The sequence below is a fragment of the Pimephales promelas genome, chromosome 17 (genome assembly GCF_988280905.1).
Source record: "Pimephales promelas chromosome 17, fPimPro1.hap1.1, whole genome shotgun sequence".
NCBI lineage: Eukaryota > Metazoa > Chordata > Actinopteri > Cypriniformes > Leuciscidae > Pimephales > Pimephales promelas.
Window position 1 is genome coordinate 16,911,035 of NC_142785.1, and position 475,943 is coordinate 17,386,977.

Consider the following 475,943-nt stretch of genomic DNA (forward strand, 5'->3'; position numbering starts at 1 on the left):
CAAGCAAGTACGGTAATAGCTTCTGTTTATGTTCACTGATCAATGTTTATACAGTGAATAAAAGCCTAAATTCAAATTTTGACTAAACCGCTCAATTCATTCATATGGATTAGTTTTACAATCTCTTTATGAACTTTTTCAAGCATCAAATATATGATTGCTTGACTGTCGTGGTAATTCTGAGTAAGTGTAATCATAAATAATCTTGAAATATTACAAACATATAAAAGATATTCTTATGCTTACTTTTAAAAATCAGTAAAGATTTCACAGCAAAGATGGCCTAATGTTGGGCAGTTTTAGAATTATACTAAAAGGCCTTATACTTCCTAAAAAAAAACAATATAAACTATTAATAATACAACAGAAGGCAAGGCGTGTAGTAGATTGTGTACAACAGGTCCTTAGATATGTAGGAAAACAGGTAGAGACCTTAGAAATGTAGGAATGATAAAGCTATAAGAAAGAGCAACCATTTGGGAAAGGTCTTACCTCAGTAAAAGATGAAAGATTTCAGCATCATTGGATTGTTCATTTTGTGTTGTTGTTTGTGAAATCCCAACAGATTGCCCTTAAAGCGCTTTCATTTGCATGGTGCAAGTCCCAGGCTTGACTTGGCAGGAACTGAAAAACATCTACAAAAACTGGTCTTGATCAGTCCAGTGTGTGTGTGTGTGTGTGTGTGTGTGTGTGAGAGAGAGAGAGAGAGAGAGAGAGAGAGAGATATTCAATATGGTGTGATGTGTTTTGACAGATCTGGTGCACTGGAGCTCACATGTAGAAATGGTTACCCATGCCTACTGGCAGAATCAGGGTATCTGTTGGACCCTGGGTATATCCAAAAATCGTATAGCTACTTCCCAACGCATTCTCACCCCAAGGCGTCACCTTTGACCATGCTTCAATATTTGACGTTTTAGGCGCCCTTTAGCGTCAGTTGCATGACGCGATCCTACGGTGTCATTTAACTGACGCTAAAGGAAAGTGTCAGTTAGATGACGCGGTTAGGTTTAGGTCTGGGGTAGGGGTAGGGTTACACGCGATCCTAGGGCATCATCTAACTGACGCTAAAGGGCGCCTAAAGCGTCAGATATTGAAGCATGGTCAAAATGCTTCCCTACTTAGGCAGTAAAACAGTAGGCCTATGTGACAAAAAAAAGTATGTCTGAATTCTGAATTCACACTTTCACAGTAGGCCTACTCACAAGAAAGTAGGTAAAAAGTATCTAGATGACCTACTACTTGTGGCAAGATTCTGAATTGTGCATACAATGGACACTTTACCATCCCATGAGGCCACAGAAGAGAATTTGTGAATGGAAGTGAAGTTATACAACTGATGCTGGTAGGTCACGTGATCAAGACAAAATGGTGAATGTAATATTGGTGTTTAAGTCATCGCCATTTAGCATCTGAATAACTTAAAGGGTTAGTAATATTGTCTTTAGGGTATAGCTGCACAATTCTATATAAATTAGAGTTCCCAATTCTCCCAGGATTCTGAATAGACAATAATAATAAAAACAAGAGGTTCAGGCAAAATGTAAACTGCTGCAGTCCTTTTAAAAATATATAATTAATTTTAATCAATAATTTAAAAAAGCATTTTTATTTGCTAAAACATCCCCAATTCTAGGATTTACTGACTCAGTATTGATAATTCAGAGGAATCATGGGTTGAATTATTGGACATATGTGCATAAGGAAAGGTGGGAGGTGTAAAGAAGATACTAAATCTGGATTAAAAAAAAACCTGAAACAACATGGTGTTATGCTGAACATAATCAAACCTTGATCCTGTGACGTAAAAATATCCATCTGTTAATTTCAAATCAACAAGTCCATATACTTGACATTAAACTTACAGAATAGCAGAGCCAAAACACAAGTTTCAGTGAGAGACCGGAAGGATTTTTTTTTTATCAACGTTAAACTGTTAGCAGCAAAAAAAAAAAAAAAAAAACAAGAAAAAAAAACTGTAAAGTGATATATTCCGACTCCGAGTGAGAAATAATAATATAAGTTTTATCAGGAAATGATTAGATTGTGAAAAGTGTCTTTACATTAGATTCTATGCCTATTGTCCCAATGCATGGGATTTTTGCTTTTGTTCAGCATTCGAGTTACAAAAAGCAAAAACAGCAAAGATTTAATACACTTTATACTTGATAGGCAGTTATAGGAAGGGTTGACAAATACTGTATAGGGCTTGCATGGTGGGTTGGGGAAGGTTAAAAAAATATATTTCAGAGGCAAAGCAAGTTAACACCAATTTTAACAGATTTGACAGACAAATATAATATTTTTTTTTATGAATAATTATGAATCGTGCACAATAAACCAGTAATTTATATTCGCTGTCGTGCATGGTGTCGAGTACAGTAGTATTAAAAACAAGCAACGGATGTGTAGACATATGCAACAGTTAGCTTTTCAAAACAGCACAATTTATTTGCAAATATATTGCTTTTATACAGCAGTTTAACAAACAATGAGTTATTGAATAACTTACTTTAGACTCTATTGGCAGTTAAAGTTGTTTGTCTTTTGTGCTCCACCAGCGACGTCACAGCAGAACCATTTCCACAAAGCAGTTGTTTGTTGTTTGTCCTGATTCAATCAGTGTTTTGAATGAATTATTCAATGACTCTCTCATAAAGTAATTTTGTCGCCAAATGCTGATGTAAATGTGACTTTGTAGGACTTGAAGAAAGAGTCACTGACAGTCTGTCTGGAACACATGAAACACAAATTGAAACAGTTTAAAATGTTTTAAAATTATTATAATCTAAAACTATGATAATTGATAATTGTAAAAGGTACAAAGGTACAATTAGGAGTTTGTTGAACAATGGTTTGTTGCTTTTGCTTCACTATCCAGTCCAACTCATCTGTAAAAATTTGTTTGGTAAAAAATTAATCCTTAGACACATTTATATTTTCATTTATAATGAGTATTTGAAACTCATTTCAAAAGGTTCACAAGAAACAACAAATCATTCATGCATGTCCAAACTTTTTATGTCAACATTTTAGGTTTAAGTGAACTTTATACCTTCTATTTTTGGGAACGCACTTATGGTTTCTCATCTTTTTAGGGTCTTTTTGCAGTGGTGGAAAGTAACTAATTACAAATACTTTCGTTACAGTAATTGAGTAGATTTTTTCCTTTTTTCTACTTTCTTGAGTGTAATTAAATTGTGGTACTTTTACTCTTACTTGAGTAAAATAAAAATAAAGTATTCAACTTCTCTACATTTATATTTCATAAAAAGTACAAAGTACTTTGACAAAGGTGCCGACCTATTTTTTACAGTCTGGTGCTGACGGAGCAACAGCGCAAGCTCACATTTGACAGACAAAACCACTGTGGTGGAGCCCTGCGCTTCAACCAATAATAGACATATCTGAAGCACTTCAGCCAATAACAGACAGGTCTGACTCGGGTGCAAAACCAATCAAAACCTCCAGTTCGACTGGGGGGCTGGGCGTTCAAACCGCGCATTGACATTCAATCACTGGCGCTCGTGCTCGTGAATCAGTAGCGCTAACGTTTCAATTGTTCAGTGAATGTAAGTTAGTATTCTGCTCATATTTAATTATGGTAACTACTGAAATGGGTCACACCATTGATAATACCAGAGCACTGAACAGTTGAAGTAAATAAAAATGCTCGGCTCATAACATGGACGCGGTTTGCAATGGACGGAGCAAGAATGTAAGTGTCTAAAATACATCCACACAGTTCAATTAATGGTAAAGCTCTCCCTGTTTAACATACATTTAAAATAAATATACGAAGCAAACTTTGTACAAAGTTGAAAAAACAGTGAAATAAGATCGCATGATTAATCTGTCAATCAGATGCATGTAAAAGTGTAGTTCATCACATTTGCGGTTGGCTACAATGAAAAAAAAAAAGATTATTTAATTTAACATGTTAACCATACCCCACTTATTTTTTTTTATTTATTTTTTTTATTTATTTTTTTTTACTGGGAACTTTTTTATCCATACTGTTTTATTGTTTTTCATACCTTTTTTATCGGACCTCTCAATTAACCTTCTTTGCTTTCAATTATGAATGATTCAAATCAAAACATTCAAATGATCTTATCTGGACTTACTTTTCAAAATTAGTAATAAAAAAAATTGCTATTGGATGCACTTTTTGGGGGCTTCAAATTTTCTTCAGTCATTCACTGCCATTATACAGTTTGGAAGAGCCAGGCCATTTTTTAAAATAACTATGATTGTATTCGACTGAAAGCAGATAGTCATATCTTCTAAGATGACTTGAGGTAGAGTAAATCGTGGGCTAATTAAAATTTTCGGGTGAACTATCCCTTTAAAGTCATACATCATTCTTTTGAAAATACCTGACAGTTTAATAAATTCAGATGTATTGTATCTATTATGTGTTTGACTTCATGTTTAATCAGTCAAAACATCACTATTTCCAAGTTATTATATCCATATAAGGCATTTCCTGAAATGTGTAAGTTTAATACTTCTATATGCATCAGTACTGGGCCTTCAGTATGAATGAAACAGATGACATGAGAGTGTTCAGCGCTCCATTTCACTATCATCTCCCCATTTTGGGTAAAAATAGAAAAATACTAAAGTACTTTGTAACGCATTTACTTGAGTAGTTTTTAAGCAAACTACTTATTTAGTCTTACTTGAGTCATATTTTATTTCAGTATTTGTACTTGTACTCAAGTAAATTTTTATTTAAGTAGCAATACTTTTACTTAAGTACAATTTGTCAGTACTCTTTCCACCATGGCGAACACAAGAAACATGTTCATTTAGGTGCATTTTAATGTGCAGTCATCACCAGCAGGCCATATTAGTTCTGCCGAGTGGACACAACGGATGAATAATGTATAGCTGAAGGGACAGAGAGACAACACAAGAGAGATTACCCTGCTTATGGTGAAGAGAGAGTCTGGTCAGGACAAAAGAATAAGGTCATGGAAAACAGCTGCCCAGCCAAAGCCAAATAACTTGGGAAAAGTGCCTCGGGTAAAAATACAAAGATGACTTTTTAGATGCTATAAATTTAGGTTGGAAGTTCATCCAAAAGAGGTCAAGAAATGGCTGGTTAACAAAGTCCACTTAGACCCTGCTGGTAGATACAGTAACAACACAACCTGGTGCAAAACAATAAATTAATAGAATTGCATTTTACAGCTTTTAAAAGATGATCTATATTATTCTAACAAAAATCAAATAAATCACTTTTTTTTTTCCATAACACTATTGTCACGAAGATAAATTAAGGATCCAAAAGCAGATGACAGGAATAACAGTCTTTAATGAAGTAATAAAACAAAGGCAGTCTGTCGTTAAAGCGCACAGAACTGGAGTGAGCAGACTCCTGTCACGATTGACTATGTGCACGAGAAAAATGCTAACTTCCGCCTTGAGGGCGGATGTTGGGTACTTCGGTTCCGGTTGCCGTTGTTTACATCCTACATCAGTGGACCGGCTATCTAAAGCTTAGCTATCTAAATATATTTGTCTAAAACTATGTTCGTTTGTTCATTGTCAAGTCAACCAACACAGTTTTCACTCATATTTGGGTGGAGCCAGGCGCTGCTGCATTGTGAAAAGTAAACGATATTTCACATTTTGTCACCGCACCCAAGCAGTCGCTTCACAGAGTGGAGCGTTGCGTATCCATGACAACTAGAAGGAAGTTTTTAGGCTACTAATTATTTATTATATTATACCCTTTAACCAGGAGAAGCCCCTGGGTTTAGAACCTATTTTGAAAGGGAGACCTGTTTAGAAATATGTGTGAACAGCCTAATATGTGTTAAACAGCCTTGATAACGAACGAACCAACGTCGGATACCTTTACTCCCTGTATGACATGTATAACGTTAGTGGTTGTCAACACTGATCTATATGACGATAGTGGTTGTCAACAACATAGCCTCTGAACATCATAAACAAAACAATGGCCAACACAAACTGTTCTGGAAAATGCACTTTCTAACGCACGATTTCGCATTTTATAATGTATAGAGAGAACAGTTACCAAATCGCATAGCTTGAGCACGTAGCATGGCAACATTAATGTCCGAGTGATTCCACGTGTACCGCGTATGTACACGCCGTCAAATGTCCGAGCGAAACAAAACAAAATGTAGATCTACATCTGGGGAGCGATATTTATTTTTGGTAGGAGTGACGGGTAGGTTGGGGTTGAGGTAGGTCATATGCTATATATACACTGTGTGTATACACAATAATAACGTTAAGTCAACGGTAATCATACACACGCTGAAAAGAGATTATGCGTGTTGATAGCATGCCAAAAATACGTGATACGTGTCATACATACGCAATTTCATGAGATCAGTCTGAGCATGGATGTTGTTGTGACTTAACGTTCCCTTCAAAATGATGCAAATACTGCGAAATGTAATATTTAAACCCCTTCTCTCTTGCTCTGGGGAGCTGGAAGAAAATCATTAGCCAGTCGATGAACATAATCGACTGTAATATTCGGCAAATGTTCAAGACATCTGGAGAAACATACATCCTCTACGTCGTCCATCAGGCTACCGGAAACTAGACACCCCATATCGGTTTCGCAGCCGGAACTAGCATATGCTAACGTGCACATAGTCCATTAGAAACAGACCAGGACTCCCTTGTAGCAGACTTGATGAGCAGGAGTAGAAGTCTCAGTCAGGGAGAGAGAACCAATGAGGTTCACATGCAGCAGCAACAGCAGGGCACGGAAAATGCTTTGATGCTAGACTGTTCCAGATAAACAAGACAGGACAGGGTAAGCACTTAACTCAGACACGAAGGTCGCAGAAGATGTAACATGTGACATGCAACAATGATCCAACAAAGAATTACCAGAGCAAACACCAAAGGGTGAACATTTAGGGAAAAGTAGAAACAGGTGTCAAAGCAAATCAGCAGCTCGCGCTGATTGCAATGACTAACAGGTGCAGGTGAGGCCTGCAGAACAGAGCAGAAGAGAGAAAGTGTGTGTGAGAGAATCAAAAGGGAAGAAAAACCTGACTCATGACAACTATAGTGTATAACAATGTATAATTATACAATGCTCACTAAGTTCCAGTCATTGAATTGGATTTTTCACAGTATTGTGGATTTAAGAACTCTCTCTGCAGCTTACGTAGGTTGTGCCAGTAGGGCAGGGCAGGGCAGAGCAGGGCAGGGGAGGGCTGGGGGAGGAGTCATAGACCAGCAACAAGTTACACCCAATGGGTGTGTGTGGATCCTCCTACAAAATGGGAGTCATCTCATATACCATCCCCTACCAACACTCACAGCCTTTTCCCTGCCCGCTCCAGACAGGAAGCCTCATCTTCCCAGCCCGAAAGGACTGGAGTCGTCTGGTCGGTGCTTCATTAAGTCGATACCAGAGGATGTTTTATATCACATGAGAGTTTCTGTATGATATTAACCTCCTATAGTCGGAACACATTCAATTCTATGATTAAAGCTGTCCCCAATTCTTTCAAAATCTTTCAACTTTGTGTCTCTCATTACTTTTAGTTGAAGGTTGCAATTTTAAGGAAACTAAACTTCCAAACAAAATGATTATATATGTTTGACAACATCTCATTCCGAATAACATCTTATAGAAACGTGATTTCACAGTTCTTCCAAAAAAAAAAAAAAGAAAAGAAAATAATAATAATAAATCACAGGTTAGAAACACTCCCAAAGCTAAGGAAATCCATTTTAAAATTCTAAATGGTGTATAACCATCCAGTGAATTTGTACAACAAAGATTTGGATTTTAAACTACAGTACTACTTTATTATAAATTGTATATACACAAATCTAAATATCTGAAAGTGAAACCTAAGTTTTCTGTATTTTACAATGAGTTTATTTCCAAATGCCCTTAAAATAATGAAAAGTAAAAATGCAAACAAACTTTACAAAAGTAGAATATGACTTGAAAGTAAACCCTTGCCCCCCCCCCCTTCCTTTTTTATTTTTATTTATATTTATTTTAGGTTTTTTTTTTCTTCTCTGTAATGCACTTTTGTACCTGATCCTACTGTGATAGTTTAATTATATATTTGTGTTGCCATGTTTTTTGTACATGTCATTGATTAAAAAAAAAAAATTCCCAGTCCAGAAAGTCCCGGAACTAAAGGAAAAAATTCCCCCACTCCCTCCGATGTCACTCCATTTTTAGAGTTTTATTATTATAATTATTATTATTATTTATTATTATTATTGAAAATAATATGATAGCACATATTTGAGCTCTGGGAAAATATAGAGAGCAGTTTTATATTTAGTTGTTGCTTCAGTGCCTGAATTGATTTGATATGTTACAGTGCTGAATTATTGCACTTGTTGACATTGATCGATGCTACTGTCTAATGATGCCTAAAGATATTGCACAAGCAAAAACAATATGCTAATGCCCAGTGGCATATAACGCTTCCATGGAAAATAAAATGTCCGGTACTGGAGAGCCTCCCATGGGCTTTCACAAAATTAAAAGACAGTCAGGAGGATACACAAGTCTCATAGTGCTGTTTAACAGAAGCTGTTTCACTTTAATATTATTACATGATGTGGATCTGGTAACACTATGCAATATGTAATAAGAGAGTGACTCAGCTAATGCATTTTTTGTCAATGGCCAAAAGCTAGAAATAGAGTTCTTATGTTGTTTACTGTTAGAGATGATTGATTTATTGTACTGAGATGTGTTAGTCAGAGTCCTTTGGATCAAAATAAACCCTCTTGTTTTGCCATGACTGTGATGGTGAACTGAGACACAGTCGGAAGTGGATCAAATACTGAAACACAAATAAAACATGCTGCCAATTTTTTCCTATAAAGTGTGAACAACTCAAACCACATGGAATCTGATCTTTTGAAGACTAAATTGAAGACTAATGCAAAAACACTGGGCTACAGGCGCTATTTATGTGTTCAGACATGGCAATCTGAACAGCGGATGACAACAGCATCCGTTTCAGCCGTTACCACGGTCACCAATTGGCCACTTATTGTGATATAGTTTGTGTTTGCAGCCACATCTTCATAAGACAAGTATGTTCCAGTGTTTGTGACTATTAGAATAGCTCGCAATTCTCAAATCAGCTCTACCCTATGCCATTTTTTATGCACGTCACAAAAATTAAAAATTACTATTTTAATATTTGATACTTTTTATTGGTTTATTAACGTGCTGGCTAAATCATGTCAAAATCTTAATTATAGGCTGAAGTTGCTTATAGCTGGACTGCCTGCATTGTTTAGTGATGCCATCTGGTGGCTGCAGGTTATGCGTGTTTTGCTTTTGTATAAAATAACTTTATTCCAGATTGTGTAAACAGATCCACTACATTTTATTAAGAATTTCTATTTGTTTTAATTCTGAATGCAAGAGAACTTTCATCATCTTCCTCTCTGGACATTTTGCCAAAACAGACTGCAGATAGATTACACTCTTTCCTCTTAGTCAGCTGTTATATTATTTACAACAAGCAGAACAGTTCCTACTATTCAAAGTTGCTCAAGTCCAAAAGCATAAATCTTACAAAATGTACTTATAAAATTAAATGTTTAGCTAAAACAAATAATATTTCACGTAAGCAATAAGGTACGAGAGGCTCTGCTGGGGGTTCTTCTGAACTGCAGCTTTAAAATAAATTGATAACTATTGTAAGGTCATTATTAAAGCTTAAGCATTACAGTTTTTTTTATTATAATCCCTATAGGGCCAATTATTCAATTCACATGTAAAAAATTTTTATAAAAAAAACACAGATTCATTTTTTTATGATCGCTAGATCGCATTTCTCTATAGCTTATTAGTTTTTTAACTCTTCACACAGTTCTCCTAATCAACAGAGATTGTCATTCTTGTATTGTTAAGATTTTTTTACAAAATCATTATGTAATAGGCTACTACCGGTTTGTGTTTTTTAGGTCATCGTTTTAAGTGACTGTTAAAGTGACAGTCTTGGTTTGGCTGGTTTTATGGAAGAGACAGACATGTATGATTGATTTGGGACATACTAATGGTAGTCAGTTGGTAGTTATAAGTGCTTTTTGAACATGAAATTGACTGCTGTGCCTGCTGGTAACCAAACGGTTCAAGGTCCAAAAAAAGACACTTTCAGTACAAACTGCAAACTGTTGAAAGGGCTTTAAAAGATTCCAGACAATGAATAAGGGACTTATCAAGCAAAAAAATCACTTGCAGTTCTAAGGATACCACAACGGATCGGACTTAGTGACCATCATGCAAAGCCCATCCATGCCGCTCCTGCTGTCTCCAAGGGATGCTGCTTCGCCTGCAAAGCTACGACATCAGCTTGGTCTACAAAAAGGGCAAGTACATGTATCTGGCTGACACCCTCTCAAGAGCTCCCAGCAATAAAGAGCCCCACCAGCTAGACCCAGATCTGCCTTCGTCCACAGAGGCTGCAGACATTCTTGATTGGCATGGCAAGCATTATCAAGTGCTCGTGGATTCGTATTCTGGCTGGTTCGAAATCGACCTCCTCCGAGATTTAACCTCACCAGCCGTCATATCCAAGTTAAAAAGACACTTTTTTGAACAGGGCACACCTCACGTACTCATCACCGACAATGCTAGACAATACACCAGTCAGCATTTCAAGGATTTCGCAGAGCAATGGGACTTTGCTCACACCACAAGCAGCCCAGAGATTCCCCAGTCAAACGGACTCGCGGAGAGAGCAGTCCGCAGTGCCAAGCAACTCATGGAGAAATCACACAGGGATGGGTCTGATGTGTTTCTCAATATCCTGAACCTCAGAAACATCCCCCGTGACCCAACATTAGGCTTTCCTGCTGAGCGCCTTATGTCTCGCCAAACACGTGCAGCCATTCCAGTAAGCACTAAACTGCTGGAGCCTACCATGAGGAATGTACAGCAAGTCACCACCCAACTCCTCAACAAAAGGGTCACTCTGAAGCGCTGCTATAATAGGTCGAGTCACCCACTACAGCCGCTGGCAGAGGGACAGGTGGTCCGCGAAAGGTTACAACAGCGAAAGGTTACAACAAACTTGGAACGGTGAAGGAGATGAGTAAGGAACCACGGTCCTACATAGTTCAAGCAGATGAAAAGACTTATAGGAGAAATCGCCACCACATTCTTCTGGTGGCTGAGCCGCCATCACCGCAGCTCCTTGACGATGCAGCTCCTCAGGATACCAGCCCCACCACGGTGGACAGTTTTCCTTCACCACAAATGCCGACACCAAACACCGTCCAACCACAACATCCATCCTCCCCCCAGCCCAAGTCCACAGCGCACCCACCCAATGAGAATCAAGACACACATTACACCACACGACACGTTCAGTTTGCATCTGTAGAACTAATCCCAAATACTTGTGAAAAGAAAATTTATTTACAGCCCAGCAGGCAATTATTTGCAAAGTTCTTTGGCGTAGGCCCCGTCCATTGATCATAATCCGAGGGTAGCGGATCAGCATTTCCTGCCTGAAGACGAAGGCAGGGGCGCAGCCGACCCCCCAGGGAAGTATACACGGGACCATCCTGGTGGTGGTGGGGAGGGTGGAGGTTGTTGTCGCGTCGGCATCTGCGAACTCAAACATGTGTAAGTACTGATCTTTTATACGACAAGGATAAGAACGTGATTGGATAACCTGAAGGTAACACGTGACACGGTAATTAAAGGGTTAGTTCACCCAAAAATGAAAATTCTGTCAGTATTTACTCACCCTCATGTTGTTCCAACCCCGTAAGACCTTCGTTCTTCTTCGGAACACAAATTAAGATATTTAAGATATTAGTTCACCCAAAAATGAAAATTCTGTCAGTATTTACTCACCCTCATGTTGTTCCAACCCCGTAAGACCTTCGTTCATCTTCGGAACACAAATTAAGATATTTAAGATATTAAGATCACTCCTGCATACTAGTCCATAGGCTTCTTGAGGGAATGACAATTGATGGCCTCAAAAAGTCATTAAAGACATCGTTAAAATGTCCAAGTGACTACAGTGGCTCAATCTTAAGTTTATCAAACGACGAGAACACTTTTTGTGCGCAAAAAACAACAAAAATAACGACTTTTTTCAACTATGCGTTCATTTCTCTCTCTGCCTCGAGTCAGGTTACTAGTTTAATAGCGTGAGCTTCTGTTATTGTACGTCACACGCATCACACACATGACCAGCGTCGGCCAATAGTGAGCCTTCGTGTGACGTAGCTCTACGCTATCACACTACGTTAACTGACTACAGGCCCATAGAGAAGGAAGTAAATATTTGAAATAAAGTCGTTATTTTTGTTTGTTTTGGCGCACAAAAAGTGTTCTCGTCGTTTGATAAACTTAAGATTGAGCCAGTGTAGTCACTTGGACTATTTTAACGATGTCTTGAATGACTTTTAGATGCCAGCAAGTGTCATTTCCTCAAGAAGCCTACGGACTAGTATGCAGGAGCGATCTTAACCCTTTAAGTCTTCCTGACAGAACTTTATGCTAAAGCGCTCATTTATCTGTTGGGCTAAGTATCCAATAGTGAAACATGATGGACTTAAACAATCTTGGTGATTAGTAGGTTATGAAGAGGCTTAAATGTTCAAGTGAAATAAGAGGTATTCAGGTAATCAAGTGAAATAAGAGGTATTCAGGTAACCTTCTTTGTTCGTTTTAAGTTGCAAATATATGTTTACCCATGTCTTCTTGTTTTATAGTGCTAAAGACTAAAGGGAAAGGATGTAGGTTGTTTGGTATGTGATTATGCAGTTTCTTTATTATGAGCCACCGTACTTGGTGGTTCGACTCAATTAGAATGGGCGAGTTATGTTTGAAGTCCAAAGAAGTCCACATTGGTTCAAGTTCACAGCCTGTTACTGTTTATACTGACCATAACCCTTTTATATTTCTTCAACTCTTGTCAAATGCTAATCGTCCTCTTATGAGATGGTCACTAATCTGCCAAAGTTACTACTTGAAGATATGTCATAAAAAGGGCATCAACAATGTCATTGCTGATTCACTGTCCCGGTTCCGGTTTGTTTTGTTTGCTACGGTCTTGTACATTTATGTACTGTAAATATTTTGGCCAAAATAAGGGAGCCAGGGGTCACCATTTTTTATTTTTCACATTGTTTTGTTTTAGGGAGATGGGTAAGTTTAAATTCTATTTTGTTTTCTTTTGTTTTAGGAATTTTAGAGGTTTAACAAAAGATTGTTTTTGTTTATTATTTTGGCCTTGTCTGCCCCTGACGCTAAAACCCTTATGGAAATAATCGCATTATATTTTTTGATATCTCTGATAGTTTGACCTATTCTTTTTCCTGTTATTGCCAACCCCTAGCAGTCGTAACACTCTCCACCTGAAGACTGGTCTTCACAGTGTTCTCTATGATGTATCTAATGCCTTGGAAAATCTATGAATCTTTGTGGCCAGCTCTTATTGCATGCAAACAAGAAGATGTTAGAAAAATCTTAGGAACTGCTTAGGTCTATTTGGAGTTAAGCAGTCACTCAAGGTGAAAACAGGAGTGTACTATTTCTCATCCCTTCTGGAAAATCCAGCATTGGTCACCAGCACAAGTTTTGCTTTGCATGCTGGGACCAGCTGATTTGTGCTTAGGGAAGGAGAGCTAGTGGACCAGCATAAACAAGCCTGGACCAACTGTCCTAAATTTTCCTGCAGGGATGAACTTGGTGAGTTGTTGATTTTGAACACAGCCACATACCCTGTTATAAAATGGTGGGCATACTTATTGTCCTGATTTGGTCTTTTCTTGGTCATGTTTCAATTCAAAATTCAAGAACTTTATTTGCCATTTGTGTTTACACAACTAGGAACATCTATTGTGCGGTTGTTACTCAAGTCAAGTTTAAAAAAGACACAGAACATATACATTTTAAATAAAATGCACAAACCCATTAAAAACATTTACATTTGTAAATTGCAAAAGTATATTTCAAATTGAATATTGCCCAGGCCCCCGAAGACAACCTGGTCTAATATAATATATTATAGGCCACAGTTATAATTTAAAGGGTTGGTTCACCCAAAAATGAAAATTAAGTCATTAATTACTCACCCCCATGCTGTACCAACCCCGTAAGACCTTCGTTCATCTTCGGAACACAAATGAAGATATTTTTGATTAAATTTGAGAGCTGTCTCACTACCACATTGGCTGCCTAAGAGACTGGCTCTTGACGGCCCAGAGAGTCAATGAAGAAAATGTTTAAATATCCCATGTGACTACAGTGGCTCAACTATAAGTTTATCAAGGGACGAGAATACTTTTTGTGCGAAAAAACAAAAAACAAAAATAACGACTTTATTCGACTATTCCTTTTCTTCCTTGTTGGCCTGAAACGAGACTTCCTTAGATTTCCACGACGCATGCGCAAGAATTGCGATCTCCTTCAACTACTTCAGTTCAGTTCTCGCGCATGCGTCGTGGAAATCTAAGGAAGTCTCGTTTCAGGCCAACAAGGAAGAAAAGGAATAGTCGAATAAAGTCGTTGTTTTTTCGCACAAAAAGTATTCTCGTCGCTTGATAAACATATAGTTGAGCCACGGTAGTCACTTGGGATATTTAAACATTTTCTTCATTGACTTTCTGGGCCGTCAAGAGCCAGCCCCTTAGGCAGCCAATGTGGTAGTGAGACAGCTCTCAAATTTAATAAAAAATATCTTCATTTGTGTTCCGAAGATGAACAAAGGTCTTACGGGGTTGGTACAGCATGGGTAATTAATGCCTTAATTTTCATTTTTGGGTGAACTAACCCTTTAAATAAATAAATAAGATGCACAGTTGTATTGCACAGCTATATTTCGCAGGCCCTGTGATGGGGGCAGGAGGGTTCCTGAAGTCCAGAATTACCGCTCTTGTCTTGTCTGCGTTAAGGCATAGGTCATTTATCTCACCATAGACACAAATGTCATTCATCAAACTCTTGTACTCTGAGAACCAGTTTTTCCAGTGGTGGAATGTAACGAAGTACAAATACTTTGTTACTTTACTTAAGTACATTTTTCACGTATCTTTACTTTACTTAAGTAGAATAAATAGTGCATACTTTTTACTTTTACTTCGTTACATTTTGCAGCAATTATTCTACTTTCTACTCCACTACATTTCTACAACTTCTGTTACATTTTCATTACATTTTCTGATCAGTTTTTCCCCTGCCAAAAACGTAATCTGACCGTCCGTTCGTTGCACGTTTGTCTCACCAGTGACGTTTGGTTGCCATAGATACATCAACTAAATGCGTCTCGCACGCAGTGTGTTTATTGTGCAATTTATACGCAAAAATGTGTTTTTACGTGCATAGGAAACACACTATGCACATTATGGCAAGCCAAGAGGTTCAGAATTACACCATAAATTAATCGCATTTACTGCCAAACATAGTTATTAATATATAGTAAGGATAAGCATGGTTTATATTGCCTAATTGAAAGCTTGTTTCAGAAATGGTGACAACAATTTTTTTCCATCATTATTGAACATCATTATAGGAGTATTAGGTTGAATGAGTTAGAATTAAATGTTTTATTAATCATTAGAAAATAGTCACTAAGAGAATCAATTGTTAGTACTTTTGCAAGTACTTTTACTTTTAATACCTAAAGTACATTTAAAATCAGGTACTTTTTACTTAAGTATGGTTGTCATTGTGTTACTTCTGCTTTTACTAAAGTAAATATTTATCTGGTTATTTGTACTTTTACTTAAGTACTGAGATTCAGTACTTCCTCCACCACTGAGTTTTTCTAAGCACTTCATGGCTACTTACGTGAGTGCCACTGGCCTAAAGTCATTCATGGTAGATGAATTAGATTTTTTCGGAACTGGTACAATAATGGAATATTTAAAAATATGTGGGAGTACTACTTGGTTTAGAGACAAGTTGAAAATGACTACGTACACACCAGTGAGTTGTTCTACACAGGCCTTCAAGACTCTGGGAGGAACGCTGTCTGGTCCAGCGGCCTTCTAGGGGTTCACCTTCCTCAGAGCTTTCCAAACCTGTGTGGGTGTCACCTGAGAAAACAGTGTCTGTGGGTTTACAGTGAACTTTTGAAGGGGTGTCTGTATTCATTCTATGAAACCTGGTGTAGAAGCTGTTAAGGCTGTCGACAGCCAGATCTGGAAGGGTGGCAAGGGGTCTGTGGCTAATTCTGTTTCATGTCATTGTCATGTTTCTTTGTCTCAGACTGATCTCATGAAATGGCGTATGTATGACACGCCAATTCGTATTTCAATTTTTGGCATGCTATCAACATGCACAATCGCTTTACAGCGTGTTTATGAACGCCGTTGACTGAACGTCACATTTCTGTATATATAAATATATGACCTACCCCAACCCTGTCCTTAAAAATACCCGTCACTGGGGTTAATAACATTTATGAGTCTTCCCCACCATCCTAGGAAAAAATATCGCTCCCCAGATGTAGATTTTGTTTCGTTTCGCTCGGACATTTCACGGCGTTGACATACACGCGGAATCACTCAGACATTTAATGGTGTAGACATACACGCATACACACGGATAGCTCAAAATGCGTATAGATAACACGTCACTTGACTTGAAAGTGGTGTTACGCAAAAGTCAGGTTGTCATGTTGTTTGTCTTGTCATGTGGATCCCTGTTTATCACGTGATCCTGCCATGTGTTCACTTGTCTGATTTGTTATTTAATTTGTTCATTGTTGAATATGTGGATATCCAATATGTGGGTTGACAGACTGTAACGTCCGCACTAGAACAGTGCTGTGGGCAAAGTTGTGCCTTATGGGTGTGACCTGTGTTTCTTTCTAATTATTTTTTTTTCCTTTTTGCCCCATGTCTTATTCTTACAGTGAATTATTTTGTTTTGATTTTTCTTTCATAAAGTAGCACTAGTAAAAGCTGTGAAAAACAAAATCCTGTCCAGTCTCTTTCAATCAATAACCCACATACAGTAAAATGTAAATGGTACTGTTGGAATTGATGCCTTGTGCCTTTTCAATACTGTGACTGACAGTGTTACCTGATGTAAACTTGGGATACAGTTTGGAAGACAAAGTACACAGTTGCATTGACAACATGCCTAAACATTTTTGACAACCTTGTTTGTGAACAATGTCTTAATGACTTATCATTCTGATGACGCTAACATAAACATCGACATTTACTTCTAAGAGATGTACTAAAGATTTTTAGTGACTGTTGACTAAATCATTTGAATGTTTAGTCACAGATTCCATTCTGTCCTGACTGTGTATGATATGTATGTGTATGTGCTTGTTTGTGTTAAAGGTGTGCGGATTCGTTGATAATTTGTTGGAGGCTCCGATTTGTTCTCCTCGACACCTGATCCATATTTAAAGGAGTAGTTCACTTAAAAAAAAAAAAAAAAAAAACTTTTGCTGATTTTTTACTCACCTCCATGTCATCAAAGATCTCCAGCATGTCTTTCTTTCTTCAGTCAAAAACATTTCCACAAAATCATAAAAGAAAATCCTACATTATGCAAAAATGCACAACTGGGCATGCAAGAATAGTATTGTCTTCTAAAAACGTCCTAGAGGACCATCCCTGCGGTTGTGTCCAAGCCAGTATGTCCACTCAATGCAGGTTAAGTGTTAACAGCTTTTCTGTCCTATTGCCTCTCAGTCTCCAAATCTGGCTTTTTGACCATGCTCATCAGTGAGTAGTTAACATGTTTTTCACTTTAAAATAATGGGCCACATCACTAGTAGTTCCTGCGGTGTGACAAGGTAAAGAGTGAGGAGTTAACATGTTTTTCAAAAATAAACCAGGTTATTTAATTTTATATTTGACATACTGTACAGGTTCTGTGAGGCACTAATCTAATATTTCAGACATGTTACTTTTGTGATTAGTAATTAATTGGTTATTATTTCTTAGTTCACAAGTCAATGAGGATATATTTCTTTAAAAAACAAGGAACTACCTTTAAATTACCTATTACTTCTTAGTTAATATTGCTTCCTTATTAGTTAAAAGTATTAAGTTCGGTGTTAATCATTACCTATTACGTCCTGCATACTACTACGGACCATTATTTTACCATTAAAGCTTTTGTACTATATGTGAATAGCCCGCACTCTTTGGCACCTATCTAAAACAGCTCATACAAAAGGGTCATTGTATAATTGTACATACTCCTCAGGTGCGTTAGGGCAAATTGGATTATTCATAGGAATTCGTATGATCTCATTCATACGTTTTCGTAGATCTGCTGCATCATGCACGTGAAGCATCTTTCACCATTGACATCCATTAAGTAGCTATAGGCTGTTTATCCTTCCTGATGACCAGAACAAATAAATATCTGTAGTATAATATATACATAATATATTAGGTGGTCAGGCTGTTTATCCTGATGACCAGAACAAATAAATATCTGTAGTATAATATCAGATTTTTGCAAAAAAAAAAATATGGAAGTGAATTTTATCCGTTATTTTAAACAGCTACAGATATTTTGAATTTAAATGGATATTTTATCACATTTGCACAAATTCGAAATCACATCGTAAAATGACATTCTCACGTCATAAGGTTGGAGAACCTGACCGAAGTGATATACTGAAAGTACGCGACCTCAAGTGCGCTTGCTTGCTCAAAAGTAAAAGATAAGTGATAATGGGATGTCATGCGTTTGATCGGAATGTCGCCAAGTGTGGACGAAACCATAAAAGTGAAACACCCCTAGCCTACAGGTGAGCTGAAAAGAGTATTTAAGGAGGGAAAGGAGGGGAAGAAGCTATTCATTTTCAGCAGACGTAGCCTACAGAATCAAGTAGAAGATGTAAGACTACCAATTCTTGATTTATTTATTTTCTCATTCCAAATTCAATTAACTTAAGGTTAAATTCTGTATTGATTTCCTTTGTAACGATTTCTTGTTTGATTTAGATGGCTGTCTTGTTGGTCACTTTCCTTGCTGCTCTTCTGTGTCCCTCTGTCCACAGCGGGGACTCTTCAGTGGGTGAGTAACCCACGTTCAACTTTATTTACTCCTTAAAGGACAAGGCTAACTCCTATTAAAATATTCATTTAAGGCGCTTCAAACTTTTTTTTGATGGCAATTCTGCAATTTCATTGAATATATTTATTAATGCTTTCATTTAAACCTAAACAGCATGGTGCTATCACAAGCCAACATGCAGTAAGTGTAATTTATTATAAAATATTTCATTGTATAAAACTTTATATAAATCTTATTAGAAAATGTTATATTTAAAACTTGTTTAAAACTCTGAAGTAGATTTTGTTATCCCCAATTTCTAATAGACTTTACCACCTGGCCCAAAATTGCTCCACATTCCTGCAGTGGATCCATGCAATCCCCCATTGATATCAAGACTAAAAGTGTTCAGGGAAATCCTAAACTGACCTTATTCAGCTTCACTGGTTTTGATGACAACTCCACCTTCATGTCAATCACTAACTCAGGCGACTCTGGTAAGGAGCAAGGAGCACTGACAACCTAGATTTTATTTTAAAAAAAGTATTATTATAGGATTTGTTCGTCTTTTAAAAATACATTTGCTATAGCATACACTGTAAAAAAATTATTGTGATTTTAACAGTAAAAGACTGTAAAAATGCTACAGTGAAAAACTGTTAATTGGTTAACAGAAAGTTTCCTTACTAAATATGGTAAATAACTGTGATACATATAATGATACATTTAATGTAGTTTTACTGTAAAATACTGTTAAATTCTTACAGTTTTTGGAAGTGAAAAAGAAGTCATTGTATAATTTACAGTGAAAAAATGTAAATTGACTTTCCCACAATTCCCTGCGTGACACTTCACATTTAATGTAGCTATTTTAACTGTTTATTCATAATTTTCTTAGTTTTTTTCTTATCAGTTATGTTCATTAGGGTTTTGTGTTACATTTAACGTTGTTAAATTAATTCTTATTTCATTTTTAAAATTTCAACGTGTTACCATGATGGTGTTTAATGTTTGTGTGAATGACACTGTGCAGCTTCAATATAGTAGTATGAACTTGCTTGTGGAAGAGCTGATAATGATGAGCAATGATTGATCAATTTACTCTCATTACTGCTGTGATTGATGGCTGTTGGTGTATACAATTGAACAAAACAGATATTAATACTTCAAAATGTCAGTAAATTAACATTATATCAAATAATGAAATATGGTTTATTGCTGTAAAATTAAATACGGTCAAAGTCTGTAAAACCTAAAATGTTGCTACCGTACTTTTAACAGGAAAACTCTGGTAACCACAGCTGCCGGAGTTTTCCCGTAAATTTAACGGATTTTTTTTAAAGTGTATATTTAGCAAATTTAGGGAGAGGGAAAGAGAGAGTGGAGTTCCCGCACATAAAGTCTCTTGCTCGCTTTCGCTCTCTGCCTTGTGCATGAGCAAGCACAATCTCGGTTTGGAGCTCAATCTCGCTCTAGATTCCGGGAGATTTTAACTAATTTGTGATCTTACTAGGCTAAAACTAGAATTTTACTAGTCAATCACGAGTAGTTCAACAGATAAATATATAGAAAAACTCATCTTCCAGGCATTTGACCAACCAGGTTGACACTCCAGCGTGAGAAAAGATTTTTTTTTTCTCACGCTGAAATCTTGTCAGGTGACAAGCGAAACTGCAACCAGAGGTGTGCACGCTCATGGACCAAACGCATGCTTGCACGAGCACAAGCTGTCTATAACCAAAAGATCATTACCTGGACAAATATGTTGTTACAGTCATTATTATGGAAGCTTGTATCCACCGCTGATTAAAAAAAAATGTAAAAAACAATTGCGACCTTTTATTTCACAATTGCGAGATATGAAGTCAGAATTGTGAGGGAAAAAAAGGTGCAATTGCGAGATACAAAGTTGCAATTATAAGAAATAAGGTCGAAACTGTGAGAAAAAAAAAATACAGGATTTGGACTTTTTATCTCACAATTCTGACTTTTTTCTCACAATTGCGAGTTTACATCTTGCAATTCTGACTTTAAAACACATAATTGCGAGGTTATATCTCGAAATTGTGACATCTTTTCTCAGAATTGTGAGATATAAACTCACTTTGCGAGTTATCAGGCCAATTCTAAGAGAAAAAAAGACTAACTTTTATATAGTTATAGTCTTTTATATAAAAAGACTGACTTTATAACACGCAATTGTGACTATATCAATCAACTCTGACTTCATATCTCGCAATTCTGACTTTAGAACACGCAATTGTGACTTTATATCACTCAATTCTGACTTTATATCTCGCAATTCTGACTTTATAACACACAATTGCGACTTTTTATCACGCAATTCTGACTTTATATCTCGCAATTCTGAGAAATAAAGTCAGAATATTGTGAGAAAAAAAGTCAGAATTGTGAGATAAAAAGTCGCAATTACCAATTATTAATTGTATTTTTCATTCTGTGGTGGAAACACGATTCCTTAATGTCTTCAGAGGTAATAAAGTTATAAATATGCAAGTCATTTTAAATATACAGTATGAAAGAAAAGGCATTTGAGTAAATTACACACTTATGTGTAAGTGGAAAACGGGGGTAGTAGAAAACTTTTTTTTTTGTTTTTGTTTCCATCTATCTCCATGTTGAACTGTTTTATGTGCTTACTGTATCCACTTGATTGTATCATTATGGAAACATGTTCATGAGCAATATGAGTTATTACTTTGGATAGGATCTTGTTTGAGCCCTAGAGCAGACCGGAGATCTCTCCATTTGTTGAAAGCCTTCCCGATGTTGACTCTCGTCTGACACTAGACGCCTGACACTAGACAAAAGCTTTATTTTCTTTGTCTTACGTGGAGTTTGCGTTGGGGTTTAAAATGAACTACAAGCCGGTCTCTTTGAATCCATCTTTTACTTTTGTCGAAAGTTGAAAGTTTTGTTGCTCGAGTTATCTTCTCTGACACGGAGAATGGCGGCAAATACACAAACCTGCCAGACATAGCCAGGTGAGCATGAACACGCATGATGTCACGCCCAGTCTCAAATTTCGTCCCGAATCCCTCTTATTTAATTTTTACTGCACAGGATTATAGAGGCAATCGCAGTAATCAGAGAAGGGCTCATTCAGCCCATCAGGCAATTGTTTAAGCATTTATGGGTTAAAAAATTGGTATTTTTAACACGAAATGTTGTGCAATGCACCTTTAAGAAATGATAACATGAGAAGTTTCACATCAAGAACCTCTTTAAAAGTATACAAAACTGATCTAGGTGAAACTGTTAGACAACAGAAGGATAATGTTTTTTGATTCCTCTTTTTGTTCATAAGACTCACTGACTACATAGCGGCAACTTAAAAGTGTTATTTTATGCGTTTTTACAAAGTCTTGATTTTGTTTTTAGGGTGTAGGCTACTAGAATATTTTCATGCTTGGTTGTTTAAAAAAAAAAAACACACACACACACACACACATTTTTTTTTTTTTACATATTTCAAATGATTACAGCTCCTCTCTCCCCTGGTTGAACGCAATGTTTTCGATGAAGCCCCTCCTTCCAAAAACATGAAATGGAAATGTGCTGTGATTGGTTAACTGGTAAGCCTTGAACTTAGAGTCTAAATTTGCAGATTGTTTAATGCTTAAACAGCAACATTACACACTAACTAAAGTTAAAGGGCTGGTTCACCCAAAAATGAAAATTCTGTCATAATTACTCACCGTCATGTTGTTCCAACCCCCGTAAGACTGGTTCATCTTCGGAACAGAACTTTGTTGATGTACGTCTGAATGTAGGTTCACCATTGACCGACACTGCGCTGCACTGTAACACTACGTGAACTTAGCTCAGAAGAAAATGAATAGTTGAATAAAGTCATGTTATGTATATATATATATTTTTTGGGATATCAAGCAGCAGTTAAAAATAGCCAGAAGCGATTGATACTGGAAGCCTTAGACACATTAAAATTACAAATGCCCGCGCCTGCTCTTTACTGAAAAATAAAGTGGATTGGGCGCAAATAAAGCATCAGTGATGCACAATGTCACTGTCTGACAATTCGTCCATTGTCTTCACAGTGGTGGTCTATGTGGATGATGATAAAATGAGCGTTCAAGGAGGTGATCTTCCAGGTCTGTACAACACTAAACAATTCCATCTCCACTGGGGAAAAGGCAGCTCTTCGCCTGGATCTGAACACACTGTGGATGGGAAACAATACCCAATGGAGGTATGAATTTATTAATTTTCCACATAGCATTATCCCAAATGCATTATCTTTATACTGTAGGTATGATTCTGTTTCTCAGCTGCACATTGTGAATGTCCATTCAAAATACAATGGGAGTTTGGCAGCTGCTCTAGCTGCTGATGACAGCACAGGATTGGCTGTTCTCGGTTTCTTAATTGAGGTGAGCAAGACCACGTTTTGTCCAGAGTGAAGTGCAAACCTGGCTATATTCATGGCTTAGTTGTATGCTCATGTGTATGTGTTTTTATTTTACCAACAGGGAACCAATGAACAAAACAAAACAAAAAGTTGGGATATCCTAACATCCTTTTTGAAACAGATCTCTACTTCAGGTAAGAATAATTTGTTTTTGATAGTTTACCCAGAAATGAACTTTTTGTCACTCCTCACCTTCATGTCGTTCCCCACTGAAACGCAACATAAGATATTTTGAAGAATGTTTCAACTATTTTTGTCCTTACATTGAGTGTCATTGGGGTACAAAACAACAATGGCATTCAGGCACAATTCATAGAGAAATAGCTTCTTTTGTTTTCCATAGAAAAAAGAAAGTTATAAAGGTTTTGGATCAACAATGTTGACCAATTTTTCATTTTTGCGAAGTGAGCCTTATCAGCGTCAGGCCTCACTCATTTCTGTGAAAGCGATGTTTGCCATGTGATCTTGAACTTCGAACTATTTTTACTTTGGTTAACGATATGTATTGCAAATACTATCTCAGTTTGACAGTCTTCACTGATTCAGCGTTAGTAATTAAGTCTTGTTAAATGCAACATAAGACATTATCAGAGCCCAAATTTGTGTTTGTTCTTATAGCTGAAGTTACGAACATGGTGTGTTTGTGGTCTTGCCACTTGATCATGTTTGTTTTGTTAATGACCTAATTCTGAATTTACTACTTGTTTACTTCTATACTTTGCTGGTTTGTAACCCTTTCTAATTCTGTCGATTGGCGTTCTTACAGCCATATCATATAGTATCATCTACAGTCATATCTTCAATTGTTAGTTAAAGGAGTCGTTCACTTTAAAAAAAAACTTGAATAATTTACTCACCCCATGTCATCCAAGATGTTCATGTCTTTCTTTCTTCAGTCGAAAAGAAATTAAGGTTTTTGATGAAAACATTCTAGGATTTTCTCCATATAATGGACTTCAATGGGAATCAAACGGTTCAAGGTCCAAATGAGAGTTTCAGTGCAGCTTCAAAGGGCTTTAAACGACACCAGACGATGATTAAGGGTCTTATCTAGGACCCCTCGAGTCATGACTCGAAAAAAGACTTTGAACAGGAGAGTCACGAAAGCTCATCACAGAACAGAAAAAGGCGAGCATTTGTGCTTACAAAACTTAAACTTTTTTTTTTTTTTAAGTGACTGATCGTTTCACTACATAAGACGTCTGGTGTCGTCTAAAGCCCTTTGAAGCTGCACTGAAACTCTCGTTTGGACCTTGAACCATTTGGTTCTCATTGAAGTCCATTATATGGAGAAAAATCCTGGAATGTTTTCATCAAAAACCTTCATTTCTTTTCGACTGAAGAAAGAAAGACATGGACATCTTGGATGACATGCACTGTAAAAAAATATTGATGGTTTAACTTAAAAAAGTAAGTAACCTGGTTGCCTTAAAATTTTAAGTTCACTGAACTGAAAAAAAGTGAGTTAAAGTCCCTGTAAAGTCAAAATTAAGTATGTGTTCTGAGTCTGTCATACCACAGAAAAATGTGTTATTAGCCACCCAGCCAAATTTGAATGATAAAAAAAGCCGGGAAGTACATAAAATAAGCTATCAAAATCATGAAAAAAATGAGCAGATTCTCTGCTCTCAAACGCTGGGGGCGTGTCAGCTGGCTGCGCTGAAACCACGCCCACTCACAGGAAAGCTGTTGACGGTGATATTAGCTGATTGGTAAAATATCAGCAATTTTCTTTTTTAAAAGTGAACTACTCCTTTAAGAGTGATTGCCACTTTTTGTATTTTTGGTTTTAATTATCGTAGCTCATGTAAAGCGTCAAATACTGTGAAGATTTCGTTTTTGTTTCTACAATTTCTAGTTAGGTTTGGGGTTTATGGGTTATACGTACCAGGAATCATTACTTTTTTTTATTTCCTCTTGTTAACACTGCGTTATTTCAGATAAATTGACCAGCTCTATTCTATTTTAATCGGTTGTTTCTGTTTATTGCACATGCAATTAGCCTAAATGTCATGCAATTAAACCTCTAACATCAAGCACGTAACAGAATCTTTTTATCAGTATGAAGAGTCTTTATGAAGTAAATTGTGTTAATTTATCTTAACCGATATGATTTAACAACAAATTAGCACAAAACTGAAGACAGTCAAGTAGTTTTTTTTACACCCTCTTGACATTTTTGTGTGTATTTAGGTCAAACAACATCGGACATCATGAATCAAATCACAATGGACAGTCTGCTTGAAGGGGTGGACAGGAGTAAATATTACCGGTACCAAGGCTCTCTTACCACACCCAACTGCAATGAAGTTGTGATTTGGACTGTGTTCAAAGATTCCATCAAAGTCAGTCAGGACTTGGTAAGTTAAGGCCACTCTACAGTAGTAATTCATGAAACATCATATTCGTCTATAACTGGATGCAGCATTCTTCATATTCCGAGTTAAAACCCTATGGAAGCCCGTTTCCGCCACAGTTGAGTAAAAAATATAATTCTGTAAGTCATAATAATGAGAAACTTTCTCATAATTATGACTTAGTTTCTCATTATATTGAGAAAGTTTCTCATAATAATGAGAAACCTTCTCGTAATAATGACTTAACATCTCATAATAATGAGAAACTTTGTCGTAATAATGACTTAACATCTCATAATAATGACTTAACATCTCATAATAATGACTTAATATCTCATAATAATGACTTAACATCTCATAATAATGGGAACTTTCTCGTAATAATGACTTAACGTCTCATAATAATGAGAAACTTTCTCGTAATAATGACTTAACATATCATAATAATGAGAAACTTTCTCGTAATAATGAGAAACTTTCTCGTAATAATGACTTAACATTTCGCACTTCTACGCATGCTCGGAGCAGAAGGGAGTGGCACGCTAGCGACATCCGCTGGTCAAAGCCATGTAAATACATCATATTAAACATGACACATTCCGCAGTGAATTACATTAATAAATTATCAGTATATGAGATAGCTTTTATACTAGATAGCCTTTAATTTATTTGTAATATTCATTATTCATTGTGAGTAAGCAGCAACACATAAGGGTGATCAATGGATTTCAAATATGGAGGAATGATGAGACAGCACACCTTTCCAAACGGGTATTAAAAGGAGTTTAGCATTTAGAAACACGTCTCAAGACCTTTAGTCCAGGCAAAGTAGCGTTTTACGACAGACTAATTGTAAAAGAATTTTTTTCAGCATAGATCATTTCTATGAGGTGTCCAGAACAACATACTAAAAGTCCTAAGAAATCCTAGTTGAGGAAATATGTTTAATTCGCATCAATCCGAGATGTGCCGAACAACAATACACTCCAATGGGGCTATTTTTTTCCTTTACTCCTATCAAAATAAAACTTTATACAATGAAAGTATCCATGAAAAGTAACAAATTTTGTATTACAAGTTTCTTTGAAAATGAATTTTATTATGCAAATGAGCTATACACTAATCGAATATGCCCAAAATACACCCAAATAGGCTTAATTTTTTCCTTTACTCCTACCACAATAAAACTTTACACAATGAAAGTCTACAAGAAAAGTAAAACATTTTGTATTAGAAGTTTCTTTTGAAAATGAATTTTATTATGCAAATAAGCAATTTACTAATCGAATATGCCCAAAATACACCCAAATAGGCTTAATTTTTTCCTTTACTCCTACCACAATAAAACTTTACACAATGAAAGTCTACAAGAAAAGTAAAACATTTTGTATTAGAAGTTTCTTTTGAAAATGAATTTTATTATGCAAATAAGCAATTTACTAATCGAATATGCCCAAAATACACCCAAATAGGCTTAATTTTTTTCCCTTTATTCCTACCACAATAAAACTTTACAAAGTAAAAGTATACAGGAAAAGTAACTTTTTTTGTATTACAAGTTTCTTTTGAAATTAATTTGAATATGCACATGAGCTCTACACTTATTGAATATGTCATAATTTGCATAGGCAGAAACACCCTTCATATGTATGACAAATCGGCCCAATCTTCATCCAATCACTGCCAAAGGGTGATAGCAATGCTGCTTTTAGACTGGCCTCTAACCTGAAAACTGCCTGGCTTGGTAGTACCTGCCAGGGGTATAACCCCCGCCGGTATAGTCTTCAGGGTCACAGAGGTACACAAGCCTCAGGGGAGGGTTGGGTGTTTTTTATTTTATGTTTTCTATTATTTTATTTTATCCTCGACCCCTTCTCTGTGGCTCTTGGTTCTGGCAAATCAGTTCCTGGTTTGTTCTTTGCTTAGTTCTTCCCCTCATATTCATCTGATAGATAAGGCAACTGTGAGTTTGTGCATGCAGCTAGTACCACGACATTCTCTGCAAATGGCAGTGCAAGGGAGTCCATGTTTTTTGCATGTTCTTCTCTTTGTGCCACAGTCTTTCTTGCAACTACAGTGGACTACATCTAGTATTTCTGGTGGTGCCGCAGGCTGATCGGTCATTATTGGCAAAACTCCCCCATCCAAAACATGCCACCCCCCGTCTTTTGGGTCCATTCATTCACTTCCACCTTTCCACACCATCATTTGTTAAAAGAACCGAAGACTATGGAACTTTGCAGATGTTGACGTTGGAGGGAGAGTTTGAGGTTCCACTGGAGATGAGTTCGGGGTCACTTTTCAGTCACTATTTAGAATATAGGTGGGTCCACGGGTCGGCATATTCCCTGGATGGGCCGGCTGCGTCTCCATCCATTGTTTCGTCCATGGTTTGGTCTCTTATCTAAATCTGACCATGGAGTTGACTTTGGCGGAAAGCTGAAGGTAATTGCTGATATCGGACCACGTCTCATTGAGAATGAAACATTGTCTAGAAACCACATGTTCATTTTCTCGTGTTTGAGAGGTGGTTTATGAATGCCCGGAGCCGTATTATTGGGTGCTACGAATGTCTATCAAATGCGTCTGTACGTAGCTCATAGCCAATCGGGTCAATGATACCAGATGACGTATTTAGAACGGCAGAAAATTAAGACGAGGAAAAAGACGATGGGTCAGAGATTTAGGAGATTTAAAGTAAAACTTCAAATAATAGCGAGTCCTAAATAGTCTGTCTCTTTTACACGCCTGGTGTGGCTGCAGGTTTGGGTAAATAAAAGCCGGTCTCAAATAGAGGCCAGGTCTGTTTTTTAGTTTCGGGTTGTTAATCTTCTAAAACCATCCGATCGTCCGCTTTTTGGTGTCTGCCAAAGCAAATTTTTGTCCCGCCAAAGACTATTTTCATCGGTGAGTGATGTAGAATAGAAACTGCTGCACTTGATAGGACACATAAGGAGCAGAGAGAGCTCACCGGACACGCTCGCGCACTCTCACGTCTTCAAACAACACGAGCGCTGTCTTGCTCTCTCTACCTCGCGCAATAATCAAATCAATTGACACGATAGTAAAAGGTTGGAAGACCGCAGTTTCAGGTGGAGCATTTGGAGATTTTAAGAGATTATAGACTCATTGAACCACATCTCAACACTAAATATATATATATATATATATATATATATATATATATATATATATATATATATATATATATATATATATAATAATATATATAATAATAATAATATATATATAATATAAAGGCCGGTTTCATATAGACGCCTGTCTCAAATACAAGCCGGTGCAGTTCGATGATTTGGGAAAATAAGAGCCCGGGCTATTATTTTAAGTTTTACAGTATGTATGTATACACAAAGACTGTATCAAAAGGTAACTTCGCGTCCACTGCCAAGATGGATCCATAGAGATAAAATTTGGTTCATGGTGTCCAGGCTGCCTAGCAGCATGAATAAAATCACGCTGTGGCAAGACAGCATGGGGAAACCCAGGCTAGGCGCTTGCACAATCCAATCACGTTTGAGAGGGAAACAACAAATTGAGGGTTTCCGAGATTTTTCTTATTTTTTTTAGAAGTAGTAATGGGTGCTCACTGTTATGGATAGAAATGTAGTGGAGTAAATAGTACAATATTTCCCTCTCAATTGTACTTGAGTAAATTCAAGAGTACTCCCCAAAAATGATCCTCAAGTAAAGTACAGATCCCTCAAAATTGTACTTAAGTACTGTACTAAAGTAAATGTACTCTGATACGGTCCGGCTCTGCTAACTACATACATTTTTGTTTTACAAGATAACTTGTAAAACAAAAAGGTTACTTTTCATGTATACTTTCACTGTCATTGTTCAGTGAGGTTTAATTGTGAGTTTTATAGGAGTAAAGGAAAAAAAATAAGCCCATTAGGGTGTATTTTGGGCATATTCGATTAGTAAATTGCTCATTTGCATATTCAAATTCATTTTCAAAGAAACTTCTAATACAAAATGTTTTACTTTTCTTGTAGACTTTCATTGTGTAAAGTTTTATTGTGGTAGGAGTAAAGGAAAAAATTAAGCCTATTTGGGTGTATTTTGGGCATATTCGATTAGTGTATAGCTCATTTGCATAATACAATTCATTTTCAAAGAAACTTGTAATACAAAATTTGTTACTTTTCATGGATACTTTCATTGTATAAAGTTTTATTTTGATAGGAGTAAAGGAAAAACATAGCCCCATTGGAGTGTATTGTTGTCTGGCCTTACTGGCACACATCTCGGATTGATGCGAATTAAACATATTTCCTCAACTAGGATTTCTTAAGACTTTTAGTGTGTTGTTCTGGACACCTCATAGAAATGATCTATGCTGAAAAAAATTATTTTACAATTAGTTCTATTTTTGGCTCCAAAATGGGCTATTTTGCCTGGACTACTTGCGTTTCCCCCCATTTCACTGCCCACTTATGCGCAAATGTCTCAAGACATAAACATCTTAAAGGTGATTTCATTGAAATATTCCTCCTGGCACATCAAATATCCAAGACGCTACAAAAAATATGTGTTATAGTAACACATATATCCATATATTTTATGCAGATGTTGTAATATGTAATATTCCGACTTTAATCAGATAGTTTTGTAACACAATTTCCATCGGTGTGCTTAAGCAGGCGTCCTTCTTTACCATGGTTACCGTCCTGCTTCTGCATTCCACTTTCACTTTTTCGTGCATGGACAATTTTCATTTATTTATGTTATTTAATACTAGCCTACAGATTGCACTCCGTAGACCACACTGACTTTAATGAAAACAACTGTTTAGCAGAGCGTGCCATGTTTGTGTGATGCGTTTCTGTGATGCATTTACACGGCTTTGACCAGCGGATGTCGCTAGCGTGCCACTCCCTTCTGCTCCGCTGCTCTGCGCATGCGCAGAAGTGTGAGATGTTAAAGGGTAACTAAACCCCTGGTCAGAGCCTGACTCCACCCACTAGCAATATTTGAAAAATGCTGAAAAAATGGGCAGACCCCAGCGGGGCCAGGCGGCGTGCACCTGAGACCCGACGTGAGTGACAGCTGCTGTCAGACTCTAAAATAGAAAGAGACTGGAGTGACGCAAGTAGCTGCCTTTGCAACAGAGCGGCCATTTGAAGTCGAGGACTTTTCTCCCTCACCTTCACCTTCGCCTGAAGTGGATGAGGGTGAATTGTATGTAGACACAGGGCCAAATCCATTCGAGCCGCTGGCTCAAACTGCGGTCTTAACTCCCGCATCGCGATTCGCGACTGGCATCTGATGAGTTTTATTGTCGAGTTGATCTCAATAACTCACGCTCTGTGGGCATATATTCATATTGATATTCTGCCGCTATGTGAAAAAATCCAGCAAAATGCACCGGCTCGTTTGTCGACCCCAGAGGATTAACTTTATCCTAACCATAAATTGTGATTAAAATATCCATGATCACTCACATCAAGACGCCGCTGCGGTGGAGGAGTCCATGCAGGAGGAGCAGTGTTTGGCACTGCGTGTGGAGAAGCCCATGTCCACCTCTATTCCGTTACTATCCTGATCGTGATGTACTAAACACTGATAAATCTATGCTGACTTGAAGCTATCCTGTACTATGCTACTAGCTACACAAAATAATCTAAATTATCTATATAATGCTATGCTAAATAGATGCAACAATACTCTATCCTGATCGTTTTCAAAAATAATTTAATCTAAATAACTATATAAATGCTATGCTAACTAGATGCTAATATATGCTATCCTGATCGTTTTCAATACTCATAAATCCAACTCCTGACTCGCTACAGTAGTTTTGACGGAACCAGATGCTTTTATACCAGGGGCTGCCAAGGGCGTGGTGAGCTCGCACCAAGGGCGTGACAGGTTGGCGTCTGAGAGTTCCCTACGTCAGAAAGTACCCCTACTGCAGGAGCTTTCCGTTTAACCTGAAGAGGGCAGCACTCAGACGTTTTTACACCATATATTTGAAAATCAAAACACTTTATACTCAGTTGTCAAAATATGTACTCGAATCAATGAACAGCATTTATGAAGCTCCATTCTTACAGATCATTAACTAAAAAAAGTTGTTTTGGTGTTTAGTTACCCTTTAAGTCATTATTACGAGAAAGTTTCTCATTATTATGAGATGTTAAGTCATTATAATGAGATGTTAAGTCATTATTACGAGAAAGTTTATCGTTATTATGAGATATTAAGTCATTATTATGAGAAAGTTTCTCATTATTACGAGAAAGTTTCTTGTTATTATGAGATATTAAGTCATTATTATGAGATGGTAAGTCATTATTACGAGAAAGTTTCTCATTATTACGAGAAAGTTTCTCATTATAATGAGATAAAAGTCATTATTATGAGAAACTTTCTCAATATAATGAGAAACTAAGTCATAATAATGAGAAAGTTTCTCATTATTATGACTTAAAGAATTATATTTTTTTACTCAACTGTGGCGGAAACGGGCTTCCATAGAAACCTAAAAGTCACTCAGTTGAATTTATTCCTCCAAACAGATCAACCGCTTCAGCACAACTACCTTTTTCAAATCAAGCGTTCCAGTTCTAACGACCAACAACTTCAGAGGAGTTCAGCCCTTGAATGGCAGAGTTGTGATGTCACAGCGCTCCACAGCACCTTTATCTGCGGCCACATCCACTATATCTATCATCACAGTTCTTCTCTTGTCATGTTTGTGTTGGCTGTAAAAATACAGTTGTGTTTTTCTGCATACCAATATGAGCTTGTTTAGTTTAATTGATTTCTATTGTACATCGTGTCAGCTTTATGTTTGATAATGGTTGATGTTTTCTGTAATATTTTAAGTTTGTCACTTCTTATCTTTATGAAACTTGACTGTTTGTAATTCTACCCATTTTATTTTTATAGTGCATATAGTGCAGTAAAGGATCTGTTGTTGACTCTTAATTTAACATTGATAATGTATTTAATAACGTAACCCTAACTGCATTTTATTACTGTCCTGCTATTTTTAAAGGGTTTTTAGAAAAAGTAGGCTATGGGTGTAAACAATTCGCTATTTGTATTTGTTGTATTTATTCATGATGAGTAGCCTTTTTTTCGATTATTCGATCTTTATTGAATCCATGGATTATCCCACTTGTTCCTGGTAATTTGCCAGGATTGACAGCTGTTATTTGCAGGGCAAAATTTGACTGGAAGGATAAAAATGTTAGTTATTTTAGTCAGTTAGGCTTGTTGTGAGGTTCAAGCATTTTTTCCACTTTGAATCAGACACAGACATAAAGAAGTGCATAAGATTACATTTCTGTGAATTAATAAATTATAGCAAGTGAGATTTGGTGATTTTAATTACTTTACTTAGTTACAACGAAACCCCCTTGTTGCTGAGACATATGTAGCGCTTCAGAAGTGAAACTATTTTTGAAGTAGTTCAAGTTGAAGTAGTTGAAGTAGTTCACTTTTAAAAAAAACTTTTGCTGATAATTTACTCACCCCCATGTCATCCAAGATGTCCATGTCTTTCTTTCTTCAGTCGAAAAGAAATTAAGGTTTTTGATGAAAACATTCCAGGATTTTCTCCATAATGGACTTCAATGGGAACTGTTCAAGGTCCAAATGACCGTTTCAGTGCAGCTTCAAAGGGCTTTAGACGACACCAGACTTTGAATAATGGTCTTATCTAGCAAAACGATTTAAATTAAAAAGTTGAAGTTTTATGAGCACTAATGCTCGCCGTTCTGTGATGAGCGTTCGTGACTCTCCTGTTCAAACTCGTTCACCAAAATGAACAAATCTTTTTTCGAGTCATGACTCGAAGGGTCCTAGATAAGATCCTTATTCAACTTAAACTTTGTTTTTTTTTTTTTTTTTTTTTTTTAATGAGCGATTGTTTCGCTTGATAAGACCCTTATTCGTCGCCTGGAATCGTTTAAAGCCCTTTGAACAGTTTGCAATGAAACTGTTTTTGGACTTTGAACCGTTTGGTGCCCATTGAAGTCCATTATGTGGAGAAAAATCCTGAAATGTTTTCATAAAAACCGAATCGGTTACCTAACGTAACCTCGGTTCTCTCTAGATGAGGGAACGAGTATTGCGTAAGCTAGCTTACGCTACGGGAAAGATTCATCTTTGCTGAGAAGTTGAAGCCAAAAAATTATTCCATAATTTTGTAATCATTGTCAACGCAGTCTCTTCTGAGGCAGACCATGAGCGGGCTAGCTAGCGGCTCATTGGTTCGCTCAGAGAGAATGCACGAACCTATGGGAGAGCGGCGCTGAGTCCGCGGCCAATGAGCGGACGGCGCTCGCTCACTGCGTCACAGCCCGCCAAAAGGGGCGTGGCTACAGTGTATAAAGGTAGCTCTCCCAGGCTCGTTCGTCGATTCTGTCAGCATGAAGCGAAACGCTGGTGGCGCAAGCACGGCCGGGAACGCAATACTCATTCCCTCATCTAGAGAGAACCGAGGTTACGTTAGGTAACCGATTCGTTCTCTTACGAGAGGTTCTCTCGTATTGCGTAAGCTAGCTTACGCTACGGGAACACCTGGTCAACGCCGTGCGCGCTAAGTAACCACTAAGCATCCCAGGGGGGGAAAAACACCGGGGGAATCTTTAAGTGGATGAAGATAATAAGGCGGCCAGCATAGCGGCCGTTATCATCTAGTGCAAAACGCCCTAAGGCGGCCGGCGTAGCGGGCCGTGAACGTATAATGCATAAGCACATAGGAGAACACAAGGGGTGAGCCGGTTGTGATGGAACTCCCGATAGTGCGGCTTTCTATAGGAGAGCTGTATAGTACTAGACCGCCAGAATTTTAGCCTGTAAGGCTGGAACTTCCAAGTTATAAAATCTGACAAAAGTGGAGGGGGAGGCCCATCCCGCAGCCACACAAATGTCGTGAATGGAAATTCCGCAGGACCATGCCCACGATGAGGCCATGCCTCTGGTGGAATGAGCCCTGATGCCCAGAGGGCAAGGCAGGTCTTTAGCGGCATAAGCAGAGGCAATCGCGTCTACTATCCACCTGGATAGAGTCTGTTTCGAGGCGGCTAATCCCTTGGTGCGGCCACCGAACGACACAAACAACTGCTCTGAGCGTCTGAACGCGGCAACGCGTGTAGTGTACACTCTGATAGCCCGAACCGGGCAGAGGCGGTCAGCGTCACGTTCGCTATCGGATGCAGGCAGCGCCGATACAGAGATCACTTGCGCCCTGAAAGGGGTACCAATCGCTTTCGGAACATAACCGTGTCTAGGTTTCAGAATGACTATGGAGTCATTCGGTCCAAACTCAAGGCATGCGGCGCTCGAAGACAGCGCGTGAATGTCCCCCACGCGTTTTACTGAGGCGAGTGCCGTCAGAAGAACGGTTTTTAGCGAGAGGTATTTTAGCTCCACGGACTCAAGTGGTTCAAACGGTGGGGCTTTCAGAGCTTCTAGAACTATAGAAAGATCCCAGACCGGCACCGTAGGGGGGCGAGGGGGGTTCATCCTTCTGGCTCCCCTGAGGAAGCGGATGATTAGCTCGCCTTTGCCCAGAGACTGGGCGCGCCGGGGTTCAACAAACGCCGCGACGGCTGCCACGTAAACCTTAAGAGTGGATGGGGACCTGCCCTTATCCAGCATCTCCTGAAGGAACACGAGCAAAGACGAAACCTCGCACGTCCGTGGGTCCAAGTTTTTGTCGGTGCACCATTTGGAGAACACAGACCATTTTGCAGCATAGAGCTTTCTGGTAGATTCCGCTCTGGCGTGTTTGATCGTGTTCAGAACCCCTTCTGGCAATTCGACGCGTAGTCGTTGGTCACCCATACATGAAGCGCCCAGCGCTGTGGATGGGGATGCCAGATCGAGCCGCGGGCTTGAGTGAGGAGATCTGCTCTGATTGGAATGGGCCACGGGGCTGTCTGTGACAGCCGCGTAAGCTCCGGGAACCAAATCTGATTCTCCCAGCGCGGGGCTATGAGGAGCACCGATTGGCGTGAGTCCCTGATTCTTTGAATGACCTGCGGTAGCAGAGAAATCGGGGGAAAAGCATAGAGCGGGCGGCGGGGCCAATCCTGGGCTAACGCGTCCTCGCTCTTTGAGAAGAATATTGGGCAGTGAGCGTTCTCTTCTGATGCGAAAAGATCTATCTCCGCTCTGCCGAATAGGCGCCACAGCGTTTGGACTGTTTTAGTGTGCAGGGACCATTCTACGGGGGAGACAAGGTTCCTGGACAGCATGTCTGGACCGTCGTTCAGATGGCCCGGTACGTGCATCGCTCTGAGCGAGAGCAGGTGACTCTGGGACCACAACAGGATGCGGCGTGTCAGATGAAAGAGATTCTTGGATCTGACGCCGCCCTGACGGTTGATTTATGATACCACGGCCATATTGTCTGAGCGAATCAGGACGTGGTGACCATGTATGGTCTGAAGCTCTGAACTTCTCCTTTAACAATCCTGTGAAATGTTAGTGTCCTTGACTCCTCCTTGCATTGTTTTTATTGCCTATCTTACATGTGGTGTCACGAATGAAATATCAAATTTCGCAAAAAATTGGCCATCGTGTTACGGAAACAGTAGGCTACTTTAAAACCTTTTTTAGCAGGCTCAATTTAGTTTGATATTAACTTAAAATTTGGAATACACTTGTTAGACTTGTGGATTTGACTTTCTAGCAGAGTGTTTTTTTTTTTTTTTTTTTTTTTTTTTTTTAAAGAATCTAGGTCTGTTTTCCAAATAATTTATGCATTACAATCATTTAAGTTCAGATCTATGGTCAAAAAGGAGGGTTACAATTAACAGGTTCATCTTTTTCTTTACTCATTATTTGATCCGATTGATAAAAGTTACATATTTTGCAATATTGAAAGAAACACTTAAAATAACAATGTTGTTTATAAAAAAAAATAACTCGATGTCATGTGTTAATGCATGCAGTATTCTTACTTAATTAATGTACTGCAGTACTCTTTGAAACATTAATCATTAAATAAAGCCTGATGCTTATTTTCAGAAAATAGCAGGCAGTGCATATTCAAATTAATCATTCTGGTGAGAGTACATAGATTCATGCTCACTAAAACAGTTCCAGTGTCACCACAAGAGGGCACTAATAAATAACACTACAGAAGAACATATGCGGCATAAACTGGCGTTACAATGGTTTAGGCTATAAATATGAATCTCATGAACTGAGCAGTCTCACCTGGAGCCCAGTATAGACTGAGAGAGAGTTATAATTGAAGAGAGCTGTTTCACTCTGAATTATCATGCATGCTAAACACATAAAGATGATGAGAGAAAAACATCATATTCTCAGCTCCATATGGCAAGCCATTTTAACTTTTATTCATTTCCAGGACTACAACAAAGGCAGTTTTTGATATCAGAAATATCAGAAATTACATTTCCAGTAGTAACAATGCTACTTTTTCTTTTTTTTTCTACTCATTTTTGTATTTTTTTTTTATTCTAAACTTTTTTTAATTACTTACTACATTTTATTTTTTATTCTAAACTGTTTCAATTATACTGATTTCTTTTGATTATTTTAATTTCTTCTATGTGAAGCACTTTGAATTACCATTGTGTATGAAATGTGATATATAAATAAACTTGCCTTGCCTACTTTTTGATAACAACAATTAAATCTTAACTAGTAAAAAATAATTTTTGATATCTGTAATCATCATAGACTGCCATTCAAAATCAATTGTAGATATCAAGAATATTTATATGCAACAATTAGGATCCTGGAAATGAATAAAATTTAAAATGGCTTGCCAAAGAGCCAAGTACAGTATGCACAACAGCTAGGGATGGGTGGAATTGCATGCACTTCTTACGTGCGCTTCATGTACACATAGACTTTAGGGAGAGGGAACCGGAGGTGCTACTATCAATAGAGAAATTGTCTTACATTCTCTGTATAATACATTCACTATAACAATTACTAATTTTAAAGGATTAATTTATCCAAAAATTAAATTTCTGTCATCAATTACTCACCCTCTTGACATGCCAAACCCTTTTTAAGGAAATCTGAGAGCTTTCTATCCCTCCATAGTCAGCATTACAAATACAACTTTCAAGCCCCAGAAGTATGCAGTAAAGACAGCATTAAAGTAATTTTTGAAGACCCACTAACTGGGGAAAAGATTGCGATTAAAGGCAATTAAAGGGACACTTCACCCATTTGCATTAAGCTTTATATCTTTAGAAACCCAGTCATATTTTTGTATGGTCATGGTTTATTCCCTTATTTTCCCCTGAGATGGGAGAAATAAGGATTTTAATGTTTTACATGCTTATTATGACGTAAAAATCGTAATTTTGCATCATAATAAGCAGGAAGTCACATTTCATTGAAAAGTGTAGACTATAAACTTAGCTCCTCATTATTCAAGGGTGTGGGATCCACTCACCCTACAGGCCTATTACGGATCAGTGGGTGGGACTTCACTTGCAGATACTGAATCAATATCAGCCATCTTGTTTGGATGCTAAGCTAACAAGCGCTATGGAGATAGTAAGTTATGACAATGACAGAAGAAACTAAACATGATATGGAAGAAGATGATTTTGAAGTTCTGCCGCTCGAATCCGATGTTCGTGGATATCTTTACAAGTTGCAATATAGTGAAAAGCAGCTGAGGCTGATGGAGGAACCGGAGGCGGCTGCCTGTCGCGGTCGAGGAGCCCAGACTGGTTCGAGCTGGGCGGACTGCTGGTGCATGTGCTCTCGCTGCGTGCTACGGACACAGATAGTCCGTCTGCTGCAGAGAATTTCAACAAAGGCAATTTTTCCTGAACGAAATCTCTGAACCAGACGAGCACACGGAGCACACGGGGTAACACATTCACAATTGTGTTGTGATGTGAACCATCCTAGTTGAACTGACTGAACATCCAGGTATTATGCAGTAATTCACCAAATAAATACAAAGGAGGAGTAATTTCACTAATGAGTTTGTCAATGTAACGTTAATGGGGTTTGTTGGAAGAAGGAGGCGGAAAGGGAATCGGCGGAACATTTAAACATTTTAATAGTTAAATAAATACAAAACAAAAGTATAAGCCAGGAGTCCCTCATTGACGACTGATGTCCACATACAACAGAAACAAAATCAGGCCTGTTTCTCTCTCAATCTGCCGTTTATGCTCCTGCTCCTCCGTGAGAGTCACGTCCCTCGTCCTGCTCGCCACAGCCAACTAGCTAGAAATTTTGTGTGAAATGAATTTCAAACTCTGGTGGCAGCTAACGTTAGCCTTGTTGACGAAAGAATGATTTCTCTCATGTGTGCACAGTTTCGGATTAGTGGGTGTGGCTTGTGGAGCTGTGCAATGTGATGCATTGTGGGAGTTGTTGTCTTACATACAAATGCGTCCTTTGGTTATTTTCTGTCTTTTCTCGGTCAAGAGGGCACCAAATTCAAAAATTATTTTACATTTCGACTACATAGATCCACTTTCAATAAAGATTAATGTTAAAATGGGTGAAATACTCCTTTAAAGCTCAACCGAACCTGATTGATGCATGAGAACAAACCTCATTGGTTCTTGCAGAAGCTCAAAGGTGCTGTTCAACACAAGAATGAACCTCATTGCTTCTCAAGAATTTCTTGCACGTCAAGCAAACATGCTTGAGCTTCCTTTACCACAAGTGATGTGTGTTGATGAATGTTTATATGTGAATAAAAGCCTAAATTAAATCTGTTCATCATATAAAGTGATCGTGACTCCACAGAAAACTAAACTGCTTGAAGTATATGGATTCGTTTTTTGGTCTCTTTATGATTTTTTTTAAAGCACCAAAATGGTATTTGCATAGCAGTCACTGAAGGGACAGAAAGCTCTCAGATTTCATCTAAAAGATATTTTGTCTACCGAAGATGAACAAATGACTTACAGGTTTGGAATTACATGAGGGTAAGTAATTAATGACAGCATTTTTATTTTGGGGTGTAAGCAGGTTTGGGTGTGATCTGTCCACAATAAAATGCACATAGAAATATTGAACCAGAATTAACATCTTAATCAGTGGTGGAATGTACAAATACTATACTTTACTTAAGTACATTTTTCACGTATCTTTACTTTACTTAAGTAGAATAAATAGCGCATACTTTGTACTTTTACTTCGTTACATTTTGCAGCAATTATTATACTTTCTACTCCACTACATTTTTACAACTTCTGTTATATTTTCATTACATTTTCTGATCAGTTTTTCCCCTGCCAAAACGTAATCTGGCCGTCCGTCCGTTGCACCTTTGTTCTCAGTGATCGTAAATAAAACAAAATTCCATTTTCTCGGTTTAATGATCGAAAACCAATAGGTCGTTATGGCAGAGGCGAATAAACATCCGGATATCTCTCCAATGGAGCGTGTTAACGACGTGTAAGTTTCACGTTTGAGGGGGTTAAACCGTGACATCTACACATTTTCCAAAGTGGACTATTAAGCTGCTTCATAAAAAATGTGTCATTTAGACGTTTTTTTTCAGCGTGGATCGAGGCAAATGAATCCTGTTCACCTTGAAAATAATAAATGTTTTTTGCATTTTAAATATTAGACCATTTCTCAGTGATCGTCAATAAAACAAAATTCAATTTTTCTCAGTTTAATGAAAACCAATGGGCTATATGCACGCATAAGTTCCGCATTTGACGCAAGGATGCGCGTCCATTTCCGGTTGTGGAGATTTAAGCGGAGGAGAAGCGAGGAAAACGGGATTATGGCAGAGTCTTCAAAATTTACTGTCCTCCCGTCATTGAAACGAAACGTACATACGTTTAGATGTAATTTTATATATAGTTATGTTTACTTAATATAATTTTAAAAAGAAGCATAAACACAACGAGGGGTGTCTGTTTTATCTGTTTTTGTGACTAACGTTTCGTTAGTATAACCATGGAGTATAAAATTCAATATAAATTCTCGGTATTGCATTGGACTCTACGATCGGCGGAAGTTATCGAGCATCCCTAATGCTTCACCGGAAATACCGCCGTGCATAGAGCCCATAGTTTCAGTTTAAGTGTAAGTTTCACGTTTGAGGGGGTTCACGCAAGAAACCGTGACATCTACGCGTTTTCAAAAGTGCACCAATGTGATTATTTCACGTCTTGTCACGATACCGGGTTGAAGAAATATTGTTTAGGCCACTTTTGTTTGATATGATCACAACAAATTAACGCAATATGGGAATTGAACGCAGGTCTTCTTGATTAAAGCCCAACGCTTTATCAACTGAGCCACTGCATCTGTTGAGTTCAAGGATGTATTGGACAGGGTTTTATTGCAGGTTTGGTTTTATTTGTTGGAAAAATAAATATAGAAATATAATTTGACACAAGAGGGCAGTATAGCCCTATTTATGGTTTTGAGTTTAAACTAAACCATCTACACGTTTTCCAAAGTGGACCAACGTGATTATTTTACTTCTTGTCGTGATACGGGTTGGGGACTGAAGCTACAGGAGTTTCTTCTCGTTGCTAAGCAATGGAACTAGGTCGAGTATTTAAAAGGTTGTGGTTAACACGGTTAACGTGGTTTAACGTCGATGTAATACGTTGTTTTTAGCGTACCTTTTGCTTAAACGAGGAGCTGGGGGGACGCCAGAAAAATAGACATTTTACTCATTAGGCTGCTTCATTAAAAACGTGACATTTAGACGTTTTCTTCGACGTGGATCCATGCAAATGAATAATTTTCACCTTGAAAATAATATATAGCCTACCCCTTACGGTTTTTTTTTTCGGGCGAAAAATTAAGTTTCTCCAATCTTCCCAAAACTCTGGATTCTGATAGAGGGGCATAAGACTTAGACCTGAGTGCAAAATGGAGGCTCTAGCCCCTTCCAGAACTGAGATATCGAAACTCAAAAATTTGGCCCGAAAAAAAAAAACGACAGTGGTACCCCTTACGTTTTTTTTTTCGGGCGAAAAATTAAGTTTCTCCAATCTTCCCAAAACTCTGGATTCTGATAGAGGGCCATGAGACTTAGACCTGAGTGCAAAAATGGAGGCTCTAGCCCCTTCCAGAACTGAGATATCGAAACTCAAACATTTGGCCCGAGAAAAAAAACGACAGTGGTACCCCTTACGTTTTTTTTTTTTTTTTCGGGCGAAAAATTAAGTTTCTCCAATCTTCCCACAACTCTGGATTCTGATAGAGGGCCATGAGACTTAGACCTGAGTGAAAAATGGAGGCTCTAGCCCCTTCCAGAGCTGAGGTATCGAAACGATATGACGACAGTGGTACCCCTTACGTTTTTTTTTTTTCGGGCGAAAAATTAAGTTTCTCCAATCTTCCCAAAACTCTGGATTCTGATAGAGGGCCATGAGACTTAGACCTGAGTGCAAAAATGGAGGCTCTAGCCCCTTCCAGAGCAGAAAAAAAACGTAAGGGGTACCACTATCGTTTTTTTTTCGGGCCGAATTTTTGAGTTTCGATATCTCAGCTCTGGAAGGGGCTAGAGCCTCCATTTTTGCACTCAGGTCTAAGTCTCATGGCCCTCTATCAGAATCCAGAGTTTTGGGAAGATTGGAGAAACGTAATTTTTCGCCTGAAAAAAAAAACGTAAGGGGTACCACTGTCATTTTTTTCGGGCCGAATTTTTGAGTTTCGATATCTCAGCTCTGGAAGGGGCTAGAGCCTCCATTTTTGCACTCAGGTCTAAGTCTCATTGCCCTCTATCAGAATCCAGAGTTTTGAGAAGATTGTAGAAACTTAATTTTTCGCCCGAAAAAAAGAAACGTAAGGGGTACCACTGTCGTTTTTTTTTTCGGGCCGAATTTTTGAGTTTCGATATCTCAGCTCTGGAAGGGGCTAGAACCTCCATTTTTGCACTCAGGTCTAAGTCTCATGGCCCTCTATCAGAATCCAGAGTTTCGTGAAGATTGGAGAAACTTAATTTTTCGCCCGAAAAAAAAAAAAACGTAAGGGGTACCACTGTCGTTTTTTTTTTTCGGAGCCGAATTTTTGAGTTTCGATATCTCAGCTCTGGAAGGAGCTAGAGCCTCCATTTTTGCACTCAGGTCTAAGTCTCATGGCCCTCTATCAGAATCCAGAGTTTTGGGAAGATTGGAGAAACTTAATTTTTTGCCCGAAAAAAAAAAAACGTAAGGGGTACCACTGTCGTTTTTTTTTTCGGGCCGAATTTTTGAGTTTCGATATCTCAGCTCTGGAAGGGGCTAGAGCCTCCATTTTTGCACTCAGATCTAAGTTTCATGGCCCTCTATCAGAATCCAGAGTTTTCAGAAGATTGGAGAAACTTAATTTTTCGACCGAAAAAAAAAAAACGTAAGGGGTACCACTGTCGTTTTTTTTTTTTCGGGACGAATTTTTGAGTTTTGATATCAGCTCTGGAAGGGGCTAGAACCTCCATTTTTGCACTCAGGTCTAAGTCTCATGGCCCTCTATCAGAATCCAGAGTTTTGGGAAGATTGGAGAAACTTAATTTTTCATCCGAAAAAAAAAAACCCGTAAGGGGTACCACTGTCGTTTTATTTTTCGGGACGAATTTTTGAGTTTCGATATCTCAGCTCTGGAAGTGGCTAGAGCCTCCATTTTTGCACTCAGGTCTAAGTCTCATTGCCCTCTATCAGAATCCAGAGTTTTGAGAAGATTGTAGAAACTTAATTTTTCGCCCGAAAAAAAAAAACCGTAAGGGGTACCACTGTCGTTTTTTTTTTTCGGGCCGAATTTTTGAGTTTCGATATCTCAGCTCTGGAAGGGGCTAGAACCTCCATTTTTGCACTCAGGTCTAAGTCTCATGGCCCTCTATCAGAATCCAGAGTTTCGTGAAGATTGGAGAAACTTAATTTTTCGCCCGAAAAAAAAAACAAAAAAACGTAAGGGGTACCACTGTCGTTTTTTTTTCGGAGCCGAATTTTTGAGTTTCGATATCTCAGCTCTGGAAGGGGCTAGAGCCTCCATTTTTGCACTCAGGTCTAAGTCTCATGGCCCTCTATCAGAATCTAGAGTTTTGGGAAGACTGGAGAAACTTAATTTTTCGCCCGAAAAAAAAAAAACGTAAGGGGTACCACTGTCGTTTTTTTTTCGGGACGAATTTTTGAGTTTCGATATCTCAGCTCTGGAAGGGGCTAGAGCCTCCATTTTTGCACTCATGTCTAAGTCTCATGGCCCTCTATCAGAATCCAGAGTTTTGGGAAGATTGGAGAAACGTGATTTTTCGCCCGAAAAAAAAAAACGTAAGGGGTACCACTGTCGTTTTTTTTTTCGGGACGAATTTTTGAGTTTCGATATCTCAGCTCTGGAAGGGGCTAGAGCCTCCATTTTTGCACTCAGGTCTAAGTCTCATTGCCCTCTATCAGAATCCAGAGTTTTGAGAAGATTGTAGAAACTTAATTTTTCGCCCGAAAAAAAAAAAACGTAAGGGGTACCACTGTCGTTTTTTTTTTTCGGGCCGAATTTTTGAGTTTCGATATCTCAGCTCTGGAAGGGGCCAGAACCTCCATTTTTGCACTCAGGTCTAAGTCTCATGGCCCTCTATCAGAATCCAGAGTTTCGTGAAGATTGGAGAAACTTAATTTTTCGCCCGAAAAAAAAAAACGTAAGGGGTACCACTGTCGTTTTTTTTTTCGGAGCCGAATTTTTGAGTTTCGATATCTCAGCTCTGGAAGGGGCTAGAGCCTCCATTTTTGCACTCAGGTCTAAGTCTCATGGCCCTCTATCAGAATCCAGAGTTTTGGGAAGATTGGAGAAACTTAATTTTTCGCCCGAAAAAAAAAAAAACGTAAGGGGTACCACTGTCGTTTTTTTTTTTCGGGCCGAATTTTTGAGTTTCGATATCTCAGCTCTGGAAGGGGCTAGAGCCTCCATTTTTGCACTCAGATCTAAGTCTCATGGCCCTCTATCAGAATCCAGAGTTTTGAGAAGATTGGAGAAACTTAATTTTCGTCCGAAAAAAAAAAACGTAAGGGGTACCAATGTCGTTTTTTTTTTTTCAGGCCGAATTTTTGAGTTTCGATATCTCAGCTCTGGAAGGGGCTAGAGCCTCCATTTTTGCACTCAGGTCTAAGTCTCATGGCCCTCTATCAGAATCCAGAGTTTTCAGAAGATTGGAGAAACTTAATTTTTCGCCCGAAAAAAAACAAAACGTAAGGGGTACCAATGTCGTTTTTTTTTTTTCAGGCCGAATTTTTGAGTTTCGATATCTCAGCTCTGGAAGGGGCTAGAGCCTCCATTTTTGCACTCAGGTCTAAGTCTCATGGCCCTCTATCAGAATCCAGAGTTTTCAGAAGATTGGAGAAACTTAATTTTTCGCCCGAAAAAAAAACAAAAAACGTAAGGGGTACCACTGTCGTTTTTTTTTCGGGACGAATTTTTGAGTTTCGATATCTCAGCTCTGGAAGGGGCTAGAGCCTCCATTTTTGCACTCAGGTCTAAGTCTCATGGCCCTCTATCAGAATCCAGAGTTTTGGGAAGATTGGAGAAACGTAATTTTTCGCCCGAAAAAAAACCGTAAGGGGTACCACTGTCGTTTTTTTTTTCCGGGCCGAATTTTTGAGTTTCGATATCTCAGCTCTGGAAGGGGCTAGAGCCTCCATTTTTCCACTAAGGTCTAAGTCTCGTGGCCCTCTATCAGAATCCAGAGTTTTGAGAATATTGGAGAAACTTAATTTGTCGCCCGAAAAAAAAAAAACGTAAGGGGTACCACTGTCGTTTTTTTTTCGGGACGAATTTTTGAGTTTCGATATCTCAGCTCTGGAAGGGGCTAGAGCCTCCATTTTTGCACTCAGGTCTAAGTCTCATGGCCCTCTATCAGAATCCAGAGTTTTGAGAAGATTGTAGAAACTTAATTTTTCGCCCGAAAAAAAAAAACGTAAGGGGTACCACTGTCGTTTTTTTTTTCGGGCCGAATTTTTGAGTTTCGATATCTCAGCTCTGGAAGGGGCTAGAACCTCCATTTTTGCACTCAGGTCTAAGTCTCATGGCCCTCTATCAGAATCCAGAGTTTCGTGAAGATTGGAGAAACTTAATTTTTCGCCCGAAAAAAAAAAAAACGTAAGGGGTACCACTGTCGGTTTTTTTTTTTCGGAGCCGAATTTTTGAGTTTCGATATCTCAGCTCTGGAAGGGGCTAGAGCCTCCATTTTTGCACTCAGGTCTAAGTCTCATGGCCCTCTATCAGAATCCAGAGTTTTGGGAAGATTGGAGAAACTTAATTTTTCGCCCGAAAAAAAAAACGTAAGGGGTACCACTGTCGTTTTTTTTTTCGGGCCGAATTTTTGAGTTTCGATATCTCAGCTCTGGAAGGGGCTAGAGCCTCCATTTTTGCACTCAGGTCTAAGTCTCATGGCCCTCTATCAGAATCCAGAGTTTTCAGAAGATTGGAGAAACTTAATTTTTCGCCCGAAAAAAAAAAAACGTAAGGGGTACCACTGTCGTTTTTTTTCCGGGACGAATTTTTGAGTTTCGATATCTCAGCTCTGGAAGGGGCTAGAACCTCCATTTTTGCACTCAGGTCTAAGGGCCAATCCCAATTCTACCCCTTCACTTTCCCCTTCCCCTCCGTTTTGCGCGTCCACGTGAAGGGGTAGGGCTGTCCCAATTCTCTTTTGGTTGGAGGGGGAGGGCTAGGGTGAAGGGCCAGATAGCCCTTCAAACGAAGATTTTTCGGGAGCACACTTCAAACGAAGGGGTATGAGAAGTGTCACTGCTAACCCAGCCTGGCTGCCCAAGTGACAAAGGAGACCCATAAATTTAAGTATTTGTGGCTTTAATAAGTATTATAACGACAAATAATGATTTGCTTTATGTTACATTCAATATTGTGTTCATATTTACGGTCAGTTTCTTCACAGAAACGTTTGTAAAAAAATCGCTAAAATTACTGTAGTTTGCTAACGATAGTCCCGCAACATATTTTCGTCGTCTCCGTTGTTTCCTGCGAACTTCACAAGATGCAAGAAAATAGCTGTAACCCACGCGACAGATAACTGCAGCTGTCGACGGGATCTTGGAAGTTGTGATAAACATCGGCGCATATCCTGTGACGTAGGCGCTAGCGACGACTTATAATGACGTTTAACGGAGGCGTAGTGGTGTCCCATTTCTTAGGGGAATATTTTCACCCCTACGCATTGCCACTCTGTTTTAAGGGTCAAGGGGAAGGCGAAGGGGTAGGGCTAGGGGAAAGGAAAGGGGTAAGGGGTAGAATTGGGATTGGCCCTAAGTCTCATGGCCCTCTATCAGAATCCAGAGTTTTGGGAAGATTGGAGAAACTTAATTTTTCATCCGAAAAAAAAAAAACGTAAGGGGTACCACTGTCGTTTTATTTTTCGGGACGAATTTTTGAGTTTCGATATCTCAGCTCTGGAAGTGGCTAGAGCCTCCATTTTTGCACTCAGGTCTAAGTCTCATTGCCCTCTATCAGAATCCAGAGTTTCGTGAAGATTGGAGAAACTTAATTTTTCGCCCGAAAAAAAAAAAAAACGTAAGGGGTACCACTGTCGTTTTTTTTTTCGGAGCCGAATTTTTGAGTTTCGATATCTCAGCTCTGGAAGGGGCTAGAGCCTCCATTTTTGCACTCAGGTCTAAGTCTCATGGCCCTCTATCAGAATCCAGAGTTTTGGGAAGATTGGAGAAACTTAATTTTTCGCCCGAAAAAAAAAACGTAAGGGGTACCACTGTCGTTTTTTTTTTTCAGGCCGAATTTTTGAGTTTCGATATCTCAGCTCTGGAAGGGGCTAGAGCCTCCATTTTTGCACTCAGGTCTAAGTCTCATGGCCCTCTATCAGAATCCAGAGTTTTGAGAAGATTGTAGAAACTTAATTTTTCGCCCGAAAAAAAAAAAACGTAAGGGGTACCACTGTCGTTTTTTTTTTTCGGGCCGAATTTTTGAGTTTCGATATCTCAGCTCTGGAAGGGGCTAGAACCTCCATTTTTGCACTCAGGTCTAAGTCTCATGGCCCTCTATCAGAATCCAGAGTTTCGTGAAGATTGGAGAAACTTAATTTTTCGCCCGAAAAAAAAAAAAACGTAAGGGGTACCACTGTCGGTTTTTTTTTTTCGGAGCCGAATTTTTGAGTTTCGATATCTCAGCTCTGGAAGGGGCTAGAGCCTCCATTTTTGCACTCAGGTCTAAGTCTCATGGCCCTCTATCAGAATCCAGAGTTTTGGGAAGATTGGAGAAACTTAATTTTTCGCCCGAAAAAAAAAACGTAAGGGGTACCACTGTCGTTTTTTTTTTCGGGCCGAATTTTTGAGTTTCGATATCTCAGCTCTGGAAGGGGCTAGAGCCTCCATTTTTGCACTCAGGTCTAAGTCTCATGGCCCTCTATCAGAATCCAGAGTTTTCAGAAGATTGGAGAAACTTAATTTTTCGCCCGAAAAAAAAAAAAACGTAAGGGGTACCACTGTCGTTTTTTTTCCGGGACGAATTTTTGAGTTTCGATATCTCAGCTCTGGAAGGGGCTAGAACCTCCATTTTTGCACTCAGGTCTAAGGGCCAATCCCAATTCTACCCCTTCACTTTCCCCTTCCCCTCCGTTTTGCGCGTCCACGTGAAGGGGTAGGGCTGTCCCAATTCTCTTTTGGTTGGAGGGGGAGGGCTAGGGTGAAGGGCCAGATAGCCCTTCAAACGAAGATTTTTCGGGAGCACACTTCAAACGAAGGGGTATGAGAAGTGTCACTGCTAACCCAGCCTGGCTGCCCAAGTGACAAAGGAGACCCATAAATTTAAGTATTTGTGGCTTTAATAAGTATTATAACGACAAATAATGATTTGCTTTATGTTACATTCAATATTGTGTTCATATTTACGGTCAGTTTCTTCACAGAAACGTTTGTAAAAAAATCGCTAAAATTACTGTAGTTTGCTAACGATAGTCCCGCAACATATTTTCGTCGTCTCCGTTGTTTCCTGCGAACTTCACAAGATGCAAGAAAATAGCTGTAACCCACGCGACAGATAACTGCAGCTGTCGACGGGATCTTGGAAGTTGTGATAAACATCGGCGCATATCCTGTGACGTAGGCGCTAGCGACGACTTATAATGACGTTTAACGGAGGCGTAGTGGTGTCCCATTTCTTAGGGGAATATTTTCACCCCTACGCATTGCCACTCTGTTTTAAGGGTCAAGGGGAAGGCGAAGGGGTAGGGCTAGGGGAAAGGAAAGGGGTAAGGGGTAGAATTGGGATTGGCCCTAAGTCTCATGGCCCTCTATCAGAATCCAGAGTTTTGGGAAGATTGGAGAAACTTAATTTTTCATCCGAAAAAAAAAAAACGTAAGGGGTACCACTGTCGTTTTATTTTTCGGGACGAATTTTTGAGTTTCGATATCTCAGCTCTGGAAGTGGCTAGAGCCTCCATTTTTGCACTCAGGTCTAAGTCTCATTGCCCTCTATCAGAATCCAGAGTTTCGTGAAGATTGGAGAAACTTAATTTTTCGCCCGAAAAAAAAAAAAAACGTAAGGGGTACCACTGTCGTTTTTTTTTTCGGAGCCGAATTTTTGAGTTTCGATATCTCAGCTCTGGAAGGGGCTAGAGCCTCCATTTTTGCACTCAGGTCTAAGTCTCATGGCCCTCTATCAGAATCCAGAGTTTTGGGAAGATTGGAGAAACTTAATTTTTCGCCCGAAAAAAAAAACGTAAGGGGTACCACTGTCGTTTTTTTTTTTCAGGCCGAATTTTTGAGTTTCGATATCTCAGCTCTGGAAGGGGCTAGAGCCTCCATTTTTGCACTCAGATCTAAGTCTCATGGCCCTCTATCAGAATCCAGAGTTTTGAGAAGATTGGAGAAACTAAATTTTCGTCCGAAAAAAAAAAAATTGTAAGGGGTACCAATGTCGTTTTTTTTTTTTTCAGGCCGAATTTTTGAGTTTCGATATCTCAGCTCTGGAAGGGGCTAGAGCCTCCATTTTTGCACTCAGGTCTAAGTCTCATGGCCCTCTATCAGAATCCAGAGTTTTCAGAAGATTGGAGAAACTTAATTTTTCGCCCGAAAAAAAAAAAACGTAAGGGGTACCACTGTCGTTTTTTTTTTTCGGGACGAATTTTTGAGTTTCGATATCTCAGCTCTGGAAGGGGCTAGAGCCTCCATTTTTGCACTCATGTCTAAGTCTCATGGCCCTCTATCAGAATCCAGAGTTTTGGGAAGATTGGAGAAACGTGATTTTTCGCCCGAAAAAAAAAAACGTAAGGGGTACCACTGTCGTTTTTTTTTTCGGGACGAATTTTTGAGTTTCGATATCTCAGCTCTGGAAGGGGCTAGAGCCTCCATTTTTGCACTCAGGTCTAAGTCTCATTGCCCTCTATCAGAATCCAGAGTTTTGAGAAGATTGTAGAAACTTAATTTTTCGCCCGAAAAAAAAAAACGTAAGGGGTACCACTGTCGTTTTTTTTTTTCGGGCCGAATTTTTGAGTTTCGATATCTCAGCTCTGGAAGGGGCCAGAACCTCCATTTTTGCACTCAGGTCTAAGTCTCATGGCCCTCTATCAGAATCCAGAGTTTCGTGAAGATTGGAGAAACTTAATTTTTCGCCCGAAAAAAAAAAACGTAAGGGGTACCACTGTCGTTTTTTTTTTCGGAGCCGAATTTTTGAGTTTCGATATCTCAGCTCTGGAAGGGGCTAGAGCCTCCATTTTTGCACTCAGGTCTAAGTCTCATGGCCCTCTATCAGAATCCAGAGTTTTGGGAAGATTGGAGAAACTTAATTTTTCGCCCGAAAAAAAAAAAACGTAAGGGGTACCACTGTCGTTTTATTTTTCGGGACGAATTTTTGAGTTTCGATATCTCAGCTCTGGAAGGGGCTAGAGCCTCCATTTTTGCACTCAGGTCTAAGTCTCATGGCCCTCTATCAGAATCCAGAGTTTTCAGAAGATTGGAGAAACTTAATTTTTCGCCCGAAAAAAAAAAAACGTAAGGGGTACCACTGTCGTTTTTTTTTCGGGACGAATTTTTGAGTTTCGATATCTCAGCTCTGGAAGGGGCTAGAGCCTCCATTTTTGCACTCATGTCTAAGTCTCATGGCCCTCTATCAGAATCCAGAGTTTTGGGAAGATTGGAGAAACGTGATTTTTCGCCCGAAAAAAAAAAACGTACGGGGTACCACTGTCGTTTTTTTTTTCGGGACGAATTTTTGAGTTTCGATATCTCAGCTCTGGAAGGGGCTAGAGCCTCCATTTTTGCACTCAGGTCTAAGTCTCGTTGCCCTCTATCAGAATCCAGAGTTTTGAGAAGATTGTAGAAACTTAATTTTTCGCCCGAAAAAAAAAAACGTAAGGGGTACCACTGTCGTTTTTTTTTTTCGGGCCGAATTTTTGAGTTTCGATATCTCAGCTCTGGAAGGGGCCAGAACCTCCATTTTTGCACTCAGGTCTAAGTCTCATGGCCCTCTATCAGAATCCAGAGTTTCGTGAAGATTGGAGAAACTTAATTTTTCGCCCGAAAAAAAAAAACGTAAGGGGTACCACTGTCGTTTTTTTTTTCGGAGCCGAATTTTTGAGTTTCGATATCTCAGCTCTGGAAGGGGCTAGAGCCTCCATTTTTGCACTCAGGTCTAAGTCTCATGGCCCTCTATCAGAATCCAGAGTTTTGGGAAGATTGGAGAAACTTAATTTTTCACCCGAAAAAAAAAAAACGTAAGGGGTACCACTGTCGTTTTTTTTTTCGGGCCGAATTTTTGAGTTTCGATATCTCAGCTCTGGAAGGGGCTAGAGCCTCCATTTTTGCACTCAGATCTAAGTCTCATGGCCCTCTATCAGAATCCAGAGTTTTGAGAAGATTGGAGAAACTTAATTTTCGTCCGAAAAAAAAAAACGTAAGGGGTACCAATGTCGTTTTTTTTTTTTTCAGGCCGAATTTTTGAGTTTCGATATCTCAGCTCTGGAAGGGGCTAGAGCCTCCATTTTTGCACTCAGGTCTAAGTCTCATGGCCCTCTATCAGAATCCAGAGTTTTCAGAAGATTGGAGAAACTTAATTTTTCGCCCGAAAAAAAACAAAACGTAAGGGGTACCAATGTCGTTTTTTTTTTTCAGGCCGAATTTTTGAGTTTCGATATCTCAGCTCTGGAAGGGGCTAGAGCCTCCATTTTTGCACTCAGGTCTAAGTCTCATGGCCCTCTATCAGAATCCAGAGTTTTCAGAAGATTGGAGAAACTTAATTTTTCGCCCGAAAAAAAAAAAACGTAAGGGGTACCACTGTCGTTTTTTTTTCGGGACGAATTTTTGAGTTTCGATATCTCAGCTCTGGAAGGGGCTAGAGCCTCCATTTTTGCACTCAGGTCTAAGTCTCATGGCCCTCTATCAGAATCCAGAGTTTTGGGAAGATTGGAGAAACTTAATTTTTCGCCCGAAAAAAAAAACGTAAGGGGTACCACTGTCGTTTTTTTTTTCGGGCCGACTTTTTGAGTTTCGATATCTCAGCTCTGGAAGGGGCTAGACTAGAGCCTCCATTTTTGCACTCAGGTCTAAGTCTCATGGCCCTCTATCAGAATCCAGAGTTTTGGGAAGATTGGAAAAAACTTAATTTTTCGCCCGAAAAAAAAAAAACGTAAAGGGTACCACTGTCGTTTTTTTTTTCTGGCCGAATTTTTGAGTTTCGATATCTCAGCTCTGGAAGGGGCTAGAACCTCCATTTTTGCACTCAGGTCTAAGTCTCATGGCCCTCTATCAGAATCCAGAGTTTTGGGAAGATTGGAGAAACTTAATTTTTCATCCGAAAAAAAAAAAACGTAAGGGGTACCACTGTCGTTTTATTTTTCGGGACGAATTTTTGAGTTTCGATATCTCAGCTCTGGAAGGGGCTAGAGCCTCCATTTTTGCACTCAGGTCTAAGTCTCATTGCCCTCTATCAGAATCCAGAGTTTTGAGAAGATTGGAGAAACTTAATTTTTCGCCCGAAAAAAAAAAACGTAAGGGGTACCACTGTCGTTTTTTTTTTCGGGCCGAATTTTTGAGTTTCGATATCTCAGCTCTGGAAGGGGCTAGAACCTCCATTTTTGCACTCAGGTCTAAGTCTCATGGCCCTCTATCAGAATCCAGAGTTTCGTGAAGATTGGAGAAACTTAATTTTTCGCCCGAAAAAAAAAAACCGTAAGGGGTACCACTGTCGTTTTTTTTTTTCGGAGCCGAATTTTTGAGTTTCGATATCTCAGCTCTGGAAGGGGCTAGAGCCTCCATTGTTGCACTCAGGTCTAAGTCTCATGGCCCTCTATCAGAATCCAGAGTTTTGACAAGATTGGAGAAACTTAATTTTCGTCCGAAAAAAAAAAACGTAAGGGGTACCAATGTCGTTTTTTTTTTTTTTCAGGCCGAATTTTTGAGTTTCGATATCTCAGCTCTGGAAGGGGCTAGAGCCTCCATTGTTGCACTCAGGTCTAAGTCTCATGGCCCTCTATCAGAATCCAGAGTTTTGACAAGATTGGAGAAACTTAATTTTCGTCCGAAAAAAAAAAACCGTAAGGGGTACCAATGTCGTTTTTTTTTCCGGCCCAAATTTTTGAGTTTCGATATCTCAGCTCTGGAAGGGGCTAGAGCCTCCATTTTTCCACTAAGGTCTAAGTCTCATGGCCCTCTATCAGAATCCAGAGTTTTGAGAAGATTGGAGAAACTTAATTTTTCGCCCGAAAAAAAAAAACGTAAGGGGTACCACTGTCGTTTTTTTTTCGGGCCGAATTTTTGAGTTTCGATATCTCAGCTCTGGAAGGGGCTAGAGCCTCCATTTTTGCACTCAGGTCTAAGTCTCATGGCCCTCTATCAGAATCCAGAGTTTTGGGAAGATTGGAGAAACTTAATTTTTCATCCGAAAAAAAACAAAAAAAACGTAAGGGGTACCACTGTCGTTTTATTTTTCGGGCCGAATTTTTGAGTTTCGATATCTCAGCTCTGGAAGGGGCTAGAGCCTCCATTTTTGCACTCAGGTCTAAGCCTCATGGCCCTCTATCAGAATCCAGAGTTTTGAGAAGATTGGAGAAACTTAATTTTTCGCCCGAAAAAAAAAAAAAAAAACGTAAGGGGTACCACTGTCGTTTTTTTTTTCGGGCCGAATTTTTGAGTTTCGATATCTCAGCTCTGGAAGGGGCTAGAACCTCCATTTTTGCACTCAGGTCTAAGTCTCATGGCCCTCTATCAGAATCCAGAGTTTTGGGAAGATTGGAGAAACTTAATTTTTCGCCCGTAAAAAAAAAACGTAAGGGGTACCAATGTCGTTTTTTTTTTTTTCAGGCCGAATTTTTGAGTTTCGATATCTCAGCTCTGGAAGGGGCTAGAACCTCCATTTTTGCACTCAGGTCTAAGTCTCATGGCCCTCTATCAGAATCCAGAGTTTCGTGAAGATTGGAGAAACTTAATTTTTCGCCCGAAAAAAAAAAACGTAAGGGGTACCACTGTCGTTTTTTTTTCGGAGCCGAATTTTTGAGTTTCGATATCTCAGCTCTGGAAGGGGCTAGAGCCTCCATTTTTGCACTCAGGTCTAAGTCTCATTGCCCTCTATCAGAATCCAGAGTTTTGAGAAGATTGGAGAAACTTAATTTTTCGCCCGAAAAAAAAAACGTAAGGGGTACCACTGTCGTTTTTTTTTTCGGGCAGAATTTTTGAGTTTCGATATCTCAGCTCTGGAAGGGGCTAGAACCTCCATTTTTGCACTCAGGTCTAAGTCTCATGGCACTCTATCAGAATCCAGAGTTTCGTGAAGATTGGAGAAACTTAATTTTTCGCCCGAAAAAAAAAAACGTAAGGGGTACCACTGTCGTTTTTTTTTCGGAGCCGAATTTTTGAGTTTCGATATCTCAGCTCTGGAAGGGGCTAGAGCCTCCATTTTTGCACTCAGGTCTAAGTCTCATTGCCCTCTATCAGAATCCAGAGTTTTGAGAAGATTGGAGAAACTTAATTTTTCGCCCGAAAAAAAAAAAGTAAGGGGTACCACTGTCGTTTTTTTTTTCGGGCCGAATTTTTGAGTTTCGATATCTCAGCTCTGGAAGGGGCTAGAACCTCCATTTTTGCACTCAGGTCTAAGTCTCATGGCCCTCTATCAGAATCCAGAGTTTCGTGAAGATTGGAGAAACTTAATTTTTCGCCCGAAAAAAAAAAACGTAAGGGGTACCACTGTCGTTTTTTTTTCGGAGCCGAATTTTTGAGTTTCGATATCTCAGCTCTGGAAGGGGCTAGAGCCTCCATTTTTGCACTCAGGTCTAAGTCTCATTGCCCTCTATCAGAATCCAGAGTTTTGAGAAGATTGGAGAAACTTAATTTTTCGCCCGAAAAAAAAAAAGTAAGGGGTACCACTGTCGTTTTTTTTTTCGGGCCGAATTTTTGAGTTTCGATATCTCAGCTCTGGAAGGGGCTAGAACCTCCATTTTTGCACTCAGGTCTAAGTCTCATGGCCCTCTATCAGAATCCAGAGTTTCGTGAAGATTGGAGAAACTTAATTTTTCGCCCGAAAAAAAAAAACGTAAGGGGTACCACTGTCGTTTTTTTTTTCGGAGCCGAATTTTTGAGTTTCGATATCTCAGCTCTGGAAGGGGCTAGAGCCTCCATTTTTGCACTCAGGTCTAAGTCTCATGGCCCTCTATCAGAATCCAGAGTTTTGAGAAGATTGGGCCTGAAAAAAAAAAACGACATTGGTACCCCTTACGTTTTTTTTTTTCTGACGAAAATTAAGTTTCTCCAATCTTCCCAAAACTCTGGATTCTGATAGAGGGCCATGAGACTTAGACCTTAGTGGAAAAATGGAGGCTCTAGCCCCTTCCAGAGCTGAGATATCGAAACTCAAAAATTCGGCCTGGAAAAAAAAAAACGACAGTGGTACCCCTTACGGTTTTTTTTTCGGGCGAAAAATTACGTTTCTCCAATCTTCCAAAAACTCTGGATTCTGATAGAGGGCCATGAGACTTAGACCTGAGTTCAAAAATGGAGGCTCTAGCCCCTTCCAGAACTGAGATATCGAAACTCAAAAATTCGTCCCGAAAAAAAAACGACAGTGGTACCCCTTACGGTTTTTTTTTTCGGGCGAAAAATTAAGTTTCTCCAATCTTCTGAAAACTCTGGATTCTGATAGAGGGCCATGAGACTTAGACCTGAGTGCAAAAATGGAGGCTCTAGCCCCTTCCAGAGCTGAGATATCGAAACTCAAAAATTCGGCCCGAAAAAAAAAACGACAGTGGTACCCCTTACATTTTTTTTTTTCGGGCGAAAAATTAAGTTTCTCCAATCTTCCCAAAACTCTGGATTCTGTTAGAGGGCCATGAGACTTAGACCTGAGTGCAAAAATGGAGGCTCTAGCCCCTTCCAGAGCTGAGATATCGAAACTCAAAAATTCGTCTCCAAAAAAAAAACGACAGTGTTACCCCTTACGTTTTTTGTTTTTTTTTTCGGGCGAAAAATTAAGTTTCTCCAATCTTCTGAAAACTCTGGATTCTGATAGAGGGCCATGAAACTTAGACCTGAGTGCAAAAATGGAGGTTCTAGCCCCTTCCAGAGCTGAGATATCGAAACTCAAAAATTCGGCCCGAAAAAAAAAACGACAGTGGTACCCCTTACATTTTTTTTTTTTCGGGCGAAAAATTAAGTTTCTCCAATCTTCCCAAAACTCTGGATTCTGTTAGAGGGCCATGAGACTTAGACCTGAGTGCAAAAATGGAGGCTCTAGCCCCTTCCAGAGCTGAGATATCGAAACTCAAAAATTCGTCTCCAAAAAAAAAACGACAGTGTTACCCCTTACGTTTTTTGTTTTTTTTTTCGGGCGAAAAATTAAGTTTCTCCAATCTTCTGAAAACTCTGGATTCTGATAGAGGGCCATGAAACTTAGACCTGAGTGCAAAAATGGAGGTTCTAGCCCCTTCCAGAGCTGAGATATCGAAACTCAAAAATTCGGCCCGAAAAAAAAAACGACAGTGGTACCCCTTACATTTTTTTTTTTTCGGGCGAAAAATTAAGTTTCTCCAATCTTCCCAAAACTCTGGATTCTGATAGAGGGCCATGAGACTTAGACCTGAGTGCAAAAATGGAGGCTCTAGCCCCTTCCAGAGCTGAGATATCGAAACTCAAAAATTCGGCCTGAAAAATTAAGTTTCTCCAATCTTCCCAAAACTCTGGATTCTGATAGAGGGCCATGAGACTTAGACCTGAGTGCAAAACTGGAGGCTCTAGCCCCTTCCAGAGCTGAGATATCGAAACTCAAAAATTCGGCCCGAAAAAAAAAACGACAGTGGTACCCCTTACGTTTTTTTTTTCAGGCGAAAAATTAAATTTCTCCAATCTTCCCAAAACTCTGGATTCTGATAGAGGGCCATGAGACTTAGACCTGAGTGCAAAAATGGAGGCTCTAGCCCCTTCCAGAGCTGAGATATCGAAACTCAAAAATTCGGCCCGAAAAAAAAAACGACAGTGGTACCCCTTACGTTTTTTTTTTTCGGGCGAAAAATTAAGTTTCTCCAATCTTCCCAAAACTCTGGATTCTGATAGAGGGCCATGAGACTTAGACCTGAGTGCAAAAATGGAGGCTCTAGCCCCTTCCAGAGCTGAGATATCGAAACTCAAAAATTTTTCTCCAAAAAAAAAACGACAGTGTTACCCCTTACGTTTTTTGTTTTTTTTTTCGGGCGAAAAATTAAGTTTCTCCAATCTTCTGAAAACTCTGGATTCTGATAGAGGGCCATGAGACTTAGACCTGAGTGCAAAAATGGAGGTTCTAGCCCCTTCCAGAGCTGAGATATCGAAACTCAAAAATTCGGCCCGAAAAAAAAACGACAGTGGTACCCCTTACGTTTTTTTTTTCAGGCGAAAAATTAAATTTCTCCAATCTTCCCAAAACTCTGGATTCTGATAGAGGGCCATGAGACTTAGACCTAAGTGCAAAAATGGAGGCTCTAGCCCCTTCCAGAGCTGAGATATCGAAACTCAAAAATTCGGCCCGAAAAAAAAACGACTGTGGTACCCCTTACGTTTTTTTTTTTTCAGGCGAAAAATTAAGTTTCTCCAATCTTCCCAAAACTCTGGATTCTGATAGAGGGCCATGAGACTTAGACCTGAGTGCAAAAATGGAGGCTCTAGCCCCTTCCAGAGCTGAGATATCGAAACTCAAAAATTCGTCCCGAAAAAAAAACGACAGTGGTACCCCTTACGTTTTTTTTTTTCGGGCGAAAAATTAAGTTTCTCCAATCTTCCCAAAACTCTGGATTCTGATAGAGGGCCATGAGACTTAGACCTTAGTGGAAAAATGGAGGCTCTAGCCCCTTCCAGAGCTGAGATATCGAAACTCAAAAATTCGGCCTGGAAAAAAAAAAACGACAGTGGTACCCCTTACGTTTTTTTTTTCGGGCGAAAAATTACGTTTCTCCAATCTTCCCAAAACTCTGGATTCTGATAGAGGGCCATGAGACTTAGACCTGAGTTCAAAAATGGAGGCTCTAGCCCCTTCCAGAACTGAGATATCGAAACTCAAAAATTCGTCCCGAAAAAAAAAACGACAGTGGTACCCCTTACGTTTTTTTTTTTCGGGCGAAAAATTAAGTTTCTCCAATCTTCTGAAAACTCTGGATTCTGATAGAGGGCCATGAGACTTAGACCTGAGTGCAAAAATGGAGGCTCTAGCCCCTTCCAGAGCTGAGATATCGAAACTCAAAAATTCGGCCTGAAAAAAAAAAAAAAACGACATTGGTACCCCTTACGTTTTTTTTTTTTCGGACGAAAATTAAGTTTCTCCAATCTTCCCAAAACTCTGGATTCTGATAGAGGGCCATGAGACTTAGACCTGAGTGCAAAAATGGAGGCTCTATCCCCTTCCAGAGCTGAGATATCGAAACTCAAAAATTCGGCCCGGAAAAAAATAACGACAGTGGTACCCCTTACATTTTTTTTTTCGGGCGAAAAATTACGTTTCTCCAATCTTCCCAAAACTCTGGATTCTGATAGAGGGCCATGAGACTTAGACCTGAGTGCAAAAATGGAGGCTCTAGCCCCTTCCAGAGCTGAGATATCGAAACTCAAAAATTCGGCCTGAAAAAAAAAAAAAACGACATTGGTACCCCTTACGTTTTTTTTTTTCTGACGAAAATTAAGTTTTATCCAATCTTCTCAAAACTCTGGATTCTGATAGAGGGCCATGAGACTTAGACCTGAGTGCAAAAATGGAGGCTCTAGCCCCTTCCAGAGCTGAGATATCGAAACTCAAAAATTCGGCCCGAAAAAAAAAACGACAGTGGTACCCCTTACATTTTTTTTTCGGGCGAAAAATTAAGTTTCTCCAATCTTCCCAAAACTCTGGATTCTGATAGAGGGCCATGAGACTTAGACCTGAGTGCAAAAATGGAGGCTCTAGCCCCTTCCAGAGCTGAGATATCGAAACTCAAAAATTCGTCTCCAAAAAAAAAAACGACAGTGTTACCCCTTACGTTTTTTGTTTTTTTTTTCGGGCGAAAAATTAAGTTTCTCCAATCTTCTGAAAACTCTGGATTCTGATAGAGGGCCATGAAACTTAGACCTGAGTGCAAAAATGGAGGTTCTAGCCCCTTCCAGAGCTGAGATATCGAAACTCAAAAATTCGGCCCGAAAAAAAAAACGACAGTGGTACCCCTTACGTTTTTTTTTTTCAGGCGAAAAATTAAGTTTCTCCAATCTTCCCAAAACTCTGGATTCTGATAGAGGGCCATGAGACTTAGACCTGAGTGCAAAAATGGAGGCTCTAGCCCCTTCCAGAGCTGAGATATCGAAACTCAAAAATTCGGCCTGAAAAAAAAAAAAAACGACATTGGTACCCCTTACATTTTTTTTTTTTCGGACGAAAATTAAGTTTCTCCAATCTTCTCAAAACTCTGGATTCTGATAGAGGGTCATGAGACTTAGACCTGAGTGCAAAAATGGAGGCTCTAGCCCCTTCCAGAGCTGAGATATCGAAACTCAAAAATTCGGCCCGAAAAAAAAACGACAGTGGTACCCCTTACGTTTTTTTTTTTCGGGCGAAAAATTAAGTTTCTCCAATCTTCCCAAAACTCTGGATTCTGATAGAGGGCCATGAGACTTAGACCTGAGTGCAAAAATGGAGGCTCTAGCCCCTTCCAGAGCTGAGATATCGAAACTCAAAAATTCGGCTCCAAAAAAAAAACGACAGCGGTACCCCTTACGTTTTTTTTTTCGGGCGAAAAATTAAGTTTATCCAATCTTCTGAAAACTCTGGATTCTGATAGAGGGCCATGAGACTTAGACCTGAGTGCAAAAATGGAGGTTCTAGCCCCTTCCAGAGCTGAGATATCGAAACTCAAAAATTCGGCCCGAAAAAAAAACGACAGTGGTACCCCTTACGTTTTTTTTTTTCAGGCGAAAAATTTAATTTCTCCAATCTTCCCAAAACTCTGGATTCTGATAGAGGGCCATGAGACTTAGACCTGAGTGCAAAAATGGAGGCTCTAGCCCCTTCCAGAGCTGAGATATCGAAACTCAAAAATTCGGCCCGAAAAAAAAAACGACAGTGGTACCCCTTACGTTTTTTTTTTTCAGGCGAAAAATTAAGTTTCTCCAATCTTCCCAAAACTCTGGATTCTGATAGAGGGCCATGAGACTTAGACCTGAGTGCAAAAATGGAGGCTCTAGCCCCTTCCAGAGCTGAGATATCGAAACTCAAAAATTCGTCCCGAAAAAAAAAACGACAGTGGTACCCCTTACGTTTTTTTTTTTCGGGCGAAAAATTAAGTTTCTCCAATCTTCCCAAATCTCTGGATTCTGATAGAGGGCCATGAGACTTAGACCTGAGTGCAAAAATTGAGGCTCTATCCCGTTCCAGAGCTGAGATATCGAAACTCAAAATTTCGGCCCGGAAAAAAATAACGACAGTGGTACCCCTTACATTTTTTTTTTCGGGCGAAAAATTACGTTTCTCCAATCTTCCCAAAACTCTGGATTCTGATAGAGGGCCATGAGACTTAGACCTGAGTGCAAAAATGGAGGTTCTAGCCCCTTCCAGAGCTGAGATATCGAAACTCAAAAATTCGGCCTGAAAAAAAAAAAACGACATTGGTACCCCTTACGTTTTTTTTTTTTTCGGACGAAAATTAAGTTTCTCCAATCTTCTCAAAACTCTGGATTCTGATAGAGGGCCATGAAACTTAGACCTGAGTGCAAAAATGGAGGTTCTAGCCCCTTCCAGAGCTGAGATATCGAAACTCAAAAATTCTGCCCGAAAAAAAAAACGACAGTGGTACCCCTTACGTTTTTTTTTTCAGGCGAAAAATTAAGTTTCTCCAATCTTCCCAAAACTCTGGATTCTGATAGAGGGCCATGAGACTTAGACCTGAGTGCAAAAATGGAGGCTCTAGCCCCTTCCAGAGCTGAGATATCGAAATTCAAAAATTCGTCTCCAAAAAAAAAACGACAGTGGTACCCCTTACGTTTTTTTTTTTTTTCGGGCGAAAAATTAAGTTTCTCCAATCTTCTGAAAACTCTGGATTCTGATAGAGGGCCATGAGACTTAGACCTGAGTGCAAAAATGGAGGTTCTAGCCCCTTCCAGAGCTGAGATATCGAAACTCAAAAATTCGGCCCGAAAAAAAAACGACAGTGGTACCCCTTACGTTTTTTTTTTCAGGCGAAAAATTAAGTTTCTCCAATCTTCCCAAAACTATGGATTCTGATAGAGGGCCATGAGACTTAGACCTGAGTGCAAAAATGGAGGCTCTAGCCCCTTCCAGAGCTGAGATATCGAAACTCAAAAATTCGGCCCGAAAAAAAAACGACAGTGGTACCCCTTACGTTTTTTTTTTCGGGCGAAAAATTAAGTTTCTCCAATCTTCTCAAAACTCTGGATTCTGATAGAGGGCAATTGAAACTTAGACCTGAATGCAAAAATGGAGGTTCTAGCCCCTTCCAGAGCTGAGATATCGAAACTCAAAAATTCGGCCCGAAAAAAAAACCGACAGTGGTACCCCTTACGTTTTTTTTTTCAGGCGAAAAATTACGTTTCTCCAATCTTCCTAAAACTCTGGATTCTGATAGAGGGCCATGAGACTTAGACCTGAGTGCAAAAATGGAGGTTCTAGCCCCTTCCAGAGCTGAGATATCGAAACTCAAAAATTCGGCCCGAAAAAAAAACGACAGTGGTACCCCTTACGTTTTTTTTTTCGGGCGAAAAATTAAGTTTCTCCAATCTTCTCAAAACTCTGGATTCTGATAGAGGGCCATGAGACTTAGACCTGAGTGCAAAAATGGAGGCTCTATCCCCTTCCAGAGCTGAGATATCGAAACTCAAAAATTCGGCCCGGAAAAAAATAACGACAGTGGTACCCCTTACGTTTTTTTTTCGGGCGAAAAATTAAGTTTCTCCAATCTTCCCAAAACTCTGGATTCTGATAGAGGGCCATGAGACTTAGACCTGAGTGCAAAAATGGAGGCTCTAGCCCCTTCCAGAGCTGAGATATCGAAACTCAAAAATTCGTCCCGAAAAAAAAACGACAGTGGTACCCCTTACGTTTTTTTTTTTCGGATGAAAAATTAAGTTTCTCCAATCTTCCCAAAACTCTGCATTCTGATAGAGGGTCATGAGACTTAGACCTGAGTGCAAAAATGGAGGCTCTAGCCCCTTCCAGAGCTGAGATATCGAAATTCAAAAATTCGGCCCGAAAAAAAAAACGACAGTGGTACCCCTTACGTTTTTTTTTTTTCAGGCGAAAAATTAAGTTTCTCCAATCTTCCAAAAACTCTGGATTCTGATAGAGGGCCATGAGACTTAGACCTGAGTGCAAAAATGGAGGCTCTAGCCCCTTCCAGAGCTGAGATATCGAAACTCAAAAATTCGGCCCGAAAAAAAAAACGACAGTGGTACCCCTTACGTTTTTTTTTTTTCGGGCGAAAAGTTAAGTTTCTCCAATCTTCCCAAAACTCTGGATTCTGATAGAGGGTCATGCGACTTAGACCTGAGTGCAAAAATGGAGGCTCTAGCCCCTTCCAGAGCTGAGATATCGAAACTGAAAAATTCGGCCCGAAAAAAAAAACGACAGTGGTACCCCTTACGTTTTTTTTTTCGGGCGAAAAATTAAGTTTCTCCAATCTTCTGAAAACTCTGGATTCTGATAGAGGGCCATGAGACTTAGACCTGAGTGCAAAAATGGAGGCTCTAGCCCCTTCCAGAGCTGAGATATCGAAACTCAAAAATTCGGCCCGGAAAAAAATAACGACAGTGGTACCCCTTACGTTTTTTTTTTTCGGGCGAAAAATTAAGTTTCTCCAATCTTCCCAAAACTCTGGATTCTGATAGAGGGCCATGAGACTTAGACCTGAGTGCAAAAATGGAGGTTCTAGCCCCTTCCAGAGCTGAGATATCGAAACTCAAAAATTCGGCCCGAAAAAAAAAACGACAGTGGTACCCCTTACGTTTTTTTTTTTCAGGCGAAAAATTAAGTTTCTCCAATCTTCCCAAAACTCTGGATTCTGATAGAGGGCCATGAGACTTAGACCTGAGTGCAAAAATGGAGGCTCTAGCCCCTTCCAGAGCTGAGATATCGAAACTCAAAAATTCGTCCCGAAAAAAAAACGACAGTGGTACCCCTTACGTTTTTTTTTTCGGATGAAAAATTAAGTTTCTCCAATCTTCCCAAAACTCTGGATTCTGATAGAGGGTCATGAGACTTAGACCTGAGTGCAAAAATGGAGGCTCTAGCCCCTTCCAGAGCTGAGATATCGAAATTCAAAAATTCGGCCCGAAAAAAAAAACGACAGTGGTACCCCTTACGTTTTTTTTTTCAGGCGAAAAATTAAGTTTCTCCAATCTTCCCAAAACTCTGGAGTCTGATAGAGGGTCATGAGACTTAGACCTGAGTGCAAAAATGGAGGCTCTAGCCCCTTCCAGAGCTGAGATATCGAAACTCAAAAATTCGGCCCGAAAAAAAAAACGACAGTGGTACCCCTTACGTTTTTTTTTTTTTCGGGCGAAAAGTTAAGTTTCTCCAATCTTCCCAAAACTCTGGATTCTGATAGAGGGCCATGAGACTTAGACCTGAGTGCAAAAATGGAGGCTCTAGCCCCTTCCAGAACTGAGATATCGAAACTCAAAAATTCGTCCCGAAAAAAAAACGACAGTGGTACCCCTTACGTTTTTTTTTTTCGGGCGAAAAATTAAGTTTCTCCAATCTTCTGAAAACTCTGGATTCTGATAGAGGGCCATGAGACTTAGACCTGAGTGCAAAAATGGAGGCTCTAGCCCCTTCCAGAGCTGAGATATCGAAACTCAAAAATTCGGCCCGAAAAAAAAAACGACAGTGGTACCCCTTACGTTTTTTTTTTTTCGGGCGAAAAATTAAGTTTCTCCAATCTTCCCAAAACTCTGGATTCTGATAGAGGGCCATGAGACTTAGACCTGAGTGCAAAAATGGAGGTTCTAGCCCCTTCCAGAGCTGAGATATCGAAACTCAAAAATTCGGCCCGAAAAAAAAACGACAGTGGTACCCCTTACGTTTTTTTTTTTCAGGCGAAAAATTAAGTTTCTCCAATCTTCCCAAAACTCTGGATTCTGATAGAGGGCCATGAGACTTAGACCTGAGTGCAAAAATGGAGGCTCTAGCCCCTTCCAGAGCTGAGATATCGAAACTCAAAAATTCGTCCCGAAAAAAAAACGACAGTGGTACCCCTTACGTTTTTTTTTTCGGATGAAAAATTAAGTTTCTCCAATCTTCCCAAAACTCTGCATTCTGATAGAGGGTCATGAGACTTAGACCTGAGTGCAAAAATGGAGGCTCTAGCCCCTTCCAGAGCTGAGATATCGAAATTCAAAAATTCGGCCCGAAAAAAAAAACGACAGTGGTACCCCTTACGTTTTTTTTTTTTCAGGCGAAAAATTAAGTTTCTCCAATCTTCCAAAAACTCTGGATTCTGATAGAGGGCCATGAGACTTAGACCTGAGTGCAAAAATGGAGGCTCTAGCCCCTTCCAGAGCTGAGATATCGAAACTCAAAAATTCGGCCCGAAAAAAAAAACGACAGTGGTACCCCTTACGTTTTTTTTTTTTTCCGGGCGAAAAGTTAAGTTTCTCCAATCTTCCCAAAACTCTGGATTCTGATAGAGGGTCATGCGACTTAGACCTGAGTGCAAAAATGGAGGCTCTAGCCCCTTCCAGAGCTGAGATATCGAAACTCAAAAATTCGGCCCGAAAAAAAAAACGACAGTGGTACCCCTTACGTTTTTTTTGTTTTTCGGGCGAAAAGTTAAGTTTCTCCAATCTTCCCAAAACTCTGGATTCTGATAGAGGGCCATGAGACTTAGACCTGAGTGCAAAAATGGAGGCTCTAGCCCCTTCCAGAACTGAGATATCGAAACTCAAAAATTCGTCCCGAAAAAAAAACGACAGTGGTACCCCTTACGTTTTTTTTTTTCGGGCGAAAAATTAAGTTTCTCCAATCTTCTGAAAACTCTGGATTCTGATAGAGGGCCATGAGACTTAGACCTGAGTGCAAAAATGGAGGCTCTAGCCCCTTCCAGAGCTGAGATATCGAAACTCAAAAATTCGGCCCGGAAAAAAATAACGACAGTAGTACCCCTTACGTTTTTTTTTTTCGGGCGAAAAATTAAGTTTCTCCAATCTTCCCAAAACTCTGGATTCTGATAGAGGGCCATGAGACTTAGACCTGAGTGCAAAAATGGAGGTTCTAGCCCCTTCCAGAGCTGAGATATCGAAACTCAAAAATTCGGCCCGAAAAAAAAAACGACAGTGGTACCCCTTACGTTTTTTTTTTTCAGGCGAAAAATTAAGTTTCTCCAATCTTCCCAAAACTCTGGATTCTGATAGAGGGCAATGACACTTAGACCTGAGTGCAAAAATGGAGGCTCTAGCCCCTTCCAGAGCTGAGATATCGAAACTCAAAAATTCGTCCCGAAAAAAAAACGACAGTGGTACCCCTTACGTTTTTTTTTTCGGATGAAAAATTAAGTTTCTCCAATCTTCCCAAAACTCTGGATTCTGATAGAGGGTCATGAGACTTAGACCTGAGTGCAAAAATGGAGGCTCTAGCCCCTTCCAGAGCTGAGATATCGAAATTCAAAAATTCGGCCCGAAAAAAAAAACGACAGTGGTACCCCTTACGTTTTTTTTTTTTCAGGCGAAAAATTAAGTTTCTCCAATCTTCCCAAAACTCTGGAGTCTGATAGAGGGTCATGAGACTTAGACCTGAGTGCAAAAATGGAGGCTCTAGCCCCTTCCAGAGCTGAGATATCGAAACTCAAAAATTCGGCCCGAAAAAAAAAAACGACAGTGGTACCCCTTACGTTTTTTTTTTTTCGGGCGAAAAGTTAAGTTTCTCCAATCTTCCCAAAACTCTGGATTCTGATAGAGGGCCATGAGACTTAGACCTGAGTGCAAAAATGGAGGCTCTAGCCCCTTCCAGAACTGAGATATCGAAACTCAAAAATTCGTCCCGAAAAAAAAACGACAGTGGTACCCCTTACGTTTTTTTTTTTCGGGCGAAAAATTAAGTTTCTCCAATCTTCTGAAAACTCTGGATTCTGATAGAGGGCCATGAGACTTAGACCTGAGTGCAAAAATGGAGGCTCTAGCCCCTTCCAGAGCTGAGATATCGAAACTCAAAAATTCGGGACGAAAAAAAAAAACGACAGTGGTACCCCTTACGTTTTTTTTTTTCGGGCGAAAAATTAAGTTTCTCCAATCTTCCCAAAACTCTGGATTCTGATAGAGGGCCATGAGACTTAGACCTGAGTGCAAAAATGGAGGTTCTAGCCCCTTCCAGAGCTGAGATATCGAAACTCAAAAATTCGGCCCGAAAAAAAAAACGACAGTGGTACCCCTTACGTTTTTTTTTTTCAGGCGAAAAATTAAGTTTCTCCAATCTTCCCAAAACTCTGGATTCTGATAGAGGGCCATGAGACTTAGACCTGAGTGCAAAAATGGAGGCTCTAGCCCCTTCCAGAGCTGAGATATCGAAACTCAAAAATTCGTCCCGAAAAAAAAACGACAGTGGTACCCCTTACGTTTTTTTTTTTCGGATGAAAAATTAAGTTTCTCCAATCTTCCCAAAACTCTGCATTCTGATAGAGGGTCATGAGACTTAGACCTGAGTGCAAAAATGGAGGCTCTAGCCCCTTCCAGAGCTGAGATATCGAAATTCAAAAATTCGGCCCGAAAAAAAAAACGACAGTGGTACCCCTTACGTTTTTTTTTTTTCAGGCGAAAAATTAAGTTTCTCCAATCTTCCCAAAACTCTGGATTCTGATAGAGGGTCATGAGACTTAGACCTGAGTGCAAAAATGGAGGCTCTAGCCCCTTCCAGAGCTGAGATATCGAAACTGAAAAATTCGGCCCGAAAAAAAAAACGACAGTGGTACCCCTTACGTTTTTTTTTTTTCGGGCGAAAAGTTAAGTTTCTCCAATCTTCCCAAAACTCTGGATTCTGATAGAGGGCCATGAGACTTAGACCTGAGTGCAAAAATGGAGGCTCTAGCCCCTTCCAGAGCTGAGATATCGAAACTCAAAAATTCGTCCCGAAAAAAAAACGACAGTGGTACCCCTTACGTTTTTTTTTTTCGGGCGAAAAATTAAGTTTCTCCAATCTTCTGAAAACTCTGGATTCTGATAGAGGGCCATGAGACTTAGACCTGAGTGCAAAAATGGAGGCTCTAGCCCCTTCCAGAGCTGAGATAGCGAAACTCAAAAATTCGGCCCGAAAAAAAAAACGACAGTGGTACCCCTTACGTTTTTTTTTTCAGGCGAAAAATTAAGTTTCTCCAATCTTCCCAAAACTCTGGATTCTGATAGAGGGCCATGAGACTTAGACCTGAGTGCAAAAATGGAGGTTCTAGCCCCTTCCAGAGCTGAGATATCGAAACTCAAAAATTCGGCCCGAAAAAAAAAACGACAGTGGTACCCCTTACGTTTTTTTTTTTCAGGCGAAAAATTAAGTTTCTCCAATCTTCCCAAAACTCTGGATTCTGATAGAGGGCCATGAGACTTAGACCTGAGTGCAAAAATGGAGGCTCTAGCCCCTTCCAGAGCTGAGATATCGAAACTCAAAAATTCGTCCCGAAAAAAAAAACGACAGTGGTACCCCTTACGTTTTTTTTTTCGGATGAAAAATTAAGTTTCTCCAATCTTCCCAAAACTCTGCATTCTGATAGAGGGTCATGAGACTTAGACCTGAGTGCAAAAATGGAGGCTCTAGCCCCTTCCAGAGCTGAGATATCGAAATTCAAAAATTCGGCCCGAAAAAAAAAACGACAGTGGTACCCCTTACGTTTTTTTTTTTCAGGCGAAAAATTAAGTTTCTCCAATCTTCCCAAAACTCTGGATTCTGATAGAGGGTCATGAGACTTAGACCTGAGTGCAAAAATGGAGGCTCTAGCCCCTTCCAGAGCTGAGATATCGAAACTGAAAAATTCGGCCCGAAAAAAAAAAACGACAGTGGTACCCCTTACGTTTTTTTTTTTTCGGGCGAAAAGTTAAGTTTCTCCAATCTTCCCAAAACTCTGGATTCTGATAGAGGGCCATGAGACTTAGACCTGAGTGCAAAAATGGAGGCTCTAGCCCCTTCCAGAACTGAGATATCGAAACTCAAAAATTCGTCCCGAAAAAAAAACGACAGTGGTACCCCTTACGTTTTTTTTTTCGGGCGAAAAATTAAGTTTCTCCAATCTTCTGAAAACTCTGGATTCTGATAGAGGGCCATGAGACTTAGACCTGAGTGCAAAAATGGAGGCTCTAGCCCCTTCCAGAGCTGAGATATCGAAACTCAAAAATTCGGCCCGGAAAAAAATAACGACAGTGGTACCCCTTACGTTTTTTTTTTTCGGGCGAAAAATTAAGTTTCTCCAATCTTCCCAAAACTCTGGATTCTGATAGAGGGCCATGAGACTTAGACCTGAGTTCAAAAATGGAGGCTCTAGCCCCTTCCAGAGCTGAGATATCGAAACTCAAAAATTCGGCCTGAAAAAAAAAAAACGACATTGGTACCCCTTACGTTTTTTTTTTTTTCGGACGAAAATTAAGTTTCTCCAATCTTCTCAAAACTCTGGATTCTGATAGAGGGCCATGAGACTTAGACCTGAGTGCAAAAATGGAGGCTCTAGCCCCTTCCAGAGCTGAGATATCGAAACTCAAAAATTCGTCCCGAAAAAAAAAACGACAGTGGTACCCCTTACATTTTTTTTTTCCGGGCGAAAAATTAAGTTTCTCCAATCTTCCCAAAACTCTGGATTCTGATAGAGGGCCATGAGACTTAGACCTGAGTGCAAAAATGGAGGCTCTATCCCCTTCCAGAGCTGAGATATCGAAACTCAAAAATTCGGCCCGGAAAAAAATAACGACAGTGGTACCCCTTACGTTTTTTTTTTCGGGCGAAAAATTAAGTTTCTCCAATCTTCCCAAAACTCTGGATTCTGATAGAGGGCCATGAGACTTAGACCTGAGTGCAAAAATGGAGGTTCTAGCCCCTTCCAGAGCTGAGATATCGAAACTCAAAAATTCGGCCCGAAAAAAAAAACGACAGTGGTACCCCTTACGTTTTTTTTTTCAGGCGAAAAATTAAGTTTCTCCAATCTTCCCAAAACTCTGGATTCTGATAGAGGGCCATGAGACTTAGACCTGAGTGCAAAAATGGAGGCTCTAGCCCCTTCCAGAGCTGAGATATCGAAACTCAAAAATTCGGCCCGAAAAAAAAAACGACAGTGGTACCCCTTACGTTTTTTTTTTTCAGGCGAAAAATTAAGTTTCTCCAATCTTCCCAAAACTCTGGATTCTGATAGAGGGCCATGAGACTTAGACCTGAGTGCAAAAATGGAGGCTCTAGCCCCTTCCAGAGCTGAGATATCGAAACTCAAAAATTCGTCCCGAAAAAAAAACGACAGTGGTACCCCTTACGTTTTTTTTTTCGGATGAAAAATTAAGTTTCTCCAATCTTCCCAAAACTCTGCATTCTGATAGAGGGTCATGAGACTTAGACCTGAGTGCAAAAATGGAGGCTCTAGCCCCTTCCAGAGCTGAGATATCGAAATTCAAAAATTCGGCCCGAAAAAAAAAACGACAGTGGTACCCCTTACGTTTTTTTTTTTTCAGGCGAAAAATTAAGTTTCTCCAATCTTCCAAAAACTCTGGATTCTGATAGAGGGCCATGAGACTTAGACCTGAGTGCAAAAATGGAGGCTCTAGCCCCTTCCAGAGCTGAGATATCGAAACTCAAAAATTCGGCCCGAAAAAAAAAACGACAGTGGTACCCCTTACGTTTTTTTTTTTTCGGGCGAAAAGTTAAGTTTCTCCAATCTTCCCAAAACTCTGGATTCTGATAGAGGGTCATGCGACTTAGACCTGAGTGCAAAAATGGAGGCTCTAGCCCCTTCCAGAGCTGAGATATCGAAACTCAAAAATTCGGCCCGAAAAAAAAAACGACAGTGGTACCCCTTACGTTTTTTTTTTCGGGCGAAAAATTAAGTTTCTCCAATCTTCTGAAAACTCTGGATTCTGATAGAGGGCCATGAGACTTAGACCTGAGTGCAAAAATGGAGGCTCTAGCCCCTTCCAGAGCTGAGATATCGAAACTCAAAAATTCGGCCCGGAAAAAAATAACGACAGTGGTACCCCTTACGTTTTTTTTTTTCGGGCGAAAAATTAAGTTTCTCCAATCTTCCCAAAACTCTGGATTCTGATAGAGGGCCATGAGACTTAGACCTGAGTGCAAAAATGGAGGTTCTAGCCCCTTCCAGAGCTGAGATATCGAAACTCAAAAATTCGGCCCGAAAAAAAAAACGACAGTGGTACCCCTTACGTTTTTTTTTTTCAGGCGAAAAATTAAGTTTCTCCAATCTTCCCAAAACTCTGGATTCTGATAGAGGGCCATGAGACTTAGACCTGAGTGCAAAAATGGAGGCTCTAGCCCCTTCCAGAGCTGAGATATCGAAACTCAAAAATTCGTCCCGAAAAAAAAAACGACAGTGGTACCCCTTACGTTTTTTTTTTCGGATGAAAAATTAAGTTTCTCCAATCTTCCCAAAACTCTGGATTCTGATAGAGGGTCATGAGACTTAGACCTGAGTGCAAAAATGGAGGCTCTAGCCCCTTCCAGAGCTGAGATATCGAAATTCAAAAATTCGGCCCGAAAAAAAAAACGACAGTGGTACCCCTTACGTTTTTTTTTTCAGGCGAAAAATTAAGTTTCTCCAATCTTCCCAAAACTCTGGAGTCTGATAGAGGGTCATGAGACTTAGACCTGAGTGCAAAAATGGAGGCTCTAGCCCCTTCCAGAGCTGAGATATCGAAACTCAAAAATTCGGCCCGAAAAAAAAAACGACAGTGGTACCCCTTACGTTTTTTTTTTTTCGGGCGAAAAGTTAAGTTTCTCCAATCTTCCCAAAACTCTGGATTCTGATAGAGGGCCATGAGACTTAGACCTGAGTGCAAAAATGGAGGCTCTAGCCCCTTCCAGAACTGAGATATCGAAACTCAAAAATTCGTCCCGAAAAAAAAACGACAGTGGTACCCCTTACGTTTTTTTTTTTCGGGCGAAAAATTAAGTTTCTCCAATCTTCTGAAAACTCTGGATTCTGATAGAGGGCCATGAGACTTAGACCTGAGTGCAAAAATGGAGGCTCTAGCCCCTTCCAGAGCTGAGATATCGAAACTCAAAAATTCGGCCCGAAAAAAAAAACGACAGTGGTACCCCTTACGTTTTTTTTTTTCGGGCGAAAAATTAAGTTTCTCCAATCTTCCCAAAACTCTGGATTCTGATAGAGGGCCATGAGACTTAGACCTGAGTGCAAAAATGGAGGTTCTAGCCCCTTCCAGAGCTGAGATATCGAAACTCAAAAATTCGGCCCGAAAAAAAAACGACAGTGGTACCCCTTACGTTTTTTTTTTTCAGGCGAAAAATTAAGTTTCTCCAATCTTCCCAAAACTCTGGATTCTGATAGAGGGCCATGAGACTTAGACCTGAGTGCAAAAATGGAGGCTCTAGCCCCTTCCAGAGCTGAGATATCGAAACTCAAAAATTCGTCCCGAAAAAAAAACGACAGTGGTACCCCTTACGTTTTTTTTTTCGGATGAAAAATTAAGTTTCTCCAATCTTCCCAAAACTCTGCATTCTGATAGAGGGTCATGAGACTTAGACCTGAGTGCAAAAATGGAGGCTCTAGCCCCTTCCAGAGCTGAGATATCGAAATTCAAAAATTCGGCCCGAAAAAAAAAACGACAGTGGTACCCCTTACGTTTTTTTTTTTTCAGGCGAAAAATTAAGTTTCTCCAATCTTCCAAAAACTCTGGATTCTGATAGAGGGCCATGAGACTTAGACCTGAGTGCAAAAATGGAGGCTCTAGCCCCTTCCAGAGCTGAGATATCGAAACTCAAAAATTCGGCCCGAAAAAAAAAAACGACAGTGGTACCCCTTACGTTTTTTTTTTTCCGGGCGAAAAGTTAAGTTTCTCCAATCTTCCCAAAACTCTGGATTCTGATAGAGGGTCATGCGACTTAGACCTGAGTGCAAAAATGGAGGCTCTAGCCCCTTCCAGAGCTGAGATATCGAAACTCAAAAATTCGGCCCGAAAAAAAAAACGACAGTGGTACCCCTTACGTTTTTTTTTTTTCGGGCGAAAAGTTAAGTTTCTCCAATCTTCCCAAAACTCTGGATTCTGATAGAGGGCCATGAGACTTAGACCTGAGTGCAAAAATGGAGGCTCTAGCCCCTTCCAGAACTGAGATATCGAAACTCAAAAATTCGTCCCGAAAAAAAAACGACAGTGGTACCCCTTACGTTTTTTTTTTCGGGCGAAAAATTACGTTTCTCCAATCTTCTGAAAACTCTGGATTCTGATAGAGGGCCATGAGACTTAGACCTGAGTGCAAAAATGGAGGTTCTAGCCCCTTCCAGAGCTGAGATATCGAAACTCAAAAATTCGGCCCGAAAAAAAAAACGACAGTGGTACCCCTTACGTTTTTTTTTTTCAGGCGAAAAATTAAGTTTCTCCAATCTTCCCAAAACTCTGGATTCTGATAGAGGGCAATGAGACTTAGACCTGAGTGCAAAAATGGAGGCTCTAGCCCCTTCCAGAGCTGAGATATCGAAACTCAAAAATTCGTCCCGAAAAAAAAACGACAGTGGTACCCCTTACGTTTTTTTTTTCGGATGAAAAATTAAGTTTCTCCAATCTTCCCAAAACTCTGGATTCTGATAGAGGGTCATGAGACTTAGACCTGAGTGCAAAAATGGAGGCTCTAGCCCCTTCCAGAGCTGAGATATCGAAATTCAAAAATTCGGCCCGAAAAAAAAAACGACAGTGGTACCCCTTACGTTTTTTTTTTTTCAGGCGAAAAATTAAGTTTCTCCAATCTTCCCAAAACTCTGGAGTCTGATAGAGGGTCATGAGACTTAGACCTGAGTGCAAAAATGGAGGCTCTAGCCCCTTCCAGAGCTGAGATATCGAAACTCAAAAATTCGGCCCGAAAAAAAAAAACGACAGTGGTACCCCTTACGTTTTTTTTTTTTTCGGGCGAAAAGTTAAGTTTCTCCAATCTTCCCAAAACTCTGGATTCTGATAGAGGGCCATGAGACTTAGACCTGAGTGCAAAAATGGAGGCTCTAGCCCCTTCCAGAACTGAGATATCGAAACTCAAAAATTCGTCCCGAAAAAAAAACGACAGTGGTACCCCTTACGTTTTTTTTTTCGGGCGAAAAATTAAGTTTCTCCAATCTTCTGAAAACTCTGGATTCTGATAGAGGGCCATGAGACTTAGACCTGAGTGCAAAAATGGAGGCTCTAGCCCCTTCCAGAGCTGAGATATCGAAACTCAAAAATTCGGGACGAAAAAAAAAACGACAGTGGTACCCCTTACGTTTTTTTTTTTCGGGCGAAAAATTAAGTTTCTCCAATCTTCCCAAAACTCTGGATTCTGATAGAGGGCCATGAGACTTAGACCTGAGTGCAAAAATGGAGGTTCTAGCCCCTTCCAGAGCTGAGATATCGAAACTCAAAAATTCGGCCCGAAAAAAAAAACGACAGTGGTACCCCTTACGTTTTTTTTTTCAGGCGAAAAATTAAGTTTCTCCAATCTTCCCAAAACTCTGGATTCTGATAGAGGGCCATGAGACTTAGACCTGAGTGCAAAAATGGAGGCTCTAGCCCCTTCCAGAGCTGAGATATCGAAACTCAAAAATTCGTCCCGAAAAAAAAACGACAGTGGTACCCCTTACGTTTTTTTTTTTCGGATGAAAAATTAAGTTTCTCCAATCTTCCCAAAACTCTGCATTCTGATAGAGGGTCATGAGACTTAGACCTGAGTGCAAAAATGGAGGCTCTAGCCCCTTCCAGAGCTGAGATATCGAAATTCAAAAATTCGGCCCGAAAAAAAAAACGACAGTGGTACCCCTTACGTTTTTTTTTTTTCAGGCGAAAAATTAAGTTTCTCCAATCTTCCCAAAACTCTGGATTCTGATAGAGGGTCATGAGACTTAGACCTGAGTGCAAAAATGGAGGCTCTAGCCCCTTCCAGAGCTGAGATATCGAAACTGAAAAATTCGGCCCGAAAAAAAAAACGACAGTGGTACCCCTTACGTTTTTTTTTTTTCGGGCGAAAAGTTAAGTTTCTCCAATCTTCCCAAAACTCTGGATTCTGATAGAGGGCCATGAGACTTAGACCTGAGTGCAAAAATGGAGGCTCTAGCCCCTTCCAGAGCTGAGATATCGAAACTCAAAAATTCGTCCCGAAAAAAAAACGACAGTGGTACCCCTTACGTTTTTTTTTTTCGGGCGAAAAATTAAGTTTCTCCAATCTTCTGAAAACTCTGGATTCTGATAGAGGGCCATGAGACTTAGACCTGAGTGCAAAAATGGAGGCTCTAGCCCCTTCCAGAGCTGAGATAGCGAAACTCAAAAATTCGGCCCGAAAAAAAAAACGACAGTGGTACCCCTTACGTTTTTTTTTTTCAGGCGAAAAATTAAGTTTCTCCAATCTTCCCAAAACTCTGGATTCTGATAGAGGGCCATGAGACTTAGACCTGAGTGCAAAAATGGAGGTTCTAGCCCCTTCCAGAGCTGAGATATCGAAACTCAAAAATTCGGCCCGAAAAAAAAAACGACAGTGGTACCCCTTACGTTTTTTTTTTTCAGGCGAAAAATTAAGTTTCTCCAATCTTCCCAAAACTCTGGATTCTGATAGAGGGCCATGAGACTTAGACCTGAGTGCAAAAATGGAGGCTCTAGCCCCTTCCAGAGCTGAGATATCGAAACTCAAAAATTCGTCCCGAAAAAAAAACGACAGTGGTACCCCTTACGTTTTTTTTTTCGGATGAAAAATTAAGTTTCTCCAATCTTCCCAAAACTCTGCATTCTGATAGAGGGTCATGAGACTTAGACCTGAGTGCAAAAATGGAGGCTCTAGCCCCTTCCAGAGCTGAGATATCGAAATTCAAAAATTCGGCCCGAAAAAAAAAACGACAGTGGTACCCCTTACGTTTTTTTTTTTCAGGCGAAAAATTAAGTTTCTCCAATCTTCCCAAAACTCTGGATTCTGATAGAGGGTCATGAGACTTAGACCTGAGTGCAAAAATGGAGGTTCTAGCCCCTTCCAGAGCTGAGATATCGAAACTCAAAAATTCGGCCCGAAAAAAAAAACGACAGTGGTACCCCTTACGTTTTTTTTTTTCAGGCGAAAAATTAAGTTTCTCAAATCTTCCCAAAACTCTGGATTCTGATAGAGGGCCATGAGACTTAGACCTGAGTGCAAAAATGGAGGCTCTAGCCCCTTCCAGAGCTGAGATATCGAAACTCAAAAATTCGTCCCGAAAAAAAAACGACAGTGGTACCCCTTACGGTTTTTTTTTCGGATGAAAAATTAAGTTTCTCCAATCTTCCCAAAACTCTGCATTCTGATAGAGGGTCATGAGACTTAGACCTGAGTGCAAAAATGGAGGCTCTAGCCCCTTCCAGAGCTGAGATATCGAAATTCAAAAATTCGGCCCGAAAAAAAAAACGACAGTGGTACCCCTTACGTTTTTTTTTTTTCAGGCGAAAAATTAAGTTTCTCCAATCTTCCAAAAACTCTGGATTCTGATAGAGGGCCATGAGACTTAGACCTGAGTGCAAAAATGGAGGCTCTAGCCCCTTCCAGAGCTGAGATATCGAAACTCAAAAATTCGGCCCGAAAAAAAAAACGACAGTGGTACCCCTTACGTTTTTTTTTTTTTCCGGGCGAAAAGTTAAGTTTCTCCAATCTTCCCAAAACTCTGGATTCTGATAGAGGGTCATGCGACTTAGACCTGAGTGCAAAAATGGAGGCTCTAGCCCCTTCCAGAGCTGAGATATCGAAACTCAAAAATTCGGCCCGAAAAAAAAAACGACAGTGGTACCCCTTACGTTTTTTTTTTTTTCGGGCGAAAAGTTAAGTTTCTCCAATCTTCCCAAAACTCTGGATTCTGATAGAGGGCCATGAGACTTAGACCTGAGTGCAAAAATGGAGGCTCTAGCCCCTTCCAGAACTGAGATATCGAAACTCAAAAATTCGTCCCGAAAAAAAAACGACAGTGGTACCCCTTACGTTGTTTTTTTTCGGGCGAAAAATTAAGTTTCTCCAATCTTCTGAAAACTCTGGATTCTGATAGAGGGCCATGAGACTTAGACCTGAGTGCAAAAATGGAGGCTCTAGCCCCTTCCAGAGCTGAGATATCGAAACTCAAAAATTCGGCCCGGAAAAAAATAACGACAGTAGTACCCCTTACGTTTTTTTTTTTCGGGCGAAAAATTAAGTTTCTCCAATCTTCCCAAAACTCTGGATTCTGATAGAGGGCCATGAGACTTAGACCTGAGTGCAAAAATGGAGGTTCTAGCCCCTTCCAGAGCTGAGATATCGAAACTCAAAAATTCGGCCCGAAAAAAAAAACGACAGTGGTACCCCTTACGTTTTTTTTTTCAGGCGAAAAATTAAGTTTCTCCAATCTTCCCAAAACTCTGGATTCTGATAGAGGGCCATGAGACTTAGACCTGAGTGCAAAAATGGAGGCTCTAGCCCCTTCCAGAGCTGAGATATCGAAACTCAAAAATTCGTCCCGAAAAAAAAACGACAGTGGTACCCCTTACGTTTTTTTTTTCGGATGAAAAATTAAGTTTCTCCAATCTTCCCAAAACTCTGGATTCTGATAGAGGGTCATGAGACTTAGACCTGAGTGCAAAAATGGAGGCTCTAGCCCCTTCCAGAGCTGAGATATCGAAATTCAAAAATTCGGCCCGAAAAAAAAAACGACAGTGGTACCCCTTATGTTTTTTTTTTTTCAGGCGAAAAATTAAGTTTCTCCAATCTTCCCAAAACTCTGGAGTCTGATAGAGGGTCATGAGACTTAGACCTGAGTGCAAAAATGGAGGCTCTAGCCCCTTCCAGAGCTGAGATATCGAAACTCAAAAATTCGGCCCGAAAAAAAAAAACGACAGTGGTACCCCTTACGTTTTTTTTTTTTCGGGCGAAAAGTTAAGTTTCTCCAATCTTCCCAAAACTCTGGATTCTGATAGAGGGCCATGAGACTTAGACCTGAGTGCAAAAATGGAGGCTCTAGCCCCTTCCAGAACTGAGATATCGAAACTCAAAAATTCGTCCCGAAAAAAAAACGACAGTGGTACCCCTTACGTTTTTTTTTTCGGGCGAAAAATTAAGTTTCTCCAATCTTCTGAAAACTCTGGATTCTGATAGAGGGCCATGAGACTTAGACCTGAGTGCAAAAATGGAGGCTCTAGCCCCTTCCAGAGCTGAGATATCGAAACTCAAAAATTCGGCCCGAAAAAAAAAACGACAGTGGTACCCCTTACGTTTTTTTTTTTCGGGCGAAAAATTAAGTTTCTCCAATCTTCCCAAAACTCTGGATTCTGATAGAGGGGCATGAGACTTAGACCTGAGTGCAAAAATGGAGGTTCTAGCCCCTTCCAGAGCTGAGATATCGAAACTCAAAAATTCGGCCCGAAAAAAAAAACGACAGTGGTACCCCTTACGTTTTTTTTTTCAGGCGAAAAATTAAGTTTCTCCAATCTTCCCAAAACTCTGGATTCTGATAGAGGGCCATGAGACTTAGACCTGAGTGCAAAAATGGAGGCTCTAGCCCCTTCCAGAGCTGAGATATCGAAACTCAAAAATTCGTCCCGAAAAAAAAACGACAGTGGTACCCCTTACGTTTTTTTTTTTCGGATGAAAAATTAAGTTTCTCCAATCTTCCCAAAACTCTGGATTCTGATAGAGGGCCATGAGACTTAGACCTGAGTGCAAAAATGGAGGCTCTAGCCCCTTCCAGAACTGAGATATCGAAACTCAAAAATTCGTCCCGAAAAAAAAACGACAGTGGTACCCCTTACGTTTTTTTTTTCGGGCGAAAAATTAAGTTTCTCCAATCTTCTGAAAACTCTGGATTCTGATAGAGGGCCATGAGACTTAGACCTGAGTGCAAAAATGGAGGCTCTAGCCCCTTCCAGAGCTGAGATATCGAAACTCAAAAATTCGGCCCGGAAAAAAATAACGACAGTGGTACCCCTTACGTTTTTTTTTTTCGGGCGAAAAATTAAGTTTCTCCAATCTTCCCAAAACTCTGGATTCTGATAGAGGGCCATGAGACTTAGACCTGAGTTCAAAAATGGAGGCTCTAGCCCCTTCCAGAGCTGAGATATCGAAACTCAAAAATTCGGCCTGAAAAAAAAAAAACGACATTGGTACCCCTTACGTTTTTTTTTTTTCGGACGAAAATTAAGTTTCTCCAATCTTCTCAAAACTCTGGATTCTGATAGAGGGCCATGAGACTTAGACCTGAGTGCAAAAATGGAGGCTCTAGCCCCTTCCAGAGCTGAGATATCGAAACTCAAAAATTCGTCCCGAAAAAAAAAACGACAGTGGTACCCCTTACGTTTTTTTTTTCGGGCGAAAAATTAAGTTTCTCCAATCTTCCCAAAACTCTGGATTCTGATAGAGGGCCATGAGACTTGGATCTGAGTGCAAAAATGGAGGCTCTAGCCCCTTCCAGAGCTTAGATATCGAAACTCAAAAATTCGGTCCGAAAAAAAAACGACAGTGGTACCCCTTAAGTTTTTTTTGGGGGGGGGCAAAAAATTTAGTTTCTCCAATCTTCCCAAAACTCTGGATTCTGATAGAGGGCCATGAGACTTAGACCTGAGTGCAAAAATGGAGGCTCTAGCCCCTTCCAGAGCTGAGATATCGAAACTCAAAAATTCGGCCCGAAAAAAAAAACGACAGTGGTACCCCTTACGTTTTTTTTTTCGTGCGAAAAATTAAGTTTCTCCAATCTTCCCAAAACTCTGGATTCTGATAGAGGGCCATGAGACTTAGACCTGAGTGCAAAAATGGAGGCTCTAGCCCCTTCCAGAGCTGAGATATCGCAACTCAAAAATTCGTCCCGAAAAAAAAACGACAGTGGTACCCCTTACGTTTTTTTTTTTCGGGCAAAAAATTAAGTTTCTCCAATCTTCCCAAAACTCTGGATTCTGATAGAGGGTCATGAGACTTAGACCTGAGTGCAAAAATGGAGGCTCTAGCCCCTTCCAGAGCTGAGATATCGAAACTCTAAAATTCGGCCCCGAAAAAAAAAAACCGACAGTGGTACCCCTTACGTTTTGTTTTTTTTTCGGGCGAAAAATTAAGTTTCTCCAATCTTCTCAAAACTCTGGATTCTGATAGAGGGCCATGAGACTTAGACCTTAGTGCAAAAATTGAGGCTCTAGCCCCTTCCAGAGCTGAGATATCGAAACTCAAAAATTCGGCCCGAAAAAAAAAAAACGACAGTGGTACCCCTTACGTTTTCGGGCGAAAAATTAAGTTTCTTCAATCTTCCCAAAACTCTGGATTCTGATAGAGGGCCATGAGACTTAGACCTGAGTGCAAAAATGGAGGTTCTAGCCCCTTCCAGAGCTGAGATATCGAAACTCAAATATTCGGCCCGGAAAAAAAAAACGACAGTGGTACCCCTTACGTTTTTTTTTTTCGGGCGAAAAATTAAGTTTCTCCAATCTTCTCAAAACTCTGGATTCTGATAGAGGGCCATGAGACTTAGACCTGAGTGTAAAAATGGAGGCTCTAGCCCCTTCCAGAGCTGAGATATCGAAACTCAAAAATTCGTCCTGAAAATAAAAAACGACAGTGGTACCCCTTACGTTGTTATTTTTTTTGGGGGCGAAAAATTAAGTTTCTCCAATCTTCTGAAAACTCTGGATTCTGATAGAAGGCCAAGAGACTTAGACCTGAGTGCAAAAATGGAGGCTCTAGCCCCTTCCAGAGCTGAGATATCGAAACTCAAAAATTCGGCCCGAAAAAAAAAAAAAACGACATTGGTACCCCTTACGTTTTTTTGTTTTTTTTTTGAGCGAAAAATTAAGTTTCTCCAATCTTCCCAAAACTCTGGATTCTGATAAAGGGCAATGAGACTTAGACCTGAGTGCAAAAATGGAGGCTCTAGCCCCTTCTAGAGCTGAGATATCGAAACTCAAAAATTCGTCCCGAAAAAAAAAACCGACAGTGGTACCCCTTACGTTTTTTTTTTTCGGGCGAAAAATTAAGTTTCTCCAATCTTCCAAAAACTCTGGATTCTGATAGAGGGCCATGAGACTTAGACCTGAGTGCAAAAATGGAGGCTCTAGCCCCTTCCAGAGCTGAGATATCGAAACTCAAAAATTCGGCCCGAAAAAAAAAAAAAAACGACATTGGTAGCCTATATATATATATATATATATATATATATATGAAGAGTTCAGATGCAAAAGCCTCTAAATGCCATTTGAAATTTTCTTCTTGAATGATAATTTTTATCAAACTTGTACATTTAAGTTCAGTAATTTCACTTAAATGGCAATGATAATTACCTATTAATTGTTATTTAAGTGAAATGACTGAACTTAAATATACAAGTTTGATAAAAATCATCATTAAAGAAGAAAATTTCAAATGGCATTTAGAGGCTTTTGCATCTGAACTCTTCATATATATATATATATATATATATATATATATATTGCATTTTAAATAATAGACCATTTCTCAGTGATCGTAAATAAAACAAAATTCCATTTTTCTCAGTTTAATGAAAACCAGGTAGTTTAAGTGTAAGTTTCACGTTTGACGATAAATTTGGGAACCAGTCTAGTGTTTGGTTTCAATTTGTGTTGAACAGTATTCTAAGGTTATGTAGAGTAAAATCTATCACAGCTTCAATTTGATTCATCATTTTACAACCTTTATCAAAACCTGCAGGCAAACAAACACTGGAGACTGCATAAATGGACCTCTGATTGCATTCACTGTGGTTACTGTATCCATGGAGACGATAAGGCCACCTCATGTCATGGCAGTCTAATGAAACCCAGTGCAAATCTTTATAGTAGACTACATTTGGCATTGTTTGCATTTTACGTGAACAGGCCATGACTAGTGTTAAAAAAAAAAAAAAAAAAAAGCAAGCAACAATTATATCATCAATACTTTAATAATAAAAAACATACAAATGCAAATAAAACAATAATATAAACATAAATAATGATGGCACTATATCTAAAGGTGCCATAAACAGAAGGATTCCTGTAATAGTTTTTACAATAAAAACAGTGGTGCAGCAAATATATACCCATGTGCCCTATTCCACTTTTCACTGCTCCTTGAATATTAAAAACATATTTCAAGTAACAATGTCTTCAAAAAAAAAAAAAAAAAAAAAAAAAAAAAGAAAGCAGTACAAATACAAACAGGAGCTGGTATTTAAAAAGTACACAAATAAAAAAATAAAAATAAAAGATGGCTAAACTGCTATAAAACAACCTGACAGAATTTTCACAGATACATATTCCTTAATAGCATGTGGTTTTAAATCAATTACAGACAATAGTTTGTCACTAAGAAATTCAACTTTTTTTTTCATAAAAAACAAGGCGTAAACATAAAAGCACAATTAGTGTAGTGTTGCATGTCTGACCACTATGAACAGGCGAGACACCATTTACAGACACACAAATCAAACACAATAAATAACTCAACAACAATCATAACTTTGGTACAGCACAAGATATTGATTATCACCCATCCAAATACTGAAGAATGTTTTTCAAATTGTGAAATATTAATCAAATACAAAAATTACATTAATTTGTAATTTAGTGTAGTGAAGTCTTGTATGTCTATAGAAAGAAAGAAAATAAAAACGGACATCTCATGACACTTGTGATGTTTGAAAACATTGTTTCTCTAAGATCCTGAAGACTCCCATCTCCATATACTTCGATCCGTACACTCTAAACAAAAATGGTGCTAAATAGCACTAAAAGTGGTTCATTGGCTTGAAATCATAGGGGAACCACTTTGAGTGCCATCTTTGTCAAATGGTGCTATGTAGAACCATAAGAGGTGCCATAGAGCACCTTAACCACCCCAGAGAACCACTGAAGAACCAAATTGGGTTTAACAGGTTCTTTAAATAATAGTGGTGGTATATAGCACCATGACCACCGCAAAGAACCGCTGAAAACCTTTTTTTAGAGTGTACAGTAAACAAATCAAATCTAAAAGAGTTCTGAAATCAGGACCAGAGCCTCCTAAAACAAGGCCACAGTCCTTTATTCATTTTCTAGAATTCTTCAGTCAGTGTAACTTGCTGAGTAAAAACATCCAGCTGACATGTTCAGAGGCTTCAGCTTTTTTGTTATTACAGAGTGTGAGAAGTCATCTTCTGTGCAGCAGTTAATCTTGTATCATGCTTCAGGCCACTGTTGCCACTTTGTCATAGTCATTGGTGTATTCTGTGTCTGGCGTGTTGGTCTCATCCTGGTTCTTGTTCCAACAGGACAAAGCCGAGAGGAAAAGTCCAGCTCCTCCCAGCAACACGAAGCTCCCGCTGAAGTAAAACGCCAGGTCGTAAGAGTGCATCCAGTCGTGAATCCAGCCTGGAGTGAGAAACCAAACAAGTGGCAGAGTTACATACTGTATCTCACTCCACTGCTAAGCTTGCTGACTCTTTACTCTAGGCACATTTACTTAACCCTCTGATTGTTTCCCTTTATGAGTCGCGTCCTGGGCCTTCCCAGTCAGAAGTGACCGGAGGCCTAAAAATGAAACTTCTTCCATCCCAGTAAAACCAACCAGAGGCATGTGAATTTCCCAGCTGTTTAGGAACACTTTTTTTTTGGTGGATTTGAATATACTGTATAATTGAAACAATCTCAAAAACTATTTCTTATTAAAAATTTTTTTTAAAAATTTTGTTTTTTTTTTCCAATTTCCCATTCACTTCCTATGGGGGTCATTTTTGACCAAAGACCAAAATCATGACTAATTTTTTTACGACCAATTAGCATGCTTGGATCATAAACTAATTTTTTTTTTTGTGTTCACATACCTAATGCCAGAAATGTCACCAAGTTTCGTAACATTCCAATGAAGCTGTGATTTTTAAAAATTCAAAACAGATTTTTTTGTAGTCTGAATTTATTGGTGTGTATGTGTATAAAAGTGTGTTTGTGTGTGTGTGTGCGTGTGTGTGTGTGTGTGTGTGGGTGTACATTTTTTGCACTCTTGATGTTGTAGAGTGTCACCCCTTTACTGCGGTATACTTGTTTTAAGAATCGTGACCGATTTGTAGATTGTAAAAACAAAAATTCAGAGAATTTTTTTTTTTTTTTTGTAAATTTCCCATTCATTTCCTATGGGTCGGTCATTTCTGACCAAAGACCATAAGTGTGACTATTTTTTTACGACCGCTTAGCATGCTCGGATCATGACCTCAATTTTTTTTATTTTTTTTATTCACATACCAAATGTCAAAAAAAGTCACCAAGTATCATAACCTTCTGATGAAGCTGTGATTTTTAATAATTCAAAACAGAAAATTATTCTGTCAGAAGTGACCGAGGACCATCAGAGGGTTAATCAAGAATTCAATTCCTGACTTTGAATTTAAATATAGAAAACAGAATGTAGCATTATCATTTTAATCTATGGAAGTATAATTATATGGAATCAAATTCAAACAGCAAATCATAGAAGTGTTTGAATGTCACCTGAATCAGTGGGGAACAAAAGTGTCCAAATGAAAGGAAAATAATCTTTTAAAAAAACAAGTTTAAAACACATTTTGGAAATGTACTCTTTGTGTTTATGTGTTCAAGTGTTTAAAATAAAAATAAATGCTTACATTTAATGACAAATAAATCTAAATCATTATTTATATATATATATATATATATATATATATATACACTCACACACGCATATATGCTACATGATTATAAAACAAATAAAAAGCGCTGTGGCGTTCCCTTTTGCCAAGAGCGTAAACATCCATAATGGACTTTGGTTTTGGTTTCTGACAGTCTGTCGGCATATATGTGGGTGCACTGTGTATAATTATTTTATATATAAATACACACACATGCTTGTATATATTTAAGAAATATTTTCATGTATATACTGTATATAGATTTATATATAATTTATATTATATATAAATATATTTTATATATAAATAATATTTTTTTCTTAAATATACATGCATGTGCGTATTTATATACACAGTGCACCCATATAAACACTTTTATTTTGGATGCGATTAATTGCGATTAATCATTTGACAGCCTTAATCCATATATATATTTAATTAATTGACTTTAATTTGACGTAGTACAGTGGAAAAACTATGGAAGCCCTGAACCCCAACATAAAAAATAAACAAATAAAAAATCTGAAAAAAAAAAATCTAGCATTTCGAGATTAAAGTCGAAACTTTTCTAGATTAAAGTCGAAATATTTCGATAGTACGAGAATACAGTCTTCCGTAGAAGTTGTGTGTGTTCTTGCCATTGTTTCACATTGCCGCACACACAGGCATTCATAATGGTGCATAGTGAGTGTTTCACACTGTGTGTGTGTGTATTAAATCTTTTTAATTACGGGATCCGGCCAAATGATTGGATGATGCACTTAAAATCTATCCAGAACGTATCTATGGTGAAGAGGGAGACAGAACGGTTACTGTTGTGTTCTCGACCCACATAGTGTTGACTAGACAAACACGAAAACACCTCAAAAACACTGCAACATAAAGTTTGGACTAGATTATGATTGTATTATAGATTATGATTAAGATTATGTTTGGACTACAGGCAACGCCATGGTAATTCTTGTTGTTAAATTAGCCCCTGTGTAGAATTTTGTTGAAAGCCCAGATAAAAGTAAGAAGCTACTATGTTGTGTTGACCCATGTTTGACAGTTTGTTTTTTTTTTTACTTTGCGGTTCAGGGCTTCCATAAAAAAACACATCATGTCCCAAAATGGTCTAATTTATTCCAAAGTCTTCAAAATAAATCTTTATCCCGAAGTCATTCAAGATCAGCTGTGGTTTATGTGACCAATTCCCACTGATGAATTGAAAAGAAGCTGCTTCTTAAATTAAATTTTTCCAAACGTCTGGTCTGTACTAATTCTTTTGCTAATAACTGAAGTAAACTTCCAACACAAAATCCAGATTCAGAAAAATTCTGATTTTGGCCAGTCTCTGGTCATAGAGTTTGCATAGAGTCTAAACTAAAATCATGGCATCAAGTAAAAAAAAAAAAAAAATTACCTGCGACAGGTGGTCCGAGCATTATACTGAATCCACCAAAGAACATCAAGATCCCATATGCCTCAGTCAGACGATCCATTCCGACAACCTTAGTGGTCATGTAGGGTATGACGGACCAGTTTCCAGAAAAGAAGCCCAGCACCGCTGAGATGACCTGCAGCCCAGTGTAGTTCTTGGTGACGGGGATAATGAGAAGAGCCACCCCTGAGCCCACCAGGGTGAAGGAGTACAGAAAGATGCTGTTCATCCAGCGGATGTCCATCGTGATGCCCAGCAGCAGCTTCCCCACTCCAGCAGCAATTGCCATGATGGACACCAGCGGGATGGTGCTGATGCCATCGACCAGACCCTCGTTCTGGGCCAAATCCTCCAGGAAGAGAAGAGGAGTGTACGCACCCAGGCAATACGCAAACAAAGACATGCACATGGCCGAGAAAACCCTGTTCTGAAGCAGTTCCCCTGTCGACTTCAAGTATTCCAAGTACTCCTTTTGTTTCTTCTTCATTAGCCGCACCAATGCCACATAACTCAGGAGGCTCTTCTCGTACGGTGGAGGCTCTTTCGTCTCTTCGGTGATGAGAACGTTGACGGACTGTTTTTTCTTGATGGGGTCCTCCACGACAGGGCTCTTTTCCAGAACCTTCTCCTCCGCCTTCTCGACCAGCGCTGCTCTCTGTTTCAGGTAGTAGGCCGGCAGGTGCAGTGGTCTCATGAGTCCGGCACAGGCGATGATGTTTAGTGCAAAACAGCCAATTAGCAAAAGGCAGCCGTCGAGTCCAAAAAGTGCAATGAACTCATTCTGCGCCGTAGCGTAGAGAAAACCTCCAATACTTGTACCTGGAAACATGAGAAGGATTGAATTGGCTTACTTTAATTGGACATGAATGTTATTAGTACTACGGCTGCACGATTAATCGAAGTAAAACCGAAATTGTGATATGGCTTATTGCGATTATCAAATTGCAAAGGCTGCGATTTAATTAATTCCGCTGGTGCTCTTCGGTCACACTTGGTAAAGGTTTTGGCGCTTTTTGTGTGAAAAAAAAAATCATAGACATGAATCGAAAAGGTTAAATGTTCCTGTAAAAATAGTCACATTGGAAATGAAAACTTTTGGCACTGCAGCCAAACAAAATCTTACTGAAAGCTAATTTCTTTGAGATATCAAGCTCAAATTTCAAACAACTTGTTCAGATTAAAATCTCTCACAGTTTTTGAGTAAAACGTGATTTTGAAAATATATTTCATATAAAAATTTTAAATAGTATCTTTGTTTTTCATTACAATACATGTAAAATTCTGTTACTTTTTTTAAATTCACTTTTTAAAACTTTTTTCAATTAATCTGCCAAATGTCGTCTTTGAAAAGAGATCACACTCTTCTGTGCTCTAAAGCAGTGTTTCCCTACCCTGTTCCTGGCGGCACATCAACACTGCGCGTATTCTTTGTCTCCCTTATCAAACATACCTGATTCAACTCATCAGCTCATAATCAGATGGGTTAATGAGCTGATAAGTTGAATCAGGTGTGTTTAATTAGGGAGACAAAGAATACGCGCAGTGTTGGTGTGCCGCCCGGAACAGGGTTGGGAAACACTGCTCTAAAGCATTCAAGATTTACGACGGTTTAAGTTGAAAATGTTACTTTCAGGTCTATGCTCAAAAAGTTAATAAATGGATTACAACATATGGCATAAATATAATTTAGTGTAAAACAATCCCCTAAAAATTCAAAACATTAAATAAAAAAACATTATCAAACTAAAATATAGTACATTCATTTCATTGACCAAATAAAAAGAAAATCGGTCATTTTTGACCGACACGCGAAGAGCACCAGAGAGATAAAGTTTCCTAATTTTGTTTTGAAGGTCTCCTAAAATGGGTTTACATGCAAAAAAACAGTTTCTCATAATAAACATGGCATCATCACCTCTTTTCACACAGCAGAGAAAACCCCTTCTAAACCCTGCTTTTCCGAGAGCCTACGTTGCTCTGATTGGTCAGATGGCCCAGTCTGTTATGATTGGTCTACAGCTTTCAGCATGTGTTGGACACCAAATGTCCATTACCATATCTGAATGTCAGCTCCAGAGGCTTCCTTCAGCACTTGGTAAACAGTGATACAAATAGTAACAATGGTGGGTTTTGCAAGCCTGAGTTCTCATCTTTGGATTTCCTTTCGCAACTTCTCGAATTATAGACAACACGAACAATCATCTCTTCCAGGCCTCGGCTACAACTACAGTTTGAGGGAGGGTAAAAGTAGATGTTTTTGAGAGCAGCCAATGAAGCTAGGCTGGCATTATGCTGATTTGTTACAAACCTCTGTAGGTTTGTGCAGGAAGCAAGACTGAAATTAAAGATGACTCATTTCAGGCAGTTCAGAATAGGTTCTTTCTTTTGGAAGACAATAACTCCATTTATCGTTCACTTTGATCTTAGAAAGCAGGGCACTGTGTTCTTACATGTGATGTGAGCAGCTCATTATTATTCACAGAAACTGCTGCTCTTTTAATTTGGGGACACAACATTGTGATGATAAGTGCTTATCAACCATCAAGAATATATGGCCAAACTGTGCAGCCCTACACATTTTATAAAAATAGTAGTCATGAAAACTTCATTTTTTTTAAAACAGCATTGAAGGAGTTCGCATGTGTCACATATTTCCGATCCCACTCATCCATTCAAAATAAAAAAAAATAATTAAATTAATAAAATGACAGCTTTGCATGGCTTTGAATACATTTGTATTCATGCTTTGAGATAAAAAAAATGTTTGAGAAACATTATAAGAAACATTGAGAAACTTATAAAATGTTTTGAGAAACTGATGAGAAACAAATTTTGTCTTTAAACTTTGTGTATTATTTTCAACTGATCATATATTTTGCATACCTGTTGTAACAATGCCGAGAGCAAGACCGCGTCTCTTGTCAAAATACTGGCAAGTGATGGTTACAGTAGCAGCATAAACAAGTCCACAGCCTAGTCCTGTAAAATAAAAGTGTGAGGTTAAAGAAAAGTTCACCTGCTCATTTAATCTTTATTATAATCTTATAATCAACTATTATCAATATAACTACATAACTATTTATATGTAATAAAGGTAAACAGATTTGTGTAGGGGCTTGAGGACAAGACCATACTCAAACTCTAAATATCGCCCAAAACTATAGAATAATTGAAGGGATAGTTTACCCCAAAATGAAAACTCTGTCATTAATGAATCACCGTCCTACCGTTCCAAACCTTTTAGTAGTTCACTTTTCAAAAAACCTTTGCTGATAATTTACTCACCCCCATGTCATCCAAGATGTCCATGTCATTCTTTCTTTAGTTGAAAAGAAATTAAGGTTTTGATGAAAACATTCCAGCATTTTTCTCCATATAATGCACTTCAGTGGAAACCAAACGGTTCAAGGTCCAAAAGACAGTTTCAGTACAAACTGCAAACTGTTCAAAGGGCTTTAAACGATTCCAGACGATGAATAAGGGTCTTATCAAGCGAAACGATCCCTCATTTAAAAAAAAATAACAAAGTTTAAGTTTTAAAAGCTCAAATGGTCGCCTTGCTCTGTTCTGTGACGCACGTTTGTGAATCTCCTGTTCAATTTGTTCTTTTCTTTCGTTGAATGAACCAAATGACTCGGAAAAAGATTTGTTCATTTTGATGAACGAGTTCGAACAGGAGAGTCACAAACGTGCGTCACAGAACAGAGCAAGGCGACCATTTGAGCTTATAAAACTTAAACTTTGTTACTTATTTATTAAATGAGCGATCTTTTTTGCTTGATAAGACCCTTATTCATCGTCTGGAATCGTTTAAAGCCCTTTGAACAGTTTGCAGTTTGCACTGAAACTGTCTTTTGGACCTTGAACCATCAATGCTGGAATGTTTTCATTAAAAACCTTAATTTCTTTTTGACTGAAGAAAGAATAACATGGACATTCTTGGATGACATGGGGGTTTATCAGCAAAAATTTTTTTCAAAAGTGAACTACTCCTTTAAGACTTTTGAGACTTCATCTTCAGAACACAAATGAAGATATTTTTGATAAAATCTGAGAGCTTGGTTTTGAAATTTGTTCTTGCACGTCAAGGGAACATTTGAGTTTCCGTTTACCACAACTGATGTGTGAGTTGAAAATATGTGAATGAAAGCCGTGGTAGTTGCGTGGACTGTCAATGAAAGGACAGAAAGATCTCAGATTTCATCAAAAATATCTTCATTTGTGTTCCAGAGATGAACGAATGTCATACGGGTTTGAAACGACATGAAGGTGAGTAATTAATGACAGAATTTTCATTTTTTGGGTGAACTAGGCTATCCCTTTAAGGTAGTAATACATTTATAGATATACTAGATATTTAAAATAGGATTAAATATGCCAATAAATATGTTAGCTTTTTAATGCTTTAATTTAGGGCTGTCAAACAATTAATCGCGATTAATCGCATCCAAAATAAAAGTTTGTGTTTACATAATATTTGTGGGTGCACTGTGTATAATTATTTTGTGTATATATAAATACATACACATGCATGTATATTTAAGAAGAAAAAAAATATTATTTATATACAGTATAAAATATTTATATTTACATATAATATAAATTATATATAAATCTAGAATATACATGAAAATATTTCTTAAATATATACAAGCATGTTTGTATTTATATATATAAAATAATTATATACAGTGCACCCACATATATTATGTAAACAGAAAGTTTTATTTTGGAGGCGATTAATCGCGATTAATCATTTGACAGCCCTAGTTTGAATACATTTTGAGCAAATATTGTGAAAATAAGTGCATTTAATTTTTCAGCATTATATTGACCCTCAGCCCACATTCAGACTTTGAAATGTGAGATACTTACCAACAACTATCCCATAGGAAAATATGAGAAACTGAACATTGGGTGCAAAAGCGCTAAGCATAAGCCCTCCAGAGACCATGACCCCGCTGAAGATGGTTACGGGTCTGGCCCCGAAGTTCACAACACAGGCACTGCAGATGGGACCTGTGCAAAAATACAAAAGCATCACCTTATTAGAGAATGTGAAACTCGAAATAAACAAAACAATCAAAAACTCCTTACAAAAATCTGATGTAAGCTGAGGCATTTAACTAGGCAGATTTGAAGTGCAGATTTTGATTGATTTATGAAAGCACAGGACATGACATCAAATGCCCCACTGACACAAACCGAAAATCATTAGACACAATTGTAGCCCTATTGATTTTATATTGGTGGTAAACAAGTTTTATAATGAAAAACAAGGTCAAGACTTATAATAAAAGAATGAGAAACTTTTAATTTAATAATTGCTCAGTATTTATTGTTTGAAGTTGAATTATGATAATATGGAGTTGGAAAGCATTGTGGTTAGTTATGTTTATGTTTACCATGGTATATTTATCTGGAAAATATCTTTATGCAGGGTAGATTTATTAAGCATTAAGTATCTCATATCAATGTTGAAAACTTACTAGCAATGAGTCCGACCCCAGACACGAGAGAGCCGACCCACGCTGTTGTGCCTTTGCCATCCTGGAAGGTGTTCAGCCATTCTGGGTAAAGCACCCCCACAGACTGAGGTGACCCGTAGGCCAGGAGCTGACCCATGAAAGAGGCGACCACAATGGCCCAACCCCATCCACCATCCGGGGCTTGCTTTGTGCTCCCTGCGCTCATGTTTACACTGGGTTCCTGTGGTGATAAACACATTTAAAGAAATGGTACTGCCAAAAAAATGACATTTTATTTCCTTTCACACACACACACACACACACATGCACGCGCACAACGTTATTATGTTTTATGGGGACATTACATAGACATGATTTTCTTTCCAGGCCTAAACTGTACAGTCTGCTCCCTGTTCATAGAAATCTTTTTGCATGATTGTATGATTTATGAACCTTACATAATAGAACAACACCTACGGCAAGGTGTGCGGAATGCGCGTTAAAGCAGCGCACGGACGCAGAGTTCAGGAGCGCGCACGTGTGGTTGCAGCTGTGCACTGCACTGCATCCGTTGTGTTCTCGTGTTCAGAACTCTTGTCAAGTGAAGTTACCTTTATTTATATAGCGCTTTATACAATACGCAGATAGTTTCAAAACAGTTACAGCGATAAAAGGAAAAAATATGCATCGGCTGTTGCTCAGCTGAAGTTAATTCAGTATCGATTCAGTTCCGCTATAAAGATCATCCGTATGAAATAAGGTAATTTAATCTATAATGCAATTCTGCAAAAAAATGATGTCATCGTCTAACTCATTTCAGTTCTCATAGAACAGTAGGCTAGCAGTAATAGTGTTGAATATTAGGTCTACTCAATTACTGCTTTATTTATTTTAATACGATGATTTACGCTGAAAAAAAGAAGAAGCTGAAAACCTGTTTGCTTTTTGTGATGTGAATATCCACTATATTAAAGATCACTATTAAAAACATTACAACGTTTCACTAAGATAATGAAAGTAACAAATGCATTAACGTACCTCCCCAACCGGGAAATGATGATGATTTTCCGTGGTAAATTCAGTTCAGAATGCTGAACTGGCTCTTTGGACAATCCGGTGTTCTGATTTTAAATGGCATATCTAATCATTGTGTCATAATGTGAGATGACCGCTGTGATCGATATGAATGATAGCGGATGTGTTGGTCTGCAACATCCCTGTCTTCATCATTGTGCGGTGTGTTCTTCATGAGCTCCAGCTTTTGTTGCCAAGCGTTTAAACCGGTTTAAAGCTGTTCTCGCTGGCCCAGCTACACATTTCGATGCTCTAACTTCCTTTCTTGTTCTGTGACAATAAACACAGCATGGCTGCAGTCAACCCAACATTGACCAATTCCTGTTAACACTTAAATAATTACTTTTCGCCACTGGTGAAATGATAAATGCCATTATATATTTACAGGAGCTATTGCATCCGCTGTGTGTGTGACACCGAAGATAGAATGGCTAACGTTAGTTTTCCTGCGACACCGACTGTGTATATAGACTGTGTTCATGGAATTTGCTCAATTTGACAAGTTTAATTTGAATTCTTACTTTAGAATAAATTGTAAACACATGCCACGTGCATCTTTATGTATGTGCACCGCAGTTCCAGTCCGAACCGGTTGACTTGATGATGACAATACAGCCGTGACACGTGTTACCGGGATCATCTGCCTCCTTTCACATCTTAAAGGGACCATATACACTCCAGAACCGTATTTTATAACTCATCTTAATGTGTTATTAAAAAAAGCATTGCACCCAAAACTGATCTTTAAAATTAAATTTCACCCAAAAATGATGAAACAAAATGTATTCACCCTAAACCAAGTTAACTAGAAGTCTTTATGCTCATTTTTCTTGCAATTATTTGATTACAATACAGAAAACAACAATGTGAAATAAAATTAAAATAGAAAACAATGTTTTTCTATGTTATACTTTAAAATATACTTTATTTGTGATGCAAAGGTGAAGATTCATGACTCCAGTCTTCAGTGTCACATGACCTTTAGAAATCATTCTAAGCTGCTTGAATACTTTTAATTAATAAATAAAAAGTTTAAAAGAATAGCATTTATCACTTTTTTTTATCTATTTAACACATCCTTGCTGATTAAAGTGAAGAAAATAATGCTTTGCATCACATAAATAAATCATGTTTTAAAAAATATATTCAAATAGAAAACCATTACTTTAAATTGTAATATTTTTCGTATATTTGATCAAATAAATGCTGCTTAATGAACAAGAGATTTCTTTCAAAAACAGTAATGTTTCCAAACTTTTGACTGGTAATGTGTTTATATATAGAGAGAGTGTGGGCAGGACTGTTGCAGAGTTCAAGCTATTCTCATGCAATTTCCAGCTCTTTACTATCCATTTTGACATCACATACTGTACATAAATAAACTACAAAATGCATATTTTAAATCACAAATCTTTATCAAATTAGGCCATTGAGATTCAGCCAGTGGGACAGACACTCATGCTAAATTTCTCACCGTATCATAGCGAGGTCTTCAGTACAGAGGGAATGCACTGAAAAGATAAAGCCCAGTGCAACAATCTGTGGGAAGAAAAAGAAAACCACAAGACCAAAAGCAGCCAGAAAAGTTCTCACAGCACTCCCTCAAATATCTTTAAGAAAACACAGATCGAATATGTTATGAGAGCTGCAGTTTAGGTTGAAACATTTTCTAAGTAAAATAGTGAGACTGAAGATGTGTAACAAAATCATGTTTACAACCAACACAGTGAAGAGGTGGTAATTTCACAATGCAGTTCAACCAGCAGAACAATGTCAAAGCATTCATATTTAAAGCAGATGTTTTTTATCCAAACTGACATGACGCGGTGATTCATCTTCACATTCAAATTATTCTGCGAATAATAGTGAAAAAGACTATTAAAGTGCAGGGTTCATTAGAGTTTTTATACCAATTCAAGACTTAGTTATAATCATCATCGTTTTAATAACCAAAATAACCATTACATAATGTAGCTAGTTTTTACTTTACAAATAATGCAATGCAAACCAGAATTAGTATCTGTTGTGACAAAAAAAAAAAAAAAAAAATGACAACCACATATTAAGGCATTAATAGTCTGATGTGGGGATAAGCTAGAGCAATACCACAGCAAGTTAAGGCTCAAAGGTGTCCTGTTAATGATAGCAGTAAAATGAGCAAAAGTTACATTCAGTCGTCAACAGTCTTAAAAAAAAAAAAAAAAAAAAAAGAGGGTGAGGCAGGAAATTACAAAAACTGAAAAGTCAAATGAACAAAGTATTCTTTTTCTATACAAAGATATTTACAGACAACAGTAAAAAATGAAGGTAAACAAAAGTATAACATTAAATTAAATATATTCCTGGTTCTACTAAACCTAATGAATTGTGTTCTAAAACTGATACATGGTCCAAAAAAAAAAAAAAAGGGAAAAACTGTACAGACACACCCTGTATTGATGATGTAAAGCGCTAATGTCATAATCCAGCAAACACAGTCGTGTTTTTTTGTGAGAGATTGTACACTTTCAGCATTCACTTGGCCACAGTAACCAACCAACTTAACTACAACCGACCAGGAGTGCGTTTTTACAAAAGCATCATTAGCCAACTATGGTTGCACGTTTTCTTGAACTCCGAAGGAAACGACAGAACTTGCGACCATAGTTGGCTTTTGGAAATGAATGACTGGTTTGACCTTTCGTAATGAAATCAGCATGAAACATTTTTAAACACTTTTCAAAAGGGACCCCCATTCGAATTTTGGGTATTGGACAAATTTGCAAAGCATACAAAAAAAACTATTTACACATGCTTTAATTCACTTCCAATGACTTTATACTCAGTATAACTATAAGTAAGAAAACATATAATCACAGTGGTACCAGACACCGTCACGCAGAAAACGGCTGCAGGTGTGTTTGTAAAAAGAAACGAGACGATCACTACACAAAAGCACACCAGTCTTTTCTAATCTACAGCATTTAATGATTCAAGTGTCTTGCTGAACTTTAAAAAAGCTTTTAGATCCTACCAAGAGGATAAAAGGAGATGCCAACAGCGCATTACATCTGCAGCAGCTCCAAAACACTAGTTATCTACTGCAGAATATTCTCATTCAAACAGTTCAGTCACGTACTGTCCAGGTCAGAAAACATGGAAACTAAACACTTTACATAAAGAAAATGAAGCCATATACTGAATTAGATTTCATTTTGTTCACATTAGAATTTGTGCTCATCATTAAAAAAATGCCACAAATGTTTTATACAACGTCACAATTATATTTATGAAAATATTGAGAGAATTTAAATATATTTATAAGTTTGATATATATATATATATATATATATATATATATATATATATATATATATATTCAAACTTACATATATAAATAATGGAAATTTGCTCCACAGGTTTCATTTTCTTTATGCATTTTTTGTTTGTTTGTTTTTTTTATTTTGAGATGATATATGACCTGGACATTTCTTTATGAGCTTTCTTCATCCCTAATGCTAAGCATTTTCAGCACGATTAACATATTTTGCGGTCTTTCTTTCCGAAAATGTTTATGAGGCAACTATCAAATGCATATTGCAGTATAAACAGGATGATTTTTTTTCCCACAACTTTCTGAGACACTTATGATTTATTACATATTTTATGATTTTTATTATATTATTATTAATATTATTTTTATTGTATATATTTTATGATTATTCAACTGATAATTTAATAGTAATATTTGGGCCAGAGTGTTATCAATAAAAGGCCATTACATGTGTTGTTCATGATTCCATCTGAAGTACCGAACCTACCCGTGGTTTTCTAGAGCGTCCTAATGGTCTACTCTGGCTGACACTTTTAAAGTGTCTAAACATGAAAAAAAAAGTGAAACCACCTACAAACAAGCAATTTCTAAGAGATTGCTATGGGCGTAGATCGCTTGACACACACCGATGTCAAAGCACTAAGTACTAGCTAAAACTGTGCTATACACCTCAGAAATGTTCATTCCCTCTGCGCTGGAAATGCCTTTACCCCGTGTCTCAAGTGGACACACTCTTCCAAACAGAAAACTATGAACAAGACAAATGAATGGTTTCAGTGCGAGACGAAGATAAGGATTTTAAATCCTTTGGGTTGAAGGATATTACAGTGAAGCAGCCCTGTTTGGAGTCCTCTCCGATGGCGCATTGACCTATGGCTGCATGGACTGCTGGGATGATGTTGGGTGTCCGGTGGGTGGCGGGGGAGGTGGTGGTTGCACACCAGCATGAGTGTTGGGGGAAGGTGGAGGCGTGGGCCGCTTGAACTTATCAGGACTGTTGCTTCTTCTTGGGGAGGGTCTCTGTGAGACGGGAGAAAGGATAGTAATTCATCTAGAACTTTCCATGGAATGTGATAAAAACTGATGTTTGGAACAGCTGAAGATTCACACCAGCTCCATCTAGAACAGAGGTCTCAAACTCGCGGCCCGCGGGCCGGATGATATTTTGTGGCCCCCTACTTGATTTTAAAGTTTAATGTTAGTCCGGCCCGCCGTTGCTTTTGCCGCGTTATTTTTATTATTAATATTTTTATCCCTTATGGGCTACCATATATAGTCTCGTGACAGCTTACCGTGGGTTTGTTGTCAATAGTTGTCATAGACAACCACGAAGTACAAATATACTGCGCCTGGAAAAAATGAGCGCGTCGCTTCAATTATGAGCGCGCTCGGCGCTTGATGCGCGCCTACGTTTGAAACGTACTTGAGCGTGCAAAATATGTGAGCGCGATATGTGAACAGGCGAGCTACCACCACCAAATCAGCCCACAGCTACTGATAGCTCGCGAGCGACGTGTTGGATATCCCTGCTCTAAAACAATGTGAGAATAATCATTTTGATCTTGTAATATGTGTTGTGTCTGAACACGTTCAATGAACGATAGTTAATGAACTCGTTCATATTTTGGGCGAACGTGAACTGAACGTAGCCTACTGTATTACTGCCTGATGAACGTTACAGTGAACTCATTCATTCTAGTGTCTGTGAACAGAGGAGGCGTCGTAAGATCATTTAAAAGGCTTTTATGAGGTCGGTGAGGATGGGAAAATCTTACATGTCTGTGCAAACTTTGCCCGCCAATAAAATGATTGTTATCTGTGGTTGTATATGGGTTGTGGCAATAATAATAGCCTAATAATAAAAAAGAAGCTCGCAGCAACATATGGGGAAAAAAAGAACTAGTTCATTTTTGAAATATGAACTGAAATAGTTCATTTTAAAATTTGTGAATTGAACTTTGAACTAGTTCATGTAATGAACTTGGTCCAACAGGTTGATAAGAAGGTTTGCTTTGATATGTGCAAAGTCAGTAATTTGCCTGAGACACTATACATGTGTAGAAAGAATTATTTGTATTTCAAAAGGAGGAATTGGTTTTCTATGTATAATAAAAGGAAATGTGCCTTTTGGAAAAAAAATCAATATAATAGTGTAAAGAAAATAAAAAGCAAATATGACTATCATCACAACAAAGATGTTGTGTATAAGAAAAAGACAAAGAAAGTTTGTAAAACTGTCAACTGTCAAGGACAGCTCATCAAGAACCAATCATGTACAGAAAGGAATGTTCAAATTCAGAGGAACAGTTCAGAAGAAACGTTAATAATAAAGATTGAGAAGATTGGATCAGTTGTGCTCCATTTTTGGAATACTTAAATACATTTTTTTTATTTTTTGGAATACTTGATGCGGCCCGGCCCGGCCTGATCCAGACTCTATCTCCAGCGGCCCCCAGTTAATTTGAGTTTGAGACCCCTGATCTAGAACCATTAAGACCCTTTTCAAGCAAAATAGAATGAACTGGTGTGACATTACCAAACAAACTTAATTTTGTCCTGATTTTCAAAACAGTACGTTCTGGCTGGTAAACTCCTTCGGACTACTGTACCGGTTTGTCATGTTTAATACAGTAAAGCTGCTTGATTTAAAGCAATCTTTTGTATAAAGTGGTATGTAAATAAATGTGACTGGAGTGCTGAGTCAAAGGTTTTAAGACCTGCACAATTAACATTAATACCATATGGGCGGGTAGAGCAAGGTCTAGGGTAGCATCCAAACCATAAAAAAAGCAAACAATAATAAAAAAATTAAAAAAAACTCATGATCCCTTTAACAGTTGGCTGTGATGAGCAAACAATATTTTTGGATGTTTGTTCAATGTTTGAAATCTATTCCAAATGACCTTTAGCACATAATAAACATTACAACAAGATTAAGTAAAGACTACAGCATAGCTGCCAACTTTTGAGTTTAGCTTTAGGGACTGTGCTGGGGACAGAGACGCATTCGGAAGTGCATTTTCAAAAGTACTGAATATAAACTTGTCAAACTGTGCAAATACTGTGCAAATATTTGTTTGAGTTTTTCACTGGTCTAGTGGTAGAACTTTTGCCAAGAGTTTCAGAGGTTACAGGTTCTAATCCGCCCTCGGTATAGTTTTTTTTTTCTCATCAAACCCGAATATGTTCATGAGTGGTTACAGTCTATAACAAGCAGGGACACGTTTGTGTGCATTTTATTTGTGATTTCACCCGAATGAAAAAGTCTACGCAATATTGACATATTGAAGTGCGTTCAGTGTTCTAAGTGTACATTTTAGCAACTCTTATTCAAGAGCGAGCTAAATTAATGCTCTGCTAGTTAACTGGAGATATTTTATTTGTATTAGGTACATCTGTGCCTCAATAGCCCCTTTGATACAGAGATTCCGGAAAATAAACGGATAACGTGACCCGGCATTTGTCCCGGGATTGTTTGATTTCGGTTCATTCACACTGCCAGTGATTTGTCGGGATCTGTGAGTGCGTTCACACACAACCCGTAAAGATCCCGGAAAGACACATGACGTCAGGATGAGACGTGTAACGTATGCGCCGAAAACATGTACACGCGCATACCGTTCCACAAAGCTGGCGAACGATCTCAGCTTCAGCACGGATAGTGAGGAGCTCCTGGTCTCTGCTTCGTTCCAGTCAGACTTCTTGAACGAATCTCATGAATAAATCAATTAAATGACTGCTTAGCACTTGTCGCCACCTACTGGTGTAACAATCTAATTGATTCAATCTTTATTTGAAGCTACTGCAGATTTAAAATGTTCCGCTGTGATTGTCCTGTCAAAAGTTTAATAGAAATAGCTATATCGTTGTCATTTAGGAATAAAACTGCGTGGGTAATTGAATCAAGATTACAATCTTTTAACCATTAATCGTGCAGCTCTAGTACATATGTATTGAAATTGGTACATGTACGTATATTTGTACCAATACATACGAATTTAAGGTTAACCATAATAATTTTTTTTTAATTATTTTGCCAATGTGTTAAATAATGTTCACAAGGTACACATTTGGATAGGTCAGGCTGCACGATAGTACGCATATGCTATATAAGTACTAGGCTAGGGGCAATGTCACTGTCAGCAGCTAAGGCTATTGGCAATAGCTGCGTTGTAAAAAGTTGATCGTAATGTTTCCAGAAGTAATATCTGGACTTCGATCAGAGATCTCTGTTAGATAGAATAAATCCCTTTGCAGTAGACTATGAGCTTTATAACTTTGCAGATCTTATACATGCACAAACAGATACATTACACTCTAAAGGAAAACATTAAAAAGCATCATATGACCCCTTTAAACAAGTACTTAAAAGAGCTTTCCAAGTAAAATTGTTGCCCAATTGCATTAAAAGCAGAGCGGTCTAACAAGTTACGTTTAAGAGAAAGGGGGGTGAAATGTCCCACATAATATCTGGTGTACACCACTTAATCAAATTATTTTCAAATGGAATAAAAGTCTAAGATTTTAGGATGGATTTCTAGCTGATGGCAAAATTGACCGTGTATGGACACATAAAAACCAAAGTAAACTTTGGGCTTATTAAGAAGGGAAAAACCCCAGACAGTCATGATGGTGCAGGCTAGAAGGAACTCACTGCAATGCCGTGCGAGGCTCCTACGTGGACATGCAGGCCGGGTGTGTTGTAGTAAGACATGCCTGCTCTGGTCAGAGTAGTTGGCGGGGTGAAGCCCACTGTGTGACTCGCATAAGACAACCCTGCAAAACCAAACATAATGAGGTACACAAAGTCAGCGAAGCTTTAGCAAATTCACTGAAGTGTGTTATTATACGGAGTTAATGAACTGCTCACTCTTTTCCACACAATAACAATGAATAGAAATTGAAGGGTTCAAGATAAAAAAAAAAAAGCAACAAATGCAATTTTAATTAACCAATTTACTGAATGGATTTGATCTATTAAAAAAACGATAAAAAAAAAAACATGAATTCTCAAATAGGCCAATGAACAACAACATAGTAAGGAACAGACCAAAATGCATCACAGTTATACAAAGTTTACTCATATTCTCAAACTTTTATTTTTTTTATTTTTTTTTTGGAGCTTTACAGACCCAATCCTCATTTAATTTTATTATGTTGAAAAGTGCTGACTGGTAACTAAACCTTTAATAAAATATATTTGTATATATGTCTGTATTGTATATATTTGCCTTTCAATCTTGTTGAACATTTTCATTAAAATCAATGCTATGCAAAGGTTACATGCCTTGATTTCAGTCAAAATATGGCATATTATTTTAGCTGCCTATAGTTTAGAACAGTCTTTGTGAAGGAAACACCCATAATTTGTAGTTAACTGTGGTAAAAGAGCAGTCTTTCAGATCTATTTGCTTGCAAAATTATGCCTTATTCTGAACATTTTGTTCTGCCAAGGAATGTTGAACAGACCTGCTCCTGAAAACTGGTGTAGACTCAGGGTACTTTCCATTGTACCGGTAATTAACGGACAATGGACAGGGAAAAAATTTAATGTCCGACAAACTGATCTCTCCGGTCAAATTGTCCGATTAAAATTGCCTAATAATCCCATACCCTAAACACAATCTGAATTTGAGAATAAGCCTAAAATGTATAAAGCAAAAATACACCGACTGATAAGAAGGATTATTTGCCATTTTACAAGCATAGAGACTGCAGACACCGCTCTTCTTATTGATGCCGTAAGCCTAAGACGTTATGCCCTTGCTGTCATGACAGAGCTCCGTGGCGATGGAGGATTTCGTTGAAATCACACATGAGGACTTCAAGCTGTGGAGAAATGCAGTGTATCCAGTAGAGATAATCATTTCGGTTAATTTTCCCGACCGACAACCGCCGCTTGTTAATCCAATTATTAACCGTTAACTGATAAGATTATAATATTGAATTGGCATTATATAAAAATAAAAATGACTCATTTCTGTGACCTGTTAAAAATACAAACAAACATTTTTAATTTATTTATCAAAGGGTTTATTTGCAAAGTGCACACTAGGGCTGAACGATTTTGGAAAATAATCTAATTGCGATTTTTTTAGCCAATATTGCGATTGCGATTTAATATGCGATTTAAAAAAAAAAGTTATTTACCTTCTGTATTAGTCGACAAAGACAAGCAATAAATCTTTGTACAGTATGGATGGGAATCTTTAGATAGCTCATGATTCGATCTTCTTTTTTTCTTATTAATTAATCTTAATAACTCTTAAAATATGTATTTAATTACATGTGTAAAAACCCATACTTTAAAAAATAAATATAAAAAAAAACATTTAATTAAAGCAATTACATGTTAAGAATTTTAAATAGGCTATATAAAATAATATAGCTTCAAAATATAAAAGCTAGTAAATAAAGAAAAAAAAAAAACATTACAAGCAATAAAGAAAGAGTCTCTGTATTTAAAAGTAGGCTGTCTGAATGTTTATCATTCAAGAGCTGGAGTGATTTCCCCTCAGTTTAGATACGATAAGCTGCATTCACACTAATGCATTTATCTCTTTTGAAATTGTAAATGTGGTTTGTCCTGTTGGTTTAAGATATAACTGACCGTGTTTACATTAATTTCGCGTCATAAAAGCATTTTGACATGCAAGTACATTTACCAATGAGTCACTCACAGCGCTCTTCACAAAGCACGCGTTATTATTTTAAAATGAAAGCAGCCTTCTCAGTGATTTTCATGGTTTTAATATATAAGCCAACTGCATTCCAAAAGACATAAATAATGCCTCTGTGAACTGAAGCATTTGTAAAGAAAATTCACGCGGGAGAGAACGCGCACTGCAAGTGTAACGTTATAACATCAAGCAAAGCGGCAAAACCTGTTCAATGAAGCCCGCGAATGTCCTTGTAATTCGGTTCAATCCCGAACTTTATGAAATAACGTTACTATGTTTTGGAAGGTTCGAGCGGTGTCGTGTGTGTGAGTGAGGAAGAGAGAGAGCGAGAAAATAAAAGCAAGCAGATTCAGAACACGGTTCGTTTCTAAAGCACGCGCAGAGTCATCACGCATCTGTGTTTAAAAACTAAGCTCATACTCGATTCTGAAATTCTCTGAATCGATCCAGGATTGTTGAGGAGAGGAGAGAATAAATAACACAATAAACTGTTCTTTTCTGAACGCAAGAGCACGTAACGTGGCAAGTTGATGCTTTATCTTGCAGACTGCTTTTCTCTCGCGTGTCACGTGACCAGTATAATCGCAGCTCTTGCGATTACAAAATCGCGTTTCATCATATCGCGATTTTATCGCAAATGCAATTAATCGTTCAGCCCTAGTGCACACAGCAGCATACAGGACCGATTATCAACAGAACCTGGATTTTCACACACTTGCAGCATTTCTGAAAGTGATAACAGAGAAAAACAGAATAAAATACAAATAAAAAACTAAATTGACCAACACTAAACATATTTTTAACTTAATTAAATTAAGATGACAAAAATAAAACACTGAATCCGTTTGAACGAATTTTTCAAAAACGTTGCTTCCATTATGAGCATTCAGCGTTGCTTCCATTATGAGCATTCAGCGTTGCTTCCATTATGAGCATGCATATCGCGCGGCTACATTTGAAATTACGAACTTGAGCGCGCAAAAGACACGATATGTGAACAGGCCCTTGCACGGCTTTATCATTGCTAGTTGCGGAGAGACACTGGGAAGTTTTGATTTTAAGTCGGCAGCTGCACAATTCAGCACTGCAAAACAGTGTAAAAATTAGCCTAAAATGATGTGAGAATGTTGTAGGCCTAGTCATTTGCTTGTTCCAGTTCATTTGACAAGGAGTCATTTCACAGCGGCCAATTTAAATGTTACCAGCTAAATGAGACATTAAGTTTGCTTGAGTAAAAACAATAGGCTACTATTCATATATACTATTCAGGTATTGGTTTGTTAAACTATGAATGTGAAACCATAAAAACAATTTGCAATGATTGACGCCAATCGGACATTCATCAAAATGTCCGTAAAACAAAAACTCTGCTGGTCACTTTGACCAGCACAATTTTTTCTAGCGGAAACTCATATTTATATATATATATATATATATATATATATATCTCAATGTACACTGGAAGAAAAAAAAAAAAAAATATATATATATATATATATATATATATATATATATATATTAGTGCTGTCAAATTATTAAAATATTTAATCGCAATTAATCGCATTAATGTCATAGTTAACTCGCAATTAATCGCACATTTGTATCTATTCTAAATGCCTTTGATTTCTTTTTGTTACATTATTTTTATCTCATTTTAATGCTCGTCAACATGGAAATTTTTTATTATTATTATTATTGAAAATAACATTGGAATAGTGTTCAATTTCACACATAACATCTATAAATAATCTCTCACACAATGTAACACTGTCTATCAATAAAAGAGTGAAAGAAATACTGACGAGGTCTTCCTGATATTGACGAGGGGGTGGAGAATTCGCATTGTGTGTGTGTGTTTGCTTGGCCATCATCAAGTAGTGTTTCAGACTGGATGTGCTGCGATGATGATGATCGCTCAGTTCACAATGACAACACACACAGATAACTTGGTCTTGTCAATGGGACAATTTGGCAACTTTTTAAAAGTAAACTTTCCATTCAGAATCTTTTAATGGCATCCATTTCGGCGTCTCGCGCTCGTCATGCACTCAAAACGTAACGTTACTATTTGGCCGGCTCGCGAGCTGAAACGAGTGTGTGTGGCACAAAACGTCCTCGCTGACGTTTTGTTGCTTCTTCGACCAAAGCGCAAGCAGATTTAGCTAGAAACGAAAACAAAACAACAGGCATGCCGCAAACACACGTTTGGGCTTGTGAGCCGGCTTTGAGTGGATGACGAGCGCGAGACGTCGAAATGGATCATGACGCATGCCGTGTCCTGTTGCAAAAGCATGTGAAAAAACTACAAAGTTTGCTAGGACAAAAAGACTGTTAATCGCGCGATAAAAAAAAATTCACGCCGTTAAAATGGGTTTGTGTTAACGCCGTTAATAACGCGTTAAACTGACAGCCCTAATATATATATACAGTATATATACTCCAATGATAAATTCCAATGATCAGGTGAGTTAGGAAAGCTGTATGAAGTATCATTTCATGTAAATATGGTGTACCTGGTGAAATGGGTCTGCTGGAAGACGGGGACGGGCTGTAGGGAATGGGGCTGGATACGGTACGGGGGCGTAGGCCTTGAGCGGACATCTCATTGAAGTACCTGCAGAACAATTGCTGGTGGTTAAAATATTTCTCAGTGTAATTAATCAGTAAAATAGAGCAGTGTTTCCCAACCCTGTTCCTGGCAGCACACCAACACTGCACGTATTCTTTGTCTCCCTTATCAAACATACCTGATTCAACTCATCAGCTCATAATCATATGGGTTAATGAGCTTGAATCAGGTGTGTTTAATTAGGGAGACAAAGAATACGCGCAGTGTTGGTGTGCCGCCCGGAACAGGGTTGGGAAACACTGAAATAGAGCATCTAAGTGAAGCAGTTGGTGTTACATAATGGTGTGCGATATTGGCATAAAAAAGTATCTCTCAATATTTTCTTGGATTTTGTTGATTACGTGAGTTTTTGTGCAAGTACCTGAGTTGATTTAAAGAGCACCTATCATGGATTTTTGAAAATGACTGTTCATGTAGTGTGGAATATAACTCTAAGGGAATGAAAACATCCTGCAAAGATTTAAATCTGAAACTGCACCGTATATAAAGTTATTGTCTTTCAAAAGGGAGAGTCGACTCTGAGTCTATGAAATGAATTGTTTTTGAAACGAGTCATTAGCTGTTTCGTTGTGACGTAGATACAAAACATTAATTGGCCGCTCCCAACAACTGCGCATGCAGACGGGAGTGTAAACTTGAAGTCTAGTCTATAACACATTCAAAAACTTCAGCTGAATCGCATCATGTCGAGAAGATGCTGTGTTCTACATTGCAAAGACAGTTCAGCCACTTGCTAATTGCCCAGGGATGGGCATGTGAAGAATCAGTGGTTAGAGTTCATATTTGCAACGATACCATAACAGTATAGCCCAAACCTTGTGTTCTCATCATTTTAATTACGAATCATTCAAAAACATAAATGAATTCAAATGTGGATTCGCAAGCCGGTTGTTCCCGAAGGAGGGCTCCAGTGTATCCAGTGTATATGGACCAGGTTCGTCCTCCTCCGAGTCACAATCTGTAAGTATTATTAATAATGTTTGCCGTTATGTTTTCTGTAGCATGCACAATATAGTTATATTGTGTTATGTGTGTTGTGTACACTCCATGCAGCTTCTAAGCGAGGTAAAGTTAGTTTTGTTTTTGATATTCACCAGACATTCATTGAAAAATGGCAACAACCTCCTAAACGACTTAGCCAAATATGACTTCACTCTATATAATAAGCACTGCCCCTCAAAAGCCGCCGCAAGGTGAGTTTCGCCGGGAAAGCTCGCTCTTGACGGAGACGCGAGTAAGGGACCGTGTGGAAAGTGCACTTTTTCTGAAACGTTTGTTCAAACACTATATACAATTTTCAACACTTGACAATCTATAATCCTGGTTATGGGCGTTCTGTTGCCGACAATCTCTGCCTACGGTTTACCAATAACAAATGAATGGGTCATTTGACCAATAGCCGCAGATTCGCGTCACTCAAAGGAGGTTGTCGGGAAAATGAATCATCGAACGAATCATTTGGGAGTCGTTGAGCAAATCGGGTAAAAATAAAATGCATATTATAAGACAAATAAAGTGGGTTTTTTTTATCCTTGCATGTACGTTAAACTGTTTTTGGGAACTCCCAAAACAAAAATAGGAGCATTTCAAATGCTATGATAGGGGCTCTTTGATTTAAGCATGTCATTGACTGCTGAATCCCAACTAAGGCTATGCCAGTCATCGCAGTGGTGGTACACCAAAACACATTGTATGTGAATGCTTTTACGTAAATATTATGATATGAGTGAAGCACAAAGCTTTGTTCACAAAACAAATAATAGGGTAGCAATAAAATGTTACATTGCAACCATGGAAACATTTGGATTCGTGTCCAATGAAAGAAGTACAGGAGTCCATAAATTTAAGCCATTTGTCGGCTTTGTATTCCGTTTTAAGATCTGATCTCCTGATCTTCCACGAATTGAACAATAATATCCACTGGACATGGAATCTCGTTTCTATTCCCAAATCTTCACTCATGTCTCTAGTAGTGCAACATCAAATCAAGGTCACGGTGCTGTTTATTTAAGGAGAAATTTGTCTTGGATGAGAGGACTGCTGCAATGTCAACCCACAAAAACATACATACAAACATTAACAACCATTCCACATACAACTCTGCCCTTTAAAAACATTCTATACAGAACAAAATACCTTTTAATTCAAATATAGCCTTAAAATATCTTGCACCAGTGGAAGATCTAATTTGCTCTTTAAGCCAGTTTTACATTGTTGTCTATTTTACATTATTTATGTTGACATTATTTACCATCAGGGACTAAAATCAGCATTGGCGGGTTTACACAAAATGGTTTCACTCGCCAGTGTTAACATTTTTATGAATTCTAACAATGCATAAACAACACTGGGGACAGTTAATGTGCCAGCGGTTCACAGTTATGAAAGTTTAAGCTTTGACAAGAAGACTTGAAAGGGAGAGACGTTATTTTTCTCTGCGTGAGAGCATGTGAATAGTGTCAATTGCGTAAAGTGCCTTTCAGACAGTATGCGGAATGTGCGCTGCTTCAACGTAGCTCTTCAGACACAACGCGATTGGCTATTTCACAGAAAAAAAGTTGAACTATTTTGAACTTTGACCCCGGCGTGCTTTGGTCGACTAAAAGTCACTGCACGTCGCACGCGTATTTCGCGTCCTGTCGCTTGAGTCTCAAGCTGAATGCGTGAGAGTTGGCAGGCCTGCGGGGGATAAGTGGTCGACAGCGTTCCTCCACTATGCTTCTACTCCATGTGAGGATTGTTTACATTAGACTAGTGTAAACTGCGCTGCATGCACACAGTGCTTATACATGTGGGGACTGTTTACAACAGAGTGTGCACGTATTTTGCCCAGTATATACGCATTGCTTAAGAGGATGATGGAAAATAAGCTAATGCGCGTTCTAAAAGTCTAAATTCAAATGTACTATTTTTCACAGTATTTTGAAGTGCCCGCGATAGCAATATCGCGCATATCCATTAACACGATTTATCGCATTACCGAATACAAGCAGCACATTGACTACTCTAAAGTTTACTCTAAGTTTCATTTCTATAGTATTGTCACTTGATAAGAAATACTAAAATGTTTGCTGATATGTGAGGGGTGTACTCTTATGAGATGCTGTATATATATTCGTTATCAGTGGAAAAAAAATAAAATTAAAAAAACTAAATAGTTCACAGGCATACTTCCAAAGCTTAATAGTGTCAGCTTCAACATCATTAAAACAACAGTTACGATATTATTGTGGATGATACATATCGCACACCCCTAGTGTTACATGTGATACTTTGGGCTGCTTGTACCTCTCATCGTCCATCTCCAGGCTTGACTCACTCTCAGACAGCTGCCGGCACAGGGCCTCCCTGCGCTCCACCTCCCTCTGGAGCTTCCTCTGCAGGCGGACATTCTCCTCCCGCATGTGGCGCTCTTCTTCTATGTACTGGGCCCTTTTCTCTGTATCTGTAAACACACACAAACAGCAATGAGCCGAGCTTATCTTTATGGTAAAGTCATACGGTAACAGTGCATTGGTTCACATAAACAACCATGAGAAAGTCAAATGAGGTCAACATGACAAAGAATGTTACCATGTGATAGTTTTATATCAGTTTGGTGGAACTGTCACTTGCTGACTGTATCAGACCAGAGCATCTGTTCTTACTTTACAACAGCCTGGCATTTATTAATCTTATACACAGATGAAGGCAGCGTTATCTAATTTTTCTAAAAGTACGAAAATGTTGTGTGATAACGTATCAACATAACTTGTGACATCCTTACAATACTATAGGTTATAGACTGCTGGGTTAAAGACTAGGATTTTATGAACCATATAAATGGTGGGGGGAGAGGCGACTTTGCACTCAGACTTCACAAACACGCACAAGAGCCATGCGACCACAAGTCCTCATCAAGCCCGAGTATTTCAGCAGAGTAATGTGTCCTTGTTTTTAATGGACATACTGCCATCTAGGTGACATGCAAAGTAATGGCATGAAAAAAAAATCCTGGTTACAATGGTGAAAGCAGGATTTGAGGAGGCTTTTTAATTGGGATGTGTAGGTCAAGTTCAGCATATCCTAATGGACACAATATTTGCTTTTTAAGAACTTTATTAAATACCCCCCGATTAAAAGTTTAGGGTTGATTAGATTTTGCTTGTTGAAAGATGTCTTTTATGCTCACCAAAGCCATTTTCAGCAGCCTGCCATTACTCCAGTAGTGGTCAGTGTCACATTAACCATTCTTAATATCCCGATTTGGTGCTCAAGAAACATTTCTTATTATCAGCTAGTTAGCGCTGCTAAGAAAAGTATCATGGTTTACACAAAAATATTTTCAGGATTCTTTGATGAATAGAATGAACAGCATTTATTTTAGAGTTGTTCCGATTCCAAAACTAGTATCGGAAATGCCGCCGATAGCAATAAAAATTCTGGCATCGGTATCAGCGAGTACCATCCGCGTACCGATCCGATACCATTTTATTAAACAATGTCTAGTTATACACTCTAGCTTTGCTTACCGCTGCAAAACGGAGATCAACTCTTCTTCGCTGCTCTAAGCAGTGGTTACTTGTGGCAACACAGGAAGCCGTGCTTTTGCCACAAGCAACCACTTTTTAGAGCAGTGAAGAACAAAACGCGCGTGTGTGCGCCCTGGCATAATGTCTGCAGTTTGGCTGTATTTCAGACTGGACCAACCAGCCAGTAAAACGGCGACATGTCTCATATGTCTCATATACTGCAATTTCGAGGGGTAGAACAAGTATTAGCAACTTCAACACGAGTAACTTAAGCATTTGAAGACGCGTCAACCCGCAGAACACAATGGCAGACGGAGGATGAGCCGCGCCAGAATCAACAATCCATGAAAGCTTCATTCAAACGAAGAGAAGTGTTTTCAAAGGACAGCCAACAAACAATAAATATAACCAACAACATGAAAGTTATTGAGTTTATTATTCTGGATGACCAGCTGCAGTCAAAACTGAAATGTCCTTTATTTAACAAAATTGTTTCTTGATCTTCAGTTATAAAGAGGATATTTTCTTATATTATTCATATAATCTTTTTAGATTCCTATAATTATTTGTTGCACTTTATATTTATATATATATATATATATAGTTATTTTGTAAATCTAAAATACCTTTTTTAGTTTACAGTATTAGATGTGTAGCTTCATTTTAAGTTCTTTTTCACTTAAGATAAATATTGCTATGAAATGTAATTCTGATAATAAAAATACTCTAGTTCGCTCTATGTATTTGTTCATGTTTAATTTAGGGATAAGTTTGAAGCACACCATAATAATTCTACCAACTCATACAGTGCTAGAATGAATTGCAGCTGAATAGATACTGTACCAGGTATCGGATCGGTACTCGGTCTCGGCTGATACCCTGAGTCCATGTATCGGAATCGTTATCCGGAAGAGAAAAAGGGTATCGGAACATCTCTAATTTATTTGACCTATAAATCTTTTGTAACATTATAAACGTAACTTTATCAATTTAATGCCTCCTTGCTGCTCATTTTTTTGTTATGAGAAAGAAACAATTTCATCCATACAGTCACGCAAAGACGAAGCACTACCAAAACAATGTTCTTCTTTAAAACGCAGGGTTTTTTTCATAGTGTCCCTTCAAATTTGGATGAAAGATTACAAAGACAAACATTTTCTTTAGAATATTCATTACAGAATGAATCTGATGTAAGCCATACATTAACGTTAAGTAAAAAGGCAAAAGTTTTATTAAGATCTAATGATCGTAAGATCTAATGCAGTGCTGGAACTTACGCTGTAGTTCTGAAGTGCGGAGGTTCTTCTTCAGACGCTCCACCTCACTCTTGAGGAATGTGATGTGTTGCATCATATTCTCAGGTGAGTCGATCTCCATAGAGATGTCTCTCGGGGATGGAGGAGCAGAAACAGGCTGGTCAAGCTTCTCCTGAAGAATCCTGCAGGGGTGGAACAAAACAGACTTTTCATTCTCTTTCATTTAATCTAACCACTAAAATTCAGGACAGAAAATGTACCGATACAACTGTAAATGCACAATAAACCTATTTAACACAAACTAAGGCAAGTGTTCAGCAAATGCATGTAGGGCACTTTAAATATTCAAAGTGGCTTCACCATGTTCTCAGTTACAAGGTAGTGTTTGTTTCTGAGGTGAGCCGTGGCAGTGTTATACTGGCAACAGAATAGCACTGACCTTTTTTCTGCTTCCAGTTTGTCCATGCGTTTCCATAGCCGATTCACAAGAGCTTCTTGTTCTTGCTCTAAAGTGTTTTCCAAGTCGATCTTCTCACGTCTGAGCTAAAAGAACACAAATAGTTCAAATATGTGCAAAAATTGGAAAAGACTATTTTGGGACCACAAAGCAAAATTCAGTGATTACCTGTTCTAAGGTGAGCTGTTTGGAGATTGTGTCATTCTCCAGCTTCTTGATCTTCTTCATCAGTTTGTTCACTTGAAACTCTTGTTCCTGTTCTAAGTGCTGCTCCAGTTCAGCTTTCTCATGTTGTAACTGAGCAAGACATGGAGAGAATAGACTTTAAACTGATAAAACTATTAAAATAGTGTCTGACGGACACACTGCTCAAGCCTCATTTTTCTCTGTATTATTATTGAAAGGGACGAGAAGAAAAAGGGACTTTAATGGTTCTTATTGTCTTTCCACTTCTGGGTTCTATTATATTTTGGTAACTCATTTATGTATCATTTGTGTATTTTTAAGGAAATTATTTATGTTCAGAAAGGATGCATTGATCAAAACTGACAGTAAGACATAACATTACAAACGATTTCTATTTCACATAAATGCTGCTCTCTATTCATCAATCTTTAAAAATTGTGTCAATAATGAAGCAGCACAACTGTTTTCAACATTGATAAAATGAGAAAATATGCAGTCACAGGTGACAATATGCTTCTCAGCAGCTCTCTCTTCCCAACTCTATTTCTGCATCTTTCTCAAATGATCCACAGGAAATTGAGGATAAACAGAATTCCTGTGACTCTTTACAGGGGTGATGTGATGAACTGAGAAATAAAAATTTTCCTTGAGCTGTTGACATCTATGATTATCAGAGGTCATCTTATTATAAGAATATCCTGTGAGTTTGAGAACTGAAAACTTCCTTGTTAGTCCAATAAAAGCTTTTATCGACACTCAGCAAACGATTCGTTTTTCAAAGTGGGGAACTATGACGTCAAAGAGGATAAAACACCACCCCCCGCAGAAGAAGATCAACGCCTACTTCAACACGGCTGGTTTAGCCCCGCCCACCAATTCACGCATTACACGCATAGCTAAATAACATCTTTCTTGTGATTACAAACCGGATCAAGCAATACAGAATATTGTGCAGTGCCTGGTTTTGGAAGAAGACAGTCGCTGCATAAGCTTCCTCTGGATTCCAATAGGACTGCATGGTTAAACTTTATTTTTAATGATGTCCCAAAACATTGTCCGTCTGTTCGCTTCATTTCACTAAGGATTGTTTTGTAAACAAGACTGGATTTGCAGACCGATTAAGATTAAAGAACGGTACTGTGCCGTCTATATTGGATCCGACCGGAATGGTGCAACACACGGACACTGGGTCAAATCATTCCGGTTGCCATTTTACAACATTGGACGTTTTCAAAACAATTTCAACCACATGCACTGACAAGTGAGTTGAAACTCATTATAATATGCAAAACTGTTCTCCACTCACAGCAGTGGGCGTTTACTTCTATGTCTTCAATACGAGACTCCCAAAAACCAAGCATTTTTTGAGCTAGGCTCAAAACTAGGGTAGAAAATAGCCTATGATAACTTATTAATTTTGATGTTTTTGAATGCAAAAGCCAAGCGAACATCATAAGTTGGCCTCAGACAACAATATAATAAAATTTAAAATGCCAGTTCATGACCTCTTTAAGCCATAAGAAGTTCCTTAAAAAAAACGGCATGAAACAGTTCCCCAAGAGGACATGAATCACTACCTCTAATCTGAAACTCAAGAGTGTGGTGGAACTGGAAAAGGCCTTTTGAGGAAGTTATTTCCTAGTTAGATGAGCTCAGAAACAGCCATCTATCCCCAATGTTTAAATAATCCCAGAAGACTTGGTCATGGGTGCAAATAAAGCAGTTTTCTAACAACACCGAAAAAGACTTACCATCAAGATCGTATTCTACTTATTATGTGCAGTAAATTTGCTATGCAATATGTGCTCTTGAGAAACATTTCATGCTCTGGTAAATGCATCAAATCTAATCAATGTTGGCAACAATTTCTTCAGTGCTGAGCACAGAAAGTAAATCCCAGACACATTTCCAGCTGAAAGACAGCCGAACACTTACTTGCATGAGTTTTCGAGAAAGCTCATTGGTGAGGAACTCCTCTTCCTTCTCATAGTTGACTGCTAGTGTTTCTTTCTCTTTCTGCAGGGCCTGAATCTTCTTGAACAGAGTGTTACTGATGAACTCTTCTTCTTGTTCTGCTCTTGCTTGCTAAAAAAAAGATGGTTTAGGAAGCGCAAGAAAGTTAGTCTACAGCCACTGAAAATACATTATCAACATTTATTGGTATTGCGCTTTACATTTATTTTCAATTACATGAAAATATGTCTTTTAAAATATGACTAGAAAAAATATTTACAAATGATTCACAACATTTTAACGTTCTCATGGCAAACATTTTTTAGAGTGTCCTTGTAACACGTTACATGTAGTTACTGTAGTACTAGCTATAATTATGCATACTTGCATGTGACTAACCCTAAATCAAACCCTAATCCTTTAGTATACTCCTACAAATGCATGTCCTTTGGATTTTCATAACTAATTTTGTGCAACAGTTTTTTTAATGCCAAAAGAAGGTTTGTGCTGTCGCAAGCTGTTAAGAGTCATAATAATTTCTTTGTATGTTATGAAGAAAAATGCTTAAATGCGTGACACTTGAGATGAGAGTCAGAAAATCACGTGGCAAAACATTTTTTTTTAGGTAGATCATAACCATTGAATCAGTTTTTAAAAGCATATAAGAATTTAAGAAAGTGGCCTGCCTCTCTCACTAATGAATGCAGCACAGAAGACCTAAAAGCAAGTTTGTTTCGAAATGCAGCTGCACGGATTTAGAGAAAGGGGGCTGGGAAAGCAGACATGAATGAAGATAAATCAAAGGCATTTCAGGACAATGGTTTGGTTATAAATTGTAGAGAAACTTCAAGTTCATCTTCGCAATGTGCTCCAAATCCCATGTGAGTTACATATAAGGAACTGAAAGTCTAACAGAAAAGATATTTCTACATATAAAGGTGTAACTATGTAGACATCTGCAGAGCGTAATCCCGAGAGAATGGGAAGTAAATAATGGAGTTTACGTAGATAAAATAAGGATGAAATAAACCCGAGTAACCCACCCAATCTGAGATGAACCACTTTCTCACTTTTAAGTGTACACATAAACATTCTCACAACACACAATAACAACTGTCCGATGATTATCAAATATTAACAAGCAACCAAAACCAACTGATGACAGATTGTACTGTACTATCATTAATATTTCATCCTCACAGGTTAATCAATCCATCATTAATATGATGGTTTACATTACGTACTCAGTGTACTACATGCAAGATTTATGTTTAACCCTATGCCTACAGTATCATATTTAACACATAAAAAGGCCTCTAAGCTATTAACATGATAGTTTTAAAAATTGTGGGGGGGGTTTTTTTTGCTGACAAGTTTTTAAATTCAAATGCAAAAATAATGTTAATATTGCTGTTAATTACCACATTATCAATATCACCATATCATACTAGATGAGCAATACAGCCCGATATACCAAACTGTGATGATATACTGACAAATGTTAGTTTTGTATGAGAGTTGAGTTTTCAGTTGGTTGTGTCAAGTAATAATAAATTGTATGCACGTGATTAGTCACGCCCACTGATCTATCAGTGGTCACGCCTACGTATTTACGTGCTCGCGTCGGTGCGCACACCTTTAAAGAAAGAACGTTCCAGATGCGCTTCAATGGTGAAGTTCAGTTAAAGAAGCCCACATCTGGTTCTTCTTTCATTATCACTTTCCTTTTTCAGGAGTACTTCAACCAATACCAAACATAAAACACATATAAATTGCTTTAACATTGTTTAAAAATTTGTCTAAAGTTCCATTAAAAAAAAGCTTTAGTCATGCTTTACAGGTTAATAAAGTATAATGATGGTCAAATTATCAACAAACTGCTAAGAGTGCAGATGACGCATTACCTGCTCACACAGCATCATTAATAACCACAACTAGCCACATTTATATAATAATATCGTGTATTATTTTAGTTTATTATGGGAGTTTTAAAGATAATTCTACTGCACTTCATTCTAGTGTCACTTAAAATAAGACCAAGTTTCAATGAACCGTGCATTTTATACTACTTCTGTAACTATTATCTGTTTCTAGACATTCGTTTAAACCATGTGAGTTTATCAAAATTAGGCTGACATTCCCTGAGTGACGTTAATTCCCATCACAGTCCCGAATTATTTTAAAATTCCACTGCTTAAGTTAGCTTAACTAAGATTGACGTTTAACGTTAACGTTTCGTACACTCTAACCACAACTTCAGCAGAGTCAATAAAGGAGACTAAAGGGTGTTTGTTTAGTAAGTTATTATTAATATTATTTTAAATGAACAAGGCATAACGGAAAACAAGGGACAATAAAAGCTAATCATTAGCACGTTAGCTTTAGTGAAGCGTAAATGTAGCGTAACAGCAACTGTAAATGACTTCAATAACACTAAATGTGTGAACTAGTTATGGTTAGTGTTTGCTTCCATATTCATTCGGGTAAATAAGTATTCATAGTAAAGAAAGACAGCTGTGAATGACTCACTATGGTGACACTGGCTTTGCGCAAGTCTCTATTCTCCTCCTGCAGAGCTTTACACTTCAGTTTAAACGTCTCGAGCTCGATCTTCAACACTTTATTCTCTTGCTGTAAAGATGCCAGGCGGTTTGACAACTCCTCTAAACGGAAGGAAGAGATGAGAATGGAGGAGGACGAGGATGAGGAGCAATGAGGGGTGGCCCCGTCCGTGTCGCTCTCACTCGCACTATCCGCCATCATTGACCATCAGCGCGTGTGTGAGTCAGTCACTGAGAGGATGGGGAATGAAATACTGCTGTTGAACGCGAGTCGCCACTCGCTACAGCGACCCCTACTGGTGCGATTTATTACAGCCAGTCGCATGGGGTTAGAATTGTTGCATTATTCCACACACACACACACACACACACACACACACACACACACACACACACACACACACACACACACACACACACACACACACACACACACACACACACACACACACACACACACACACACACACACACACACACACACACACACACACACACACACACACACACACACACACACACACACACATATATATATATTTACAAGTAGTAAACAACCCCATGAAATTGGTTCAGTAAAAGATGTTTAAATTTGGATCTTGTTAGACCATTAGACTGTTTATCAAGCAATATCAGTTTTATGTTTTATGAGCCTTTAAAAATGCCAGAGATGCCTTTACATCATGTTATGGGAACAATGCATTATGGAAGCGTTACTCATTCTTTATGAAATGCATGGAAGCGATTTACAAATTATTGCTAGGCAGAGTTAACACATTTTTTAATTTGCAAATCTAATTTAATTTATTTATGAATTTTAGACATTTTTGTGAATATCTTTGCATTTATTTGTGAATCTCAATCTATTTATTTGGAACAATGCAACAATTCTAACCCCATAGAATCGGTTCGTTCAAGCAGTTAGTTCTGGAAATGTGTGGGGCTTTAATCAGGCACGATTGGGCAACAATAATTCTGCTCTTTCAACTTTCTATTTCCAGTTAAGGCTCATAATATCCCTAAACAGGCGTACATTGTTTTGTTTTTTTAGACATTTGCTGAAGAAGCACAGACAGTGTATTCATGAGCAAGCTGCTCATTTTCTAACCTGATCAGATTTGGCCAGATTTAATATATATATATATATATATATATATATATATATATATATATATATATATATATATATATAAATAAATAACACAAAAAAATATAAATATATTTGAAATATAATATATATATATATATATATTAGTGTGGCACAAATGTCTATTTGTATGATTAGTATCAGTTAAATCAATTGCTAAAATATTACATTTAAATAATATACATTTTTAGTGTACAAATGTTTCCAATAATATATATATATATATATATATATATATATATATATATATATATATATATATATATATATATATATATATATATATATATATATTGCTTATATTTACTTACTTTACTATCTTCAGTTAAATTCACCTGAAGATTCTGTCATCATTAACTTACCCTCATTTTATTTCTTTCATTTATCTTCGGGACGCACACACACACACACAAACACACTTTTTTTCATTTTTGTCCATTCTTTGAAAGTCACAGAGTCACAGAAACAAAAAATTCAAGCTTCAAAAAGTTCATAAAGACATTTTAAAAGTAATCCAAATCAAGCAGTTTAATCCAAGTCCTTTACTTTTAAGAACATAAGATGTTTTAAGACATTATGTCAACCAAGACCATGTTGGCCACACTTCATCAAATGCTGAGTGCCTACTGTAAAGAAAAAAGATCAAATAAATTGTTAAGTATACAGTACTTGTACAGTATATAATTCCTAGTAAACATTATAATAGAGCTACATTTGTACAATAATAAAACACGGGACAGGATGATTGTTTTTACTGCATTACACAAATGAGCAATGTGTGGGGGAAATATGCTTACTTATAATGAAAATAATATTTTATGTCAATATCTTGTTTCTTTTGCTTTAGGGATGAATATGCCCTAGACATGACATTCATTATGAGATTCCCGCATGTAAATGCTAATGTTGAAAAAGAAAGAAAACACAGTGAGGGTTTGAACACAATTTATTATAAGCTTAAATAATTAATTTGATCATCCAGTGTATGCTTTTTTGTTTCATACATATGTTTGTTACCAGATTTATCATCCATTAATGCTTGGGTGATTTCTCAATAATGCACCAAAACCAGAGTAAAATTTTCCCCAAAACCACAGCAGCCTTGAAAAGTAGTAAAACACTGCTAGAATGATTACAAATGACAGGCTGACATAAAGACTTCTACATCTTCGAGCCAACACACACGAGAACAGTTAAAAGTGCATCACGGCAGTCCACATGACGCATTCCGGTGAGCATTCGGATTTCAGTAACTGTCACTATCTGTAACTGCATAAGGAAACCGGCGCTGTGATGTGACGGGACACAGTGTATTTTAGTGAAGCTGAACAATGAGTCAGTGGTGGTGTGATACTGTCATCTTTGTTAAAAAAAAAAAAAAAAAAAGTAAGCATTAGCAAGGCTGTGAGTGTACACGTACAGAACATCATTCCCCTTCTCTTGTGTGTTATGCCGTTTAAAAAAATCAAAATAAAGTGATTCACATGCATGAAAATATTAGTACTCTGAAGAAGTCTTTGAACAAAACTACAGCTGCCTCAATGTCCGTACCACTGAGAGCCGCAGTAGGTTTAAAAGAAATATCAGTTGTTAAAATCAAGCTGGCTTTTTTCATTTACAAACATTTTCTGCTAATAATTATACAAGTGCATGTGAAGCGTTCCCTTAAAATTGGAATCAGAATTGGTAGTTCATTCCTACACACTTGCCAGTGCATTAACAATATTGTGACCCACTTTCCAATTTATACAGTGTAATTTATATACATCCTAAGATCCAACAGCATTATACACCCCGACATTATGGGTCTGAGAGGAAAAAAAATGCAAGGCGAGTTTTGAATGTGAATCAAAAAGTCACTCCATTTCTGTCAACCAGCAATATGTTTCATGGCCTCTTTGGTCACGGCAAGTGCTTGAGCGCTGCCATGGAGCGTCTCGCATCGGACACCCCCGGTCGATTGAAACGTCGCACCAATAATGTCTTCTCGACCATTAGCCATTATTGACAGAAACACTTTTTTTTTTCATGCTCATGCGAAATCAAAAGTCGTCTGGCTGAAAACCATTTGTTTTAATGTAACCTGCAGACACACGTTCCTCGTCCCCCTGACCTTGTGTGCGTTTCCAGTGACCTTTCTCCCAGGAAAATGGTTTCGAAACACTTTCAAATCTGAAACACAGTGGCATACAGGACAAAAAGAAAGAAATTATATTTTTTGTAGAAGTGACATTGTATGAAGTGACTTTAAACGATAACCAATGACATTTTCATCACACTTCCCCATATGCTGAGTGCTCAAGCAAATGCCTTTTGATATACATATGCAAAGGCGCATTAAAAATTCTGAATATCACCTCAAAATCTGAAGATAATATATATATATATATATGCAGGAAGCAGAAATTTCCAAACATCTGAGAATACAGTGAAAATCTTTTATAATCTTGAAAAAAAAAAAAATAAAAAAAAAATAGGATTTGTAGAACATAGAATTATTATGAAGTAAAATCCTGCACTGTTTCTTCTTGGCCAGTAATTAAAGGGATAGTTCACTTTGAAATTATTTTTTGGTATGTTTTAGCTTAGCTCGAGGGCAAAGGGTTTTAGCTTACCTGTGGTTAAGAGGTAAAAACTATATAAATACTGTTCGTTTTCTCACACAAACTGCTCGTTTTGTGTCTTAGGCCGTAAATGTTTACTTACATTTACGAGTAATTAAATCATGTTTAATTTGGACTTCTCTGTGCATGCTCTTTGAGGTGGTGACCATAGACCTCCATTATATGACTGACAGACAAGAACGGTTTGACATAAAAATATCAAAATTTAAACTACACTCAAAGTGAACTATCCCTTTAAACTGAAGCAAATCTTATAGTTAACAACAACAAAAAAAGTTTAACTTACTAAATTTCATGTTGACATTAGATGTCAAGTCAATGTGCGAATTCACAACGCAAGACCCAAATGACCATTCAAAACACTTTGTCTTGGTCTAGAGCTCTAGACACAGTACTATCAGTAAGAGAACAACTACATGGACTAATTTGCTGTGTCTGCATGTCATCAGTGGGTTGCGGTCTGCTGGAAAAAAATCGCTGTAACAAAGCACTTTTCTCTGCCTCTGGTGACTATTGTGTTGATGACTAAACACAAATCAACCACCTGATCTGGCAGGATTCTACACCGCTCTGCTTTCTACCCATTGACTTCCACTGACCATTCTAGTTGTTTGCCTATGGGCTTACCAAAAAGAGCACAACTGTTACGATTGACCCTTTTCCTCTCTTTGTCTTCCTTCCTTCTTTTTGCCCTTCACTCCTCCTCCAGCCTGAAATGACAGAGATAGATAAAACATATTAGAGATGACTAAAAGAACCATTATACAACACAGTGTCAGCACAGCAGGGTTACGGTTTCCAATGCCCATTCTTGGTAGCACAAGCAAACTCTATAAAATAAATCAATTAAATTAGTCATAGCCACAGGACACATCAACAATGCTCCCTCTAATTTTTGTTCTTGTTGAGCAAAACCTATATTTATACAACAACCACATGAGCAGAAACACCACCTGTGCATATAGTCTTAAGTTTCGTCAGTGTCATTTTTCGCAAATACATTTTTATACAAATACATTTCTAGATTTTGCATACAAAACCTAATTTCATCAATTTTATAAAATTATTAATTTTAAAATTAAAATTAATATCTATTGTATAATTTATATTTAGGCTAATTGGCCTATATATATATATATATATATATATATATATATATATATATATATATATATTAGGGCTGTGCAAAAGTTAATTGCGATTAATCGCATCCAAAATAAAAGTCTGTGTTTACATAATATATTTGTGTGTGCTGTATATAATTATTTTGTATATATAAATACACACACATGCATGTATATATTTAAGAAAATGTGTTATTCATATATAAAATATTTATATTTGTATAATATAGATTATGTATTTATAAATGTATACAGAATTTAAGCGCAAATAATTCTTAAATATATACATGCATGCATAGGTATTTATATATACAAAATAATTATATACAGCACACACAAATATATTATGTAAACACAGACTTTTATTTTGGATGCGATTAATCGCAATTAACTTTTGCACAGCCCTAATATATATATATATATATATATATATATATATATATATAGGCCAATCAGCCTACTTCAGTTTCACGACTGAACTATATTTTTATAATATTTATTAATATATTTATATAATATAATATTTTTGGTTAATTTATTTTTGTGAGATTAACTAGCTTTGTCAAGATACCTGTAGCTTTTATTATGAAAAGTAAGTCATGCTCATGAGAAAAAAAAATCATAAAACGTGTTAATGCATGGCCTTCGTTATGTCTGGAAAGTCGTTTTCAATTTCATTTGTTTTAGAATGCAGCTTAATTTAATCAGCATAGTTTCAGCCTTATCTGAAAAAGTGAAAATCAATGGAAATGCGGATGGACTCCAGCTGAAACTGTTTCGCTGATTCAAGCTGATTCAACCCCACACATTTTTGAGTCTGCTTTCTCTTCTGAATGTTTCTATTCTGTGTGGGAACAACATTAAAACTACATGGCAGCACACTCACAGCAAGAGAACACAGCATATCAATCAACACAGATCAGTTTTCCCATTAATGAAGCCACGTCACACCAAAATCTTGGGTTAGATTCCTAATACAACACGTTTTGCACAATATAAGCCTGCACTAGCATTAGCATCAGCACTGCACACGAATCCAACCTCAGTGTGCACTCTGTCCTCCTCCTGCTCGGCCCTACTGGCCTGCCGGGAACGCTTCCCACGCTTTCTCCTGCCTTTCTCCTCAACAGCAGCTGTGCGATGCACCACCTTACGGGTGACCTAGAGAAGGGGGTAAAGTCACGACTCATGGTACTGATTTATACCGACACGGGGACAGTGGGAAGTGAACAGATGCGGTAAAGTGAGGAGATGGTGACACTGCTAGAGGTGGGCATGGACATTACTTTTCTGGTGACTATGTTTCCATCTTCGTCCGTATACTGCTCCTCTGTCACTGTCTCACCAGGGATGTTTTTTGCCTGATCACCCTATAGAGGTGGGATGCATGATGAGACATTTCAGATTCTTTACTTTGTTTTGATCTTTAATATGCACACACACAGGGTCTGTGACGACATCTAGAAAGCATCTTGTAATTTAAATTTCATTTGGCTAAAAAAAAGAGAGAGAGAGATGCTTTTTGGAGTAAGAAAATATAAATATTCAAACCAAGCATGCTGATGACAACATCATCACTGCAGGCAAATAGCAGGCAAAAAAAAAAAAAGGAAACAACATGAGCTAATTGTCTCATGCTGGCTTATCTTTTAAATGACATGCTAAAAGCTCCACTCTTTAAATTAATCCTGAAATATCCTTTTTATAATCAATGTTTTTAAAATTTGGTTCGGTTATAACCAAATCTGTAAAATCAAGATGCACAAAATGTATCAATATGTAGTGAAGCTTAAAATCAATATGAAGTTTTAGTAGTGATGCTTTAGCAGCACGTTTAATTAAAGGTAGGGTAGGCAATGTTTTACATAAAAGGTCAAATATATATTTTATCTTTTTACATATATCTTCTGTGGAAGTCTCAGTACGTACCAGTACTGAGTACCAATGTCCATCCTTTTATTTTATTCGGTCCAAATGCAATGATAGTCTTACTAGAGGGCCACAAACAAACAGTAGCCACCTTTTACAGTTTCTCCTGAACCAGAACAACAAGCTTATGCTGTGTTAACGCCAGAATTACAGTAAGAGTGATAACCCATGATGTTCTACTCTGAACGGTTCACGTCTCCAGACTCGGATTTAAGCATTTCTAAGGCAACACTATGAAAATGAATCAGTAACAGTCAGGTGGTACAAGTCAGAGTTCGTTCAGTTGTTGACGTCCATTATTATTGTAATGTTATGTCCTTTGAGACTTGAGGTCTGTGGCAAGCAGGACGAAGCCATGAGCCGTGGGAACAGTGTGAGGCCGGTGGCCCGAGTGTTAAAGAGTAACTAAACACTTAACCAACAATCTGTAAGGATGGATCTTTATTAATACCAGTCATTGATTCGAGTAACTTTTTTTGACTTTATTTGTTTATAAAGTGTTCTATTTCTACAATATATGGTGTAAAAACGTCTTAGTGCTGCCCTCTTCAGGTTGAACGGTGGCTACTGCAGTTCTCTTATTGGATGTTCCGCACTTCGTGACGTACGCAGGTTTCAGCTCACCACGCGAGCTACGCCCTTGGCAGTATAAAAACCATCTTGTGTCGTCAAAACCACTGTAGTGAGTCAGGAATTGGAATTGCGAGTATTGAAAACGATCAGGATAGAGTGTTTTAGCATCTATTTCATCCCCTCTGTCTCCGCTGGGGTCAGCCCACTTTTCCAGCATTTTCAAATATTGCCAGTGGGTGGAGTCAGGCTCTGACCAGGGGGTTAGTTACCCTTTAATAAGCGTAACCTGCGTAACCGCGTGTCTTGAGTTTCTCACAGAGGAGCTTTGGGATTATGAAAGGAGGACCAATGACAGTGAAAGAGAGAGGGCCAGGCCTGGACTATTTTACGTTGTTTTGTTATATTTTAATGCAGCAGTCGTCCATGAGGGGCTGCCGCTTTACTTTCATTTAGTGTTTGTTTATGATTAAAGTGTTTTAACGTTCACTGGTTCCTTCCCAAACAAACCTTGCTACAAGGTAATTTAACACCGTCTGTTGTGACGTTTTGCAGACTCAGCTGTGTACATTCATATGTTTTGAAGGAGGCGTGGCTTTGAAGAGCACTCTGAAGGGAGGGTGGGATCTTATGCTTTCAAGGCTAGCTTGATATTGCTAGCCGCTCCAAAATAGCCTACCCTATCTTTAATAAAAATAAAGAAGAAAATTAAAAGAAATAGATGGCAAGAGAAACATAAACACTTCAGAAATCACAGCAACTTCTTCATGAAAAGTGTCAGTGTGCTAATCACTTCATTCCCTCTTAGCACACAGACTTAAGCCCACGCAAATTTTATAGCACACAAACCGGCCCAAAACTACAAGAGTTCCACTCATAGTACCTTCAGAATCACTCTGCGCCGATACACTCTGGTGGTGACAGTTTCTTCCTCATCAGAGCTGTATTCATTATCTCTACGCGCTTCCTGCTAGAGTCAGGTCAGCACATTACAGCAGTGAATGAGCAATCAAGCTCTTATGAAATGCTTCAGACCTTAAACTAATGTTACAAATCTCAAGAATTGATGGTGACCCAGGCTTAATAATGATAATGGTATCATTTCTTTCAATGGAGAACATATTTGCATTTACATGTGCAGTTATAATCAATCTAAAGTGTTTCGTTTTTTTTTTTTTTTTTTGGGATAATCGAGCTACAGTCTGTCCACGTAATATTAAATACAAGTATTAAACATCAAGAGTAAAATACCAAGGCCAATTGTAGTGTAATTAAACGTGTATACATGCTGGAAAAAGCCAAGCTACCATTATCTAGGTCTGTTAGACCATCTGGTATGATTTCAGTCAGAACTGAATGTAAATATAAATGTACTTAGATCAATTACTTTTTAAAAGAAATATCGTTAGAAGTTCCCTAAATTATTATGAGCATTGAGGGTGTGTCTCAATACACTTCCTAATTCCCTATGGTGTGATTTAGGTTCTTGCAAAAGCCTTAATCTACTAAATACTAGGACATTGAATACCTAATTACCCGTGACACGATTACAAGGTTGCACATTCGGCCTTAGCTGGTATTGCTGCAACCAACATCTTTTAGGTAATATTTACGTTGTTTAGTGTGCATCTTGAGACTTCAGAGACCATAGAAGACCTAGTGATATGTGTAGTAAAATAATAAAATGAAAATGTTCACAGTGCTTTGGAACCTTCACAAAAGAAGAGGCCGAAAGAAATAGCTGAATCCCTGGTTAGTGTACTTAGTTCTGGACAAACGGGCAGATCGAGACACCCTGAGTCATGTGAGTGCATGCTTGGTTACAAACTCTCATGCATGGTTTATCTATCTTAGACTATCTACAAAGTCATTTTTTCAAGTCTCTCAAAGAACACTGTACCTGGACTTTAGGCTCGGAAACCTCCTCCCTGTGGTTTGGTCCTCTGTCCTCCAGAGCCTCACTGCTCACTTCCTCTCGTCCAGAGTCTTTCCTTGCTTTGCCCTTTGGTTTGATGAAAGACTCACTGGCGTCTGGTGATGAAACAGCTTGGGCCTGGAGTACTAGATGTTCTCCATTTTGCTTCTCAGCTTGCACTCCAGGTGTTGAGGACATTGGCTCTTGGCTGTGGATGCATTGAAGTTTAAAAATGCATTACTTGATTGACACCTAACCTGCTGAGCTTGTGGAATAAGATGACTACAGTCTGTTAATAGAGGTCACAGTACCTGAACACTGTTTGCCCTTGTTTATCAGCCCCTAGTCCTTGGCCAGAAGTTGCCGTCTTCACGTTTGCACCGGATGTCTCACTCTGCAGACCTGAAATTGAAGACATGTCTTTTTCTGCTTGCTGCACTTGGGAGAGGATTGCTTGCAGCCTCTCCTCAGTCATCTCCTCATCCTCTGAGCCTTCCTCAAACTTAATGTTCTCCAAGAGAGACTTTATCTTCTCTTGGGTCATCTCTTCATCAAACTCAGACTTTCCACTCTCTCCAGGAGCTTCACTGGCTGAGGCACAAACAGGCATCTTAGGTTCCTGCTGCTCTTTTACTGGACAGTTTGGGAAGACATCTGATTCTTTGGAGGTTCCCTCACTGTCACGTTGTTTTGAGGGGGCAACAGATTCGTGGCTGACACCAAGGTCATCTTCAGCTGACCCATCCTCTTGGCTAACAGACTCTCGACCTCCAATATAGGTGTCCTCTGCCATGACAGTAGGCGGCTTGGTATCTGTAGACACTGAGCCACTAGTGGTTGGCAAGGACAGTTCACTGGGTCTAACAGGGGCACTAAAGGAGAAGTTTAGCCTACTGTCCTCGCTAAAGAAATCATCCTGGCGAAGAGGGGTAGGGGGCTCATAGGTCAGCTCTGAGGGACTCTTGAGCTCCAGCTCAATGTTGTGGTAACCTGAGTGATACAACACAGTGAGATGGAGACGAACAGCACTAGTGCACAAGGCCACAGCAACAGATGTTATGACAGAGGCCTTTGAAAATGTCATGGAGGAGTTAGGGTGGTCTTCTGAATTGAATATGTCCTAACTGTATGGCTTTTAAGGAATATTCTGGGTTATTTGCAGAAGTTCCTCCAACTATCCAACTAGAGTAGTCCCACTGTACAATTTAGATAACTTTACAACTCAAATCGGTCCCTCCAGGATTTCACGATATTTTTTTTGTGATTTTTTGCGATCAAAATGATTGACTTTGTGGTGGTAATTTCCAAAAATTTGTGAAAACATTTGCGATTTATATATAACATTTACCATAATAGTAACATTTTTCTTACTTAACAATGCATTTAAGTGATTTAGCACAATTACAAGCTTCATATTTCACCTGTTAAACCTTGTGATACACTTGCCCCACAGACTCCTAGTGTAAATGGATTATTGTAAGTTTGTTTTTTACAAACAAACTGAAGGAAAAGTTATTTCCTGTAGTCGGAGGATACCCAAGATGGCCGATAGAAAATAAGTGAACCCAGAATATTCCATTACAAGTATAAGCAACATATAGTATTAGTATAGTTATAGATATCTTATAGTTCACCATGTAATTTTCAAAGGCAGATAAGTGCAACACTAAATATAAAGTTCTGGAACAGTGGGGTCCTGACGTAAATGGAGAAAGATGGGTGATGAGGAAGAGGAAACAGACTGATATTGTTTGGTCAACTCTTTAGGGATAGGAGATACAAGGGATATGGATGAAGTAGGGGCAGTAGAAACTATGGACACCAAGTTGCAGAAAAATGGAGAAAGACAAGATAAGATGTTGAACAGGGTTAGAAACATACGACTTATGAGGATGATTTTGCTATATGAAGATAAGAATGCAACGTTAATAACAGAGTGAGTTGCCATAGAATGAGTGAAGAGCTGTAGCAAGAGCTAGCACTGATTTACTCCAGCACAGGAAGAGAAACTATGCTACAGAGCTACGCTTTGAAATGAGGCAAAATTGTTGCTATGAAAGAGTTGGTAGACAGTGGAGAAGCAGCTGGTCTGTATTTGAAGCAGAAGCACTCTATCAGGAAGGTTCAGAGGTTCGGGGATACTGAAGGATCAGGCAGCTTGACAGCAAGCAGACATTCCATAGTAGCCAGAGCCATGCTATCGATAAAGCTTCCAAACTACCGTATGATCATTATTCATTAGCACCACACAGAGAAAAACATTAAGGCAATCATGCTATAAAAGCAGGTTGGATATTATTATGTTTTCATGTATGTTCAATATCTCAGAAAGTACAGTGAGAAAACAGAGTAGAGAAAATTAGAGCACTATTGCTAATAGCTAGCTGCTAATTGTGGAGTATACTTTGTATACACATAAACATAATCTTTATCTTAATCCTGTATGAACCAAATCTTAAACCCATCAGATACATCACACAAATCGATTATAAGGCCTTAGCAGATATTCCAATAGAGCACAATAATAAATGTCCCACACACTTTTTCCCCACACTTAAAGAGTTTCAAACCATAAACCAAATCAACTTGCACTAAAAACTCTGAACATTACAAACAAAAAAAGAATGTAAAAATATGAATGCATTATCAAAGCTCTTGACGGATAGACACTGAGTATAAAAACAATATTTAAACTTATTGCATAATATTCAGATATATACAAGTATTTAATTAGAGTGAGAGGGCAAAGACAAACTGAATCATTATCACTCATATTGCAGTTTGCACATAATTGTTTCTCTATGATTTAATTGTAACTTGTGTAATTTAAACTATTATTGAGATGGGATTAAGTTTTGATTCAAGGTTATCTTGTCATGTCATGTGTCACCCATAACTGCATGCATTAAAGCTTTCATACAAACATACAATCATAATAACTCAACATATTATGTTCACACTGATCCCTGACTGGTCCAATACCAGGCTGGGAAATAACAGTGTTGATAATTGGGTGAATTTAACTGATTAGAAAGGAAGACTGAGATTTAAACTTAAACTTGAGTTTAAGTTTATACTGGGCTTAAATTTAGAGCAAAGTGTTTTGCCATGGTGGTTCTATGAATCTACAGATTTGTGAGAGACATAGAGAAGTAGAGTTCAGGTAGATGGGGCTAAACTTTACCATCAGCCTGCTCCTGGGAAACTGCGCTATCATCTGCAAAACACCTTGTGCCTGAAATGTTACCATAGTCAAATATCGGCCCTTCCAGCAATGTCACAATATCCAACCGATTGATCTTAGTCAGGATTGTAGTTAAGGCATCCGCTAAAAGGAGAAAAGAAAATATTTTCATGCTTTGAAATTATAAACAAAGTTATTTCTTGTATAATGGCTGGTAAAAATACGACTTACTTGTAGCGTTTTTACCATCTCGGCTAACCCATTTCTTTAATAGCATGAAACTCTGAGCTGTCAATGAGTTGGGGTTTTCCACACGGATGTGATTTATCTCATCAACCGAAAATTCCATTTCCCTCGCCAGCTCTGCAACACATTAAAAATAGATTAACAACTCCTCTGTCTATACCACTCCCCCGTACACATGTACGCAGCAGTACTGCAGTGACTGCAGATGGCACACCCTTCTGATCACAGCAGCACCGATGCTTTGAGAACCAACAACAAAAGGCAAAGTCATATGTGCACATGCACAACAATGAGAAAAGAAATGCATTTAGCGCTAAAAATGTGATATAAATTACTTGAATAAAGTACATATATAAAAACAAAAAACAAGTACAGTACATTTCTGCTAAGGTGGTTATGTAACACTCTGTCCTCTAGGTGGTGTAATTTCTTACCAGTCCAACTTAGACCAAGATGATCCGCCACAATAGCCATACGCAAATCTGTTCTTTCACAGGGGCTCTGAGGGCCTGAGAGCAGAAAACGGAAAGTCATGAAAATCTTTTAAAACATATGTTATTCAGAGAAGTTAGAAAAGTAATAAAGCAGACAACCCTATTATGATCAAGCAAAGAGAATTAGAAGTCTTAGTGAGATTTCGGCATACTCTGGCCATATATCCAAATTATAGGTTGGTAAAATATTTTGATTAAGTCAATTAATATGTCAGTGGTTTTAAGATGTTAGATTTGTGAAGAATGCATCCTATCAATCTAACAAGAAATGTTTCATTAAAACCTTCTGACAGTATAATCTTACCAGAAACATAGGAATCCAAAATAAAGAGGTCAATTTAAATGTGTCTACAGCAGAGGTTCAAACGTGAATTCATAGTATCATATGAACCTGAACATGCGGCATCTTCATTGCTGTGCTAGGACTGTGTGTCTGCGTGGGCTCACGAGATTGACAGGCTTCCTTAGCACTTTACAAGAACTAGAACCCAATTCAAATGGCCAGCAACCCACTAACACTGGCATGCTACAGTGAAACTGACTTAACCATAGAAAGAGATCTGAAGACAGGTTTAGAGACCAGTACACAAGTTCACAAAGAGAGAGAAAATGACAAATGACAAAGATGACATCTACAGTCAGGTCACACCACAGACAGTCACAACGGCTCATGCAACTAAGATCATACAAGTGGAAAGTTTTACAAACTAGGCTCGATCTCCACGCCGGGGGCCACTTGAGGCCCAGCACCCTGACTGCCTTCACCTCCATCAGTCCTCCTCCTACTCCTCCTCCTCCTCCTGTCTCTGCCGGACTGCTCAACCTGTGATCTCACGTCTCTAGCAGACCTGGATGTACTGGAAGGTTGCGATGCTTCTGACAAAGATGTGTTCCTTGATGTGCTGCTTTCTCCATCCTTATCATATACCTGCATCTCTTTCTCTTTACTGGAAAGGCAGTCCACCACCTTCACTGCGCTACTAGTAGGTATTAAATTACTACTAGAACTTTTTCCAACCTCACGTAAAGTCTTTTGACCACATTTACTGCCTGATCTACTGACAGGACCGTTTTTTGATCTTTTGTTCGTGGTTATCGTTTCAGTTGACTGTGGTTTAACTTTTTGTTTGGCCATTGTTGTCGTCCTACATTTCCCCACTGGTGAGGAACTAACATTTTTGAACTTCATCATTGGGATACTAGATTTAGGCTTCACATCTGGGAATGGATCTAATCGACTCCTGGCTACCTGTCTAATCTTCTGAATTGGTCTTGAAGACTTTCGATCGTTTTTACAACCCAGTGGTGCATGAGGTATTCTTACTGGCAACCTAGACTTTGGTGGCTTTCTTTTATTCTCTATACTACCATCTCTGAAAGTACCAGTGTTCTTTCTGACTGAATCGTCATATTCGTTTATTACTTGAACTGAACAAGGCTCAGACATCGACAGCTGTTCGGGTTGGACACTGCTTTGCGGTGAGTGATGTGTTCTAGCATTTAAGGCCTCAAGATTAGCATTATTACTGCAATTTCTGGAATTATTGCACGTTGTTTGGAGGCGTGCTTGCGGCTCTGCCCTCGATGAGTCTGTACTTTGATTGTACTTGCTTGTTCTACAGGTTTCTGGTCCTATTTGAAGTGCAGTCTCTGGTGTTTGACCTTGAGAACTATCCCAGTCTACACAAACAAAATCTCCCCTCTCAACATTGGAAGTTTTAAGTCCTATCTTAAAAGAAGAACATAAAGAACTGACTTCTGAATAGGGGGGAGGCTCCATGTCATGAGATGTGTCAGAGTGGTCAGTGCATATCTGAATGATATTGTATGATATAACAGTGTTGTCCTCCATCTTAATTTGTGCTCTCTCAACTATTTGTGGATTTGAGGTGACTACATTTGGTTTTCTCATCCCATCCCCTCTCCTCCCTCCAAATGTATGCTCACCAATCTGAAAAAATTGCAGCCTTTCTTCAACAAAATCCCGTTTGCTCATGTCAATCGCACCACTGCGGGTCATCTCAAACATCTTCCCTTCGTGGAAGGGGAAAGGGTTAGGTTCGCTAGTTGGTGTGCTTTCATCAGTTGGGGTTCTTGCAGGAGTTGTGTCAGGGGTCGTTGCTGTAGACTTGTCATCTACTGCTAGGCCAAACGGCTTGGGCTCATCATCTTTAATTCTAGCGTCCACGACTTCATCTTCTCCTCCCTTGCTTGACCAAGGATCAAAGCCTTTTGTTGCAACAGTTTTAAAAGGAGTATTAAACTCCTCATCAAGCTTGTAACTAAAGTACGTGTCTGACAATCCTTGATCCGATTGTTTTCCATCATTTTCACTGTCCTTTCCATTCTTTTTGTTTGAGGGATCAGACTTAGCTTTGGTCTTATTGCAGTCCTCAGCTGGTGATTCTTCTTGAATTACTTCAAGTTTACTTTGGCAACGATCACTTGGTCTAGACATATTTTCCGATGCCCAAATATCTTTTCTGTTCTCGTTGGGAAATCCAAATGGTTTGGCAATAGAATCACATAAGCCGTCATCCTCATCCTGAAGTTCATATCCATCCAGAGAGTCAATCTCAGTGGCGTCAGTGTCATGAGAGAACTCTGCAGTTGTTGCTATTGAGCAATCTGTGATGGACTGATCATTACCATTTTGTTCATAATCATAATCTTCTTCTTTTCCATTACCATTTTCCCCTGGTTCTTTATCATTCCCATTCGTGTCATGTTTTTTTGATTGGCTTTTCTTCAAATCTGTCTCCTCATCAATCTTAAATGTATATTTCTTTATTGGAATGGGTTTAAAGACTGATTCCTCATCACTTGAATCACTTTCATTCGCTCCTGGGGGTACAGGAGATGGAGGCTGGACTCTTATTATGGGTTCAGTAAGAAGATGCTTATCATGCTCCTCTTGGAGATTTACTTCCATCATTTCGGTCTCAGCCTCTGAGGAAGGAGTCGACCATTTTTTCTCAGGCTGTGACGAATCAGAATCCAAGGGTGGTGGAGGAGGAAATTCTATATATGCAACTCTTTTGTCTTTTGTCTCATGGCTAGTTTCATGTTTACCATTGGCTTCTTTTTCTGGTTCAGATTCTTTCAAAGAAATAGCTTTGCCTTGTTCACTATCTTCTGACTCCTCTGAAACCTCAGCTATTGGGCTTGCAATACCTGGCATAAATGCAATAAATGGATCAGGGGTTCTTGAGGTGAGATCATAACTGACCTCTTCTGAGCTTGGTGTTTCTGGAGTTATAGGACTTTTGCCAGAGCTATCAATAAAAGATAACTGTTCTAAGGTGTCATCATCTGGACTGCCTTGAGGAGATGTGGGCTGTTTCTGTTTAACTGCAAATAATGTACGACTTTCTGAGCCAGCTATCTTTTTGAATGTTCCATTTGTTCCTCCTCCCATATCTTTGTCAGCCTGTTTCCCCACTTGGACACTTACATAGACGGGTAAAGTTTTAAGCCCTTTGAAACTTTCTCTTGTTGTAACTGTGGATATTTTTTCCACCGAACTAGTGTCACTTAGACCACTTGTTGTTCTACCTTCAACAGAGACTTCCTCAGACTTCTTTGTTGCAGATTCTTCTCTCTGCATCTCTGAACGGCCCAGAACCCTTGGTTTGGTCAAGGTAGGTATATGTGATGGGCTCTTTTCAGTTAATTTACTTAATGTTTCTTGATTCCCCCTGTTTGACTGATTATTGTCTACGGAAGCTGATGATGTTCTCACAGGAATATGAGATTCTGTCTTTTTCTTAAGGGTCTTTACCTGAAAGTCATTCCTATTGATATCATCCTTAGACAAAGAAACCGTTTTAACGGTCTCATTTTTAATGTCACTTTTTAAATACTGCTGCTCTTTAAGATCATTAATTGCAGTATCCTTATCTGCATCTTTCAAGTCATGAGATTTAACTTTAGTAGAGCTCTCTTGAGTTTTTTTGATTTCTTGATCCCTATTATTCTCAAACAGTGAGGCTCTTTTTACAATAGTATCTGTTGTGGGACATTTTTCAAGTAAAGATTTTTCACCTGATTGCTTTGAGACAGCAGTACTACTGCTACTGGGAGGACCTTGAGCTTTACTACTATGAGGGGGTATTTTACTTTTATCAGTTTCTGTTAGTTTTCTAGAAGGTGGTTGTCCTTCATCTGTGGAATCACCCTTTGAAGGTTTTGAACCAGTGAAAAACTGATATACTGGTAATTTACTTTCTGGCAGTTTTTTAACTGGTTGTTTTGATTGTGTCACAGGCACATTCTTATCCTGTTTCTGTGCTTCTGTTTCAAACTTTTGTAGAACAGAACTTACTTTAGAAGTCTTAACTGGGACTGGGGGGCCTGCATTACCTGCCTTTGCCTGCTGAGGGTCTTTCTGCTGTTTTGGCTTGTCCTCACTGAACTGTGGCAGCATATGTCTCTCAGGACTGTTTGGCAGACTAGCACTTTTTCTTTCGTTTGTACTGCCAAACATCTTCTGCCTGCCTTTGTCCCATTCCTCAGCTGCACTCTTTTGTTTTTTCTCAGGGCTGCTGCACATTGAGCTTGACCCCGAACGTGTCTCCTGTGAAAGTCTAGTTGGTTTCTTTTTCTCAGGGGACTGGAGCTCATCGTTTAACTTTTCAGTTTTGTCTCTAAAAAACTGAGAGACCTCACTTAGTTTCTCCTCTGCTTCTTTAATGGTCCGATCTACTCTATCTTCATAAATTAGTTTCTCTCTATTCCTGTCCTGCTTGTCTTGGGTGAATCGCATCCAAACTGCATGTTTAGGGCTACCAGGTTCTGTGGTGTATTGTAATACTGTCACTTTGTCATATTGCTCATCTTGTGGGGGATATTTACCTGATTTGTCTGATGAATCCCTTGCTGACTTTAATTTGGACTCCTTCCTGGGGCCAGCTACCTTTTCTCCATATATGCCTTCTGCCCCTTGTACCTCAGTGGCTATGCTATGTGACTGGTCTGCCACTGAGTCCTCAGTATCAGAATGTGATATGTCTAATTTTTCTGAGAGCAACATTTTTTCCGCAAACCTGTATGACTCCCCTCTCAAATCGGACAACTCGTCATCATGATACTCAATAGAATGCTGGCTTAGAAGCTTTAAAGCTTTATATGACTCGTCTGCAATGAGCTGAGCTGAACTGGGACGGCTCTCTTCCTCTTGAGAGACAGGTGTATTGACTCTGGATGTGTCTAAGAAGAATGGCAATGATTCCTCAGCAGCAAGTTCCTCCTCATCTTGAAGAACCTCATAATCACCATCAATCCTTTCAACAAGCTCCTTGAGACCTCGGCCACCCTTGCACATAAACTCTGGATGCTTTTTAGTCTCTCTGAATATAACTTCAGTTGGGTCAGTTGTGTTGCCCTTTTCTATGTGCACCTCAATAATTCTCTCAACTTTGGGCTTTTTGTCTTTTTCAAGGAACCTTGGGGACAATTCATCTCCTTTAATGGTGTCTTGGCCAGCTTTGTGCTCAAATAAACCTGCTAATTCTTTGGAAGGATCTCTTCCAGACTGAAAAGCTTTCATTATGTCTCGGACTGACATTGTTTCTTCAATCCTGTCAGAGCCACCATCTTTCAGTTGAGGTTTGTGGTAGACCATTCGAGTTGTAGTGGTAATATGAGTTTCTTCTTTGACGCATGCCAGCTCTTCAGAGTTGACTTTCATCTGCAAGGCCTTTACCTTATCTTTGATTGTGCTAACTGTTGGCTCAGGCTCAACTGAATTCTTCAAAGCTGCTGCCTCATCCATTAGTGGCTCACAGACCTCCTCGGGATGTTCATAGCTCCTGATAACGTGGACAACCTCAGTTCTGGTTTCTGTTATTACAGGGGGAATAGGCACATCTGTGAAGGGGGGTTTGGGCCCTGTGCTCTCTGCACTTTGAGGAGCAGATGGGGTCTTTTCACTTCGGGTTTCAAAACCACTATCTGAAAGGGGACTCTTATCTTGTTCATGGGAAAATTCATCTGGAGATTCCAGGATAGCATCTGTGCCACTATAGGACTCTGCTAATTTACTCAAGTCTTTCTCTGAGGGAGAGGTCCGCATACCTGTGGGTGGCATTTTGAGCTTGTGCTCCGGTTTCATGGTGCGCTTCTGTTTTTCCTCCCCTTCCTTCCTTATTTCATCATATCTGGTCTTTACATCAGCTATTTTTGAGAGGGAACTAGCACCAAGATCATTAATTAAGTAATCAACCACTTTAGCTAAATTGAGATCTTTGTCTGACGCCGCCTGCGCCCCAACAGTAAGGGTCGGTTCAAATGTTGGCATGGATCGCAGGGCACTCTGTCGTGCCTCCTCAATTTCATCTTTGGAGAACTCTTCCCATTCATCCTCTGAGGCCCTCTCTTTACTTGAGTTTTTAACCTCACTCGGGACATCCTTTGTGAGAATTTCACTAACTTTGACAAGGTCCTCTTTAACTTTCTCAACCAAGCTGAAAGGCTCTTCATCCTCCATCTTGGACTCTTTCGAAACATGCGAGTGGAAGCTCTTGGCTGCAGCTGAGGAGTCTGTTTGTAAGATTGCAGTCATTCTTATCAGATCATCCTTCATATCTGCCACATCTTTAAGAATCTCTTGACTGGATGCCAATGTAGGTGCGGCAGCTGCTTTGAGGACTGTTGGGGAAATGAAAAGCGAAGGCTTTGAGGGTTTCATTCGCGATGTAGAGGGCTGTGCTTGAGTGTGTGTCTGAGGTGTGATTGTTATTTTGTCAGGGACTTTCTTCCCCTGGGGTTCAGGGAGCACATTGACCACGGAGAATACTGGAACAGACATGGAAATGGATGAAATTGACGTGGTGGTGGCTGGAGATCTAAGGGAATCATAAATAGAACTTGATAAGTTTGATCTTAAAGGTGAAGATACAGATTTTAGCGCACTGTAGTTTGACGTAGAGCCAGCGTAAAATGTTTTCTCAGCCTCACTGAAGGCTGCGCCTACACTGGCCGTAGCTGCTTGTGTTGTGGCTTGTATCCTTTCTTGTAAGCTGTAAGCCCCTCCTGAAAACCGACGGGAAGATGCAGAGGATGATGAAGGGTACTTTACCGGTGAAATGGATCCGTTTAACAGAACTGTTTCAGTACTGGCTATTGTAGACTTGGTTGATGAAGAAATTGATGACATAAGTGTCCCCCTAGCTGCATCTGTGGTGGTTTTAATAGAGGACAAGCTTGCTATGTTTCGAATAGGAGAGGACACTGCTATACTTGTGGGGGCTAAGGAAGATTTAAAGGACAAAGATGTGTATGTATTTGGGGTCGACTTTATAGAATCAGATTGGGTCACTGTGGTAAAAGTTTTGTCTAGCATGGATCCAGGTGAAGAAATCAAGTTAGCTCTTGAGGACAATGAAGCAGCAAGCCCCTTAATGGACACAGGATCCGTGCCAGTTTTACCCGGCGAAGACAGGAGACTGGAAGAAATTGGAACTTGATTTTGGGGGTGTTGAACCACAGTCTTTATTGGAGATGACATAGATCTGTATGTTCTAATGGGTGATGCTACATCGTTAACTGATTTAGCAGGAGAAGCGTTTGATATTCCTAGGGTGGACTTGATTGGAGATGCGGAGGAAATAGACCATGCAGACTTTAGTGGCGAAGCAGATGGCGTGTTGGAAGGTGAACTGGAGAGGGAACCCAGTCCACATTTTGTTTGCCCAGGGACGGTAATAGGAGCAGTCGACCATGCCTGGTAAGATCTTGTTGAAAAGACAGGTTTGTGAGCGTAACCAGCAGGCAGTGTTCTTGTTGTACTTCGTTCAACTGTTTCTTTAAACAGATAAATGAAAATCCAAACATAAATCAACAAAAAATGGTGGGAAAACAGAGAGACCAGAAGAAAAAAATTGGTCAGTGGCGTTCGTCTTATAAGGAGGTAGAAAAGCAGTTTCATGAAGTGAAATGGAACTGAAGGTGAGGATGTAGCCAAATTAAAGACGATCCACAGAGATTCATGGCCCAAAAAGGGTTTACAAAACAAAACTGAAAGCCAACAAAGCACGCACACACAGAAGGATGACACAAATGATGAACTACAAAACGTAAAATGGCAAGACAAATGCACACGACCAGAGTAAAACAATTTCTCTTTTGACTTTTGATGTGCTAAATTCTCCTGTGACTGACTACCCTCATTTGCTGCAGTGCCTTTTATCTGTTTGCTTTATAAATAAAAAAGATGTTTCCCCAATTTGAATATTTTGACAGAAGGCTCCAAAACAAAAAGCATCCTTGTTCCTATGTTATAGCTAAAAACAAATTATGGCAAATGCAGGCTAACAATGACTACGGTTCATAATATCACGCACATCATGCAGATCTGAGTAACCTTAGTGACAGGCAATTCAGTGCAAAGTGTGAAAGCACCCGAGAGAATCTATCTGTGAGTCTCCATGCATTTCCCTCAAAAATGCATTCAATTATTCTGCACAATCACAAAGCCAAAAGGAGCAAGACTGGTTGTAAACAGGAATTTAAAAAAATGGAAATGATTTTTACTTTGATGCCAAAATGCATACAATCTGCATTATTAAGACACTCAAAGTAAAATGTTATGAATGTTTCAAAATATAATTCTTGCTAGTGGGGGTAAAAATGAGCAAATTGAGTAAACAATATCTCACAAGCACAGGGCAAGCACGGCACACCAACTGAAATACCAAATTTTACATGCAAACTAAATTTAAAACAAAAACAAAAACAAACAAGAAACAAGCATGTGGACTGTTCATGTATGGTAAGAATGTGCAGATAAAACATTTATGCTTTTGCCAGTTAATATATCATAGATGGTCACAGTAAGTCACATGTTAGCTTTAATCACTCTCAAGAATTTGGTTCTCAAAGTAAGTTCATATATTAGTGAAAACATCACACTCACTCGTTCCAGGCTCGGTCAGATAGCTGTAGCGCTTACGTAAGGCTATAGATGCAAAGGTATGACGTCGTTCTGGCTTTTCAGTCTGTAACAACAACAACAAGAATCCTATCAGTTCTCCCATTTTCAACCCTGTTTAAAGTTCAGCTGACTCTCTTATTGCTCTTTTCTTTCAGGAAAAAAAAACCCTTATGACTATTATGATATGACTATATGCACTGATTTGGTCCACTTTTATACATGTATTCTATATTGCTTTATATTTATATTTAAATTGAGTTGGCCTAAATTAGCTTCATTTATTTCCTTTGATAAATTCTTAAGGCCATGAAACAAAAAGAATAACTATGACTGACTAGGTCAATGAGATTATGGGCGACGATTGGACATTATAAATATATTTTCTATCCTTAGATCAAATTTGATATGTGATCCAATTAATTCTTGAAAGTCTATGCAACAATGCTATGCTTGATGTATGGATGGGTAAAAATCAGCTTGCAGAAAGTTGCAGCAGCATGCAGTATGTGAACTGTATGTGTAACCATGTTAAAGCTGTCTAGAACAAGCAAATAACCCAAAGCTAAAGCAACTAGCAGACCACATGGAAATGAGGGGACAGCACTATTACCTCTTCCTCGGGATCTGAATCCACATCCTTTTGGTTCCCAAGATGCATTGCAGAAACAGAGGGTATAACGTAATGAAGAGCAGGGGGAAAAAAACATCAGGATGTGAAAAAAGGCGATTGAGAGCACACCAAGTAAAATTTACCGCAAAGCCACAGTGAAGAAACATAAAGGGGTAGAAATAAAAAAAAAAAAATACAAAAAAGCACAGAGCCACAACCACAGAAGCTGTTGAAATAAGCACAAGCCTGTGCACCTTCAGCCAAAGCAAGATCCAAATCAAAAGTGTGATTTGGGTCAGTCACAACAACAACAACAGCTTGAAAGAAGCTTGAAACAGATAAAAGACACACTCAGGCAGTTTGAGCCAAGTTTAACCCTCAATAACTAGGAGCACTGCTCTATCTTTCCTGAGTATGAAGATGGCATGATATGACGCAGATGATTATAGTTCAGCCTTACCTTCTTGAGTCCAGGAAGTGTGATGTTTAAATTACAGATAGCTGCCTGAGTGACACCCTTGGAAGTTTTGGTCTCTCTGAGGAAGGACAAGCGGCCGCATGGCTCTTGGCTGCTGTCTCTGACCTGCAGAGGACAAAAAAATGTTACTGCTAACAAATAAGTCTTTAGGTCTGACTTGCCCAGAATTGACTGGATTATAGCATGTAGGGAATGATATGATAGAGTAGCCTATCTGATTAAAAAAAATAGTAGAAAGTTTCAGCTGTAAAATACAAAGCACGCTAAAGTGAATAGTCACAAACAGCCACATGTTAGAGTTTCCCATTATCTTATGATACCTCAGGGTCTAACAGAATATCATTTTTTTAACGCCAAAAATGTCAGCAACAAAATATTTAATATATATATATAATAAATATGCAATAAAAAGAAATACACAGACAGGATGCATTACTAATGCTTAACTGTCATGAAAACAATGTCAAAATGTGATGTGAGAAAATGTGAATTACCTTTACACAGAACGGGAGTCTATTTTCTTTGAAAGCAAAGAAGTTAAAAACCAGCTGCTGTCCAGCTTTGGTCAGAGGGGCCAAATTTCCATAGCAGTCCACGTAGATGGGTTTCCCTTCAAGTACCTTTAAAATAGACAGCCATGTCAGTGCAACCACAACATTTTATTAAACCGTTAGAGTCAAAAATCTTAAAAAGACTAATCCCTCCAAAAATCTTAAGGATAAATGGATAACATAAATACCACTGATTAGCATGGAAGGTGTATACGGTACATCAAAATATTGTCATAATAGCAGCACAAAAGAAAAATAAAACGTCTCTGGTTACGTATGTAACCCTAGTTCCCTGAAGGGAACGAGACGCTGCGTGTAAACGCCGTGGGAACGCCTCTGCGTGACGAGTCATGAAGCACGTATGAAATCTGTCCAATGGCGAGACGGAACGTCATAGGCGGGGTGACGTATCGACCAGGAAACTATAAAGCATCCCCGAAACACAAGCGCAACAGCTTCTGATAGGACTGAAGCAAGCGCTCACGGGCATGCTGGGAGTATGGCATAGACACGCAGCGTCTCGTTCCCTTCAGGGAACTAGGGTTACATACGTAACCAGAGACGTTCCCATTCAGGGAACTTCGAGCTGCGTGTAAACGCCGTGGGAACGCTAATACCAACGCCGCCATGCGAGCAGGTGTCCGTTGTATGAAATCAGGCACATATTTAGACGAAAGCACCTGCGCCCCTGGAGCGGAGCTACCATACCCCTGGTTGAGTGAGCCCAGACAGCCAAAGGAGAAGGCTGACCGGCGGACTCATATGCAAATGAGATGGCCTCGACCACTCACTTACTCAACCTCTGCTCAGATGCGGGACAACCTTTCTTCGGAGGTCCAAAACAAACAGATAACTGTTCAGGCTTTCTCCACAGGGCAGCTCTGTGGACATAAGCATCTAGAGCCCTCAGAGGGCAGAGCAGATTAGTTTCTCTTGGTCTGACCTCACAATACCACGAAGAAAAAGAATTACCAATGGGTATCTCCCGTGAAAAGCTCCACTCAAAGGGACGTGGTAAGCAGATAGGCCACCACATACACCTTTAGTGTGGAGTGGGATAACCCTGTGGAGAAATGCTCCAAAGGAATTCCAGCACCGCCACACCGGGCAGTTAACTGGGTCCAACTGGTGTTCTCCCCACCAAGAGGTGAAACATTGCCACCTCAAGGCATATAATCTCCTCGTGGACGGAGCTCTGGATTGGAGGATGGTCTCCACGACCTCAGTCGAGAGACCCGATTCTATGAGCTGGGCCCCCTCAGAGGCCAAGCCACAACCTCCATAGATCTGGGCGGGGGTGAAGTATCGACCCGCATCCATACTCGGACCGGCCAACGCGGGGCTACTAACAGTAGAAAGACCCCGACTCGGTGAACCCTCTCCAGAACTCCTGGGAGCAGAGCAATCGGGGGAAATGCGTACAGGGGTGACCTCGGCCACTCCTGTACCATCGCATCCAACCCCAGAGGGGCTGGTGGATACAGAGAAACCACAGCATGCAGTGTCTCAGTCCCTGGATTCAAATAGGCCTACCTCGGTATGACCGAAATGACTCCATAGGAGCTCCACCACCTCGGGGTGGAGTCTCCACTCCCCGGGCCTCGGCCCCTGCCTCGACAGGATGTCTGCTCCCCGATTTAAATATCCTGGGATATAAAATCGCCAAAGAAGAAGCTTCCCCTGGGCCCACAGAAGGATCTGGCGCTAGCCTGAATAATGGACATGAGCGCAGACCCCCTTGATGGTCTATAAAAAGACCCCCGATGTGCTGTCTGACCGGACAAGAACATGGTGACCCCTCAGGTCTGGGAGAAAGTCCACAGACCCCGGGCTGAGCGACCACTCATGATCGCCCCCAGCCCGTGAGGGAGGCGTATATCGTTAGCTTCTTTGGAACAATGAAGTAACGGCTGTAATACCCCAACTCTCTGTCGGGGGGAAGAACTCGTTCTATCGCCCCCTTCAGTAACAGAGCTTTCACCTCTTGTTCCATGACCAGAGCCTGCTCGGGGGATACCACTGTAGGCAAAATCCCCCGAAAACGAGGCGGACGTGACCTGAACTGGATCGCGTACCCGCGTTCGATAGTCTGCAGGACCCATCGAGATATATTTGGAAGACTTTCTCATTCTGCCAGAAATTCCACTAAGGGTACCAGTCTCTCGAGACTGGCCTCTGGAGTAATTATAGAGACAGAAACAGTGCCCTGTGACCGCGCACAGGCAGGGTTTAACGACTGTTCTGTATCGCTCCTCGGAGCAAACGAGCTTCCCTCGGGAAACCACTCGCTAGGACCGTCTGCGCCCACCCTCACAGGCAGGTTCAGCAGAACGGGTCCCTGCAGACCCCCCTGGTGGTTTATGTAAGAGACCACAGACATGTTGTCTGACCGGACAAGAACATGATGATCTCTGAGGTCTGGGAGAAAGTGTTTCAGAGCCTGAAACACCGCCATCATCTCTAGACAATTTATATGCCATCGGAGATGATGGTCTTGCCACAACCCGCGGGCCGAGCGACCACTCATGATCGCTCCCCAGCCCGTGAGAGAGGCATCCGTCGTCACCGTTACCCGGCGACACGGGGCTCCCAGCGCAGGTCCCAGGGACAGGAACCAAGGTTCTTTCCACATAGCCAGGGCACGGAGACCACGTCGCGTGACCTTGATCTTGCGGAGCGGCTTTCCCCTCGGGGAGAACCCCTTGGTCTTGAGCCACCACTGTAGTGGTCTCATGTACAGCAGGCCGCACGGTAACACGTTGGATGCTGCTGCCATCAGACCCAGAATTCTCTGGAATTCCTTTACAGTGAGTGACTGGCCTAGCTTCACTTGCTTGACAGTCGAGATAATCGAGGCTATACAAGCCGGCGACAGACGTGCCTGCATCGTCGTCGAATCCCATACCACGCCTAGAAAAGTGGTCCGCTGAACTGGCGAAAGCACACTCTTCTTAGCGTTGAGTCTCAACCCCAACCTTCTGATGTGGGCGAGGACGGCATCTCGATGCCGAATCGCCTGATGCTCCGATTGAGCCAGAATCAACCAATCGTCGATGTAATTTAAAATGTGAATGCCCTGGAGACGCAGCGGGCCAAGGCCGCGTCCATGCATTTCGTGAAGGTTCGAGGAGATAACGCTAGGCCGAATGGAAGGACCCGATATTGGTACGCTTCGCCCCAAAAAGCGAACCTCAGGAACTTCCGATGTTGCGGAAGGATGGAGATATGGAAGTACGCGTCTTTTTTTAGGTCTATCGTGACAAACCAGTCCTCGGACCTGATCTGTGACACGATCTGCTTGAGAGTCAGCATTTAGAACTTGAGCTTCCCTACTGACCGATTTAAGAGGCGCAGGTCTAAAATCGGACGCAGCCGCCCATCCTTCTTTGGAACAATGAAGTACCGGCTGTAATACCCCAGCTCTCTGTCGGGAGGAAGAACTCGTTCTATCGCCCCCTTCATTAGCAGAGCTTTCACTTCTTGTTCCATAACCAGAGCCTGCTCGGGGGTCACCACTGTGGGCAAAACCCCCCGGAAACGAGGTGGACGCGACCTGAACTGGATCGCGTACCCGCGTTCGATAGTCTGCAGGACCCAACGAGATATATTTGGAAGACTTCCCCATTCTACCAGAAATTCTACTAAGGGTACCAGTCTCTCGAGACTGGCCTCTGGAGTAGTTTTTAAAAACAGAAACAGCGCCCTGTGACCGCGCACAGGCAGGGTTTAACGACCGTTCTGTATCGCTCCTCGGAGCAAACGAGCGTCCCTCGGGAAATCGCTCGCTGGGACCGTCTGCACCCCCCATTACAGGCAGGGTTGGCAGAACGAACCCCTGAGGGCACCGAGAGAGAGCGGGCGCCGGATTCAGCGGCGAACACCTCTGTCTCACGGTGGGGACCACCCTCAGTAGCCTGACACCAGTGGCGTCAGGACTTCTTCGACGAAGCCTTCCTGGCGACAATAACCGTCCTCAGATCGGTTCTATCCCGGGAAGACCTCGCCTGAGAACGCCGCGTCTCAGCCCAGTTTTGCTGGGGAGGAGCCCGAGACGCGACGCTCTCTCGACGGGCGGGGCTGCTCTCGCCCAGCAGCCCCCGAAGGATGAGTACGGAGGGGGAGACATTTCTGGAGCGCCGCTGCCTGTTTTTTTCCCGGACGACAGCGGCGCATCCAGGAGAAACGCTTTATCTTTCTCCTTCATATTAGCCAGATTTAGCCACAGATGCCTCTCCGTGGCCACCAGGGCTGCCATAGAGCGGCCGACTGATCTGGCCGTCTCCTTGGTGGCACGGAGAGAAATATCTGCCGCCTGACGCAGTATCTCATTAATCACGTCAGTGCCGACGACCTCCCCCTCACTCATATCTCCTAGACCCAGCAATATTAGCATACATAGAGGTCTGGTGTGTCAAAATTCTAGCTGACACTGGTTTGTTCCACGATCTACACACCTCGGTGTGTAGATCGGGGAAGAAAGGCAAACACCGGCATGGAGGTAGTGAGTGTGATATTAAAAATCTCTCATCCATTTTACTCTCTCGACTCTTGTTTCTCAACTGGCCATTCAATGGTTAATTTTTCCACAGCCCGAGTCAAAAACCTCCATTTTTTTTTTTTTTTTTTTTTTTTTTTTCCCTTTATTTTTACTACATTCGCGGGAGACTGGGATGGCAAACGAGCTTCCCTCGCTCTCCACTGAGTCCATAGACTCTGCATCCACACTTTCAACATCCAGCTCCTCAGAACTGGATAATTGAAGTGATGGCGCCTCAGCCCGGGCAGGAAAAACCGCAACGCGGACTCCCGCAGCGAGAACTGAGGCACTGGATCTACCAGGTAAGGGCAGAGAAAGGGCGGGGCCCGTCTCAATCCCCGCTGATAGATCCATCTGCGATCCCCACGACGCAAGCCTTCGCTGTGCCTCGGCAGCAGCGGGACCCGAGCCGCGGGGAGCGCGCACCGAACCACTCTCCTCGAAGAGTGCCCGGCGGGAGCGAAGTGTCTTCATGGGCAGACACTCGCAGTGCACAGCCGGCCCCCTCGAGAGCCGACTGAGCATGCTGCACTCCCAAACAAACAACACACAGATCGTGTGTATCCCCACCCGTGATGAAGCGAGGGCAGGGATGAACACACTTTCTGCTGTTGTTTGCTCGCCATATCAATATATATAAATATACAATATTAGACAGACAGACAAAATTCATACATAGAGCGCTTGTGAAGACTCAGAAGCTGTTGCGCTTGTGTTTCGGGGATGCTTTATAGTTTCCTGGTCGATACGTCACCCCGCCTATGACGTTCCGTCTCGCCATTGGACAGATTTCATACGTGCTTCATGACTCGTCACGCAGAGGCGTTCCCACGGCGTTTACACGCAGCTCGAAGTTCCCTGAATGGGAACAGATCATTTACCTCAATGTCTTTGCTTCTGGCCACCTCCTCAAAGTTCTCCTGCTGTTCCAGAGTTTTGTCCACTTTATCGTCCGTCATACAGAAGCACCGCAGGTTGGACTCCACAGGGTCATTCATTTTAGCAAACACTACAAACTTGGCCATGTAGGGAACACAGATGAGCTCCCTGTAAAGCTGGGTGGCCAAACCTACAGTCTCTGGGATCTGATGGCAGTCTGCAAGCCAAAACCTGGACACATTTAACAGTCACAAAGCCTAAAATGAATAATGCATTTCATATTCTTTTGAATTATTAAAAATAGATCAAAAAGGCAAAGAGGACTTAATGAGAAAGCTCATAATGTTCTTGTACCTGGCAGACACATTTGTGGTGAAGGACACACAGTCATTCATAAAGGTGAGAGGTGTAGTGCCAGTGATGTCCTCCCACTGAGCCGGCGATGTGCCACCTGTCACAAGATGCTTTATTAAATGGATTCTGAAGGACTAAACGTTTTATTGCAGTCTAAAACTAGACGAATACTATAATAGAGGAGATATGAGTTAAGGCTGGAATACACTACATGACTTTTAACATCTGAACACATTTCATCACACATTTGCTGAGTTTGTAAAGGGTAACAGATTAAAACAGACTAGGTTTACTAAACAGGGGAAAATAGCGTGAGAGCGCAATTCCACAAAAACACAAATGGGAGTGGAAATTTTTGCAAATGTGTTCTACAGCGGCACGTATTCCATCATTTCCATAATGACCAATGCAATTTACCAAGAGCAACACTAATTAACATCTGGTTTAAGACATGCTTTTTTGGCGTAAATAATGGCACAAATACCAGTAAATCGACTAGCGCAAAACATAGTAAATCACCAGGCATGATTCATTTAAAGGGGTCATGAACTGGCTTTTTAATTTTTTTATATTGTTGTCTGAGGTCAACTTATGACGTTCGCTTGGTTTTTACATTAAAAAACATCAAAACGAATAAGTAATAGGCTATTTTCTACCCTAGTTTTGAGCCCAGCTCAAAAACGCTCGGCTTTTATAGGCGTCTCGCATTGAAGATTTGGATGCAAACACCCACTAGTGGATGAGTGGATAACAGTTTTGCATACTATAATGAGTTTCACTCTCGAACCGGTTTGTCATCACGAGATAGGTAGGCCTATGTTATTTAGCTATGCGTGTAATGCGCGAATCGGTGGGTGGGGCTAAACCGGCCATATTGAAGTAGGCGTTGATCTTCTTCTGCGGGGGTGGTGTTTTATCCTCTTTGACGTCATAGTTCCCCACTTTGAAAAACAAGTCGTTTGCTGAGCCTGGTGTCAATAAAAGCTTTTATTGGACTAACAAGGACGTTTTCAGTTCTGAAACTTACAAGATATTCTTAAGATATTCTTACAAGATAATATGATGACCTCTTCATAGAAGATGTTCAAGGAAACAAAATTTCCTCTTCACCAGTTCAAGGAAATTTTGATTTCTCAGTTCATCACCCCTTTAAATATTCTCCTGTTCAAAAGTCTGAAAGGGAAACTACTATAAATGCATAAGCAATAATGCAAATACGCAAATTTTTCACTGCGTATCTTTGGTAAATCCTGACATTAGTTTTTTGCGCTTATCCATTAAACGACTGAGGATCGCACACTACCAGACATACAAGTTGCTCCAAACACAACAAACACACGCAGAAACTAAGTGACGACGCAAGACAAATGAAAACAATAGCAATGGAGCCTATTTATGAAAATTGCAAACACAACTAATTAAAGTGAAATGGGAGCTTGAAAAATATTTAAAAGGATTCGATATTTCATTAGACATTGTTATTGATGGCTATAATTCAATCCTACCGGTTATACTGCAGAGCAGGCGGAGGCTTGGTGTGGTGTCTCCTTTGTAGCCATTCACCACACCCTCTCCAGAGACGGGAGGCACCGGTATGGTCATGGTAATGGGCTTATGGAACTTCCTCCTGCGAGGCTCCACTGTCACTATGGGGCTGAATGTGGCACGATTACCTATGAACTTCTTCACAGCTTCATCTGGAACAGGTTGGGCCTGTTAAGAGAAAAGGGGTTTTGCAGCAATGTTTCAGTAAACAGAATTATTTTTTTTTAGATTTAAAAATCTTAGAAATCTTTTTCAACTATTTTGCAGAATGGAACCTTTTGTGGAATGAAAAGGTCCAATGGATGTTAAAAGTTCTTAATTGAACCATAAGAGGCTTAACGGGTAGCCTATTATAGGCACATTTTTCCTTGATTGGCATTCTTTCGGCCAATCAACAAGCACAACGTCAATGGTTGAGAATAATTGTGCTGGGTTAGACTCTACCCTGAAGTAGGACCTAATTTAGATCCCTCATTCCTAGAACTTAATTCGTTCCCAGTTCCTGCGGTGTGAACATGCCAATAAGCGGGAACTTTGAAAATGTTCCTCTAGTGCAAAAGATGCCAGTTAAAAACCTTTATTTTAATGATAATTGTTTAGTCTCTAAATATAAGGTGAGATAGGAGAAAGTATTTGAATGTTTTAATGTACAATGGAAATATAGACTCATTTGGGCCGTGATCTACCTGCAGTCCAACTCTAATCTTCTTGGTAAGCGCACCCTCAGGAAAGGAGGCCTGGACCAGAGGTACTGTCATGCTGGACAGGACACCTCCCTCTGGACCCATCTGATTACTCTCCTGTTTGATCCGTGATACCACCGCAAAGTATTGTGGGAAGTCCTTTGTGATGATCCGGCAGATGCGCTTCTTCTCCAGATCAGCTGAGCTGTCCAGCTCTATGGAGTACAGTATTATGTGAGATGAATTTCAGGAAGCGTATACATTACATGCAAGTATTTTACAGGAGCAAACAGATTGCGAGTGGTATTTGCCTTTGACGTGGTAGTGTTGTGATTTTTGTGTAATTTCACCACATATGTGTACATTATATGCCATCACTAAATTGTAGTATTTTGAGAAATATTGACATTATATCAGCCATTAGCCATTGACCATGTCCACATTAACGCTCACTAAAGGCTTTTCTGAATCTCATCATGTGGACTGGCAAGGTCAATAACAGAGCGGTTTTTAATCATCATTATTTTACCTTCATCCATGCCATTGAGGAGCTCATTGAGGTCTTCAGTTTTGCAGTCATAATGATGCTCCTTCCAGGTCTCACCGTTTTCGCTTCTGAGCATAATGAGCTCTCGCTCTTTCCCTCTCAATGACCCAAAATGAGGGATCTCCACAATCACAGGGCTGTGAAAACACATCGCAGGCCTTTATCAGTGGAACTTCACAGACAAAAAAAAAGCAAGAGCGTGTGAGACACAAATGCTGATGGTGACTTTAGTAAATGGCAATGATGTACATTCATGGAACATTAGTGCAAAAGAGGGGCACTTGGCAAATGCATCTGATATTAATACAGGTAAAGGCCACTGGTTTCCATTATGGTCCCAAGAGGACAGATGCAGGGATGATTTTAATGGTGTTTTAGTTCAGCACAATGGTTTTCTTTAGTGTTTTTTTTTTATTTATTTTTTACCAAGCGTCACTGCTTCATGCTTTGAAATTAAATCTTCCAAACACCAAGTAAGATGCAAAGTAAAGATGCACTGCACTAAAATTCTATTCTTAATCGGTTTCTTTTTTTTTTTTTTTTTTTTTTTTGATTTTCAATTCACTTTCAGACAGTTGATTGTAAAATATTTTTAGAAATCTTCAACCTGAATATGCTGTGATTAACATAAAAATAGATGTTCTTGGCTTGATTGAATCAAGGCTTGATAAAGGAAATTTGTAGAAAAGGGTTCAATTTTATTATAATGCAAAATATTTGCCCTTTTGAAGCAAGCAAAACACCTAAACCGAGAGAGAAAGAGAGAGAGAGAAAGCAAAGCAATTGTCAATGGTGTAAATTGTTAAGAAATCAAAGCTCAGAAATGCTTATATGCTTTTGAAATTCTGATTCTTATTTCAAACATTATATCTAGTTTTATGTTCTTATTTCCCAGAGTCATTGCAATGAATGCTGTAAATCAAATGTAAGAACATTGTGCTATTAAAGCTGAAGTCAAGGGTTTAAATTCCCAGGAAACACATATACTGACAATGTATACCCTGAATGCACTCAGGTCAAATGAGTAAATGTAAGTTAATTGGTCCTAGACTATAAGTACAAAAAACCATCAAGGTGCAAAAGTGTAAATGCTGTTAATTTCTTCATTTCAGAGAATCTTTTCAATTCTAATTTCAAGGCTAGTCTGTATGTTGTTTTATACGTTTTCAAGATGCAAATGATCAAAACAAGCAGATTTATTTTAGTTGCAGTTTTCACCGAAACTGTTTAATATTCATTTACTTTTTAAACATTTCAGATGAATTAGTATTTTGTGGCTATGTATTTATGCTAGTTATATTTGCATATCACATTGCATATATCAGATCTTTCTATACTTCCAATTTAAGTGTGAGTTTTGCTTGTTTCAAGGTGGGCATATCTTGCAACTTGGGGCACTTATTAATAAAGAATATGTCAATGAAACTTGCTTATTACTAATTCAAAGCAACCTTTTCTGGCCAGTATATGGGAAATCAAATAGCTAATGTTACACAATGAATGAAAACAGTAACATCAGACAAACATGGAAGAAAACATTTAATGTGTAGACAGAGAAGGTACCATGGCAAATTTCATGCCTGAAGGCCCCAGACTCAGACCCATTAGAACAGTGAGTTAAACAGGGCGAAATAGACACTAAACGGTGTAATCCAAATGACCTTACCCTTAAAAAACACTGATACCTTCTCTAAAAAAACGAAAAGGTCAAATGAAACTCTCTCTCAGCGTAAAAACACAGGGCTAAGGCAGCAGCCATGACTGCAGACACTCATGCTCACCAAGCACTGCATAACCAGCCCAAACAGCCAGTATGAGTCACTTTCAGCGATGTGTACATTCACTGAAAGCTAAAAGGAAAAGGTGTAGATGAACGTAAAGGAGGATAATAAAAGTAGTAGTTGAAATCAACATGAAGTGCTGTGACTTCACTGAGCACAAAGTCCTACCCAGAAAATTTTGTTCCTCGTGGCCCGAGCTGCAGGATTCGGCTAATGTGGCTCTCACCCTCACTAAGAGGGGGGAGGTTTCGAGGAAGATGGAGTTTACTGAATTATATCCATGCAGCATTTAGAGGAACAAAAAGGAGGAACAACTTGTGATTCCTGCAGGATGGGATGCTAGCCCTAGTGTAGTAATGTCTTAGTGAGCTATTACTCACTCTGTTACTAGTACAGGAGCTTGTTCCAAATCCTATTGAGCTTTCTACATCTAATATGCGTCCAAAATGAAATAAATGAGTTATTTGGAACACTCATAGGCAACATACAAATAGCACACAGGACACCTGACTAATATTTGATTTCAGCAGAGTTTGCCGTTAGCCTGCTGCAAATCAGCGTGGTACTCCAATAACCAAAAATACATAAACACACAAATATTGGGTAAAATAGTACATTTGAATTAGATTCGACTGTTTTTATTGATTCTTTTGATAATGATTGAATTTTATCTAGCTTTGTCTGTCATCTCACAGTGCAATCACTTGCAATTGTGAGAGAAAAAAGCCAGAATTGGGAGATAAAAAGTCGCAATTACCTATTTTATTTTTTGTTCTGTGGCGGATACAAGCTTCGATAGAAATATTCACTGAAGTATACTGAATCTATTTTCACAAACATTTTATTCCTAAACATATGAGCCTGGTTTCACAGACAGGGCTTAGATTAAACCAGGATTAGCCATTAGTTAAATTAAGACTTGCCTTAGAAAAAAAAAAAAACAACATTTCTGGAGTATTTGATGATTTATTTTTTTCCTGACAGTTGAAAGTATTTTCTGATTTATGGAGTGATAAAAAAGGAATAATAAAAACAGTTAACTCTAATATGTCAAAAAAAAAAAATGAAACAAGAATCTTGAATGTTCCTTTATCCAATGTTTAGATTTCTGTTCTGAAAATGTATGCAAATTAGTGCATATTTAATTAGATATAAATTGGCAATTTTAAAAATAACATTTCAGAAAACTTGCAATATAAAACAGTTATTTTAACGTACTGTGATAAATGAAAAGTGAGAAGTATGATATCTATTATTTAAACATTTGACTTTATTAACCTGCGGTGTCTTGCTCTAAAATGCAGTCAATGAAGGCAGCTCACCAGGTTATGGAACCGAGCCAATGTGTGTCATTTTAAAACACTTATTACTAAAATGGTGGAGCTCTTTCAGCAGTCCTCAAGATATTTATAGAGAAATTTGACGACCTGCAGGATGTCATTGTAGGCAATAGAGAAAAGGAAAGGGTAAAGTCAAGGTACATCCCTTAGTCAGTGTCAAGTACCAGGGCTTAGGCATGACAAGAATGGTGGGCGACGCCACTCGGTCACTGCTGAAACACTTCACCGACACACACACTACCAAACACAGAAGATGGTTTCCATGGAAATGATAAGGAAAAGCCGGTGTAAAATGAGCAGGAAGGTGAAACCTACCCCAGAAAATGAGCCCCCGCTGGGCCCACCTCCACCAGCCTGCTGGCCAGCCCTTCTCCCTCCACCATGGGTGGCAGGGACGCCAGCTTGTGTCTTTTGACCAGGCGGCATGTGATCCGTGTTGGCGCCGTGCACTTGCGGGGCGGTATGATGATGCGCATGCCATTGTGGCGACTTCCTCGCATGGAACCTCCGCGCGCGTCCACCATGAAGCTCACCAAAAACCTGCAGGAGAAAAACGACTCGATAAGAAAAGATAAAGAGAGGCTCAGCAGAGTTGAGATGTCCCATGCTCTGGTAAAAACACATACAAACAAATCTCAGAGAGAAAATTAGAGGCGAGGATGTGATCTGGGCTCATTCCATGCACCTGGTGAGAAGTTAGTGAGGTAGAATATTTAAACATTGAACTAATAAACACAGTTACAATTAGTTTACTGTAAAAGATAAGAATTCAACCAAACTGTTAAGATGCCACAATCTAAACCAAATATTATTAAGATCTTTCTTCAGCCAGTTGTTTTAAGACAAACCATGTGTAAATTCATAAGTCAACTCAACACCATCGCTAAGTATTTTCTCTTTAAAACTGCAGTGAACCAAACGCAGTTTATGATCGCTGGTGTTTCTGACATCTCAAACTACCTTGTAACCAATCATGTCAACGTGTGATCATCAACGAGTGGATCTCAGAGCTGGTGTGGGTGAGTGGAGGCGGGGCTAATTTGCATATACCGCATATAGAAGCTATTTTAAGGCATGAGGAAAACAACGTTTAGATATCATTTTGGTGATCAACGATGAGTTTTAAGGGATAAAATCATTGACTACAGGGGAACTTTAATACTGAAGTCACAAAAAATAACACTGAATGAAAAAATGTAACATCATAGTATAGACTATAAGAACAATTCTTAAGTCTAAAGTCTTAAGGACCAGTTGGCTTATGAAGATTTTTATCAAAATAGTGAAATACTCATTTCAGACTGGGCTGTGTTACAGATAGTAGATCATAGAGATCATTGGCGCCAATAGTTAAACAATCTACATTAGCTTGTAGGCTGGATAAGTCCTGGTCATTGTTCATCCAAATCTCAAAGAAATAGAAAGAAATGATATTTTTCCAAATGCAAATGAAACCTATTTGTATAACCAAGTAGTTGAGTTGAGAACAGCAATGACAAACACAGGGAGGAAAAACTGGGATCACATGATAAACTGTCACCTGTTGTCGTACTGAAAGAGTGAGGGAGAAACGCTGCAAAGAAACAAGTGGAAATGTGGAACAGGGCAAAAAAAAGAAAAAGAAAAAAAGAAATCATAATACACAAAAACATTCCTTTATTGAGGTCTCTATTAATATAAAATACATGGAAGATCAGGAATAATGTGGAAATATTAAAGAATAAACAATAATGAAACAATTTAACACAATCTCACTGTGATTTGAACTATTTTACGTTTAGCTGAATTGGTGGCTAATTCGTATCTGTTTAAACCCCAGTGATGGGTAGGTTCAGGGGCGTGGTCCTTCATAATGACATTCATTTAAAAAAAAATGTGTTTTTGTACAAATTAAATCATACAAAATTCATAGTTTTTTTTTTTTTTCAAAATCAACGTTTGTTTTTACGTTTATGCGCATTGGAAGCAGGGCTTGCCGATATCTTCGGTGATGTGAAAGGACACGTCTCACTAAGGTTGGGGTTGGTCAATGTAACCCGAGTTCACAGGTCGAATGTCCGACTTTGAGTGGCGTTCCAGACGTTATTTCTAAGAACGAGGTGGGAAAAATCCAAATTCTGAGCAGTCTGGAACATTAGGATGTTCCATTTAAACTCACTGCAAAGGTTCCACCAGTAGTGGACACTTGTCCAATGTAAGCAATGATGTACGTCCTAATGAACGAGATGGAGGGAAATTAGCGAGGGAAGGGCATAAAAAAGTGGAAAAGTGGCCAGGGCTGCACGTGGAAGTCCACAGGGCTTTCTGGTGATGAAAACGACATCACACAGACAGTGCACAGACCTTGGCGAAAAGCAGACAGCCGAAGTATACTTTGGGCTACAGGCGTAAACAGGTACTTATTTTTATTAGAATATATGTATATGTATTGTTCCAGTTTCTCATCCACCAAATATGAAAGTAACAGCATACTGCTGCTTTATTCTCATAAATGAGGGTTCATTACCACTTAAAGGAGTAGCTCACTTAAAAAAAAAAAAAAAAAAAAAAAACTTTTGCTGATAATTTACTCACCCCCATGCCATCCAAGATATCCATGTCATTCTTTCTTCAGTTGAAAAGAAATTAAGGGTTTTGATGAAAACATTCCAGGATTTTTCTCCATATAATGCACTCTACTGGTAACCAAACGGTTCAAGGTCCAAAAGACAGTTTCAGTGAAAACTGCAAACTGTTCAAAGGGCTTTAAACGATTCCAGACGATGAATAAGGGTCTTATCAAGCGAAACCATCACTCATTTAAAAAAAAAAAAATCGTTTGTGACTCTCGAACTCGTTTATCAAAATGAACGAATGTTTTTTCCTGTCATTTGGTTCATTCAATGAATGAAATGAATGAATTGACTTGGGAAAAGATTTGTTCATTTTGATGGACGAGTTTGAACTGGAGAGTCACGAACGCGCATCACAGAACAGAGCAAGGAGACCATTTGAGCTTATAAAACTTAAAAAAAAATGATTATTTTTTTTAAATGAGCGATCGTTTCACTTGATAAGACCCTTATTCATCGTCTGGAATGGTTTAAAACCCTTTGAACAGTTTGCAGTTTGCACTAAAAGTGTCTTTTGGACCTTGAACCGTTTGGTTACAAGTAAAGTGCATTATATGGAGAAAAATCCTGGAATGTTTTCATCAAAAACCTTAATTTCTTTTCGACTGAAGAAAGAAAGACATGGACATCTTGGCTGACATGGGGGTGAGTAAATTATCAGCAAAAGCTTTCTTTTCGTTTTTTTTTTTTCAAAAGTGAACTACTCCTTTAAGTTTAATTCTTCAACTTAATGATTTAAACAAACCATTATCCAAAAGTGTAAGAATAGTCATGGTGATGCTGGCCTTACCCTGAATGGACAGGGCTGGAGACCATGTTCACGTTGTCCATAGTGTCCGGAGTCCAGCTATAACGTCTCATTGATTCTGTGTTGTAATCTTTTGCTAAAGCCAGGTGCTGAAACACAAAACAAGCTTGTTCAGAACTGAACAAACTACTCATATTTCCATTCACTGAGGTTCTGTGGTGAACCTTTCACGATATTCTCACATGAGACTGAGGCTCTGCTCTCTGCAATTAACAACTCAACAGCACAATTATCACTTCATCTTGTGGTTTATGATGACAGTTACAATCAACAAAACAACATGCGGGAGAATTATTTATAAGAGGCGGGAGATAGAAAATCCCTGATGCAAGACCAAAACAGCCAAAACAATGTAAAAGAAAGCTAAGCTATATATTTAAATAAATAAAAAAGAGAAAGAAATGGAAGGGAAACCAGCACGAATCTGGCCTGAGGAGCAAAACATAAATGAACAACAACAAATGCATCTTGCAGAGCAAAGCTCATATTTGCATTGGTTTGTGGATTAAGAAACAATGCAATTGTTGCAATTTCTCAATGCATTTTATACCTTATAATGAAAGTCAACAAGGTTGGGTATGTCTCTACAGACCCCCTGAAGCATTTGAAGAGAAGAGACAGATTCTGAATCACTCCAAATGCACTGATCAACAGTGACAGACAAAATGACTTGAAGATCCTTTCTCCGACTATAAACTTTGTATGGCGTTAACAGTATTGTTAAAAAGTACAACAGTGGAAATGGCTAGTAACATCATGGTGTTTTGCCATACAAGTGGAACTGAGCAATTAAGCTTATTTACATTTCATGGCCTTAACATGGTAGGCCAACTTCAAAAAATACCATGACATTACCACTCTTATTAGTGCAAAAATTGTATTTCCTTAAGAAAATTTGTATCTAGTTTAGAGTTGGCAGAGCTTATATGGAGGAGAGAACGTTACAGTCTGGATGCTTTTAAATAGTTCAAATTCACAAATTATGAACTTCGACATTCGACATTACTCAACTGACAGCAAAAGGGCAACAAATAATCTGAGAACTCAAGGAGAAAGAGGGCGTACCGTGTCCTTGTTTGGCGCCAGGATCTCTTCGATCATCATGCTGTCACGGGCGAAGGAGCTCCGGTTGAGTGTGTTGGACCTATCCGAACTGAAGGAGCGCAGGCTGTTGGCATTTACATTAATACCATACAGTGCGGGGGAGTGACAGTGAAATACACACAAAACACACACACACACAAACACAAAACAAAAACATTCATTATTGCATGCAACTTCCAGGGAAACTGATGCACAATAGCCAAAACAATGATGGTTTAGACATTGAGAGAAAACAGGAGAAAAGTTGTAGTGATGAATTCATAGATGTGCAGCATCTTAAATGATACGCTGATGAATATTTGATTTGGACTGACTTAACGACTGAGACAAAAACTCTGTGCAAGACAGCTTTTAAACATTAGGCAATCCTTCACTAAACCCCAATTTAAAATGTCACTGACCAATCGTTTCACAGCTGTTGCCACATACTGTGGTTACACATTATCAGACAAACGAGAATCTGCGTCTTTGGATATTTTTTAAAATGTAATTTTAGAAAACAGAAATTAACCAAAAACACGTTATTGGATATGTTATTGTCAAATAACGTATAATAATTGGGAAAGATTAAACATGGTACTTGAAAAAGTTGATGCTGTGAATTAAACTGCCCTTATTCCCAAATAAACACGCAGAACATCAGTAAGAACACCTACATTTGCTTCGAAGTAAAATTGTTCTAACATTCAACAAATTTTAATTTATGCATTTATTCATGTCACTGTGGTGTAGATACACAGATGTGTAAAATTCCATAAAATAAATTCATAATTTTAATAATAAGTCGAAAATGTTATGGCTGATAATCTAAATGGCTGGTATTAAAACTATTTTCTATTTTATGTAGCAAAAATATCACTAAAATAATTTGTGAAAGTGAATTTAGGCATCGATCTTATAATGCAAATATAAATGGATATTCTTTTTGAGATTAGCAAAAAAAATTTAATTTAATTAAATTGTTATTAATCAATTCAATTTAACTTAAAATTATGAAATGATTAGTTTTTTAAAAAGATCAACTCTGACTTTAAGCATTAGATAATATTTAAGCAACAGAAAATGTAAAAATACAGGGAGATATTTAAATATGCAATACCACCAAAATGTATACAATTTGACTGATAGCCATGAATAAATATTGCCAAAAAATTAATTTCTTCAAAATATGGCAGATTAAGATGCTTTGCAATGTTGCAATGCATTTAAGCATATATAATAATAAAACCTACAGTACTATTCAAATTGTTTAAGAGTAACAGTAATCAAGGGGCAGAGTTTAACAAAATTACAATTATATAAAACTTTACTGAAAGAAAAAAAATATATTTTCATGACTTTTAGCCTTCATTTCTATTTACAGTAAGGCCAGGTGCATTAATGTAAACTGAGCTAACATACACATGCTCTTTCCTAAGGCTGTGTCCAATCAGAAATCAATATGACGAGGCGGTTCTCAGTTTGCAGCAAACACTGGCACTGTATGGCTGACTCTGTGAACATGCGGTCTGTGAGTTTGCTGATTAAATGGATAAAAATTGATTTAACTGATGAGGCTCTTCATGTATCCCTGGAAGCTACATTGAGAAACTATTCGGTACAGTAACTGGACTCAAAGAGACAAAAACTGAAATGTTTACGACAGTCAAACCTGAGGGAAAAAAACAAAAAAACGAAATTGAGGTTCACACACCAAACTGTCAACATAAACCTAAATTTGAAAACCATGAAAACCAATTGAAACCATAGTCCACGGACAACAAGAATGTGTATTCTTCATCAAATGAAAAACAATGTACAAAGCACAGTACACAACAATGGTTTCAGAATGACTCGGGATAAGGGGTGGAAAGGGTCGGAAGCATCATGCCCTCTTACCTGACTTTAGGACTATGGTGAGAGTTTAGAATGGAAGAGGAAGAACAGAGGAAATTGAAGGCAACAATTTAGAAATGCAGTGGTTGAATGAGACAGGCTCTGTTGCTGGTGCTGCATTGTGCTGTACTCTCACACACACAAATTAACTGAGGATTTTACTCCTCTTTTACTTTTTAATCCATTAGGATGTGGTTTTAGCCATATATGAAGATAAGAACAAATATAGAATACCCTAAACACTACAGAAGTTATTTCTGAAGCAATTCTCTGTATGGCGACTGGAGAGACAACATGATCAAGGATAGAGAGCCTCAGTTTTAGAGAAGCGCTTTCTTGTGCCTGATCGTTCAACCTTTATGATCATAATGTTTATGGTGATGCTATTGCGATAGGATGATAATTCATTTCTTGTAATGGCCGATAACTAAAAAAATAGCAAATAAATCAATAGAAGCCAGAATGAATACTACTTTATTTTACAAAAAAAAAAAAAACACACTAAAAAACACTAAAATCTACAATAAGTAGATTGTATGATACAAGTGCAAATATTTACTTAAATACATGAAATAGAAAAGTAAAACTTAAGAAAAGATAAGAAGAAAAATAAGTACTTCAAAATGTAAAAAAAAATGTAAATGGCAGTGCTATAAAGTAATAGAGTAAATGTAATTAGTTACTTAACTACTTAGTATTGTAGGTTTACTGAGTACTAAACTATTAGCAACCTTTACTCTGTACTTAACTATGTTTTAAAGTAAGTATATGCACTCTTTACTATGGGCAATAGAATTCCGAAGTGATGATGTCACTTTGTAGGATAACTCGGAAGCTAGCAGCGCATGGGTTCCCTTGATCGAAAAGCTATGCATTTTCCCCATAGACTTTTTGAAAATCGCAAAAAACAAGATCTGTGTTCAACAAAGAGTTGTGACCCTTACACATTTTGTTTATCAAGATAATCTTAATCCAAGTTAATCAAAAATCTATACTTTTGAAGCCTATATAAAGTTTAAAAAACACAATAAAGTTTAAAAAAACACAAGCAGGTTATAACTGGTGTGCTTTATGCCATCAAAAAGCGAAAATATTTAAAGTCTTTGTTAACCCCAGACCGTATTTCAGGTGATTTAGCAAAAACCCATTGAAAAAAACCCATAGACTTTAGGGTGAGGGAACCGGAAGTGCTAAAATGCTAACTCACTTTCGCGTTTTGGCCTACAATGTGACTTTATAATTTTGGCTACAGTTTGCATGTCTAACTTGTTCTGCAGAAGTTTATTTCTCCCACAAAAGAAGTGATATCGCCACCGGGCATTAAACGTACTATATCTGGTTCGTTTTGCCCTTACTTGTCAACAAAGCTATTTTATGCGAATGTGAGTGTATTAGCTAGTTGTGAAACTAAGTTGTTTCACAAATGAGATGAGGCCCAAAACCAGTATTTCATTTTTCATTATTTAGTTTATCCGTCATATTGAAGAGACCAGTCCTTTTTAAAGGATATTGCTTTACAGTTTCATTCTGATTTTAGAAAATATACATATGATTGCTCTCCTTGTTTTTCACTGGCATGTCTCTTATGTGTTGAGGACTACTGCATCTTTGAGCCAATATTAATCAGTAAAATACTTGAGAACTGTTAAAATCAGATTCTTTGAGAATTTGACACAATTTGTATTGGAAAAGGTGAATTGTAACTTGTAATGGAGTCATTTTCATTGAAAAGGTATCTGTACTTTTACTCAAGTATGGTTTTCAGCTACTCGTTACACTTCTATAAAATGGGTGAAAATACTTAAATATGAAATATCTGGCAATTAATTTCCAATACTGGACAACACTGATACAGATTATTAAAAAATTAGTCGAAAATCAATATGGTGCATAAATGTGTGGTACGATCCCTTAAAAGGGGTCAGCATAATATCCAATCCCTGCATTTCTAGCACATGTCTTGTTTTCACTGAGACATCATTGGCTTTCAAAAGACAAAACACGCTTTATATATCATAACGTTAAGTCATTAGATGAAAGGTGTCCTCTCTCTGACAAATGCTTAGGGCTGTTATTGAACACGATGGTAATTTCCTGTTATGAAGCGCTTGCGTGTAGTTTGAAATCTCACTCAACCCTTTCGATTATTAAACGCTGTCAAACTTGTGTTTGTTGGAGGGAAAATCCCCTGAAGCGAGTTACATGTAGGTTAAACATTAGCTATGGCCTTCTCACTCAACAGCACATGCTTCTGAATCAAAAGATGACAGCAGGCGGCCAACACAAAATGCAAATAAAGAGTCAACAGCCTTCAGATAAGACAGGAATCAGGAAATAACAGCTGGGTGATGAAGCCATGAATGCTCTCCATTCAGAATTCACGAATTCCAGCTCATTTCGATTATAGTTATGCTGAGATAAGGCGAATGCTCTTCAAAACACCTAATTTTGTGTCAAAACAAAAGGGTTTGGAAAAACATGAGTTTTGGGTGTCCCTTTAAATGGCCTAATGTTTTCTCTTATCTTATGTGGTCCAACAGTCTACATGTTATGAACCTGTTATGTTTACAAATTCTAAACTATATTAATAGAAAATAGTACTGATTCCAATAAAACTTACAATATGACCTAAACTTGTGGGATTTGAACCTACAACATTTCACACTCAAATAAATAAATAAATAAATAAATAATTAGGCTACATATTCGTACCTGTTTGACAAATATGCAGTTTATGAGTTTGTTTATTTTAAAACTGCGTAATTCAAGTGGATGGAAATTTCCAATTTAAACACATACATCTTAAATTTAAAAGGATACTTCACTTTTTTTTGGAAAAAGGCTCATTTTACAACCATTTTCGAAGAATATCAGTAACCAGACAGTTTCCTGTCTTATTGACTTCCATAGTATATATATTTTTCCTTCTATGGAAGTCAATGAGACCAGAAACTGCCTGGTTACTGATATTCTTCTAAATATCAGAAAATTGGCTAAATGGATTCGAAAATGGTAAAACTCAACTGTTTAACTCTGAGGGAGTTGTAAAATGAGCCTACTTCCAAAAAAAAAAAAAAAAGTGGAGTATCCCTTTAAGTCTAAATATTTTTGGAGTGTAGTAAGACCTACAACTTTCCATGGTGTATGTTTAGCTGAAAACAGTAAAAGATGAAGTGTAATTTTCATAATAATGTAAAAAGATGACAAGTAACTCATTACCTGGCTGTGCGGGCTCCAACACTGAATCCCACGTATCCCTCCTGCGGGAGAGAGTCGTCTCCGAGCTCTCGCAAGTCTTGCGGTCCCAGGTACTTGTCCGTTTCTCCTGTCATCGCATCCTCACCTATCAGCAAAAGAAAGAATTACTACACCCTTCAGAGGAAAAAAGACCCTTCACAGCAACACTCACCCTTTACAGTCAACATGAATGGCAGTCATTCAAAATGCATTTTCCAATTTTTCTTTGGAAATAATGTGAACTGATGATTCATAGGCAAAAAGAGCTGGATCAAAGTGAATAGGGAAAGTTTTGATTTCATGTTGGCGTTAAGAATGAATGGCTGGATCAAATCAAAACGCCCCCCTCAATCCCACAACAATCACTGGCACACTTCCCAAACTCTTTCATGGCTGAAGATTCATGCAATCTTTGTTTAGATTTTCTTATTATAAGAACAGAAATGTAAGCAAGGCACTTAGAGAACATCAACACCATATGTTCCAACTAGCTCATGGTTACCATAAATCGGTTTTTAATATTGTATCTATTACAAGATAGATTCAAACAGCCATATATCCTCAGGAGATGCAGTTAATGGACACTACAGCAGAGCAGCAGTGAAGTGAGTCACAGAAAAAGCTACAGATAATGCATAGAAGAGAGAGGAAGACTACAGTTACACTGCAAGATCAAGAACCCAAGATTTTTGGGAACAATGTTCAGATGAACAACATGTGCCTCATATGTGACACTAATGTATTCAGTATTACATTACTTTTACTATTACTAGTAATACTATATATATATATATATATATTACTATACATAATTACTATATATATATAGTAAAAGATGTATACCAGTATATAAGAACTATGATCATATAATAAATTTTAAGTTTCTGTACACGTATAATGTAATAACTAATACATTATTTCTATAGCTTTTAACAAGACAATTCCAATACAATATGCAAATAAATGTATGAAAGATGAGCCATCATAATTCAGTATACAAACAGATCATGACTATTCATCCATTTTGTATACTAAACATAGCAAAACTGGCAAAATGGTTAAATCTAAATTTATTTTAAAATATATATACCATTTAAAAAAGAAAGATAAAAAACAGTATACACTTTAAAAAGTGGTAACCTGCAATTGTTACCAAGCTATTGCGACCTTATTTCACCCATAAATTGTTTTGTTGGCATAAATGAATGTATATAGGTTGGTTCAGTAATAAAAGCCACTTCATTTAGATTTGATAATTTTTAGGTTTCTTTTTTTTTAGTGTAGGTTACTCAATAGCCATAATGATTCACAAAACAAACCAAAAATGCAATGGCTTTTTGTTTGGGCTAAATTAAATGTTTAAAGTTAAATGCAAAGTTACAGATTTAGAACAAACCCTAACCAGAATGTATGATCAGATTTGAATCAGATTTATATCCACTTTTGCAAGTGGCCCATAATAAACATAATTATTTTTCTGTCACTATGCTGTGAATCCAGGTTATGTGAGAGATTGTGGCGTCAGAACATTCCAACATGGACCCCCCCCCCCCCCCCCCCCATCTGCTAATCCCCCTGGCAACCACCTCCCCCAAAATCAGCCCCTTGGAACAGCAACTTTCACTCTCTTTCATACACACACACACACACACAGTGATATTTACACAATTTAATTGTGAAATGTCCTAGAAAGAGCCCATGTCTGTGCAGCCTCTTGCACAATAAAACGGTTCACTAGCAGCCTGAACACTACAAGTTAACAGGTCAGTAAAAACATGTTTAACAAGTTGTGACAACACACCCTTTAATAAAAAATATTACAAACTCAAACTAACCATTAAAAATCAGATTTTAGCAAACTTCCAGTGACAGTTCTGTAAGTAAACTCATGCATGCACACATTCCTCAAACTTCAGCTTTAAAACTATCATGTTGTGTGGCTTTGGACAGCGTGATCAAATCAGAAATAGCGGTTTGTGAAAAACAAGGTCTCTTACGTTTAATAGCCAAATCCATCCTTCATCTTCACACCAGCTTTAAAAATATTTACAGATCTTTGTCCTTTTTAACTACCAGAAGCCACTTCCTCAATCCGGTAAACTCCACACAGGACAGGACGATTATTTCCACATGTCCACAGTGTCTGAAGCGATCCAGTTGCTTCTTTCTGAGCGCGTGTTCACACACACCCCTCTGCCGTAGCCTGACAGGGCATTCAAGCGGTGAGGGGCTGGCGTGAGCCTGATCCATGTGAGGTCATCACGGGAGCGAGGTAACACTCAAGGCAGTTTCAGAGCGAGTGTGGCAATGGGATCTCGGCATTCCTCATGCCTCAGGAGCCCCCAACTGGGGTGGGACACAATAGATGTGGAAGGGGGCGTATTTCCATGGTAATTTGTGCTGGTGCTGAGGTGCTCTCTGTAATCAGACCCTGTACAACCGAAGGATCACAAAAGAGCCCTTCTACAGGCAGCAGAACAAATACTAAAAAAGGAGGGAGACCAACAAACAAAAGCCCGCCTGCCACCTGACCACGGCCCCCTGGGGACAGCGTTCTTGAGCTGCCAGAGTTCAAACTCCAGGAACTCGAAATCCTGTTCCATATGGGAATCACGGAACACATTGGAACACCTGTTTAGAATCCCAATCGTGTAAACATGTTATCCCAGAATACAATTTAGAGATTTCAGATGCAGATCAGCATTGAATGGTATTTTACAACTGATTAAGTTTATACTTTTATTTTATAATTTTACATAGATTGCAAGCAAAAACAAACCAGCATACTGTAAATAAATATTTTCATGATTTGTAATCACGTTTTTTCTTTTGTCAAATCAACTTAAATAATTTATTTAGTTCAGATAACATATTATTTTGAGTTTCTGATGTTTAAATCAATCTCCTTCAGTGAATTAACTCACTTTTTCCATTTCAATTAACTTAAAATTTGAAGGCAACCAAGTTACTTAATTTTTTTTAAGTTAAACCAACAACATTTTTTATACAGTGCAGGGTAGTCTGATTCACAAACAAATTATTATTTTTATGAATCAAAAATAAATCTGGAATTGAACCATTAAAGTTGGCATGAAAGGGAAGTTGCAAACGGCTTCTCGGACGAGAGGAATGTAAGGCAGGACTTGATTTTGTCCATCTGGAATTGTTTGCAGCAATCGTCCTTTGCTAATTGCTATGAAGAACAGGTTGCTGGAGGGGAGAGGTTATTTTTCCGCCCTCGAACCAGTAAAAAAGTCACAAGAGAAGAGATGTTATGAAGAGGAGAAGTTATTTTGATGAATGACTATGAGGAGGACAAATCAATAAAAAAAAAAAGATGTAATCGTGTAATCTTTTATTTAATAAACACTGAAAAACAGTTCTGTCCGGAATCGAAATTGTTGAGGATTTAGGGTAAACTATTCTCATCTGCAGTTCCATTGAGAACTGATTAGATCATGGGAAGCGGCCATTCTATACCAGAATGTTGTTAGAACATTGCAACCAATAAAATTTGTATTAAGAATGTGAATTGATTCAATTTTGACAGATGAAAGCATGTGCTAAATGAATAAATGTAAATGTAAACATTGGCTTTAAATGCGAGTTACCGGCGATGTTCGCCTGGGATCTGAGTTATTAGCACTGCACATCACGATCGGATAAACAGAGCTGAGCTCTTCCACTCTGCCAAAGAGAGCGAGAGAGAATCAGATGGAAAAAGCGAGCATGCAGCGTCAGCAATGTCAAAAGGTTTTATGCCGACCAGGCGTTTGCATTCAGCTGCCAATTGGTGATGTGAGCAGAATTGATTCATTAATTTTTGTCAGTCCAAGATATTGTACTGAAAAATAAAGAGACATTTTCATACAGGAACTGAATGTCAGAATATTGAGAGTATATTCATATGAAGTGTTTATTAAGGGTAAATAGGTGTAATATGTAGTCATATGAAGTAATGCGAGTTATGTCCCGGGAGTATGCAGGTATATAAGTTTACAGAAACTAAACACCATGCTTCAGTCTCTGCACTGCACACACACACACACACACACGTACGTTTATGGTTTATGGGGACATTCCATAGACATAATAATTGTTATACTGTACGAACTGCATATTCTATCCCCATACACCAATCATATCCCTAAACCTACCAGTAAGAGAAACCTTTCTGCATTTTTACATAAAAAAAAAAAAAAAAAAAAAAAAAAACATCACTTAGAGTGATTTATAAGCTGTTTTCCTCATGGGGACCAAAAAGTGTCCCCACAAGGACAAGGATTTCGGACATATATATATATATATATATATATATATATATATATATAAGCAAGGATAAAAATGCATTCTTAACTATCATGTTACAGTATCAAATAAATGGATACACAAAATTGTCATTCGTAGCACTGACTGGCAAACTTCTATTCAATCCGCTTACACTGAAGCTCTATGGGTTTTGACTGCAAAACAGAAATGGACAGAGCCAAAAAAAAAAAAAAAACTTCTGTTTAATTATCTAACAGCCAAGACTTTTGAAGAAAACAATTCTGTCCATAGAGGCTGTAATTGCTAAGAGAGTACTGTATGTGTGAAATTGTAATTATATGTAGAGATGTTAATAGAATAGCAAAACCAAGACTTAATATATGCAAGCCAATGGAGATTTGCATATTGAGGAATTTCATATTCATAAAGAGTAGCCTAGCAACTAGTACAAAGCCATATTCAACAGCCATGGAGTGAAAGGAGTCTATAACACAAAAAAAGACTTAAGAAGATCTGGTTAGTTGGAAAATGTGAAAAAAAGAAAAAGGCAGGAGCTACAAGAACAAACCACACAAAATAAGAGATACCTTCTTCAACATCTGAAATATAGTCCTCATTGAGCATTTCAGGCACATTGGCTCTACGGACTGTGTAATTTAAATAAAAAATGTTAGAAATTATATGTAAATGGACAAAAAAAAAAAGAAAACTTTACATGAAAACAGACCACTATCACATGAAAACTTTTCTTTTTACCTTCATCATCTGACATGTCCAAAACCTCGTTCATTGTTTCTGGAACATTCATTTTATGTTTCTCCGTCACTGTCTGCAAACATAAAAGAAGAAGAAGAAAAAAATAAATAAATAAAAAGATGCAATTGTGTCAAATATACTTAAAGCATGTATTTTATTATCTTAGCAATAGCAATAGATGCTATTTTATTATTATTATTATTATTATTATTATTATTTTTATCAAACACACTTATTTACAAAAAAACAATTGACAAAATCTCTCGTTGGGAGACTCATGTGCATAACATAAAGAGTTAAATTGAACAAAATTCAATAAACAAAATAAATATAAAATAAAATAAATAAAGCAAAGGCATTTCAGTCCATAAGGCATGCGATAGATGCTATTTACTCTAAGTTAAAATAAGTCTTTGCAATAAGTGTAAAAAGTGATTAGATGCTATTTATACTTTTAAATAGTGGCAGACACTATTTGCACCTCAGTGTTGTACATTAAAAGAGTACATTGTACCATATATAATTATTAAAATGATTAAATAGCTGCTGCCTTATTGGGACAATAAAGCCCTCCCTACACCAACCCCTAACCCTGACCGATAAACTCTTATTATTAGGGCTGTGCAAAAGTTAATTACGATTAATCGCATCCAAAATAAAAGTCTCTGTTTACATAATATATTTGTGTGTGCTGTATATAATTATTTTGTATATATAAATACACACACATGCATGTATATATTTAAGAAAATATGTTATTCATATATAAAATATTTATATTTATATAATATAGATTATGTATTTATAAATATGTACAGAATTTAACCGCAAATAATTCTTAAATATACACATGCATGCATAGGTATTTATATATACAAAATAATTATATACAGCACACACAAATATATTATGTAAACACAGACTTTTATTTTGGATGCGATTAATCGCAATTAACTTTTGCACAGCCCTACTTATTATTAAACATACGTTAAACACTTTATTTCCACTTTTCAAATATTTTTATTGAAAATAAATGCCTTTCTGATCTAATATGTGATGAGAAAAGGCATTCTTTTTTTTTGTGACACTTTGCACTTGATCCAACAGACCTGCAACCCACTTTTATGCTGAGATCCACCAATTGAAAACCTCTGCACTAAAGCACTGTTACACCCGGTGTACAGTATCCTGCAGAATACCTGTATTTATATATTTAAAATATGTTAAAACACAAAATCCCTCACCACAGTAGTGTGCGTCTCCTCTGTCACGACTTTGAGCGTGTCCACCACAGAGATGTAACCCAGGCGTCTGGCAATAGCTAAAGCCGTGTTTCCATTCTGTAGGTTCAAGAAAAGGCCAAAATCAATGCGGAGATCATCAATGTAAAAAAAAATAAACTAGAACATTGCATTTTCTTAAGTAAAAAAGTCTGAAATCTTCATTTAAATATTCCCTGAAAATTACAGGATTTTCATGACTGCTGCAGACCCTTAAATGTGATTTTTCCCTCTTATTTCAGTGCAAAAATCAGTCTGATTGCCTAGAAAAATAACAGCAAACTTCTCCGTATATATATTTTTTAGGAATCTTGTATTGTAGAGGTGCTTGAATTCAGACTTTTGTGACACTCACCACTGTCAGCTCATTAGGAGAGGCTCCGTGCTGCAGCAGAAGGTTAATGATGTGTGTGTGACCCTGCTGAGCTGCCTGATGAAGAGGTGTGTATCCATTCTGAACATGAGAGGATTTGAGAAGAAAATCTGAGAGATTAAATCTTTTCCACCAGTAATTAGAAAAGACAGTTCTGTCACAAGAGTGTAAGATAAAGAAATGCAGTTGCTCAGCCTCACACTCAGCTTTCTCTGAACATTATCTCAATCACCTTAGTTTTGGCGTTGACTTTAGCCTGGTTCTTCAGGAGGAAGTGCACCATCTTCACATTGCCATAGTGACAGGCGACATGCAGGGGTGTGTATGCCATCTGAACCAGGACACAGAGACACATACTCAGACTTCTGTTTCAGTCAAGCACATGCATTTTTCACACATAAAAAGGGCCATGATGTATTCAAAGTATGCTCCTACATGTCTAAAAACTCTCATTTTAATAACCCAATGACCTAATTTTTTTAGAGGTATAAGGCCCTATTTTAACGATCTAAGCGCATGGTCTAAAGTAGGGCTGGGTAATAAATATCGATTTCTCGATATTAATCGATTCTCATTTTTACGAACCGATATCGATTCTTAAATCTCAAGAATCGATTAGTCATCCTGTTTCATTTGAATGAATGGAACATGTATCGCGGCTGCGCGCATCCAAAAAAATCGCAATAATCTTTGTCCTTTGTTTCTATTGATTTGAAACAAAGTGTCAATTTACGTCGATTTTCTTTAGAAATTCAAAAACATAAATAACGTTTTGGCGTGAGATCGTTCTGGCGCAGCTCAAGAAAGGCAGCAGCGCTGATCTGTCTTCCGGCTTAATAATACCAGTTACAGCACGAAATAAACATGAATGAGCATCTGAAAGTGTGTTAAAAGATAGAGTACAACTTATCGAAATCCGTATCATGTCACATTGATTCACTCAATCAGCGTTTCAAACGTGGAAAGACGTCAGTTAAAGAGCTTGTAATCAATGTCATGTATAGTCATATTTACCTCAGAAAACCCACATAAACTTGTTAGTCAGCTAGAAAAAAATAACTCCAGAGAGGAGTATTTTGCTAAATATATACACCATATTACATATGCATTATAATCTTTATATGTTTCAATATGCATATTTGAATAAATCTGGCAAGTTTTTATGACAGTCACCATTTAAATGTTTATATTACATATAATCTTCTTATTATAAAAATAAATAAAAGTGTATTTTAAATGTTTCTATAGCTACAAAACAGTTCATTATTACCTTCATATTAGGCTAATGAAGCCTAGTAGGCTACAACTAGACTCCCATAGTTTACAGCATTAGTTTAGAGATTTGATTCCCTTGAGAAAAATTGGTATTTCTTGTAACTGATATCCAAAATAATCGATATTGAATCGAATCGAATCGAAATCGAACATCGCACTGGTGCCATGTCGGATTGGCTATTTACATGGCAGAATTCACGCTTGCGCAAGCAGACCATCTATGAGACAAAACGGATTCCACCATATCTTTATGTACACAATAAAAATATTTTGTTTATTTTTAATATTTGGCATGTTTGTGTGCTGTTGCGCGTCCCTGTGTGTGTGTAATAAGCAGTGTCCACGCATTGTGGACCCGTCTTTAGGCTCATATTACATATGCGCCCTTTAAATAACAAAAAAAAAAGTCAAAAATGTTTTTAAAAAATTAATGTAAAAAATGTTTTTAAAATAAAAATTTTAGTTGCCTCAAAATAGTATTGTGCCAACAATGTGCCCAAACACACCTCGTTTTCAGACCAGTATCCCATTGGAGCAGAGATAGGCTGAAAGGCATTTACTATTTAAACAGTATAGCGCAGGACATGAAAAAAATGATAACTGTGTTGGGCTGAAACCAGCATTGCGCCTGGTGTATAGTAGTGCCCATATAGATTTAGTTATTATTCTTGGATAGGTTTAACAATATTGAACACACGAAGGTACACAGTAGTATCCAGTTCAATCCAAGTAAAGCTTGTCTGATTCAGCAACAATAACTAGGAGGGCAGAGTAATAGTAACAATAATCACTTGTTCTTTATCATTGCTCTGCATCATTCCCTGTGCTGATAGTGTGTTTTCTGTGGGTCATTGTGCTGTTGACTATTGATCTGTGTGCTGCTGTGTGCCTCACACTCTCTCAACATCTGAGAACCGCATTGAACGACCTTGAGCCGGGGCCGTTCGATGTTTATACACGAGTGACCAATGAGGGAACTGCCCAGACATAGTGTGTGGATGTATGTGTCGAATATCTACCTATTTGTCTGTCCCCACAAGGACAGTACGATCCCCATGAGGTAAATGTATTAATAAACATACTAAATTACGTATGCTCATTGGAAAATGTAAAAATGTTAAAATGTTTCTGTGAGTGGTAGGTTTAGGGGATAGAAAATACAGTTTGTACAGTATAAAAATAATTATGTACGTATATTGAGAGTTCCCACAAAGATAGTGAAACCTAACGTCAAGTATTAGAAAAATATACCAGAAATGTTTTGATCTAGTGAGGACATTTTTAAAATGTCAAATGTAAAAATGCAGAATGTTTTCTATGGGGGTTGTGTTAGGATTAGGATTGGGTTAGGGCATAGAATATACCGTTTTTGTGCATTACAAATATTATATTCTCGATGGAAAGTCCCCATTAAAAACATGAAAACCCAACATGTGTGTTTGGGTGTGTGTCCAATACCTTAGTCTCTGGGTCCACTGTGGCGCCATGATTAACCAGGACTTCTGAAACATTGACCTTGTCCTCTTGAGCCGCCAAGTGAAGAGGGGTCAGTCCACTCTGACATAAATATTCATCAACCAATTTAGTGACACAACTGCACAAATATGCAACATCATGCAGAAATGAATCATCCATCAGTGTAGGGCATACTAACAGAGCTGATTCTAAAAGTAAATGAGGTCAATATGGATTTGATGTTGACTTTATAAATATAATGAGGTCATATGGATCTTTTCCTGTTACAAACTTCACTCAACCAAAACCAAATTGGAAGATAAATGAAAAAAAAAAAAATACTGTGGAATATGCTCTTTGTGGAGTAGCGTCATAATGTAACAGCTGATTTTTCACCTTGTTTCCCATATTGACGGCGGCTTCACGGGCGAGCAGGAGCGTGACCATGTCAACGTTGCCCTCCTGGGCTGCCAGGTGGAGAGGACTGATGCCCTGGCGGGTCGCAGCATTGGTATCAGCTCCGTACTCAAGTAGCGTGGTCGCTATCTCCATCTGGTTCTTCTTGGCAGCTATGTGCAGAGGAGTATAGCCGTTCTGGGAGGGAAAGCAAGTGAAATAGATCATAACAAAAGGATTTCTATGAGCATCCAGACAAAAATCTAAATAAAAATGATAACTAGCGGGAGCTTGTCCTAGATCACCATTTACTCTCAATAACTCTTGAACGTTTCAACAGTGTAAACAGTATGGAAGATTGGTATTAGACACTGAAAGTACGGAAATAATAATAATGTCATTTTATAGTAACTCTGTCTAAAAAGAGACTCTACTAACAGCCATACTCTATATTTCTCAACATTGATCGCTAGTTACAGACTCGTTGACAACTGGGTATTTTTCCACAGAAAACCAAATCATATCTTCATCAGTGCTTTCTGAGAATTGTCAACTATGAAATGTGCTATACAATTAAATTTGACTTAACTTGACTCGAAAGGTAAACCATTTAAGTGTACAACAATGTGCTTGACCTACTGTATACATTTCTCATTTTGCCTTGAGGGACAGCACTAGAACTGGCCAATATTTCGATTTATCATAATATATTTACAAAACATATGCGAAGTAACATCTATTCACACTATGATTCAAATATGTGCTCATCCAGCCCTACAGCACTAAGCCACATGCTGCCGAACCACTATAACCACACTAAAACCTTAGATTTATGACATTTCCAAAACAGGAACATGTTGACAGCAGCGCTTTGCTTCTAACCTCACAGATTAAGAGTTGAACGATGGCTGAAAGGTGGAGAAAAGCAGTCTGAAGCTAGTCGAACTGAGCATGAAAAAAACAGATCTTGTTTCTCAACAGCTAGCGAATACTGAGGTGTCAGCCAGTGAGGTCAACGGAGAGCGGTCCTATCCAAAACTGTGAGTCAGTTAGTGTTCTCCACATGCCAGGTCTGGCTGCTGTTCGTTGTGAAGGAACAAAGGCAGTATCTGGGTCACTGTATTTGTTTAGGGGTTTACACTGAACCTTTTCAGTGTGGACAAAACAACAGAAAGAGTTTAAAAGCAAGAACACATGGTCTCTCTATTCAAGCTCAAACAAAAAAAAAAACTGTGGAAAAAAATGACTGTTACAATTAAAGATGGGTTTGTGAATTAAGAATATGAGAGAACCGGTTCATTAAACTTTCAGATCTCTTAGCTCAGTTCCAAAAGCGGTATATGTAGACAATATTGTATGACATCATATAGGCTCATTTCCGACATGATTGCCGCAAAAAAAAAAAAAAAAAAAAAAAAAAAATCATTATGCTGCTTCTAAAGAAAATTTTGATGAAGCTGAATCACATATACAGATCCAAGTCATATAACTCACTAAATATTGATATATCAATATGACAAATTACCCAATACTTGTGCTTTTTTTATACTTTTTTTACGATTGTCACGTCATTAGCTTAGCAACATGCTAACGTCAGGCCCTATAAAGTGCTGCTCACCCGCTTTTTCATTGGCGTTTGTTCTGGAAGTATTTTTTCCATTCATTTGTCCCATATGGATTTTTTTTAAAGTCTTCATTAAAGAAAGTGAAAGTCTTCACTAATAAGTATTAATTCATGCTTAACTAATGCACAGATAATACTGAATTAATGTGTAACTAATGATTATCTAAGCTATTCATTAATGATTACCACATTATGAACTAATTAAGAGTCTGTAAGGTTTGTATTAGTTGTATTAGTTCATGCATGAATTGTTATTAATTAAATATGTGATTGTGGATTAATTCCATAATAACTCATTTTTTTAACTAATAGTTTTAATTAATATGTTAATTACCAGAATGAGCCAAAGCCTTGTATTTCAACTTCCAGATAATATGACAGGTACACTAATATGCATTAATACATGATTAATTACTTCATTGTTAGTGCAAATTCATGTGCAAATTACTACAATTACTAAATGACTAGTTAATAATGATGTGCCCCAACAAGTAAAGTCATAACATAATGATACCTTTGCATATCTTTAGCTAATGATTAATTAAAGCAAACAACTGGAAGTTGAAGTGCATAGCTTTGACTAATTGTGGTTATTAACTAGGGGTGTAACGGTACATGTATTCGTATTGAACCGTTTCGGTTCGAGGCTTCCGGTTCGGTACGCATACAAACCGAATGATTGCTTGGACCATTTTTCCTGCCGGCAAAATTCGTGCTGACGTGGCCAACACAACGTTGCGCAAAATCAAATGGCAAGCGTAATGAAAGCAGAACGAAACTGCGCTGCTCGTTATGTGCTTCATGGATCGTTTATCAGTTCGGAGTTCGGACCAGCAACATCTGTGCAGCGCGAGCCGATCTCGATCAAGCAACACTGTTACCACACCGCGCTCCGGTAAAGAAAACATTTGAGTTCGCCACTGAGGTAATAACATCGCTGCGAGATCTAGTGAGATGCATTCACATTTCTCCGTTATTAACCGTAGATCTCTATTAGATCAAACAGCGCTGTCATGGAAACCAGGAGAAACATTGTGCCGTGAATGAACTAGTACTTTACGTCCACAGACCAGCGACATTCACCATGGATTTAATATAGTAACACTAACTGGAACCAGTTTGGCTGGAATGGTGAAATGCTTTCAAGTACTTCACACATCTTTTTCCAGCACTTCAAAATTCAAATATTATATAAATAAATATATATTTAAATGTTATTTTTAATGTGATGACCAAAACATTATTTGTTTATCCTTCAAAGATGACCCATTTATAAACCTGAAAGTTTCAAGATCTAGGAAAACTCACACTTACTTAACATATTTTTTCTTTAAACAAATAGGAAATTTCTCTGGCATTTCTTTCTTTTTGCTGTATCGAAAACGTACCGAACCGTGACTTTAAAACCGAGGTACGTACCGAACCGTGATTTTTGTGTACCGTTACACCCCTATTATTTACACATTAATTTACACTATCAGTTAATAAAATATGTTATTAAGGAATTAATACACAATAACACATTGAATTAATAGCAATTCATGAATTACTTAATCTATTAATTATATAGACTCTTTATTAGTTGCTGATGCAGTAATAATCAATTAATGGTTTAGTTCTTCATGAGTTATACATTACCTCATGATTATCTGTGCATTACTTAAGTATGAATTAATGCATATTAGTGCACCCGTATTGTAAAGTGTTACCAAAACTAGATTGTGTCATGGGAGTGAGCAGAGCTAAAGAGCTCTTTTGGCACATTTTACTTGCCTCTAATTGGTGGAATTTTATGTGCATCACATTATACTGTAGGTAATGTAGTTTTTCACCACAAATGTAGTTTTTATATGCCTATATAGGCGGTAGACAGCAAGTCAGCAAGGTTTAAGAACAGAGCCTACATTTTCATAGATGAATCCAGGCCTCATTTTGCCATCAATGGTATTTTTCAATGCAACAAGCTGGAACTCGGTGAAAATGATTTTATGCTTGATGTATACATAATGCTTTGATTTTGCAGTAATTTACTGCACAGTTCACAGATGGGCCAGAAGGCCATAGAGAAATCATATGACAAACCCTAGAACCACTTTTCAGGGAGTGAGCAGAAACAGAACTGCTAATTATTAAAGGCATAATACGCATTCATTAAAGTTGTGTCATCATTCATCCATGATATCATCCAAAACCTGCAGGACTTTTTTTTCTGTGGAACTAGAAACAAGATGTTTTGAAAAATGGTCACGCTGCTCTTTTCCATAGAATGAAAGCATTTAGCAATCAGTGACTTTCAACCTCCACAAAGACTTTGTGTTTTTTTAAAGAAATAAAGTCATACTGGTTTTCTGATCTGATTTGATTTGAGGATGAATAAATTATGACAGGACTTTCATTTTTAGGTGAACTATTCCTGAGCAATCTATCAAAACAACATCAACCACAGAAGTACACCGTTTTCAAGAACAACTTCTTTTCAAAGCAATAAATAACTTACCATCCTCTGAGGTTACAGTGGGTGGACTAGAAGTGAAGTGGCAAAAATTGATCAAGAATGTAGGTTGGAGGTGGTTTTGTGTGAGCATGTGTGCAGCCGTAGGGTCTGCGGCCATATTTCTTCATCACTTGTGTGTGTGTGTGTGTGTGTGTGTGTTTGTGTATGCGCATGTGGTTGCGTTTGGATGAGATTTGCTGCTAGTTGAGAGTTTTGTGATCAGTACACAGATGCGGTAAGGGTTTCCTGATACCTTTGCAGCTGCGTGTGGGGACGCTCCTTGGTCCAACAGGAGGAGGGCCACTTTCTGGTTATCGTAGTGTGCAGCAACATGCAGTGGTGTTAGTCCACTCTAAAAACACACACACACATATATAGACAGCTATTATTGGATGTGAGCTCAAAGTAGGGGTGTGTGAAACAGCTGCCGTTATAAATCAATCAGCTTTTAGCTTTAGAAAGTAAATTTAGCCAGTGCACATTAGCGAATGAAATCCCTGACATGTCTGGAAAATGATAGTATGTATCCTGATAGCATACAAACGCTTCTCCAATGTGTGTTTTCATCTGGAAGATGTCGTTTTAAAGCATTCACAAGCTGTCAGAAGCAGATTTATGATACAGAATAAAAGTGAATATGGCACTTCCAGATGATCTCGACAAAGCAAGCATGCTTACTGGGATAGAACTGTAGAGCATTTTACATTACAGTGACTTTAAAACCTAATGATACTGTTTATAAACATGCTGTTACTTATTTAAATTATATAGAATTGTTTGTTTGCCAAGATGGAAAACAGATGTTTATTACAAAGAGAAATAATTCCAATTGTCTCTCACCCAAAATCCTTACTTTCCACAGATGCTTAGAAAGGAAATCAATGCTTCGTTTCTTACCGTGGTCATGTTACCACACCAGTAACCGAAGGATGGCCGTGATGACATAAACTCCTAACATGAATCCTTTCCATCACGGATGGGCATCTTTGGTCCTGGAGGGCCACTGTCCTGCAGAGTTTAGCTCCAACCCTAATAAGAACTCACCTGCCTGTAGCTTTCTAGTAATTCTGAAGACATTGTTCAGTCATTAGAGTTGGAGGACAGTGACCCTCCAGGAGCGAAGTTGCCCATTCCCGTAGTACTGTACATTAAAGGTAGTAATCGACAACCTATTACCATTAGTGCATATAGACAGCTTTACCTTTCCAGCTGCGTCAGGCGGCGCTCGCTTCTGTAGCAATAAGTTAGCAACTTCAATCTTCCCGTATTTGGCTGCAACATGCATGGGAGTGAATCCCTTCTGCAAAGAAAAATAATTCATACATAGAAAAAAAAAGAAAAAAAAAAGACAAGTGATTTAGTGTCATGCAAAATTGTTGCAACTTTTAGAAAACCGTTCAGTTTTGGGGTGGGGTTTATGAACCGCAACTGACATTGGGAAATAAACTGATCTGTGTTGCAAAAGTTTCCTTTTGTCAAGTAATACTAAGGATACACTAGCCCTTCAGTCCAGCTCTAGATGAAGTATTTATAGAATACAGTAGAAGCTGACCTTTCAGGTGAAAAAAAATCTCATTTTTGGAGATTTAAGCATCTTTGTGCCAAAATCAAACTGTAATGCAGGAAAAATACCTTAAATAAATGAATGAAAATTCAAATATATATATATATATATATATATATTAGGGCTGTGCAAAGTTTAATTGCGATTAATCGCATCCAAAATAAAAGTTTGTGTTTACATAATATATTTGTGTGTGCTGTGTATAATTATTTTGTATATAAATACACACACACACATGCATGTGTATATTTAATAAAATGTGTTATTCATATATAAAACATTTATATATAATATAGATGACGTATTTATATATATATACACTATTTACGTGCACATAAGTCTTAAATATATACATGCATGCATGCATTTGTATTTATATACAAAATAATTTTATAAATTATATATTATACTTATATTATAACACAAACTTTCATTTTGGATGTGATTAATCGCAATTAATCTTTGCAGAGCCCTAATATATATATATATATATATATATATATATATATATATATATATATATATATATATATATATGTGTGTGTGTGTGTGTGTGTGTGTGTGTAGTAATTGCTTACTTATTTTTTTATTTATAAATGAAATATGACCATTTTTAAAAGATTGAACTAAACTGATTGTTTTGTAGCCCCTTTTCTCCTTTATAATCAATTATCTAAATTTATTGTCATGTTTATTTTATTTTAACCTCAGCCTCAAAGCAATTCTAAAACTGGGGAATGTGTATGTTTACTTGATCTGGATATTGGCGTTTTCCCTTGACTCATTGAAGGCCAGCATTCCATATGCCTTACTAAATCAATCATGAACAATAATTAAAGACACAGAACAAACATATCCACTGACAGCTGTGTTATCGGAGGGAAACTGCTCTGCTGTGAATGGAGTCGTGGAAAACACCATGAATTCATTCTCCTACCTCAGCACATTCTCACACACTGTAACACTTGGCAGCCGGTCAGTGATGTTTGTCTGGTATTTTATGTCTATCACAATCACAAATCAGGACACTGAGGGAATCTTTTATTTCTACAGCTAAAACACAGCTGCTGATAGTCGTTTTGGTCAAAGATACAGGTTGAATTTTATTGGGTGGAAAAAAACTCAGAAATATGGAAAACAGACTAAAAAATATTGCTTCATTTTGAATCCGTTGTTTTGTCCAATGACAAAAATGTATCTTTTTTTTTCAATATAATGTCTCTCAGATGTTTACAAACATTCCTGTTTCAATAGGAAATACATCAACACAGCAAAGGGACTTGCCAGCCATTTCATGTGGTCTTTGAAAACATGAAATCAAAATGTATTTTTTATGTTATAGTGCATCATTTCTTATAAACGGTTTATCCGTACACATAATTGTTTTTGTCTTGTGCCCTCATAATCTTAAATCAAAATAACTTCCCCTTCATTTAGCAGGCTGCCCTCGCGCCAGTAAACACGTCACATGAGAAGACAGCAAAAGCAAACAACTATCCAATTAATTCCAGATGGACAAAATCAAGTCCTAGATTTTTTCTGGTTCAAGAAGCTATTTCACTCCAATAGATCAGGAAGAAAAGAATTCCATTTCATTGCAATTTTAAGGTAAAACCTGTATATAATATTTCCTGCAGGATCATTTCTGTATCATGAGCGCAAGAGAGAAGAGATGGCTTGTTATCCATGTAATTTACAGATGTTTCCAAATATGTTTCAGTATGAGTAGGTGGGTACCAATCTACAGACCTTTACACACATCCCTGAGAAATGTGGAAAGGAAAGTCCTGTGCTTAATAATAATCAGTACAAACACCGAAACACTAATATATCCCACATGCAGCAATTCCAAATGATCCTAAACATCATCAGATTTTCCACACAATGGACATGATGTCAAATATCATGTTGTAATATATTCCATGTAATGAAATATAACAAGGAAATAACACCACTAGCAAAATCCTCCATATGGCAGGTTGGGTTGGTGAGCTATCATGATAGATGAACTTTCCTTTCTTTGATATGCAAGAGTTGCAAACCCATCACTGGCTTTTACATGGTCAGCTAAAACACTCAATAAGGACATTTTATACTGTATAGAAAAAAAAACAATTAGTAAACAGAAAAAAACACTGATTTATGCTTAAGCCCTAATTTAACAATGCGAGATTTACAGTATTTTGATTTACATTTTTTTGAGATTTGTTTTTTATTTGTAATAAATTTGCAAATATTTCAAACAAACTTCTTTCAGGATGTCATTATGGGGTATTGTTTGTAGGATGTGGAGGAAAATAATGAATTTAATCCATTTTGGAAAAAGCCTGAAAAATAACAAAATGTGAATACTTTCCAGACGCACTGTATGTGTTCAAATGACATTTTCAACAGAGGTTTAATGTGCAAATGAAAACATTAATAAAAAAAATGCTACGATATTTCTCAGAAAAATATTTTTTTGATAAACTGTATTAATATTGTTATTATTATTACTTTGAGAAGTATATTCTACTGTACAATAGACCTTATTCAGAGCAGCGCCGTAACAGGTATGAAAGCGAGGTTGTGAGGGATAGACTTACTGTGTTTTCAATGGCATCCGCTGTAAAAAGCTGTCTAAAGCTTTCCACAGCTCATCTTGTCTGGAGGTCGTTGTTTGTTTTAGTTTTTTTTTTTTTGTCTACTATTGAAATTTCTTGGAAAGATATTTTTGCAATGTTTGGTCAGCAGAATAATCCATAAAAAACATATGAAATAAAAATCTCACTGAGGAGATCTATCCCTCACAGCCTTGCTTTCATTTCAGTTAAAAAAAAAATCTAAGATGGTGCTGTTGTGAATAAGGTCTACTCTATAGTAATATATTTTTAAACCAAACTTTCAATTTGGCAGTTTGTAGTGGTTATGAAGACCTTTAAAGGGTTAGTTCACTCAAAAATGAAAATTCTGCCAGTACTCACCCTCATGTTGTTCCAACCCCGTAAGACCTTCGTTCATCTTCGGAACACAAATTAAGAGCTGGATCACTCCTCCATACTAGTTCATAGGCTTCTTGAGGGATTGAAACTTACCGGCCTTGAAAAGTTATTAAAGACATCGTTAAAATAGTCAAAGTGACTACAGTGGCTCAATCTTAACTTTATCAAGCGACAAGAACACTTTTTGTGCGCACTTGGACGATTTTAATGATGTCTTTAATAACTTTTCGATTTCGGCAAGTTTGCGGACTAGTATGCAGGAGTGATCCAACTCTCAGATTTCATCAAAAATATCTTAATTTGTGTTCCGAAGATGAACGAAGGTCTTACGGGGTTGAAACAACATGAGGTAGAGTGAATACTGACAAAATTTTCATTTTGTGGGTGAACTATACCTTTAAGTGGATAATTTTATAAAAAAAAAATGACTCTCGGAGCAGCTCTTTATGTCCTCATATATAGACGAATCCGACGAGCGTTCTGTGTAGGCTGCCATCTTGTGGCGACGCCATTACTGAGCTGTTACACAGGCATATAGACATATGCACCGGTATGTAAACAAACCTCGGTGATAACGCGAACTCACCCTCGATGACAACTACAGCCAGGCAGAATGACTTGTTGGTTTGATCTGTGACTGCAGTGGCCTCCAGTCACAGATGAAGGTACAAACGATCTTACAGATTAACGTTATTTATGAAAATAGCTTGGCAAGCTAGCTAGGCTAACGTTTGCTAACGAGGAAACTATAAAAAGATCTGTCCATTTGGCAACAATAAATAAATAAATTAATGAAATCAAATAAACAAATTCACGTTTTTCATTTGTGTCCATTATTTATCTCATTTTCATATTGCAACAGGCAAGGGTAAGGTAACGTTACAGCTAGAAAGTATACATAATATCGACCAATTAGTGTTTTTAAACCATGGAAAGAGGTCAATATAACAGCAGGAAAACAATTATGTCACATAACGTTACATTTAGCTCAGGAAAGCCATTTAATGACCATAGCATGTTAATTGAATAGAAAAAATAGCAAGAGAGGAGATTTTGCTGATCACTATATGACATATTTATTATATTTTTTATACTTATGTCATTAAATAATTGTTATTATACGCGAATGTCCACGTCTTGTACTCACCCAGGAAATCTGTAAACCGTACGGCACCAGACAGGGGCAGTCGACCCGGGGTATTCACTGCCACCATTGAAACAATTTATAACGGAAACTGTTTACCCACTCGACATTATACAAGGGATAACGTTGTAATGTTAGTGACAGTCGTAAATCGCGGGCTGTTTATTCCAGTGGACGCAAGTTGCAACTAAAACAATAGGAGGCAATGGCGCAACGCTACCCAGCAACAGCTCAGTAATGGCGCCCTGCTTACTTCCGGTAGTTTCGCCGGATTCGTCTATACACCACAGTAAATAAGTATATAGTAAATTCCATTTTTATGACTGGATTCTGTGATTTTGTCCAAATTTTCCACATCCCAGAAATCACAGGCCCTAACTCTTCTACGGGCCACATTCAGTTTTAAATTACAACAAAGTTCTTTGGGTTGGGTTTGTTGATTGTATATTAAAGGTCAAGACACACATCTGCATAGTGATTATTTTTACTGAATAATCAATTTAATAAATAATTTGAACAGTCTCCTGTCTGAGTGATATAACATAAAACTGTCAGCAGAAAGTAGCTCACATGCTCCATTTATTCTTAAATGAATGAATCTACGGATTCATAAACACAACTGCATGCTTGATGACGAAGAGGGCTGCTTGCTCCATTAAACCAAATAGAAAGAAATCAACATCGCATCACAAGGAAAGCAAAATGGAGGAGATCAAACAATCTTGTTCAAAAACTGATGAGTGTAACAGGACCCACTAAACAGCGCAAATTGGGAATCTTTAGACATCATCTCTGGGATTCTGAGAAACAGAAACCAATTCTTGATCTAGATTTTTTTTTTCATTAATTAATGTTTACACCAATGTTAAATATCAAGTTTATTTGTGCAATTTTATTAAAATATGTAGATAATTATAACTTTTTAAATAATAAATTAATAATAAATCAAAACAACTGTATCTTAATATAGCTAAATATAGTATTTCTAGCGATATGGCTGTCTCTAGTACACACAAGTGTTATTGCATATACTGTATAGGCGCTTTTCCACTGCATAGTACGGTACGGTTCGGTTTGGTACGTCTCACTTGTGGTGCTTTTCCACTGCATGGTACGGTACAGTACGGTTAGCTTCAGGTCGCTTTAAATGGTACCTGGTCTGATGAGGTTCCAAGCGTACCGTACCGGTACTAAAATGTGACGTGAAACACTGCAGATCACTGATTGGTAAGACAGAATCGTCACTACCAGCGTCACTACTAGCGTCATTGGATTTGCGACACGAGACACGAGACCCTTTTTTAGCAGTATTTTTGTTTTACTGCCATCAGCCTCATTTTAAACACATTTTTCCGTCTAGCAGTTAAAAACAACCACATACCGAGAATCAGGAACACCATCCCCTCGATAGTCTCCATTGTTCCTGTGTTGTGGGTTTGAAAATGTGGCGCTTTTAAGATGATGTCATGGCAGTAGAGGCGCGCGCAAATAACGATCAGTCCCACACACTTTGAAGGGGTACTACTGCGGTGGAAACGCAAAGCGATCCGAACTGTTCCGCGCCGAGTCGAAGCGTACTGAGCCGAACCGTACCATACTATGCAGTGGAAAAGCGCCATAAGAGGGGGAAAAATAAGCTCAGTTTTCAGAATAGATTCAGAATCGCGATGCATTTTTCCCCACCTTTCCTTAATAGTGCGATTAAAGTACATTCTATTTTGATTTGCCAGATTCAATTTTTCCTATTTAAAATAAAAATACATTTCCGAAACAAGATATACAGTACCACATAAAATATCATGCACTGTAACACTACACCAAGGAGATCCTTAAAATTGACAAATGCCATTCCTTCCTGTGTTGTAGGTATTTCCGATTGAAACAGGAAGCTAAAACGGGACATATTAAAAGGATTTACCTTGTAAACCCAATGGAATTTCATAGCCAGGCTATCTATGATTCTCTGACCACAAGCAACAAAGCAAATATAGTGGAGCATTATGGATCGTCCAGCTTTGTTTTTTTGACTGACCTTGGTAGTGATGCCAAGAGATGCTCCGTTATCCAGCAGGATGGATGCCACGTCTTTATGGCCTTCACGTGCGGCCAGGTGGAGGGGTGTGTATCCAGACGTGGTGGTGGCATCGGGTGAAGCCCCATGTTGCAGAAGTTGCTGGATTATGTCGGGTTTTCCCAGACGACTGGATATATGCAGCGGTGTCTGATCGTCCTACACATTTAAGATAAGTTACACATTTTTTTTCTTTTAAGAGGTTGTAAGATTCTAGACCTTTTCAATATTTCCTTGCAGGACTGCAGAACTAAATTAAGCGGGGCAACACTTAAAAAGGTCTGCGGCCTTTTGGCAGTCTTTCATGTAACCACAAACAAACAAGCAACTGTTTCCTATTAGTATGGATCGACTGCATTGCATTCCACCGCTATTCCACTCCACAGTAGTTTCACCACACTTTTATTACATTGTCTACGCTTCTAAAGGATCATTTTACAAGTAAGTTTTATTTACATACTTATATGACATTTGGTACACAGATGGAACTATTGTACTCCATATGATGTGGTTGATATTTAGATAATAATATTATAGACTAGAATTTTTAAAAATGAAATAGAATACTAATGCTATTCAGTTGCTAATGTGTTCTGGGTGGTTGACAGGATGTTGGTATGTGGTCGATAAAGTGGATATAACATGTTGTTATGTACTTGCCAGGGGGGTGTGAGTAGTTGCCAGGGTATAGAGTTCAACAGTTCCCGCCCCCCTTTTTAAGGAGCGTTGGTTCCGGAAGTATTTTTTCCATTAATTTTTCAAGTATGGGTTTTTAAAGGTGCCGGTAAAGTGTTATAAGCCATGAACCAATCCAATTAGCTGTGAGGTGAATCACAACACTACAAATTTTGATTTAAAGCAAAAAAGTTTTTACAAATCTGACAACAACACTGTGAATGTAACTACGCCTTTAGTAAGGGAAAGAACTACAATCCCATGAATCTTTGAAAACAATAAAAACAATGGAGAAATATAAAACTATTGCAAAATACACATATACATACAAATATTTAAGTATTTTGAGAGCTTAGAGAGATTGACTGGATTACAATCGCAGTGCTTCATGGGAGTGGGCGGAGCTAAAGAGCTATTTTGGCAAGTGTTGCTTTTTTCGACTGATTGGTGCCATTTTCTGTCCAGCATCATGGGTAATGCAGATTTTCACTAGGAATTCTGCTGTTAAATACGATTATTTAAAAAAAAATGCTGAAATAAAGGCGTCATCATAAGCAAATACCATGGATTAACAATCTCGTATTTAAAAGGTTTTAAAATTATCGTTCAAAATCAATTTCCTTATGGAGAAAATGAATGGATTTCTCCCATTGCAAAATGCCATGGTTGAGTGATTTTTAGAATGTTGATTTACACTGTGATCTAGGACTGTGGTTTCTAGAGTGTTGCTTGGTTCCTAAAGAGTTCTGAGTGGTTTTAAGCATGTTGCTATGAGGACGTTAGGATGTTCAGAGTGGTTGTGTGTGTTATAAATCAAAGAGCCCCTTTTCAAGTCTCTCCAAGCTCCCTCATTTAGTGTAAGTCTTTGGTATTTGTTTCACCTGTTTTATCATGTGCCAGACAAAAGTTTGAATCACTCAGAAGGAAATATAACAGACAACAACTTGAAAATACAACAACTTGTCTTCAACAAGTTGCATGATTTGAGGTTTTACATGTCCGCAGCACAAGCATTTTGGTGCAAACTATTATGCTCAACAACTACAAAGACTAAAAAAGGTGTCCACCATATTTTTCAAATGGTTTTTAATGTGAGCGGTGCATTTTGTAAAATGGCCTTAAAGGGATACTCCACTTTTTTTGGAAATAGGCTCATTTTACCACTCCCCCAGAGTTAAACAGTTGAGTTTTACCGTTTTCGAACATATTCAGTCGATTTTTTGATATTTAGAAGAATATCAGTAAACAGACAGTTTCTGGTCTCATTGACTTCCATAGTAGGCTATATTGTTTTCCTACTATGGAAGTCAATGAGACCAGAAACTGTCTAGTAACTGATAGTCTTCTAAATATCAGAAAATCGTCTGAATGAATTCAAAAACGGTAAAACTCGACTGTTTAACTCTGGGGGAGTGGTAAAATGAGCCTATTTCCAAAAAAAAGTGGAGTATCCCTTTAAAAAAAACGAGCACTCAACCTTTTTTTAATGGTCGCAGAGAGTGGAAGAATGTTCACCTTTGGGTAAAACGCAGCACTCATCACTGTCACTTTTTACCCAATTGTCCAATCACAGTGAAGGTGTGCCACACGACCAAACGTCACATTCTGCTTGTACAACAATAACAAATGACAACAACAAGCACATCTTTTCTTTCAAAACTAGTGCCAGAGAATTTTTATATTCAGAAATATACTATTTGTGCAGTAAGACACTAGTAACAGTTCCGCAGATATTCCTCAGATATTCCGTATCACCACATATAAAAAACGCTGCGTCGCCAAAACGCTTTCAAGGGATTTTTTGGTGGACACACGGCCAAGTTTGAGTAACAGGAGCAACACTTGTCTTTACAAACACCACTAATAAAGCAGCACATACCTAGACTCGTATCTCTCACTCACCTTGGCTTTAGCATCCACATCTGCTCCATTCGCCACCAGGAATTTGACCACGTTTGCCTGTCCTGCCCTGGCAGCCATATGGAGCGCAGTCTCTCCCCTCTAAAACACACACAGAGGAAGCTTCAGGAAAAAGGTACTACAGTGTCTGGACAGTAAGTCTTTGTGTGTGTGTACACAGCCCTTTCATCAGACCAGACCCCTGTCTTACTCTCTTTGTTTTGACTGTCTCAATGAGATGCACCCCAACAAAGCCTAAAGCATGTTTCTACGGTAACAGTGGCTTGCTGTGTGCCCACCGTCTGTCTGATGGGGAACAGTCGAGCATGATTACAGTCTGACTGTACTCTAATTACAGTAGAGGAGCTCCAACCTGTGGTCAGACGTATGTTTAAGCACATGGACAGAGGCTGTTATTACCCTAAATGGCTTTATGAAACGGGAGACCAAACCAATGTGGCAAGCGATGACACGTTCCAGAGAGGAACACGGCTGGCCTCATTGCTAAAATGTTTTGTTTTACTCTTTTTTCCCCCCCTATCAAAAGGAAACTTCCAAGTAAAACTGTTTGTTTGGTGCTGGTGGGGTTGAGGACGGCTGTACTCACCACATTCATTGTGTTAGCTGACGCTCCGTGATTTGTCAGCTGAGTAACAATATTTTCATGGCCCATAAAAGCGGCCACATGAATCGGTGTGAGTCCAGACTGCCAGAGACACAGAAATATGCAGCTTTGAGGTGTTGGGAACTGCATGCTAAAGCAAATATTACCTCACTTCAAAACGCACATGTTGTTTTTCAAAATCTATCTACCATCAAATGCTAGACTGCTATGTACAGTATGGAAGCTTGTTTCGACCTTTGATTAAAGAAAGTTTAAAACAAACAAAAAAAGTCACGCAGAAAGGTAAAGTTGCAATTGTGAGATATACAGTAAAGTCATAAAACTGTACAAGAAAGTGTCACAATTACTAAAACTGCATGCAAAGCCACATTGCCAGATATAGCCACAAAATGTGAGATTTTAAATTATAATGCAAGATGTAGTGACATTGTGAGTTTTAAAGTGACAATTATGAGAAACTAAGTCGCAAAATTGATATAAAAGTCACGCTGTAAATATATAAATATATATAAAAATGTAAGTTTTACTGTCGGATATAAATGTGCAGTTATGAAAAATACATTTGCAATTGCATAATATAACGAGATATGTTACAAGATATAACTGGCAGTAAAATCTATGATGCGTAAATTTGTAAATGCCTTTTTTGAGGCATTTATTCTAATTGTGACTTCATATGAGTTATAAAGCAAAAAAAATCACAATAATTAGAAACAAAGTAAAACTGCAAGATTTAAAGCCGCCTGGCAAGAAATAAAATAACAACATGAGATTTTAAATTACACTGTGGGATTTTTAAAGTTGAAATTATAAGAAACTAAGTCGCATTTTGATAAATAAAGTCAAATTGTAAAATATATAAAGTGAAATTGCACTGTTGGATATAAATGGGATAAATTTGCAACTGCATAATATAAAGTCATGTTGCGAGATATAAAGTCACAATTAGCAAATGTATGTCACTATTATGAGAAATAAAGTTTGTCTCTAAGGCACAAACATGCTTTCAAAGCTTTGTAAACCTATTTAAATAACAAACGTAAATTTTCATTAGTGGTGTAGGAACAATAAAAAAGTTGAATGTCATGAATATTAATTAGGTGACACCATGTTCATATATTGCTCATTTGGTAAAATGGACAGTGGCCATGGTAGGATTACCGCTACCAAATTGCTTACCAGAAAATTAAACCAACTGGTCTAAAAGTCATTGTTCTTCTCACAAGATACAAGCAAAAATAAAACCTTTAAAATAAATAATTATGTCCTGAAAAGTGTGCGACACAAAAGTCCCTCCAATTATCCCAACAATTCTTACAAAGACATTTCCAATATTTCCTACATTCAGAGATGATTGCTGATTGTTGATTTGTTGATCAAAAGAGACCAAACTGCATAAAGCAAGCTCTGCAAATGTACTTTCTCTCTCACCTCAGTCACAGCCTGAATGGACGCTCCATGTTTCAGCAGCAGCTCCATCACTTTAATCCTGTTCTTCTTACAAGCAATGTGAAGTGGTGTAAAACCATTCTACAGAAAAAAAAAAGAGATTGTGGTGGCTTATTAATGAAAATCTGGTTGCTTGTTGCCCATAACCAGATGACTGAAGAGTTAACAAAGCTTTGTTTCCAGACGAATGAAAACACGTGGCTCCCGCTGCTCAATGCTTGGCAGACTTGTCTTTCTACAGTTTTCTTTCTTTCTTCCTTTTTCCCTCATAAACTGCAGCGACACGCCCGTTCTGTAACCATTACTTCAGAGCATGACAGTATGCACTGCACTTTTTGCCAAGAGAGGCTTTTTACAGATTGCCATGGTGCTGTTCAGAAACAAAACTTGTTAAATGTCAATGCTCACGCATAAAATTTGGAGGATACCATTTAAGGTGAAAGCCAAAGGGGAAGAAAATAAAATTCTAGGATTTCACAGTCCTGGTAACCTCTTTTTTCTTTCTTTTTTACATCATTGACCATATTTAAGTAGAACCTGTTTGGGCTACAACAACATCTGATGCCAATTGCATAAAAATTAAAAAGCATTCTCTAATCTGATTTGGTGCATTGTTTTTACAAAACATACATTGCCCGTCCATAAAAAGTGAAGAATCATGAAGAATCAGTTTCACACATGAACTGGCACCTCTGAGTCCAGACCTTAAATTCATTGAAAGACTTTGGGATGTGCTGGAGGAGACTTTACGAGTATTGTCAATGCAAGAACTTGAAGAAAAATGAATGCACCTCTTGATGGAAACAATTAAAAGTCAGCTTTACATGTCATTCAGATAGTCTCTTCCTGTTTAACTAAAGGGCTCTTGGCCAGAATAAACAGCAATGCAGACCAGACCTTATGCAAATACCCAAAGGTCTGACAATGGGATACTATGGTTTATTTGACAGGATTAAAAAGATACTGAACCAGATAGAAGTCTGCGGGACCCGACCATAGACTGTAAAAGCGTCTGTTACGTCACCCATAGACTTTCTGAAGAACGGGTTTGAGGCTGTTTATGGGGGGTATGGGCGGCGCCATACTGGAAATTCTTGGGAAATACAAAATACAAATGTTCAGAAAGGATACAGAGATGGTATGATGGCCGAGACGTCAAATTCCACTCTGCGCAGCCCGTTATCAGCTGTCAATCAAAGTTAACCGCCCTTATTTGTCATATATTATATATCTAAATATGATCTAAACTAACGAGTTAGAAAAAAAAATCACCCCCCTCACAGTTGTCAGGCATGCGGAATATATTGAAGATTACAATAAAAGTCCATAGGACCAAATTGTAAAAAAAAATTGAATTTATGCTGTGAAAACGGACATTTTAACATGGGGTATATGGACATTTGCTCCCTTTTGGGACCGGCCTCTAGCGGATTTTCGATGTATTGCAGTTTTTCACGAGCCTGGATGCCAGCCCGAACTCCGTCTACAACATTTTTGGGGCCGGAAAGTTCGGTCTGGACTCGATCCATTGAGGAGTAGTAATTATGATCGGTTCAGAAATCATCGGGCCAATCAAATTGCCAGGGCGGGCTTTATACGATGATGGACAGATGATCTGCAGGGACGTAATCATCACGTTATCAAAGAGCTGCAAGTCATCAAAGATGACTTGCAGCTGGAGAATTGAGATGTATAGATTCCGCTGTCGCGTCTTTTATAAAATAAATCGACAGCGCATTCATTTTAATAGACAAACAGAGAACTGCAATCAAGGCATTTGTCGATCGGAAAGATATTTTTGGCGTCCTTCCTACATGATTCGGGAAAAGTGTAAGTTATCAGCTGGCTCTGACGGTCGATGAAGATGGGACGTAATGAAAAGCCTGTGGTCGGTGTGGTTTTTCCTTTGGTGGCACTCATGGAGAAGTAAGTAAAAGAAGTAACACTCGTTATTTAACTTCTAAAATAAATAAAGTTAGGCTACGTTCTGTATTTGAAAACTGCGCTATGCAAAGGAGTTGACTTACTGCGTTGCTCTGATTGGTTGTAGGTCTACCGACTATCCAATTGAGCGCAGAGGTTTTTTTTTTCCTGGTTCGGTTACGACGCGCCTCATAATCAAAGCCCAACGGAGGAGTTTCAGACTCATATTCTCTCTTGAATATGAGTATGACGAAGTCAAGCTAGTTTTTCGCACTTCATTTTTCAGATTAGAATGTTGCCGCTTGGACCCGACGCAACTGAGTGAAGCGTGGGACACATTTTGAATTGCTGAGTGGGTAGATACTTGTGGGCAATATAGAAACTAAAAATAAAATAAAAGTTAAGGTACAGAAGGTTATACATCTATCGCATAAAACGATGTTGCAAACTGCAACCTTGCATGCAACCTTCTTTTTGCCAGCTGCAACAAATACAACAAGGTGAGGACAGAAGCATTTAGTGTGGGAATTGGAAAAATAGCATATAACACTGGAATTGGACAAAAAAAAAACACATAAATCTCTATTTGTTGGATTTTGAAGTCAGGAGTGGGATAAAACTTAAGAGTTGAGGGTATGGAGCAGGAAGAAATAACTTATTTTTAAATGAAAAATCGAACCCGAGCAGACCTTCTAGATTCAGCGACATCCTACTCATGAACCCAAGACTCACCAGCGCTTTGGCATTAGGATTGGCCCTCTTGTCCACAAGGACCTTGGCAACTTTGTAGTGTCCGCAGTGTGCAGCGACATGCAGGGCAGTCAGGTAATCGTTGGTGACATCGTCCACGGGCACGTCATGATGAAGTAAGAGCTGAACACAGTTCAGATGATCTCCTTGTGTGGCCATGTGCAGCGGCGACAGGCCATTCTGTTGAAACACACACCAATTTAAGTTATGAAGAAATTAAACTGAACTTTCACTTCTCTATTCTTTATTTTTTACTCGTCATCGTGCAGGAATCGCAGGTGGCTCGAATCTAAAAGCAGTTTTATCTTTCTAAGAATTCAGAGAATAAAAAGTAAACTTTTGAAATCTAACAGAGCCATAATTCCCTTCCTGAAAAAGGACATCTGGGGTAAAGGAACAGCGAGAGGCTATTTATACGTCACTAAAACAATTGCTCCATTGAGACATGAATCGGCTGGGATATTATCTAATTTGGCGAGGAGTCTGTGACCATGTTTTGCTTTGCTTTCAGATTCCAGGAAAGTGTTCAGTGATGCAATGGAAAAAAGAAAAAAATATATAATGTCACATCTGCATATGCTTAAAGTAATAGTTCACTCAAAAATGATGTCATTTACTTGCTGTCACATCATTCCAAACCCAATTAAGCTTTTCTGTAACAAAGAGAACTTGGTTAAAAAAAAAAATTGGGATATTCAGTAATATCTAAATTCACTAACACTCCGCATCGGATGAGAACAAAGCTTGAATTGAGCTGGATGATGACACTATAGTCTTCAGTAGAGCTGCTTAAAACTAAACTGAACTTGAATCCACTGAATCAACCCTGAATAATGACACTTTTGTCTTCTGTAGAGATGTTTTATAGTTGAATTGAGTTGGTTTCATAACTGATGAACTCTGCAACACTGGGAGATGTTACGCAGAATGTCCAGGATGTCACTTTCCATATATGGAAAAGAACAGCATGAACATTCTTGAAAATATCTTTTTTGTGTGTTCTACAGAAGAAAGATGCATGTTTGGTTCGGCATGGGGTAAGTAAATGATTGCAGAATATGCATTTTAGAGGGAACTATCCTTTTAAAGGCAGAACAACATATCAAACCTTTGTTTTCGAGAGGATTGGTGCTCCGCGATCAAGTAACATCTCAACTACTTGTTCATGACCGCTCCTCGCTCCACAGTGTAAAGGTGTCAGGCCATCCTGAAGATAAGTAAACAAACAAACAGACAAACCTCACTTGCAGGTGCCAGAATCTACAAACGTCAGCCATCATTAATTTTACATCCCCTCCCAATACTAAAGACATGTGCCAATATGTCAAAAACACAATGAGAGACAGCGTTTCACTACTGGAGAAGGAGATGAGCGCAACATCTGCATGCAATTTTTCTTCGACAGTGGTGCCAATCACATACAACCTGAGGGCAACAGTTGTTATCGTTTTTAAGAATCAAACGGCATGTATCCCTAAATTATTCCTGCCAATAAATTCCCCATTCATCTTGAAAAGTACCTTGTGCTTCTAAGAGAGCAGCTGAAACTGGCCACAAATTAACAGCAATTGAATTAGTTTCCTCTGAAACACGATATGCAGTTAGTTTATAAATGACTGCTTTTATTAAGTATTTCTTAACCATACAATGTACACATGCTGTTGTGCAATAAAAGAAATGGGGAAAACCACTTCCTCTGAAGAGTTAAATATAGAGCTGGAAAAGAAAGACAGCCTGTTTGGTTCAACTGACCTTGGTTCTGGCATCGATTCGGGCCCCTCTCTCCAGCAGCAGCCTGACCATGTTGGCATTTCCTCTTTTCGATGCCACATGGAGAGGTGTGATGTCATTCTGTCGCAATACAACAACACAACTAATTGTCAGACAGAGACGCACATTCAAGTTCTAAAGAACAAGATTCAGAACATTCAATGTAAATACATACTTCATTGGTTTTGTGTGAATTTATAATAACTGTTATTTCCCTTCTTGGTATCCTTGCAGGGATTTCATGAGAAAGCTTTCTGGTTTACCAACTTTTCATTATCAGGGTTATATGGCTAATGCTAAAAGCATATTGGCTTAATAATGCAATTTAACGGCAGGAACTAAAAGCCCCAAATTGCAGAAATGAACACTTAAATTACACAGAAATGTTTTATCATTCATTGAAAAGTCAATAGATATTAGAAATCACTCAAGGGGGAGAAAACTGTTCCTGTTTCTAATAACAGTATTCATAATGAGTGTATATGTATCCATAACGGGAATATATCAAGAGTGGATTACCTGGCCTATATTTAAAATTTTGTGAGCATTACTGGTATATACTGTGTATGTATATATACAGTATATATATGAAGAGTTCAGATGCAAAAGCCTCTAAATGCCATTTGAAATTTTCTTCTTTAATGATGATTTTTTATCAAACTTGTATATTTAAGTTCAGTAAGTGAAATTACTGAACTTAAATATACAAGTTTGATAAAAAATCATCATTAAAGAAGAAAATTTCAAATGGCATTTAGAGGCTTTTGCATCTGAACTCTTCATTTATATATATTTACAATTTTTTTTTTTTTTTTTTACTTGATGTGCAAGCTAGTGGAGATCTTTATCAACCAACAGCATGCAATTGATGCTTTCAACAAAGATTGATTTATTTTTCTTATGAATATATATTATTTTATTTAGTCACACTTTAGATTAGGGTCCAATTCTCACTATTAACTAACTTTTAACTATGACGTTTTCCTTTGTTGTGTCTTAATTTGTCTGCATCTGTAACAATGTGTTGTCTGTGGAATGTGTTTATTTTTTAATAATATTGCACATGAGAGAGTCCATCTGTAGCTGCAATCATTGCACAGATGTAGTGAACAGCATCACACTGCAGACGGAAGTATTGGGCCACACCACCCTCTAGTGATGGTTCACAAAATCCCTAACTTACTGTGATGCACTGCTTTTTATGAAGCATAAAGGACCCCAATAAAGCTTGTCTGCATATCATTGACTTGCATTTTGGGAGCATACAATGTGTCATTTAAGTTAAAAGGTAGGGTGGGGTTTATTAAGGGATTGAATTTTTGAGTACACAACAGCAAATGCTTTAACATTGATAGATGTAGTATATTCAGAGATGGAGATCTGTGGGATCAAATTTTTCATGTCAGGGTCAAAGAGCTACAGAGAGAGACTGGTTTACATGGTCATATCTGTGTATTATATGCAGTGTCAAGAAGGTTGTTTGGATCAAGTGTTTTTTTATCAGGAGGTTTTTCTGCAATATGTTTATTGATCTGAAAGCAACATTGGTTGAGTTTAAGCAGCTGATCATACAACAGTTATTTTCAGTCCTCTAATTTGTTTAGCTGAAAGGTTTTCTGTGAGTGCTGTAATATGAACCAAAAGCACAGGGAGGCTTCACTATTTGTATCGCACTTCTCAGTGTTCACGACATTGCAGGTCAGAGTATGTGTGTGTGTGTGTGTGTGTGTTTTGTTTTTTCAAACAATTAGCATTTTCTCTCACTCTATGATCGATCAGATTGGGGTTTCTTTCACCCTAGAGTGTAGAGCAACCAGGGAGTGGAACAGAAAACCTGGAAGTGGAGTGGGAGTTGAATAATTATAGAAAGCTTCTACTCACTTAAAAGTGTCCAATATAAAGAAACTAAAAAGCCTATTCAAAAGTCTATAAATTGGATGTGCCCCTGCTGGTCTCACCCAGGTCAGAGTCTTCTCTGTTCCCAGAATTCCCTTCCAACCTCCCTCTGCCGCCTCCTCATCCAAAAGCAGACAGTTTCTCAACCATGCCTCCACTGGTTACCTTCAGCAAATCGACTTCTCTATGTGTGGATCTGCCTCAGGTCCTCCAGTCTCCAGCTTTGCCCTCTCAGGGGGATTCCCCAGCTCCTGACACGGTTTCGTTTACTCCACTTTGACCCGTCACCCTGACTCTAACACCTTGGCTCCTCCCTCCCTCAGCTCCACCCGGGACCATCGTCCCTCCGGCTCCACATAGGTCAGACTTCGCCTCGCCTGCACCACGGACTTGGAAGCCGTCCACTGCACTTCGTCTCGGCTCTGTCTGGCCCCGCCCTCCCTCTGGCTCATAGTTGGCCAGCCGATACACTGGTTCCACCTTGGGGGGTCGTCGCTACAGCTCCGTCACACCCTCCAAAGCCTGCGGTGCTGTGCTAGTCCACCTGATCTACGTCTGCACTCTGGGCTCTCTCTTCACCGGCTCTATCACGACCCATCGTACCCATGGCATCGTCGAGGTAATCGCCACTATTGCTCCTCCCTCCCTTTATTCTAGTTTCTGTTTCCTTTGTTTTTATTTTCTCAATAGTTTGTTTCTATGGTTACTAATTAGTTACTCACACCTGGTCTGTTTCTACATTGATCACCCTGTTTGTATATAAGCTCTGAGTTCTCCTTAGTTCTTTGTCCTGTATCGTTTATGAAGTAGTTGTGTTATTTGTTGTTGCTAAGTTATCTCCATGTTTCCTTGTTTGGATTCACCATTAAAAGTCTATTTTGTTGCACTCATTACAGCAGCCACTCATTACAAATATATTTTGAAATTTAAGTTATTTCTGTGAATTTTCAGCAGCCATTACTCCAATCTTCTGTCTCACATGACTCTTTATTTTTTCTAAGAAATAAAAATAAAAGATTCCAAACTACTTAAAGAGTAACTAAACCCTAAACCAACCTTTTTTAGTTAATGATCTGTAAGAATGGATATTTATTAATACCAGTCATTGATTCGATTAACTTTTTTGACGTTTGTATATAAAGTATTTTATTTCTACAATATATGGTGTAAAAACTTCTTAGTGCTGCCCTCTTCAGGTTGAACGGTGGCTACTGCAGTTGAATTTTCCTATTGGATGTTAGCGGTTCTTTGTGACGTGCGCACGTTTCAGCTCACTACACTCTTGGCACGAGCTACGCCCTTGGCAGTATAAAAACCAGCTTGTTTCGTTAAAACCACTGTAGCGAGTCAGGAATTGGAATTGTGAGTATTGAAAACGATCAGGATAGAGTGTTTTAGCATCTATTTCGTCCCCTCTACAGTATCTCCGCTGGGGTCAGCCCACTTTTTCAGCATTTTTCAAATATTGCCAGTGGGTGGAGTCAGACTCTGACCAGGGGGTTAGTTACCCTTTAAGATTCTTTTCGTATTATCCTGACATTTTGGCAAAGGAAAATTTATTTGTTATGAAAATCATTGAAGATACTGTATGTATTCAAGTCATTTTTTGTGTAAACTGGATTTTAAATGTATTTGTTTATCAATAAATCATCATTGACCCTAGTAATGTTTACGAAAATGAACCATTCAAGAAAAAGAGGACTTCAAAACTCATTAAGTAGCATGTAAATATGTAACAAAATACCTTTTGGGAGCAATTTCAGTCCATGCTTTAAAGGGTAACTAAACCCCTGGTCAGAGCCTGACTCCACCCACTAGCAATATTTGAAAAATGCTGAAAAAATGGGCAGACCCCAGCGGGGCTAGGGGGCGTGCACCTGAGACCCGCCGTGAGTGACAGCTGCTGTCAGACTCTAAAATAGAGCGAGACTGGAGTGACTCAAGTAGCTGCCTTTGCAACAGAGCGGCCATTTGAAGTCGAGGACTTTTCTCCCTCACCTTCACCTTCACCTGAAGTGGATGAGGGTGAATTGTATGTAGACACAGGGCCAAATCCATTCGAGCTGCTGGCTCAAACTGCGGTCTTAACTCCCGCATCGCGACCGGCATCTGATGAGTTATGTCGTCGAGTTGATCTCAATAGCGCACGCTGGCATATATTCATATTGATATTATGCCGCTATATGAAAAAATATGAAAAAATCCAGCAAAATGCACCGGCTCGTTTGTCGACCACAGAGGATTAACTAACTAGATGCTGTTATATGCTATCCTGATCGTTTTCAATACTCATAAATCCAACTCCTGACTCGCTACAGTAGTTTTGACGGAACCAGATGCTTTTATACCAGGGGCTGCCAAGGGCGTGGTGAGCTCGCACCAAGGGTGTGACAGAGTGCGTCTGAGAGTTCGCTACGTCAGCAAGTACCCCTACTGCAGGAGCTTTCCGTTTAACCTGAAGAGGGCAGCACTCAGACGTTTTTACACCATATATTTGAAAATCAAAACACTTTATACTCAATTGTCAAAAAATGTACTCGAATCAATGAACAGCATTTATGAAGCTCCATTCTTACAGATCATTAACTAAAAAAAGTTGTTTTGGTGTTTAGTTACCCTTTAAATATGACATAAAAAAGAGAGAATGACCCTTTTCTGACCCTAGTGCAGTTTATGAACCATTCATATCCATCCACTCCACTCTTACAGAAAACTACAGCTGGAGTTTGTGTCCTTACCCTCGCCTTGAAGTCTACGGCAGCTCCACGGTTCAGGAGCAGGGTCGCTACATTGATGTTACCATAGTGAGCTGCTATGTGGAGGGGGGTGAAGCCACTCTGGAGAGGGACAGAGACGAATAAAGTACAGGGGTTAAAAATGTCACATACAGAATTCTAAAGGCCTTGACCTCACGTTACCTGACCTGACCTCATCCTCAATATGAATAGACGACACCAGGACAGGTGTGGCGCAATAAATCTCTGACAGATCTACACAGATGACCTTGGTACAACACTGAGGGAAGACACATCCTTTACTTGTTCCCTCACACCACTCAACTCAATCCAAGTGATCAATTCTTTTGCTTTAGGATGAACATTAAGTTTACTTTTTATAAACTATGCTGTAGTTGCAATAGATGGAAGTTGTTGTTTTTTTGTTTCATTTTAAAGGATGTGCTTTCCTCAGATGCATGATCGCTCTATGACAGCAACCTTCAGACACACACAAAGCTTTTGTGTAGGTGGACCCATGACGTCAAGTGTGCAAACATGCATACAGTGCACTGCATTAAACAATGTGCTTCCTTGTCTAACTATTCTCATAAACACAGTTCAAATCATTTTGAAGATTAAAGTTTAAACAATTTGCTGTACATTCTATTGAGTTATAGTGCATAGCACACATCTTTTGTTTTACAGTGTGCCACTGTACATTTATTTGAGCTGTAGATGAACATCAGACTATTATTCCCAGTGTTGTCAGTGGTTAATACAGTATAAAAGTTCCATGTCATGCAATGCAATCCAAAGCTGTTAACTTGAAGGACAGCTGGAACATATCTGGAAGCCATGCTGACTGTGAAGAGAAGAGAAGAGAAGAGAAGAGAAGAGAAGAGAAGAGAAGAGAAGAGAAGAGAAGAGAAGAGAAGAGAAGAGAAGAGAAGAGAAGAGAAGAGAAGAGAAGAGAAGAGAAGAGAAGAGAAGAGAAGAGAAGAGAAGAGAAGCTCTTTCTGCTGGCACCTGTTAGGAGGGGAATGTCATGCATGAGACGGGACGAGTGCTCTGCAGCTGAGGAGTCTGAATTCACCCTACCTTCATCTGCAGGACAGTAGGGCTGGGTATTGAGACAAAATTCACAATTCGATTCGATTTCGATTCACAAGCTTGCAATTTGATTCGATTTCGATTACGATTCGATTCAATATTGATTATTTTGGATATCAGTTACAATAAATGGCCATTTTTCTCAAGGGAATCAAATCTCTTAACTAATGCTGTAAACTGTGGGAGTCTAGTTGTAGCCTACTAGGCTTCATAAGCCTAATATGAAGGTAATAATGAACTGTTTTGTAGCTATAGAAACACTTAAATTACACTTTTATTTATTTTTATAATAAGAATATTATATGAAATATAAACATTTAAATGGTGGCTGCATAAAAACTTGCCAGATTTATTCAAATATGCATTAAATATTGAAGAACATATAAAGATTATAATGCATATGTAATATAGTGTATATATTTAGCAAAATGCTCCTCTCTGGAGTTATTTTTTCTGGCTGACTAACGAGTTTATGTGGGTTTTCTGAGGTATGACGATACATGACATTGATTACAAGCTGTTTAACTGACGTCTTTCCACGGTTGAAACGCTGATTGAGCGGATCAATGTGACATGATACGGATTTCGATAAGTTGTACTCTATCTTTTAACACACTTTCAGATGCTCATTTCATGTTTATTTCGCACTGTGACTGGTATTATTAAGCCGGAAGAGAGATCAGCGCTGCTGCCAGAGCGATCTCACGCCAAAACGTTATTTATGTTTTTGAATTTCTAAAGAAAAAGGACGTAATTTGAAAATTGAGACTCTGTTTCATATCAATAGTAACAAAGGACAAAGATTATTGCGATTTTTTTTGGATGCGCGCAGCCGCGATAGAATGAAACAGGATGACTAATCGATTCTTGAGATTTAAGAATCGATATCGGTTCGTAAAAATGAGAATCGATTCATATTGAGAAATCGATATTTATTACCCAGCCCTACAGGACAGTACTAGATATCTACGTTTTGATCTAAAAGGGCAATTAGGTTTATAATTTAAAGAATTTGAAGCATCATGCAATTTCAGACATATTCCAATCAATATTCCACAGTTTTAACTGTGCAGACCGAGCAGAAAACGTTGTGTTTTGGATCAACAACTAACGCTACCTTGATCCAATAGCGTTACTAGATAAGTAACTACTTGACTTTTCTAGTTTATTAATAAGACCAAAACTAAACTGGCATAAACCAATTGGATCAGAATAGACATTCATACTGGTCTAAGCTTGTCTTTTAAGCAGGTAGCTGGTTTTTCGTTGTTGCTGGGGCAAACTATCCTTATTTAACATACAGAAACAATGAGGTCAATGGAAGGTTGGTTTCTTGGGCAGGACTATCAGGTGCAACAGATATAAAATGTCAAGAGTGTTCAAAAAGAGCTATTCCATCTGTCAAAAACCCTCCTTTTATTGAAAAACATTTTTTATGATACAAGTAGTTCTCTCAGCTGCAGACGTCGACCGGTTAACCAGAACGTTTCCCCTCCATGCTAGATTTCTGTTGCCCGTTAGTAATAGAAGTGCCATTTTACTGAGACAAAAAAGCAATGAGCAGGGGCAGGAGGGGATGGGGCGGCAGCAACAGCAGCAGTGTGATGTGGGCGCTTTGTGAGGTGTGTAGCGTTTGTAAGTGTATACCTCTGTCGTTCTATTCACCATCATCTAGAGAGACCACCAGAGCGGGAGGAGAGAGAATGGTCTGATTAGTGTTCACAAAGTCACAATGGGCGCACCAAGCTGTACAGTGGCTACATGGTGAGGGAGAGCAACAAACCACACATCACACGACACCACAAAGGGCTTAACTGGATGGTGCATCCTCAGAAGTCTACGGTTTAACTGTTTGGGATTTTCTTTAAACTGACTTGTGATTGAAGACGATTGAAAATTCATTGATGAATCATTCATGCACCATTGAATTACGTTAGCCACCACAAAGTCTGCTTAGACGTGTATTTTTTTATTCCGAAATATGACAATCATCCTATGTGTTTGAATGGAAAGCACCATCAAGTTCTAAATGTAAACTGACGGAAAGACTTGGTTGAATATTGATGGAGGTACCTTGGATTCAACATCTGCATTGTGGTCATTCTGCAGAAGCAACGCTGCTGCTTTGGTGTCGTCTTTACGGGCAGCGATATGCAGGGCGGGTAGTCGCACCTTCCCCTTGGTGTCGTTCTCCAGGAGCAGAGATACCACCTGATCATGACCTTGTTGAAGAGCTACGGCCAGTGGAGTAAAACCATCCTACAAACACACAACAAGAATACTTGAGTAGCCCAAAGAGATATAAATCTTAAAGGTACACTAGGTACAACTCTCTTTATCAACAACTTTACAACATCATAGGCAATAATCTTGCAGAGGAAATTTTAACATTGGAAATGATTCAGCATGCTCTTTAACAGGGGTGGGCAAGGGTAGCAACATCAATATCATTGATGGTAAGAAAAAAGTCCTAAAACAGGGGTGTCAAATCGTGCTCCAGAAAGTCACTTTCCTGCGGACTTCAGCTAAACTCTGCTGGAAGGTGGTCCACCATGAGCAGGGTTGGACACCCCTGTTCTACAAGATAAATATCCCAAAAAAATATGTGGTCTGAGCAAAAAAATAGCATATCTGCAGCCACAGTAGATGCACTTTCATTATTTTGTTCACGGACATGTTATAAGTACTCATGACCAGTGTTGGGTAAGTTACTTTAAAAAAGTAATTAATTACTAGTTACTAATTACCTCTTCAACAGTGTAATTAGATTACTGTACTAATTACTCTCTCTAAAAAGTAATTAATTACTTTTAATTACTAATTACTTTCAATATCTATCCCATATCTATCTCAACCAGCTGAATAATACAAGGATAAATAAATCAAATAAATACTGTAAAATTGCATGAATTATCCTTAAACTGACCAGGGTGGAGAAGGTTACATTATAAAAACATACTTTTTAACAGCAGACAATACATTTTGATGTTAACCCCACTATTGTTTTATGTCTGATCTCATGACATTTCACACTTTTTTCATACAAATTTTACAATAATTCATACGAATTTGTACGAGTGCGATCGTACAATTTAGACACCTCATAAAATGCATACGAATTGCTGTGAGATCGGATTGATCTACACACAGTATTTACCTCAATTACAGATAAATGAAAGCAATCCCTTACTTTACATTTTCAAAGGAAAAGTAATTAAATTACAGTAACTAATTACTCACACCCAACACTGCTCATGACATGACAGAAACTTGAGATATCTTGATTCTAACTAAGGGATGGGCAACTCTTGTCCTCTAGGTCCACTTTCCATCAGAGCTTTTCACCAGCCCAGATCAAACTCATCAGCCTGTAGCTATCTAGTAATCATAGACCTTAGACCTAGATTAGCTCGTTCAGATATGTTTGATTAGGGTTGGAGCTAAGCTCTGCAGGAAAGTGGACCTAAGATAGTAATCCCGTGCGAATAGACCTGCTGTACAGTAAATTCGGTCATTTCCTGTTTAAGAGTAGTTTTCCGCGTTTTAGTATGGAGGCACTTCAGTATGAAAAGCATTCAGTTGTGTTCTAGATGATGTTTCCACGTATCAAAAAGACCGAAAGCACTTGTTAGAGGCACACAACTTCTTTTAGCTTTGGGTAAGTGCCTATTACCAACATACTGTAATCCAATCAGAATTGAATTAACTTAATGAATAAATCATTCAATTGGACCTAACTGTTATATAGTTATATTTAGACCATTTTACAAGATGTAAACAACACTGGTCCAGAAACACTTCCTGTTTCAGTTTGTAACTATTTTCTTTATTTCACATGCAAAGAAAACATCTTAAAGATGTTTGTTTAACTTTTTGATTCAGTTTTACATGTTCTGTTGGTTATATTTTATCCCAGTTTTTATGTAATGTTAAAAAACTGAAACAGGAAGTGCTTCTGGACCAGTGTTGTTTACATTTTGCAAAATGGTCTATAATAGATATATGTGTGTGTGTGGGCAAGTGATATCAGAACGGAACGTAATACGTGCATGACGTCAGGGAGGTGACAGCGGTACATAAATCAAGTTACCCCTCCCACTTCTGCTAGTTTCACTGAAATTCCGTATCCCGTGCGAATTGCCCATTAATATTACAAAAGTCCTGTGGTAAAATTGCATTACTCAATCAACCCTTGTAATACTAATCCAATCCGAATAGGGCTCTAGAGGGCCAGAGTTGCCCATCCCTGAGTTACAATTAAACTTACTAGAATCAAACTCTGCAGGAAAGTGGATCTTGAGGTCCAGTGTTGCCCAAGCCCTGACCAGAGGTAGCCAACTCAGCTCATGGAGGGCTACCATCCTGTAAATTTCAGCTCCAACCTTGCTCAAACACACTTACCTTTTATTTTCAATTAATCCTGAACACATTAGTTATGTGTGTTGGACTAGGTTGGAGCTAAACTCAGCAAGATGCTAAACTCCAGGAAAAGGGTTTGCTACCCCTTGGACAGACGTACATAGATGTTGATTATTTACTATAGCAGCACAGCTGAGGTAGTTTGACTTCATTAAAAGCATCATTATCATGTTCTTAACTACAGTCGTACCAGCAGAGAACTTGGTGGTGTAAAGAAGTAATTCAACATAGTTTTAAGTATGAATATCTTGAGAATGTCTTTAGATCCATGAACATGCAAAATGTTGCAACTGAAACTGAAAATTCATAGAAATGAGTTCTATAAAACAAAATAGAATTTTGTTCTGCATAGTAGTCATGGTACATTATAAGCGCAATGACTGACTCGAGACTCCTTGTGTGTGCCCATTATATTTCTACAGTTCTTCATCAATTATTTCTGACTTGGTGAATAATAGGGCTGAGTATTGACAAAAACCTCACAATACAATACACATCGTCATGCAGTCCATGATTCAATACATTGTGTTGTATCATAATATCAGAATCTGGGATCAGACAGAATCTCTCTTGTGTGGAAACCTTTACTAAAAAATTGCATTGTTGAGCTGTTTCTAAATTAATTAAACTGTAGTGAATTATATCAACAAAAACCTAAATAAAAAGAAAATATTCATACAAGAATATAAAATATCAATCATATAGTGAGAAAAAAAATGACACAGTATATGAATATATGATTTTATAAGCACACTTTAAAAAAAATAGACAAAATAATTAAAAGCAAATATAAAAATAGTTAATAATTCTAAAAGAGCAGCTTGACATCAAAATGCTGTAATACATCTTTTTGTGTTCCAAGTCTGAATTTCAGACAGACCTTCATTCTCACCAACATGGATCATTAACATGCAAACAGCTCTTCAAACATGAAAGTGTTCTTTGAAGCGTAATCACTATCTGAGAGACACAAGGGCCTGGTACATTCTCAAGGACAGTGACGTCTGGCACCCTGCTCTGTCATGCAGGCGCACACACACACACTTCAAGCCGGGCATTCAATACCCTCACTGCGCAACTAGTGTCTGCCTGCTGCCTTGGAAAGGACAGCAAGGTCACTGGGTATTCTGAGTCGGGTTTTATATGTATCATCACTAGACGGACCTATATAAGTATGATGCTTCATATACAGTGCTGGGAATTGCAGTGAGGTAAGTGATGAATCGATAGGAACAGAAGGTTTTGCTCACCTCTGTGGCGATACTCTGACTGGATCCGTTATCCAGGAGGAATTTGACGACGTCCAGGTGGTTCTCCTGGGCAGCCATGTAAAGTGGCGTGAAGCCATTCTGTAGCAGGAACAAGAGCATACATACTTAGTAATGTTTACGTTTATCCATGATTCAAATCCAAGATAAAACCACGGCACATATAGTCGCCTCATCTGGAGGATTGTACAGCACTGATTTAGAATCTTATTTGAAATAAAATTAAACCTCAAATGTGCAATATGTCTTGTCATTATTTTGATAACAGTGTTGTGTGAACTTTAGAATTTAACAACTGCCCTCTTTTCAATTGAATTGGCCATAACCGCAGGCAGTTGAATTGGAATGAAAGGAAGAGGAAATCCAGTTACAGTCACACCGTCAATAAATTCAAACACAAATGTTTCAAAATGTCTAAAAAAACTCAACATTTGAGGCATTCTAGGTAATGAAGTGTTTTTCAAGCACGGTCCATAAAATCAGAGCTATGTAAATCTGTAGCTTAAACATGTTAGCATGTTAACTTTAGCATGTTAAACATGTTAGCTTAATAACTTCAGTAGTAGACAATCCTACATACTATGTTAAATCAATGTATACTAGATAAATAATATTTACATGTCCAAACATTTGGTTTTTGGGAAATGTTGGTCATCTAGCTAACCATAAATTAGCAAACAAGATTAGCTAACATTTTTATTAGCAGGCCCAGACAGAATCTTCTGTTTTGTTGTGTTTTTTAATCTTCTAATAATCTGGTATTTAGTGTAGGCCTGGGTATTAGCATTAACACAACATAGTCAAATAAAAAAGATAACTGGCTTGCTAATGCTTACAAATGTGTTTTTCTCCTTCATGGGGGCAGGAATCGGAGAAGCTAACAACTAAGTCGCTGGATGGGTATCCTCTAGGTGGGTATACGAATTAAGGGGGATTATACTGTAGGTAGAGTGTCAATTTGTCCATTTTGGTGATAGGTGGCGGCAATGTACTATGTAATCTTCAATCAGCCATAAAACAAGAAGATACTTTATGAGAATACTTATAAATGCGGGGTGCACATATAGACCATTTTGCAAGATGTAAACAAAACTGGTCCAGAAGCACTTCCTGTTTCAGTTTTTTTAACACTACATAAAAGCTGGGATAAAATACAACCAACAGAACACATAAAACTGAATCAAAAAGTTAAACAAACATCTTTAAGATTATTTCTTTACATGTGAAATAAAGAAAACAGTTACAAACGGAAGTGTTTCTGGACCAGTGTTGTTTACATCTTGCAAAATGGTCTATAAACATACTGCAAAACTAATACCCTACAATATACAGTTCTAGCAACCCCCTGTAGAAAACTCCTTGTAAACCTTTAGCAATTCACGATCAGCCTCCTCATTCATAAAGTGTACCTATTTTAAGCACTGCAGAGTGAGAAAGCAGAACCAGGCTGCACTTGTGATAAGTTCCTGAGATAAAACAAATTCTGTCTCTCTACTCTCTCTCTCACGTGTCCATGTGTTTAATTTTGGACTCCCTGAGGGTAGTTTCAGTGACGAGGCAAAAATGCACATAAAACTATCGCACATACCAGCTCTCAAATCCCAACAGTGTCTCCTTAAAAATGGAGACAGAAGTAGGTTATATTTAATGCAGCACTTCTAAATTCTATTTCAGCTATTTGAGCACAAACTGGGAACTTGCTTCACTTAAAATTCATAATACAACGCATTGCTAGAGCATGTTGCATTATTAGCATAATTGATCTGATTGATTCTCTCCTTCAGATCAAGCACTGGGATTGATAATGATAAACAACAGTTTGTAGACAATCTTGCCTTAACAAGTTAGTCAAAGTCAGTTGTGTGAATGGTGTAGTTATTATTATTGCAGGTCACCCTTACACTGGTGCAATCATTCAAAACTCCTCATCTGTTTTTTTTTTTTTTTTATAAATTATGAAATCTGAATAAGTTATGATATAAAAAGGTATTCCTCCTTTAACTTTAACACTGTAAAAAATATTTTCAAGATTTGTTAGCACAACATATTTTCTTTTGTCAAATCAACTTTATAATAATTTATTTAGTTGAGATAACTTATTATTTTGAGTTTCTGATGATTAAATTAATCTCCTTCATTGTATTAACTCACTGTTTCCAGTTCAATCAACTTAAAATTTTAAGGCAACCCAGGTTACTTACTTTTTTAAGTTAAACCAACAATATTATTTTACAGTGTAGTAATCACATTTTTTCTTTTGTCAAATCAACTTAAATAATTTATTTAGTTCAGATAACATATAATTTTGAGTTTCTGATTATTAAATCATCCTCCTTCATTGTATCAACTCACTTTTTCCAGTTCAATGAACTTAAAATTTTAAGGCAACCAGGTTACTTACTTTTTTAAGTTAAACCATGCATCAATATTTTTTTTACAGTGAATGTAGTTGGCTATTTTTTGTTTTCTTTTCAAACGTTTCATTTTTTGGTGATGCTAATGTTATGGTAGCATAGTTATTAGCAGGCCCAGATAGAATCTGCTAACATTTTTCAAATATTCTGTAATGATTTTGTTGGAAAATTAAGCTATTCAACTTTTTTTTTTTAATTGTCTCATGCGACATTGCTGCTGTAAAAGTTTCTGCTGCTGAATGATTTATTTACACCCCTAAACATTCTGCTGAACAAAACAAACTGTGATTTGTTGCTTTAAATGTTAGTCAGAAGGCCCCTTGACCAATAAAATCTCCAGACCTTCTGCCTTCAGTCTGAATGCCTGGCTACACAAGACTACAGCATAGTAACACAATCACAAGCTTACAATGGATTGGCCAAGTGTTTGAAACTTATAGGCCACTCATCACATGTCAAATGCTGACTGTACCTGAGACTGGGAGTTGATATTTGCTCCATTGGTCACGAGTTCCTTAACAACATCCAACTGTCCAGCGAGTGATGCTATGTGCAGAGCAGTGTTTCCTTTCTAGAATCAGAAGAACACAACAGAGCAGGTTGACTCGGTGTTAACAGTGACCCAATGTTTTTTCATAGACCAGCTATCTTTTGGAAAGCTTCGTCACTATTCCTGTCCCTGTTACAGTACGTAATAACACTTTAAAGAATACAAATTCAAAAAACATCTACAGAAATATTCCTTTTGAAGATCCCTTACATATAGACCATTTCACAAGATGTAAACAACACTGGTCCAGAAGCACTTCCTGTTTCAGTTTTTTAACACTACAAAAAAGCTGGGATAAAATACAACCAACAGAACATTTAAAACTGAATCAAAAAGTTAAACAAACATCTTTAAGATGTTTTCTTTACATGTGAAATAAAGAAAACAGTTGCAGACTGAAACAGGAAGTGCTACTGGACCAGTGTTGTTTACATCTTGTGAAATGGTCTATAGAGGCTCAAAGTCAACCTGAACATCAGGCAACAGTGATTTTAAAGACTTGCTGATGCAGCAAAGTAATGTCTATGAAGTCATGAAGTCAGCTGAGTAACACACTTGTCATCTTTAATTCATATGCTCAGCCTTCTACACTAGTGCTGACATTTTTAGTTGTGTGTTATAGTATCAGATCTGGTGATGTGGGTGTTACCTTTGTTGATGCATCCACAGTGGCACCAAGTTTAAGAAGCTCAGCCACAACCTCCACATGGCCTTCTTTAGATGCTAGATGAAGAGCGTTCAAGCCATTCTGCATCCAGAGAAACATATATTTGTATGCTGTTTATGTACAGGATTTAGGATCAATATGAGGTATATCAGAGACAGAATATGTCATTTAATGGTTAATGACATTAAAAATAAGGGCAACACAACTTTGGAAAGTCTTGAAAGCTTCACTCCTAGTTTTGAGGATAAATAAGCGCTGAATAGGGTAGTTAGGACAGCGTCAAGAATAATTGGGTTGGACCTCTCTAAGATCGGTGACATTTACACCCGTCTACATAAAACTGGACTGAAAATACTTAAAGATTCTTTAAGGTTGCATCCCACTAATTCCCTTTTAACCCTTTTACCTTCAGGTAGGAGGCTATGAAGCATCAGATCCAGAACCACACGTTTTTCAAATAGCACTTACCCACAGGCTGTGAGATCCCTTAATTCACACCAACAATCGTTATCTGCTCTACATAATTACGACCTTCTCTTCAGTATCACCAAATGCATTAGCATTTTATCTGATTTATTATATATATATATATATATATATATATATATATATGAAGAGTTCAGATGCAAAAGCCTCTAAATGCCATTTGAAATTTTCTTCTTTAATGATGATTTTTATCAAACTTGTATATTTAAGTTCAGTAATTTCACTTAAATAACAATTAATAGGTAATTATCATTGCCATTTAAGTGAAATCACTGAACTTAAATATACAAACTTGATAAAAATGTACATTCTAGAAGAAAATTTCAAATGGCACTTAGAGGCTTTTGCATCTGAACTCTTCATATATATATATATATATATATATATATATTATATACTGTATATATATATTATATAATATATATTTATTATAGCCACCCAAGTATGATGATGTGTTGTTATTTTTATTTTTTCTGTCCAATGCTGTCTTGTATTGTCCTGAGTGAGCCAAATCATTAAAATGAATTCCAAGACTTGACTTGACTTGATCATTAAAAATAAAATAAAATTGTATTAAGAAAACTGATTTTTCAGCATCATTAGCCCAGTCTTCAGTGTCACATGATCCTTCAGAAATCATACTAATATGATAATTTGAGACATTTATCATTATTAATAGTTGTAATGCTTAATATTTTTGTGTAAACCTTTTCTTTGATGACTAGATGTTCAAAGAAGAACCATTTATTTGAGATATAATTTGTTCTGTAACATTATAAATGTCTTTACTTTCAATTTTGATCAATTTAAAGCATCCTTGCCGAATAACAGTATTAATTTATTGAATTTCTTATTGACCCCAAACTTTTAAATTGTAGTGTACAGTGCCTACAATCATATTTATGATGTCAAATTTCAAATTCAAATGTTAATTTTACAAAAAAAAAAAAAAAAAAAAGTAAGATTAATGACCTGGTTGCAGATGTTGATGTCCACGCCTGACTTTATGTATTCGAGGGCTTTCTCAATGTTTCCAGCCCGGGCCGCTCTGAGGTAACTGGCATTACTGTCAGTCTGTAAAAGAGAGAAATAACAATCAGATCGTCTACTTCACAAACCCTGACTGATCGAGAGAAAACAATAACACCATATGCTGACACTTCCAATTTTCAAGAGGGAGAAATAGGTTCTCGAAAAAGAACAGATATCAAAATCCAATCTATCGCATCTTTACTGCATTGAAGCAAAAAGGCAATAGAAAAACATGTGGATATTGATGGAAATGGCAGTGCTCTAGCAACCAGATTTCCATTCACATCAGTAAATACAACTCTAAAAAATGAACTGTTGTTTTGCTCATATATCAAGTGCTTTGTGAAACAGAAATGAAGTGCAGCTCAGATCTCTAAACAAATGGCTGATCGTGCAGGAGGTCATTGCCAAGTTTCCCGCTGTCTCTCCTGTGTCTGATTATGAGCTATATGACATTTGTAATAACAGAAACACAAATAAACTGTGGATAAACTGGCAGTAGTTATGTAAAAGAGAGACTGAGAAAGAACAGAAAGGAAATGTCACAGAGCTTGAAGCAGTGTTGCCCTAAGAGCGGGATTCCAGGGGCATTCATACGGGAAGTGAATATAGCATGAGGAGCAGTAATGGATGTATTTATCCTGGAAGAGTGAAGACATCATAAACCAGAACATGCAAACTGGAATTACAAGAGTGTGCTGGTCTTTTCCATCCCCATCAACACATTTTTTTTTTCTTTTTTTTTTTAATTTTGGAAATATGGTTTTGCAGGTATATTTGGTGAACCAGTAAAATATTACGAAATGCTTTAGTTTCACTTAATGCAATGTGATTGAATTTCAGGAATATATATATATATATATATATATATATATATATATATATATATATGCCTATATCATATAGCATATACATTTAACATTAAAAAATGTCCATTCATTGTTAAAAAAAAAAAAACCAATGAATGGAAATACATAAATAGATTATTTGACTGTATGGCAAAACTTATGACATCTTATCTATTTCTTTGATTTGGGGGTGATATTTGACCTGGACGTTTCTTAACAGTTTTTGTGAGATTCTAAGAAAACATGAAATATTAATTAAGATGTTTAATGTGCATGGTAGGTAATAATCAACAAAACAATCCATGTGACCATTCAACCACATGCTAATTCCAACATGTGCTAGCTGAAATGAAAATAGCATTTAACCACAACACCCTAGTCTATCCAAGTGCAATGCCAGATATACTCCTCATGCATGCTTTACATGCTTTAGTGTGTTTGATCTGTCTGTGCATTTCTATATTAACAGGTCTCAGTGCATGAAACACTAATAAATTTTATTTTGATGATGAATGAGGTCAAATAAAAAGATCAGGTGTCATAAAAATGCTAGTTCATGTGAATGAGCATGTAATGTAGATCTAGGAAAAAGGTGTGGTCAGTGCTAATAGTTCAGAGTCCAGATATTCACACACATACAGAGAGAGGGGGGGGGGGGGGTGTTTCTGCCGTTGCTGCAGTGCTGTAGTCCTGACACACCCTGACACACACATGAAAACACACTATCTGCATCTGAATCCTTTCACACACAACCAGATACATACCACAACATTAGTTAAGGATCTATATAAAGCTGGGGATCAATTTTCAAAACCTTTAAAAAAATATGTGTAGGTGAAAAGTACCCAGATGACCTACTATATCACATAACAATCACAACATGGGGGATTTTGTATGTCTCTAGAAGTCATTCCTACTACACATTCATACTTCTGTAATGGTCACAAAGTATGTTCTTCATTAAATGTAGTACCTACTCAGGCAGTTTTGTGATTTGGGATGCATATCCTGTGTCTGTTGCTATATCAAATCTTTTGCTGTTTGTTTGAACATCATAGCAACAGCAGCACTGGCTCAACCAATGGCATGAGATTGGGGCGGGACTGTCTGCTAGTTTGACCAATGGCAGGTAAGGGGAGTTAAGAAAAACAATCTTGATTTTTACAATTTCGTTTGGTGATGCTATTGGTGCAGAAATTACCAACGCAACCTCAAAGCAATTCATAACTATTTTATGTTTTGGCAAATGTGGCTGATTCATATAAATTCATACAATAGTATTATTGTATATACAATATTATTATTATATATTAGTATGATTAGGGGCGGGGTTAGAAGTGGATCTTCTTGCTTCCTTTTTTCTAATAATCGTACGTTTTTGTTTGACTTACATTGTGCGAATTCATGAGAAATGGCCACCTCGTAACATTTATTTCCATGAGAACAGGTTGGAAATGACATACTTCACCTTTAAATAAATAACTGTACATTCTGGAGGAATTTAATGAAATGCACCCAAAGTACAGATGAGGGCATGCGTATTTAATTTGGGTTAATTATTAAGAATTTCGTACTTCTTTAGGTCTCTCACTTTTTCTGGCAATATCAGTCCCTAGCTTCTGTCTAGCTACTGTAGCGTGTAGAAATGTCATCCTCTCTCTATTGTGGGCTCAACCTCTGCAGTGTGTGGGAGTTTCCTTTCAACATCTCTCTCTTTCTGTCTGCTTCTCTCTCTCTCTCTTTCTCTCTCTCTCACTAGGAACCACACAGCATGTTGTGGAAAGGCCTCAACAAAACCTTTACATATTACCTTTACAAAGTATTTTTCTTCATTAGAAAGTAGGACAAGATAAATTGAATGGTTATATATTTTAGATAATTTTGCTGGCAAGACTAAATTAAAGGAAAGCATGAACACTGCAATAATTAGGGGACAAACAAGGTGTGTCATCTTTTTATTATTCCTCCTCCTTTTTCTCATGCTTCTTCCGCTCTTTAATCTATGGCAGCCCATAGAACCGCTTGCAAGAAAACTATGAAATTTGTCACACAGAGTGTCATTAACTCATTCTCTATAGCTCCACCAATTTTGCGAATTTGCACTTACATGTATAATAATAACTTTTGAACCGTAAGGGTCATTTTCCGTCATGAAAAGTTTCCTGCCATTTTGAATTTTATTAAAAAATAATAATAATTCGAACTCATCCTAGATAGTTTGTCCACTTTTTCACCAAAATGGGCTCAGACCATCTTAAGACCTTGCTGACAATTTTAGTCTCATCCCAAAAAGTCATATAACTGACGTCTTGGGACGTCTTTTGACCATACGTCAATATCCGCCTTTTTAGGGCCCCCTTAAACGTCGGTAGATGGCGATCCCGGGCCGTCATACAACTGACGCTTTACCTTTAACGTCAGTTAGGTGACGGGTTAGGTTTAGGGTTAGGTTTAGGTCTGGGGTAGAGTTAGGATCCCATAACCTCATCTACCGACGTTTAAGGGGGCCCTAAAAAGGCGAATATTGACGTATATGGGCAAAAGACGTCCCAAAACGTCAGTTATATGACGTCTTGGGATGAGACCGGGTTGACAATTTTTAAAAGCTTTCAGATACCCCTTTTCCACCAAAAAAGAACTGGTTCGGAGTTGGTTCAACTTGCGAACCCTTTCAGAACCTGTTTGTTTTTCCACTGCCCAGGGCAGGTAACGATGTCATTACGTCACTCTATTCGTCGCCACGTCTTAGCTAGAAATGCTTGCAAGTACAACATTACTTTGGGATTATCTCTAACTCGTGTACCAAAACAAATGAAATATGTAAGTCTTTTAATCTTTTCTATTGATATGTAATCTTTTCTGATTAGATTTGTACCACAGTCTTGTATTTTTTTCTTTCCATTTAATTGTTCTATATTTTATGTTTTCAAAAAAAAAAATAGAAACGCTTGCGCCAACTTGAAGCATAACAATTACGGACTCCATCGTGTTTCTGCAAATGTTTCTCCTGGCTTTGCGATGGTCAGAAAGGATGTTTAGAACACATCTAAACCCGCCCCAGGCCCCGATAAGCATGACGTGGTAAAAGAACGGTTCTAGTTCAACAAAGAGTTGGTGCCGCTTTGGAAACAGTTTTCCTGGCCGAGAACCTTCGCGAATTCAATCACTCGTTTTCATTCACTACTTCAGGTGAACTGTATTAGTTGACTAACGTAGTGATTGAGGGTTTGGAGGCGATTTCAGCTTCAGCCATTGTCTTGGAACATCATCACAAGAAAGACCTGAGGCTACTTACAACATTTTGTCATCTACTGGTCAGGACATGTGAAAAAATAGCTTTTTTTTTTGGAACGAATTTATTTGACCAAATCGCCCATTTTGGGTGTCAGCCATTTTCAATTTTGTCGTAAAATGCTGTATTTTATGATTGCATTAGTGTATCATTACAAATATAGGTATGTGTAATCGGCACCATGCCCTGAAAATTCTTAATAAGTTTATTTTTTTTTAAAAATGCTAAATTAGCTGTTGATTTTGCTTATTTTAATGAAATTGGGGTACTTTCCTGTTATCCGGACCCCACGATGGCCTAGCCATAACCCCGCCCCTAAACCTACCCGTCACTGGGGTTAAGACCAATCAGGGACGATGGCCTACCCCTAACCCCACCCCTAAACCTACCCGTCACTGGGGTTAAGACCAATCAGGGACGATGGCCTACCCCTAACCCCGCCCCTAAACCTACCCGTCACTGGGGTTAAGACCAATCAAGGACGATGGCCTACCCCTAACCCCGCCCCTAAACCTACCCGTCACTGGGGTTAAGACCAATCAGGGATGATTATAGTTCCGAAATGTTATATGGTGGGGTCCAGATAACAGGATAGTACTGAAATTGGTCGTGATAGATTCTTTGAGTAATACCGAGAACAATCATATGCCATATTTGGTTGAAATGACTGCCCTTTTAATCTCCTTTTAGACCATTGGTACAATTTTCACCAAATTTCTGTTGTGTTCTGCTGTAACTCTTCAAAGCTTTAGCGTATTGATACCAAACTTTGCATGCGTCCTTTTCCCCTCACACTGGCCACATGACATCAATTTGGTAAGAGCACCAAATTGATGTCATGTAATTTTTTGTTTATTTGGCAATTAAAAGTGTATCATTACATTAGTTTGATAATGCCTCCTTGTGCAGCTTAAGAGCAAGTGTTCATCTTGCTTGATCCAGTCCTACTCGACCCACACAAGCGAGATTTCGGACAAGAATAACAAGAAGTTTCTACTGTCAGTTGCTAGTGCGCCTCTTGACGCCAGGGGAGTGAGGTTTACACGCACAGCTCTTATTAGCTTGCCTCCGTTACGCTGACTCTGTGGTTGACAGACAGCTCAGATCATCAGATAGAGAAAATGTCACGTCCCGCAGCACAGCGTCAAATTGAAATGGGTTTTACAAGGGCTGATCATCAGCCAGCATTAGCAGAAGACCAGCACAAGCCTTACAGAAACACACAGGCTAACACACACAATGAAGCCAGTCACAGTCAAGAAGGGCCGATATCCAATCTCTAATGCTAATTTGCCATATTTATGAATGCAATTTACTGTGTGTGTATTTTAACTAGTACGGTTTGCTAAGTCAAATTATTTACTATATAATAACTATTAATAATATTATAATTATCACAAATATAACACAATATTTTATTATGATCCAAGGGTCACCAACATGACATTTTTTTTAATTTATACATTAAAAAAATATCAATATTAAGTTTAATTCAAATATGTAAAACACATTCATCAAAATACATTTATAGACCAGACAAAAAAAAAAGGAATGTCATGTCATTGATTTAGGGCCAAAAATGTCAATGCTCTCTTTGATTTGGGCCAGTATGCAACTCCCCAGAATCCCCTGCATCATGCACTAACAATAACTCACATTGTCTTGTAAAAGTCTTTCATTATTAATGAGAGTCCACACAAGTTAAAGGTTATATATGTATTTTTTTAGCTGCCTCTATCTGTGATGTTTCAGATTGCAACCAATTTTTACAAGAGCGCTCGTGCCCTTGCGTGTGCTTGAACACAAGAGCGAACACTCATGGTACACGGCCACACTGAGACTTTCAACACACCGGAGAAAGCATCACACAACATGCTGGAAACTCATGTAAACTCCCACTGCAACGTTACAAAAATAGGATACTTTTATAAGCTTTACAATGAACTAATTCTCCATGCTCGTACCATGATAACGTTATATTTGTGGTGTTATTGCATTAGGCATTTCAATAACTATCGTGTATCTTTCACAATCAGCAATGTCAACATATAGGTGAATGTATAATATGATAACGAAAAAGGTTAGTGAACTAGACTGACCAATTTCAGTGTAACAGTAAGATCGTAGGAAGTAACATTGCTGTACTGAACATGTCTGGAAATGTGTGTTATAAACAATATGATAGTAGTGGGATGAGTGACGTTAGAGAGTAGATCTAGTACATACAATAAAAGTTGCATCCTAAAGTAGGGATGCACCGAATATTCGGCCGCCGAAAATTTTCGGCCGAAAATGGCCCAAAAGTGCATTTTCGGTTTTCAGCCGAAAGACTTTTATCACCGAAACAATACGGCCGAAATGTTGTGATGACGCAAACAGAAACCGCGACCTGCACGTGCTTGTCTGAAGCAACATGTCTGCGGTGCGGACGTATTTCAGTGTATCTGAACCCGCGAGGAGACGGAAGCCTTGTTTATCCACCTATAAACAACGTGCGCCGCCATGACGACGATTCCGGTTGCGGGCGGGTCAAGAGCGGTGCGCGCACTGTCTGTGGAGACTCGCGCTGCGGAGGCAGGCGAAAGTAAACAAGGCAGCGCGAGTCTCCACAGACAGCGCGCGCACCGCTCCAAACGGTCGAGGCGTTTATACTTGACGCGCTCTCCGTTTTACTATTCCTTGAAACGTCAGGGGACGACTCAAGTAACTGTCATCTAACCATCAGGAATCGGTGAGAAGAAGAAAGATAAACACATGACAATGCTTATTTTTTAGCAGGCTATTCCACCACCAATACAAAAATAATCATGTAAAACCCAGTAAACCCTGAGATTATTACTTGTGACATTACAAAAAATATATGGGATTGGGAACTATGTATATGTATGTATAGAACTAAATTAATGCTCTCTTAAATATTTAAATACATTCAAACATGTTTCATTAAGTTTCATGTACATTTGTATTAAACATGGACAATTGTTCATTTAAAAAGGCTTTTTATGTTATTGTATGCCAAATTTTTAAAATGTAAATTTAGACATGCAAACTGGCTGCTAGTGTGATGAGAAGTTTGCGCTCGGCTTTGTTTTTGAGAGAACGTTTCATTTTAAAACCTTTCTGCAGGCCATCAGATTATTATTTAGTGTATGGGGTCAAGTTTAACATTTTAGTTTGAATTTTATTTTATACTGTGCATTGTGCTAAATAAATATTTGCATAATTTGTAATTGATTTATTCTTTGAAAATATTAATATGCAATTGCAATGCCTTGATTTTAGTAAAGTTTGTACACAGTCATAGCCATAAATACAATGATACTAATAATTCTTTCGGTGTTTCGGTTTTCGGCCTTGGTTTCCTCTTTTTCGGTTTTCGGTTTCGGCCAAGAATTTTCATTTCGGTGCATCCCTATCCTAAAGCACCTACTTTTTGTTATCCTGGAACAGTCTTTTGTATTAATTTCATGTCTCATAAATGTTGTAGTTTATCTTGCCATTTCATTACAGTTTACCATTATTTCAGCATATCTAAAAACTTGTAATTTATCACAATAAAAATAGCAGAGGACTCTCCATACGATCTGCCGATGTTGATCCGATTCACGTTTGGCCTGACAGGCTTCAGCAGATCCATTTTTGTTTTGTTTTTTGTATTTATGTGGAGTTTGTGTTGGAGTGTGTGTTGTGTTGGAGGCAGAAGTTTTTTGGTGTTATCAGACTGCAGTGTCGTCACATAGCCATAGACTGTATGTAAAAAGGAAAATCCGACCCGGAGACTTCACATAGAAATAGTAATGTTGCAATGTGTGATTACAACCCTTCACACACAGGCAATAAAAAAGGATTCATTTTAGAAGAAAAGCTACATATAGTCCCTTTAAACAATAACTTCAGAAAATGTATGGAGATACAAAAGTAGCAAATGCTGATGATGAACTTTAAGAACATGCAAAGAGTCAAATGATATTATTTGAAACATGTTCAGGATTGGATTCATGTATATCAGCACATAGGACAAGTACAAGCCATGATCTGTATCTAGCTCCTACATTATCCATGACAAGCAAAACATGTGGCACAATTATTGAAGATTATGCTGTTATCCAGTCAGGAATGTTCCATTTGCAGCCAACAGAGTCGGATGAGCACATACAATGATTGTTTTACACACACGCACGCTGTTGTTTGTCTTCATAATGCGACTTGCCTGGAGGGAGGGGAGTGAGTGCAGTCGTTAAAGCCATAGAGAAAGGCTGTCAATTGACACTGCGCACACGCACACACAATCGCAGCATGCTCAGATAACAGCACATGCATGAAGAGAGCTGAGTGTGTGATGTATCTGTCCTCATTTCTGACGCTCTTCAGTGTAGAGTGCAGATAGAGCAGGACCGCAGAATGAAAGGGCGTCCTGTGTCACGCTTCATGATGATAAAGTGTTAGCTTTATCTGCAAAACTCATCAAGCATGGAGCATGAAAATAAAGGTGTAGGTGTTCACATCCCTCTATGCAAACATTCTTTAAATGTAAATATAAATATAAATGTACTAACTATTGTGAGATACTATATATATACATTTTAGTATATCTTCTCAAGGGACAAAACTACAGAAATGAAAATTGGATATATATTAGAGTAGTCAGTGTGCTGCTTGTATATCAGTATATATCTACTGTCCTCTGTAAAAAAACTCAACATATAGCCATTATTGACAAAATAGCTGGCAACAAAAGTTCACCCTAAGTGAACATGTCAAAACTGTGTCAAAAGTGTCAATATTTTGTGTGAGCACCATTGTCATCGAGCACTCCTCCTGGGCATGGAGTTCACTAGAGCTGCACAAGGTGTTGCTGGGACCCTCTTCCACTCCTCTATAATGACATCACGGAGCTGCTGGATGTTAGACATATGACGCTTCTCCTCCTTCAGCTTGAGGACGCCCCACAGCTGCTCAATAGGGTTCAGGTCTGGATACATACTTGGCCACTCCATCACCTTCACCTTCAGCTTCCTCAGCAAGGCAGTTGTCATCTTGGCGGTGTGTTTGGGGTCGTTATCATGCCGTTCGGCCCAGTTTCTGAAGGGAGGGCATCATGTTCTGCTTCAGAATGCCACAGTACTTTTTGGAATCCATGTTTCCCTCAGTGAAGCGCAGCTCCCCAGTACCACCAGCACTCATGCAACCCCAGACCATGATGCTACCACCACCATGCTCGCCTGTGGGCAAGACACAGTTTTCTTGGTACCACACATGCTGGACACTATCTGAGCCAAACAAGTTCATCTTAGTCTCATCAGGCCACAGGACATGGTCACAACGGCCATGCAAACCGACTTGTTGCAGTGTGTGGCAAATGGTCTGAGCACTGACAAGCAGACCTTCTGCTTCTGCAACCTCTAAAGCAATGCTGGCTGCACTCATGCGTCTGTTTTTTGAAGGCAGCTTCTGCACCTGACGCACCGCACAAGGTCTCGACTTCTTTGACCAATGCGAGGCCTGTTCCGAGTGGAACCCATCTTGGAAAACCTCTGTATGACCCTGGCCTGTACTGTAACTCAGTTTCAGGGTGTTACCAATCTTCTTATAGCCTAGACTATCTTTGTGGAGAGCAACAATTCTAATTCTCAAATCCATGAGGTGCCATGTTGAACATCCAGTGGTCAGTATGAGAGAATTGTACTCAACACCAAATTTTAAGTGCTCTAATACAAGATACACACATTTGTATGGTTCTGTCAAACCATGAGCAGGATACATAGGACTTTGCAATGTGGCTTTGCATTGTTAAATGACATGGTGCTGTTATTACTTAGGGCAAAACTAACTTTTGTTGCCAGCTATTTTGACAATTATGGCTGTGTGTTGTGTTATTTTCAGAAGAGAGAAATATACACAGCTATACAAGCAGCACATTGACTGCGCTAAAATATATTTCACTTCCATAGTATTGTCCCTTGAGAAGATAATACTAAAAGGTTTATATAAAGGTATATATATATATATATATATACACACATATATTTCTTTCTTTCTTTCTTTCTTTACTATTTTTCATCAAATAAATGCAGCCTTGATGAGCATTCTTTTTTTTCTTTTTAAACAGCTAATTTCTTATTGTATATTTAAAATGTTGACTTAAAAACATCAAATTCAGAGTGAAACAGTTTATTCAATAAGAGGATAAAATATAGGGCAGGAATGCTTTTACCAATGGGAATTGATCGGATCATGAAGAACCGCCTGCAACCATTTTTGGGCCCACTTATTGGAGATTAAAGGTCAAATTTCCCCTCAGGAATACTTGAAGTATCCCAATGGTTATATTCCCATCAAATATATCATTATTTGGAGAGAGAAAAAAAAAAAATATATATATATATATATATAATCAATGAGCTTCTAAATCTGGCACAATAAGGAACAATGTTTAGAGAAGACAACAATTTTGCCGCCTTAACCAGTGACTTGGTGGGCAACTAGTATGGGCAAGAGTGTATTTTAGTTAGTGTTCCTCTGAGACAATTTGTGAGGTGTGTGGGTCACTTCATGCAGCTGTCGAGATACATTGCAATAAGACGTTGTAGAGGCTTTGAGAAACTCCTCTTGCAGTCCAAACTGGGGCAGAGCAGCCCACAAAGTTAGTTCACGCTGACAACTGCAGAACAACAAATCAAATAAACAACTGACAACTGTAAAAGCACTATGCCACAGAATAATGACAGATCGATGTATTGGCCAGAACAGAACAAAAGATCTGACGATATTTGAGATTATTTGACTTAGATATGCCATGATAAAGAAAAATCTTTTTCAAAACACATATTACAAGTGTTTAGAAATGTACTTTTTGTATTTATGTTGATTTCATATGGTTAAGAAAAGTTTATATATAATGACCTTGCACCTTGAATACATGTCGAGTGTACACATCTTTCAAAACGTTTTCAAATGCATTGTTTTTATTAATTTCATGAATAATTAATTGATAAATAATAGCATCTTTTGGGAGTTGCACCACATGACATTTTATAACCTGAACTAGACTTGCTGTATTAGACTTACAAATTATATTTTAAGAGGCATAATGACCTTGACACACAGTCATGAGGTTATGAAGGGGTTTATAATATAATTCCCAAAATTTTTTCCAATTTTTTCAAACAAACACGAACGATGCTCAGGGCAATTCACCAGCGCTGCATCCACACAAGAGTTTAAGCCACGGCAATTTAAATATTCAAGTGCAAAACGCAAAAAAGAACACAATTTTTTACTCGCGAACTGTTTGGAAAGTTTTGTGTGGGCAGAAAGCTGCGTATCAGACAATGTGCGAATACTGAATTATTTGCGCTCTCTTTCACGTCTTCTTGCACTTGAACAGACAAATTCACAAACAAATATATCAAAAATGCCCGTCTCGGTGGGTATACAAGTAAAAATAGTCGGTTATGGCTTAAGTGAATGTAAACAGTAGAGAAAGATGTATTGGATCCCTGCATTCGGTCTTAAAGTGACAGCAGCCTAATATTTCTGATGCTGTTTGTGTCTTTAATTTATACAGTAAAGACTATCTGTTATTTAACATTTGATTAGTTTATTCAATGTCTCTACCTGAAAACTACTCTTACTAGTCTTGAATAGTTTTTTTTTTAAATTGATATTAGTTATGCTAGTAGCTTTAGCTGTGGTATCGAAACTTCGGGATTGTGAATTTTCACCGGTCTCTAAAATGTTGGTGTCATAACTACGTGTTTTTGCAAAAACAGTTTCAGGGCCGATAGAAAATATTTGTGTCTGGTAAATATTCTTAAGTCACCGGCCAATGGCAGGTATCAAAAGTCAGTCCACAACATGCCACGCCATTTCCACTCCCAGAACCTGCTGCACAATCCAATTCACAAAATCAGCCCCTGCACTGAATGAAATCAACAGTAGAGTTCAGATTTATATCAATCTAAATAACAAGCTTGCATATCTAATTGGATCCCAATGCCTTCCTCTTACAGATGAAACCGGAGCCCTTTCAAGCAATGCACCACTACACTCCAACCGTCCTCCGAAAACACCACACCATCACCATCTCATTCACTAACCCCAAACAAGGTCAAACCTAACAGCTTTCACCTTTTTTATGTTGTTTCAAACTTGAACTTACTGTTTCCACATCTTTTTTGTGCTCCATTGTCATTTTCACCTTGCAGTCTTGAACAATCCCGGTAGTTAATGACCTAGAGTTTGGAATCGGTCACTCCGGAGGTGCATTGAAGCTGAAAACACATGTCCTTGTCAACTTTGAGATACTACGGTACAATGTAAAAAGCTATTCGAAACGTCCCGGTCGCAATCCAGTAGCATTACTCTGCCCCACACACCACACAAATCCACTTTATCATCAATACGGATGCGGGACATTAGCACCGTTAGCCTACTCCCATTCCCAGCTGTCACCCTCTGCTCCAACCAGCTTCACATACTTGATCGGATGGGACGGCACTTACCATATTTGTAGGCACTAGTGGTCTCTCTCCTGGCTGAATGTAATCATGATCTGGTGGACCGAAATAGCAGCGGGCCCCTCCGTGCGGCAGGCCTCCCCGACTGGAATCTGTCCTGCTCGAATCTTATTGTCATCCTGCTTATCAGCTCTTTTTACACACCCCCTCCCGTCCCCTCCGCTGCACAAATACCCCGGCACAGGCAGCCAGATTCAGCACAACTCAACCCGCCGCTACTGTTAGGAGCCAGTCAGCCATGCTGGAGTACAGCAGCCCAGCTTAAGGGGGATTTGGGGGCATTTCCCCAGGTATTATGAGCGGTTGCGGTGTTGCCCTGATCCGGGGCTCTGCCAATCAGCACCTCGGTGTCTCTGGACTAGACTGGACTAGTTTGCCCTCTGTCTTTTATCTCTCTCTCTCTCTCTCTCTCTCGCTCGTGTTTCTCTGGGAGGTTGCAGCAGTCTCTGCCCGCATCAGCAACATTACACCACCAGCACCAGCCAACCCCAGCCCCCGTCGCCACACACACACACACATTTCTACAGTGCCCTTTCAGTTACCCATCTCATTAATTAAATCAATACCACTGACAGTATATCACAGTGGATTTTGAGATAGCCTAATCTATTCCCATTTCAAGTGGAAAATGATCAAAGCTAGAGGAACTAGATATTACATTATACTGTAAAAACAATGGTTGCTTTAAGTTGAAATGTGCCATTTGCGACTATAATGCGCCTGTATGTTTAGAAAATGCAACTTTATGGTAAAACATTGTTACCCAGAGAGTATATACAGTGGATATAGTTTTGGACACTAAAAAATTCAATGCATTAGATATCAAACAAAAGTGATGTCTTTAAAAAATAATGTTTTTTTTTTCAACTAACTTCACTTTTCTAAAACATTTTTCAATCATTTTTAACCAAGTGGTCTTAAGATCATATATATGAAAGTATTTAGTTTGTTCCCCTCAAGTTCACACAGGTGTCCCAGCAGAATGAACATTTTACAATATAGCCTATACAGTATATTGTTTTAAAGTTTAAAACCTAACTAACTTAATTTTGTGTTTTTATGTTACTTTGAAGCAAATGCATTATTTTTAAATATTTTGTTACATAATGAAAATACGTTTTTGTATTGTGGATTAAATGTGCAAATACATTTTGTGGTTTTCACTAAAATATTAATCTGTTTTAATTGATGATATAATATTAAGAAATGTTTCTTGAGCAATAAATCAGCATGATGAAAATTTAGCTTTGCCATCAGAAATAAATTACATTTTAAAATATATTTCAATAGAAAACAGTTTGTAATATTAAAAATCTGTATTTCTGATCAAATCTTCATGAGAATAACTAACATTTAAAAATCATATCGACCACAAAGTTTTGAACGTGTCAGCCCTCATTTCCCCTTTATAATATTTTTTTTTAATGATTTGAAGACAAATAAAATATAATTTGCAATATCACTTCATTACAGCCCAAGTAAGAACAATATTTAACCATTATTATACTGGAAAAATCATTCATTCAATTCATTCCAAATAATGTTTTTTGAACAGTCTAAAAATGAAAGTAACAATAAAGGGAAGGAGTTAGCGAAGGGTCATTAGTAAAAAATAATACATTTTTATTTTTCAAAAATGTTTCCCAAACACTTCCCGTCTGCCATTGGTAAAACAACTAGAAAGTCCCTCCCCAAACTCATCCTATTGGCTGAGTCAATGTTCCTGTGTCAAGTTGACTGGATTCTCGCACAAACAAAACAACGTTTTGATAAAGCAACAGTGTTGACACCAGCGCAGTCTCATCCCAAGACGTCATATATCTGACGTCTTGGGACGTCTTTTGACCATACGTCAACATCCGTCGTTTTAGGGTACCCTTTAACGTCGGTTAGATGACGTTATCAGATCCTAACCCTACCCCAGACCTAAACCTACCCCGTCACCTAACTGACGTTAAAGGTAAAGCGTCAGTTGTATGACGTCCCAGGATCGTCATGTAACTGATGTTAAAGGGTACCCTAAAACGGATGAGACTGTGTTATTGACACTTGGTGTATATATAGTTATCTCTACAAGTAAGAGAAAGTATTTGAACAATTCACAACCAAATAATCCAAAAATGCATTTGTGATAAAGAGAGATTTGCTATTATTGGCCAATAGCCCACAAACCAGAGACAAGTATCAAATCATCAAATCGATTATAATCCACTAAATGTCATAGACAGACGCTCATGTTTGCTTACTAAACATAGACCTCAAAGACATGTGATTATAGTGGGACACAAGTTGAGGATCTGTACGTCTCAGTAATGCAGTGTTTCCATAGCAACCCAACCTCACTGCAGAGGGGACACGAGCCCTGAATTTCATACTTTGCAGTCACGTGACTACCATGGATACCTGGCGGGTGTCACGGTGTCACGGGTTCATGTCTCGTTGTGTTCCCCCCCCATTATTGTGTATTTGGTTCAGTCCTGTTCCAGTTTTCCCGCTCCTCGTTTGTGGTCATGTTTACCGCCTGTGTTCTTAGTTCATTTGCCCAGCTGTGTCTTGTTTCACGTATCTGTTGCTCTGTATGTAAGCCCTGTGTTTTAGTTCAGTCCTTGTGAGTTCTTGATGTTGTTATGTTTGCTATTCCTGTCTTCGTGTTCCTGTTCTTAGTTCCCTCAGGATTACCTGTTTGGTAAATAAAGGGTTGCGATTGGATTCACTCTCTGCTTCATTCCTGCCAGCACGTAACAGCGGGCAACAAACGCTGACAAAATGGCGACAAACAGTGGCCAACCAGGGGAATTGCAGCCTTCCAATTAATTTCTAATACTAAAATCAATGAACTATTTAGACCATGATGTCACCAAATGTTAAAATTAGATATGAAGAAAAGATTAACATACACGGAACGTGCGATCCATACACAGCACCCGCTAATGTTTCTGCTTTGAAGCTGGCAAAGTCTCTACCAGACTTGGCGTTAGGAGATATCTTAAAGAGAATCCGTCACCTTACACCACACGAAAAATGAAAATGGAAAGTACAGATAACTATCTTTGTTTCAAGAGTGGATGGGAGGTGAAAAACAGGAATATCTTCATAATCAAAGCAAAGGTCCGTTTGCTTATGTTTGCAGCTATAATGTTACAAAGTGACATCTGTTCCATCGTGTGATGAAGTCTTCATCTGAATATGTACACCCTGCCTGCTGACAGCTTGATAAGAAAAAAATAAAAACGTATGCCTACTGTATCATATATGGCTAGCACTAGCAGAATGTCAAACATTGTAGCCTATGCTTATCCACTCTACATTGCATCAGACAACAGACAAGAGCAGTGAAATGTGTATAATCCTGTTAAAACTCTATTAGGCAGTATAGTAATAATAAGTGTACTAGCAAAGTAACTGCAAGTAATAAGTAGACGCAGTACAACAGTAATGTGTCATTTATTCTCTATTTATCTTCTCATATGATATCAAATCACTAAACAGTTACAGACGAACGCATTCTCTGACCTACTAGCAAACGTGTAAACACATTTATGTTAAGATTACACGATTGAAAGTGCATCCAATCGCACAACTGGCATGACGTTTACACCTCAAAACACCAACTTTTGTTAAAACTGGTGACGTCCTGGCAAGGTCCTTGATTATTTGGGTTTCGTTGCTAGAGAACAACGTTCTTGCCCACCAGCCAGTATTTGTGACGTCACATGCAAAGTATGAATAGAGTTTACCTTCACACAAACACACAGTACGAGAAGACGTGATCTGACACATCTGCTAACTTATCTATATAATTTAACATTGATTGTTTAACTCTGGAAACGTGTGAGCAGTGAACTTGCGGATTAACATTAATCTGCTAATAATCATTTCTTACTCTCTGCCTATTTAAAGAAGCACTTCCTGCCAAGACATCTCAATTTAAACTTCCATTTAGACAATCAGTGGACAATGTTTAGAAACAGGGCTTTATCCTTCTGGACAATCAGTAGTCCCGTCAGTGAGTAGCCTACACTCTGTCCCCTTTGAATCAACCACAACGACCACCAACACTCAAGTAACTTGTTCACAGCGACCCTTGAGACACAAAAGAAATGAGCAGGAATTCAAAATCGATCTTGGAGGGAATAAACGAAGAACGAATTGCCCGCTGATAGCTAAATTCATTTGCACTGTCTGTATTTGACTAATTTCTTTTTATTACTAATATTTTACTTTGTTATTTATTGTCTACAATTGTAAACACACTTGAGAGAAGAAGTGTGTCCTTTAAGGGAAAATTCTTCAATTGCCATGAAAATGGTGAAAATCATTGATCACTTTTACACATTATTACAATCTTTCATGATTGTAAGAATTCACACTTTATTTCAAATTTTGAATGTATAATATATATATATATATATATATATATATATATATACACACACACACAAATTTAAGCCAATCTCATGAGAAAACGTAACTATTTTATGAGGAGGCAATTGCGTAAAAAAAACCCATTTGATTTGATTTATGATGATTTTGGAAGGGAAAAAAAAGTAAGCAAGAAGGTCCAAACTGTAAGAACTTAGAAATGAGATCGTTCAAATTCATACAAATTAGCCAATTTTACAAAGCAATGAATTGTTATTGGAGTGTGTTAGAATTTTCTAATAACATTTATTTATTTAGCTGACGCTTTTATCCAAAGCGACTTAAAATTGCTATATTTGTCAGAGGTCACACACATCTGGAGCAACAAGGGGTTAGGTGTCTTACTCAGGGACACATTGGTGTCTCACAGTGGATTCGAACCCGGGTTTCTCACACCAAAGGCATGTGTCTTATCCACTGCACCATCACCACCCACCAGAATTATAATACATTTTTCCTCAACTTCACCCATTAATACACCAACGGCAGTGTCAGCCATGCAAGGCGCAATTCAGCTCGTCGGGAGCAGCTGGGTTTAGGTGTCTTGCTCATGGACACCTCGACACTTGGTCAGGTGGAACCGGGAATTGAACCACCAACCTTCTAGTTTGTAGACTAGCTACTTGAACCACTGAACCACTGCCGCCTCTTATAAGCCTGCGATAAGGTTAAAACAATAAAATAATTACGACAACAACAAAAAAAATAATAATAATTTTAAAGAGTTCTGAAAGTAAATTAGGGCGAAATAAAAAGTTTGGTCACACTTTAGATTAGGGTTCAATTCTCACTAGCTAACTGTTGACTACTACTTTTGCCTGAAAACACTCCTAATTACTGCTTATTAATAATTAGTAAGGTCATTGTTTAGATCAGGGATAGGGTTGGGTAGGATTAACGGATGTAGAATATGGTCATGTAAAATAAGGCATTAATGCTTTATAAGTATACTAATTAATAGCCAATATCCTAGTAATATCCATGCTAATAGTTAATAATTTACCAAAAGTTTTAATAAAAGCGCCTTAAAAGTTGAAACACACAACATGAATTAAGTGCTGATTGCAGTTTTGCATAGCACTTGGTTCACAGAAATGCAGACACAATATTTGAAAGAAACCAAGCGGTAAACTTCTCTCATCAGTAACTGCCATGGTGATCACTGGAAAATGATGCAGAACAATAACTTGCTTATTTTATGTATTTGGTTTTTGAGTTAGGCTGGCTTTGTGCTGAAATACAGCGGACAACAATGGTGCAATACACTGTAGTGAATTCACCGCTTACGTATTCTTCCTGTGTTACAGGCTCAAGAGATTTTCTGTTTCGGACTATGTTAGATAGGATGACAGCAAGGTGTTGACCTCTCCAGGTCAACTCAATCAATACTGAATCTCTCATATCTCTTGTGTTGCTGTTAAAGTTGGCATGAATTAGAAGTTGAGACAGTCTTTTGAAGATAAAATAAAAAATGGGGTGGGACTTGTTTTGTCCATTGGGAATAGATTGGATGGTTCCAATGGTTCCTCAAGTCAGTAAACACATCATCAGAGAAGAGGTGACGCTGCAAGAGGGCTGGGAATTTATTTTGTTTAAAGATAACGAGTGAACATGAATTTACTGTATGTGTCATTTGCGTCATTATTTAAAGCGGGATTCACCCACCAAACGCAAGGTGCCTTTAATGGTTGTTTAACCCAAGGTGCCTTGAGTTTGCTGACAATCACATATTAATCACGTCTTGCGCATCTTTTTTCAAAATAATTGCCATCTGCAAACAAATGAATCTTTTCTCAGAACCAAGTTCCCTTTAATTCAAATTAACACTGGAATATTTGATGTTTTTTTCACATACAGACACACACACACACACACACACACACACACACAGCATCTGTGGGCCAGTCCAGCTGCGTCTGTTGCTGTGTGCTCCTGTATGAACTTGTTGATCTGTCCAACACATGATTCTGATGTGGTCTCACACAAAGTGTACATCTGGATTCAAGCTCTGACAGATCTCCAGAGAACCACACAACCGTACAAACACACACACACACCCAGAAGACCACTGTTTACCAAGAGTCCGAAAATGAGTCTGAACATTACTCAACTAAATCCAATGATGAAGAGTTTTTTTTTTTATTCACTAGCTACAGAAAACAGTTCATAACTATACAGGAAATTCTATATAAATATCTACAGGAAATAGTTCTAGAAATTAGTTTGTGTTTACATCTTATTATTTTTTTTAATTGGTATCAATTCTAAATTAAAAAGTTTATGTTGTGTATATTTTATGATATTGTTTTAAAGAGATGACACTCGAAGTGTCATATGTTCTCTGTGTTTGTCTTTAACTTTGGTCATTCATCCTGTTTTCCTCTTGTTAACTCGTTACCTTGTTAAGCTTGCTACCCCTTGTTTATCTTGTTGTGTCTCTTTTTGTCAGTTGTTGTTTGTAATGGTTCCAGTTCTATTACTACTTCTAGTTTCAGTTTTTGTTTATTACTTTATTAAAAACCCTGCACTTAGATTCTGCTCCCGCTTATTACAATACTTATTACACTTACAATTACAATACTTACTGTACATTTTTATCATGACGTTTCATGACTGTATTCATTTCCATCAATTTTGAAGGCCTAGAAATCATCTTACAAATAATTTATTATCCCTTCACAACACTATACATATTTAACCAACTTTTGTAGAGAGAGAGAGAGAGAGAGAGAGAGAGAGAGAGAGAGAGAGAGAGAGAGAGAGAGAGGAGGAGGATATCTTCTCCTGTATTCAAAGTCAGAACATATAAAAAAAAGAACTGTTTTTATTGACAATAATAATGTTTTTTGAGCACCAAACCAGCGTATTAGAATATTAGAATGACTGAAGTAACGGCTGCTGAAAATTCATGCTTCAAAATTACATTTTGAAATATATTAAATTTGAAAACTTATTTTAAATTGTAAATAATCCACGATATTATATGCTAAAGGGTTAGTTCACCCAAAAATTAAAATTATTTCATAAATGGCTCACCCTCATGTCGTTCCAAGCCCGTAAGACCTCCGTTCATCTTCGGAACACAGTTTAAATATATTTAAGATTTAGTCCAAGAGACATCAGCAGTCTTACTGAAAGTGGATTGACAACAGAACCGGAAGAGAATACAATGCTGAATAAAGTCGTAGTTTTTGTTATTTTTGGACCAAAATGTATTTCCGATGCTTCAACATTCTAACCAACCCACTTATGTCACTGTACTACTTTGATGATGTCTTTATGTATGTCCTAGACAGGGACAGAATACCGTGTTTACATTTTCAATTTATGCTTTGGACGTGACGTCACAAGTACTGGCTGGCGGGCGAAACCCAGTAAACAAGTCAAGGATCTTGCTAGGACGTCACCAGTTTTTATACAAAAGTTAGTGTTTCGAGGTGTAAATGACACGCCAGATAGTTGTTGTGTGATTGGTTGCACTAACCAGATGAGATAAGCAACGTTCACAGAATAACGTTACACGTCTGTGCAGTGATCATTCCATCACTCAAGGTAATTTCAACATTTGTTAGAATACAATAGGTGTATGATCATGTAATTAACCGTGTCTTTAAGTTAACCTGTAGTTTCGTCAATCAACGCCACCAGCTGGTTTGGCGAGTCAGCTGTTTGTGTTATGAGGCTAACTGTACGCTCACACCACCTTCGTGAGAGTGGCACTTTGACGCTCTCGCCGGTGGCGGTGTAAACGCAGCTGTCGTATTTTGCTAACAACAACAAAAGTGTGTGATAGGTTGTTTTGAGGTTTGTGATATCTATGGTTTTCAATGAGAACAGTAGAGCTAGATTTTATTTACGGAGATATTATTACTGCTCAATTATCTAAAAAATAAACCTTGTCTGCTTTACACAATTGAACTACCTTCACCTTGGAGTTAATCCTAGTCCATAGCTATGCAGCTAACTCGCTAACAGACTTGATAGCTACTAGAAAGACCTGGAACTACAGGACTCTAAATTGAAAATACCCGTTTGTTACCCGCCAGGCATCCATATAAAGCTCTCAGACTAAATCTTAAATATCTTGTGTTCCGAAGATGAACGGAGATCTTACAGGATTGGAACGACATGAGGGTGAGCATTAATGACATAATTTTCATTTTTGGGTGAACTAACCCTTTAACTGTATTTTTATCAGATGAAAGCAGCTTTCTTATATATAAAAAATCTTACAGACACCAAACTTTTAAATCTACAGTATTTTACTTGCTACTAAATGCTTCAAACAAAACACTCACTTTTACTGTTTTCAAAAGATGTGATGTCACTGACCTGACAATTATCAGCAAAGCCATTCATCCTCAGAAGTGTTCATGTCATCAACCAAAAGTCCCTTATAAACACTATTTTGTGTTTCAGCGAACTGATAAAAAGCTTTGCACCCAGAGTTGCGTCCCAGTCCAGCAATATCAGACCTCGTAGAACAAACTGTAGGCATGACATCAGAGACTCTGTGACGTATGTCATGATCCGTGAGCAGATCACAAGATCATCGTCCCCTTACTGTTGAACAGTGCCACTCTTAGCTCATTTAAAGCCCATTAGGACTGATTATCATTACTAAAACATCCCTGTCCTGACTCGCTTTCAGCACAGTATAAGCGAACAACGCCGTTCGAGGCACAAAAGCTCATTAACTCCAGCTCAAGAGACGGCAGGCGTCCCAACAGATCCGGCCTGGACTAATGAACAACAGTCAGCTCACATTAGCCAGCGGTCTGAACACTTCGTCCATCTGCGCCTGGCACAATATACTGAAGTATTACATTATTCACAATGAGTGCATGAACTGCATATGTCTGAACATTTCATGACACCTCCTTTCACACACCTTAGGTCGGCTTTATCAGTGTTAGCCAGTCTTCAATTGTCTATGCGAGTAAATGCTTAAAAATGCAAACAATACAATTCTTGGAATGCTTGATTCTGATTGGTCAACTGTGGTATAATTGTGGTTGATGCTAAAATATGAGCAACTGATTTCCTGCAAGTTTTAAGCTGATCTGCAAGTAAGACAATAATTATTTCCAATGAATTTGTCCTATGCATTTAACCCATCCGGTAGAATTTGTCCTATGTGTTTTTGACCATGATATTTTTTTTCAGTTTTCAATATCAGTTTTCTATTTAAAGAGTAACTAAACCCTAAAACAACTTTTTTTAGTTAATGATCTCGAAGAATGGATCTTTATTAATACCAGTCATTGATTCGAGTTACTTTTTTGACATTTGTGTATAAAGTGTTTTATTTCTACAATATATGGTGTAAAAACGTAATATTGCTGCCCTCTTCAGGTTGAACGGTGGCTACTGCAGTTGAATTTTCCTATTGAATGTTAGCGGTTCTTCGTGACGTACACACGTTTCAGCTCACTACACTCTTGAGCTACGCCCTTGGCAGTATAAAAACCACCTTGTTTCGTCAAAACCACTGTAGTGAGTCAGGAGTTGAAATTGCGAGTATTAAATACGATCAGGATAGACTGTCTTAGCATCTATTTCGTCCCCTCTATCTCCGCTGGGGTCTGCCCCCTTTTTCAGCATTTTTCAAAAATTGCCAGTGGGTGGAGTCAGACTCTGACCAGGGGTTTAGTTACCCTTTAAATATATTTTAAAATGCTCGGTTATTTAAAATAAAATTATTCTTTTGATAGTTTAGCTGGAATTTCAGCATCATTACTCTCCAGTCTCCAGTGTCACATGATCGTTCAGAAATCGATCTAATAAGCAGACGTGGTTCTGAATTATTAAAGCATAAGACTATAATAACAATTTATATAAAATTATTTTTTTATTTTATTTTGTTTTTCTCATCTCACCATGGGCACTATATGAGCCAGCACTGCCCATGACACCCCCCTCAACAATAGATAGACGCATGATGTTCCTGAAACCAATCCAAACTCTCTTGGAAACCCATGATGAAGCTTCAGAAGTGTCCTACTTTCACAAAATTGTAATCAAATGCACCTCATGCTGAATATTCAAACTGTTGCGGTTCAATAGTGCATATAATTAACACTGCAGACTCATCGGTTCACGGTTTTTGATCCAAAACCAAGCTCTGAAACTCATTCGATTTATTTTCTACATTCTACAGAATAAAACAAAGACAACCAAGCCCAATATTCAAATCAAATGTGAAAATTCAGATACTGTAAACAGAGCTTGTGTCTGATAACCCTTCAGGACATCTGAGTGTAAGAAAAAGTGTAATAAATTGCACATCAAAATCAAAGCTGTGTGTGTGGTGAAGAAATCGTCTGTTCTCCCATATGGATGTCTCACGGTTCAGCTGCCCCTTCAGCACCCAATCACAACCTCTATTTTTCACCCGCCACCGGTCAGAGACACACACACACACACACACACACACACACTTGTCTGGCCTGAAATTCATCAGGCTATATCTATTTCAACATTTCTGTTCCAATGAAAGAGAAAAACAAATGTTCAGTGTAAAAATCACTGCAGAAAGGCCCGTTTTGCATTCGTAGTTCAAGGACAAAGACAGCAGATGCACAGTACAAAAACTGTATGAAAAGTACAGGGCATTCTTTTCATCAGAACACGATGATGCCCAAAGCAGTGCTTTAACAGGAGAATCTGGACACTCTCAGGCCATCAGAGTCAGGTAGAGATATTTCTGGACTCTCTGTAGAGTGAAGAGTGGAGCTTTCACCCGTGACACACACATACACACTGACTGGCACCGGATATTAATTAGACCAACAGCTCCTGGTCGTACGTACGTCAATCTGAGCTCCCCCACACCAGGAGTGATATCACCGTCTACGCATGAGGAGGAAACCCCTGCTGAAATGAGTAGATTAAAACAGAAGGAATGGATGCTGATCCAAGATTTAGTATTATTATTTTAAAAATGTTTATTTTACAAGGTTAGGCCCTAAAGTTGTTTTCATATCTATATATCGTTTCCCCCCCCCCCCCCCATTTTCTTCTCGGTTCGGTTCATTTTCACAAAGCAACCTTTCAAAGGACACCAAATTGTGTTTACGTTTAAGTCACGTGCCACTGCAACTGTCCTTATTGGAGTTTCCTCTGCATCATCTGTCTAAATGATTGACAGGTTCGCTCCATGAGCTTGTTGTGGCTTGAGTTGTAAATGTCGAGACAAAACAGTGGCGTCATGCCACTTCAAGTGATTTGGATTCAGATTTTTCCTCCCTGATCATTTTTTTGTCACAACTTTATTCATATTATGCTCCATAAGCCTATAACGACTCAAATGTATTCTTCTGAATGTGTAAATAAATTGGTAAGCATCAGCCCACCCATTTTTCCTAATATGGTGTCTGTATATGTCAAATCTAACAAATGTAATGTGACGCTCTATTTGCTGTGTATGTTCAAGCAACTCATTCGTCTCGCACGTTGAGCTGGCAATGTTTTACAGATGGACTTGAAGTGGTAAGTGGGCAAAGCAACAAATCTGCATTGAATTAGTTATCGGATGATATTAAAAGGTAGTGGGATTATTTGTGGTTGACCTGGAAATTTTAACTTGATCAAAAATGTATTTGATATTAGCTGTGTAATCAGAGCAGTGTAACGTTATCGATAGCTAGCCTAGTCTAACCGTAAACTAGTTGGCTAACGTTACATCCTGCCATAGACCAACGCCACTTTTGCGTCATCGAAGGGTAACGCCCCCTTTTGGGGGAAAACACCTCTATACTGTCTATGGGAAAACATACGGATTCCCATGAGAACAGAACTCGCACTAGATCTGCAAAGTTTCTTGATAGCAAAAATGGCACAAACTTACATGTAAAGAAGCTAACGTTACTGAATACGGGGTTACAGAGGTGTCCCTTTGAAATGGTCGAAAACTGGATTAATGACCCCACACAGCGGCCAAATATGGATTATTCAGACATCTAACGTTACCACTATCTCGTGGAATCACCAAGTAAGTAGCCATTTTTATTTATTCATTTATCATTTACACACTCACTGTAGCCTATGACAAACTACTAGACGATGAGGCCATGTCACTTGGATCATATTTAACTTGATTTAAGCTATTGACAGTTTTGTTGCCGACTAGCTATTAGAAAGACTAAGCTGTTAGCAGCTAACGTTACCTTATTAGACTATGTCAATAGCTTAAATCAAGTTAAATATGATCCATTCATCGTCTAGTTTGTCATACTGTGAGTGTTAATGAAAAAAAAGGCTACGTACTTGGCGATTCCACGAGATAGTGGTAACGTTAGATGTCTGAATAGTCCATATTTGGCCGCTGTGTGGGGTCATTAATCCAGTTTTCGACCATTTCAAAGGGACACCTCTGTAACCCCATATTCAGTAACGTTAGCTTTTTTGCTATCAAGAAACTTTGCAGATCTAGTGCGAGTTCTGTTCTCATGGGAATCCGTTTGTTTTCCCATAGACAGTATAGAGGTGTTTTCCCCCAAAAGGGGGCGTTACCCTTCGATGACGCAAAAGTGGCGTTGGTCTACACAAAGCCAATAAGCCATAGTAATGTTATCTGATCGGTTTTGAAACATAGATACTTTAACTCAGTCCTCAGATGTTGCTAGCTCCGTTAAGGTATTTCTGTCCCTCCAAAACTGCATTGAAATGGTATGTTTAGCATCCAGAATGATCCATATCACCCGTCAGAAAACAATTGCAATGTCTCAGATTGTTCTTTGGCTTGAACGATGCCCCTGAGACAAAAGATATGAAAAATTATATGAAATGATATTAAAAAAAAGAGTTAGATTTGATGTCAAGAACATTTGATTTTGAGATACAAAACCGGATGATGTTTGATGTCATTAATTTCCAGGTAACATTTTTTTTATGAGATTTATGATTCAGTGAGTAACTACTTACATTTCAGTCAGGGCATACATAAAGCTTTAAGAATATATTGAATTACAGTCACTGATGTGTGTACAGTTTGTCACAGGGAAGTGATGAAGTCTTTGCTCAGGAGGTCATGCAGTCCACAGTCAGGAGAAAGTGTTTCCCAACTCACCCTGTCAGCTGATGAACAGCAAGCAGAAGAGAAGAGAAAATAAGGCCAATCTCTCTCCCTGATGTTTGCAGAGCTCAGCAGAAAGTGGGCGGCTCTCTGGAGCTCTGGAGAAACATGCCTTCATTCTCTCAGTAAAAGCAGACTGATTTGCACTAATGGATAAAGGCAATGTGTCTAATGGCTTTCTGATCTCAATAATACCTGATCGACATCTCAAATCAACCAGTAAATGCGCATTTTTGCTTTCATTTCCTGTAGACAAGAACTCATTAAACACTGTTGTGCATGTACAGGCGTGTGTGTGTCAGCACTGGGAAATGAATTGTGATTCTTTGATTTTCCTGTGTTCTATTTTACGCTGTATCAGCTAACTGTCCTCTGTGATTTAAATCTCTCTCTCTCTCTCTCTCTCTCTCTCTCTCTCTCTCTCTCTCTCTCTCTCTCTCTCTCTCTCTCTCTCTCTCTCTCTCTCTCTCTCTCTCTCTCTGTGTGTGTGTGTTTTATAATCTCTCTTCAATTCCATTTTAGGCTTAACCCCATTTTTATTTCCTACACTACTTCCTTCAGCTTTCTGTCTCATTGAAACACAGTTTCTCTCTCCTCTTGCTCTTCTCTATTTCTCTGGTTTAAATCAAGGAGTCAAGGTTTAGCTGGTTAGCATAGTCCCCTGCTGGTGGATACTGTAACTACACCATTATTGAAGTACAAAAAAAAAAAGCCTTTTCTTAGGAAGCCATATATAAATTGTATTTAATTATATTACACTGTAAAAATGAATACGACTGAATATGTGTGATAGATGTGACCAGTAGAGGATAAATGAACACAGAGGCAGCAGGCTACTGCGAACGTTTAGGGGTTTATTACCATAGGATGGGGTTACAAAAATAAAGCCAATGCTAACCCAATGGTGGTAAACCAAACATAACAAAAATCAAATAAAAATAAACTAAAGAAAAGAAAAGATACAATAACGATGGGTTACTGCATTGCCTCTCAAATATTTACTGAGATCCAGGCCAGGGCCCACAGAACCTGTTCTCTCACGGAACACCTCCACATACAGAAACAATTCACAAATTTATACCTTGGTGGCCAGCACCAATCAACACACAAAGGGGGATACACAGACACATAATGGCCATTACACACAATAACGCATATGAAAAACACCCAATATACATAAACAAACACCTCAAATAATACTGCCAAATGAATTCACTTAATAAATGTACTCCTTATAAACAAACAAGAGAAAAGCAAGCAAAATAGTCTCTGGAGTTCCCCCGCAGTGGAAACCGGAATGGTTGTGGCCCAATCGTCGGCCGGAACCATATATATGTCCGCTGTTTCCACTCGAACCCCTTTTGACGGTGCACCAGCTCACGGGACTCAGCCATAACAAACAAACAAACAGAAAGAACGGTAAGAATAAACTCAAACTAAACGTTAAAGAGTGTGCGCACTTAACTCCAAACGAAAGCCTAAATAAAGTTTATTAAACCGAAATACTGTTGTTATGTATTCTTTACTGTTATTAAATTCCATTTAATATAAACTCAAACTGACCTGTCCCATGCTCACCCACATCCGCCACACACTCCCCCACTTCTGGTTTCACACCGGCAGGCGAGAAAGGAAGTCAGCCAGCACGTTATCTCGACCAGGGACATGCTGGATGGTGAATCGATAGGGCTGGATCGACAGGTACCATCGTGTAATTCTGGCGTTTGAATCCTTCATACGGTTCATCCATTGTAGAGCTTTATGGTCCGTCTCAAGCACAAACTCACGCCCAAGCAAATAATACCTGAGTGTATCAAGGGCCCATTTTACTCCCAAACACTCCTTTTCCACAGTGGAGTATCGAACCTCCCTGGGAAACAACTTGCGACTGATGTAGGCTACAGGGTGTCGATCTTCTTGCGTCCCCTGGAGAAGTACTGCTCCTACTCCATTATCTGAAGCATCAGTTTGCAGTATAAATTGTTCATCAAAATTTGGACAACATAGTACTGGCCCCTGACACAGTGCATTCTTAAGATCCTGAAAAGCCTGTTCCGCCTCCTCAGTCCACCGAATCTGGTTTGGGCAGTTTAGTTGTGGAAACTTTTCACGCTTCCTCTGACTCCTGGACTTCCGCGTCTTTCCTGGCTCTACTTCCAGTTCTGCCTCAAAAAAAAGGTAAAGCTCCCAGTAATCCTACCTCCTCTTCACTACTCTTGGCCATGGCCCGGGTTATAGCTGCATTGCAACTCTGCAACGGAAGAAGATCAAACAAAACAGGCAGATCTTGACCCAGCACCATAGGGTATGGCAACTCAGGTGAAAGGCCTACTTCCAACAGAAAAGATTGTCCCTGCACCTTTACGTAAACACTAGCTGTAGGATAGTATCTTTCGTCACCATGAACACATTTAATTGCCACTGGAGATCTTAGGTTCCACAGATGGACTGGAACTAACTCCGCTTTGACCAATGTTTGCATACTTCCTGTGTCCACCATTGCACTTATTTCCTGTCCATTCAACCCCACAGTCACATGATGCAAGGAACTCTTAACTTTACAAGTAGGGCCATCAGGTCTAGATAGTCCACACAAATTTGCCGGTGTGGAAGATCTATTAGGACACCTAGGCTTAGTATGCCCCTCTTGTCCACACTGATAGCACACAATCGTCTTAATGTTAGCACTCAGTTTCCCGCTAAGACCACCATTATCACCCACAAACTTACCACTCGTCATACTTGTCTTTGGGGGTGTTACTGATCTCTTACTGGGTCTTTTTGGGTCTTTGAATGTCTTCCATTGATTGTAAGACCAGGGTTGACCTCGTCTTCGTGCTGCGACAAACACATCTGCGAGCTCTGCAGCTTGTGCTGCTGTGTCTGGGTTATGTTCTTTTACCCATGTTTGAAGCTCTGGAGAAAGCACCCGAAGATATTGTTCCAAGATAATCACCTCCGCAACCTCCTCCTTACTCCGATTCTGTGGCTGAATCCACTTATTAAAAGTGTCCTTTAGACGCCCATAAAGCTCCTTAGGGGTCTCATCCGCTCTTACATCTGTGGACCGAAATCTCAAACGATAGGACTCAGGATTAATATCGTATTTCCTTAAAACTGCCACTTTCACTTCATCATAGACAAGAGATTCATTAATATCCATGTTCACATAAGCACTTCGAGCTTTGCCTGTAAGTAATGGCACTAACCTCACTGCCCAGTCAGTTCTTGGCCATCGGCATGCAGTGGCTATCCGCTCAAAAGTTGTAAGAAAATGCTCCACATCGTCGTCTTCATTAAGTGGCTGTAGACGCGGCTCGGTCATAGCCCTTGGCTGTTCTACGACTTGACCAACAACAGATGGTGAGCCCCGAGCATCTACCTGTTCAGTACCTTGATTCGAAGGGGTATATTGAAGCCCAGACAAATGAACATTAGTCGGTGTAATTCTCGTATGTACCTCTTCCTGAAGGAGCGTGAACTGATGTTGAAGAGCCTTCCATCTATTCTCCTGCCGCACTGACTCCTGGTCAAGTCGTCTATCTCTCTCTTGCTGCATTTTCATATGTGCCCCGAACATGTCCCGTAACTCTTCGACTGTCAAATTCTGTGAGTCACCGGTAACTAGTGGATCCTCAGCCGCAGCTCCTCCTGTAGCTGACGTCACCATCTCATCACCCTTTATCGCTCTCTTCGGTCCCATTTTGACCAATGACGTAGAAAAAAAAACGTTCACTGCTGCCCCCTACTGGCACAATCCCACCGCTGCCACCAATTGTGATAGATGTGACCAGTAGAGGATAAATGAACACAGAGGCAGCAGGCTACTGCGAACGTTTAGGGGTTTATTACCATAGGATGGGGTTACAAAAATAAAGCCAATGCTAACCCAATGGTGGTAAACCAAACATAACAAAAATCAAATAAAAATAAACTAAAGAAAAGAAAAGATACAATAACGATGGGTTACTGCATTGCCTCTCAAATATTTACTGAGATCCAGGCCAGGGCCCACAGAACCTGTTCTCTCACGGAACACCTCCACATACAGAAACAATTCACAAATTTATACCTTGGTGGCCAGCACCAATCAACACACAAAGGGGGATACACAGACACATAATGGCCATTACACACAATAACGCATATGAAAAACACCCAATATACATAAACAAACACCTCAAATAATACTGCCAAATGAATTCACTTAATAAATGTACTCCTTATAAACAAACAAGAGAAAAGCAAGCAAAATAGTCTCTGGAGTTCCCCCGCAGTGGAAACCGGAATGGTTGTGGCCCAATCGTCGGCCGGAACCATATATATGTCCGCTGTTTCCACTCGAACCCCTTTTGACGGTGCACCAGCTCACGGGACTCAGCCATAACAAACAAACAAACAGAAAGAACGGTAAGAATAAACTCAAACTAAACGTTAAAGAGTGTGCGCACTTAACTCCAAACGAAAGCCTAAATAAAGTTTATTAAACCGAAATACTGTTGTTATGTATTCTTTACTGTTATTAAATTCCATTTAATATAAACTCAAACTGACCTGTCCCATGCTCACCCACATCCGCCACAATATGTTAAATCTAATCAATAAAACTGAAGCAACAGATTACAATCAATATTATTAATTAAATGTAACAAATTAGAATTGAGTAATAATTAACCAAATGAATTACTGAAAAGTTAACCATTTAAAATGAATAGAATTTACACATTTTTCTAAACAAAAATATCGGAATAACAGACTGACGTCAAAGATGAATTAGGAACTCTTTTTTTTAGACACCTGATACTAACAAGTAGAATCACTGAAGGAGAAAATCGTAATTTTTTAGTCACCATTATAATGATCAGTGTGTGTTTAGATGGTGTTGGTTATGTTTTAACATACACTGTAAAAATGAATATGCTTTATCTAATCAATAAAATTGTGGCAACAGATTACAAGCAATATTATTTATTAAATTGAACAAATTAGAATTGAGTAATAGTTAATCAACTTAATATTCTAATTAATTCTAATTTGTACAATTTAATTAATAATATTGCTTGTAATATGTTGCCGCAATTTTATTGATTAGATAAAGCATATTATTTTTTTTCAGTGTAATCATTATTTCTCAAACATTTCAACTCATATAGAGCCGATATTTTTGTTTAAAAAATGTGTAAATTCGAATCATTTTAAATGGTTAACTTTAAGTAATTCATTTGGTTAATTGTTACTCAATTCTAATTTGTTAAATTTAATTAATTATATTGATTGTAATCTGTTGCCTCAATTTTATTGATTAGATTTAACATATTCAGTCGTATTCATTTTTTCAGTGTATGGTAGTTCCCTATCGTAGTCACTTCGAGTTACGTCAGAAGTGACGGAGATTGGGGGTTTCGCATAGAAAGCCAATCCTCTTCGAGTATTAAAACACGAGCCAATGGCATGCAATGCCTTGGGGCTGCGGAAATTTGCATAGCGTACTCCGCCCTACTCCGTGAGTATAAAAGGAGGAAGTGAACGCAACCGCAGTATGTTTTCGCTTCGGAGCCAAGAGAACCTCTTCACTCCTGAAAGCACTGTTCAAGACTCTTCGAGACGAGCGTCCTCTTCAGTGTTGGTGTGACGGCGGTACCCAGCGAGATTCTGCATCGCCTGCGATCTGAGCAGTGGTCTGCCAGACTTTGCGCTTCTCCCTGGTCGCTTCAGCGCTGAAAGAGTGAATTTCCTCCTCTCATTGAAAGAGCTGCACGCGCACGTCTTTTTAAAGACGGTTCGCCCGTGCTCTTCTGGGTGTGATTGATTTCTGTCGTCATCTGATGGTCACGATCGCTGCTTTGTATGCCTGGGCATTTCAGCATGCAGCAGCAGCGTTCGTGGATGACTCATTTTCCTTCTGTGGGAACATGACCATCTCTACACTGAGGTCGAGACTCAATGATCTCACTTGAGTGAGAGTCCCGGTCCCCCCCGCTCGATCGGTTTCCTCCATAGGGGGCCCGTCGACCCGGGGACCTGGTGATTTACGGTGATGGTGTGGATAAGCCCCGACGATTTCTCGGGCCACACCTCCCGCCTCAGTGCGAGAGCCAGCGAGCGTTAGTTCGATTCAGTCGGTTGCTTCTTCGGTGGCACCGGCTGCTTCGGGCAGCGCTCCAGATGATGATGCGATGTCGATCACAGCATCACTAGGCGGGCTTGACTCCTCGGGAAGTGAGGATGCGGCCGCGTTGCCTCCTTCGGGAGCGTCAGCGCCGCCGTGTCTGATCCCGCGATGATGGCCGTGCTATCTCGGGCGTTCGTGAGCATCGGGTGGGGGTGGAACTCCGCCCCTCCCCGATCTCTCGCGGCTGAATAATTGGTTTTTGGGTAACGCTGCCGCCTTACGGCCACGGCCAACCCCAATTTCCTTTTTTCCCCGAGTTGCATGCGGAACTGACACGCACTAAAAAAAAAAAAAAATAAATAAATAAAAAAAAAAAAAAAAAGCGTGCTTAGTTCCCCGCCCTTCCTCCCCTCGGCGATGCGGCGGTCTGTGGGTACGCTGGGGCTCCCCCGGTCAACCGGCGGTTGCTCTCAGATGCCCCTCCAAAGCCTATGGGTTCTCGTCGTCTATGGCGGCGCGATTCTGTAGAGCGGCGGGACAGGCAGCCTCCGCCCTGCATATGATGAGCACCTACAAAGCTAGCTGCTCAGGAATGTGCACGAGGAGGTGACGGACCAAGCGAGCTGCGAGCCTGTCGCCTACCTTGTCCTTAAACGGGTCACGGAGGCGGTCGCTCGCTCCCTTGGTCAGGTGATGCCCACCGCTGTGGTCCAGGAGCATCATAATGTTCGGCGGTGCGGTCCAGGACTTTGCCCAGCACTTCTCGACCGCCTAGGAGCAGACGAAGGCGGTTTCTCTGCCCCGACGGCCAGCTGCTGCCTCCAACCAGCCGTCGGCTCGGACGCCTCCGCCAGCTCGCCGCCGAGGACGCCCCCCTGCGGCTCCCTTCCCTCCCACGCGGCCCCAGCAGCAGCCTTCAGCCGGTTCGCGTCGCGGAGGAGGCCACAGGTAAGCGTCCCAAGAAAAGAGCCCCCCTCAGGCCGCGTGCCCCGCTAGATGCCAGGCGAAGCGATGTTCCTGAGGCGGGCCGCTCAGTGATAGTGTCATGGTTTTTCTCAGGAGGCGGTGGCAGGGCCCCTCCTTCCCCGGTGGAGGGCCGGTGGAGAATCTTTTGTTCTGGCTAGCTCCCTGAGCTGGTTGAGGAAAAGCTGACACTGTCATTGAGCACACAGACTGGAATGAGCGCGCACGACGTCCAGTGCGTCGCCCCGTTCATTCCTCTCTGTCTCGGAGGGCGCGGAAGGGTGCGTGTGTCGTCCCCGGGCTACGCCAATCCCTTCCCCCTCTGTCGCCAGACCCCCGGCAGAACAGACCCCCGTGGAACGCTCTGCCTTCCCTGGTCTCTTCTGTCGGGGAGCGGGTTTCGACGGTGCATCCGGACGGGGTAACTCCTGCACGCATGCCGGTCGACCCGCCTCGCTGCCCCTCCGGGGGGACGTCTGTGGTTCGCATGACCCCGTTGGCTCACTTCCTGGAAGCCTGGCTAGCGCTTCCCGGGGTTCCCGCTGGGTCATCAGAACGATCGGATTCGGCTACGCGATTCAGTTCGCACGGTCTCTTCCCCGCTTCAGGGGAGTTCGCTCCACGATGGTTGGTGGCAATGCCCCAGTCTTGAGAGCGGAGATTGCGACCCTGCTGGCGAAGGGTACAATCGAGACGGTCCCTCCAGCCGAGGTGAGGTCCGGGCTTTACAGCCCCTACTTCATTGTCCCCAAGAAAGACCGGTGGGTTACGACCGATCCTGGACCTGCGCATTTTGAACCGTTCTCTCCATCGACTACCGTTCAAAATGCTCACGGCCAAACGCATTTTCGAATGTGTTCGGTATCAGGATTGGTTTGCAGCGATCGACCTGAAGGACGCGTACTTCCATGGCTCCATTCTCCCTCGACACAGACCGTTTCTTCGGTTTGCCTTCGAGGGCCAGGCATACCAGTACGCCGTTCTCCCATTCGGGTTAGCTCTGTCCCCTCGCGTCTTCACGAAGATCGTCGAGGCAGCCCTTGTTCCCCTTCGCGAACACGGGGTTCGCATCCTGAACTATCTCGACGACTGGCTGTTACTAGCACACTCTCGAGCTCAGGTTTGCGAACACAGAGACCTGGTGCTACGGCACCTAGCCCGTCTGGGCCTTCGGGTCAACCGGGAAAAGAGCAAACTTTGCCCCGTGCAGAGGATCTCTTTTCTCGGCATGGAGATAGACTCGGTCGCCATGTCCGCGCAGCTCACGAACGAGCGCGCGCACTCACTGCTGGCTGGTCTTCGACAGTTCGAGGGCAAGAGTGCGGTTCCACTGAAACTATTTCAGAGGCTCCTGGGGCATATGGCATCCGCGGCCGCGGCAACGCCGCTCGGTTTGCTTCATATGAGACCGCTTCAGCTGTGGCTTCGCGATCGAGTCCCGAGGTGGGCATGGCATCGCGGCTCGCTCCGAGTTCCAGTGACTCCGACGTGCCGCCGATCCTTCTTCCCGTGGTCGAACCTCAGCTTTTTACGGACAGGGTCCCTATTCAGCGAGTTTCCAGGCATCTCGTTGTCTCCACGGATGCGTCTACCACGGGTTGGGGTGCCATGTGCAATGGGCATGCAGCCGCCGGTTCCTGGACAGGAGCCCTGCGCCTCATGCACATCAATTGCCTCGAGCTGTTGGCAGTACGGCTCGCCCGGCACCGCTTCCGAGCGTGCTCTAGGGCCAGCATGTGCTTGTCCGCTCAGACAACACTACGGCAGTAGCGTACATCAACCACCAGGGGGGGTCTACGCTCGCGCCGGTTGTCGCAGCTCGCCCGCCACCTCTTGATATGGAGTCAGAAGCACCTGAGGTCCCTTCGTGCAGTTACATTCCTGGAGACCGGAACCGGGCAGCCGCGAGCTGTCCCGGGCCCGTCCCATCTCCGGCGAATGGCGACTCCATCCCCAGTCGGTCCAGCTGATTTGGGACCAGTTCGGGGAGGCACAGTTAGACCTGTTCGCCTCTCGGGACTCGTCCCACTGCGCCCAGTTATTCTCTGACCCGCGGCTCTCTCGGCTCGGATGCGCTGGCGCACAGCTGGCCACGGGGCCCACGCAAGTGTGCGTTCCCCCAGTGAGCCTCCTTGCACGGGTGTTGTGCAAGATCAAGGAGGACGAGGAGCAGGTCTTGCTGGTAGCCCCCTACTGGCCCACCAAGACGTGGTTCTCCGAACTCTTGCTCCTCGCGACAGCACCTCCTTGGCCTATTCCTCTGAGACCGGACCTACTCTCTCAGAGACGGGGCACTCTGTGGCACCCTCGTCCCGATCTTGGAGGCTGCACGTGTGGCTCCAGGACGGGACGAGGCAGGTTTGAGTTCGCTGCCACCTGCGGTGGCGGCAACCATCACTTCCGCAAGAGCGTCGTCCACGTGACACCTTTATGCGTTGAAGTGAAACCTCTTCGTCAATTGGTGTTCTTCTTGCTGAGAAGACCCCCGGAGATGTTCGATCGGAGTCATGCTTCCTTCCTGCAAGAGGGGTTGGAGCGCAGGCTGTCGCCCTCCACCCTTTGGATTTATGTCGCGGCCATTGCCGCGTCTCATGATGCAGTGAAAGGTAAGTCTATGGGAAGCATGACCTGGTCATCAGGTTCCTGAGGGGAGTGAGGGGGCTAAATCCGCCTCCCTCCCCTCCTGCCCTCTGGGGACCTCTCAGTAGACCTGGGTGCTCTGCAGAGGCCTCCCCTGGAGCCTTTGCAGTCGGTAGAGTTTTTGCCCTGTCCTATGTGACAGCACTCCTGATTGCATTGGTATCCATCAGGAGAGTAAGGGACCTGCACGCACTCTCTGTTGACGAAGTGTGCCTGGAGTTCGGGCCGGCTTACTCTCACGTATTCCTGAGACCCCGGCCTGGATATATGCCCAAGGTTCCTACCACTCCCCTCCGGGACCTGGTGGTGAACCTGCAAGCGCTGCCCCTGGAGGAGGCAGACCCAGCCTTGGCACTGCTCTGTCCGGTACGTGCTCTCCGCACCTATGTCGACAGAACGCAGTGGTTCAGGACCTCAGACCAGCTCTTTGTCTGTCATGGGGGGAGCCAGAAGGGAAGGGCTCTCTCAAAGCAACGGCTGTCCCACTGGATAGTGGATGCCATTGCTTTGTCTTACCAGCAGCAAGGCCTTCCGTGCCCCCTTGGTGTGACGGCCCATTCCACTCGGAGTGTAGCCTCCTCTTGGGCTTTAGCGCACGGCGCCTCGCTAACAGACATCTGCAGAGCTGCAGGCTGGGCGACACCCAACACCTTCGCCAGATTCTATAATCTGCGAATTGAGCCGGTATCCTCTCACGTACTCGTTTCGGCCAGTTCTGGATCCGCTCAGGTGTCTTCGCTTGCTCGCCACTCCACTCCCCGGACTGGATAAGTGCGATATTTCCTCAGTTCTTCCATTGAAGTCTTGAGTCCTCCAGCACCGACGATGCGGGCACCACTGCGTTGCTCTGGATGCTAGCTAGGTGCCTCCATGCGCACGGTTCCCCATGGTAACCGTCTCATGTGTATTATCCACTGTAAGCCTCTCTGAGCATGTGTCTTCCCTTGGCAAGCCATCTGCCACCCCTGGAGTTTAAATCAGTAGCCACCTGCGGTTGGTACTCCAGTGTTCCATATGCGTTCCTATGTGGCCATATGTGTATCCTTAAGTCCTCCCTTCGGTAGGCAGCTGGTAGCATGTCCCCCTCGGGATATGTTTCCCAGTGTACCTTGGTAATCCTGTGTCAAAGTCGGATCCCCAAAAAAAAAAAAAAAAAAAAAAGAGGTAAGGCTCGGGGGTTCAGTCTTTCGCAGGGCACTGGAAGACAGCTTGAAGATGGCGTGATGGCACAGACCCCCAATCTCCGTCACTTCTGACGTAACTCGAAGTGACTACGATAGGGAACGTCTCGGTTACGTATGTAACCCTCGTTCCCTGAGTAGGGAACGGAGACGTTACGTCTCCCTGCCACTTCTGCTGTATCGCTGGGTAGAGGCCGAGTTCAGTCTTGGCTCCTCAGCGAAGACATACTGCGGTTGCGTTCACTTCCTCCTTTTATACTCACGGAGTAGGGCGGAGTACGCTATGCAAATTTCCGCAGCCCCAAGGCATTGCATGCCATTGGCTCGTGTTTTAATACTCGAAGAGGATTGGCTTTCTATGCGAAACCCCCAATCTCCGTCACTTCTGACGTAACGTCTCCGTTCCCTACTCAGGGAACGAGGGTTACATACGTAACCGAGACGATATTTCGCTATAACTGTTTTTTTTTTTTTCGGCTTGTAAAAACAAATTGCTGTCTGCTTCCTTTCATGTTACAGGTCAGGATTGTAATTTGTCACTATACAGGGCTTGGGACCTTCTTCAATGAACTCAGTCCAACATACAAATAACTTATTGTGCATATGCTAAATTATCTATTACAACATGATTTGTTGAATCTGCTGCAATCTAATGTAACAGTCAACATGTTTTAAAAGGCTGACTAAAAGATGAACGTGTCTCTCTGCACACGGACTAACGTTCAAAGCACATAAAACAATATCAGGATGCAAAGGAATATTCTGTCAGGTTATGACTAGAATAGTCTGACCTCAAGTGAACCAGAGAGAGTGTGAGATGGCAAAGTATCTATCCGTGTCATTTTATAGCACTAGTTTTTGTATGGAAAAGAGCAGCTTGAACACTCTTCAATATATCTTTAGAGTAAACTATTCAATGACCTTTCCAAAACCAATTACAGATTGAATTAAAGGATGAAAGTGAAAAAAGAAAAAATAATCAGTATCTCGTGACACTGTATCCCATCAGGTCCAGGGGGAAAGAGGAGCGGGGGACGGAGGCCCCGAGGGAGCCCGATGCTCTGTCCTCAAACAATGCAAGAAAAAGGGGGCGGAGACTGTGAAAAATGAGGTTGGTTCTTAATAAGTGACGGGGGATTAATGAAGCAGCTTGGCTTGTTTGCTCTAAAAAGGTGGGGGTGATGATGCTGCTGGTGGCAGCATGTGTTCATGTGTGTATATCTGGGGTCTGAACCCCATCCCCCTTTAAAACATGTGCAATTTAGTAATGCATGGCAGGAAGCGATATTGCACTCAAAGCACCCACATTAAAAAGATAAAGAGGTAAAGACAGGGGGTGGAAAAGAATGAGAGGTTGTGGGGTGAAAGAGACTCCAACTAAAATTAATTAACAGCTAGGGGTTAATGTTTCTGTGCTGGTGCACAATCTACTGATTCAAATGAGCCCTAACTCATCTGTAAATTGAAGCAATCCATTATGAGGCTTAACAAAGTAGGCCTACATGTTATATTAGTACAATTTTGATTTGCTCCTCAGGTTGAAAAATTTAAAAAATAATTGTGTTTACAGTAAAGAACCTGCAGTGGAAGTTTATGGGGCAAGACATTGTTTTTTTTTTTTTTTTTTCTGAAAGTAATGAAGATTTCCTATTGAGTTGTGAGCACACTGAGCATTCAGTGTGGAAATAACATTTAAAAACAAAATAAATATATACATACTGTATATATTGCTAACATTTAATTACACAATATTTAATTGTTCACCTTAATTTAATTTTTTAATTGTTTAAATTAAAATTGCATTTTAATACTGAAGATCATATTTTAGGATTGCAATTGTAATAAAAGGATGAAATCTAATCACTGATTTCAATCAACAGTATATCACCAATTGTATTGAACCCGGAACACGGGTAATAAATGATAAATCACTGTTCGGCTCAATGAAAGGCTAAGACAGCGTTTGTAAAATATATCATGTATGAATTATTATTACATTTCCATCATTTATTCTGCACCTGTCAACCAGCGCACCGGACATAATGAGCTAAACTCATGTTGTTCACATACAATACAATCTGTCTACTTGCCTGAAGGGAGAAGTGTCTGAAAACAAGTTGTTTCTTTAAGGTGGGTTTCAAATATACAATTAAAAAAAGAATCAAATCAAACTGACCATCACTCAAATGGGCAGACATCCAAATCCCTAAGTGTTTGTTTTCATTTGCTCTGGCCGGGGACGAAAGCAAAGCACTGCCAACAGCCAGGAGCCAGCAGACTGGAGTATGGATTTTTTTTTTCCCTTTTTGGTTCGCCTGCGTGCCTCGACTGTGCATTGAGCTTGACACCTGATACACCGCCAAAAGCGTATACACAAAACCTCCACTCCATCTCCAGTGATGTCGGCATCCCAGGACAGGTGCAAACCTAAAGTTCATAAGGGTCTACAAAAATATTAAACTAAGCAGCTGTTGATAATAATAAGAAATGTTTCTTCAGCAGCAAATCCACATATCAGAATGATTTCTGAAGGACCATGTGACACTAAAGACTGAAAATGCAGCTTTGCCATCACAGGTACAAATAACATTTTAAAATATACTTGAATTGAAAAGAGTCTTTATTGTTGGCGTCAATAGCCTTGTGTGCAGCACGCAGACATACAGCAGAGTTGTGCTTCGGGCATCCCGAGTTCGAATCCTGGCTGCTTTCCCAATCCCAACAAGCTGTCCAGTCATAACAAAGGCAAAAAATGCCCGTTTTTCATTTGTAAAGTCCCGTACACACCGGGACGAATATCAGCGCGCGTTATTCGTCAGCGTTTTTCAACGCGTTTTTTGTGTTCACACCTAAGCGATTTTCGCTGGCGATGAGCCGAGTGAACATGCAAACTCATTCCCAGTCGTTAGATGGTGCCAATTTGCTCTGCAATACCACTCCATATCAGTTTTCTTTTATCAAGATATTTGTAGTCGTTGTCGCGTTTGTCATTTAGTTATTTATGTTATAGCACCAACGAGAACAGCAGCTCTACATTCATCTTGCCTTGCATCGTCCTCGTCTTATTTCTTATTGGCGTATATCTTCTTCGCCATTGCATATGTGTGCTCGGCAATACCGTTTTGTGTTTGAGCGCGCCAAAGTTGTGTTTTACTGTAACTTCAGAAGCTCCAAACACGTGAGCAAAAGCGCCAATCTCATTGGTCGGATAGTTTTCGACGCAGAGCATCAAACTAAAATAAAACGAACCCGAGGCGGTTTTTTTTAATTGACGCATTTACGCGTGGCGTTTTACGCGTCGGTGTGCACACTCACATTGGTGCCCTTTGTTTAATCACGAGGCGATAAACGTCGGCGAATAACGCGCACGAAATTCGTCCTGGTGTGAACAGGCCTTAATAAATAATATTTCACAATATTACACTGTAAAAAATTTCTAACCTACCAACTCTACATTTTCTAGTGACTGGTCACATCAACATTTTTCAATTGGCCCAAATGAAATTCTGCAAAGTGATAAAATTTAATTAGCAGAATTTCACTTGGGCCAATTGAAAAATTTAGATCTGACCACCAGTCACTAGAAAATTTTGAGTTGGGGAGATTAGAATTTCTTTATAGTCTACATTTTTTACTGTTTTTTTAATCAAACAAATGCGGCCTTGTTGAGCATAAGCGGCTTCTTCCACAAAAAACATCAAATAACAACACTGTATATAGACCAGAATATCATAGACTTGCTACCATTCAGAACAACAACCCCTCAAATCATGGCAGTCACATTTTCTTCAGAGAATGTAAAGATGTAGACTGTAGTGAAATCAAGACTTCAGCTACACTAATTAATGTGTCGGATCCCAGATTGAGCTCTAGATGCAGATCCATAAACGCCCACTAGGCTAATAAACAAGGCCAGAACTAATGTTTTGGCTCTTAGTTCTCCTCTACGAGCCTCACACATCTTAACACAATCAATAACCCAGCAGAAACTCTCCATGACCACAGCTATACTGAGAGCACTCAGTGTCGATACACTGAGCGAACGTTTACCATCAGCTACCATTACAAAAGCACAAAAAGGTTCATCCCAAATTGGAGTCGGAAAAACAGCCTTGCAAACCTGCGATGAAAGCTGAGTACAATAGCACATACAGTAAAAGTGCCGAGAGGATCTACATTCTACAAGTACAATTGACCTATTAGACTATTTTTTTCTGGTCGACGGAATGTGTTGTGTCAAGTTATATATCGTTTGTGGAAGGAGTAGGAACATAAATTGTTCGTCAAATCATTGCATTCGGTCCGATACAATGTCCTTTAGCATCATATGTGACGCTATATGACAAAATATACAAACGAAATACTACGCACAAGGCACCCTTTATCGTTAATACAACACGCGAACCCAAGGCGTCATAAATCCTTTAGTGTTAATATGAGACTACCCCACACCTAAACCTACCCATCAAAGCACGTGTTATATTAACGATAACGGGTGCCATGTGCGTATTATTTCGCCGTTTGGTCATATAGCGTCACATATGACCCTAAAGGATGAGAATATTTTCATACCTCAGCATATCCTGATGCGCAGACATCATACAGTACGTCATCAGAGCGAGACAGAGTTAGACAGATGTCAGTCACTGAGCAGCAACTTACAGTATGTTTTCAAAGCTAGCTCGCTATTGCTAGCCTCTGAAAATAGCAAAAATTAAATGAAACTGATTAAATTAAATTGAATTATCTAAATGATCAACAAGGACAGATCCCATGTCGGGCTAGTGAACCATTTGGGCTTTTTAGTAATTAAATTAAATTAAATTAAATATTTCTTTGGTTTCCTAAATCTTAAAGAAAAAAAACAAACAGATTATGTAATCTCAGGCTTTTAAACCCTTCTGTCATATTTGAAAAACACATCTAGTCCGCTAGAACAAATCTTCAGGTACATTCTACTAAAAATCTTTTTCTATGTATGTTATTCATGTTATGAACATATGCAACAGTTTGGAATGACACTGAATCGGCTCTTGTAAGTCAATGGCTTGCGTAAAGTTCTAGCATGTATTTTATCAGCCACACGCACACATCAATAACAGAGGTCATTGAGAGTTAAGCTCTCAGTCCTTGAAAAGGGTGAAAGGAGGATTTCAATCAGGACATGACGTCCCATGAGGGACAGAACGAACCCGGCTTGTTAACACTATATGCCTTTGCTCTAGTCTGGCACGTTTCATACAGATTTAGCTCACATTTACCTATAATATATTATAGTGCTGATCTATTAAAAAAACATAAATAAATCATCTTTGTTATGATATTGCTGCTATTTGAGCCACTTTAAGGGGGATGATATCAATGTACATTGTATGTTATGAGACTAAGACACACGTGCAAATGCAAGAATTCAATTGCAGCCGCATGCTTTCAAACTCTCATATCAAGCAAGAATGTAAAAGGAATGTCTCCATAATTCATAAACAAAAAAGGAAATACAGGCATTTCTGATCATTCTTTGGTTTTTATGATTCATTCTTTGGTTCATTCTAAGGAAACAGCAGCCAAAACAGAAGCAGATGCATATGCTGATAGATAGCAGAGATGCCGAATGCTGAACTGTGACTAATGGGATGGGTTGATGTAGGTTTGTAATGGGATTGAAGCTGGCTGGGACGGGGGTGGGTGGGTGTGGGGGGGTAATCTTTCATAAAGCCCGTGGGAGAGGGTTCGTGAGCCCCCGGGGGTCTAGATGCATAGCCTGCGATAAAAATGACACCAGTCACGCATCAGCGTGGAGAACAAATCCCACCATGGATCAAAGACAAAAACACACTCACCCACACGCATCTAAAAAAAAAAAAAAAAACAACCGCCACTTTATTCAAGGCAAATATTGTGGCATTAAAAATCATGGATTAGAACGAGAGGTGGCATTTCAAACCTGTTAAAGTTAAATAAACAACTATGTGGATTTTATGGCTATATTTTACTACATACATCTAACCGAGGAAGAGAAATGTTAATACTATAGAGTCGAAAAAGGTAAAAAGGTAAAAATCTGCCCTCAAAAACTGCTGTGCGCATGTCCGAGTGTATTCTGCATTCTTGGTGTGCAGCTTCTTTGTGAGGCACATGTTCGTCCTATAAATAAGCATTTCCTATCCACACAGGACACTGCAGTCTAACAGGCATCCACTTTAAAAACCTACGAGCCTTCTTAATTTCTTGTTTTCATTTCCAATTCTTCAACTGTGAGACCAACAAAAACCAAAAAACTGAAAGTGAGATCCCAGACCTCTAAGATGCTTCCAGACAGCCCGCCCAACCTGCATGCCAGCACCAAAACCTCAATCAAAAAGCCCCAAAAGAAACAACCCTCAGATCCTTGACCTATTAGTACCTTTTTCTTTGGTTCCCGGATCCTTTTTCTGCTCTTTTTCTTCTTCTCTTTTTCTTCCTCAAGGGCTGTAAGGTCCAAATCTGCTTTTTTCTTCAGCTGGGATGCTGCGTGTGCCATGATGCAAAGCTCAAGTAAGATATCCTTTGATAAAGTGAAGTGTCTCCCAGTCAATAAAGACTGGACGGTATCCTTCCAAAGCACAAAGACAATAAAAAAAGATCTCTCAGACACTCTCTATGTGTTCCTGTGAGCAGCCACCGAAAAGCTGAGAATGGGGAATTGCATTTGTGTGAGAGGAGATAAGCATTTCTAAGAGACGGTGCTTTCCTCTTGGTGCTTTTTTCCCTGGGTTCTTCTGGCCCTACCTGAACCCATCCCCACCGTGCAGTCAGCCGGGACGGAGCGCAGCGGAGAGAGGGATGAGAGAAAGAGAAAGGGTGGAGGGCAGCTGGGATAGAGAATCTTACGCGCGTATCCTTTGCCACCAGCTGGAAGTGTCTAAGTGAGGGGAGGAATGGGGGGGTTGATGCTGATGGTTTCTGTGTGCGGATTAACACGCCCTCACATGCATACGTACACACACAAACACACGCAAAAAGGGGGACGTCTGTATTGAACCGTCATTGCCATCTTGAGCTTTCTTGTAGAGCATAACTAATTGCTTTATTCAGAAAAGACAACCTAGTCTAATGGGAAAATGTAACTTTTTTTTACAAGGTGATGATTTAGTATGAATTTGTATGATGTGAAACGTACGAAAATGTACGATTTTTAGAAAAAGTAAGCATGAACATCCTCCCCTAACCCTGACTGGAGCGAGAGCACATTGTATGAAAATGTATGGATGAGATTGTGCGAGTTCATTAGCTAACATTTCACTAAAACGTAAAATAGTTTGAGATTGTGTCTGAAATTATATTTCCCCAGTAAAAATATCCTGACAACAGTTTACTTGAGATGCAAACTGTGTGCAATATTAAAGCTTAGTTTTCACGAATGTATCTTGAATTCGTTTTTTTACCAGCCATCGCCAGCATTTTTGATCGTTTTTACCACATTTTCATTAGAACAAAAAATGAGATGTTTTGAAGAATGTTCATGCTGCTCTTTTCCATACAATTACAATGAATGTAAAGCATTCAAGCAGCAGAATAGACACCAAAACACTATAAAAGTGGTCCATATTACTAGTTTTCAATAATGACTTAAATTTTGTGTCTTAAAGGAGAACTCCAGCACAAAATGAACCTTTCGTCTAATAACACATTGGTACCTAGTCAACCGTTCTCTAAGATCTGTTTTCATGATGATTGAATGTAAAGAGTTTTATCTCTAAAAACGGTTTAGCATATAACGCTAGTAATGGGGGCAAGTAAAATGCAGGAGCCATCTTGGAAAACAGTCTCAACAAGTCGAACCACGAAGCTGTTCATACAGTTCAGAAGTTCGCTGAACTTCATACAGTTCGTGGTTTGACTAGTCGAGACTGTTTTCCAAAGATGGCTGTTGTCTGTAAACACGAAGTGGACTGCCTTTATAAAATATCTTATTAAACTGTCTGTACACTTACAAAGTTCTCAATGCTTCATTATGCATGTAGGGACCCTCATTATGTTACTGTGTTAGTGTGGGGCTATTTTGAGCCTTGTTAGTGGTATTAACTAGCGATTTCTTTTTTTCTTATTATATGCCCCCATTACTAGCATTATACGCTAAACCGTTTTTAGAGATAAAACTCTTTACATTCAATTATCATGAAAACAAATCTCAGAGAACGGTCGACTAGGTACCAATGGTTATTAGACCAAAGGTTCATTTTGCGCCGGACTTTTGAAGGACATTAATGAATTTTCATTTTTGGGTGAACATTCCCTTTAAGTTTAATGCACTATAACCTGAATCAATATGATACATTTCCAGTCCCACAATACACGTGGAAAATATATGAAATATAGTCACATTGCCACAACCAGTCAGAACATATTTGACATACAGCTATGTGGAGCTGGATTTTGAACCAATGACATTTCAAGGTGGGCGGGGTTAACTTAAGCAACACTGCATACCACCTTGTGAATGTAACTTTTATATTTAAGCATATTTTGTCTTAGTACACTGGTAAATAACAATTAAATACTGCAAAAATACATAAACATTTGCCGATATTGGCACATTAAAAAAATGCTAATTTATCATACTCACGCTTTGCTAAAACTACTCAAAAAGTCTCATTGCCGATTAAAATGACTTTTTTTTTCCAGTGGCTGTTATCAACTAAAACAGAAGACATTTCTAGTTCTCGATTTATTGCATCACAACCAGCGTGTAAAACATCAATACATCTTTTAAAATGAAGAAAAGAAGAACTTAATTTGCTTCTCATGAAAATCTAGGCAATCTTGTTTTATGTACATTTAGATATTTTCACTGGGTAAAAGACAAAATTCAAAACAAAATACAATCCTGAAAGCTGAGATAAGGCTTGGCAGAACAGATTTACCCTCACAGCAGAGATGAAATGGAAACTCCATCTAAAAATCTTGCTTTTCACCTCATTTTAAGGCAAAGAAAACAATCTGAATCGAGATTGAAGCCTTACTGCTATTGATAGTGTCATTTTATAGATGCGAGCAGCATGTGTTATGTATTCACACTGTTCACATGTTCCCGCTCTGTTCTGTGCACCACCTGAGCCCATGATGGGGACTGCAGTAGCTGAATATTAATGAAGTGTCTAGGGGTGGGAGACATTCTTCTGATTGGATGAACGAGAAAGAGCTGTGCAGCCACTGGCTGAGAAGAACAGCAGAAGAGAGCGGAAACATAGCAGCCAACGCCAAGCGAAAGCACATTGAGTATCTCAGCCAGACCAGCATTTAAGAGCATAATTCCAATGTGTTGCTGGGCAAATGTCATCTCCGTCGCAATTTCCTCCAACTCTTTCTTAAAAAAAATGGATTTAGAGCAAGTCGTTTGTGAACAGATAAAATAGAGAGATTAAATATAGCTTGCACGTTAATGTGTTTTAAATAATTCAATCCCTAATTACATCAGCACATTAACAAGTTTCAACAAAAAGACTACTTGTTAGGCTTTTAATATGATAGAGAAGAATATCTGTGAGGGAAAGACTTTGCTGCTTAATTCTGTCTTTATTATCCCAGACTTTTGACTATAAGCATAACGTCTGGTCCACTTGGCTTATTTTAGCCAAAAAAGTAACATTTTCTAGATTTTTTCACAGACATGACTCACAAAAATGTCATTTTCACAATTAAATGAAAGTCTTGCCTTGCAGGAGCTCTTTAAGTCTAATTCATCTTTGTATATTCAAATATGCAAATCTGAATTTGTGGACATGCAAATAAGGTTTGAGTAGTGCAAAAGTCCAAGTTTTATCCAAAACAGATGAATGTGAATCTAGCAACATTTTATTTGGTTGTAGTGTGTAGGCAGTTTGGAAATGTCTAGCGAGGAGTGCTAAAAGGCTAATAGCATACCCCCTACAATAATAAACCATACCTATTTCTAACCGATACTGTTAACAAAAGCAATACGAGATAAAAACGCATTTTCTGAAGCAGTCGTGCCATTTTAGCTTGCTTCTACATCCCTAAAGCTCTTTTATCGTGACTCGTGTTAGCCCTCCACAATGCTAATTTGCCACTAAGCAAATTGACTATGTTAAAAAAAGCCATCCATGTTACCTTACAAATCAAGCATGTAAACGTTTTGATGTCATAACCAAGTAATTCGCCTTATTCACCTGGCGGCCATTTTGAAAACGCAAATGCCGTTGAGGGGGTACCATAAATTGTCTCTGGGGACAAACCAGGAAATTTGACTCCTACGCAGCAGCACCAGCAATGGAAACTCCAGTGTGGACCACCAAACTTTCCTGTCTGCCCAAATTAACGATACAAAACGTGAAGCGGTGAGCCAGTACTGACTGCAACATCCACTGGGCTGTGTTAATTAAGGTATACAGTAACTGGATTGAAGGTTTTATCCACAACATTGAAGGTATGAATGGACGCTAATTTACCTCAGTTTCTGCTAGCTCGTAGCAGCTAGAGGTAGTAAGCTTAGCTGTGATATGGAGTTGTTGACTGTGTACTATGTTAGATTTTATTTAACACTTACCATGTCTTTAATCGACAGTTAATAGAAGCCCATCACACATATTTGTGAGGGCTAGGTGTTTTCCCTCGGTGCGGAAAAATGAGACACCTTGCAACATACAGGAGCTAAGTTTGAAGAGCAGTGCCACTTTAAACCAGCTTGCTAAATGTTCATTATGAGTTCATATCAACAATGTACCTTTCCCTGTCTGACTGAAAATATCATGTTGTTTTTATCTCATTTACATGTTATCTGTAGTTGATGTAATATCACATACTAAGCCTCATTCATTGATCAAATATTATCTTTCAAATTAGCAAAGCCAGACAGGGCTAGGTGCATGTTGCTATTCCTTGTTGACAATGATAGTGTAAGTGTAATGACAGTATAACTATCAGATATCACAGCTGTAAACAACCTACCACCTGTATGGATGAGCCTGTAGCACAAAGGCTGTATATATATATATATAAAGTGTCAAATGTCAAAATGTTGATTATCTTTTCAGGTGGAGCTGTCACTTGAGCGGCCATTTATAAGGGAGACGCAGTGCAACTGCAAAGCTTGCTTAGGACAGTGCAACCATCTCATCGGGCTGCTCTACACTCTCGCTCACTTTGCCAAGATGGGACTCTGGTACATGCTAATATACCTCAGATATTTATACAACAATATATTCTGGGGGCCATGAAACTACATTGAATTGTACACATAGGTACGTTTTTGGTAGCTAGAGGATATACAGTAGAAGGTCTTTTAGAGTTTACTTGAAGAGATTCAATAATTCATGATGAAATATTGCCCGTAAGCTCCAGAAGACCAGAGTTCTGGAACATGTACTGTATGACTGACTACAGTTCACGAGTTACCACCCAACACCTGCTACTGTGAAAGAACACTGATCATCCGGATGTCAACACTCGCACAACTTATACAATGACACAAACAGTCTACACGCTGTAGTTGTGCTGCGCTTGTGAAGACAACTAGCATTTGCAGTGCATCTGACGTCCTCTGAACAAGAATCTGGAACGATCCAGTGGACCGTGATGTGCCTTCTTTAAATTTTAAACAACAATTAAAAAAAAAAGTGAATTACATATTCACAGAAACACAATAATTATACACATAGCTATCTAAAGTAAATATTTCTACGGGAAGACATTAACAGATGAACACCTAAAGACATGCGGAAGCATCAATCCAGCTGATATCTCTGCAAAATTCTACTGAAGCTGCATTAAAAGTAGGTCAGACTGAGCAAGACTCTGAATAGGAAATGTCCAGGGTATTTCTGCACAACACCGCGCAGGTCTGCAGAAAGACTGGACCAGCATTCAGTGTCGTTTCTCAGTACACCATCTTTATAAAACCCTCAGACAATGATATTTGTACGTATGATACCTTTGATTAAATCATATAGTGGCCTGCTATTAAAGCTTCTTTGGAAATAAATCAACCCGTCCCAGGACCAAACAATATCTTCAAATATTCCTACTAAAAAATCTATTTTAATAGCATGACAATGCATTACTTAGCCAGGTCCCTATGAATGCAATGACATCATCATAACATGATTAACTCCACCCATCTGTGAGTGATGTAATGAAATGGTTTGATCATACTGTGTTTTTCTGACCATTCTCACTGCTGCTGTATATAATTTGTCATTACTAAAATAACCCATAAAGCAGTATTAGCACTACACACTATATTATATTCCATAATCTTCAGTGTTTCAAAGTGAGAGCGATCCAGAGCGGAGACAAAGACATGCAATAACTCATCTGTGTCTCGGGCTCTCTCTACTGGACAACAAGAGAAGTACATGGCGAACAATAACAACAAAAGAAGTGCACATCATTTCATTGGTGTTTTGGTAGCAAATGTGCCAAATATGTATCTGAAACTGCTTATGTAACAATTATAACATGTTGCCCTTATAACATTTATAACATTTATAACATGTTAAATGTTGCCCTCAATTGAACGTTTCAGTTGATATGTTGTACAATATGTACTGTACAACATAGTGTATGTATATTCCATAGAATATGTGTTGTTTTCGCTTCACAAAAAATTTAATCTATAAAATTGTATTTATTTTTTTACTAAATTCATAGGCTAAGCAATTCACATTAAACATATCTGCGTCGTGTTTAATTGATTGATAATTATTTAAGGGGAGTTATTAATAAAATATTAAATATTAAAGGAGTTTTGTGACACAAAAACAGCATTGGAACCACATGAGGATCTTCATTTGTCATTTTTATTTTCAACTTAATTGGCAAATTAATGCCATTCACCTCCAGCAGTGTTTAGAATTTTTGAATTTCAACTAGAGACATTTGTTTTAAATTGTTATAAAATGTATGTTATAACAATCATGACACGTTCTACTCATTGCACTATTACGGTTAAACCTCTAGGGGGAAGCAATGACCAGGGAAAAGCCAATAGGAGCGATTTTCTTATCATATAGCAAGTGCTTGATAATAAATTGAAAAAAATAACAGAAAAATAGATAGATACAAACAAAAATCGATAAAAAGAGACACACGCATTGTCCAGTCCAGCAGTATCAAGTGACGGGATCAATGTCTGTTTTCTTACAGACAGCAAAGGAACAATAAATCAGGGCTTGATTAATGATCATGTGGAGGATTCTGACAGCCATTAGATGTGTGGTGTTTCAAATCTAAACAGATTAAGTCAAGATAAATCAAATGATCTGCTTTGACGACAGTCAGACACCTCAGTGAGGACGAGAAGCATCAATCAGCACTAAACAGCTAGCCGCTTTACAGACTAGTATGCACTTTTACACTGGCATACTTCATCAGCAAAAAGCATACTGTACGTTAAATTGCACGTTCACCAGGTTCACTACACCCATTCATCCTACAGGCAAGCTAATGCATTAAATTCTGCAGATCCCATACCTAAAAATAAAAAAAATGTGTAAGCATTCTCTTTAATGAAAGCAATTTAGAGGATATGGAATCGAGAACCACTTCTTACACATTCGCCTATATTATAAAGGACACTTAATCATTTTCCATGACATTAACAGTTGCTGACCATGTGTATTCCAGTGTTGTTGTGGAAAGAACACTGTACTTAAATACCCTCCTGCACCAAGGCTTTTAATGTTACCAAACAAACAGTAAAGTTAGGAATGATGAGTACCAAAATACGGATTTGGAATTTAAATCATTACAATCTTTACAATTTCTCATTTAAATACTACTGCAGCTCCTGAGAGAGAGATTTACAGTATCTACATGGGGTTATACCTATATGTGTAATATGCAAAACAAAGGACGATAGACTTTATTTCTGTTAGAAGGCTCAGTATGGTGCATCCCACATCATTCCACAGCAATGTGTGAGGAAAAAAAGGAGCAATCTCCAAACTTTGTGAATTACAAAAAGTCATTAAGCTTTCAAAAGCTGTTACTATGAGTAATGAGGAAAAATTAACAGCCATAATAGAGTTATCCATTCGTTTTCAATCTGGGACAAAGGCATAGGAAGCAAAGCTCTAGGATATGGCCAGCAAAGAAACAAAAACCTCAATGGCAGCATGCAGAGAGTCTGCACAGACCTTCCGGCCCATTAACCCAATTGGTTTGAGAGTGTATGTGTGTATGAACTCTCTGTAAGCTCTAGATATGTGTTAGTCTTTGAAGTCCTGTCAAGTTTAGAGTCAACAGGAAAAGCCATTTGCAACCCATTTTAGTTTCATAATGTGGCGCATTTACGAAAATATAAAAAAGTAGGACGGATCCATCAAAAATGGAGTGGTTTGTAAAAAGCTGGCTTCTCTTACGGAATAGAGGCAGACATAAATGTGATTGCAAAAGACTACTCACCTCTTGAAACACGCTCGTTGCCTTGGTGATGCCTCATGAAAAAGCCATTTTATGGGCTTCATCATATAAGATTATGAAGAAACACTTTTTTATGATTAAATGTACACAATAGGACCAAGTGTATTGAAGAGGACTATGCTTTTTTTATTTTCTAGTGTGCAAAGTGGCAAAGCACAAAGTTACACCCAGAAATATCTATGAAGATAACTAATAAATGAAACTATATTAGCATCCACACCAGCGGACGATACAGTTCAGTTTATTCTATGCCAGAAAACCTATTCTAGTAGACCCCAAAACAAAATTCAAGACTTTGTAAATAAATGGCCTCTTTAAGTATTCTCAGTCGGTTTTCATTTCATGTTGACTCTGAACTCAAATTCTACTTGCCAGAAGATATAAATGAAAAGAAATCAAACAAGAGCTGATGGTGACAGTCTTAACCTACAGTAACTGTCTCTAAACAATGTATTTTCTCACAACTGGTGACCTTTGTTTAAACGAAAGCTTAGCTTAGCATGAAATTAAAGAGCCTTTGGGTTGCATGCTTTAGCTTAAGATTCATTCCACTTAAGAGTAAGAGGAAATTTGACCATCGGCCAAGTTTCCCCGATCTTTAGTGGGTCTGATCATTACAAAAAGCACTGGAACAGCAGAATTGAATTGGAGGATTTTAATTGTGACAAACTGAATGTACGGGCAGTTTAAAAAGTGACAGGATGCATGTACCTCAGCGACCGAGCGGTCCATTAAAGATAGTAGTAGTAGCTAGTAGTCCCAAAAGCTTAGCTACTACTCTGCTACACACTGAAAACAAAAGTATGTACTTTTTCTTCACAAACACTGTACACTTTTAGAGCATAGTATAAGTAGGCAAATTGGGACACAGCAAAATGTATTTTTACTACCCATATAGCACTCTGTTGGGCAGATATTTGACTGCCGGCCACTCCAGCCTCCTTCAGCTGTGTTCAAGGTGAAAACCTGTCATTTTACATGTCTGCAAAGTTTGTGAGTGTTTCATTTTTCAGACGGGGCTTGTCATCTCCGATATTCCTTTATCAGCACAAACAGAGGTGCCGATGAGAAACAAACAATGGCTGAGGGAACACGACTGGACCTTAGAGGTATTGTGCTTATGCGGCAATTTGTCTCCATCAGTGACCCTGTTTCGTGTAAAACAAGATCCAAACTGCTATCAGTCACGCACAGACAAACCTGAGTGTCAAGAGTCAGAAGTACTGAATTAAGCCGGAAGGGTACTAAACAGTTATCAATACTGGCAGCTGCGCAAATAATCAAGGGAAGGTTAATTTGACATATCACTGTGATTTTATTTCAGCTACTGTATAGCCAAGGCAGTAGGGGTGTATTTGACAATATGTATTGTGTTTAGTAACAATACACCCAAAATTAAAATTCTGTGAGAGAAAAAATTTAGAGTTTCAGTGTTATAATGTTAAATATAATGTATAATAATAGCCTAGAAATCTAGACGCACCCTAGTTGGCAGCAAAAAAATTTTCGCATCCAGTATGGTCTAGCTACTGTCCATAGATGTTTTAGCTGGAAAAACCAAACTCTGGTCAGGCCAATCACATCATAGAGTCGGCGGGCGGGCTTAACATAAAGACAACATAGTTGTGACAGTTCACTGCTACCTGAAAACAAAGAATGGCTGCTGCTGGCGAACAGCTATATCTTTCGATGTGGCTTTGACCGCTACTCTGGGGTGCGTTTCCCGTACAATAACGTAGTTTGCTGATTCACTACCATAGTACGATGCATCGTTGGAAAAAGCCATTGTGCGTTTCCCGTACAATAACGTAGTTCGCTGATTCACTACCATAGTACGATGCATCGTTGGAAAAATCAACTAGATAGTCACGACTGTTTCCCGAAACCCACTGTCGCAAAGTATCGCTCAACCACGTTGGTTTCGCACGTGGTGGAGTAATAACTACCTTTAATGAAACTGTTTGAGATCCAATTAATGCTAGATTTGTTTTATTTACTGTAAATTACAGACATGTCATCTGAGGACTATTTCTAATTGTTCTCAGTTGTTTTGCTTTATTACCAGACTCAATATTTGGCTCGTTCTTGCATAGTAGAGCACGTTCGCACATGCGCACTCTTCAAACACGTTACTTCAAATCTTTTGACAAACTAAAAGACGTAAATTACATTTGTATGTATTCTAGATAAAAGACACCGGTTGTACTGAATGTCAGCTTGCTTATTTTGCTCAAGATAAGGATTTATTACCTACAAGTGTCATGCAATATAGAAACGATGCCTCACAGGTCGAGAGCTGTCGTTCAAACCACACGACTTTGCGATGCTGTTTGCGAATGTTCGTTGGAACGATGGTTTCGGGAAACACCGACTCGTTGAACTATGCTGATAACGACGGAACTTGCGACCATAGTTGGCTAACGATGCTTTCGGGAAACGCACCCCTGGATGATTTGAACTTAAAGGGATAGTTGACCCAAAAATGAAAATTAAGTTATTAATTACTCACCCCCATGCTGTACCAACCCCGTAAGACCTTTGTTCGTCTTCGGAACACAAATGAAGATATTTTTGATTAAATTTGAGAGGTGGATCACTGCTACATAGGCTGCCTAATGGATCGAAACTTGACGGCCCAGAAAGTCAATGAAGAAAATGCCTGTGACGAAAGTTCAAGAGATTTCCACGATGCATGCGCAAGAATTACGATATCTTTTAACTACGTCTTGTTCAGTTCTCGCGCATGCTTCGTGGAAATCTCTTGAAGTCTCGTCTCAGGCCTACAAGGAAGAAAAGGAATAGTCGAATAAAGTCATTATTTTTGTTTGTTTTTTCGCACATAAAGTATTCTCGTCGCTTGATAAACTTATAGTTGAGCCACTGTAGTCACATAGAATATTTAAACATTTTCTTCATTGACTTTCTGGGCCGTCAAGTTTCGATCCCTTAGGGTGCCTATGTGGTATTGATCCAGCTCTCAAATTTAATCAAAAATATCTTCATTTGTGCTCCGAAGACGAACGAGGGTTGGTACAGCATGGGGGTGAGTAATTAATGACTTAATTTTTTGAGTGAACTAACCCTTTAAGCTTTTCTTTGAAACCAGAACAAAGAACGGCACTTGAGTCATTTAAAAAACAAAAACAAAGATGTGTTCGGAGTTTTGCCGACTGGATACGCTTTGACTACGTCACCTTCTTCGTTGCTCTCGGGTGCGTTTCCGGTACAACGACGTAGGTCGCTGCTTCACTACCATAGTACGATGCATCGTTGGAAAAATAAACTAGATAGTCATGACTGTTTCCCGAAACTCACTGTCGCAAAGTATCGTTCAACCACGTTGGTTTCGCACGTGGTGGAGTAATAACTACTTTTAATGAAGCTGTTTGAGATCCAATTAACGCTAGATTTGTTTTATATAATTTACAGACATGTCATCTGAGGACTATTTCTAATTGTTCTCAGTTGTTTTGCTTTATTACCAGACTCAATATTTGGCTCGCTCTTACATAGTAGAGCACGTTCGCACATGCGCACTCTTCAAACACGTTACTTCAAATCTTTTGAAAAACCAAAAGACGTAAATTACATTTGTATGTATGCTGAATAAATGGCACCGGCTGTACTGAATGTCAGCTTGTTTATTTTGCTCAAGATAAGGATTTATTACGTCCAAATGTCATGCAATATAGAAACGATGCCTCTAACGACAGGTCGAGAGCTGTCGTTCAAACTACACAACTTTGCGATGCTGTTGCGAATGTCCGTTGGAACGATGGTTTCGGGAAACACCGACTCGTTGAACTATGCTGATAACGATGGAACTTGCGACCATAGTTGGCTAACGATGCTTTCGGGAAACGCACCCCTGATTGGTTGTTGCGCTATCCAACTGCGTGCAGAGAGAATATGAAAGACAACCGTTAATCCCGCCCCTTGGATTGAGCCCTGTCAATGATGAGTTTCCAGACCTAACATCTTGATGCAATGGGAGAATATTTGTGGGTCCTAATAATGCCAAATGTTACCAATTAAAAGTGGCCTACATTATTTTAAATATTTCTAGTCAGTGAAAGAGTGCAAGCGTATTCGTCTAAAATAATTCTGTGTTTTCAGCTTCGACATTATGAATATTTTTTATGCTGGTGTCACTATTGTCCTGTGCATTGGGTTACCAGCACCAAGTCAAAGTGTATTTATTTCCACATCCCAGTGTAATATCAAATTTAACATTTTAATCAACAGTCAATTTGTTAATCTTTTACCATATGTCTTGCATGCATCGAATCGTGACATGAGGGTATCGTTACACTCCTTTCCAACAAGGTAACATTTCTCAAACTTGATTTAACAAAAAAACAAAATGAACTGATTTAAATTCAGAGAATATCCAAAATTTAGATTATTTTAAACATTTTAAACAAAGCAAGTAAAACAAATGTTGTGCATAAATCAGCATCAGAATATTTGTTGTATATTTGCTGTATTAGGTGGTGTTCTGTGGTTGCTGCAAAGCACTTCTTAATCAGTTTCTTGTTTTCACATAAAAAAATATTCACAGTTCAGAGAATATATATCGGATTTAAATTTTAAATCTAACAAAATTAGGTTTGTGCATAAAATAAGAAAAGCTATTTATACACAGCTTTGTTTCTTCAGTGAATGGCATGTTCAGTAAATGCTTGATTTGTTCTGAGTAGCTTTTAGTCTGTTGCTATGTTGGTTGCCCAGGAACTCAAGAATACAAGTTAAGATACCCATAAAACTTAACCAGTCCTCCATACATCAGCACAGCACTTTATGCATGTATGTATATGTATATAGTATCTATATACATTAAACTGCAGCACATAAAGCTGCTTTGTTGTCAGGTTCTAGTGTGGCAGCTTTCCAAAACACTAGTTGAAATGTGTGCCATCACTAACAAAGGCAGTGTAACAAAGTATATCTATCAAGCTAAGATTTATATTGCTGGCTAAAAGGGAATGTGATCCAACATTGGTGCTGAGTAACACAAAATACAGCTAGGTTAGCTAAAAAGCCAAATGAATGGAACACTCAACTAAGTCGGCGCACTGCACCTCAGAACTGTGTTGTGTTGTGAATAAGCTTCCTGAAGCCTGAGGGATATGTTTAATGATGGTATCAGATGGTAGTACCATGGTACTAAGGTACTGAAGAATAACTGGCGTCACTTGATCTCTTGAGGGAGCATGACTGTCACATGGACAGAGGAGCATGTGTGTGTGTTAGCAGTTAGCCATCACCCTTACTTTCTGCTGTCATGTCCGTTCACATAACGTATCAAACACCCCATCATAGCCTCGCTTCTCTGTTCATATCAACACCCAGACAGCCTTTAACTCACACGTGACCCCTTCTTTCTCTTCTGCCTTTTCCGATACATCCATTACAGACAAGCCAAAGTCCTATAGTGCCAAAATCTGCCAGGATCATATTTTAGTGAAACGTGAAACCAAAAGTGAAACTTCTTGTCTTTTCACATTTTAAAATGCCATTATAATAATGTCTTAGAACACTCTATTATATTAAATTATAACTCATTTTTGTCATAGAGAAAAATTGCTATATGCTTTCATAGCTCAGGACCCTTATGAGTTTTAATTCATTTTTTGATCACCTTTGTCTAAAATCCCTAAAATTATTTACATAAATATTATTTTATTACATTTTTTTAGGAATAAGGAATAACTTTAGGAATAATTTATAATTAAGGTGATGTAGGTAACTTATGTTGAAAGTGGCTCTTTCATAGCGCAGACGCAATTATGAGCTTAATTTTATTTTATTGATCAACTTTCTCTTGAGCTGTTTCTCCTACATTCTTTTTGAGAAAGAAAAATAGAAAACTGAAATAAAATTAATAAAATTAAATTAAAAGTCTTAAATAAAATGCTAAACAATAAACTGACATATTTATTTATTTATTATTTTTAGTCAAAAATTAGAAATGAATGTGATATTTGAAAATGAAACACTAAAACTCATACACTAGTCAGTGAAACGGCAGTGCAGAAGTGCTTGTGTGTTCATGTCCACTCTGGAGACTCCAGCAACATGCCCTCCTGTCACACCTCACCGAACCCAACAGCAATATCAAAAGCTGCTCTTATACGATTTCTGCTTTCAGTCAAAAGGCCTTTGTGCAGCTACAGTAGAACAGAAATAAGTGCTTACTGCCTCACTCGCTCCCTCCTCATTCCCAACTAGGGTGACCACCATCAAACAAACCAAATGTGGGACGATTACAACTTTGTGTGGGACAATACATGTTACCAACACTAAAACATATCCTGAAACTGTTATATAATGTCTAACTTTAAAGACAGAAAACTCTCAACATAACATTTTAGAGTAAATGGTTAACAGTTCTATAATCCATAACTAATCCACAGCAAAAGAATAGTGTCATAACTGTGTTCTGTTCTTTACAGTTTGAGAACATAATGTGCACTGAAGTGATAAAGCATGTGCTGGGTCAGTCTGAGAGCTTTCTGAAACGTTCTCTTGGAAATCGAGCAAAATATTCTTCTTTTGCCTATTCATAACATTTTCAACTATACTGGATGATATGTATCTGCCATTAAGAAGAACACCTTAGAGCTGCTGTAAGCAATTTCCACACCCTATAGCTGCACCAAACATAATTGCAAAAATAATTAAATTTGTACATGTTCTGAAGAAAACGTGAATGGTGCTTGCCAGGGCAAAACTCACTTCCTCGATGCCAGAATGTAGTGGGTTGTCGCTAGGGCATTGCTAAGCGGTTTCTAGTGTGTTCATTTTTTATATGTTTTAGCTTACCTCAAGGGCATCCAAGATGTAGGTGTCTTTGTTTCCACAGTATTTTCAATTTTGATATTTTTAGGTCAAACCGTTTTAGGTTTATAAGGGTTCACCTGAAAAAGCATGCACAGAGAAGTCCAAATTAAACATGATTTAATGACTCATAAATGTAAGTACACATTGATGGCCTAAAACACGAAACGAGCGGTTTGTGTGAGAAAATGAACAGTATTTATATCGTTTTACGTCTTGTAACCACAGTCACGTCCAAGTGATCTCAAGGCACGGGCACTTCGGTCTGCGCTATCGCGTGTACGTCACTCATTGTTTACACAGAGATTTCGAAAGTTTTACCTTTCACTGTGAAGATCTAAATATCAAAATCGTCTTCCATTGCGATTTCCTGTACATCTAAATATGTTTAGATCTTCACAGAGAAAGGTAAAACTTCCGAAATATCTGTGTAAACAATGAGTGATGTAAACGCACGCACGAGAGATCACAAACCGAAGCGCCCGTGCTTTCAGATCACTTGGATGTGACTGTGGTTACAAGAGGTAAAAATGATATAAATACTGTTCTTTTTCTCACACAAACCGCTCATTTTGTGTCTTAGACCTTAGAGTCATTAAATCATGTTTAATTTGGACTTCTCTGTGCAAGCTTTTTCAGGTGGAACCATGGGTGAACCCCATAAACCTCCATTATATGACTAACAGACAACAACGATTTGACCTAAAAATATCAAAATTGAAAATACTGTGGAAACAAAGACACCTACATCTTGGATGCCCTTGAGGTAAGCTAAAACATATCAAAAATTAATTTCTAAGTGAACTATCCCTTTAAAAAGCTTGATATTCATGGAAAAGTTCTTTTTCGTTCTTTGCTTAGGGGTAAAAACAAGTTCTAAATATGTGACCAGAGGTATATTGTTCGTAAACAATGGTAGTTCAAAGGTGAGTTTTGACTTTTCCGGAAAGTCAACGTGGATAAGCCAACTGCTGCAACCTTGAACATACACAATCCTTGGCATATAAGTAGTAATAGATTGATGTGTCCCTCAGGCTAAAACACAAGGTGATCAATAACATCAGTCGATCAGTCGGTATGTCCTTTCTAAAATCTAATGATGACTCTTGTCAACTACTAGTGAAAGTAGTGTGCGCATCTTATTTACATCTCATTAAATGCATTATACATATTTGAATTTTGCCAGAATTAACAACAATCATTCACATCCCAATTCAGCTGACCGATTTATTATATTTTAGTCTCTACTACAAACATCTATTAGTTAAAAAGTGCTCTATATCCCATATTTTACCCTAAAAGTTTTCTCACTGAAACATAAGTAAACTAGCCTAAATCCCAACCACAAACGCAGCCAGCTCTCTAATATTTAGCCCATTTGAAATGACTTACCATCTCTCATCACAAGCCCTTACATGACTGAGTTTGCTATGAATCATTGTAACACATCTGGGGTGAGCGATGTGTGTAGGTGGCGTATAGTACACAGGGGTGTATGTATGGTCAGGATACCGCTCGCTTACAAACATAGAGGAGTTATCATACCAGGACACACGGTAAGGAGATAAACAACTTAACATGGAGCTAAGTAGGCATTAGCCTGTAAACGCAAGCTCAGGGGGTGCTGCACTCTCATGTCTCTAAGGAGAGCAGGTGTCTGGGTGTGTGTCACAGAACAGGAACTCCCAGGAGGGGGACGGATGTTGCGGAAGAACACGTACACTAGACGGATATGCCCGGCTCTCTCAGTATCTCTGCTCCATGGGCGAGGTCAGATCCACTACCCTGCTGGGACTCCGCCAAGGATCTCCTAGGCAACTGACATGAGCACACAGCAGCTACAAATAGAACAGCACACACACACACACACACACAGACTCAAACCGTGAACCTCTCCACAGGCAACGTTGCATACACACAAAAGCATAGCACCTTTTATAATCACAGCCATCCATGCAAAATCTAAGGCTAAAAATCCAAGATTGTTTTATAACGTAATGCTGCTGTCGGTAATTTGCGTTATTCGCTAGGGTAGCATCACTACGACTCATAATTAAGGATACGAACCCCTAAATGGACTATAGTGGGAACTAAATCTATAAAGGTTTTATAATCATTCCCAGTGAAATTAGGAATTTTCACCACAGACATAACAAGAATGAAACAGATAATATTGTTGGTATGGATGCTAATATAGTTAGCATTGTAATTATCGTATTTGGTACCAAACTAACCATAAATCTTTGATAATCATTCTAATTAAATGAGAATAGAGAAGTTTACACCAGAACTGCAGTGTATTGGTATTGTTAACTTTATTGTTCTGTGTATATTAGCGTATCTTTTTTCGTAAACTATGACATAACCAACATGACATCATGACTTGTGCGTAAACATACACGCCACTTTCGAGTCAGGTGGCGTGTTATCTCTACGCATTTTGAGCTATCCGCGTGTATCCGCGTGTATGCGTGTCTACGCCATTAACGTCCGCGTCATTCCGCGTGTCTGTACACGCAGTCAAATCTCCAGTCATAAATGCCATTAACCCCAGTGACGGTTAAGTTTAGGGATGGGGTTGAGGTAAGTCATATCTTTTTTTTTTACCTAGGATGGTAAAGGAACAGTCATAAATGCCATTAACCCAAGTGACATTAGGTTTAGGGATGGGGTTGAGGTAAGGTCATATATTTATATAACGTTATGTCAATGGCGTTCATAAACACGCTGAAAGGCGATTATGCGTCTTGATAGCACGGCAAAAATGGAAATACGAATTGGCGTGTCATACACACGCTACTTCATGAGATCAGTCTGGACATAACTCATTCCACAATGTTTGTGTTTGTCAAATCGTAAAGCTTGAGGTGTGCCATTACTTTTTGGATGGCAAAAACATAATTGATATCATCATTTATATTAACAACATTAATATTGAGTAACTTTATAGCCGACTACTTTCAATGAGATTCTGAAGTGCACATCCTATGAACACTTTACCATCCCATGAGGCCACAAGAGAGGATTTATGAATGGCAGTGAAGTGATGCAACTGAAGCTTGTAGGTCACATGACAGTTCTTATTACATGGAAACTGCACACGTTCATAGAATTTTTTTTTTTTTAATGGTCACAAAGTTGTTACTTATTTAAAAAGAATTAGGCCTACCAACTCAGATAGAGTGCGATTTCGGACATGGCAGTAATTCGCTTCGCTCCTAAATTAATTACTGTTTATGAACAAATCAGATTAAAAGAATCATTCAGTGTCTCTCACATAAATATTATTTTTTTTGTTTATACTTAAATGCTGAATTTAAGTGCTGAATTTGGAAAAGCATAGACATACTATTTAAAAACAATTATCTATATGAAATAAATGATAAAGCACTATACTAGTTCAGCCTCTTATGAATGATTCAATGACTCACTCATAAAGAGTCATTTGTCACCACCTACTGGTATAATGATGCAACTTGCAGAAAGAGTAACTAAACAAGCAGAGTGATACAGATGTTTCAGCAGACTTGGAATGCCAAAAATAACTGTTGTGTAATGTGATTTTATGAATTATAAAACACTGCCATATTGCTGTTGTTGCTTTATGTCTAATCAACAACCCTTAATCTTGGTAAAATCACGTGGCTTATTGTTTCTTGAACAGATGCCTAACTTCCACTGGGCTGTACTAAAGCGTCTACAAAACAACACGGCACATGTTCACACGAACATCACAGCCTCAAGACTGATACAAATTACACCAATGACACCTCTGCTGTCATGGTAACAAGACATGTGACAGCTTCAGGGAGGAGAGAGGCAGATGTTCATAACTGAGTTATCGAGCCAGGAGAGAGAGGGAGAAATGATGATGATGAGAGGGTATGGAGTGGAGGTGAACATGGATTTGACCCATTTCTCACACCATACTCTCACACTCTAATTCTTCCAGATATGCCCATACACAAACACAGATCTCGTTTTTGCTTCTTTAGTTAACCCTCAGAGACTCATTGTAGAAAATTGTAATAATAATTAAATATTAGCTTTTGTTTGCTTGCTTGTTAGGAAAGTTTGGATGTTTCTATACCTATAGGCTAGCTGTTTGTGGTCCTGTGAACACAAATGTTATGTTATACTGTATTTCATGTATAATTTGAGGAAATGATGATCAATAAAAATAATCTGTGCACAAGTGATATTTACTCTGGTTTCTCCATTTCTTCCACACATCACACTACTTGGTAAAGTACATTTATTTTTGTTCGTCTTTATTACGGACAAAATTGTTGGTCAAAGTGGAAAGGATGCCACAACTGTGGTATAATTTGATCATATTTCCGCAAATAGAAATTACACAAGTTTCACATTTTAAATTTTCTAATATTTTTTTTTCTATTTATATGTTTTTTATTTATTTTATTCTTTATTTAGATTGTCATTATTTTTACATACATGTTACAATTCATACAATGAGCCTTAGTAGTGAACACTAATTTTAATACATTAAAATATGTAATCAATATCTGGGTCTACTTAAAAAAAAAAAAAAAATTAAAAGCCTCTTTCACACACACAGTCTTTAATTACTGTTGAGAGATCATGTGTGAACAGGACTTTTTTAAAAAAACAAAACAAAAAAAAAACAGTAAATCTGACTTGAAAAAGCCTGCTTTGGGCAATCATAACGTTTTATGGAGATGACATGATTACTCCACGCTGTTTAAAGTAAGTTATGCTGATTTTAAATAGGTTTCTATGTATGCACTAGATGGATGTCTTGGACAGTTGTGCCGTGTCTTGCAGGTTTTTTCAGAGTGTCGTGTTCGAGATCCCTGCCTTTTTTTCATTCATCAGCACTGTGGCTCTGCAGTTGGATACTAACATGCGCGTCTCATGTTTTTAGGATCAAAAACGCCTTCTGTGTGATAATATCCTTATACGCGATCCCTCAGAAGTAATTTTTTTTTTTTTTTTGTCAAATTGAGATGAAAATGACAGAAAGAGTTTCTCCTCACACTGGCGAATGAAGACCAACATTTCCCGATGACTGGCATTTAGACAATTTACCGGTATTTTGCTGCTGATGTGTGAATGGTCTCATAAGCATAAAAATTGCTTGTTTGAATGGCATACTTTTGCATTTGCTGGTAAAGTCATTCTGGTAATTTTACAGTATTTTACTGGGAATACTGTGTGAAATGGGTTAATGTCTGGGTCTCTACTCTCACACACCCTTCCCTCACTGTAAAAAAAACTCGGATGTGTGTGTGGCGAATGGGCAGACAGGGAGCACCACTGCCAGTGGAGGAAATAGCTGTCGAGTCAGAGATACTCTAGCAGCCAAAATTTACAGGCCCCATCCAGACTCTTTCATTATCTTAGATCTGGGAAATGGGACGTTGAAAAAGCAGCATTAATGCTTCATCTTCCAGACTCTTCTCAGCATGCTCTCCAGACACTGGGAGTAATCACAAGACTAATCCTTATAACTGATGATCAACTTTCCTAAATAAAACATAATGAAGTTTAAGTGCATGTCCATTCCTGTAGTGTGACACGCAGACAATGATAAAGATTTGTTAGACATTGCATGTAATCGCCCACATTAATACTGCTCTCAGATAAGGAGATGCTTACACCCACATATAACTGTAACTGTGACTAAAATATAAAGCCTGGAGGAAGTTAACTGCGGATTATTAGATTGACTAAAGCGTGAGGCCCTGCTACAGCATTCAAACCAACCTTGAGTAATTTACATAATCAAAATAAAAACAAAAAGGTACAGTCACGTATCCATAATATTTTCCTTCTTCCATAGAACACAAACAGAAATGTATAACAGAACGTTCACATCATTTCCTTTTTTGGTACCACTTTACTATGCGGTTCCATTTGTATTCAGGCGGTGATGTTTCAAAATGTACTAATACATTATTTAAATTAAAAGTTGTATCTGTTAATAGTATTTAATGGACCTCAACATGCACTAACAATAAACCTAACGGTTCTGTTGCGGCTTTGTTTGCAACTTTTTTCATTGGCAAAAATATAACAAAAACAGACAATACTGACATTATATATATACAATGTAACTCACAATATTAATTAATAGATAGATAGATTGATAGATCAATATTAATATCACATTGGCAGATATTTGAGAAAAACAGCTCCTTCTGATGTTGATCATATGATATAAATTTAATATCGTGTTACATTTTAGACACAATATTCCAATATTGTCTGTTTTTGCTGAATTTCACCAATGAAAATAGTTCTAAACATTGTCTCCAGGCAATACACAGTGGTGTTTCATTACTGAATGAGTGAGCCAATGATTCAGTGAATCATTCATAAAGACGGTCCCTTTCCTTATTCCGGAATGAATCAACCCAAATGAATGAATCGTTTGAATGAATGGCTGAATGACTCGCTCATTACAACATAGACTTGCCGCCAACCACTGGTTGTTATAGTTTCATATTTAGAGTATCATCTCATTTTTCATTCATATTCATGCCACCTCTGTGCTGCATCAAACAGTCTTGTGTAAATATACCTAAACGCCACTTCAGATGCACTACATTGCACCTTTGAACAAACCTCTAAATATTAAACTCATTTCAACACAAGAAACATCCAAAAAGTTGCTCCACTAAGAACCAGATCTGTGTGCTTGGCGTGGAATGTGACCCCCCGCGGGTGTGTGACGGAGACACTCAGGAGTCCTGTGCCCGGGACAGACGGGGCACCTCCAGCAGGCAGAAGGGCTATTTTACCAAACAAGTCTCAAAGACATGATGGTTCGGCCCGCTCACCATGGGAGATACCGGTCTCAGCTGGCACAAAATGCATACTTTTTATAGATACAGTGCATTTGCTTTAAGTTTTCTGTATGGATGTTCAAGTTTTAGAGTGAATAATGCATACAATTGTATCAAAAAGAAATATATATATATATATATATATATATATATATATATATATTTCTTTTTGATACAATTGTATGCATTATTCACTCTAAAACTTGAACAACGCGGGGGGTCACATAGATACAATATGTACTAAATATATATATATATATATATATATATATATATATATATATGTATTTAGTATATATATATATATATATTTAGTATATATACGTATATATATATATACTAAAATTTATATATAAATGACTATATATATATATATATATATATATATATATACTAAAATGTTATGAATCTTAGGAATAGTTTACGATTTTAAATTTATCATAATTTATTCATGGCTTGATTTTTTTTAATGAATGCTTTGACGGAAGGGTTTTTTTGTTTTTGTTTTTTCTCATACAAAACCATCATATAACTTCAGAAAACTTTGAGATTAGTACATGGGTTTTATATAGACTACTTTTTATGATATGAATTAAGTGAAATTACTGAACTTAAATATACAAGTTTGATAAAAATCATCATTAAAGAAGAAAATTTCAAATGGCATTTAGAGGCTTTTGCATCTGAACTCTTCATATGTTTATGGTGCTTTTTGTCCTTTTTGGAAATAATAGCCCATGTTCACTGTAACTATATGAAAAAGAGCTGCAAGAACATTCTGCAAAATATCTACGTTTAAGTTTTACATATAATAAGGAAATATAGAAGGTTTTTATACGGGTTTGGAACATAAAGGTAATTTATTTATGACAAAACAGTCATCGGTGAACCGTTCTTTTTTGACTAGATTTCTACGGTGACTAATCTCAACAAAATTCTGATCACTTTCCATATTCTGACTCATAGCATTCCACTTCACTATTACATCACCTTCATTTTGGCTCTGTCCATATCTACATCTCTTTCTGTCCATATCTACACAGCCCTGAGCCCTAGTGGTCCAACATTTAACAAAACAAACAAATGAGGGATTGCCAAAACAAAATTTTGTTAGATCAGTGAAAACAAGTGATGGCCTGACACCTTGCTTGACTGAGAGCATGCTAAAATTAATTCTGTATAATCAATGAGTCCGTTAACAATGCCAGAGCATGACAACTTAAATAATTATAGGATAGTTTGTTAACAAGTCGATACCACAATTACAAAAAAAAAAAAACATAATGATACCAGTTTATTATAGTATCAGTAGTACCAACTAACAGCTACTTTCAAGCACTCTCATGCATATCTGTGCACGTGTTAATGCACTTCAGAGTTGTTGGCAGGTTTGTGTAACAATTCCAGCCCAATTGCTATAAAAAACCCATCCAATCACGGCCAAAACTAGGCCAATCATGTTCCGAGGGGGTTCCCCAGCATCTAGTGAAAATGATATATTAATATAACCACAGTCGGGTTTGTCTTATAGGAGAACTATTTGGTCTAATAAAATATTGGCACCTAGTACAACCGTTCTCTGAGATTTGTTTTCATGATAATCATATGTAAAGAGTTTTATCTCTAAAAACTGTTTAAATTATAATGTTAGTATATGGGAGCATATAATAAGTAAAAAGAAATCGCTAGTTAATACCACTAACAAGGCTCAAAATAGCCCCTACATGCAAAACAACGCAATGAAAACGGTTTGTAAACGTACAAAGTTCTCAATGCTTCGTTTTGCATGTATGGACCCTCATTATATTACTGTGTTAGTGTGGGGCTATATTGAGCCTTGTTAGTGGTAAGCGACGAGAATACTTTTTTTGCAGAAAACAAAACAAAAATAACGACTTTATTCAACTATTACTTTTCTTCCTTGTAGGCCTGAGACGAGAGTTCAAGAGATTTCCACGACGCATGGGCGAGAATTGACTGTGTCGTGGAAATCTCTAGAACTCTCATCTCAGACCTACAAGGAAGAAAAGGAATAGCCGAATAAAGTCGTAATTTTTGTTGTTTTTTTTCACACATTAAGTATTCTTGTTGCTTGAAAAACTTATAGTTGAGCCACTGTAGTCACATTGAATATTTAAACATTTTCTTCGATGGCTTTCTGGGCCATCAAGTTTCAATCCCTTAGGCAGCCTATGTGGTAGTGACCCAGCTCTCAAATTTAATAAAAAATATCTTCATTTGTGTTCCGAAGATGAACAAAGGTCTTACGGGGTTGGTACAGCATGGGGGTGAGTAATTAATGACTTAATTTTCATTTTTGGGTGAACTAACCCTTTAAGTGGCGATTTCTTTTAACTTATGATATGCCGCCATATACTAGCGTTATACGCTAAAAAGTTTTTAGAGATAAAACTCTTTACATTCGATTATCATGAAAACAAATCTCAGAGAACGGTCGACTAGGTACCAATGTTTTATTAGACCGAAGGTTCATTTTGCGCCGGAGTTCTCCTTTAAGTGAATGTAAACAAGTTGGTCAAATGCGTGCATTCGGCCCTTTAGTATAAATGCAGCTCAGCAGACCTGTTGTTGTCTATGTCATTAATATTAATCAACTACTCACGTGAATTGATAGTTTACTGGCTAGTTTTAAGTTAGTTTTAAAAAGTTCTTGACTATCAATCCTGCACATAATTTTTTTTCATGAATTGAAGACAAGGCCAATAATTACAATTTCAAAAAGAACAGTTTTATATCATTTTTAACAGAAATTAAAATAGTTTTTTTTTATTTTACAAGACATTATTGTTGTACTTATAGTTACTGCTGCAGTAGTGAGAATTTCTAAATTTCACTGGCATTAGTATTGACTGAAATATTTGTATTATTGTGTCAACTATATTGGAAGAATTCTAGTTTTGTTGTTCGCTTACAGTGTGGACACAGTGTAGCGCTCATTCTGCACATCAAGCACACTGAACTAATGCTTAGTCAGTTAGCATTACCTTGATTTGAAAGGCTACACAAAGATACAGACACAGCACTTAACTAGCATGGAGAGGCTTCTAATTTTGTTAGGTGCACTGTCTTGAAGGATGTTGTCTATTAAGACTGAATGTAATATGAGGGTGTGTACAGTATGTGTGTGTGCTTCTTTCTGTAATAGATAGGCTACTTCAAGCTACGCTAATGCTAAGATAAATAAACATGCTTCACACTGACAGTTAATTGAGGTTACATGTTGGTGATACTAATAGTTCCAATTAAATACATTGTAAAACATCAAGGCAGAAGGAAGTGCCGACAATCAGATTTACAGTTGCAATAATGTTCTGCTAGTCAGCACCCTAACAATGCTCTTGAGCCTACTTGCAAAAAATGGTCTATTGGCATTAACTGCTATACAGTAAACTGCCTTTATTTTTGTGCTAAATAAAACCTCTCATTTTCTGCCAGGGAGAGCAGACATAGCAGCATCTCAGTGAGACCTGTGGTGAAAGCAGTGCAGTCTGACAGACATGTCTGGTTCTCACATTCAGACACACACTCACACATATGTGCAGATAAAGAGAGCCGTGCCAGTCTCTGTTAGCGTTCTCAAGAGAGTTTCTTGAAAATGGCACTTGGTTGTATGGTCTTATCTTTCCAGAAGAGAGGAGAAGAGAAGGCCAGCCATGCAGCCCCTGACATTTACAGCAGCACAAACCCAAATGCTAGACCAAGCAGGAAAGAGCAGGGTAAAACTCAAGCTGTCCTCCATAGTTAGTGGTGTTTGTTAAGCCAAGCTGCGCCATCATCATTATTGTTCATATTTAGGGTTATCCATTCAAACAAACGCCTAATGCTAAGTATTAACCTGTGACACTTGTCTTGTTTGTGCTACAGACATGAACGATACCTCATGTTGAGTCATGTTAAGGCTAAAGGGACCCGATACACTACTAGAAGATAATCAGGGAGATGTTGGGCCCAATTCGATAATCAGGGAGATTTTGGGCCCAATTCTCCCCTTCTGACAATCCTAGGTAAAGTCCTGATTATCTTGACTTGATGGTTCTACTGATTCACTTATCAGATTTCCCAGTGGTGTTAAATTTGTTAAGAGTGTATGAATCTGCTCTGAAGAATGTAGGGGCTTTCCACGTGGAACAAAACTATACCAAATCAGCGAGCAAGCGAGCTAAGGGTAGATGGAAGCAGCTCAAACACTATTTTCGCCATTTCTTCGTCTGTCATCTTTGTTGAGTTACATTTGATTTGACCGTAAGAGATTTTTCAAGATGTCTGGTTGTTTGTGAATGGAATCTGTTAGTGTGTTGTCTTGCAGTCACATCACAACACTCCACAAACTATAGGAACAAAACTGTTAAATCTATGATTTTTATATCGTCATGTTTATGGTCTGAGAAATTCTGGCCTCTCACATACTTCCATTGAAAGAGGAACCCAAGTCATAAATAGAGCAGAATGTGAGTTGAGTTGGGCGGGAACTGACTTGGGCCAGTAACTACTTAGTAATGCCTTAACCACCCAGGAAAACTGAGCAACTGCATAGCAACCACCACCCAGAACATCCTACAAACCTATAAAGTCAGAACACAGTAGCAAATTAGACATTCCCAAGCAGTTCCCCAGAACACCCCCAGCAACTGCCTAACAACACCTTTGCAACCAGCAAGCAATCCTCAAAAATAAAAAATAAAAAACGGGGAAATCTAGAACACCATACCAAACTCTTATCAACGAAAATCAAAATACTGAAGTAAAAAAGCTTTAACATCCACCCAGAAAACTCTAGCAACCACCTAGCAACTGCTTAGCAACCCTATCAACCAGTGAGCAACCACCCAGAACACTTACAAACACCAACCAGCAAGCCAGAACACTTAAGGAACTACCAAGAACTGCCCTGGCAACCACTGAACAGCCATCTAGCAAAGCCCTAGCAACCATCCAGAACACTCGAGCAACTACCTAGTAGGGTTGGGTACCAAACTCTATATTTTTAAAAGGGGCCATATTTTCATACAAGTTAATTTGATTCTTTAGGGTCTACATGAAAAGTTTGTTATATACTTTAATTTTAAAAAATGATACAACGCACATGGAGTGTAGCCTTGACAACAGTTGAGGGTAAATTTTGGAGAGAGAAAAGAAAAAGAAGTTGGACAATTTGGGCTTGAAACAGGACGTTTCTGAATCAGTAACTTATGCCGAGTTCAGACTGCATGATTTAAGCCACGATTTTGGCTCGCCGACAGGTTTTGAGAAATCGCAGACAAATGCCCGAAATCACAGGCAAATCGGCGCTCGTTCACGCGAGTGACAATCGCGCAGTGTGAATGAGCAAAGACGCGAACAGAGAAAATCACCGACGAGTCGGATTCAAAATCCTGCTGTGTGAAAAGTATTTTGACTGAAAACTACATCGGGGATCACCGGCAGCCAGTTATGGCTCTTTCAGACTGCACGATTTTCAAAGTAGTCAGGTCGCTGCTCTTTTCACACTGCATGACTGTCTTGGCCAGCATTCAGTCGCTGCTGTGTTCACACTGGACGATGGATCGGCGACAGAAGGTTTCACACTGCATGACTTTTAAAAAACCGCCGACAGACTCTGTCTAGCACGCTGCACGCAAACTACATTTCACAACAAACACGCGTGAGATATGAAAAGGAAACAACGCGCGACACCACACGTGCAAGACCGGAGTTCTCACGTGAGACTTTTTTTTTCGACCCGGTTGTGGTACAGCTGGTGAAACAGACACGAGTGCTCCTGCCAAATTTCTACTAATTTTTCTTCCATTTATTGTGTCCAAATAGACAGAGAAGAAGCTTTTTTTGTTGAAACAATGCCATATCATGTTGATATGTGATCTATAACTCCTCCCCGAACTCCCTGCTGCTCTGTATCTTGCTCTCTCACTGGCTGCCGGTGATCGCCGATGTAGTTTTCAGTCAAAACACTTTTCACACAGCAGGATTTTGAATCGCCGACAGGTCCAGATATTTAGCATGCCAAATATCTCACGGGCGTCGGCGACTCGTCGGTGATTCTCTCAGTTCGCTTCTTTGTTCATTCACACTGCGTGATTGTCACTCGCGTGAACGAGCGCCGATTTGCCTGTGATTTCGGGCATTTGTCGGCGATTTCTCAAAACCTGTCGGCGAGCCAAAATCGTGGCTAAAATCATGCAGTCTGAACTCGGCATTAGAGAGCAAGATACAGAGCAGCAGGGAGTTCGGGGAGGAGTTACAGATCACATATCAACATGATATGGCATTGTTTCAGAAAAAAAGCTTCTTCTTGGTCTATTTGGACACAATAAATGGATTAGAAAAATTAGTAGAAATTTGCCAGGAGCACTCGTGTCTGTTTGACGTTTCACCAGCTGTACCACAACCGGGTCGAAAAAAAAAAAAGAGAAGAAGAACTCCGGTCTTGCACGTGTGGTGTCGCGTTGTTTCCTTTTCACATCTCACGTGTGTTTGTTGTGAAACGTAGTTTGCGCGCAGCGTGCTTGACAGAGTCTGTCGGCGATTTTTCCTATTGTAAAGTCATGCAGTGTGAAACCTTCTGTCACCGATCAATCGTCCAGTGTGAACACAGCAGTGACTGAATGCTGGCCAAGATAGTCATGCAGTGTGAAAAGAACAGCGACCCGACTACTTTGAAAATCATGCAGTCTGAACTCGGCATTAGATGTACGAACGCTATGTGTTTACTGATGTATACGTACTCAGTTTGTAATAACATAATAACCATAACGTGTTGTTCATTATAAACGTGGGATTTTGAATTATATTGAGAAAATTATACAGAAAACATGCCGTAATGTATCCTGTGTGTAAACCTTAAATTGTGAAGCGTGCAAGCGATTTGCAAAGATCATAGAAATGATTTTTTTTATTACTAAAATGGATATTTTTTATTAATATTCAAGCATCACAGACAATGGCAGACAGTGACTGATGCAGCTCTAGCATAATGTCAATAACACTTCTACAAATGACTGTAACATCCCCAAATTACCGGAAAAGGGTATTTTAGGAACAGTGAGCAATCATCTAAAGGTCTGACAACCACCAAGAACACCCTATCAACCATCCAAAGATCCCAGACCATTGAAGTAATATTAAAAGCTTTTTTTTTTTTTTTCAATCTAGTTGGTTAAAAAAAGTGCTAACACTGTAAATAAGAACAGCACTTTCTAAATAGTTGAGTAACATCCATGGAACATCTTTTGGCAGTGAAGTCTGCTGTTATAGCAGAAATTTGTTATGAAATTTGGACCTGCTGATTTAACTCAGTGATCAGGCCAGAGAAGCACTGCAGCTTCATTCTGTTCTCATGATCCTTAGCCAAATTCTGCATTAGGAACACTGTTGGCCTCAGCAGAACTCAATATGGTTTAACAAAAATGAGCAATCCCTGACTATAACTCATGCAATAATTTTATTGCACCAGGTATTTAAAGATGTTGCTACTCTCCAACTTCAAGTTATGGCATAAAGAGATAATAACCCATTCCCTCAATTAGCAAAAAAAAATGTAATAATATGTACAAAATATTTCAAAGTAATCAGTTCCCATTTAGGTCAAAGCATTATTTTGAATATAGGGAATTTCGGGGGGTGGGGGGGTGGGGGGGTGGGGGGGTGGAATGAAGGAGAGCATATGTAAAACAATTTGCTATACTACAATATGATAAATCAAGCAAATGGTTTGGGTTGGCTGGATTAACACTATTTAAGGTCTCAGGTGGTTTTCCACAGGTCTTCTGTTACCTTTGCAATTAAAACTGCATTTCCTGAATCCTGGGAAACCCAGAGTGCATTAAAACTATCGAGTATTCCTCCAGACTCTCGCTGGTCTCTCAACTGTGATGAAAGTATCAGGTTCCACAGATATCAGAGAGCCTGGGAAACAGAACGCTTGAGGCCAAGTTCTGTCGTGCCTTCCGCTGGACATTCCAACAAGGATTACAGGATCAAAATCTGGAAATCCACAGTTTGCTGGGGGTTGTTTTACAGTTACCCCAACAAAAGAGTGCAAAATATTGGCTGAAAGGTGGAGAAATGCTGGAAATAAGGGCCATCAAACACCAGGTTTTCAAGGCACAACATTTTTTTGCCATTGTCTTTTTCCCCCATTCTGCTTGTAACATAATTCCTAAGAAAGCCATGACTCTAGACAAAGACGCCTATGATCTACTCCACAGTGGGAGGCTGGTTGTACTTCGCCCAGCAAGGCACACTGTAGCCTATATTATGCTTTGTAGCTGAACCCTCCATTGTCACAGAGCCTGAATGACAGGTATTGATCAGCTCTGGAGTGATGTCTGAGAATGCATTAGATGATTCACTTCTGATATATTAATGTCATATATCAAGAATTATTTTGTCTATATCAGGTGGAATGACATACAAATGGCTGTTTGTTCAATTTCCAGTGCAATATCCTGTCTGAGGAACTTAGCTCAGGCTTTGCATGAACTCCAAAATCACTCCTCATGTTTCTCAAGTCATCTAAGAAGTTTCATTTAGAAGAAATGCAAAGATTATTTTAATTATTTAATTTCGACTGAAGAAAGAAAGTCATGGACACATTGGATGACATGGGGGTGAGTAAATTATCAGCTAAATTTTTTTTTTTAAAGTAAACTACTCCTTTAAATGTGTTCAAAAGTGAAGCTCCACAGGCAATGGTGATATTAGAAAACAGTTGCTAGAGAATCTGGCATTACAGAATAGAAACCAATTTCCAAGGTGTTGAAATATGATTCATCCTCTGTAAAAAAAGCAATAGATGCTCCAGAGTATACAACATAAAGATAAAGAGTCAAATTTTCCTTCGACTGCTAGGATAATAACGCTGCATTTGCCGTCATATTTTTTTCCCGTCATCAATTCTTTGAGATTGCTCAATAAGAAAATAGGCATCCTGTTGTTCAAACCAAATTTGGGTTGTGAGACTCTTTGACTGTACGGTACTGTATGTGTGGCATCTGTGGAAGCCCAGCACTTCCTGTACTTTCCACATTGTCGGCCAAGGCTCACTTCCTGAATGATTCCCCAATTAGAGTGGCACATCCAGATTAGCTTTCAACTACACTGTAAATGTCAACCTTGCATGGGGTCATGCTGAGGTTCACAGGAAGTATGAGTAATTTAACCCCATCTTCTATCAGCAAGGGTTTCTCCTCAGTCTTGTTTACAGTAGCCTTACAGCACATTCTTGGCATTAAGATCATTTCACAGTAATGACAATCTTATTTCAAAATAGCGACCCAGGGTTTAGTTACAAATAGCATGTTGTAAACAGTGTATCAAATCAATGTGACACTGACATTGAAGAACCTCTTCTGTTTGATTCCTCTATGGAATCAAATCAGCATATTAGAATGATTTCTGAAGGGTCATGTGACACAGAAGACTGGAGTAATAGATCAGCAAAAAAATCAGATTTGCCGTCACAGGAACAATTTGTTGGCTCATTGGTCTGGGTAAAGGTATGATTCTGGTTGACTGAGTGTGAGAGGTCCTGGGTTCAAATCCTGAATGAGCCCTCTGTCAGCTTTTTCTGCTGTTCTGGATGAGAGTGTTGATTTGCACTATGCTGCCATAACTGTGAACGCATAACATGAGTTGAGGTCAAGGACTTATCATATTCCAGTGGCATTTCACAGAATGTTGCATGCACCATTGATGGGTTGTGCCTCATTCAGAATTTGAATTGGAGTTGCAAACAGAATTGTAATTTGAAGAAAACAGTTTGAATGTTGGCTTATATGCCTTTATATATCGATACGAATAGTACACAGCCAGAGCAGAAATCAAACTGCAGAATATAAGAGGAAAGAAAGATAACTAGATTTATGGTTATGCATTGGTTAAGTGCTCGAGGAAGAGGTGCCTTCAGCCATATTTTTAAAGTTGTGATGATCTCAGCAAATTAAGCATGTTCCACCAATGCAAGTACCAAAAGAAAACATTGACCCTGTTCCAAGACCTAGTGAGCTCCCTAAGAGGGTTGGATATTTATGCACTAAAAGCACACTTCTAATGCAGAGGCTAATAGGGTACCTTCTACGACTCCTTCTTTTGGCCTAATTCTAAGGTAATATAGCATATATCCTTCGCAGAAAAGGCAATCCCCTAATACATTGCAATAAACTCAATAAAACAAATCCAAGATGATGAATAAAGCAAAAAAATAAATAAATTACCTCACAGTCACACATTTATCTCATTTGTATTTCAGCTTATTAGAGTATTAGAGTATTGCAACATGCTAATGCTAATCTCTGAAAACAATTGCGAGTCGAGTCACTTGTAAACTTCATTTGAGACACTGTTTGTATGATAGGCTACACTAGCTATTTTTGTCTCTCTCTCTCTTTCTCTCTTAACCATTTCAGTCATATCCGGCTCTTGGTAATTCTATAACATCTCTTGCCATACGCGAGAAACTGACCATGAATTTTCTTGGCAATGTTTTTTTTTTACGGGCTAGTTTGCCAGGTCTTTCCCCAACCCTCCCCACTACATGGCCGTTGACTCACAAACACCCAACAGGCATTCACATCTATGGACAATTTAGCTATACTGCAATATAGCTAAAGCTATAGTCTCCAATTTACCTATACTCACTGCATGTGGTTTTTTTTTTATTGTGGGGGAAACCGGAGCACCCAGAAAGGACTCCAGCCAGGACTCAAACCAGGGACCTTCTGAGCCACTGTGCCACCCAGCTGTTTACATGCACCCAGATAATCCATTTATTAACCCCTCAGTCAGTCCAATTGAGCTTGTTCCGAAATAAATATTTGATTGAAAGGAGTGGTTTAGACAATAAATACAACAAACAACAGCAGTGACGCTACAAACATTTGCCTTGGAAATGCTAAATATAGCCTAAAAAACAGACGTTCCTTGTGCTATCAGCAGGAATTCCCGGCTCAGTCATCTAAACGGCAGCTTCCTCCGTTCCTCAGTAGGCCTTTGGTTGCCATGGCGACACACATTACACACACCTGCCAATGTTTCAGGTTCCCTAGTGCCCAGACAGCTCTCTCTCTCTCTCTCTCTCTCTCTCTCTCTCTCTCTCTCTCTCTCTCTCTCTCTCTCTCTCTCTAAGACGCATGTTATTCACAGGCACTGACCCAAAAACTCCCCCCATGGTTTACTGTCGGGGTCTCCTTGACTTGGGAGCAGTGAAAGGGAAATGACATGTGTTAATAGCTTTGTGCTGAAAGTCTCAATCCGACAGCCACCAAAGAAAGCATCTCTTGTGAATAAGCCTGCGCTAGCAACTCATCTAGTACTCTTTTAGCCTGTCTACGGCTTTCTCTGTTCCTCTGATCATGATCTGGACCAGTACCGCACGGCCATTTTCTCTCCACTAACATGAGGGGAGGGGCGACCAGCCATGTTGACTGTCTGAAATTAAAATTATATTGCTACATTTGAATTACAGTTACTGATAGCCAGAGAAAGATAGTGAAAGAGGCTTTGTTCACATTGCAATTGATCTTTAGGACAGTTTGTCCACACAATCATGCTTTGATCAGTCTATATCCAATACATTTACATTGTCAAACAGCCATCGATGAATTAAAGTTGCCAACAATATCAGATGTCTTTATTTTCTCCTGATTAGGTTCAACTCATTACCCGGAAAAACATCCATCCAATGCTGCTTTATTTGTTTTCTATCTAGGTATTTGTCGTGACAAAATGTCTCAAACTGTTTTTCCATCTTTTGTTTCTCCAAATCAGTGGTAAAGGATAATAGTCATCGACAGGGACGAGTCTAACCAGAAAATGAGCTATGGCAAACCTGCACGCAGTCTGATTTCCTGCTCTATTGAGCTCTAACAATACAAACCAGCGCACAAAGACAAACCCCTGCAAAGGTTCATGTCCTCTGTGTCGCCATGAACACCAATTAATCCTTAAAAGGGCCCATTAAACCCCATATGCTCTTGCTGAGGGTTCTAGATAACCACATAGACTAGGCTGATTAAAAATGAAGTAGGCTATTAATATTATGTTATAATTTCGGTGAAGTCTCAAGTTTCAGGGAACATTAAAATGGAATATTTAATGTCACTCTCTGTCTCACACAATGAAAGTCAAAGGAGTTTTTAAAAAAAAATAGACTCTGTTGATATTGAAAAGCCATACAGGTTTGAAATGACATTAAGACTTTTGCTATATTGTTTATAATGTAGTTTATAGTGTACTGTATATATATACTGCATGGCATGTATACTGTATATCATGCAGCTTTCAATGGCCAGTTTGGTTGCATTATAGAAGTTAACTTGCATAAGGTTTAAGAAAACATGGAGTGATATGAAAATACACAGCAGGAAGGGTCCCAGTCAAACTGAGAAAGAGATTAGTATTGTTACAGTGTAATTACACTAATAATTATTTTGTAATATTAATTAACTGTGTACTTACTAAAGGGTTTGGTTTAGGCTTAGTTGCTACTTATGCATGATTTACTATATAATACGTCATGTTAGAATAGCGTTACCAAAATTTCGACACGTTTTTACTCATATTGCCCACTACCAACAGGCATTATGATATAAAACTCTAATAAACATGTTCAGATAAAAAATAGACAATAGGTTTCATAATTTCACTCATTTTTCCATTCACAGTGTGCATAGCAACAGGTTGGGACAGAGAGAGACGGAGCTGTCAGAGCGTTTGGCAAACGCACTCGCACATATTTCATTTCTGATTAGAACGGTGACTATCTTTGAATTTATTAAACGCTACCTTTCACAACATAAAACAATTGCACCTGTTACACAGAATGAGAGGAAATTCCTCAAATTCTCAGAATCATTTGAAGCAAACATTAGAAAAGCCAAAACAGCTGACCCGTAGCTAGTACCACCCAGCGCTGACTCAGATATACAGCTTCTGCCAATGCATCTGAATGGCTGCAATTAAGTAGATTATACTGCTCGTGCAGAGAATAGACGGAGTGGGTGGAGGGAAAGACAGAGAACAAGAGAGAGAGAGAGAGACAGACATAGAAAACATCTGTCCAGAGTATATATACAAAGAAACAGGATTGAATTGAAATGTGTAGCAAATATACAGTCTTTATATCTTAGTGGTTATTAAAGTAAAGTGATTTAAAAATGTATAGATGCAAATAGATTTTTAAAATAATAAAACCAAGAATTATTTTAATATAACATAAAAAACATTTTAAAAGGTCCGATCAACGATTACAAAGGTTTCACTTTTTTACAGTGTGAGAAAAATATTAAGAGTCACATTCATAATCTGATCTTTATGCAAGACATTTTATTCATATTTTTCCAATAATCAAAACTAACACCTGTGGAAAACTCCAAACAAAGAGAAGAACCTGTTTCAGAGTCAGCGTCTAGGTTGGTTTTCCCCTAAAAGTGCACTGTCAAACACCTTCAAAACAAAACCATGCCACACTGAACACACCCCTTCGGTCGCTCTAGAACAAAAGAGAAGCTTCCTCCAGACCTCAGCATAATGCTTTCAAACACCAACAACCACCATTAACACTTCCAGATGCAATAAAAACAGGATTTAAACAAGCCTTGAGCATTTTCCTGAAAAAAAAAGAACTTGCTTCTTGTTACCTTTTTGCTCTTCTTCTTGCGTAGCGCTTGCTTGCCGGTCCCTTTTTCCTTGGCGTCTTCGCTCATCTTGTACAAAAGATCCTTTCATTTAATCCAACATTGAGAGAGCACTGAGAGAACTACAGAAGAGTCCATGAGAAGCAAGCCGCTCTAATACCTGGTGCCCTCTTGTTCTTGATAGTCAACACGCACTCAAACAACTCAGTCCAAACAGCACTTGAGCGGCTTGGGTGTTTTGGTTGGTGCCAGTACACGCGCCACAGGTCACTGTGAGGGAGAAGGGACAAACCACTGGAGCTTTTATTGAAGTGGGTAGAGAGATCCGTGGGCTGGTTCTTCTGACCCAGCTGCCCACTTCTCCCTGGCCAACACAGTTGGGTATACTGATTCACTGGTGCTCCCCTCACAGAGTGAATGGTGCTGATGGAGACTCTCGCTCTTCCCTAGCAGCCAAACATCGAGAGGGAGGGAGAGAGAGAGCGAGAGAGAGGGGAGTGGAGAAAGAGGGCGGTGGAGAAGGAGCGCAAAGATGAAGCAATTGCCATGGAGAAACCCCCAGTACAAATAAGAGGGGTGAACTGAACACAGGCTGGAAGAAATGGTTAATTAATGGTTGATTAACGCCTGCTGATGGAAATTGCACACCCGCTGTCTCTGAGCTTGGCCATTAGTGAAATGCCAGTATAAGAAAAGTTGACAGCCAAAACCTAGCGGGATCAGGTTCAGGTTAGGTCAGTAGTAGATGATCTCCTTTATGTGGTAATGCTTCTCGCAAAGAAGTAACACCTACATAACCGTGGACACCCTCTTCTATGAAAGTCGACATATTGTGATGTCATGTTTCTACTGTAGCTGACAGCGAATACACAGCGCGTTTCGCCACTGCCTTGAAAGAGAAGCCGCAGAAAGCTAGAAGCTAGCCATAAACACCGAGAGCAACTTTTCCGTTTTCAGTGGTGTAAAATATGTAGTTGGATTGTTTCATGTAACTTAGTTCTTCTCCCTCGCTGTGTTATGGCTTTGCTATGTGGGGATATATGTGCTGGTTACGTTCGTGAGAAAGCTGATAAGTACTTTTGTCATTGAACGTAAAACAGTATGTTACAGGAATCAGCAACCCGTCGATCATGGTCGACAAGACGATTTTGGAAGTTTTTAAGTTTTTCGTTGATCACGAAGAGTTTTCAAAATCCGAGATAAAAGCCTATTGTGTGTAGTAAATGCTGTCCAGGGGATGTGGAGGCGCATGCTGTTACAATCGTCATTTTTTCTTGATGTGGTCTATAATGGACTGTGGTACTGAAACTTGGCTTACTCTGGCTATTCTCTGCTCTCGATATGTTTGTCACCGTAGCTTCTGCGAAAGGGAGGGGTGAGCAGTGGGCTGAGCCCTTAGTGCAACTCGCAACCGAACCCCTAGATGTCGCTAAAAATTACACACTGCACCTTTAATCCAAACTCACAGTACTATAAAAGATAGTTATGCAATAATATTTTAATTTCAATGACTATTTTGACGTTCTGGTTGATAAACCAACATGAAATAAAATTATGAATAAATTACAAATAAAAAATAAATTACAAATAAAAATCTAAAAATAGACATATTTAATTGTAAAGTAAAAGCTATATGTATATTTAGGCATCACATTATAATGTACATTAAAAATACATTTACACATTTAGTTTTTTTTTTAAATGATAATAATAAATATCAATTAAATATTGATAAAAAATATTAATAAATGTAATAAAATTAAATCCTCAGATTTCAATTCTATGCTTTAAAACACATTCATTTGAAATGTGAAAAAATCCATATTGAATTTGAGGTATAAATTATATTCTACAGATGCAGTGTTAATAAATGATCAGTATAATTAAAGACTAACCAGGTTTAAAAAAGTAAACAATTAGACCAATTACAACAAACTAAACAACTAATATTGGCCGATAAGCAGTGTTATCAGTAGCATAATTGAGATGCTATTAGAATTTTTTAATATATTTTCAATTAGTTTTATTTTTAGATTTAGTTAAGGTAAAGTTTTGTTGTGTTTATACTATATAGTTCTTACTTTCAGTTTTACCTAGAAATGTTGCTAGCTGAAGTTTTATATATATATATATATATATATATATTAGGTTATTTTAAGTTTATTTTATTTGGAGTAACAAAAGTTTGTTTGAGATTTAGTTAACTATAATAACCCTGCCGATAACCGATATATTGTGCATCTCTAATGTAAAACTATTGATATTGTACGTAATGTAAAACTGATATTGACTGACAGCCATTGATTACTGATTAAGTCATCAAGATCAATCAAGAGTTCATTTAATTTAGAACAAAGTATATTACACACACACACACACACACACACACACACACACACACACACACGGACACACACACACGTTTTTGCCACAATTACCAGCAAATTATCTGATTCTCTTCAGGACAATGGGTAGTGTAGTTTATCAAAGGAAATTCAGTAATTATAGATTATTTTTAAAAAGATGTTGAAAATCACATAGACTTGTGACTTCTAAAATCATTTATTATTTGTTAACAACCTCTGAGCTCAAGGTAAAAAAGAAACAATGATTGTGATTTTTACTTTCAGACTCCATACTGTTGTGCTCTTTTACACCAGCAGTGAATGAAGGAAGGGAATGCTTAGCTGGAGTGTCTGTGCAACGCCTCTGGCCAGAGAACAATAAACTGCAAAGCTTACTCAACCTCTAGAGAGGAACCAGCATGGAAGCTGCAAAGCATCATGTGATCCAATTTTCCAGTTGCACAGCATTTGGTAAAAAGTTAAAAGGATGGAGATGTAGAGAAAGTATACTGTGGGCTGTTTATATTGCACAACATTTTGCTTAGACATCACTTAGGCTGTCAAAAGTCATCACTTAGGCTGCTGGTGTGATCACAAAAAACAAATCTGAACAATTACCTACTCATCGCTGTCTCTCCTCTGAGTGCAGCACCATTTACTATTCAAAAACACCACAAATGTGATCTGAACCTATAACAATAGATTCATTCTCTATGAGTTTGTAATGGCTACAGCAACATCTTCTCTTTCTGGTTTGTGGTACCCATTTCCATGAATATTAACCATTTCAGAGTGCTGAGTGTTTATGTACAGCTGTATGTCCATTATGATTTGAAATGAAAACACTTATAAGAAAAGCCTCTCTAGTCTGTCCTCTGCTGGAAATTGAATGTTATGACATAAACAAAATCATCCAACCCTTAAGAGATCACAAATATGTAGAGATCCTTCTGTTGTTGTATGTGTTTTCATTATATTTGGCACTATGATATTGAATTAAAAAAAACTATTTCTGTCATTGATTGCTTGATATGTACACAGCAAATTCTGGTTTTTGGAATAAACTCCCTGTTAGTTAATATCAACTCAATCTGCGTGTACATGTGAGACCATCAATTAGACTCCAGCGCAGAGTTAAAATAACTCTGCTCTTGGAGTTGAATTTTTAACACTTTTTTCAGAGTTAAAATGGAGTTAAAATACTAATCCTACAGAGAGTAAATGTAACTCTAAAATCAATTATATGAACTCATTACCAGTGTTACCAGTTTAGTTTAACACTTCTTAGAGTTAACATTTATTTAACACAATATAATGTTTTGTGTGGAAATTACTACACTGGACACCATACTCTTGATTTACTGCCTTTATTTGAGCAAATCCATTTGGTTCAGACTTGAGGAGGAGTAACCTTCAACCGCTTGCTGCAGGACAGTCGTCTGAAGATCACAAAAACAACAGCATGAGGCATAATACAATCTAGCACCATTCATTGAGAATGCAAAAATATATAAGCTGAAAATCACGCACATCGTGGGTCACCACTAATATAGCCTAACGTTACATAGCTGTTACAATTCAATTGCCTGTAATGCATTGATTTAAACATGCGTTCAACAGCAAGTTTGTCATGGTCGTTGACGTTAATTAGTAAACATACTAGCCTGTAACGTAACAGCTACGCGATGACCAAACGTGTTTGTCAGAAAATATATATTTTTAAATAGTTTTATATAAGTTACACTTTTACCTACCTCACGACGAAGTGTAAGTCCATTATTCCTTTGTGCAGCGGCAGGGTCGTGTCGTGGCGCACTTCTCAAAAATAACTCCAGGTGTAGTGTTAAAACACGCTCCTGAACACCAATGAATGAACTCCAAAATACAACACAGCCGGGTAGTATCCAATAACACAAACCGTAGTCAGAGTTGAAAAAATAACTCCAAAAAATTAACTCTTTCACACTTTTTTGCCTAACTCATGATTTTTCAACTCCTGAAATTTGCTGTGTATGTACAATATTCTATCATATAAAGAAAAGGAAAGCTGTACACTTCAGGCCTTAAAGGGGCCCTATTATGCCTTTTTACGAAGTCTTGATTTTGTTTTTGGGGTTTACTAGAATATGTTTTCATGCTTGATTGTTTCAAAAAACATTATTTTTCACATATTTGACATTATTACAGCTCCTCTCTCCCAGTCTGGGGTGCGTTTCCCGAAAGCATCGTTAGCCCTATGGTCGCAAGTTGGTCGCAATTTCCATTGAACTCTATTGGTAACGACAGAACTTGCGACCATAGTTGGCTAACGATGCTTTAGGGAAACACACCCCTGGTTGACAGCGCCATTTTCGATGAAGCCCCTCCTTCCGAAATACAAAATGTGCTGTGATTGGTTAGCTGGCCCTGTTGGCATCGCTTAGCGAAATGTGGCGCCCCTTCATAACCGCAAGCTCTCATCAGAAGTAAATTTTAACAAAGCCGTAAATTTCAAACCATTTCGAGCCCGATTCAGACCCTGACAATGCTAACGGTCATGCAGAACGGACTCCAAGCAAAGACCTTGCAAGCACAGATTTCACAGGACGTTTCAGAGTGGTATGCTTTTTTTTGTGATTTTCTTATCGAAACAATGTTATTCAGCATTGGATTAATTTTTCTAATGGTGATCAGTCTTACAAATGCAAGAGCTTACAAAAGCTAAAGTAAACACATCAATAATGTAATGTTAGTTGTCAGATGAGCGGAGGCGAAGCTCGGCCTTTCGTTTACATTATATCTATAGCAACTACTTAAAGCTTATAACTGTTAATAGAAAACACAACTACCAATAATAATACATACAAGTTGTGAACCATAAACAACAGATTGTCCAGACAAAATGGGAATGGCTACGTCTTACAGGGGAAGCTTTTGCGAATATAGCCAGCATTGTACTCTCTTCTGGAAGCTGTACTCTGTAAAATGTGCAGCGCACAGACAAACGTTGAGGTTATAATGTTCAGGAACGGTGTTAAAAATAAATTTTGACCTCTCTAAGTCCGGCATTTTTAGGACAAACTTTTTCTGGGTTGTAAAAAACAGTGACAGCAACTCTTCCTCTTCTCTAATGGTGCGCGAATAGCGCGTCAGGCGCGAGTGATTTCAATGTTAAGTCAATGCAAAGACGCGTTACGCGCATAAAAAAATTCCTGCGGCGAGAATGAGGCGTAGAGTGCGGCGCGGTAGATGCGAATACGCCTCATTCGCGCGTCAAGTTCGAATGGATTCAAATTGTTCAAGTGTATAACTAGACGTGGTAGGCGTAAATTTGACGCGTTATTCGCGCCTGGTGTGAACGCACAGTAAAGCAGCCCAAAATGGTTTATGTACATTTTAGGGTTTGTGATGTCACAATTTCACAAACTTGGGAAGAAGCTTGTTGTCCCTATACCAGTCGTTTGTTGTAGTCCGTAAAAAGTGATTTCTGTAAAATATCCCTTTGCATTGAACTTTGCAGATGTTGTTTATGCTCAAACAGCAACATTACACACTAACTAAAGTAAAAAAGTGAAATCATAATCAAGGGCCCCTTTAAAGTTGTCATAAAACGGAAGATGCGGTTGTCTTTTCTTCCCTATTGTATAAGTGAAACGGCTTCTTGAACAAGAACAAAAGTTGGGCAGGACTTTATTTTGTTCATGGGGAATTATTGGATGGTTGTGGTTTGCTATTGGTGGATCTCATGTGAGTGACAGGTTGTCCCACCCTCGAGCCAGTAAACACATCAACGGAGAAGAGATGTCGCTGCAAGAGGGGGAGTTATTTTGATATATTACGAGGGCATGTACTTCCTAAACGATAAATTATACACCAGAAAAGAAGGCAAATAATCATCCACCAAACCTAAGAAGTCTCAGTAACCAATGAAACGAATACACTAGTGCAGTTTCTCACCCTTAATTCAATCTGGCAACCGAAGCACAGCTTCACACTTAACAAAAGGTGACAAAACAGAGACTCACTTGAACCAAACCTCCTCTTTCACTGTTCCTACAAGACATGGGTTTCCATTATGTGCATATTATGATAAAATGATTGCTGCAAGCATAATAAACAAGTAATTAGAGATAATCTATATATGCTAAAAGGAATGTTCATGGTTTAATATAGGTTACACACTATTGGCAGTATTTGACATGCTAACAATTACCACAAACAATAATTGCAATTTTACATAATATTAGAGATGTTTTAATTGATCAGTATTTTGGATTTTAAGTTGTGCATGGTCTTTTTTATTTTTACATTTCGATCACCTTTGGATAACACTCATTTCATTTTGAAAAAAATAATAGTAATTCAATACACTGTTAAATGTAACAGAAAATCTCACATGCTATACTGTACATTACAATGCTGTGATGCCTAAATTCACTTGCACATAAAAAGGCTAATTTTAGTTTATTTCTGCAAAAATAGCATAGAATTTTAATATGGGCCATTATCGGTTATTATTGATAGTACAGAATAGTATCGTACCAGAAAGAATTGTATTATCAGTGTATCCCAATATCCATAAGTGAGACTACATGGTATAAATGTTTTGTTATGTCACCGAAAAAAAAAAAGTGTTTCAACTGGTCAAATCTTAAAACTGCTTTCATTCTGTTAAAAATACATAATTTGACTAGATAAGGTTATTCAAACATGTCATTTTTCATTTAAATGAATCTGAATGCTCATAGATAAAAGTTGTATTTATACTTAAGAGGTCAAATAGCTAATTTTGTCCAAACTGTTAATCGCATTGTAGAAAACTCTGCTTAAAAATCTCAGAAACACTTGCACTATAGACTTCACATGTAAATGCATTAGTGTAAACAAATGAAAATAATGTTCTGTAATCAACAGAATGTCAAAGATGTGCACAGAGCTTGAATCCAGAACATTCCAAGTCACTCACACATGACGTGTTCTTCAAGCTAGACAGAGCACAACGGAATGCATCAACAAAATACAGGGAACTTGAATGTGAAACTTTTGCAAGTAAGTTAACCAAACTACAAGAATCCACTTTTTAAACCATATTGGTAACACTTTACTTGAAGGGGTGTGCATAAGACTAACATGACACCTTCATAATCATGACATGACATATGTTATGAATATGAAGGAAGTTTCATGCATCTTTGTGACAACTGTCATTAGGTGTCATTCGCTCAGTTATGACATTGTTAATGCAAATGTGACATTTTTTGAGATGCCTTTGTTATGAAACCTTGACATAAACCAATACATCATAACCTGTCAGTGTCTTTGTCATGATAACTTGGCATTACTAAGACAACACAACCTGTCATAAACATGACATAGCAGATTAACTATCAAACTTAAGAAACCGATTATCTTTATTGGTTAACATTACATTAAACTGTCATCTGGTTAGTTTTGACATTGGCTGTCATGAAGCCATTATAACTTTTTAATGACATATTTAATATGTACCACTGTAGTTGAGGTCACGAAAAATATTCTTGACACAGTTATAATGGCCTCATGACAACCAATGTCAAAGCCACCCACATGACAGTTTAACTTTATTTTATGTCAAGTTGTCATCATGACACTTACAGGTTATGATGTTATGGTTTATGCCAAGGTGTCATAGCAAAGACATCTTAAACAATGTCATATTTGCATTCAAAATGTCATTATTGTGGGAAAGACAAACATGCACAAACCTTACTTCAACTGTAATTTCACCTGTTTTGGACTTCATTTGTTGTAGTGGTTTGTAATTGTGTTGCTATATTTCACATCTCTTTGAACCTAGTTGCACTGAAATAATATCAAACTGCCTTCTAATGAACAGCATTTTTATTTTGTCCTGATGCAATCCTCTTGTGAAATAACCTGCCAGATCAGTGACACTGTTTATTAAAACTAGCAAAATAAAAATCAGCTCTCGAAAAAATTAATGAAGCAGCTCTTTTGCAAAAAGATTTGTCCAACTGATTTTTCCAATTATTACAGATTTTCTGCGTACAGTGTGAAAGTACTTGACTGACCGTGCAAACAAACACAGCAAAACAATTTTGACAGGAAAGTATTAAGTCTTTAGTACTGTCACTTCACTATTCAAAGCAATGAAATCTGATTTATTTGTTCAGTAGTCAATGTCTGGCAATGTATATTTATTTACATCTGTTATCACAGTAAAAAGTCAACATGATGCCAAGAGAAATATTAAAGTAGTGTGGAAAGAAAAGAGAGGTGACTTAGATGAACTCATAAGGCTTGTGGTATAACATTCCCACAATGCCTCTCACTGCACTTTGTGTATGATTTTTCAGTCATAACACAGAATGATACAATTTGTTTGGTAGCCTAATAATAACCAAATCGGACCGCTCAGATTAACCCTTTAATGTCCCTGTGAACCGAAATTTGCAACCGACTTTATTTCAGTGTTGTGACGTATTTCAAAGTGAAACGGAATATTGAAAAGAGGGCGGATTTTACTTAAGAGGGAGGGCACCTCCTCTCCATCCCTCGCTCATAGCAGACTGACGGTTGGAGGGGAGTAGTTAAAGGTATTCAATGCAAGTAGGGTATCGGTATCATATCGGTATCAGCCGATATATGTTCATTTTTAATGTTATCGTTATCGGCCTGGTAAGAAAATGTGGCCGATATATTAAAGCCGATAAATAATGAATTATTCCCTTCAGCTGAGACACTTGTTGAGCACTGTTTATGTTTTTGAATTTCTTGAAATATGATTGAAATTTCTTCAAAAAATTAAAAATACGGTTCAACATCTGTCATATCGGCTATCAACACTATAATGAGAACATCATTATAATAGTGCACTTGGGACATGGATTTAATGTCTATGGATTAGACTTTTGTTTTTGTAATCAGGCTCTCAAAATTAGATAAACCTTTGGATTTAAATTTATCGGCCGATATATCGGTTATCGGCTTTCGAATATAAAGAATTATCGGTTATCGGTATCGGCCAAATTTTCACACTAACTTACATGAAAACCTTGTTCCGTGAAAACCTTGAACTAGAGCAACATTATGAGCAGGCTGTGAGCTCAACGGTTTACCCAACATCTAATGGCGGTTTACCCAACATCTAAGTAGTCAGGTCACTGTTGCTTCCGTATTCACACTCCACGATGGATCGGCCACAGGAGGCTTCACACTGCATGACAAAAGAAAGAATCTGCGACAACTGGCTTCAGCATTGCCAGATATCTCATGAGCGTTGGCGATTCACTCAGATCATGTCTTTGATAATTCACACAGTGTTATTGTCACTCGCTCAAGGCACAGATTTGTCAATGATTTCAGGCATTTGAAAATCGTTCAGTGTGAACTCGGTATAAGTGTCTCTAAGACAAGCGGTGCACTGGGAAACTGCTCACATGTCAAACAAATTCCACATATTTCTATGTGGAATGTCACACAGCAGCCACAAACTGGAAAATATGCTGCATTATCCAGAGGTGAACGTCAAGCTTTTGGGTCTTACTTGGGTAGATTTGAGCTCAGATCAAAAAACATAGCAATAGGCAACAAGTCTTGGATGGATTCATCAAGCGACAAGCAAAGCCGTTAATTGCGTAATTTATTTTGACAGAGTAATAGCATGACAACAAACCCTTATACTTTGATAGAAAAGCTTCTGATAAGCAAAAATACAAGTTCATCTGCATGACTAAACATGTTTCCACTATCTGTCTTTGGCAGTTCACTATCTCCTACAGTCCTCTGGGAACATAAGGGCTTTTTCTATCACAGCTATCAGAAATCTTTGATCTGTTTAATTACACACTCCACACCTTTTCACTACAAATATCTGAGCTTAGGCTTAACATCAATCATTAGTGTAAACAAACTGTAGGTAGAAATAGTACCTGTAGTATGCAGTTTAGTCCACAGGTGGCAGTAGCAGTGGTGGATTATGTCATTGTGTCTATTGATGGTTACATCACACTCCAGAACAATACGATTATGAAAGTAAAATGAAATACCTGAATAAAAGTGGCATGGGCACCCATTAAAACTAGCCAAGACTTTCAGGTTGGAAGACAAGTTGATTCAAACTAAGAATTGATCATATTGACTGACTAAATTAAAATGAAACACACCAAACTGTCTCACTAATAGTAAATCTTTGGACATTTGCCTCTGTATATTTTTCTACAAATCTCTTATGAAAACAGATAAGTTGCTGACCTAGACAGTATTTAAAGGTGTCATAGTTTCAAAGGATTTAAAAAAAAAAGATAGATTATGTAGCCTAAGGTGCCTTCTTTTGTTCAAATTTCTGTAATGCATTGAAAAAAATGAAGTGAAAAAGTTAGCCGAAAATGTCAAAGCAAAAGAAATGGCATTACTCAATTAACAAACATGGCATGACTACCCAGCTAACAGGGAACATTCTCGGAACTTCTGTCGAACTTCTCTCAAAATTATGAACAAAAGCATTATTCCAGTAATGTTAACAGAACATTAGTTCAAAGTTGTCTGGTCTTTAATAATATTGTAACATCAGCACAAAAACGTGATTTATACATTGTTCATTGTTATTACAATGTAATAACATTAGTTCTCTTACGAGAGGTTCTCTCGTATTGCGTAAGCTAGCTTACGCTACGGGAAAGATTCATCTTTGCTGAGAAGTTGAAGCCAAAAAATTATTCCATAATTTTGTAATCATTGTCAACGCAGTCTCTTCTGAGGCAGACCATGAGCGGGCTAGCTAGCGGCTCATTGGTTCGCTCAGAGAGAATGCACGAACCTATGGGAGAGCGGCGCTGAGTCCGCGGCCAATGAGCGGACGGCGCTCGCTTACTGCGTCACAGCCCGCCAAAAGGGGCGTGGCTACAGTGTATAAAGGTCGCTCTCCCAGCTCGTTCGTTGATTCTGTTCATTTCAGCGAGCTACACGCATCCGCTGTTCTGGGAAGAAGCCGCCGTCGTTGAGAAGGCACCGTCTAGCGAGCTCCGGAGTCTGAGGAAGCCGGCCGTCTGCCACCTTCAGCCGCCCAGCAAGCTAGCGCCATCCGACGCGTATCCTTTTTTCTTGATTATTCCTAAAAGAGCACGAGCGTCTTTTTAAAGATGCCTCGTAATTCCTGCGGCTCTTGCCGCTCTCCGCTCGAGGATGGAGACCGCCACCCCATCTGCGCTCTCTGCCTCGGAGTGGACCACGCAGAACTCGCCCTCGCCAACGGAGGATGCGACCACTGCGAGGACCTGCCGCTGTCAACCCTGCGGGCTCGACTACAGGCGGTCAAAACCGCTCCAGCGCCGCCTCTAACTTCGCCGCGGAAGAAGAAACGCCGCTCCCAGAGGCCGCCGGAGCCCTCTGCGGATCCATGTGGGCCGCCGCCGCCGCCCACCGACCGCTCTCCCTCTCCGCCCCTGCCGGACTTACAGTTGCCGCCGAGTGGCCGCTCTGTCGCCTCCGAGGACACCGCGGATGAGAAGGACTCTTGTTCGCTGCACGCTTCGGACAGCGAGGATTGGTCGTCGATCGGCTCATCGACGAGAGAGTCTGCGGGGACCCGCGCCGGCATCGAGGAGGAACTAACGCGCCTCCTTTCTCAGGCCGTTAGCCGCCTGGGTCTCGAGTGGTCTCCTCCCCCTGAGCAACCACCGAACCGCATGGATGGAAAGTTCCTGCACCGGCGTCCGGCCCCCGCCTGCAGCCGGGCTGCACCCTTCCTGCCGGAGCTTCACAGCGAGCTCACGAAGTCCTGGAATGCTCCTCTCTCGGCCCGTAATCACTCTGATGTGTCCGCTTCGCTGCGCTCAGTGGACGGAGCTGCCGAGAAGGGTTATACTGCCATGCCACCCGTCGAGGACTCGGTCGCCGCTCATCTCTGCCCGCCCTCTGCTAGATGGCGGTCTGCTCATACGCTTCCCTCTAAAGCGTGCAGAGCGACCTCTAACTTTCATGCCCGCGCCTATTCTGCCGCCGGTCAGGCCGCTTCAGCGCTGCATTCGATGTCTGTCCTCCAGGTGCTCCAGAGCGACATCTTGTGTGAAATGGCGAGCAGCGGGAGGCAACCGCCCGTCCTTTCGGATCTGAGAAGCGCTACGGATCTTTCCCTTCGCGCCACTAAAGCCGCCGCACAAGCTCTAGGGAGATGCATGGCCGCCCTCTGTGTCGCTGAGAGACACTTATGGCTCACGCTTACCGACATGGGAGAGTCAGAACGAGCCGCGTTCCTCAACGCGCCCATTTCCCCTACCGGGCTCTTCGGATCCGCCGTCACGGGCATCGTTGACCGCTTCTCCGAGGTTCAAAAAGCGACTCAGGCCATGAACTTGTTCCTGCCCCGCCGCTCGAGTTCTTCGACGGGCCGTTCTCACGAGCCGCCTGCCAGAACCACACAGCAGCGCCCGCCTCAGCAAGCTCAGCAGCCCCAGCGTAGACAGGGCGGCCGCCCTCGCTCTCGCTCAGACAGCCGCCGCAGACAGCCTCCTCCCCGGGGGCCTCGACCCAAGATCACGCTGAAGCCTGATCAACAGAAGTCTGCCTAGCACAGCTGAGAAAAAGACGGCGTTCTCCCGCTGCGGCCGGACCACCGTCAAAGCTTCGCCCTCTGTTAGTCCCCGTCTCACCGCTGACTACAGTAGTGTTTACCGCCACAAACAAGCCGGTTTCCCTGCCCGCTTGCGAGCGACTAAAAGCCGTTTTCACGGCTACCCAGAGAGTTCACAAAAAGAGCATAAAAGCCTCAAGTGTAAAAAATGTGCCCACAACCATGTGCTCACGTACACACACAAGCACTTTATGCCCAGGGTCTCTCGCAGAGCCCATTCTCACGGAGCGTGCACTTTCCGCTCCAGCAGCAGAGAACATAAGCACGCCCACGAGCCCGTGCGCGTGTCCCCCCTCTGCCCGCTCTGTCTCAAGGCCCTTAAACTCCTCTCTGAGTGTAAGTCCCGTTGCCTTCCACATTATAAGCGAGCCCACACCCAGTGTCCAGCCCGCAATGTGCAGCAATCAGGGCGAAATCGCCATTCAACCACTAGCCGTATGCTACAAAGCGTGGGAAGCCATCCCCGGCATCTCCCCGTGGGTTTTAAGCATAATAAAGAATGGTTATCGATTACAGTTTCGTCGCCGCCCGCCACGCTCGCGCGTGCGGCTCGAATCCACTGTCAGCCCGGCTGCTATGAACACGCTTCGCTTAGAAATAGCCAAGCTACTGCAGAAGGGCGCTATAGAGAGAGTCCCGCCATCTATGATCGAGTCGGGGTTTTACGGCCGTTACTTTCTGGTCCCCAAGAAAGACGGCGGCCTCAGGCCGATCTTAGATCTCAGGGCTTTGAACAAAGCGCTCATGAAGAGACCGTTCAAAATGCTCACAGTCAGGAAACTCCTCGCGCACGTCCGCCAGGGGGACTGGTTCATCTCTCTAGACCTGAAAGACGCCTATTTTCAGATCCAGATAAACCCTCATCACAGGCCATTCCTACGTTTCGCCTTCGAGGGCCAAGTTTACCAGTATGCCGTTCTTCCGTTCGGCCTATCCTTAGCACCCCGTACGTTCACGAAGTGCATGGATACAGCGCTCGCTCCCCTGCGAAGTCAGGGGCTGCGCATACTGAATTATCTGGACGACTGGCTGATTCTAGCAGATTCCCAGACGGAGCTGCTGTCGCACCGCACAGTTCTCCTCAACCATCTGGAAGCGCTGGGACTCTCTGTCAACTGGACAAAGAGCTCTCTCCAGCCCAGTCAAACTATTTCGTTCCTCGGAATAGATTTGAACTCTATCACGATGACGGCTCGCTTATCCACACAGCGCGCGCGCCGTGTTCAGCGCCTAGCCGCCTCGTTTCAGATGGGTACCCTTACATCCCTGAAATCGCTTCAGAGGATGCTGGGTCATATGGCTTCAGCCTCCGCTGTGCTACAGCTGGGTCTTCTGCACATGCGCCCCCTTCAATTCTGGTTAAAGAGCCGCGTATCCCACCGCGAGTGGACGACGGGCCGCCAGATGATCAGGATTACTCAGACTTGTATCACTGCACTGCAGCCATGGGCAGCAAGCGAGTGGTTTCAGAGGGGCGTTACCATGGGAACATTCTCTCGCCGGAAAGTCATCTCGACAGACGCATCCAACTCGGGTTGGGGAGCGGTTTGCGAGGGCTCACCGGCCGCCGGCCAATGGTCGAGCCACGAGAGTTCCTTACACATAAACTGTCTGGAAATGATCGCGGTCGAGAACGCGCTGCTGTGCTTCCTCCCGCGCATAAACGGTCACCACGTCCTGATTCGCTCCGACAATATGGCCGTGGTATCATACATCAACCGTCAGGGCGGCGTCAGATCCAAGAATCTCTTTCATCTGACACGCCGCATCCTATTGTGGTCCCAGAGTCACCTGCTATCGCTCAGAGCGACGCACGTGCCGGGCCATCTGAACGACGGTCCAGACAGGCTGTCCAGGAACCTGGTCTCCCCCGGAGAATGGTCCCTGCACACTCAAACAGTCCAAACACTGTGGCGCCTATTCGGCAGAGCGGAGATAGATCTTTTCGCTTCAGAAGAGAACGCTCACTGCCCAATATTCCTTTCAAAGAGCGAGGACGCGCTAGCCCAGGATTGGCCCCGCCGCCCGCTCTATGCTTTTCCCCCGATTTCTCTGCTACCGCAGGTCATTCAGAGAATCAGGGACTCACGCCACTCGGTGCTCCTCATAGCCCCGCGCTGGGAGAATCAGATTTGGTTCCCGGAGCTAACGCGGCTGTCACAGACAGCCCCGTGGCCCATTCCAATCAGAGCAGATCTCCTCACTCAAGCCCGCGGCTCGATCTGGCATCCCCATCCACAGCGCTGGGCGCTTCATGCATGGGTGACCAACGACTACACGTCGAATTGCCAGAAGGGGTTTTGAACACGATCAAACACGCCAGAGCGGATTCTACCAGAAAGCTCTATGCTGCAAAATGGTCTGTGTTCTCCAAATGGTGCACCGACAAGAATTTGGACCCACGGACGTGCGAGGTTTCGTCTTTGCTAGTGTTCCTTCAGGAGATGCTGGATAAGGGCAGGTCCCCATCCACTCTTAAGGTTTACGTGGCAGCCGTCGCGGCGTTCGCTGAACCCCGGCGCGCCCAGTCTCTGGGCAAAGACGAGCTAATCATCCGCTTCCTCAGGGGAGCCAGAAGGATGAACCCCCCTCGCCCCCCTACGGTGCCGGTCTGGGATCTTTCTATAGTTCTAGAAGCTCTGAAAGCCCCACCGTTTGAGCCACTTGAGTCCGTGGAGCTAAAATACCTCTCGTTAAAAACCGTTCTTCTGACGGCTCTCGCCTCAGTAAAACGTGTGGGGGACATTCACGCGCTGTCTTCAAACGCCGCGTGCCTAGAGTTTGGACCGAGTGACTCCATAGTCATTCTAAAGCCTAGACACGGTTATGTTCCAAAAGCGATTGGTACCCCTTTCAGGGCGCAAGTGATCTCTCTATCGGCGCTGCCTGCATCCGATAGCGAACGTGACGCTGACCGCCTCTGCCCGGTTCGGGCTATCAGAGTGTACACTACACGCGTTGCCGCGTTCAGACGCTCGGAGCAGCTGTTTGTGTCGTTCGGTGGCCGCACCAAGGGACTAGCCGCCTCGAAACAGACCCTATCCAGGTGGATAGTAGACGCGATCGCCTCTGCTTATGCCGCTAAAGACCTGCCTTGCCCTCTGGGCATCAGGGCTCATTCCACCAGAGGCATGGCCTCATCGTGGGCATGGTCCTGCGGGATTTCCATTCACGACATATGTGTGGCTGCGGGATGGGCCTCCCCCTCCACCTTTGTCAGATTTTACAACTTGGAAGTTCCAGCCTTACAGGCTAAAATTCTGGCGGTCTAGTACTCACAGCCCTCCTATAGAAGCCGCACTATCGGGAGTTCCATCACACCGGCTCACCCCTTGTGTTCCCCTATGTGCTTATGCATTAGCCCTCACATCACGGCCCGCCTTCGCCGGCCGCCTTGGGCGTTTTTGCACTAGATAGTAACGGCCGCTATGCTGGCCGCCGTATTATCTTCATCCACTTATAGATTCCCCCGGTGTTCCCCTGGGATGCTTAGTGGTTACTTAGCGCGCACGGCGTTGACCAGGTGTTCCCATAGCGTAAGCTAGCTTACGCAATACGAGAGAACCTCTCGTAAGAGAACGAATCGGTTACCTAACGTAACCTCGGTTCTCTCTAGATGAGGGAACGAGTATTGCGTTCCCGGCCGTGCTTGCGCAAATAGCGTTTCGCTTCATGCTACAGAATCAACGAACGAGCTGGGAGAGCGACCTTTATACACTGTAGCCACGCCCCTTTTGGCGGGCTGTGACGCAGTAAGCGAGCGCCGTCCGCTCATTGGCCGCGGACTCAGCGCCGCTCTCCCATAGGTTCGTGCATTCTCTCTGAGCGAACCAATGAGCCGCTAGCTAGCCCGCTCATGGTCTGCCTCAGAAGAGACTGCGTTGACAATGATTACAAAATTATGGAATAATTTTTTGGCTTCAACTTCTCAGCAAAGATGAATCTTTCCCGTAGCGTAAGCTAGCTTACGCAATACTCGTTCCCTCATCTAGAGAGAACCGAGGTTACGTTAGGTAACCGATTCGTTATACATTGTTCATGTTTAAAAAAAAAAAAAAACGTTTTACTTTTGGATGTTTGGCTAATATTTTCTTAAATTTTAAGAATATTTTGAGAACATTCAAAAGCAACGTTGGTATAATGTTTGCAAAATTATCAAATGGAATGTATAACCAAGATAAAACATTTTTATAATTTGTTTTGAACATTCAAAGTACACTTTTTTAAAGTTGAGTACATTACAATTTATTTTTATATACTAATTTATAATTTATTTCAAATAATAAATATCAATATTTAACTTTTTAATTAGTTAAATATGATATTTAACAATAACTTTTGTTTACACAGCGGTAGAAACTGGTATGGAGAATTGTGAAATTTGGTAATATAACCCTAAGGTTAGCTGCCTTGTAGACAGTTAGGGTTTGAAACAAAGCCATAGTGTTTGTGTAAGCAAGGTGTGTAATACAAAAAGAATCAACAGTGTGTTAAACAGCCACGGGGAGTTTGGCAAGAGCGTCAGTTCCCATGCTTCAAAAATGACTTATGTTGTATTATCAGTTTTTTCTCAATTGCTTAAACACATTTGCCCACTCTGACATTACATTTTCAAAACAGCTAACAACACACAGGATAAAACTAAAGCTCAATGGACAAAATTTGTTCTCATCAACATTGCATTGAAGGTTTTCCTTTGAAATCCACCGAGGGGAATACCTCCTTGCATGGCGTATCCATCCCTGGCAGTCCTCTGCACCGATTGCCAGGCAACCATCATTCATTGCCTCCAGGAGGGGCATTTGCTTATGAAACACTGATCTTATCATATGCTGATCATACACCTTCCACTTCCAAGCAGAGAAGAACTCCTCGATTGGGTTCAGATTCAGAAAAGGCGAATATGCAGGGAGGAATTGCATCATAATACAAGGCTGTGCTGCGAACCATTCATTTACAAGGTGAGAATGGTGGAAAGCCACATTGTCCCAAATTATGACATACAGACATGCCAGGCCTCTCTCTTTGGGTGGAATCAGTATTTCTTTCAATGAATTAAGAAATGTGATGAGGCGTTCTGTATGAGCCAATAGTTGGTATGTGGCAAAGGACCCCATCATTGGAGATGGCAGCACACATGGTGATATTGGCACCCCTCTGACCATGCCCTCTGCCCAATCATGTTCCACCCACGTCTCCTCACTTTACAGAGGCTTCATCCACAAAATGAATTTGTGATGTGCCCCTTTAGCTTCAAGCTCCATTAAGAAATAGACCACATTCATAGAGCAAATTATTCCAGTCGCATGTTGGTAAACCAGGTATTACAATAAAAATATTTGTACCAGCACATACTGGAATCATGCCTCCTTCACGATGTGAGAGTCTCTTTGAAATGGAACTTCATTCTTACATGGTTTCGTTTAAGGACTCGATCTATAGTTGCCAAACTCATACTGTTTATATTTATTCAGACTGATCTCATGAAATGGCGTATGTATGACACGCCAATTCGTATTTCCATTTTTGGCATGCTATCAACACGCATAATTGCTTTTCTGCAAGAGCGAGGTGGAGTTGTTTTGGTTAAAGATTACAAGAACGCATGGATTTAAATTAAATACTGCAATATTCCATAAAATAATAAGAATTTCCCATTTTGATTTCATGGTTGGTGACTATAATTTTGCTACATGTAGTTCTGGTTTTCCAAGCATTTCATTTTCACTTTTGTTGTTGATTTTGCTGTCAGTCACATTTCTGTGTGTGTGTGTGTGTGTGTGTGTGTGAGAGAGAGAGAGAGAGAGAGAGAGAGAGAGAGGGATAGATAGATGTCTGATGAATATCTTGCATTGCATTGATTCTTATTGTTGTGTGTTGAAAGAAGTGCAGATTGAGTTCTCATGCTTGTGTTGTTGGGAAAAGTCCCTTTTCAAATCATGAAAGCACAACTTAAAATGGGGAATGATTGAAAACAGTTAGCCAATTTACATTCAACACATTTCAAATCAGGAATAAAATCAGACAAAAACAGTATTGTGAATTGTGCTAGTCACGCTAAGTGTAAACAAACATTTAATAAAATTAATTTTCTTAATTTTTTTTTTTTAAACAAGCCGTCTCCTATCTTTTGTCTCTTAAAATATTATGGGTGATACAGTAACATTATTCCATAATCTCTAAGATTTACTCAACTAGTCTGTGTGTGTCAGCTTACATAAGATACAGTATTATATAGTATACACTACCAGTCAAAGTTTGGAATCATTCAATTTTCTCCCCACAAAAATGCTAAGCAACAAAAACTGTTTTCAATATTAATGATAAATGTTTCTTGAGCAGCAAATCATCATATTAGAATGATTTCTGAAGGATCATGTGACTCTGAAGACTGGAGTAATGAAGCTGAAAATTCAGGAATATATTTCATTTTAAATTATATTAAAATAGAAAAAAATGTTATTTTAAACTGTAATAATATTTCACAATAATAATAATAATTAAAAAAAAAAACGTTATTACGGTATCTTTGATTAAATAAATACAGCATTGGACAGCTTTTGACCGGTAGTGTAAATAATTGTGGAAGAAAATAATGGCTTTATTGTCGACCAGCACTCTTTCACTGTACAATAGACTATTCTGAAAGAAGAAATGTGACACCATGTTTGAGTTTTTCAACAATGATGTTGTGATACTGAAGTCCTCGGTTCAGGCATTACTTAACAAGTGACCTCATGATGTACAGTAACCTTTGACATCAGCGGTAACAGCAAGTAATTAAACATAAAGATGTTATTGATGATGTCACTGTGCTGACTGGTGAGTAGTGATGTCAGTGTGTGCACTGCCTATGAAAGTGGTTGGGGGGGGGGGGGGCATCTGTTATCCATAGAAGTGTCCTTATAAAAACACACACACATTGGGTTTTTATGTTTTAAGGGGATTTTCAATAAACATAATAATTTTTATACTGTAAAAAACTATATTATATTCCCTATTAGCCAGACCGATTTATCGGCAGGCCGATATGATCGGTCGATATTAGGCATTTTCCAAATTATCGGTATCGGCAGTTATAATGGCCAATAAATGAATATTTCAAAAATAAAATGAAAATGATCCAGCCAGAGTCGGGCAGAGAGAGACAGTTATCCGCAAGTGAGATCATCGGTGAAGTGTGTTCATGGTGAGTTGGTCACGAGACCACATTGCTTGAATAACAATTAAAAGAACATCCCCATCAGTTCTCTTAACTCAAATAAGCATGACAAAGTTTGTGACAATCATGTCCAGTTTTGCTGCTGTTAAATAAGCCGAAAGTGAAGCGGAATTAGCTAGTAATAGTAACGTTACGTTGTTAAAGTGTAGTTGACTGACTGTCCTTTTAACTTTTGACAACGTGACTGAAGTTTCGTGACAGTTACAGCATTGAGACGTATCATCTCTCCTTGGCCTGTTATATTGAAAATGTATGTTTTACAATTTGCAATATGACGTTATCCATTGCTAAATTACGGCTCATCATAGACTAGCTAACCACAAAGCTAGCTAATGCCACTATCATCAGTCTGTCCTGTTGTGACAATAAAATGCATTAAAATGCATTCTTTTAGTTAAAACTCATAAATAACTACAAATAACTAAATCTGTTAATGTTTTGTTGCGCATTTCTGAAAAACAAAAAAATATTGGCCGATATATCGGAATATCGAATTTTAAAACCAACAAATAACGGTATCGGCCTTCAAAATCCTTTATCGGTCGGGCTCTATTCCCTATAACCATAATCCTTCCCCCAAACATATCCATTACAGAAAACATCACTTGAATATGAATTATAAGCCATATTACCTCGGGGAACAAAACAATATCCTCAAGGACAAGGATTGCATAATGTAGAGTTTAACCACACACACACACACACACACAAGCTTTTTTTAATTCGGAGAAGGATCAAACAGATTATTAAAAGCAAAGCAAACAATCACCTGGCCTTACTGGAGGAGTGTCTGGTTAGTATGTGCCTTCTAGCCATGAACTCATTTAACTGTACATGTAGGCTCAACTCCATGACGAACCTCTGTCCTCTGAGGTCACATCAACCACAGACGCTTCATGCCTTTGGCTTTCACTATCAACAATCTAATCTGCTTATTATGGCCACACCTCGGAGGCTTGGTCAGCTCACACTGAAGCATGAAGATTTATGGGAAAGCAGATTACAGACGACGATTGGAAAGTTATATTGCAAACACTTTTTGACACTTCTATGCGTCTGGCCATTTTTGGCAAGTATCTAAGGCTAACTAGACTGTCACACATAACTGTCTAGTGGAAACAAAGCATATCATTCACCATCATTAGGCGACTAATGGGATAGTTTACCCTAAAATTAAAATAATGACATGCAAAATTTACTGAATATTAATTATACATCATGTATCCCCAAAAAAAAAAAAAAAAAAAAAAAAAAAAAAAAAAATATATATATATATATATATATATATATATAATGAACATTAAAAGGCTGATCAATGCCAAAAACTAAAAAAAAAAGTTAAAATATAATAATTAAATATTTAACAACATTTCCAAGTACAAAAGGTGTGGGATTAGTCGTTTCTTGATGCATGGACATACCAACATGCTAATAATCAAAAAAGTAAAAATGCAACAACACACTGGTTGTATTTTTACTTGATATATTTGTTATGAATTCCAGTGAAAGCAAGAATGAGCTCGATGTGGACTGTGTCATTAACACACATCTGCCAGTAAAACTCCGCCTCATTCTGCCTGCAGGAACCTGCCCTTCCCAGCATTCCCAGTGATCAAAGTCAACACTAGGGATTCAGACTTTATGGACGAATGATAAGGCAAATATTACATTTAGATCCAAAACCACCACACAATAGAAGCATCATTTGTAGACTTACAAAAACAAACGGTACTCAACTGAATGAAAGCGTTTTTGATCTGTTTATCCGAGGGGTTGCGTAAGTGCTTGTGTTGCTGATGTATTTATATAACACACTTATCAAAGCTGACATTTGGCTTATTAGTACTCGCTAACAGCACTACACAGACTTACGTGGGAAATTCAATTACAAAACGATGTCATCAGCTCTCAATTGCCATGAATATGTCAATCAACAGAATAACCTCTCCTTATTCTTGGCAGATACACAGGGCCCTCTAAAGAGAACAAACCTTGTGAGACACTATTTGATAGTAGCAACACAATAGCGGTATTTCAGCACAAAACAATAAAATGAAAATTCTTGCCAAAACAAAAAATAATAAACTGTTTGGAATAACTATCAATTCAGTTCATATGTTATAATATATTTAGGTGACAAGCCTAAATAGATTATTATAATAAAACAATAACAGTTTAAATACTGTTTCAATAAATTGAAAGCTAAATAGAAAACAATGGTCTTAAAGGTACAGTAAACGATTTCTGAGAAACGCTGTTAATATTTGAAATCGTCACCTAAACAAACACACCTCTTGCTTCACTGCTCCAGTCCCAAAATAACAAACTAACACACTATACAACGACTGGCGACTGACATCAGACAACAACAACAACAGCTTATAGTGGTCTCGGCGAAAAAGCAAAAAAAAAAAAACAAACAAAAGAAACAAAGCAACCTAAAGCTACACTGTGTGATTTTTACCCCCATCTAGCGGTGAAAAGGTATGACCATCCAGTGAATATTAGTTTCTGTTCCTCTCAATTCCGATTTCGTTTTAACTCCTACGGTGGCCAATGTAGTCCAAGATTAACATGGCTTCCAGTTCAATCTCCTCCATGATTGTTAACTCAACCGTAAAAACGAAAGGCGAAGCTTGAATTAACGGGTATGTCCCTCTTTGGCTAATGTACTTTCAAGATGGAGGGGCAACATGGCAACCGACACTAGAACCCCTTACCCGTATGTATTTTCAATGGCATATTATACACTCACGAGAATACTTTATAACTTGAATGATGTAAATATACATTAATGAGCACATATATGAAATAACTAAGTGTTTTAGCTAAGAATAAACTAAAAGAGTTACACAATGTAGCTTTAACATTTTTAAAACAACATTTTTCTTCATCTAGAAAATATCCTGATGTATTTAAAATATTGTTTGTTTAGGCGTTGATTTAAATTTTCAACACCGTTTCTCAGAAATCGCTTACTGCGCCTTTAATGTTTCATTAACTTGCTATTTTAAACAATTATTGATAAGTACATTTTATAATACTGATGACCCTACTACTGCTCTGTGTTGATTTCACCCTATGAATTACATAAGTCACCAAAATCAGAATGTGAAAGCATGCATGCTTCAACGATGATCTAAGCTGACGTGACAAACTGCCTTCCACTCCACAATCACAAGCCCTGATCCTGTTCTTTATGAGACTCCAGGCACAACTGAACCCATCATGTCACAGACACACTGGCTGTCAGATCTCCTCTCATCCCAGACCTCCTGGCCCAGCCGGATTGTTCCTAAAACAGGAACGCTTATTGGTGTAAATAAGTGCTAAAGACTGAGCCGTGTGACGGGACTCTCTTCAGCTCAAAGAAGATTAGATCACAGCCTCGGATACCTGATCGTATTGCCCTGCATGTCTTGGGAGCAGAGAAGCGTTTAACAGTGTGTGTGATTGTGAGCATGTTAAAGGCTTACACAGTTGAGTGATACTTCCAGGTCAAGTCCCTCCTTTTATATATATATATATAAAAATACCAAACAAAAGGGAGAGATAAGAGAGTTTGCTTTCAGGACAAACAGGATATCAGCACACAAACCTGTTCACAACACTAATGGGAAGCAGGCACCTGAAAAGCTGTTGATCCTGGACACAATAAGGCCACATACACATCAGCTTTAAAATGAGTTCTAGAGTTAGCAGCACTAAACCTCAGTACTCAATGAGCCAACTGAGTTACCTGCAAATATCTGTGCAATTAAACTGGATACATTTAGGTAGCTAGCTAACAAGTTAAAAGATTGGACATGTCAAAACTTTAACATGCTCAGAAAATATTCAAATTTGATCTAGGCTGACACAATGTGTGCTGCAGAGGAAATATAGGATATGCCAGACTGATCTCATTCGTATTTCCATTTTTGGCGTGCTATCAAGATGCATAATCGCTTTTCAGCGTGTTTATGAACGCCGTTGACTTAACATTATTACTGTATATATAAATATATGACTTACCTCAACCCCGTCCCTAAACCTAACCGTCACTGGGGTTAATGGCATTTATGACTGTTCCCTTACCATCCTAGGTACATCTACAACAGCTTATATTCTACATGATCTAAATTTTGCTTCGTTTCGCACGGACATTTGACGGTGTGTACAGACACGCGGACTCACTCGGACGTTAATGGCGTAGATAGCTCAACATGCGTAGAGATAACACACCACTTGATTCGAAAGTGGCGTGTATGTTTACGCAAAAGTCATGATGTCATGTTGGATATGCGGTTTTCAGTATTGTGTAATATTTAATGTTTAAAAAAATATAAAAATATTTGTTTTTAAATTAAGATATTAGAATATTTCCCCATTTAACTTTACTGGATTTTGAAATCTTTGCTTATGAGTGCTCATGCACTGTCCGATGCCATAAGAATGTACAGTCTCAAATTTTCCACTGTCCTTATCTGTGACATTAAAGAGGACCTATTATGGTATTTCTTTAGTGTGTAATGTTGCTGTTTGAGCATGGAAAATGTCTGCAAAGTTACAAAGCAAAAGATATCCCACTCCAAAGGGATATTCAGTGCGCGCTGTTTCTGAACACCCTGAAACGCCGCGTTCGTAGTCTTGACTTTTATTCTGAGAATGAACATGTCATAATATTCCTCATTTAAATAATTCCCACCCAAGGTGTATGCAAAAAAGGGGTGATGCCTGGTTGAGTTATTAGTAGTGTTGAAACTTACAGTTGGTATGTCCCAAACACGCTCGAAGCAGTTGACCAAACACAACAATGGTCCAGCTGACATTGTGTTTTTTGGGTGGAGAGGCTTCATAGAGACGGGAAAAAATTATGTTTTCTTTTTGTTTGTTTTTTAAATGGCGTAATATGGCCACTCTAAAGATTAGCCAAATAATACAAAGACACAATGGCCCTATCTTACACCCAGCGCAATTGACTTTGTACACCGACGCATGTATCATTCTAGCCTGGTTCTACCAGACTCTCGTACATACATTTCATTTGTACAGAGAGTCTGGCCTCCCTCAATTGAGAAACGTTTCCTTCCTTGTAGGCGGGTTCACTATTAAAGTTCAAATCTATTGGATCTGCCCAGAGTCACTCACGATCTGCCATAGCCAATCGCTAATGTGTGGTCGTGAGTGACGTATGTCATGCGCCGAAACGGCTGGAAACAACCATAGACAGTAAAAGAAACAACAAGTCCGAACTCCGAATGATCAGAGGATTAAATTTACAATAGGATTTCAGTCAACGAGAGCTGCAGGTTTTGTTAATCTAGGAACAATTATTAATTCGAAATGTATATTTGACATGAAGGACAGTGATTATTCAGTCAATGCTGTAAGTTACAGTGAATGATCAGTCTGTCTGCAGATGTGTAATAAACAACAATTTTTCATATTACGTATTTTTGTTTCTTAATTACCTTAATTATGGTCTTCAAAGTATGTGTTTGTACATTTTTATATGGCATTTAGTTGTTTTTTTTTATTAAAACAAATTAACCATTGACATCTAAAACTGAAAATCAAATATAGTCTCCAAAGTATGGGTTTTCAAATTTTTATTTATGACAAATTTTTTTTTTAAATCACAACCAATTTGTATGATTTACAACATGTAAAACTGACACACCAACCTCCTGTACGAGTGCACAGGGGCTCAAAATGTTCTATTCATCACAAGAATCAGTAAATTTACTGTTGGGAATGTACTGAGCGACTGACATGACTCCTGAGCGGATCTTCAACAATAGTTTAGCAACCAGGACTCGGGGCTTCCGAACACCGCGAACACCAGGCTAAAGTCCAAAATGTCACGGTCATTGTGCACGAGCTGCCCAGCACAAACTTCCAACCTTTCTGCCTCCTTCACTTGGTCCTCCGTTGTGCAACAAGAGGTGAGACGACAACAATCCGGCTTTAAATTCTGTATATTCGGCAGTTTCTTTTCCAACAACGGACCGAATAGCTTTTCTCACGTCTTTCTCCGCTGCCATTACTAAACTCAAACTGACGCACTACATGTCATCGTTCTCAGCCACTCCCTCTATTCGCTGATTGGTCCTACAAAAAATTGATTTCTGGAAACCTAAGGATATGGAGCGGTCCCAGACGCAGTACTGAAGGAAAATGAAATTGAGCGGAAGTGCGTAGGCGGGCGCAGCCAGGCTAGTATCATTCCTTTTCCCGCTCACTTTTCTAACACTTTTCCCGCTCCCAGGGGCGGTTCAGCGGAAAGAGGCATGTTTCGGTGCAAACGTTCCCTGTTGCTATTTTGCAAAAATTTCAGAAAACACAGACCAGGAAAAACTTAGTCTAACGTCAGTGGCACGCTATTCAGATGCTATTTTAAGGGCGAATGTTTGGCTGTAATGTAACGTGCACAACGCGCATTCACTTTGCTTCTCTAATTTACAAAGACGCAGCTGTTCCCATTTTTGCCACACATTTTACCACACGACATGAGGGAAATAATTTTGGTGTCCATGAAGATGTGAAAAAATCAAATAAATCTAGTTTACACATTTACCCAAATTAGTTTACGCCTGTTAAACTGAAGCTAATTTGGGTGGGTTTCTCCCATCCCCGTATAATGTCACTTCTCTGTCTTTCACAGCCCTGACGAGAACGTCTGTCTCCTGTGCCTGCATTTAAAGGGAATGTGAGATGACGCTCTGATTGGTTTATTGCACGTTACGCCCAAACCACACCTGTGAGTAATGTAGCTACTTCAGACCAACCCATTTACCCACATACTCGCATTGCAGATCGTTGAAATAGGGCCCTTAATAATAGAAAGAGTAAATAATAATAATATAATAAATAACATTCAATAATAATTATTAGTAATAATATTTATTAATAATTATAATTTACTATTTAGACAATATTTACTGAAAAAAAAATATTATATTTAGTCAAAATAAACAGATACTTGTGAATGGCTATCAATGGAGAAATGTTTTTTTCTCATCAGATGTAGTTACACCATCTATCAGCAGTTGCTAACAGGGTCATGCTAACCAGACTAGCCTTTAACCCTTAACATACACATACTTGCACAGAGTATGTTTCAGACCTAAACGTAAGTGTATTATCCTACTGTATCTTGTGATTGTTAATATTGAATAATCTGCAAAAATCACAACTATTTGTACCATTTATCTACCAATTATACTTTGTTCCTCTTAGTTTCTCATCCAAAACAAGTGTGAGAAACTCACAGGAGACATCAACAGTACTATGAGTGTGCTGTCCCAATCTGTGGCTGCCTTGAGCAATGATGCAACCATTATTATTACCTATAGAGCGAGTTATGACAGAAACACATTCCATAAGAGCTGTTTTTTTTACTTATGATGGTTACAAAGCAATGCCAATGGGAATAACCCCAAATAAACTTGTGTGTTTGCTATGTGTGACAATCGGTTGGTAATTAATTAGCCAAATGTTTATATCAGGTATCAGATGTCAGGCAAGAACTTTCTTCATGCACGTTGAAAGACAATTTAGAAACAGGTACACAAGGGAATGTCAAGAATTCTTCTAATTTAAGGCTTCTAATTAAGGCTTTTGTTTGAAAAAAATGATGCAACTTTGTCAGACATTTGTTACAGCATCAGTTTACTGCATATCTAATGACAGCAGGTTCATTATGCAACAACAGATTTGTGTAAGAAAAATGCAAATGACAAATTTAAAGAATACATAATTTTCATAAATTACTTTTTTTACATGATTTATTTTTCATTTATTTGATAGTGTTAATAATAAAAGCTTTCCACACAGAGAGAGAGAGATAGAGACACACTGAGTTGCCCCTAACCTTAACCCTAAAGACAACCCTCACAGAAAACTTTCCACATTTTCACATTTTATATGTGATAAATCATTTTCGTATGATTTATAGGATGTTTCCACACAAGGACAAGGATTTCGGATATCAGGAATTTGCCATATTTGTGGGATGCATTAAAAATATAATAAATTGTCTAAATATACAAAATGTATAAATATCTATATATATTTTTTTTTTTAAAGTGGGCCTATATGAGAGAATAGAGCCAGGTGGTTAAAGCGATGTGGTTGAAGACATACTGTATATGAAGACATTTTTTCTGATTTCATTTAAAGTCTCAAGGGGTTCTTCAAGTCAATAATTTAGGGGTCAGTGGTTCAGCAGACAAAGGTGAGGTTAGGAGCTTCTGGCCAAGAAAACAACATCAGCTAAAAAAATGCTTGAAAATTCAATTGTTCCAAAATAACTATGCATTATACCTGACGTGACATGACTCTATAATGATCAAAGGTCAATGATCTGCCTGACAACAACCTTTTTCTATACTCTATGTCTATACTCTACTTACTATACTACTGTATATAGCATAACCTTGCTAAATATAACCTATTATTGGTTAACCTATTATTGGTTAATTAAACCAAACAGCTGTCCTAAAGAATATGGTGTAAACTTTACACATTTAGCCACTATGAGTGTGAAAAACCAAATTGCACAAAAAATGGCACGTATAATCAGTAAAGTCTATCTGTTATGTTTGAGCTCAAACATCAGTAGGCCTTCACAACATTTAAATGCTCTTGTTTGAATGCCTGGGGCACACTATGGAAGACAGTCCCCAGGGTAACCAACACAACAGCCTGATTTCTCCATGGCAACCAAAGCACCATAGGGATAAAAAATGTGAACAGAAAACAAAAAACTAAAGAACAAAGACTATTTGTGTGAGAGACTTCTATACAGGGCCTAAAATACACTCGACAAGCACCAAAACAGCTTTGGCCACTAATAATGAAATGTTGAGAGAACATTAATGTAAACAAATGTGAACGATGCTCGGGACATTGACGGGGCAATCCTGCATCGTCACGAAAGTTTAAGCTTTGACAATTTAAATGTTCGCTTGGGACTGGGAACTGTGTGGGAACTCCGAAGCATGCGGCCAGAAAGCCAGGTCTAATACTACATGCAAATACTGAAATGAGCACTGATTCGCGTCTTCTTGCGCTTAGACATATTCACACAATATGAAAAATGAAGAAAAAAAAGCAAAATATTTATGGCTATTCAATTTCCGTAAATCACTTCAAACTCACTGAACTTTTCACAGTTTAATCACTATGTTTGCGACGCATACCTTAAAGGTGAAGTGAGTCATTTCAGTGGCATTTTGAGTGGCCCGCCTGGACTGTGAAGACGCCACAGTATGTGAAGACTATTTTCCAAATGATTAATATACCTTTTCCATCTTCATGTACTTCTTGAGTATTTTCAAAATACAATATCACAGCTGTTTGTTTCACACTGGCTGTAGAAACTAACAGGACCACACTGTTACTGTGCAACACAGTCAGGCCCATTTACCGTGAGAGCAGGAAGAACAAAACAAAGACAACTAAACAGGAAACAGTAAGAGACAAACCAAATGTGGCACACCAGCACCTAAAGAAGTGCAGATCTAAACATCATTCAGAATGGCTCTTTCTCTTCTAAAATTTATAGCCTCTGCTCTTGCTCCATTTCCTCATTGATGGCACAAAAGACATGTTTTAGCCCCTCAAATGGTTGCATAGCAAAAGTCTAAAAGTGTCACAGCACTATGGTCCTCCAGACATAGTTTACCACCTTATATCATACTTTCCACCAAGGGACGTTGTTAGGTAATTTGTTTGTAACTTGGTGCCAAGCACCTGGACCAAACTACAGCAGGAGCTTTATAAGAACAAACATTGCAATCCACATTTCCTTTCACGAAACTGTTATTTTTCCTGAATATTTAAATTAGAATGAGTCGCAGCTTGTGTGGCTTACCCTTACTGCACTGCCACATCATCGGGACAACATTCCATGTACACAGCATAATGCTTTTTATAAACAAACCCAAACTTCTAATTGCTGAAAGCAATTACTGAGGGATTACTTCTTGCCAAAAATACCACATGAAGATCCCTATGACCAGTGCTGTTTTTTTTTTTTTTTTTTACATTTTTACTAGGGCTGTGCAAAAGTTAATTGCGATTAATCGCATCCAAAATAAAAGTCTGTGTTTACATAATATATTTGTGTGTGCCGTATATGATTATTTTGTATATATAAATACCTATGCATGCATGTATATATTTAAGAATTATTTGCGCTTAAATTCTGTATATATTTATAAATACATAATCTATATTATATAAATATAAATATTTTATATATTAATAACATATTTTCTTAAATATATACATGCATGTGTGTGTATTTTTATATACAAAATAATCATATACAGCACACACAAATATATTATGTAAACGCAGACTTTTATTTTGGATGCGATTAATCGCAATTAACTTTTGCACAGCCCTAATTTTTACATAAGTGTACACATCTTAATCATAATCTTAAAGAGGACCTATTAACTTTCTTTAGTGTGTAATGTTGCTGTATGAGCATCTTTTTGAGCCTCATTGTGTTTAACGGTCAAACATACAAAATGATGTCAAAATGTCCGTCTTGCAGAGAGTATTCAGGTAAATATAGTCAGTTTTGGAACCTAAATACAGAGAGAAAACGGATGTGGTGTAAAATGTATTGGATCCATGCATATGCTCATTGATGAGTTATCACATTGTTTGTGAGAAATAGTGACGGCTTCATGTTTTCACTGTTATACGCTAGGGGTTGTTACAACACATCTTCTGAAAGAGTACAGTATCTCCCGGTTAATGCATTCTTGAATAAATTAATGAATGGGTTTTATTACATTAAACATATGAAATACCGTGTATATGCTATTTAAAAGTTGGCTTAGCCTTAATGCTGTGAATTTTATGAAAAAGACTCAGGAGACAATTAATGAAGAATGAGATGAGTCTGCTTCCGCCACATTCTCCACAGAAACTAAACAAATCAGTAAATAGAGCAAGGCATCATGGGCTGACACTGACAGTAATTTGCATAGTGCAACTGTATAGCAAGCAACACTCTTCTCCTTCATTTTATCATCGTTTGATGAATTACTGCTCCCATTATCAATAGAAGATTTACAAAAACATCTCTTTAAAGGGCACCTATTATGGAAAATTCACTTTTACATGGTGTTTGAACATAAATGTGTGTTGGCAGTGTGTGAGCAAAACCACCCTAGAATGATAAAAATCCACCCAGTGTTTTTTTTTCAATCTCAATAAATCATATGCACTGTCTCAGAACGAGCTGTTCTGAGATTCAGCTATTTGTGACGTAGAAGTGAGACAGGGGTTTGATTGACAGTGTGGTTGTGGCATAGACCCCACCCTCGGTGATCTGTACACCATCCTCCATTGTTTCAACGACAGCCGGTAATGTCTCTTGGAAACATAAATGTTCTGTTGTGGAATGGGATGTAATAATGACATATATAGTAGTTTTCACTTACTTCCGACATCAGAGCCACTGAAAACACAGTGGATGTATTGTATTTTGGAAGTTTAAATGGCGCCTTTCCTTCGTAAATAAGTTTATGTTTGAGCGAATCATTTTCTAACTGACTGTTTTGTGAACAAGGGTCAATTCAAAACAGGTCTTGCTTCAAAGTTAATCCTCAATTGTGGATCGTCGTCAACAGTAAGTGTATTTTATGATTTTTGAGCAAATTTCTGTCGATGTCAGCCAATTCAACAACAAATGCGTCTAATGTTGTTGTCGTCGTAGGATGTCTATGTATATCATTTATGTTTGTATAGTGTGTAACCACACGTTTATAAATATATATATATTTTTAAAGATATTGTATTAAAAATATATGTTCTTGTTTTGTAAGTTAGCCATCTTCTCACATTTGCCACAGAAGCACCTGTATGACATGTAAACATGACGCAACAGGTCCCTCGCATAAATGTAATTTCGCTTACGTAGCAAACTTTATCACAGTATGTGTATGTAGTTTCAAAAAAATTGCGCCAACATTAGTGTTTGTGTGTGTGTGTGTGTGTGTGTCTGTGTGTTGCACATCCATAATTTCAAAAGGGACGCGATTACAACTCTATAAGTACATAAATGTATCAAATAACCATACCGAGATGTACTGGTCCATTCTCATTTGTGTTTATTCTGCTGGAGTCTCTTCGTCATCTGGGTCTGATCAGAGACTATTTATATATAGATTCATTCATTCCGATTCAACATCCGATTCATTACTGACTGCCATAGGTATCAAGTTACGCCCTCATCCAAAGGCAGGGCGGGGATATGCAGCTCATTTGCATTTAAGGTTGTATAGCCCAAAACAGCTCATTTTAATACAGGCCCCAAAAATGACTTTTTCAAATGGTTATAATAAATTAACTATGGGGTATTTTGTGCTGAAACTTCACAAATACATTCTGGGGACACCCGAGACCAATATACCATCTTGTAAAAAGGGGCATAATAGGTGCCCTTTAATAAAGTTCTGTTCATCAACAGCTTTCCACCAATAATAGTGTGACATTTTTATTACCGGTAAGTCATAATCTATTATGAGCCTATTTTACATAAAAATAAGGTAAGTTTTATATTTCAGTCCATGTCTGTTTCAGTATACTCCACTAAAGTTCTTTCTGACTGCATTAAAAAAGCCTTAACTCAGCTCCATAAACTTTTATGGATATTATAACAGTGACCCAAGTTACCAAGTTGTTAGCAGACACAATATATTACTAGGGTCCAAAGGTAAACCTCTGCAGTGAAACAATGCTCAGGAAGAATTCTCTGAGCATTCTGGACTTTTCTAATCGTGTACGTTTAGACTTGTGGACATACGCACATTTAGTTTGAGCCTGAGGCTGCTCACATGCCACAGAAAGTTCACTTTCCAATGCTATGAAAATCATCTATTCTGTCTCCATATATACAACATGCAAACTGTAATTTTTGTCAAACAAACGGCTTTCAAAACATTGCAATATTTTGTGATTTAATTTACTATCTCAAACGCTCTCTCAGTATCTTGTGCCATGCAAGCGGCTATTTGTTTTTATACTCTTGGCAGACTAATATTGCAACAAAGAAAAAAACTATATATATCTTCTAGCTAGACTTGTAGTCAAGGCCGCCTAAACTGAGACCAAGACACTACCAAGACCAGAGGGTATCAAGACAAAGACAAGACCAAGACCAAGTCAAGACTGTAGGGGAAAAAACAGAGTGTTGTTGAAGCAAAGCAATAACTCATAAGATTTAGTTTTGCATTGCCTGCCTATACATACAATACATAATTATATTTTTTAAAAACGAAATTTTAAGTGCAGGATCCGAAAGTTGGTCATTTGTCGCTATGGTTACACACACAAACACCATTGGCGGTGCGAATGAAGATAATCAACAATATATATATTTTACAAAGCCCTACGGTTTATTATTCACATGCAATAGCATGAATGAAATAATTTTATACAGACTAGTTAGGGTTAGGAATAGAAAATCAATTCTTCTTGACAGCATTCTTTAAGCACAAGACGCAAGAGAACACTTCTGTATGTGCGCTGTTTTCTGAGCTGAACTTCATGATGCAAAGGTCAGTCAGTTGGGCAGCTGAAGCTATCCAGACCTAAGACAGATCATGACATGTAGGGGTCAGGGATGGCTTTTCCTTTTATGCCCCATCGTTCGGGGTCGCCGCTAAAAGAGGGTTTCATTCACAATCTCTGTATCATCGCCAGCTGAGTCAGTCAAACAAACCAACAGCGCCAGTGAGTCACGGGCCAGCACTTGTAACGTTTGCATCATCAACGCATCACTGGCTCATTTGTTTGTCTCCAGAAGAAGCCTGGAGAATAGACAACTTGAATGTGCTGCATTCAGATAGCATAATAACTGTATCACTGTTGTTGTGGCAGCAACGAAAAGTGGACAAGTGCCAAATGCAAATGCACACAAATGAATCATATAAAGCCCAGAAGCCCCATAGAGGCAAACAGGCATTTGTCAGGAATGACAGACAGACTCCTAACCGAGGAACAGACACACACTGACGTTTAAGTTTATACACTGATAATCTCCATAAATGGGATGGAAACAGTAAATGTATGTTGTTCAGCCTCTCTCTAGTTTCAGGGGCAGGATTTCTCTACACCAAAACCACTCCGGACATCTGAATAGCCTGTATTTCCTTGTTCCACCTCAGTTTGTCAACACTGTAATAATAAACCATTAACTTTTTACTCCCGAAAGACATGTAGAACATGTCTTTCCCACATATCATACATGTTGTATGTGCATTGTGCAAGCATCCACTTTAAACACTATCAAGTTAAGTCATCTAGCAAACAAACATAAATAAAAGCTTCAGTTATGAATTTCTTCACCACATCTTGACACTAATGATTAAAACTATATTTAAATAAATGAATGCTTTTATTCAACAAGGTAGCATTAAACTGATAGCGACATTAAACATTTATATTCTTACAAAAGATTTCTATTTCAAATTCATTCATCAAAGAATCATGAAAAAAGCAGCACATGTGTTTTAACATTTATTATAAAAAAAAAATGTTTATTGAGCAGCAAATCAGCATGTTAGAATGATTTCTGAAGGATGACTGAAGACTGGCGTAAAGATGCTGAAAATTCCAGCCCATTCTCACCCCCAAGGCGTCACTTAACTGACGCCTTGGGAAGCATTTGGACATGCTTCAATATCTGACGCTTTAGGCGCCCTTTAGCGTCAGTTAGATGACGCCCTAGGATCGCGTGTACCCTACCCCCACCCCACACCTAAACCTAACCGCGTCCTCTAACTGACGCTTTCCTTTAGTGTCAGTTAGATGACGCCGTAGGATCGCGTCATGTAAGTGACGCTAAAGGGCGCCTAAAACGTCAAATATTGAAGCATGGTCAAAGGTGACGCCTTGGGGTGAGAATGCGTTGAAAATTCAGCTTCCACATCACATAAATAAATTACATTTTAAAATGTATTCAAATAGAAAACATCTATTTCACATTGGAATAATATTTCAGAATATTACTGTTTTTATTGTATTTTTAATCAAATAAATTCAGCCTTGGTAAGCAAATCGTTGAATAACTGAATCCATTATTCTCATGCCAATGTACCTTATGAGACTTTTCACTTGGTTACCTTTTATTAATAACTTTCATTAATACAATGAACAGATATTTGTATTTAGGACTAATGATATTTAAGTATTACTTAATTATATTCAAATAGAAATTTCATGAAACTCTTCATATTTCAATGTGCATAATTAGCTTGCTTATGACTTATTAATCAAAATAAATTGATGTAATACTGAAAGTAAAAGTGTTGGCTCATTTATTAGTAGTAGTTACCTTATTGTTAGTAATAACATTATAATTAATGATAAAATAATAGAAATTTGAGGTCCTTTTGACAAAAATGCAACATGAAGTAAAACACCTAAAGCAACCAAAATGCAACACTTTGAATACCTTAGCAACTGCCCAGCAACCCTCAACGAAACCACTTTATACACCTTAGAAACAACGTAGGAAAACAACTGGAAACCACTTCTTAATCAATACTGGACTCGCTGTCAGTCAGAAAACGTAGCCTACAGAAAACGTCTACAGAAAATGTAAAAATAGAAAAAAATTACTATTATAATGTTTATGAGCTCACACACATGTTGGTCAATATGTGTTGATGTGGTAAAAACATTCGGAAGTGTCATGTAAAGCAAGCAAGGCAAAAACATCAATTCAGACCAAACGTGTTCAAAACCGAAACGGTCAAGAGAAGCTCTCCTAGTCAGTGAGAATTCCCGCGAAATAGACAAACGCGCTTACCTTTTTAAAGATACACTTAACATTTATTCAGCTCAGCCAAGACTGCATGTTTTGAAATATATTTATAAATACTTTATCCAAACAAAAATATCAAAAACGAACACTGTAGATAACACTCTAGTCTAGAGCGTGACTTTCACAGCTGTCACGCAGTCTAAAGTAGCAGAAGTCCTCACATCTGTATTCAAATCTCTCTTTTAGTGACAGAAAGTGAGAGAGTGAAGAGAAGAGGTCAGAAGTGATGTCCTCTCACCTGTGCAGGATCGCTTTCACCTGTGCCGACGGTGGCCATGTTGAAGTAGGTCCCTGAGAAACTGTACACATTGAAATATCTGCCCCAATCTGCAGCAACTTCCTGCTCTGTCCATTGGCTCTGTTCCTGAAAAATATGAATGGCAGCATGCAATAACTCACAGAAAGTTTCCTGTTACATATAACGAATGCTTTCAAGACATGTATGGCAATATAATATGCAATCTAATTTATGGCACTGTGTTACTTTACTTTACTTTACTTTTTACTTTACTTTACTTTACTTTACTTTACTTTACTTTACTTTACAGTGCATGAATTGATGACTAGGGTGATATTGAAGAGCATAGCCTAAATAATGTAAATAAGTGATACGAACACTTAGGTAAAAATATAAAAACATTACAATGGAACACCAGATTTGTATTAACTAAGCCATATGTTTCCAAATGTGTCTTCCATAATGTTTTTGCTTTTACATGAATCTGTAGAATTATTTTTTTTTTGCAAGACAACAGATAACTTGCAAAAGCTTTAAGTGGCAATAAAGCTTTTTCAATTGAAGTGATGGGATTTGAGTTAATGTTGCTTTTTAAAGAACACTAGATGGCGCCATTGCTTTAATATTTCTATAAGGGTTTGTCGTTGCATTGACTATGACGTATCATTGTCCGGGAGACCGGAGCTTGTTGTCACAAGAGATGCTCTCTCTCTCTCTCTCTCTCTCTCTCTCTCTCTCTCTCTCTCTCTCTCTCTCTCTCTCTCTCTCTCTCTCTCTCTCTCTCTCTCTCTCTCTCTCTCTCTCTATATATATATATATATATATATATATATATATATATATATATGTATATGTGTGTATGTATATGTGTGTGTGTATGTGTGTGTGTGTGTGTGTGTGTGCGTGTGTGTGTGTGTGTGTGTGTTAAATTCTGATTTTTACATTTTTATTATCTCTTGGGTAAGCAAGAACACAATGGGGCACATTTTATATGGCGGCAAGTTGTCATACACTTTATATGTTGTCGAACAGATTAATTACAAATTCTCTAGGCTAAAATATTTTGGTTTTGCTGCTTTTTCATGAATGATTTTAACTTACCCCATACAGTGACGACACAAATGAGTAAATAAATGAAATAAATATACAAAATGAGAGTTCAGTAAACTTATTTTTTTCTTCCTTTTGCGTAATTGCTATTAAAATTTTAAAATAAAGATAAAACTCACAACATGAAATAATCAGTGTAGTAAAATCTATGACAATTGGCCCCCGGCCTTGCTTTTAGTTACATCCGTATTGTGAGTTTTTGTTTAAATAGTAAGTGTTGTAAGACAACTGTCAACATGGTAATATAACTTAAGTTTTCAGTAAATAAAAGTAAAAAGGAAACATTGTTTGGTCAGAGCTGCTGAGACCACTGAGTCACTATTGGAATGATGTTTGTTCTTTAGACGAATTGTTTTTAAAATACCAGGAACATGTTCCAGCAATGCAAGACATGGCATCTTAGTTGGTGTTGAATTACAGTGAAGCAGTCTCCATGTTTGCAGAGTAAACCAACCAAGCAGCAATAACGATCACCCTGACTCTCAAACATTTTAACAACACTGTATCACTGTTAATAGGCTATATATTACATTCATCTAATCATTTATTGAGACTATTGTTTCCAAACCCGGAAGTCACTAAGATTTACGAGGGGTCACCTAACTCAGGGGGTTTCGAACTGGGCCCCAGGGGGCCACAAGGGGGTGCTAGGGGGTCAGTGGAAAAAAGAAACAGTGTAAAAATATAAAGAAAATCTAGGCCTAAATAAATATATGAATAAGAGTAAACTTAATAAATAAAATGAATCAAATGAAACATTGATTAAATTAAATAAATTGATTAAAAACTATTAAATAAATAATAGCTAGGCTACACCTACAGTAGACCTACAGCACAGTACTAGTGAAAAAAAAATCAAATTTAGTATCAATTTAGTCTTCATATATGAAAAATGTAGCTGATAATATAGGGGCCGTCGCACCAAGACAGGAGGTCCATGGCACCTAAAAGATCGAAAACCCGTTCAAGTCCTACTGGGAAGTTCCTATTTACGAAGTGGGAAGTCGTTTGCATTCCACACAGTCATTTTCGTCGCAGAGGCAAGTTTTTGTAACTCTTTGCCACTAGAAAATGAAGAACAACGATGAATTGTCCATATTAAGTTGTACAATAGCCTACTAATATTTTGTGCAGGCAATTATCTTACTGCGTTGTAAATAAGCCTGACGATCACTGACGTTATCTTTGTGGTAACGTTAGGCCTATATCCGACATGTTTATCACAGACTTTACTCATAAGTTGAAAAATCTAATAGGGCTAAAGAAAATCCCGAGCTTCTCACTCATATCATCGACTGTGGTGTCCGTGCGTTCAACTCGTAAATACGACCTTTCCGACATGACTTGAACAGGGTTACAAGTAACGTTGGGGAGGAGCGGTAGGCCTACGTTACCGGTTTGACGATAAAGCACAATACAATTGAGAAGGTTAGTATTCCAGTTTAATATTTTTATCTTCATTAAAAACAATAAATCATGCCTAATTTTTGTTTTGTGTGAAAACCAGACTGTAAAAAATGGTGAAAACGTGGCGAAAATAAGTGAGAGATTTTACATGTGCTGGGGAAAATGAATTAAAGTATGGACGAATGTATCTATAAAAGGAACTGACTGCCTTGAGAAAAATGTCGAAGGCATTTTCTTTTCATCTTACCTTCGTGTTTATAAATTCAGTGCTGCTTAGTTTGTGTACAGCCGTTACCTGGGAAACAGATCTATTCTGCTGTCCCATAAGCGCCATAGTGTCGAATTACATTTTCATTCAGCTGCTCTAAAGTTTTTGTTTCTAAAAAAATCTTTGGATAAAGGCATCTAGAATTATTCATGAAGCTGATAAATTACCTATAATCATTTACCATTTTGACTCTGTTTCTTAAAAATGGTGTAGGCCTAACTTAAAAATGGTTCTTGAAAATGGTTAAAAATGGTCTTAAAAATGGTTCTTAAAGGCGAACCGTGAGGTTTTTCATTTCATAAAACTTTTTGTCAATAGCCTAACGTTACTTTGTTTGAACATAGGAACTAATTCATCCATGAAACCCCAACACTAGGCTACATATATTGTGTAATTAAATGCACATTTACTATATAAATAATTATAATATAAAGTGTCTGATGAAATAGTAATAATAATAATAATAAAATATCTATACTATATTATATAATATATATTATTATATCTCAATCCATTGATGACCTGCACTACCTTCGTGTGACCCCAGGGGGCCGAAATGTAAAACAGTGAATATAACAGTAGACAGAAACATGTACATCCACACAATTTCCTGAAGTTTTTGACAAGGTTTTCATGAACAAGATAAATCAGCAAAATGTCTAAAATCTCAAAAATATCTTGTCTTAAAATGTCAAGCAATCTCATTATGCGCTTGTATATATAGGCTACATTTAGACTTAATGTGGAGATGCATTATGCCCTTATTTAACTTTAATCACATACAAATGAAATTACGGTAAATGTTATTCATGAATGAACTTTGTGATGTGTTTGTCTTACCTGAGGCTACCAGTAAATGCTTTGGACACACACATGGCTTCGGTTGTCCACGGCCTTGGTCAAGGAATTATGCGTCCAGTATCCAGATGGGATTGCGTGGAGTGTGAATGCAGGATAAATCAGAGGTTTGTAAATGTGGCTACTTGCACATCAGCCTTATCTTATGTAACATGTCTCTGGACAGATTTTGCAGTTGCACAATCAAACATGCCTTGGCTTTTGTCATCTGTTTGAGACTGATCATTGCAGTTTAGAGCCTGGTTACAGACAGTATGGATAAAATGGTGTCTCTGTTATTTCTGTTTTTGAATTCCTTTGGTTGAATTCAGTTTCAGCCAGGATCTTCCTCTATGATCTGTTTTGATGTTCTAATGAAATGCTCAAATTTATGATATTAGGGGGGCAGCCGCAGGCAATTTGTGCATTTTTAACCAAAGATAATGAATGAGGATGTGGGCAGTCTGAGGGCATTAAAGGAACACTGTGACTTTTTTGGACTTTAGCTTATTCACTGTATCCCCCAGAGTTAGATAAGTCCATACATACCTTTTTCCATCTCCATGCGTGCTGTAACTCTATTTGACGCACCCACCGCTAGCCTAGCTTAGCATAAAGACTGTATCTAAATGGCTACAGCTAGCATAATCCCAATTAGGAGACAAAATAACACCACATTTTTCCTATTTATTTCCGATTTGTATAGTCACAGAGTGTACAGATAACAAGGTAATATGAGACACAGATATCTTTTAACCATATAAATATTGGGAACTATATGCTGCGTTGCGTCACTCTCAGGTGCTGCGGTTATCACTCCGCCCAAGTAGCAATGCTGCCTTCTGAGAATATAGTTCCTAATATTTATATGGTTAAAAGATGGATGTGTCTCATATGAGCTTGTGATTTGTAAACTTTGTGACTATGCAACTTTGTGACAACATGTAAATAGGGAAACGTTTGCGTTATTTTGTCACTTATTAGGATTAGTATGCTAGCTGTAGCCATTTACATCCAGTCTTTGTGCTAAGCTAGGCTAGTGGTGGGCGCTTCAAACAAAGTTACAGCACGCAAGGAGATGAAAAAGGTATTTAGGGACTTATCTCACTCTGGGGGATATAGTGAATAAGCTAAAGACCAAAAAAGTTCCTTTAACTACAAACCACTAATATGAATATAAGATAAAAAAAAATTTCCCAACATGAAAATTATGTATTTTATTTGTATTTATCAAAATAAAATAATAAAATAAAATAGAAATATAAAAAACAACTTAAATCAGAATAAAATAAAAGAGTAGGAAATAAAATAATAAAATAAAGTAAAATAAAAAAATAAATAAAGTTAATTTAAAAAAGTGAGAATGTCTATAAATGCATGTAAATGAGCACATAAATAGAAATACAAAAAAAAAAAAACTAAAATAAATAAATTGTATGCATAAAACCCATATCTGCAAAATGCAATTGCTATTTACATTTTAACTGGTCTCCCAAAAAGTTTGTCTGCATTTTACTTCAAAAAAAAAAAAAAAAAAAACTGTGATAACTTACTGAAATAAACTCTGTAACCACTATATTACAACAAAATATATTATTAATAAGAATACTAATATGCATCAATTTGTAACATTTGGGCAATGTTTTTACTCAAACTTGTGGAGGAGTCCATTCTGTCATTAAAGCAAAAGTTGGCCATCCCAAATACTAACATAGCCTACATTTTCCAATTCAATTTCAATGTACACTCAAATAGCTTATTATATAAATATAATAAAAACAATGCATTACATTAGAAAACAATACAAAACAGCATTTTGGACACCTAACACGAGTATACTTTAGTACCAGACATGGAGCAGTTATTTTCCGAAATGATCCTTCTTCCTAAAGCTATAAACCCAGACATCTAACTGTGCCACTGGCTAAAGGCTGATTAGCACACTCACCTGCCAAGTCTCTGCACATCAATGGCTTTAGTAGATTACAAGGATTCCCACAGCACTAGTCTTGGTATTCTTGATTAACCACAGGATCAGGATATGGAAAAAGGCCTCACTTTATCACGTAGCAAATCCAAATATAAAATTAATTTTTGGCCTATGAAGCACAAAATATATTTTGGTATTTGCAATCATAATGAGACGGCGGATGAATTATTGAGGAAATTCACGGTGCTCAATTTGTGATGTTTCATTGGTTATGGAATGGAAATAATGTTTTCTTTTTTTGTGCACGTCAACAAACTGTGTTCACCGATGCTCATTAGTTATATGCACAAAATGTCAAATGAGTCTGACAACTGGGTCATAGAAGGTATTATTTATATGTGAATTATTTGAATTAATTTGAAGGATTACATATTAAACACTGGAATTTTTTACTTCTATGTTATGCACCACATGATATCACCTACTTGACAAAGCAGGCTGCCTAAGACATCCCAATACTGAAGCTGAATAATCCTGTTTACAGGATGTGTCCCACTCAACTTTGCCTTCATTCAGTTACTGCCTCCAGTAAACCAAGGGATCAGGATCCAAGCAGTTATAAATAAATCTACCTCACACACTTCATGCATGATTCAAAAACATCCTCTGGGCTTATAGTTATGAGACAGGCCCCGCAGTATCTCTTGATGTGGGTCTGGCTCCGCCGCCCTGGTTTCATTCATAATTTGAGTTGTGTTTCTCCGAGCAAGTTAAAAAACAGAGGGAATAGCTAGAATTAGGGCGGTCTGTTCTTTTACTAGATTCACAGGTCCATTTTGACGTTACACTGGATATATGGTGTTATGAAACTGAAATCATAGAAATATTTTATGTAATAGGTATTTTCAACATTAAATGTACAGAGAAACGCAGACTATACTCTCACGAAAAAAGGTCCAAAAGCTGTCACTGGGGCTGTACCTTTTCAAAAGGTACGCTTTTGTATCGAAAGGGTGCATATTGGTACCTTAATAGTACTTATTAGCACCTAAATGTCCTTAGCACCTAAAATGTCCATATTAGCAAATAAATGTCCATATTAGCACCTAAATGTACATGTTGACACGTAAATTGTATATATTAAAATGTACATATTAGAACCTAAATGAACATAATAGCACCTAAAATTTACATATTAGCAAATAAATGTCCATATTAGCACATAAAATGTACATATTAGCACATAAAATGTACATATTAGCAAATAAATGTCCATATTAGCACCTAAATGTACATATTGGCACCTAAAATGTACATATTGGCACCTAAATGTACACATTGGCACCTAAAATGTACATATTAGCAAATAAATGTCCATAGCACCTAAAATGTACATGTTAGCAAATAAATGTCCATATTAGCACCTAAATGTACATATTGGCACCTAAATGTACATATTAGCACCTAAAATACATATTAGAACCTAAATTTAACATATTATCACCTGTCCTAAAATGTACATAGGCCTATTAGCACCTAAAATGGACAAAAGTTTACCTTTTGAAAAGGTACAGCCCCAGTGACAGATGTTGTACCTTTTTTTCTGAGAGTGCTCAAGTCAAAGACCATATAGGCCTACTTACACAAAAAAGTGCTTAACACAGTTAAGCTTAGCTTATCATTACAAACCAATCACCAGAACAAATCACAGTGAAGCAGACTTGAGTGACATTGATTTTTACTCAGTTGTATGATTTAAATGTACATGTATCTTTCTATTCAGGAAACTCAGTTGGTTGTTGTGGCCAGTGATCTCCCGGCCTTGGCCCGTGAATAAACCTTCATTTCTGCAAAGGGCAACTTGGGAGTCGTGTCAGGTAGGCTACATGCTGCAGATGAGACAGACAACAACAGAACATCTATGTGTGATTAAGGTATAAAAGTCCTAAAGATTATACGCTTAAAAGACAACAAAAGAAACAGCTCAAGTGTGAGTGAGGCAGTGACAGTAAGCTTCTTCACGGGACGCCGTCTCCATAGCCTACTTCAGGGAAGTATTGTATTATGATTCAGGGAATTGCTTCGAGAAACTATTATCTTTAACAACTGGAGGTTTTAAATTGTCTGTGGGGAAGAAGTCAGATTAAGTAGTTTGTATTCGAATTTCCACTACCCTATTTGGATTCAAATGATAGACGACAAACCCTTCTGTCATTTATCATCTAATCAGAGTGTAAAAAAGAGAGTGTGTGTGTGTGTGTCTCTTGACTGCTTGTAAAATAAATTCAGAATAAATGTTAAATCCAGTGGAGATTTACAGCATGCCTTGTTATAGAGAGTTAGACTTAATGGCTACCAGCCTTGACAGTGACTGGCACTTATCCAGTCATATGTCAAGTCTAAGTAGCAATAAGCAATTCCATTTGAACACCTTTAAGATGATTTTTATATTAAATGAACACGTTTTTCTTTGTGTTTCAGTGAAAAATTAGCTTCCGAGACGCTGGCTGATGCTCTTGTTGGCTCACAGGAGCACATATGAGGCGTCTTGTTTTCCTGAATGAAATCGTACGCGCGCGCTATTAATAGCACCGGCTGTCTGACGTCACAATGGAAGCCGCATCTGACTCGCGACAGATGATGATTCTCTCAAAGAGCCTCGCGACCGGGAAGGACACAATATCCCCGCGTATTTACCAGTCTATGCGCTTGCAAGTATATAGGAATTAACTTTTTTTTTGCGCACAGACGGGGACGTAGTGGCAGTTTGGAGATGGTTTTGCAGCATTTCCCCAGCTAGCGACGAGCGATTGTTCTTTCATAACATCAGCAAGCTGCAGTCACTGTTTTCAGAATTCTTGACTTCACAAAACACTCGCATCACAGACACGGTACGTATGCTTGTGTCCACCGCGTGATGGCTTTTGTTTGCAGGGTGGTGTCCTCGTGTAATTCATCATGACATGCACCTTGTAGGACAGTTGACCAACTTCTTAAATTGATACAATGTAATGGTTTTTATGCTAGGCTGTAAGTAGATTATAATAGTCTAGAATTACATTTTGTGGACAACGTGGAGTAATATCAGTATTCTCTATAATGCTGTGGTAAAAATGCAAGTTCATACATTGTAATGTAAACTGTTCACTGCATTTTCAGCAGTGAAAATGTTTAATCTAGGGCTAGGCTATAAACGAAAAATAAATAAATTGCCTAAATGTAAAAATGTGGTAGCATCTAAATTATTTACTTATTTTATTCACATTGATGATAATAAAATGTCATCTTGGGGTAATCATTTTTAAGGGTCATATGAAATATGAATAACACCTTATTTGGGCACCTACATGCTTCCACGTTTCACGGGGCGCTAATGTTGTGTGTTTACATTCGGTTACACTTTATTTTAAGGTGATGTAGTTACATTGTACTTACTAAAATAGGTACTGAGTACTTACTATAGAGTTAGGGTTAGGGTTTAGTTTAGGGTTGTCACTACTTGTAATTATGCATAATTGTCAATACGTCACCTTAGTGTCAATATGTCACCTTAAATAAAGTGTTACCTTATTTTTATTTATATGACATACACACTGCACTATCTGTTGATTCTGCAGTTAGGGTTAGTATGTTTTTGTACTGTTCTGCAAGTTCAAACTTAAGATTTATCTGCTTTAAATAAAAATCATGGCTTTGTTTCTTATTCTTACTATCCATTCCTACTCGATTCAACTTGGCTTCTTCATCTGTAATTGTAAGTGGTTGGGTAAATGCAGATTTTTTTTATTTTTTATTTTTTATTTTTTTTTTTTTTTTGCTCAGGACTAATTCTACCTAAAACCTCAGTATTTGTTCAAAGTTAAATTGCAACAGCTCCTGAATAAAATGCCAAAGACACGTATAAAGAGATTTCACCATAAAAGATGAGTGGATAAGACTGTGGTAGTTAGAGAGAGCACAGAGGTGCAAGCATTGGAGTTTTGTCATCATGCTGAACGGATACACATGCCTTAATCCAATTTTTAATGCACAAGTTTACAAGATAGCTGATCTATGCTGATTAACATCACTGTTGAGACATTTTTGAGCTATAGGAATTAAAGTCTCAGTTAGGATTTTTTTATAGAATGCACTTTATTTTTACACTTCACCTTTAACAAAAGATCCAGTGGAAGATGCATTGAAGGTGTGAAGGTGAAAATTAGAGGTGATGCGCATCATGTATCAGCACTAATTGGTGTGATTAAAGGCCACATCAGTAATTTAATATTGTATTACCGGTATGTAATCAGACGTGTTTTTTCCCCTTGGAGTTAAGACATGGGAAATAATTGAATGCTTTCAATATTTCATAATAACAAGACCACATGGATTATCTTTACTGTTAAGGCCCTTGCACACTGAGTCTGAATTTCTCGTCCGAAATTTTTGCACAATCACACTTGCACATTGCCTCCGAATCGATTTTCCGGTTCCATTTTCTGTGTTTTTCGCATCCGTAGCAAGCAGTTTGAATGGTGTTTGAATGGAGTTTTGACAATTCAGAGCAACCGAATCACGAATACGACAAAAACGCATACGAAATTTTCGGACTCGGAGTGTGCAAGGAACTTTAATGTTATTATTTAATGATTATATTATATGCAGCTGCCAAAGAGTTAATAATTACCAGAGCTATCATTCAACACACTCTTATATTGTTAGCAAATATTTCTTTTTTATTTTATTTCTTTTTTATTATTATTTTTATTAAAATGATCTTTATATTTCCACTGATGCACACTGCATCTGTCAAGAAAGTCATATGGGTTGTGTTTTGTCCCATAATGTAGGGCAACTATTTTAGGAATGCAAAAACAAGAAGTCCTGTATTATATTGAGGTTTCATTGACCCACAGCAAGGTCAACGCTCTCTGCGGCTTCTGCTTTCTGAAATGAAATACCAGTATGAATGTGCGTCGTTATGAATTGTTGTACAATAATTCCTCTTGTCATAGGGTGCTAAAGTTAAGTATGGACTACGAAAGACCCAACGTAGAGACCATCAAGTGTGTTGTTGTAGGAGACAATGCCGTGGGGAAGACTCGCCTTATTTGTGCCCGGGCCTGCAACACTACCCTGACCCAATACCAGCTGCTGGCCACCCATGTACCCACCGTCTGGGCTATCGACCAGTACAGAGTCTGTCAAGAGGTAAATCTTGACTCAATTAAATTTACCTTGCCATTCATCATTGCATTATGTCAGGCCCATGGCTGGAGATAATGAGCGCATGATCCCCAGATTTGCTTCTGTCAGGATTCATTTAAATTTCAACTGGCAGAAGGGAAACAGATTACAGAAAAAGATCAAATACGCCTGTGGTCTTCTTTGCTCCGGGGCAAGGTGTGCTACTTTAAAAGCCGAATTAACGCTATGACTCTTTGTAGGTCTTAGAGCGTTCCAGAGATGTTGTGGATGACGTAAGTGTCTCCCTCCGGCTATGGGATACCTTTGGAGACCATCACAAAGACCGACGCTTCGCCTACGGGAGGTACAAATACATTCTGTTTGATTTGCACTTCTTGTGTAATAGTGGGGCTAGCTTACAAGAATTGTTCACCCAAAAATGAAAAGCTAAGCTAAGCTAAAATGAATGCACCATGAATTTCTCAAAATAATCAACATTCAAATATTCATAGTATATTCAAATGTAATGCTTCTTGGTCTGTGTACATACCATAATAACATATAATAATATTCCTGTGGAACACATAGGTTGCCGAATTTAATAGGTATAGTTCACCCAAAAAAAATAATTTACTCATGTTGTTCCAAACCCGTAAGACTTTCGTTCATCTTCGATTTTCGTTCAACACAAATTAAGATATTTTTGATTAAATCTGAGATATTTTTGTCCTTCCATTGACAGCTACGCAACTACCATTTTAAAAAGTTCAAGAGTTCGTAAAACTATTGAGCGAATTGAGCGATTTAGTCCATATTTTCTGAAGAGACTTGATCGCTTTATATGATAAACAGATTTAATTTAGTCGTTTAATCACATGTAAACAATGATCAGCGAACATAAACAGAAGCTCAACCGACACATGAGAACAACCCTCATTGGTTCTTGTAGAAGCTCAAACGTCCTTCGTAACACAAGAATGAACCAGGGGTGCGTTTCCCGAAAGCATCGTTAGCCAACTATGGTTGCAAGTTCCGTCATTATCTGCATAGTTTAATGAGCCTGTGTTTCCCGAAATCATCGTTCCAACGAACATTTCGCAACAGCATCGCAAAATTGTGTGGTTTGAACGACAGCTCTCGACCTGTGGTTAGAAGCATCGTTTCTATATTGCATGACATTTGGACGTAATAAATCCTTATCTTGAGCAAAATAAGCAAGCTGACATTCAGTACAACCGGTGCCATTTATTTAGAATACATACAAATGGAATTTACGACTTTTAGTTTGTCAAAAGATTTGAAGTAACGTGTTTGAAGAGTGCGCATGCGCGAACGTGCTCTACTATGTAAGAGCGAGCCAAATATTGAGTCTGGTAATAAAGCAAAACATCCTGTAAATAATTAGAAATGACATGTCTGTAATTTATTTAAAACAAATCTAGCGTTAATTTGATATCAAACAGTTTCATTAAAAGTAGTTATTACTCCACCACACGCGAAACCAACGCGGTTGAACGATACTTTGCGACAGTGGGTTTCGGGAAATAGTCGTGACCAGCTAGTTGATTTTTCCAACGATGCATCGTACTATGGTAGTGAAGCAGCGAACTACGTCGTTGTACGGGAAACGCACCCCTGTTCAATTGATATAGATTAGTTTTAAAATTTCATAAAAAAATGTCTTCATTTGTGTTCCGAAATGAACAAAAGTCTTACGGGTTTGGAACGACATGAGTGTGAGTAATTGTTGACAGAATTTAATTTTTTGGGTGAACTAACCCTTTTGAACGTTTGAATATGTGCATTTCCAAATTAGATTTAAGAGCTTGAGATTTGAGTTAAAAGTTTAAATTTCAGTTGTATTACGTCAGAAGACTTACAGCTCACAACTTTTATGGATTTTTGTGATACTTTTTTTGTTTTTTTGCTGGTCACCAATTCATTTTAATTGTATAGAAAAGAGCAGCGTGAACATAGTTCTGAACATCTTCCTTTGTGTTCCTCGGAAGAAATATAGTCATATAGTGTAGGTGTGAAAGAATATGTAAAAAATGATGACAAAAGTTTCATTTTTGGGTGAACCATCTTTTTAATTCCTTGTTAAATTAAATGGATTTCATTAGGGTGCATTGTATTTATTTATGTATTTATTTATTCAGTGTTTCTCAGATTAAACTAAATAACGTAAATATGAGGGTATGCATGAGCAAATGTCACAGTGCTCTCTCGAGTTAATATCTCAGCAAATTACCGGAGAAAAATTTGAATTGCTTCTTCAGTTCACAAGTGCCACCACTTTACTGAACAGAAAGACAGGAAGCATCTTGCCATCAGATGCTTTCATCATTCGCTCTGACATCAGACACTGAGCTATTTGCAACTGAATGTGTGCCGAACATGACAGCTGAGCACTGTTATGTTAACTCATGGCCATTTTGTGTCAAGCACTTGTTTAATGAAGTGGGGTTTTTTTGCATTCGTCACATGCTCACTGCTTCTCATGCTTTCTTTTTATGGCATTTTCAGAACTGAATAAACATAGAATGTTCTCATTTTGGTATAGTGGTGGTAACATAATTAGCATCAATTATGTTATGTTCACAGATGTATTTAGCATGCATCATTCATTTTCTTATTATTGCTATTTCATTCAGGGTCATTTTGTTTGTTTAACTGTTACAGTTTTTTTTATTCGCTTTGGTACTATTTTCACAAGTAAGGTGTACATTTTCAAAACTCTTAGTACAAAAATCCAAACTGATCACACTTGTAACGCAGCTAGTCATTCTTTCAAAACCTGATGTAATGGTTTCAGTCAGTTGCACATGTTTTCAGTCCACATAATAATTATTTCAAACACAAGATTATTGTAATATGTAATGAGAACATTTGGTTTAATCACTGAAACACAACAATATGATCTTCTTTCAGTTTAGTACTTTTAACAATCAGTTCATCCAACAGCAAACAATGCAAGATACATGTTTCAAATCGGCCTTAGAAGTGCTGAAATGAATATGCTACAGTACTATAAAAGACAGATTACACAGTTTTACTGTAACATTAGGCAATACACTTACAGTACCCAACATTTACATAATCTATAATTTCCAAATATCCATCATATATGTAGGCCTAATCAAATGAAGGATCAATGAAGACATCTTTTACAATCATTTAGGCAAATTATAGTTTTTATTTTTCAGATATAATTGTAATATAGGTATACTTTCTATAATAAAATGTAACTAAAGAAGAACAAAACATAACATTTAGTGCACACATTACAGTACATAGTGGCCAATTGTGGTCAGACTGTGAAAAAAATTGTGAAAAAAAATAGCTATAACGAGTATTCATCATGTGTGGTTACTGGTTACATGTAATTTAAATATTCATACAAACACACATTTTATTTCTGTAGTTCTCAAAATCCATATACTCTATATTGCTGAAATGAAAATCTATAGGTTTACCAAATGATTAATTGATTAACCATTAAGATCTGTTGGATTAAATAATAGACAAAAGTATTAAACTGAACAAAAAGAGATGCAAATCAAAAGTTTGATAGTAAGAGCTTTATGAAAGGCAGTTACTGTGAATGAAACAATAATGTAGATGAAACGCTTATTTTGTGTTGTGAAAAGGATACTTTGTGATTGTGTGAATTGTACTAACACAGTTGAAAACATGATGAAATGTTTGAAAAAAAGTGCACTTTTGATGATCTGTTGTGATATTAGCACTAAGAGTTTTGAAAATGTACACCTTACTTGTGAAAATAGTACCAAAGCGAATAAAAAAAACTGTAATAAAACACATTTAGGTACCGGTAATATTACTGATATCTGGACAGTTTTTACTGAAAGGTATTATGGTTGGTGTTATATTCATGGTAAATCTCACTTATTTTTCATTAGCTTTATAGAAATTATTTGCTTTTTATTAAGAGATAGCAGAAACATCTCAACTAACAATATTAGACTACGGGGTGTGTGTTAATCCACTGCTTTGTTCAATAAGTGACTGCAGAGGGAATCTAAGTCATTTCCTCTAAAGTTTGGTCCCTATGAAATCCCAGAATGCACCATTAAAAAAGGGCATCATCTGATCACTATATTTACTTTATGTTGCTGGAAAATAATACCATTATACAGCGAAGTTTTTGATAAAAACCATTTACATTTTATTGAGTGGCCTTGTCATGATGTCAAATGTAATTTAGTCATCAGTGTCCCAGTGCTAAGTGGATTGTTAGCACCCAAATTCATGTTCATGATATACTGATTCAAACCAGCTAGAGAGGGGAATGAGACGCCGTCAAATAATCAGTTTCAGAGGAATTATATTCCTGGAGTGTTCAGTTCTTATATCCTTTTGGAGTTGTTAACAGATGGTGTTCAACAGGATGAGTATGACCCGATTCTTCCCTCTGACAGTCTGAAGAGAGACTTTAGAAATCCAAAGAAAGGTTGTCTGTATATTTACCCTGCAAGAGAAAGACTATGACATGATTTAGTGCTAAACCAACACATTCTCATCCTTTGGCGTCATATAGGTGATGCCATTTGACATTTCGTCGAAATACTAGGCACATCGCACCTTTTAGCATCAATATAAATCGCACTGTTATGGGTTTATTAGGTTTAGGTTTGGAGTAGGGTCTGCGTCTCATATTAACACTAAAGGATGCCAGTCACCTAAATGACGCCTTGGGTTCTGCGTGTTATATTGAAGCTAAAGGGTGCCATGTGCATAGTATTTCGACGAAATGTCATATGGTGTCACCTATATGACGCCAGAGGATGAGAACGGGCTCCACTAAACCCATCTCAATCCAGATACACTAGACTACTTCAATCAAACACACCTGACTTGTGGCTGGAGAGCATGCCTTGGTCCCTGACTTGCTCCCAGTCATGTTCATTGGAATTATATTTTTAGTCTTCCTTGCTTTATTGCATCCTAAAATAACACCAAGACACTGAGGTCCAGAGTCATAAAGCTTGGCTCTGACTTAAAGAATGACCTCTAGATGTTCACCACTGTGTTTGTGGTGTAGCCTACTCTGTTGGCTTTAGCAGTAGCCCATAATTTAGAAGCCAGATTCTAAAGTCTTACACCTCTCAGAATCCCTATTTCCTGTCTGTAACTACCAAGTAGAAGCGTGAGAAATGTGTGTCCTCTCTTATGAGCATAGGATAATAGTGGGTGGGGGGGGGGGGGGGGGGCATCATGAATAAATGCATAGTATCAATAATATTATGTAATGGAGAAAAAAAAAACATGAATGCTGCATCATCTCATTTTGGAATTTTATGGACGCAGACCAAAAGGTATGATTTATTCATGAAAAAAAAGATAATTCTTATATTATGTAACATTTCAAGGAATGGCTCAACCAAAAAATTCTGCCATCATTTACTAAGCCTCATGACATTGCAAATCTGAATGGCTTTCTTTCTTCTGTGGAGCACAAAAGAAGATATTTGAATAATGTTGGCAACCAAACATTGTATAGACAATCAAACTGATGCATTTCTCAAAATATCATCTTTTACGTTCTTCAGAAGAAAGGTTTGGGACTATATGAGAGTGAGTAAATGAGGAAACTATCATTTTATGCTAAAAACAAAAAGAATTATTGTAGAATGGATAGTTCTGAACTCAAAATCTGACTGAAAGAGGTACATTTTTTCACCCTGCAGTCAAATATTCATATAAATTATGCAACTTGAAGTGGCCTAACAAATGCTTCTGATCAAGTTCTTCCTCATCTTAAAAGAACACAATTGCAACATATCAATTACTTAAACAGTTTCACTGTCATACAGTACTGCATATACTAGAGCCAGACTAATATATATCGGCAGGCCGATATTATCGGCCGATATTAGGCATTTTCCAAACTATCGGTATCGGCAGTTATAATGGCCGATAAATTAATATTCCAAAAATAAAATAAAAACGGACGAAACACGCTTGAACCATGTCATGAGTGTTGTGTAGTTTGTCCACCAGAGGGCACTCTACACCGTTCCTGTTGGTAACACTCGTTGAGTTGTTCACGATACATACATTGCTTGAATAACAATTAAAAGAACATCCATCAGTTCTCTTAACTCAAATAAGCATGACAAAATTTGTGGCCGGCGGAAGTTTCCTTGGCCAGTTATATTGAAAATGTATGTTTTACAATTTGCAGTATGACGTAATCCATTGCTAAATTATGGTTCATCATAGACTAGCTAACCATAAAGCTAGCTAATGCCACTATCATCAGTCTGTTCTGTTGTGACAATAAAAGAAAGTTTCTTTTTAAAATGCATTATCATATTATTTTGGTTAAAACTCATAAAAATAAATAACTACAAATAACGAATGTTAGGGAAATCTGTTAATGTTTTGTTGCGCCTTTCTGAAATAAAAAATAAAATAAAAATATCGGCCGAAATATCGGCATATCGGATTTTAAAACCAAAAAATATTTGTATCGGTATCAGCCTTCAAAATCCTTTATCGGTCAGGCTCTAGTATATACTTACGTATCTCTTGCTGAGTGACTGGTGTGTTTTGTGATAGACAAAAAGAAACAACTCAGTGAAAGAGAAGACATAAATCTGGGTGATTAGCTGAAATTGTTGACAGTGGAAAAATACAACCTTTACCACAATCAGTCTACATGAGTTCACCTAAAGGATACAAAGACTCTTTTGCATGGATGTAGCAATTTTGCAAACGACTCCTTCCGTTAGTCTGTTTAGTTTTATTGCTAAGTAATGATATTTTGAGGATTTTACTCCCTGGATTGATGTATGGTTAATAAGGATAATCACTGCTTATGGGCTGATTTACTCTCATTTATTCAGGTTGAGGGAGTTATTGTTGAGTTACTGAAAGAGCAAACTGGATCCGTGCTAGCCATTATCCGTGCTAGCCAAGTCATTATGAAGTCCAAATAAGTGCTACATGTTTTACCAGAAGTGCATTGATTTTGGCTTAACATCAAAACAGGCTTGTCTCTAGAGCACTAGGGTGATCTGCCAAGAGCCTCATTTCGACCCGAGATGTCAGCAAACAATTACCGAAGGCAGGATAGTCTTTAGCCTAGCAATTATTGGGACCATGCTGTGCCATTTTAAAGTGTTCAGATATCTTCAACCTCACGTCTTAAAAGCTGCTTGATATCAGACTCTGGGTTACTTTATCTTTGGACTTGTCATTAAAGATTGTGGAAGTAATGTTGTTCTCCTTCAGACAGATATCCCTGCACTGTCATTGACTACAAAGGCAAATCATTATGTAGCATTGTTCTGTGCCTCTTTTTGTTTGTAGGGCTCCTATGATCTTTATGCAAGCCTGTGAAACATAAGAGAGACACTGTAAGTCGTCAAGCCTGCTAGCATCTCCATAACTCTCTGCATTGCCAAGTATGTGGTGTGGTAGCTGAGACCTTTGCTTGCCTAGTCAGCAAGAAATGCACGATTCCTTTTGTGGACGATGGCAAACGGGTGATTGTACATTATTCACCTACTTGTGTGGTGACGGGTGTTGCTCCCCTCCCCAGGATAGACTTTGTACTAATCTTGCTTCAGGAAGGTATGCCAGCAGTGCGCCAGAATGTCTGCATGTCATCCTCTTTGTGCTTTTGTTTTGTCTGTTTTGTTGACCATGTTTGTTCTAGTCCTCACAGATGCAGCAAAAAAAAAAAGCATTGCCAAAGGAGTTTGTAGTATTGGGCATCCGGTGTGTCTAAACTAAAGGCAATCTTTTTGCGTGCTGTCAACGAGTCAATGTCAGGCTGGCAATTAATATTGCAGGTTTTGCATGTCCACTGAACACTGAAGGACTGTGATGTTTCTACGGTTAACGCTTGGCACCTGTCACATACGACACTCTTGGCTTAAAATCCTGTTAGCATGCGTGTTACGTGGTGTCTTGTCCTGTGTTGTTGTTGCACAGAGAAGTTTTCATTGGAAAATTACCTGATTTCCTTCTTACCTTTATCTTTCGAAGGTCTGACGTAGTGGTTCTCTGCTTTTCCATCGCCAATCCCAACTCCCTACATCATGTTAAAACCATGTGGTACCTCGAGATCAAGCACTTCTGTCCACGTACACCCGTCATCTTGGTCGGTTGCCAGCTGGACTTGCGCTATGCTGACCTGGAGGCAGTCAATCGAGCTAGGCGTCCATTATCAAGGTACTGATACTTAAGCCCCTGTCCCTATTCCTTTGCAATTCCTATAAAAATTCCCCTCAGAAAGTTGCATATCCTTTAAGCAGTTGCGTTGTTATATTAATGCGAGAACTGACTGTATTCATTTGTCTCTCACAGGCCTATTAAACCTGGAGATATTTTGCCTCCAGAGAGTGGAAGGGAGGTAGCCAAAGAGCTTGGCATCCCATACTATGAGACTAGTGTTTTCGACCAGTTTGGTATCAAGGATATCTTTGATAACGCAATCCGGGCAGCCCTCATCTCCAGACGTCATCTGCAATTCTGGAAGTCCCACCTGAGGAAGGTCCAGAAGCCACTGCTGCAGGCACCATTTTTGCCACCCAAAGCACCTCCACCACTTATTAAGATCCCAGAATGCCCAGCCAAAAACCGGGATGGCCCGAAGCAACTTCTTGAAAGCCCCCTGTGCGCTGATGTTATGTTCATCATTCAGGAACACGTCCACTTGTTTGCCCACAGGATCTACCTGTCTACCTCATCCTCCAAATTCTTCGACCTCTTTCAAATGGATTTCTCAGATGAGTCCCAGTGCTTGGTGATAACAGAGCATCACAGGCGGGATCAACTGATGCGCACACTAAGCCTGGACACAGAAGAGGACGTCACGGTCCTCCCCAACCTTTCGCCTTGCTCACTCCGGGCATCCAAGAGTGATGGTACCCTCAAGGTGATGAGTTTCAGTGGGATGCACCGGCGCACCAGGCTGTCCCTTGCCTCTTGGAGCAAGGCTTTCTACAGCATCCACAAGGAGAACGTGATCAACCCAGTCACGGGGACGCCAGCTCTTATGACTGTTGTGAAGATGGATCATTCCATCCACAATGGACCATTCAGTGCCGTTCTACGGTTCCTCTACACCGGTGAGCTGGATGAAAAGGAGAAGGACCTGATGAAGATCGCCCAAATTGCAGAGATCCTAGAAGTGTTTGATCTTAGGATGATGGTGGAGAATATCATGAACAATGAGGGCTTCATGAATCAAGAGATCACAAAAGCATTCCATGTGAGAAAGGCAAACCGAATCAAAGAGTGTCTCGCCAAGAATAATTTCACAGGTATAAAGGAACCCAGATGTGTTTCATTTATCTTACATTGATTGAGAAAGTAACATCTCACTTGAAAATGTTTATTTCAACACCTGCTACATCTGCTACAACATCTGCATGCCTCCTGAAATGTAGTGTTGAGGAAATTACTTTTTAATAGAATACCAAGCTACAAGCTTTTCATAATTTAATGTATTTAAACTACAGATATGTAGTTCAAACAGTGCTTGCAACTTCAAGGTCATGGGTTTGATTCCCAGTAAATGCATGAACTGAATGACATACCTTGTTGCTTTAAAAAATGGATAAATGTACATGTAACTACAGTCAAGTCATAAGAAAGCAGCTAACTACATTCAAGCTATACGCTGATTTCACGCAGCGGCCATTTTGAAATCGAAACAAGGCTCCGGTGGGAAGAGCCCAAGGAAGTACAGATAGACAACAATGCCTTGGACTACCAACCTGAAGCTGCTGCTGCGATTTAAACTATTGGATGTTAATATCCAATATTGGATATGTATATAGTTTGTTCCTGCTTCTTTTTTTACATTCTGAATTTTATATAAAAAAATTATTTTATTTACAAATGAATTTCACTGTATATAGTCTAAAGTATGAAAGAAATGTATGTACATTTTTAGAATAACTAATTTCTACATTAAACACAACAATACGCCATCAAATTCGCGACTCTCCTATGATTAAAAGCGACACTTCCGGTTTTCTTCCACCGGAGCGATTTCAAAATGGCGGCTGCGTGAAATCAGCGTATGACAATGCAGTTTGTCGTGCTATACAGCTGCTTATTGGAAAAGTATTTAATTAAAAGCATCATGTTTTAAAAACTACTGTCATACTGGAAATTATGTTATTAATACCCAGACAGCAAACTGACATTGAATCAACGTGGAAACAACGTCTCTCATGACATTGAAACAACGTTGATTTTGCTCATCGAATTAACGTTGAACCAACGTCAGACGCGGCATTCTTCAAAGCTAAATGAAAATCGAAAATTGGTTTGCTTTCATAACGTTGAAACAACGCGTTGATTTCAAGTTGATTTTCCGTTAGTTTTGAAAGAATGACGCGTCTGACGTTGGTTCAACGTTAATTCGATGAGCAAAACGATGTCAGATCAACGTTGTTTCGATGTCATATTTCCACGTTGATTCAATGTCAGTTTGCTATCTGGGTAGCGTCACTACATTCAGTTAATTAATTTCCAACACTGTTGTTGATTGGATAAAGCATTCGTTTTAGTGGTATAAAATGGGATAGCAAATGTGCTATAAAAGATTACTTTGTAAAGAGCAGTTACTCATGGTGTTTTGGACTGTCTTTGCAGATGTGGTGTTCAGTTTGGATGATGGCACCATTAACGCCCACAAACCACTGCTGATCTCAAGCTGTGACTGGATGGCTGCCTTATTTGGGGGCTCTTTCATGGAGAGTGCAAATGACGAGGTGAGTGTGAAAACAATGTGTAATGAGCTCCAGTTAGGGCTCTGACAAGTTTACAGAACATCTTTATTTTATCCTTTAGCAGTAATGAGTCTGTCAGTTCATGAACAGATGGTACAAGGTCACAAGCTCAGACATTTACATGTGAAAATATTCTCAAATAGATACGCTCTGACACATTTTACAGACATTGGCTTGTCAAAAAACTTGCTTCAAATTCTTGAATAACTAAAATAGTCTGGTCTGGTGTCTCTAAGTGATATTTTGAAAATCTATTTTTGCGGTGATTAATGATCTGTCAGCCCTTATGAGCTTTGGAGTAAATGATGTTTGTCTTACAAGACATTTACAATAGCAGGGTTATTAAATTTTTGAAAAATGTCATTCATTTGTATTTTGATTTGCATTGATTTTCAATTTAAGTTCATCTGTAGTATTTTTTTTTTATTTATTTATTTTTTTTTTTGGAAAACAACTGTTTTCCTTTTATCCGGAACTCAGTTTCTCTATATTGAGTTCTTGTCTATATTTTAGTGCACATTTATAGTGTTGGTTTATATTTGTCTAGGTTTAGTCTTTGTATTTTATTTTAATGATAATAACCTTATAGTATTGTAAGCATCATAATGAATAATTCATTCTAATTGCCTAGCCATTGACATGCATAATTCATAGTTAATGAGCTGAGATGCACCATCGATACAGGTAGGCTACATCCTTCTGTTTGAAGCAAACATTATGCTTTTTGCTGGATCCACGGCTGCTGCCACATGCACGCTTAATCCTGTTTCCAGTGACTCTTTCATCTGTGGCACTGTTCATTAATTTCCTCCTTAATAGGTGGAATAAAGCCAAGGTGGAATAAAACCGAGTTTCCTCCCTGAGGAGGAAAAGCAGACGTCACTCAGAGACAGTGATCTGTTTTCTTCTATGGATAATTTTTGCACAAGGGACTTAATGCATGATGGCCAGTGATTTTTTGTTTGCCTTGGTGCTCTGACATTTCATGCCAGTTTAACAATTGGGACAGCTTTATTTTAGGCAGTGTCCTACTTTCAGACATAAGTCTATCTATAGTGCTTGCTCAAATCCGAGAGAGCGTGCCTCTTTTTCTTGCGCTCTCTTTTGGAGTGGTTGACTACCCCAGTGAAACACAGCAATCTACCGTGCTTGCCCTTGAAGAGTATTATGTAATGGGTTACGTAGCAGCATCTATCTGCGTGTCCTGCTCAAATGTGCTTAGTAATGCTGGGCTGCTGGTGAGCCGACCATCCGTTTCAAAGAGATTAAAGACTGAAAAGTCCCGTTTTCAATCAGCTGACTGAGACTGTTAAACACGCATTGTTTCTGTACTGAAATATATATATATTATCGTTTTAATTGTTGGTGCTCTTAGACCTAGCATTAAACCTAGCATATTGTATGAGTATTACATTTCGTTTGTTATCAAAATAATTCTGTGAAACTCTGCATGAAATCAAAATTGGCCCTATTTACATTTAACTGGTCTTAAAATACTCTGCATAATTATTAATCCCCAAAAAACTACAATAACTTACTGAAATAAACTCAGCAACACACTATATTACAAAATAAATAAATAAATAAATAAATAGGAAAAAGATTCCTACTACTAATAGTTATAGTATTTATAATTATACATTTGTATTATAAATTAAAATACATATATTAATATTATTATTATATTTACCAATGTATAGTAGGTAGCCTACTATATGAAAAATAAATATTAGTATATTTAATATATAAAATAATACATGTTATTATATTGACCAAGGAACCTAAAAAATGTCCTTCATCTGGTAACAACTTCATGTACATTTTATTGAAGTCAAAATTGTGTCATCTGAATAAATCAACCTCACAAATTAGGTTAGATCGAGAAGAAAACAATATTGTAGGTAACAACTGCAGGGTTTTTTGTGCAACTTATAACTTGCTCCGCCTTTTAACTGACCTCTCCAAACATATAAAGATGCCCTCGCAATTTAATCAAGTCTCGTTCTGCATTTTTCCACCAATTCCCTGTTTCACTCAAGAATTAAGTCATATTTCAGAAGTTAATGGGATGTAAACGCTATTTCACCATGACTTGGAATGGAATTGAAAAAAAAACGTATAATGACGTACATTCGTATGTGTTGCCAGGTCTCATTCCCCAACACCAGCAGGGTATGTATGCAGGCAGTGCTCGAGTATCTCTACACCAGTCAGCTGTCGCCCATGGCAGACCTGGACCCAATGGAGCTAATCGCCCTGGCCAACAGACTGTGCCTTCCACGGCTCATCGCCCTGACAGGTGAGTTTACTGCCAACGCCCCGCCACACGCTCCAAATGACACACGAGACACCACACGCATTCCTCAAGCACAGAGCCATTTGACCACCTCAGATCCAAAGCAAACAGGCCTTCAACCTTTCGTTCTGTGTTGCTTAGCAACAAGTGATGTCAAGGTGCCAAATAAAAGAGAATGTCTCCGCAGAGCTTTGTGTGGCACACGCTACAATCTGTCCGGCCGACGTCATCTAATGACGTGGTGGTGACAGGCTGAAATGTATCCGTGACTTATCAGGTTTTGCGTAGCCTGCGCCGCCCCAGGGGCAAAACACGTTTTCATGTTTGTGCGCTGTCAGATTATTTACAGTCTGCAAGAGTAGCAAAGCATCACATGAAATATTATTTTGTGTAAATAACGCCGCTTTGCTTAAACTAGACTGTTTAACAGATATTTTCTCCCCTCAGAGCAATACGCCGTGAGCGAGTTATTAAAAGCATCTAAAGATGGACAGGACATCGATGGAGAGGTACTCACCTATCTGGAGCTTGCTCAGGTAAATCCGTCCTTCGTTATTAAAATGGATAAATAATAGTAGAGAAAAGTGTTGGCTAAATGTAAATATTAGTACTGTGGATCATTAAAAAACACAAATTAATCATATAAGATAGTTGTAAGTGAGTCACGATTAATCGGCTGCTAATATAAACATTTGTTATTGCAAATTCAGTTCTATAATCGAAATTATTCAACCCCAGGTTTCATGGTAAAATGTACAGACTTTCAGCTGTTTTTAATGAACAAATCAAAAACAAGTAATTGAAATTGTCAGGGTTCTGTCACTTTTTTTAGTTTTGTGACAGAGCTCTGAGGCCTTGTCCACATGGACACAGCTATTTTTATAAGCGGAGTTTTTCCTCCTGCGTTTTTAAAAAAATAAATCCCGTCCACATGAAAACGTTTGAAAACGTTTCGTTGGTATGATACAAAATATCCGCAGCACGGTTTACTTGAAACTGATTTCGCAGATAATTTGTTTCATACTAAAAATTTATTTTCATCCATTTTGTTCGGTTAGCTCTGCTGGTTGATGTCGTTGTAAAGGAAGAATGTTGTGAAAGTTGGTCAGTGTGGTTTAGTCTCGCCCCTGTGATTGGATGGCAGGGTAAAAAGTGACAGTGATGAGCGCTGCGTTGAAAATTTTTCAACTCTCGGCGACCAATAAAAAACGCTGAGCGCTCGGCGCTTCAGCGCGAAAAAAACGATCAGCACCTCGTTACGCTCATGGCGTTTAAAAAACGCGGCGTTCCCATTGAAAACAATGGGCTCTATGCACGGCAGTATTTCCAGTGAAGGTATAAGGATGCTCGATAACTTCCGCCGATCGTAGAGTCCAATGCAAAACCGAGAATTTGTATTGAATTTTGTACTCCATGGTTATACTAAAGAAACGTTAGTCACAAAAACAGATAAAACAGACACCCCTCGTTGTGTTTATGCTTCTTTTTAAAATTATATGAAATAAACCAGCCCGTTCTCATCCTTTAGCGTCACATAAAACGCTATATGACAAAAAGAAGCTATACTACGCACATGGCTTTTGCCCTTTATCGTTAATATAACACGCGAACCCAAGACGTCATAAATCCTTTAGGGTGAATATGATACGCAGACTCTACCCCACACCTAAACTTAGCCCTCACAGCGCGTTATATTAACGATAACGGGTGCCATGTGCGTAGTATAGCGCCGTTTTGTCATATAGCGTTCTATGTGACGCTAAAGGATGAGAATGCGTTGAAATAAACATAACTATATATAAAATTACATCTAAACGTATGTACGTTTCGTTTCAAAGACGGGAGGACAGTACATTTTGAAGACTCTGCCATAATCCCGTTTTCCTCGGTTTTCCTCCGCTTTAATCTCCACAACCGGAAATGGACGAGCATCCTTGCGTCAAATGCGGAACTTATGCGTGCCTGTAGCCCATTGAAAACATACGCCAGGCGCGTTGAATAATGCTTTGGTGGACACACGGCCTAAAGCCACGTTGGCCAATCAGAAGCCTAACAAACATAGGCGGAATACCCGGTTTTACTGTCTACACGACAACACTGTAACCGGCGTTTCTGAAAATCCTCACCCTGGCAGGCGTTTTCAAAAATGTTCGGTTTCAGTGTCCTGATACTACGTAGCCGTGTGGACAAATGGCCGAACAGCGTAAAAAAAGTCACGGTTATAAAAAACCCATGTGGACAAGGCCTGACACTCCTGTTTTGTCATGTCTTTGTGTGTGCGCGGCTTCAAGCGTTCTCTAGCCGTGCGTTCACTTGTCTGTATGCCGCGTTCATGTCTCGTTTTGTGTGAGAACATGGCTGGTGATTTGTTTTACTGGCCATGTGCTTTAGTTCTAGTCATGTTTGGTGAGAGCACATGGCTTGTTATGTGTTTCCTTTTGTCATGTGTTCTCCTGTCCATTGTCTATCCCCTCCTATCTTGTAACCTGATACCTGTTCATTTTCCCCACCTGTCCTCCCCCATTACCTGCCTTGTTTGCTCCCTATTTATTGCCCCTGTGTTGTCGGTCCTGTGCTGGATCGTTTGTTTAATGTTACCTCTTGTGTCAAGTCAAAGCCAAGTCAAGTCTAAGAAACATGTTTTATGTAAACATTCTTTGTCTCTACAATAAAATCAGCTGTGATTTTACAGGTGCAGTAAATGTAAATATCTGGTGTTGTGTATAACTGTAACTACTATATGTCATTTATCTGATACTTTTATTCAAAGCTACAATAAACGTATTGCAGTTATAATTGCCTTGGCTTGGAGCAACCATGAGAGTTGTCATAGGTTGCTCTAAGCCCATGCACTGTTGGCACCATTTATCAGGATTAATTGTGCAATAACCTTCAAAGATTTAACAGTAGCTGCAAGAACTCATAGTAAAATACAAAATATCATTTTAAAATACGACAAAGATGACACCCTTTGTTTACAGTGATCATACTGTATCCCAATATTTAGACTAAATACTAGTGTGACTGTTTATCATATAAACAATGTTAACGTCTTGTTTTTTTATTCTCTTTGTTTTGATGACAGTTCCATAATGCTAATCAACTCGCTGCCTGGTGTTTACACTACATCTGCACCCATTACAACAGGATATGTGCCAATTACCGCAAAGAGATAAAGTCGAAATTGCTGGGTAAAAACATTTCCTGAATTATTATGAGACAGATGCAAACATCATCATTGGAACTGCATGATTTAAAGCACCTGTAATTACATTTAACTTTGCTTTATTACATAGATAGAAGAGTGTCCTCTTAAAGTGATAGTACACCCAAAAATGAAAATGTTTCAAATCCATATGGGGTTATTTTTTTAATCCTATGGAACACAAAATATTTCTTTTTAAATGCTTACGTTTCTCTTTTTCACTACAGTTCATAGTGACAGTGAAGTTGTTATTCTACCTTTTGTGCATTACAGACAGCATACAACTTAGGACCTTTTATACTTTTTTTTTCTTTTTTTTGTATAAAGTAGCTGTATGAGCATTAAAAATTCAGTTAGTAGTGTCTTGAAACTCCAAAAACACGCTTTTTCCAAAACACGCTCAAAGCTGTTGACCAATAACAACACACTACTTCATAGAGGCCAGAACTAAACAGAGCATTACAGACAGAAATCTTTCCAAAATATTAGAAGAATAGTGTTTTTTTTTTCAACAATTAAACGTGAAAACCTGTACTAGCAGACCCTAAAACCAAAATCAAGATTTTTCCCCTTGAAGTAAATAAGCAAAGAATTATATAAATTTAGGTGAACTGTTCCTTTAAGAGGACACATTTCTGCCTCCTAAGCTTTGTTGTATATTATTAACCCTTGACATCTTTCTGGGTGTGTGTTGTAATGTGAGCAGAAAACCAGGAATATTTTGAGAAGCACCGCTGGCCTCCGGTCTGGTATCTGAAGGAGGAAGATCACTATCAGCGGGTGAAGAAGGAGAGAGAGAAAGAGGATGTGGTTTTGAATAAACATCACTCGAGGCGACGCTGGTGTTTCTGGAGCACGTCCCCTGCAATTGCTTGAGTCTGTACCATTCTAAAGCTCGTTTTATTTTCGAAGCTTATGTTCCTTCTTTTCCTATTTTGCTAAGATGAAACAGACCACTCTAAACGAGCAATCAGTTTGAAGCACAATCTAAATGTCCAATCAATGCTGGCCAACAAATCTGTGAAGGTGATGTAAGCCTATTCCTTATGGTGTAATAATAATCGTTTTAATAACCGTGCTGTTGTGTCGGACATGTTTGTGTCACAGCAGTGATCTGACTGTGTTAAACACATAAGAATCTTTAAACACTAAGAGGATTAGGGAGATTAGTTTTATCTTATATTTCCTTTTTTCACTTAGGTGCTATATACTGTATATTTCCATTAACACTGTTAAATTAAGTCATCTAAGTGGAAAATGCTCATTATGCCACCAATTCTCAGCACATTGATTTACAAAATTAGCATTGTCCAATTTTGTGTTCAGGCAAATTTTGGGTAATGTGGGAGGCCTGTGATTTGGATTATGACCCAAAACTTTGAGCACTTGATATTTGGGCTTGCTGTAGATTGTAATATAATGGATGTAGTTTGATCTTTGTGATTGTTAGAGCTTACAGAATCCAGTCCTATGGAAATAACAGGGTCATTCCTATTATGCAATACATTTTGAACTCCGTTTTCAAACAAAACAAATGGATGCATTTCTGTTAAAGAATATGCTGGTCTTTTATTGAAATATGTTCTGGTAAAACTCAGGCACTTAAAATGATTAATTATTAATTATACAATATATCAAGAAACAGGAAAGATGGTTACGGGATGATATAGAGCCCCAAAAAACTCATGGTGACAAACATATGAGATGGGCGCATTGCTTTGAAAAGAACGCTAAACTATTTAATGTTAGTCATCGTTTGAGATATTGGCAGTTTTGAATGTATTTTTATACAGTTTGTTGTCATTTGGAAGGCTTTAAATACCAATGACACACACAAAGAATGTTACCTTAGAACTTAATGTAGCATTTATTCCCTCCCTAAGTATAGAGTATAAGTACAAATTCCGGCGAGGAAAAGAAAGTGATGTCTATTCTCAGAACAAACATAAAACAAACACAACAGAACTATGTAAAGGCTATTTATTTGAGCGAAAGGATTTATACTTTCTTTAATTTGATATGTTACTCCACATAGGAAGAACAGACATGCCAAAAGTTACTGACCTGATGCAGACCAATATACACATACTGATTGCTATTGTCTTGATATTGAGTTCCATTTTTGACCATAGTCTTACATTGAAAAATTGTGGGGCGCTGTAGAGCTGGGTAGGAATCCGACTTAGTATCACGTTAAGTGCTTGCTGAAGCCATGCCCTAAATTTGACCATATCCCGCTCACCTTACGACTTAAAGGTAAGCGATGTCACACGTTTTTTAGGCCAAAACATTTTTTGTCACATACAGCAAACATCTCCTCACTATCCGCTAGCTGCCTGTCCCCTAAACACACTGTAAAAAAACGCGGTCTATGCAGACAATCCAGGCTCCACAAATGGCAACAAAGACAAACTGCGGCAACCCGCTCCACAAAACATAACAAACTGTTCCAGCCAATAACTGACAAGAAGGCCCTGGGGGTGGGGATTGGGGGGTCAGTCCGCGGATGAGGAGGAGGGAGGGTCTATCTAGCCTCCGTTTTGTTTGAAAATACTTTAAACGTCAACAAGAAGTCACATCACCCGACATCGCTTAGAGAACATCGCTTTAAGAGGGTCTATATAGAGTTTTATATTTGCAGACGAGCCACGACTGATGATGATGTCAACGTGAAACGGAATAACGATATGTTAGCGTCCACACCGACACACAAAAACTGTTTATTATAAGTGTACGCTGCGTTTTGTCATCTGCTGCTTTAAACGCTCGAGTCCTTTAAAGCAAGATGGATTCTGATTGGCTGTTAATGTTTTTATCATTCATCAGGTAGACCAAGTCATTGTGAAAGTAATTCCAACGATTTTCTGTGACGTTATCCTTATAGTTGTGGTGTGGACTGCTATTCTCTAATATTTAGTTTTTTGTTGTTGTTTTTTTTACTAAATTTCTGTTATAGTTATCGTCCATAGTGTGAGCATGCCTTAACTAGATTGAATAATAAGGAAAAATTAAACACCTAAAACTGATTTCAAATTGAAACAACATTCCCAATGAACATTATGATTAAAAAAGTAATTAGCAACTGAAATATATTTTTTTCATTGATGTTCATTGATATTGTGATTAAAGAAAACTAACCAATAGGGTTTATTTTAATAATGAGTTTAATATTTGATCTCATATTAAATATGATAGAGACTTCATAATGCATAATATGAATGACCCAGCTCTGTCCAGTTGGAAAAGGTTTTACAGAAGCTACAGTCTAGCAGTTAAAGCCCGTTCACACCAAGAACAGTAACTATAAATTTAACTATATCTAACTATATTATCTTCCACATCAATTAAATTATATTGCTCTGTTTATCATAACCACGTGCTAAAGTTATGTCTTCTACCGTTTTAAATGCTCAAAATCTTTAAGGGTCGGTTAAAAGATAATTCCGGTATTTAACACCTTGAGTCTATTTTGTAGTTTGTTTTGAATGAAATAGAGTGGTGGACTTAGAAATTTTGACAATGGGTCCTTTCTCGACTTTTTGACAATTTTAGAATCGCCTGTGACAAGTTTTAGACTGGGTGTCTATGGGCATGCACAAACATGTCCTTAAAACAACCCTTAACGTTCATTTTCAAAACTGTGCAACTCACCGAGTGGTTGGTGGTGTTCGTTGATGATTAAAAACAAATATATCGGCGCAATGTATGCTTTCAATCCGTGTTGTTTGCTACAGTGGAACTATTTTTTCAGATACCTCACAACCGCGTATAAACTTCCGCTCGATATTTGAGTCTGAAGCGTTAGCACACTCCCGACCACTTGATGGCGACAACCAGGATGCTGTACGGAACACGGTGTCTAAAAAAAGTCAAAGTCGAATATGGCAAGACGGAGAACCGAGGGAAAAGACTACAACTAAATGTAAACAGACCCCTTGCCGTTTCCAGTAGCTAGCGCAGTAATATCAACGAGCACTGAGTCCTCCAGCAGACATCAATGCGATTTTAAAAAAATGACAAATAAAACATGTCAGAAACGGTATTTCGCTATGCTACTTGTTTCGGAACATCAACGAACGCCACCAACCACTCAGTGAGTTGCACAGTTTTGAAAATTTACGTTAAGGGTTGTTTTATGGACATGTTTGTGCATCCCCATAGACACCCAGTCTAAAGCGCTCACAGGCAATTCTAAAATAGTCAAAATGTCAGACAGGACCCATTGTCAAAATTTCGAAGTCCACCACTCTATTTCATTTAAAACAAACTACAAAATATACTCAAGGTGTTAAATACCGGAATTATCCTTTAATACAGAACACGTATTCTCATTGTACTGTGCTAAACACACTAGACGGACGTCTTTAACTGTCGCGCCTAGCGTCTTTTGCAGCGTCTCGCGCGTGACAGGGAATTCTAAAAAAAAAACGCTAGTTAAAAGAAGAAAACAGATTTTTAGACCTTGCGCTTTTTATCATTCCACTAACCTCAGGCCCCTAAGGCAGGGTGGAATCTGATTGGCTGTCAATTTTATCATTCATCAGCTGGAAAAGATCTTTGTGAAAGTCATCGTTTCTCTGTACCGCTATCGTGTGGAGTCTGCCATTCTTTTACATTTGCAATTTTAAAACTATATCTTTATGTTTATCGTCATAGTTATCGCCCTCGGTGTGAACGGGCCATGTCTCTTCCATGTGTTGTACCATAATGCTAATATTTACTGACAAACCACACATTCACTGCTATTTAGAAAGGCTTAGAAACACGGCTTAGTTCAGGGCAAACCATATCTAACAAAAATAAATAGGCCTAATATAACCACTATTTGCATATAGTACATACATGTATAATACATGAATTCCACCATCGTTGTGCTAGAAGTTACATATGTACTGTAGTGGATTGTAACTTTATTTACACATCAAAGATTGTCATAGTTGTGAAAGCTAAAACGATTTGCTGTGTCCTATAATGAGTAATTATTAATGTAGATGTTTCATGGGAGGATTTTACAGGCTGTTTTCACAGGTAAAGAATGTACTGCGGCTTTATGTGTTAGCAAAGACGATAAAACACCCGGTCCGTGCCGATGTATCCTAAACGAATCCAGACGAACGATGTAACTGATAAAGGAGGAATGTTCATACTTGAAGAAAAATAATAGTTTAGTCATTATAGTGTAGATATTATTTAGTTTACCAAAGCAATATAGATGATAACATGCATAAGATACCATGATTGTTTTTGTTGTTGTTGTTGTTGTTGTTGTTTTTTCTTTTAGTGGTATTGGCGAAATTGTTGTTAACTATTGGTAGCTGCTGAAAACCAAATGGCTGGTTCATTTGGTTCTTGCTGTCTAAATGCCTTTGATCTTGCTGGTCATTATCTTTAAAGTTGGTTGTTTGTTTATTTATGTATTTCATTAATTTATTTTTAAAAAATGGAATTTTGTTGAATAAATTATTGATTTTACTTGGTATCGAATAATTGTTTTTTCTTATTCAATCAAATGTTTCTAATTCAGTGTGATCTTCCAATGCAAATTGGTTGGTTATTGGGTATTTGACTTGCATTTCAAACAGTGGCTATTATGGCAAGCCATTTTAGCTTTTATTCATTTCCAGGATATGAATTCTTGATATCAACAATTCAATTCTTGATATCAACAATTCAATTTTTTGATATCAAGAATTTAATTGATACCAACAATTGAATTATTGATATCAAAAAATGTAATTGCTGATATCTGTAATTGTATTTTCACAAGTGAAATTTCACCATTGGCTGCCATTCAAAATAAATTGTTGATTTCAAGAATTGATTTTTTTACTAGTAGAAATAAAAAAATTTGAAATCAATAATTACATTGTTACCAGGAAAAATGTGAATTCCTGATATCCATAATTAAATTGTCACTAGTTGAAATGTTAAAAAAAAAAAAACTGGTAAAAAAAAAATAAAGATTTTTACTAGTAATAATTGTATTTCTGATATGTGAAATTGGAATTTCAACTGGTAAGAAATCAATTATTGATGTCAAGAATTGGTTTTGAATGGCAGCCTATGGTGACATTTCACTAGTGAACATACTGTACAATTGTTGATATCAAAAATTCAATTTTTGATATCAAAAATGTAATTGTTGATATCAAGAATTCATATCCTGGAAATGAATAAAAGTTAAAACAGCTTGCCATAAGCGCTGGTGTCCACAATATGACATATTCATACTTATTCATATATTAGGCTACCATTGACCAAATAATATGGTCATTGTTATGTCTTAAGTTCTGGTAATCATGAAGACAAGAAACTTGTAACTTCTTCAAGGTTTATTAAAACCCACAAGCAAGGCAACAGTGCCACACGGTCACATAATTAGACAGCAGGTGCAACAAACTCCTTTCTTACTCTACACCTTTTATAGGTAACATCATGTGAACTACAGCGCCATCTCCTGTCAAGTACATAAACACAACATTCCCCCTTTACTCAAAATTGTAAACTCCACCCAAAATACATATAGTTGGTGCAATAGGCAAAACTTATACAATATTTACATCCAATTCAATTAGTTTAACAATATTCTGTTCTAAACAATATTAGTTTAATAATTCTCTAACATTCTGTAACCAAACCTATTAGAACTAGAATTACTTTCTCATTTAGCACAAGGTAGTCAATATCTTTTGTACTAAGTGACATAATCATGTAACCAACGCGGAGGGCGTTTCACTCGTGATGAAGACCTTACAGGAACAGATGGAGAAGCAACTTGATTAGGCAAGTTCACAAGTTCATCTTTAGGCAACACAGTAGAAGACGGAACAGACTGGAGAGGCAATGACACCAGTTCACTCTCAATGACATTTTCCATAGGTGCACAAGCTGGAGAGAGATGAGATGCATGCCAATTTTTTCCATCGGATAACTGGTAAGTGCATGGACCAAGTTGATGTACAATTTTCAAAGGCTTTGAGAATCTAGGATGTCCTTTTGGCACATGAACTGGAATTTTTATACGCACCCAGTCTCCAGATTTGAACTCAGGAGTACAGGCTCTTCGTGTGAGGTCTGTGTATACTTTCATCTTCTTTTGAGATAATGACACTTTCTGCCTCACATCAGGATCCTTACAAGTGATAGGAAGAGGGAGAACATTAAGACGGGTACGCATTTTCCTGCCACAGAGTAACTCAGACGGAGACCGTCCAGTAACAGAATGGGTAGTAGCACGGTAAGTTTGAAGAAACTCTGTTACTGTTGATTTCCATGGCTTTCCAGACAGAATAGCAGATTGAATAGCACTTTTCAGGACTCGATGGAATCGCTCAATAGCTCCATTTGCAGCTGGATGATACACTGATGTATATATGTGTTGAATGTCTCGATCTTTCAGAAATGCTGCAAACTCCACTGACTTGAACTGACATCCATTGTCAGATACAATGTAATGAGGATTTCCAAATCTGCTGAAGACTGATGTCAAGAAGTTGATCACATTTTTACTTGTGATTGAAGAAGTGAATGCTACTTCTGGCCACTTACTATGATAGTCAATCAATGTCATAATGTACCGACAATCCCAAGTAGCAGTTTCAAATGGGCCAACAATGTCAACAGCCACTTTTTCCCATGGCATAGATGGAAAAGGTACAGGTTGTAAAGGTGCAGCACGAACAGTTGTAACCTTATCAGAAGACAAGCAAACCTCACAATTCTTGATTTGTTCATTAACCAAGCAGTCAATGCCAGGCCACCAGTAAAGTTCACGAATACGCTGTTTCGTCCGCACTATTCCTTGATGTCCTTCATGAGCCAGATTCACCAAAACACAGCGCAATGCAACAGGAACAACAAGACGTGACCCTCTGAACACATAATCCTTTTGCACAGTAAGTTCATGACGTATTTGGAAATATGGACGTAGAGCCACATCCACAGCAGCTGATGAAGAAGGCCATCCACGAACTATCTGAGCACGTAATGCAGTCATTTCTGAGCACGATGCAGAGGCACAAGCAAATTCAGTTGGAGACACAGCAGACATTTCAGAAGACAACAATGCAACAAACTCTGGTTCAGTGTCAGAGACATCGTCATCAGAAGCAGACAAGGGTAGGCGTGAAAGATAATCAGCAACTTGATTTTTAGAGCCAGGATGATAATTCACCTCATAATTAAAACACAGGAGTCGCTCTGCCCAACGGGCGATTCTCATCCCAGCGCGATCTGTGCCTTTAGAGGAGAGGAGCACTGTCAAGGCCTGATGATCCGTACGTAAAAGGAATTTCCGACCCCAGAGGTAAGTTCTCCATTTTTCAACAGCCCAGACACATGCTAAAGCTTCCTTTTCAATCGTTGAATATTTACGTTCAGCACTCGACAATGTTCTTGAAGCAAATGCAACAATGCGCTCTGTGTTGTTTTCATGAATTTGAGAATATACAGCACCTAGTCCATAATCTGATGCATCTGTCGAAACGACAGTGGGCAAGTTAGGGTCAAACAATGCTAAAGCAGGGCTTTGGAGTAACAATTCCTTTACAGTACTGAAACTCTTCTGAGCCTCATCTGACCAGCTGAACTCCGATCCTTGTCTGATACAAGCACGCAATGGCTCTACAACTGTAGCGAAATTTGGAATAAATTTATTGTACCATGACAACAATCCAAGCAGGGAACGGAGCTGATGTGCATCTTCAGGAACGGGAGCATGAAGCATTGCACTAAGATGATCCTCATCTGGGTGAATACCCTGTGCAGATACAGTATGACCAAGAAAACGCAAACTGCTTTGATTAAAGTGACATTTTGAATCATTCAACTGTAAGCCTGCATCTTGTATGCGCTGAATAACCACTTTAAGCATGTGGTCATGTTCACTTTTTGTGTGTCCCCAGACAATGACATCATCCAAATAATTGGCTACATTTGGCAATCCTTGTAGTACAGTTGCTAGCAGTTTCTGAAACGCAGATGGAGCCGAAGCAAGGCCAAAAGGTACTCGACAGAATCTAAATAGCCCTTCATGAGTGATGAACGCAGTCAGATCACGACTTTCTTCATGTAACAAAAGCTGGAAGTAGGCATTCTCTAAATCAATTGTAGAAAAGACAGTTGCTCCACGCAGCATAGACATCATCTCATCAATATGGGGCAAAGGATAACTGTCTGCAACAACAGCTTTATTTGGTTCTCGCAGGTCTACACACATACGAATTCCACCCGTCTTCTTCTGAACAACTACAATTGGAGAAATCCACGGTGATGCATCCACTCGTTCAATAACACCCAAGTCAAGAAGGCGTTGAAGTTCATCACTGACAGCATTTCGAACAGATAATGGCAACCGTCTAAGCTTCTGACGTACAGGTTTCACCACTGAAGAAATCTTTACCTTATGCACAAATCCTTTTGCACATCCCAGCTTAGCAACAGGCACAGAAGCAGAAAGTCGCATTACAGGAGCTGAAGCCAATCCTGGAAGTATGGAAGAACCTTCAAACTTGAGATGCAGTCCATTAATTAAATCCATTCCAAGAAGAGCAGTGCCACATTCAACTATAAAGATTGATGTAGTACAGTTCATGTTATCTCTAGTAACAGTAACAGGTAGACAGCCAAGCACTGGTATTGGATCTCTTGAATACGTCACCAATTTAACAGGAGGAGGCAGCAAAGAGTCTTGTTTAAAGTGTTTTTCATACACAGATTTTGGCAGAATGGAAACGGAAGATCCCGAATCCACAATCAACTCCACAGTTACAGAAGCTGATGCAGTCATGATAGTAGTAGTACACTTTATCTTATTAGGTACTGAATCATGCATGTAAAGTATCTGAAGCTCAGGAAGTTCAATTTCATGTACAGAACGTGCTTGCTGTGAACGACACACTCTTGAAAAATGTCCCAACTTTTGACAATTATTGCACTTTACAGAAACTGCAGGACATCTGGAATCATTTGCAAGATGTTTTGTAGATCCACATCGATAGCATGCACGAGCCAAGGAAGTAGCAACAGACATTGAAGGCACAGACAGAGGTGATTTCAAACTTGATTGTCTTTTGTAACGATCAACAGCAGGCACACTTGTTGCTTGAATTGCTTGCACAGGTACAGAAGTCTGATTTGAAAAAAGTTTAGCTTGTTCAGCAGCAGCCTCCATTTGTGTAGCAATAGTAATAGCCTTGTTAAGAGTCAAATCAGTCTCTAGTAGCAACCGTTCTCTAACACGATGACTGTTTACATTCTCCACTAGTTGATCTCGCAACATTTCATCATTATTAGATGCAAACTCACATGTCGCGGCCAAGTCCCGAAGAGAAGCAACATACTGTAGGATTGTCTCCCCTGGTACTTGAATTCGCTTTCTGAATGCATGACGCTCAGCCACAACATTACGTCGAGGAATAAAGTGTAGTTTCAAAGTCTCAATAGCATCCTCCATTGTTTCTCCTTGGTTTGGTAAAGTATAGAACAGTCTCTGGCCTTCTGTTCCCAGACAATGAAGAAACAAAGCTCGCTTTCTTGCTACTGGCCAGTCATCTCCTGATGCATTTACAACAAGCAAATAATTCTCGAACATCTTTAACCAGACGTCAAAGGGGATAGACGGCTCACCAGGGCATGGCAAGAATGGCGTAGGAAAAGAAGCAACGGCAGACATCTTTCATGTAGACCAGCAAAAATCCTCGTCGCCAATTTGTTATGTCTTAAGTTCTGGTAATCATGAAGACAAGAAACTTGTAACTTCTTCAAGGTTTATTAAAACCCACAAGCAAGGCAACAGTGCCACACGGTCACATAATTAGACAGCAGGTGCAACAAACTCCTTTCTTACTCTACACCTTTTATAGGTAACATCATGTGAACTACAGCGCCATCTCCTGTCAAGTACATAAACACAACAGTCATAAAACCATTTTTTCTAGTATACAGTTTTATAATTATTAATTAATTGATACATTTTCATGGTCATATCTCATGACCATGAAAAAAATCTTGATGTTGGGGCAACCAAAAATCTACAAAATAAAATCTATGTACAATAAGTAAGTCTTTGCACAGGTATTTTAACATCTAAATAAAATATGTAAAAGTAGCTAATATTACATAACGCTCGAGCGTCTGCAGAGTTGTTTCAATAATTCATTTGAAAAAAGCGACATCCTGTATAATGTGGCTCTTTGATCCCGACCTAATCCTTCTCTGACACGCAGGCGTTCTGGAGAGAGGAACAAAATCTGATAATATAAGTTGACTTGTTGGGAAAGGCGTGCGTGAGGCTTCCTGTGTCAGTTTAGGATTCGGCTAATGCTGCTGACTGTCATTGACTTCAGTTAAATCAAATGGCCAATAGAGCTGTAATCGCATGCTACTGCGAGACGTTTCCTCTGAGGGTTGAGCTCAGGTCTCAAGAGCGGGTTACGGTATATAGAGCCTGTGACAAGTCAGGACATGCTTCTGGAAGAGTAAAAGCACTTGGCGAAGTCACACATTAAAAACATTGACTTGGAAACTGTACAGGTACTGTGTATGTTCCAATAACAAAATAAATATATAAATAATGGAAACTGTACAAGTACTGTGTTCCAATAACAAATTGGAATTTAGGCATGGTAGGCATTATTTGGTAAATAAATAATTAATTACAACCTTATATTTTCATAATTTGTCTGGGTAGCAAAGAACAGATTTAGAGGTAACACTTTATTTTGATGGTCCCTTTTGAACAGTCTGTTGAGTCGACTATATAACTTTGCGACTACATTAGAGTACTGTCTGCTTCTGCTAACTCTTTATTGTGATGTTCCTCTAACAGACATTCTACTTATAAGTAACATTGGAACTATATATTCCTAACCCTACCAGTCTACTAACACTCGAGAGTTAGTAGACCTGTAGGTGCAACGTTACTTATAGTCAACAGAATGTGTTAAAGGGACCATCCAAATAAACAGCCCATTCTCACCCCCAAGGCGTCACTTAACTGACGCCTTGGGAAGCATTTGGACATGCTTCAATATCTGACGCTTTAGGCGCCCTTTAGCGTCAGTTAGATGACGCCCTAGGATCGCGTGTACCCTACCCCCACCCCACACCTAAACCTAACCGCGTCCTCTAATTGACGCTTTCCTTTAGCGTCAGTTAGATGACGCTGTAGGATCGCGTCATGTAAGTGACGCTAAAGGGCGCCTAAAACGTCAAATATTGAAGCATGGTCAAAGGTGACGCCTTGGGGTGAGAATGCGTTGAAATAAAGTGAAACCGATTTGGATTAGAAATTTAAACGTCTGTAAATTTGCTTAAAGCAAAATGTGGACATTTCCTCACAGTCCTCATCATGAAGATTGATGTTACAAAAACATGTCAAATGAACTATGAGCACACTGTAAAAAAAATATGGGTTGGTTTAACTTGAAAAATGAAGTAACTTGGCTGCCTTAAAAATGTATGTTCATTTAAAATGGAAAAATTGAGTTAATACAATGAAGTTGATTGATTTAATCATCAGAAACTTAAAATATTATGTTATCTGAACTACATAAATTATTTGAGCTGATTTGACAAAAGAAATAGCCTAATGTTGTGATTACAAATCATGAACATATTTTGCTGGTGCTGGTATAACTTAATACCAGCTGGTATAACTTAAGTCTAGCAATCGCAACCTGCTTCATAAGCATGTTAAAAACATCAATGTATTCACTCATCCATAAAAGATCCATCAGCTTGACGTCAACATCCATAATTCCGCTTAATGCGGAATATACGTCATTAATATACGCCTTTGTTATTGTAAGAGGTTAGTGACCCCTGGTGGCGAAACAATCATGCATATTGTACCTTTAACTATAACAAATACTTGTGTCTGATCTGACAACACAGCCAGTTTTCTCATTGAGAGATATTTTGAATTTGGGCTGTCTGACTCTCACGTTATCCTGAGACCCCGGCTGGGATATGTGCCCAAAGTTCCCACCACTCTTTTCATGGACCAGGTGGTGAACTTGGAAAAGTTCTGTCCTTCTTTCCCACCAGGTACGGAGGTTCAGTCGCCTCACACGGGGTGCTGGGAAGGGGCAGCAGTTGTGGCACTTGCCATTCGTCGGTCAGTTATGATGTAACATTAAACGTGACTGACTGATAGGTAACGTCTCGTTAGTAATCGAACCCCCTAATGTTATGTCCCACCGCCACCTTTCCACTCCTCTACCACCGTTGAATTGCACACTACCTCATATACCTGGTTGTACGGGGATTGCCATGCAAATCTCACTCGGCAATGTGCATTGGCTTGTTTTTTTACCACTCAAGGGTGATTGGCTGATCTCATGCATTCAAAGCTAGCTTGCTATTGCTAGCCTTTTCGAAATTGCCTACCCTACCTTTAACCAACAATACAGTTACAGTACAATTAAATGAATGATATTCATGGAAAAGTCTTTGTCAGAGCAAATATCTATAAAAGTATTCTTAAAAAAACAAAACGTATTACTCACGATTCACAAATGACTGACATGAAAGGCCATGGAAGTTGTAGGAACCCTTCATTTTAATGTATTATGTTCTTTGTTCTCAATAGTCGCTTAAAATCCTCAAACAGACCAGGCTGTGTCTGTGTGTCATAGTGAGAACACAAGAAGGAGATTGAGATACTCTATTTATAAGAGTCCTTTTATACTGGAATATTTAGTTACCATCACACCAGGACAATCAATAGTTCGTCATACTGCTGGCTATTCATAGATAATGTTATTGTCACGGATCCATCTGCGTCAGCACCAGATACCTTCACTCCGCCTACTCGTTCCGGTTCCCCTGACTACTAATCATCACCACCTGTCGTCACCACCTGCCACCACTTATCCGGACTATCATCCACTCCATATATACTCACCTCATTCAGTCACTCACTGTCTGGTCTCGTCTCTACCACGATTACAGACTCTCTATCGCTACCTTACGTTCCTGATTCTACTTACCTGCATTGTATCTCCAACCCGTCAGTCTCCCGTCTGTTCCTGTCCTTGGTCCCCGTCTGCTGCCAGTCCCCTTCAGTCTCCAGCTCCGCTGTTCCGGTCAGCTCTCCATTCTCCCGCTCCTGTTCAGATAAGGAAAACATCATCAGACTGTTCATAACCCTCATCAACTTCAACTAGCACTCTACTTACCATCCTGTGACTGTCATTCAATAAACCTTGTTCATACTCACCCGTCTGTGCCATTCTGTTCTGTGACAGAAGACCAGACCAACCAAAACATGCTTCAACCTACGCCCACAACCACCACGGACACGAGTTCCCCACCGACAGCATCCCTTCCCCGGACTAGTGCATCTGTGCTCGCTACTTCCACCGTAGCCTTTTCTTCTGCCTCTGCCTCTGTATGTCCCATGGCCCAACCAGCGCCCTTCTCTGGCGAGGAGGAGGAGTGCAGCGGCTTCCTTCTGCAGTGCGAGCTCTACATGCGAATGATTCCATCCTCGTTCCCCACTGAAGAATCGAAGGTCGCTTTCTTCATCTCCCTTCTCCGTGGTCGGGCTCTTCAATGGGCTCATGCCCTATGGAAAGGTCGTGGGCCCGTCACCAGAACCTTCGCCTCATTCTCCAATCACTTCCTGGAAGTGTTCTCACAATCTCTGCACTCGATCTCCGTGCAGGATCAGCTGTTTCGTTTGAAGCAAGGGAGATCGTCAGTGGCTGCATATGCTCTGCAGTTCCGGACCCTCGCCGCTTCGCTGGGATGGAATGAGTCTGCACTCATCACTGCATACCGCCACGGTCTGAATCCCGACATGCGTCTTCAGTTAGCCATCTACGATGACACAGTGGGTATCGAGAACATTATACAGCGATCCATCCGCATCGACCAACGCCGCACTGCCTGCCAGCTAGATAGCCCTGCACCTCCGCCTCCTCGCCCATCTGCCGCTTACAGTCCTCCAGCACCAGAGCCGATGGAGATCGGGTCTGCTCGCCTACCGATCTCCGAGCGCAATCGCCGTATAACCAATGGACTATGTCTATATTGCGGAGCTGCTGGACATATGTTATCCACCTGTCCCATTCGTCCACCTCGACCCGCAGTGAGTACGGTTCAGTTACCCCTATCCATATCGAATATGAAATATACATCTGCTACTATCACTTATATGAATCGTTCCCTTCCAGTTCAAGCGCTAATTGACTCCGGATCCGCCGGTAACTTCATCTCACTCACCACTCTCCATCGGCTCCAAACGAAGCAACGTACCATTCCTCACACCCTTCACGTTCAATCCATCGTCGGAAAACCTCTTGGCCGTGGCCGGATTGGACACCGCAGCCCGGATCTAGGGCTAGAGATCGGCTGGCTTCACAAGGAGGCAATTTCCTTTCTGGTGCTGGAGGGCTCGACGGCCGAGATCATCCTGGGACGACCGTGGTTGGAACTCCATTCACCACATATTCAATGGTCAACCGGTGAGGTCCTACAGTGGGGTGAAGAATGCCATCATCATTGTCTGCCTGTCATTTCCAAGTCCATTCTCCGTCCAGTCACTCCGGTTCAGAAAATCTCTCTCTCCGCCACCTCCGTGGAAGATTCCTCTGCTGTGTCCCTCACGGACATTCCTCCACCTTACCGGGCGTTCCAGGAGATCTTTGATAAACAGCTGGCAACCACTTTACCACCTCATCGGCCATGGGACTGTGCGATCGACCTGCTGCCTGGGGCGGTCCTCCCGCGAGGTAAGATCTATTCTCTGTCCATCCCGGAGCAGAAGGCCATGGAGGAGTACATCCAGGAAGCCTTAAGTCAAGGATTTATTCGACCATCCACGTCCCCTGCCGCATCAAGCTTCTTCTTCGTGGGCAAGAAGGACGGAGGCTTGCGCCCCTGCATCGATTATCGTATCCTCAATCAATCCACCGTCAAATACCGCTATCCCCTTCCTCTGGTCCCCGCCGCTCTGGAACAACTCCGTGGGGCTACTGTCTACTCCAAACTCGATCTCCGGAGCGCGTACAATCTCATCCGCATCCGTGAAGGTGACGAGTGGAAGACAGCTTTCATCACCCCTGCGGGGCACTACGAGTACCTCGTCATGCCCTTCGGATTGTCCAACGCACCCGCCGTGTTCCAGGGGTTCATGAACGAGATCTTCAGAGACTTACTACATCAATTTGTCATCATCTATATCGATGATATCCTCATATACTCTCCCGATCTACCCACTCATATCCGCCATGTCCAAACCGTACTCCAACGCCTCAGAGACCATCAACTCTTCCTGAAACTAGAAAAGTGCGAATTCCACCGAGACACCGTTCAGTTCCTGGGCTACCTCATCACTCCCCGCGGTATAACCATGGACCAGAGGAAGGTGGATGCCGTCAACAACTGGCCACAACCCACCTCTCGGAAAGACCTTCAACGGTTCCTTGGGTTTGCTAACTTCTATCGCCGCTTCATCAAAAACTTCAGTCAGACCTGCTCCCCTCTCACTAATCTCCTCAAGGGCGGGGCCAAGTCTCTGTCCTGGAACACCGACTCCACACGGGCGTTTGACAGCTTGAAAAGGGCCTTCAGTTCCGCTCCTACCCTCTCCCTTCCCAATCCAGCTCTACCCTTCATCGTGGAAGTGGATGCCTCCACCTCTGGGGTAGGAGCGGTTCTTTCCCAGCGGCAGGGGACTCCAGTGCAACTCCATCCATGTGCCTTCTATTCCAAGAAACTGTCCCCGGCGGAGCAGAACTATGATATCGGCAACCGAGAGCTGCTAGCCATCAAACTGGCCTTGGAGGAATGGAGACACTGGCTGGAGGGGGCTCAACACCCGTTTACAGTTATCACGGACCACCGGAATCTCGAATACCTCCGGGAGGCTAGAAGACTCAATCCCCGTCAAGCTCGCTGGGCCCTCTTCTTCACCCGCTTCAACTTCTCCGTCACCTACCGCCCTGGACACAAAAATGTAAAAGCAGACGCATTATCACGACAGTTCCAGCCCAATTCTCCTCCTCTAAGTCCCGAGACCATCCTCCCTCCAGCCATCGTCGTAAGTCCCATTCAGTGGAGTATGGACGATTACATTACAGACGCCACTCAAGCCGAACCTGCTCCGCCGGGAGGTCCAGAGGGACGGGTTTACGTCCCGACACGTCTACGCCTGTCCCTCATGGACTCAGTACATACCTCTCCGGGCTCTGGACACCCAGGCAGCCAAGGAACTCTCTCGCTCGTCCAACAGCGTTACTGGTGGCCGGGTATGGCCCAGGATATCTCCCGATACGTCAGGGGATGCTCAGTCTGTGCCATGGCCAAGGTTCCCCGTCATCTTCCTGAAGGCAAGCTCACTCCCCTACCAATTCCCACTCGACCCTGGTCCCATCTGGGGGTCGACTTTGTCACCGACCTTCCCCGTTCCCACAATCACACCTGCATTCTTGTGGTAGTCGACCGATTCTCCAAGGCCTGCAAACTCATTCCTCTCCCCGGCCTTCCTACTGCCTTTGAGACCGCTGAAGCCCTATTCCAATACGTTTTCAGAAACTTTGGAATCCCCGAGGATGTCGTATCTGACAGAGGTCCACAATTTATCTCCCGTGTGTGGAAGGCCTTCTTCAATCTCCTGGGCGTTTCCGTCAGCCTTACGTCAGGATACCACCCCCAGTCCAACGGCCAGACTGAGCGGAAGATCCAGGAAATCGGGAGATACTTACGGTCATACTGCCACGACCATCAGGACTGCTGGAGCCGCTACCTGCCGTGGGCCGAGTATGCACAAAACTCTCTCCGTCAATCCACCACAGGGCTCACACCCTTCCAGTGCATACTCGGGTACCAACCTCCACTGTTTCCCTGGTCCGGTGAACCATCAGATGTTCCAGCAGTCCACCACTGGTTCCAGACGAGCGAGAGGGTCTGGGACTCAGCCCACACTCACCTCCAGCGGGCTGTCCGCAGACACAAGACCCAGGCGGATGTTCGACGTGCCTCAACTCCCCAATACCATCCGGGTCAACTGGTCTGGCTCTCCACCCGGGACATCCGTCTCCGACAGCCCTGTCGTAAGCTGAGTCCCAGATACATCGGTCCGTTCGCCATACAGAGGCAGATCAACCCCGTCACCTATCGACTCACTCTTCCCGCTCACTACCGCATCGCACCTACATTCCATGTCTCCCTCCTCAAGCCCTATACTAATCCTCTCACTCCTTCCTCCCCAGGGTCTGGTGCTGCGGACGTGCCCCCTCCTCCTGTGGATCCGGAGGATGATAACATCTACCAAGTGCGAGAAATCCTCGACTCCCGGCGACGGGGCGGCCTTCTGGAATACCTCGTCGACTGGGAAGGCTTTGGGGTGGAAGAGAGATGTTGGGTTCAGCGGGAGGACATTCTTGATCCCACCCTACTCCAGGACTTCCATTCGGCCCATCCAGGTCGTCCTGCACCCAGGGGCCGTGGCCGTCCCCGTCGTCGGTCCCGCCCGCCAGCTGGAGCTGGCCGTGGGGGGGGGGGTACTGTCACGGATCCATCTGCGTCAGCACCAGATACCTTCACTCCGCCTACTCGTTCCGGTTCCCCTGACTACTAATCATCACCACCTGTCGTCACCACCTGCCACCACTTATCCGGACTATCATCCACTCCATATATACTCACCTCATTCAGTCACTCACTGTCTGGTCTCGTCTCTACCACGATTACAGACTCTCTATCGCTACCTTACGTTCCTGATTCTACTTACCTGCATTGTATCTCCAACCCGTCAGTCTCCCGTCTGTTCCTGTCCTTGGTCCCCGTCTGCTGCCAGTCCCCTTCAGTCTCCAGCTCCGCTGTTCCGGTCAGCTCTCCATTCTCCCGCTCCTGTTCAGATAAGGAAAACATCATCAGACTGTTCATAACCCTCATCAACTTCAACTAGCACTCTACTTACCATCCTGTGACTGTCATTCAATAAACCTTGTTCATACTCACCCGTCTGTGCCATTCTGTTCTGTGACAGTTATGTTCTTGTGATCTCAGATCTTTTTTTAATCACTAAAATAAAAGGCTTTGTAACACAAGAATATTGATGTTACCTTTTATTTTTAGCTTGCCTTTCATCGTTTGTTGCAGTTCAACAATAATATGAATGCCAATACATATTTGTAATCCAGTTATAGGATATTCTTGGGGCTAATAATATACAATTAATCATTTTGCCCTTCATTGAATGGATCATGTTTTGTCGACTTTAACCTTGTTACACATATAACAGTTCAGCCAGTCAGAATTTTCTGTCTCTATATTCTGGTGGCTTGATAGTCTTTAACTGGAGTGTGTATACCTATTAAATTAATTCAACAGAATCTGGCAGTCGTGCCCCAAGAATGTTTTCATAGCTGCATGATATATTTTATTTATTTTCATGTTAATGATATGCAGCAAAGCGGATTAGCCTAGATTATCCTGCAATCTGAATAAATAAATAAATAAAATTACAGAATTTTTGCCTGTTCATTAAAAACAGAAAGAATATTGAAAACGTTATTATTATTATTAATAATATTTTTAATTGGAACCATCGTCATTTAATTCAATTATGCTATGAATATTTTGTTTTTAAAATAAAATCCAACTAAAAAAGTGATCTTGTTTGATGCAAACGTTCCACTTCTCCGTTTATCACATGATGCCCTCTGGTGGATACCTTATGTTAGCTGCACAAATACCAAGAGATCAAATGCTTCATTCTTTTAAATAGGCCTAAAGCTTATGTTATAAAAAGGTATTTCACATTTAATATATAGGCTATGTAAGTTAAAATTAAAAAGCAGGAATGAGAACAAGTTAAAAAAAGAAAGGAAAGAAATAAGTGCAGGAGAAGACAGAAGATGAACACATCCACAGCTCACTGCTCCAATATCAGCTATAAGTTATGGTCTAGGGTTAAGTTTAGTGGTAAGGATATGGTTAGGACTACATTTTTTTTTTTTAACTGGAATGTTGTTCCAGGATCAACAAAATATGTGTAGGCTATATCATGTTGACCGAACCATCTCTATCTGACCATATTATTCCTCTTCCATTTCATAGTTTGAGATAAGCATTAGTTCAAAGAGGAAAACAGCAGCTCGTGTGTCTGTTTATAAAGATTTACAGCCATTTCTCAACATAAGGTCAACAAAACAGTCCTCAATTTCAGTTACTTCCTGATCCAAAACCCAACATAAGGAAACTTCTTTCCTTCTTATGCTGATAAATGCCAAACGCCAAAAAGCCAAAGCCAATAAATTAATAATGTAATCATTTGACGTTGGCTGTTTAAACATGCTCTGCCCTCAAAGGGGATGTGATGTATTTTCATAGTGTGTTTTATAGTGTTTCATGGTGTTTGTCCTTTGAGCTTAACCATTACTGGGCCTTTAGGCTATAAAAGCATTATTATTTAATGAAAGAATTGTCTTGTGCTCACTGCTCAGGTTTTTTCAAGCGTCTTGGAGACATTGTGTTCTTCTGGATTTAGTCTGTTTCTGGATTTAGTCTGTTGGACTCGATGATGGTGAGATCAGATACAATTATTATTACAATTAATGCGTGACAAAAAGACTGTTTGGAAATGTAAACTGATGTTTCCTACTGACACACTAAAGCAAAATATATAAATAACATGGCTTATATAAAAAAAACATTTTTTTTTTAACTGGAATGTTGTTCCAGGATCAACAAAATATGTGTAGGCTATTGACCGAACCATCTCTATCTGACCATATTATTCCTCTTCCATTTCATAGTTCAAGATAAGCATTAGTTCAAAGAGGAAAACAGCAGCTCGTGTGTCTGTTTATAAAGATTTACAGCCATTTCTCAACATAAGGTCAACAAAACAGTCCTCAATTTCAGTTACTTCCTGATCCAAAACCCAACATAAGGAAACTTCTTTCCTTCTTATGCTGATAAATGCCAAACGCCAAAAAGCCAAAGCCAATAAATTAATAATGTAATCATTTGACGTTGGCTGTTTAAACATGCTCTGCCCTCAAAGGGGATAGTGATGTATTTTCATAGTGTGTTTTATAGTGTTTCATGGTGTTTGTCCTTTGAGCTTAACCATTACTGGGCCTTTAGGCTATAAAAGCATTATTATTTAATAAAAAAATTGTCTTGTGCTCACTGCTCAGGTTTTTTCAAGCGTCTTGGAGACATTGCGTTCTTCTGGATTTAGTCTGTTTCTGGATTTAGTCTGTTGGACTCGATGATGGTGAGATCAGATACAATTATTATTACAATTAATGCGTGATTTAAAGGCTGTTTGGAAATGTAAACTGATGTTTCCTACTGACACACTAAAGCAAAATATATAAATAACATGGCTTATATAACTAATGTTTTGTTGAAAATACTAACTTGTCTAAGACTTTTGCACAACATTTCTCACATTATCACAGTTTATTTGCTAGAAAATGGTAATAAAATATCCAGAGTTTCAAATCAGTTGATGTTTCATTGGTTTGGCCATCCTTCTGTTAGACTGTCTTTGGTTGAATAGCTGTCAACTGTCAGCTGTTAAATTTAAAGAAGCATTTCACCCATTTCAACATTAATCTTTATTGAAAGTGGATCATATATGTAGTCGAAATGTAAAATAATTTTTTTGAATTTGGTGCCCTCTTGACCAAGAAAAGACAGAAAATAACCAAGGGGCGCATTTGTGTTAAAAGACTACAGGTCCCACAATGCACAGCTCCGCAAGCCACACCCACTAATCCGGAACAGCTAACAGAGAATTCACTCTTCCGTCTACAAGGCTAACATTAGCTGTCACTGGAGTTTGAAATTCATTTTACACAAAATGTCTTGTTGGATGTGGCGAGCAGGACGATCGAGGGCGGGGGATGTAAGAGGACGGCGCATTGCGCGAGGCCGGTGGCGTGAGTGATAATGTTGCAATGTAAGACGATAGCACGAAAGAGCGAAAGCATAAAATGGGGAGTGACGACAGCAGATCGAGAGAGAAACAGGCCTGATTTTATGATGTTTTGTTTCTGTTGTGAGTAACGTTACAGCAGTCGTCAATGAGGGGCTGCTGGCTTATACTTTCGTTTTGTATTTGTTCATTTTACTATTAAAATGTTTAAATGTTCGTCGGTTCCCGCCTCCTTCTTCCACAACAACAAACCCCGTTCACGTTACATTGGCAAATTATTAGTGAATTACTCCTCGTTTGTATTTATTTCTGTTTGGTGAATTACTGCATGATACCTGGATGTTTAGTCAGGCGAAACTATCACAACACAAACGTCCGTGTCCTCGTCTGATTCAGAGATTTCCTCCAGGAGAAATTGCCATTGTTGAAATTCTCTGCAGCAGACAGTCCGTACGCCGTAGCACGCAGCGAGAGTACAGGCAACAGCAGGCCTCCGAGCTCGACCCAGTCCGGGCTTCTCGACCGCGACAGGCAGCCGCCTCCGGTTCCTCCATCAACCTCGGCTGCTCTTCACTATATTGCGACTCGTAAAGATAGCCGCGAACATCGGATCCGAGCAGCAGAACTTCAAAATCCTCTTCTTCCATATCATGTTTAGTTTCTTCCGTCATTGTCATAACTTAACAAAGCGCTTGTTAGCTTAGCTTCCAAACAAGATGGCGGATATTGATTCAGTATCTGCAAGTGAAGTCCCACCCACTGATCCGTAATAGGCCGGTGAGTGGGTCCCACACCCTGGAATAATATTGAGCTAATGTTTGTAGTCTAAAAGATTTTAATGAAATATGACTTGTGAATATGAAAAATGATGATTTTTACGTCACGATAATCAGGAAGTAAAACGCTTAAATCCTTATTTCTCCCATCTCAGCGCAAAATAAGGAAATAAACCACGACCATTCAAAAATATGACTGGGTTTCTAAAGATACAAAGCTTAATGCAAATGGGTGAAGTGACCCTTTAAAAAAACACAAAAAAGCCATATTAATTTTTCTCATGCATTTATTTTAACAGCCTTATTAATAATATAACATGTTATGCATTATAGCAATAAGCTGCTCTATAACAATGAGTCAAAATGTTTATCAAGAATTTATTTAACTGCAGTTTTTTAACCCAAACAAGATCCTTTTTGCACTTCTCACAATGTGTAATCTTTGTAAATGACCCACATCCTGTATATATTAAGCATCACAACCAGAAAGTTCTTAATGGTAAAGAAGACCAGCATTTGATGATAGACAGAAAAAAACAACATAACTGTAAGTCGGACAATAAAGAAGGGGCCGTCTTGAAGTAAAAAACATCCCACAATGTTCCATATATCTGTCCTGTACTTGGAGATGATAGAGTCATCCTGGCCTTCAGAATAATCCTCAGGTTTGGTGTTCACCACTGAGAGATGCCAATTAAAATCATTATAACAATGACTAAAATTAAATTGCAGTTTCTTGGCTATAGTTATTATTATGCATAATGTCATAACTAATGTGCCATATATGGTACAGACCTGAAAAATGCAAAGGAAATTGTAGCATACTCCATGTCCAAACTGCAAGAATAATGCACACAAAGACCAGACTGTTCTCCCTAGAACAAGAAATGGCATATGATGAAAAATTAATGACTAAGAAAATATAGACCTGATTGTCTCATACCTATAGAAGCTTGTTTCCTTATGTACATGGTTTTCACTGTGTTCTGTGACCTTTTTCTAGCGATTTCAAGTTTGTCTTGCAATTCAGATGTAATAACTTACAATTCGGACTTTTTTCTTGAAATTTTGAGGTTATCTCACAATTCTGAGTAAGATCTTTCAATTCATACTTTATAACTCACAATATGAGTGTGTATCTCATAATTCTGAGAAAAAAGTCATAATTGTAAAATATAAAATGGTTAATTGTGACTTTTAATATCACAATTCAAATTGTTTTGCTGTAATTGTGTTTATATCTTGCAATTCATACATTATAACTCATAATTGTGACTTTATATCTCATAATTCTAACTTTTTTTCTCACAAATTCCGAGTGTCATAAAGTCATAATTGTGGGATATAAGCTTGCAATTTCAAGTGAAATGATAAAAGTCTGAATTGTGAGATATAAACAAGCAAAATAAAAGTCAGAATTGTGAGTTTTTTATATATTTTTTATAACAAACTAATTTTGTATGGAAGTGGAAACAAGCCTCCACTGCGACCACATTGAATAATTGGTTGTGTTTTATTTTATTCTATTTTTATTTTCATTTAAATCTGGAAGTAAACAGGAAGATTGAATTATACTTTTTTAACAGAAACACATTGAAATGAATGGATATGAAAATGTGGACTATTTAGTCTTAAACAATACTTGCTTCACGTCAGGCAGCGTCTCACTGATGAACTCGAGGATATCAGCAGCTGTGCCCACAAAAATGAGCAACAACTGGGACATTTCATCTCTGGTGACTCCTCCACCGATTGGTAGCAGCCACTTCCCCACTATTAGCAGGATCAGGAGGATTTGGTGAAGGGCTAGGATCCAGTCATTGGCACAAACCGACGACAAGAATTTTAGTTGGTCCTAAAATAACACCACAAAGTCACTATTCAGCTAAGAGGTGTTCCCTTCTGGAAGAACTGAGGTCAGACTTCCATAAAGCATGTCCTGTATAAATCTCATAGGTGGAGGTGAGGCGACTTCTGAACAAATAACAGTAGTTTTTCTATAAGAACCATGTGCAACCAACACAGGTCTTGTTTGTGTTGAGGACTGAATCAACATTTGTATTTACATCACCCAAGCTAGTTCTGCTTTAAACTGAGTAAATAAACTATGCAAGAGAGAGATTTCTGTAGTCTATATTACCATGGAAAACGTGTGTAATGAGGGAAGTCATGATGGTATAAAAGACAGAGACTACCTGTAAATTCAAGGTTGCATTGGAAGAATTTCTCCTTTCACCAAAAAAGATGTTGATGCTCTCAGGTGAATCCAGTTTATTACACTGCAATGAGCAACATTTCATGCAAAACACATTATTTACATAGTGCATTTGCCATTGTATCAGACACTGACATTACAATACGGGTTTTAAGTTTTCGAAAAGGCAGAGTAAAATATGTTTGCAAAGCTAAAATGTATTTCTGTAAGTATTATATGTATCATTACTTTCCCTTGAGTATTACCGTTAAGTCTTCTGATCTGTTTTGCTGATGGTGCAATTCAAGGATCCATATGGTTGGGATAATACTTACGAGGAAAAACAATATTGCTGGAGAAAACCTAAGACCAGAGTTTGAGTCACTCAGTCATCTATATATTGTCAAAATTCATTCAAGTGTTTAAACTAAGTTACACTAGATTATATTTCAGGTTGTTGACCCCAGAAAAGATTACATTTGGCTTTCGAAATTCTTATACATGCAAAAAGAAATGTTGACGTGTGAACTTACCATTTGTAATCCTTCCCTTTTCTTCTTCTCAGAGTTAAAATCATTTCAGCCACAAGAGGCAAATAGAGGATGGTTAGAAACCAGTATAAATTATTATTTTTCACCCATGTCACTCTCCATACACCGATGAGAGATACTAAAATAAATAATGCCCTGGTGACTACAACGCAGGTAAATTTGACAAGCATGATTTCTTTCTAAATACAGTTTGAGGCTGGCTGAGGTAATGTGAGGAAAGTTAAGGTTTTCACTCTGAGCTCCTTGATTCCAAGAAGCCGATTTTAAAGCAACACCTCCCACACACACACCCCTCACACCATTTGGGCGGGACTTCTGTTTTGAATCTTTTTAACCATGTAATATTGAATCATTTATAAGAGAAATAAAAAGTGTGTGGGTTTATCCATTAGCTAATTTCATGTCACAATATGCATCACAATTGTCATAATGTATTTTAATGCCTTAATTTTTTCGTATTTAGAGTGTGTATTTTTATAGATAGCCTAAAACTTTTATAATTCGGCTACTTTAAAACAGAAGGCTTGTGAAATTTAGGCCTAACTTTGCCCTATGCCAGCCAAGGCTAATATATTTTAAAGAAAAAAACTGTGAACATGAGCTGCGCAAAGAATGTAGGCTATATACGTATACACTTACCTAAAGGATTATTAGGAACACCTGTTCAATTTCTCATTAATGCAATTATCTAATCAACCAATCACATGGCAGTTGCTTCAATGCATTTAGGGGTATGGTCCTGGTCAAGACAATCTCCTGAACTCCAAACTGAATGTCAGAATGGGAAAGAAAAGAGATTTAAGCAATTTTGAGCATGGCATGGTTGTTGGTGCCAGACGGGCCAGTCTGCGTATTTCTGCTCAGTTACTGGGATTTTCACGTACAACCATTTCTAGGGTTTACAAAGAATGGTGTGAAAAGGGAAAAATATCCAGTATGCGGCAGTTCTGTGGGTGAAAATGCCTTGTTGATGCTAGAGGTCAGAGGAGAATGGGCCGACTGACTCAAGCTGATAGAAGAGCAACTTTGACTGAAATAACTACTCGTTACAACCGAGGTATGCAGCAAAGCATTTGTGAAGCCACAACACACACAACCTTCAGGCGGATAGGCTACAAGAGCAGAAGATCCTACCGGGTACCACTCATCTCCACTAGAAATAGGTAAAAGAGGCTACAATTTGCAAGAGCTCACCAAAATTGGACAGTTGAAGACTGGAAAAACATTGCTTGGTCTGTTGAGTCTCGATTTCTGTTGAGACATTCAGATGGTAGAGTCATTTTTTGATGTAAACAATGAGAATATGGATCCATCATGCCTTGTTACCACTGTGCAGGCTGCTGGTGGTGGTGTAATGGTGTGGGGGATGTTTTCTTGGCACACTTTAGGCCCCTTAGTGCCAAATGGGCATCGTTTAAATGCCACGGCCTACCTGAGCATTGTTTCTGACCATGTCCATCCCTTTATGGCCACCATGTACCCATGCTCTGATGGCTACTTCCAGCAGGATAATGCACTATATGTCACAAAGCTCGAATTATTTCAAGTTGGTTTCTTGAACATGACGATGAGTTCACTGTAGTAAAATGGCCCCCACAGTCACCAGATCTCAACCCAATAGAGCATCTTTGGGATATGGTGGAACGAGAGCTGCCCTGGATGAGCATCCCACAAATCTCCACCAACTGCAAGATGCTATCCTATCAATATGGACCAACATTTCTAAAGAATGCTTTCGACACCTTGTTGAATCAATGCTACATAGAATTAAGGCAGTTCTGAAAGCGAAAGGGGGTCAAACACAGTATTAGTATGGTGTTCCTAATAATCCTTTAGGTGAGTGAATATAATGTTAAGCACAATTCTACATTATATAAATTATAATACATTTCATATAGTTTATAGCCTAGCCCCAATTTATTTACATAGGGTGATCAACAGTCCTGTTTTCCCAGGACATGTCCTGTTTTGACGCCCTGTTCTGGCCGTCCTGGCTGTTTTTTTTTTGTAAAGTTAGGAAAATGTCCTCGTTTTCAAAAAACTCCTGTAAAAAGTTCAGCTCTACAGCAATGGCCAAACAAGGAGGATGGGGAAGAAAAACAGGATAAAGAGTAAGAAAACTAAAGAGATATAGGCTAAATATATTTTGTTAGTTAGTTTTTGTATGTTTGTGAGCTATTTTTGCTCAATTTGAAGGTATTTCTTTTAGTTATTTATTATTTTGCTAATACAGAAGAGACATTATTTCTATCATTATTTCATTCATTATTTTTGAAACGTGTCATAATAAAACATGTTGAGTAACATCCGTGAAGCCTATCTGAAATTTTGTCTTGTAATAGGCTAACAATTTTCTATCCATACGAGGAGGCATAGGCAGCCTACTTTAAATGTTGAAATTAATAAGGCATCTTTGAGTAAACTTCGAGTATCATTTGAGTATCTGTTTGCCGGGCCGAGAGTCCTGGTTTTTGGTAATCAAAATATGCTAATCTTTCCTACATTCACAAGCTACTTTCTCTTTGCTCTGGCGCGCCTGAACAACTCACTCGCCCCGCCCACCGCTGTTTCCTAAGCAACAGTTATACAGCCAACATGTCTGGAAGAGAGATCCCACGAGAGAGCGGCAAATCGGCTGAAGAAGACTCAGAGAAAATAAAGAGAGGAGAAGAAACAGACAAAGATGATACTCGGATCAGTGTACGTAAACTAGGCTGCATGAGTTTGGATTTAGTCTAACTGTTAGTGACTCACTGGGCTTTAGACTATATAATTTAGGCCTATGATAAAATGAGGATCTGCAGATAACTGATTAAACATCCCTGCTTATCTAACGTTAAATAGAAATAAAACAAATACACTGAAACATGTACGGTAACGTTATTAACATTCACAAGAGTTGACATTGTATACTAATGCTAATAAAGTTAATTAAATAAAGTTATATTTATTTATATTATATTTATTTATAAAGTTATATTTATTATACTAATAAAGTTAATTAAACGTTGAACTATTGTCATAGCTGTATATCCGTAGATCCGTACACAACCGATAGGCCTACTTTAGGCCTATAGTGAAAGTCAGTCAAGTCAAGTCAAAAACAAAATATTTTCCCTTTAACTTTATGGTAATATTTTAAGATGGTATGCTTCTTATCCTTATCTCAACTATAATTCACATCAAAACAAATATTAAAAAGTAGCTGTAAATAATGCTCAAGATAGGCTACTATCACGAAACAAACACTGCCAGTATATTGATGTGAGATTATACAGCCCTCAACTGTCAAAGTACATTTGTAATTGCAGTTGAAAGTTTGTTGTCTTTTCCTTTTTATGCAATGTTTTACAGTTTATTTTTAATACTGAGACAGTGTCTTTAGATGTACTAAATTCATACCTGCAGCTGTTACAATGAAAATATGAAAAATACATACACATTAACTTGCTTCTAACTTGTGGTGGGGTAAATTTCCATACCCTGTTAAATGTATTATAAGGGTAAGCTTTATTTTTAATTGTATTAAAGTGTATTTTCTGGAAAATAGTAACCTATTATCTCATATTCTAGGACATAAAGATATCTTTTCCTCAGTGGGAACCTCTACAGCATGACCAAATGAATATCCTCCTCAACCTGCCTGTGGACCAAGTCCAGTTGTAAGTGTATAGTAATCATTACAAAAATTAAGCATAAGTGTGTCACAGCTCTTTCGAGCCATATCATCATTTGTCAGTCACTATAGTTAGTAAATCTCCTTATATTCACACCATATATATTCTATTTTATTTTAATATATTATATTATCATGGACTTTTATGATGTATTGTATTGTATTGTATTCCCTTGCATTTTCAGACAGTTTGAGGATATACTGAATTTCAAAAAACACCAAACATGTTTGAAAGAAGCTGCACAGTTGGAATATTTTGTCAGTGGATTTTGGTGGGCAAAAGAGATGAACTTCACATCTCAGCAAATCTCATTTATCATGGCACTTTTGCAGCAACTACTTGACAGCATAAAAAGTAAGTGGCGTTCTCTGAAATGAAATTTTGTTTAGTTTGAAATCCCGCCATGGTTGTTGCTTTAGGTTTACTATATATATATTTTTTTAATCCGCAGAGTGCATATCTTTTACCTCGTTTACATAATTATTTTAGAGTTCAGGCACAGAAAGTGTTTGCAAATAAACACAATGCATGTTGCTTTTTATTTCAGACAAACGGGCATCATTTGCTGATAATTTCAAGGCATTTTCCCAAACTGTGCTTGCCACTAGAAAGTCCCCATCAACAGAAGCCAAAGCCAGTTTTTTGTTCAACACAGATCAAATCAAAGCCATCACAGATTACTTCAAGACCAGGTTTGTTTCACAATGTCACATCCATCCTTTAATTACACTCCTAAATACACTATGATTTAATTGCTGAATATGGATCAGGTCATTCTCAACCCATCACACATTATTCATTGATGCAAGATGCTGCTTTGCCATTAGACAGTCAGCAACAAGCAAAATAAATTCCCTTCATGGCCTTCATAATTAATGTTATGCATAATTCATACAGCAACGGATTGTGAAACATGCAGCCTACAGTGGTGAATAACAAGCTGCAGGGAAATCATCTGTCTTTTAGAAAGCAAAAATTGGAATGGAAGAAACACTGATGCACAGTGATAAAAAATTATATGCAATATGTGTATTATTGCTGAGCACGATTGATTTTTCTGCTTACCTGAAAGCTTCAGTAACGCTCCATTTACAAGACCTAAATTCAGACTGCTTTTTAGTGCTAGTCCATTTCCTTTAATAAGCATGTTCATTTAAAATATAAATGATTTTCTGTTTTTAAAAGATTTATTATTCATAGTACATCACCTGCTTTCCCGCTCATAGCAATATGAGTTGGAATTACAAATTCACCTAAGCATTGACCATAATTGCACCATTACAAACTGCTGGCACATCAAGAGTTTGAATATTGTCAACAATTGTGACAGTATGCATATGTATTTTCATGTATGGTTCTTTATGTGGACAGTCTTTTCCAGCACTACCAACTATATGAATTACTGTTCAGTCATAGAAGAGAGGAGCAACTCCTGAAAATAGAGGTAAGAATACATATAAACGTGTAAAATCATAATGCAGATATTAAATGATGTCATTATTTACTCACTTTCATGTCATTCCTAATCTAAATGTGTCAAAACGTGTTACACCTAGTTTTATGTTGGTGATGTCAGTGGTGCTGTTGTGTTTTATGATGCACCACAATGCACTAAATTTTAATGTGTGTATATTTGAATTGCACAAGTCAGATTTGATAGCTATTGCAGAATGGAACGTTCAGTGGGATTTTCAGTAAACAGTAAATACCATTCAATCCTCTGTTGTATGTCGCTTTGGATAAAAGCATCTGCTAAATGCATAAATGTAAATTTAAACTTACTTGAATCTGTTCCCCGCACAAAGCTTGAAATATTTAACATAAGTTGTATGGACTACTTTTTATGATATAGGGTACTGTTCATGTCCATACATGTTGTGGGAAACACTTCAGTGTAAGGCTGTTCTTCTTGATAACTGAACATAAGATTTTTCAGAAGACATCATGCATGCACTAAAACAATAAACACACTAAATCTGGAGCGAAGATCTCAAAGAAAGATCATTGGACACCACAACTTCTGTGCAAACTTGCCCAAACTTTTCTCCTTTCCTATATAAGCCCCCTTCTCCCTACCCCCTCTCCTTTCACCCTGATAGCTAAAAAAGAAGGGAATGTTCAGTAGGATTTTCAGTAATAGTAAATATTTCAAATATTAAATTATGTCATTATTTACTCACTTTCATGTCATTCCTAATCTAAATGTGTCAAAACGTGTTACACCTAGTTACTGTATATGTTATCGATGTCAATGGTTCTGTTGTGTTTTGTGATGCACCACGATGCACCAAATTTTAATGTGTGTATACTAATTGCACAAGTCAGATTTGATAACTATTGCAGAATGGAACGTTCAGTGGGATTTTCAGTAAATAGTAAATACCACCCAATCCTCTGTTGTATGTCGCTTTGGATAAAAGTATCTGCTAAATGCATAAATGTAAACTTAAACTTAATTTTGATCTGTTTCCCGCACAAAGCTTGGAATATATAACACAAGTTGTATGGACTACTTTTATGATATAATAGAGTACTGTTCATGTCCATACATGTCTCCTCCATTGTGGGAAACACTTAAGTGAAGGCTGTAGTTCATTATAACTGAATACAAGATTTTTCACAAGACGACATGCATGCACAAAATCTGGAGTGAAGATCTCAAAGAAAGATCATAGGACACCACAACTTCTGTGCAAACTTGCCCAAACTTCTCTCCTTGCCCATATAAGTCCCCTACTCCCTCTCCTTCCATGCTACGAAAGAAGGGAATGTTAAAGGGATTGTAGGTAGAAATTTTATAAAACAACTTTTTTCAAAATTTGTTTAAACTTTCTGTATAGATCAATGCATAATTCAAATGCAAGAACTCTGAAAAAGAAAGTATAAAAATCGAGTGTCTGTAGACCTCTCACGACTGTTTTAAAGACAGCTCATTATTTCCATTCACTTCACCCCCTCCCTTCTGGGCTCCTTCCAAAGCCACGCCCCCAAAACACATGAACGCGCAACTCCGACAGCTGAGCTGAAGACGCATATTTACCTGAGAGGAAGGAGCGCAGTGCATGTATTGACATCATGTCAGAATCACATGTAAACTTTATCATTATGAAGATAAAAAAAATAAAATCTATTTTAGTACTCACTATCAAGCTATTGGTAAAGTTTAAAATATATATTTATTGATTCGCTTAAAAGCTAGTTATCTATAAGGCAAAGCTAAAAACAGGTTGCACGATACACGTTTTTCCATTGCCATCATTTACACTGTGATGAAGATGAATTTTGTGTAAGATTCATAACGGTGTTCGGCATGTAAGAGTTGCCATGATGAAAGCATTGTTGACTCTGATGAGGACAGTGGGGTTAAAAGCATTTATGAGTCTTCCCCTACCATCCTAGGAAAAAAAAAATATCGCTCCCCAGATGTAGATCTACATTTTGCTTGGTTTCGCTCGGACATTTAACGGCGTAGACATACACACATACTCGCGGATAGCTCAAAATGCGTATTATACTTGACTTGAAAGTGGCGTGTATGTTTACGCAAAAGTCATGTCATGTTACCGCATCGTCAGCTCGGGGTTGAGGGCGAAGCAGAGGAGGAGGTCGTGCAACTAGGGTCCGAGGAAGTAGAGGCCGAGGACGGGGGGGTCGAAGTGCAGGGCAAGGAGCACTTCTTGTGTCCTGTGTCAGGACCTGTGTCGAGTTTTGCATCTTTAAGCTCAAACAAGGGCATGTAAACAGGTGTGATCTGGATACGCGCAAGTGGGCAGGTCCTGTGTGTCAAAAGGGTGGTTGTCATGGTTGCGAGAGATTGACAGTCACCTAAGCCAATCCTTTGTTTTGTCCAGGTTGGAAATAATGAGCTATGTTTAGTGTAGTCTAGAGTCGCTCGATTTTTATAGTCTTTTTATCAGAGTACTTACATTTTAATTATGCATTGATATATACAGAAAGTTTAAACAAATTTGGAAAAAGTTTTTTTTTTATAAAATTCTTACCCACAAGACCTTTAAGTAGGATTTTCAGTAAATAGTAAATACCAACTAATCGCTTTGGATGAAAGCATCTGCTACATGCATACATGTTAATCTTAACTTAAATTTGATCTGTTCCATCTGAATTATTTGTTGCTATGGTTTCTGATTGAATTTGGCACCTGTTCAATTGCCTTGTACGTCCCCACTCCACCCACTGGCCTGCACTCACGTTGCACTTAACGTTCCTGGCTGGAGCATGCTTATGTCACACATGATAGAACTATTTGTTTTGAAGAAAGGCAGACTGCCAAATAGAATTATAATTTATAATTTTATAATTTACCACGCAGCAATTTTTACTTGATTGTGCAGCACGTATTAGAAGATTAGAGGCAGCTGATGTTGATGGAGGAATTTGCTGACTTCTCATAAAATACAATTGCCGTTCATCAAAAAGGTGAGAATCAGACCCGTTATAAACCTAAATATACTAGATTTAATTAAATTGATTGAAAAGTGTACTGTCCAAGTAGTACCCAAGTACCCAAACTCAGAGTCCATCACAGACCCAGAACCAATGATAGCTGAGTGTGACCAGGTGTGTGAGGGAAGGTGATGTACTGTAACGGTCATGTTCTGTTCAGCTATCCTGTATCCCCTGTCCGCTTTCAAACATTTTCACCAACAAAATATGCTGCAAAGCCAACCCGATCTCACGACCAAGTCGTACGAATTCGACGAATGATTAAAAAGTGGCTAATTCGTAACAATTCATACGACCTCACTCGTACGAATTAATACGATTTTGCTAAATCGTACATATTTTACGAATTGGCCAATTCGTATGAATTCATACGAATGACCTACCCCTTACCCCGCCCCTAAACTTAACCATCACGTGGGTTTAGACAAATCGTACGAATTAGTACGAGTGAGGTCGTACGAATTAGTACGAATTAGCCACTTTTTAATCATGCGTCGAATTCGTACGAATTGGTCGTGAGATAGTGTTGGCAAAGCAGACCAAAATTCATGCTGATTGTCATAAGTCATGAAGACTTATGTGAGACTTATTAGAGAGAGTCAGAAGGCGAGTAACCCATAGAAAAGAGGCTGACCTTTATATTGTTATTTCTGTTTTATTAGAATTTTTGTTTTTATTGTTTTGAATTTGTCTTCTTTATTCTTTGTGAAGCACTATTGATTTGAAAAAAGCGCAATATGAATAAAATGGATCATCATCATGTTTCTCAAATCAAATTGTTATCAGAGTCACACTGGATTACAGCTGCAGAACAGAAGCTGGAGTCTCCTTCATAATCTCCTTCACTTTTCTACTGATCCAACTATATCAGATGGATCACCGTCCAGTAGTCACAGCATTATGTTGTCACTCGTTGCCTAAGATCACTATTTATTATTGAAAATAAAAGGCTTCTTGACACTTAGTCGATACATATTGCTGTCAGGTTAAAAGTTTTTTAGACCACAAAAATCTTTGCTTCAACACAACAGTGATGCGACATCAACATATTGCAAAATACAGTGCTTTGTTTGGTCTCAAACACCTGTTCAGTCATGTTCAGGGCTTGGCAAATTTCACATTTCCCAGAGTAAAATGTTGCATTGCATGATCAGCTAACTGTGCAGTGACCCACTTCTTATCTATTTATAAAGTAATCAGTTCTTTTCTCACAAAAGTCTGCATACTTCTTCAGGGTATTGAATCCTCTTATCTATCTATCTATCTATCTATCTATCTATCTATCTATCTATCTATCTATCTATCTATCTATCTATCTATCTATCTATCTATCTATCTATCTATCTATCTATCTATCTATCTATCTATCTATCTATCTATCTATCTATCTATCTATCTATCTATCTATCTATCTATATATATATATATATATATATATATATATATATATATGAAGAGTTCAGATGCAAAAGCCTCTAAGTGCCATTTGACATTTTCTTCTAGAATGATAATTTTTATCAAGCTTGTATAGTTAAGTTCAGTAATTTCACTTAAATGACAATTCATAGGTAATCTTCATCCGCATTTAAGTGAAATGAATGAACTTAAATATACAAGCTTGATAAAAATGATCATTCTAGAAGAAAATTTCAAATGGCATTTAGAGGCTTTTGCATCTGAACTCTTCATATATATATATATATATATATATATATATATATATATATATATATATATATGTTAGTTAGTTGGTATGTACAAATATTTCTCCCAAATGTGCAACTTCTATTCTATGTAACTTTAGTTTTTAGATTGTAAACTAAAATCTGCTTAAGCTCAAGATTCACATTACACAATTTAGACTGGCCACCATACAATTTTTTACTCTACCACCTGTGTATTGATATTTAAAGCAGCTCTTTGCTCAGAAAGGTATTTGTTGACTATGTAGAGTAAATTCCTTATGATTTCATCAGAGCACTGTTCATGCCCATACATGTCACTTATGTTGTGTTTAGTTTCCTGATAAATGAACATAAGCACTGTCACAAGAAATTAATGCATACACCAAACCAATAAACCCATTTATCTGGAGAGAAGATCTTAAAGAATGCAAACACACTGACACCTTGCCCACCTATGAGCCCACTCTCCCCTATTCCCTCTTCTTTCCACCTGGCTCAAGTCATTAAAAGTTCACTTTCTATATGAACGAATAGAGCATTCTGTCATCAATTACTCACTCTTGTGTACTTCCAAACCTCCAAGACATTCACTCATCACTGAAACACAAATGATTATATCTAATGAAATTTGAAAGATTTGTGTCCATTTAAAATCTATTCACCACTTCGAATTGTTCAAAATCCATATGAATCGAGCTGTTTAATCATCTTCTGAAGGGACAAGATAAAGCCGATTTAATTTAGGTATTTACTTAGGTATACATTATATAAACATTGATCAGCTAACATCCATAATGCATACAAAATCAAATATGGTAAACAGAAGCTCAACTGTACTTGCTCAACCGTACTTGACATGTGAGAATGAACCTTATTGGTTCTTGCTCATCAAGCAAGAATGCTTGAGCTCAAATGTACGTTCGCTTATCGACGTACATTACCATATTGCATTATTGCCGCACCTCTTTACCTAGTCCATATGCTCTGTCTTTTCCCTGTATGCTCTGTTTAGTTTCTGTATAAAGCCCCTCCCTCCGAAAAAGCATATGTGCTCTGATTGGTCCGCTGGAACAGTATGTTGTGATTGGTCAACCTCTTCGAGCGTGTTTTGGAAGTCACTCCCCTTAGCATATCTGTTAGTTTTAACACACTACTAATGCAAATCAACCAGTTCTTGCCCCTTTTCTTTTTTGCGTAGGCCTTGGGTGGGGAATATTGTCACGTATTCGTATCTGGAAGAAAACACACGACTTAGCAAAGGTGTTTCAGGGAGTTCGGAAACAGTGCACACTGATATAGAAAATAACTCCATTTTGCTTTGTAACTTTGCAGACTTTTTTCATACTCAAAGAGCAACATTACACACTAAAGAAATTTGAGAGTGTAAAAAAGCATAATAGGTCCTCTTTAAATGAAGTGAACTTTAAGAGCAAGTAAAATACCTATTTACCATCACTTGGGCCAATGATTGGTCAAAAACATGGGTTGTCGCATTTCTGATTTGCTCATCCATAATTAACACGTAATGATCGCACTCTGACTTCACTTTCAAAATGTTAAGCCAGAGCAATATAACCAATTACATCAATATTTCTGTGTGCACGGTTCATATCTGAGGTCTGTAATACTGGAAGAGATTACATCAAAACTCAAGGCTCAGATTTGTTTAGTGTCTGAAATTGCTTTATGCTGTAGAATACAAATAATCATAGCTGCAGTTGAGCATCTTACAGTGAACATCAAATACAGAATCTAGGTCACTGATGTCTGGCACCGAACACCATGTAACAGAAGCATTTTTATTTGTCTTGAAAGGGACTTCAAAGCACATTTTGAATATGAATATACTTGTTTTTTCCCTTAAAATTGGATCCAGTTTATCGGATCAAGATGTTTTATGAATAAAACAAAGCAAAACAGGACAATAATCTACAGCCAGCATTCTAATTTTAGTCCTGTTAAAGGGATATTTCACCCAAAAATGAATTTTCTGTAAGTAGTTACGCACCCTCATGTTCTTCCAACGCTGTAAAATGTTCATCTTCGGAACACAAATTATGGTATTTTTGATAAAATCTGAGAGCTGGATCACTCTTCCATAGGCTTCTTATGGGATTGAAACTGTCCGGCCCAAAACTAAGTCCGAGTGACTACAGTGGCTCAACCCTAAGTTTATCAAGCGACGAGAATACTTTTTGTGCACAAAAAAAAAAAAAGAAAATAACGACTTTATTCAACTTTTCATTTCCTTCTCTGTGGGCCTCGGGATTTCACGTATTGAAACTATACGCAAAGCTTCTACGTAAGTTGTACGTCACATGCATCACACTCATGGCCAATAGAGAGCCTACGTGTGACGTACAACACAGAAGCTTTGCGCAATATCCAGCTTCGATTTTATCCAAAATATCTTAATTTGTATTCCGAAGATGATTGAAAGTCTTATGGGGTTGGAACAACATGAGGGTGAGTAATTACTGACAGAATTTTCATTTTTGGGTGAACTAACCCTTTAATATGACACTGTTGACATCAATTTGTTTATTGCTCGAGATGGAACACGCATGAATCATGTCATTGGGAATAATGGGAAACAATGCAGTAATAAAAGAGCGTTGTTCTACTCCCCTGCTTCAATTTGGAAGTGTAATTATGTTCAGTATACAAACCACAAGGCTCTTTGTTTTTGTTAGTGTTCTAGTTTTAGATTCTGGGTGAAGGGCATCCTGCCAAATGAACAGTAAAATGTTCCAGCCAAATGAAGAGAAAATGTAACTCAGCTGTTAATGCAGGCCTAAAGCTTTTCAGACACACCGCACAAAATAAAGCCGACTGTACACTGTCACTTATTAAGACTAATTACCAAATAAAGTTGGCTTTATTTTGTAATAAAGTGTGCAATTTCCTATTTAAAGTTGCAAGAAATAATCCTGAGTGAGATTTTAATGGATTTTAAAAGGGTTTTTTGTTTCAGAAATGCATTGAGTTGATCAACCCAGCTGACTTTGCCGCCCCGTTGGAAGAGGGCATGCCCACTGATCTGTACTTCCATTATGTGGATCCCCCACGTGTCCAAACGCCTGAAAAGGTAAAATGTTGTCTTTTCCTTGCTGGAATAATATGCTATCCAAAATGTATTTGGCTCGCAGTGAAATGTTGTATTCTTTTTGTGGTTCGGATTTTGCTTGGAATTACCCTTTCAGAGAAGATGCGTTTCACATGTTTCTCATTTTCAGAGGAAACAAAAATCGGCTTCCAAGTATGACTAACCTTTTTCCCTAACAGACACTGCGCTGTACAGCTGGGGAACATAGACTGTACTGAGCAGAGGGAATCGTATTTTATAGCTGGAGGATTACATCATAGCTCAGTTTACATTTACATTTTTCTTCAGTCCCCCACGAGAATACTTTATTTTGCAACTATTTCTGTATTTGTAAATTTTTAATGATTTACTGCAGTACAGAACATGGAAATTATGAAAACTGCGCCATTTAAATTACACTCACCTCTATTCGACTTTCCCACAGCCATGGAAAAGCAGGGATTTCCAGGACTGGAAAGAAGTCATGAAAATTATTAATATAATAAAAGGCAATTTAAGTCTATATTACCTTTCTGTAGTTGCCCAGCTTTCCTTTGCCATCTCAAATCAACCCCTAATATGTAATTCCCACTTTTCATGATTCAATCAATTAACTGATATTAAAACACATGTTTTTATTGGACATATGTCAGATTGCTGGAGTAAATCGGTTAATATTTTAGAATATTTTGATCTAGAAGTTGCACTTTGTGTGTGCAATCTCTGCAAAATTATTATTTTTTATTTAAATAATCAAATTTTATCGTGGAAAACACTTGTGTGGGAACTCAACCGCAGAATCTCATTAGAATGCAGTGTTGTGTGCTGTTCAGAAAATGGCCACATGTAGGTGCTGTGCTTCTACTTATGGTTTTATCAGTTCTGCCTTTCCACATGAATGCTCAATAAATTTCCTCATTATTCTTTGCTGCTATGTTACATTTAAAGCTAAGAAAAATAAATCACTTTTAATGTCAATAACTAAAAGGATTAGCATTTAATGAATTATATGCCATATATTTAAAAAAAACTTTGATTTTCATTGCACTCATTAATTTTGTCTTGTAATGATTAACCTGGTTTTGCCATCACCATTTACATGTAGAAAGTCAGATGTGGAGAATGTGCTTAAAAGGATAGGTCAGCCAAAACTGTCATTTATTATTTACTCACCCTCATGTCTTTCTAAACCTACATGCTGTTTTTTATGGAGACACAAAATAAGATGCTGCTCTTTTCTATACAAAGATTACACTTGTGTATGTAGGCCTGTCGCAATTATTGATTATATTATATTATATTATATTATATTATATTATATTATATTATATTATATTATATTATATTATATTATATTATATTATATTATTTTATATTATATTATATTATATTATATTATTTTATATTATATTATATTATACTATATTATATTATATTATATTATATCATACTATATTATATTATTTTATATTATATTATATTATATTATATTATTTTATATTATATTATATTATATTATATTATACTATATTATATTATATTATATTATACTATATTATATTATATTATATTATATTATATTATATTATATTATATTATATTATATTATATTATATTATATTTAGGGCTGTCAAACGATTAATCGCGATCACATCCAAAATAAAAGTTTGTTTTTACATAATATATGTGGGTGCACTGTGTATAATTATTTTATATATATAAATAGACACATGCTTGTATATATTTAAGAAATATTTTCATGTATATACTGTATATAGATTTATATATAATTTATATTATATATAAATATAAATATCTTATAAATAAATAATATATTTTTCTTAAATATACATGCATGTGTGCAAACTTTTATTTTGGATGCGATTAATCGCGATTAATAATTTGGCAGCCCTAAATATATTATTTAAATATATTATTTGTATTATTTGATATATTAAATATATCAAATTATTATATATTAAATATATTATTTGATATTATAAGTGCTGTCAAATAAAATTAACAACAAAAGTTTGTTTACTGTATACAATATGTGTGTACATATTTTATTAAATGTATTTATATTTATTATATACATACACATGTACACATATTATATAAACACAAACTTTTATGTTAAATGCGATTAATCATGAATTGACAGCACTAATTATAGTTTAGTTTAATCAGACTGTATTATATTATATTATATTATATTATATTATATTATATTATATTATATTATATTATATTATATTATATTATATTATATTATATTATATTATTATATGAATTTTCACAGCATTGCAGTAATTAATCTGGGCTTGTTATTATAATTTGTATTATCATATTTTCATTTTTTTTTTTATTGGACGTATTGGGTTTACATTAGGCTTTTGTACATGACATGAATAAAACTATTAAATCTCAATTATTAGTATGATAGTTAAACATCAGCACAAAATTCAATTAAATGTGCTAAATGTGTTGTGTGATAATGCTTAATAAAATCTGTTTCATTTCCACAGATGAAACATTTTGTGTTTGAAATGAGATGAAGGTGAATAAATAATGAAAGACTTTTCATTTATGAGTGAACTGTATCTTTAAATGACCCTAGGGCACGGAAGAATCTCACGAGGAGAATATGGAAGAAGCCGGAAAAGCTGAGCTGGAAGAACGTCCCGAGAATCACGTGGGCTTCAGCGTGGAAGATGTTCAAGAGGTGTTGGGGGAAATGACCCAGGAGATGTTAGCAAAACTGCAGGTATACACCCTTGGGCAAACAGCAGTAACCTTCTATAACAAAAGCCTGTTTATAAGAAATAACACACTGATTACATCCAACACAAAGAGAGAGGGGAGAGAGACAGAGAACATTTTTCATTCGCATTAGTCAGTGTTTGCACAAGAATTGCATTCATGGCTTGAGGACAGGAATATCACAGATAGCATTAATAAAACATCTTAAAAGGCAAATAATGAAAAACAGACTATGTATCGGAACAGCATTTCTAAAAAAAAATCACAGTTCCGCTCATATTCTCCCACAACCCTCCTCCCACAGCATGATTACGCCAAGAAAAGAAAAAAAAAACAATCCCAAATTAAAACCTGAATAACGCTCTCCTGCTTAATATCATTGGTATTCTCTGCATAACATAAAGTGCATTTGACAGCTGCTGGCACATATCGTGATTCATTTTACGCTAGACTTAAGGTGGAATTGAATTACCGTGACTGCAACGATTGCACAAAACAACCAGGGAGATTGCTAAATTGTGTCATCTCTATCACAAGTTTTTACACGCCACATGTTTCGGAGGTTTGAGAAGGAAAAGGTCGCCGTGGGCCGTGCTCAAAACCTGAACACGAGGGGCTAGAAAGACAGAAGTCATTTTTCACCTTGATGGGATTAATGATTATGGGGGTCATTCAATTCTCCTGCCATGTCCCATGAAGACCTCTGTCGTCTGTGTGACAAGCCTTTATTTCAAATGGCAAACTCTCTGTAATTTGAGAGCCCATTTGTAGTGGCTTGTGCGTGCATCTCACATCTGAGTGATACGTTTTAGAGCCGCCGCTATTTCCATCAATTCTCCCGGGCTTTTCCTCTACGTTTAATGTCAGAGGAAGGTCAATTACATAAATCACTTTGCTAAATATATCCTAATGCAAATTGATTGGTAAAAATCTTGCTGCTTCAATAGATTCTATTGCGTTGTTGTTGTTGTTGTTTTTTATGCTAATTGTAACCAGTATGGCTCAGGGGAGCGTATGAAATCACTGTGAAGCGTGCTTAATATCACAGCCATACACGCTCAGTTTGAAGTGTTTGCTACATCCGTATTTATTCTTTTCCGTTTGCCTCCCCCCCCCCCCCCTCGAATATTATTCTCGTTTCAAAAGTTCCCAGGAATGCCACGACTCTGCGGATCTCATCATACCTAATATGGTAGAAACACTGAAAATTACAAATGCTGGAATTACTGAGAATGACTTCCTTACCAATAACATTACCATTCCAGATGTGGACCAGAGGCATTCAATATGCCTTTTTGCTGTACGGGGAACTTCACCGCACATAATGTGTTGTGCACTAAGTACAATAGACAATGGATGTCACAAAACTTTCAAAAAAAAAAAAGTAAAACAATGAAGCCTATTTTTAGGACTGTTTTGTATTTCTGTTATAGTTTCTTTTTATTATATTGGGGTTTATTTACTTATATTGTAATATCCATTATTCTCAAAGGTGATTGTTATTACTGTAATACAATAATGGAATACAATAATACTATGGTAATAATCTATACAATAACATACACTCACCTAAAGGATTATTAGGAACACCATACTAATACTGTTTTTGACGACCTTTCGCCTTCAGAACTGCCTTAATTCTATGTGGCATTGATTCAACAAAGTGCTCAAAGCATTTTTTAGAAATGTTGGTCCATATTGATAGGATAGCATCTTGCAGTTGATGGAGATTTGTGGGATGCACATCTCATGTTGAGATCTGGTGACTGTGGGGGCCATTTTAGTACAGTAAACTCATTGTCATGTTCAAGAAATCAATTTGAAATGATTTGAGCTTTGTGACATGGTGCATTATCTGCTGGAAGGAGCCATTATAGCGATGGGTACATGGTGTTCATAAAGGGATGGACATGGTAAGAAACTGTCCAATTTTGGTGAGCTCTTGCAAATTGTAGCCTCTTTTTCCTATTTGTAGTGGAGATGAGTGGTACCCGGTGGGGTCTTCTGCTGTTGTAGCCCATCCGCCTGAAGGTTGTGCGTGTTGTGGTTTCACAAATGCTTTGCTGCATACCTCGGTTGTAACGAGTGGTTATTTCAGTCAAAGTTTCTCTTCTATCAGCTGGAATCAGTCGGCCCATTCTCTCTAGCATCAAAAAGGTATTTTCGCCCACAGGACTGCCGCATGTTTTTCCCTTCTCACATCATTCTTTGTAAACCCTAGAAATGGTTGTGCATGTCAATCCCAGTAATTGAGCAGATTGTGAAATACTCAGACCGGCCCGTCTGGCGCCAACAACCATGCCATGCTCAAAATTGCTTAAATCACCTTTCTTTCCCATTCTGACATTTAGTTTGGAGTTCAGGACATTGTCTTGACCAGGACCATACCCCTAAATGCATTGAAGCAACTGCCATGTGATTAGTTGATTAGATAATTGCATTAATGAGAAATTGAACAGGTGTTCCTAATAATCCTTTAAGTGAGTGTATAGACCTTATGCACCAGAGAAACGTGGGCGCCGTCATCTTTAGAATATTGTCTTTGAACTCCCGGTTCTGTATATTTCTATGGCATCGCTGTCGAGGAGTAATTAGCTGGTGAAGTGGATTTACTTATTGTAGAGTTAACAAAAGTTATCATGAGCATTGTAATGTTTATATTATCATGATCATTCTAAAGCAGATGTCAAATGTCAAACGGGAATTTTTTTACGAGCAGTTCATTCATACCTATGCAAGATCGCTGTGGAAATACAGACCGGAAGTCAAAAGACAACGAGCGCAACGCTGAAAAGGGGCAGGGCTACATAAGGTCTATACACTCTAAAAAATGCTGGTTTGTTTTAACCCAATTTTGGGTAAAATATGGACAAACCCAGCCATTGGGTTAAAAATGTAATTTAAAAATGTAACCAAATGGCTGGGTTTGTCCATATTTGACCCAAAATTGGGTTACAACAACCCAGCATTTTTTTAGAGTGTATATATACTGTATATATATATATATTTATATATATATTCATTCTGTGAAATCGGCATTAATTAAAGGCCATCAAAAAAAATATACAATTTAGTATAAAAACAATCAAGCCAATTATAGGGCCGTTATATTTTGTTTTTTAATTTATTGTGTGTGTGTTTTAAATGTAAGATTCTCATTTCTGTATAATGTTTTTTGGCCATTTTATTCATGAGAATTTATTTATTTTCATTCTTCATTATCGTCATTATATTTTCATTAATATTACTGTAATATAAGAATATATACAATAATATGATTATAACAATAATATGCAATATATAATGTGCAAAATATACTACTATAATAAGTGGAATTTAGTTTAACAACAACCAATCCTATATTTCCTTTTTAATCAGCGTCAAATAAAGGGCATACAATTGTTTAAAAACATTTTTTCATTATAGTAATGAGATGTTTTTCCATTATTATAATGAGAATCATGGGTAGCAGATGTACTGAAATGTCATGAAAATAATTTCACAATGCAAAAAAAATGTAATAGTCCATAGGCTTCATATTTTTTTTTTTTTTTTTTTGTAGTAAAATAGATTTTTATTTTTATTTTGCTTTTGGGCTGCAATATGACCCCCACCCCATGATTCACTCATCTAACTGTAATCTCCACCCTGGATCAGTCCGACGTTTTTAAGGATGTACAAATCCTTGTGTGTTCAACAGGCCGACTTCACAGAGAAGCTGCGAGTTCATGAGGAGACCTACATCTCGAGGTTAGAACGACTTCAAAAACGCTCTTCCAAATAGCACTGATGAGACGCCAAGAGGATTTCCCAGCGGTATTTATTCATTCAAATCCTAAAATAAAACAGAATATGGCACTCGCGGTTCATACAGCCAAATGCTCTTAATGTACTGTCAAATTTATTCACTTTGGTTTCACTTACGTCCAGCAAAATTGCTTCATCAGTTTGTACGATGTTGATAATAGATTAAATAAATGACTTTTTGGTGACATGCTTGATTTATTCAGCAAGATAAAATGATGAATATGAAATGCAGGATCATATTCATGGAAGTCAGAAAGGGAACAGAATATCTAATTAAGTTGTTTGTTGAAGGTTTTTTGTGGCACCTTTCCCATAAGTCATTAGCTGCCTGAAAGTAGCCCAGCGCTATGGCAACGCTGTGTAACTCAGCCTAAATAGCTGAGTTGCCATATAAAGTGATGTATTATTAAAGCTGAATAGTGACTTTTCCACTGCATTTGAGAAAACCCTCATACGACTATAAATATAACCGGCAGTATGAAAGAATGCTGATCATTTTCTATCTCCCTGCTCTTATTTGCCGAGCACGATTAGTTCACATCACAAAGACATTCTGAAATGCCATTACAGATTATTATTGTTATTATAATAAGGATGAATTATCAATTTGGTTCATGTCATTCCTACAGTATTATTAAAGGTCTAACAATACTTAGACTCAAACAGATTGTGACTGATGAAAAAAACAGCTGGTTCATTTAATCAAAAAGCAATATCAAATTCCTGCAATATTCCTCCATGCCTGTGTGTTTTTTACAGCCTGTTGATTTAGCTCTTCATTAGCCTTTCAGCCCTCATGATGACATGTTGCGGTAAAGTTAGCTGCTTACACAGGATGCCTTGAGAACATGTTCAAACAGTTTGAGTGTTGCTTTGGAGCCAGGTTTTTTTTTCTTTTTCTCCTAAACTGATTGATAGAGTAATTCCTGAGCCAAGAGCTGGATGACCTTTCAGCACATTGACAACAACAGTCTCTCTTCTGTCCAATCCAGTACAAAAATGACTTCCTACTTGCTGTAGAAAAAAAAATATGGGATAAGGTTTACTTTGAAACTGGTTTAACTCATAACTCATGTTTATAAGGTCATGTCATGTCAATGTGAGTGTACACCTAAAAGTTGACAAATGCTGCCAACCAATATTTAAATATGAAGAAAAAAACAAACTGAGAAATTGCAACATGCAAAGGCATATGCTAATTTATGTTTAATCAAATGCTTTCCGCCTGATATTACCTGTGGTGACTAAAAATTGCAAGTAGATCATGGTTGTAAGTTAACGTTAATGTAATGCGATTGGAAATTTAAAACAATAATTGATGCTCATTTGATTATATTGTCATAAAGTATAGGGATAGTTCCTCATAGGTCCTCATTGACTTCCATAGTACAATCTTAACCTGATTATACATAATAAACCGACAATGCATGTGATCATGTATCGGAGTAAGGTCATAAACTGAACATTTTTGGCCCTTTCGCTGATTTCCATGTCTTTCTTTCTTCATTCGAAAAGAAATTAAGGTTTTTGATGAAAAAATTCCAGCATTTTTCTCCATATAATGCACTTCAGTGGGAACCAAACGGTTCAAGGTCCAAAAGACTGCAAACTGCAAACTGTTCAAAGGGCTTTAAACGATTCCAGACGATGAATAAGGGTCTTAACGATCGCTCATTTAATAAATAAATAACAAAGTTTAAGTTTTATAAGCTCAAATGGTCGCCTGCTCTGTTCTGTGACGCACGTTTGTGACTCTCCTGTTCGAACTTGTTTATCAAAATGAACTAATCTTTTTTATTGGAGTTATTTGGTTCATTCAATGAACAAAACGAACAAATTGACTCGGGAAAAGATTTTGATAAACGAGTTTGAACAGGAGAGTCACAAACGTGCGTCACAGAACAGAGCAAGGCGACCATTTGAGCTTATTAAACTTAAACTTTGTTATTTATTTATTAAATGAGCGATCGTTTCGCTTGATAAGACCCTTATTCATCGTCTGGAATCGTTTAAAGCCCTTTGAACAGTTTGCAGTTTGCACTGAAAGTGTCTTTTGGACCTTGAACCGTTTGGTTTCCACTGAAGTGCATTATATGGAGAAAAATCCTGGAATGTTTTCAGCAAAAACCTTAATTTCTTTTCGACTGAAGAAAGAAAGACATGGACATCTTGGATGACATGGGGGTGAGTAAATTATCAGCAAAAGTTTTTTTGAAAAGTGAACTAATCCTTTAAGCGCATCCAGACAGAGTGAGTGTTTTGCAGAATGGGAGAAGGCAACAGATTGCAAACTCAGACTCTTTCTTGACACAAAGAATGCTAAAAGTGTTCTGATCTCATGTAGCAGCTGCAGAAGAAGTGGTTTACAGTCAGAATGCTGCATCTGTAACGGCATGAGGAGAATACATAAGCTGTCGCTATACTCTTTTTCATTTTTCAATGGTTTGTGTAACATCACAACCGACATGAACGAAATACGCAAAAGTCAGATACGCAAATTATTACGGTTTGACATCACTACTGGGAAATAACCTGATTTATTGATAAAGTTTTGTAAACACAGTTTACTTGCGTTGTCGGGTTATTGGTTTGCATGTAAACCCGGACAACGGGTTATTTTTAATAAGCTGATTTTTGTGAGCTGCCAGTTCTCGTGTGCATATAAACATGCTCAGTGTTTTTTTATTTCTATACTAGGGAAGTCAATGAGGACCAGCGATTGTTTGGTTTTCAACATTCTTCATAATACCTTCATTTATGTTCAAAAGATGAAAGAACTTTATGCAGGTTTAGAGCAACTTGAGGGTGAGTAAATAATGACATCATGTTCTTTTTCTTTTTTTTAGGGGTACTTTACCTTTAAATATGTAAAAATATGATAATTCGTGTCATTTGTCTTGTCAATTGTAAGGGCTGGGCAACGATTGATCGCGATTAATCGTATCCAAAATAAAAGTTTGTGTTTACATAATGTGTCTAGTGTGTATGATTATTTTGTATATATAAATACACACACATGCATGTATATATTCAAGAAATATTTGCATGTATATACTGTATATTTATTTATATCTCATTTATATTAAATATAAATATGAATATTTTATATATTAACAACACATTTTTTCTTAAATATATACATGCATGTGTGTGAATTTTTATATACAAAATAATTATACACAGCACACACACATATATAATGTAAACACAAACTTTTATTTTGGATGCGATTAATCATTGCGCAGCCGTAAAAAAAAAAAAATATATATATATATTTATAATAAATTTGTATGTTAATATTAACATCTCGGTTACGGATGTAACCCTCGTTCCCTGAGTAGGGAACGGAAACGTTACATCGAAATGATGACAAAAATGGGGTTCATTTCGTCGCCATTTCGACGTAACTCGAAGTGACTACAAAAGGGAACTATTATTACTAATATAATAATAATTTACTGTAAAATTATAATAATAATTTACTGATGGCTAAAGACAATATTAATAATTGGATATTTTTGCTAATACTTATACTTATTATTATATATTTTACTTATATTATATATTTTTATTATTTATACTTTACTTATATTATATATTTTTATTATTATTTATACTTATTTTATTTATTTATAATTAAAATATTAAATATTTATTAAATAATAATTATTTATTATTAAATATTACTTATTATTATATTATATATTTTTACTGCTGGCTAAAAAAAACTTTAATAACAGGATATGTTTGGGAACATGAGCTTTTACAGTCATTAATGAACCATTTCAGGACTTTAAAAGAGACATGCGTGACTGCGTTCCTTAGTCCTTTTAATCTAGACTAGAGGATGATGCCACTTTAAGTGAGAATCAATGATGCTTACGTCTGTGTTACAAGATGTCTTACTTCTTTAAATGGGATTTTTGTCTCCAGTTACATTTTCATTTGCAAGATTCAAATACAATGAAACCTTTCGGTTTACAAAATCAGGCTAATTAGAAATGAGGATACAGTTGCAAGAAAACTATTGTGTATCTCGCTGAGTGATTAAAAACATTCCTGAACATTTGATGACATGATGATTTATAGCTTTAATCATCCCCAAAATAGCTGGAAGGAGCCCCATGTCCACTTATTTCACAACAACCCCACTTCAAGCATAAGAAAGCATTCCTGTTGACACATTGTAATGCAGCCCATCATACTTTGCTCTTTATTAAATTAAGCAAAACATAAATTGAGGAGAATAACAAGGGCAGATTGGCTCTGGGCTTCCAGTTGTTCATCTTGTTTTGCTCACTATTGAATTTGTCGTTCCGTGGCAGCACCGAAAGTCTTTTTCTACGTCTGCCAAAATCCAAATTTCCCCTCTTCACTTTTCCGGGCTGATCTCATTGGGAGTGATATTAATTGAGATCAAATGCGTTTCCGAACACTCTCTTTGTACAAGTCCAAATAGCTGTGGTGCCTGTGAAACCCAATCGGCCTGTTTATCGAGCGATCAGATGAATGTCTCAGGTTTGCCTACAGAAGAAGGCTTTGTCAAAGATCTGATGGATTGGCCATATCTGTGTGAACCAAAAATGGTTCTTCTATGGCATCACTGTGAAAAAAAAAAATATATACATTGTGGAATATTTTTTTTTAAGAGTAATAAGTAAAAGACTGCTTGTTTTGTATCAGTTGGAGCTTTTGAGAAAAATAAATGTATAGAGAAAAATGCAATGATTGCACTGCGTACGTTTCAATGTTGTAAAAAAAGAAAGAAAAAGATTATTGGAGCCCATTGTATAAGAAAATACAATTTCAGACTTTTTACATTAAAATGTTGTTTAATTCAATGTAACTTGCAATTCTGAGTAAATCCTACATCATTATTTTCCCGAGTGTGAAAAGCAGAAATGTTAAGCTTATAATTTTATAAAATAATTTACATTCTTCTTTTAAAACATGTATAATTTGAGACATATTAGGGTTTTATGCATTGTTGTCATGGCAACAATGTTTTTACATTTATACTCATTGTAAGGACCTCACTATACCCCCCAGACTTTCATTTTTATGGTATTATACCTTAAAAGTGCTTAACTGGTATTGAACCTGTAAAATTTTCTTAAAGGCATAGCTCACCTGAAAATGAGCATTGTCATGTCCAAGGCTTAAAACGAACACACCAAGCCAACGCCAACGAACTAGCGCTGATGAAAGCCGACTTGTCGCCTCTCGTCCGCTCTCGTCGAGGTAAATAAAGCTGCACTTAAACACAACGAGAGAACTGCAGCCAGTTCTGCGCCTGCGTTTAATGAGTCAACTGTTTATTTCTGCAGATATATTAGTCTATATTCGTCATTCAAAAAGGAAAACCGACGCTGCCGGCTGCATACACATAACGTAAACAAAAGCAGCGTGTGCTTACCGTTTTGAATATCAATCCTGCTAAACACTTTCTTTATTCCTCTCCGCTCATGTTAATATTGAAATATTCACCAAGGAACACTCAGGTAAGAAGATGTAACATAAGAACAGCCTTCTATCTTTACCGTTTTTACTTCTTCACATGTACATTTTCTCGTATTTGAGGAGTGGTTTACGAATGCCCGGCGCCGTGCTAAGAATGTCTATCAAATGCTCCTGTACACGTACCTCATAGCCAATCGTTTCAATTCCGAAAAACACAAGTATTAAGTACAGTTTAACATAGATGTTGAAGTTGTTATTTACATTGGAAATTGTTTGCGCTTGTACTTCTCAAGTTTAAAAATGTTAAAAAATTTAATGACTAAAGTGTCAACAACTTTATTCGGGTACGTGTGCACAGCTGAAAGTTATGCTACTAAAGCGGTAGCTGTATATTGATATTGAAAAGCAGCAACTTAGTGGTACTGTGACAACCACAGTAGGTAGTCTACAGGCATAATGACAATATGATATTAATAAATACCACTTACCATTTATAAGTTAAATGGACTTCGTCGACGACGAAGCTAACATGTCTTGCCACTTCGCGCTCATCCAGAACTCGGAACTGCCGAACAGAAGTTGGTATCGACAATTCTTTATCGCATTTTCTTTCTCGGGACACAGCTGAGCGGCAGATATTCCAAGGTTGACCGCCTCCTGTACCTGGTCCTCCATTAGGGCGATTAATGGCGAGGCAACAATAACGACTGGGGTCTTGCGACGTTTAACGGCAAAACCTGCTCTTTTTTTCTAAATAAACTTGCATTCTAAACTACTTGGCTGCATCAAAAGGTAGCTTCGCGTCTGCTGCCATGTTGAATCCATAGATATAAACAAACTGCTTCGGTGTGTCGCATAGATGTCGTCATCGTCTTGCTGCTCCCTCCCCGTTCTGTGATTGGTTCCCTAAATGAGGCGAAAATCTGGACCATGGTATCCAGACTGCCTTTCAGCGTGAATAAAATCGCGCTGCGGGAAGGCAGCATGGGGAAACCCAGACTAGTTTCCGGGCGCATGCTTCGGATATGTGCGCAAACAAATCGTGAGTAGCAGAATGAGCTGCCTTTTGCACCGCCGGCCAGTCAAATGTCAAAGTTCAAGCATTTTTAGAATTTATAAAATGTCAGAAGTGGAGATAACGTAGTTCCCATTTTGAGACATTTCTTTTTTTTTCTTTTTGATGATTTCAATCATCTGCCGATCTTTATATAACACAGCCCTGAGAACTAAATTGAATTCCCCCCCCCCCCCCCTTTCCCTTTGCCACAGAAATTATATGAGATGTGAAAAAAGCCAAGCTGTGTGTTGAAGGCAGCTGTCGTTATCCTTTTTTTTTGCTCCGCTGTCAGGGCTGCCTACTTTTGGCATTAAACTCTTCAGGCGATGTAATATACATAGCAATTTTGCTGCATTACAGAGAAAAGAGTCAAAGTAAAACATTTTTACAAGTTAAAAGGATAAATTAGGATGGAAATGATTTAAGAGGCAACATTTGGTCTTGGTCCTGGGACCAGATGTTGGATTTTTCCTCCAGTGAAAGAAAGTTATGGGGGTTATGCAGAATGCTTGACTGGTAGCCTCTTGGCTTTCCGCACATTCCTAAATTGCCATGTAATTTAAGACCTTGTTTTCATTGCAAAATAGCGCGACACGTTCAATTCGGTGCGGTTACAGTCGTGTTGCAGAACTCAAAAATAATGTTTGCATTGTCCGAGGAAACCAGGCGCAATTGCAGTTGTGCGCTGGTGATAAATGTGGCGGATTGCTCTGTTGTGCAGTAAAATTCTTTTAAAGCGAACAGGTTTAGTGCTTTGCATGGATTGTTTTGTCAGCCCTACACCCCATGCAAATGTTTAAGAGCGCTCAGCCTTGTTTGCATTAAGCTCATGACATTTCAACCGCTTTTCCTCGGATCATTTACATAAGAATCGTTCCTCTTTAGAAACCTGAGACTTAAACATGAACAATATGGTTCCTCTTTGTTTCAACACAACTCAATAATAACAGCAGCCCATTATCTTCAAGTGTAGTTTATATTCATTTGGAGTCCTGGTGGGCGCCATTAATGTTGCTTACATAATGAAATTCATCTAGACTTTTGGGCTCAATGTATAAATCATTCATCGCAAGTAAATCAACCCCACCCTCTCGTTTCATATGAAAAGAATAAATCTGTTGCTTTTGAGTCATCTTATCTGGAGAGATACTGTGTGTTTACCTGCACTGGTTTCAACTGAAATAAGAAAAAGAAAGAGAATAGTTGCAAAGGTCAGGTTTTATTGACAGAACACTTTCAACCACAATCAAAGGAATGTTCGGCGTCACGCACGATGAGATGAAATGAACCGGTGGTCCGCGTATAAAATGCCATATAGTTCCTGCTGTTGTTCTTAAATTTCTGCTGTGTAATTATTTGTTTCGACTTAATCTACGGGTATCGAATGGAAGGTCAGGATCCTGCGAGCAGCACTTAGTCTCATAGATAAGATAAACTAACTCCATTGTGTTTGAATGTGTCCAATAGGTGTGATACCTTTATCTAAGGCTAGGTTGTACACTTAATACTTTATGTTTCCTGGCAATAAAGCCGGGACCTATAAAAGAGATCACTGCCGAGCGATTCTGTGAGCTTTATGAGAGCGGCGTCACGGCCAGTTTGTGTAACACATCATTTGTACTATGACTGCACTTGGCAAATATGTCAAAGAAGTGGTTCTCAACCAGGGGGCCGGGGCCCACTGGGGGTCACAACAAACTTCCGAGGGGGCCCTAAGATGTCCGAATTATTTCAAATAAGACAAAACAAGAATAATATAAGCTGGAATATTTAAAAATCAAGATATTTCCTAGAATTTGCTTGTTTTTTATAATAAATATTACACACACACACACACACAGACACACACACACGCACGCACACACACACAAAACAAATCAAAGCAAAGCAAACATTATAATGATAAGTTGTCACAGTGAACAGTCTTGTTGGAAAATTTTAACAATTAATCAAAATAATTTACATTATTAAATAAAGAAAAACTGAAATATGAAATTGATCTAAAATAATGTTTTATGTTATTATATTATTTATAATGTTATTATATGATTTAATTATGTAATTGATTTTATGGTTTTTATTGTGAAAATGAAATGTATTTATTTAATATTTGTTTGTGTACTTGAAGCTAGTTTCTAAGGCAACATTTCTCATTTTAATGTTGTTTAATGTTGATATAAAAAGGTTGTAAAACGTATATGTATATACACACTCTAGAGAGAGAGAGAGAGAGAGAGAGAGAGAGAGAGAGAGAGAGAGAGAGAGAGAGAGAGAGAGAGAGAGAGAGAGAGAGAGAGAGAGAGAGAGAGAGAGAGAGAGAGAGAGAGAGATGTAAATTGTTCATGATGTAAGATAAAATGTAAGTATAGGCTATGTGTCTAAATATTAATCATCAAATAAAAGAAATAACTAGAAATATAATATCAATTAAATTAATAATAATAAATGCAAAATATAAAAATATCTATTCTATATAACAATGAAATAAAATAAATAACTAGGAATATAATTTTAAGAAAATTAATAATAAATTAATAATATAATTAATCAATAATAATTGAATAAAATATATAATTATATATATATTTTATATATATTTTAAATAAATAATTATTTTAATAAATAATATATATATATATATATATATATATATATATATATATATATATATATATATATATATATATATATATATATATATATATTAGGGCTGTCAAACAATTAATCGAGATTAATCACATCCAAAATAAAAGTTTGTGTTTACATAATATATTTGTGTGCACTGTGTATAAATATTTTGTATAAATACACACACATGCATGTATATTTAAGAAAAAATATTAATTATATGTAAAATATTTATATTTATATATAATGTAAATTATATATAAATATATATACAGTACATGAAAATATTTCTTAAATATATACAAGCATGTGTGTATATTTATATATATAAAATAATTATATACAGTGCACACAAATATATTATGTAAACACAAACTTTTGTTTTGGATGCGATTAATCTCGATTAATCGTTTGACAGCCCAAATATATATATATATATATATATATATATATATATATATATATATGCAGAATGATTATAAAAACATCATTTTAGTTCCCACCACAGAATACACAAATGAAAATATGTCATTTTGAAACCACATTTGTGCAGTTTGGCTTTTGGCTCAAACCCTTGTTGTTGAATTACAGGACATTAAACAACTAGTCTCGGCCTGTATTTATGTGTTGTAAATGTAGTGCTCATGTTCTAATCAGCATTAGGATCAGTCCCAGAATGACACCGTCGGCTGTCGGCAGCGACTCAGGAGAGCGGTTTCAAGCCTTGTCATGTATGTTGCAACCACTTACTTTGTAAATGAGTGGGTGTTTATTCATGTCACAACCAGCGACGATAATGAGAAATATTTGCCTTTATACAAACTGGTATTAGCAGCATCTCAAACGGGTTAGGAGAGACTGACATGAAACATGATAAGTACATCCTATATAATTGAATGTGAAATTTTACACCGCCTTTGTTAACAAGTCCCAGCACTGCTGGTTCCTCTGCCGTTTCAAGGCTCCCATATTTAGTTTAATTCATTGTGGGAGTGAAAACGTTAAGGTTCATATAATGCAAAGCAGCATTTTGCTTCAGTGACAGATGAAACAGATGTTGTATAACAAGCTGAATAATGCATTTCTAATATCACTACTTAAAGCATTGGAGCTCCATTGTAATGAGTTGCATTATTATATGCAGGAGTGTGAATTATGCAGAACCTTCAGTATTATTTGAACTGTATGGTAATGGCTGTATCCAGTGGCCTTGACATTAGCGTGTTCTTGCTGCGCTCAGAACATGATAGTATTCGATCATTCGCAGCCATACTTTAAAAAATAAAACAACGTCTCCAATTAGTTGCCTTTCAAAGCCTGGGCCTTTATGCAGTAATGCAGTAAAAGCCATTATGTGCCTAGATGATAGAAAGCAAGTGCTGCTGGAGAAACAGACATGGATATTGATCTAATATTATCAGCCCAGTGTCATATTCCCCGAGGCAAAAATTGATGCTTGCCAGCAAACAGATTTTTTTTTCACGCAGTGAACTGAGATGAATGCAGGGGGCGCTAGTCTTTTGCTCGTAAACTCAGCATTAAACAGATGTTGCTTATTTTCTCATTGTGACATATACGTATATCTGTGTGATATGGAAGCTTGTTTCCGCCACTGAATAATTGTGACTTTTTATCTCACAATTCTGACTTTTTTTCTCACAATTGCGAGTTTATATCTCACAGAATTGTGAGATATAAAGTCGGAATTGTGAGATTTAAACTATTCTGAGGGGGAAAAAGTTAGTCTTTTTCCCCCTTAGAATTGGCCTGATAACTCCCAATTGCGAGTTTATATCTCACAATTTTGAGAAAAGATGTCAGAATTTCTACATATAAACTCGCAATTATGTGATATAAAGCCTTGCGAGATATAAAGTCAGAATTGCGAGATATAAAGTCATGAATTGCGAGTTATAAAGTCAGAATTGCGTGATATAAAGTTGCAATTTCGTGTTATAAAGTCAGAATTGTGAGATATAAAGTCAGAAATGCATGATATAAAGTCAGAATTGTGAGATATAAAGTCAGAATTTCGTGATATAAAGTCAAAATTGCGAGATATAAAGTCAGAATTGGGTGATACAAAGTCGCAATTCTGAGAAAAAAAGACAGAAGTGCGACTTTTTATCTCACAATTCTGACTTTTTTCCTCACAATTGCGAGTTTAAATCTCGCAATTCTGACTTTATATCTCGCAATTCTAACTTTATATCACGCAATTCTGACTTTATACCACATAATTGCGAGTTTATATGTCAAAATTCTGACATCTTTTATCAAAATTGTGAGATATAAACTCGCAATTGCGAGTTATCAGGCCAATTCTAAGACTAAAAAAGACAGAATAGTTTAAATCTCACAATTCTGACTTTATATCTCATAATTCTGACTTTATATCATGCATTTCTGACTTTATAACACGCAATTGTGACTTTATATCTCGCAATTCTGACTTTATATCACGCAATTCTGACTTTATATCTTGCAATTACGACTTTATATCACGCAATTGTGACTTTATATCTCGCAATTCTGACTTTATATCTCGCAACTGCGACTTTATATCACACAACTCTGACTTTATATCTCGCAATTCTGACTTCCATTTCGCAATTCTGAGAAATAATGTCAGAATTGTGAGAAGTAAACTCGCAATTGTGAGAAAAAAAGTCAGATTTGTGAGATAAAAAGGTCGCAATTACCTTTTATATTTTTCATTCTATGGCGGAAACAAGCTTCCATAGTGTGAAACGGCTTTTAGAACAAGAAAAAAATAAAAGGGCGGGACTTGATTTTGTCCATCGGGAATTGATTGGGTGGTTGTGGTTTGCTATTACTGTGATCTCATGTTTGTAACAGCTTGTACCTGAAATGTTAAACAACCTACAAGACTTTTTGTTTGCCAAACAAATCTCAGAGAACGATTGACTAGGTACCAATGTTTTATTAGACCAAAGGTTCATTTTGCGCCGGAGTTCTCCTTTAAATGAACCTAGGTTAGGTTGGCGTTTGTCTATTTGACCCAAACGTGGGTTGAAACAACCCAGCATTTTTTAGAGTGAAGGTTTGGAACAGCATTATGGTGACTAAGTGATAGAATTTTTATTTTTGGTTTCAAATAATTTCTTTCCAAAAAAAAAATCACAGCATAACTAATATTAGTGCCATTAAACAACGGTGCATTGTACTATTTCAAAGACCTGAAAGGTGAAACCTCAAGAGCATATCAATGTGTTGTCAGTTCAGTTTGGTTGCCGCGTGGTTCTACACTGCTCTTGCACAATTCCCCAAATTCCCAATTGAATGACTAAATGACTCATAGTAACTGTTTTAATTTGTTGTCATGGAGAAAGGCATCATCCGAAAGCGGACAAGGATTTGGCAATGACTCAAATCAAATAACAGAAATAAACATCTAAGAAATGAAAACGCCACAGAGCTTTTTCTGAAAATCCCCCTTGTTGTTCTGTAAATTAAAGCCATTCATTCTCATGTTAATGATAGCCTTCTGTCAAGCTGAGCTGATGACTATTAGTTTCCACAGCCTTGCCCCAATAAAAAGAAGATATTTATGCTGCACTTATGTGTGTTTGAATTTGCCAGTCAGGTTCACACATTTGCTCTTCAACAAAGGTGCTTTTCCCAAGCGCGTGTAGCCAAGTGATGGTTTTTATGAAACATGCAAATCAAATGATTTCCGAGCGCATCCACATTCAGTATTTGTGACATCCTATGGGAGATATTGCTTTTGTTTCTCTGACAAAAGACACAGTGGAAAGGGAGCATCTGTTTTCCATTTTTACTGTGTAAAGCTATAGTGCGCTTTCATCTAGCGAAGCACAATACACTATCCATCAAAAACACTTGTTGTGAGTATCATGTGAAATTAGGCATGGGTTTTATGTGCTCAAACAATGCAGTTCTACTTAAAGGTGATGTCTAATGTTTTCCGCATTCAAATACTTTCTTGTATCCTGTACGGGTTACGAAACCCCAAAACACATGTTTTGACATGTGAACAGATATGTACAGGCTGCACATCACTGAAAAGACTAAGAGCACACATGCATTTGATCAATAAATGGAAATTTGTTATTTCTGCGTTTTTTTAGAGCAATTTCGTTCTTCCGGTTTTTAAAGCAACGTCAAGGAATTTGAGGAAGAAGCGTGCATCCGGAATGTGTGATTGGCTGCCGAGGCTGGAGAGAATGATTCTACGTCATCCGGTTCAGAGCATTATTCATGAGAATGGATATTTTAACCCAATCACTGCGCTGTATTAAGTGCTATATATTAGTGCTGTCAAACAAATAAAATATTTAATCGCGATTAATCGCATTAAAGTCACAGTTAACTCACGATTAATGGCAATTAATCACACATTTTTATCTATTCTAAATGTAATTTTTTTCTCATTTTAATGCTCTTATCAACATGGAAAAGTGGATCGGCTTGTTTTGTGCAAATGTTTTTTTTTTTATTGAAAACCAAATTGGCATATGTGTTCAACTTCACACTAGAATTCTCACTTAGAGCAAATAATCTCTCACACAATGTAACACTGTCCATCAATAAAAGGGTGAAAGAAATACTGACGAGGTCCTGATATTGACGAGGTGGCGGAGAATTCGCATCAGTGTGTGTGTGTGTGCTTGACCATCATCAAGCGGTATTTCAGACTGGACGTGCTGCGATGATGATCGCTCAGTTCACGACGTCAAAACACACAGATCGCTTTGGTCTTGTCAATGGAACCATTTGGCAACTTTTTAAAAGTAAACTTTCCATTCAGAATCTTATTGGCATCCATTTCGGCGCCTCGCGCTCGTCATCCACTCAAAACGTAACGTTAACCAACTTTGGCCAGCTCGCAAGCCCAAACGAGTGTGTGCAGTGTGCCTGTTGTTTTGTTTACAGTCTAGCTAGATCCGCTTTGGTCGACGAAGAAACAAAACGTCCTTGCGCTGCGCAAACCATTGAAATGAATGGGTTTCATAGCAAAGCGCGCGCATGCCGTGTCCTGTTGCAAAAGCATGTGAAAGAAAACTACGAAGTTTGCTAGGCCAAAAATGCTGTTAATTGCGCGATAAAAAAATTAACGCCGTTAATAACGCGTTTAACTGACAGCCCTAATATATATATATATATATATATATGAAGAGTTCAGATGCAAAAGCCTCTAAATGCCATTTGAAATTTTCTTCTTTAATGATGATTTTTATCAAACTTGTATATTTAAGTTCAGTAATTTCACTTAAATAACAATTAATAGGTAATTATCATTGCCATTTAAGTGAAATGACTGAACTTAAATATACAAGCTTGATAAAAATGATCATTCTAGAAGAAAATTTCAAATGGCACTTAGAGGCTTTTGCATCTGAACTCTTCATATATATATATATATATATATATATATATATATATACATTTTATATACATTCAAGGTTCCCCTGAAAATTGTAAACACTGTGGTTTTTTTGTTTTGTTTTTTATTAAAACAATGTTCTGTTTGAGCAACACAGTGCAAAATAGCAACACAGTGGCTCAACCAATGGCAGGACTTAAGGGCGGGGCTTTCTGTTTGCTTAACCAATGTCAGGGTGTTGGGAAAGCTGTCTGAAAACACACATTTTGCACCTCCATTTGGTGACCTTAGTGGTACAGGAATCACAAACTTCACCTTTAACAAACAAGAAATAGTTTAAAAAAAACATAATTAAACCAAAGCATAACTAAAAGTAGACGCACTACGGAGCCCCTAAAGGGACATGACGGGGATGGAAAAAATATGAGATGGGAGGAAAAATATGTAAATGTTTTCCCTCACAAAACCTTTTGCATTCAAATTTTGTGTTTCTCGGGGGAAGATTTTTTTGGGGGGGAGTGATGGCAAAGTTTTGCGGAGGTACGCAAAACATATGTGAGAGAACACAAAAACATTTATAAATTATTTTTCCTCATATTTTCATCTCATATTTTTTTACTTCACCATGTCCCTTAAGGGGCTCCTTAACTTACAGTAGATTCACAGTACGGCTGTTAAATGTTAAAAATGTCTTGTTGGTAAGAGGAGCCTTTCAGTGGTTTGGAATATTATTTGGAGTTTAATTTAGAAAGAAATAAAGCATCTTTTTAAATACGAGTGAGCGGAGCTGGAAGCCAGTTGCAATATTTTTAGGTTGGAACTCATATGTTGCTTTGTCTGGCTGGTGTCATCCTGCCTGCCAGTTTCATATATCATCCTATTTACTGCTCTGTGTCTATGCATCTGAACAAGAGAGAGCAGATGGACTTGTAGAGATGATTGATAAACACTTCCCTTAACGGAAAATTGGTACAATGTGATATTCTGAATAAACAAACACACAGCATGACGAATCCGAACTGGTTGTTTGGTGATTAGTATTTGATATTCCTGCTCGTCACTCGACACATGTGCTTTAAACATATGCTCATCTGTTTTTTTGAGCGTAATGTTTTAGCGCACCTGATGGCTGTCTCTCTATGATGGTATGCTGTTGTTGAGGAAAACATATGAGTGGGATTTCATATTGAGAAATCTGGATTTCATAATATTGGATTTCAAAATCCAATACCAGCATTTACGTGGATTCTATGTGGATCATCTTTAATGTCTCGTGGATCTGTGCGTTTCATATTACATATTATTAACATAAAAATATTTGTTGCTTTGTATTTGGAAGTTACATAAAAGCTCTGCTAGACAACATAGAATAAACACTTTTAAATGTCACCTTTATTGAAAATTTGTATTAAAAATATAAACTAAAATATAAATAATACTGTATATACATTTAAATTGAATCTCTATATCCTTAATATCTATAATAATCAAATATATATATATATATATAGATATATCAAATATAAATGTAATACATACATATAAAATATAAAGTAAAAATGCACATTATCCCTATTTTTAAAAGAAAAACTCAATCTGTGTCTGCTCTTCTTGTTTGGGATGGGGTGCAGTGTGAGATTTCTGCCACTGGCAGCAGTGTTGAGTTTGTAGCAATTTGTCATTAATTTATATGTTATCTCTAAAGGGAGAGAAAAAAAGTGCTGATGCTGTTTTTGCTGCCCGCCCTGCAAATTACTGACGGTAAGTTGAACAGCATTTCAATGCCCTGGAGCGATCCTGGGAAATTACTCCACTTCTGATTCAAAACAGGTTCTGAAACCAATATAATTACAGACAATTAACTAAAAAGAACACTACTGCATTTTGGACAAGGTGTATAACTTGTCAGTTGTATTTAAATGTAGCTCGGAAGATCTGGAACTGAAGTACAATTTGTGTTGCATTGTTCTGAAAACAAATATGAGAATTAATGGAGTGCTGAAGAGCACATAGTCATGCAAAAAATCCATTGACAGGCAAAACAGCACATTGAGTCTCACGGTGCGAGAGGGAGCGAGAGAAAGAGAGCGAGGGAGAGAATTCAATTTTTCCACATGCTTTCAAACTGCAAATGTTCCTTGCAGCTCTGAGAGAAAGATTAGGCTATCAATCTGCTCTACTCATACTGTCAGCAAGCACAAGAAATCTATGCTGCAAAGCAGACACTAAAACACACAATCTGTGAGGCGAATTATTCTTAACATTGTCATCATCTTTTATTACTGGTGGAGCAATCAGGAAGGAGAACAGTGTTTTAAACTGCTTATGGAGATAGTGAAATGACTATCTGTGATGGTAAACGGACAAGAAAAGCAGAAAAATAACAAATAGTGCACATGCAGGCAGCATCACTCAAAATCGTGTTTGGGTTTAACAGGAACTGGGTGAAACATTTTATATTCAATCCATATCACCAAAAACAAACTCTGCATTAAGTATGTTGTCTGTTATTGCCCTTGTCCATGTTCATTAACCTGATTGGGATCTCTGTTTGTACAGAGGCATTCTGCACCTCTCATGTCAGTGTGTGTCACAGAGCAGTGAGATGATTGATGGCATGCTTGAATGCACTTGCTATTACCGCTCACTGTCTCAAATAAAGGAGTTTAATCACAGGCTGACATGACGTTTACAGCACCGCCCTCCTCCAATCACAAGGACGGTCACATACTATCACACTGCTGCAATCAAATCTGCAGAGTAAAAATGACTTAAATGCTGGCTGACGACCAATATCTAGCCAATCTACAAGATTTAAGCTGTTGGCAGCATTTAAAATAGCTTTAATTGCTAAAATTAGAAAATATTATATTACATAATGTGTAACAGAGCTTTGGATAACAAAGGTATTTTCATTAAACTTTGACTAATGTCAGTGTGAATTTTTTTGTTAAATAAATGTATAAGATTACATAAGATATTTTAATTAATTAATCATTAAGATATCCTATGAACATTATTTCATGGATATTATTACTTATGATACTATATATATATATATATATATATATATATATATATATATATATATGAAAATTGATTCATGTAAAACAATTTGAATGTACAAGAACTACTGATATGCTTAAGATAAGATAACATGACAACACTAATATCCTATAGTAATATAGTTTATATAACACACACACACACACACACACACATATATATATATATATTAACTAATATGTTCAGAATTATGTTATATATCTGTAAAATGATTTAGATCGAAAATATTGCAAGTTATGAATGTATTACCCTCTTATAAAACTATAAAATACATGATTTAGACTATTAGTAATTTTACAAGTTTTCATTAAAATAATGACTAAATATTATCATATATTATCAAATACAAATGTCACTAAACACTGACTCATATGAACACATATTGAATGTAAACGTGAGACACTATTATGTTAATCACTATATACAATAATTAATTAATAATGAAAGTTATGATGTAACATGGTAGTCAATGTATTTCATCATTTTATATATATATATATATATATATATATATATATATATATATATATATATATATATATATATATATATATATTATTTTTTTTTATTTTACATAGCCATACAGTATACTTTCATCCAAATACTTGGCACCAAAACATATTCTAATCACTGTTTCCTCCAGTTCTTCTGAAAAACAGCCCCCATAAAACAAAACAATGTCTTATGATTCAAATTTACTAAATCACATTTAAGTCTGTTCAGTTCATTTGGGTTAAGCTGTTTGCTATATGAAGCATGAATGTGATCACATTCATAATCACCAGCTGCCCCTCGTGACTGGAGATAAAACATTGCATAAGACATAAAAATAGCTGACGTAAATGTTACATCCTGTAATTTAGGCCATATGCTACAACTTTTAAGGGCACACACATAGGGCTACATTACGAAATAACTATAAAAACAAAACCTTATAGCGTCGATATATGAAAGCGTGAAATATGCAGCACGCGTAGCCTATAGCCAATAAATGTTTATTAATATTTTCGGGTTGTTCTTTAAATAGAGAGATCTAGTTTAGGCAATATTAGTCCTCATTGTATGAAAGCTCGATGGCAATATCAAATTGTTCATACTAAATAACATTTCGATTAAAAAAAAAACAACAACAACAAAAGCGTGACAATGAGTCTGGTCGCTTTGAAAGACGTTTGATTTCTCTTATCAAACAAACGCATTTCTCACCATGACATTTATTCGGCTATTGCACACAAGAGGGGCGCAATATTACTTTTCTATCACTGCTAAGCACCATGTTCAAATCACAGCGGCCATAATGGCACCAATTCAAAGGACGTTATTACAATGTTTCCATTAGTCGCGTTTACACGCGCTTGATACATTTCAACAGCGTTTGCGGTCATAAACGGCGCTTCTCGATTATTAGAATTCCGATTACGTCTTGCCACATCTGGACTCATTCACACGCGTTAATGTTGCCGTTTTAGCGTAATGATTATATTAAATGTACAGTTAATGCATTCGAGAAATAAAATGAAGAATCTCTGCAGGAAATGTTTCGGTATACTCATACAAACCTTCTCTACACAGGTCCTGACAGATACGTACAACTCTCACCGCGCATATTATAAAATACAGTCGTTCGTTTTGTATCTGAAAAATCACTTTATTTATAACTCATGCTTATACTTGGAGACGTTTTGAAATTAGTTGCCGGTTTTGTCGAAAGTGGAGTTTAGAATTTGTAAAACGACTTCGAGGGTCTGAGAGACCGCACATACACTTGCCTCCATTCGCATTCACGAATTTAATATGAACACGCGGTGTCACAAAATGTACCAAAATGAGCGTAAGTGAAATAATATAGGTTGAAAAAATATTAGACATCAATTGCGGACATTTTATGTGAGTTATTTTTGCAGTGTGTCGGTTTCATATTGAAGGTCGACGCGCTGGTGCGCGCTTTGATATTTTGCTCTTCCAGGACCTTCGGTGATCCATTCAAGCCAACAAGTTTGGAGAGAATGTTTGAGTTTAATCAATTCAGAGCGACGAGATGGAGCCCAACTCACTCCTGGTAATATCATCCACTCCGCTTTCATTTCAGCGTCTAATGAATTTATTGCGCGCACGCATCTAATCATATGCTATGATAAGGAATCAATGGAAGAAACTTTACGACAAAAGTTAATATTTTATTATTCATATTTATATAGAATGTGATTTATCATGTGATCAGCTGGAGCGCTTTGCTCGCCTCTGATCCCGTGTTATATAAAATGTTGCTGAATATAAATATGCCATGTCTATTTGTGTTTCCGCAGTGGGTAGGCTCACCTTGTGGTTTGCACGGACCTTACATTTTCTACAAGGCGTTTAGATTTCACCTTGAAGGCAAAGCGAGAATTTTGTCCCTGGGTGATTTTTTCCTGGTCAGATGTAAAGCAGGGGACCCCATCTGCATAGCAGAACTACAGCTCTTATGGGAGGAAAGGACAACCAAGCAACTTCTATCCAGCTCCAAACTTTATTTTCTCCCAGAAGATACTCCCCAGGGCAGAAATGTCACTCACGGAGAGGTAATTTATGGCACATTTATTGAGCTTTTGCTGCTTTCTATGAAGGGCTCCGTCCCTCCGCGATGTGTTTATTGTGGTAGTGATGAAATACGAGCCGTGTGTGGTTTTGCATAGCATCTATTCCGCTGTCTGATCACAAGACATCTAATGCATCGCGTTTAATAATAGACACGCAGTCATAGTGTGGATCCTTGTGTTAATTTCGCCTCGGCTCATTTGCATACGAGCGTTTAGCGCATGCATTTCAAACAGCGTGTGATGATGAGAATGATGCCATTGTGTGAAGTTGTCACATCAGTGTTTGCTTGTTTCATCTGATACAGGGCTACAATAGTGCGGAAACTGAGAATGGCAAAGACGACTGAAGCGCCTCGTTGTGGCGTTGCGATCTGCTGATTGTTGATAAAATAGTGTTGCTTCTGATGAGACGCGTAGATCAAGGCAAATAAATAATAAATAAATAAATGCATCGATGTAAAGTGTACTGTTGCTGATCGTCGCCAACGATATGAGGGTTGGTTATGCTGTATAATATATCAGGCAGATGTTTTAAACGTGCGATGTGAACTAATATCAATAATAACGCACGCTGATCAAGCCTTAAAGCGAGCGAGTGACATTTATGAAGGTTATTATGTCAAAGTGCTGCAGCCTCATTTCACATTACATATTAGCTGAGATGTGTTTGCCCGAGGAAGAAAAAAAAAACATTTCTGGTGATTTAACCCTCTGATGTGCTGAAACATTGTTCTTTCACAATACTGTGTTTGTTTATGCTGCTGTGCATTTGCTTAAGTCAGGTTTAAATGCTAGTAACAAGAACTAATTCATGTTATTGGCTTGTGGAGTTGCTTGTAATTACTTTGTAATAGATTATATTAATGTAATATATCATTTCGTGTGCACATTTTTCGTAATTATAACATGTGATAGCCTATATATGTAGGGTACACTGGGGAAAAGTGTGCACAACTGCATTTGTGTAGCCGTTTCTACCTGATCTGATCATTAAATATGAGTTTTGTTTGTGCAAGATAATGTAGTCAGACTGAGTCAATCATTAATATTAGAGATTATTAACTGATAACAATTGTTTTTATGTGTGGCTAATCCTCCGCTTGAGATTATTTTTTAATTCAGAGATATTTAAATAAATATTATACTACAACAATATAAGTTCATTGAAATGGAAAAATTGAGTTAATACATTGATTTAATCACCAGGAACTCAAAATATTATGTTATCTGAACTACATAAATTATTTAAGTTGATTTGACAAAAGAAATATTGTCGTGATTACAAATCATGAAAATATTTTTTTTTACAGTGATGATTATTTTTTTATTATTTACCAAAAATATTATTAAAGATTTTCACATTACATACCGAGAACCTTTTGATGCGCAAGAAAATATTTCTATATTAATAACTATGTATTTAGCTGATGAAGTTGATAGACTGCACTCACACACACACATACACACAGAGAGATGGATATAGCTAATTACCATTTAATTTAAGACAACTGATAACAATACCTATATCTGATAACCGTTTAACCAGATAACCGAAGTAGCAGATTGTAAATATTGTTGAAAAATATCAGTCAAACCAATGATTATTTTTCTTATATATCATTTATTACTTTTATTATATAGCCGATATTTTTTTTGACTACACATTTTTGTTAAAAGCGGTGTTTTTTGAGAGTGCAAACACTGTAATGTAAAGCTTTCCCACCCATTCTGATTTACCGATTGTGTTGCAATTGCTATTTTAACAAAGCAGCACAGCTGCGTTCTTGCATGGGTAATAATGTAACAATGTCTGTACCTGTTTTATCTTGCACTGCTCATTTAATCACCGATCCTGAATACAAAAAGAGATTCTGCTGTGTGTGAACCTCTACCGTTCTACTGTCCTTCCCCCGTGGAGTGGAGGATCAAATAGCCTTTTCAAAATAATCAACAGGTTCTGTGTGAAGCCCTGTCCAAATGTCAAGGTTGCTTTGCTGAATTATTATCAGTATTAGGTGGAAACGTATACTGTTGCCGAGATCAACCTTGAAAACATGCTGTTTACACAATGTAATGAGGTGTTATTGAGGAAAAGCATTAGTCTTAATGCACTGTTTGTTCAGTTGATCAGAGTTCTGTCTTCTTTCCAACTTGCCACCGGCCTCCCTCCCTTCCCCCACTCAGCAGCAATGCCAATTATTTGCTTTTCAAATTTATTACGCATTCATGACTGCTGATCTTGAAACGGCCTGGGAGCCAAGGACAATGCTCCACTCTTAGGTACATATTACAGTTTTGAGACTATGGTGCACTCTATTAGCTTTTAGTCAATTTTTGGGAACAATTTTAGAAGTGATAGCATATGCTTACTGTTAACACGCATTCTTAGAAGAAAATGTTCCATTCTTTATAAAGTGCCTCAAGCTTTTAAGGGTTTCAATCATGGGATCATTTTATGGATTTTTAGTTTGAATTAATGATTAATAATTTGAATTAAAGGCAGGGTGTGCAATTTCAGAGACTAGCAATAGCAAGCTAGCTTTAAAAAGTAAATATCCCACCCTCCCTCCAGATTTTATGAATTAAACAGCTCGTAAACATAATTCACCAGCGGAAAAAAAAATAAATAACCTGTTAAACACGAAAGTATTATGCAATCATTTAAAGGTGCATTATGTAATATTTAGGAGGATCTGTTGACAGAAAAGCAATATCAAATACTTAACTATGTTTTCAGTGGTGTACAAAGACATTACATAATGAACTGTTATGTTTTAATTTGAATGAGCCATTTACATATCGCTCGGGTCCCCTTACATTGAAATGCGGCAACATGTTTCTACAGTAGCCCTAAACGGACAAACGCATTTCGTCACTTTGTTCTTCGTGCAAAGAAGCTAGCTAAAGTCAGCGATTTAAACAGACACAATGGTGAACAAGTAACAATAATATTCGCAACAACATATTGTTTTACTGAATAATCAAGTAAACCTAATTTCTAAATTTATCTAGGAAACCCCCAACGCATTCTCATTCTTTAGCGTCATATAGGACGCTATATGACAAAACGTCCCAATACTACGCACATGGCACCCGTTATCGTTAATATAACACGCGCTGTGATGGTTGGGTTTAGGTGTGGGGTTGGGTCTGCGTCTCATATTCACGCTAAAGGATTTATGACGTCTTGGGTTCGCGTGTTATATTAACAATAAAGGGTGCCATGTGCGTAGTATTGGGCCGTTTTGTCATATAGCGTTCTAAATGGGACGGGCTGAAACCCCAATGCTTAACTGGCTACTTTCCGCTGTCTCAGACGATGACATCTTTTCCTGTCGGCCACCGTAACTTCTGTTCGTTGCAATTCACGACATCACCACTAGATGCCGCTAAAACTGACATAGTGCGCTTTTAAGACATTTCTCCTTATTTTGAACCTTTTTTTGCTTAAAACATTCATAAAGCATCAATAACCCTAGGGTTCTGTATTGAAACCCATTGAGCCTTTTTTCTAAGAGCGTACTGAGTACTAATCAGACAATATTAACAGATGTATGTCAGTTCCTAAATATACCCTCAGCTTTGTTCAGTTTTCAGTTTTATTATAGCTAGAGTTAATGTTGTGTAAAAGTGTTCATTGAAATTCTGCAATGTTGTGCGTATCTTATTTGTTGTAATATTGAGTATGGAGTGTACTTATGTCCTAAAAAATATTGTGTGAAAAACTGAAGAATGTCCGCCTCTCTTTTTGCGCATTCCCAGTGTAGTTGCTAAATGAGACATGGTGAATTTAAATAACAATGTGATTAAGTGTCAGCCAGAGCACCTGCAGTAATGTGAGCTTCACAACTCGGCAGCCTCAGATGCACTCAGCAGATTGTCCAATTAAATTACATTTGCATTTGCAGCGAATAACCCTAGTGACCGCTGATAAAGTTAATCAGCTATCATAGAAACTGCCATGCATTTGCAGAGGCTGCATTATGCTGTTAATAGTATAATAACAGACGTGTTTCCTATTTACGAGAAGAGAGTCAGTGGATGGGGTCATGACCCAGAAATGGGCCACAGATTGGTTCTTATAGGGTCACAAAGAGCATGCAGAAAAACTGTACTAAATGCAAATAATAGTGCAACTTTGAATTGAATTGTGGATAAGTAGGGTAGAACAACTTTTCAAATGTCAGAGGAAATGCAGTATTTTTATGCAAATTTAAAATACTAGCCAAATTAGATGCTGAGGTTGCATCCACGGAAGATACAAAAGGAAAATATGACCCAGGTGTGTTACAATTGGTTAGTTTGATATTATTACATTTATGAATTTAATTATACATTGTTAAATTTAATTAAATTCATAAATGTAATAATATCAAACTAACCAATTGTAACACACATTTTATATATAATCAATATATTGATTATATATTTTATTATTATTATTAAATTGTATATGCATATATATATATATATATAATTTAATAATAATAATAAAATATATAATCTCTCTCTCTCTCTCTCTCTCTCTCTCTCTCTCTATATATATATATATATATACATATATATATATATATATTTGAAAATATGTTAAATTATATTATTTTATGAAATTGAATAATTATAAATTGTTTTATATATATGCCTATATATATATATATATATATATATATATATATAAACAAATGTATTTTCATTTTATATTATTATTATAACAAAATAAATGACTTTTTTATATTGCATACCTGAAAGAAAAACTACATTGGTGTGTGCTGTCACTTTTGTTAATTTATTTTTTTAATTATAATTATTAGAATCATTTGGCTTTATTGTGTAATTATAATATTATAACACTTATTATAATTATTATAATAAATTAAATAATTAAAACAGCACTTTAATCCTTTTCTTTTTTAATCCTTTTTAATTTCAGTCTGACATTTATGTACGCTAAACGATATTGGCACTGTGTTGAACCGCTGCTTGATGTGTTTATTGTAAAAGCCTGAAGCGAATTGGACCGCCACTGATCTGAGTTCGTCTACTGTTTGAACATTTGATCAGCACTCTGTCTTATTTGAATGCTCAACTGCAAAGACTAATGTTTAGCACACATGTATGCAAACAGGAAGGTATGCGAGTACAGTTGTGTGATAAAACAGGGCCACTCTACTGTTGCCTTTTTGTTTCTACACCCATGTGATGTAATTTCCCTTCTGGCCGGGGTTAGTCATTCATTAGAAGGATAGCAGTGGCTGAAACAGCAACAGGCCTGTAGTGATCTCTTTCTGGCAGCCGGCCGATAAAATTTAACACTTAGAGTTTGTGCCTAGAGAGGGCAACATAACACTCCTGTGAAGACGTGCAGTTTTTGATTTTTTTGAATCAAACCCTCCTGGGCCAACAAATTCTTCGGCGTACAGTCTCACTGTACTCCCGCTCTAGCACTGGCGTTCTGCTCGGATTCACACGGATCTGTTTGTTTCTAATTATATTTCCTCTTTCATCTTGTTTAATCTATCCTAAAGCGTACAACTTTTTTCTTCGTCTTCTCGTCAATAAAGATGCCGAACTACTCCCTAGCTCAGACAATATTTCATCTGTGACTGTATTTCACAGAAAATATGTGTCATTTTAAAGGGAGGAATTGTTTTGGCAAAAGCCCGGCACTGCTCTCACAGTTTTTCAAGGTTTAATTGGACCCAGTTGTTCTAGTGTCCCTAAGCTCGTAATATCATTCTTTTAGTCTGTGTGTGTGTGTGTGTGTGTGTGTGTGAGGGGTTTTAACGCTGTGTCGACAGACTCTGCACTGGCAATACTCTTGAATAGCATTTATGTGACATAAGAGCAGAACTAAATGGGGTTGGTGGTTTATAAATAGATTCCATATCAGATTCCAGCAAGCACTGTGCACTTTGTCTAACAGGCATAGTTTACATATCCATACGAAACCTCCAGTGCTGTGCATTTATAAACCATGTGTAAGGAAAGATAATGGCTGCGTGTGCAAATCCGCTGGCAAATATCCTGTTTTTGAGTCTCAGTAACATCAAAGGATCCAGGGAAGGGCGCTAATGTCTTATTAGTTCTTTTTTTAGCTGTTATGTGAATTACAAACCTGGAGATTGTGAGTTGTGCAGGAAGCATGTGGCAAAGATCCAGAGACATCTCTGCTGCCTGGCATCAGTCCATGTTTGTGTTTCAATCCCTAAGACATATTAATAGTTCAAATGAAATCACAACTCCTTTTGTAGGTAACATTCCGTAACATGTTATTTACTTTCCCGTGGCAGTTATGGATGTGCTAAAGTACATATTTTCATAATGACTGTGTGGTGACTAGTAGGCGGAGTTAAAGGAGTGGGAGATACATATCCTTTTTTTATTACCGTATTCCCTCTGTTTTATGTATTCACCTGTGCTGTGTGACTTGATTTGTTGTGTGGAACATGCACTGCTCGTGATTTTTAAAATGTTTTCTGTATGGTATTCTCATCAAGAATGCATTTTTTTTTTTATCAAAAATACAGTAAAACTAATGCTGTGAAATAGCTAATTATAATTTAAAATAACATGTTTAGACTGGAGTAATGGCTGCTGAAATTTAGCTTTGCCATCACAGGAATAAATTACATTTTAAAATGCATCAAACAAAACCGGTAACCGTTTCAGTCAGAGTGAAATATTTCCCTGCGCAGGTTTCTTTGGATCTTTTTGCTCTCGTAGTTTTTCCAAAATGTTGCTAATGTGGTCAGGGATAATCTTTGCCTGTATTGTGCATAATAAGTAATTTTTGATTATGCATAATATGAAATGCTCATAGTGGGTTATTGGAATTGTCTTGAAGTATTGTACTATTTGGAGACTTTACCTAAAGCATAACATACTTCACAAAGCCTCTTTTCGTCTCTGAACGTATTCCCTTCAAAGAACCGTTGCCAAAAATATTAAGTAGGGAAAAAGAAATTGAGCTAAAATACTCCACCTTGGTTGATAAACGACTAGTCATTTTTAGGCACTAAATCTGAATAACGGCACTCGTTTGTTAAAACATGATTATTTGAACTTTTTTAACCCCCGAAGTGCGGTTGACATTGATATTTCTTGTTTTCTTAAACCTTCATCTGAGCATTATGAGCTAACATTTGCATTGTATTTCAAAGTTCTCGCGTTTCATGACAAATGGGTTTAATTTTGTAAGGCGGTGTCCTCATATTTCAGATCGGCCCATTCTGAAGCAGCGCTGCTTTTCCACGTCCAATCAGCACGCCGCTCGACACATTCAAACAAATGGCTTTTGTTGGCCTGTCGTGAAAGGAACTGAATTAGATTGAGAAGAGATTTCAGTTGCACATCTGCAAGTTATTTCTGAATCAGTTCATGCCTCTTTGACAGCGACTGTGCTAATTGCAGCAGGATGGAGCCACGGGTCTCGTCTTCGCTTGTAAATGTGCAAAGCAGACGTTTTAATGCAACACTGGAGTTTTGAGATGAGAAGATAAACAGTGACAGTTTGTGTCTAAACTTGGATACCAGTGATGTTGTTAGGTTAACGATTAACGTCTGTAAAAGTTTACCTAAAGGGAGAAATCAAATAATTTGCCAGCTGAGTCTGGTTTATTTACTCTACAAATAAAGAAAGTTATCAAATGAGATAAAGTAGCTTTTGTTTGTAACAGATTTATTTCACTAGACTTTCCATAGGCCTTAGCATATGGGAATAATATAGAAGCAGTTTGAATTGAATTTACACAGAAAATAGCTTTATTGTGATTTATATTATTTTACCTTGATATAAAATTGTGTTCGTATAGCATTAAAGGGATAGTATTTTTTAGGTCAAACCGTTCTTGTCTGTCAGTCATGTAATGGAGGTCTATGGTGTCCACCACAAAGAGCATGCACAGAGAAGTCCAAATTAAACATGATTTAATGACTCGTAAATGTAAGTACACATTGATGGCCTAAGACACGAAACGAGCAGTTTGTGTGAGAAAACGAACAGTATTTATATCGTTTTTACCTCTTGTAATCACAGCCACGTCCAAGTGATCTGAGGGTGCGGGCGCTTTGTGGCTGTGGTTACAAGAGGTAAAAACGATATAAATACTGTTCGTTTTCTTACACAAACTGCTCGTTTCGTGTCTTAGGCCATCAATGCGTACTTACATTTACGAGTCATTAAATTATGTTTAATTTGGACTTCTATGTGCATCCTCTTTGAGGTGGACCCCATATACCTGCATTATATGACCTATGATCGATCTATCTATCTATCTATCTATCTATCTATCTATCTATCTATCTATCTATCTATCTATCTATCTATCTATCTATCTATCTATCTATCTATCTATCTATCTATCTATCTATCTATCTATCTATCTATCTATCTATCTATCTATCTATCTATCTATCTATCTATCTATCTATCTATCTGTCTGTTAAAGTGAAAAGTTTAATAGTTAAATAAAAAGGTCAAATTTTTCTGTGCTGTATCACCCAGTTCTAGTTTGAGCTGAGAGTGAGATTAATTATTCAATCTGAATTCTTGATTTAACTTTTAACTAGACTTAAAAAGACTTCCTAAGGATCTGCAAGGCCATTTTTTCACATTAGCTGGTCAATAATTAAATGGTCATGAAAGCAGGTGTACAAATCTGCGGTGACCTGGGGAATTCTTGAGCCGACCCCTGAACCAACCGAGTGAGACGGGCTCAGCGTGACTCTGGTCGAGGGCCTTCGCCGTCTACACCCCTGACCTCTGCTTCTTAAAGACTCTCAAAATGTAATGAAAAGGAGGCGAGCGTATTTCTAAAAGCAATGCAAGGAAACCCGTTAAAGGCTTTGATTGATTTTTCTCTTAATATCACTTAATAACAGAAGGTAAATGCAATCTGTTCATCTTTTTTTTATAGTTTTATTTGTTTCCTCCTAAATGAATTTACACAATGAAGCAATATTTCGATCAAAGCAGCAGGGCGCAGTCGGCTTCAAAGTGGCGGAGCAGGCCACATGATCTTATAGTAAAGTTTTGCTGTGTCGCCATCAGGATTAACAGGGTTTGACCCACTTAGTTTTATTGGCGCGTGGAAACAAATGCCTCTGCGCTCAGATGGTCGTTATGAAGAGGCTAGATTCATTTTTCTGCTACAAACATTTGGAGGTGTGCAATCTTTAGGGCCGCATGTTTTCCATTTACACCTGTAGTGGTTGAAGAAAAGGTCTTTAAAATGAAACTAGTGGTTCTCATAGTAAATTGCAGTCTAACACAGCACCAATATATATATATATATATATATATATATAAATATATAAATAAATAAAATGACACCAAACACTAAAATTAGTAAACAAAAGACAGAGTACTCTTGACATTTCAATATTTTATATGTTATGTTATGTTGTATATATACAGTATATATACAGTATATATATATATATATATATATATATATATATATAAATTGAACAAAATATTATTTATATATAAAATATTTATATTTATGTATATAATATAATTTATATAAATCTATATATAGTATATACATAAAAATATTTCTTAAATATACAAGCATGTGTGTGTATTTATATATATAAAATAATTATACACAGTGCACCCACCTATATTATGTAAACACAAACTTTTATTTTGGATGCAATTAATCGCGATTAGTCATTTGACAGCCCTAATTTTATGCCATTCTCTTACTATGCACAATTTTATAGTTAGTTGCATTTTATTGTTTGGATTTAGCATATTTTTTCCCCCCTTGGTATGTTTACCCTTCTTGCTTTTCCATTTTTTGGATCACAACCCGCCAGTTGAGATCAACTGGTTTTTACTGCAATATTCATTGCAGTGGAATGGTATGTAAACCTAGAGGAATGCATGTATGCCCTGTTGCGAGGAAATCTCAGATACCGCTTTCATATCCTTCCATTAGCTTCTTTTATTAAGGCCGAACCCCCTTCTTGGTAACTTTATAAACCTTTTCATATGTTACGGTTAAGTACACTGAAGTAAAGTTCCATTTTCGTCCCATTACGCTGTCTGTGCGAGAGATAAATTGTATGCATGACAGCATGACAATGGAACCTATTCTTTGGAACCAAGAAAAAAAAAATCTGAAACCTAAAAAGAAACAGGCCTACTTAAAGAGGACGTAATTAGACATGGTCTGTTCAGCAGAAAGTTGTTGCTGCCTGCAGATCCTGCAGATATGAGCTATATTCCAGTGTCGCAGAGCAGGTATTCCCTGTGATCTATGCTCGCCTTTATTGGGTCAAGCTTGGGGAAATGAAGCCAAACAATGTGAAGGAAGCATTCAGTGAATTTTCTCAGCATGCTGTACGGTCAGTCAGAAGTGCATGATCCAGGGCTCTGCCAAATACAAATGCATCTGTTCCCCAGATTCCCTGTATAACGGGACTGGTCTGTTATCCCATGCCAGGTCACAGGCAAAGCTCTTGCTTTACTCTTTACTTTTATAAGCGAATAATGCAAGCAAGTCTGCTTGGCAAATAAATTGCTTTAGTGTTGTGACGCATTAAAATAGAATTGCAATCTAAATTACAACATTTTGAATTGCAACTTGCGTAAGATGTTTATTTGAAGGAAGAGCTGTGGTTAGGGCTGTACTTTTTTTGTCTTGTATCCTAGGCTGTGCACACTGAACCCGATTTTTAAATCCAATCTTTAGGGTTGTCAATTTGAGTTGTCAGTACCAATACCAATAAAATTTTGCGGTTCTGAGTATCCATTTTGGTACCTGTTGGACTAAATTAATAATTGAATCCCGTTTTTAACAAGAAGAATCTTATGTTCACCAGGCCTGCATTTATTTGATCAAACACACAGTAAGGCAGTAATAATTTATATTCTTATTTTATAGCTTTATATTCTTATTTAGTATATTTTATGTACTCTATTAATATATTGTAAAAGGTCATTTACTGTATTCCTGTGATGGCAAAGCTTTTTCAGCATCGTTACTCCAGTCTTCAGAGTCACATGACCCTTAAGAAATCATTCTAATATGATGATCTCTTATTATTGATGCTCAATTATATAATAATAACAATATTAGTGTTAAAAAAAGTTTAATCTATTATTGTGGAAAACGTAATACATTTTTTAAAAGATTTTTTTTAAAGAACAGAAAGTTCAAATTATGATTTTTTTGTTTTAGAAGGAAGTCTTTTGTAACTTTGTAAATGTATTTAATACGGAAGCCCTGAACTGCAACCTAAAAAAAAAAAAAAAATCTGTAAAAAAAAAAAAAAATCTGTAAAAAAAAAAAAAAATCTGTAAAAAAAAAAAATCTAGCATTTCGAGATTAAAGTCGAAATGTTTCGAGATTAAAGTCGAAATGTTTCGAGATTAAAGTCGGAATGTTTCGAGATTAAAGTCGGAATGTTTCGAGATTAAAGTCGAAATGTTTCGAGATTAAAGTCGAAACATTGTGCATTCATAACAGTGCGCGTCCACTGGCTCAGAGCGCGCGCGTGTGTGTGTGTATGTGTGAAGTCGAACTGCCATGGATAAACCCAAAATAGTAGCTATTTACTTTTATCTGGGCTTTCAACAAAATTCTACACACGTCACACGTGCTAGTGGCAGTGTTTCTGAGGTGTTTTCGTGCTCGTCTAGTCAACACTATCTGGGTCGAGAACACAACAGTAACTGTTCGGTCTCCCTCTTCAACGTAAATACGCTCTGGATACATTTTAAGTGCATCATTCTGTATCCAATCATTTGGCCGGATCCTGTGATTTCCTAAGATTTAATAACCACTTATGGTTGAGGAGAGATTCTCTGATATGATTGTAAAGAACTTCGAGTGTAGGCATATATGAAAGCGCTATATAAATGCCCTATTCATTCATTCATTCATTCATAAATTCATAATTCAAATGCTAGATTTTTTTTTTTTTTTTTTTACAGATTTTTTTTGTTTGTTTTTTTACTGACTTTTTTTTTTTTAGGTTGCGGTTCAGGGCTTCCGTAATTTAATGTCACTTTTGATTAATTTAATATCATTGCTGAATATAAGAATAAAAATAAAAAATAAAATAAAATAAAATAAAAAACTTGCCACAGTTTTAAATAAAAATATTAAGCAGCAAAAACATTGGTAATAATAATAAAATGTTCTTGAGCACCTAATTAGCATATGAAAATGATGTCTGAAGACTCATCAGATCATGTCACTGAAGACTGGAGTAAAGATGCTGAATAAGGAATAAGTTACACTTTAAAATATATTTAAAGGGTTAGTTCACCCAAAAATGCAAATTCTGTCAGTAATGACTCACCCTCATGTTGTTCCAAACCCGTAAGACCTTCGTTCATCTTCGGAACACAGATTAAGATATTTTTGATGAAAACTGAGAGCTGGATCACTCCTCCATACTAGTCCATAGGCTTCTTGAGGAATTGAAACTTGCCGGCCTCGAAAAGTTATTAAAGACATCGTTAAAATAGTCCAATGTTTACAGTGGCTCAATATTAACTTTATCAAACGACGGCAACAAAAATGGCGACTTTATTTCAACTATTGATTTACTTCTCTCTCTGCCTCGAGTCAGGCTACTAGTTTAATAGCGTAATCTTCTGTTATTGTACATCACACGCATCACACACATGACCAGTGTCAGCCAATAGCCTGTGAGTGACATGGCCCTACGCTACACACTACGTTAACTGACTAGAGGCGCATAGCTAAGGAAGTGAATAGTTGAAATAAAGTCGTTATTTTTGTTTGTTTTTACGCACAAAAAGTGTTCTCATCGTTTGATAAAGTTCAAATTCAGCCACTGAAGTCACTTGGACTATTTTAACAATGTCTTTAATAATTTTTCCAGGCCGGCAAGTTTCAATTCCTCAAGAAGCCTATGGATTAGCATGGAGGACTTAAAAATAATATCTTAATTTGTGTTCCGAAGATGAACGGTCTTACGGGGTTGGAACAACACGATGAGGCTGATTAATTACTGACAGAATTTTCATTTTTGGGTGAATTATCCCTTTAAGTAGAAAGTTAGGGTTAGGGTGCAAATATCATGAATCATGAGTTGATAAATTTTACATTTTTGGAGAAATCACAAGGTCAGATATTTTAAGAGACTATAAGCTTGACACCCAGCAATGAGGTTCCTTTCAATGCTATGTTTTGTTTCCCACCCTTTTTTATATTGGTTGTTTAGTATAATCACGTAGTTTGGCGGCCGCAATTTGGTTTTCATTTGATGAAGAATTTAAGCATGTTTGCCTTCACACACTATCACCACACCTGTGTCCTTCCTCATTTTGCATTTGTTTCTTGACAGGATGAAGTTATCGCCGTCTCAGAGAAAGTCATTGTGAAGTTGGAGGATCTGGTGAAATGGACAGTGGCGGATTTGTGGAGTTGGAAGAAGGGTCTGCGGGCCATACCCCTGAAACCCACCGTGCTAAAGGAGCTCGGCAAGAACGGCCAGAGAGAAGCGCTGCACAGATACAGAGAGTCCACGCTCAACAGCGGCCTCAACTTCAAGGACGTCCTCAAAGAGAAGGCTGAACTCGGTATGCAGCACGATTTCTCACACCTCACAGTTCACATACATGAGACGTACCGGTTAGTGGTGTTTCTGATCAGCAATTCTGATTCCATAGGCTTAATGTTTTTAATTATGGCTGGCTTCTTTATTGCAATCTTTTCCTCTTGAAAGAACACGGGGAGAGAGATTGGCGTACATCTAAAGACCTGCTGTGAACGCTTAATTGCACAAATCTCAAACTCTCATTCAAGATTGTAATAATGTTTTTGTGAGAAGTCTTCAAGGCTGCATTTATTTGATTAGTAAAAACAATAATATTGTGAAATATTATTACAATTTAAAAGTCAAATTTTTTCTATTTAAATATATTTTATAATGAATTTTATTTCCTGCGACGATAATCCTGAATTTTCAGCATCATTACGCCAGTCTTCAGTGTCACATGATCATTCAGAAATCATTCTAATATGCTGATTTGGTGCTCAAGAAACATGTTTTTAAATTATTACCAAGGTTTTTTTTTTGTGTGGAAACTGTGATTCTCTATCTTTCAAAAGTTTGAGGGAAGTAAAAAAGTATATTTTTTACTCAGCAAGGACACATTGTATTGATCAAAATATTAACCAGCGAAAACTGTTCAACTCTGATAATGAGAACCATTATTAATAATTGATGATAATTGATTTTCAATCGAATAAATGCAAGCTTGGAGAGCATAAAAGACTTCAAAAACATCCCAAAAAGTGTACGTGTTCAAGTAACATTTGAGAAAATAACGTGTTATTTGCCGTGACTAACTGCCTGCAGGCTTTGATAATAACACGGCTTGAATGTTTCTTTTTACGAGCGTCAAACCTATGTTTTTTTTTACAGCGAGTAGAAACTTAAGCGATTGTACAAGACACAACAAGAAAGTGTTTGAGAATGACACTTGTTTAAACAGGCAGGGTGTCGCCCCTGTATTCATCTCCCTCTGTGCTTTTTCCTTCTCGGCTTGTTTGTGTCTCTCATTAACTGGGAACAATATGGTGTATAAATGCTCATTAATGTGCAGACGGATCACGCCCAGCGTGATTACGCTTCCTGTGTGATTGCTCAGAAGAATCGGATTTATCAAAGCATTATACGTTTCATTTCAGCTCAATTTTGTCAATCATAAACCTTTATAAAAACAAAACATTTGCTCATACTTTATATACTTTATGTATTATAAACAGAAATTATTGTGTGTGTGATTTGATAGGTTAACAAAACGGGGTCAAACTCCATTTTGTGTTATGAAGGAGATACAATAAAAATAGCATATGTTTCTTTTATTAGCTGTTGACAGTGATATCACATGATTTGTTATATTCGCAACCTTTGTAATCCAAGAGTTGTGGCTTGTGTGCCATATAAATATGTCAATTTTGGTTTTGGCCTGGTGATTCACAGTGGTTTTGCTGGTGATTTAAAATTCGGCCATACTGTGAATATCATAAAGATTTTAATGCAATTTTTATAAAGTGTTATTAGACTCTTTTTTTTCAGTGTTAATTAAGAAAATAGCTTGAAGTGAAACAGGAGATTTGGGCAGAATAGTATTTAAGGACTTGTGCCTTTTAAATAGGCTTTAGTTTGGGTATTTGATTGGACAAACATTTGGTTACGCCCCTGAGTGCAGGACGAGTCATCAATATTTTTGGTCTGTTTTCCCAGAATAGAAAAGGCCTACATTTTGAATGTTTTTTTCTTTCCATTGCATCTATGTTGAGGAGTAATATTTAATAATTATTATATTATATTATAATTATTTTATTTAATAATTTAACACACAGTTTTTTAGCTTTAAATCTAACTGACAAAAAGCAGTTATTAGTTATGTGATTTAGTTATTTAGAAATCTTCACTAAAGTGGCTTTTTACTTACTTTTATTAAGAATGTTTCAGTAAACAATGTAGGTGTTGGTTATAGTTATTACAATAGTTTTATTATATTGGTCAATATAAATGGAAATTATAAAAATGGAATTGTTAATTTAGTATGAATCGGCTTGGCTACAATAGTTGAAATGATTCTCATGACTGAAAGAACAAATCCATAAAATAATCAAGGTCATATAGAAATATAGAATATCACGTAAAGGCAGGAAATATCAAGATAATTGCTTTAGCTATATCAAGCAGTCAGAAAAGCCAACCAGGGATTTCCACGATTCTGCAGAATCTGTTTTTGTCAATCATATTGCAGAATCCTGAAAAATCTGTCCTCAAGCAGGTTATAAGCCACTGAGGGGCTAAATATACATATCACCCCCTTCAATTTGGTGGATATAATAATTATGCAGCACTAGTGGATGGATCTTTTTTACTTTGCCATTTACTGGAATTTGCATACGGCTTTGTTTGGAAGCGTGGAGGCAAACGTGCCCTCAACGTGGGCTGATGTATGAGGTTCCTATGAGATAGAAGAATCAATAATGGATGCTTTGTCACTGTTGCTTATGTGCCGGCTACAGCTGTGAATGACAATCAATAGCTGCACAAAAAGATCTGTGATTTATTCGCTGTCAGTCCTGCAACCTTATTATTTCTTTCTGTATTGTGAGCGTGCACATTTTTGTAATGTTAATAGGTTGCTTTTTAATGAGTAGATATGAGAGTGTTTGAGTTGTCAGGATGCTAAATGGATTTACTCAGACTTCCCTGAGATTCACTTGGTAAGGGGAATATTCTGGCACAGCAGCTTTGTCAGTATCAGACTTACTCTGTCAATTCAAAATAAAGAGTGTTTGTTGGGTTGCTCACACTTTGATTAAAACGATCTTTGGTGTGATTGCTCTGTTAGTGCGGTTCATTTGAATAAGTGTGAACGCTGCCATCTGAACCCATGAGTCTTGGTCCGGTTTCGAACTAACTCTGGTCCGGTTGGAGTGAAATATGAATGCAACACAGACCTAAGACATGTAAACGACCCAAAAACAGGACATGATGTCACAAGATGCAAACTTTAAAAGGACAGAACGCTGAAGCATACCTTTCTTTTTCTCGTCATAGACGTGATGTTGCCATCACAGTTCTGATACAGGCATCAGAACCGCGTTGCCTCGCAGCAGATTTTGGTTTGTGTGTGTGATGGAGGGATTCCTGCTGCTATTTGTACTTCTTTGCACATTTTATAAGCTCTTGAGTTCTCATCTGGTCAAAAATCCATCATATATAGGCTATGCACATACAATATGCACATTTATCCTAGGACACAATATTGTTTTGGATGTTCAGTAAGTTCCGTCACGAAATACACATAATAAAAGCCGACCAATCAGGTTGTGAACATATCCCTATGGCTTTGGGTTCGGTGGTAGCCTTCAATCGGGTAAATGGGGTCTATACGACCCCAATCGACTTTTACTTAACAAAAAAAAAAAGTTCCCTTCATCTCAGTGGAATAAGATTCATAAGATCATACATTATCTATCTACACACACAAAAAACTGGGCTTGATTCGGTTGTTCTGAAGGTATGTAAAAAAAATGTTTACACTTCTGGTCTTCGGGGTCATTGAAATGAATGGGAAATGTGAAAAAAAAAAAAACTAAATATATTTTCTTCATGTGTCAAAAAAAACAAAAAATAAATCCGGCATAAATCTGAAAATTTTTACAAAGAAATGAAAGTCCTAGTACTAGAGCATAAATGCAATGCATCATAAAAAATAATATTTCATATGCAAGCTAATGGTGTTGTTGAGGAATTGTGTGGTATCTGGATACAAAAGTACTTTATATCTCCAAAAACACAGCATTAATGAATAGAAAAAATGAACAAAAAAACGATGATTTGTATGATTAAAAATCTATATTTTTTTGTACAATTAATCAATTGTTGGGGTCGTATAGACCCCGAAGCCCAGAAGTGTAAACATTAAACGAAGACCATTTAAAGGTTAAAATGCCAATATGAACGCTAAGTGGACCAGGACTAGGCCTAAATGTTGTTGTTGTTTTTTTTGGTCCAGGACCAAACGAAACAAGAGCGAACCGAACTACAAGTGTGAACACACCCTTACTCACTCTATTGTTCCAAACCCATATGAATTTCTTCCTTCCATTGAACACAAAAAGTGAAATTTGAAGACTGTATTGCCTATTATTTTCCATGGAATCACGATGAATAGGGACTGGAGTGTTCAAGTTTAAGAAAAGACACAAAAGCACCATAAAAGTTCTCCTTATGACTTGTGCGCTATATTCAGTCTAATGATGAAGTCATATAATAGCTTTGTGTGGCAAACAGAAATTAAGCCATTATTCACTGTTAATATCCTCCAATATGTTATTAGTCACCATAAAAATAAAATTTGCAATTCTTATTTTATGGTAGCTTGCAGGATATTTTATAATTAAATTATCCGTGCATATTATTTTTTTTTTAAATTGTTGTTGCAACATCTCTTCTGTTTTCTGATGATGTGTTTACTGGCATCAGGATGGGACAATCTGTCACTCACATCGACAATAGTAAATCAGAACGATCCAACCATCCAATTAATTCATGATAGACAAAATAATGTCCCGCCATAGTTCATTTTTTTTTCTTACTCGAGAAGCCATAAAGAAAACATAACTTCTGTCTCATGCCGACTTTAAGCGCTTTGAGGGATTTTAACTTGCAAATTGAATCAGACAAATCTTTTGAAGGTTCAGCCCCCTTTCATTGCAATCGCATGGAAAAAAATATGGACCTTCTTCAAAAAATTTTTTTTTTGTATCCCACAGGTTCAGAACAACATAAGGGTGAGTAAATCATCACATAAATATCATTTTTATTAGTGAATAAAAATGTCACCTTGGGGTTCTAAGCATGCGTCAAAACCTCCGCCATCTTGAAACAGGGGTGTTGTCACAGGAAGTAATTAGGTTACGCTGCTATCTCTGCCTTTACTTCGAATTAATTGATGATGGCGGACTTTTGTGCTGTATATGATGTTCACACGAATGAAAACTGAACTAGGAAGAAAGTTTTTTTTTTATTTTTTATTTTTTTCCAGAATTAATGATAAATACATGTCTACCCATTGGAACGAACCAAAAAACGAGAAAATCGCATTCATTATAATTAGAGCCCGACCGATCAAAGATTTTGAAGGCCGATACCGATACAAATATTTTTGGGTTTTAAAATACGATATTCCGATATATCGGCCGATATTTTTTTTTATTAAATATTGTTGGATTTCACACACGTGTAAAAGAAAAGCTAACTTTTCTGCACAAGATGCGTTTGACACTTTTTCTCTATGTCTAAATGTTCACTCCTTGCAAGTATGACTTACATTTTACAATGCAGGGACTGTAACTAGAGATATGCTAGTTATAAATACAGTAATCATTACTTTATTTAGGCAGAAAAAGTTCATTGTTGTTTCCAAGCTCATTAATGTTAACGTTAGCAGTGTTCCACTGATGATAGTGGCATTAGCTAGCTTTGTGGTTAGCAAGTCTATGATAACCCATAATTTAGCAATAGAAAACATCATACTGCAAATTGTAAAACATACATTTTCAATATAACAGGCCAAGGAGAGAAGATTGAAGCGTGTTATTTCCGTTTTTATTTTTTAAATATTTATTTATCGGCCATTATAACTGCCGACACCGATATTTTGGAAGATGCCTAATATCGGCCGGCCGATATATCGGTCTGGCTCTAATTATAATTTATGGTGATTTTATTTCCGTTAGACCATTGTCTACATTGTCGTTGATGCATTAAAGTGGAGGGGCTGCCCTATTCCAAGATGGCGGCTCTATTGACACATTCGTTGTAATGAACTGCCGTAGCCAAGGCGACATCTAGTGTTTATATCTATGTTATAGGCCTATGTCACACTTCCTGCTTCCGGAACACCGAGTAGGGAGACAGAACTTCCGGTAAACAGTATTTATTGTTAAGGATTATGATTATAAGCCCTAATGTCTAAACGTAGTAGCAACGTCTACTGATTGGTCCAACTCGCTGTTGCTATAGAAACGTTTACCTTACTGGCGAATGGCTAGAGCTACCCGCGGCTGTTGTTGTAGTGTACCAAGTTGCTCTGCATCAGGACTTAGACAGCCATACCTCAGCTTTCACGCGTTCCCACTTGAGAGTTTTCATTTATCATCCGAACCACATGGTCATATGTGACTTCAGGCAGGTTGCGGAGAGATTTGGTCCAGCGGTATCTATCGGACTCCGCCATTGTAAAAAGCTAACCAGAAGAGGCCCTTCTTCTTCCGGTCTTCAATTTTTTCGTGACATAGGCCTATTCGTGAAAGCTGAAATACATTATCATAAATGATGGGGTCACTGAGTAAACTCGTTTGATTTTTAATATGAGATCAGAGGTGGTTATTGAATGAATTTGGCCTGAGGAGAATGTTTCACCGGCATTTTTGTCCTGGAGCGGTTTAACGCACCCTTTCTCAAGTTCAGAAGGAAAGCTGTCTTCAGGTGATATGAAAATTGTGTCACTCTTGAAACAGCACTGCACTCACACTGGTGTAAACTAAAAAAGCCATTTGGTTATAATTGATATCAAATAAAAAGCAGATTGTTCAACTGTACAAATAGGGAGTGTATTAATAATTAATTAATTTTTCACAGTCTGGTATGTGGACGACAGCCAGCAAAAGACTGGCTGTGATTGTGAGGAGATGTAAAAAATAAAAATGTTTGTAATGAATTGAAACATTGTTTAGCACCTCTATTGCAAATGCATTTTGCCATCTCTTGAAATATGGCATATACTGAAATATGAGTTCTGATTTGTGATGTCTGCAATAATTAGGTTTTAAAAGGTCTTGCTTTGCTCTGTGCTTTCGATAGAGGGACTGCAATAATTTTAGCCGCGTCCCGAGGGAAACGAGAGGATAGCTATAAGGATTCTGCCATATTAGGCTCCTGTCAGAGCGCTCTGGGATGCTGCATAATAATAATGCAGATCTTTTGACTGCCCTTGAAAGTGCTGTAGATTTAATGATGTTCCCTTTTGGTTCCTCCCTCTCCAGCTATATGCTTTTTGTGGCTTTTAAAAATATCACTTGCAGCTAAACATTTCAAGAGTATGCAAGGGATCACGGCTGTGTTCCTTGTTAACGGAAGGAGATATTTTGGAATAAGTTTGCAGATAGACTCAATAAGCGCTTAATATCTTGTAATACATCGGTCTTGTAGCAAGTGCACATTTAGGTTGCAAAACAAGCATCGAGTGACGGCAATTAGTTTTTAAGTCACATTTCATTTCCCCACTTCCAAACTCAAAGCAGATTTGTCTTAGATGGGGGGAAAGGGTTTAATGGCTCTCGCTGAAGCTGAACCGAGGGAAAAAAAATAGGAAAAACATCTTGAAATTGACTAGATGCATTCTTAATCTCGCAATTAACATATCTCCCCTCTGGCCTTGTTATGCAGAGGGATGAAGTTTTGACCTTGGGGAAATACTTCTCAAATTAATTCTCAGGATGGTAGCGATACCTAATCAAATTTTTGCTTTGGCTGCCGACATCAAACGCATTCATGTCACAGGAAGGAGGGTGCTGGCTATCTGTCGGTTTACTCTGTCTATCACAGTGTTGCTGGGTTCAGTTTAGGTTCTCGGACTAATGGGATATATATATATATATATGATATTTAAGAAGGCCGCTGAAGAGTGAGTCGTTGTCTTTGAACAATGGCTGGGTGTTATCAGATGCACAGTGTGATCAGAACTCCACCCTGTTGTGCTATCTGTGTATGATATGGGGCATAATGAGGATACTGTAACTCGATGCCGGATGAGGAGTCTTTACGATGATCGGGTGTTGATTTGCACAGAGCGTGAGAAGTGGAAATGTCTTGTATTTTCGTTTGAGAGATCATTTGTGCTGCGCCTGGAGGGTGGTGATTTAAGTGTCTTCTCTTTCATGGTGGATGAGTTTGAGTTAACTTAATGTAATCTTAAGTTGCATATCCCTGCAAATTAACAATAGAGCTGAACAAAGTGACAGAATACTCCAGATCCAATATAAAACGAAGATTTATTTATTGGTCTGTCCATTTGTGTCTGTCTGTCTATCTATCTATCTATCTATCTATCTATCTATCTATCTATCTATCTATCTATCTATCTATCTATCTATCTATCTATCTATCTATCTATCTATCTATCTATCTATCTATCTATCTATCTATCTATCTATCTATCTATCTATCTATCTATCTATCTATCTATCATCCATCCATCCATCCATCCATCCATCCATCCATCCATCCATCCATCCATCCATCCATCCATCCATCCATCCATCCATCCATCCATCCATCCATCCATCCATCCATCCATCCATCCATCCATCCATCCATCCATCCATCCATCCATCCATCCATCCATCCATCCATCCATCCATCCATCCATCCATCCATCCATCCATCCATCATCCATCCATCCATCCATCCATCCATCCATCCATCCATCCATCCATCCATCCATCCATCCATCCATCCATCCATCCATCCATCCATCCATCTATCTATCTATCTCACTTTGATCCATCAATCCATCCCACTTTGATCCATCCATCCATTCATCCATCCATCCATCAATCCATCCCACTTTGATCCATCCATCCATCCATCCGTCTATCTATCCATCCCTCTTTGATCCATCCATCCCACTTTGATCCATCCATCTACTTTGATACATCCATCCATCCATCCATCCCACTTTGATCCATCCGTCATCCATCCATCCCACTTTGATCCATCCATCCCACATTGATTCATCCATCCATCCCACTTTGATCCATCCATCATCCATCCATCCCACTTTGATCCATCCATCCATCCCACTTTGGTCCATCCATCCCATTTTGATCCATCCATCCATTCATCGCACTTTGATCCATTCATCCCATTTTGATCCATCCATCCATTCATCCCACTTTGATCCATCCAACTTTGATCCATACGTTCCTCCATCCAACTTTGATCCATCCATCCATCTATCCATCCATCCAACTTTAATCCATCCATCCATCCATTCATCCCACTTTTGATCCATCCATCCACCCATCCCACTTTGATCCATCCATCCCATTTTGATCCATCCATCCATTCATCCCACTTTGATCCATTCATCCCATTTTGATCCATCCATCCATTCATCCCACTTTGATCCATCCAACTTTGATCCATACGTTCCTCCATCCAACTTTGATCCATTCATCCAACTTTGATCCATCCATCCATCTATCCATCCATCCATCCAACTTTGATCCATCCATCAATCCATTCATCCAACCATCCAACTTTGATCGTCCATCTATCTATCTATCCATCCATCCATCCATCCAACTTTGAACCATCCATCCGTCTTTGATCCATCCATCCAACTTTGATCCATCCATCCATCCCACTTTGATCCAGCCAGCCAGCCAGCAAGTATTTGTATGTGGAGCGTCTTTCTCTGTGAATCTCTATTAAAGACAGCTTTTGGCTCGTTGCATGCTGGGGTTATTGCCGTGAATCTAAATGACATTCATGTCAAAGACATTAATTCTACAGTTGATTTGTGACAAGAATCTATGAGACTTTCATTTTCATGACCTGAAGGCAATCCACATTGTGCTGACACTGGCAGGGAGAGCGAGGCTAATGCGAAGGAGAGTAAAACAGATGACCCGTTAGCTTTCACAGCCAGGGTAATATATTCTGGACTAAATACAAATGATGTTGCTACATGGAGATTGTGGGCAGGAAATTGTGTCCTATATTGGCCCACATAACAAAATGCATTATTACAGAGCATATTGCTGTGTACATTGTTGTAATATTTTACAATAGAGTGCCGAAAAATAGACTTGCTTCAGCATTTGTGAAACATTTTTGCAGAAGAATTTCGATGTTATTTCTAAAAAAGACAGCATCAACGTTTTGCCAAAGCAAATGAAAAGATGCTTTCATATTTGAATAATCCTCATTACAGAAAGGAATGTCTGTGCTTCACTCTCTTTAAACTGATTTAGATTGCTCTGTTTATTCTGCTCTCAATCCAGTGATTATTTCATTCTTCGTTTTTTCTAAAAATCATGTTTTTCTTACTGGCAAGCCTGCTGGGAGTTTACAGGGCTTATTGTCCATTAGAGCTCTCTCTCTCTGATCTTCTTGTATCGCTGTTCTCTGACTGAATCCAGGCACCGGAGCCAGCGTTTCCAAAACGTGAAGTGGGAATTGAAATGGAAAAAGCCTGTTGCTTTGCTAATAATGACAGAGTCGGGGCTTTTTTTTTTTTTTTGTAAACACAAAACAGGGAAAGGAGCTGTAATCATCAAGTCCATATGTTTTTGTTTTTATAACTTTGCCCAATATTCGTCATTTCCACAAGGCAAGACTCCCTGAGCTCAAGTATGCGAGGTGAGATAGCGTCCTTGCCAGCAGACAGTCCAACAATGCGCACTTCTCCCAGGCCTGACCTTTGAGGAAATGAATAGTTTTATTGTCTGTCCATTACAGAGGCTGAAACAACAGTCAAGTTATTAACATTACTTCTCTTATAACAGCAAATCTCTCCATTCCCCTCCCCCCGCTCCCAGCAACCTGAAGCTGAACGGAAAGAGGAAAAACGTAACAAAAGTTGCCAACAACAGATGGAAAATAAGCGTTCATTTGTCTTTTAGGAGGATTGCATTATATGTTCTGAAACAGCTGCATTTGTTCCTGGAGAAGGAAATTCAAATAAATGTTAATGCAGCTTGGTGATCTTTTCTGAAGTACGTAACTCGCTCCGGGCAGCTATTGTGGATTCTTATATTTTAAAGCGAGGGGGCCGGTTGCGTTTGTCAGGAAACACAATGTGGCTTATTGTGGTGTCTGGTGCCAAGCCTCAGTCACTCACGATGACTAATCTGTTATTATCGTCAACCAATCATTTCATGTTGAGCAAGCTTGGGGGAGCTGTGAAATTCAAGAAGGCCTTCCTTAAATATTAAACGTCTCAGACATTGTGCGGTTTGCATCTTAGGCTAATTAACGCTCTATTTAGCTGCAATGTCCTCTTGCCTTCGAGTGATAATTCATTTTGCTTATTCATGGCTTTGAATTTTGTTTGCATGAGAGGTTTAATTATTTTTTAATCAAATTTATTCCACTCAATTTGATCTTAATCTTATATAAAGCCTTCTTGTATCATATTTGATGAAGGCCTTTACATTTTAAACGTATTAAAATTTACTAATAAACCTGTTTTACAGATTACACATGCTTTCTGATGTCAGTTTAGTTCTGTTACCATTTTTTATTTTTTTTAATAATTTGTTTTATTTTTTATTATTTTTATTATTATTATTATTATTATTATTTTTTTTATTTTTTTATTTATTTATTTATATTTTTTTATATTATCATTATTTATTTATTTTATTTCTTTATATTATCGTTATTTTTTATTATTATTTATTTATTTATTTATTTAAATGTAATTTATTTATTTTTTATATATATATTATTATTTTTTTTTTTCTCTCACCTTGTTGGGTTGTACTTAATTAATTAGTTAAGTAGTGGTAATGATGACATCTGTTGTCCCATTTGTTTACTGTTACCTGAGCACCTCTGTTGACAGATGGAGATTTCTGATTGGTGGACTGTTGGTTTATAAAAAAAAACTATGTTGGTTTGAGATCTGTTTAACTCCCAGAAGAAGGCATGTAGCCGAAACGCGTTGGAGTTTTTAGATGGTTGATTTGACCAAGCCATGGTAATAAAGGCTTTTTAACTTTTCTAATTGAGAGTGCCTTGGAGTCCTCTTGCTTTTTCGTCATATTCAGTTTCCCACCCAAAGAGCACCTCTATTTTAACCAAACTTTGAAATCCAGGAAGCGCTCCTTTACCCCTACTGTTTACCTGGTTTATACTTTTATATCAAGTCAAATGCCTTTTAGGATCATTTTAATAATGCCCCCCTTCATGTCGTGTCTTACTGCTGTGAAATTTTTGCTGATTTTTATAAAGTAGGCCTATATGTAAGAATAACTTAGTGTGAACACTTACTTGACTGATATCCATACATCTTTTTTTGTGGAAAAATCATGTTAAAATAGAAAATGTATAAAATATGATCAGGATTTTGAGGAACTTTTATTTGTACGTCTCTAAATCATCATTACTGTATATTAAAGTGGATTATATGTTTTGCTCCCACAATAAACACTTTGATCATAAAACTAAGCATTTAAATATCGTCAAGACATATTATTGGAAATATAGAGGGACAACTGATATTTCTATGTGTTTTATTTAAATGTTCTGCTAGACTGTTTCATCTTATTTTTGGCCATAAAAATAACATCTGCACCGAAATTGTATATTTTTGTGGTGTATTTTCTTCTTGAGTATGTGCTCCAAATTCTCCTGAATGAGCCACAAAACCCTAATGTATCATATATGATACTCAACAAAAAAAAACACATGCAAACTTTCTAAATATATATATAGTTTTTAATATTTTGCCTAAAGGTACAATAACCCGTTTCATTTAAGAAGAATGAAATATTTCATATGTCAGGCTTTTCATGCTAGAATAATATCCGGGTTGCATAATAAACCATATTTAAAGTTTTACATTTACATGTTCTTGTTTTTTCCTCTTCTTCTCTGGAACACAAATGGAGAACTTACATTTGTGTCTGTTCCTCACACAAAGCTGTCGTATGACTTAACACTTGAAATATGATGTACAAATCATATGGGCATTTTATGGGACTTTTCTGAGTTTTTTTTTTTTTTTGTAAACGTTCACTATATATCGGCTATATTTATGACCTGTGGAAAAAAATGATGAATAGTACAGCTTTGAGGATGAGCACACAATGACAGAATGTTTGGATGAAGTGAGTTTTTTTCTTTGCATTGTTAAGTTTGACCTCGATTATGTTTTTTTTAGAGGATGTGGTATTGCTCTCGGGGGGCTTCTCTCAAACCTCCAGGTGATTTGCACAAGCTTGCAGAAAAGTAAAGGCAGCAGCATGCGTTTCAAAGCAGAGAGAAGCGTGTTCTTGTCAACTGATATTTCAGTGACTGAAAAACTCTCTTTGACTGATTTATCAAGTTAGCTGCAAGCCCTTTGAGACAGTAGAACAAATATGCCCTTTACTGCTGATCTGAGACCAGTTAGAACATTAAAACATTTCTTATACAGCCAATCAGCTGTCACCTCTCACCCCCTCTGCCCCAGGGCAGTTGTCAGTTTGACCTTTAACCTCCAGTGAGTGTCGGTGCTGCTTAATAACAGCCATCAGTGAACTCTAGTGTTTTCTTTCTTGTCGTCGCACGAACTATGGTTCTTTGAGTTCAAACGTGTCGACATTGCACTTCTTAGACACGTGGTGTCTAATATCCATCAGGCTTAATCCTTTCGAGTCTTCAGAAGTCATGAACCGATTTCCCGTAAAGTATAGCTGGGTGGAATGGTGGTAGAGTTATTTAAAATGGAAAAGGTTTTGGTACTAATAAGAACCCTTTTAATCACCCATAGTAGTGCACGTTGTGTTCAGTATTTTTTAAAAGGGGCACAATAGCGTTAGTATAAACTTTTTCATACATTTTTGTACTATAGTCAGTTTTTTATTTCAAGACCAAAACTGTTTGATTAAACCCTTGCTGTTTAGAACTAGCTACTTAGATGTTTAATAGGGGTGTAATGATGCTTTGATATGGATCGATGCATCAGTCAGATGAATAACGATTATGCTTTTTGTTTGAAATGTATATTTTTAACTCTTTCTCTGCCAGAATTTTTGAAAAAAGTTGCCAGCCAGCGTTAAGGCCCGTTCACACCAAGCACGTTTACCCCCATCTAGTGGTGAAAAGGTATATGACCATCCAGTGAATATTATTTTCTGTTCCTCTCAATTCCGAGTTCGTTTTAACTCCTACGGTGGCCAATGTAGTCCAATATTAACATGGCTTCCAGTTCGACCTCGTCCATGAGTGTTAACTCAAACGTAAATGTGAAAGGCGAAGCTTGAATTAACGGGTATGTCCCTCTTTGGCTAATGTACTTTCAAGATGGAGGGGCAACATGGCGACCGACATTAGAACCCGTATGTATTTTCAGCCCGTTCTCATCCTTTAACGTCATATAGAACGCTATATGCAAAAACGGCGCTATACTACGCACATGGCACCCTTTATCGTTAATATAACACGCGAACCCAAGACGTTATAAATCCTTTAGCGTGAATATGACACGCACACCCTACCCCACACCTAAACTTAGCCCTCACAGCACTTGTATATTAACGATAACGGGTGCCATGTGCGTAGTATAGCGCCGTTTTGTCATATAGCGTTCTATATGACGTTAAAGGATGAGAATGCGTTGGTATTTTCAATGGCATATTATACACTCACGAGAATACTTTATTACTTGAATGAAGTAAATATACATTAATGAGCACATATTTTTGAAAGAACTAAGTGTTTTTAGCTAAGAATAAACAAAAAGAGTTACACAGTGTAGCTTTAAAATGGTTTTAATACTTTCATGCAGCCTTAGAAAACTAGAATAATGTGGTTACTCGACGAATAAATTGCAATCAAGGATTACTTGAAATCTGATCGAGGAATCGTGACCCTAATTTAATATAATATAATATATATATATATATATATATATAATAACAGTTATTGACGTGATTAATCGCGATTTAAACGAATATCCAAGATCATACGATTAACCAATTGCGAAAGCAAAACTGCAAAAATGAGAGCTTGTGCTTGTATCAGTGTGCTTTTATTCCTTCGTAGCGTATAACCCCTACAGTTCAAGATGGACTGTGATCCCTTAATATGCATGCGCTTTGTGACAGCTCCTAGAATTATGAATGATTAATTCTTTAGACAGTAATTGAAAAGGCCTTGTCTACCGCTGACTGCAGATGAAGAAATCAGCACAATAGTGCATTGATAGCGTACTATCTTCTTATCCTCTGTCATCTAATCCCTCCTTTGTGTCACATTCAAAATGCTTTTTAATTAGTTTCATTGGTTAATGCAAGAATCCCTCTGTCTGTGGCTATTGTCATCATGTCGAGTCACATGAGTGCCACCATTGTTTCCAGTGGGGCTCCCCAGAATACATTTGCTGTTTCCCGTGAACAAGCGCAAGTTAATCGCTTTGACATGCATGCCTTTCGTCTCTAGTGTTTGACTGTTAATATATTGATGTTTGTTATTAAAATAAAAGAATGTACATGCAAACTTGGGAGCTACACTGTAGATGTTGTGTCAGGGATTTTATGGTATGCAATGCAAATAGTTGATTAAAACATCAGAAAGAGTATAAAGTATAATTTATTGAATGACTTAAAGGGATACTCAACTTTTTTTGGAAATAGGCTCATTTTACAACTCTCCCAGAGTTAAACAGTTGAGTTTTACCGTTTTTGAATCCATTCTGCTGATTTTCTGATATTTTTCTGAGAAGAATATCAGTAACCTGACAGTTTCTGGTCTCATTGACTTCCATAGTAGGAAAAAAATAAACTATGGAAGTCAATGAGACCAGAAACTGCCTGGTTACTGACATTCTTCTAAATATCAGAAAATCGTCTGAATACATTCGAAAACGGTAAAACTGTTTAACTCTGGGGGAGTTTTAAAATGAGCCTATTTTCAAAAAAATGTGGAGAATCCCTTTAAGATTTATTATGTAATAACATAATCAGTGCTGAGTAGTAACTGATTATATGTAATCTGAAGAATTATGTAATCATATTTCCAAAATTAACTTGTAATTATGTTTTAAATACTCATAATCATAATACAGTTTTTTTATTGATTACATGATTACTTAATATTCACACAAAACGGAAATAAATTATTCAGAAATCGTTGATTCTCCCTTTCTCGAAAGTTTTGGCATTGCACACACAAATCGGACACTAGTCAGGTGACTAAAACATGGAAAATTGAAAGGCCGCACAGCATAAACAAGACATATTTAGTCGTTTTTGTTTTTTTTCAGTCAGTATTTTATTTTGATTGTTTTTATGGTTTAATTAAGCTTTTCATAAATTTATAGGAAAATATAGTATAGATAGACTCCGATGTAATGCTTATTGCACTTTTGTGTTGTTGATAACAAAAAATGTAGTAATATTTATTTCTCTTTGTATTTGTTTTGTATTGTACAAGATTAAATGATTCAAATCAATGTTATAAACAAGTTAGGTCAAACGTAATCTGAAAGTAATCAAAAAGTAATCAGATTACATTACCTAAAATGTGTAATGTTATATATTACTTTACTAACTACAATTTTTCTCATGAAATAATGGACTACACCTGACACTGAACATTACACAAAGAACATTACCTAAAATGTGTAATGTAATATATTACGTTACTAACTACAATTTTTATCATGAAATTTGTAATGGACTTCACCCGACACTGAACATTACACAAAGAATTCAATATTGTTGTGCATTTACTATTTCAGCAAAATTAGCTATATATGCTCAGCTGTTTCTCCTGGTTTCCAAAGACTGGGAATGTTTAATGCGTCCCTGTTTTGCTTATGAATTTCAGAGATGAAAGTGCCTTTATTTCCTTTGTTTTGGACTCGACTGGAGATAAATTCTGGGGTGCCGCTCAAAGAGGCAGCTTTTGTAGTATGTACGAGAGATGTTCCATTATATGAACAATTCATGAGAGTTTGTGCAGTACACATACAATTCCCACGCCTCACGTTCATAAGTCCGTGAACGGCTCGCTCCGTCATTGTGCTGCATGTCGCACACAAATATGCTTGTCCTGTCGCATGAAAGATATATCTCTAGAAAACAAGTAATCTGTTTCATTCAATTTGGAGAGCTAATGAACACAAAGACCTTGAACGCACGTTAGAAAGGTTTAGCTTTAAATTGTGTTTTGTGTAATAACGTTATAAATGTGTATTCTTAGTAACTCAACAGCTGTTGAAACACAAAGGTGGGTGTCGGAGGCTTAATCACCCGGTGTTCTAGCACTTGCGAAGGAAGATATTTATTTTTCAGCCATATGGTAATGCTATGACAGTCTGACTGCAGATTGTATTCTTTAATTAAAAGTTACGTATATATATACGAAGAGTTCAGATGCAAAAGCCTCTAAATGCCATTTGAAATTTTCTTCTTTAATGATGATTTTTTTTATCAAACTTCAGTAATTTCACTTAAATAACAATTAATAGGTAATTATCATTGCCATTTAAGTGAAATCACTGAACTTAAATATACAAGCTTGATAAAAATGATCATTCTAGAAGAAAATTTCAAATGACACCTAGAGGCTTTTGCATCTGAACTCTTCATACATATCTCTATTCACACACATAGACACACACACAAACGGTAATTATTAAACAGGCATATAATCAGTTTTTTTTTTTGAGAAATATTATTATAATTTAAAATAGTTTTCTGTTTTAATCTATTAAACTGAATTTTAACATCATTAATCCAGTCTTCAGTCAGTGTCACATGATCCTTCAGAAATTTTTCTAAAATGCTGATTTGGTTCTCAAGAAACATTATTTTATTGTCAGTGTTGAAATCGGTTGTGTTGCTTAATAATTTTGTGATTACATGTTTTACCGGATTCTTGGATTAATAGAAAATTCTGCATATATTTGAAATAGAAATCTGTTTAATCGTACAAATGTCTTTAATGTCATTTTAGATCAATTTATGTGACTTAATAAACGTTTTCTTTTAAAAAAGTATTTATTTGAATGGTAGTATATATTGTTCCAAAAACATTTTGAATGCATGAAAAATGGCATGCTGAGACTTCTAAGAACACACAATGTATTTGAAGATGCAAACAAATATTTGAGCGATTCACTTTCAAACATTCTAACTGAACGAGACGCCACTCAAACAAATATCTCACCATGCTTGCATACTTGTGTTAGGGAGGCATTGCAAAACTAGTCTAATGACACAGTTTAGGAAACTTAGAGGACACATATTTAAATGATTGCAATTGCAACATTCACATGTTGCTTAATTTATGTTTGCTAGCAAGCTGAACAATCACAAATATATTCCTTTAGATTGCTCAACACTATATCAATAATTCCTTTTTTGAGTTCACCATGTGAATTGATCTTTCTTTCCCAGATACAATATCTGTGTCTTTTGTATGTGGCTGCACCTTGTTATATTCACTTCTGAAATCTCTATATCTTCTTCATCTTTACAATAATTGGCTCAATGTGTCTCTTAAAGTAGAACATTTTGACATAACCAAAATGTGTTCTACCCTGTCACCAGAGGTGACAAGTAATGAATTACATTTACTCGCGTTACATAATTGAGTTGTGTGTGTGTATGTGTGTGTGTGTATTTCTACTTTTTAAAGTAGTTTTTAAAATGTGCACTTTTTTTTTTTTTTTGGTTGAATTGTTTTACTTCGCTACATTTGAAATCATATCTGTTACTGAGTAAAAAATAATAATACAAGGGAGAAAAAAATCACACTTCGGTGAATTTCGGAGTGAATTTCGGCTCCTGCCAAATTATTACCCCCCTAACATTGGTAGGTTTAGAACTAGTTTGGGGGGAGGGGTTTGGGATTAGGCAATCAGGTACTGACTTCAACGAGGAGGGTAATAATTTGGCAGGGGGTCGAAATTAGGCACCGGAATCCAGTCATGAAAATGGAATTTACATAACGCAGATGTCACGTAAAACAAGTAAAATAATGGATGGATGAATATGTGGAAAGTAGAAATGTGTAATAAATACAATATTATTTAAGCACAAAAATACTGTTATGTAAATATATAACCTAATTGTTCTGCTGAGCTGCGCCGCTTTGTCTACTACATACTCAAGTACGCGAGACGTTCATGGTGTTTTCGGCGTCTCACAAACAATTTGAGGACATGAATACATGAACATTTCCAAAGCTGCTCTGAGAGAACACCTAATGAGCATTTTCATAATTTTATTTGAGAAAAACCACTGTCTCAACACGCTTTGAAATAGGTCTTCACTACAACCTGTCAAAATAAAAGTTTGGTTTTACTTTGAGAAATTCTGACAGAAATATATTATTGTTGTACTAGGCATACAATTGAACATACTTCTCAAAATAATGACAATAACAACAGTAAAAAATACATTTTATTTAAACATTATTTACTTTTTTGTCCATGGTTTAATTTAGTAAATCTGTTTTTTGCTGCGCTTCCCCCAAAAATAAAAGGACACAAGTTTAAATTTACATTTGATTACCACAGTTTTTGATAATATTTTTGGATTAAATCATAAAAAGAAACATAAATCATTTATTAAGATGTTTAAGAATAATATAGTCAGAAAATTAATGTTAAAAAATAAGTTGATAATCTAATTAATTATCAAGTATTGAAATTGTAATAAACAAAACAAACAAATGGTTTCAAGTTTGTCATAATAAAAGCATTTGTTTAGAAAAAAAGCTGTTTTCATTAATTTAATTGTATTTAAATAACTGTCATTTTAACTGATGATAAGAAGAATAACCTCATTTAATAATACTGTTTAATTATTCAATAATTGATTAATACTGTAAACCATGATATTTTCTGAGACGTTATTTATTTACTTAGTAGATTTTTAGATCAGACTGGTAATTTTACTTGTACTTAAGTAAAATACCATTGAAGTAATAGTACTTTTACTTGAGCAGAATATTTTATTATATTTTCCTCCTCTGCCTGTCATGTTTTTACAAGAGCCATTAAATGCAAAGTTTGCTGCGTGGTAATCAATAATACAGACAGTTATATCTGGAGCCGGTCCCCCGTTAGGAATATTATGCTTTAGTCTTCTTGTTGCTAGGAAGCAACACAAATTGTTCTGGAACTATAGTGGACGAATGCCCACTGATGTAAAGTATCGACAGGTGCCATAAATCATCAACCAACGGTTTCGTGTCGACATCAGGGGATATCCTTGAAAAATGAGCTCAGGGTAAATTAAGCCTCGGACAGGCTGGAAACAAATAAAGAGTAATATCATAAAATTAGGGGTAGATTTGTGCCACGTTGTCCTGCTCTCAAACAATATAACCCAATATATTGTGTTAAATCGTCAAGTGATTCTTGTGGCACAATCATTCAAACTCAGCAAAATAAACAGTTTCACTATAACTGAGTGCAGAAACATTGTGTTTTTCTCAGTTGAATGTTTCCTCTTCCTAATGGTAATAGTTGAATCTTAAATGCTTCTCAGGATTTTAAGACAGCCAAGTCCTTGGAGAAGAACAAGAAGGCATAATAGGGACATTTGAATATCAAACACTTTATATATTTATGTGAAACGGTGGCAGGTGATTGGTTATCTGGGGAATCCGTTCATATTATCTTGAAGACCCCATACCTTGTGGAGGAGAAATGCAAAGTTAAAGTACTGCTGTTTACTGTGTCCCAGCGTCTTGCAGAGGACACAGTCATCGTAAATAGCAGCCGAGCAGCCTACCTGAAATTGTCTTTTAAAGTTTTAAACTGTTACAGTACAAAACACTTTCAACTTATAGTTAACATGTATAAAGACATCTTGTGTCAATGACTGTACCAATTAGGGTATTTAATTAAAATCTTAATTGGGATAGGGCTAGACATTTGAATATAATTTTATAATAAAAATAATTTTGTATAGCAATGAAATTGTAAAATTCAGTATAATATAATAGTAACATTTAATATTGCAGTAATAGTATTTATGAGACTATTTATGTGTGAATGAGAAGTGGATTGAGTTTAAGGGTCCGTTTACACGACAAGGGTTTCAACTAAAAACTGAAAACTTGTCATGCGTTTTGGCCATTTATTTACACGACAATGGCATTTTGGGGACCTGAAAACGGCTTAAAAGTGTATTTTTTTAAACGATAGTTATTGTCGCCGTGTAAACTACAAAAAGGTGAATTTGTGAAAACGGTGACGTCATGTGCTTGCATATTACGTGTTCAGTCTGTGTCGCATAGTTTTTCATCGCCAACTACTGGCCTGACATGAAGATTACAACGTTTTTAGTCGTTTCCGCGGATCCATGTGAACAGAGATCGTTTTGACAGCTTTAAGTAGGAAACACTTTTTTCGTTTTTAGCATATTATTGTCATGTAAACGTAGCCTGAGTGGACCAAAAAGAGATCTGAATTCGCTTTGAGTGTTGTTTTTAACTAAAACTTATTTTTAATCGTTAATTAAAATATAGAATAAATAAAATAAAACATTATATTAGAAATTTACATGAAAATGTTAAGTTTTGTCTCGGCAGCTAACAGAAATAAAATACATTTAAAGAAAGCTAAAACTATTAAACTAAAAACAACAAAACAAATTTAAATTAAATTATAGCTTAATAAAAAAAATAAAAAATGACAAATGACAAATGTACATAAGACAATTTATAAAACTTATACTAAAATTAAATGTATAAAAATACAAGCAAAAAATTATAAATATATAATATATATGCAAATTGATTGGAATGAGAGTTGGATTTAGTTTGGTAAATTGAAAAAAAATGTTTTAAGGACTCTTAACTGTGATATAATATCAGTTTATGTTGATTTTTCCTGAAAATTGTAAACTGGGGCACCGTCATATCAACATAGCAACATTGCTTCAGCCAATAGCAGCCCGGGGCTATTTGTTTTTCGACTTCATGATGGATGAGGAAAGTGTTTGAGGGAAAAACAATTCGAAAATATTCTATTTTTTGTTTGTCATTATTTTTGCTAGTGATGCTAGTGGCACAGACATTTCTGTTGGTACAAAGAGCTCCTGTTTGAGTGAGATGTTATGTTTTATTCTTGTAGCTTTGACATCTAAACAGCAGCCATGAGATGTTAAATGTTGTTAACAGATTGCTTTTCAAATCAAAATAATTGCAACATGATTGCTCTGACCAAATCTCACAGCCCTTCTTTTGTCCTTTACACCTCCAAATAAACCGGTACATTGTTATTCTGTATCATCGCGATCGATATTGCTCGGGTAGTGTATGTTAGAATCTTTTCTGGCTCTCACATCAGACATATTGAAGTATCAGAACCCATTTAATGACCCAACAGGGGCGCAGAATCTCAGCAGCCCGCAACATTAATAGATGGATGTTTTTGACTCATTAGAGGTCGCGGCTGTGAATAATAATTAGGGAAAGACTGATTATGCTGAACCCAACTATAATAAGACATGCATTTAAAATGTCTCCACAATCTCTGCACACACACACACATCACTCCCAACATAAGGCTCACACACAGGAAATTGATTTGTGGGTTTATGGCTGAAGTGCAATTTTGTTAACTATTATTGACGGGGAGTCTTGCATTAAAACAGTTGCCGTGGCGATGACACACATTTTCCTTTCATTATTGTGTTCTGTGGCGCAGAGAGCACTAATACTAACACACGCCAATAACTTTAGCATCAACATTCATGCTTATTTTAATACAGTATCCAGGACAACTAACAAGCATCTGCTGTCAGGATTCCAGGAATGGTTCTTTTTTTGTACCTTTCTATCTCCGTCCTCACGCTTGAATTGATATTTTGACCTGCATATTTTAAAGAGACAGGTAGCTATTAAAGCGTGTTTGTTGAAGCTGACTCATTGGCAGGGAGAATGTGTTGGGGAAGGGTTGTTTTTTGAGGGTGGAGATGTAGAGGAATGTATCTTAAGGTCTGTGTTTGACTTTCTGGGAATTCACCGGCCTACTTGGCGAAACGTTTGAAGAATATGCGTAATGTACATTGTTTTTATTGGGGATTAGTCAGAGTTCCCTGGTGTCTGCAGAATGTATTTGGCTGATAGCAAACAATGTGGTACTGAGAGCTCAGGTTTCATTGTGTTCTAATCAAAGGAGCTTTTTCATGTTTTAGAACGTCGGGGTTATGGACTTATTCGTAATTGTTGATTTGGCGAAAAACCTCACGGAAGACGAGTGACGGGTAATTTAGATAAATGGCCCTGTAAACTCCCACCACAAGCTTGGGCACGTTCGAGAATCATCTTTAAACAAGCATTATGAGATGTTTATCTGAAGTTATGCACTATAATTGCAATGTAACATACACTATTTTTTTTTATTATTGAAAATACCTTTCAATTTTCAATTAGTATTTATACACTGTTCTCACTTTATCTGTCTCCCTGGGCTTTTTGTTTTGTCTTGTAACTTGACATTCTGTCCTTTTGTGAAATAATGAAAAAGTCGAGCGCCTGAATTTCGCTCCATCTCACCAAAACAAAGCTTCTGTTCAAAAATGGTTTTGATTGATGTCACAGATGCTCAAACCACGTTTTATAGAACAAAAATATCATGAATTATTAAAACTCAGGGGCGTTTTACCACATACGCCTGTGTTTTATGTTTAATTGGTCCTCTTTGGCAGCGGCGAGTGCTGGAGAGGTGTTATGTAAATATATTCCCACAGAGGCCCGTTTGACGTTTTGTGGAGCACTTGAGTAGTATATGGAGAGCAAACTGACAAAGGGAAAATGTCCAATCTGATGAGACTTGTTAGGATTGCTCAAGCAGATTTAAGTCTGTTGGTTTTGCGACTAGTCAGCACCTACCTATGTGTAGTACTTATAAAGCACATATTAATGCCTTATTCATGATCATATTGCACATCTCTTAATCCTATCCCATTCCTAAACTCAACAACTAGCTTACTAACTATTAATAAGCAGTAATTAGGAGTTTATTGAGGCAAAAGTCGTAGTTAATAGTTAGTTAATCGTGAGAATTGGACCCTAAAGTGTGATGGAAATAGTTTAATTGAATGATTCAATGACTCGCTTATAAATACTTCAATTGTTTAATTTACTAGATAAGTGATTCACATGACACAGTGTGGCCCTTAAAGTATAATTTGAGACTGACCTCAGTGGTGACAATTGCAAGTTAATGAGGTGAATATTGTGGGTCTTAAATGGGTCTTTGAGCTGTTAAAATGTTGTTTTTTTTGTTTGTTTGTTTTTCTTATTCAACAAATGGCCAGTGAATAGCACCTAAAGAAAATGTTATTTGTCCATATAAATATTACATGAGACTTGCTTTCTTTTTCTAATAAAATGTTACCAAAATTGCAAATGTCTTAATACAGTCCAAGGCTGCATTTCCCAAACCCTTCTTAACACTACATCTCTTAAGTTCTAACCTTAAGCCGTTCCTTATCTTTAATGCGTGTTTCATGAAACATTCTTAGTTAAAGGGATACTCGTTTTACAGAGTTTTACCGTTTTCGAATCCATTCAGCCGATTTTCTGATATTTAGAAGAATTTCAGAAAACGGACAGTTTCTGGTCTCATTGACTTCCATAGTAGGAAAAAAATATACTATGGAAGTCAATGAGACCAGAAACTGTCCGGTTACTGAAATTCTTCTAAATATCAGAAAATCGGCTGAATGGATTCGAAAACGGTAAAACTCAACTGTTTAACTCTGGGGGAGTTGTAAAATGAGCCTTTTTCCCAAAAAAGTGGAGTATCCCTTTAAGTATACCTTCTGTAAGTCATACGTCCATAAGGTTATCACTGTTAACAGGTGGCCACCAGCACACACACACACACACACAAAAAAACATCTTTACATCTCAGTATATGAATATAATTCTGAAGTTAATGCGCTGAGGTGAATTCAAGTGTTTTCATGCACAGAATAAAATTGTAATTGCACTGATTGTTGTCAGCTTTTTTAATTATATTAACTAAAGGTACATCAGCTGGAAAACCATTAGGCAGTAAAGGCTTAGAATCTGTTTAAAAGGAATAATTGTAAATGATTGCTCAAACTATGGCAGCGATACAGCGAATAGTTGTGCTAAATGAAAGACCCCGGAGCCTTTTCAAGGCCAGTGAAAGCATACTGTCAATTAAGCCCTATTCGGACGCTAATTGTTTCTCATGGGTTCGTACGGTATTTTCAAAATTTACAGGGGATAGTCGGTGATTTTATAGCTGTCCGAATCCAGAATCTTAGTGTTTCTCCCACCAACTGAGTAAAAATCTCCGGGCAAATTACCTAGTGTTTTTTGACGAACACCAAGGTCGTGTGGTGATTTAACTGCAAATCCACAAATCTCTTAATTTTAAAAGAAGAGATCACTTCAAACTTCACTGTTTAAAACCTTTTTTGATCATTGCCGAGCACCGTACGTACGATGTACACTTTTATTACTGAAATGCTGGAAAGTATTTACAAGAACAATATTTAATCACAGCTCCACCTCAGCGAACAAAAAGGAGAAAGAAGAAAGCTTGTAAACAGTTGTAATAGGCCATTATTGTGACAGCAGTATATGATACAATTTTAAAATATATAGGCTATAGTTTGGCTAGTTTATTTTTTGTAATATCCCATTAATCCTAATAAATGCAATTTTCACTATTTCTGAAGGGATTATTTTATAAAGGACACCACTTGCTCACATAACGCAGTGAAGCAGCCCCTGCATGAGTGAATAATTGATTCTTGAGCCATCGATATCAACAAATTCAGAACCATCGCCACGGATAGCACCCGGTAACACCGCTCGTCAGAAGGTATATCTTAAGGTATATCTTATTTCTTATAACTTCCTACAAAGCCCTTATTTGTGTCATTTTAAACTTACATTTAAATTTTCAAAATACATCAAATAAATATACAAAATTAATACTATTTAAAAAAAGGAATAATATATATAAAAGTAAAATGTATAGTATATCTACATAAGCAATATAATTTAAACCAAGGGTACATTAAATTGATCAAACGTATCTGTAAAGACATTTATAATGTTACAAATGACTATTTTTAACAATTCCTAGTTATTTTAATCATTCTATTCATCAAATAATCCTATAAAATGATCATGGTTATATTTAACCATAAAATATTAAGAAACAGACTATGACTATATGACTATATAAATATTACGTTCACATTTTTATTTATTTTTTTACTGCGAGAAAATAATGTAGTAACAGTGTAGTACATAAAATGTGTGACAGAGTTAAATATTATGTTTTGGGAATTAAAGCCTTCCATGTTTTAAATATCAGTTCAACAGATAATGTCACCATTATGACACTGTTGATTTTAATTTGGCCTATACGGACTAGAATGTCTAGGCTTTTTAAAATGGATGAGACAGATAAAAAAGAATGAGAGGAAATATAATGGATGCAGTAAAAGTCCAAAAAAAAAGAATAAGCTGTATAAATCAAAATATTTCATGTTCTCTTCTCTACAGCCATCAATTTGAGACTGCAGTCTCTATATTTCAGTTGAAACAGGCCGCTATAGCCATGCACCATCAAATGTGATCAAATATGTTGAGAAATAAAAGGCCAACAAAATTATTTTATGTCATCAGTTCTGTAAAGTTCTTAGATGGTTTGTGTTTACTCATCTTTCTCTCATGACCAGATTTGGGGTGGATTCAGTTTGTGTGACCAATGGCAGATGGCAATGGTGTTCGGGAAACCTTTTTGAAAACAGTCGTTGCTGTTCCGTGTGGAAAAATATGTTTAAAATGACACTGATCACAATGCTAAGCAGAGCCTTTCATACCTTATTGCTTACACACACCAGAATGTTTGCGGCCATTGTGTGCGAATAAAGCAAAATAAGCTCGTTCTCGCCAAGGACGCCATCGTTTGAGGTTTGCGACTTGTCTGTCATACAACAAATTGAATTCTGAGATGTCAGGTTTTTGAGATCTAGAGATGCGATGACTCTTTGATTCAGCCAAGAGGGGTGTTTTTTTTTTTTTTTTTCGAGTTCTGATGGGAAGACTAACAGGCAAATGCTATTGCTCAGATCTCTGATCTCCAAGAACTGAGTGACGTGGCTTCCTGCCCAGAATCTTTTATATTGCCAATCCTAACAGAGAGCTGTCATGTTAAACCAGCAGCTCAGGCTAGAGTAAAACATAATAGCCTACAAATCTTTATCCACACCCCTGGGACCAACTTGCATCCACAATCCTTTATCCATTATAGAATAAGATTAGCTATGAGAAGTCACACCGCTTTGATTTGGATTGAATTATCATTACTGCCAAGCTAATATTGGAGACAACAGGATTCATCAATGATCTTTGAGCTGTATGCCATTATGACTCATCAAATGATATCAAACATTGTATTTGCAATGAATACACAAGTTGGATTGTGTTAGCTGAAATTCACATATGGAATTGGATGCCTTGTTTCCTACACACTCTGTAACCAGTAGACCAATCACAACAGATTTGGGCCGTCTAACCAATCAGAGCAGCGTAAGAAAAAAGCATAATAGGGGTATTAACTGCAATGTTTTTGGTAGAATCTTCGCTGACTGCAACCGTAAGATCCTAATGCGAGGTTGACTGCTATGCGGAAAAAAATGTTCGCACTTAGCAGTCAGATTTTCATTCAAGTCCTTCATTATATTACAATAAAAAAAAAATGTTTTCTACTTTATTCTTCATAGTTTAATTCAATGTATTACCTAGTGAAATTTACTAACAATTTTATTTAAAGGTTTAAAAGTCAATTTTTATCAATTTCGAGTTACTTTTTGTGTGGTAGAAATGCAGATGTTCTCTTTTTAAAAAAAAAAATGATTATTTTTTCTTGTCTTTAGGTGATGATGCAGAGGAAAAGAAGGTTCTGGTATTGAGTTACCCCCAGTACTGTCGTTACCGTTCCATCATCGCGCGGCTTCGGGAGAGGCCAAACTCCCTCCTGACGGACCATGTGGTGCTGGCCCTGGGAGGAATCGCCTCCCTCACTAACAACACACAGATCCTGTACTGCAGGGACACTTTCGAGCACCCTACGCTGGTTGAGAACGAGAGTGTCTGTGATGAATTTGGTTAGTGGAATTTTTATAAATTATACAATACAACACCCATAATGCACTGGGCATTTCGCAGTTCAAGGCCATTCACAGTCTGCTCCTATTGGATAGGCTTGACCAATATTAAGTATCACCTTGCTTGAGTATGAAATAGTCATAATGGTGTTGACTTGTATTGTTCCCTAGCACAAGTATTCAAAGAGTAAACGTTTAGTGGGAGTGTGTTTTCTTCAGTTTCCATTGAGGAATACATTGGCTGTTGATAAAAGCTGCAAAAAAATCTGAAAAAACGTTTGTGTTTGTTGTCTCCATTTCAAACTGGATGACCACGAACACGAATGGAGGGGATAAACTGAAAGAAACTGCCATTCCAACAGTTAATTAAAAAGCCAATGTTGCGCTTTGCATAAGCTGGGAAATGAATGAGAATTTCTTGTGCCAGGTAACGTTGTTCAATTACATATACTACTGACATTTTAACAATAAAAAGTGGTTTGAAAATTGTCTTTTATGTATTAAGTTTACATAATAGCCTCCACATTTGAACTTGAAAATGATAGTCTGTTATTTAAAACATTTACTCATTTACTTAGTCTCGTTAAATTGTGCTATTTATCGGTAGATGTAGATATTAATAAATAACCAATAACTTAAAAAGCATGTAAAAAGTGTTTTTAAGTTAAGAAGTATGGAAAGCGGTGGAAAATAAAGGTAACCTGTGTTTTTTTTTTTTACTGCCACAATCATGTTTGGCATGGATCACAACACTACCACTTTCTTGCAATGTAGTGATCAAACATTTGTGTTTGTGTATATGCACGGAGTGTTTCTGGCCTTAATGTTTAGAGGTTAATTATGGCTTATTAGTTCTCATGAAGGCTGCTTGCATTGTATAATTGAGTGAAGAAAGAATGAATGAATGGAGGATTGATGCCAAATGATTCAATAATTGAGTCAAATCAGCAAAACAAGACCCTTATCTTCATTACCTGACTGATGGTTGGCTGCGCTGCCAGTGCCGTATGGGAACCGGCTGTTTTATCACTGTTAGTGCACCAACAGAAATGAGTGACTTTGAGCTGATGATTGAAACAGACACTCGTGGCTTTTAGCCTGTCGAGTTGAGAGTCGAGAGCTTGTTGTATGATAGAGTACAACTCTCAGATGAACTGAAAGCGTGCTTTTACACTGAGGTCTGAGTCCATCACAGTCCGTCTACTTGTGTGAGGAACATATTTTTTTCAAAAAGAGCTGCTTTGATTTCAAAAACAGCAATTCGTCCCAATTTTGGCTGATGGCTGGCAGTATATGGCAGTCTTTCACTGATCTGTGATCACTTTGTGTTTGCAGCGTACAGTGATGTGAATAGCAGTGTTTAAATTGATATTATTGATGTTTACACAATGTGCAAAATACATGTTTTCAAGCATCATTGTATAAATATGCTGATTTTGGGTCCATCAGATAAGATTTTTTTTTAGTTTAGGTTTTAATATACTCTATTTTAAACTATCTACTTTAACTTGACCCGCTGTCCTAAAAATATGGTGCTCATGGAGCGATATGCTAAAAAAACAATGTGTATAGTAGTTGTGTGTGTGTATATATATATATATATATATATATATATATATATATATACAGCTATTAAAATAAATATTTAAAAAAATATTTTAAATATACTAAAAGCTAAATTGACAGGTCATAGTTGACCAGTACAGGAAATGAAACTGAATTAGTGTGATCACTAACACACAAATGCCTTCACTGACATCATTTTCTAAGCAGTGCTTCCAGCCTTTAAATGGCCTGTTTTTGCATTTCTTATTGGCTTGAACGGCATATTCAAACACTGCAGTTTGCGTGCAGTTCGCTTTTCCATAGATGCTGCCAGTTAGAAAGAAAGGCTTTAGTTTACATGCCCGACTTCCTGTTGGAAAAATGCTACAGGTTGTCGAATGCTGTTTTGTAAAAGGCGATAGATCTGTTTACGCAGCTTTGGACAAGATGGATGAATGAACTGACAGTGAGTGATACAATTGAGTAAATGGCTCCCAATGACTTTAATGGAGATTGCTCGAAAACACACTGTATTCTTCTCAAAAACCATATTCTTGTCTTGGAAAGTGTAACATAAGGGATTCTGCTTGAATCGGGCGGCCTGCAGGGATTTACATACCGTGATTAAAATGTCTTTGTTCCCGCCAGGGCTTTAAACACAACTACGGCACGCTGTATTGAAATCCAAAGAAGTCATTCTGTTTAACTTTGTTGGGTGTGTTATTTATTAAGGCTTTAGCTCAACATATGAAGTCATTGTTCATGTAAAGGCTCCCATACACTGGATTTGTTACAGAGGGGTAGATCTAGTGTTGGCCATTTCTGAAGCCGAGAAAATCCGAGAGAAAGTGAGGGGGGAAAAAGACTTCTAGTGCTTTTTATGCTCGAAGTGACGGCTACTTGGCGGAAAATCTTCTGCGTTTAGCCTTGTCATTAAGTTTTTGAAGCGAATAACAGTGCTTGGCGATGAAGAGGGGGGTTCTACAGAACTGAGAGACGTCTAGTGCTTTATAGAAGGTGAAAATGAAAAACAGCGCTATTTAAGGAAAAATACAGCTGGAATGGTATATATGTGATATTGAATATTTTTAGTCATTTGTTCCTCTGCTAATGGAAATAACTGCAGGGTTTGGCTCAACTCTTTGGTCACATGTTAGGAGACAACAGGATGTTAAATTAACTTTTTAACTAAATTAAAGTTTTATTGACTTGAGGAGAATTGAAAATATTGAATTCAATAAGTGATACTGGGGAATTTTGTTCAGGGATCAGCTGATTTGGACCCCTGCTTGTCACATGGTTTTAATGACATCCTCTCCACCATAGTGTTTTGGCACAATGCCATTAACATCTGTTCTATTGAAACCGGGCTTTATAAAGGGCTTTACATTATATTAGAGGGAGGGACATTCATTTATTGATCAAACATGTAATATACTCTATTTTTATTTATTGGCTTTTTTTCTTTAAATATACAGGACGGTAGAGATTTCTACAGAAAAGTAGAGCTTTTGTTCATATTTTGATTTGGACTTTATTTTTTGTATTTCCATTTTAGTTCTAGTTAAGGTTTTAGTAGTTTTGTTGTATTTTTATGTCATATTTTTGGTGTTTCTAAGTATGTATATATAGTTTTTATTAGGTTTTAGTTATGGATTTCAACTTAAACTACACAGCAAAATCCCCAATGTTAAATTAACACTGAGAGTGTGAGTTATATAAACTCTGAGCAGTGTTAAAGTTAATGAGATTATTAAGTGAATAATTGAGTGAAAATTGAGCATTATTGAAGACATCTAACTAGCAGAATCACTGAGGGAGAAAACCGTAATTTAAGTCACCATTATGGTGATCAGTGTTCACTTTATTTGGGCTCTTGACCCTTAAATCATTAACTTTATATTTTGTTTGGCTGCTGTACATGAGTTATAACAGCCATATGAATAAATGAAGAGTTCAGATGCAAAAGCCTCTATAAGTGCCATTTGAAATTTTCTTCTAGAATGATCATTTTTATCAAGCTTATATATTTAAGTTCAGTGATTTCACTTAAATGGCAATGATAATTACCAATTAATAGTTATTTAAGTGAAATTACTGAACTTAAATATACAAGTTTGATAAAAATCATCATTAAAGAAGAACATTTCAAATGGCATTTAGAGGCTTTTGCATCTGAACTCTTCAAATAGAAAAGATAACACGCCATCAGGTGTCTTCAATAATACTCAATCATCACTCAATCACTTAATTATCTCATTAACTTTGAGAGTTTTGAAAACCTAGTAGGAACCCTGTAATTTATTTAAGAATAATTATAATAATAATCTGACCCTTACAAATAAATGGGCCATTTTTGCTACATTTTCTTTTAAAACTTCTACGTCAATGTTCCCTTTACATGCAAATAAGCAACTTTTACCTTTTTACCGTATTTAGAATATGCCACAATGCAACAGATTCACTGCCAAAAAAACAAAAAAAACAGTTGATTTTGAACTGAAATAACCATGGACCTGATTATATTGCACTCCTACCTCTAGCTCTTCTGCTGTTTAGAAACGATCGTATCTGTTCTGCTTCCTCCTCATTATTTGTGGCGTATTGTTGGTATGGAAATTGTGGGAGGTCATATGTATGTATCCAGCTAACAGCAGGAAGTTTAGAGTTTCAGAACAAGTCATTGTTGCAGCTCAGTTTCAACATGCTCTTTTTTGGATAGGGATGGATGTGTTTTGAGCTAAGTTACTGGGTTTAATGGTCCAATGAACTCTTTTATCTGAACAGATCAAACAAAACTCAATTCCTTATGATATGACCCCTTTATTAGAAAGATAGCGCCAAACCCTCCCATACAAAATGCATAAACAAGGGAGAAGAAAAGCCAGAGAGAAATAAGAGGAAAACTCTTCTTTTATCTGATGGATGTAAGGGAGTTAGGCGAGGGTGCAGAGAGTGGAGGATGCAGGGAATGTTTAGACGGACGTATTTAATGTGAGAGCGGGGGGGTGGAGGGTTGTACTGATGAATTATTGAAGAGAGTTTGTAGGTTGATGCCATGTAATGGCCACACTATTATTTCTCTCTCTTGATTCATTTCCTGCCTCTCACGAGGTTATTTTTAGGAGGTCAGTGTTATTATGTGAGCATATTCTTATGATCTTACTGCATAATAGCTGCTTTATGGAAGGAGTTACACACATTTTCATTGGCGCTTCGGAGGAGCATGCTAATGTTCCTAAGTTGTTCTCATCATTGTGACATGTGCTGTGTGGCAAGTGATCTCATCTCTTTGTTCCTTGCAGGGGTTTATTGCTCCTCCAGGCAGAATTGGGATTAGTGATGAGAATCGGCAGGAAATTAATGATTCTGGTTCTAATTCCACTTAATGATTCTGCTTTCATTACCATTTTATCAACCAAATAATTGATCCGAACTATATTAAAACATCAATACATAGTATTTTTGTCAATATACGCTTAATATAATATTAAAAGTAGGTCTTGGTAAAACGTTAACACATGGATAATCTTAGAAGTCTAGAGTTTAATCCGATTCCACTACGTTTTCAGTCCAATGATCTAATAAACTGCATTAATGTAAAGCAAACCAGGCTGATTGAATCAGAGATGGCAGAGAGAATACAGACTCGACGTTGCGTTTTCATTCCAGTGTGTGTTTCGCTTTAAAACATGAGCTCTGTCATATTCTGTAATTGTTTCTGAAAAGCGTGAGCCCTCACGCATCGCGCTGTGTAGGAAATACAGAATGTCAAAACATCCACCGCTGTTTGGCCAGATGATATACAAACTACGTTTCTCGGCTGGATAAAACAATCCTGCGTATCAATGAAAGTTTAATGGATGAGGATTGCTATCAAGGTGAAGACGATTGCATTGATGTACAGTAAGCACGTCTGAGTCTGTTTTGTTGATTCGCAAGTTTGTGGTCCTGTTCTGTTTTTCTTTTAATGGGTGGTTTGGTGTGCATGAATAATATGAACTCTTTATGTCATGCGGTTAATTGGTATCTTTTTGTAGTCTTCAAGTGTCGTTTTTGGAAAGACACCTAACTTTGCCTTTAAAAAAAGTTTGAGGAACTATTTTTTTGTATATTATTTTATTTGTTAATTTCTTTTTGATTATATATATAAAAATAAAATAAATAAAACAAAATATACAGTATGTAATATGCACATACACAATTGCAAAAAGACCCAGATAATAATACATTTATATATCTCATAAATTCTATAAATAAATTAGAATTAAATAAAATTTGGTTATATATAATTAAAGTTATATATATATATATATATATATATATATATATATATATATATATATACCATTGTTTTAATATAATTCATTTATTATTATTATTATTATATCTGGGGCTTTTTGCATATGCATTCACAATGGTAAAACTAAGATAATTTTTATTACATATTATTTACATTATTAAAAGAGTTTATATATCATTTGGTATTTTATTTAATTTGTGTGTAATAATTTGTGTGTGTGTATATATATGCAAAATTAAATAAAAATACCAAATGATATATATATATATATATATATATATATATATATATATATATATATATATATATATATATATATATATATATATATATATATATATATATATATATTTGCACACAGATTAATAATAATACCATAATAATATATAAATGAAATAATGATAAGAAAACTTTCCACTTAAAAATGTAAAAATGAAGTAAACTGTACTCTTATGTCTATATTTTTCAAAGCAAAAAGTATAATTTTTTCCCAAATATCATGAATTAACTCACTTTGTGAAAAGGTCAATTTATCTGATATTTTAAGAGACTTACTGACCTTGACCCACAGTCATAAGGATCTGCAGAACCTATGATTTCATTTCCTGTTTATTTTCTGCATGTAGGTTGTGCCACAAAAATGTGAGTTGGTGAACAAGTTTTTCAAATATCAATAAGCATTCAGTTATTGTTATTTTTATTAAAATATTATTTTTAAGAATTATTTTAATTCTTAGACTTTTCATTCTTTATAATATCAGAACAGTTACAATACAATACAATAAATTAATATTGGATGTATTACTGGATAAATTACGGAAGACAATACAATTAACTGTCATGTCATCATTGACCCAATTTTATAAACGACTAAATGTCAACTGAATTCTGATTCTCTTAATAATGCTATTTACATTTATCATTGTTTTCCCTGCTGTATGACCCTTTCAAAAACAATCCACAACTTGTGTTTGACTTATGACCTGCAAGTTGAAAACCACTGATCAAGAACCTCCTTCTCACGAAAACGCTCTTGCCACAGCCTGCAAAATACTAATATTATTCTCACCCCTCCATAAATTTCCCAGCACTACCCCACAATCCTTATAAAATACTTCAAATGTTTTATTAAGAGCACTCGGGTTACTGTTGGGCTGTTTAAGGTTTCTCCTAGGCAGCGTCGATAGCACTGCTGAGATCTGCAGGGAAAGAAAATAAATGACCCATTTTTATTGCAGTGTATGTGGTAAACTTGCCATCTAAATGAAGGCGCAGACGAAACCCGAACACACTCAAATGTCCTCTGCAATTCAAAATCACTATAAAGGAGAAAAACACATCATCGGAAGAAATCCATTTTCTTTAAGAGCAAATTATTAACATTGAATCATCTAAACTGAGTGGCGTCTTGACGAGAAATATAAATGGGTCTATCTTTTCACTAAACAACGTGCTATCATTCATTAATAATCCCCCCAGCAGTGAGCATCAATCACGCTGTAACCGTACACACAGCGTTCTCGTCACATAGCTCAGCCCCTGCTGGATTACCCAGCATCCAGTCTGTCTGCCCATCAAATCCATTCAGGCTAATAAAGAAGTGGGTTGTTCATAATCATTTCTTTTGCATATTCCTAAACAGGGAATCAGTTCCAAGTGGGGGGATCACTCTCATATTTACTCGTATATTTACGAATATTTCATAAATGAGACCCAATGTGTGTATAATGTTTTTCTTTTCACAATCCCATCATGAATACAAATAGTACATTTCATAAGAATGTTTTTTAAACTAGATTTTCCCTTTTTGTGGACAATCTTACCTCCCATTGACCATTTAGCATATTGTTGAGCCTATGTTGTTTATTACAATATTAATACTCGTAAGTGCTTGCTGTCCAATGTTAAATCTGGGAGTAGTTTTGGGAGGGAACCGATGATGGTTTTTGGTTAGTACATGTGGCTTTTTGAAGCTTTGAATACTTGGAAAGGATTCATCATTCATTGTATGAGCACGGAAGTGACTTTTCTTTTTTATATATTGAGAAACATCAGGCACTCCCTTTTTCTTACCCATTAGGGAGAAAAATAGATGGAACTCCAGGCAGAATTACCTAGTTGATTTTGCAATCAGAGCCTGTCCTCAGTCATACAACTTAGGTAAACAAAGCTGTCTCCAAATTGGTTTAAAGCCTTTCCAGCGAATTCACCGCACTTCTCTTTTCTATTTATGGCAGCTGCTTGTTGTTTAACAAGATAGGACATGAGCTGCTGAATGTTGTAATTAAATATTTGGTAGTTTGTTTGCTGTTTGACAAACAGAGTGGATTTTGTGTTCACCTAAAAATAAACTTTTGCTAAGATGCGAACTTATCACACAATGTTTAAAAGAACAATTTATTTATCTCATTCTTCCCTGCGCTAGGTTCGTTATTCCTGTCATCATTTGCCATGTTTTCATCCAAAATTGCAAATTTAGGATTAAGCACTAAAAAAAAATCAATTGACAACCAAATTTGCAGCTGTGTGTACATGGCAAATAATGATTAATGGCTTTGCAATCTGAGCATCATGACAAAGCATGAGCAATAGATACGTATGGTACTCTATGCAAAATATTAAGGGCCAGATTCTCAAGAACACAGACGCAGCCGGATCATTTCCATAATGACTAACGCAATCTACCAAAAGCAGCGCAAATAGCGACATGTTTTTGTGGGTCGGTAAATAATGGCTCAAATACTGTACCAGTAAATTGACTTGCGCAAACCTCAATAAATCACCTCATATACTCTCCTCCCATGTGTCTGAAGGAGAAACTCCTACAAATACATATGCAATAACGTCAGCCGCAAAAATAACAGTGTCCATGCCTTTTCCGAGCTAATATTTCACTTGTGTGTCTTTAACACCAAAAAAGGGTTTGCGTCATTTTTGTTTCTTTTTGGATTGACTTGATGGTGACAGCATTTTTATTATTGGCTGATCTATATCTTAAAACCACTCAGCCATTTAGAAACACGGGAATTATAGTCATTATTTGCATTAAGTGAGGAAAGGGTGCTTATTAGCTCTGACTGTTTTTATTTCGAACAGTTGCGCAACACTTACAATTGATTGATGTGTATGAGGTCACACTGTACGTCCTGAAATGTTCTTTTTTCTTTCCCTCTGTTCTGTTTGATTCCATTTTTTTTTCCACTTGTTTCACAATCTGGGTTGGATTACTAAAGGTCATGCATTTTTAAAAGCCCATATGCTTCATCCATGTGTCTTATTAAGAATTCAAGGAGAAATTGAAGGGCCAAAATCTCGTTCAATTCATACGAGTCATACTAGTTTGCACATTCCATATACTCCAATTCTTACTCCACTAGCAACAAATGGCCTCTTAAAATCACAAAATGTTTTACCTTTGAGTGTAATTTACATAATTGTCTGGTGAGGTATGATACCCCCTCCCATTCCATAATGAATAACATGCAGATCCAGATGCAGTCTTGCCAACACACAGCCTTGAGAGATATCCTTCATTGGATAAGTGCTGTCTGTGTGGGAGGGGGCACATGTAATTTGTGGTTTACGCCACTGTGACTGCAGGGTCACTATTTATCAGTTCAAATTAATTCTACAATGGCGTGCTTAGATTTCCCATATGGCAGATCGGTGGAGGGTATTCGGTTGTACCTCCAGAAACCCTCAGTCGCCAGTGGAGATGTTTTGTGAAGTTAGCAGCTTCATGTTGGACATTTTTAAGACATTCCACCCCCTGCTGCAATGGGCATCAGACCAGAAACATAGTCCTACACTAGAACACAAATGCAATCCAAATGCATGACCAACACAGTGCAAGGGTGGAGTCGTGTTGTACACAGATTGCTGTGATTAATCATAATTATTGCACATTTAAAACTTGTAATCACAGATATACACTGCCACGGGCAGTAAAGTTGTTTTTAAAGGAGAAATTAACTTATTTTAAATGGACAGATCAGTTTTCCCCACACATTCCCCGCCATTGACAATGTTACGTCATTTATGACACAACGCTTCCCCTCCATTGACAGAATTTTCCTGCTTTCCATGTTTTCACTCTTATATGTTAGGGGGCGCTATCTTTTGAAAAAGTGCAGAATCGCCGGATCAAAAACCAAGCGAAGAAGCAGCAGAAACAAGCGATTAGAAGCATTTCTTGTAAGCTAAAACGGTCATCAAACATTACATTTGCTTATAAATCAAACCTGCCCAATTTTATTAGAATGAAATGTCAAATGTCGAATGAAATTAACTTGTATTCCGTAATAATGCATTAAATTTTAAAGTCACTGTTAAGATTTGTACAATCTTTACTGTGACTTTAAAATGGAACCGACCCCAATCTTTTGCAATCTTTTTTATTTACAATTTGGATCCCCAAATTAATGTAATATTATTATATTGGAATTATAATCTATTATTTAATAATTGTAATAAATAAAAAAAATTATATTTTATATATATATGAAGAGTTCAAATGCAAAAGCCTCTAAATGCCATTTGAAATTTTCTTCTATTAATTATTTTTATCAAACTTGTATATTTAAGTTCAGTAATTTCACTTAAATAACAATTAATAGGTAGCTAATTATCATTGCCATTTAAGTGAAATCACTGAACTTAAATATACAAGCTTGATAAAAATGATCATTCTAGAAGAAAATTTCAAATGGCACTTAGAGGCTTTTGCATCTGAACTCTTATTATTATATTATATATTATATATATATCTACACTCTAAAAATGCTGGGTTGTTTTAAGCCAACTTTGGGTCAAATATGGACAAACACAAACGTTGGGTTAAAAAAATAATTCAAAAATGTATCCCAATGGCTGGGTTTGTCCATATTTGACCCAAAGTTGGGTTGGGTGTATATGTTACTTTTAACTTGATATATAGGCCTATATTTTGTTGTATTTTTGTATTTTGCTATGCATGTAAACAATGAACTATGCTATGAATGCTATGCATTCGTTTATATTCATCAGTTCTGGAATTGCCACAATTATCCAAGTACAGGAGAGAGCGACAGAATGAGTAATTATTAGCCTGTGCGTATAATGCTAGTCATAGAAAGTGGGAGGAAAAATTGAGTTAATTGCGTCAATTTTCTATATTATTATTGTGATGGACAGTCAACACTAATCTCAGAAATGAAGGTTAGAAGTAAAAGGTTTTCAAAGAGATCAGAGAGTTGACTCATTTGTCAAAGTCTCTCAGGTGTCTACGCCATGTTTGGACCACCATGTCAGCACACTTTGGCTTTTCCATGAAAGGCTTTTGAAATGAGGACTTTAGTTCTTGCATTGCCCTGGGTTCGAGCTCAACAGCTGCTCTATATTCTTTTATGAATCATAAAATGTGTCTGGACAACATCCCTTCTTCTCAAAGAAGAAAAGAGAGAGAGAAGTGCATAGTCATCCACATCATTTTCCAGAAAGTGTTTTGTTACACACATCACATCAAATTAAAACCCGAATTCTCATTATTTACATCAAATGTTCCTCGGGACGTTGGAGGTTTGTTGTTCTGACAGCAAAGAGTGCAACCGACTACTTATTAAGCGCTGAGCGCCTGCTTTCACATTTCCCATCGACTCACAATCCATCCCTAGCGTCTTTAAACACACTGTTAAAATGAAGTTGTCAAAGTAGCCCAACAATTGTCTGTCATAGACCCAGCAGAGCGTCACACAACCCCCCAAAGGCCAACAGGATTAACTGATTCCAACGTAAATGGACTAGTTTTCCACACATCTATTCTTTAAGAACAGTGTCACAGTGTACTTGTTCCTCGTTCCCTCAGCAAATCCTAGAAGACAAATTTTGGCCATATGAATCGTCAGGATTGACATTTGAGGCTATGCTGATATTTTTAGTGTCCTCCGTTGTGATTTGGACTAATTGCTCCACTGACTCCCTTAAGTTTTAAAAGCTCATTCTCTGCAATAAATCCTCAGGAGAAGCGTTGAGGTTTCTCGCTCAAATGAATCAACTTTGTTCTCCCTCCCCTTTCAGCTTTCTGGAAAAGGAGTGTGCGTGTCAACACTTGAATAGCTCGTGTAGTGTTGTAAAGTAAGCGGAGAGAAACAGCCATGACGTGCATTGATTCGAAATGCTCTGCTGAGAAAGTAAATATTGAGCTTGATTTTTAGTTGCATGTATCCCCTCTGGACTACTTACAGGCAAGTTTAATAATTCATTGCCAAAAAAAAAAAAAAAAAAAAAATGGAGCTCACCCTTTTTGGGCCAAGATTTTGTATTTTTTTTTATTTTTGTGCACATGCTGGCAGGAAATCTGTTTTTTAGACAGGTGAAATGCCACTTGAAACCACATCGGGGGTTTAATTCACATTTTTCATATCGTGGCCTGGTTTTCCGTGCGACGTTTAGATGCGTTTTTTTTTTTTGTGTGCATCCTATGATTTATTGCCATGCTCTGTGCAATTCCCCTATAAACATTTAATGAGACTGAATATGTCTGATAATAGCTTTGCTTTAAGGAGCATGTGGCAAGAGCATTGGGAAAACATCACTTCCTTGTTTGTCCTTTATGCATCTTTTCCTCTTTCTTGCCAGTCAGAAATGTTCCTAGTTATTATTTGAGAGCCATATAGCGGAAGTAATTTGTAATTCGATAACGCAAGGCTTTTCGGGGCCCCTTGACTACACTTTATCTCATCTATCTTGAGTAAATAGTTTCCCGTGGAATGAGCCCACACTTGTTTTTTTTTCCCCTTTCTTGTTGCATTTCTGCTGTGAGTAATGTCTCTGCTAATATTTTAGCTTTGCAATTAAAGGCCGCCGCTGTTAAATAGAGCTCAATATGGATGCGGATGAAAGCAACAGCAAATGCTGTTTCTCTGATATGGCCATGTTTATAGAGTTCTCTTTATGGAATCGCTGTTTTCCTACAGCATTGGCCTGTGAACAATCGCAAATTGTCAAATAGATTTCAACTGCACACTTTAACGGTAAATTACAGTGAAAGCTCTTTGTTTGACTACTTTATTTTCTGTAAAATACATCATGAACGCTTGAATGTTTGGATATTGTGTTTTTTATGGCGGAGGTTATGTAATGTTCCTAAATGCCACACAGAGCTTTCTATTTGGAGCGCTTGAGATTTTTACATCAAATTAATCCATAAAAGGCTTTTCCTCCTGTCTAAACAATGACCAATAAACACGGCAACCACGACTAAGCAGCTCAGAGAGGAACTTCAATAACATGCTCATTACTCAGATGGGTATTTATAGTCACATACTGCTTAATCTCCGTTCTCTTTCAGGCTGTGGTCTCGATTTCTTGCCTGAATGTTATTATCACGGGAAGTAGGGCGCTAACTGTTCTTCACATATTAAACTTTAATCAGATCCTAGTTCGCAGCATAGCCGTTAGCAGTTGACATATTATAGATTCAGACTTGTCTTTTGCCATCTGTGCTCTTTAGTCAGAGGGTTAACCAGACGTTGGGATGAGCAACAGACATGCTGTAGAATCGATGCATATTTAACGTATTTCACACTTCAGGCTTAAAAAGCAGCATAAGCTTCAAGTGTGAATTGGAACGTATGGCTCATTCATTAAAGGGACATTTCACCCATTTGTATTAAGCTTTGTATCTTTAAAAACCCAGTTATATTTTTGAATGGTCATGGTTTATTCCCTTAATTTCCCCTGAGATGGGAGAAATAAGGATTTACTTTCTGCTTATTATGACGTAAAAATCGTCATTTTGCGTCATAATACACAGGAAGTCACATTTCATTAAAAAGTGTAGAGAGTACAAATATTACCTAATTATTATTCAAGGGTGTGGGACCCACTCACCCTACAGGCCTATAACAGGTCAGTGGGTGGGACTTCACTTGCAGATACTGAATCAATATCAGCCATCTTGTTTGGAAGCTAAGCTAACAAGCGCTGTGGAGATAAGAAGTTATGACAATGACAGAAACTAAACATGATATGGAAAAAGAGGATTTTGAAATTCTGCCGCTCGAATCCGATGTTTGTGGCTATCTTCACGAGCCGCAATATAGTGAAAAGCAGCTGAGGCTAATGGAGGAACAGGAGGCGGCTGCCTGTCGCGGTCGAGGAGCCCGGACTGGCTCGAGCTGAGGCGGACTGATGGTGCATGTGCTCTCGCTGTGAACTACGGACACAGATAGAGTCCATCTGCTGCAGACAATTTTAAAGATGGCAATTTCTCCTGGACGAAATCTCTGAATCAGACGAGCACACGGACGTTTGTGTTGTGATGTGAACCATCCTAGTTTTGCTTGACTGAACGTCCAGGTATCATGCAGTAATTCACCATATAGAAATAAATAGAAACAAGGAGTAATTCACTAATGAGTTTGCCAATGTAACGTTAACGGGGTTTGTTGGTGTGGGGAGAAGGAGGCAGGAATCGGCGAACATTTAAACATTTTAATAGTAAAATGAACAAATACAAAACAAAAGTATAAGCCAGCAGCCCCTCATTGACGGCTGTTGTAACGTTACTCACAACAGAAACAAAACATCATAAAATCAGGCCTGTTTCTCTCTCGATCTGCTGTCGTCGCTCCTCATTTTATGTTGCTCCTCCATGTATAATAATTCCATGTATAATAATGTATAATAATAATGTTCTCCTCACACACAAGAACATTGAGCTGTGCCTGCAGATTGTCAAAAATACAGTAAGAAACGGTAATATTTGATTTTGAAATATTACAATTTAAAATTGTAATAAATATTTAAATGTATTTTATTCTTGCGATTCTTATTTTTATCCATGTTGAAAACAATTGTGATGCTTGATATTTCTGTATCCTTCTAAACACTTTGAATAGAAAGTTCAAATGAAAAGAAATAGAAATCTTTAGAACATGTATTATCTTTATGGTCACTTTTGATCAATTCAAAGCATCCTTGCTAAGTAACAGTATTCATTTCTTTCAAAACTGAACACACACATATTAATATTTGTTATATTATTATATAGATAATATATATTATTTATATCATAATATTACAAATATTGACAAATATGGTACTTACAATTTAACAATTTATTTTATAATTTTTGTAGACTTTTTGCTCCACTGTTTGTGTGTGTGTGTGATTGAAAAATCTATACAGTAGTTTATGCAGTAAAGTTATCATGTATATTACATTTATCGCTCATGTTGCAGGTCTATTGTACTGTATTACAGTGACTTATAACCTGCTGTAAACATACAGCATGTGATTGATTATGTCTCTGAGAGGCTGACATGAAATTTTGGACGACTCTGGGTTTTCTTTTATGACCTCGTGTGGACAAATGGAGCGAATTGATATCACTGAGTGATTGATGATGCAGGGGATCTCCGGGCGCAATCTGACTGGCTGAGGAGGATCACATGTCATTGGTCTGTTCCTTGTTTGGCTGACCTGAGCTGATTCACGTCAGATACCGTATATTTGAGTGACGTGGCATTCAGCGCTCTTCAGAAGCATTCTGAGCAACATAAAACCATTATTTTAATCTACTGACTGCTGTTCAATAGTCATACATGAATAATACCCTGCCTGCTTATGCGTAGACAAATACACATTTAATTGCGTTACGTTTTGCATTCGCGTGCCCTGCATGGCCCCGGCCGTGCTGAAAGTAAATCCCCCGCTGTGAGCAGTTCCAGGTAAAGAGCCAGATTCTCTGCAGGTGTTCTCTGAGCTCGGATCCATCCATATTCATTTCTGCTGCATGCAGAGGACGTCTGTGTTTCCACACTTTTTCTCTTTCATTTGACTTTTTCAACTGATTGGATATAAGGGCTTTAAACATCAATCCACACTCAGATAAGAGGCTACTCATCAATTATTATCACTGCGAGAGGCACATTTGACAGCATAATAGCAATTTTGAGTGATGCATGGCGTTCGTTTCTACTTAGCTATTAGTAATAAAGCAATTTCTTACAAAAAGATTGTATTAAGAATGTTACTTTAATAAATGGTCATTTTCTGTCATAACAAGTTACTGTAAAACATATTGTGCTGCTTTGTGGAATAATAGAGTAAAACATGTGTTTTCTTTGGTAGTCACCATTATAGTGATACGTGTTCCTTTCTTATTTTCTTTTAATTAACTTTCTCCCAGCCAGATTTGTTTGCAATGTGTTACATAGACAATGATAAGCCATGCAGGCTTTAAATATTAAAGTCATAATAATTACATTGTATAAACAATTGCAATTATATTGTGGTGAGCTGACTAATTAATAACTAGTTAACCATGCTTGATTGCAAAATAACTTGCTAAAAGTGATACAAAAAAAAAAAAAAAAAAAAAAAAAAAAAACACAACAACAGCCAAATAAAATTGAAATATAGAGCCTTATGAAATCAGTTTTATTTTTTTCACGGACAGATTCCATATTTTCTGTTTTACTTTTCTGAAATCTGTTTTAATTGTTTAATTACATGTTATTATAATAATAATATCTAATCAATTGAAGCTTTATTAAAATTTGTAATAATTTATAGAATTCTAACAATCGTTATTAAAAAAAATGATCAAAAACGGTGGTAATAAAATGAACGCATGAAAGCTTTAAATTTAATTAATCTTTTAAAATGTGATCAGATTTAAATAAAAGTTTAAATAAGTTTAAATAAAAATAATGAGTAAAACAAAAATTCAGAAATGTCCTCATGTGTCCTCAAATGTCCTCAAATGTCCTTCAAAATGTCCTCATATAGTAGAAAACATTACGAGCTTGAGTATGTCTTTTTACGGTTTGGTATTCACAATACACAATTTGATCGAGTCCTACTTTTGATTTATTCATCCAGATTTTGCCGTTCCACGTCATATAGCGTATTTGATTGACTGGATTCTGTGAATCCGTCCGCTTTTTCAACATCATGGAAAATGATTGGGCCCTACAAATAGAACTAAATATGTACTAAAATATATTGTACAACCACTTCTGTAAAAATGACTGCGATGAGACTGCTAGTATATACTAGAATTTCAAACGGAAATTCTTTTCAGCGTAACTGAAATATTTGTCTCTCCCTGAGGTGATTTGGTTTGAGCAATGCAAGCAAGTAAACAAATATGCCCATAAGCAATGCTACCCTTTGTCATGCCAGTACACACCTCAGCTACGGCTCTCGGGAGATGTGAGAAAGCAATAACCCAGCCATGAGGTGTCTCGGCTGCTTTTAAACTTTGAAGGGAAGATATGCTTGTCAAAGCTTTGCGTCTCTGCGTCCTCGGGGCTTTAGGGCACAAACGCGATTTGCTTTGCATACCACACTGACATATCAATGACCCAGGGGACAAATTTGCCCCGTTTTGTATTTCACTGTAATTAACTGTCATTACGCTGAGTGGTTTTGGGCTACTTGGGAAATTAAAAAAAAAAGGGGGTTCAGTTGTGAATAAACAAGACCAATGTATTTGTTCTGTCTTGATCATATACTGTCAGTATTATATACAGAGTGGAGCTTTAACATTGATGGAGCAAATGGCTTGGGCCCCGGTTGGGTTTGCATAGTGCAGTAGCATTCATGCAGAAATAATAGAGAACCATTGTGAAGAGCTTCTTTAATAGCCCTCCGCTATGCTTAAACAATTAGTTAGCGCATTGCGCCTCCCTTGCCATTTGGAGCACAGAATCGCTAGGCAAATCATACATCATTCCAAGGATGTAAATGTGAGGGGTGAACATGCTGTTTCAACAAGGTCATTGGGAAGCATGTGAGGAATAATTACAACACAAAAAGCTTTTGTGAAAGAAAGAAAAAGCATGGCCTAAATTGGATGGTGTTGATATGAGAGGCCAGTTTGTTTTTGATCTGCATTTTTTTTTCCTCTGGTCGTCTTGAAAACTCTGATAACATTCACTTTTACTAAATACAGTATGTGTGTGCATATTAATGTTAATTAGAATGTGTTATTATAATAAAAAGTACTATCAATATCATATTTATAGAATAATATTAATATTGTATGTTTATTCTTAATGACAGTAATGTAATGTGCAGTGATGTATTTTTGTAGAAAAATTCCCACGACAAAATGGGCTATTTCCATTGGCTTCATTTAATTATTTCAGAAAATATGCTCTATGGCCAACAAAAGTTTATGATTCTTACACGTTATGTTTATCATGAAAACGTTCACAAATAAACACAACTTGAATTTATTTTAATTTTGAAGCCTAAATTCAATTGTAAAAAGTAAAAAGCTAAACATAGGCTCTAAAGGAACTTAGCTCTAAACGAACTTACACCCTAGTCGTGTTTCTTAAACGTCGACCATCAAGCTTCCAAAAACTCTTTCAGTCTTTATTTAAAAACATTTTACCTAAAAAAGTGTTAGTTATAATAGTTTGCAAAAGCTTGATTATAAATTCAATGACGCTGTGAAAGCAGATTAGATGAGTTTACTTGTTTGGCCTGATGACGTTTAATGTCTCTATAACAAACTATGTTGCATTTAGCAACTTGTTAGCAACTGCCTTCGACAATTTAAGGCTTAAAAAATATCACAAGGCAGTATTGCTGATGTATTTTATGTTGTACAATAAAACATTGACTTGTTGTACAACAAAACAATGGTTTTGGCCTCCAAAAATATGGTCTTTCTGCTGCACTCTAATACAATTTCACTGTTTTAGCTTAGCAAGATGCTAACGTGTGAGGAGCGCTAAGTGGTTCTACCTTTGTTTGAGATGTTATTTAATTCAAGATGCTGCCTCCTGCCTTTGTAGTATGCTAACTGGTTCAAAGCTATTCAGTATTATATTGAACTTATGGGACAGCACAGTACACAGATGGCTTCTGTTAACTGTTCATGATGGCTAAACCGCTAACAATAACAAGATGAAGAAGAGTGTAAAAATGAATGTGTTTGCAAGTGTCTGCATGTTTTTTATTTGGGGAAACAGAGAGAAAGTACATACTGTATGCTCCTTTCCCCCTAATTTCATTTAGCAGCACTGCCTGGTAGCACTTCATTACTCAGCTGAGTAGCGATAAAGTGCAACACTGAGTCCCCACTTCTTCAGCAGGCTTGGTTAAGGAATCAATCCAACCAGTTCCAATAAGAAATATTACAACCTTTGAAATTGAAAGTCAGAAAAACATAAAGGTGGTACTCATCCTATAAAGCATTGTAAATAATAATCTGAAATCAAAACAATGGTAGCCTACAATATATTAGTATGGATTTGTGATCGCTAAACTACAACAAAGAAAGTTTATTGCAAAATATTCAAATATATATTTTAAGTGTGTAGGGATATCGACTCAATTATGTGATTTGCATTGCTCTGGTTGGTGGATATCTCTGCAGGATTATGGGTAGCGTAGTTCTGCAACTGCCGGGTTTTGGATAAGAATTGATTGACATTTGATTGACAACTTACAAAGGTTTAAAGGCTTTTTCAGTGTTGATTGATGGTATATACTTACTTTTAGAGCCACCAGCCTGCATTATTTCTACTTATCCTTTTTAAATAATCATGTTCAATGGTGAATATTACAGTCGAATCTGCAAAGAAATTTCCACCAATCATAGAATAGCAACGAGCAAATTGTGCCAAAATACATTTTTAGTGCCCACCCAACTCCCATGAAGCTCTGCGAATGTCATATAGTGTTAGTTTCCTAT

General features: G+C 38.1%; 9 protein-coding genes across 60 annotated transcripts in view; 4 read left to right on the plus strand and 5 right to left on the minus strand.

Moving 5' to 3' along the window:
- Positions 1 to 18,780: 18,780 nt before the first annotated feature.
- LOC120463926 (carbonic anhydrase 4) lies at positions 18,781 to 33,147 on the plus strand. The gene is made up of 9 exons (XM_089121984.1): positions 18,781 to 18,835; positions 18,943 to 19,015; positions 19,169 to 19,195; positions 19,321 to 19,491; positions 23,074 to 23,225; positions 23,305 to 23,406; positions 23,506 to 23,578; positions 25,638 to 25,804; positions 32,347 to 33,147. Exons 2-9 carry the CDS (start codon positions 18,943 to 18,945, stop codon positions 32,536 to 32,538), a joined length of 957 nt encoding a protein of 318 aa, XP_088978110.1. The 5' UTR covers positions 18,781 to 18,835; the 3' UTR covers positions 32,539 to 33,147.
- Positions 33,148 to 81,173: 48,026 nt separating this feature from the next.
- On the minus strand, positions 81,174 to 95,183 carry slc16a9b (solute carrier family 16 member 9b). Of its 3 annotated transcripts, none has more exons than XM_039653265.2 (7): positions 93,355 to 95,182; positions 91,845 to 92,150; positions 90,828 to 91,047; positions 90,214 to 90,357; positions 88,222 to 88,317; positions 85,321 to 86,157; positions 81,174 to 82,644 (listed from the first exon to the last, which is right to left on the minus strand). In XM_039653265.2, exons 3-7 carry the CDS (start codon positions 91,030 to 91,032, stop codon positions 82,460 to 82,462), a joined length of 1,467 nt encoding a protein of 488 aa, XP_039509199.2. In that variant the 5' UTR covers positions 91,033 to 91,047; positions 91,845 to 92,150; positions 93,355 to 95,182; the 3' UTR covers positions 81,174 to 82,459. The 3 variants fall into 3 exon arrangements, with proteins under 3 accessions (XP_039509199.2, XP_088978111.1, XP_039509200.2); XM_089121985.1 differs by lacking the exon at positions 93,355 to 95,182 and adding an exon at positions 92,402 to 92,573; XM_039653266.2 differs by lacking the exon at positions 91,845 to 92,150 and having other exon boundaries at positions 93,355 to 95,183.
- Positions 95,184 to 95,564: 381 nt separating this feature from the next.
- Positions 95,565 to 115,654, minus strand: ccdc6b (coiled-coil domain containing 6b). The gene is made up of 9 exons (XM_039653267.2): positions 115,395 to 115,654; positions 112,848 to 112,997; positions 110,895 to 111,023; positions 110,709 to 110,812; positions 110,291 to 110,451; positions 107,791 to 107,947; positions 104,387 to 104,487; positions 99,848 to 99,969; positions 95,565 to 96,213 (listed from the first exon to the last, which is right to left on the minus strand). Exons 1-9 carry the CDS (start codon positions 115,626 to 115,628, stop codon positions 96,064 to 96,066), a joined length of 1,308 nt encoding a protein of 435 aa, XP_039509201.2. The 5' UTR covers positions 115,629 to 115,654; the 3' UTR covers positions 95,565 to 96,063.
- A 1,847-nt stretch (positions 115,655 to 117,501) lies between these two features.
- On the minus strand, positions 117,502 to 323,029 carry ank3b (ankyrin 3b). Of its 49 annotated transcripts, XM_089122034.1 has the most exons (50): positions 251,321 to 251,816; positions 207,805 to 207,906; positions 206,329 to 206,427; positions 205,602 to 205,700; positions 202,698 to 202,796; positions 199,102 to 199,287; positions 198,676 to 198,699; positions 195,940 to 196,038; positions 191,288 to 191,386; positions 190,644 to 190,742; positions 189,518 to 189,715; positions 186,845 to 186,943; positions 185,396 to 185,494; positions 184,792 to 184,890; positions 182,176 to 182,373; positions 175,656 to 175,754; positions 174,708 to 174,806; positions 170,337 to 170,534; positions 169,944 to 170,042; positions 167,443 to 167,541; positions 167,193 to 167,291; positions 166,802 to 166,897; positions 165,558 to 165,630; positions 165,389 to 165,448; positions 160,515 to 160,638; positions 155,382 to 155,484; positions 154,867 to 154,911; positions 154,299 to 154,405; positions 151,212 to 151,436; positions 149,725 to 149,823; positions 147,758 to 147,912; positions 147,232 to 147,443; positions 146,506 to 146,713; positions 145,001 to 145,097; positions 144,649 to 144,877; positions 139,174 to 139,299; positions 138,662 to 138,784; positions 138,202 to 138,228; positions 137,574 to 137,655; positions 130,607 to 136,462; positions 128,600 to 128,674; positions 128,151 to 128,282; positions 127,920 to 128,063; positions 125,047 to 125,725; positions 124,721 to 124,943; positions 123,704 to 123,790; positions 121,608 to 121,691; positions 121,363 to 121,482; positions 119,825 to 119,907; positions 117,502 to 118,745 (listed from the first exon to the last, which is right to left on the minus strand). In XM_089122034.1, the coding sequence occupies exons 1-49, from the start codon at positions 251,435 to 251,437 to the stop codon at positions 119,842 to 119,844; spliced, it is 12,066 nt and encodes a 4,021-aa protein (XP_088978160.1). In that variant the 5' UTR covers positions 251,438 to 251,816; the 3' UTR covers positions 117,502 to 118,745; positions 119,825 to 119,841. The 49 variants fall into 49 exon arrangements, with proteins under 49 accessions (XP_088978160.1, XP_088978123.1, XP_088978119.1 ...); XM_089121997.1 differs by lacking the exons at positions 121,363 to 121,482; positions 121,608 to 121,691; positions 123,704 to 123,790; positions 251,321 to 251,816 and adding exons at positions 157,299 to 157,310; positions 322,910 to 323,011 and having other exon boundaries at positions 129,368 to 136,462; XM_089121993.1 differs by lacking the exons at positions 121,363 to 121,482; positions 121,608 to 121,691; positions 123,704 to 123,790; positions 251,321 to 251,816 and adding exons at positions 157,299 to 157,310; positions 286,664 to 287,091 and having other exon boundaries at positions 129,368 to 136,462.
- An 8,032-nt stretch (positions 323,030 to 331,061) lies between these two features.
- rhobtb1 (Rho related BTB domain containing 1) lies at positions 331,062 to 355,386 on the plus strand. 2 transcript variants are annotated; one of them, XM_039653355.2, is made up of 10 exons: positions 331,062 to 331,352; positions 333,459 to 333,654; positions 333,891 to 333,994; positions 341,650 to 341,835; positions 341,971 to 342,929; positions 344,272 to 344,390; positions 346,557 to 346,707; positions 347,152 to 347,240; positions 349,790 to 349,895; positions 350,616 to 355,386. In XM_039653355.2, exons 2-10 carry the CDS (start codon positions 333,475 to 333,477, stop codon positions 350,783 to 350,785), a joined length of 2,064 nt encoding a protein of 687 aa, XP_039509289.1. In that variant the 5' UTR covers positions 331,062 to 331,352; positions 333,459 to 333,474; the 3' UTR covers positions 350,786 to 355,386. The 2 variants fall into 2 exon arrangements, with proteins under 2 accessions (XP_039509289.1, XP_039509290.1); XM_039653356.2 differs by lacking the exons at positions 331,062 to 331,352; positions 333,459 to 333,654; positions 333,891 to 333,994 and adding an exon at positions 340,969 to 341,015.
- Positions 355,387 to 360,842: 5,456 nt separating this feature from the next.
- On the minus strand, positions 360,843 to 364,704 carry LOC148971505 (uncharacterized). Its single transcript, XM_089122040.1, has 2 exons — positions 364,131 to 364,704; positions 360,843 to 364,019 (listed from the first exon to the last, which is right to left on the minus strand). Exons 1-2 carry the CDS (start codon positions 364,473 to 364,475, stop codon positions 363,897 to 363,899), a joined length of 468 nt encoding a protein of 155 aa, XP_088978166.1. The 5' UTR covers positions 364,476 to 364,704; the 3' UTR covers positions 360,843 to 363,896.
- Positions 364,705 to 372,855: 8,151 nt separating this feature from the next.
- tmem26b (transmembrane protein 26b) lies at positions 372,856 to 375,564 on the minus strand. Its single transcript, XM_039653184.2, has 6 exons — positions 375,314 to 375,564; positions 375,047 to 375,143; positions 374,782 to 374,865; positions 374,233 to 374,441; positions 373,382 to 373,461; positions 372,856 to 373,266 (listed from the first exon to the last, which is right to left on the minus strand). Exons 1-6 carry the CDS (start codon positions 375,499 to 375,501, stop codon positions 373,013 to 373,015), a joined length of 912 nt encoding a protein of 303 aa, XP_039509118.1. The 5' UTR covers positions 375,502 to 375,564; the 3' UTR covers positions 372,856 to 373,012.
- Positions 375,565 to 377,882: 2,318 nt separating this feature from the next.
- cabcoco1 (ciliary associated calcium binding coiled-coil 1) lies at positions 377,883 to 394,996 on the plus strand. Its single transcript, XM_039653203.2, has 8 exons — positions 377,883 to 378,031; positions 378,905 to 378,993; positions 379,193 to 379,362; positions 379,556 to 379,700; positions 380,380 to 380,452; positions 388,132 to 388,245; positions 390,863 to 391,009; positions 394,706 to 394,996. The coding sequence occupies exons 1-8, from the start codon at positions 377,927 to 377,929 to the stop codon at positions 394,787 to 394,789; spliced, it is 927 nt and encodes a 308-aa protein (XP_039509137.2). The 5' UTR covers positions 377,883 to 377,926; the 3' UTR covers positions 394,790 to 394,996.
- A 19,364-nt stretch (positions 394,997 to 414,360) lies between these two features.
- The window catches only part of arid5b (AT-rich interaction domain 5B), a 126,144-nt gene continuing 64,561 nt past the window's right edge, over positions 414,361 to 475,943 (plus strand). Inside the window, exons 1-4 of the mRNA XM_089122041.1 lie at positions 414,361 to 414,450; positions 414,698 to 414,952; positions 428,300 to 428,534; positions 456,169 to 456,399. Of these exons, the coding sequence (XP_088978167.1) occupies positions 414,430 to 414,450; positions 414,698 to 414,952; positions 428,300 to 428,534; positions 456,169 to 456,399 (742 nt within the window). The 5' untranslated portion in view covers positions 414,361 to 414,429. The remainder of the gene's footprint in view (positions 414,451 to 414,697; positions 414,953 to 428,299; positions 428,535 to 456,168; positions 456,400 to 475,943) is intronic.

Bases quoted from the DNA above. Each gene is read 5' to 3' on its own strand.
- LOC148971505 (XM_089122040.1), bottom strand. From the start codon at position 364,475: ATGAGCCCATTGAAGAGCCCGACCACGGAGAAGGGAGATGAAGAAAGC. The intron at 364,020-364,130 runs GTGAGTATGAAC...TTATCTGAACAG, and splicing joins GAACAGAATGGCACAGACGG to GAGCGGGAGAATGGAGAGCT.
- cabcoco1 (XM_039653203.2), top strand. From the start codon at position 377,927: ATGTCTGGAAGAGAGATCCCACGAGAGAGCGGCAAATCGGCTGAAGAA. The intron at 379,363-379,555 runs GTAAGTGGCGTT...TTTTTATTTCAG, and splicing joins ACTACTTGACAGCATAAAAA to ACAAACGGGCATCATTTGCT. The intron at 379,701-380,379 runs GTTTGTTTCACA...TTATGTGGACAG, and splicing joins ACAGATTACTTCAAGACCAG to TCTTTTCCAGCACTACCAAC.
- ccdc6b (XM_039653267.2), bottom strand. From the start codon at position 115,628: ATGATGGCGGATAGTGCGAGTGAGAGCGACACGGACGGGGCCACCCCT. The intron at 110,452-110,708 runs GTCAGTGCTATT...CCACCCCTGCAG, and splicing joins AAACTGGAAGCAGAAAAAAG to GATTCTTCAGGAGAAGCTTG. The intron at 96,214-99,847 runs GTGAGTTCCTTC...CCCGTCTCACAG, and splicing joins GAGCCTCGCACGGCATTGCA to AGACCCTCCCCAAGAAGAAG.
- ank3b (XM_089121987.1), bottom strand. From the start codon at position 251,437: ATGGCACACGCAGCATCCCAGCTGAAGAAAAAAGCAGATTTGGACCTT. The intron at 184,891-185,395 runs GTGAGTACAGCC...TGTGTGTTTTAG, and splicing joins CAGCTAACACAATGAATGTG to AGGGGAGAGACTGCGCTCCA. The intron at 175,755-182,175 runs GTCAGTCAAAAA...TTTTCTTTGCAG, and splicing joins CTCTTGGCATCACTACCAAG to AAGGGATTCACTCCCATGCA.
- rhobtb1 (XM_039653355.2), top strand. From the start codon at position 333,475: ATGGACTACGAAAGACCCAACGTAGAGACCATCAAGTGTGTTGTTGTA. The intron at 333,655-333,890 runs GTAAATCTTGAC...GACTCTTTGTAG, and splicing joins AGTACAGAGTCTGTCAAGAG to GTCTTAGAGCGTTCCAGAGA. The intron at 349,896-350,615 runs GTAAAAACATTT...TAATGTGAGCAG, and splicing joins GATAAAGTCGAAATTGCTGG to AAAACCAGGAATATTTTGAG.
- tmem26b (XM_039653184.2), bottom strand. From the start codon at position 375,501: ATGCTTGTCAAATTTACCTGCGTTGTAGTCACCAGGGCATTATTTATT. The intron at 373,462-374,232 runs GCAAGTATTGTT...TTCTTGTTCTAG, and splicing joins GAGACGCTGCCTGACGTGAA to GGAGAACAGTCTGGTCTTTG. The intron at 373,267-373,381 runs GTCTGTACCATA...GGCATCTCTCAG, and splicing joins ATTTCCTTTGCATTTTTCAG to TGGTGAACACCAAACCTGAG.
- slc16a9b (XM_039653266.2), bottom strand. From the start codon at position 91,032: ATGAGCGCAGGGAGCACAAAGCAAGCCCCGGATGGTGGATGGGGTTGG. The intron at 88,318-90,213 runs GTAAGTATCTCA...TTTATTTTACAG, and splicing joins TTCCTATGGGATAGTTGTTG to GACTAGGCTGTGGACTTGTT. The intron at 82,645-85,320 runs GTAATTTTTTTT...TTCTCACTCCAG, and splicing joins GCTCGGACCACCTGTCGCAG to GCTGGATTCACGACTGGATG.
- LOC120463926 (XM_089121984.1), top strand. From the start codon at position 18,943: ATGGCTGTCTTGTTGGTCACTTTCCTTGCTGCTCTTCTGTGTCCCTCT. The intron at 19,492-23,073 runs GTAAGGAGCAAG...TTGTCTTCACAG, and splicing joins CACTAACTCAGGCGACTCTG to TGGTGGTCTATGTGGATGAT. The intron at 23,407-23,505 runs GTGAGCAAGACC...TTTTACCAACAG, and splicing joins TTCTCGGTTTCTTAATTGAG to GGAACCAATGAACAAAACAA.